This window comes from Loxodonta africana, chromosome 4, assembly GCF_030014295.1.
Source record: "Loxodonta africana isolate mLoxAfr1 chromosome 4, mLoxAfr1.hap2, whole genome shotgun sequence".
Taxonomy (NCBI): domain Eukaryota; kingdom Metazoa; phylum Chordata; class Mammalia; order Proboscidea; family Elephantidae; genus Loxodonta; species Loxodonta africana.
The window spans coordinates 119,840,219-120,416,934 of record NC_087345.1 but is presented as its reverse complement, the minus strand read 5'-3'; the positions used below and the strand labels follow the sequence as shown (position 1 = coordinate 120,416,934).

General features: G+C 36.9%; 2 protein-coding genes across 3 annotated transcripts; one reads left to right on the top strand and one right to left on the bottom strand.

The window, feature by feature from the left end:
- Positions 1-112,452: 112,452 nt before the first annotated feature.
- On the top strand, positions 112,453-501,639 carry PIK3C2G (phosphatidylinositol-4-phosphate 3-kinase catalytic subunit type 2 gamma). 2 transcript variants are annotated; one of them, XM_064284535.1, is made up of 32 exons: positions 112,453-113,293; positions 131,441-131,523; positions 136,853-137,010; positions 147,261-147,375; positions 170,173-170,275; positions 174,663-174,733; positions 180,420-180,483; positions 197,077-197,199; positions 203,117-203,150; positions 206,521-206,716; positions 213,452-213,574; positions 222,393-222,524; positions 228,327-228,441; positions 237,305-237,435; positions 248,389-248,577; positions 269,451-269,544; positions 271,409-271,503; positions 352,153-352,333; positions 355,064-355,171; positions 360,502-360,594; positions 362,031-362,160; positions 369,905-370,041; positions 371,978-372,147; positions 394,602-394,758; positions 402,283-402,392; positions 428,171-428,360; positions 428,822-428,943; positions 432,347-432,455; positions 457,322-457,397; positions 469,823-469,917; positions 492,490-492,615; positions 500,787-501,639. In XM_064284535.1, the coding sequence occupies exons 1-32, from the start codon at positions 112,616-112,618 to the stop codon at positions 500,937-500,939; spliced, it is 4,461 nt and encodes a 1,486-aa protein (XP_064140605.1). In that variant the 5' UTR covers positions 112,453-112,615; the 3' UTR covers positions 500,940-501,639. The 2 variants fall into 2 exon arrangements, with proteins under 2 accessions (XP_064140605.1, XP_064140607.1); XM_064284537.1 differs by lacking the exon at positions 213,452-213,574.
- Positions 501,640-532,113: 30,474 nt separating this feature from the next.
- On the bottom strand, positions 532,114-574,253 carry PLCZ1 (phospholipase C zeta 1). Its single transcript, XM_023554696.2, has 11 exons — positions 574,041-574,253; positions 569,945-570,146; positions 565,006-565,150; positions 564,121-564,270; positions 555,927-556,106; positions 549,824-549,980; positions 545,826-545,942; positions 544,275-544,447; positions 539,218-539,350; positions 532,955-533,104; positions 532,114-532,199 (listed from the first exon to the last, which is right to left on the bottom strand). The coding sequence occupies exons 1-11, from the start codon at positions 574,099-574,101 to the stop codon at positions 532,114-532,116; spliced, it is 1,554 nt and encodes a 517-aa protein (XP_023410464.1). The 5' UTR covers positions 574,102-574,253.
- Positions 574,254-576,716: the final 2,463 nt, after the last annotated feature.

Genomic DNA, 576,716 nt, shown 5'->3' with positions numbered 1-576,716 from the left:
TAATAAACAAAACAAACAAACAAAAAACAACAGAAAGCAGCTAGGACGCTAAAAAACTAAGCACAGGTTTTTAAAAGATGTACACAGGTCTGGGAAGACAGACGTTAGGGTTCAAGATCTTCCTTGAGACCCCAGGCTTTCAGCTGAGATCCTTGAAGGATTATGTTCTAGGAGTAAGGGAAAGCTAAAGAACACCAGCAAAAAAAAAAAAAAAAGTCTAAAACTTACCCTTGTTAGGACTAAAGTCACCTGCCAAAGTAATTGCATGGTCTTAAAATTTTTTCTCACAGACTGCTTATTGGTTGTTGTTGTTGTTGGATGCTTATTGGTTACCAGAGCAGAAGCAGTGGTTGTACAGTGGAAAAATGAGACCCCACCTTGAGAGAGTAATCAAAATTAGCATCACCAATGACGAACAAATGGAAAATACATGCCCCCAGATATGATATCTTAAGAAATACATATCCTGGAGGTCACCTTTCAGCCAAATAATAGATTGGCTTACAAAATAAACAATATCACCTGTGAGTACTGTGCACCCTTGAACAAATAGCTATATGAGATCAGTCAACATTTACCCTAAAGCAAAGATGAGAAGGTAAAGAGGGGCAGGGCAGCTAGATTAATGGAAACAGAATGGAAATCACGAGAATGCTGACATATTGTGAAAAATGTAACCAATGTCACGGAAGTAGGAACCTAATTTGCAGCGTAAAATTTCACCTAAAACACAATAAAATATTGTTTTAAAAAAGAAATTCATAGCATCATCTATGCAGTATTTCAGCCAAGAATGAATAATCTGAATCAAATCATAAAGGGAAAAAACATCGAGAACTTTTTGTTAATAAAGAGTGAGAGACCTATTTTCTTCACAATATCAATATCACAACAGGGAAATAAGAGTGTGAAAATGCTCCAGATTAAAAAAGGCTAAAATGTTCTGATAACTAAATGCAATTCCTGACTTTAGACTGGTACCTGTACTGGAGGGAGGAAATGCTACACCAGCATCATAGGAGGAATTGGCAAAATTGCAATATGAGTGGTACATTAACTAAAAATATTACATGATGAGAAGCTTATTGCATTTGGAAACTGTTCTGTTATTAGGTAATATTCCTATTCGTAGTAAATAGACGCTGGAGTACGTAGGGGCAAAGGGCTAGGATGTATGTAAACTATCTTAAATGTTTCACAAAAAAATTATGAAGGGAGTTAAAATAATATTTTGTTCTAATGCATCAAATAATAAAGGGAATTAAATAAACATTTACAATAAATAATTCTGGATAAAGAATATATAGATTTTTTTAAACAATCTTGATTCCTTACAACTTTTCTGTAAGTTGGAAATCATTTCCAAAAAAGTTTTAATCAAATAATCAAATCTACCACAACATTAAGAGAAGAAAAATTGTCTGTTTGTCTCATGTGGTATGGAAAAGGCATGAGATAAAATTTAGCATTTGTTCAGGATAAAACCTGTCAGCATACTAGGAATAAAATGAAATTTGCTTGATTCGTTAAGAAGTATTTTCAAAAAACCCTACAGCTCACATCATACTCAAAGTTGAAAATGTACACCTCTCTCCTTAGGTTAGGAACAAGACAAGGACGTCCACTATCATCACTTCTGTTTAGCTTTGCACCTGAGGTCCTAGTCAAGGAAAGGAGAGGAAACTGAATTAAATACAAAGAACGGTAAAAATAAAAATAATTACAGACCTAGTACTCATATTTTGCCTTTTTGTATTATCTTTATTAAAAAGGACCACGGCTCTTTGAGGAAATAATTGCTTCTAGATTTGTGGAAGAAAAAGTTTCAAGGTGAACTTGGAACGTATTTGAACAGAAATCAAGAAAACACTCAAAGACTTACAGTGTCATGCTATATAGAAGTAGGAACAGTTTGAAGGGAGTTCACTCATCAAATTTGAGTATAAAAATGAATAATGAATATAATGAGTGATAACATATCAAAACACAACCAAACCAAGATGGATCCACAGTGATACTAAAAAAAAAAAAAAAAAAAAAATGGGGGAATGCAGAAGGAATAATAGCATTAGAAAGTCATCAGTTTATATCCGTGAAAGTAGTTTTGGGACCCTGGTGGTGCAGTAATTAAGTCTCACAACTGCTAACCAAAAGGTCAGCAGTTCGAATCCGACAGCTGCTCTTTGGAAACCCTGTGGGGCAGTTCTACTCTGTCCTATACCGTTGCTATGACTAAGAATCGACTCCATGGCAACTGTTTTTATTTTTTTTTTAAATGCTTTTTTAAAGGAGCCGTGGTGTCACAACGATTAAGCACTTGGCTGCTAACTGATAGGCTGGCAACTGGAACCCAACCAGTGGTTCTGCAAGAGAAAGACTTGGGGACCTGCTTCCCTAAGATTACAGCCAAGAAAATGCTGTGTGGAAGTTCTGCTCTGTCACATGGGGTCGCTATGGATTGGAATCAACTCAGTGGCGCCCAACAACAACGACAGTGCAGCTTTTAAGATTTGGGCAAGTACAATCAATGGAACCTAAAACCATTGGTGAACGTTGTTGGATAAAACGATATTTACAAGTTCTCACAGTATCACTGCACAGATTATTTATTAACTACAAAGGAGAAGACATCTTTTCAACGGAGAAACCTCGGTACCACTCTTAGCATTGCCTAACATTGGCAGTGCCTCCATATGTGGTATAATTTGAGGTACCCAATATCACCCATGTGGTGGTCTTGCCAGACATACTTGACCTATATTAAGTATAAAGACACATACTTATTAATACAAGATATGTGATATTCTTCATGAAATAAAAAAAAAGTAAACTCTTCAAAGAATTTAATATGAAGAACAGAGGGAAACTCGGGGACTTTTATAGATTATGAGAAACTGTAGGGGCTAGATTTTGAGTCAAGAATCTAAGAGAAAAATTTATAAAAGACATTTTTGGTAGAGCTGAGGAAATTTATATATATTGTATCGCATTTTGGAATTAATGTTTATTTTCTTACATTTGGTAATTTTGTGGTTAAGTAGGAAAATGTCCTTGTTTTAGAAGACATGTACATTTAGGAGTGAAATGTTTTGATGTCTGCAGCATTTATTTGGAGAGAGCAAGGGAAATATGGAGAAGATGGAAAGGATGTTAATCATTGGTGAATATAGGTGAGGGTTATACAGGTGTCCATTGTACTTTTCATTGAATTTTTGTGTGCATTTGAAATTTTTCAGAATAAAAGACAGATTTTTTAAAAATTGAAAGCAAACCTCTTTAAATTGAAGCATGGTTTTATCTTTGAAAGCTGATTTCTCATTTAAATGGATTTGACACTGGTCCAACCTAATTATCAAGGCATGAGCCTTTTGAAGAGTACCTTTAATTGAAATTCAGAGCTGTAATGCTGACTATTCTGAGTGAAGTGACTATATTATAAGCAACTCACTTTTTTTTTACAGGGTCTGATCCATATTACTTGAAGCGTTTTGCTTTTTTGATTGAAAACATCAAGGTTTTATTTAATTGTATAAATGATGCCCTTGGCTTTAGAAACCCTAAAAAAACATGATGAAAAATTAATTACCATATTGTCAAATCAACCATTAAGCAGAAGATACAAGCATCATAGAATTAGCATTTTCATCTATTCTGGTGTCATCTGCAGATTTCAGATAGACCCTATAGAAAGGCATTATTTTTTTTAAACCATCCTTATACAAATTCTTAAATTCACCGTATATGGGATCAGTCAAAAGTTCTGAGAAAGGTGATCCTTACTTCTCCAAATGGAATTGGGAGAATCATAGTTTATTTACTTTGAATCCATATTCACAAAAGAGGTGAATACTATGCAAACCAGATGTTATTCGCCATACTTCTTACTGACTGGGAATGCTTCCAAAGACTCAATTATCTTAAATTGCTCAGTGTAGCACTCATTTAGTGAAATCTTACCAGAATACGTTTCTTTTTTCTACTCATCTCATTCTCACAAGTTTAAGATGGAAAGTTTTTGGTATACTAAGAAATGTTTGCAGTTTTTTTTTTTTTTTTTAATGTGTTATTGTGAGGGTGGAGGTTGAATTTTATTGACAATCTTTCAAATATTCCTTGATTATATAGCCTATAAAAAAGGTTCATCTTCGGTTTTTGTATTCACAGTGTCTGGCACTGTGTTGGGTGCTTAGTAAACGTGTGCTGTTAAAGTGAATTCTGTATATGAATTACCTTTCCTAATATACTGAGCCTCCTTTTTTACCTCCTAATGGGAAATTCTCTTTGGTCGGTTCATGATTTGTTCATTCTCCTTTTCAGTAAGTATGTGTTTCATGTCTATCAAATGTCAGATCCTATGTTAGCTGGAGCCCTGGTGGCACAATGGGTAAGACCTACAGCTGCTAACCAAAAGGTTGACAGTTCAAATCCACCAGCTGCTCCTTAGAAATCCCATGGGACAGTTCTCCTGTACCCTATAGGGTGGCTATGCGTCAGAATTGACTCCACGGCAGTGGGTTATGTTAGCTACTGTATTTACAGAAATCATTATGGTATGTTTCTTCCCTTTGGGGATCTAAATCTATGGGGGAGAAAGACATAAAAACACATAATGAAAACACAGTCTTACAAGAGCAGTGACAAAGTATCTGCAGAAGTATGAGGCCAGAATATTTGATGATAATGTTACTCCTAATTTTGCTTCGTTGGTTCCTCTTTTGTATGAAAGAAATGGTTAAGGCAAACTCATCCAGGCACCTTAAAATACACAGCTCTTAGTTATTAGCAATTATAAGTCAATATTGTTATTAATAATAAACACTGCCAAGTGAGGATGACTGATGAGAAAATAGGAATCTATAAAAAGACTGTTGTAATTTATCACCTAATAAAAAAAAATTCTTTTATTTTTAATCTACACTTACCTCAATTAATCTTCATTAAACCTTTCCTGTTGGTGTCAAACACGATCTATTCATAGGAATTGCTGTTAAAATTGTGTTTGAAGATTCCAAGTACTTTACTTCCTTTGCTTGAATCTAGATGTGCTTTTTTTTTTTTTTTTTGGATCCTGCCAATATTACTAGTGAAGTCAGGGGTAAAACAGAGGTGAAATCTCTGATCATAAAAGCTGTATCCCGGAAACTTCTTTGCTTTTGGTCCAGTCCAGTTGCGCTGACCTTCCATGTATTAATTATTGTCCTTCCCTTCACCTAAAGCAGTTCTTATCTACTAATTAATCAGTAAAAAACCCTCTCCCACCCTCCCTCCCTCCCCCCCCTTGTAACCACAAAAGTATGTGTTCTTCTCAGTTTATACTATTTCTCAAGATCTTATAATAGTGGTCTTATACAATATTTGTCCTTTTGCCTCTGACTAATTTCACTCAGCATAATGCCTTCCAGGTTCCTCCATGTTATGAAATGTTTCACAGATTCGTCACTGTTCTTTATCGATGCGTAGTATTCTATTGTGTAAATATACCACAATTTATTTAACCACTCATCCGTTGATGGACACCTTGGTTGCTTCCAGCTTTTTGCTATTGTAAACAGAGCTGCAATAAACATGGGTGTGCATATATCTGTTTGTGTGAAGGCTCTTATTTCTCTAGGGTATATTCCGAGGAGTGGGATTTCTGGGTTGTATGGTAGTTCTATTTCTAACTGTTTAAGATAACGCCAGCTAGATTTCCAAAGTGATTGTACCATTTTACATTCCCACCAGCAGTGTATAAGAGTTCCAATCTCTCCGCAGCCTCTCCAACATTTATTATTTTATGTTTTTTGGATTAATGCCAGCCTTGTTGGAGTGAGATGGAATCTCATCGTGGTTTTAATTTGCATTTCTCTAATGGCTAATGATTGAGAGCATTTTCTCATGTATCTGTTAGCTGCCTGAATATCTTCTTTAGTGAAATGTGTGTTCATATCCTTTGCCCACTTCTTGATTGGGTTGTTTGTCTTTTTGTGGTTGAGGTTTGACAGAATCATGTAGATTTTAGAGATCAGGCGCTGGTCGGAGATGTCATAGCTGAAAATTCTTTCCCAGTCTGTAGGTGGTCTTTTTACTCTTTTGGTGAAGTCTTTAGATGAGCATAGGTGTTTGATTTTTAGGAGCTCCCAGTTACCTGGTTTCTCTTCGTCATTTTTGGTAATGTTTTGTATTCTGTTTATGCCTTGTATTAGGGCTCCTAAGGTTGTCCCTATTTTTTCTTCCATGATCTTTATCGTTTTAGTCTTTATGTTTAGGTCTTTGATCCACTTGGAGTTAATTTTTGTGCATGGTGTGAGGTATGGGTCCTGTTTCATTCTTTTGCAAATGGATATCCAGTTATGCCAGCACCATTTGTTAAAAAGACTATCTTTTCCCCAATTAACTGACACTGGGCCTTTGTCAATTATCAGCTGCTCATATGTGGATGGATTTATATCTGGGTTCTCAATTCTGTTCCATTGGTCTATGTGCCTGTTGTTGTACCAATACCAGGCTGTTTTGACTACAGTGGCTGTATAATAGGTTCTGAAATCAGGCAGAGTGAGGCCTCCCACTTTCTTCTTCGTTTTCAGTAATGCTTTGCTTATCCGAGGCTTCTTTCCCTTCCATATGAAGTCGGTGATTTGTTTCTCTATCACCTTAAAAAATGTCATTGGAATTTGGATCGGAAGTGCATTGTATGTATAGATGGCTTTTGGTAGAATAGACATTTTTACTATGTTAAGTCTTCTATCCATGAGCAAGGTATGTTTTTCCACTTAAGTATGTCCTTTGTAATTTCTTGTAGTAGAGCTTTGTAGTTTTCTTTGTATAGGTCTTTTACATCTTTGGTAAGATTTATTCCTAAGTATTTTATCTTCTTGGGGGCTACTGTGAATGGTATTGATTTGGTGATTTCCTCTTCGATGTTCTTTTTGTTGATGTAGAGGAATCCAAGTGATTTTTGTATGTTTATCTTATAACCTGAGACTCTTCCAAACTCTTCTCTATTAGTTTCAGTAGTTTTCTGGAGGATTCGTTGGGGTTTTCTGTGTATAAGATCATGTCATCTGCAAATAGAGATAATTTTACTTCCTCTTTGCCAATCCGGATGCCCTTTATTTCTTTGTCTAGCCTAATTGCTCTGGCTAGGACTTCTAGCACAATGTTGAATAAGAGCAGTGATAAAGGACATTCTTGTCTGGTTCCCGTTCTCAAGGGAAATGCTTTCAGGTTCTTTCCATTTAGAGTGATGTTGGCTGTTGGCTTCGCATAGATGCCCTTTATTATGTTGAGGAATTTTCCTTCAATTCCTATTTTGGTGAGAGTTTTTATCATAAATGTGTGTTGGACTTTGTCAAATGCCTTTTCTGCATCAATTGATAAGATCATGTGGTTTTTGTCTTTTGTTTTATTTATGTGGTGGATTACATTAATGGTTTTCCTAATATTAAACCAGCCTTGCATACCTGGTGTAAATCCCACTTGGTTGTGGTTAATTATTTTTTTGATATGTTGTTGAATTCTATTGGCTAGAATTTTGTTGAGGATTTTTGCATCTATGTTCATGAGGGATATAGGTCTGTAATTTTCTTTTTTTGTAATGTCTTTACCTGGTTTTGGTATCAGGGAGATGGTGGCTTCATAGAATGAGTTGGGTAGTATTCCGTCATTTTCTATGCTTTGAAGTACCTTCAGTAGTAGTGGTGTTAACTCTTCTCTGAAAGTTTGATAGAACTCTGCAGTGAAGCCGTCCGGGCCAGGGCTTTTTTTTGTTGGGAGTTTTTGATTACCGTTTCAATCTCTTTTTTTGTTATGGGTCTATTTAGTTGTTCTACTTCTGAATGTGTTAGTTTAGGTAGGTAGTGTTTTTCCAGGAATTCATCCATTTCTTCTAGGTTTGCAAATTTGTTAGAGTACAATTTTTCGTAATAATCTGATATGATTCTTTTAATTTCGGTTGGGTCTGTTGTGATGTGGCCCTTCTCGTTTCTTATTTGGGTTATTGTTTCCTTTCCTGTATTTCTTTAGTCAGTCTAGCTAATGGTTTACCAATTTTGTTAATTTTTTCAAAGAACCAGCTTTTGGCTTTGTTAATTCTTTCAATTGTTTTTCTGTTCTCTTAGTTCAGCTCTAATTTTTATTATTTGTTTTCTTCTGGTGCCTGATGGAGTCTTTTGTTGCTCACTTTCTATTTGTTCAAGTTGTAGGCACAGTTCTCTGATTTTGGCTCTTTCTTCTTTTTGTATGTGTGCATTTATCGATATAAATTGGCCTCTGAGCACTGCTTTTGCTGTGTCCCAGAGGTTTTGATAGGAAGTATTTTCATTCTCGTTGCATTCTATGAATTTCCTTATTCCCTCCTTGATGTCTTCTATAACCCAGTCTTTTTTCAGGAGGGTATTGTTCAGTTTCCAACTATTGGATTTCTTTTCCCTAGTTTTTCTGTTATTGATTTCTAGTTTTATTGCCTTGTGGTCTGAGAAGATGCTTTGTAATATTTCGATGTTTTGGATTCTGCAAAGGTTTGTTTTATGACCTAATATGTGGTCTATTCTAGAGAATGTCACATGTGTGCTAGAAAAAAAAGTATACTTTGCAGCAGTTGTGTGGAGAGTTCTGTATAAGTCAATGAGGTCAAGTTGGTTGAGTGTTGTAATTAGGTCTTCCGTGTCTCTATGGAGCTTCTTACTGGATGACCTGTCCTTCTCCGAAAGTGGTGTGTTGAAGTCTCCCACTATAATTGTGGAGGTGTCTATCTCACTTTTCAATTCTGTTAAAATTTGATTTATGTATCTTGTAGCCCTGTCATTGGGTGCATAAATATTTAATATGGTTATATCTTCCTGATCAATTGTCCCTTTTATCATTATGTAGTGTCCTTCTTTATCCTTTGTGGTGGATTTAAGTTTAAAGTCTATTTTGTCAGAAATTAATATTGCTACTCCTCTTCTTTTTTGCTTATTGTTTGCTTGATATATTTTTTTCCATCCTTTGAGTTTTAGTTTGTTTGTGTCTCTAAGTCTAAGGTGTGTCTCTTGTAGGCAGCATATAGACGGATCGTGTTTCTTTATCCAGTCCGAGACTCTCTGTCTCTTTATTGGTGCATTTAGTCCATTTACATTCAGCGTAATTATAGATAAATAAGTGTTTAGTGTTGTCATTTTGATGCCTTTTTATGTGTGTTGTTGACAGTTTCATTTTTCCACTTACTTTTTTGTGCTGAGACGTTTTTCTTAGTAAATTGTGAGATCCTCATTTTCATAGTGTTTGACTTTATGTTTGTTGAGTCGTTACTTTTTCTTGGTTTTTATCTTGAGTTTTGGCATTGTTATACCTCTTTGTGGTTACCTTAATATTTACGCCTATTTTTCTAAGTAAAAACCTAACTTGTATTGTCCTGTATTGCCTTGTATCACTCTCCATATAGCAGTTCTATGCCACCTGTATTTAGTCCCTCTTTTTGCTTATTGTGATCTTTTACGTATTGACTTCAATGATTCTCTGTTATGAGCATTTTTTTTTTAATTAATCTTAATTTGTTTTTGTGATTTCTCTATTTGAGTTGATATCAGGATGTTCTGTTTTGTGACCTTGTGTTGTGCTGGTACCTGATATTATTGGTCATCAGGTCAAACAATCTCCGTTAGCATTTCTTGCAGTCTTGGTTTAGTTTTTGCAAATTCTCTAAACTTGTGTTTATCTGTAAGTATCTTAATCTCGCCTTCATATTTCAGAGAGAGTTTTCCTGGATATATGATTCTTGGCTGGCAGTTCTTCTCCTTCAGTGCTCTGTATATGTCATCCCATTCCCTTCTTGTCTGCATGGTTTCTGCTGAGTAGTCTGAACTTATTCTTCTTGATTCTCCCTTGAAGGAGACCTTTCTTTTCTCCCTGGCTGCTTTTAAAATTTTCTCTTTATCTTTGGTTTTGGCAAGTTTGATGATAATATGTCTTGGTGTTTTTCTTTTTGGATCAATTTTAAATGGGGTTCGATGAGCATCTTGGATAGATATCCTTTCGTCTTTCATGATGTCAGGGAAGTTTTCTGTCAGCAGATCCTCAACGATTTTCTCTGTGTTTTCTGTCCTCCCTCCCTGTTCTGAGACTCCAATCACCCGCAAGTTATCCTTCTTGATAGAGTCCCACATGATTCTTAGGGTTTCTTCATTTTTTAAAATTCTTTTATCTGATTGTTTTTCAGCTATGTTGGTGTTAATTTCCTGCTCCTCCAGATGTCCCAGTCTGCATTCTAATTGCTCGAGTCTGCTCCTCTGACTTCCTATTGCATTGCTAATTCTGTAATTTTATTGTTAATCTTTTGGATTTCTACATGCTGTCTCTCTATGGATTCTTGCAACTTATTAATTTTTCCACTATGTTCTCGAATAATCTTTTTGAGTTCTTCAACTCTTTTATCAGTGTGTTCCTTGGCTTTTTCTGCAGGTTGCCTTATTTCGTTTGTGATGTCTTGAAGCATTCTGTAAATTAGTTTTTTATATTCTGTATCTGATAATTCCAGGATTGTATCTTCATTTGGGAAAGATTTTGATTCTTTTGTTTGGGGGGTTGTAGAAGCTGTCATGGTCTGCTTCTTTATGTGGTTTGATATCGACTGCTGTCTCCGAGCCATCACTAAGATATAGTAGTGGTTTATTCTATAATTGCTCACTGAGTCTTATCTTGTTTTGTTTTCTTTCAGTATACATGGATGGGCTACTAGATTGTGCTGTCTTGTTTGTTGTAGCCCTTGACTTACTTATGACCTATTGCCAGCTGGTTTGGGCTGTTGCCAGATATATATGCCTGTGTCTCTTCACTATTCTTGAGTAGAATCTGATTTTGGGTCACCAAGTGTGTGCTGCACCCTAACACCTATCCACCTCGAGAAGTAATGGTGATAGTTGTGTGCACCAGATTCTATTAGCAGCTGGGGTTCACCCTCCAGGAGGTGCAGGATGCTGACAGGCTTCCCCCAAGTGTCAGTGAGGTAGGTGTGTCTCTATTCCTATAGCACCTTGGTGGAAGGGCACTGCAGCTGTACCTTAGGCCCCCAGTGCAAGTACCTCTACTGATTGGTAGGTGTCACCCTCCTTAGACCCCTAAGGCAAGAGGCTAGGTGGTCTGGGGGGAGCTTCAGCCCCCAGTTCCCTGTTGTGGGTCAGTTAGGGCTTTGTTGAATAAGCAGAGATATCAGACCTGGGAAACTTGTTTTTCCAGAAAATCGGCTAAAAAAAAAAATGCAGTCAGATCCCTATCAGAATTACCTTTGGATTATAACTGCCACCTTGTTCCCTGTAAGGATGAAAGTCCGAGATTTGGATCATATATGCTTGGCTGTAGCTGGTTCTGTGTTTTTAGTCCAATTAGGGATGGATTTTTGGTCCCTGGGTTTTTTGTGGTTCCTTCTCTCAGGCCGGAAGAATGGGTTAGGAAAAGACCAAAAAAAAAAAAAAAAGGGAAAAGCAAAGCCGCCGCGGAGCCGGAGCCATTCTCCCTCTGGCTCAGGAATTTCCAATGTTAATGAAGCCGCCTGGGAAGGGTGGGGGAGGGTTCATAGAAAGAGGAGAGTAGCACCCCGGAATATAGCCAAAGTTGCTTATCTTGCTTGGAATGACTATTTTATCTGAGATTCCCGAGGGGCGTGTTGCTTATGTGCTGGCTGTGTGGAGATTGCCCCCGAGGGTCTGGCCTGCTGAAGCCACGGTCAGATCCTCCGCTGCCAATCCAAAGCCCTGGTTCAAGGTTCCCCTGCTGGGACACTGCACTCCTGGCTCCAAAATTAGTCACTGCCTCCTGGAGATTTCTCGTCCTGCCAGCCGTGTCGCCCCACCACCTCCGCGGACCAGCTGGGCCCCCTCCTGGGGTTAGTTCAGGGGAGTAGGGCTGCGCCCCATGCTCGCACCGTGGCAGCGCCCAGTGAAAAGCCCGGCGCCAAGGTTCCCCTGCTGGGACGCTGCACTCCCAGCTCCAAAACCAGTCACTGCCTCCCGGGGACTTCTTCCACCAGCCGCATCACCACGCCGCCGCACGGACTGGCTGGGTCCCCTCCCGGGGTTGGTTCAGGGGGGCAGGGCTGCACCCTTTGTTTGTGCTGTCACAAAATTTTGTGTTCAGCTCTCCTGGGCCCAGACCTAAGTCCGGCGCCAAGGTTACCTGACTGGGACACTTGCTCTAGGCTCTGAAAACAGTTGCTGCTTCCCCGTATTTGTTCGTTCTCCATCTCTAAATCTGTGTTTGTTGTTCAGGGTTCGTAGATTGTTATGTATGTGATCAATTCACTTGTTTTTCAGAGTCTTTGTTGCAAGAGGGATCCGAGGTAGCGTCTACCTAGTCCGCCATCTTGGCCCCGCCTCCTACATTAATCTTTTTTAATTTCTGATAAATCTTTTTCCTTATGTAGCCACTGTTACTGTTCTAATTCTAAAAACCCAAAACCTGTTTTCTGTCAAGTTGATTCCACCTCATAGCTGCCCCATGTGTTAGAGAGTAGAACCTCTAAAGGGTTTTCTTGGCTGTAACCTTTATGGAAGCAGATTGTCAGGACTTTCTTTCATGGTGTCACTAGGTGGCTTTGAACCACAACCTTTTGGTTAGTAGTTGAGCACAAACCTTTTGTGCCATCCAAGGACTTTGTTTTAATTCAAGCCCACATAATTTTTCAGTTGGATTATTGTGATAATGTTTTTAGCTGGTCTTCCTGCCTTCAGTCATTCCTGAGCAACCCATTCTCCACAACATGATGAGAATGCTCTTTCTAAAATGCAAATCTTTGAAATCCCTCACATGTTATAATCCTTTAGTGTCTCCACTGCCCTTCCAAACAGAGAGTAAGGTAACCAGGAAGTCTATATTCAAAAAAAAAAATATTCAAAGACTTTATAAATCTTACCTTTACTGTCTCTCCAGCTCTACCCCTAGCTCATCCAAATGACCACCATCAATGCAATTATTACTATTATGATCATTACTAGCATTATAGACACGTATTAGTTCAAAGCATATTGAAGTACATGTATTTCTTTTAGCAACATGCCCTTATACTTTGCCTTGATAAGTGTTACTCGTATTCAAGTCCCATTTTAGTTATCACTTTCTCCAGTAGCCATCTCTTAATTTCAGCCTCCCCTCACAAGGCTATATTAGGCATCCATCCTATGTTTCCAGAGTAATTGGTACCTATTTCAATTTCACTTTTCATCAAAATTGCACCTATATTCAGCTGTGTGCTCTACTAGATTTTAAAATTCTGGAGTGCTTAAACTTTGTCTTTTTCACCAAGACTTATGGCCCAAGTCTCTTATTATTACTTAAGGCTATTCTTTTAAATCATGTTGTGCATATGTCAGGGAGTATTTGATGGTGGGTCAGGATGTAAGTAAAACCTTAGAATGACATATCTTTTGAAGAAAATGTCGTGTACATTAAAGGATCTATAGTATAAATATATTTTTATGTTAAACAAAATTGTTCATGTTATGAAGTAGATTACAGATTTATACCCACCAAACAATGTGAGAATTTATTTCAATATCCAAGTGTCCATGCCTTTGAATTCCTGGATATATTTCTCTCTTGTTATTGTAGCCTAGATTAACATATCAAGTCTCCAAATAATGTTACTTACATTGAAGGAAGCTATTTCGGTAATGAAATATTTCCATTTTATACTTAGTTACTGAGTTTATATGACATTTTCTACAGAACCATATCTTATAAGCCAATAGACCCTGTATTTGTTTACCATCAGAATTTCTAGATAAACTGCATACATTCTGCTTAAATCACTCCATGAATAAGAGGTCTCCAGCTACCAAACAAAGGGCAGTAGTGGCTCAGTGGTTGAATTCTTGCCTGCCACGAGGGAGACCCATGTTCAATTCTGGTCAATGCCTGTTTATCAGTGGAGGCTTGCATGTTGCTGTGATGCTGAACGGGTTTCAGCAGAGCTTCCAGACTAAGATGGACTAGGTAGAAAGGCTTGGTGATTTACTTCCAGAAATCAGCCAGTGAAAACCCTATGGATAACAATAATCTGATCTACAGTACATCATGGGATGGCTAGTACCAGGCAGAGTTTAGTTCAGTTGCTCATGGGATCATGATGAGTCAGGGGCCTGCAGCTAACAACAGCTATCACGTACAGTCAGCTTGTTTGTGAAGGTCTGTCCTTAGTATATTTTACAAGTAGATTTCTTAAGGGCATCTTTATTTTTCCCAAAGTACCTCCTCTCACTCAGTAAAGAGATAAAATAAATCAGAGGGGAACTGATAAAAAAAAAAAAAAAATTCCTTTTCAGTATAAAAGCAGACTACTAAAAATAAAGTTTTGAAATTTCAAATTCAGATTTTTTTTTTTCAAGGAGCAGTGCAATCCTTGTTTTTGTGAGTTATTTGTTTAGTGTTATACTGCTAAAAAATTAATAGACTCCCTATATTTCTTCAAATCCTTTAATTTCTGTATTACCCATTGTCACTGAGTTGATCTGACTAATAATAACCCTATAGGACAGAGAAATCTTATATAGCCTTGGAAATCCTATGGGGCAGTTTTTTTTTTTTTTTAATCTTTATGGAAGCTGACTGCTGCATCTTCCTCCCATGGAGTGGCTGGTGGGTTCAAACCACCAATGTTTCAGTTAGCAGCCAAGTGCTTAACCACTGACCCACCACGACCACTAAACCCACTGCCGTCGAGTCAATTCCAACTCATAGCGACCCCATAGGCCAGAGTAGAACTGCCCCATAGAGTTTCCAGGGCTCCTTAATTTACTGTATCAGAAATAATATATGTTAAATTTTATATGGTGAACAATAGACACACGGTTATTTTGGTTACTTATAGTTGTAAATATGGCTCCAGGTTTATATTACTGTGGATATAATTGTAACAAATAGTATGAAGGCAGGCTTTTTTAAAATAAAATTTATTTAAAGTGAGTGACAGAGCCTGGGTATGAACCAGGCAATCTGACTCCAGGGTATGATCTATTTAACTGCTAAGTATAAAGATTTTATTTCCTGGGGGACTGAATTAAGATAAGGACTAATTATAAAGCATCTTTAAAAGTATACGATGATTTTACATTATGTTTATATGTAGCGAAATATTATAAACTAATTTTGGAAGACTATCTTCAATACAATTTTCAGTTCTTGTATAAAATACCTCCAACTGTAACATGATAGAAATATTTACACATTTTTAAAGTGTAGTTCACATTAAGTGATGTGATGTTTGAAGAACAAGTGGTTGTATTTTAATATAAATTCTGTTGTACAAACTCCTTTAAATTCTATTCAAATACTGTATAATTGATCTGAAGAGACATGAGAAAAAGTTTATATAATATTTTCTATTATTTACATGACTTTTGTGTTTTCCTTATTTATTCAGTACGTAGACATCTTTGCTAAGAAATGCATGCTCCATAAAATCCTAGCTCTTTTTTAGACACACGTGTACACACACACACACACACACGCACATTTACTATCCATACCTTCACATAGTCATATCTATTGGTATAGAATTGACTAGGCAATTTATCTCTGGATGAAAGGAAATATTTTCATAGCTAGAGGAGCTATGGAGTATGATCCTATAGATAGTTTTAGTTTGAATGGATAAAAAAGACCATTAATATCTTATATTGAATGAATTAAGAAATTCACAAAATACAACTAAGACATCAGATGGTATACAGAGATCAATACAGCTTTCCTTTATTTTTCTTTAAAAACAAGTTACTGCTCTGAATTTGAATAAATTTATTTTATCAAGATATTGTATGACAATCTTACCTGAAGGATTTCTTTACCCTTTTTGTATGGATATTTTTCCCTTAACTTTTAAAATGTATCTTTTAAGTAACAAAATCAACAAAATTTATGTATCAAATAGTGATACGAAATAGATCATAGCCCTTTTATGCATTTTATAAACCACAAAATGAAAAATTTTATAACTTATAGGACAATAAATATTTAATCTAATTATATTTATAGTTGTATAAATTCTTGAGCTTAGTTTATTTAAATATTATTTAAATTACATTGGTATATGATAGAAAACATAATATAAAATTGACTTTGAAGCCCAAAAAACCCAGTGCCGTCGATTCCCACTCATAGCGATGCTATAGGACAGAGTAGAACTGCCCCATAGAGTTTCCAGGGAGGGCCTGGAGGATTCGAACTGCCGACCCTTTGGTTAGCAGTCATAGCACCTAACGACTAGGCCACCAGGGTTTCCTGACTTTGAAGAGAAGGATAAAAATGTTTGAAACAGTTACTTTTATTCCATAAATTTCTAAAAATGTTAGTAATTATTATTAGCTAATTATTTCCTGTCGACATATTGAAAATTTTTTTGTTTCTTCAGATTTCCATATTCAGCAATCAGTTTAAGTATTGTTTCCTTGTAATCTTTTAAGTAAATTTTTTTTTGTACTTTAGATGAAGATTTACAGAACAAACTAGTTTCTCATTAAACAGTACACATATTATTTTATGACATGGGTTAGCAACTCCACAACATGTCAACACTCCCTTCTCAACCTTGGGTTCCCTATTACCAGGTTTCCTGTCCCCTCGTGTCTTTTAGTGTGTAATGTTTAATATATATGATAATTTCCTTACCTGCATTTCTTGATAATTTCATTTTCTCCTTTATAATGGCTTGTATCCTACTATAAATTGTAATTTTAAATCCTGGGTTCATGTTCTCCTGTAATTTATCTGGTGTAGCATATTAACCTCCAAAAGTGCATTTGCTGTCAGCTTCTGCTGTTTTGAGTTAACTCATTACAGATTAGATGTTTATAGTTTGAGTCTGGTTTGTAGTTTGGGTAATACCCTCAACAGAATAAGGTATTATTTCTCCCTGGAATTTTGTGGACTATGTTAATAATATAAATTCAAACTCTAAATCTATGCAAGGGGAGGCATGTGTTTTCTAATTCCAGGAGATATTTTTACTCCACCTAGAACCTATGCCAAGACAGACAAATCTCTTTGTAGCCTTGTTTTGCATGTAAGCGGATTTATTCTCGTAGTTCCTTTCAATGAGTGTGATCTTCAAAGATCCCAGCTTTATGTAGTGGTCTCAGTTCCAAATCCATCCATTGTTCAGAAATAAGAACCAAGGCCCTGATTATTAAAACAGGCCAACAGCCTCAGGCAGACATGGATAACAGGGTAAGATTATAATTCTGGTTTCCATAGTTGTGGTTTTTTTAATTTTTTTCCTTTTAGAGTTTTTCTTTAGTTTGTTGTGAGAACAGGAATACAACTAAAGAATATGTATTTTATCCACTATTTGTAGTCAGGATATTTGGTGTGGAATATTGCTGGAAACAGAAGATGATATAATTTTTTTTTTAAGTTTTACTGAGACTACTTCTCAAAAGCATTAGCCAGTGAAAACCTTATGAATAGCAGTGGAACATTGTCGATATAGTGCCAGAAGATGAGCACCACAGGTTGGAAGGCACTCAAAAGATGACTGGGGAAGAGCTGCCTCCTCAAAGCAGAGTCGACCTTAACGACATGGCACCACCCACTGAGGCCACAGATGAAGAAATTGAAGATTTTTACCAGCTTCTGAAGCCTGAAATTGATCAAACATGCAATCACGATGCACTGATATTACTGGTGATTGGAATGTGAAAGTTGGAAGCAAGAAGGATTGGTAGTTGGAAAATATGGCCTTGGTGATAGAAACGATGCCAGAGATCGCATGATAGAATTTTTCAAGACCAATGAGTTCTTCATTGAAAATACCTTTTTTCACCAACATAAATTGCAACTACACTTGTGGACCTCACCGAATACACAGGAACCAAATTGACTACATCTGTGGAAAGAGATGATGGCAAAGCTCAATATCGTCAGTCAGAACAAGGCTAGGGGCTGACTGTGGAACAGACCATTAATTATTCATATGCAAGTTCAAGTTGAAACTGAATAAAATTAGAACAAGTCCACGAGAGCCAAAGTATGACCTTGAGCACATCCCACCTGAATTTAGAGACCATCTCAAGAATAGATTTGACTCATTGAACACTGTTGACCAAAGACCAGACGAGTTGTGGAAATATCAAGAACATCATCCATGAAGAAAGCAAGAGGTTATTAAAAAGGCAAGAAAGAAGAAAAAGGCCAGAATGAATGTCAGAAGAGACTGAAACTTGCTCTTGAACGTTGAGTAGCTAAAGGAAAAGGAAAAAATGAAGTAAAAGAACTGAACAGAACATTTCAAAGGGCAGCTCGAGAAGACAAAGTAAAGTAGTATAATGACATTTGCATAGACCTGGAGATAGAAAACCAAAGGGAAGAACACTCTTGGCATTTCTCAAGGTGAAAGAACTGAAGAAAAAATTCAAGCTTCGAGTTGCAATAGTGAAGGTTTCCATGGGGAAAATATTAAACGATTCGGAAGTACCGAAAGAACATGGAAGGAATACACAGTCATTATACCAAAAAGAGTTGGTCGATGTTCAACCATTTCAAGAGGTAGCTTATGATCAAGAATCGATGGTACTGAAGAAAGAAGTCCAAGCTGCACTGAAGGCACTGGTGAAAAACAAGTCTCCAGGAATTGATGGAATATCAATGGAGATGTTTCAACAAATGGATGCATCACTCCTCTATGCCAAGAAATTTGGAAGATAGCTACCTGGCCAACTGACTGGAAGAGATCCAGATTTATGCCTATTCCCAAGAAAGGTGATCCAACTGAATGTGGAAATTATTGAACAACATCATTAATGTCACACGCAAGTAAAATTTTGTTGAAGATCATTCAAAAGTGCTGCAGCAGTATATCAACAGGGAACTGCCAGAAATTCAGGCCAGGTTCAAAAAAGGGATATCATTGCTGATGTCAGATGGATCCTGGCTGAAAGCAGAGAATACCAGAAAGATGTTTACCTATGTTTTATTGATTATGCAAAAGCATTCGACTATGCGGACCCTAAATTATGGATAACATTGCGGAGAATGGGAGTTTCAGAACACTTAATTGTGCCCGTGAGGAACCTGTACATAGATCAAGAAACAGTTGTTCGAACAGAACATGGTGATACTGTGTGGTTTAAAGTCAGGAAAAGTGTGCATCAGGGTTGTATCCTTTCACCCTACCTATTCAATTTTTATGCTGAGCAAATAAGGTGAGAAGCTGGACTGTATGAAGAGCTGGGTATCAGGATTGGAAAAAGACTCATTAACAACCTGCGTTATGCAGATGACACAGCCTTGCTTGCTGAAAGAAAGAGGACTTGAAGCACTTACTGGTGAAGATCAAAGGCCACAGTCTTCAGTATGGATTACATCTCAACATAGAGAAAACACAAGTCCTCATAACTGGACCAATAAGCAACATCATGATAAATGGAGAAAAGATTGAAGTTGTCAAAGATTTCGTTTTACTTGGATTCACAATCAACACCCATGGAAGCAGCAGGTAAGAAATCAAAAGATGCATTGCAAAAGATATCCTGCAAAAGACCTCTTGAAGTGTTGAAAAGCAAAGATGTCACCTTGAAAACTAAGGTGTGCCTGACCCAAGCCATGTTGTTTTCAGTTGCATCATATGCATGTGAAAGCTGGCCAATGAATAAAGAAGATTGAAGAAGAATTGACGCTTTTGAATTGTGATGCTGGCAAAGAATATTGAATATACCATGGACTGCCAGAAGAATGAACAAATCTGTCTTGGAAGAAGTACAAACCAGAATGCTCCTTAGAAGCAAGGATGCAAGGATGGCGAGACTCTGTTTTACTTACCTTGGACATGTTATCAGGAGGAATCATTCTCTGGAAAAGGACATGATGCTTGTTAGTGTAGAGGGTCAGCAAAAAAGAGGAAGACCCTTACTGAGATGAATTGACACAGTGGCTGCTACTTTGGGCTCAGGCATAACAAGTATTGTGAGCATGGCGCAGGATGGGGCAGTGTTTCTTTCTGTGGTACATAGGGTAACTATGAGTCGTAATTGACTCGGTGGCACCTAACAACAGCAACAATAATAGAAAAATAGAGATAAAACTAGAGATTTAAGGCCATTTACTTATTTGCACACATTTGTTTTTATTTATTTGCTCATTTATGGACTTATTTTTAATATTTTATTTAAAGCTACTTTATTGAATCATAACAGACATAAAGCACACAAATCAAATAACAAAATGAACTAAATGAAAATGCCACCCAATAAGTAAAAATTACTAGCATTTTTGTCCCTTCCAGTAACTCAATATTTGTCCTGAGAGAATATCTAAGACCGCTTTTGCTACTTTGAACACTCAGAAATTCTCATTAATTTCCCTTCCAATATAATGCTGTTATTGTATATTTTAATTATATATGTATATTTATATACACATAGAAATAAAGTGTCATGGAGACTCTCAAGTTTCCAGCTGGCATCTGAGGTACTAGGCAGATGTGGCAGTATGAACAACCATGTCCTTTTAGCTTATAAGATCTGACCTAGCTCTGGGTGGTTAGGGTCAGAGAAAAAGTGCTGCTATATGCAGATGGTGTCAGAAGTGAACAGAAGTGAAAAGCGGGATTTTGATTTATGTTGACTGATCCAGGCACTATCTTTTATTTGTTAATTTTTTTCTACTTTCTGGGAATTATCCTTTACATTATCCTTTTAGCCTTCCACTGAATGTTTCATTTCTGTGATCACTTTTTTTTTTCCAAAGGTTTTTTTCTCTTGCTTTCTGATTGTTTCTTCCCAATATTAACCTGGTCTTGTTTGAAGGTTGCAAAATTTTGCCTTAGTTTTTAACTGGTATCAATTATAGGAAATTTTCTTCTATTTTATCTATGTGTCTTCAAAATATATTTTCCAGTTTGTATTTGTATTTTGTATGTTGCTGTCTTATTCATGAATTTCCTTGCTCATCCTTGCCGGTGTGTTCATATTTAAGAGTGAAGAACTAAAAGGTTTATTGTTGATTGGTGGAACGTATAAGGAAGGGACATGTTCCTTCATTGGCTTAATTTAGAATCAGCACAGGGAGCCAGCAATTTTGTATGGCCACTCTTCCAAGTCAGATTATGAAGACCTTTTTCTTTAGGACTAGTCAGCTTCCCTAGAAAAGGACCCTTCCATTTGCTGTCTAGGAGAGGGGAGACAGAGCAAACATTTAGCTGCCTCTTCTCCGGGAGCAGAGATGTGAATAAAAGGTAAGGAAATTAATAACTTCTTAAGCTAATGTTCACCATATTTGAAAATTTGATATCTGTGAACCAAGGAATACTTACTATTCATTTTCTCCAAGAAAACAGTTTTGTCTCTCTGTGAATGAGAGGTTGAAAAAAAAGAGGGGAAAGAGAGGTAGAATGACTTGGTTACATAGGACAAAAGGCCTCCCAGTCCATACCTGATGACAATGCCTCAGTTACAAAATCTAATCTAGTCTTCTCCTTAGACTTCTAATTCCCTGCAATCTTTGCTTTATCCCACGAATAAAATTCTACCATTTTAATTATCGCCTTGGGCCACATGCTTCTTATTCTCCAAACAATTCCAGAAATACTTGTTCTGAATGTCCTCTCAAATATTTTATCTTTTATTTCCTTCATTGGTATTTCTTAACTTTTAAATTGTCTTCTCTTTTTTTCTGAATCTGGATGACAAATAGATTTCATGACTAATGTCACCTACAATTGCCTGTAAAGGCTGCTTGAAGGTCTGCATAGAGAGGGGTTGTTAAACGTCAGTTTAGTAGAAAAGATTTCTAGGATTGATTAGTGATGCTTGGAGTTGAGAGTCTGGTGCAAATGCTGTGTGTTTGCAGACATTGATCTAAACTTTATGCTCCAGGCCACAAACTCTCCTCAATTTAAACTTTCCCTATTTTTACCCTCCCTCCCATTTCTAAAGCTGACTCATTTATCTAACTAACAAGACTTTCTTTACTACAAAGTGTAAAGACATAATGTTCAGTTATCTACAAGACACAATTATATCATCTGTAAAATGTAGAAAAATGTCTCTTCTACCTGTTTCACATGGTATTTGCAAAAGTCAAGTGAGATAATATATGTAAAAGTGCTATATAAATTTCCGTATTAATGATTGTATAATACTTGAAAGCAAAAAGAAGAAAAAAGATTGTTATTCATCTTTACTTTTCCTTAGCCTGTTACCTATGACAAAGTTTTGCACTCAATAGATATACAATAAATGTTTGTCTAAGTGAGCTGTGCCACTCACTTGCTCTATAGAACCTTTCCTGATTATTTTGGCCTGGAGTTTGAGAGAGAAAGACTATAACTTTACTAGGCCCTAATCAATGAGTTATCATTTTGAAAAGTCACACATAATTGCTAATGGTTTTTAGCATTTTCCTTTCACTATATAACCTCCTTGGAGCAGAGGAATTTTGTCTCTATTGAGCAAATTATGTAATAAAATGTGCTGTACTATAGACATGTAATAAATAATAATGTTGATGAATTAGTTGGGTGAAATATTCCCTACATAATATCTCATAAGACTATGAAATATGATTTGTTCTGAAGTGAGAAGTAAAGTGTGCTAGTTCATTAATTCTACCACAGATTTTTTTCACCTTTGGGTAAAATGGATTTAAGGACTATTAACCTATTTGGCAGAGTTCTGCTTTACCATTTGCCAGTTTCGTTACCTGGATTTGTATTAAAGCCATTCTTATTCTACCAACTTTATAGCATTTCCACTAGATTGCTAACTTTGAGACTCACGATATAATGTTAAGAATGATAAAAACAACTTCCCAACTCATTGTTTCATTGCATATCAGAGAACCACATATATTTAAGCTAACTGTGACTCTATTCCTTGATTCTCCCCAGCTCAAACCTATTCTGCTTCCTGCATTTTGAAATCACTCATAACGAATCACATTTTGTTCCTACATTCAAGCAGAAAGCTATTCACCCTCATTTTTCACTTCTCCTTGAGTACCATATTCAGTCATGTACTGAGAGTACTCAATTTTACCTCTTACATGCCTTTAACTCTATTATCTTTAACCTCACTGTCATTGACTTCATTCAGTTCATTATGATTTTTAGGGGACGACAGTCCTAACCTCTCAACTGCCTTTTCTGTTCTTTGCTTCCCTTAAAATTATTGTTAGCACTTCACTAAACTTATCTGTCAAAAATGCAGCTATAATAGTGGCACACACATATTTAAAAACCTCTGGCAGATAATCACTACCCATAAACAACAAATATCCCCATAATCTGGCCCTAATGCACTTTACTAACAACATCCATACCACTTTTCTCCTTGTCCTTGAAAACCTGTATCTGTCATACTAAGCATTTCAGCACCTGTCTCTTTTACATTGCTGTTTTTTCTTTTAATAGTTTATTCAGTTTTAGCTGAAAGTTTACACAGAAAATTAGGTTCTGATTTAATAATTTTTATACAAAGCGTTCCTTGACATTGGTTACAATTTTCACAACATGTCAGCATTCTCATTATTCCATTCTGTTTGTTCTGTTTCTGTTGACCTAACTACCCTTCCCCTCCTTGCCTTCTCATTTTTGCTTTTGGGTAAATATTGACCATTTGGTCTCATATAGCTGATTGTTTAAGGTAGCACTGTAGCCATGTATGTTATAACCCAATCTGTTGTTTGACCAAAAAGTGACCTCTAGAAATAGCTTCAGTTCCAAGTTGAAGGGGTATTTTAAGGTGATAGTCTCAGGGGTTCCTCTAGTCTCTGTTGGTCCAGTAAGTCTTGCCTTATTTAGGAATTTTAATTTTGTTCTACATTTTTCTCCCATTCTACCCAGGACCTTCTATTGTCTCCCTAGTTAGAGCAGTTGGTAGTGGTAGCCAGGCAATATATAGTCCTTCTGGTCTCAGGTTAGAAGAGGCTGTGATAGTGTGGGCTGTTAGTCCTGTGGACTAGTTTCTTCTTTGAGTCTTTGGTTTCCTTCATTCTTTTTTGCACCAGATGAGTAGAGACCAAAAGTTGTGTCTTAGATGGTTGTTTGGAAGCTTTTAAGACCCTGGACACTACTCATCAAACTAGGATGTAGAACATTATCTTTATGAACTTTGTTATACAATTGACTGTTATCCTATGAGACTATGCCTTTTAGCCCAGTAAACCAATCCTGTGAGTTGTTTGAATGTCCAGAAAGTCTCTGTAACTGTGCCCCCATGTTCTTTATTCTATATATGGATATCTGTAGAGCACATGCAAACATATGTATACATATACCTACAGATACACCTATACATGCATGTGCATTTTCTTGCATATGCCTTCCTGTACACATACATACATACATATCTATCTGTGTTGTAATCACACACATATTTTTGGTTATTACTGTTGTTGCAAAATTGTTTGTTATAGCATTTACCGAAATTGTTCCTTTTTCTTGCATACTTCTTAGTGATTTCCTTTACCCTGGTCAAGTTGTGCAAACTTCACCCATATTTGGTATTGCCTTTCCCATCACCAAAAATAACAAATGTCTGCTATCTAGAAAGTGATTCTTTCTCTCGCCCCTTTCCATCCCTGGTAACCATCAAAGAATGTTGCTTTCTGTGTTATATCTATTCTTGACTTTTTATAAGAGTGAGACCATACAGTGTTGGTCCTTTTGTGATTGACTTGTTTCACTCAGCATAATGTCCTTCAGATTCATCCAAGTTATAAGATGTTTTTCAAACTCCTCATTATTTTTTAGAGTTGCAAATTATTCCATTGTATGTATGTACCACATTTGTTTACCCATTTATCCATTAATGGGCAGTTAAGTTATTTCTTTTTGCTATTGTGAATAATGCTGCAATGAATACAGGTGACCATATGTCTATTCATGTCACTACTCTTATATCACTTGGATATATGCCTAAGAGTGGAATTGCTGGATCATAAGGTATTTGTATTTCTAGCTTTTTGAGGCAATGCCATACTGTTTTCCACAGTGGTTGTAGCATTTTACAATCCCACTAGCAGTGTTTAAGAGTTCCAATCTCCCCACAACCTTGCCAGCATCTGTTTTTTGTTTGTTTTTTAATAGTAGCCATTTTTGCAGGGGTGAGATCATATCTTATTGTAATTTTGATTTGGGTTGGTATGAGTCAGAGTTGACTCAACGGCAGCGGGTTTGGGCATTTTGGTTTTTATTGGTTAACGATGGCAAGCATCTTTTCATGTATTTCCTCACTGCCTGAATGTTCTCTTTGGTAAGTGTCGTTTGTCTTTTTGTTGTTGAGTTGTTGAAGTTTTCCATGTAGTTTAGAGATTAGAACCTTGTCAGATATGTTGTTGCCAAAGATTTTTTCCCAGTCTGCAGGTTTTCTTCTTACTCTTTTGGTAAAGTCTTTTCATGAGACTAAGTATTTAATTTTTAGGAGGTCCCAGTTATCTAGTTTATCTTCTGTTGTTTGTGCATCTTTAGGTGTGTTTGATAGGCTATTTATGCCAAAAATTAGGTCACTAGTTTTGTCTCTATGCTATCTTTAAGAAACTTTATAGTTTTAACCTTAACATTTTGGTCTTTGTTCCATTTTGAGTTAGTTTTTGTATATGGATCCTGTTGCATTTTTCTGCAAATGGATATCCAATTTTGTCAGCACCATTTGTTAAAGAAACTGTTTCTTCCCCATTGAATGGACTTTGATGCTTTGTCAAAGATCAGCTGCCTGTAGATGGATGGATATACTCCTAGGTTCTCTATTCTATTCTGTTGGTCTGTGTGTCATTGAACCAGTGAATGTTTTGATTACTGTGGCTGTATAGTAAATTTTGAGATCAGAAGTGTGAGGCCTCCTACTTTGTAGTTCTTCATTATTGCTTCAGCTATTCATGGCCCCTTTCCTTTCCATATAAAGTTGGAGATTGGTTTTTCCATTTTCTTAAAGAATGTTTTCAGGATTTGGATCAAGATTGCATTGTATCTGTAGATTGCTCTGGGTAGTATTGACATTTTCACAATGTTAAATTTTCTAGTCCATGAGCATGGAATGTTTTTCCATTTGTTTTATAGTTTTCCTTGTATAAATCTTTTACATACCTGATTGGGTTTATCCTTAGGTATTTTATCCTTTTGGGGACTATTGTAAATGCCGTTGTTTTCTTGATTTCCCTTTTGGAGTTCTCCTTAGTGTAGAGGAACCCAACTGACTTTTGTGTGTTGATCCTGTACCCCGTCAGTTTGCTGATTCCTTCTGTTAGTTCAAGTAACTTTCTTGGGGAGTCTCTGGTGTTTTCTATGTATAGGATAATGTCATCTGTGAATAGAGATAGTTTTACTTCTTCCTTTCCAATTTGGATGCACTTTATTCCTTTTCTTGCCTTTTTGCTCTGGCTAGGACTTCCAGTACAATATTTAATAAGAGTGGCAATAATGGGCATCCTTGTCTCATTCCTGTTTTCAAGGGGAATGCTATCAGTCCTCATTAAGAATAATGTTGGCTCTTGGTTTTGCATATATGCCCTTAATTATGTTGAGTAATTTTCCTTATATTCCTATTTTGCTGAGAGTTTTTATCAGGAAAGGGTGTTGGATTTTATCAAATGCCTTTTCTATGTTGATTGAAATGATCATTTATTCTTTTCCTTTGTTATATTGATGTGGTGATTACATTGATTGATCTTCTAATGATGAACCATCCTTGCATTCTTGGTATGAATCCCACATGATTATGATGTATTATTATTATTTTTTATATTCTGTCGAATTTGGTTGGCTAGATTTTTCTTGAGAATTTTTGTGTCTATATCCCTGAGGGATATTGGTCTGTAATTTTCTTTTTTGTGGTGTCTTTGCATGGCATTGGTATCAAGATTGTGCTGACTTCATAGAATGAGTTAGGAGATATTACTGCTTTTTCTGTGTTCTGGAGTAGTTTGAATAGAATTGGTGCCAACTCTTGTTTGAATGTGTGGTAGAACTCTCCAGTGAAGTCATCTGGGCCAGGATTTTTGTTGTTCGGAGTTTTCTTTATGACATCTTCAATTTCTTCTTTTGTTATGGGTCTATTTAGATTTTCTGCTTCCATTTGTGTTAGTTTGGGTAGGTAGTATGTTTCTAGAGATTTGTCCATTTCTTCTAGGTTTTCCAATGTGTTGGCGTACATTTCTTCATAATATTTTCTTATGATCCTGTTTATCTCACTTGGTTCTGTTGTAATGCCACCCATTTCATTTCTTATTTTAGTTATTTGCATATTCTCTTCTTTTTCCTTTGTCAATTTGGCCACAGGTTTATCAATTTTATTAATCCTTTCAAAGAGCCAACTTCTAATCTTGTCAATTCTTTCTTTTGTTTTTGTTTTCTATTTCATTTATTTTTGTTCTAATCTTTATTATTTCCTTTCTTCTGGTAACTGTGGTCTTCTTTTGCTCTTTTTAATTTGTTCAAGTTGTTGGGTTAAGTTATTGATCTTGGACCTTCTTTTTTGATGTGTGTATTTATTGCTATAAATTTTTCTATGAGTACTTCTTTTATTGTGTTCCAGAGATTTTGGAATGTTGTGTTTTCATTCTCATTCCAAGAATTTTTAAATTTCATTTTTACTCAATAGTTTTTTCAGTAAGACATTATTCAGTATCCACGTATTTTTTTCCTTGTTCTTTCTATTACTGATTTCTAGTTTTATAGCATTATAATCAGACAAAATACTTTGATTTATTTCAGTGTTTTTGAATTTAGTGAGGCTATTTTTTTTTTAGTTTTGTGGTTTAAAATATGGTGCATTCTGGAGAATGATTCATGTGCATTGGTAAAAAATGTGAACTGTGCTGTTGCATATGTCTGTGAGGTCGAGTTGGTTGATTGTGTTATTTAGATCATCTGTATCTTTGTCGAGTTTTTTTCTAGTTGTTCTATCCATCATAGAAAATGGTGTGTTAAAAGTCCTTTTCATATAGTCCAGCTTCTCAGATTACTCACTAAACATGCAGATTGAATAAGTATGGTGAAAGGATACAACCTTGACACACACCTTTCCTGACCTTAAACCATGTAGTACCTCCTGTTCTATTTGAACAACTGCCTCTTGATCTATGTACAGGTTCCTCATGAACACAATTAAGTGTTCTGAAATCTCCATTTTTTGCAATGTTGTCCATAATTTGTTATGATTCACAGAGTCCACTGCCTTTGCATAGTCAATAAAACACAGGTAAACATCTTTCTGGTATTCTCAGCTTTCAGCCAAGATCCATCTGACATCAGCAAGGATATTCCTCATCTGAATCCAGCTTGAATTTCTGGCAGTTTGTTGTCGATATACTGCTACAACTGTTTTTGAATGATCTTCAGCCGAATTTTACTTGTGCATGATGTTAATGATATTGTTCGATAATTTCTGCATTCAGTGTGATCACCCTTCTTGGGGATAGGCATAAATATGGACCTTTTCCAGTCAGCTGGCGAGGTAGCTGTCTTCCAAATTTCTTGGCATAGACAAATGAGCACTTCCAGCACTACATCCATTTGTTGAAACATCTCAATTGGTATTCCATCAATTCCTGGAGTCTTGTTTTTCACCAATTCCTTCAGTGCATCTTGGACTTCTTCCTTCAGTGCCATTGGCTCTTGATCATATGCTGCCTCCTGAAATGACTGAACCTCAACCAATTCTTTTTGGTACAATGACTCTACTTATTCCTTCCCTCTTGTTTTGATCCATCCTGCGTCATTCAGTATTTTGTCCATAGAATGCTTCGCTATTGCAACTTGAGGCTTGAATGTTTTCTTTAGTTCTTTCAGTTTCAGAAATGCTGAGCGTGTTCTTCCCTTTTGGTTTTCTAACTCCAGGTCTTTGCACATGTCATTATGATACTTTACTTTGTCTTCTCGAGCCGCCCTTTGAAATCTTCTGTTCAGAACTTTTACTTCATCATTTCCTCCATTCACTTTAGCTACTTGACATTCAAGAGCAGGTTTCAGAGTCTTTTCTGACATCCATTTTTTTTTTCTTTCCTGTCTTTTTAACAGTCTCTTGCTTCCTTGTTGTATGATGTCCTTGGTGTCATTCCACAACTCGTCTCATCTTCCAATGCTTTAAATCTATTTTTGAAACGGTCTCTAAATTCAGGTGGGACATACTCAATTCAAGGTTATACTTTGCCTCTCGCGGACTTGTTCTAATTTTCTTCAGTTTCAGCCTGGACTTGCATATGAGCAATTGATGGTCTGTTCTGCAGTCGGCCCCTGGCCTTGTTCTGACTGATGATATTGAGCTTTTTCACCACCTCTTTCCACAGATGTAGTTGTTTTGATTCCTGTGTATTCCATCCGGTGAGTGCTATGTGTATAAAAAAAAAAAAAAAAGTGTATAGTTGCTGTTTATGTTGTTAAAAAAATGTATATGTAATGAAGAAGTTGTTGGTCTTGCAAAATTCTATCATATGACCTTCAGCATCATTTCTATCACCAAGGCCATATTTTCCAACTACCAATCCTTTGTTTCCAACTTTTGAATTCCAATCACCAGTAATTATCAGTGCATCCTGATTGCGTATTGATCAATTTCAGACTGCTGAAGTTGGTAAAAATCTTCAGTTTCTTCACCCTTGGCCTGAGTGGTTGGTGCATAAATTTGAATAATAATCATATTAACTGGTCTTCCTTGTAAGCCTATGGATATTGTCCTATCACTGACAGCGTTGTACTTCAGGCCAGACCTTGAAATGTTCTTTTTGATGAAATGTTCTTTTTAATGATGGCCATTGCTTTTCAATCTGTCATTCTCAGCATACTAAACCATATGATTGTCTAATTCAAAATGGACAATAATAGTCCATTTTAGCTCCTAGGATATCGATGTTTTTGTGTTCCATTTCATTTTTGATGATTTCCAATTTTCCTAGATTCATACTTCGTACATTCTATGTTACAGTTATTAATGGATGTTTGCAGCTGTTTCTTCCAATTTTGAGTCATGCCACATCAGCAAATGAAGGTCCCAAAAACTTGACTCCATCTACATCATTAAGGTCAACTCTTCTTTGAGGAGGCAGCTCTTCCAACCTGAGGGGCTCATCTTATGGCACTATATCAGACAATATTCCGCTGCTAAGGTTTTCACTGGCTAATTCTTTTAAGAAGTAGACCGCCAGCTCCTCTCTAGTCTATCTTAGTCTGGAAGCTCAGCTGACACCTGTCCACCATGGGTGACCCTGCTGGTATTTGAATACCAGTGGCATAGCTTCCAGCATCACAGCAACAGCAAGCTCCCATGGTACAACAAACTGGCAGACATGTGGAGGATTGTGGCTTTAGGGCATCAATAAATAGACCCTTACTTTCTCCTTCATGTTTGCAACTGATTGGAAAGTGTACATGAGTTAGACAGATGAAGGTCAATATACAGCTTTCTTATTGATAAAAAACTGGATCAGTCTACATAACATCTGTGTTCAGCTGCAGTGCATTTCCTAATAATTTATCCTAAACTGTAGGCCTTACCCTCATAGGTACAAAGCCCATCCCAGTATGATTACCTTTTGACAAGTAAAGCAGATGCTTTCTGGGGTCAGTCACATCCTAAAAGGTAATATCCGAAGGAAACTGGATAATAATCTGCCTATTCCTTTGGCAGTAGTAAGTGGGAAGGTAGAGAAAACATGAATGTGCATCCTGCACCCATTCCCTCTGAAAACGGAATGGAAATCTCCTCCCTTCTATGGGTAAGTGATTATTTGGGAATGAGCATTTGTCCTTCATGATCTTTATTGTACTATTTGTGCATAAGTTGATTCAAATGAATTTGTCTCTTTTTAGTAATTCCATTATTACATGATTAAAGGCAGTTATTAACCTAACAAATAGCTATGTGATCACTAACATTCATTAATTGTTACACAGTCATAATTATGAAACCAAATAGGACAGGTGGAAATTTACATAAATGATTTGCTACTCCTCAGATACAAATACTCTGTGCTTCCTGTAATCTTAAGAAAGTCCACATATTATTAGATTGTCCAAATAATAAATAGCAGTTAAGTTTTGCTCCCAGACCAAACTATGTAAGTCCAAACATGCTGTTCAGGTAATACGAAGAAACAGTCTGAAAACTTCTGTCATCTTTTCAAAGGAAAGATGGGAGAACAAGGGAAATGGGAGAAAGCAGGGATGGGCTGTTGTTAAAGAGGAAAAATGAACACCTGCCTTGTGTGCAGTATGGGGTTTCTAGTAAGTGCTGACATAGGCAAACACTCCAGGGATAAGGGGAAATTGGTGATCTAGTAAAATATGGTCTTTAGCTAAAGGTCAAATGAAATTGTACTGGAAACCTTGGGGATACTTTAAAGTGGGAGCTGAAGACAGGGGGGCTGCTCTTTAGAGCTTGTGCTTAAGTACCAGTTTTACTTTATCAGGGAAATTGTTCATTTGTGTGAAAATTTGACCTCTGTCAGTTTGCCAAGTGGGCTGGGCCCCAGGTGATCTCAAGCTCACATGCGCTTGCAGAAGTTAAAGCTACCTGGGGACTACTTTCAAATGACACTGCCAAGGTTAAAAAAAAAAAAAAAATTTTTTTTTTTGACCTTCCGCTTCTTTCTTTCCATTTATATCTGTTAGTAAAGTTCAAATAGTTCTCTTTTCCCCCCAAAAGGAAAGCGCTTCAAATGCAATAAAGTGATAAAAGATTCCAAAGGGATGCTGCTATAAAAAAGAAAAAAAAGAGAGAAGGTGAAATAAAAACGCTTCACGAAGGAAGGCTGGTTATTTAGGAAAATATAATTCGGATAGCTAGGTAACAATTACCATATTTCTCAGCCTACGTTAGATTTAGCCTTAAAATTTATGGTGTTCCTCCTTTTTTCCAGAGCCAAATATTATTGCTGATGGATTAATGAAGGAAAAGAGGAGAGAGGCATTTTGCAGGATGTTTGTTACACAAAAAGGCTAATGGATAATTAGGAATTCTTTAGATTGTCTAAGTGCATCGACCTTCTTATCACATATACACAGAAATAAAGCTACAAAGGAAAAAGAATAGGTTGTGATTAAATGGGATGGATATATAATGATGAAAGAAATAAAGTTGAATATTAAAAATCTATTTTATGTTAAGCACCTACTACATGCTGATAGGATTTTTTCCTTCATATCACTATCAAAATTCTTATACTTTTGTACTTAATCTACTTCCTCATTATCAGTCTCCTCTCACCAGTATGTAACTTCAAGAGCAAGTGGACTTTGTCTTAAAAATTCACTACTATATTCCTGATATCTCGAAAAGCACCTGGCATGGTACATGTTTGTGTTGTTTCTACATAGTACCTGTTTCTACTGTTTTATTATTTCTCTACTAAGTAAATGTACATGGCAGACATGCTCATTTATAGTGTCTCATTTGATCATTTTGACAACCAGGTTAACTAGTTATTTCAGAAATGAAAATGTTGACGTTTATTCTCATAGCTAATATGGAGTAAAAATGTCACTGTGACTTCTGATTCCGTGGACTCCTCCTTGTATCCCAATAGAGAGTTTTTATTTTGTTAGCATAAATAGAGCACCGAACAATGTTCTCAACATAATTAAAATTACCAACGGTCAAACACTTTACTGGGAGCTTTATATATATATTAAGTCACGTGTGTGTGAGTGTGGGTTTGTGGATATGGCATAGCTATTATTAGCTTGAGCCACATGAAATGGTGCATAGATAGCAATTTTACATTGTTCAGTCCAATATTAACTCCATTTTACAGGGGTTAACTGAGGTATAGAGAAATTATATACACAAGGCCCAATACCCGTAGGTAGTGAACTTAAGATCTAAACTGGTATTTAATTACAAATGCCATGTTCTTTTTCCTGTTTCTCAAATATGGTTATGGCAGTGGAATCTTAGGCTTTCTAAAGGCAGTGATAAACAGGATACAGTGTTTTGGATATTCTCTTTCTTTTAAACGAATCATTGGGGATTTATATGAAGTAAAATGCAAAATTAGAAGACAAGACAGTCTGGAGACATTTCACACTGTGTGTGATCACTTTGCTCTGAAGAGTACTTTACTGGAAAACTTTAAGATGCAGGGTAGTGCACTCATTCTCAGAGTCCACTTCCCTATTACCATCTTAATTAAATGTTCATCCTGAGATTAGCCATTAATTAACACAATTCTATAAGCTTCTGGGAATCAGAAAAAAGGTAATTTTATTTGAAAAAAAAAAATTATGAACCTCATATAAACCAAAGCCAAACCCATTGCTCTTGAGCTGATTCCGACTGATAGCAACCCTATAGGTCAGAGTAGAACTGCCCCATAGGGTTTCCAAGGAGAGCCAGGTGGATTTGAACTGCCGACCTTTTGATTAGCAGCTGTAGCTCTTAACTACTACGCCACTAGGGTTTCTTGAACCTCATAAAAATGTCAATATACGACGATCTGGTTTAGATAGGCTAGTCAATGCTAAAGTAAACAATAACATATGTGCAAATAGTTCAGAAAGGAATATAGGTAAATATAGTGTAAACAAAAAAACCAAACCCGTTGCCTTCCAGTCGATTCCAATTTGTAGCGACAAACCCAGTGCCGTCGAGTTGATTCCGACTCATGGTGACCCTACAGGACAGAGTAGAACTGCCCCATAGAGTTTCCAAGGAGCGCCTGGAGGATTCGAACTGCCGACCCTTTGGTTAGCAGCCGTAGCACTTAACCACTATGCCAGAGTAAAACTGCCCCATAGAGTTTCCAAGGAGCAGCTGGTGGATTCGAACTGCTAACCTTTTGGATAACAGCCAAGCCCTTAACCACTGCACCACCAGGGCTCTGCTGAATGTAGTGTGTATGTGGGTAGTATGTATTTTTTTTTTGGAAAATTAGGAAAGATATTTTCTTCCTTTTTCAATTGTTTTTTATGTCCATAACTTTCTTCCTTTCCCATCTCAAAGTACTTTAAATATATATTAAAAAATATAGTTGCTACATTTCTATTAAACCAAAAAAAACCAAACCCAGTGCAGTTAAGTCGATTCCAACTCATAGTGACCCTACAGAACAGAGTAGAACTGCCCCATAGAGTTTCCAGGGAGCACCTGGCGGATTCGAGCTGCCAACACTTTGGTTGGCAGCTGTAGCTCTTAACCACTATGCCACCAGGGTTTCCATATTTCTATTATGTTAAACATAAAATAAAAAACAAAATTTCTGGATAACTTTATCTAGAAAGTGTCATTTAATTTCTTGCTGTGATTTAAAAACTTATTAAATCTCCAAACTCCTTTTGATTTCTCAATAAAACAGTAAATACAATGATATAAAGAAGATACTAACCAACCAAACGTACTGCCGTCAAGTCGATTCCCACTCATAGACACTCCACAGGGTTTCCAAGGCTGTGAATATCTATGGAAGCAGACTGCCATATCTTTCTCCCTTAGACGGCTGGTGGTTTCAAACTGCCAACCTTTTGTTTACCAGTTGATTGCTTTAACTGTGCACCACCAAAAAAAAAAAAAAAAAAATTGTCCTTGAGTTGATTCCGACTCATAGTGACTCTGTAGGACAGAGGAGAGCTGCCCCATTGGGTTTCCAAGTAGCAGATGGTGGATTTGAACTGCCAACCTTTGGGTTAGCAGCTGAACTCTTAACCACTGCACCACCAGGGCTTTGCTGCACTATTAACCACACCAAAACCAAATCCACTGCGGTCAAGTCAGTTCTGACTCAGTGACCAAAGAAGATACTACTATAATAAATTGTACAGTGATCCAGGTGTTTTTTATATTACTCATTATCTCAGCTGACTTTCAATGAAGAACATTCCTTTTCAATTAGAATTCTGAGTGGGATTACATAAATTATTTAATGAACTGATTATCAAGGTTATAATCATTACATGCAGCTTTCTGAGCAGTCTCATTTTCCTAAAATAATGTGTATTCTCTAAGACATATAAAAACACCTTTGACCTCCAATGTCATGATTTTTGTCTTGAATTCTCGTTTAGTGAGCAAAGAACTATGTTGAGAATTAAATTTAGATGTGATTTTATGTTTAGCTGATTTATATATTGTTAGTCTAATTTCTGAAATTTGCCTCACATTGAAGCAATTAGCGAGGGAAAAAATGCTTATTCAGAAGTCACAGCTCACAGTAGCAACTCATTAGCTTTTCCAGATATTTTCCCAAGAATACTGAAGAGGACAGAAATGGTGTTTGTTTTTAAATGGGGCATAAAGTGAAAGGGGATAGATAATTTCTCTAATCCTCAAATGGGATAGAGAGAAGAGTTTTTGTTTTTGTTTTCTTTCCCTTAAGGAGATGGAAAAGTTAAAGTCATGCTGAACACTAAGGTTTGAAATGAGGTAAGCAGTACTAACAGAGATGCAGTGCCTTTCACTGCCACAGCCACTGGAGCTAATTGTATTAGTTATGGTAATAGTGCCCTCCAGAGGAATTTTACAGGAATTTGAAAGGCTAGGAAGAAATGGAAAATTGAAGGTTGTGATATTATGAAATTAAATACATGGTTTAAAAAGTAAATAAACAATTCAGTCTTACCTAGACAATTAATATATCCTTTATCTGAAATTTGCTGGTGAAGTTAATACTATGTTCATGACTAAAAATCAATAAGCATATACTTTTTAGTATATTACGCCATTTGTGAAACTTTACTTACATATTAATATTCTTATAGAATCAAAAATATAATTTCATATTTTTTTAAAGGTAAATTTAGTTTAAGGAAACAGTAAAGGACTGAAGTTAAGGAATTCAAATTTGTGATCCTATTATTACTTTTCTTTCCTGGTATTTCTTTGTCAAGTCTTTAGAAATTCTTAAATAAATTAGTAGCACTAAGATGAGGCAAAATTATAAACTACTGTCATCAGTTATTAGAAGTAACTTGAAGTGGAGGAATCCAAACATTAGATTATGGACCAAAAACCAAAAACCATTGCTATCTAATTGATCCCAGGGACTCATAGAGACCCTATAGGACAGAGTAGAACTGCCCCATAGAGTTTCCAAGGAGCAGCTAGTGGATTTGAACTGCTGACCTTTTGGTTTGTAGCCTGAGCTCTGAACCACTGAGCCACCAGGGCTCCAGATTGTGGACAGGGAGCCCAAATTAGCATCACAAAATATTAACAAGCAAAAATTGGTTAACAAATACAGGAAAATAATGTATTATAACAGGTTTTCTTTTAGACTAGCTTATATTCCTAAATATTTCTCATTAAATATTTAATTTTTTAACTTTATAGAGTACATAATGATTACTTCAGATAAAGATTTATTGTTAGTATTGTCAGAATTGCTTTTGCTATTCTATGATGCTAAGCGCTGAGGGAAATGCTGGAGAAAGGGGATCCATATTTAATGATTTCAGTGCTTTTTACCTCGCTTATTATCATCAGTCACCACCGTAATGACTTTTCTGCATCTGAAATCTTGGAGGAAAAACGAGTCATAAGAAAGCAAGTTCCTCTCAGTAATTTACCAAAATAGCTCTAAAGAGTTGAAATTCTTATCTTAAAATATGATACCAGAGTTGCTCTTAGAGTGAAACTATCTTTGTATAGAAAGCTATTTCAATAAATTGCTTGGGGTAGAGGTGATCGCAGGCCCTGAAACCAGTAATAGTTGAGAAACTCTAAATAAGAAAAAGAAATACTTTTTTTTTTTTAAATCGTTTTGCTTTTAAGAAGAAGAGGGAAACAGAAAAGTGATGGGAAGCAAAACAAGAACAGTGGATTGTTGTTGGTACTACATCTAATGTGAGATCGGTGGAAAATACCAGAGGGGGAGGTTGCCCAGGGAACCCGGGGGATGCTGCAGTACAAATCCTTCCTCTGCTTCTACTAAACTATTGTTACCTAAAGGAATCACTTATTTAATATTTCAAACATGCAGAAAATGCACAATTTATATAACAATACCAGTGTACACACTACCCAAGTATACATCACAATATTGGCTATATATGTTTCAAATATCTTTTATATAAAAAAAAAGAAAGCATGACAGATACAGTTAAAACAAGCTCTTTCCTTTATCATCTCCTTCCCCACAGGGAACCACTGTCCTGAAGTCAGTGTGCATATCCCTCTAAATATTTTTTACACTTTGACTATATATGGCTATCTCCATAATGTATTATAGTTTTTAATTATTAGGATTTATTTCTGAATAAATTACTACTACCACTAAAGGGATATTTTACAACTTTTCACTGAAAATTATATTTTCTAATTTTTAAAAACTTTGATATGTAAAGATCTAGTTCTTTTATTTGTAGCTGTTCTCTGGTGTCCCCCCCCCCCACTTTATGAACTATTTATCCATTACCGTATTTATATACCATTAGCCATTTATATGTTACCAATATTACAAACACGTTGTAATGAATATCCTTTCCTATCTCCCCTCATATATCTCTGGGACATAGTCAAGAGTATATATCAAAAAGTGAAATTACCATGTCATAGAGTAGATCCCTCATTAATGATACTTAGTAAAATCAAATTTATACTTCCACCAGTAATGTATGAATACCCACTCCCCACCCTTCTCAATACTTCTTGCCAGAATTTTAAATATTTGTGAAATTTGGATTTCTCTGATTATGAATTAAGTTGAACAGCTTTGCATATGATTATTGATAAATTTGAACACTGTTCGGTGAATTGTCTGTGTGTACATTTTGCTTAATTTAATTTTGATTATCTTTTTTATATTTTTAAATACTAAGCCTTGGTTGATGACCTGTATTGAAAAATCTTCCATCTATGGTTTATCATTTTACTTTGTTTATGGATGTCTTTTCTAATATATTGAAATGTGTAAATCTTTTCTAGAATTTGTGCTCTTCGACCTTCTTTAAGAAATCATTCCCTACCCCAGTTTGATAGGCATTTTTTTGAAAGGTCTTCTTCCAAAAGTTTTAAAGAGCTTTGTATATTTTACTAATTTATGTAGAAATCTCTTCACGTGTATGTGAAAACGCATATAAATTCATCTATTCCTGTAAATTAACTGTCACCATTAATTGAAGAGGCCATTTTATCACCATTGATTTGTTATGTCAGTACATAATATGTGTGAGTACAAACACATACATAAGTAAATATCCATTAGCCTCTTTGCCAAAGCCTGCTCAAATGCCATACTTTTTTAAATTGTTAAGATTTACAGTAAGTCTAGAGATGAGGAGGGGGAAATTTTTCTTATATGACTCTATTTTCAAAATTGTCTCAGCCAGGGAGGTGGAGCCAAGATGGCGAAATAGACAGAGGCTTTCAGCGAGCCATCTTACAACAAAGACCTGAAAAAACAAGTGAAATGAGTATATTTATGACAAGCTAGGAGCCCTGAACATCAAAGGCAAGCTTAGAAAATGAACTGAGGGGCAGGGGGAGGAAGAGACAGTTCAGAAGCGGAGAAGAGTTACCAGACCTGAATTACTAGGAGCCTTCAGGCACCATTCCTGGGAGCAGCTGCAGCAGGCTAATACTAGCATTCAGCCGCAGCTTCCTCAGGGAGAAGCAGCCATCCACACAGCCTACTCACAGCTCCGGAAACAAAGAATGGTGCTCTTGGCAAAAGCTAAGTACTTGTGTATATTTCGCCAGGTCCCCCCCCACCACCTGCTCCCAAGCCGGTTTCAGCAGCTGATTTCCCTGGGCCTGAGATATGCCCTGTTGAGCACGTAGAGCCATCCTCTGGCCTTGGAGAAGGAATAAATTTGCAACTGGGGGAAAAGATAATTTGCCAGCTCCACTAACTGGGGGAGCTCAGGACAGAAGCGGCTCCAGGCATAAATGGTGTGTGCACTTTGAGTACCTTTCCCCTCTGCATGGACCTATGTGAGTGTATTTTGGGAGAATAGGCCCTTATTGGCAGACTTCAACCATTTCAGCTGTGCGATGGAGAGTTGGGTATTTGGTGTTTGACATTGCTTTGCCTATTAAACAGGGTCCTCACCTACCCACATCAGGGGCCTAAGGACTGGTGGCTCCACTCAGGTCACACAGCCACCCATGATGGAGTCCAAGGATAACTGGTACCTCCCAGTCCTTACAACCAAAAACATTGGGTGCCCATGGTTCATCTGCAGAACCCACCCACCTGTACGCAGTAGGTAACAGGGACATGCTTTCCTCAGCTTCCTGCCTTGTTAAGAGAGTGACCCCCTGCTGCAACCAGATACCAGTACCTACACCAATCACCCCTAATGCTCTAAGACTGTAGGACAGAGCCTGTACCACACAATTGATGATCAGCTACCTGGACACCTGAGCTGAATTCATACAAGAAAAGTGAATGGACTCCTAGACTGATATACTTGATAACAGCTCTAGCCATCTGGGGACAGTACGTCAGAGCTCCAAAGGTGAAAATAATCAAGCTAGCTCACTCAAGCAACCCATTTGGGCATATCAAAACAAAACAAAGCAAGAAGCTATGATACAGTAACCAAACATAAAATAAACTAATTCAATAACTTATAGGTGGCTTGGACACAGCAATCAGTATCAAACCACATGAAGAAACAGACCATGATTGCTTCAACAAGCTCTCAAAACAGGGAATCAAAGGATCTTCTGGATGAAGGGGCCTTCCTGGAACTACCAGATGCAGAATTCAAAAGATTAATATACAGAACTCATCGAGACATAAGGAAGGAGATTAGGCAATACACAGAGCAAGCCAAGGAAAACACAATAAAACAGTTGAAGAAATTAAAAAGGTTCTTCAAGAACTTAATGAAAAATTTAATATGCTGCAAGAATCCATAGAGGGACACCAATCAGAAATTCAGAAGATTAACAATAAAATGACAGAAGTAGAAAACTCAGTAGAAAGTCAGAGGAGCAGAATTGAGCAAGTGGAAGGCAGAATTTCTGAACTCAAAGATAAATCACTTGGCACTAATATATTTGAAGAAAAATCAGATAAAAGAATTTAAAAATAAATGAAGAAACCTTAAGAATCACATGGGACTCTATCGAGAGAAATAACCTACGAGTGATTGGGGTACCAGAACAGGGAGGGATAACAGAAAGAATTGTTGAAGAATTCTTGGTAGAAAACTTCCCTGATATCAGGAAAGATAAGGAGATATCTACCCAAGATGCTCATCGAACTCCACATAAGGTAGATGTTAAAAGAAAGTCACCAAGACATATTATAATCAAACTTGCCAAAACAAAAGATAAAGGAAGAATTTTAAGAGCACCTAGGGATAAACAAAAAGTCAACTGCAAAGGAGAGTCAATAAGAATAAGCTTGGACTACTTGGCAGAAACCATGCAGGCAAGAAGGCAATGGGATGACTTATATAAAAAAATGAAGAAAAAAAATTGCCTGCCAAGAATCATATATCCAGCAAAACTGTCTCTCAAATATGAAGGTGAAATCAGGACATTTCCAGATAAACAGAAGTTTAGGGAATTTGTAAAAACCAAACCAAAACTACAAGAAATACTAAAGGGAGTTCTTTGGTTAGAAAATCAATAATATCAGGTGTCAACCCAAGACTAGAACACTGGGCAGAGCTAGCAGAAATCAATCTAAACAGAGAAATCACAAAAATAAATCCAGATTAAAAAAACGCTTAAAACATGGAAACAGCGATGTTATTAAGTAAAAGAAGGGAACGTTAAAACAATAAAGAGGGTATGTAGTCATAGATCTTCCATTTGGAGAGGAAGACAAGGTGGTACAAGGAAATAAAAGCTGGGCTTAAATTTAGAAAAATGGGTAAATAATAAGTTAACCACAAAGAAGATAAACTATCCTACATATCAAAATAAAATACGAGAAAAAAAAAAAGAGACTCTGCAGAAACAAAATCAACAACAGTGAATATGAGGAAAGGACAATATATAATCTCATCAGCACACAAAATTAAGTGGGGAAAAGAAACTGTCAACAACACACAAAAAAAGACATCAAAATCATAGGACTAAATTCATACCTATTCATAATTACCCTGACTATAAAAAAAAAATGGACTAAATGCACCAATAAAGAGACAGAAAGTGGCAGAATGGATTAAAAAACATGATCTATCTATATGCTGCCTACAAGAGACACATCTTAGACTTAGAGACACAAACAAACTAAAACTCAAAGAATGAGAAAAAATATATCAAGCAAACAAAAATCAAAAAAGAGAAGGAGTGGCAATATTAATTTCTGACAAAATAGAATTTAGAGTTAAATCCATCAAAAAGGATAAGGAACGACACTATATAATAATTAAAGAGACAATATACCAAGAAGAAATAACCATATTAAATATTTATTCACCCAATGACAGGGCTGCAAGATACATAAAACAAACTATCAGCGTTGAAAAGTGAGATAGACAGCTCCACAATAATAGTAGGAGACTTCAACACACCACTTCTGATGAAAGATAGGACATACAGAAAGAAGCTCAATAAAGACACGAAAGATCTAAATGCCACAGTCAACCAAGTTGACCTCATAGACATATACAGAACACTCCACCCAACAGCAGGCAAGTATACTTTCTTTTCCAGTGCACGTGGGACATCTCTAGGATAGACCATGTATTAAATCATAATGCAAGCCTTAGCAGAATCCAAAATATTGAAATATTACAAAGCATCTTCTCTGGCCATAAAAGTGGAAATCAATAACAGAAAAAGTAGGGAAAAGAAATCAAACACTTGGAAACTGAACAATACCCTGCTCAAAAAAGACTGGATTATAGAGGACGTTAAGGATGGAATAAAGAAATTCATAGAATTCAATGAGAATGAAAACACTTCATATGAGAACCTTTGGGACACAGCGAAAGCAGTGCTCAGAGGCCAATTTATAGGACCTAAATCAAAGAATTATCCCTACAACTTGAACAGATAGAAAGCAACAAAAGAAACCTTCAGGCACCAAAAAAAAAAAAAAAACAAATAATAAAAATTAGAGCAGGACTAAACAAAACAGAAAAACAATTGAAAGAATTAACAAGACCAAAAGCTGATACTTTGAAAAAAATCAACAGAAGTGATAAGCCATTGGCCAAACTGGCAGAAGAAAAACAGGAGAGGAAGCAAATAACCTGAATAAGAAATGAGATGGGCAATAATATAACTTAAAAATTGTACTCTAACAAATTTGAAAACCTAGAAGAAATGGATGAATTCCTAGAAACATACTACCTACCTAAACTAACACAAACAGAGGTACAACAACTAAATAGACCCATAAAAAAAGGAGAGATTGAACAGGTAATCAAAAAACTACCAGCCAAAAAAAAAGCCCTGGCTCGACTGGCTTCACTGCAGAGCTCTACCAAAGTTCCAGAGAAGAGTTAACACCACTACTACTAAAGGTATTTCAGAGCACCAAAATGGATGAAATACTCCCAAACTAATTCTATGAAGCTAGCATATCCCTGATACCAAAACCAGGTAAAGACACCACAAAAAAGAAAATTACAGACCCATATCTCTCAAGAACTTAGATGCAAAAATCCTCAAAAAATTCTAGCCAATAGAATTCAACAACATATCAAAAACATAATTCACCATGACCAAGTGGGATTCATACCAGGTATGCAGGGATGGTTCAACATTAGAAAAACAATTAATGTAATCCATCATATAAATAAAATGAAAGAAAAAAAATCACATGATTTTATCAATTGATGCAGAAAAGGCATTTGACAAAGTTCAACACCCATTCATGATAAAAACTCTCAGCAAAATAGGAATAGAAACAAAATTCCTCAACATAATAAAGGGCATTTTTGCAAAGCCAATAGCCAACATCATCCTAAATGGAGAGAGCCTGAAAGCATTCCCCTTGAGATCTGGAACCAGACAAGTATGGAATTTCTCACTACTCTTATTCAACATTGTGTTGGAAGTCCCAGACAGAACAATTAGGCTAGATAAAGAAATAAAGGGCACCCACATTGGCATGGATGAAGTCAAAGTGTCTCTCTTTGGATATGACACAATCTTATACACAGAAAACTCTAAGGAATCAGCAGAGTATTGGGATACAAGATAAACATATAAAAATCAGTTGGATTGCTCTACACCAACAAAAAGAACATCAAAGAGGAATCACCAAATCAATACCATTTACAGTAGCCCCCAAGAAGATAAAATACTTAGGAATAACTCTTACCAGAGATGTAAAAGACTTATACAAAGAATACTACAGTACACTTTTGCAAGAAACCAAAAGAGACCTACATAAGTGGAAAAACACACCTTGCTCATGGATAGGAAGACTTAACATAAACATGTCTATTCTACCAAAAGAGATCTATAGATTTAATGCAATTACAATCCAAATTCCAAGAACATTTTTTAATGAGATGGAGAAACAAATCACCAAGTTCATACGGAAGGGAAAGAGGCCCTGGATAAGTAAAGCATTACTGAAAAAGAAGAACAAAGTGGGAGGCCTTACTCTACCTGATTTTAGAACCTATTATACCACCGTAGTAGTCAAAACAGCCTGGTACCTGTACAGCAACAGATACATAGACCAATGGAACAGAACTGAGAATCCAGACATAAATCTATCCACATGTGAGCAGTTGATATTTGACAAAGGCCCCAAAGCAGTTAAATGAGGAAAAGACAGTCTTTTTAACAAATGGTGCTGGCTTAACTGGTTATCTGTCTACACAAAAATAAGCTCAAAATGGATGAAAGACCTAGATATAAAATCTAAAATGATTAAGATCATGGAAGAAAAAATAGGGGCAACTTTAGGAGCCCTAATACATGACATAAACAGTATACAAAACATTACTAACAATGCAGAAGGAAAACTACATAACTGGGAGATCCTAAAAATCAAGCACCTAGCTCATCCAAAGACTTCACCAAAAGAGTAAAAAGATTAGCTACAGACTGGGAAAAAGTTTTTAGCTATGACATTTCCAATCAGTGCCTGACTTCTAAAATCTATACGGTACTGCAAAAATTCAAATATGAAAAGACAGATAACCCAGTTAAAAAATGGGCAAAAGATATGAACAGACACTTCACTAAAGTAGACATTCAGGTAGCTAACAGATACATGAGGAAATGTTCAGGATCATTAGCCATTAGAGAAATGCAAATCAAAACTACAATGGGATTCCATCTCACTCCAACAAGGCTGGCATTAATCCAAAAAGCACAAAATAATAAATGTTGAGGAAACTGTGGAGAGATTGGAACACTTACACACAGCTGGTGGGAATGTAAAATGGTATACCACTTTGGAAATCGATTCGGCCCTGGGTCGACTCGAGGGCAACGGGTTTACGGGTTATAAAGGTAGAAATAAAACTACCATACGATCCAGCAATCACACTCCTTGGAATATATCCTAGAGAAATAAGAGCCTTTACACGAACAGACATATTCACACCCATGTTCATTGCATCACTGTTTACAATAGCAAGAAGATGGAAGTAGGAGGCGGGGCCAAGATGGCGGACTAGGTGGACGCTACCGCGGATCCGTCTTGCAACAAAGACTCAGAAAAACAAGTGAATCGATCACATACATAACAATCTATGAACTCTGAACAACAAACACAGACTTAGAGATGGAGAACGAACAAATACGGGCAGACAGCGATTGTTTTCAGAACCAGGAGCCAGCGTACCAGGCAGGTGACCTTTGGAGCCCGATCTGGGGCAGAGCCCAGGGGGGCAGACAGCACAGACAAGGGGCCCAGCCCTACCCCCCGAACTCATCCCGGGAGAGAGCCTAGCTGGTTGGCACGGGCGGCGTAGCGGCGCAGCCGGTGGGAGAAGCACCTGGGAGGGAGTGACTGATCTTGGAGCCGGGAGAGCAGCGTCCCAGCCGGGGAGCCGTCCCGCCGGGAGTTTGGCGGGAAGCGGGCGTGGCGCGAGTGTGGGGATCAGCTATATTTCCATAAAGCGACCCCAGGGGCGGGCCCAGCCGTTCGTGCGGGCGACGCGCACCCAGTTCACGCGAGCAGTTCGGCGCACCGGAGGGAGAAGTCCCCGGGAGGAAGTGACAGGTCTCGGAGCGGGGAGAGCAGCGTCCCAGCCGGGGAGCCGTCCTCCTGGGATTTTGGCGGGGGCGAGGCGTGAGCGCGTTCCCCTGAATAGACCCCAGGGCGGGCCCAGCTGTTCGTGCGGGCGACGCCCACCCAGTTAGCCGGAGCAGAGCGGCGCGCCGGAGGGAGAAGTCCCCGAGAGGAAGTGACAGGTCTTGGAGTGGGGAGAGCAGCATCCCAGCTGGGGAGCCGTCCTGCCGGGATTTTGGCAGGCGCGGGCGGAGCGTGAATGCGGGGTTCAGCTCTATATTCTGAGGTGCTACACTCCTAGCTCTCTGATCCCTCCCCCACCCTCCCCAGGCGGCTCCATTAACACCCGAATACCCTGAGCCAGAGGGAGAATTCAGATAGGTATCTGACTGCATTTTTTTTTAGCTGATGACCTGGAAAAACTAATTTCCCAGTGATGGCTCGGAGACAGCAGTCCATATCAAACCACATAAAGAAACAGACCATGACAGCTTCTCCAACCCCCCAAACAAAAGAATCAAAATCTTTCCCAAATGAAGATACAATCCTGGAATTATCAGATACAGAATATAAAAAACTAATTTACAGAATGCTTCAAGACATCACAAATGAAATTAGGCTAACTGCAGAAAAAGCCAAGGAACACACTGATAAAACTGTTGAAGAACTCAAAAAGATTATTCAAGAACATAGTGGAAAAATTAATAAGTTGCAAGAATCCATAGAGAGACAGCATGTAGAAATCCAAAAGATTAACAATAAAATTACACAATTAGCAACGCAATAAGAAGTCAGAGGAGCAGACTCGAGCAATCAGAATGTAGACTGGGACTTCTGGAGGACCAGGGAATCAACACCAACATAGCTGAAAAAAAATCAGATAAAAGAATTAAAAAAAGTGAAGAAACCCTAAGAATCATGTGGGACTCTATCAAGAAGGATAACTTGCGAGTGATTGGAGTCCCAGAACAGGGAGGGGGGACAGAAAACACAGAGAAAATAGTTGAAGGACTCCTGACACAAAACTTCCCTGACATCATGAAAGACGAAAGGATATCTATCCAAGATGCTCATTGAACCCCATTTAAGATTGATCCAAAAAGAAAAACACCAAGACATATTATCCTCGAACTTACCAAAACCAAAGACAAACAGAAAATTTTAAAAGCAGCCAGGGAGAAAAGAAAGGTTTCCTTCAAGGGAGAATCAATAAGAATAAGTTCAGACTACTCAGCAGAAACCATGCAGGCAAGAAGGGAATGGGACGACGTATACAGAGCACTGAAGGAGAAAAACTGCCAACCAAGGATCATATATCCAGCAAAACTCTCTCTGAAATATGAAGGCGAAATTAAGATATTTACAGATAAACACAAGTTTAGAGCATTTGCAAAAACTAAACCAAGACTGCAAGAAATGCTAAAGGAGATTGTTTGGCCGGATGACCAATAATATCAGGTACGAGCACAATACAAGGTCACAAAACAGAATGTCCTGATATCAACACAACTCAAATAGGGAAAGCACAAAAACAAACAAATTAAGATTAATTCTAATAAATAAATAAATAAACAAAATAATACACATAACAGGGAATCATGGAAATCAATAGATAAACGATCACAATAATCAAAAAGAGGGACTAAATACAGGAGGCATTGAACTACCAGACGGAGAGTGATACAAGGCGATATAGAACGATACAAGTTAGGTTTTTACTTAGAAAAATAGGGGTAAATAAAAAGGTAACCACAAAAAGGAATATCAATTCCATAACTCAAGAAAAAAGCCAAGAAAAACGTAACGACTCAACTAACATAAAGTTAAACATTATGAAAATGAGGATCTCACAATCTACTAAGAAAAACGTCTCAGCACAAAAAAGTATGTGGAAAAATGAAATGGCCAACAACTCACATGAAAAGGCATCAAAATGACAGCACTAAAAACTTATTTATCTATAATTACGCTGAATGTAAATGGACTAAATGCACCAATAAAGAGACAGAGAGTCACGGACTGGATAAAGAAACATGATCCGTCTATATGCTGCCTACAAGAGACACACCTTAGACTTAGAGACACAAACAAACTAAAACTCAAAGGACGGAAAAAAATATATCAAGCAAATAATAAGCAAAAAAAAGAGGCGTAGCAATATTAATTTCTGACAAAATAGACTTTAGACTTAAATCTGCCACAAAGGATAAAGAAGGACACTATATAATAATAAAAGGGACAATTGATCAGGAAGACATAACCATATTAAATATTTATGCACCCAATGACAGGGCTACAAAATACATAAATCAAATTTTAACAGAATTGAAAAGTGAGATAGACACCTCCACAATTATAGTAGGAGACTTCAACACACCACTTTCGGAGAAGGACAGGACATCCAGTAAGAAGCTCAATAGAGACACGGAAGACCTAATTACAACAATCAACCAACTTGACCTCATTGACTTATACAGAACTCTCCACCCAACTGCTGCAAAATATACTTTTTTTTCTAGTGCACGTGGAACATTCTCTAGAATAGACCACATATTAGGGCATAAAACAAATCTTTGCAGAATCGAAAACATCGAAATATTACAAAGCATCTTCTCAGACCACAAGGCAATGAAGCTAGAAATCAATAACAGAAAAACTAGGGAAAAGAAATCAAATACTTGGAAACTGAACAATACCCTCCTGAAAAAAGACTGGGTTATAGAAGACATCAAGGAGGGAATAAGGAAATTCATAGAATGCAACGAGAATGAAAATACTTCCTATCAAAACCTCTGGGACACAGCAAAAGCAGTGCTCAGAGGCCAATTTATATCGATAAATGCACACATACAAAAAGAAGAAAGAGCCAAAATCAGAGAACTGTCCCTACAACTTGAACAAATAGAAAGTGAGCAACAAAAGACTCCATCAGGCACCAGAAGAAAACAAATCATAAAAATTAGAGCTGAACTAAATGAATTAGAGAACAGAAAAACAATTGAAAGAATTAACAAAGCCAAAAGCTGGTTCTTTGAAAAAATTAACAAAATTGATAAACCATTGGCTAGACTGACTAAAGAAAAACAGGAAAGGAAACAAATAACCCGAATAAGAAACGAGAAGGACCACATCACAACAGACCCAAATGAAATTAAAAGAATCATTTCAGATTACTACGAAAAATTGTACTCTAACAAATTTGAAAACCTAGAAGAAATGGATAAATTCTTGGAAAAATACTACCTACAAAACTAACACATTCAGAAGTAGAACAACTAAATAGACCCATAACAAAAAAAGAGATTGAAACGGTAATCAAAAAACTTCCAACAAAAAAAGTCCTGGCCCAGACGGCTTCACTGCAGAGTTCTACCAAACCTTCAGAGAAGAGTTAACACCACTGCTACTGAAGGTATTTCAAAGCATAGAAAAAGACGGAATACTACCCAACTCATTCTATGAAGCTACCATCTCCCTGACACCAAAACCAGGTAAAGACATTACAAAAAAAGAAAATTATAGACCTATATCCCTCATGAACATAGATGCAAAAATCCTCAACAAAATTCTAGCCAATAGAATCCAACAACACATCAAAAAAATAATTCACCCTGATCAAGTGGGATTTATACCAGGTATGCAAGGCTGGTTTAATATCAGAAAAACCATTAATGTAATCCATCACATAAATAAAACAAAAGATAAAAACCACATGATCTTATCAATTGATGCAGAAAAGGCATTTGACAAAGTTTAACACCGATTTATGATAAAAGCTCTTACCAAAATAGGAATTGAAGGAAAATTCCTCAACATAATTTAGTTTATGCAAAGCCAACAGCCAATATCACTCTAAATGGAGAGAACCTGAAAGCATTTCCCTTGAGAACGGGAACCAGACAAGGATGCCCTTTATCACCGCTCTTATTCAACATCGTACTTGAAGTCCTAGCCAGGGCAATTAGGCTAGACAAAGAAATAAAGGGTATCCGGATTGGCAAGGAGGAAGTAAAGCTATCACTATTTGCAGATGACATGATCGTATACATGGAAAACCCTAAGGAATTCTCCAGAAAACTACTGAAACTAATAGAAGAGTTTGGCAGAGTCTCAGGTTATAAAATAAACATACAAAAATCACTTGGATTCCTCTACATCAACAAAAAGAACACCGAAGAGGAAATAACCAAATCAATACCATTCACAGTAGCCCTCAAGAAGATAAAATACTTAGGAATAAATCTTACCAAGGATGTAAAAGACCTATACAAAGAAAGCTATAAACCTCTGCTACAAGAAATTCAAAAGGACATACTTAAGTGGAAAAACATACCCTGCTCATGGATAGGAAGACTTAACATAGTAAAAATGTCTATTCTACCAAAAGCCATCTATACATATAACGCACTTCCGATCCAAATACCAATGTCGTATTTTAAGGGGATAGAGAAACAAATCACTAATTTCATATGGAAGGGAAAGAACCCCTGGATAAGCAAAGCATTACTGAAAAAGAAGAAGAAAGTGGGAGGCCTCACTCTGCCTGATTTCAGAACCTATTATACAGCTACAGTAGTCAAAACAGCCTGGTATTGGTACAACAACAGGCACATAGACCAATGGAACAGAATTGAGAACCCAGATGTAAATCCATCCATGTATGAGCAGCTGATATTTGACAAAGGACCAGTGTCAGTCAATTGGGGAAATGATAGTCTTTTTAACAAATGGTGCTGGCATAACTGGATATCCATTTCTAAAAGAATGAAACAGGACCCATACCTCACACCATGCACTAAAACTAAGTCCAAGTGGATCAAAGACCTAAACATAAAGACTAAAACGATAAAGATCATGGAAGAAAAAATAGGGACAACCCTAGGAGCCCTAATACAGGGCATAAACAGAATACAAAACATTACCAAAAATGATGAAGAGAAACCAGATAACTGGGAGCTCCTAAAAATCAAACACCTATGCTCATCTAAAGACTTCACCAAAAGAGTAAAAAGACCACCTACAGACTGGGAAAGAATATTCAGCTATGACATCTCAGACCAGCGCCTGATCTCTAAAATCTACATGATTCTGTCAAAACTCAACCACAAAAAGACAAACAACCCAATCAAGAAGTGGGCAAAGGATATGAACACAGATTTCACTAAAGAAGATATTCAGGCAGCCAACAGACACATGAGAAAATGCTCCGGATCATTAGCCATTAGAGAAATGCAAATTAAAACTACGATGAGACTCCATCTCACACCAACTAGACTGGCATTAATCCAAAAAACACAAAATAATAAATGTTGGAGAGGCTGGGGAGAGATTGGAACTCTCATACACTGCTGGTGGGATTGTAAAATGGTACAACCACTTTGGAAATCCATCTGGCGTTATCTCAAAGAGTTAGAAATAGAACTACCATACAACTCAGAAAGCCCACTCCTCGGAATATACCCTAGAGATACAAGAGCCTTCACACAAACAAATATATGCACACCCATGTTTATTGCAGCTCTGTTTACAATAGCAAAAAGCTGGAAGCAACCAAGGTGTCCATCAACGGATGAATGGGTAAATAAATTGTGGTATATTCACACAATGGAATACTACGCATCGATAAAGAACAGTGACGAATCTCTGAAACATTTCATAACATGGAGGGATCTGGAAGGCATTATGCTGAGCGAAATTAGTCAGAGGGAAAAGGACAAATATTATATAAGACCACTATTATAAGATCTTGAGAAATAGAAAAAACGGAGAAGAACACATACTTTTGTGGTTACAAAGAGGGTAGGGAGAGAGGGAGGGAGAGGGTTTTTTATTGATCAGTCAGTAGATAAGAACTGCTTTGGGTGAAGGGAAAGACAACACTCAATACAAGGAAGGTCAGCCTAATTGGACTGGACTAAAAGCAAAGAGGTTTCTGGGATAAAATGAAAGCTTCAAAGGTCAGCGGAGCAGGGGCTGGGGTCTGGGGAACATGGTTTGAGGGGACTTCTAAGTCAATGGGCAAAATAATTCTATTATGAAAACATTCTGCATCCCACTTTGAAATGTGGCGTCTGGGGTCCTAAATGCCAACAAGCGGCCATCTAAGATACATCAATTGGTCTCAACCCACCTGGAGCAAAGGCAAAGGAAGAACACCAAGGTCACACGACAACTAAGAACCCAAGAGACAGAAAGGGCCACATGAACCAGAGACCTACATTATCCTGAGACCAGAAGAACTAGTTGGTGCCCGGCCACAATCGATGTCTGCCCTGTCAGGGAGCACAACAGACACCTCCTGAGGGAGCAGGAGACCAATGGGATACAGACCCCAAATTCTCATAAAAAGACCATACTTAATGGTATGACTGCGACTAAAGGAATCCTGGAGGCAATGCTCCCCAGACCTTCTGATGGTACAGAACAGGAACCATCGCCGAAGACAACTCATCAGGCATGAAAAGGACTGGTCAGTGGCGCGGAGAGAGATGCTGATGAAGAGTGAGCTAATTAAATCAGGTGGACACTGGAGAATGTGTTGGCAACTCTCGACTGGAGGGGGGATGGGAAGATAGGGAAAGAGGGAAGACGGCAAAATTGGCACGAAACGAAAGACTGAAAGGGCTGACTCAATAGGGGGAGAGCAAGTGGGAGAAGGGAGTAAGATGTATGTAAACTTACATGTGACAGACTGATTGGAATGGTAAATGTTCACTTGAAGCTTAATAAAAATTATTTAAAAAAAAAAAAAGATGGAAGTAACCAAGATGCCAATCAACAGATGAATGGATAAATAAATTGTGGTATATTTACACAATGGAATACTATGGATCCAGAAAGAACAGTGATGAATCTGTCAAACATTTCATAACATGGAGGAATCTGGAAGGCAGTATGTTGAGTGAAATTAGTCAGTTGCAAAAGGACAAAAATTGTATAAGACCACTATTATAAGAACTCGAGAAATAGTTTAAATAGAGAAGAAAACATTCTTTGATGGTTATGAGAGGGGGAAGGGAGGGAGGATGGGAGAAGAGTATTCACTAATTAGATAGTAGATAAGAACTACTTTAGGCAAAGGGAAAGACAACACACAATATAGGCGAGGTCAGCACAACTGGACTAAACCAAAAGGAAAGAAGTTTCCTGAATAAACTAAATGCTTCGAAGGCCAACACAGCAGGGGCGGGGGTTTGGGGACCATGGTTTCAGAGGACATCTAAGTCGACTAGCATAATAAAATCTATTAAGAAAACATTCTGCATCCCGCTTCGGGAAGTTGCATCTGAGGTCTTAAACGCTAGCAAGCAGCCATCTAAGATGCATCAATGGGTCTCAACCCACCTGAACCAAAGGAGAATGAAGAACACCAAGGACACAAGGTAATTACGAGTCCAAGAGACAGAAAGGGCCACATAAACCAGAAACTACGTGTAGCCTGAGACCAGAAGAACTAGATGGTGCCCGGCTACAACTGATGACTGTCTTGACAGGGAACACAACAGAGAACCTCTGAGGGAGCAGGAGAGCAGTGGGATGCAGAACCAAATTCTTGTAAAAAGACCAGACTTTATGATCTTATTGAGACTAGAAAGACCCGGTGATCATGGCCCTCAGACCTTCTGTTGGCCCAGGACAGGAACCATTCCCAAAGCCAACTCTTCAGACAGGAATTGGACTGGACAGTGGGCTGAAGAGGGATGCTGGTGAGGAGTGAGCTTCTTGGATCAGGTGGACACTTGAGACTATGTTGGTATCTCCTGCCTGGAGGGTAGATGAGAGGGTAGAGGGGGTTAGAAGCTGGAGAAATGACACAAGAAGAGAGTTCAGGGAGGGAGCAGGCTGTCTTATTAGGGGAAGAGCAATTGGGAGTATGTAGCAAGGTATATACAAGTTTTTGTGTGAGAGACTGACTATGTAAACTTTAGCTTAAAGCACAATAAAAATTAAAAAAAAATACATAGAAAAGATCAGGAAAAAAATTGTCTCAGCCAATATCATCCCTTTGTCTTTCAAATGAGTTTTGGTTATTCTGTTTTGTTTTTTTAAATTCATTTCTCTCTTTTTAATTTAGAAAGTTTCTATTGACATAACTTTAAGGTCATTGAGTATTTCCTTTGCCATGTCTGGTCTATGGATGAACCCATTCACTGCATTTTTCATTTCTGCTTCACTGTTCATGATTTCTAGGATTTCATTGTTATCCTTTTTTAGACTTTTCCTCTCCTTGCTTACATTACTCATCTGTTCTTAACTGTAGCCACTTTTTTCCATTAGAGTCCTTGGCGTAATAATCATGTTCTTGTTATTAGGTGCCATCGAGTCAGTTTCAACTCATAGCGACCGTGTGTACAACAGAACAAATCATTGCCCAGTCCTGCCCCATCTTCACAATCATTGTTATGCTTGAACCCATTGTTGCAGGCACCGTGTCATTCCATCTCATTGAGGGTCTTCCTCTTTTTCACTGACCCTCTACTTTACCAAGCGTGAAGTCCTTCTCCAGGGACTGGTCCCTCCTGATAACATGTCAAAAATATGTGAGACAAAATCTTGCCATCCTCACTTTCAAGAAGCATTTAGCTGTACTTCTTCCAAGACAGATCTGTTTGTTTCATTGGCAGTCCATGATATATTCAATATTCTTCACCAACACCATAATTCAAAGAAATCAATTCTTCTGTCTTCCTTATTCATTGCCCAGCTTTCACATGCGTATGAGATGACTAAAAACACCATGGCTTGGGTCAGGTGCACCTTAATCCTTAAAGTGAAATCTGTGCTTTTGAACACTTTAAAGAAGTCTTTTGGAGCAGATTTGCCCGTTGAAATGGGTCGTTTGATTTCTTGACTGCTGCTTCCATGGGTATTGATTGTGGATCCAAGTAAAATGAAATCCTTGACAACTTCAATATTTTCTCCATTTATCACGATGTCACTTACTGGTCCAATTGTGAGGATTTTTGTTTTCTTTATGTTGAGGTGTACCATTCTGAAGGCTGTGGTCTTTGAGCTTCATCAGTAAGTGCTTTCAGCAAAGTTGTGTCATCTGCATGTTACAGGTTGTCAGTGAGTTTTCCTCCAATCCCGATGCCCTGTTCTTCTTCATATAGTTCAGCTTCTCATACTATTTGCTCAGCATACAGATTGAATAAGTATGGTGCAAGAATGCAACCCTGATGCACATCTTTCCTGACTTTAAACCACGCAGTATCTACTTGTTCTGTTCTAATGACTGCTTCTTGATCTATGTACAAGTTCATCATGAGCACACTTAAGTGTTCTGGGATTTCCATTCTTCACAATGTTATTCATAATTTGTTATGAACCACATAGTTGACTGCCTGTGCATAGTAAATAAAACATAGGTAAACATTTTTCTCGTATTTTCTGCTTTCAGCCAGGATCCATCTGACATAAGCAATGCTATCCCTCATTCCACAATCTTTTGAATCCAGCTTGAATTTTTGGCAGTTCCCTGTCGATGTACTTGCTGCAACTGCTTTTGAATGATCTTCAGCAAAATTTTATTTGGGTGTGATATTAATAATATTGCAAATACCTTTTTTCAACAACATAAATGGTAACTATACACATGGACCTTGCCAGATGGAATACAAAAGAATCAAATCAACTACATCTGTGGAAAGAGACGTTGAAAGCCCAATATTATCAGTTAGAACAAGGCCAGAGGCCAACAGTAGAACAGGCCATCAACTGCTCATGTGCAAATTCAAGTTGAAGCTGGAGAAAGTTAGAACAAGCCCATGAGAACCAAAGTACAACCTTGAGTACATCCTACCTGAATTTAGTGACCATCTCAAGAATAGATTTGTCACGAGGGAGGCAGAGCCAAGATGGAATAGACAGACACTTTGGGTGAGGCCTATTTACAAGAAAGACCCAGAAAAACAAGTGACATGAGTATATTCGTGACAACCTGGGAGCCCTGAGCTTCAAAGGCAAGCTTAGAAAATGAACTGAGGGGCAGGGGGAGGAAGAGACCATTCAGAAGTGGAGAGGAGTTAACGGACCTGAATTGCGGGGAGCCCTCAGGCACCATTCCTGGAGCTGGGGAGGCAGTGGCGGGCTGGTACTAGCTTTCGGCCGCAGTTTCCTCAGGGAGAAGCAGCCAGCCGCACAGCCTACTCACACTTCTGAAATCAGAGAAGAACGGCTATCTCAGCAAAAGCTAAGAACTTGCATTTATTTCATTGCGCCCCCCCGAACCCCAAGCCGGCTTCAGTGGCTGAATTCCCTGGGCTGGAGATAGGCACTGTTGAGCACCTAGAGCCATTCTCTTGGCCTTGGGGAAGGAAAAAATTTGCAATTGGGGGTAAAGATAATTTGTTAGCTCCACTAACCGGGGGAGCTCGGGACAGAAGCAGCTCCTGTCCAGGCATAAACTGTCCGTGGACTTTGAGCACCTTTCCCTTCTGCATGGACCTGTGTGGGCCTATTTCGGGAGAATAGGCACTTGTTGGCAGACTCCAACCACTTCAGCTATGCGTTGGAGAAGTGGGTGTTTGATGATTTACATTCCTTTGACTATTGAACAAGGCCCTCACCTACCCATATCAGGGACATAAGGACTGGTGTCTCCACTCAGGTCACCCAGCCACCCGTGACAGGGGTCCAAGGATGAATGGTACCTCCCAGTCCTTACAACCCAAAACTTTGGGTGCCCATGGTCCATCTGCAGAACCCACCCACCTGCAAGCTCTAGGAAACAGGGACGCGCTTTCCTCAGAAAGACTCGAGGGTCGGTTCTCAGCCCCCTGCCTTGTTCAGAGCATGACCCCCTGCTGCAATCAGATACTGGTATATACACCAATCACGCCTTGCCCCTCTAAGACTGTAGGACAGAGCCTGTACCACACACTTGATGATCAGCTACCTGGAAACCTGAGCTGAATTCATACAAGAAAACTGAATGGACTCCTAGACTGATATACCGGATAACAGCTCTAGCCATCTGGGGACAGGAACTCAGAGCTCAAAGGCAAAAATAATCAAGCTAGCTCACTTAAGCAACCCATAGGGGCATACCAAAACAGAACAAACCAAGAAGCTACGACACAGTAAGCAAGCATAAACTAATACAATAACTTGTTGATGGCTCGGAGACAACACTCAATATCAATTCACATAAAGAAACAGACCATGATAATCTCAACAGGCTCTCAAAACAAAGAACCCAGGGATCTTCTAGATGAAAGTGCATTCCTGAATTACCAGAGCCAAAGTACAAGAGTTTAATGTACAGAACCCTTCAAGACACCAGGAAGTAAATGAGGCAATATGCAGAACAAGCCAAGGAACACACAGATAAAGCAATTGAAGAAATTAGAAAGATTATTCAGGAACATAATGAAAAGTTTAGTAAGCTGGAAAAATCCATAGACAGACAGCAATCAGAAATTCAGAAGATTAACAATAAAATGACAGAAGTAGACAACTCAGTAGAAAGTCAGAGGAGCAGAATTGAGCAAGTGGAAGGCAGAATTTCTGAACTCAAAGATAAATCACTTGGCACTAATATATTTGAAGAAAAATTGGATAAAAGAATTAAAAAAATAAATGAAGAAACCTTAAAAATCATGTGGGACTCTTATCAAGAGAAATAACCTACGAGTGATTGGAGTACCAGAACGGGGAGGGATAACAGAAAATACAGAAAGAATTGTTGAAGAATTCTTGGCAGAAAACTACCCTGATATCATGAAAGATAAGGCAATATCTATCCAAGATTCTCATGGAACTCCACATAAGGTGGGTGTTAAAAGAAAGTCACCAAGACATATTATAATCAAACTTACCAAAACCAAAGATAAAGAGAGAATTATAACAGCAGCAAGGGATTAACGAAAAGTCATCCAGAAAGAAGAGCCAATAAGAATAAGCTCAGACTACTCGGCAGAAACCATGCAGGCAAGAAGGCAATGGGATGACATATTTAAAAAATTGAAGGAAAAAAACTGCCTGCTAAGAATCATGTATCTAGCAAAACTGTCCTCTTAAATATGAAGGTGAAATCAAGACATTTCCAGATAAACACAAGTTTAGGGACTTTGTAAAAATCAACCAAAACTACAAAAAATACTAAAGGGAGTTCTTTGGTTAGAAAATCCATAATATGAGGTATCAACTGAAGACTAGAACACTGGGCAGAGCAACCAGAAGTCAACACAGACAGGGAAATACAAAAAAACAAAGGAAGAAGAAAGAATTAAAAAAAAAAGCTCAAAAGAGGGTAACAGCGATGTTATTATATAAAAGAGGACAACATTAAAATAATAAACAGGGACTAAGAAATGTAATCATACACCTTCCATATGGAGAGGAAGATAATGGCGATAAAAAGAAATAAAAGTTAGGTTTAAATTTAGAAAAATAGGGGGTGAATAATAAGGTAACTACAAAGGAGACAAACTATCCTACTCATCAAAATAAAATACAAGAAAAAATAGAGACTCAGCAGAAACAAAATCAACAACAACAAATACGAAGAAAGGACAATATGTGAGGATAATCTACTCAGCACATAAAATCAAGTGGGAAAAAGAAACTGTCAACAACACACAGAAAAAGACATCAAAATGATGGCAATAAATTCATACCTATCCATAATTACCCTGAATCTAAATGGACTAAATGCACCAATAAAGAGACAGAAAGTGGCAGAATGGATTAAAAAACAAGACCCGTCTGTATGCTGCCTACAAGAGACACACCTTAGACTTAGAGACACAAACAAACTAAAACTCAAAGAATGAGAAAAAATATATCAAGCAAACAATAATCAAAAAAGAACAGGAGTAGAAATATTAATTTCTGAGAAAATAGACTTTAAAGTTAAACCCGTCAGAAAGGATAAGGAAGGATACTATATAATGATTAAAGGGATGATAGACCAAGAAGATATAACCATATTAAATATTTATGCACCCAATGACAGGGCTGCAAGATACATAAAACAAACTCTATCAGCATTGAAAAGGGAGATAGACAGCTCCACAATAATAGTAGGAGACTTCAACACACCACTTCCGATGAAGGATAGGACATCCAGAAAGAAGCTCAATAAAGACACGAAAGATCTAAATACCACAGTCAACCAAGTTGACCTCATAGACATATACAGAACACTCCACCCAACAGCAACCAAGTATACTTTCTTTTCTAGTGCACATGAAACATTCTCTAGAATAGACCACATATTAGGTCATAAAGCAAGCCTTAGCAGAATCCAAAACATTGAAATATTACAAAGCATCTTCTCTGACCATAAGGCCATAAAAGTGGAAATCAGTAACAGGAAATGCAGGGAAAGGAAATCAAACAGTTGGAAACTGAACAATACCCTGCCCAAAAAAGACCGGATTGTAGAAGACATTAAGGATGAAATAAAGAAATTCATAGAATCCAATGAGAACGAAAACACTTCCTATCAGAACCTTTGGGACACAGCAAAAGTGGTGCTCAGAGGCCAATTTATATCAATAAATGGACACATACAAAAAGAACAAAGGTCCAAAATGATAGAATTATCCCTACAACTTGAACAAATAGAAAGAGAGCAACAAAAGAAACCTTCAGGTACCTGAAGAAAACAAATAATAAAAATTAGAGCTGAAATAAATGAAATAGAAAACAGAAAAACAATGGAAAGAATTAACAAGACCAAAAGCTAGTTTTTTGAAAAAATCAACAAAATTGATAAACCACTGGCCAAACTGACAAAAGAAAAACAGGAGAGGAAGCAAATAACCTGAATAAGAAATGAGATGGGCGATATTACAACAGACCCAAATGAAATTAAAAGAACCATATCAGATTACTATGAAAAATTGTACTCTAACAAATTTGAAAACTTGGAAGAAATGGATGAATTCCTAGAAACACACTACCTACCTAAACTAACAGAAACAGAGGTAGAACAACTAAATAGACCCATAACAAAAGAAGGGATTGAACAGGCAATCAAAAAACTACCAACCAAAAAAAAAAAAAAAAAAAAAAAGAGCCCTGGCTCAGTTGACTTCACTGCAGAGTTCTACCAAACTTTCAGAGAAGAGTTAACACCACTACTACTAAAGGTATTTCAGAGAATAGAAAAGGACGGAATACTACCAAACTCATTCTATGAAGCCAACATATCCCTGATACCAAAAACAGGTAAAGACACCACAAGAAAAGAAAATTACACACCTATATCCCTCATGAACTTAGATGCAAAAATCCTCAAAAAATTCTAGCCAATAGAATTCAACAACATACCAAAAAAAATAAATGACAATGAACAAGTGGGATTCATACCAGCTATGCAGGGATGGTTCAACATTAGAAAAACAATTAATGTAATGCACCACATAAATAAAACAAAGGACAAGAATCACATGATTTTATCAATTGATGCAGAAAAGGCATTTGACAAAGTTCAACACCTATTCACGATAAAAACTCTCAGCAAAATAGGAGTAGAAGGAAAATTCCTCAACATAATAAAGGATATTTATACAAAGCCAACAGCCAACATCACCCTAAATGGAGAGAGCCTGAAAGCATTCCCAATGAGATTGGGAACCAGACAAGGAAGCCCTTTATCACCGCTCTTATTCAACATCGTATTGGAGGTGCTAGCCAGAGCAATTAGGCTAGATAAAGAAATAAAGGGCATCCAGATTGGCAAGGAAGAAGTTAAAGTATCTCTATTTGCAAATGACATGATCTTATACAGAAAACCCTAAGAAATCCTCAAGAAAAATACTGAAACTAATAGAAGAGTTCAACAGAGTATCGGGATACAAAATAAACATACAAAAATCAGTTGGATTCCTCTACACCAACAAAAAGAACATCAAAGAGGAAATCATGAAATCAATGCCATTTACAGTAGCCCCTGAGAAGATAAAATACTTAGGAATAAATCTCACCAGAGATGTAAAAAACTTATACAAAGAAAACTACAGTACACTTCTGTAAGAAACCAAAAGAGACTTACATAGGTGGAGATACATACCTTGCTCGTGGATAGGAAGACTTAACATTGTAAAAATGTCTATTGTACCAAAAGCGATCTATACATTTAATGCTATTCTGATCCAAATTCCAAGAACATTCTTTAATGAGATGGTGAAACAAATCACCAACTTCATATGGAAGGGAAATAGGCCCCGGACAAATAAGGCATTACTGAAAAAGAAGAACAAAGTGGGAGGCCTTACTTTACCTGAGTTTAGAACCTATGATACCGCCACAGTAGTCAAAACAGCCTGGTACTGGTGCAACAACAGATACATGGACCAATGGAACAGAGTTGAGAATCCAGACATAAATCCATCCACATATGAGCAGTTGATATTTGACAAAACCCTCAAAACAGTTAAATGGGGAAAAGACAGTCTTTTAAACAAATGGTGCTGGCATAACTGGATATCCATGTGCAAAAATATGAAACAAGACCCATACCTCACTCCATGCACAAAGACAAACTCAAAATGGATCAAAGACCTAAATATAAAATCTAAAACGATACAGATCACGGAAGAAAAAATAGGGACAATATTAGGAGCCCTGATACACGGCATGAACAGTATAAAAAACATTAAGAATGCAGAAGAGAAACTAGATAACTAGGAGCTTCTAAAAATCAAACACCTATGCTCATCCAAAGACTTCACCAAAAGAGTAAAAAGACTACTGACAGACTGGGAAAAAGTTTTTAGGTATGACATTTCTGATCAGCGCCTGACCTCTAAAATCTGCATGGTACCGCAAAAACTCAACTGCAAAAATACAAAAGAAAATTAAGAAATGGGCCAGAGATATGAATAGACACTTCACTAGAAAAGACATTCAGGTAGCTAACAGAGACATGAGGAAATGTTCACGATCATTAGCCATTAGAGAAATGCAAATCAAAACTACAATGAGATTTCATCTCACTCCAACAAGACTGGCATTAATCCAAAAAACACGAAATAATAAATGTTGGAGAGGCTGCGGATTATGCACTGCTGGTGGGAATGTAAAATGGTACCACCACTTTGGAAATTGATTTGCTGCTTCCTTAAAAAGCTAGAAATAGAACTACCATACGTTCCAGCAATCCCACTCCTCGGAATATATCCTAGAGAAATAAGAGCTTTTACATGAACTGATATATGTACGCCCATGTTTATTGCAGCACTGTTTACAATAGCAAAAAGATGGAAGTAACTAAGGTGCCCATCAATGGATGAATGGATAAATAAATTATGGTATATTCATACAATGGAATACTACACATGAATAAAGAACAGTGAGGAATTTGTGAAACATTTCATAACATGGAGGAACCTGGAAGGCATTATGCTGAGTGAAATTAGTTGCAAAAGGAGAGATATTGTATAAAACCACTATTATAAGAACTTGAGAAATAGTTTAAACTGAGAAGAAAACATTCTTTTGTGATTATGAGAGGAGGGAGGGAGGAATGGTGGGAGGCGGTATTCACTAATTAGATAGTAGTTAAGAACTACTTTAGGTGAAGGGAAAGACAGTACACAAAACAGGGGAGGTCAGCACAATTGGACTAAACCAAAAGCAAAGAAGTTTCCTAAATAAACTGAATACTTCAAAGGCCAGTGCAGCAGGGGCAGGGGTTTGGGTAACCATGGTTTTAGGGGGCATCTAAGTCAATTGGCATAATAAAATGTGTTAAGAAAACATTCTGCATCCCACTTTGAAGAGTGGCGTCTGGGGTCTTAAATGCTAGCAAGCAACCATCTAAGATGCATCAATTGGTCTGAATTCACCTGGATTAAAGGAGAATGAAGAACACCAAGGATACGAGGTAATTACGAGCCCAAGAGACAGAAAGGGCCACATGAACCAGGGACTACATCATCCTGAGATCAGAAGAACTAGATGATGACCGGCTATGACCAATGACTGCCCTGACAGGGAATAAAACAGAGAACCCCTGAGGGAGCAGGAGAGCAGTGGGGTGCAGACCCCAAATTCTCATAAAAAGACCAGGCTTAACTGAATGAGACTAGAAGGACCCCGGTGGTCATGGCCCGCAGACCTTCTGTTGGCCCAGGACAAGAACCATTCCCAAAGCCAACTCTTCAGACAGGGATTGGACTGGACAATGAGTTGGAGAGGGATGCTGGTGAGGAGTGAGCTTCTTGGATCAGGTGGACACTTGAGACTATGTTGGCATCTCCTGCCTGGAGGGCAGGTGAGAGGGGAGGGTGTTAGACGCTGGTGAAATAGACATGAAAAGAGGGAGTGGAGGGAGAGAGTGGGCTGTCTCATTAGGGGGAGTGTAATTGGGAATATGTAGCAAGGTGTATATACGTTTTTGTGTGAGAGACTGACTTATTTTATAAACTTACACTTGAAGCACAATAAAAATTACCAAAAAAAGAATTGATTTTTTACGTTGAACACTAACGACCAAAGATCAGGTGAGTTGTGGGATGACATCAAGGACATCACAATGAAGAAACCAAGAGGTTATCAAAAAGATGGGAAAGAAAGAAAAGACCAACATAAATGTCAGAAGAGACTCTGAAACTTGTTCTTGAATGTAGAGTTGCTAAAGCAAAAGGAAGAAATAATGTAGTAAAAGAGCTGAGCAGAAGATTTCAAAGGGCAACTTGAGAAGACAAAGTATTATAATGACATGTGCAAATATCTGGAGTTAGAAAACTAAAAAGAAAGGACACATTCGCATTTTTAAAGCTAAAGGAACTTAAGAAAATAGTCAAGCTTGGAGTTATAATAGTGAAGCATCCTTTGGGGAAAATACTGAACGAATGAGTCAATGGTCAACCATTGCAAGGGGCAGCATATGATCAAGAACTGATGGTAATGAAGGAAGTCCAAATCTGCACTGAAGATCTTGGCAGAAAACAAGCCTCCAGGAACTGACGGAATACCAACTGATATGTTTCAACAAACGGAGGTAGTGCTGGAAGTGCTTACTCTTCTGTGCCAAGGAATTTGGAAGACAGTTAACTTGCCAGCTGACTAGAAGAAATCTATATGCCTATTCCAAAGAAAGACGATCCAACCGAATGTGGAAATTATTGAACAATATCATTATAATCACAAGCAAGTAAAATTTTGCTGAAGATCATTCATATTAATCATGGTTATTTTAAATCCCTGGCCTGACAATTCCAAAATCTCTGAGTCTGGTTCTGAGTCTTGCTCTGTCGTTTCAGACTGCGGTTTTTTAAATTTTAGCATGCCTAGGAATTTTGAGATGAAAGCCAGACATGATGTATCAGGTAAAAAGAACTAATGTAAGCGTTTAGTGTGAGATTTTGTTTATCTGACTGGGAGTTAAGTTGTGTCTGCTATAGTTATCAGAGGCTAAAATTTCCTGTGGTGTTATGTTTGCCTCCGCTATTGTCTTTGGGTTTCTTCTTAAAGAAACTTCTTCTTAAAAAGTGACTGAGCCTTTTAGTTCTTTCAGATGTAACCCCGTTATACATAAGAGCTCCGTTGATCTGGTGAAAAGATAAGAGGGTGGAGGAAGTGTCCTATAATCCTATGATTTCATATTAATCTTTTTATAAGCGCTCTCGGAGCCCTGGTGGAGCAGTAGTTAAAGTGCTTAGCTGCCTACCAAGAGGTTGGTGGTTTGAACCCACAGGCAACACCATGAGAGAAAGATGTGACAGTCTGCTTTCGTAAAGATTTGCAGCTTTGAGAACCCCAGCTCTACTGTGTACTATAAGGTCACTATGAGTTAGAATTGACTTCATGGCAATGGATTTTTTTGGTGTCACTCTCGCAAGCAAGTCTCATTCCCCCCCCCCCTTTTTTTTTAGGTGAGGCAGATTTTTTTTTTTAAACAAAAATTATCCATTTTTATTTTATTGTGAGGAAGCAGTCCTTGAGAAGGCCCGAACAGCTATAGTTACTCCCTATTCCTCCCCTACTGTTACCATCTTTATGCATCAGAAACAAAACACTTTAAGCACCCTCACCACCATTAGACAGCATAATGGTTTGTCTAAATAAGCAGCAGGGTTAAAGAGGTAATATTTTGGACTGGTGCCCACATGTTTAACCACCCTCTCCCCTGATGGGCAGTTAGGAAAATCTACATTTCACTTGTAGCAAAGCAGTAGGCTTTGTGTTAAAAAATGGCTGGGGGAGGGACTGCAAGGTTCCTTATCTACAGTCCCAAGTGGGAGTACCATAGTAGAGTTTTTCAGCCCATTTTACTAGCCTACCAGTGGTTAAGAATTACGGCTGCAAACCAAGAAGTCAGCAGTTCGAATCCACCAGCCACTCTTTGGAAACGCTATGGGGCAGTTCTACTCTGTCTAACCAACCAACTAACCGGAATCGACTCCACAGCAACCGGTTAGTTGGTTGGTTGGTAACTAGTGTCTACCTAGCCAGGGGCAATTGGCTGAAGGAAGGCCCTTTGAGTCCCTCACCCATGGTACAAAGTGGACTACATGTAAAAGAGTTGTCATTTCCACCTGAACAGACTTTTCGAGTCAAGAGGGACTGGCTCAAAAATGAATCCGTATTAGTTCTATCTGCTTCTTTTTGTCAGTAATAACAGTTATTTTCCACATACTAAAGCTCAGGAAGCATCTTGCATGTTCAGGCCCGGATCAGATGAACTTACCACACATGGGGTGGTTGATGTCACTGGGTGGAATCCTCATCCTAGCAGTCTTATTGCTGCTTGGAATTTTTGAGGCAACCTGTGAGTATATTACAATTATTTTGTTTTATCCATACAGTTTTTATTCCTTCCTTTATTGCTTTAATCAGTTTAAACATACTAGGTTAGATGTGTTTTGGGGCCCTGGTGCTGCAATGGTTAAGCATTTAGCTGCTAACCAAAAGGCTGGCAGTTTGAATTCATCAGCTGCTCCTTGGAAACCCTATGGGGGCAGTTCTGCTGTGTCCTATAGGGCCACTGAGTTGGAATCGACTCGATGACAAAGGGTGAGATATGTTTTATTGTTTTGATTTTAGCTCTATTATATCAAGATTTTGGCTTTTCTTTATTATAACTGGAAACCCTGGTGGTGTAGTGGTTAAAAGCTATGGCTGCTAACCAAAAGGCTGACAGTTTGAATCCACCATGTGCTCCTTGGAAACCCTATGGGGCAGTTCTACTCTGTGCTGTAGGGTTGCTATGAGTTGGAATCGACTTGACGGCAACAGGTTTTTTTTTTTTTTTTTTGCTAACTTGGTTAATTCATGGCACTTTTTTCACTCACGTTGTACCAAATTTCATGCAGTTTTTAGGAATATTCATTAAATCTACTTTCATGTTTTAATAAAAAGTATGCTTCATTAATTAAACATGAAATGCTTATCCCATTTTATCCCTATGTGAGTATAGATTCTGATGTTAATCATTACATTTGTTAGTTCCAATAAAGTCCATGTAATGCGTGTGTGTGTTTTTAATAGTATCACAATATGTTAATATTCCAAGAACCCTGAGTAAATTACCCCTTTAATTTAATAAATGAAGAAACTGGGACTGACAGATTAAGAAATTTACATGAAATTACAAAACAATTTTGGGGGAGCTCGGGCTACCCAGTGAACTTCCTAATTCTTGAATGAGAGCTCTTTTCACAGGACCAACGTTTATAAAATTGTAGTCTAGACACTTGGGAGTTCCAGGCACCCATTGAGGAGGTCTGTGAGTTCAAAACAATCCTCATACATCTGTAAATCTCATTTGCCTTTTTCACTTTGTCAACATTTGCAATGATTGTGCAAGAGCCATGGTGGCTAAAACAAATCAAGTCAGTGCCACTGACTCGTTCTGGTAGCATTGTGTTCTTCATGAGCACACAGTGGAAGCTTCATTAAGAATGACAGCAATTTTTTTTTTTAATAAAGTCTGATGAAACAGTAAAAAATATTATTGTTTTAAAATATCAACAGTTGAATACAAGCTTTTTAATGCCCTGTGTCTTGGAAAAGCAAATGTGTAAATGTTTCAGTTGAAAGATGAACTAGCGCTTTTCTAAGAGACAAACTATAACAATTCAGACTTGTGCACTGGGTATTCTGAAAAGCGAATGAAGTAAGAATTTCACTTGAAGGACAAAAAATTAAAAACCTAATTATTTTTTGTCAATAATAAAATTCAATCTGTGAAGCAAAAATTTCAATTTTGGAAAACTTGTATTACCACCATGAGTTCAACATGTTCCCCATGCTTAAAGACTTACATTGATGGTGATACTAACAAATGTGATTTTTTTTTTTTTAATACTGAAATGTGTCAACATTTGGATGATATACATAACTCGGTAATGTTATTTGTATCCAAATGATGTTTTCCAAATGATCACCGTTTAATTACAATATTATGCATAAAAAACAAAAACCAAACCCAGTGCCGTCGAGTCTATTCCAACTCATAGCGACCCTATAGGACAGAGTAGAACTGCCCCATAGAATTTCCAAGGAGCACCTGGCAGATTCAAACTGCCAGCCCTTTGGTTAGCAGCTGTAGCACTTAACCACTACGCCACCAGGTTTTTTTTTTTTTTTAATTATGCATATGTGGTTATAGTATCATATATAAGTGAAAGGTTCATTGCAAGTTAACCAATGAATTTTAATATAATGGAATATGAAAAGTTTATTAAGATGGTTTTAGCTAAGATTTAGGAAGCTACCACTTGATAAGTTTTGGTGTAGTGTCAAAAAAGAATATCCACGATGATCTGAAAAGACTACTAAAATATTTTTCCCTTTTCTAACTACATATATGTGTTCAAATAACTTGAACTCATAAGAACTTTGTTTTAACAAAAGTTCTTCAGGGTTCTCAATTTATAAAGGATAATAGTTTCTTGAGACCAAGAGTTTTGAGAACTGCAACATTAAACTGGTGTGTATTCCATGTGAGACAGATGAAGTCCATAATTTCCTTACAGAGAGAAAATATATTGTAAAGCTGCAAAATACACCTTTAACTCCAACTCAGCTAAATCATCAACGGGACTTTTAGATTTTAGGTGGGTGACAGCCAAAGAGTGAGAATCTCAAAAAATAATAAAGCCTTTGAGAATTTGGTGGTACAAATTGTTAAGAGCTCAGCAGCTAACCAAAGGCTCCATGGGAGAAAGACCTGGAGATCATCTACTGTAAAAACTAGAGCAACAAAAACCCAATGGTGCACTTCTGCTCTGTCACATGGGGTCACTATGTGTCAGACTGACTCCAACAACAAGAACAGAAGTTTATGAAAGTCCTTTTGTAACCTTCATTTCCCATCCCAGTCCTTGTGAATTAGTGAAAGAGGGAGGATTGAACAGCTAGATTTTTACTGGGAAGAGTTTAGCTGTATAAATTAAATGCGTCGATAGTAACTGTTAACAGAACAGATTGGGAAAATTTTTTTTTGATAGTTGTCATGACAGCAATCACTCAAGGTGTTCAAACAAAGTATGAGAACATGTAATTTTATTTGTGTAGAAAGTGATAAGATAGAATTAAGGGTGAACAAAATTCTTTTCATAGTGTTGCAGTGAATCATTAAACACGAAATGAACTTCTGAGCTCAACCTGTTCGCATTTCCAATCGTGAGGGAAATAAAACTTAAAATGAAGAAAATATAAGGTAAGTAACACTAATGTGCAGTGTGTTGGGAAATAATGTGTGTAACTTGAGATTTTCAATATTAAGGTTGTTTAGTTTATATAATAGAAATGCCTAAATAATTATTTAAAACGTTATTCATTCAGAAATGAAGTTAGAATTTTATAAGCAAAGTTTTTCTCTACATACATTTATTTTCTTTCTTTTTTTTTTAATTTTTGGGATAATGTTTTACCAGGTAACAATTGTTGAGAGAATTGGATAAAGTAAGAATAGCTTGTTTGTTCATTTAATTGTTAAGAATCTTAGTTTATAACTCCTCTTTTAGAGATTGGAATCTAAAACCCAGAAAGGTTCAATAATGTGGTCAAGGTCAATACGAAGGGGTAAAACAGAAATAAGAAGTTTGGAAACCCAGATAACCATGTGCATTTTAGCTGAAGGCAGCATGTGCAGCTGAACAATCGTAGTTAGTGGTGGGAGTAGCGCTGAACCCTTGCGAAACCGGTAATGAGATAATAGAGTTCTTATAGAGACTGAAATTTTTCATCTTCTAGCTTATGAAACTACCTTTTGTTTTTAATGCGTAGTCTTGATGCCTATGAGCCCCACATTTTCAAATACGGAGTTCCAAATTCAAAAACTCTGAACTTAACACTGAGGCTTCACAGGCAATCTTCCATTTTAAAAATATGAATTAAGTTTATAAAAGAACAGTAACGACAACTAAAACTAAAAACTTTAGAAAATATTTAAAGAACACTCAAACTCTTTAGTTTAATAAACTGTAAGAGGCTGTTTATGTGCCAGCTATTCTAATAGATAAAAGGAATACCAAGAAAATTATTACTGAAATCTGTCTTCAAGGAGCTTATGTTCAATAGGAGAGAACAAAGTGACAATTACAGTAAAAGGAAAGTGTGACAGTAAGTATAATGACACAGAGGCTATATTACAGTATACTACATGATTACGTATATATTACTTATTTTTATATCACTATAAAGAGCCCTAGTGGCACAGTGGTTAAACACTCAGCTGCTAACTGAAAGGTCAGTAGTTCAAAGTCACCAGGCACTCCAAGGAAGAAAGATGTGGCAGTCTGCTTCCGTTTCCAGCACTGGAAACCCTATGGGGCAGTTGTACATTGTCCTATAGAGCTGCTATGAGTTGGGATGGATTCAACTGCAATGGGTTGTATAAAAACAGTGATAGAAGAATATTAACTGACAAAGTGATCTTGTTAAATTGAAGATACAGAATCAAAGAACTTCATCTTTCAAAGAAAATATCTGGAAAAAATAAACAATATATAACATAGTCAAAAATTAACTGCTTCTCAAAAGAGATAACGATGATCACATTTATAATGTAATAATTAGTATGAAGAGGAAGGATAAAAGAATTTAAAGACAATTCCAGTACTTTCAGCTCTGATCAAAACTTTAATAGAAACAGACTTTATAGAATCTATTTTAGGAAGTATAACAAATTGGAATTCTGGAGGTCATTAGTAGATTGCTAAAAGGGTATAATAAAATAGAAAATTTGATATGTGTGACCATTATATTAGTTTTGGTGGAATTCAGTGCTTATACCTGATATCTGGGTCTCTGAGCAATATATTCACTGAGGTAGACCCGTGAAGCAGATCATTTTCTCTTATATCTTACATTATCTTTTTAAAAAATGATTTCAAAGTAAATTAAAGTGTTAATCAAATCAAGAAAGTACTGTGGTTTTCAGTCGTTTGGTCAAGTGCACATTGAGCACTACTCAAGTGCTATCAAGTTTCTTGGCACTACTGGAATAATAACTGAAAAGACACTGTCCCCTCAGGACACTTAGAATAACTGTAATGATAAATGGAAATTCTAAGAGTATTGTAAAATGACATACAGTTAATTGAAAACTTTGTAGCATAAATAATACAGAATTTTTTTTTTTTTATTGATGGTGTCTTGGAAGGAAGAAAGAATAACCAATTTTTTAAATTAGCAATTCAGATTATTATAAAAGATTTCTTCACGAAGTCAAAGTTCTGGTTTTGATTCCCAGCTTTATTGTTTTCTTTTCATGGGGCTCCAGACAAACCCTATATTCTCTCTGACCTTCAACTTTTTAGCTGTAAAGTGGATATTATTTTCATTTGCCCAGCCTCTTCCACAGAATTTTTGTGAGGACCAAATGATAAAAAATGTGAATGTAGAAGTCCTATAAAAGATTGAGTCTATATTTTACGTTATTCAATTGAGAATATCTTAATTCTGTAAAATAAAACTCCGTGAAACAGAATAATTAGGAAAACTTAGGTAAAATAAACAGGCATATTCTATTATATATAGTTCAAGTTTGGGAGTATCTCTTACACAACAACCATAGTGTTTTATTCTTTATGTTTTATTGCATCTTACTTCCAATGAAATTCATTTTAACTCAAAATTAAACCTCCATTTTATACTTTTTGATGTTCACTCTTATAGGTGTCGTTACGTGCTTGAAGCTATAATTTGATTAGGAAACTAAGTAAACACTGAAAAGAAAACCATTTCATAATGAAAAACTTGTTTATATTTTGATATTTTATCATAAAAGTATTAGCTTTCCTCTGAATACTTTGCAGTATTCTGTTATATCATTTAAACATTTTATATTTTTCTTAAAATACTCAGAAATACTTTAAGAGGGAAACTGCTATATCTTCACCAGTAAAATATAATGTCTTCCATTTTTCAGTGCTTCCATGCAAACCTTATTTATAATCACAAGTATTTTACTAGTTATCATTATAGTTTTTAACTTGATACACTGCTTATTTTATTTAATTTGCAATTTTTGGGGGGGTTATGTAAGATTTTAGTTATTCCATTATTTGCTTAACCATTTCTCTATGGTTAGTAAGATTATTCTGAAATCTTTACTGCTACAAATCACTCTGAAATTATCATATTTATTATAAATTTTTATTAATTTCAGTGATTTATTTCCTTATTATAAATCCGCAATTGGGTTTATAGAGTTAGAGTACATAGACATTTTATGGAATGATTAATCAATTTTACTGTCACCAGTAGCATAATACTGCACAATTTTTTGCCAAATTCTCATTAGTATTGGTTTTATGATTTTAAAATTTTTGAGAGCTTATTAGAAATAAAATGTATTATCCTTTTTTGGCATTTTTGACTATCATCAAAGCAACATTTTCTCTGTTCTGAATTATTAATTATATTTACTATTGGGTGAATTTCCTGCTTGGTTTGTTTTTCGTTTTTAAATATCAGTTGAAGTATTGGATATTTTCCCCATACTTGCTTACCTTCCTTTCTTTTTTAATTCTTGATTTGTTTTCTTCTTTTTTTCTTCTTTTTCCTTCCTTCCTTCCTTACTTCCAGGGAGAAAAAATTATCTTAAGTGAAAACAAATGAATAATTGAAATTAAAATTGTAGAATGCATGGTTTTTTTTTTTTTAATATTCTGTAAGGTACTCTATATGAGTAGATGGTCAGTGAAATAGACCCTCAACAAGATGGATTGACACAGTGGCTACAACAATTGGCCCAAACATAAGCAACAATTTTGAGGATGGTACAGGACCGGGCAGTGTTTTATTTTGTCGTACATAGGGTTGCTATGAGTCAGAACCAACCTGACAGCACCTAAAAACAACTTATATCTAAGTAGGCAGTGGAGAATTCTACAAGGCAAATATTTGGATTTAAAAACCCTAAGAGGGCATGAGGAAGGAAGGAAAGAATTTTAAGGGTGTAAAAAATAATTCTTTGAAGTAATTCATTGCAATATTTATATCTGAGGCATTAAAAATGGTTTTTAAAAGAATGAAGGAGGAGCCCTGGTGATGCAATGGTTAAGTGTTTGGCTGCTAACTGAAAGGTCGGTGGTTTGAACCCACCAGCTGCACCATGGGAGAAAAGACCTGGCAATTGCTCCTGTAAAGATTGCAGCCTAGGAAACTCTCTGGTTTCACAGTGATTCTGTAGGACTCTGTCCTATAGGATCTCTGTGAGTCAAAACTGACTCAAGGGCAAACAACAACAAAGGTATTCAAGTCCTCAATTAAAAGAAGTTGAGTTTGCAACTGAGACATAAATTTTAATAAGGAATCTTTAAAATGTGACTTAAAAAGTATTCAAACCATACATAAAATTCATTGAACTTGTAGGAATAGTGCCTTTCCTAATCACCCGTTTCCTTAATCAGCCCACATCTTCCATAATTGAAGGCATACAAGCCTCCAATGAGACAGTTGGTTACCTCCAGTGCACTGTAGTTGGCCATCCTGTAGGTGGTTTCACAGTGAGGCATAGCTGGTTGAACGTGTCAGGGTTAAAGATAAAAATTTACTACCATGACTTGGAAAGCTGATGTTTTCAGCACATGGAAAGGGGATCCATTTCTAATGGGCAAGCACACAGTATCCAAGATTGTGATATTAGTGTATAAAACCAGATTCCAATTTAGTAATTTACTATGAGAAATATGACTGTCATGTAGACAGGAATTCTCTGATGGTCAGGACCAGGGCATTTTTTCTCCTCAGGCCGACTTATATTTAAACCCAAATCACAGGCAAATGTTTGCTTGGCAGACTCTGAAGCAGAAAAAGAATACTATAATTTGAATATTTAATGGTGACAAGCTAATAGGATGAGAATCATTTATGTTTTATTGAAAAGAGCATATCCCAGAATTTCCCAAAACATATCTCCTTGGCCTGAGGAAGAAAAGTGATATATTGCATAAAACATAATGTCTACTCTATAAACTCTGAAAATTTGCTTCCTTGCTGCAGAACTTCTCACGGCTTTTAATAAATGAGTGTACATTATTACCATACTTTTACACAAATTACTTGTGCCTTGTACTTTTGTTTACAACTGTGCCTTCCCCCTGTGAGGAGTTTTCACAAGCTAAAGCAAATGGAAGAAAGAAAGACATAAAAGAGCTGAACAGAAGATTCCAAAGGGTGGTTCGAGAAGACGAAGTATTATAATGACATGTGCAAAGACTGGGAGTGAGAAAACCAAAAGGGAAGAATACACTCTGCATTTCTCAAGTTGAAAGAACTGAAGAAAAAAATTCAAGCCTCAAGTTGTAATATTGAAGGATTTTACAGAGAAAATATTAAACGACACAGGACGCATAAAAAGAAGATGGAAGGAATACACAGTCGCTATTCCAAAAAGAATTGGTCGATGTTCAAACACTTCTGGAGGTAGCAAATGATCAGGAACTGATGGTACTGAAGGAAGAGATCAGATCCAAGCTGCACCGAAGGCATTGATGTAAAACGAGGCTCTCGGAATTGACAGAATACCAATTGAAATGTTTGAACAAATGGATGTAGCGCTAGAACTGCTCACTCGTCTATGCCAAGAAATTTGCAAGACAGCTACCTGGCCAGCTGACAGGAAGAGATCCATATTTATGCCTATACAAAGGTGACCCAACCAAATGTGGAAATTACCAAATAATATCAATAATATCACATGCAAATAATATTTTGCTAACGATCATTCAAAATTGGTTGCAGCAGTATATCCACAGGGAATTGCCAGAAATTCAAGCCGGATTCAGAAGAGGATGTGGAACTGGGGATATCATTGCTGATGTCAGATGGATCCTGGCTGAAAGCAGAGAATACCAGAAAGATATTTACCTGAGTTTTATTGACTATGCAAAGGTAATCGACAGTGTGGATCATAACAAATTATAGATAACATTGTGAAGAATGGGAATTCTAGAACACTTAATTGTGCTCATGAGGAACCTGTACATAGATCAAAAGGCAGTAGTTCCAACAGAAAAAATCAGGAAAGGTGTGTGTCATTTCACTATACTTATTCAATCTGTATGCTGAGCACATAATCTGAGAAGCTGGACTATATGAAGAAGAACGGGGCATCAGGATTGGAGGAAGACTCATTAAGAATCTGTGTTATGCAGATGACACAAACTTGCTTGCTGAAAGTGAAGAGGCCTTGAAGCACTTACTGATGAAGATCAAAGACCACAGCCTTCAGTATGGATTACACCTCAGCATAAAGAAAACAAAAATCCTCACAACTGGACCAATATTAGCAACACCATGATAAATAGAGAAAAGACTGAAGTTGTCAAGGATTTCATTTTACTTGGATCCACAATCAACATCCATGGAAGCAGCAGTTGAGAAATCAAATGATGCATCGCATTGGGCAAATCTGTTGCAAAAGACCTCTTTAAAGTGTTAAAAAGCAAAGATGTCACCTTGAATAAAGTACGCCTGACCCAAACCATGGTATTTTCAATTGCTTCATATGTATGCAAAAACTGGACAATGAATAAGGAAGACCAAAGAAGAGTTAATGCCTTTGAAATATGGTGTTGGTGAAGAATATTGAATATACCATGGGACTGCCAAAAAACGAACAGATCTGTCTTGGAAGAAGTACAGCTAGAATGTTCCTTAGAAGCAAGGATGACAAGACTGTGTCTCACATACTTTGCACATGATATCAGGAGGGATCAGTCCTTGGAGAAGGACATCATGCTTGGTAAAGTAGAGGGTCAGCAAAAAAGAGGAAGACCCTTAATGAGATGGACTGACTGACACAGTGGCTGCAATAATGGGCTCAAGCTTAACAAGGATTGTGAGGCTGGCACAGGACTGGGCAGTGTTTCGTTCTGTTGTACATAGGGTCGCTGTGAGTTGGAACCGACTCTATGGTACCTAACAACAACAGCAACAAATGATTGCTTTCAAAAGAATGAATATCTAATATTGAAACTTAATTCAGATTAATTTTTTCAATTTAAATCCTGTTAAATAAAGCGATAACTTTTCCATCCTTTCTCTTAAAATTGATTTTACTCTTGTTCTTCTTTCTCGCCTAATTCCACTACAAATATAATGTATTTTTTTCTTTTTTGTGGTCCCTCTGCACACCCCAACCAAACCTGTTGCCGTTAATTCCAATTCATAGCAACCCTGTAGGACAGAGTAGAACTACCCCATACGGTTTCCAAGGACCGGCTGGTGAATTCAAACTGCTGACATATTGGTTAGCAGCCAAACCCTTAATCACTGCACCACCAGGATAATCAGTAAGTTCCTCTCAATAAACTCTGTGCTTCTGAAAATATCTTTTTAGAAGAAACTTTTATAAATTGCTTCCTGGCTTAGTGAGAAATAGAGCCAAGTCAGTTAGTGGTGTTGCTATGGGAGGGAGTGGTTGCTCGTATGCAACAAATTTGCTCCTCTGGATTTAGCCAAAAGTCAGCATACTACTGCTAAGATTAAAATTGACTAGCATGTATCTACACATAGTTGTGAAGCAACTAAGATTAGAAATTAAAACAGCAATTAGAATTTTTTAAATCTTAGCTGGTTTCTTATTAAAAGAAAAAAAAGTGAAACCTCAGAAACACTTCACATTTCACAAAGTTGAAACTCCAGAACTAAAACTGTCATTTTTAACCTTTCTTTAAAACCCTTCTTAATTCCAACAAGTTTTCAACAGAAGAATACTAAGAGTTTCTTGAAAAGTTTTTAAATAATTTCACAGTGAAAATATTTTCTTGGAGGTGGTAAATGTGGGGTACCTTGGACTCAAGTCTGAACTCTAGCTAAATGCAAGTTGAAATATAGTTAGAATTAGGCTGATTTTCTCATGCTTTATAGTGAAATGTATGTTCATTCATTAGTCTTAAAAAAACCCATTGCCATGGGGTCAATTCTGACTCTTAGTGACCGTATAGGACAGAGTAAAACTGCCCCCATATAGTTTCCAAGGAGCACCTGGTGGATTCAAACTGCCAACCTTTTGGTTAGCAGCCATAGCACTTAACCACTAGGCCACCAGGGTTTCCATTATTAGTCTTAGATCCTGTTATTAACTGGAGCTGCTAATATTTAGCTTATCTTTATAGGGTCTCTATGAGTCTGAATAGACTCCACGGCAATGGGTTTGGGTTTTTTTCCTGTTTTTAATGGTGGTTGGAGGCCTGCTGTCACAGTGGTTAAGCGTTTGGCTGCTAACCAAAAGGTGGGCAGTTGGAATTCTCCAGCGGATCTTTGGAAACCCTAAGGAGCAGTTGACTCTGTCCTATGAGTCCCAATCGAGTCAACGGCAACCAGTTTGGTTTGATTTTAATGGTGATTACAGTGGTGTTACATAGTTCTGTGTACAATTACTAGATAGAAAAATGCCACATAATATGGAATCAGATCAGATTTTTAAAATAACAATAATTCTAACATAGGAAGAAAGTAAAATCGACAAAACTATTCCTAGCCTCGAGCCCTGGTGGCACAGTGGTGAAGAGCCTAGGTCGCTAGCCAAAAGATTGGCAGTTTGAACCCATCAGCTTCTCCTTGGAAACCGTATGGGGCTGGTCTACTCTGTCCTACAGGGTCACTATGAGTCAGAATCGACTTGATGGCAAAGGATTTTTTTGCTTTTTTTTTTTTTTTTTTTTAATATTCCTAGCATAGCAGTTATAAGAGAGAGGGGTGGGGGGAGGGAGAGAGCCCTGATAGAGGAGTGGTTAAGAGGTCAACTGCTAATCAAAAGGCTGGTAGTTGGACTCCAGCAGCCCTTCCCTGGAAGCTTTATGGGGCAGTTCTACTCTGTCCTACAGGGTTTCTATGAGTTGCTATGACCCCACAGCAATGGGTTTATATATATATATATATATAAAATTTCTTCTGACATTTGCCGTACAACATTGTATTCTCTTTAAGTCTAATCCCTGCAGTGGGGAGGCATATTATATTTGTTTGAAAAAGAGCATGTGTTTCTCATGAGGTGTGACTTTTCTCAGTACCAAGTCATATTTCCACTCACAATCACCATCTACTGCTTTTTGACTGTAGAAAAGCTCCCCATTTCCGGAAGGTGGCGCTCTAGAATAATTGGAAACCAGGTTTTCCTCCATCAGAAACAAAGCAGACGTGCATTCTTTAACATTCAAGTTAACTGAAATTCCGGAAGCACAGACTGAATGTTCAAATCAAATAAGTGCCCCGCTGCCCATTTTTTGCTAGCATTTGAGGCTCTAAATATTTTTCTGCTTCCGTGACCCAGTTTATTGTCTGGCAAAACTAGGAACACAGCAATTAAAGTATTGCTGCATTTAAACAAAATAAGACAAAAATACAAAGGAACATGTTTGAAAAGTACTGCAGTTTTGCATGAGAAAATACCAGCTTCTAAATAACTTTTAATAAAGTTTATTTATGAATTCATTTGAATAACATTTGAGGGCACTTATCACATTATATCCAAAATATGTGGAAAAAATGGAGAATTAATATGCAAAAATCAGATAATTGATTACATAAATTTATAATTGTCCAATGATTATTAAAAATGTGTTTGAGGCTAGAAAAATATGGTGCTGTAATAAGCATGTGGAAAAGTTGAATAAAGTAAAAAAAAAAAAAAAAGGGAGACAAAAAAAAAAAAGAATTTCTCTAGAGAAGAATTCTGTTTATTCTTGACCTGCCTACATAGAGTTCTTAGAAATCTTTGCCTAGTGAAAACATATGTAGCATTATAGAAGGCAATAATGTGACCACAGTAAACTGATCTATTTTCCATGCAGAGGCAGATTGGGAACCTTTGTGAGTTTGCCTGAGATTGTGAATATTTCAAGTATGTTTATTTATTTCAGTCAACAATAAGGATTTATTCAATGGTCAATGGAATACTATTTATATTTAGAAGGTCCAAGTCCATTTAACTGTCAACTAACAATTTTCTGAAAGAATTGGAAGTTTTAGTCATAAGCATTTGTATCCTGAGAGCTATTCTGGCTAATTGAATATTGTCATTTACCAGTTGTTATATAACTCATACTGCAAACACATCTCTAATATTACTGGAAACCATGGATAATACTAGAGGAAGACTAGAAAGCATTTGAAACTCATTATGTAAATTTTATTTAGTGGAACCTTTGTTTTAGTATCACAAATGCCTCAATGAGTCTCTCTTAGTTTTGTGGAATTATCTTTAAGATGCTCCATATTTACTCGTTGAGATTCGAATCATGGATCACCCACTTAAATATTTCAAGATTCCTACTGTCATACTGAATGGATTTTGAAATATGTAACAAAAGTTTGTATTATCTAGAATCAATCATATTTTGGTCTTGGTCAGATTATGATTTCTCTAGAGTCCCAATTCACTATGTATCATAGGACTGTGCACACCAAGCCCATTTGTAAGGATTTTGGAGGAAGTTTGCAAATAAAATCCACAATTTATCTCAAAGGTAGATAATTGAGGATACCAAAATTACGTGGGACACTTTGGTTATTTTATATCCCTATTAATAAACCACCTATGAATGTAATAAACTTTACTCAGTTATTTAAATGTGTGTAAATTATACTTCGGAGTCCTTGGGTAGCATAAATGGTGAAGCACTCAGCTACTAGCCAAAAGATCAGCAGTTCAAACACACCCAGAAGTACCTTGGAAGCAGGCCTGACAATCTTCTTCTGAAATATCACAGCCTTGAAAATCCTATGGAGCAGTTCTACTCTGCACACCTGGAATTGCCCTAAATCTGAATCAACTTGACGGCAACTAACAGGAACCTCAAATAACATTTATTCTTCTTTAAATACTTCTTAAATTCACAGAAAATTGGTATAAGAAACAACAAAAACATTAAAACTTTTAAAAACTTCAATATGCAACTCTTTTTAAATATTAACCTTTGGACTTAAATAAACTAAACATTCAGATTCAAATCAACATTTTCAGTTATCAAGCAAATATAAACGTGTTGGCGTTGTTAGATGCTGTTGAGTCGGTTCCAACTCATAGTGATCCTACGTACAACAGAACGAAATGCTGTCCAGTTCTACACCATCCTCACAATCATTGCTATGTTTGAGCCTGTTGTTTCAGCCACTCTGTCAGTCCATCTCATTTCATCCTCTTTTTTACTGACCTTCTGCTTGACCAAGTGTGATGTCCTTCTCCAGGGACTAGTCTTTCCTGATAACATGTCTGAGGTACATGAGACAAAGTCCCACCATTCTTGCTTCTAAAGAACATTCTGGCTGTACTTCTTTGAAGACAGATTAGTTTGCTCTTCTGGAAGTTCATAGTAAATTCAGTATTCTTTTTCCAACATCATGATTCAAATGCATCAGTTCCTCAGTCTTCCTTATTCATTGTCCTGCTTTCAGATAATACCATGCCTTCGATCACACACCTTAGTTCTCAAAGTAACATCTTTGTTTTTTTTACACTTTAGAGAGGTCTTTTGTAGCAGATTTGCCCAATGCAATAAAAAAAAAAAAAATGCAATACATCATTTTATTTCTTGATTACAGCTTTCATGGGGGTTGATTGTGGATCCAAGTAAAATGAAATCCTTAACAGGGAACTGCTAGAAATTCAAGCTGGATTCAGAAAAGGATGTGGAACAAAGGATATCATTGCTTATGTCAGATGAATCCATGGTAAAAGCTGAGAATATCAGAAAGGTGTTTTTTACCTGTGCTTTATTGCCTATGCAAAGACATTCAACTATGTGGATCATAACAAATTATGGATAACATTGTGAAGAATGGAAATTTCAGAACACTTAACTGTGCTCATGAGGAACGTGTACATAGAACAAGGGACGGTCATTTGAACAGAACAAGGGGATACTGCCTGGTTTGAAATCAGAAGTTCGTGTCAGGGTTGTATCCTTTCACCATACTTATTCAGTCTGTATGCTGAGCAAATAATCTGAGAAGCTGGACTATATGAAAAAAGAATGCACTATCAGGATTGGAGGAAGACTCATTAACAACCGTGTTATGCAAATGACACAACCTTGCTTGCTGGAAGTGAAGAGGACTTGAAGCACTTACTGATGAAGATCATTGACTATACAGCCTTCAGTATGGATTACACCTCAACATAAATAAAGTAAAGTAAATCCTCACAACTTGACTGTCATGGATTGAATTGTGTTTCCCCAAAAATATGTGTCAACTTGGTTAGGCCATGATTCCCAGTATGGTGTGGTTGTCGTCCATTTTGTGATTATAATTTTATGCTAAAAAGGATTAGGGTGGGGTTGTAATACCACCTTTACTCAGATCACCTCTCTACTCCTATGTAAAGGGAGTTTCCCTGGGGTGTGGCCTGTACCACCTTTTTTTTTTTTTTTTAAATAATTTTTATTGTGCTTTAAGTGAAAGTTTACAAATCAAGTCAGTCTCTCACATATAAACTTATATACACCTTACTACATATTCCATTTACTCTCCCCCTAATGAGTCAGCCCGCTCCCTCCTTCCAGTCTCTCCTTTCGTGACCGTTTTGCCAGTTTCTAACCCTCTCTACCCTTCCTTCTCCCCTCTAGACAGGAGATGCCAACACAGTCTCAAGTGTCCACCTGATACAAGTAGCTCACTCCTTATCAGCATCTCTCTCCAACCCATTGTCCAGTCCCTTCCATGTCATATGAGTTGCCTTTGGGAGTGGTTCCTGTCCTGCGTCAACAGAAGGTTTGGGGACCATGACCGCGGGGATTCTTCTAGTCTCAGTCAGACCATTAAGTCTGGTCTTTTTATGAGAATTTGGGGTCTGCATCCCACCCCACTGTTCTCCTGCTCCCTCAGGGGTTCTCTGTTGTGCTCCCTGTCAGGGCAGTCATTGGTTGTGGCCAGGCACCATCTAGTTCTTCTGGTCTCAGGATGATGTAAGTCTCTAGTTCATGTGGCACTTTCTGTCTCTTGGGCTCATAATTATCTTGTGACCTTGGTGTTCTTCATTCTCCTTTGATCCAGGTGGGTTGAGACCAGTTGATGCATCTTAGATGGCTGCTTGTTAGCATTTAAGACCCCAGACGCCACACTTCAAAGTGGGATGCAGAATGTTTTCTTAATAGAATTTATTTTGCCAATTGACTTAGATGTCCCCTGTAGCCATAGTCCCCAAACCCCCGCCCTTGCTCCGCTGACCTTTGAAGCATTCAGTTTATCCAGGAAACTTCTTTGCTTTTGGTTCAGTTCAGTTGTGCTGACCGTCCCCGTATTAAGTGTTGTCCTTCCCTTCACCTAAAGTAGTTCTTATCTATTATATAATCAGTAAATAACTCTCCCACCTTCCCTCCCTTCCCCCTCTTGTAACCACAAAAGAACGTGTTCTTCTCAGTTTAAACTATTTCTCAAGATCTTATGATAATGGCCTTATACAATATTTGTCCTTTTGCATCTGACTAATTTCACTCAGCATAATGCCTTCCAGGTTCCTCCATGTTATGAAATGTTTCACAGATTCATCACTGTTCTTTATCAATGCATAGTATTCCATTGTGTGAATATACCATAATTTATTTATCCATTCATCCGTTGATGGACACCTTGGTTGCTTCCATCTTTTTGCTATTGTAAACAGAGCTGCAATAAACATGGGTGTGCATATATCTGTTCGTGTAAAGGCTCTTATTTCTCTAGGATATATTCCAAGGAGTGGGATTTCTGGGTTGTATGGTAGTTCTATTTCTAACTTTTTAAGGAAACGCCAGATAGATTTCCAAAGTGGTCGTACCATTTTACATTCCCACCAGCAGTGTATAAGAGTTCCAATCTCTCCGCAGCCTCTTCAACATTTATTATTTTATATTTTTTGGATTAATGCCAGCCTTGTTGGAGTGAGATGGAATCTCATCGTAGTTTTAATTTGCATTTCTCTAATGGCTAATGATCGAGAGCATTTTCTCATGTATCTGTTAGCCACCTGAATATTTTCTTTATTGAAGTGCATGTTCATATCCTTTGCCCAATTTTTAATTGGGGTGTTTGTCTTTTTGTGGTTGAGTTTTAACAGAATCATATAGATTTTAGAGATCAGGTGCTGGTTGGAGATGTCATAGCTGAAAATTCTTTCCCAGTCTGTAGGTGGTCTTTTTACTCTTTTGGTGAAGTCTTTAGATGAGCATAGATGTTTCATTTTTAGGAGCTCCCAGTTATCTGGTTTCTCTTCGTCATTTTTAGTAATGTTTTGTATTCTGTTTATGCCTTGTATTAGGGCTGCTAATGTTGTCCCTATTTTTTCTTCCTTAATCTTTATCGTTTTAGTCTTTATGTTTAGGTCTTTGATCCACTTGGAGTTAGTTTTTGTGCATGGTGTGAGGTATGGGTCCTGTTTCATTTTTTTGCAAATGGATATCCAGTTATGCCAGCACCATTTGTTAAAAAGACTATCTTTTCCCCAATTAACTGACACTGGGCCTTTGTCAAATATCAGCTGCTCATATGTGGATGGATTTATAAATGGATTCTCAATTCTGTTCCATTAGTCTATGTGCTTGTTGTTGTCCTGTACCACCTTTTGTCTCTCAAGAGATGAAAGGGAAGCAAGCAGAGAGTTGAGGACCTCATACCACCAAGAAAGCAGCATCAGGAGCAGGGCAAGTCTTTTGGACCTGTGGTCCCTGCACCTGAGAAGCTCCTCGACCAGGGGAAGATAGATGACTAGGAATCTTCCTCCAGAGCCACAGAGAGAAAGCATTCCCCTGGAGCTGACACCCTGAATTTGGACTGGTAACCTACTAGACTGTGAGAGAATAAATTTCTCTTTGTTGAAGCTATACACTTGTGGTATTTCTATTATAGCAGCACTAGATGACTAAGACATGGACCAATAAGCAATATCATGACAAATAGATTACTATAAATATCCAAGCAGAGTACAACTACTGCTGCACAGGATTTTACTGAATCTATAGAAATAATATAGTACAAATTCCTGACTCTCAATTTTGCTCAAAGACTGGAGTGAGGAGGGAATATCATATTTCCCTTGAACCAAGATAATCATGTATATATGCATACAAGATAAAATGTAACACCTTAAATAAATTTTCTACTTGCTGTGGACCACCCAGACTTCTCTACCAATAATGTTGTTGTTGTGTGTCATTGAGCCAATCCCAACTCATAGTGACCCTATGGGAAAGAATAGCAGTGCCCCGTAGGGCTTCCTAGGCTATAAATCTTTACAGGAACAGATCACTATTCCTTTCTCCAGTGGACCCAGAGCTGCTGGTGGGTTCAAACTGCCAATCTTTCAATTAGCATTTGAGCACTTAACCATTGTGTCACCAAGGCTCCTTCACCAACTGAATACTGGAAAAGTTTGAGAAGAATTAGTGAGAGTGAATACTGGCCTCCCAAATATATTATTTTATACAATTGCACTCTATATCTTTATCAAAATTAACTTCACCTACAATCAATGTGTATTTTTAGGAACAGTTACAATATTGATTTTACCAAAGACTTAGAATTTTAAGTACAATGAAGTTATATTGTTTGTGGAAAGACCTATATTTTCAAAAGATTATTTGATCCTAACTCTACTATATATGATTGGTATGTAATGCATTATTCTTATTCTAACTTTAAAGAGGGGCTAATCTTCCAAGATAGGGTGTCGAAAAAAATCAGTGAAAATTAACTACATTATAGGACTTTCAATTATGACCATGATAGAGTAATATTTGTCAGCTTTACTCTTCTACTGTGAGCAACGATAAAACTGAACAAAACTGAGAGAGAAGCACAAAATATGAGCTCTGTATTCATCCTGCCTTTAGGCCAGGTAGTACTTTCTGATCCAAGGGGAAGTGGAGCCCAAACGCAGACTAGCAATCTCACTAAGGAGAAAAAAACAAAGATTTGAGTTTAGATAGTTGTGATTAGTGGAAAAGGGCACCAGAAAGAAGGGAGCTAGACAGAGAATTCTCAAATCTGAATAAATGCCCTCTCGTGTCCTTGTCTAAATTCTAAGCTGTGTACCCATGGGGAGAGTCTCCACAACCCTGGCAGAGAACAGCTACTGTGGAGTAATGAACCCAGCAGAGATTGTATAATCAAGCCCAAAATGATCAAGTTGAGACACCAGTAAATTCACTGCCTGTCAGAGCAAAATTAAAGACTTCACAAAAGACAGCATCTTCCCGAAGATCCATTAAGGTGGAATTAATCCGTGATAGTAGAAATTGAAACAGTGACTTCTTCTGGAGGAGAGGTGTGGATTGTTTGCGAAGGGATGAGGGAACTTGCCCTGGGATGATGGAAATATGCCATATCTTCACCGGGCTGTGGGTTAGAAATGCCTATACATACTTCAAACTTATAAAAATGTGCACTTAAAATCTGTTTATTTTACTCTTAAGCAAAAAATTCTCAAAATAATTGTATTCAAACAATATAATAGGAAGAAATATTTTCTAATGTCGTGCTAAAAAATGTTACAGGTTTAAAGGGGAATAGCTTTCCTCCCTGCATCAGTTTGATTCCAGAGTGTAACAAAATTAATAAAGGAATAACAAGTCAATGAAAGAAATTAAAAAAAAAAAAAAAACTATGAATGCATATGAAACCAGAAACCAAATCCATTGATTCCAACTCATAGCTATCTTATAGGACAGAGTAGAACTGCTCTATAGGGTTTTCAAGGAGCAGCTGGTAGATTTCAAATGAATGCATATAGCTAAATTAAAAAAAAAAAAAAAGGAGCCCTGACATCTTTGATCACTGAGCACTGGAAAGTATAATTTTTAGCTTTTCAAAATCTACAGTTAGGCATGTACATAAAGAAGGGGGTGTAGTGGTATTTAGTGAGCCAATCTACAAGCATCCACCACTGCTACACACACACACACACACACACACACAAAATAATACAAGACAGAAAGTAATAAATGCCTTAAGAATTATTTAGATAAAAAAAAAAAAGAGCAATACAATTCCAGAAAAACAAGAAAAGACATTAAAAAGGGTTTTATCTGGATAACTTAAATCTTCTTGTTGTTGCTGTTGTGTGCCGTTTGAGTCAATTTTGACTCATAGTGACCCTATATAAGACAGAGTAGAACTGCCCCATAGGGTTTCAAAGGGTTGGCTGGCTGGTGGATTTGAACTGCCGACATTTTGGTTAGCAGCTGAGCTCTTAACCACTGTGCCACAAGGGCTCCAATTTAAATCTTAAAATGTGAAAATGGTCTTACACAGGAAACCAGTTATCCTGACATCTCTGATCAGTGTGCACTGTAGTAGCACAATGATACCGTTGAAGGCCTAGAAGTATTCATGTATGTCCCAAGCGTCTACAGTATAGCCTCGGTTTGATTATCACTATGCTTTATGTTCAATATTCTAATGATCTGGCAAGTGTGCTAAAACAGAACAATTAATAAATAAAATTAGTCAATACCCAATCCGGTGGCTTCAACTAATTTATTTTCCCTTCCAAGGGAACACTCAGCCAACTTTTATCTTTTCCTCTCAGGCTGCATATTTCAGTTTCCCTCACCCTAGCAACTCCATTAGCCATAAAGCAGTGAGAGTTTTCTCAGCCTGCTCCAAAGAGATGAACCTAAGCAAGAGAAACATTTCTTATTAAACCCTTAGGTCTTAAGTATGAGAAACTTGGATGGTTTATTCAAAAAATTTAAGGATAAAGAAATACAGATTTTTGCTTTGTTTTATTTTTAGAAATTAGAGAATATTTCTAGGCATGTCTTGTTATGCTGAGAAAAAAATGTTAATTTCCCCTAAAATCAATCCTTTTTTGATTTTAGAGAAATTTTTGTGTACTCTGTATTAACCATTGAACATTTATTTCATATATACTTAGCGATCTAAAATAGTATGTTTTTCTTTTACTCTTTTTTTAGAAAGGAACTTTAAAATCACCATATCCATTAAATCTCAGCTTTATATCAAACCATTTAGAAAGAAGCAGTAGTCTGAGATGTGAACATATTTTGTGGCCTACTTGCTGCAAGGCTGTTTGGTAGGCTCTGGAGTTTCTCTAAAGGTCAAACACGTATTCCCTCAAAAACTTAGTATACTTTTGGTCCAGTTACTTACAGTCAGTTGCAGGGGCAAATAACTGTAACCAAAGATCTAATCTAGACAGTGTTGCTAAGCTTGAAGACTGTCTTCTTTTATTTACTGGTTTCATTGTTCAGTGCATTTTGTTCTCCTTCAATTTAATAGTGTCTGCTTTGAAGTTGTATGAAAACAGTAGCTTAAGTAGGAAAGTATCACCCTTAATCTAATCTTTAAAAGTAGAATAGACACCAATTAATTGAGAAGTTTTAATGTAGGCACTTGAGGAAACAGGTGAAATATTTACTGCTGAAGATATTTCTTTAAAATCACCTCTACAAGAAGCAGTCAACATATATCAACATTCTATGTTCTTTCAACATTCTGAGTTTTTCCAAATAGTCTACAAAGATAACATGTTCTTTTGGCATGCAATCTGCCTTTTTAAAGACTGCAAGTGACTGTTTGTCATGGAGTAGTAAGGATCATCAACTTTCCAGCCTGCATTATGTGTGTTCTTTTCACCCACTACCCAATTGCTAAGCCAGTGCCTCATATTTTTTTATTGTGGTAGAACCCCACTTCTAATAATCAAATTCTGATTTATTTAAGATAAAGATATTTTAAGAGAGAGTGCACATGCCCAAAACTAGGAATATTAAACAAGATAGAAATTTATGTCTCATAAAATAATTCAGCCATAGATGGTCCAATGCCAACAGAGTGGTTCTATTATCCTCAACAAGGACTTCTGCCTCTGGCTACAGGGAACAGCTTGACCACATGCCATCACACAGTCGTGAGGAAGAGGTAAAGGTGCTGGAAGATGGCATGCTCTCTATTATTAAAGACAAAAGCCAAAAATACCAGATGTGACTTTGTTTAAAGTCCATTGCCTAAAACATAGGAATGAGGAAGACCAAAGAAGAATTGATACCTTTGAATTATAGTGTTGGCAAAGAATATTGAATATACCATTGACTGCCAGAAGAATGAACAAATCTGTCTTGGAAGAAGTACATTCAGAATGCTCCTTAGAAGTGAGAAAGTCAAGACTTTCATCTCATGTACTTTGTACATGTTATAAGGCGGGTCCAGTCCCTGGAGAAGGACATCGTGCTTGGTAAAGTAGAGGGTCAGTGAAAAAGAGAAGACCCTCAGTGACGTGGATTGACACAGTGGCTGCAACAATGGGCTTAAACATAGCAACAACTGTGAGGATGTTGCAGGACTGGGCAGTGTTTCATTCTGTTGTTCATAGAGTTGCTGCAAGTGGAAAATGACTGGATGGCAGTGTCGTAGTCATCTAGTGCTGCAATAACAGATGGCTTTAACAAACAGAAGTTTATTCTCTCACAGTCTAGTAGGCTAGAAGTCCAAATCCAGGCTTCGGCCCCAGGGGCAGGCTTTCTCTGTCGGCTCTGAAGGAAAGTCCTTGTCATCAATCTTGCCCTATACTAGGAGCTTCTCCACACAGGAACGCCAGGTCCAAAGGATGTGCTGTGCTCCTGGCACTCCTTTCTTGGTGGTATGAGGTCCCTGTCTCTCTGCTCACTTTTCTCTTTTATATTTCAAAAGAGATTGGTTTAAGACAATCCAATCTTGTAGATTGAGTCCTGCCTCATTAACATAACTGTTGCCTGTCCCACCTCATTAACATCATAGAGGTAGGATTTACAACACATAAGAAAACCACATCAGATGACAAAATGGTGGACAACCACACAATTCTGGGAATCCTGGCCTAGCCAAAATGATACTCATATTTTTGGGGGACATAATTCAATCCATGACAGGCACCTAGCAGCAGCAAAGAACTTACACATGTGGTCATACCTCTCAACAAGGAGGCTGAGAAAGGCAACAATTAATTGGATAGGTATGGGACCAGTTGAAACACTACTATGGAACGAGGGTGAGGACAAGTAATGGGGACAACTCATAGTTTGACACTCTACTGTGTTATTTAGAAATAAAACCAAATATTTAAAACAGGAAAGTATTTAATACATAGAATAAAGTACTAACAAAAATAACGAAGAGTCAGAGTTACAGGCTTTTAGAAGGACCTGGAAAGACAACCAGAACACTACAGAACTGACACACTCAGGTATTGTGACCACGCTGGAATTATTGAATATGAACATTCCACTTTAAATCCAATCTCAAAATCAAAAAGTTGGGAATTAGCTGCCACCATTACGTTACCACAGATGGCTCTCAACGCCAAGGAATATGGAGAAGGGACATTGCTATATTGCTCTAGAAACCAAACTTTTACTTGCAAGTAGGAAAAAAAAAAAAAAGGCAACACAGATATTCCTGCTGCTATCTTCCAAAATTTGTGTAAGCTCATCTTATTGGTAGAATTCGATTCTCGTTCTGACTCTTGGCTACAGAGGTATATAAGAAGTATAATTTCTTAGCTTTTTAAAATCTGCAGTTAGGCATGTACATAAAGAAGGGGGTGTAGTGGTACTTAGTGAGCCAATCTACAAGCATCCACCACTGCTGCTAACAATGGGTGACCCAGCAGAGCATATGTTGGTAAAGCATTATTTTATTCCAAATGAATAATGAAAAGCCAGAAGTAATGTTTCAATCTATTCTTTAAAAAACATTTCATCTGTGTTTCTTCTTTAGTAATTGACTAACCCTTTAAAATAAGATGACTGAATTAATTTCACAAAAATATGTCGAGAGGCTCACTTTGAAAAAAAATTGCAAATATCAATATCTTTCTACTTTATGCTAGACTTTAAATAAATAATTTTTGAAGGTCTACGAGTTCTATCTTTATAAAGTCTTCATTTCATAGTCTATTGATCACTTTTTTTCCTTCCCCTAGCTAAAGTGAATACAAGAATAGGCAATTTAATATAGCCACAATGCAACTAGCAATTAATTTCCAAATAACTTCACCAAGACATTTCCCTTTTTGCCAATTTTCTGTATTTGAAATAGGAATATATAAATAACTGTATCATATCTGCATTTGCATCCATTTACTTTTTAATATTTTATTGTAATTTTGGTGAATGTATACACAGAAAAACGGCCCCATTCTACACATAATGTTCAGTGACATTGGTTACATTTGTCACATTGTGTCAACATTCTCATTATTTCTGTTCTAGTTGCTTCATTCCCATTAATTTAGTCTCATTGTCCCAACTTGACATCTCTGGTTTAGAACAGCCATCATCCATTTGGTGTCGTATATGTAATTTTTTAAAAGTATTTCTTTACTTTTTGAGCTAACCTGCTATTTAGTTAAAAGGTGACTTTGGGTGATAGTTTCTTCCAAGGTTCAAAGAATATCTCAGGACAATAGTCTCAGAGATTCCTCCAGTCTCAGTGGGTCCAGTAAGTCTGGATTCCTTGAGAATTTGAAATTCTGTTCCACATTTTTCTCCCTGTCTAGCAGGATCCTTCTATTGTGGCCCTGATCAGAATGTTCAGTAGTGATAGCCAGGCACTATCTAGTCCTTCTGTTCTCATGGTAGAGGAGGTTGTGGTTCCTGTAGTCCAGTTCCTTCTCTGATTCTTGGGTTTTCTTCTTTCTCATTTACTCTAAACAAATAGAGAACAATAGTTATATCTTAGATAGCTGCTCGCGAGCTTTTGAGACCCCAGACACTACTCACCAAACTAGAATGTAGAACATAAACTTTATGAATTATATTATGCCAATTGACTGAGTCATCCCATGAGACTATGGCCCTAAGTCTTCAAACCAAGAATACTAATCCTGAGGAGTGATTGGCTTTGTCTAAGAAGTATCAGCATGTGTAGCCCCTATTTGTTTTATTATATATATTTTTTGGTTGTTGTTTTTGCAAAATTGTGCATAACATAGCATTTACCGATACATCATTTTTATGAGTGTACAGCTTAGTGGCATCAGTTACATTAGCTAAGCTGTGCATACTTCACCCACATCAGTACTAACTTTCCCATCACCATTGAGAATGGTTCTCTCTGCCCCACCACGCCACATTCATTTATTTTTAAACAAGTACTAACTACGTTCAGGTCACTCTAATAGGCAGTGGGGCTAGAGGTAGAAAATTGTACTTGGTAAGATCCATGATGGCAGTCTTGTTTACTACACTGCATCTAGCATCAAGCAGATGCTAAGCACTGTGTAGGTACTCTATAAGAATCTTTGACTTAATAAGTGAGGCCCTGCTTTGAAAAGGTATTTACAAATAATAGAAATAAAATGAGGGGCAGGGAAAATGCTGAGCATATATGAAACATGCAGTTAACCAGTTTTTGCATCATAACTCTTTCCATTAAATTGCAAGAGGACTCTGTTAAATCCTATCCGAATGTTAAGGTCAGTATCAAAGAATCTTTCCTAGAATTGGGGCAAGAGAGCAGACGGCCTACCAAGAACTCTTGTAAAACTTAGAATGTACGTTCAGAAAATTAACACACTTTGATCAAAGAAAATACTTTTACTAATGGCGGCCCTATGGGTGCCAGAGTAGAACTCTCCTCTATCAATATTTCAATGGCTAGTTTTTTCAAAAGCAGATTGCCAGGCCTTTCCGCCAAGGTGCCTCTGGGTGGACTCAAACCTCTGACCTTTTTGTTAGCAGGAAAGCACATTAACCATGTGGACCACCCAGAAATATATTTAGAAAAACAATTTCTAGCTTATGTGTAGCTGGACATTGCTTTCTTACTGTGATGAGCAGAAAAGTTCTGGGAGGTTAAATATCAAGGCATTTAAAACCCTTCTTTCTAACACTTTTTAGCTTCTTAAAATAACATACATATACAGAATAACCTAAAATAACATCAGTATAGCACATGGGAAGTTGAATAAACTGATACTGATATGATTTTTTTTTAAGATATACAGTTTCAGTGTTGCTGGCTCATCATTGTGCCTTAATGTTATACCTAAAAAATGAATAGACTATTACCAGGTAGGGGAGCAGGTTTGAACTGGCTGTTTAAGTTGTAGGCATTGGGACAAAACCATGGAAAAGTAAATTAAAGAAATGGCATAATCGTCCACCTGATTTTATTTTTAATTAAAAATTCTATTAAAATATGTAAGCATACATGTCAAACAAGGAAATAAATGATAAGGACAGATTTTCCAAAAAAAAAAAAAACTAAGTACAATGTACATTAGTTTTCTTGCTAGTGAATAATGACTCATAAACTGTATGACACTAATCTTTCATTCTTACCAAGATTGGATTGTTCCTTTCAACCCAGTCCAGCTATTAGCTCCTTCTTCAAAATTTATGTGGGTCTTAGCTTTTGCTGTTTATTTTCAAATATTATTAGATAATAAAAATAATTTTTAAATTGCATATTGTGGGTCTTGGAGCTGAACAAACAAAAATAACATTTTCCTAAACTAGAAAATAAAGTTAACGTATTAAATCTTAATTAAACAAAGAAAATAACTTGATAGCCCAAACTCAGAATGGCCAAAGTAGCATTTTAACCTCTGCTTCTGTGAGTTGAGACCACTCACTGGTTCTAGGACCCCACATTCATTTGCATGATAACATAAGAAAAAGTGGTTTAAGGAGAAATGTACTCACCTTACACATTCTTTTAGTTTTTTTTTTTTTTTTGTATATTGCTGTTCGGTGTCTTTTGGATCAAATTCTGAACAGAGACGCCAATTCATTAGATTTTTGGCTTGATTCCTGTATTCATTATGTAAGTGCAAACCCCTGTTTCCATATAACCCTCCAGGCTTTGATGAAAAAATATTCCTACGCATGGCCAAACCTGCCCAACAGGAATAGAAACTTCCAGTGGAAGCATTATACTCCCTTGAAGTAGAAGTGTTTTAGCTTGTATGAGCCTATTTGACTCTTGAAAAAAATGAGATCATGTTTCATTTCAGAAGATCTGTGCTTGGGTAAGAGATTAAAACGTATTTATACTTAACAAAATGTATAGAAGGTATAGAATATTTCAATTCCAATGTAACACTGGAGCAAAGTAGCTCGTTAATTACATTGTGAAACTTAAATGGCAGATGAATTTAAAAATTTGTGCCATATTTTGAAATAAGGATATCTGATTCGTAAATCTTTTCCAGCGTCTATAACCAGAACTTTCATAGAGAACTGATTCCCCTTCCCTTCCCTTCTCTTCACCTTCTAGCCCCACCTCTCCCTCCGCCTCTCCTCCTCTCCTCTCCCCTCCTTGCTGACTCCATAGATTGCACTGATATCATATTTTTTTATATAACAACTCTTAAGTACTGACTTGCATCAAACATTGAGAGCTGGGAGCCAGTTTCAGAGTTATATCTGCTGGTAGGTTTCTCTTTGTGCACTTTCTTTTTTTTTTTTTTTTTTTTTCAGTCTTGAAGCTATAGAGTCGGTAGCCTACAGACTATATGAGGGAAATTTTTGTCACACCGAGGGTGGATATTCTTCACAAACGGACTCCAAATTGGCAACAGATCCTGTTACTGCTAGAGAGAAGCAGCTGTTTTCTTTCTGTCTCTCCATGCCAGGCTTCTGCTCTGCTCTGTCCTGTGTGCCTACCTCTGTGTTGGCAACTCTCTGAAGCTTGCTGATGTGTCCCAATTGCTTCCTTACTTTCTCGTCCGGCAAACAAATATAATTCTGAATTTTGGCGTTGAAGATAGAAATGAGGATATACCTCCCTTTATAAAAATAGTCATATAATGCACATATAGTGTTAAACTTCTAAAATGCATTATCTAATGTAATATCGTATATGAGGAAACTTAGAATGAGAAATTAAAGACATGTTACCTACGTCATTAATAGCGTCAAAAGAGCTGTGATTTGAATCCAAAATTTTGGTTTGTACTCCAGGGCTCTTTCCATAACATGCTACTCTTGTTGCATGTATGTCCACCTGCCATTGGGGTAAAGCAGAAAGCAAGTTTTTGAATTGAGCCTAAGGAAATAGTACTGTAAGTAAGCTGGCACTAAGGAGAAAGCTAAGTCCAGCTCCCCTAGTAAAAAAAAAAAAAAAAAAAAAGGGCCCTATGAGTCTTTACTGATTCAAAGAATGAACAAGCTTATAGTCGCCAGTGTGAGCAAGCCCCTAGGTCATGGTTTCATGCTTCTTCTGTCAGAAATGGGATCGTTTTGGTCATGAGGAAGCACTCTTCAAGTAAGCAAAGAAACAGTCTAATTATCTTAGAGCTTAAAAAGAAAAGATAAAATAGTTATTTTCTATCTAGAAAAGTATTGCACTATATTATTAGCTAAGTGATTACTGTTTTTCCAACGTATGACTTGATGAAACAGTATGCAGATATTCATAGCAAAAAACTGAATTATTTTAGCATAAATCTATCCTAATTTTTTATGACACAGTTTGTCTATTTTTAAGTTATTATTTATGATTTTTTTTCTGTTCCCTGGAATATTTTCAAGTGCAGAATAAGGGTGATATATTTTTGAACTTCTTAAAACAAAATGTTTTCTTGACAACTTTATTTTTTATTTCTAGATATTTTCTAATTGTGTTGTGATTTTCTTTGTGAGTTATTTAGAGATGTTTTTGAACTTTAAAACATATAAGCTTTTCTGTAAATTGTTTTCTTTTACCAAATTTGTAACTTAATTACATTGGAGTTAGAGAGAATAGTCTGTATAATACTGACTCCTTTATGTCAAAAGTAGCCAAAAATATTGTCAATTTTCGTAAGCAATACATGTTCTTGAAAACAGTATGTTATTTTCGGTAATTGGGTGCAATATTCCATATATATTCATTGCATCAAGCTTGTTAATTGTATTTTTTAAATCTTCTATATGTTAGTGATATTTTTGTCTGTTCAGTCTATGTAAGCAATGTGAGATTTTTATTAACACCTTGCATTATGAAGGTGGGTCTGTCAGTTTCTCCTTGTATCTCCAGAGTACCTGAGAGCACTTGTTTTTTAGCACATACAAATCTGAAGCTGAGACAGCCATCTGGTGAATTAAATCTTTACCTCTATAAAGTGCTCCTCTTCACCTCCAGGTACCTTTTCCTCTGGTAGTCTTGTTTTGTCTGTTTTCAGTATAACTCTATTTGGTGGTGATGGTGGTGTTCATAATTTCCTGGGACATCTTTTTCTGTCAATTTAAAGCAATCCTTATACTTGTGTTTCTGATATGTCTCTAGCAAACTCATTTGGCTCTTCTTTTCTTTTTGAAACACAATGCAATAACCTATAGATTTTATATGATATATGCAGATCATTTATATTTTTTATATTTCTGCTATATGCTTATTCATTTCTACTCTTAATTTTAATATTTGCATAATTTGTGTGTGTTTTTCTCCCACTTTTCAACTTTCTTCCAACTTGATTGAGTTTTTGCTTTCTCATTTTCTTTTGTCTTTCTAATGGTAGAAAGATACACCCTTTATGATCTTAGTGGTTACACCTAAAATTTTAACCTGCATTGCTGAAAAATTAAAAGTTACCTATATCTGTTTTTTTTTTTTTTTTAATATCTGTACTTCCTTCTGGATGATGTAAGTAAAAATTAAAACTTGATGACATTGTGTTCTAGTATTTAATTGCATCTAATTTATTTTGATCTATAGTTAGAAATGCTTATTGTTTATACATCCAGTGTTAGTTTAGATTTACCCACATGTTTACTATATTCTTTATTCATTCCTTCTTGCATCTCAGACCTTTGATCTGCGATAATTTTTTTCTTCTTCAAGTATTTTCCTTAAAATTTTCTTTAATAGTGTTCTAGAGATGAACTCTATCAGCTTTATTTATGAAAACATCTTTTTATTTTGTTCTACGTCTTGAAAGACAGTTTTGCTTACTGTCGGCTTTTGTTCCTCATCTCGTTTTTCCATCCCCATGTTGGTTTTCTTTTTGTTGTGATATTTTTGTTTAGGTTCCATTCATACGTTCATGTTACATATCTTTGAATAGGAGTAATTCTTTCTGAGACAGCTACTTTTTGGAGGATTATATATGAGAGAAACCAGGAAAATTAGCCATGTGAGCAGACAGCTTGGATTCAGATCTGTTATTTCTGAACACTTTCTCGTTAACCCTGAGAAATTGCCCTCTGAAGTGGGAGGATAACTGCCTGTCTCCTAGTGAAGGCTGGAATGTCCCAGACAGACAGCCATGACTAGGCATCTGTTTGTCTACAGCTGACTGAGATCAGTTTCATCAACTTTTCCTCTCTTTTGCCAAGCTAATGGCCTGCTCTCTGAAAGCACACATGGACTGCCTGCACATCACAGCATCCCCTCACCTCAATTATTTTGAGAATTATCTTTTTTAAGGTATTCATGTGAATGTTCTCTTCCTACAGTATTGAAATAATTCTGTAAGCTTAAAAAAAAAAAAAAAACCAAACCTGTTGCTCTCGAGTCAATTCCGACTTACAGTGACCCTGTAGGACAGAGTAGAACTGCCCCACAGAGTTTCCACGGAGCGCCTGGTGGATTTCAACTGCCGACCTTTTGGTTAGCAGCCGTAGCACTTAACCACTAGGCCACCAGGGCTTCCGTATAAGCATAAGATTGGTTATTTACTGTTTTTTTGGTGTGTGCATGTGTGTGTATCTATGTGTTTGTGTATACTGTACTTTTTACCCAAATAAAGCGTACCCCCTGCGTTTGTTTGTTGGCCATGCCCTCCCCTCTCGGGATATTTTTTTAAGTAGACTATGCTATTGTTTTTTTACAGCAACATGTGGAAGACAATTGGCATGGCAACACTTATGAGGGTGCCTCATGAGGGGAGGGTGTGGCTGGGAAATAAATGCCCAAGGTGTGTGTTATTTGCCTAAAAATACGGTACACATGCTTGACTATGTATTTATCTTCCAAGGGGTTAAAGTATATATATATGTATGTATTTGAGTTTTTATTGAGTTTTTCTTAATTTTTCCTGGCTGTGTTTATGTGTGTAATATATGTATGCAGATTTTGTTATGCATATTCAAAACTTTCTTCAGCTTAATTTCTTTTTTGGTGTTTTCAATTGTTGCCTCTTTCTACTTATTCTGATTGTTTTTTGGATTATAGTAAGATAATGTTAGGCCTTCTTTCTCTGACTTTTACAATTACAGTATTTTCTCTCATTCATTTCTACAACTTGTTCCTTTTCCTTTGCATCCACAGAATGATTTACAATGCTTGTCTCAAAATTTAGTTTTTGTCTGTGTCAATTCTGATTTTTAATTAATATTTTAAATATTTTACATTTTTAGATTCTAAATCTCCATCTCATTAAGCTTTGTTTTTATTAATATCTGCCTCTCAACTAATTTTCTCAACATTTTATTCTTCATTTTAGTTTTTATATCCTATTTTAAAGAATACATGTTTTCTTAATTTTATAGCTAATGTTTTTTAACACCTGCTAGACTTGATGGCACTTTTTTTTTTTTTTTTTAGTTATCCTATGGAATATATTTTTCAAAGGTAATTTTTTCTTTTATGTTTTTATTATTAAACATTCATTTTATTCCTTGCAGAAAATTTCTACACCTCTTATGTTGATAGAATTTTTTTTTTTTCTCTAATTACTCATCCTTTGGGAATGAGGATTCTCTCCACTGATTACTCATAAGTAGTGTCTATGGCTTCTTCTGACTGCTGTTACTGTTTACTTGGTTACTGTTAGTACACTTCTTTTAGATTTTCGGTTAAAGGATGGTAAGTGTGGACAGAATATAGTCAAATTGTTGGTCACTAGCAGTCTCTTAATTTCTCTAAATGTTGGACCTTGTTTATCTTGCTTTGTTATCTGGTTGCCTACTTTAAGAAGGTAAACATATTACTAGATTATATATATTTATATATATATATATGCCAGAATTTGTGCATAAAAATGTATGACAGTCTAGAGTATATTTTTTTCATGGCACTTTCTAATCTCCCTGCCCAGGTGCTTATCTTCCATTATTCTCAGTTACAGTATACCAGACCCTGAAAATTTTGCAGCAATGCAAATTTTAGTCTTAGAAAGCATGGGAAAATTGGGTGGTGAAGTGTCTCTGGCTGCTACTGAAAGAAGTTCCAGTACAGCAGAGCAGCAGACACCTTTTTGGGGTGGTGGAAAGAGTTGAGCAACCCTAGATCTCTCATTCGGGCAGTGGCAGGGAAGTGATTCATCTCTCTGCCTTTTTTCTGATTGGAAGGTTTATTCTCCTTCAGTTAATGAAGTTCCAGCCAGATTATATTATTTATTTATTTTCTCCATTTTGACTAACATATGATTAGTTTCTTCCAGATGGGGAAAAAAAAAAAAAAAAAATGGCTATCAGTCTTTTTAACTGGAAATATTATGCTAAGAATGTTTTTTTCTTTTTTTAATCTGGCTAATTGAGGGGATTATTTTGAGTATTCTAAGATGTATTATTAGGTAACTGAGAGAGGCTGAGTCACACACAATCAGCCAGATGCCATTTTAGAGAAAGTCTAATGGACTGATTTTTTTTTTTTTTATCCTGAGATTGGGAAACTGAACTTACTAAACACACAGTCTGTTTGATCAACCTTTATTTTTGTAATTTATAATCTTTTTTTAGGTTATTCTGAAGTTTTCTGATAGTTGTCTTCCAGTCTGCTTTTTCATTTAACATTTACACACTAATTCCCTTGATAACTTTTACAATGTATTGATTTTTAGATACATCTCTATTATTGCATTCCCTGTGTGCAGTGAATCATATTGTATGCCTTTCAGATATATATATTTAGATATTAAAATAATTTGATTATTCAAGCAGTACATAGTAGTTATATTTTAAAAAGGAATGTACTGTAGTATTATCTTATTGTGTGAGTGGCTAAAATAGGCATGATCTTGGAACCATTAAAATTATCAATGTAGTCATATTATTGTTGTCTTTTTCCTATATTTGACTTCACATCTGTGGTGTTTTGAGTATTTAATTTACATATACACTTAAATTTATCTGGTAAAAAATTAGACATATTTCTAGTCATTAGAACAGTGGTCAAAAAGAGCCCTGGCAAGGTCAGCACAACTGGACTAAACCAAAAGCAAAGAAGCTTCCTGAATAAACTGAATGCTATGAAGGCCAGCGTAGCAGGGGTGGAGGTTTGGGGACCATGGCTTCAGGGAACAACTAAGTCAATTGGCACAATAAAATCTATTAAGAAAATCATTCTGCATCCCTCTTTGGAGAGCGGCATCTGGGGTCTTAAACACTAGCAGGCGGCCACCTAAGATGCATCGATGGATCTCAACCCACCTGGAGCAAAGGAGAATGAAGAACATCAAAAACACATGGTAATTATGAGCCCAAGAGACAGAAAGGGCCACATAAATCAGAGACTACATCTAGCCTGAGACCAGAAGAACTAGATGGTGCCTGGCTACAACCGATGACTGCCCTAACAGGGAACACAACAGAGAACCCCTGAGGGAGCAGGAGAGCAGTGGGATGCAGACCCCAAATTCTCATAAAAAGACTGGACTTAATGGTCTGACTGAGACTAGAAGGACCCCATTCCCAAAGCCAACTCCTCAGACAAGGATTGGAGTGGACGATGGGATAGAAAAAGATGCTGGTGAAGAATGAGCTTCTTCGATCAAGTAGACACTTGAGACTATGTTAGCATCTCCTATCTGGAGGGGAGAGGAAAGAGAAGAGGGAGTTAGAAGCTGGTGGAATGGACATTAAAAGAGAGAGTGGAGGGAGGGAGTAGTCTGTCTCATTGGGGGAGAGCAATTGGGAGTATATAGCAAGGTGTATATAAATTTTTATATGAGAGACTGACTTGATTTGTCAACTTTCACTTAAAGCACAATAAAAATTAAAAAAAAAAATGCACTACTGGTGCACTGGTTAAATGCTAGGCTGATACTTGTAGGATTGACGGTTCAAACCCAACAGCTGCTCTGCAGGAGAAAGATGTGGCAGTCTGTTTCCATAAAGATTACAGCCTTGGAAACCCTACGGAGCAGTTCAGCTTTCTCCTTTAGTGTTGCTGTGTGTTGGAATCCACTCAGCAATGGGCTTGGTTTTTGGTTTGGGTTTAAAACAACAGTTTATACCATGTGACATACGTGGCTTCTCCCTGCCTCCTGCACCAATGCAGACATCAGTAATGGAGCATTATCTCCCTCTGAGTTTTACTGAGCCACACAATTCTTCTCAGACTGCGTTCAAGAAGCCACTGCCATGTAAAGAGTTTTTGTTTATGAGCTAAAACCTATTTACCACTTTGGTTTCAGATCTATATTAGAGTTTCTCCTCCAAAAATAGAAACTGTGTTGGCTTATTTGTTGCTGTTATTCACTACTTCCTTCAGTCAAATATTTGTGAAAACAAGGCTAACCGTTTCAAAGCATGGAAAATTTTGTTATGTTAGAATTTTAAAATGAGACTTAAGCTAGATGGAAGTAAAAGTGACAATATACAAACTTTTGTATTTATTTTAAAATATGTAGACTCAAAAGAAGGCAAATATGCTAAAATGTGTGTATTGGAGTAGAGATTATGAAATGCTGATTGTCTACTATTTATTAAAAAAAAACTATTTATTAGACAATGGCAAATTACTGTTATACAGATTACTTATTAACTCTTAGGAAATATAGTTATTAGCATTTATATTTTTATTAATAATGAATTTGAGATTTTATAATGTTAATTAATTTGCTCAAAATCATGCAACTATTAACGAAGAGTGACAATGAGAATCTTCCGAACCCACCCCTTTTTCTATCACCCTCTGTTAACCTTGCACTAAACGATGTTTAAATTTTGCTTAGTTTGATAGAATTATGTTTAGCCTCAGGAATAACATTAAATGTGGCCCAAGATACCATCAAATATAAAGAAGTGGCCATAAAATATTATTGTTTGCCAAGGAAATATTTAAGAGTTTAGTACTTGGGCCGTGTAAAAGCAATCCAAATGATTTAGGACCAGTGTACTATGAAATTTGGCTTAGTTATACTACTGTTTGTGGCTTTACTCTAACTCTATACAGTTTCAAATAAAAGACAGAGAACAATCTACGTATTCCCAATACTTTAAAATGAAAATATATACTGTTTTATAAATATAAATTATTTAAAGAATATTGTCATATCCTAATAATGTAACTTTGATATGCTTGAAGTTATTTACCAGGAACATACCAACTTTTTTATTATTTTAAAAAGTCATTTAGCTCATTGATTAGCTAATGCTTTTTATTCCATATCCCCTCAAACCAAGAAAAGTGATAGAAATACCAATTTGTAAAATGTTAAGATTTAATCTCTACAAGGTGTTTTATTTATTTAACCCTCATTCACTTTCTCTAAAAGAAAACTTCGCTCTTCCCAAGGACTCTATTCATTTACAACTCCCCGTAGAAGGTTTTCATCCTCCCATGTCTCACCTACCAAGATGTAGGAGGCAAAACCAACATTCTTCTAGATTTCCAATATCTTCACAGGTCATTCTTTTCAACATGCTACAAGACTTCACTCCTCAGAGTCCCAGGATATCTTGCTCTACTATCGTATGTCCCTTCTACGTGCTAACATTCACAAACCTTGTGACTCCACAGCCACCAGGGAAGTTTGCTCCCAGTTGCATCTATTTTAGCATTTTCATTTTTTATTCCAACTTTATCACTCCATGAGAGCTTCAAAGCCATTCCATTGTGAATGTTCCAAATAAGGTCATTTCCTTTTGTGAGTAATAGAACATTGAAGTGATTTCTGGGGCCATAGCCACACAAGAAGAGACTACATTTCCCAGCCTTGCAGTTATCTATTTGGGGTGTGAGCTGAAGTGATACATGCAACTTCCCAGTCAGGGAAGTGTTGGCCTTGCGCTTCTTTCCCTCTTACCAGGACTAGAAGTATGCTAAGTAGGCTGACAGTGCTTATAGTTTTCTTCCTACCTCTCAGAGTATTTTGAACTTTTCTTCTTGGGTCCATCCATTAAATATTGATTATTTCCCTCACTGGAGTTCCATTGTCAGATTGATTATATCTTTTTTTTTTTTTTAATTGTCCAAACCTTGTCAAACAAGCCTCATGGGTTCAACTACAAGACATAGTTTTTAAATTTAAGAACCGTCTGTACAACTACTTACTCAGCATCTTCACGTGTTGTTGTTGTTAAGTGCTGTTATTTTGTGACATCTTAAACCAAAAAAAACCAAACCCAGTGCCGTTGAGTCGATCCCGACTCATAGCAACCCTATAGGACAGAGTAGAACTGCCCCATAGAGTTTCCAAGGAGCACCTGGTGGATTTGAACTGATAACCCTTTGGTTAGCAGCTGTAGCACTTAACCACTACACCACCAGAGTTAATCTACCATAAAACCTACTTTTCAAATCCAGCATTATACTCTTTTTTTTCCCCCCTTTGTGACAGGTCCAGCAATATCATTTGCACTACTTTTTGTTAGCCAGGTTAGCTCAAAAAACTTCCCTTCAAAACCAATAAGTGTAACAGTTAAAGAAGCCACAGCAAAATAACTAATACCCAATTGCCAACGACACTCCACTTAGGCCAGAGCAATTGAGCATTTGCAGCAAGCTGTCCAGATTCTTCCTTTCTGAGGGTCATCAGGCCAGTTTGCTGCACTTGCTTTCACTGGCTGAGACCATAAGATCACGTTCAAAGTGTAGGGGAATATATAAACCCCTTGCTGCTGAGTCAATTCCTATTCATAGAGACCTGATAGGATAGAGTAGAACTGCCCCACGGGGTTTCCAAGGCTGTAAATCTTCACAAAAGCAGACTGCCACATCATTCTCCCACGGAGTGGCTGGTACTTCGAATTGCCAACCTTTTGGTTAGCAGCCGAGTGCTTAACCACTGCATCAGTAGGGCTCCTATGGCAAATACGTGTATTTGTCATTGTTGTAATGTGCTGTCAAGTTGGTTCCGACTCATAGCCACCCTGTGTACAACAAAACGAAACACTGCCCAGTCCTGCACTATCCTCACAATCGTTGTTATGTTTGAGACCATTGTTGCAGCCACTGTGTCAATCCATCTGGTTGAGGGTCTTCCTCTTTTTTGCCGACCCTCTACTTTACCAAGCATGGTGTTTTCTCCAGGGACTGGTCCCTCCTGACAGCATGCCCGAAGTACGTGAGACAAAGTCTCGCCATCTTCGCTTCCAAGGAGAATTCTGGCTGTACTTCTTCCAAGACAGATTTGTAAAGAGCCTTAAGCTCTGTATGTCCAACAAATCACACTATTTTTTGTTGTTGATCTTATTTACAGTATTAAAATCCAAACCAGTTGCCATCAAATTGATTCCAACTCATGGGAGCCCCATGTGTTTCAGAGTAGAGCTTTGTTCCATAGGGTTTTCAATGTCTGTGATCTTTTGGAAGTAGATCTCCAAGACTTTATTTCAAGGAGTCTCTGGGTGACTCAAACCACCAACCTTTCTCTTAGCATTGAGTGTGCTAACTGTTTAGACCACCCAGGGATTCCTTTTTGTAGTGTTAGCAACTGCGTGGCAGTCATCACAATCACCTTCCTCTCTGCAAGAGGTGACAGTATTCTAACTGATTATTATCACTTCTCTACTTTGCTATATAGTTGCATCATCCAAATGTGTATCACTAAAGATTATGACTTTGTTTTGCTTTTTTCTTGGGGGATGGGACTGTGTATCTTTAAAGTCTTTTTCTTCTCAATTTCTTTTTTTTTCTTTGCAGTTTATTTGTTAAACAAACCATATTATTTTTCTTGAATATTTCCCATCCTGATTTTAGTCGTGTATGTTTCTCTGTTCTCTATATTTTCTGAGCATTAGTAGTGGAATCTATAGGCTTAATCAGATTCAGGTTTGATTTTTTGGCAAGACTTAAGGTAGCTTTGAATTCTTCATCAGAATGCACAAAATACCTGGTTGCTGCTCTTTTTATAATATTAGCAGCCATTGATTCTTGATGCCTAGATTTTACAGTTAATTTATTTTTTAAAATATCGATAACCCAATTTTATTATGAATTCATGGATTTAAACATATTTGATATGTTTCAATCCATTTTAATTAGTAAACTTATTTATGTTCAATTATCTCATGTTTGGCCAATGTAATGCTCTTCAGATTGGCTCCCAAGTGTTACTGATGCATCCTTGTATTCTTTGATATCACCCTTACTAACTAAACTAACAGGATATCCCAGGATCATTTTATACATGATCTGTCCCCCAGACTTGAAATCAACCTGTCCTTCAAGCAGCCCTGTTTCTTTTAGTGTGGAAACAGCATTTCAGTACCACAGTCTGGATGTGTGGGATGCTCAGTGCTGTTGGGATAGGCATTATACCTAGGCCTTTTCAATGAACAAAGCCAGGGGAAATAAGTAGGTAGGTACATAGGTTACTACCTAGCCAGGTGATCGATTGATAGATAGACAGACAGACAGACAGACAGATTAGATAGATAGAAAGGTAGGTAGGTAGGTAGGTAGGTTTTTTTTTTTTTAAACTCATGTGTTCATGGTGTCACTTCCAGTTCAAAGTTTGATCTACGGAAAGTCCTGGTTCTTAAGGATACTGGGGATGTTAGCATTAGAGTATCACATAATTACCCTTTTGCTTTATCCTACATTACACATGACATAGTCTCAGTATGACAATTCTAACACTGTCATCTATATGATTAAGAGTTTTCATTTTTTTCTGTATGTTCTTTCTTTCCCTCACCTTTTATTAAATTTGAACTATATCTAATTACTGCAGATAGCCATATCAATCTATCTCTCATAGAGCTCTCATTTATTCTTAGTTCTCTAAGAAAAATATATATGTATATTTAATGCTCACATCACTCTTGATGTTAATGTATCACCAATTGTTTTGATTGATGATTATTCTCCATTAGTGTATTAATTAATAGTCCACAAGAACAATATTTCCTTAGTTTTTGCATGCTCATGACAGTTTGAGAAGTTTTTATTTGAAAGTCAGTTTAGATGAAATATATATTCTTGGCTCATATTTTCTTTAAGTATCTGAAATATGTTACTGCATTTTCTTTTAGCATCAGGTATTGCTGTCAAAATGTCTGATGATGATCTCTTTCCCCTTAGATTATAAGACCTTGATGGTGTTTTTCACTGCTATAGCTCAGTCCCTTCCTAGTACTGTGTTTGCAACAGAGTGTCTTCTCAGGTCTTCACCTTTCTTTCATTTTCTTCTTCATCTAACTCCTGTATTCCACAGTATATCACCTCTTTGCTCCTGTTTTTCTTTCTTATTTTTCTCCTTCACTCTGTATGGTTAATATCCTCTGTCTGGAAAGTGATTTAATGGCCACTTCTTCTTCCCATATCTGTCTGTAAAACTACTTTTCTTTCAGATTAACTTGTTGTTAGGTCCATTGGGTCAGTTCTGACTCATAGTGACCCTATATACAACAACTAAACACTGCCCAGTCCTATGCCATTCTCACAACTGTTGTTAAGCTTGAATCCATCATTGCAGCCCCTGTGTCAATCAATCTCATTGAGGGTCTTCCTTTTTTTTTTTTTTTTTTTTGTCAAACCTCTAATTTACCAAGCATGATGTCCTTCTCTAGGAACTGGTCCCTCCTGAAAACATGTCCAAAGCACATAAGACAAAGTCTCAGCATCCTTGCTTCCAGGGAGCACTCTGGCCGTACTTCTGCCAAGGTGGATTTGTTTATTCTTCTGGCAGTCAATGTTATATTCAATATTCTTCACCAACACCATGGTTCAAAGACATCAATTCTTCTTCAGTGTTCCATATTCATTGTCCATCTTTCACATGCCAATGAGGCAATTGAAAATACCATGGCTTTGGTCAGGCTCGTCTTAATCCTCAAAGTGCTATCTTTGCTTTTTTAACACTTTAAAGAGGTCTTTTGCAGCATATTTGCCCAATGCAATACCTCGTTTGATTTCCTGATTGCTGCTTCCATGGACGTTGATTGTGGATCCAAGTAAAATGAAATTCTTGACAACATCAGTCTTTTCTCCATTTATCTTGATGTCACTCATTGGTCCAGTTGTGAGGATTTTTGTTTTATGTTGAAGTATAATGAGTACTGAAGGCTGTAGTCTTTGATCTTCATCAGTAAGTGCTTCAAGTCCTCTTCACCTTTAGCAAGCAAGGTTGTGTCATCTGCATATCGAAGGTTGTTAATGAGCCTTCCTCCAATCCTGATGCCACATTCTTCTTTGTATAGTCCACCTACCCAGATTATTTGCTCAACATACAGATTGAATAAGTATGGCAAGAGGATACAACTCTGATGCACACCTTTCCTGATTTTAAACCATGCAGTATCTCCTTGTTCTGTTCGAACAACTGCTTCTTGTACGTACAGGTTCCACATGAGCACAATTAAGTGTTCTGGAATTCCCATTCTTTGCAATGTTATCCCTAATTTGTTACGATCCACACAGTTGAATGCCTTTGCATAGTCAATAAAACACAGGTAAACATCCTTCTGGTATTCTCTGCTTTCAGCCAGGATCCGTCTGACATCAGCAAGGATATCCCTCGTTCCATGCCCTCTTCTGAATCCAGCTTGAAATTCTGGTAGTTCCCTGTTGATGTGCTGCTTCAACCACTTTTGAATGATTTTTAGCAAAATTTTACTTGGATGTGATATTAATGATATTTTTTAATAATTTCTGCATTCTGATGGATCACTTTCTTTGGAATGGGCACAAATATAGATCTCTTTCAGTTAGTTGGCCTGGCAGCTCTCTTCCAAATTTGTTGGCATAGACGAGTGAGCAGTTCCAGCACTGCTTCCATTTGTTGAAACATCTCAATTGGTATTCTCTCAATCCCTGGGGCCTTGTTTTTTGCCATTTCCTTCAGTGCAACTTGGACTTCTTCCTTCAGTACCATTGGTTCTTGATCATATACTACCTCCTGAAATGGTTACATGTCAACCAATTCTTTTTTGGTGCAGTGACTCTGTGTGTTCTTTCCACCTTCTTTTGATGCTTTTAGCATCATTTAAATATTTTCCTCGTAGAATCCTTCCATATTGAAACTTGAGGCTTGAATTTTTTCTTCAGTTCTTTCTGCTTGAGAAACACTGAGCATATTCTCCCCTTTTGGTTTTCTATCTCCAGGTCTTTGCTCATGTCAATAATACTTTACTTTGTCTTCTCAAGCCACCCTTTTAAATCTTCTGTTCAGCTCTCTTACTTCATCATTTCTTCCTTTCACTTTAGCTACTCTATGTTCAAGAGCATGTTTCAGAGTTTTCTTCTGATGTCCATTTGGTCATTCTTTCCTATCTTTTTAATGACCTCTTGCTTTCTTCATGTATGATGTCATTCCAGAAACTTGTCTTCTCATCCATCAGTCATTAGTGTTCAATGCATCAAATCTATTCCTGAGAAGGTCTCTAAATTCATGTGGGGTATACTGAAGGTTGTATTTTAGCTCTCGTGGACTTGCTCTAATTTTCTTCAGTTTCAACTTGAATTCGCATATGAACAATTGATGGTCTGTTCTGCAGTCTGCCCTGGCCTTGTTCTGACTGATGATATTGAGCTTCTCCCTCATTTCTTTGTACAGATGTAATCGATTTGATTTCTGTGTATTTCATTTGGTGAGGTCCACCTGTATATTAATCATTTATGTTGGTTAAAAAAAGTATTTGCAGTGAAGAAGTCATTGGTCTTGCAAAATTCTATCATGGAATCTCTGACATCCTTTCTGTCACCAGGGTCATATTTTCCAACTACTGATCTTTTTTCTTTGTTTCCAACTTTCGCATTCCAATCACCAATAATTATCAGTGAGTCTTGATTGTATGTTGGATCAATTTTAGACTGCAGAAATTGGTAAAAATCTTAAATTTCTTCATCTTTGGCCTTAGCGCTTGGTGAGTAAATTTGAGTGATAGTCATATTACCTGATCTTCCTTGTAGGCATATGAATATTATTCTATCACTGACAGCGTTTACTTCAGGATAGATCTTGAAATGTTCTTTTTGACATCGAATGCAACACCATTCCTCTTCAAGTTGTCATTCCTGGCACAGTAGATCAGATGATTGCTGATTGAAAATGGCCAAAACTAGTCCATTTCAGCTCACTGATGCCTAGGATATAGATCTTTGTGCATTCCATTTTACTTTTGACAACTTCCAATTTTTCTAGATTCATACTTTTGTACATTCCATGTTCCAGTTATTGATGGATGTTCGTAGCTGCTGCTTCTCATTTTGAGTCATGCCACGTCAGCAAATGAAGGTCCCAAAAGCTTTACTCCATCCACATCATTAAGGCTGACTCTACATTGAGGAGGCAGCTCTTTCCCAGTTGTATTTTGAGTACCTTCCAAGCTGAGGGGCTTGGAAGCGCTATACCATACAATATTCTGTCTCTACAAAAAAAAAAAAAAATTTTTTTTTTTTTTTAGTCCTATGGTTTTCACTGGCCAATTTTTTCAGTAGTAGACTGGCAGGTCCTTCTTCATAATCTATCTTAGTCTGGAAGCTCTGCTGAAACCTGTCCACCAAGAGTGACCTTGCTTATATTTGAAATACCCATGGCAAAGCTTCCAGTATCACAGCAACACATAAGTCACCAAGTACAACAAACTGACAGATGTGTGGTGGCAAGTTAGCTTAATGAGTTGCCATTGAGTTGATTCCAACTCACAGCAATCCTGTAGGATAGAGTGGAACTGCCCCATATGTTTTCCAAGGATAAAAATCTTTACAGAAGCTGACTGCCACATCTTTCTTCCATGGAGTGCCTGGTGGGTTTGAACTGTTGACTTTTAGGTTAGAAGCCAAGTGCTTTAACCACTGCACCACCAGGGCTCCTGACTTGAAAGCAATGGCTATGCTTTATCATTTTTGTATTCCTGGTGCTTAACATGATATACCTAGTTATAGATTACTGAATAAATGTGCAAATAATAAACAGATTTATGAATAAAATAAATTGTTTTTTTTTTCCAAGTCAGTCTCTCTCAAAATGAAAAAAAGTGACAGCTTCAGAATTTCCACATATAAGAAGCTTTAGGTAGTCTGGTGGGAAGTGTGGCTTCTATAGTATTATATATTATTTTTTTTTGAGTCAGTCATTCACATGAAAGAGAAATTGATATTTTTTGGAGATTAATGTTTTCCTCACACTCCTCAGGTCTTTGCTTAGGTGGAAATGATGTTAGGGCTTATGAAAATAACAAAATGTTTACCTTATCATTCAATTCCAAATTAGAAATAGAAAAAAATGAAGTAACATAAATAACACAAAGATAAATATATATATATATATATATATATATATATATATATATATTCGGTGGTTGTGTCCTCTGTATGCATATGCCAAATTAAGTTTAGTAAAGTCAAATTTATCTCTTCCTAAAATGTGAGTGTCTCTGTGCGTGTATCTGCATAATTTATGCAAGTGGTATACCAGATGAGGAAAAATATGGGAATTTCAGATCATCCTTCCAGTCCAGAATCTTCTCACTGACTAGAAAAAAGAAAAAAAACAAACCAAACGAGTTGATTCTGACTTATAGCGACCCTATAGGACAGAGTAGAACTACCCCACAGAGTTTCCAGGGAGCACCTGGCAGATTCGAACTACCGACCCTTTGGTTAGGAACGGTAGCCCTTAACTGCTATGACACCAGGGTTTCCACAGACCAGGTTAGCTGCTAAATCCATATTCATTTTTCTTCTACCTTACTGAAAATATAGATGGCTTAGCTTGATTAGGCTTTGACATGTCCTTATCTCCATGGCATACACATGAAAAAAAAAATTAAAAGAAAAAATAAAACAGTTGTCATTGAGTTGATTCCAATTTATAACAACCTCGTGTGTCAGAATAGAACTGTGTTCCATAGAGTTTTTGATGGCTGGTATTTTTGAAGTAGATCACCCGGCCTTTCTTCCAAAGTGCTTATGGGTGGACTTGAGTCTCCAACCTCTCGGTTATCACCCTAGCTCATTAACTCTTTGTACCTGATAGATTTTCAATGCCTAAAGGCCATTTTTCTCTAATGTCATTTGTTCCTTTCATGTTCTTATGTCTCCCCAGTAGTTACACTTAGTAATGTAACCAGAATTTTTTTGGATCAGAACAAAAATTTTCAGAAAAATTCCGTTTGTTCTTTGTAGAATAAACATTTCTTTTCCCTATGAATACTGTGGCAATCTGGATATTATTTACAGATTTGTAGATTTAGGAAAGAGAAGCAGCTGGCAAGGGCTGCTTTTTCTCTGATGGGTTCTTAAATTTTGCCTGTATTTTCTTTTTGGGGCCAGGTGAATAATTAGTCCCCAATAATAACTGGCCTCTTGCAAGTTGAACTGAATAGAAGGCTCTAAGCAATTTCAGTGTACTATGGAATAGTCATTTGTAATAACACCTTATCAATACTCCTATTTGATTTTAGCTGATCTTTCCAACAAATAATAGAAGGCTGTTTTCTTAGAGGTCTAGTATGTTTATTCTAGGCCATGATTTTCCAATCAATTAGGAAGCAGATTCAAGATTGGGCATTATGTTTATTCAATATATTTATTTCTTTTGCTGCTGTAACAAACTACCACACACTCAGTGACTGAAAACAGCACACATTTATTATCTTATGGTTCTGTAGTCAGAAGTCCAACATGGGTTTTACTGAGCTAAAATGAAGACATGAGCAGGGCTGCGTTCCTTTTTGAAGGCTCTAGGGAGAGAATCCATTCCCTTGTTCTTTCCAGCTTCTAGAGGTTGACTTCATTCCTTGGCTTTTATCTTCAAAGCCAACAATAGCAGGTCAAAACCTTCTCACATTGGACCTGGATAGTCCAGGATAATCTCCCTCATTCTAAAGTCAGATTCCAACTCATAGTGACCCTATTAGAGTAGAACTGCCCCATGGGATTTCCAAGGCTGTAATCCTCGCAGAAGCAGACTGCCACATCTTTCACCTGCAGAAGCGCTGATGGGCTCAAGGGTCCGACCTTTTGGAAAGCAGCCAAGCACTTAAGCACTGAGCCACCAGGGATCCTGGTCAGATATTAGTAACCTTAGTTCCATCTGCAAACTTAATTTTTCTTTGTTATGTAACCTAACATATTCACACATCTCGGGGATTAGGACAAGAACATTTTGGGGGGACCATTATTTTGCCTATCATTACATAGTTTCTATAGTTTTTCAGAATCTTATTTAAATCAAGGACTGATACCCATGCTTTCTCAATTTGTCATTGTTGCTACTGTACTATATATACCGTTCTGCCTCAGAGTCAAAGTATATATCTTCAAATTATTTTACACATTGTAATTCAGGGTGCAGATATTTACCAGGAGGGACTAAATGTTTTTGAGTATTTTTTCTTTTTTTAATAAATTAAGAAATATTCTACTTCTAAATTTTGATGGTAGGGAGAAATTACAGTTATTAGAAATTCCTTTAAATCACCACACTTAATATTGAAAAACCGGATCGGGGAGAGATCTTATTTTTATTACATTTTCAATATGAAAAAGTATTTCTCATTCTCCTTTATCTCATGATAATGAGATTTTTCACACATGGCCTGTAAGCCACTTCAAGTATTAGTACTATGAGAAATGCGTGGAAAAAATGTTATTAATAAAAGTAAAAAGTTTCAACCTATTTTCATAGCGATAGTTTGAGTTTGAGGCAATGCTATGTTACAGTGCCTAAATCCAGGCATATTCTGGATGTCATAGATTAGAATGGCATGTTCACCCACATGGTTTCCTTTAATTCCTGGTTAAAATAATTCTTTGAACACAAATTTGAGACCTTGGGTAAATTGGTCCACCTTTCTGTGCCTCAGTTTCCTCATATGTATAATGTAGGTAATACTACTATGTATCTAATAGGTTGTGTGAGGATTAAGTATGTTAATACATGTACAGTACATAGAACAATTACACAGGGTAAGTGCTCCAAAAATGATAGTTGTCTCTTTATCAATATTTTTATTACTAACAATAAAAGGGCGATACAGCCTAAAGGAGCCTTTAGGTTCAGAATCAGACCATTGATAGCACTGATACTGTACTCATAAGACCTCCCTTATGAGTACAAAATTAAAAAAAAAATTAAAACCCCAACAAATCAAGGTCTTTTGAAACCAAGACCAATTATAAAATTCACTTTAATATAGCTATATTTACCATATTAAGCAAAGCAGAAGCAGTCCAGGCCAAGAAATCTTGCAATAGGATATCAGGTCTGGTTGTCAGGGCTAACATCACACCTGCAGACACATTCTCAGTTGTATGGCAGAGACCAATGAAGGAATCGAATTTCCCTTAAGGAAATATAGCTTTCAGTATAAACATGGAGAAGAAATAAATGGCAATGCCTGAAAAAAGTACTCTGCCCAAATAAGAATACATTTATGTGGCCAATGAATTATAAAAATAGTTTGGAATAATATTTTATAGATTAATCTTTTAGTTAACACTTTATTCTGCATATCCTTTACTTAGATCTTTTGACATTTTTCCCAAATCTATCAATTTCTTAACCGAATACATATAGTATAACAAGTCTAATTCATTTATTCCTTAGGTGATTATGAACCTTAAAAACCTTTAGTGCTACTGACATTTTGCTAAGGCAGTAGGAAACCAAGTAACCAGCGGCTCCTTGGTGACAGTCTTAAAAAATCACCTTAATATAGTATGAAAAGTGGATTAAAAGGCCAAAAGAACAAATTTCAGAAAATTTCAAAGCAGTTTCAAGACATTATAACGTTCCAGGTGAGAAGATGAAAGGTTCAGACTAGGATTTTGGCAGTGGTAGACAGAGAGAAGTTAGATTCCAGATGTATGTATGTAGTACACCCTACAGGGTTTGATAGATTTTTGGATAATAATAAAGAATAAAGGAGAGGGAGGACTCCTAGATAAAACCTTGCCTTCTAGTCTGAGCAACTGAGTGGATGGCTGGGCTATTTTCTGGCACAAAAAACTCTGGAAGAAGATCAGATTCTTGTGTATTATGAGTTGAATTTTGGACTTATAGCCAGTTAAAAAAATAAATCCAGATGCCTATATTGAGTAGGTAATAAGAATAGTCTGGGTTGGATTTATTGACATATACATTGTAGTTGAAACCACAGAAGGTGTGAAATAACTTATAAAGACAGAATAAGAAAAAAGCAAAAAAAAACTCTGATAGTCTCTAACATTCAACATTTAGGGGTCAGGATGAAAAGCAGAAATAGTCAAAGGAGCCTTTGATAAAAAGCTACCAAAGGACTCATACAGTATAGTGTCATGAAGATCTAAAGAAAGAAAATAACTTAAAAAGAAAGAAACATTACCAAGGAATCAAATGCTGTAGAGAGATAAATTAAACAAGAAACTAGAAAATACCAGTAGAATTTACCGACGTGAAGGTCACGGATGAACTAAATGAAAGTGACATGAAGAAGTGGGGGAGTGTGTGCTGAAAGAAGCTTGCCGTTGTTTAGTGAATTTTTGGGTGGAAAGGAAAAGATATAGCCAATCATTTTAAGATGTTAAGATTATTTCTAGGGATGGAATAATTGATCAAAATAAGACTGTTTAGCTAATAAAAAAAAAAAAGATTTGAATATGTTCAAATGATTATAGATGATTGAATATGGAGGGAGATACTGTTGCTATAAACCAAACGAAACCTGTTGCTGCCCAGCCGATTCTGACTCATAGCAACCCTAAAGGACAGAGTAGAACTGCCCCATAGAGCTTCCAAGGAGCGCCTGGTGGATTCAAACTGCTGACCTTTTGGTTAGCAGCCATAGTACTTAACCACTACGCCACCAGGTTTTCCACTGTTGCTGTAGGCACATGGATATTCAGTAAAAAAAAAAGAAAAAAAAGTCTAAGGGAGAAAATTGGCTTCAGATAGACTCACGAAACTCCTGTGGTAATTGAAGTGGCCTTATTTCCCATCACAGAAGTTTCAGGAACCTATCCAAAGTCAACACTCCTTGGCCTTTTAATGATGTGAGCCTTGATAAAGTTTTATAATATTCAAGGAACTATTTCACTTGATAAGAAGAAACTTCAAAACAGTTGTTTATATTTATTCACTGTATTTTTTTCTTGCAAGCTCTTTTATTTCTAATTAATCAAATAATTTTTTCTTTCCCTTTTTTTAATTTTTAGGCAAATTCCTCTCCTCTCTTATAATATCACCAAGGAAATATTTGAAACAGTGTCAACCCTCTCAGCTATATAAAGAATGGCACATCATTGGCAAAGGGATCCAAACCCCAATGAATCACATGAAGAGCAGTATGGGCACCAAGACTCTCACTCTGTGAATCAACCCCTTCCTCCTAGCCAAATCAGTCTGGGTTTTGATCCAGTAGTAGATGAGTTAAGTAATAAAATTCCACTCTATAAGAGCAAAATTAAAGAAAACACCTTTTTTGTGCCCATTGCACCATATCGGGACTCAGAAGGACATTCATTAAATGAAACATCCCAAATATCTTTGAATGAAATTGCCTTGAAAAGCCCTGAACTCTCCTGGCAGCAATGTAGGGAAACACCAGTAATTGGTTTCAAGCCTTCTGTGCTACCAGAACCTCAAACTATGAATAAAGAAAGTTCCTGGGGAAACCCTAAAGGAAAATATGATGATGCTGATGATTATAGATTCAATAGTTCAGTTCCATCATTCACTAGTTTGGATAAAATTAATTCATGGGGAGAATTGGAAAATGAAGATCATAACTACCATATAGGATTTGAAAGTAGCATCCTTCCTACGTATCCATCCTTCTCAACTGACTTTAGGCCAAAAGAAAAGAATGAAAGGACTGAAAATACGGTCATAACAGAACCTTCTCTGGTGCACTCTGAAGAATCTTTTCTACCCAGGACGTGGGAAAATGCCTGGCCAAAGAATATAGAGGTATGTATGGACCTGAAAGAATCATTCAATAATGTAATGTAGACATGGCAATAAGCATAAATAAACTTAAATGGGAAAATCCAACTAATTAATATAATTTTTGAAAAAAGTCATTTATTGTTTACAAAGTCCAAGTTCTTGAACTAATGTTTGTTTTTTCTAAAGAAAGGGAAATTTTTAAAAAAATATATCATTTTTTAAGTTACAGATCAATCAGAATAAAATGTTAAAGTACTTATAATCATATTGGATAAAAATATAGTTGGAAGTTTGATAGTATCTTATATTCCTATTTTGTTGTTATGCATACACACAAACATCTATGCATTTCATTATACTTGTTTTTTGTCACACCGTTCTGATTTAAAACTTTATGTCATTATTGGTAGAAAGAATGTTTTACTCAGAGGCTTCTAAATTACACTGATGACAGGCAATTTCTACTGGGGATCATTCTTAGATATGGAAATTAAATAATCATTGAGCAACTCACCCTAATGTTTCATTAGCAGTTTCGAGTCATTTCAGAAACTATAAAGTTTCCTGAATAATATTTGAAGATTTCTCTATTTACACTGAATCTAGACACTAGTGAAGCAGGAAGTAAAGAGCAAAAAGAAGAAACTTGTCATTGCAGCTACAATTTACAAGACCATGACAGAAGTATTCTTAATTTATTCAACAACTCTTTATCAAGTCTTCCAAATATGTGTGTGATATGCTAGGCAGAACGGATACCAAGAAAAAAGACATGATAACTGATATCAGGAATAGCTAACTGTGTTGGCAAGACTAAAAAGATGTTGCCTTCTATAGGCTGAGAACCGAGTAGTGATTGTGTTTACCATATACAAGAAGTTGTATAGTACAGAAGTTTCAGATCAGCCAGAGAGGAAACAGGGCTAAAGACTTCAGGCATTGAATTGAGACCCCAGAAGGCCATTTCTTAAGAGTAAAAATCATGCTCTAAAGTAAGTACCACACCCACTAAATAGATCTAGCTTAAAAAAAAAATCAGGGTTGACAAGACTGTCTTAGTTATCTAATGTTGCTATTACAGAAATACCACAAATACATGGCTTTAACAAACAGATATTTATTTTCTCACAGTTTAGGAGGCTGGAAGTCTGAATTTAGAGTGCCGACTATAGGGGAAGGCTTTCTTTCTCTGTTGGCTCTGGAGGAAAGTCCTTTCTCTTCAGCTTCTGTTCTTGGGCAGTCTTCATGTGGCTTGGCATCCCTCTTCCCCCCTTCCCCCATCTCTACTCCGCTCACGTGTTTAATCTCTGTTATATCTCTAAAGAGATTGACTCAAAATACACCATACACCGTACACTAAACCTGCTCATTAACATAACAAAGACAACCCATTCCCAAATGGGATTGTAACCACGGGTATAGATGTTACAATGCATATTTTTTGGGGACATAATTCAATCCATAACATTCCACCCTTTGGCCACCCAAAATTCATGTCCTTCCTACATGCAAAACACATTCACCCCATCATATCATCCCTAAAGTCTTAAATAAATTCCTAGTCCAAAATCTCATTTTTCAAATCATCTAAATCAAATATGGGTAAGACTTTGGGCATATTCTATCCTGGGGCAAAATTCCTTTGTTTTTTATGAGAACCTGTAAAATCTAGACTACAAATTACCTGTTCCCAAAGCACAATGGTGGAACCGGCTCAAGGTAGATGTTTCCATTACAAATGGGAGAAATTGGAGGGAAAGAAGGGATAACAGGCACTAGGCAAGTCCAAAACCCAGCAGAACAATTGACATTAGCTCTCATCACTTGCAAATAATCCTGCTTTCTATGAGACCACCTGGGCAACGCCCCTGTCCTCCAGATTCTGGGCATTGGCCATGCCATTTGGATTCTGGATGCAGGCCCATTGGCCCTGGTTTCAGCTCCATCTTCCAGGCCCTCTAGGATGGCAACTCTGTTCCCTTGGCTTTAGGTGGCCACGTTCTCCTAGTGCATCTGAGTGGTGACTCCACCTCCTTGGCCCCAGCTGGCCCCGTTCTTCTTCCCTTGGGCATGCCAGTCCTGCCCCCTCAGCTTTGGGTGGCAGCCTCATCCCCCAGCACACCTTAATGGCAGTCCCACACTCCGAAACTGAGTTGGCAAAGATCTGACTCTTTGAAACCTAGAGGCTGTTGTAATTGTCTTTATTTAGAAATTGTGTATGGTTTAAGGGGATGTGTATAGGTGCCATGTTATGAAGGGGTGGACTGTAATGGTTAAGGTTTTGTATCAGCTTGGCTGGGCATGATTCTCGGTGGTTAGGCAGTTATGTAATGGTGTAATTTGGGAGTTATGTAATAATGTACTTTGGCAGTTATATAATGACGTATTCACCTTCTATTTTGTGAGCCAATGTAATCATCCCCCATTTTGTGATATGATGTGAGCAGCCAATCATCTGAAAAGGAAGTTTCTTTGGGTGTGTGACCTGCATCCAGTATGTATGGATGCTCTGGCAAAGCTCACTCACTTGCTCTGGATCCTGCATCTGGCTCATCATCATCTAACCTTCTATTCTTGGGACTTGAGCTGGCAGCCTGCCATACTGCCTATTGATCGTGGTGTTCATAAGCCTCTGCAGCCCATAAACCAGCAGCCTACCATCTGACCTGCCGATCTTGGATTTGTCAGCTCCTGCAGGAGAAGCCTCCATCCTGATGTGTGACCCAGGGACCTGGGGCTTACAAGCCTCTACAACCACATGAGCCATTTTCTTTGAGATGAACCGATATACATATGTTTCACTGGTTTTGCTTTTGTAGAGAATCCAGCCTAAGACAATGACCAAAAGGATCTTAACTGCCTGCCAGAGAAAACCATACACTTTGTAAAGAAGACAAAATAATCTTCAATATGTCATCTGCAGTGTCCAACATGTAACACAAAATACATAGATATGTAAATAATGAGGAAAATTTTACCCTACACTCAGGAAAGATGAAAGCAGTAGATAAAAAGAGACTCTGAGATAATCCAGGTGTGAGAATGAACAGATAGGGGCTTTAAAGTGGCTATTAAAAGTATGTTCAGGGAAATAAAGTAAAAGATGATCCTAATGAGTGAACAATAAGGAATAAAATTGTGGAGCCCTGGTGGTGAAGTGGTTAAATTAGAAAGAACAGGGCCCCAGAGTCTTGTGACACAATGTTGGTGTTAGGTGCTGTCGAATCATTTCCGACTCATAACAACCCTATGCACAAAAGAAAGAAACACAGCCTGGTCCTGTGCCATCCTCACAATCGTTGTTATGGTTGAGCTCATTGTTGCAGCCACTGTGTCAGTCTACCTCGTTGAGGGTCTTCCTCTTTTCTGCTGAGCCTGTACTTTGCTTAGCATGAGGTCCTTTTCCAGGGAGTGATCCCTCCTGACAACATGTCCACAGTTTGTAAGATGCAGTCTCACTATCCTTGCTTCTAAGGAGCATTCTGGTTGCACTTCTTCCAAAAGAGATTTGTTCATTCTTTTGGCAGTCCATGGTATATTCAATATTCTTCACTAACACCACAATTCAAAGGCATCCATTCTTCTTTGGTCTACCTTATTCATTGTCCAGCTTTCACATGCATACGATGCGATTGAAAATACCATGGCTTGGGTCAGGCACACCTTAGTCTTCAAGGTGACACCTTTCTTCTTCAACACTTTAAAGAGGTCCTTTGCAGCAGATTTACCCAATGCAATGCGTCTTTTGATTTCTTGACTGCTGCTTCCATGGCTGTTGATTGTGGATCCAAGTAAAATGAAATCCTTGACAACTTCAAACTTTTCTCCATTCATCATGATGTTGCTTATTGATTCAGTTGTGAGGATTTTTGTTTTCTTTATGTTGAGATGCAATCCATATTGAAGGCTGTGATCTCTGATTTTCATTAGTAAGTGCTTCAAGTCCTCTTCACTTTGAACAAGCAAGGTTGTGTCATCTGCATAACGCAGGTTGTTAATGAATCTTCCTCCAATCCTGATGCCCTGTTCTTCTTTGTATAGTGCAGCTTCTCCTATTATTTGCTCAGCATACAGATTGAATAGGTACGGTGAAAGGATGCAAACCTGAAACACACCTTTCCTGACTTTAAACCAATCACTATCCCCTTGTTCTGTCCGAACAGCTGCCCCTTGATCTATGTAAAGGTTCCTCATAAGCACAATTAGGTGTTCTGGAATTCCCATTCTTCGCAATGTTATCCATAATTTGTTATGATCCACACAGTCGAATGCGTTTGCATAGTCCACAAAACAGGTAAACATCCTTCTGGTCTTCACTGCTTTCAGCCAGGATCCATCTGACATCAGCAGTGATATCCCTCGTTCCACGTCCTCTTCTGAAACCAGCCTGAATTTCTGGCAGTTCCCTGTCAATATACTACTGCAGCCATTTTTGAATGATCTTCAGCAAAATTTTGCTTGTATGTGATATTAATGATTTTGTTCTGTAATTTCCACATCCAGTTGGATCACCTTTCTTGGGAATAGGTATAAATATGGATCTCTTCCAGTCAGTTGACCAGGAAGTTGTCTTCCAAATTTCTTGGCATAGATGAGTACGCACCTCCAGCACTGCATCTGTTTGTTGAAACATCTCAATTGATATTTCATCAATTCCTGGAGCCTTGTTTTTCACCAGTGCCTTCAGAGCAGCTTGGACTTCTTCCTTTAGTATTATCAGTGCCTGATCATATATTGCCTCTTGAAATGGTTGAACATCGACTAATTCTTTTTGGTATAATGACTCTGTGTATTCCTTCCGTCTTCTTTTGATGCTTCCTGCATCATTTAATATTTTCCCCATAGAATCCTTCACTATTGCAACTCAAGACAATGTTAAGGAGGCTCATATAGGGGCAATTCAAATGTTAGAGGGCAAGAAAAGAGGGAGAATAGGGAGAAAAGTTAATCTGAAGAAATAGTTGTCAGAAAATTTCTCAAATTTGGTGGAAAAAATCAAACTACAAATGTAAGAAACACATCAATCTCCAAACAGAATAAATGCAAAGACAGCCACACCTAGATTAATTATACCCTAAATCTGAAAACAAAAGGTAAAAAGAAAATCATAAAAGGAGGCAGGGAGCATGGGAAAGAGTTCATAGGGTAAAGCAGCTTCTGAATGAAAGACCGACTTCTCATCAGAAGCAATGGAAGCCAGAAGACAAAAAGAACCCATTCTTCTATATGCAGGAATATATATTTTAAATCTGCAAATGACATAAAGACATTACCTTATATTTGAAAGCCGAGGAAAAACATACACAGTTCCATAGCAAGAGCCTTGTGTGCAGGAGAAATGATATCAGCTGGAATCTTTCGGAAGGGACAAAGGCATTAGAAATGGTAAATATATTGAGAAGTATGAAATACTATTTTTTAATTTTTTTAAAAAGCCAGCTGAGAGGAGGGGCCAATATGGCGGATTAGGTAGACACTACCTTGGATCCCTCTTGCAACAAAGACTCGGAAAAACAAGTGAATCGGTCACATACATAACAATCTTCGAACCTTGAACAACAAACACAGATTTAGAGACAGAGAACGAACAAATACGGGGAAGCAGTGACTGTTTTCGGAGCCTGGAGCCAGAGTCCCAGTCAGGTAACCTTGGCGCTGGGCTTAGGTCTGGGCCCAGGGGAGCTGAACTCAAAATCTTGTGACGGCGCAAACAAGGGGTGCAGCCCTACCCCCCTGAAATGACTCTGGGAGGGGGCCTAGCCAGTCCACGCGGGCGGCGTGGCGAAGTGGCTGGTGGGAGAAGTCCCCGGGAGGCAGTAACTGGTTTTGGAGTCGGGAGTGCAGCGTCCCAGCAGGGGAACCTTGGCGCCGGGCTTTTCACTGGGCGCTGTCACAGCGCAAGCACGGGGCGCAGCCCTACTCCCCTGAACTAACCCCTGGAGAGGGCCCAGCCGGTCCACGGAGGCGGCACGGCGATGTGGCTGGCGGAACGAGAAGTCCCAGGAGGCAATGACTGATATTGGAATCGGGAGTGCAGTGACCCAGCAGGGGAACCTTGACACCAGGCTTTGGACTGGCAGCGGAGGATCTGACCGTGGCTTCAGTGGGCCAGACCCTCGGGGGCAATCTCCACACAGCCAGCACACATAGGCGACACGCCCCTCGGGAATCTCAGATACAATAGTCATTCCAAGCAAGACAAGCAACTTTGGCTATACTCCGAGGTGCTACTCTCCTGTTTCTCTGAACCCTCCCCCACCCTTCCTAGGCAGCTTCATTAACATTGGAATTTCCTGAGCCAGAGGGAGAACGGCTCCGGCTCCGTGACAGCTTTGATTTTCCCTTTTTTTTTTTGGTCTATTCCTAACGCATTCTTCCGGCCTGAGAGAAGGAACCACAAAAAACCCAGGGACCAAAAATCCATCCGTAATTGGACTAAAAACACAGAACCAGCTACAGCCAAGCATATATGATCCAAATCTCGGACTTTCATCCTTACAGGGAACAAGGTGGTGGTTATAATCCAAAGGCAGTTCTGATACGGATCTGACTGCATTTTTTTTTTACCGGATTTTCTGGAAAAACAAGTTTCCCAGGTCTGATATCTCTGCTTATTCAACAGAGCCCTAACTGACCCACAACAGGGAACTGAGGGCTGAAGCTCCCCCCAGACCACCTAGCCTCTTGCCTTAGGGGTCTAAGGAGGGTGACACCTACCAATAAGTAGAGGTACTTGCACTGGGGGCCTAAGGTACAGCTGCAGTGCCCTCCCACCAAGGTGCTATAGGAATAGAGATACCCCTACCTCACTGACACTTGGGGGAAGCCTGTCAGCATCCTGCCCCCCCTGGAGGGTGAACCCCAGCTGCTAATAGAATCTGGTGCACACAACTATCACCACTACTTCTCGAGGTGGATAGGTGTTAGGGTACAGCACACACTTGATGACCCAAAATCAGATTCTACTCAAGAATAGTGAATAGACTCAGGTATATATATCTGGCAACAGCCCAAACCAGCTGGTAACAGGTCATAAGTAAGTCAAGGGCTACAACAAACAAGACAGCACAATCTAGTAGCCCATCCACGTATATTGAAAGAAAACAAAACAAGATAAGACTCAGTGAGCAATTATAGAATAAACCACTACAAAAAAAAAAAAAATTTTTTTTTTTTTTTTTTTAATATTTATATCTTAGTGATGGCTCGGAGACAGCAGTCAATATCAAACCACATAAAGAAGCAGACCATGACAGCTTCTCCAACCCCCCAAACAAAAGAATCAAAATCTTTCCCAAATGAAGATACAATCCTGGAATTATCAGATACAGAATATAAAAAACTAATTTACAGAATGCTTCAAGACATCAGGGATGACCTCAGAAACGAAATAAGGCAAACTGCAGAAAAAGCCAAGGAACACACTGATAAAAGAGTTGAAGAACTCAAAAAGATTATTCAAGAACATAGTGGAAAAATTAATAAGTTGCAAGAATCCACAGAGAGACAGCATGCAGAAATCCAAAAGATTAACAATAAAATTACAGAATTAGACAACGCAATAGGAAGTCAGAGGAGGAGACTCAAGCAATTAGGATGCAGACTGGGAAATCTGGAGGACCAGGGAATTAACACCAACATAGCTGAAAAAAAATCAGATAAAAGAATTAAAAAAAATGAAGAAACCCTAAGAATCATGTGGGACTCTATCAAGAAGGATAACTTGTGTGTGATTGGAGTCTCAGAACTGGGAGGGAGGACAGAAATCACAGAGAAAATAGTTGAAGATCTGCTGACAGAAAACTTCCCTGACATCATGAAAGATGAAAGTATATCTATCCAAGATGCTCATCGAACCCCATTTAAGATTGATCCAAAAAGAAAAACACCAAGACATATTATCATCAAACTTGCCAAAACCAAAGATAAAGAGAAAATTTTAAAAGCAGCCAGGGAGAAAAGAAAGGTCTCCTTCAAGGGAGAATCAATAAGAATAAGTTCAGACTACTCAGCAGAAACCATGCAGGCAAGAAGGCAATGGGATGACATATACAGAGCACTGAAGGAGAAAAACTGCCAGCCAAGGATCATATATCCAGCAAAACTCTCTCTGAAATATGAAGGCAAAATTAAAATATTTACAGATAAACACAAGCTTAGAGAATTTGCAAAAACCGAACCAAAGCTACAAGAAATACTAAAGGAAATTGTTTGGTCACAAAACCAATAATATCAGATACCAGCACAACACAAGGTCACAGAACAGAACATCCTGAATTCAACTCAAGTAGGGAAATCACAAAAACAAATTAAGTTTAATTAAAAAAAAAATGCTCATAACAGGGAATCATTGAAGTCAATATGTAAAAGATCACAATGATCAAAAAGAGGGACTAAATACAGGTGGCATAGAACTGCCATATGGAGAGTGATACAAGGCGATATAGGACAATACAAGTTAGGTTTTTACTTAGAAAGATAGGGGTAGATATTAAGGTAACCACAAAGAGGTATAACAACTCCATAACTCAAGATAAAAGCCAAGAAAAACGTAATGACTCAACAAACATAAAGTCAAACACTACGAAAATGAGGATCTCACAATTTGCTAAGAAAAACGTCTCAGCACAAAAAAGTAAGGGGAAAAATGAAATTGTCAACACCACACATAAAAAGGCATCAAAATGACAACACTAAACACTTATTTATCTATAATTATGCTGAATGTAAATGGACTAAATGCACCAATAAAGAGACAGAGAGTCTCGGTCTGGATAAAGAAACACGATCCGTCTATATGCTGCCTACAAGAGACACACCTTAGACTTAGAGACACAAACAAACTAAAACTCAAAGGATGGAAAAAAATATATCAAGCAAACAATAAGCAAAAAAGAAGAGGAGTAGCAATATTAATTTCTGACAAAATAGACTTTAGACTTAAATCCACCACAAAGGATAAAGAAGGACACTATATAATGATAAAAGGGACAATTGATCAGGAAGACATAACCATATTAAATATTTACGCACCCAGTGACAGGGCTGCAAGATACATAAATCAAATTTTAACAGAACTGAAAAGTGAGATAGACACCTCCACAATTGTAGTAGGAGACTTCAACACACCACTTTCGGAGAAGGACAGGACATCCAGTAAGAAGCTCAATAGAGACACGGAAGACCTAATTACAACAACCAACTTGACCTCATTAACTTATACAGAACTCTCCACCCAACTGCTGCAAAGTATACTTTTTTTTCTAGCGCACATGAAACATTCTCTAGAATAGACCACATATTAGGTCATAGAACAAACCTTTGCAGAATCCAAAACATCGAAATATTACAAAGCATCTTCTCAGACCACAAGGCAATAAAACTAGAAATCAATAACAGAAAAACTAGGGAAAAGAAATCCAATACTTGGAAACTGAACAATACCCTCCTGAAAAAAGACTGGGTTATAGAAGACATCAAGGAGGGAATAAGGAAATTCATAGAATGCAACGAGAATGAAAATACTTCCTATCAAAACCTCTGGGACACAGCAAAAGCAGTGCTCAGAGGCCAATTTATATCGATAAATGCACACATACAAAAAGAAGGAAGAGCCAAAATCAGAGAACTGTCCCTACAACTTGAACAAATAGAAAGTGAGCAACAAAAGACTCCATCAGGCACCAGAAGAAAACAAATAATAAAAATTAGAGCTGAACTAAATGAATTAATTTAGAGAACAGAAAAACAATTGAAAGAATTAACAAAGCCAAAAGCTGGTTCTTTGAAAAAATTAACAAAATTGATAAACCATAGGCTAGACTGACTAAAGAAATACAGGAAAGGAAACAATAACCCGAATAAGAAACGAGAAGGGCCACATCACAACAGACCCAACTGAAATTAAAAGAATCATATCAGATTATTACGAAAAATTGTACTCTAACAAATTTGAAAACCTAGAAGAAATGGATGAATTCCTGGAAAAACACTACCTACCTAAACTAACACGTTCAGAAGTAGAACAACTAAATAGACCCATAACAAAAAAAGAGATTGAAAGGGTAATGAAAAAACTCCCAACAAAAAAAAGCCCTGACCCGGACGGCTTCACTGCAGAGCTCTACCAAACTTTCAGAGAAGAGTTAACACCACTACTACTAAAGGTATTTCAAAGCATAGAAAATGACGGAATACTACCCAACTCATTCTATGAAGCCACCATCTCCCTGATACCAAAACCAGGTAAAGACATTACAAAAAAAGAAAATTACAGACCTATATCCCTCATGAACATAGATGCAAAAATCCTCAACAAAATTCTAGCCAATAGAATTCAACAACATATCAAAAAAATAATTCGCCACTACCAAGTGGGATTTATACCAGGTATGCAAAAAAAAAAAAAAGTATTATTTTTTTTTTGCAAGGCTGGTTTAATATCAGCAAAACCATTAATGTAATCCACCACATAAATAAAACGAAAAACAAAAACCACCTGATCTTATCAATTGATGCAGAAAAGGCATTTGACAAAGTCCAACACCCATTTATGATAAAAACTCTCACCAAAATAGGAATTGAAGGAAAATTCCTCAACATAATAAAGGGCATCTATGCAAAGCCAACAGCCAACATCACTTTAAATGGAGAGAACCTGAAAACATTTCCCTTGAGAACGGGAACCAGACAAGGATGCCCTTTATCACCGCTCTTATTCAACATTGTGCTAGAGGTCCTAGCCAGAGCAATTAGGCTAGACAAAGAAATAAAGGGCATCCGGATTGGCAAAGAGGAAGTAAAATTATCTCTATTTGCAGATGACATGATCTTATACACAGAAAACCCCAACGAATCCTCCAGAAAACTACTGAAACTAATAGAAGAGTTTGGAAGAGTCTCAGGTTATAAGATAAACATACAAAAATCACTTGGATTCCTCTACATCAACAAAAAGAACATCAAAGAGGAAATAACCAAATCAATACCATTCACAGTAGCCCCCAAGAAGATACAATACTTAGGAATAAATCTTACCAAGGATGTAAAAGACCTATACAAAGAAAACTACAAAGCTCTACTACAAGAAATTCAAAAGGACATACTTAAGTGGAAAAACATGCCTTGCTCATGGATAGGAAGACTTAACATAGTAAAAATGTCTATTCTACCAAAAGCCATCTATACATACAATGCACTTCCGATCCAAATTCCAATGTCATTTTTTAAGGTGATAGAGAAACAAATCACCAGCTTCATATGGAAGGGAAAGAAGCCTCGGTTAAGCAAAGCATGACTGAAAAAGAAGAAAGTGGGAGGCCTCACTCTACCTGATTTCAGAACCTATTATACAGCCAAAGTAGTCAAAACAGCTTGGTAGTAGTACAACAACAGGCACATAGACCAGTGGAACAGAATTGAGAACCCAGATATAAATGAATCCACATATGAGCAGCTGATATTTGACAAAGGCCCAGTGTCAGTTAGTTGGGGAAAAGATAGTCTTTTTAACAAATGGTGCTGGCATAACTGGATATCCTTTTGCAAAAAAATGAAACAGGACCCATACCTCACACCAAGCACAAAAGCTAACTCCAAGTGGATCAAAGACCTAAACATAAAGACTAAAACCATAAAGATCATGGAAGAAAAAAGAGACAACCTTAGGAGCCCTAGTACAAGTCATAAACAGAATACAAAACATTACCAAAAATGACGAAGAGAAACCAGATAACTAGGAGCTCCTAAAAATCAAACACCTATGCTCATCTAAAGACTTCACCAAAAGAGTAAAAAGACCACCTACAGACTGGGAAAGAATTTTCAGCTATGACATCTCCGACCAGTGCCTGATCTTTAAAATCTACATGATTCTGTGAAAACTCAACCACAAAAAGACAAACAACCCAATCAAGAAGTGGGCAAAGGATATGAACACACACTTCACTAAAGAAGATATTCAGGCAGCTAACAGGTACATGAGAAAATGCTCTCGATCATTAGCCATTAGGGAAATGCAAATTAAAACCACGATGAGATTCCATCTCACTCCAACAAGGCTGGCATTAATCCAAAAAACACAAAAGAATAAATGTTGGAGAGGTGGCGGAGAGATTGGAACTCTTATACACTGCTGGTGGGAATGTAAAATGGTACAACCAGTTTGGAAATCTATCAGGCGTTATCTTAAACAGTTAGAAATGGAACTACCATACAACCCAGAAATCCCACTCCTCGGAATATACCCTAGAGAAACAAGAGCCTTCACACAAACAGATATATCCACACCCATGTTTATTGCAGCTCCGTTTACAATAGCAAAAAGCTGGAAGCAACCAAGGTGTCCATCAACGGATGAATGGGTAAATAAATTGTGGTATATTCACACAATGGAATACTACGCATCGATAAAGAACAGTGATGAATCTGTGAAACATTTCATAACATGGAGGAACCTGGAAGGCATTATGCTGAGCGAAATGAGTCAGAGGCAGAAGGACAAATATTGTATAAGACCACTATTACAAGATCTTGAGAAATAGTATAAACTGAGAAGAACACATATTTTTGTGGTTATGAGGGGGGGAGGGAGGGAGGGCGGGAGAGGGTTTTTTACTAATTAATTAGTAGATAAGAACTGCTTTAGGTGAAGGGAAGGACAACACTCAATACATGGAAGGTCAGCTCAATTGGACTGGACCAAAAGCAAAGAAGTTTCCGGGATAAAATGAATTCTTCAGAGGTCAGCGGAGGAAGGGCGGGGGTTTGGAGACCATGGTTTAAGGGGACTTCTAAGTCAATTGGCAAAATAATTCTATTATGAAAACATTCTGCATCCCACTTTGAAATGTGGCGTCTGGGGTCTTAAATGCTAACAAGCGGCCATCTAAGATGCATCAGTTGGTCTCAACCCACCTGGAGCAAAGGAGAATGAAGAACACTAAGGTCACACGACAACTAAGAGCCCAAGAGACAGAAAGGGCCCCATGAACCAGAGACCTACATCATCCTGAGACCAGAAGAACTAGTTGGTCCCGGGCCACAATCGATGACTGCCCTGACAGGGAGCACAACAGAGAACCCCTGAGGGAGCAGGAGATCAGTGGGATGCAGACCCCAAATTCTCATAAAAAGACCATACTTAATGGTCTGACTGAGACTAGAGGAATCCCGGCGGTCATGGTCCCCAAACCTTCTGTTGGCACAGGACAGGAACCATCCCGGAAGACAACTCATCAGACATGAAAGGGAGTGGTCAGCGGGTGGGAGCGAGACGCTGATGAAGAGTGAGCTAATTAAATCAGGTGGACACTGGAGACTGTGTTGGCATCTCCTGTCTGGAGGGGGGATGGGAGGATAGAGAGAGTTGGAAGCTGGCAAAATTGTCATGAAAGGAGAGACTGGACGGGCTAACTCATTAGGGGGAGAGCAAGTGGAAGTACGGAGTAACATGTATATAATCTTATATGTGACAGTCTGACTTGATTTGTAAACGTTCACTTGAAGCTCAATAAAAATTAATTTAAAAAAAAAGAGATTGTGAAAGCAAAAAAAAAAAAAAACTCAAAAAATAAAAAAGCTAGCTGACTGTTTAAAGCAAACTAATGATATTTTATTGTGTATGTAGGTGAAAAATATATGACAATGATAGCATAAAGGATGAGAGGGGGTCAGTGTAATTTTACTAGCGTAAATTCCTATATTTTAAATGCAGTAGTACAACATTAACTCTAAGTAGACTGTGATACATTAAGGATGTACATTAGAATCCCTAGAGCAACCACTAAAAAGTAATTTGAAGAAGAAACCTAAAAATCCAAACGAATACTTAAAAGGAAATAGAAAAAAAAAATAAACCAAATGAAAGGAGAAATAATAGAACAAAATAAAACAGGAGAGACAAATACAAAGTTGATGGTGTTCTTAAATACAACAATATCAATAAGTATATTGAATGCAAATAATCGAAATATTCCAAAGGCGGGTAGGAATTGACTTACTAGATAAATTAGAAAGACCCATCTATGTACTCTCTACGAAACACAAACTTAAAAAAAAAAAAAAATGTGCAGATAGGTTTAAAGTAAAAGAAATGATTTAACATTCAACTGGCATAAGAAAGCTGATGTAGTTATTAGAATCGGAAAAAAAAAACATACAATTAAAGACAAAGAATATTATCACAGAAGAAAAAAGCAGTCATTTAATAATGATAGAAGGGTCAATGAGAAAGACATAATCTTAAGTAGTGTGTATATACCTAGTAACAGAGCTTCAAAATACATAAAACATAAACCTCTACGGCAACTCTCCCATTTAATAAATGTAATTTATATGCTGAGAGAAGAGAAAAAAATGGAATAATATAAAAAGAATCAATTAAACCCCCCCAAACCAAACCCATTACCATCAAGTCGATTCTGACTTTTATCAACCCTATAGGACACACAGTAGGACTGCCCCCATAGGGTTTCCAAGGCTGTAAAACTTTACAGAAGCAGACTGTCACATCTTTCTCGCAGCCGAGCGCTTAACCACTGCACCACCAGGGCTTCTTCAATTAAACCAAAAGATGGAAAACAAAGAGTGAGAAAAAAAAAAACGGCAATGAATAGAAAATAGTTACAAATGTGGTAGATATTAATCTCACTGTATCAATAATCCTTGTAGATAGTCCTTGGTGTTCCTTGGTTCCTTGGTGATCCTTACACGGCATCTGCCTTCCCCACGAGTGCAAGTAAATCTATGTGTCTATGCTGCTCTTTATATAACTTAAAGTGGAAGGTTTAGAACACGTAATACCTACACTCGTAGTACCTCAACTGATTATTAAATTACATTAGCTGGCATTATGGAATGTGATTATATTATATTACATTAGGAGATGGTTACATTAGATATAAGGTAATTATATTACATTAGATTACATCCACAGGTATAAGAGTTAGGATTCCAACATGTATTTTGGGGTGACACAATTCAATTCAATTCATAACAATAACATAGGAGAAAATGTAGGTGACATTGAGTTTGGCAATCAGTTGTTAGATACAACGCTAAAAGCCATGTGCCATAAAATAAAACTGATAAATTGGACTTCGTTTAATTAAAAATTTCTTCTCTGTGAATGACACTGTCAAGAGAATGAAAAGACAAGTTACAGAATGAGGGAAAATATTTGCAAAACACATATCTGATAAATGACCTGCCTCTGACATATACAAAGCAATCTTAAAAGTGAACAATAACAAAACAGCTCAGTCACCAAGAGCTGTTGTTGTTAGGTGCTCTCGAGTGGGTTGCGACGCATAGCGACCCTATGTACAACAAAAGGAAACACAGCACAGTCCTGCGCCAGCCTCACAATCATTGTTATGCTTGAGCCCATTGTTGCAGCCACTGTGTCAAACCATTTTGTTGAGGGTCTTCCTCTTTTTCACTGATCCTCTACTAAGTATGATGTCCTTCTCCAGGGACTGACCCCTCGCAATAACATGTCCAAAGTATGTGAGACATAGTCTTGCCATCCTTGTTTCTAAGGAGCATTCTGGTTGTACTTCTTCCAAGACAGATTTGTTTGTTTTTTGGCAATCCATGGTACCTTCGTTACTCTTCATCAACACCACAATTCAAAGGCATTGATTCTTCTTCGGTCTTCCTTATTCATAGTCCAGCTTTCACATACATATGAGGCGATTGAAAACACCATGGCTTAGGTCAAGCACACCTTAGTCTACAAGGTGACATCTTTGCTTTTTAACACTTTTAAGAGGTCGTTTGTAGCCAGTTTGCCCAATGCAATGAGTTTTGAGTTCTTGACTGCTGCTTCCATGGGTGTTAATTGTAGATCCATGCAAAGTGAAATCCTTGATGACTTCAATCTTTTTTCCATTTATCATGATGTTGCTTCTTGGTCCAGTTGTGAGGATTTTTGTTTTCTTTATGTTGAGGTATAGTCCATACTGAAGGCTGTGGTCTTTGATCTTCATCAGTAAGTGCTTTAAGTCCTCTTCACTTTCAGCAAGCAAAGTTGTGTCATCTGTATAACACAAGTTGTTAATGAGTCTTCCTTCAATCCTGATGCCACATTCTTCTTCATATTGTACAACTTCTCGGATTATTTGCTCAGCATATAGATTGAATATGTATGGTGAAAGGATACAACCAAGTAGGCGAAAGATTTGAACAGACACCTCACCAAAGTTATAAAGATAAAAGTAAGCATGTGAAAAGATGCTCAGCATCAAATGTCAGTGTTGTTTAGTGCACTGAAGTTGATCCCTACTCATACTGACTCCATAGGACAGAGTAGAACTGCCTCATAGGGTTTCCTAGGCTGTAATACTTACAAGAGCAGATAACCAGTTCTTTTCTCCCTCGAAGTAGCTGGTGGGTTCAAACTGCCAACCTTTTGCTCAGCAGCTGAATGTGTAACCATTGCGCTGCTAGAGCTCCTTCATGTTTCATTGGGGAATTGCAAATTAAAACAATTAGATACTAGTAAACACATAAGAGAACGGCCAAAATTCAAAACACTGACAACACTATATGCTGATGAAAATTTGGAGTAACGGGAACTCTCATTCATTGCTAAAGGAAATACAAGATGGTACAGCTACTGTCAAAGACGGTCTGGTGATTTCTTATAAAATGGAGCATAGACTTACTATGTGAGCCAAGAATTGCACTCCTAGGTATTTATCTAAATGAGTTGGAAACATGTTCACAGAAACGCATGCACACAAATGTTTATAGCAGCTTTATTTATAGTTACCAAAAATTGAAAGCAATGAAGATGGCCTTAAAAGAAGAATAGATAAATGGATAAACAAGCTGGGGTGCATGCATATAATGGAATATTATTCAGTGATGAAAAGAAATGAACTATAGAGCTATGAATGTAAGCATATGAAATGTAAGCTTTGAAAGGCCTGAAGGAATCTCACATGCATATTGCTAAGTTGAAAGAAGTAGTTCTGAAAAAAAAAAAAAAACTGTATACTGTATGATTCCAACTGTGTGACATCCTGGAAAACGTAAAAAAATCAATGGTTGTCAGGGACCTGGGGAAAGAGAAGAGAACGAATAAGTGGAACAGAAGACATTTTAATGGCAGCAAAATTATTCTGCATGATACGAACATAGATACATGACATTATATATTAGTCAAAAACCAAAGAACTGCACAACACGAAGAAAAGACTGTATAACTCTAATGTAAACTATGGGCTTTTGTTAACAATAATGCATCAATATTGCTTATTGGTTCACTAAGAAGTCATGGTGACACAATGGTTAAAACGCTGGGCTGCTGACTGGAAGGTCGGCAGTTCAAACCCACCAGTGACTCCAAGGGAGAAAAGACTTGGCAATCTGCTCCTGTAAAGATTACAGCCTAGGAATATGGGCAGTGCTACTCTGTCATATGGGGTCAGGTGAGTTAGAACCAATTAGATGGCACACAACAACAGCAACAGCAGTTGATTCACTAACTGGAACAAATTACACACTAACCGAATGTATTAATAATACAAGAAACTGTGCAGGAGGGTGAAAGGTTATACAGCAACTCTTTGTATTTTGTGTGCAGTTTTTCCTTAAACCTAAAACTACTCAAAAAAATAAAATGTATTAAAATACATATATTATTAAGTGAAAGAAGCCAAAAATAAAAGAGCACATATGGCTAGTCTGTGGTGATAGAAATCTGAATAAAAGTGGTTATCAAATAGGTGTAGATTGACATGAGGGAACTTTATAAAATGATGTCCTCTATTTTGATAGGGGTTATTGATTTCTCAATTGTATACATTTCTCAAAGAAGCCCTGGTGCGTAGTGGTTAAGAGCTCCACTACTAACTATAAGGTCAGCAGTTTGAATCCCTCAGCTACTCTTTGGAAATCCTATGGGGCAGTTCTGCTCTTCCTATAGGGTCGCTATAAGTTGGAATCAGCTCAGAGGCAATGGGTTTATTTATACATTTCTCAAAACACAAATTATACACTTCAGATATATGCATTTCTCTGTATTTAAATATTCAATAAAAAATAAAAATTTAAAAATAAAAGCTAAATGAGTCTTTGAGACAGAATAAAAATTATAGAAATGTACTCATCTTCCCTTCACACCAAACTATATTAATTTGACAGTGTTGTTTGTTTTCTAAGCCAACGGATTGTTCCATTCAGCTTGTTGAAGTACCTCAGGGTAGTAATGTGAACCTGGCCTCCTTTTGTGACAAAGTAAAAAAGTGAGTATTGCTATTTCATTAAACTTTGAAATATCTGTGTCTGAAAAAACATAGCTCTTTTTTCATTTTGAACTGAGTAATTTTGGATATAAAATTTAAAATTCTGTAATTTGTGAGGACAAGGAAAAAATAAATTTTTGATTAATTAGTTCATTACACAACTACTGAGCTTATTTTTGTTGTTTATATACCCTGATGGCGTAGTGGTTAAGAGCTAGGCCTGCTAACCAAAGGGTTGGCAGTTTGAATCCACGAGGCACTCCTTGGAAACTATGGGGCAGTTCTACTCTGTCCTGTAGGGTCACTGTGAATCAGAATTGACTCGACGGCAATGGGATACAAATAGAATTTTTTCTTGAAAATTTGGTTAAAGTTGAATATTGTATAAATTCAGACCTGCCTTTGCTGTTTGTGGGTAGTACTCTTTACAGTGAACTAACTTCTCAGTTAATGAAATCACTGGGTGATTCCTCTTGCCCAGCTCTAAACTGACACAGTTTTAACCTTTCTACCTGGGATATTCTATTTAGAATAATGAGACTGTTTTTCTTTTAATAGCTTAGCCTAACCTTCAGTAGGCTGCCAGAATATTAAGTAAAGGCATGGGTGTTTCTCCATTAAGAAGTAAATTTGATTACTAGTGAATATTAAAAAAACCTCTCTCATAACCTGACACTCTCCGTATAACAGATTTTTGCCAGTCTAAAAATGAACTTGATATATAGATGCCTTTTTTTAATGATCAATTTGTCATTTTAAATTAAAACTATATGTTGTATCTTCTATTTCTAAAGTTCCTAAGATTTTTTGAAAAATCAGTGTGTTTACATTTTAAGTTCTACTGGATTTTTCTATTAATGGAAGTTGCTTTAAATATAATTATATAAAAATTTTAGCTTATATATCAGTTTTAGCTTTCCACTAAATGATCTTTTGGGATTAAATTTTGGAATCATTCATTTCCTCATTACTTTAAAGGCCTTTTGAGTGCCCAGTGGCCAGTCCATGACAAGGGATATCAAACATAAAACAAACAAGAAAACAAAAAAGCAAGCCCCTTACCATGAAATACTGGTTGCCAGTTGGAAGGATTGAAAGGCAAACCCACAAAAATCTAATACAAACCATCCTAAATCCATAAAAATTTTCATGCTTTAATTAATTTCTTTCTCTGGTTCACAACTGAAAATTTTAAGGTGCACTTTGGATTCCTACATTAGGATGTTTAAAAGATGTCTATGTTGATTCTTTCAGAAATAAGTTACTCATTGCCACAAACTGACAAACAATACCAGAAAGAAACGTGCCACTTTGTATTTAAGATGTGATAATTCCTACTTCTCAAGCTATGCTAATATGACAAGAGATCAACTTCATGTAACTTCACTAACCAAACACTTAGCCCCTCTAAAAAAAAAATCTAGCCACTCCTTTTTTTTTTTAAACGTAATACTTTTAGATTAAATCTGATTGTAAATGCAGTAGTGACATGAACATATTTTATAAGTGATGGCTTGTCAGTCACTCATGGTGTATTTTCAAAACTCTTAAGTGTAATGTTACCAATAGTTTCATTCAGAATAACAATGAGAACTAAAGCAAAGAAGCAAACAATAATAAACTCTAAAATAGTAAAAGGAATACATAGACTTACTTTCCTTGGTTTTCCATAATTGTTTTTATTTGCAAACACTAATTTTTCCTTATAAAATGACTAAATTTATATACGCATGACTATTTTTTGTACACCTACATAAATACACTATTCATTCAACAGTAATTATTTTTTGAGGGTACACAGCAACAACAACAGTATGGGCTAGGCACTGTCCAAGGCTCAATTCCAAGAAGACCAAATTGAATTCACAAGCCAAGTTTCATAAGAGTTTCTCCAAATATTCTAGAAAACCACAATAGAATGGATTTATATATCCAATCTCGATCCTATTTTTTCTAATATTTAAATAACGTACTTAAGTGTATTATTAACTTTCCTTTTATATACTCTTTAAGGAAATTTTCTAACTTGTTGTGTTTCATTTCTTGTCCTGACATACCTTTAAGCTGCATCTTTCAGGAAATGTATCATATTTTAGTAAAAAAAGTGATAAAGCTCCTAGATCACAGTAGACACTCAGGAAATGTCTCAGGGAAAATTAGTTATGAATTTACATTTTAAATTTAATTCTCCAAAATAGTTACCTTGAGTTAGCCAAACTCATGGTTAAAGAGCACAGTCCTCCAGACATCCAAGCCTGTTCAAGATTTTTGACAACTGCAAGGAATTAGGGTCCAACTACAAAATTAAAGGGAAGAGTTCGCACAAGACCACCCTTACTTATGACAACAACTGCAAGTTTGAGGAGCTCCCAAAACCTCCCTCTAATTTAGTAATTGGCTAGGACTCACAGAACTCCCTGAAAGCTAGTATAATCACAGCTATGGTTAATTTTCTTTTTATGGTTAATTACAGTGAAAGGATGCATTAAAATCAGCCAAGAGACGAAAAGCGTAGGGCAGAGTCTGGGAGAGTTTCAAATATGAAGCTTCCATTGTTCCCGGGACTTGTTACCCTCCTGGTATCAATGGGTGACAGTAAGCACCAAGTATTGCCAACCCAGGAAGCTCACTGTAGCTTCGTTGTCCACAGCTGACTGATTGATATACCATGTGTTCCAAGGAGCCGATCATAAGTCACCTTGTTAGCACAAACTATCAAATGTGGTCCAAGGGAACCACCTTGAATAACAAAGACACTCAAATCACAGGGGAAATTCCAAGGGTGTATATGTTACCTCCTTGAGTCAGAGATGAAGGCCAGACCTCTCTTTGGGCAAGACCAAATTCTTTATTACATATTGTAGAAGCTGAAATCATGTGCACATTGAGTAGTATCTTATCATGTGATGAGTGCTAGACTGTAAAGGTCGTTAATCCAGAATTGAAGTCTAAACTTTTGTTATAAGATATAACAAAGAAGCAGCCCTGGTGGTGCAGTGGTTAAAAGCTACGGTTGCTACCAAAAGGTTGGCAGTTTGAATTCACCAGCTGCTCCTTGGAAACCTTATGGGGCAGTTCTACTCTGTCCTCTAGGGTTCCTATGAGTCAGAATCAACTTGACAGCAATGGGTTTGGCTTGGTATAACAAAGGAAACCCTTTCTACTTGATGTTAATACCAGAGAGCGGCCCATATCTTATCCCAAGCAGTAGTTTTAAATTTCTGTTCTAGAGCAGCAGCAGCATAACTTTGGAACTTGATAGGAAGACAAATTTGGGGGACTCTCCAGAGACCTACTGAATCAGAAACTCAGGATGAGACCCAGCATTCTGTATTTTGACAATGTGATTCTGATGCATGCCATGCCAAATAGGTGAATCTGTATTTATCCACTTGTTAGTCCCTTCAAAGTGGGGATGTTTTCATACAATTTAAGGAAGTAAAGACAGTGCTACTTCATTGAGCCTGGTAGTACTTTAGAGCTGTGCAAATAGGTAAGAATACAGTGAATACTTAGGATATAGCAATGTAGAATATATGATTTTCAATTTAGGAATGGCCTTTTTTTTTTTTTAAGAAGTTTAGATGTCTGCATAATTAACATAACAAAACAACAAGATTTCATACTCACCATCAAAAGTGTTTTAAATATCTAGTTGCAAAAAATTTTGTGATATTGTACGTATGGGCATAAAACATGACACTGAAGGAATTTAGGTATAATATTATATTAATTGTTAATATTCTATATTATTATATAATAATAATTATAATAACATCTAATAATTATATTAACATTACATTAATTATTAATATACTGATACATTAATATATAATGTTATATATTAATTATTAGTATAATTATTAGATATTATTATACCTAAATTCCTGCAGTGTCATGTTTTATGCCCATATGTACAATATCACAGACGGCACTGGGTTTGGTTTGGTTTTGGTTTATATATATATACTGCTTTGTACTCTGCAAAATTATTTTACATGCCTCTTAATTTTCACAATAAACCTATGAAGCAGATATTAATACCCTATTTGTGCAGTTAAAGAAAATGGTCAAATAACTTTCCCCTGACCATGAAACTACTAAGAGGAAGAGTCAGGAGTCATACCCCATGCTCCTGGTTCCAAGAATAAACTATTTTGCAATTCTTTGACTCATTTATGCACTAAGTAATTTGTTCACGATATATGAATGACTTCTAGGCTCAATTATTTAGGTAAAATTGTATAGTTTATATTTAAAGAAGATGGAGAGTCAAGAATGATGTTCACCAATTTAATACAAATAAGAGAATTTATTTACCAAACTCTCTAAATCAAGATGAGTCACTTCCAGCTTAAGAAAGTTAGGCATGAGAGAAATACCAGGAGAGGAGTGCAGGCAATAAGGAAGCAAGTAATAATTTCTCAAGGTGAATTTTTGTGTTTTATGTTATGACAATGTATTCTTTAAAAAAAAAATCATTTTGTTGTTGAGAATATACACAGCAAAACATGCACCAATTCAACAGCTTCTTCTACCTGTAGAACTCCATGACACTGATTAATTTCTTCAACTTGTACAACCATTCTCACCCTCCTTTTCTGAGTTGTTCCTCCCGTAATTACATAAACTCACTGCCCCCTAAGGTTCCTGTCTAATCTTTTGAGTTGCTGTTGTTGCTTTGATGCCATATAGATAGTTCTTAAAAGAGCATAATGTTCAAGGCAGACATTTTTTACTAGTTAAGCTAAACTATTGTTTAGTTTTAAGAAGACTTTAGTGGATATAATTGGTTTAAAGTTTAAAAGTTTTCTCAGAGCAAGAGATTCAGGGCTTCATCTAGCCTCCATGGCCCCACAAAGTCTGGAGTCTATTGAAATTTTAAATTCTGTTCTACATTTTCACCCTTTTGATTAGGATTCTTCTATAGAATCAATCAAAATGTTCTGTAATGGTAGTTGGGCACCATCTAGGACTTCTGGTCTCTTGGCAAGGGAGGTAGTTCTTGAAGTATAAGTTGTTCCTGACTCTCCTTTTTCCTCTGTTGTTCCAGGCAAGCAGAGACAAACTGTGGTCCTTGCTTTAAATGAGGTGCGCCTGACAAAGCCTAAAGAAGGATACTCTACCCTTAGCATAATTGTAAAATCTCTGCCAATCTGGCCTAGCTTACAGCACTATACCACAAATCAGCTGCTGATTATGTTCCTATTTTGAATCTTTTATAGCAAAACACTGCATGAGATTTCCTGCACTTATATTGTGGATATTATTTTGTAAATTATGTCTCACAGATCTTGTCCTAAATATTTTTCTTATGTATATTTTTCAGAATAAGAGAAACGTATCTTGCAGCTGACCTCAGTTCTAATTCTGGGAAGATCTGGAGCATTGTTACAACGTTTCCGTATCAGCTCTTTTCTGATACTAAATTTAATATAAGTATTTTTACTGATTACTCAACACAACTACTGCATCTTATGCCACATGGTAAGCAACCTTGTAAATAAGTATGAAAATGTACACAAAGCTGTTATCGGTTGTGCAGCCTTGAGTCCAAAAATGAAATCATTAAAAAAAAAAAAAAAGCATTATTAGCTACTGTTTTGCCCTGAAGTGAAATGAGAAGGAAAGCAGCTGGGAGCCTTTTGTTAACACTTGGGAGACGGGGAGAAACTAATTGTCTTCATTCAAGGACTCAACTCTCAGAGCTCACCCCAGGACACCTTATTTTCCTTGTGTGAGATACTTAAAAGCAAATATAGGTGGGTTTTAGCATATAAAAAAGCTGAATTTCAAACATGTTCTAGATAAATGATATATACATGTGAAAATGGCTGTTCATATTCGTTTAGGAACAACTATTTCATTCAAATGTAAATGAAATGTAAGGTAGAATAGGCATTGAGACGCTGTCTCTGTTCCCCACAGTGAGAAGTGTAGCAGCCCTGTGCCACCAGAGGCCTAGCAGCATTAGCAGACCTATTGAATCATAGTTTCTGGGATGGATCCCAGGAATCTGTATTTTATCAGACTCACCAGGTGATTCTTATTTCTGTGAACTTTTAGAAACATTGTAAAAAGAGTTCACTCTTTTGCAAAGCAATATTAGCCGCAGCAACGGACTCAAACATACTAACAATCATAAAGATGGCACAAGACTGGGCAAAATTTCATTTGGTTACACATAAGGTCACCATGAGTTGGAGATGACTTGATAGAAACTAACACCAGCTTCATGACTTTGGTACGTTTGAGTTTGTTGTTGTGGCTATTGTGTCAGTCCAACGCACTGAGGGTTTCCTTGGCTTTCATCGGTCCTGCACTCTACCAAACACGATGTCCTTTTCCAGGGACTGGTCTTTCCTGATGATGTGTCCAAAATAAGTGAGTCGAAGTTTCACCATCCTTGCTTCTAAGGAACATTCTTGTTCTATTTCTTTTAAGACTTATTTGTTCATTCTTTAGACAGTCCATGGTATATGCTTCACCAACACCACAGTTCAAAAGCATCAATTCTTCTTCTCTCTTTTTTCATTATCCAACTTTTGCATGCTTGAATGGAGTTTCTATATATCAAAGCACTGTTTCCTGACATAAAATGATGCAATTTTTCCTTTATTTATTATTATTATCATTATTATTTTACTTTTTTTCTTTCTTACTTTTCAAATATAAGCAAGTAAGATAAGATGCTTGGCATATTAGTTAGAGCCACCTGGTTTGCAACTAACAGAAACCAACTCCTGCGAACTTACGCAGAACAGAACATTGTACCAACACAGGGATTTCTTATGGAGTAGGAGACAGAAAGAATTAGAGATGTACTAAAAGCAAAAATGAACAAATAATCCAAAATTCTTATATGCCTGTCACCTCATCTCCTCACTGTATATTGCTTCTCATGCTTCTCTTACCCTCTGATGACTCACTTCCTTTGTGTCTCCAGGACACAGTACTCAAGCTCCTGTGCTATTTGGCCAGTCATCTAAAGACATTTTCAATCTCCCTGTTGGATCAAATTCCAAATTTCTAAAGAAGGAATCTGATTGCCCAATCCAGATCAAGTGCCCTGCACCTTGATTCAATCAGAATGGCCAGGGGTGTAGGTCACGTTGGCTTCAGTTGCTTGAGAAAAGCAAATAATTGTGAGATAGGGAGACCACTTCTGTTCTTGCAAATTGCAGTCTTTTCTTCCAATATCTCTATCTGGACATCCCTTAGTTGAATTTGGCAAGCAAAAAGCCATTTTTTGACTCTTATGAGAAGTTTCAATAAAGCAATTAGGCCATGGTGTTTAGTGTTAGAGATTCAACATCCATTCCCTCAAAGGTGTTAAGAAGTGTTTATAAGGAGGAGAATTAGGAAGACAGGGAGCAGAAAGAAATGAGGAAGAAGTAGTGAAAGAGGAGGAAAAACACAGTTATGAAAATACATTCAGTAGCATTATCATCTTATATTAGTGTTTTACTGGTACCCCAGATGTGCTCAAAAGAACAAAAGTGTGAAGGTGTTATCAAGGTACATTTCTGTAAAAGATGGAAACTATTGCTGTAAACTTAACAGATAATGGAAAAAAAAAAAGAAAAAAACCTTGCAGTTGCATTGATTCTGACTCATAGTGACCATATAGGATGGAGTAGACCTGCCCCATGGGTCTTCCAGTGCTGTAATCTTTATGGATGCAGACTGCCACCTCTTTCTACTATGGTGCAGCTGGTGAATTTGAACCACTGACCTTTTGGTTAGCAGCCTAGTGCTTTAACCATTGTGCAACCAGGACTCCTCTAATAAAGTGCAGATGAGTAAAAAGAAGGAATGAATGAGGAAGCTTCATCCAAGGAGAACGCTGTTTCCCCAAGAGTGAAGAAATGGAGCCCTTTAAAAGGAGCAGCTGTTTTGAACAAAGAATTCTGTCTTCCACAATCTGCAGCTACCTCTCTATGACGATAACCTAAATTCTTATTTCCAACTCCTAACTTGCTCTAAAAGCCAACATTTTTATTTCATTTACATTTGGATTTAAGTGACCCATACTTGGAACTAATAATTAGGAGGCCATTTGTGACCTGTAAAGTGTTGGAATTAGAAGTAAATATTGCAAGGTTTTAAAGAGTAAATGATATCTGTGAGCATTCCTCATGAAAGAAGTTTGGCAGTAAAGGGAAGGTAAAATGAAGAATAGTAACTTGAAGGAACAAAAGAGATGAGGAGCAATTTTATTGAGAGGTTAAATGGAAATAGATTACTTGTACAAACAAGGAAAAGCATCTTAGAGTGGGGGATATTGAGTATATAAGAGAGGGAGTTTAATTAATGGAATTGGGCCTCAGTGCAGGAAGGAGGATTACAGCACAATTGAAGAAATAAGATTTGATAAGAGTAGAAGAGGATGGATGAAAAATAGAATTTGAGGTGCAGAAGAATATATTAAAGAATTTAAAAAGGGTCTTAGACTTTTCAATAGGATAGGCAATACGGTCAACAGAGTGAGAAGGGTTAGGTAGGAAAATGAAAGAAATTGAGAATCAGCTTATATCAGCTGCCAAAATAAAGATACAAGTATAAAATCTGTTATAAAGAAGGTGCCACATTTATTAGATTACAATATGGACAAGAAGTTTAACTCACAGACTCTTAATGGTTGGCTTCAAGGAGAAAGATGATGATTTCACGTTTAGAGGATTCCAGCAGGTTTAGTATGAAGTAATAATGAGACATCCGAAGAGTAACATTGCGCAAAATCACAGAAGAGTAGTGGCTAGACAAAGCAGTCTACAAATACAATGCAATACTGATCCAAATATCAACACCATTCTTTAAAGCGATGGAAAAACTTATCATTAACTTTATATGGAAAGGGAAGAGGCCCCGGATAAGTGAAACACTATTGAAGAAGAAGCATAAAATAGGAGGACTCGCACTACCTGACCTCAGAACCTACTATACAGCTATGGTAGTCAAAACAGCCTGGTACTGGTACAATGACAAATACATTGACCAATGGAACAGAATTGATAACCCAGATGTAAATCCATCTACCTGTGGTCACCTGTTCTTCAACAAGGGCCCAAAGTCCATCGAATGGTGAAAAAACAGTCTTTTTAGCAAACGGTGCCAGCAAAGCTGGATGTCCATCTGCAAAAAAATGAAACAGGATACATGCCTCACACCATATACAAAAACTAATTCAAAATGGATCAAAGACCTCAATATAAAGCCAAAGAATGTGAATTTCATAGAAGAAAAAATAGGATCAATGCTAGAGGTCCTAATAGACAGTACTAACAGGATACAAACCACAACCAACAATACACAAGCTCCAGAGGGTGAGCTAGATACCTGTGATCTTCTAAAAATTAAACACTTAATGCTCATCAAAAGACTTCACCAAAAGAATAAAAAGAGAACCTACAGACTGGAAAAATTTTTTTGGCTATTATAAATCAGCAAAGGTCTAATCTCTAAAATCTACAAGAAAATCCAGCACCTCTACAATGAAAATACAAATAATCCAATTAAAAAATGGGCAAAGGAAATGAAAAGACACCACCAAAGAAGACATTCAAGCAGCCAGCAGACACATGAGGAAATGCTCACAATCTCTAGCTGTTAGGGAAATGCAGATCAAAACCACAATGCGATACCATCTCACACCAGCATTACTGGCACAGTTCAATAAAACAGGAAATAACAAATGTTGGAGAGGTTGCAGAGAGATCGGAACTCTCATGCACTGCTGGTGGGAGTGCAAAATGATACAACCATTTTGGAAAACTATACGGTGCTTTCTTAGAAAACTAGTAATAGAAATACCATATGATCTAGCAATCCCACTCCTGGGACTATAACCTAGAGAAATAAGAGTCATCACATGAATAGACATATGCACACCCATGTTTAATGAAGCATTGTTTGCAATAGCAGAAAGATGGAAACAATCTAGATGCCCATAAACAGATGAATGGATAAACTGTGGTACATACACACAATGGAGTATTACCCAACGATAAAAAAACAATGATGAATCTGTGAAGCATCTCATAACATGGAGGAATCTAGAGGGCATTATGCTGAGTGAAATAAGTCAATTGCAAAAGGACAAATATTGTATGAGACCACTACTGTAAAAACTCATGAAAAGGTTTACATACAAAAAGAAACAATCTTTGATGGTTACGAGGGAGGGAAGGGGTGGGGATGGAAAAACACTTAATAGACAATAGATAAGTGGTAACTTTGGTGAAGGATAAGACAGTACACAATACTGGAGAAGCCAGCACAACCCATACAAGGCAAGGTCATGGTAGCTCCATAGACACATCCAAGCTCCCCGAGGGACAGAATTGCTGGGCTGAGGGCTGTGGGGACCATGGTCTTGAGGAACATCTAGCTCAATTGGCATAACATAGTTTATAAAGGAAATATTCCTACATTCTACTTTGATGAGTAGCTTCTGGGGTCTTAAAAGCCTGTGAGTGGCCATCTAGAATATTCCACTGGTCTCACCCCTTCGGGAGCAAGGAGGAATGAAGAAAACTAAAGATACGAGGGAAAGATTAGTCCAAAGGACTAATGGGCCACATCTACCACGGCCTCCACCTGAGTCCAGTACAACTAGATGGTGCCTGGCTACCACCACTGACTGCTCTGACAGGGATTGCAATAGAGGGTCCTGGACAGAGCTGGAGAAAAAATGTAGAACAAAATTCTAACTCAAAAATAATGACCAGTCTTGCTGGTCTGACAGAGACTGAAGAAACCTTGAGGGTATGGGCCCTGGACACCCTTTCAGCTCAGTAATGAGGTCACTCTTGAGTTCACCCTTCAGCCAAAGATTGAACAGGCCCATGGAACAAAACAAGACTTAAAGGGACGCACTAGCCCTGGGGCAGGGACTGGAAGGCAGGAAGGAGCAGGTAAGCTGGTAATAGGGAACCCAGGGTTGAGAAGGGAGAGGGTTGACATGTTGTGGGGTTGTTAACTAGTATCAGAGAACAATGTGTGTCCTAACTGTTTGATGAGAAACTAGTTTGTTCTATAAACCTTCATCTAAAGTACAATAAATAAATAAGTAAAATTAAAAAAAAAAGAAGAGTCGTGACTAGAAATTGGATTTTGAAGCCTTTCATGTAAAGCAGAAAGATAATTGTAGCAAAGAAATGCATTCATACAAGACTCATTTAGCACAGAGGATGCAATCCTGGCAATGGCAGGGCCAGATTAAATAATTAAGTGAATGACTGTCTTTGGAGATAATTTCCTGTCATCATATACTGGCAGCGATCTCCCCTTCTTGTCAAAGCCCTTACAATCATGATTTTCCCTCCGGTCATATTTTCTTCTAGCATCTTCATACCAGCGTAGGCCAATTCTCCCTAGATCGAGTATTTTTATTTAAGATACTCTCTGCAGTGTAAAACCCTTCTACAATCCCTAATTCCCTGATGATCTTTACTGTTTGTTTTCCCAGCCATTTCTTGGTGACATCCCGATCTAAGACTTACTTTTCAAACCCAGCATTATACTCTTTATTTTTTTTCCCTTTGTGACAGATGCAGCAAAATCATTTGCAGTACTTTTTTGTTAGCCAGTTTAGCTCATAAACCTTTCCCTCAAAACAGAAAAAGCATAGCAGTAAAAGAAGCCACAGCAGAATAGCCAACATCCAATTGCAGATGACAGTCCACTTAAGCCAATGAAACTGAGCATTTGCAGCAGCCTGTCCAGATTCTTATTTTCTGAGAGTCGTCAGGCCAGTTTGCCACACTTGCTGAGACCATAAGATCACATTCAAAGTATGGGCAAGTATATTAACCTCTTGCTGTCTAGTCAATTCCGACTCATAGACACCCAATAGGATAGAGTATAGCTGCCCGACAGGGTTTCTAAGGCTGTAAATCTTTATAGAAGCAGACTGCTACATCTTTCTCTCATGGAGTGGCTGGTACTTGGAACTGCCAACCTTTTGGTTAGTAGCAAGTGCTTACCCACTGCACCACCAGGGGTTCTATGGCAAATATATATTTGTTGTTGTTGTTAGATGCTGTTGAGTCAGTTCTGACTCATAGTGACCCTATGTACAGCAGAAAAAAACATTGTCCAGTCCTTTGCCATCCTCACTGTCATTGCTATGTTTGAGCGTATTATTGCAGCCACTGTGTCAGTCCATCTTGTTGAGGATCTTTCTATTTTCCACTGACCCTCTACTTTACCAAGCATGATGTTCTTTTCCACAACTAGTCCCTCCTGATAACATGTCCAAAATACGTGAGATGAATTCTTGTTATCTTTCCTTCTAAGGAACATTCTGGCTGTCCTTCCAAGACAAATTTGTTCTTCTGGTAGCCCATGGTATATTCAATATTTTTCACCAATAGTATAATTCAAAGGCATCAATTCTTCTTCTATCCTTCTTATTAATTGTCCAGCGTTTCATGTATATGAGGCTATTGAAAATACCATGGGTTAGGTCAGCTGCACTTTAGCCCTCAAGTTGAAATCTTAGCTTTATAACACTTTAAAGAGGTCTTTTGCAGAAGATTTGCCCAGTGCAATATGTTGTATGATTTCTTGACTGCTGCTTCCTTGAGCATCAGGATTGCAGGAAGATTCATTGACAACCTATGATGTAGAGATGACAGCCTTGTTTGCTGAAAGTGAAGAGGATTTGAAGCACTTACTGATGAAGATCAAAGATCAGTGTGGATCATATATCAACGTAAAGAAAACAGAAATCCTCACACCTGGACCAATAAGCACCATCATGATAAACAGAGAAAAAAAAATATATATATATAGGGTAGGATAGAGTAGGCTAGGCTAGGCTAGGATACTGTAGGGTAGGATAGGGGAGGGGAGGGTATATATATATATTCACACAGAAGCCTTAGTAATATTTATAATTTTTCATTAGGAAAATATGCCATAGACAAATAACGTAACAAATCAATACAGTTTTAGCCAATATTAAAGCATACATGCATGTAAGAATTTAGAGCAGGAGATTATGGAATAAGAATATCAGCAGGTGAATGACTTCACCCCATCGTATACTTACATTTTGGTTCCGGAGAAGATGGTGGAGAAAGAAAACGTGTTCATTAAGGTTTTTATAATGCTGTCTAAGTCAGAGCCTTGGGTGAGTCCTACAGCCGAGACAAGAACGATCAGCATTAGAGACTCAGAGTCATTAAGAGCACAGGCTTTGGAATCTAATAGATCTTGTATAGACTACTGACTTGTCACCTATCACTCACTTGTGAAAAAAAAACCCAGTGCCGTCGAGTCGATTTTGAACTTGTAGCCTCTACCAGATTGACACCTTCTGAAAATCTGTCGCTTCATCTGCAAAGCTTGGGCTATGATTCCTACTATAAGCAAGATAATGCATTTAAAGCACTTGGTAAAGCAAATGCTTAGTAAAATAGTAGTGTTATTATTGTAGGAGTCCTCGGTGGTGCATCTGGTTAAGCACTCAACTACTAGCCAAAATGTTCGTAGTTCGAACCAACCTAGAGGCATATTGGAAGACAGGCCTGGCAATCTGTTTCCGAAATGTCACAGCCTTGAAAGACCTGTGGAGCAGTTCTACTGTGCACACGTGGGGTTGTTGTGAGTCAGAATCAACTCCGTGGCAACTAACAAGAAGATTGTTATTATACCCCAGTAATAATTTTCAATTATATAATACTTCATAATGTATTGAACACATTTTTCTGTATTTTTTATATTACTCTCATACCAGATTCCTGAGAGAAGTAAATCATGCTATTACAAACCTTTTTTAATACATAGAAAAGTGGATCAAAGAGGTTAAATAATTTGTCCAAGTAAACCAACTAGGTGTAACCTATACTATTTCTAGTTCTTAATTGTTGTTGTTGTTAGGCGCCGTTGAGTATGTTCCAACTCATAGTGACCCTGTGTACAACAGAAGGAAACACTGCCTGGTCTTGCGCCATCCTCAAAATTGTGCTATTCTTGAGCCCATTGTTGCAGCCACTGTGCAATCCATCTTGTTGAGGGTGTTTCTCTTTTTTGCTGACCCTCTACTTTACCAAGCACAATGTCCTTCTCCAGGGACTGGTCCTCCCGATAACCTGTCCAAAATAGGTGAGACGAAGTCTTGCCATCCTTACTTCTAAGCATTCTGGCTATGCTTCTTTTCAAGACAGATCTGTTTGTTCTTTGGGCAGTCCATGGTACATTCAATATTCTTCACCAACAGCATATTTCAAAGAGCTTTTATAAGCACATACCAAGTGTTATAGTATCACCTTATATCATGGCATGGATTTGAATATTGACTAATATAAATTGTCTGACAGTGTTGCACTTCAGTATAGATCTTGAAATGTTCTTTTTGACGAATGCCATGCCATTCCTCTTCAAGTTGTCTTTCCTGGAATAGTAGACCATATGATTGTCTGATTCAAAATGACCAATACCAGTCCATTTCGGCTAACTAATGCCTAGGATATTGATCTTCATGCGTCCCATTTCATTTTTGACAACTTCTAATTTTCCTAGATTCATACTTCTTACATTCCAGGTTCTGATTTTTAATGGATATGTGCAGCTGTTTCTTCTCATTTTGAGTCATGCCACATCAGCAAATGAAGGTCCCAAAACTTGACTTCATCCACTTTATTAAGGTCAACTCTACTTTGAGGAGGCAGCTCTTTCCCAGTCACATTTTGAGTGCCTTCGAACCTGAGGGGCTTGTCTTCTGGCACAGTATCAGACAATGTTCCACTGCCATTCATAAGGTTTTCACTGGCTAATTCTTTTCAGAAGTGGACCACTGGGTCCTTCTCCCTAGACTGTCTTAGTCTGGAAGCACAGCTGAAACCTGTCCACCATGGTTGACCCTGCTAGTATTTCAACACTGGTGGCACAGCTTCCAGCATCACAGCAACACACAAGCCCCCACAGTACAACAAACTGACAGATGTGTGGCGGTCTTGGAAGGAGTACAACCAGAATGCTCTTTAGAAGCAAGGATGGTGAGACTACGTGTCACATACTTTGAACATGTTGTCATGAGCTGTCAGTCACTGGAGAAGGACATCATGCTTGGTAAAGTAGAGCTTCAGGGAAAAAGAGGTAGACCCTCAATGAGATGGATTGACACAGTGACTGCAACAATGAGCACAAGCATAGCAACAATTGTGAGGATGGCAGGAGATTGGGCAGTGCTTCGTTCTGTTGTGCGTAGGATCACTATGAGTCAGAACTGACTCATCGGCACCTAACAACAAAAACAATAAATGCTCTGAAAAATATTCCAATTAATTGAGAATTTTTTTTTTATCATAATGGCATGCTTGGAATGGAAAACATTTCTCATTTAAGCTGGAAGTGGAAAGTAGAAAACACTCCTGGAACCGTTGCCTGGCTATGGCTTTGACATCTCCCAGGTCCCTAAGACTAAACACAATAGAATATTTTTTATACAGAGCTACAATGTACACAATTGTTTTAACATGAAGAATACAATATTAACTTTATGTTCTATGAAAACAGAAATGTAATCAAAGGAAAGGCAAACAACATTTTTCAAGAATATCACAGATCTAACCAGACTAAGTGTCACGCATAGTATTTTAAGTCCTTTTGGTGGAGCTAGATGGTTACAGTAGTTCATAATATGCTTGTGGTTTTTCATACTCAACAGCTTTTTCCCGGTCAATATATAATAAGCTCTTCTTAACTTTATTATTATTCTTTGTTTTTAGCTAATTATCTCGTCAGAGACTTAATTGCAGAAACTCTACATTTTTGTACAAATGACCTGTTGTTCCCCAAAGATCATCTTCTAAGTATATGTGGCTCTGAAGAATTTTTACAGAAGTAAGTATCTCATTTAGGTAACATGTCTCATCACTGTTATACCTGCATGTGTTAATTTAAGCAGCAGTTTTTTCGTGTGTTAAACAACCTTTGTACAACAGTATACTGTCTCAACCGGCATAATTAAATCAAGTTTTCCCCTTTAAAGTGAATTTAAATTTTATGAATCACATTCACAGTCTTATTCTTTGAATTATGTATATTTACAGCAACAGTTATTTAAATGACATTTAACAAGAGCAGCCAACCATCTCAGTGTGTCCAGGACTGAGGAGGTTCCGTGGAGCTTCCAGTTTTGCAGCTGGCAAAGTCACAGGCAAACCAGAGTGAGGTGGTCACCCTAAAAGTGACAAAGTCCATTAAGACTGATCAAAATTAAGAAAAAGAAATGCTTTTTTAATAACTAAGTATATGATTTAGAAGAATATAAATATGTTGGTTAAATACTGAGTTTCAGAAAGACCGTCTTGATTTTGTAATTAGATAAATCAGGCAGCTCATTAACAAATTTAAAAAGTCTTTTCTCATGTATATCAACTCCAAATACTTATTTGGGAGAAGACCCACCCTTTCTTAGTGTGCCATTACAACCATTGTCCTGAAATTCCTTAGAGACCAGCCTTGAAAATATAATACGGCTTTAAGAAAGGAAATATGTCTCAGTTGATATTGCACAGTTATTTGAAAAAGTGAAGAGTTAAAAACTAAAATGTTCAATCAGGTGGATTGCCATTTACATTTTCCCTTTGCTTTTCTGCAAGTTTATCTAAAGATTTACAACAGAGTCATGAAATTAGAAATGTATCTCCTTTGAGATTTTCATTGTCACTGTCATTATTATTGCACCATGAACGTGCTTGAAAATATCTTGTGGGTAATTTGGTGACTTTGACCATATTTTTATCAGTAAATTTGGTTCTTTATTGGACAATGTGTACCGTGAGTGACTTTTAAGATTGATTTTTTTTTTCCTTTTTGTGTTCCCAGCTAGAGCAAAATAATAATAAATATTTATATGAAATCACAGATGTTTTGTTGCATTAAGCCCTTTTGTCCTTGTCTTTTCAACAAGCCTATCAATGCACCGAATGACGAGGCTGCTACCTTCTCCCAGCATATGGTTTTGACAGAATATTCATTAAGCAAAGGAAAGATACTTTAATAGGTATAATCTCGTAATAGCTCCTGATTACGACGCATCTCCTAAATGTGCAAATCTTCAAATGCACATCTGGACTTTGGTTGATGTCAACACATTATATTCAAAGAGTGAGAATCATTACCAAATATTTACATTTTAGCTTTAGCAGTAGGAAGCATCACCCAGGAGGCAATAGTTTTGAAGGGATAAAACTTTTGAAATGTGTAATTTGGAGAAAATTTACAGTTGGACCTTGACTTAATCACTATTTCAAATAGGAAAATTATCCATAATGAGGTACTTTAATTACAGACTGCTAAAAGTGTTGTATAGATCATTTACTCTTTTTTTTCTTGTTAATGTGATTTCTATTAAGTAGAACATAATAGATTATTAAAATGTCTCCATAGTCATTTATTTTTATTAAAAATTCATTCAACTGGGGTTTATTAAGGTAGGAAGGATGTCTACAGTATTCATATGGGTTAATTACAGCCATTTATTCCCTATGGGAAAATACCAATATGTTTGTATCAGGGCTTTGTTTGCTATTTAAGAGTAATAGCCTCTTAAATATAATGTGTCTTAATAAGAATATTTATTACTGAGTATGCATCACTAGTATCTTTGCATCACTAGTATCTCTAATATATAAAGGGATGTATATAGTCATTCAGGTTTTCTTGTTTTTACTTTATTTCTGTATAATTTGTTTTAAAAATATGTCCTTAAATACCTGGAAATTTGTTCACAGGTTTTTCTGTAAAAGGGACATGTGTGGCATATAGCAATTTAATAATGCAATAGATAATAATTTAGAATCTAACAGTTGCATACTACACTACATTTAGTTCAGTTGCAATGGTAATAATAATGATAATTGCCATTTACTAAGTGCTAACTAGTTGTCCCTGGTAGCATAGTGGTTAAGAGCTATGGCTGCTAACCAAAAGGGCAGCAGTTCAAATCCATCAAGCACTCCTTGGAAACTCTATTGGGCGGTTCTACTCTGTCCTATAGTGTTGCTATGAGTTGTAATCAACTCTACGGCAATTTTTTTTTTTAACTAGTTGTTTACTTCATATTGAGTACACATCTAAGTCCATAATATATTCATGAGGTAGGTACTATAATAATCCCTGTTTTATGCAAGAGAAACCTCAGGCTTTGTTCAAGGTCACAAAGCTAGGAAGCTAGGAGAGTGAAGGCCGAATTCAAACTCAAGTTTGGCTGCCTTCACAGTCCTGGTTCACAACTACAAAACAATGCTGCAAAAGTACTTGAGATGGCTACCAAAACCAAAAACCAAACCTACTGCCATTCTGACTCATAGCAACCCAATAGGCCAGTTAGAACTTCCTCATAGGATAAGGCTATAATCTTTATAGATGCAGACTGTCACATCTTCCTCCCATGGAGTGGCTGGTGGGTTCAAACCACCGACCTTAAACGCTGCACCACTGGGGATGGGTACAGAAAATAGCAAATAGTTGGAGCTGGAGCATAGGGTAAAAAAAAAAAAAAAAAAAAAAACAATGCGCACAGTTTTTCAGGTGTTCGCATACATAAAAGTTTAGTAGTGACCTAATAGTTCAATTCAAAACGAATTTTGAGTACCACACATGAACTAGGCCTTTTGTTAAACACTGAGAATACAAAGATGATTTATGTATAGTGCCTGCCTTCTTTCTTGCCTAAGGAATTCATACAGCCATGTAATTAGTTATTACAGTACTGTAAGGTGAGGCCTATGTTGATATTATATACCAACTGCCTTGAGATCACGGAGGAGAAAAGGGTTAAGGACAAGAATAAGAAAATGTCCTCAACAAATTAAAGATAGATTTACCAAATGAGCCAGCAATTTCACTTCTAGGTATATACCCGAAAGAATTGAAAACAGGCAAACAAAAACTTGTATATAAATATTCATAGCAGCTTTATTCACAATAGCCAAAATGTAGAAACAACCCCAATACCCATCAACAGATGAACAGATAAACAAAATGCGGCATATTTGTACAATAGAATATTATTCAGCCATTAAAAGGACTGAATCATTATACGTATTACAACATGGATGAACCTTGAAACGCTATGCTAAGTGAAGAAAATCAAGCACAAAATGTTAAATATCATTATATTCCTTTATATTTAAATATCCAGAGTAGGTAAATCTGTATATAGAGAAAGCAGTTTAGTGGCTACCAGGGGCCAGGTGGAGAGAGTAATGGAGAGTGACTGCTTAATAGGTTTGGTATGAGACTTTTGTTTATGGCAGTGAAAAACTTGAACTAGAGAGTAGTAGTGATGGTTGCCCATCATTGTAAATGTACTTAATGCCACTCAGGTGTATGCTTTAAAATGCTCAAAATTATGAATTTTATGTTACGTGTAGTTTACCACAATTAAAAAAAAATGATTAAGGACATGATTCACAGAAAAGTCTAAGACCAACTTGTATTTAAAAGATAAATATTGAGGAAAGAAATGACTAATATATGATAAAATGTTAATAGTCTTAGGATAATAAGATGTATATATAAATTTGTTTTTGAACCAGTTATCAATAGAAAAATCAGGCTAAGAATATGGATAACAATTCAAATGGACAGGAAATATTTAAAGATAAGTGCCATTAAAATTAGATGCCAATTTTGCCTATTATTTATCAAAACATTTATTATGATGAAATTGGTAGAAAAATGAACAATTTCCAAACAGGTGCTGAGAGTATAAATCGATATAGCACTGGCTAAAGGGCATTTTCTCAAAATGTATCAAATGCCTTTATAATGTCTATATTCTCTGTCTCAGCAGTTCTGCTTCTACAAATATTCCTAAGGAAACAAGCATATTTTCACAAAAACACTTAGATCTATCTGAAGGTATTTGTTACAGCATGATTTCCAATGGTTAAAAAAAATGGGGAAAATTAAATATCCAATAATATGCCAATATAGTGGTAGATTATGGAACATAATTTAATTAAAATACGGCTTAACCAAAAACCAAACATGTTACTGTCAATTTGATTCCAACTCGTAGTGACCCTATAGGACAGGGTAGAGCTGCCCCATGGGGTTTCCAAGGCTGTAATCTTTACGGAAGCACACTACCACATCTATCTTCCATGGAGCAGCTGATGGGTTCAAACTGCTAATCTTTTAAGTTAGCAGCCAAGTGCTTAACCACTACGCCTCCAGGGCTCCTAAATACGGCATTAAAAAAACCAACCCATTGCCGTCTAGTCTGTTCCAACTCATAGCGACCCTATGGGACAGAGTAGAACTGCCCCATAGGGTTTCCAAGGAGCAGCTGGTGGATTTGAACTGCTGACCTTTTGGTTAGCAGCCCAAAGCTTAACCACTGCACCACCAGGGCTTCACTATCATGTACGTGTGATATTTATTCATGTCTTTTTTTATATAGAAAATTTATCGAATAAACATGGCTTTTTTTGTTATCAGGAAATTAAGGACATAAATTATCTCTTTTAAAAAGATGCATTTACATGGCAGTGTAAATAATAAATTACATTTAGCAAGAATTAGAAAGTAGAGTTAGGAGACCGTTACTGAACATGTTTAAGATTGGCTGGCATGGCCTGAGCTGAAGTAGCAGCAGTAGAGCTAAACAGGAGGTATGAAAATCCATGGGGTGTAAAACTGGTGGATTAGCAGAACTTGGTGACTGAGTATGTGGGATTGAGTTAGAGGGAGAAGTAGAAGAGAAAAACCAGGTTTCATGTTGAGGTGTTAGCTGCCATCAAGTCACTTCTGACTCATAGCAACCCTGTGTACAATAGAACGAAACACTGCCTGGTCCCGTGCCACCCTCACAATCATTGTTATGCTTGAGCCAATTGTTGTAGCCACTGTGTCAATCCTTCTAGTTGAGGGTCTTTCTCTTTTTCATTGACCCTCTACTTTACCAAGCTTTGATGTCCTTCTCCAGGGACTGGTCCCTCTTGATAACATATCCAAAGTATGTGAGACATAGTCTTGTCATCCTTGCTTCTAAGGACCATTCTGGTTGTACTTCTTCCAAGATAGATTTGTTCGTTCTTTTGGCAGTTCATTGTGTATTCAATATTCTTCACCAACACCATGATTCAAAGGCATCAATTCTTCTGTCTTCCTTATTCATTGTCCAGCTTTTGCATGCATATGAAGCAATTAAAACACCATGGCTTGGGTCAGGCACACCTTAGTCTTCACGTTTACATCTTTGCTTTTCAACACTTTAAAGAGGTCTTTTGCAGCAGATTTGCCCAGTGCAATGTATCTTTTGATTTCTTGACTGTTGAAGTCAATAGTAGCAGTATAGTTCTTAGAGAAACAGAAGGCTTTGAGAAGCAAAATAATCAATCCGGTTTGAGACATGTTGGGTATTTGAGTGCTTAGGGACATCTGTTATCGAGAAAGCAGATCAGATTTTAGGAAAACTGGCATGGATTAGGGGATCATTAGTTTTAGGAGGGACTGGAAGCCTTGGGACTAGGTAAGATCTTGTAGGGAAAGTGATAACAGAAAGGAATCCTGAGAACATCAACATTTAAAGGATGAAAGGAGGATGAGGAGAGAAGATTGAGAAAAAACAATTAAAAATGTAGAATAACTTGGAATATGTGTCATTCATAACAAGGCCAGAGACAGTATCAACTACCAAGTAAATATACCATTAAATACCATAAATAAGTGATAATAGATGAGGATTGAAAAAACACCATTAAAGTTAGCAATTAGGAAGCTACTTGGTAACCCTAGTAAGAATTATTTTGGTAAAGTTGTGGAGAAAAGAGCGAGATCGGACTGAATTAAAAAAAAATCAAAGGTGATAAATAGAAACAAATTCAGACTACTCTCCCAGAAGTCATGTGTGGTGATAAAAGCCAGGAAAACCACAGGCTTAAAATGCTAAGCGGAATTGATCTGTAGATTCAGACGATGTGAATAGGAGAGATTTGAATATGTTCATAAGCTGAGGGGAAAGAGCCAATGGAGAGGGAAGGCTTGAAGGCACAGAACAAATAATTGTGAGCCAAATTCCAAGAGGAGATAAGAGAGAAGGGGATAAGAATACAGATGAAGAGATTAGCAGTGTGCGTGTTGAAAAAAAGAATTTCTCTCCCGATTATGAAAACTGGCAGATGCTCAAATAAGTATGAATATATATATATATGGAAACCCTGTTGGCGTAGTGGTTAAGTGCTACGGCTGCTAAGCAAAGGGTCAGCAGTTTGAATCTGCCAAGTGCTCCTTGGAACCTGTATGGGGCAGTTCTACTCTGTCCTATAGGGTCACTATGAGTTGGAATTGAGGCAACGGCACTGGGTTTGGTTTTTTGATATATATATCAAAAGTAATTATGCTTTTGGGAAACTGGATCTCTGATGAAAGCAGGAAAGCTTAAGGAAATGGCATGGAGATGATGATAAAAAAAAAAATCCACTTCACTTATTAAAAGCCTCTTATTGGCCAGAATTTTTTATGCAATACCATTTGTTCTCATGGAAGAAAAGCATGATTATTCCCACTTCACAGATGGGAAAATTGAGACTAAGAGAAATTAAATGATTTCCTAAAGGTAATAAAACTAGGAAGTGGCAGAATCAGGATAACCTAGATTTGTATGACTCCAGAATCTTTCCACCCTACACAACACCTCCGACAGGATGAAGGGTTACTTGAACACAAAAACAAAAGTTAGGGAGATAATGTTTCGTTAGGTGTAATGACCTCATATTTGAACACTCAGTATGAATTTATAATTCAACATAGAGCATTTAAGTTAAACATAGGAAGAGAAAACAACTTATAGAACACTTTTGACAAATTTAAATTTTTTGAAAGTATTTAATCAGGAAATGTTTAGATATAATTTAACTTACGGTAAGTCATAATCCCTCATGGTGGCCTTTTCATGTCATTGCCAAATGTCTGATACACACAAAAAATTAATTTTCTTTTTAGGATTTTGAGACTATTTTAAATGGGCAAATAAATATTAAAACAAAAGCCTGTCCACTCTTTTGGCACTACTCTATCACCATTGGTTTGACAAACTAAGTTAACCTCCATTGACTTCAATTCCTTTATCTTTTAAAAATTACATTTTTAATATATTTTTCATACTCTCAAAATGTGCTGTAGGATTACATTTTAGTTATCTTTAATACCAAATGTAAAATTTTTATTGTGCCTCTACAAATCTTTTCATGATGTATAGGTGGATTTGAGCTTTTGTGAAGTATAAAAAAAAAAAAAAAAATTCAAATATTGCAGTTTTTACAATATAATGAGTTAAGAAGCAAAATCGTATTTTCCAGGGCTTCGAGCTGGTTTGTCTGGTTCTAACACCTGCTGATAATTTGCATTTCTAACAAGCTTCCAGGTGATGCTAATGTTGCTGGTTAGGGAACAATTCTGAGAAACTCTAGTACAACAGTGATTCTCAAAATCTATTATACAGAAGAACCACCTGGAGATCTTGTTAAACTGTAGATTCTGATTCAGTACATCTGGGGTAGAAATGCAAATTCTCAGAAGGGGTTCCAACTGGAATGAACAAGTTCAAAACCCTGGTATTCTCAAAAAAAAAAAACACTATTACTTTTGTAGAGTGACACAGATTTTCTTCATTTTAAGCTTCTTGTGATCAGAACTATGTTTCTTAATCTATTCTGTTTTATAAAGTTAAAGATAAATTATATTTATCAATACTTTACCAGTTTCTCATCTACTTTGGATTAGTTAAGGGTGACTCTTTAAAATTTAACTACTTATTCTAGATAGTATACCTGTCTATTAAAGTAACCACAGTAAGTAACTACTTGAGCCAAGTTTTGAGGCTATAGCTAACACACACTGTCATCACAACTAAAATGTCAGTGGTCAGGGTACTTTCCTTCACAGCTTCTCTCATGGTAAATGTGTGAATCTCTATTGTATTTTGTCCTTAAATCATATTTTGTTATTTTAATTAATTTATCCTTACCAGCGAAGTAAAGTGTTCTAACAAATCCTTGGGCTGAAAGAGAGGAGTCAGAGAGGCCATGGGAAGTCACTCGGTTTATTACACGCATAGTTCACAGAGACATGGAGGCACAGCACGCCATGACGCAGCACCACACAGGGGGTTGCACCTGGGGACAAGGAAACAGTCTAGAACTGATAAGTGAGGAGTAGGTGTATACAGGAGTATAGTTACACATACATTTATACTTATACATGTATGTTAGAACAGTGCTCTCAAACTTTAATATATATACAAATCATGTGAGGATCTTGTTATAAACAAATTCTCATTCAGTTGGTCTGCGATAGGGCCTAAGACTGCATTTGTAACGAACTCCTGAGTGATATTTATGCTGCTAGTCCACAGTCCACACTTCAAGTAGCAAGATATTAGAGGCCAGGGATATTAATGACCTAAAAATTTACATTCCCAGAAAGAAAAAAAAAAATGACACAGCTTTCCAGAATGGTGTGTAGTATGGAAATCAGATCTAATTAACAAAGCAATTAATGTGTTTGTACTTAGTAATATTGCAATATTAAGAAAGATAACTTTTCCGGCAAACCAAAATTTTCTTTTTCTTAAGTTAACATTCGTCTTAATTTAGTATCACAATCTTTTAGTTTCGATTAAATATTCCATTACTCACTCATTCATATTCTCTCTCTCTCTTGCTCTCCTTCTCCCTGTAAAATGTTTCTATAAATACCAGACACTCACTAATTTTTCCTCTTCATGGCTGACCTCTTCCACCTGGATATCATGACTATCTGCCAGCTACTTTGATTATATAAAATATAATTTCATTAACTGTCAGTGTTCTCCTGAGAAATTGCTTTAAAAACAGGGTTTTAAATAATAGAATGTATTATAAACAAAGAGTAAATAAAAGAGTTAGAACAGAAACTTTGTCAGTTTTATCATAGGCTCATTGTTGCTGATACAAAGCCATCAGCGATATGAAATATGGAATACTGAGCCAACAAACTAGAGTCAGAATAAATTAAATACAGAGATGATAGACCAATACAAATAACCTTGTTAATTCAAAAAATATTAACATCTTCCATCGTATTCACTGTTCCTTAGCCCCCAAATTAAGTACCATGTGGAGATGTTTCCTTGGCAATCACATTTCCTTTATCTTATCCAGTGTACAGGACCCTTGTGGGATTATTCAATAGCAGAGCTGAAAAAAGAAACCATAGCCTCTTTTTTTTCCCCTTTACTGTAGCACAAACAGAAAATGTTTCCTGCATCTGCCTTCCTTCTAGGAAATAACAATAGTTGAACCTTCACCCAGACTTGTAACATCTTACCTGAGTTTTTTTTCATAAATATCTTTATACTATATCAAGCATATTGATACTTGACAATTTTATGCCTTATTCTCTAGCCCACAGAAAACCCTGTGAGCACAGTTCTTCTCTAGGTCACCATGAGTCACAATTGACTTGAGGGCAACTGGTTTGGTTTTGGTGTTAATGTCTACTAGGAGTACACATTTTTCTGTTTATTTCTTTCTCCTAACCTGTGTGATTTAAGTGGTTTCTTCTCTTTAAAAAAAACATTGCTATATATAAGCTTTACTTTCTCATTCAATTTGAAAGTAATTCTCTAAATCAGCTCCTGTTGTCTTAAACAATAAAATGCACTGCACATAAAAGCTTTTGTTGGATAAATCATGACTGGATTTGCCAGTAGCAAACCACAGGTGCCTCCTAAGGAGAAACAATCTCCTGAATAAACAATCTCTTGAAAATTCTGCTTGGGCCTATTGCTTACATTTATGGCCAGATTTGATACCTTTGATTTAAACAAAACAAAACTTGCGTTTATTACTTGACTATTGCCAACTAATCCTAGAATCTGAAGGGCTTTTTAAAAATGTGGAAAAAGAAATCCTACTGTAATTAAAAATCTTACTTTGAAATAGTTGTATGTATTCTTAATCTTTGATTAAGAAGGCAGTGTCTGTCTGTTCATTGACTGCATTGATTAGATTGATCTGGCTACCTACTTTAGAGTTCACTTTCTCCCTCCTGGCCTTCCCTAGTAGAAGGAGAGAGATATGACAAATGAAGGTACATATTGTATTCCTTTTATTGGATTGAAAAAGTGCTCTTCAAAAATTGTGTCTCTTTAATTAGAATTTTAAAATAATCTTGCTAAGAAAAACCTTTACTTTTAAAATAAAATTAGCTATTCCTATGACAATTTGTACTAATTTATTCTTTAAACATTTGATTTAAATTGAAATTGCCTTTTGCTCAAAATAAAGTTCAAACTATTAATTACCAGAAAATAAAAGAGTAATATACATATCGAAGGTAATAGATTATACTCATTAGCAGTAGAAAGAGGGTTACGTATATTCCTGAAGGGGGGGGGAGGGAAGAATGAGTGTCCGTTTACCTCAATAAAACTAAGGATTTAGCAAACCTGAACAAATTATTATTATTGACACATTCAGAACAGCCTGAAGATTCAAATCTACTCTGTCATAACTTTGTAGACTTACTCTGAGCAACGAAATAGATGAAGGTACAGTTTTTTTTCACTGAACTTTGCTCCTCTGCTTATAAATTCTCAGAACCTTGTGGGAACATAGAAAGTAGCATGTTGTAACTTTGAGGGCTCTCACAATAATAAAAATGTCTTCTGTTAGTAAATCATTCATTAACATTATTTTGGATTACTTTAGTTTATACCTCTCCTTCAGAATACTTTCCTTAACATTTTAAAATTAACAAGGGTTTCTATCTTTAATAAATAACCAAACACACACACTCACACATACACACCATACAGGCTTCATTTGGTTCTGATTCAATAACTCTGCACTAGAACAAAGAGCCTAACGTGTTGATAGTCTGTATGTATTATCACTTGTGAGCAATGCTCCAAATAAAGAACCTGTGCTAAATAAATATTATGAACAGCTATATGTAAGAATTATGGCATGTGAGTTTTCTAAGATCATGATTTGTGCAAGCATCGTTTACCAACAGAGTTGATAGAAGAGCTCACAAAGCTGTACATGATTTTTTTCCAAGAAGAGAGGGTAAGTTAGAAGTGAATGTAGGTACGCAATTTAATTCCATTATACCTAGAACAACCATAACAGCCAATATGTAGCATTCAAGTTATTTTTGTTATTCAAGTGTTGTTTGTTTTTGAAAGCTAAGAATTATGAGCTCCCTCCAAAATTTTGTATTAATTGCGGTTTAAATAACCTAATGCCTTGTTTTTCTTAAAGAAAATGAAGTTGTTAGCTAGAGAATTTCTGACTTACTAATTATTTTATATTAGCTAATATCACCTTAATAAGGCTTAAATGCCCAGTTTTAGATCTTGAATGTTTTGTATTAGCAAAGCCTCACAGAATGTTTCCCTTCCAGAGGTTTGTAGGAAAAAAATAATGAAGCGATGAGATGGAATAAAATCGGTATTTTTGGTCTTCCAGGATGGTGACTTTCTCACAAATTTTCCATACTATAGCCCAAAAAGAGCTTCTTGGAGCTCAGTACATATTTTTACAAAGGATACAAAGTTCTAGATTCACTGTTATTATCCTTCCATATTGACTCTATGTCTTGGTTAACGTCATTTATGTAGATGGCTGTGCTGTTTTGTCTTTTGTAGCTGCAGAACTTAATACAGAGGCCATTGCAAACTTGGAAGTTGTTATAAAACATTTCTTCTAGATAAAAAAAGAAAAAGAAAAACTCCTTTGCATTATATCCAATTTCATTTTATTTTTGAATTAAAAACAAAGTATGTATCCTATACGTGTAAAGGACTATATCCATAATCAAGCCAGGAGCCATGAGGGATAGTTACGGTTTGACAGGCTGAGGGAAGTGTTAAGATAATCACTGTTCTGTTCAGCCACGTGTTGACTATAAGCCCTGGTTTTAGAATTCAATCTATTCTTATTTCTCCAGGTCATGGAATTTAACTTTTCCTATTCATGGGTTCCCTGAAAGGAAAATAGCAATAAACTTGAGTACTGGTTGAAGGAAACAACACATCATTGATCTTTATTTATTGCTGAGTTAGCTCCAAATACCACCTTGAGGTTAAAATTCAAGACTGTTCCATTAGTTACAAAAACTAACTTACTGAAATTAAAGTTATTGTAGATGTAACATCATATGAATTTTTAAGTGGCAAATGCCAAATAAATGTGTGTGTGTAGGCACACAAGTATTTGCAACACACTCTGTGGAATGCTATGCTATTCCTAATATTTTAATATTTTGTTATCCATCCCTTATATTTGTTATTGGGTCCCAGCGAGTGGATTCCAACTCATAGTAACCCCATGTGGCAAAGTAGAGCCACCTCATAGGGTTTTCTAGGGAGCAGATCGCCAGGTCTTTTTCATGTGGAGCCATCAGGTGGGTTTGAACCACCAACTTTTCGGTTAGCAGCCGAATGCTTAACCATTGTGCCACCAGGACTCATTGCTTACATTTATGACTTAGCAATTCCAAGTATTTTATGACTTGGAATTTTATTTATGACTTAGCAATTCTAAGTATTAACAAAATACCTGGAATTGCTAAGTCATCTTACCTCTTTGCTTAGCAACCCTCAACAAGATGGATTGATACAGCACCTACGGCAATGGACTCAAGCATAGGAACAACTGTGAGGATGGCACAAGACTGGGCAGTGGCCCATTCTGTTGTACACAGGGTTGCTATGGTCAGAACCTACTTAGTGGCACCGAAAAACAACCTAGAAAGCTAAATATTAAAAAAAAAAAATATTAAAAGCCCAGCTTAATTACTGGGTTTTCTTAAAGAAATGACTTTAGTGCTTCCAACAATTCTAGATCTCAATATTTATAATACCAAATAGATTTTTTTTCTATATATGACCATAATATTTTACAATACACAAGGGGTTACCACCAGTCAGAATCAACAACCACTAACAATGACAATTATACCTCTGACTACTTCTTACACTTAGGACTAAAGAATATTCAAACCTAGTTATCCTATAAAACAAGAATATGTATGTATTTAGATTACAAAGTAATACTCATAAATGTAGATTCACAAGAAATTTCTGGGGCAATAGGAATCAATATTCATAGGTTGAACATTATTTAAGATGACTTTTTTTGCACATAAGACAAACCTAAAATATTTGCATATTTTGTGTTCAGGTCACTAATCTCTCTTTATATAAACATAATATCATACATACACTTTCATGTGATCTATATATGAATAGGAAATGGGGTAATTATGTGCCTTTTAGTGCTCATCTTAAATGGCAGTTCCTAAAACAGTAACTTCAACATCCATCTGTCAGTTCGTCATACTGTAGAGGTTTGTGCATTGCTGTCATTCTAGAAGATATGCCACCAGTATTTCAAATATCAGCATGGTCGCTCATGGTAGGCAGGTTTCAGCAGAGCTTAAAGACTAAGACAGACTGGGAAGAAAGGACTGATGATTTAAATTAGCCAAGGAATACCTTATAGATCACAACAGATTACTGTACAATATAGTGCTGGAAGATGAACAAGGCATCTGCTTCTCTCTCCATGTGACCTCTCCATGTGGCTAGACTGGACTTCTCTATAGCTTGGAGGTCTCAGGGTAGTCAGTATTTTTACATGCTTCCCTCAGATCGGAAACCTTGGTGGCGTAGTAGCTAAGTGCTACAGCTGCTAACCAAAGGGTCGGCAGTTTGAATCCACCAGGCTCTCCTTGGAAACTCTATGGGGCAGTTGTACTCTGTCCTATAGGGTCACTATGAGTCGGAATCGACTCGACGGCACTGGGTTTGGTTTGGGTTTGGTTCCCTCAGATCAAGCATTTCAAGAGACTCAGGCAAAAACTAACAGGCTTCTTATGACCTAGCCGCAGAAATCAGGCAGCATCGCTTTCACCATATTCTGTTGATCAAAAGGGCCATGCTCTATCCAAGGGGAAGGGAGGAGACACAGTGGCATAAATACTGAGATGAGGTTAGTTGGAAGGCCACATGTGGAGGCTTGCTATCATACAATAAAAATGTTAAATGTGTCTACTTATTAACACTGATTCAGTAACATCTAGTTCCTCCCCAAAATACTGATGGGTTGGCAGCATTATAAAACTGAAAGTAACTCATATGTCTGTCAATATGGAATTGGTTAAACAACTGATTTTTGACAAGGGGTCCAAATCCATTCAGCGGAGCTGACTGAAACAGTCTCTTTAATAATTAATGTGCTGATAAAATTGGATATCCACCTGCAGAAAAAATGAAGCAAGACCCACACCTCATACCATACACAAAAACTAACTGAAAATGGATCAGAGACCTAAAACCATAAAAATCCTGGAAGATAACATAGGGACAAAACTATGGGACCTAGTCTTTTGTAAAAATAGGATAACAAACATTACAACAAATATACGAATAGAAGAAGACAAAATAGATAAATGGGACCTCATAAAAATTAAAACTTATGCTCAACAAAAGACTTTATTAAAAGAGTAACTAGACAACTTACAGAGTGGGAAAAAAATCTTTGAAAATGACTTATCTAATCAGGGTCTAAGCTCTAAAATCTATAGAAAGCTGCAACCACTCAACAACAAAAAGATGAACAATCCAGTCACAAAATGGGCAAAACATATGAACAGAACCTTCACCAAAGGGGACATCCAAGTAGCTAACAAACATGAAAAGATGTTCATGATCATTAGCCATTAGACAGATGCATATGAAAACGGCAATGAGATACTATCTTACCCCAGCTAAAATGGTAGTGATAAAAATAAAAAAAAAAAACACAGACAACAGCAAATGCTGACAAATATGTGGGGAGATTGCAACCCTTATCTGTTGCTGGTGGGACTGTAAAATGTTACAACCACTATGGAACATGACTTTCTAAAAAAACTAGAAATAAAACTACCCTATCTAGCAATCCCACTGCTAGGTATATACCTTAAAGGCCTAAAAATAATGACATAAATAGTCATATATGCATTTATGTTCATTGCTGCTTTATTTACAATAGCAAATAAATGGAAACTGGAGTGTCCATCAGTGGATGAATTAATAAGAAAATTGTGGCACATACATGCAATGTAATAATATACAACCATAAAGAACAATGATGAGTCTGTGAAACGTATTATACTGTGGATGGATATGGAGGACATAATACTAGGTGAAATAAGTCAACGATATAAGGACAAATATTGTATGATTCCTCTTTTATAAGACAAGAGTAGATAAATACAGAGAGACCAATGTTCATCAATGATTGCCAGGGAGAGAGGGGTTGGGAAATTACACTTTATACAGTAGAGACTAATTATTTTTGGTGATGGGAAACATGGCCCCGAATGTGGATGTAGTGAACACAGCACAACCAAAGTAAAAACGAGTGTTTGAGCACATATGGATGGGTATAGGCAAACTAGTATAGGGGTAAGTACAGATGGGTACATAGGTGAGAACAGAAAGAAGTATTTATAAACAAAATCAAACCTGCTGGCATTGTTAATTCCAATGCATAGTGACGCTATAGGACAGAGTAGAACTGCCCCATAGGGTTTCCAAGGAGGGATTGGTGGATTTGAACTGCTGACCTTTTGGTTAGCAGCTGTAGCTCTTAACCATTGTGCCACATGAAAGAAGAAGGGTATGTGTAAATACAAATATGTGGGTGCAGGCACATATTCACTGAAGACACAAATATGGATATTCCTTAGACATAACCAAACACCTTCCAACATTGGTTTTCTGGGTTTGAAGGCTTAGGACCATAGTCTTTTGGGACAACTCAGTCAGCTGGCATAACAAAGTTCACAAAAATCATGATGTGCATCCTAATGAAGTAAGTAGCACCTGGGGTCTTAAAAAGCTTGTGAGCAACCATCGAAGATACAACACTGGGTCTCTACTTGCCAGGAGCAAAACAAGCTAACCAAAAGCACAGAGAAGAAACAAGTCTACAGGAGCCACAATCTCATCTACCCTGAGACCAGAACTAGATTAGATGGTGCTCAGCCACCACCAATGACCCTTGTACTGGGATCACATTAGTTTTTCCTAGATAGAATGGGAGAAAAATATGGAGCAGAACTCAAATTCTTATTAAAAAAAAAAAAAGTCCAGACAAACTGAAAGGGTAGAGAACAGAGGACTCCCTAAAACTATCACCTGAAACACTCCTTAAACTTAGAACTGAGAACCGAGCCTATCCCTGAGATCACCTTTTAATGAAATAGCAGAGTGGCACACAAAATAAAGAACATTGCCCATAGGATTTGTGCCCTACTTAAAAGCCATCAGTAAGAGATCAAAAGGGCAACAATTACTCAAAAGCAGAGATGAGAAAACAAGTGGTGGGGGAAACTAGAGTACTGGAAAGGGAACAAAGAACACAAAGACAATATTGATACATTATGAAAAATGTAACTAATGTCATTGAACAATTTGTGTGGAAATTATCAAACTGGAACCTAACTTGCTGCGTAAATTTACACCAGAAACTCAATAAAATGTTATAAAAAAAAAAATAGAGGATTGATTAAATAATAAATAAGTAACTGCACATATCATGGAACAGTGTGCAGTATTTAAAAGAACTGGGAAATCTTTTATTCCAGTAGAGAAATCTAAAGATGCACTGTTATGGTATAAAAGCCAGATGCATAAAAAAAAAAAAAATAACTATATAAAAATTTTAATGGATGCTAGAAGTCAATGAAGCAGTATCTCGATACCGTCTAAGGTAAAATCATTTTGAGGTAGAATGCCAGAACTAACCAAACCAGCATTCAAGGGACCTATAAAAATGCATTTTCAGAAGTAGAAACATTTAAACATTTCTTGTCCATAAATTGTCTTTTCCGAAAGAATTATGTGAAGCTGTACTACAACAAAACAAACAATGTAACACTATGGAGTACAGAACAATGATGAGCAAGTAACCAAATAAGTTCTAATGAAAGTAAAACAAAAAAAGAAGGAAGCTGCTGCTGCTGTTACAGAGCAAGACTGCCCCATAGAGTTTTCTAGACTGTAATGTTTTCTGGAGCAGATCGCCAGATCTTTCTCCCAGAGCCACAGTTTGGGATTTGAACTGCTAGTCTTCCAGTTAGCAGCAGAGCACTTAACCATTGTGCCACGAGGGCTCCTAGAGGCTCTCATAACCTATTTCCACTTATGTAACTTACTGATTCAACATTCTTCATTCCCTTTATAAAACATAGAGACTGATACCCTTAATTCACTGTATGTTCTAGGACAATGGTCCTCAAGCGTTTTGGTCTCAAGACCGCTTCAAATTCTTTCAAATTGTTTAAGACCTCAAAGGGTTTTTGTGGTGGGGGGAAGGAGGTTATTTCACTCAATACTCACCATGTTGGAAATTAAAACTGAGAAATATTTAAATATGCATTTATTATTTCAATGAAAAGTAACAATAATAAACTCATTGTTGTTAGGTGCTGTGGAGTTGGTTTTGACTCGTAGTGACCCTAGGTACAACAGAACAAAATGCTGCCCCAACCTGTGCCACCCTCACAATTATTGTTATACTTGAGCCCATCATTGCAGCTGTTTTGTCAATCCATCTCATTGAGGGTCTCCCTCTTTTTTGCTGACCCTCAACTTTACCAAGCATGATAACGTATCTAAAGTATGTGAGACGCAGTCTCATCATCCTTGCTTCTAATGAGCATTCTGGGTATACTTCTTCTAAGACAGATTTGTTTGTTCTTCTGGCAGTCCATGGTATATTCAATAAACTTCACTAACACCATAATTCAAAGGTGTCAGTTCTTCTTCGGTCTTCCCTATTTATTGTCCAGCTTTTGCATGCATATGAGGCGATTAGCAGCACTGTGGCTTGGGTCAGGTGCACCTTAGTTTTCAAGGTGATATCTTTGCTTTTTAACACTTGAAAGAGGTCTTTTGCAGCAGATTTGCCCAATGCAATGGGTCCTTTGATTTCTTGACTTCTGCTTCCATAGGTGTTGATTGTGGATCCAAGTAAAACAAAATCTTTGACAACTTCAGTGTTTTCTCCATCTATCATGATGTTGCTTATTGGTCCAGTTGTGAGGATTTTTATTTTCTTTATGTTGAGGTGTAATCCATACTGAAGGCTGTAGTCTTTGATCTTCATCAGAACTGCTTCAAGTCCTCTTCACTTTCAGGAAGCAAGGTTGTGTCATCTGCACAATACAGATTGTTAATGAGTCTTCCTCGAAAACAAAAAGTATTCTTAAGAAGTGTGGCGTAGTTAACATGTTTAGATGTGTTTTTAATGCCTGATTTAATAGAAGACAGTTGCGTACTGTAATCTGCTTCTGCTTCCAATCTGTTGCACTCTTTGACTTGGTTGAAGTAGATGAAGATAATCCAGTCTCACACAGGTATGGAGTTGCAAAAGAGTAGAGTATTGTAATAGCTTTTTCGGACAATTGTGGACATCCTTCTTTGATATGACACCAAACTCAACAAGTGATAGTGTTTTAAAAGTTAGTAGCAAAGTGGAATTTGAAACCATATCAATGAATTTTTCATACTAGGTTACTCAGAAACCATTGGTCTATCTTGCACTATATAGATCTTTCACATATGAAAAATTTTGAAACATGAATTGGTCATTTGAACAATATTTGTTCACTGGGTTATACACATCTTCCAGGTGTCGACATATTTTATTATACGATAACAAAAAATTACATTCTTTAACATTATTGTTGATCTTTTATGTAGAAAATTTGTTTCATGAGAAAAGTGGATTCTTTATCTTGCCACTCAGGCAATTACTCAGTGTTTTTCCTTAAGACGACTTCCATATTCTAATATGCAGAATTGATCCCTGTGTTCTTTCCATTTTGCCGTATCGAAAATTAAAGAGACGTGTATTCAAGAATTGAGAGTTAACAGAATTAATAATTTTTACTGCTTCATCAAGGGTATTCTTAAGTGATATAGACATTTCTTTTTCCTGAAAATGCATGTAAGTTACAAGTGCAATGACTCCTAGAATGGTTTGGTGCCACTAACTTGATTTATGCTAAAAGGCTATTGTTTTTCCACACATAGTGCAAGTGTAAACAGTGGAAAAGGCAAATAAACATCTTACTGTCACTTTGAAAATACTTTAGACCTAATGCATCCACTGAAAGAGTCTCTTGGAGCCCCAGGGTTTGCAAAGCACACGTTGAGAATCGCTGCTCTAGAGTAGATAGTTTACTGTGAAGTGCGGTTTGCCTATGCACTTTGTTTCCATTAGCTGAATTGTAAACATACCTAGCGTCAATTGTGTTTACTAGTAAACCTTTTCATGCCAGTTCCAGTTGTTATTTTAATTAAAAAATTAATGAAGTATTATGTTATGAAATATGAGTGAAAAAAGAAAGCTAGTATTTCTGGAAAAAATATGTTGAACTCTTTAGAGAGAATTGATGGAAGGAAATCATTAAAAACTCTTACTGCTGAATTAGATGTGGGCAACACAAATGAAAAAATTAGAACAATAATTATAAAAATCTAAGAAAAAAAAAATCCCCACTTAGCTTGCTCCTGAAGTCTAAATTTTTGTTGCTACATTAAACAAGTTAAAACTAGATATTAGAGATAATTATTTATACCAAAAATCAAACCAGACCCACTGTGGCTGAGTCGATTCTGACTCTTAGCGACCCTACAGGACAGAGTAGAACTGCCCTGTAGAGTTTCCAAGGAGTGCCTGGTGGCCTCGAACTGCTGACCTTTTGGTTAGCAGCCGTAGCTCTTAAATGCAATTACTTATAAGTGTGGTTTATTCCAGAAAGGTGACACGAAATTTTAATCAAGAGACCCTTCATCCAAAATCAAAGGCTTTATTCTAACATCAAAACATTGACTATTAAAAAAAAGACTATTAGCTATTTATTTTTAGTTTAAAAAAGAAAATGTTTTAAGGCATCTATTTGTTTTATAATTCCTATCTTCAACTTACTTTTTAATTAACTGATCTGTTACTTTTCGTGATTGCATCATGTAAATGGTTAAAGAATCTGGAACTATAATTTGAAATGATCTCTAAATGAGCAGTTGCAGGCCAATGTGAAAAGACTAAAATAAAGTTAAATTAAGCTTTACGCTGTATGTGAGAGTACAGTAAAAATAATGATCAAATCAAGATTGCAATTGAAAAGCTTTAAAATACCTTAGCTTTAAAATATTAAGGTGGTCATTGGAAGATTAAAAACATATTTATAACTCCCAAGCCTCTAAAGATAAACACAAAAGGGAGAAGCTCAAGGAAGACTCAACTAATCCCAACAAAAAAGGAATGCATTTAAAAAGAAACAACAATGGCTAATATAGGAGAAGATATCACTCTCAGTGGAGTGGTTAAAATAATCTGATTAAAAGCAAAGTCTCAGAAAATCAGCTTTAAGAATTCTAGCTATAGACTAGAGATGCAGCTAAATCAAAATGTTCTTACTTATTACAAAAATATATGTGTTTGCTTATTTAGTTCAGCATACAAAGAAACTGTGATAAACTCATGGTGGTGGATATTTTGGAAAAAAGGGAACGGCTAGAATTTTTATCTTTATTTTGTATAGTTTAGCACTGTTTAGTGTTTTCCATGAGAACATATTCCTATAATGGAACTTTTTTTTTTTAAGTGTGTAAATGTAGGAAAAAAGACCTTCCAAGTCTGATAATTACCCAAGACCCCACTACACACACACACACACACACACACTGAGGCAAAGATAATGGAAGGACCAGGACCTAGTTTTAGATTTTTTTTTTCCAGGTAAAACAGGCCATTCAGATTAGGTCAGTTTACAGTGAAGGTTCTTCTGAATCAGCAACTCACAGTGATTTGGGGTACAATAATTTCTAGTTAAAATTTAGGCAGTTGAGTTGTTATCAAAGAGTCAAGAATAAATAAGGGGTCAGATTGCCAGATTTAGCAAATATAAATACAGGACCTCTAATTAAATTTGAATTTCCAATAAACAATAATTTTTTTTCTAGTATAGTTATGTCTCAAATATTGCACAGAATATACTAAAATTCAATTTAACTGGGCATTCCAAGTAAAGAGATAACTTTACAGGGCAGTGAAATAAAGAAGACCAGTCCAAGAAAGCAGAAAGTAGGTGTATAAGAGGCATATTTCACTAGACTGGGATAGAGGGCCTAGACTTCTACACACTGAGGAAAGGAATCTTGAAGAGCAAGGTGGGCCACTGTTCTGAAATTGGTTCCCAGACAGGACCAGGAAAACAGAACTCAAAGAAAAAGCCCAGTTATGAAAAGTAGAGGTGGTGTAAGGGGAGGCAAAGAGAGAAACTTGAGTACATTTGAAAGATTATAAGCTGGCCCATAGAGTTTAACTTTGGGAAGGAGGAAGGCAGGAATTAATGACACAAGCCAACTCAATAGACATACTGGCCATGCCTGTGTCCAGGGCAGCAGTGGAAACAACTCAGGGATCAATATAAAAGCCCTACAGATGGCACCGGTACAGGAATCTAGTTAGACTAATAGGGCACATGGGGGTGGGGGTAGAACACATACATGCTGAGAATACTAACATTCACTATTTTGGCGAATGAATAGGGCTGAAGTTTTTTAATTTAAAAAATAATTTTCAAATTAAAATATTTACAGAAACATGAGTAGTATCTGCAGAGTAATACCCTATTTGTCTGACATTGTTGAGAATAAGTGGTTCCAAATACTTCATGAATTTTCAGGATAAATGAAATAACTTGGGCCCCCAAATAAGATTTTTTTGTCCTAAAATCCTTCATATATTTAACCAAGATCCTTAAACAACAAGCATTAACATGATTTATCCTTTACTTAATGATTTAAAGCCACCAGGGATATTAAATTTAAAGCAGTAAAGGAGACCATGTAATAAAAGCTCTTCATTTCACAGAGGAGGAATCAGGTGCTGTTTAAACGATGTTTCAAAACAGTAATTCATTATGCTCAGCATTTAATTGGTGCTCAATAAATATTTACAGAAAGAGGGAGAGAGAGAAGGAAGGAGAAAGGAAGAATATAATTATGCCTTTAGAAATTTCTAAAACACATGGGAGTACTTTTTCTGTTTAATTTTCTTGCCAGTGTTTTGCTATGTAGACATCAATAGCCCAACTCTAAAGATGGAAATACTGAGTTTCAGGTTATTTGATTGAGCTGCCTATGGTCTAAGCTACTAAATCTGTTTCTAAAGCCTACCATTCCCACCACACCATTCTTCTTCCTTGATATGATGGTCCTCCCATAGACCTCGTGGCATCAATTAGACCTCCCAGCTGTGAGGTGGCAGAGTAAAGCAAACTGTGCATATGTAAAGTATTCCTTTCTCACAGTTAATATAATTATTCTAAGGGTTTCTAACTTATTATGCATTTGAACATATTTGTAATATATTGTCATTTTAAAATGAATATGATGAAAGGTTCTATTTTATATATATTTACACATACACTCATACACACACACACACCCCTCATGGTTAGCTTTTCCAGACTATGTTTCAAAAATAAAAGGAAATGAAGTCAAGAGAGGAAAACACACACTTGGGAGTGTTATGGGAGGAAATAATTGTGTTCATTTTTTTTCCACTTCAGTGATTACTGCTTGGGGAGCCACAAAATGTTTCAGAAAGATAAAAGTGTTATTCAACTTCATCTGCAGAAAAATAGGGATGCTCCAGGAAAGTTATCTAGAAAGGTAAGACTTTATGAGGATTGGTTTCAGTTAGCAAACTGCTCGTTTTAAGAGCAATGTTCTTTATGGATTTTTATCAATATAGAATTATATGGGTTAATACATGTTTGAGCATATTTCATTAAAAATAATGGAAAATTTATTTGAATGTCTCGTAACAATTTGGACTGAAGCAATGACATGAACACATTATTGCAACTCAGGATAATAACAAGTAAATTGATGTCTTTGAAAAATAGTATGTGAGAAACTCATTAAGGTCTTCATATTCATACTATCCATGTATCAATTTATAAATGAATGAAATAGAAAGTGTGAGGAGGAAATCATTGAAAGAAGAAAAATAACACAATTTTTGTTCTATTTGAAGACTTGTGTGCGTATCAATACAGCTTAAATCAGGAGAGATTAATATTCAGAATATGTATAATAAAATTTTTTTAGAAAAGGATTACTATGATTTAATGACATGGTTTCATGCCATTATGAATGAATTTTATTCTCTATGTGATGTCTTGAGTTACTTCCAACCCAAATTGCAGGGTATGCAGTGAACTTCGATATTTTGGCAGTTTTTATCTGTACAATCTTCCAATTTACCTGCTTTAAGCAAAAATTCTATCACCCTGTCATTTACATCAGATAACAAATTTCCAACTGCATGCTTGTTTTTTTCTGGTCAGAGGTATTTCATCATAGAAAATGTCAGGCGGGGCATTAGGTTGCAGTATATCTACTTGGAATATAACATAATGAGGCCAAAAGAGAGTTGTTTAAAAATATGTTTTGGATCTGGTACCCAACTCAGCTGGTGTTACAGCTCCAGGGCTCTGCACCTGAATTCTCCACAAAGAAACATTATGAAGTACAACTAGTACCATCAATATTAACAAACTTAAGATTCTTCTGATTACCCACAGTGTGGAAGGATAAGCTAAAAATCATCATGTTTTATTGCAAATAAGAGAAGAAAAGAAAATGTATAATTCTAATTTCTAATCTGGTTTAGAAATTGGATGTTGCTTAAAAAAAAACTTATTGGTAATAATTCACAAATCATTAACATCCCAGTCTCATGTAAATTAAGGTTTATTTTAAAATCCATATCACCCTATTATTCTAAGATAATATGTATTGGGCATGTGCTTTTATGTCTGAGACTTTAACATTGTTATTACATTTAATCTTCACAATAATTCTCTGAGGCAAATATTATTAAAAATAAGAAAACTGAGTCATGGGGAGGTTCCATAGCTTGCCCAAGATCATAATTATATAAGCAAGGCAGAGGAGCTTGGATATGAGCTCATAGCCCATGCCTTAATGCTATTAAATTATATGACAACGAATGTGCTTAGAATTTATGGGCTACTCTCAAAGGTTTGGGATGTGAGTGTCATGTCAGTTGTCAAAATTTTGTATGTGTGTGGGTTCGTTTGCTTGTTTTGTTTTCCACAACTACGTCCACATTAAAAAAAAAAAAAGCCATTGCTGTTGAGTCGATTCCAACTGATAGCAAACTTATATGACAGAGTAGAACTGTACCATAGGGTTTCCAAGGCTGTAATCCTTATGGAAGCAGACTGCCACATTTTTCTCTTGTGAAGTGCCTGGTAGGTTCAAACTGCCCTCCTTTTCAGTTACCAGCTGAGCACTTTAACCGCTGTGCCACCAGAGCTCGAATATCCACATACTTAGCCTGAAGTCTGGCAAATGAAAGGTGCTCAATGATTAACCATATTAAGCATATATCAGGTCTCAGCCACTGTCCTCAGGGCTTTACATGTACTAATTCACAGTAGTTCTGGGGAAGAAAAGTGATAATTGCATTTATTTTTCCATCATATGTATATAAAAGTACTGAAAAGTCAAGAGTTTCGCTGCTCATAGGTAAGGGTTATGGAATTGAGCAAAGTTAGCCTGATCATACTCGACAGCACTGGATTGGATTCTGGGAGTCTGATCATAGAGCTCATTGTAAACCCTTTGCTGTCAACACTGTCTTGAAGTAAACATCAGCAAATGAAGGTCCCGAAAGCTTGACCCCGTTCATGTCATTAAGGTTGACTCTACTTTGAGGAGGCAGCTCTTCCCCTAGCCTCTTTTGGATGCCTTCCAATCTGAGGGGCTCATCTTCTGACACTGTATCGGTGTTCTACTGCTATTCATAAGGTTTTCACTGGCTAATTCTTTTCAGAAGTAGACTGCCGGGGTCCTTCTTCCTAGTCAGTCTTAGTCTGGAAGCTCAGCTGAAAATTGCTCACCATGGGTGACTCTGATGGTATCTTAATACTGGTGGCATAGCTTCCAGCATTACAGCAACACGTAAGCCCCCACACTACGACCAACTGACAGACGTGTGGGGGGTCAATACCTATATATATTATGTTCCAAACTACAAATCCTATATTTGACAAAAATAATTGTATTTTCTTTCTAGTAAAGCAGAATAAAATTGGCTTGATAGTATTCTTTTTCACATAGTTCTAGGGATATAATGATGATCATTCTACTAAATTATTGACACCATTGCCTTTCAGTAAATACTTCAGTTGTCTGATATAATTATTTATAAATGTTTAGCTTACAGCTAAAATTATGAAAATCAGGGAATTTTTACACCATTTTACAAAGCAAAATCAAGAGAAGAAAACATTCACTATCTTCCTATCATATGTACATATAAGAAAAGAAAAATCAAAGATCAGTTCTTTTAAATATAGCAATTCAGATAACAAAGAGGAGTTACAATCTCATAAATTCTGCTATATTAAACTGATCAATATACTACATATATTTTAGAAAGAAAATTTTATAAAACTTTTATAAAAACAAGAAAACATTTCATTTTTCTCCATGGAATATGTGGTATATCCCATGGACAAGTACTGAAACTTACCTTCAACCCTTTCAGTTAGTTTAAACAATTTTTTTTTTCTAGTAAATGATGCTATAACAAAGGCTAACCACCCCCCCCCTCCCGCTTACACCAAGCATCTCTGGAAACCAAAATGAATGTGATTATAATATACAGAAAGATAAATATAATTCATGTGATTTGTATGTCACTTTGGTTTTAACATCTGAGAGAAGGCAGGTTCCAAATATTTCAGTGCAAATGTTACTACCTTTTCTTTTCACTGTTTCTCACTTTCTACTTTCCCTTTTCTTTTACCTGTCTTTCCATGACGAAAGTTTAACTTACTCTGTTGCAGAATTAAAAAAAAAAAAAAAAGAAAGAAAAAAAGTGTGTCTTACCATTACCACACTTTCCTCCAGGAATTAGTGTGTGAGTAAAAGTAGTTTCAGCCATCTGATTAACTCTAGATATAAATTCCTAGAGAGCAAGTCTTATGTGTTTAAGTACCTGAATATTTCTACAAAGTGTTTCTTTTTAACAGTACGTGAAGTATTGTTTTGTAGTGATGACCTTGCTCTTCTATGTAACTTAGCTACTTTCTTCCTCCTTACAAAACAAACCAATATAAAAATTAATTTACTTTTAACCTTAAGTCATATAAAAGTATTTCCCCTGATTTTTCTTTAAAAAACTCTAATAGACTGTTGTATTTACTGACACACAAGATTACATACTCCAGGCATTATTGGATTCACTTGATTCTCCAATTTAGTGCCACCATGTGGTGAAATAGGGTGATTATGATGGTTTACTTGTTGCTGTTGAGTCGATTCCAACTCAAAGCAACCGTATAGGAGTATATTGCATTTTCTGCTGCAGCCTTGCAAAGGATGTTCGTGAATGACTGTTCCAGAAGAGAGAGTCAAGGAGTTAAGTAGCGTTCGTGAGTGTGTGTGTGAGAGAGAGAAAGAGAGAGAACATGCACAGGACTGTTCCTGCTCATTTCAGGAGAAAACAGACTACCACCTGGTAATGCCTGGAATTTATCCCTATAAGTAGTTGCTGTTCTTTAGCACAATTTAATGTTCATGAAATGAACATCACACTGACGTCTTGATAGCAAGATATGGTGAAGCTGAAAAGTGCAAGAGTTCACCTGCAAATCAGGCAAACTGTCAGGTCTTATACTACCATGGCATCTATGGCCTAAATGTAAAAAAAAAAAAAAAAGGCTTGTATGTGGGTAGAACTGGTTCCAAAAATGCTGCCTTTATACTAGAGAAATTAATGTTTGACCTTGGTGATGCCAGGCAGGTTTTCACCAAAGCTCAGCTTTCTGTTTTACTGTTGGAAAAAATCCTTATATAGTTAAGGGTAGTCTTGTAAGGTCTTTAAGACAAAGTACAAAAATGATGAATGAGGGTTATCGAAAGAGGTGAAGAAAATGAAAGCAGGAAGTTACAGACCTATTTTTATCTGCTACTCATTCCTATTCAGCCTATAAATATTAATATATTCTGCTCTCTACAGCATGAAGATGACCACAGTCACTTTTATCTGAACCAACTTCTCGAATATATGCATATTTGGAAATTATCCAGGTAAGGTATTTTGTTTTTGTTCTAAGACTACTTCTTGACAGAGTCCTCAAGTGCCAAATCACAATATTTTTCCACTGATTGTAAAAACTATCTTTTTTATAAGTACCACGGAAGCTATTGTAGTTTTAATAGATACCTCCCTTAGGCAAATTCCATTAATAATTATCTATTCTTCACAGCTATTCAGATACATTTGAAAAGCTGCTAACACCTTCCAGAATAATCTAACGTTCATTTAAAAATATCTCTGCTACTGGTTATTATGTTTTCAAATATTTCTTGTTTCTCATTCATTTTGTGAATTTGAGTGTGCTTGTCACTAAGCTCTTTGTATAGCTGAATTTCCACACTTTAAAAGTCACCATCTTCTGCTTTATATTCATTTCTGGAACTTCCTGTGAATAACTGGTATGTCATAAACAGAGGAGAGTGAATTCAAATAGGAAAAATCAAGTGACAGCAAATGAACAGACCCTAATTGATTCTGATATTTAAATGTACACACATATTATTTGAAGGAATAGACCTATCAGGAAGCTAAACCAGAAGGTATTAGTGCTATGGTTTGAGTTCATTTGGAATTAAAGCTACTCCTAGCTGAACCAGCCCCACCCCCCCAAAAAAGGGGAGAATGTATATATCCTAAATCTGTAAAACAAAGCTTGACTAAAAATATAACATGAGATAAAATATTTTTTATTGAATATCTATAAGAGCCATCACTTCTTGGAGCTTATTATATATTTTACATATATTTCTCATCTAATTCTCACTGCAACACTATGATAATGAATATTATCCTACTTCAGAATTGAGGAAACTGAAGTTCTCCAAGGTTAAATAACTTACCCAAGGCCACTCAGGTCATCAGTGGCAGGACTGAAATCAGATCCCTCAGAAATTTGATTCAATTTGATTCAGTGGAGTCAGCTGTCAAGAAATCGAACGACTTATTGCACTGGGCAAATCTGCTGCAAAAGACCTCTTTAAAGTTTTAAAAAGCGAAGATGTCTCTTTGATGACTGTCATGGATTAAGTTGAATTATGTTCCCCCAAAAATGCATGTATTAAGTTAGTTAGGCCATGATTCCCAGTATTCTGTGTTTGTCCTCCATTTTGTGATTGTAATTTTATGTTAAAGAGGATTAGGATGGGACTGTACCACCCTTCCCAGGTCCCTGGGGCATGGCCTGCACCACTTTTTATCTCTCAAGAGATAAAAGAAAAGGGAAGTTAGCAGAGAATTGGGGGACCTCATAATCACCATGAAAGCAGTGCCAAGAGCAGAGCGTGTCCTTTGGACCCAGGGTCCCTGCACAGAGAAGCACCTAGCCTGAGGGAAGATCGATGAGAAGGCCAAAGATCGAGAGAGAAAGCCTTCCCCTGGAGTTGACACCCTGAATTTGGACTTTTAGCATACTTTACTGTGAAGAAATAAATTTCTCTTTGTTAAAGCCATGCTCTTGTATTTCTCTTATAGCAGCACTAGATAACTAACACAATGACTAAGATTCTCTGGACCCAAGCTATGATCTTTTCAATTGCCTCATATGCGTATGAAAGCTGGGCAATGACAAAGGAAGACAGAAGAAGAATTGATGCATTCGAATTATGGTGTTGGCGAAGGATATTCAATATACCATGAACTGCCAGAATAATGAATAAATAAGTCTTATAAGAAATTCAACTAAAATAGCCCTTAAAAGCAAGGATGACAAGACTTCAGCTTGCTTACTTTGAACACGTCCTCAGGAAAGAATAATTGCTAGAAAAGGACATCATGTTTGGGAGAGAGTCAGCGAAATGAGGGAAGCCCTCAATGAGATAGATTGATACAATAGGCCCAACAATGGACTCAAACATACCAGTGACCATGAATATGACGCGAGACTGGGCAAGGTTTTGTTCTTTTATACATAAGGCCACCATGAGTTGCAGCCAACTCAACATCAACAACAATGGCCCTCATTGGCATCTGTGAGTGGTATAAATCTGCTTGGCTTCTAATAAAAAATTTGGAGGCTTCAGTCTACCCAGAGGTACCTCAGAAGAAAAGCCTACCAATTTACTTCCAAAAATTCAACCATTTAAAATCCTACGAAGCACAGATGTACTGTGACACACATGGGGTCGCTATGAGTCAGAATCGACTTGACAGCAACTGGTTACTGGTTTTGACCTTCATTAAACTATCATACCTTCCCATGCACACCTCTTTCTTTTATATTTCCCAAAATATCTCACTTTATATCATAAAATCGTAGAATGGCTAGGGTGAGAAAGGACTTTAGAATGCCTAATCTGATCTAAATTTACGTAAAGGTGCCTGTCAAATGGCATATTAACAAAGGCTGTTGTTTCCTGCTTCCAAAGTAAATAACATAAAGAGAGACATCAAATTCAGCGAATTTTTAAAAAAAGTGAGAAATCTGTGGGGAGATAGAGGACTGTTTTGAACTGGTTTGCTGGAAGGTTGTGACCTGTAGTTGTTACCTAGACACAGAGTGGCAAGGAGGCTGTGAGAAGATGGTTATAGCAAAGCAGTTTTCCTTCTCTCTTGCCTTAGCCCTGCCCCTTGGAGAAGTCTTTGGTGTCCCTGACCATTGGTGCAGGTGTCCACAGTGTTGAATCAGGGCAGAGCAAAAGCTCTGTTGAGGCTCGGACTAGCCTCAGACTTTAACTCCCCCACCCCTTTGCTCCAACTCCAGAGTGGTGGGCTGCAATCTAGGGGCTCCCTGCTCCTAATGCTGCTTCTTTTGGGTTCTCTAAAGAGAACGTAACAGTTAGAAAATTTGTCAACCATTATACAGATATTTAATTTCACAGCCACAGCTAAAACTCAAACTCTCCATTAGCACTTATTCCACCCTAACTATATCCCCTCCCTAATGTTTTCCTAAATGCTATCTAGAATAATGCTATCTAGATCCAACAGAATGTGGAAATTATCAAACAATATCATTAATATCACGCCCAAGTAAAATTTTGCTGAAGATCATTCAAAAGTGGTTGCAGCAGTACATTAACAGGGAACTGCCAGAAATTCAAGCCAGATTCAGAAGAGGACATGGAATGAGGGATATCATTGCTGATGTCCGATGGATCTTGGCTGAAAGCAGAGAGTACCAGAAAGATGTTTACCGTATTTATTTAATCTGTATGCTGAGTAAATAATCCCAGAAGCTGAAATATATGAAGAAGAACGCGTCATCAGGATTGGAGGAAGACTCATTAACAACCTGCAATACTCAGATGACATTGCCTTGCTTGCTGAAAGTGAAGAGGACTTGAAGCACTTACTGATGAAGATCAAAGACGAGAGCACTCTGTATGGATTACGCTTCAATATAAAGAAAATAAAAATCCTCACAACTGGACCAATAAGCAATATCATAATAAACAGAGATAAGATTGAAGTTATCGAGGATTTCATTTTACTTGAATCCAAAATCACTGCCCATGGATGCAGCAGTAAGAAATCAAAGAATGCATTGCGTTGGGCAAATCTGCTGCAAAAGTGTTCAAAAGCAAAGATGTCACCTTGAAGACTGAGGTGCACCTGACCCAAGCCATGGTGTTTCCAATTGACTCATATGCATATGAAAGCTGGACAATGAATAAGGAAGACTGAAGGAGAATTCATGCCTTTGAATTATGGTGTTGGCAAAGAATGTTGAATACCATGAACTGCTAAAAGAACAAACCAATCTATCTTGGAAGAAGTACAGCCAGAGTACTCCTTAGAAGCAAGGATGGTGGGACTATGTCTCACGTACTTTGGATATGTTATCAGGAGGGACCAGTCCTTGGAGGAAGACATCATACTTGGTAAAGTAGGTGGCTGGCAAAAAAAGAAGACCCTTAACAAGATGGATTGGTACAGTAGCTGTAACAGTGGGCTCAAGCATCATAATGATTGTGAAGATGGTGCAGGACCAACCAGTGTTTTGTTATGTTGTACACAGGGTTGCTATGAGTCAGAACCAACTCGGCAACACCTACATCTAGAACAGGCCCATCTTTCTCTTCGTAAAGGTCACTGTAGGCCTTGACTTTCTAGGCATACGATGCAAATCTGTCTGCCCTCCTCAGACCGCTTCTTGCTGTCATTTGGAAGTCCAGCCAGTTGATAGCAGGAAGATTTGATTCCAGCCTCCTTCTTCCCTGACTTAACTGCCTCTCAGAAGCTGGACAAATCACATAACTTCACTAGTTTCTAGCAGTTTTCTACAAAATAATTTCTGATAGCAAAGTGCGGAAGCAGGTTTACTCTTGAGTGTCTTTTCAGTTTTAGGATCAGGCTTTATATAAAAACACCCCCACCTCTATCTTCTTCTATTCTTTTCCTATCTCTCTGTCTTAATTTCCTATTGTTGCTGTCACAGAAATATCACAAGTGGATGGCTTTGTAAAAAGAAATTTGATTTCTCACCATTCTGGAGGCCAAATGTCCGAATCAGATTGTTAGCCATGTAGATTCCTTCTATGAGCCTCTCTCCTAGTTTCTGGTGACTCCTGGTGTTACTTGGTGTTTCTTTGCTTGTAGACAATCCTCATATGCCATCTGTCTTCCCCTGTGTGTGCTCCTTCTTTGTGTCTGATCTGCTCTTTTTGTAACTGAAATTATTAGATTTAGAGCCCTGGTGGCACAGTGGTTAAGTACTACGGCTGCTAACCAAAAGGTTAGCAGTTCAAATCCACCAGCCACTCCCTGGAAGCCTTATGGAGCAGCTCTACTGTGTTCTATAGGGTCACTTTGAGTTGGAATCAACTTGATGTCAATGGGTTTATTTGTTTTGGTTCTGCATAGGTATGATCTAATTAACAGAACAAAGAAAACCCTGTTTCTAACCAGGATTACATCACTAGGTATAGGGGTTAGGATTCCAATACATATTTTGAGTGGACACAATTCAATATATAACACCCTTCATTGGATTTTGCATATTCTGTGCATTTTGCCTTTGAACTGAAAGATGAACTTCAACTAAAGTGATGATGTAATAAAAGAGAAGGCAGCTACTATAAAACATATTGATTCTTTTTTATTGCTGCTTTGTGTTGTGTGACTCATTATTCAACTTAATTTAGATGTTTTCAGAACAAATAGGGACAATGAAGAATTGTTGTGAAAGTAGTTTAGAACAGTGAAGCCCAGAAGAATCTCTGCTCAAACCACACCTGTTCCACCTAAACACTGATGAAGCTGGAGCAATAAGAGAAGGTTAGGAAAGAAAAACTTAGAAATCTGATGTCAAAGACAACCCCATCTATTATAGATAAAAAAAAGATATATGCCATTAATTCTGAATGCAATTCTCTATAAAATTTTGCATATTTGACATTTCTTATTGTTAATTATTTCCATTATCTTCTTACGAATCCCTTTGAAACATACATTTTGAATTAAGAATAAATATAATGATCAGTCTTTGAGAGGTTTGATTAATTTGTCATGGATTTCCTTTCAGTTATAAAATTTTCAAATATGTTTATGGTGCATCGAGTTATAAAACTTTATAAGACACCCATCTGAAAAGGTTTTTAAAATTAGGTCAACAGTAATCCTTTTTATACCAGTCTACTATAGAAACATGGACAAAACAGAACTCGTGATAAATGTGGTAAAGATAATATGAGTTAAGTTTTCCCCACCCAATTTTAAGCCTTTTTTTTTTCTTTCCAGACAGTGCCTCTCAACAGTAATAAAAAAATATGAATTCTACTTGCAATACCTATTGAAAACCCAGGTATTAACTTTTATCACTCCACCCATCAGTTAAATAAACACTTATTAAGCATCTACTATTGCTTTAATACTTAGCAAATTTCTAAGATTAAAAAAAAAATAAGTAAAACAGAGAGCCTACACTTGAGGGTTTTCATTCTATCATGGCAAGACAGACTTATAGAAAGATGTGGGCAATAAAGTGTAACAGATGCACTGAAAGACCTCTGTACACGGGAGCTGAATATTGGAAAATTAGTGTGTGCTGGCTTTCCAGAGAAGAGGTGTGGTGGAGGTGGGTGGGGGAGTGGGGTAACTTTCAGACAGAGAACAATATGAACATAAGCAAAGAGTCAGGAAACAGCCTGGTGTGATTAGGAACCCGTATGGAATTTGGAATGGCTGCAATTAGTGTTTAAGGTGAGAGCCTCAAAAGAGACCAAGGGAAAGGGGCAGACAGGGACCAGGTTATATAGGATCTTATGGACCTTTATGGAACATTTTAATGTTTTTATAATTTATCAGCTGATAACTTAGAGCCATCATGCAGGGCAGTAGAATGGCTGATGGGTAATTACAGGTGCATTCCATTAGCCTAAAGAGATGATGAAGGCATGAACTAAAGCTCTAGTATTGGGATGAGGAGACAGATTGATGACGTGTGAAAGTGTATTATTAACAGGATTTGGTGAAAGACTGTGGCAACAAAGGAAGAGGTGGTCAGGAGTACCTCCCAATTCCTGCCTGCTGACTAACTGCAGGGAAACATAAAGTAGGAAAAAGAGGATAACATGGAAAAATAATGCTTGGTCCAAAGCTACTGAGATTTAGGCAATTTTGGGCATCTAAGTTGTGACCTCCATTAGGCAGATCATTTCTTATAACTTGTCCTTCCAAAGAAGGCTCAGCTGTCTATAGATAAAACATCATATTACAGCAAATGGTATGCATCAGAGAATATTTTAAGACAAGTCAGAGCTTAGTTTTGTTAGTTAATGGACACCTGAGATACAAGCATGAACACAAACACACACACATGGACGCATCTCAAGAAACCATTCCTAATATACCTAGTAAATATATAAAGACATGGGAATGACAAATATATGACTCATATTCCCTCCCTAAGTGTAATACTCTTACTTGAATTCCATTTTTCTTTCCTGGAACCTGGCCTGAATCTGGAAGTCTAAAATGTGGAATGTGAAAAGAATACACAGTTAGGTTGTTTTCGTCTCTTAAAAGTGTCACAAATTGTAACTCTTTCAGCTTGATTCTTTACCCTTGTGATACTTGTTCTTTCTAGTGAAGAATTTGAAATTTACCAGTATCAAGGGCATATTAAGACTTCATTCCTAGATCATTTTTATTTATGTCTCTTGGCTGTGAGTAGATATGCTGTTGAGGTTATGGTAACCCACTTATGGATGAATTTTAGCTATCCAAATGTCTTAGTACTGGTCATGTGTTTAAACATCTTTTTTTTTTTTTCCATACATACAAAGAAGAATGTTGAGAATCTGTGATGGTTCTTAATTTCCAAATACAGAAGATACAGAAGCTTGATCACGTTACTTGTATATGAAACCTCTGCTATTTCTACTTTGAAAGAAACTATTGACTATTATAAATTTTTCCAGTATGACCTAGAAGTTGGCAAAACATCAAACAAATACCATGTTTTCATTATCATTGGAAACATTGATCATCACTCAGATCTAAATTATTTAATAAATGGCCACAGTGTCTGTGATTTTCCATATGAACTTCATCCCAAAGAATGAGCTTTTTAAATGAGATTCTCCCTAGAAAGCATCAGTAGCAAATATCTGAGAACTGAGGACAGTCTGTGATATTATCAGTTCACAATTTTGCACTTTGTATTTATTCGACAAATGCATTAAGTAACATTTCATAAAAGTCCCAGACAGTAACAATTTGAAAAATAATGTCTTTAAATCTTATATCCCAAACTTGGAATATTACACAAGTTTGATAAAATAACAAACATGAACACTGAATAAATATCACAGATTATTATTAAATAATATGGATAATTTAAATTCCCAATTTTTTTCTTCCTCAGCATGGTTTATTTTAGACTTGATTTATACCAGATTGGGCATCCCTGGCTATTTTAAATGACTAGTTTTTAGGCAATTTACATACAGCTTCACCATTAAAAAAAAATTTTTTTTCTCGTCTTCCATGACACCCTTTCTTCTCTAAGACCTACAACAAGATGGATTGACACAGTGACTGCAACAATGAGCTCAAGCATAACAATTGTGAGGTTGGCACAGGACTGGGCAGTGTTTTGTTGTGTTGTACATAGGGTCACTATGAGTTGCAACCAACTCAATGGCACCCAACAACAACAACAACAGATTCTGGTGTAAGTTTGTCATCAGTAGGCACTTGAATAAGAATTTAGGAGACAATGTTTTAGAAGCTACTAAGAAGAAGCAATTTTTCATCAGAAGTTGAATACATTATTTATGTGGATAGGCTGTCTTCCAACTAGATCATCAGCCACCTCAGAGCATAGTTCTGACTTTCGTTTCTCTTAGTTCCAGCGAGTAAATATTTCAGTAATTTGCATGAAGTGAGCATTCAGTAATACCTTTGGGGATAATTCTTTCTTTTATTCTTTATTTTTCTAAATTGAAGGTAATGAATTAGATGAAGAATTAGGAATAATGAATACAGAATGCATTTTTTTTTTAATTTCAGGGGATTAGTGAAATAGAGGAGGGAAAAAAAAATTGCCCTCGAGTCGATTCTGGCTCATAGCCATCCCATAGGACAGGGTAGAACTGCCCCATAGGGTTTCCAGGGAGTGCCTGGTAGATTTGAACTGCCAACCTTTTGGTTAGCAGCCATAGCTCTTAACCACCATGCCACCAGATCTCAACATAACTGAAAGATACAGCTTCTGATTCAAAATTGCTTCTTTTTAGTAGCTTCTAAAACATTGTCTCCTAAATTCTTATTTAAGTGCCATTGAGGACCTTTAGAAAAAGACCACTCCTACTGATGACAAACTTACACCAGAATCTGTTGTTGTTAGGTGCCAGATGAGTTGGTTCTGACTCATAGCGACCTGTGTACAACGGAACAAAACACTGCACAGACCTGCACCATCCCCACAATCGTTATGCTTGAGCCCATTGTTGCAGCCACTGTATCAGTTCATCTTGTCAAGGGTCTTGCTCTTTTTTGCTGACCCTCTACTTAACAAACGTGATGTCCTTCTCTAGCGACTGGTCCTTCCTCATAACATGTCCAAAGTATGTGAGAAGAAGTCTTGCCATCCTTGCTTCTAATGAGCATTCTGGCTGTACTTCTTCCAAGACAGATTTTTTCGTTCTTCTGGCAGTCCATGGTGTATTCAGTATTCTTTGCCAATGCCATAATTCAAAGGCATCAATTCTTCTTCAGTCTTCCTTATTCATTGTCCAGCTTGATCACATTTCTCATATATGAAACCTCTGGTAGATGGATCTGGATTGAGAAAAATCTACTTATGCTTCAAAATGTGGTTTTGTTTGATGAAACATTTACCCTGTCTGAAAGGAGTTAAGAACCTTCAAATCTTTCCATCTCAGTTTGCTTCTACTGCTGTAACAGAAATACCCCAAGTGAGTGGCTTTAATGCATAGATATTCATTTTCTCACAGTTTAGAAGTCTGGAAGTCGGAATTCAGGGTGCCTGTTCTAGGAGAAGACTCTCTGTCTCCATTCTGGGGGAAAATCCTTGCCTCAGCTTCTCTAGCATTGTTCTAGGTGTTCTTTGGAGAGCTCCATGTGATACCTATCTTCCCCATTTGTGCTTGCTTGCTTCTGTGCCTGATCTGCGCTCTTTTTATATGTCAAATATGGTTAGGTTTAAGACACAACTCTACACTGCTATGGCTTCATTAACATCACAGAGAAAACTCTTATTCCCAAATGGGATTACATCCATAGATACAGGGGTTAGGATTTATAACATGTATTTTGGGGGGATGCAATTCAAATCATAAAACCTTCTATCATCTGTCCCATAATTCAGAGTCTGTACTAACTAAATAACCAGGAGAATATGACATGCCTATCACACAGGTTTAAGTAACTTAGTAAGGTGGGCAGAGTAATATTTTTGTCACACTTGGCCCTTCTCATGGCCAAAATCCAACTGTAATGATCCAGGCAGAAGCTGAAAATTCCATATATAAGTAGAAAGAAAGGGGAGGTGCTTAGGGATTTGTAAGATATATTTAACTTTCTGAGAACTGAAGCTCTCCAAAGCAAATCTCTTGTTAGATTTTCAGAAATTCCTGTTTCAAACATAATTTAAGCAGGGAAACATAGAACAGAATTGAGGACCAGAGAGTGCAAAGTCAGATACATGCATATGCCAACCCTTCACCAGTATGCAGGTTTTTTATTCAGTCTTCCTAAAGCTCATATTATTCACAACTAGAGTAGAGATTATAAAACATAATGCAATTATATTTTTAAAAAATTAATGGATAAAGAGGCTGGAAGATAAGTGTTCAAGAAAAAGCAAGTATTTTATTGCTAATACTGCTACTAATTTTATCACTATTACTAAAGTAGAAGATTGTATAGGATCCAGAAGAAAATGTCACAAAACTGCTTTGCCTTCCCAATAGAATATAAGAAGAGGTGGGAAAGGAACAAAAATCATAAGAAGAAAATAGAATAAGATGAAAAGGTAACAAGGATCAGTTGAAAGGTCACAAAAGGAGAAGTCAAGATGAATGAGTTAAGGTCAGGTCACCAGGAAAATAAAGTACAAGTTTAGAATTGAAATCTTCCATAGCAGAAATGAAGGTCAGAATTGAAACTACTAAAAGTTAAACCTATCATGTATAGAACACAGCCAGACTTAAAGAAGAATAAGAAGTGAAAATAGATCCTAGATATGGGAGATAATCACTAGCCAACATAATCTGTGCTCCTAGTGATATGGGAAACACTGGAGGATTTTGTACAAAGGAATAACATGATCTGATATTTTATTTTGAATATGTCTAATGGATTATATAATACACGAAGAAGATATAAAGCATATGCATAAATTAGAGAATAGTAGAGATGCTTACTAAACAGTTTAAGTTAAGGAACAAAATATTCTGAGTAGCATAGAATCTGCCCATGTGTCACTTTGTATCTCCCCTCTGCTACATAAGAGGTACCCTTTGGAGAAAAGTATTTTCTAACCTTTCTTTATCATTTCACTACAAAAGTACCATCCCTTAGCAATATATTGTTTAGATTTTCTTTTTCCTTTTAAGTCTGTGTAAAGGAATCAAACTACATGTGTTTTCTGAGTCCTGTATTTTTCATTCAGTATTGTTTGTGAGAATCAGCTACCTTATTCCATGTGGTTCTGACTTGTTCATTTTCGTTGATGGATAGTACTCCTTTGGATAAATAGACCTCCATTTATGTATCTATTCTGTTGATGTACATTTGGTTCTCTGAGGTATATATCTAGGGTTATAGACTTAAAAAGTAATCCTACACTCTTGTCTCATAAGCTCCCCATTGCTCCATTTTCTCACCAATGTGTGGTATAGTCCAACTTCTTACATCTTGTCAGCGGGAAGTGTATGCAATGATACCTTATTTTGGTTTTAATTTGAATTTCTCCAACTACTAATAAATCCATGATTCTTACATTTGTTTTTTAGTGGATGATTAAATTACCTTTTTTTGTAACATACATTTTCAAATATTTTGTCCATTTTTATGCCTTTTCAATAGATTCATGGGAGTTCTTTATATGTTTACTTTTTCTTTGTTTTGTTATGCGTGTTTAAATATCTTTTGCAAGTTGGTGGCTTTTCGCTTTCATTATGGTATTTTTCTTTTTGAATCAACTTTCTTAAGTATAATTTATATAAAATAAAATGCATCTGTGTTAAGTGTAGAGTTTAGCCAGCTTTGAAACTGTATGCAACTGTGATACGTGAAATCAAGATAGAAAGTGCCCATATGCCTCTTTTGCAATAAATTCTATCCTCAACTTCAGGCAACCAAAGATTCACTTTTTTAAATATGGATTTCTTTTGCCTTTTCCAGAATATCATATAAATGGGGTCATATGTATGATATGAGAATTCCAGTTATTCCACCTGCTCATCACATTTCACGTTGCTGGTGCTTTACTTTTTATTATTTTACTAACTCTGTAATGGCATTCCCTTTTGGTTTTAACTTTAAAATCTTTGCCAATTTTTGTAATTGGGTTGTTTGTCTTGCCATTGAATTGTAAGAGTTCTTTATATGTTCTAAATGAAAGTCTTCTCTGAGATATAAGTATTGCAAATATTTTCTCCTTGTCTGTAGCTTTTGTGTTTATTTTATTAACTTCCATGTTTTCCAAAGAGCAGAAGTTTTTAATTTTTAGAAGTCTCTTTTTTAAAATTCTTAGTTCATGATTTTTTTGTCTTATTTAACAAAGATATAACGTGCCTACCCAACTTTACATATATTTTCCCAACTTTCTATTTTTTCAAAAATATTTATAGTTTTAGCTGTTATTTTAGATATATGATCCTTTTCAAGTTACTTCCAGTGTATGATGTGAGGTAAAGATCAAGGTGTTTGCTTTTTGTTTTATTCCTAAATAGATATCTAATCGTTCCTGAACAACTTGTTGAAAATGCTATGTTTTCCTCTAATAATCTTGGCGATAGTGTCTAAAACAATTAACCACATGTGTAGGTCTACTTCTAGAGCCTCTCTTCTGTTCCGTTGATCTATATGTCTACCCTTATGTCAGTTCCACACTATCTTGATTATCATACATTTATACAAAATCTTGAAATCAGAGAATATAAGTTCCTCAACTTTGTTGTTTTTAGTAAAAAATGTTTCGTATTTTAGGTACTTTACTAGGCTTATGTTGAAGCTACAGATCAATTTAATAATTAAAATTTTAAGGTATTGAGTCTTCTAATCTATGAGCATGGTGTTTATCTCCATTCATACAGATGTCCTTGAAGTTCTCTCAACAATGTTTTATAATTTAGTGTACAGATATTTTGCATATTTTGTTAAATTTATCTTTAAATATTTTATGTATTTGTATAAATTTTTAATATATTTTCTCAATTTTTTGTTACTAATATATAGAAATAGAATCGAGTTTTATAGCTTGACCTTGTGTATTGTATTCTTGTTAAATTTGCTTTTTGTTTCTAAGAATCATTTCTATAGATTCTTTGGTATTTCTGCATATACAGTCATACCATCTGTGAAACATAATTGCTTCTTCATCTCCAATCCTTAGGTCTTTAATTTCTTTTATTTGACTTATTACTTAATACTGGCTAAGACCTTGTGTAAAATGTTGACTGGAAGTGATAAGAGCAGACCTCCTAGCCTTGTTAATTTTTTATTGGATGTTAGGCAGCTGTTGTATGAAGTTAGCTGCCCCCTTTTTTTAGGTTGAAGAAGTGCCCTTCTATTTCAAGTTAGCCAAGAGTTTATGTCACGAATGGGTGACAAATTTTATCAATTGCTTTTTTTTTCACCTATACAGGTAAATGTATGGCTTTTGTCCTTTATTCTTTTTAAAATTTAAAAGCATCTTTGCATTACTAGGATAAGCTGCAATTAGTAAATATTTAAAATCTTTGAATATATTGCTGAATTCAATTAGGCAAAATTTTTTAAGGATATTTACATCTGTGCATATGAAATTTATCTGTCTACAGTTTGTTTTTTCCTTGTAATGTTTGGTTTTAATAACAGGGTAATGCTGGCCTCATAAAATAAATTGAGAAATGTCCTCTCTTCCTCTATTTTCTGAAAGAATTTGAATAGAATTGGTTTTATTTCTTCCTTAAATGTTTGCTAGAGTTCACCAATGAAGCTATCTGCACTGGAGCTTTTCTTTGTGGGAAGGATTTTAAATATAAATGTAACATCTTTAATCGACATGAAGCTATTGAAACTTTTAAAAATTTAAAGCCTTAAATTGCTTTCTAAATTTTAACAGCATCCTACAAATTTTGATATGTGGGCCATTATCTCTTTGGAGCTCTCTCTGCTCTGCTCTTCTCTTTCCAGAACTCCAACTGCATATATGACATTGTCTGACAGTTCTTAGATGTTGTGTCCTGGTTTTTCCTCCCACCCTTTTTTCCCTTTGTTCTTAGGATAATTTCTCTTGACCTATCTTCAATTTTATTCATATTTTCCTTAGCTGTGTTCAATCTGCTAATGATTCCATTGAAGGAGTTCTTCACCTATAGTATCATTTTTTTTTTATTTCTATCATTTCCATTTGACTTTTTTAAAATATATTTTCCATCTCTATGCTAAAATTCCCCATCTATTCATGCACGTTGTCGGTATTTTCCACTAGATCCTTTAACATATTAATGATAATTATTTTAAAGTCCCACTTGATAGTTTTAACACCTGGGCCATGTCTTAGCTGGGTGATGGTAATTGCTTTATCTGTTGACAAGGGTTGTTGTATCTTGCTTTATTGCATGGATAATAGTTTTTTTGAATGCCACATGTCAAGTTATAGAACAAGAGTAGAGATCAAGGTAAATTGTATTCAAAGCCCGGAAATGGGCATGTCTCTTCTTTTGTTAAGATGCTAAAATATAGAATTAATAGAATCTAGTTTTTTTAGTTTTAGTCAAAAAAAAAAATTTTTTTTTTGCTATCATTATCATCAGGGAACTTCAGCTAATGATTCTCTAGGGGTTGTCTACTATTGCATGTGTTTTGGGTGGGGCCAGTGATACCAGGTTTTTCTCATTGTTCTGCTTCACACTCAGGTTTCAACAGTCCCTGCTTATACCTGTGCTACAGAAGGGGTCTTTCTCTAAACTTTTGTCCCTCCCCTAAAAGTACTCTGGTCTTGCTTACTACTCAGTGTTAGGCTTATGTGGGGGAAAGAGGGAGATTTGTGTTGTAGTGATCCAGCCACTGCCTGAGACAGATGCTGTGTACTTGAGACTCAGGGGTGGGGTTTCCAGAGCATCCCTGCTTTTCCTCCTTGTGGCACCCATACTCTGCCTTATATCTGCACTTGGCCTTGTGCAGGAGAGTGTTTCCTACTCTTCCCCTGTGGTACCTGACCTCTGCTTGGTATCCATGTAAGATCCTGAATTCAGAACAGGGTTTCCTGCCTCTTCCCCAGGAACAAAATGTTTTTGCTTTTACTCGTCCCTCAGAACCAGTGGATGTTTGCCTATGTCCTACCTTTTCCCTAGAGGTAGACTGTTTTGTTTTCTATTCCTCTGCTTGAAAACAAGAGATTTTTTTACCTGGGTCCTGGGTGACAGAGGGTTTGCTGCTCCTTCCCTGGCAGCCTAAGGCTTTTGCTTCTTGTAAGAGAAGCAGAATTAAATAGAGCTCCGTGCCTGTTCTCTAGAAGCAGCTAATCACCTCCTACATGCCTGCACCACTAAGTAGGACAGCAGTTCCCTGTACTGCCCTCAGTATTTTCCCTGAACATCTGGTACACACCCAGGGAAAAGAGCTTGCAAGCAAATGCTAACGCCTCTTGTGTCTTAAAAAAAAAAAAAAAAAAAAAAAACCAGTGCCATCTAGTCGATTCCGACTCATAGCGACCCTTTAGGACAGAGTAGAACTGCCCCATAGAGTTTCCAAGGAGCGCCTAGTGGATTGAAACTGCCGACCCTTTGGTTAGCAGCTGTAGCACTTAACCACTACGCCACCAGGGTAAGCTCCCAGATATTCCAAACTGATATGCTAGCTCACACTGTGATTTTAAGAATTACGGTTTTATCTGAATGCTTCTTACCCACCTGCACGGTGGCCATCCCTTTCTTCTGTGTTGACAAAGGTCAAGCCCTTTCAGTGTCCCATCTCCCCTTGGAGGGCTTTGCTACTCTTGAGAATTCAGTTTACTTGCTCACCTTGTGACCTCAAACTCTGTTGAGGTCAGGAAGAGTTATGGGGTCAGGAAGAGTTATGATTTTGTAGATTATTAGTATTTTTTTCATTGCTAAGGTGAGAGTGACATATTACATTTTAAACCAAAATGGAACTCCAAAGACTATTTTTAATCTTTAAGGAAATTAAAAATTAAAAGCTCTAAATTCTCAATTTGTCTTCAACTGCATTAATTGAATTTGATGATTTTCAGTATGTAAATACAAAGAGGTTCATTAAAGTTTATATAAAATCTAGAAGATGGCAAGCTGTTACATAGCTATTTAAGTGCACGTCACTCTAGTCTCCATCACAAGTAAATGAAATGAAAAAAACCACAAAAAAAATCATGCTGTTTTGCATTGTTTTGTTTTTCCAGAAAAATACACATAAAAAAAGTTTGTCCTCAGCCTTTTCCAATGTACAAAATACTTTTTAGGTATGCTGCTTAATATCTAATGTATTAGAACGTTGCTCCTTCAAAGTCTATGGCAAATGAAATATTGAGTAAAATGATGTAACACATAAAATAATATCACAGCATTGTTATCGGTCTTCATTAACCTAAAGAGTCATAGTTAGAAAAAATTTAGAGATAGCCTAGCCCAATCCCTATGCAATGCAAAAATCTCCTGTAAATATTCCTGATTGTTCACATACCTATAGTGTGGAGGAACTCTCTACTCATAAGGCAGCCTACTCGATTTTTGGAGGAATAGCTTTTACAAATACTTTCTCATATTGAGCCAAACGAACTTCTCTGTATTTGTAAATCACTTGTTCTGATATATCATTCCAGAGCTATGTATGGTAAATCTAAACCCCTTTTCACCTCACAGGGCGTCAGATACTTGAAAATGGTTATGATATTTCCTTTTTCTCCTTTTTTTCCCTAGTGCCATCAACCATCTCTTAGTTGATGCCCATTAAACTGTGAGAAGCCCTGGTGGCTCAATAATTAAGCATTTGGTTTTGAATCACCAGCTGCTTTGTGGCAGAAAGATGGAGAAAGATGCAGCATCTGCTTCTGTAAAGATTTACAACCTTGGAAACCCTAGAGGGCAGTTCTGCTCTTCCTATAGGGCAGCTGTGTGTTGGAATTGACTCTGCGCCAGCGGGTTTGGTTTTTGGCATTAAGCTGTAGGCTTATAGCTTATGTCTCCATACTCTAAGTTCTCCATTGCTGGCCCAAACCTCCTACTCTGTCATTCAAATATTAGATTTTCTGAAATATGACATGCCCAGCTTTCAATTTTTCTTTCTTCTATCTATATGCTCTCTTTGGACAATCATATTCAAATTCTTGGCCACGTATCATCTCTATGAAAATGATGACCAAACCTAGCTTTGATCTTTCTTGAAGTTGAGTGCTAAATCTACTGTGTGCTGTGTCTGTAGACTCTCATATAGTGGATTAGCCTCTTAAAATTTGTAGCTTTTTAGCTAATTATTTCTGTCCAGTCAGGGCGTGTGTGTGTTTTGGGGGAAAAACTCCACGGTTTTGAGTTAAAAAAGTGTTTCTATAAAGCTCTTTTGTATTTGTTTCTGCCTGGGGCCAAAATAATCATAATAGTCTAGCACCATTTTTAATGCAAATTCATCCTGTGGGTAATGTAAATTAATATTCCACAGCCACATATATTATAGGCTGAGGGTTTTTCAGGGAATTCATTTTCTTCACTCAGAGCCCCTGGGATGGAGAGAAGCTCATGGGTCTAGTTTTTTCTTCTCCTGCCCTTTTCAGGGGGAGATCTATCCAAGGCCAGGGATTTGTTCAGAGATCTTAGTTCTAGCTCTGCCCTTTTCCCTACCTCCACCAGCTTGTGTAGCCCTGAGATTTCGGGGCCTGTCCTAACGTGAGTATTAAACACCAACCTGTAGGCCCTAGGGCCCAAATCTAGTCTGATATTTCCCCCAAGCTATTGCAGCATCAATGTTGAAGTTCCTGCTCAAGCTTTAAGTTTTCTCTTTAAGTTCTTGTCACCCAGAAATTTATCCTATCTCTGTTTTCAGCTAAGCTATGCATTTACATTTTTTCCTTCTAGTTCATCTAAGTGTTTATTTGAGTGTATATGTGTGTATGTATGTGTAGGGTGTATATGTTTTTTCATCCAACTATTACTAGGGCTAGAACCACATTGAATTTCCACTGTCTGAAGGCTACATCTACCTAGTTGTCTCCTTGTCAGCTCAAGCTCAGTGTATCAAAATATTAATTTATCATAATCCCTACAAAAATCTTCCCATTTTCCCTGTGTTTCTTACTATAATTAATAACACCCTGTCTTGTTGGTTTTCGAGGTATGAAATTTTGGAATCATATTAAATTCATCCTTTCTGTTGTCCCACATATCTAATTAATCATGAAGTTATTTCTGATAGCAAAATATTTCACGTTATCTTTTCTAGCAATCTGTGAATCATGAATAAAAAGAATATAATAATATTTATCTTTCAGAATTACTGGGAAGATTAAATGAGATAAATCACATGAATAACCTAATCTAGATAAGAAATTCTACAAGGCTGGAATAGTAGGTGACTGTATTAGCTACTGAATGTTTGAAACCAACTACCCACATTTGCATTTAAATTAGTAATATTTATGGATTTTTACAAATTCATATATATCACATACCTGCTCACAATGTATCTATGAAAAAAGAAACATAGCACTTAATATGTACGTCTCTCAGGTTTATAACTTTTTAATTTTGAGTTAATTTATAATTTCTCTTAAAAACTGAAAAATCTGGGTGAATGGATAAATAGTAATTAACCTTTAAAATTTAACCCTTATTCCCTGCCAGGCACATTTTTCTTGTTTGATCTTTACAACAACCCTATAAGTAACTATTACTGTTGCCACATGAAGGTTAGATAACATGATGATGGTCACAGATAGAAAGGGGAAGCACCACAATTTGAACACAGAGAATCTGACTGCAGAGCTGAAAATATTACCTACTATTTTTTTTATGCTGTACAGACTGAGCACACGAATAGCCCAGTTGCTCTCTGGCAAAGTTCTATTTGTCAAATTCAGTCTTAAATGTGGTGCCCAAAACTAAACTCCAGTTCAGATTATATAAAAGAAAATGTGGTGGTAATTTAACTTTCCTTTTATGGAGAATATATGTCTTTTGATTCGATTTAATAATGAAATAGAACTTCTGTCAGCCACATGTTGACTCACATAGATAGAGTTCACACATAAACAGCTGACTTTTTTTTATATGAATTACTCATCTGTTTTTCCTGGAATCCTGATTATGTCTTTCATAAAATTAATTAACTATTCTTCCTAGATTTTGCAAAATCACATGTAACACTTGTTGACAACATAAGCAAAAGTCTTGGCTTCCCAAGAAAGTGGCAGAATGGTTCCTCACTAATATATTATTTGTGTCATGTCCTCATATTGATGTTTTGTTAAGAAAATACCTAGGGTAAGAATTAAAATATTTTTTTTTTTTTTTTTTTTTTAAATTTTTATTAAGCTTCAAGTGAACATTTACCATTCCAATCAGTCTGTCACATGTAGGTTTACATACATCTTACTCCCTTCTCCCACTTGCTCTCCCCCTATTGAGTCAGCCCTTACAGTCTCTCGTTTCGTGCCAATTTTACCTTCTTCCATCTCTCTCTATCTTCCCATCCCCCCTCCAGTCAAGAGTTGCCAACACACTCTCCCGTGACCACCTGATTTAATTAGCTCGCTCTTCATCAGTATCTCTCTCCCCCCCACTGACCAGTCCTTTTCATGCCTGATGATTTGTCTTCGGGGTTGGTTCCTGTCCTGTGCCATCAGAAGTTCTGGGGAGCATTGTCTCTGGGATTCCTCTAGTCGCAATCATACCATTAGGTGTGGTCTTTTAATGAGAATTTGGGGTCTGTATCCCATTGGTCTCCTGCTCCCTCAGGAGTTGTCTCTTGTGCTCCCTGACAGGGCAGACATCGATTGTGGCCGGGCACCAACTTGTTCTTCTGGTCTCAGGATATTGTAGGTCTCTGGTTCAAGTGGCCCTTTCTGTCTCTTGGGTTCTTAGTTGTCGTGTGACCTTGGTGTTCTTCCTTTGCCTTTGCTCCCGGTGGGTTGAGACCAATTAATGTATTTTAGATGGCTGCTTGTTGGCATTTAGGACCCCAGGTGCCACAATTCAAAGTGGGATGCAGAGTGTTTTCATAATAGAATTATTTTGCCCATTGATTTAGAAGTCCTCTCAAACCAAGTTCCCCAGACCCCAGCCCCTGCTTCGCTATCCTTTGAAGCTTTCATTTTATCTCGGAAACCTCTTTACTTTTAATCCTGTCCAATTAGGCTGACCTTCCTTGTTTTGAGTGTTGTCTTTCCCTTCACCCAAAGCAGTTCCCATCTACAGATTGATCAATAAAAAGCCCTCTCCCTCCCTCCCTCCCTCCCTCCCCCCTTTGTAACCACAAAAGTATGTGTTCTTTTCCATTTTTTCTATTCCTCAAGATCTTATAATAGTGGTCTTATACAATATTTGTCCTTTTGCAACTGACTCATTTCGCTCAGCATAATGCCTTCCAGATTCCTCCATGTTATGAAATGTTTCAGAGATTCGTCACTGTTCTTTATCGATGCGTAGTATTCCATTGTGTGAATATACCACAATTTATTTACCCATTCGTCCGTTGATGGACATCTTGGTTGCTTCCAGCTAGAATTAAAATATTTTTATGTTGTGAATCCATACCTGTGTGTGAAAAAAAAAAAGTGTTTTTCTCTATCTCTTCTTGAAATAAATTCTTCTAATCTCCATTACTACATCTCACATACTTTGGGTATGTTGGCAGGAGGGAACAGTCCCTGGAGAAGGACATCATTCTTGGTAAAGTAGAAATCAGCAAAAAAGAGGAAGACCCCCAACGAGATGGACTGATATAGTGGCTGCAACAATGGGCTGAAGTATAACGATGATTGTGAGGATGGTGCAGGAGTGGGGAGTGTTTTGTTCTGTTGTACATAGGGTTGCTGTGAGTTGGAGCCAACTCAACGACACCTAACAACAACAATTTCCATTGGAATGACTGTGGCTCTGGTGACAGAGTTAACATTTTTTGAAAAGCCACCATTTTTACTATGTATACAAAGTACATAGAAATATTGTACAGTGAGAGATGATTAGCACGGACCTGAGGAAGAAAGATATTTCTCACCATAGTTAAGGACAGTACAAAAAAAAGTGTAGGTCAAATAGAACAGATTTTCTTTTTTATTCAAAGCTTATTTAAGAACATGTTTAAAGCTGAGATCTAGAAGACTAAAGAAAATCTCTTAGAACTGTGAGCGTAAAATCTGTGTATAACTATCTTAAGTGCAGTTGGCAATTTTCAGAAAAGTTGGTCATTACTGTAGAATATACTTGTAGTCAGTGATTTTTGGGAAACATTGGTTGCTTCAAGGACAAGACCTTTAGATAAATAACAAACACCTCTATACCATCTACCCCAGTTTGTTCTGAACCCCAGTGTGAATTCGATTTTTAATAAGTTTTTTTTCTCCTGTACACTGATTCCAGAAACAGATGCATTTGAAAACTCTGCATGTGTCTACAGTCAGCTGCCTCCTTTCAAAGTATTTTGTAGAAACTACAGACTTTGTCTCAGCTGAGTTTCCCACTCTCACACTTTCTCTGTCTCTCTTATTTTATTTTAAAATAGGTAATGTTAAACCAAAGCTCATGTCAAAACAAACCAAAGCAAAACAAAAATAAACCAATTGCTGTCAAGTTGACATCAACTCATGGCAACCCCATGTATTACAGAGTAGAACTGCTCCATGGGGTTTTCATGGCTGTGGCTGGAAGTGTATCACCAAGTCTTTCTTCTGAGGTGTCTGTCTTAGTCATCTTGTGCTGCTATAACAGAAATACCACAAGTGGATGGCTTTAACAAAGAGAAATTTATTCTCTCACTGTTTAGTAGGCTACAAGTCCAAATTCAGGGTGTCATCTCCAAGAGAAGGCTTTCTCTCTCTGTCGGCTCTGGAGGAAGGTCCTTGTCATCAATCTTCCCTTGATCTAGGAGCATCTCAGTGCAGGAACCTCAGTTCCAAAGGGCACACTCTGCTCCCAGTGCTGCTTTCTTGGTGGTGTGGTCACCCCTCTCTACTCATTTCTCTTTCCTTTTTATCTCTTGAGAGATAAAACGTGGTGCAGGCCACACCCCAGAGAAACTCCCTTTACCTTGGATCCGGGACATGGCCTGGGTAAGGGTGTTACATTCCCACCGTAGTCCTCTTTAACATAAAATTACAATCACAAAATGAAAACAGCCACACAATACTGGGGATCATGACCCAGCCAAATTGTTACATACATTTTTGGGGGACATAATTCAATCTATGACAGTGACTCTGGGTGAGTTTAAACCACCACCCTTTCAGTTGGTAGTCAAGTGCTTACCTGTTTGTGCCATCAGGGAATCCAGAGTTCATACATACAATTTTAGTAGTTCTTAGTTTTGACTATTCACTCAATGCAAATTGTGGATAGGGCCACTGACAACCAGAGTCTCGAGAACCTTCTTTTTAAATAAAAGCAAGTAACCACATTTTATTTAATTTCATTATCTTGAAAGAGAGAGAATTTGAAGATAAATTAGTGTCCTCACAATGTCAACAACAGTAAGATGTGAATCTTGTCATCTACAGCAAAATGTGGATAGCATTATTGAAGAAGTTAGAAACATATGTGGTGTTCTCGGATGTGTGGAAACCAAACAAATTACAGATGCAGTAAATAAACTAAATCTAATTCTTCAGAGAAAAGCAAAGGTAAGTAACCCTTATTTATTGCACAGTATGGGTTTTAGTAATTATTTTAAACACGAGTTCAATAATCAAGGAAGCAGAGTGAAAGACTTTAGACTAAAGGCTATCTACATGTGTATGTTTATGTGTGTACATAGAATATACTTTAGTCATTTGTGGGTAGTAGCAATTTGATTTCATTATATCAAATGGATTTAGTTAAATTAATAGGCAAATTCTGACACATCTGAACTTTGTAACTACAGTATAACTTCTAAGCGAAACTGAAATCCTATGCAGATGAATGTGCTTAGCATCACGTCTACATGCAAATGTTTGTATAGCCTATTGATGATTCTCAAGTGCCCCGGTGTATGCAGGTGTAAGTGTTCATGCATGTGAACAATCATATACATAGGAAATAAAGAAGAGATCAGTTTTTGTGGTACCTTTACCAAATTGGAAACCCTAGTGGCATAGTGGTTAAGTGCTATGGCTGCTAACCTAAAGGTCAATGGTTCAAATCCACCAGGTGCTCCTTGGAAACCCTATAGGGTGGCTCTACTCTGTCCTGTAGGGTCACTATGAGTCAGGATTGACTCAACACCAATGGGTTTGTTTTTTTTGGTTTCCGGAATTAGCCGTGTACACAATTTCTGACTTAGCATTACAGATGTGATTATTGCCCAAGAAAAAGATTAGGAAATTCAGCCACAATGAATACATTCATTCTTATTATTAGTTTAACAGGTGGTAGAGCAGAAAAAAGGAGCATTGGTGGCTCAGTGCCATGGGAGAAGGATGTGGCTGTCTGCTTTGGTAAAGATTTACAACCTTGGAAACCCTATGTGGGCAGTTCTACTCTGTCCTGTTGGGTTGCTGTGAGTTAGAATCGACAACAGTTAATGTAGAAAGATATATGCAGTAATAACGAGTTGCCACTGAGATGATTTGGACTCATGGCAACCTCAGGTGTGCCATAATAGAACTGTGCTCCAAAGGGTTTTCAATGGCTGATTTTTTGGAAGTGGATCTCCAAGCCTTTCTTCTTGAAGGGGTGGATTTGAACCACCAGTCTCTCAGTAGTCACACGCATTAACTGTTTGCACCACCCAGGGACTCCAAATAGTAATAATAACTAATACTTTATAATACACTGAAACATATAAAATAATTTTACATGTATATTACCAAAACCCAGTGCCCTCGAGTTGATTCCGACTCATAGCGAACCCATAGGACGGAGTAGAACTGCCCCATAGAGTTTCCTCATTTAATTTAACTTTTATTTTATCCTTACATCAATGCCATGAAGTTGGTATTTTAATGATGATTTTACATATTAAAATCTGATGCTTAGAGAGCTAGCCTATAGAGATTAATAAGTGGCAAAAATTTGAACCCAGGCCCCTATTCATACCCCAGTATATGTAAAACTTCGTACGAGAGAGTAGTTACATGGATTCCCTATCTACTGGAAAGGAAAAGCAGAGATGACTTTATCTTGAATATGCCCACCTCAAAATTTTAAAAAAGATTGATTTAAAAAATACACAGTCAGATGGTTATATATAAATCATTGTGTGTACTGCTTGTTATTTCAAATAAGTGAGAAGCTATTTAAAAAATCAGTAATTTCTTAATGTTGGACTTTCTATGTTTTCGTTTTATAAGATCTTGTTTTGTATGAATTGTTAGGCAGTGATAATGACTATAGAAATTCAAATACTGTATTTATATTACCTGAACAGTGATGGTGGGTGAGTCTGAGGAGTAATAGATTTTTATTTTTTTAATTTCTACTTTTTTTTTTTAATTATTCCTTTTGTGTTTAAAAGCAAAACTGACCAATCCCTTTGGTGGGCCACAATTACCCTATCATACAGCCCTGCTGAATCACCTGGGCGGGAGTTATAAGATCATGGCTAGAAAGGCCACATATAAAAGTAATTAATCACACCACAGCTTGTTTTTTTTTTTATGGGCCTATCTAATCTTTGGCTAAAGGATGAGCGTCAGGAGTGACTTCATACTTAGCTGTAAGGGTGTCCAGGGGCCATACTCTTGGGATTTCTCCAGTCTCTGCCAGACCAATAAGTCTGGTCTTTTTTTTTTTTTCGTATGTTAGAATTTTGTTATACATTTTTCCCCAACTCTTCCAGGACCCTCTATTATGATCCCTGTCAGAGCAGTCAGTGGTAGTAGCTGGGTACCGTCTAGTTGTGCTGGACTCAGTCTGCTGGAGGCTGTGGTAGTTGTGGTCCATTAGTCCTTTGGACTAATCTTTTCTTTGTGTCTATGGTGTTCTTCATTCTCCCTTGCTTCAGATGGGGTGGGACCAATGAAGAATCTTAGATGGCTGTTCACAAGCTTTTAAGTCACAAGATGCTACTCACCAAAGTAGGATGTAGAACATTTTCTTAAAAATTATGTTATGCCAGTTGAGCCAGATGTTCCCTGAGACCGTGGTCTCCAACCCTCAGCCCAGTAATTTGGTTTAAGGAGCAAGAGATTTTAAAGATAATCAATGGTTTAAAACTAAAAACACAAAACATTGAAGAAATCGAAGTTTTATAATGTATCAATAAATCCCCAAATTCAGTGTCTGAGACAGATGTGTGTTTATTTCCCTAAATCTTCCTTAATGCCCTCCAATTAGCAAAGGAGAATTTTGAAAATGAAATGATTATGTAATTTCCAGTACTATTTGTGTGTGTGGATATTAAGATCTATGAATTTCACAAATGATGACAAGCTAAGAAACCTGATGGGATCACATTTAATCTGATTATATGTTTCTATTTTGTGTTAGAGTGGAAAAATTATACCATAATCTTGAAAGGTATACGACCAAAATGATTTCAAAAATATATACATATTTGTGGTGAACTCAAAAACTTGTGAACTAGATATTGCTGAGGAAGAGCCTTCTAATAGCTGAAGTTAAGTCAGGATAGCAAGGTAGTAAGAATTAACTCTTCACAAGCAAATAATTTCTCCTAGATTATCACATTTTGGAGACATTACAAGTAACTAAGGTTTATATTAAAATACAAAGGAGTTGAGATTTAGAGTCATACAAACGATGATTCAAAATCTACCACTTTCTGACTGGTACTCTTTTGGAAAATTAATTCACTTCTCTGAGTTTCAGTTTTCCTCATCTCTAAAGAAAAAATAAATAAATAAATAAAACATAATTTACAGGGCTCTTGGGAGAATTCTAAACCAAAACTCGTTGCCATCTAGTCAATTCCAACTCACAGTAACCCCGTAGAACAGAGTACAACTTCGCCGTAGGGTTTCCAAGGAGCGGCTGGTGGATTCGAACTACCAGCCTTTTGGTTAGCATAGCAGCTGAGCTCTTAACCACTTGGCCACCAGGGTATCTTTGGGAAAATTAAAAGTGTTAAAAATGGCCCAGATAATAGTGTAATCAATGAGAATCATTGGTGTGGATGGTGTTGGCTGTAGTTTTTGGGAACCTTCCCCATTAGGTCAAGATGAGGGTTTGAATCCACACAGGCACCAGTTAGGTGCCCATTATCTCCTGCCATGATGATAGCCTGCCTCATCACAAATGTGAGGCATCGCCAGAGGAGGAGGCCAGGTGTACAAATGTGGACATGTGTCTTCCCTCTGTTAAGACTGCTTGGTAGTTTTCTAAATTTACATTCAGCTGTTGGTGGATCAGTAGAAATAAATGGTCAAAGAATGAGGCAAGTCTAATTTCAGGATGAAGCACTTCAAATAATACTAAACTATTACTACATATAAAGAGCTTTAACCTCAAAATGCTCATTTTCTGAAACTCCCTAAAGGAATGTACAAAAATGCCAATTTTTCACAGAAATATTGAACTTTCTATCTGAAGCCAAGTAATCCCTTCATGCAGAAATTATATTTGTCTTAGGAAAGCTATGAACAGTTACAGTGCTGAAGAAAAGTTCGTATTCACATTTCACATCTCTCTGTCGTTATAAGCACTAAACAGTGTATAATATTTTGTAGTTTGTGTAATCATGTGTATATTTAGTTATCTTGTATTTTGATAAAACTGAGATAATTGTCATGCATGGAAATGAAAAGAAAAAAGAAGAGTTGACAGTTATCAGTTTTATTTAATATGTGTCAGTGACCAAAACTGATAATTCAGTTGCCCTCGAAAAACATCCTAGTTATTTTGGGAAGACTTTAAAAGTTCACTTATTCTATGTTATCTGCATTTGTACTTTTCTGTTCATCTCTTCTTCCCCTAGAACTTAACAGTACCCCAGCTATATACAATCACTGGCACAAGTAATAAATATATTTTACAGAATTTATGCAATACTCAACTCAGTTAACAATGCCAAAGTAATTCAGTCTGTCCACCCACTCTGAACCTAAAAGTAAAGACTGAGAAATAGAGGTCTTCTGCCAACAAATTCTGAAATTTGAGCAGCTTTCCTTTTTCTTGACTACATTTTGGTCAACTTGCAAGAGACTATTTCCTGCCTTACGGAGAAGAAATTAGGTATTTACTAAATATAAGTTCTGGCTAGATAAAGAATTATATCACACATGCAGCTATACTTCAGTTCATGTTCCCACCCAGCACTGGAAACAATTTTCCATCCTTTAAACTACATTCCAGAAGCTCACATAATATATTTCCATTAAGTGCTCACACAATAAATGAACAACAAAATGAAAAATATGACTTTTGCATTGTGGCGTAGTGAATGCCATGATGATTTTATAATACAAACCTATATTGCTGAATAAATTGAATTCTAGCTAAGTCTGGCTAACTAACATCTTTAATAAGGTGAAGCTCTAATGTGTCGTTGTTAAGTCAAGAGGCTGTAACCCTACTCAGCTGCAATATTTGCCTAACATAAATGATTCTGAAAAGTCATGTGTCTGATGCTTTTAAGGGAAAAGCTATATACTCATTTATTCAAATTTTAAATATGATATAAATTTCCCCTTTCTAAAGCAAATTCTTTTTACAGCAAATTCTTTGTTATAGGAAAACAGCCGTTCCCTAATTTACTGTTTGAGAGATCTGGCTTTTAATTAATTGGTTCACCTTAAAAGCAAACTTCTTAAAGCAAAATTTTAAGAAATTAAGAGCCAATTAAAGCAGATGTTGTAAGAAAATTGAATGTTCTTTTGGACCGAAATCTTACTTTTAGTGAATCTGTGGATGGCTTTATATTGTTTTCAAGACAATGAAGTTATAACTATCAAATCCTAAACCACCAAAGAATTCTAGGCTTCCAACCAAGATAAAAATAAGTGAAACCATCATATTAATGGACATAAACTTAAATAACGACAAAAATTACTTTATTGATAACAAAAAATAAAATTTCTGATTATGTTTTTTAATTCAGGATATGATACAAGGTGTATTATTTTCCCTAAGCATTAGACTACCAGTATTTTTTAAATTCTCTAAAAAAAGAAAGAAGTGAAACTATGAGGAATCTGTATGGTGTTGCCCACTCCCATCCAGCCCTCTTTTCAGTGCTGCCCAAAGTCTGCATCTGAGTGACTCTTGATGATAAGAACTGGACATATACTAAGCAAAGAAAATTAGAAATGTACTTGTAACAAAGGATTAGTTAGTGTCATGAAATGGGGATTGAGCTGAGGTAATATCAATAGAACTGCTGAAATAATACTGAAAAAATTGGAGCTCTTCTTACAAATTTCTTTTTTTAAAAATCAACCAAGATTGTTCATCACAACCTTCGCAAAAGTTTTTTCTCTTACAATTTAGATTTTCTTCATTTAATAAGCAAAATTGAGGTAAGGCACCAAGAAATGTTTTGCCTTTTCACTGGGCCAGAGAAATTTCAGTGTTTAAAATCTGAATATTACAGGTTTGATTGTTTTGTAAATTTGCTTTATGAATAACGAGTGTGTTTTTGCACCCATTTTTCTTTTTCAGGATTTGCATCAAAACTCAGAGACTTCAACAAAAGGTAAAACACACATGTACACAAATGTAAAAAAGGGAAAAAATAGACCCAATTTTTTCAATTTTTCATCTGAATATTATGGTTCTACAATCTCATATACACGCATATTAAATACTTTTTGAGAGCAAAAATGCTTTGTTAAAACCCTTTCTACTTTTGGAAGTACATAATAAGTGAACTACCACACTCTATTCTAAAATTTTGACCTGGAATTAAAATAAAGAAAGAAAAGTCAGAAGATCTTTAAAAATTATATACCTGAAAATATGCTTATAACCATCCCAAAACGACAGCAGAATGTTATTATTTGGCTAACTGTATTTTGATATAGAAAATAACAAAGTATCAGATATCTGCCTCTGAAGTCACTGATTTCAAAGTAAAATTCAAACTCTACTTGAAAGAGCAATCTAACATAGCAGGTAAGAGAATTAGGTTCTAGAATAATTAGTATTTACAGAGGGTCTGAGTCTACAAAACCGCAGACCATAAGAGGACTTTGCTTTTAGAGAAGATGGTGGATGGTGACAGACTCATACAGAGCAAAGAGCCTGACCTTTGGAATCAGGCAGAAATGGTTTTGAATATCAACTCTGCCACTTTTTAACTCTGTGATCTTAGACAACTAAATTCTTTACATCTCAGCTCTCCTAATCCACATAAAAGATATGATGGTGTTTAATGTTCAGGGTGTAGTCAGTGGTGGTGTTAGCACAGGTGGATGGTATTCAGCATGGGAACAAAACCCAAAAACCAAGCCCACTGCCCTCAAGCCAGTCCCAACACATGGTGACCCTATGACCCATCGCTGTTGAGTCAGACTCATAGATCCTATAGGAGAGAGTAGAACTGCCCCATAGGGTTTCCAAGGCGCAACTATGGATTTGAACTCCCGACCTTTTGGTTAGTGGCTCAGCTCTTAACCACTGCACCACCAGAGCTTCTTCAGTAAAACTGAACCACTGACTTTTTGGTTAGCAACCGAACTCTTGTACCCACCGCACCACCAGGGCTTCTTAGCATAGGCACACTCTTTGCCTATCTTCAGGGAAACTATCTGACTCACAGATGGTGAACTGACACCCTTGGATTCAGTGGTGGCAATGGAGCACAACTGTTAACCTGACCTGCCCTCATACCCTTAAATATTTCAGCCACAAGTTATGCACAGAAAGATAGTCTTTCAGTATCTTTGCACACTTCAAATGGTGACTTATTCAATTGTATTTGAGAAATTCCTCACCTCACATCACAGATGATAATGGGGTGGCCAAAGTATGGAGAAAAACCTGTACTGGTACAAAAATCCATGTTCCAGGCATTCGTAAAGCCCCAGACACAAGACAGAAAGTGTGAGGAAGGACACAGACAATATTGCTGACACAGAATCTGGGTGGTAGTATGGGGAGAGGACAAGCTGGAGGTATGCCTGCATGAAATTGGCCCTTTCTCCCTATTAGGAATGTTAGAATGAAGCCCCCTCCCCCACATTGCTTTGTGTCTGAATATGCAATCCCACAAAACACAGGAATAGTCCCTCAGATTTAAATTTTATGCTAAATCATTGCAGATTCTAATTAATTAGTTTTAATTGAATATATATTGTCTTTACTTTTCTATTTCTTGATACTATGCCTTTTTTTCACTGTAAAATCAGTTGTGATAAATATTATTCTACCATATTTCACTACTGAGCCCAGTGTCTTAAGTCCTTAATACATTGCTGATGATGTTCAAAATACATTCTTCATCTAGAGTTCTGAAGTAAAGGATCATGCATGAGCACACCTCTCTCCATATCTCAAAGAAGAAAATATAACCAAGAATTGTATTTCTGCACAAAAAAGTAAAGTTTTAGTAATTATCCAAATAATTAAAGTCTCCTCTAAAATGTGCTGGGGCTTGAATTATCAAGATCTTTGACTCGATTTTCTGTTCCATTTTAGAAGTGTATCCATTTGCACACATCAAGTTTAGGAATTATTAAATAGAATTTTGTGCTTCCTGCTTCAGAGTACCTGCAGTACAATTTAGAGGTCAGGAAACAAGATACTTCCATAAATTTATAATTCCTGGCCTCCTGTTGTTCAGGAGAATCCCCATTGGTTGGCCTTCAGAGTTTGATGGGACTTGTTTTAAGACTATTTTTATTCTGCCTTACTCTTCTGCTTCATTAATTTCTATTGCTGATTTCTCAGAGAATTAGAGCTCTTTTCACTCTGCTTGTCCCCTCAGGCTGGTTTCAACAAAGGGCATAATTTGAGAAATAGAGCAAATAAGTAAAATTTGGCTGTCTTGTAAGTTTCGTACAAATTTATGAAGAACTAAGTGAATACTTGCATGTGTTGAACAACAACAAAAGAGGTTTAATTATGGATATATCTACTGAGGGGCATGATGTGGGAAGAAGCTCCATACTGAAGCTGATCTCTTTTCCTGAAGTATCCAAATGCCTACTCACTGGAAGACTGCAGTCTACTAAAGTGTACTATTTTCTTTTCAAAACAGCTAGAAACCAAAAGACAATTTATTTTGCAGAAACACTTATGAGGGAGTGCATGTATTTGAATAAGCCTCAGTTACTGAGTGACGTGAGTCAGCATTCTTTGGAATCAAACCACTACTGACCTTAACAACGTAGTTTCTAATGATGTGCTTACTTGTTCTCTCAACATCTACTCAGGTGCCAGAAGAAAATTAGTATTCTCCATATCTAGTCATTTTTCTTCATTTTCCTCCCTCATGACAGGTCATTTTTATGAATTATCAATAAATTCCCTTTACTCAAGAATACCTTTAATGTAGAAGAGCTTCATTAAACATCATAACCATTTCATTTCTTTTCAAACTTGTTTCAGATCCCAACCATATACTATTATCATTCTGTTTTTATATCAGCACAATGTATATGATTAGTGTTCAGCTAATGGTAAATATCATAGCCTAATCACATTTATTATAATTAACTCTTTAGTTGGGATTTGTTTAAAGTCCTTATAAGCTATATAGAAAAAAATACTTGTCTGAAAATTAAATTTTAAAGAATCATAAATAGGAACAAAAATACTGCAATTCACAGTTGATCAGAATGTAAACTTAATAATTCAAAAAGCTCTTATTTGTGATTAAGAGGCCATACTTCCAAAATTTATACAGCTGTAGGTAGTAAAGCCTACTGATACCTACGCTACTAGCAGCTAACCAAGGCTTCATTGAAAGGCACAGATGGCTAATTGACTTCAGTTAGTTGAGGATCATTTTAATTAAATTTTACTTAAATGTTATTATAAGCAATTTCAAAGCCATAATTGACGGTTTATGATAAATATGGCCCTTCACAAATGACCCGATATCTATCCTTTTTTTCCCTTAGGCTTGATAGCAAAAGTGACAGCTGAGCTATCCACGTCCATCTACCATCTAATTGATGTCTATTGTAGTAGTTTTTATACAGATTTTCAGCCTGTAAATGCCCCTGGAAGCATTTCCTGGGTAAACCCTGGCCTGGATTCCTATTTTAGCTTCACAGTGTACGCAGCTCACAACATTCCAGAGACCTGGATGCACAGGTGAGTGCTGGTTGGTTTTTGACTAGCGTTAATGTTTCCATAGCTTCAAATTAGAAGAAAATTTGTCTTCTTATTTGTAGGGCTAACTACCTCATAAAATTTGGAAGTTAATCAGCATAGAATTTTCCTTATTCTTAAAGTCATTTTTTTTAAAGTTTAGATTTCCAGTAGATATTTCTTTTCCCTAAGACTTCTCTCATTCTCCATATTAAAACTGTTTATTTCCAATATATCATTATAGAAACACAAACTGCTTATCCTATTTAGTGATTTTCTTAAAATTTTCTTCCTCATGTTTGAGTTTAAATGACTAATGCCAATTAGTAGAAAAGAGAGAGGGCTGGGATTGAGAGAGCGTAAGAGAGAGCATGTATTCACATACTGAGAGAGAAAGTATACACATATACAGAGAGACAGAGTACATAAAAACAGGAACAACAAAAACAAAGAAGTAACTCTGATCCCCATGAAGTTGTGAGTAGTAGATATTTTTCTGAGGTTAGTACTCTGGTAAAGTGGATATAACCCGAGAATTATTTGAGTTACTGTGTAAATGAACTACAATTATACATGAAGTAAAGTTGGATTTCAGATTGACTATTATGTAGTATTTTCTGGGATAATACAGAACAACATTTTACGATCACTTGACATTCCTTATGTGATTAAAATATATAAAGAATACTAATTTAATTATTTAAGGTTGATAAGAGAATAGTAATAAAATAATGGATTTATTATACTACTGTATTTAGCATCTCAAAGAAAAACTGGAAGAAATGATTTTGGTGAAAAGATGAATTATTGGTCTTTTTTTGTTAAGTGAAAAAAAAACTTTTTTTTTCACTTAACGACTGAAGAGTATAAATATTCCTAGAATCATTTAAAAAGGAATTTTTACTTGTAAACATAAATAAATATATACACACACTCTTCTTTATATTTCTTTAGAACTCACAGATAGTTTTATGCTTTTTTCTCCTTTTTAATTTTATGAAGAATTTTAAAGGATTTAGAAGTATAAATCATTACTTTGACAAATGTCTTCTTAAAATTTTTAACCATCAATATACACTCATTTTAATTCACATGGAACAACTGTGTAGTCATGTAAATAGAGATAAGTTATATAAATAGAGCATAGAACATGTACATATATGTATATACACACATGAGGGTATATAAATATATGTATGTAAATGTAAAGTGCATGTTTGGATTTAAAATAAAGCACATATTTGTATACATAATCTATCCAACTCTTTCTTTTTCATTTACTATATAACACCTCATTGCACAGTGAAAATAGTAAGAGCACTTTCTGAACATTGTTAGATAGAGGTTGATATGTACATATACAGGTAGTTCCCAACTTAGGATGTATTTGAGTTACAATGAATGGCACTTATGACCATTTTTTTGTTTTTTACATTTTATTGTTAGTAATATATTGCAGTGCATAATTTGCTGATATTATCATTCTCAGACGTTCGGTCGCAGATGTTCAGTTTTATGATTTACTGTTCAAGATACTGCTGGATTTATAAAGATACTGATGATAAAAGTCAATAATAATGAAAACTAAAAACACAACAGGCATTCGACTTATGTCAGAACAAACTTATGACCAAGGTGTTGGACTGTAACCCCGTCATAAGTTGGGGACTACCTGTGTACATATGGTCATAAACATAAAACAATGCTTTCTTGCAAAAGTCTTTATAATCAGCTCTGGTATAGGAAATAAAATTATCCCTGCCATTCATTAGGGGAACAAACTATAAAGCCAGGACGGGAGACAAATGAATCAACCTCACAAATTGTCTAGGAAGAAACTCTAGTAAGGTATCTTACCTAGTGTCAGACTGTATCCTTACAGCAGATTTTCCCAGAGCCCTAGTGTATAGTTATCTATTGTTATGTAACACTTTTCCCCAAACTTAGTATCTTCACCAAACAAACATTTGTTATCTCACATTCTGAGGGTCAGCTTAGCTGGGTGGGTTTGGTTTAGGATTTATCATGAGTTGCAGTCAAACTGTGGGCTAGGGTGGCAGTCACTTCTGGGATCCCTAGGGCTGAAGGCCAACTTCAAAGCTCACATAATTGTTGGCAGGTTCATGTACAGCTACTTGAATAAGAATCAGCAGGAATCCAATCCATAAAATGTCCCTGCCTTCCCACTTCTCAATCATTCTGACACCAACCAGCCACCCAGTACACTGTCTCTCTCTGACCCAGCCACCTGAAGCTAGGGCAGATCTCACAGGTTAAAATGATACTGCCCTTGAGATTGTCAAATAGGCAGATGGCAGCCACAAGTTTGGGAGTCCACAAGACACCCTCACTTCCATCTGGTTCCCCCTTCTCCTTTGGGTTCAATAATCCACTGGAATGACTCACAGAACTCACAGAGAGTGCCATATTTATAATAATAGATTTAATATAGCAAAGGATGCAAATCAGAATTGTCATAAGGAAGAGGTGTATGGGTGAGGTCTGGGAGGGTTCCCAGTGTAAAGCTTCCATGTTTTAAAGAGGGTGCATCACCTTCCCTTTGCCAACCAGAAAGCTTCTGAGCCTTTGTATTCCAGGCCTTTATTGGCCAGTCCACATGATAGGCTAAATCATGCCTCCTGCAGCTAGTTGACATCAGCCTTCCAGCTGAATCTTTTTTTGGTGTGGCCAGCCTCCACTTGCCAGCACAAACCCTCAGGTGTGACCTGGAAGTACCAGACCAAGGCACCCCAATTAATCTAACTGTTATTTCTCAGGAACCAAAGACAGAGACTACGTTACTTAGGGTAAAGCTAATTTCCTTAGCGCACAACATGCCTGGGTTCCTCATGGATTGTTGGGCTGAGGGCCTCCATTCTTCACCACAGGGTTTTCTGTGATTATCCTCAAGGCATGACAATTGGCTGCTTCCAGAAGGGGTGAGTGTATGAGCAAGAGAGCTCCAAAAACAGGAGGCAGACTTTTATAACCTAATCTCAGAAGTGACACACCATCACCTCTGCCATATTTGTACACTGTGGGAAATAACTACACAAGGGTTTGAATATTGGGAGGCAGGATCATTGGGGGTCATGTTGGAAGCTGACTACCACAGTTAGGAAGAGACATCAAGGAGGAAACTAGGCCAGAGGTATCTCCAAAGGCATAAATTCAAGAAACCGGGGGGGGGGGGCAGGGGGACTTCAACAAAGTGAGAATTTTCTGTCTGTGATCATTAGGACCAGACTTAGTGGTCATGACAAATTAATTTATTAATTAAAAAAAAAAAATCAATGCTGTTAAGTTGATTCTAACTGATAGCAACCCTACAGGACAGAGTAAAACCACCCCGTAGGGTTTCTAAGGAGTGGCTGGTGGATTCAAACTGCCTACTTTTTAGTTAGCAGAAGAGCTGTTAACCACTGCACCACTGGGGCTCCGATTCATTAACTGGGTACTGTAAAATAAAAATAGTTAAGCTTCGACAGTCAAACCAGAGAACTGGAAACTGAATTATCATCTATTCAGTTACTCTTCCGTCAGGGAAGAGACCACACAAAATATTAAAGGCAAATGAGAATGTATCTTACTTAGGATAAGTTGGTTAAACAAATCCTTCCCATGCCTCATTGCAGTGAATAGCAACCCATTCATATTTAACCTAAATCTCTCATGATATAGAAGATAAATTATTGTTTTAATTCTATCCTCTTTGCATGTAGAAAATATCTTTATCTCTTTCAAAGATAGGATAAATTCACCTCTTTATGTATATGTTGCATAATGCTTATTATCTTAAAAATCATTATCATTTCTCCCCAAAATCAATGCCCACATGACTGTTCACATTTTAGTGTAGAACATCTAGTCCCTCAAATATTTCCTACTATATAATAGATGCACAATTAAAGTTTGTTGAGTGGGTGTGAATAAAATCCCTTTAATAGAGGGAGACTTGGTTTGTGAAGCTGCAGCATGGTTGCTGGAGGGCAGGGGTACTTAGTCCATGTCATAGTTTTTACTGAGGAAAAAATGTGAGCAGAGCTAGACACTGAAGAAATGATGATGGTAAAGTAGAATAGACCAGAGGATATTCTAAGGGAGTCAAAGAAGATATCATAATAGAGGTACTAAACCAGGGACCTGAGGGAGAGGGGCCAACATCAGTGGAAGTGAGGAGCAGTAGCAGAGTTGTTGACTGGATGCTTGTTAAAATTATTGTCAGTAATAATAAAATTATAACAAATCATATCTTATGAGGAAGTTCTATTAAAGGGTCAGTTTACATTATTTTTAAGAATCCCTTAAATTACCCGTAAAGTACAGGACCCATGGTTTGATAAATAGAACCCTATGAAATTATAAATAGGTATAAATATATACTGTATACCATAATACATATTACATGATAAATTGTACCTATATAAAACTAATGTTTACAATATTTTTAATTAAGAGAGGGTGTGTGAGTACATACCAAAAAAACCCTAACCTATTGCCATTGAGTCGATTCCAATGCATATTACATGATAAATTGTACCTATATAAAACTGATGTTTACAGTATTTTTAATTATGAGAGAGAGTATGAGTACATACCAAAAAATCCAAACCCATTGCCATTGAGTCGTTTCAAACTCACAGCGACCCTATAGGAGAGAGTAGAACTGCCTCATAGGGTCTCCAAGGAGTAGCTGGTGGATTTGAACTGCCAGCCTTGGGTTAGCAGCCAGACACTTACCCACTGGTGCCACCAGGGCTCCATGTGTACATAAAAACCATGTGTACATAAGCAACCTGAAATCCTTTCTCATCAGGGGATGATTTTGTAGGGATGATTTGAATGCCATATAAAGGCTGCTTTTCCCATAATCTTTTCCACCAAAAGGTGCTAGTGTACAGTCCATGTCTTCCATTCATTTCATTATAAAGTCTCATTTCACAAACTTGACTCATCACATTAGCACGTTCTGGAATGTGTGGGAGATAGGCACACTATCTCTCAATATAAATCTTGCATATACCAACCAAAAGTTGGTAGACTAACATATCAGCTCTAAATCAGAGATACTACATGGTATTAAAATATTCAGTCCATCAGAAAGATGTAACACAATAAAAAACTTGACAGACATGGAAGAGGAGGTCAATGCGACCATTATAATCATGAGTGATATCAACATTTCTCCCTCGGGAATTAGTAGATTAATCAGACAAATTGGGAGGAATATAAAATGAACCAGAGCAATTAACAAGCTTGATCTGAGCTTGTACCTACAGGAAATAATCTGAAAATACAAATTCTTCTCAAGCATACATGAAACATTTATTAAGAAATGACTAAAAACTAAACCATAAATCTAAGCAAATTTCTAATAATCTATATAATATAATATAAATCTCATCTACTTTTTAAAATATACTTTTAAATAATTCACAAATTAAAAACTGATTGTACTAGAACCTAGAAAATACTATACTTTAAAGTTCATAAAAGCATACAATAAAACAAACAGAATACAGACAAAGCTATTCTTAAGGGAGATATGTAGTCTCAAATGCATATATTAGAAAGAAGAAAGGGTGAAAAATTGGATGGTAAGCAGATAGCCATTTACCTTGTGCCATATATTTCATTTTGCTGAAGAGTAAAAATCAGAGTATTCTGGAAGAAGAACAATAAACAAAATCTGCATACCCTGCTTCCTGTGCTCATCATAATAGATCTGTTAATTGAGTATGTTCTATGAGTAACACACTGGGCTAACTGCTTTTCATGTATTATTTGATTTAATTCTCAACCAGCACTACTTAGCATCTGTAAAAAGTGGTACCATACCCATTTTACAGATGAGAAGACTAACATATAGAGAGGTTAAGTAACTTACCCACAGCTTTAAAACTAGTAAATCTGGCTGAAAGTAGAATTCTAGATGTGGTCTTTCTTAACTCTAAAGCCCCTTCCATTTACCACAAAATTATATTACATCCTCACACTGTCAACTGAGGTATTGAATTCTCTTGTTCAGTTTATCATATCAAATGGACAGGCCAGGGAACTTCTAGAAGATCAAGAAATAAAAGCTATAAAAACTGAAAAAGCAAAGGTATCTGAAAATGTTAAGCTTATTTTGTTAAAAATGTCCTTTTTTTCTTCTTTGGAGACTGTGTAGCAAAATTTGTTACCAACAGAGAATTTCTATTTTATTTCAAACAAATGTCCCCATTTACTTATTAAATTTCTTTACAAATTCTCGTAGCAGTAAGTAATATAATATTACAAAACTGTATAGTTTTCATGGGAGGTTTTTAGATGTCTGTGTTTGAAACACCTTCAGTTACATCTACAAATATGGCTTATATTTAATCATGGTAATACTAGCCAGGATGTCCCTGAAATATCAGAACTATTGTTATTTTCTCTTATTATTAAACTTCATTAATTTAAAAAAAAAAATTTAGACCCCTAATGCTTTTATTCAAATTAGAATTGTAAAGTGAACAGATCCTATTTAAAACTTTGGCTCCATTACTGAGTTTCACATTATAGATTTATTCTAAAAAGTTAATCCTAAATCATTTTACTCATATCATAAATCTTTGAAGTAATTTTTAAAGCACACTTCCTATAAGCAAACATCACTGATCACCTGACTTTTAACCATGAAAAGAATCGACCCATGTAGAAAACTGGTTTTTAGAGTGTTCAGCTTGTTGAATCAATGTTATTTCTTTTTAGCTACAAAGCTTTTTCTTTTTCCTGTTGCCTTACATATGCTGGAAAGAAGCTGTGTCAAGTGAGAAACTACAGAAATATTCCATTCAAAAAATTATTTTTTTTCTTGGTCAACTGGAATGAAACGTAAGTATATCATTATTCTGGGTAGATCATTTATCTAGAAAAGGTAATTTTTTTTTCCTTAGCAAGGGATAAGATTTTGAAAAATATTGTCAGTTGATTTGTTTCAGTGATGTGGTAAATATGCTAGTGCTAATAGATAACTGAATATTCAATTCAATGGATCAAAATCCATTTAAAAACCTGGGCAAGTAACCAACCCACATTACAGAACTGAGAGAAGACGGAAGTTGGAAAAAAAGTTCTCATTCACACACTGTGGATACAAGGAATACCCTCTATGGGGTAAAGGGTAGAAGAAGATCCCAGATAAAAAAAAGAAAGAAATGACCTAATACATACATACAAATCATATACATATATAATCTCCAATTTCACATAAAAGCCACACTACAATTTTCTTAAACAATCACAATTTTAAAAAATAATCATCTATGTATCATGGAAACTTCTACCTCATTTGGATTGACTGGTTCCTGCTTTCTCCTTTTGAAGAGAATTATTACATCAAGAAGTTCCTCCTTGACACTGTCCTTACCATCTACACCCTCATATGGACTCTAGCCCTCTCTTCACCCAGAATTTTAGTGGGCTCATAGTCCCACCCATAGCCTTTTTACAACGACTACTGCTTCTCCTGCTGCCCCTGTAACATTACCAGCTTTCAGTCTTTTGTTTGAGGTCTCCCCTGCTCCTCGGAAAACCAATATTCTTCCCACCTTGAGTAGAAGAAAACTCCCTACCCGCTCTGTCAGCTCCTTCTGAATGTCTGACTTTCTCTTAAGGTAACTTGACTCCCAGCATTATGCTTTCCTGTCAATAAATATGTGCCAAAATTTTGATGAGTTTGAGGACTATGTATAAGAAAGGATCACTCTTATCCCACTTTTAAATGTTACCGCCTCAGTGGAGAGACTGTATCCTGAGGCATGGCCCATGGCCTTCAATTCTCACAAACATCATGATCCTCTCATCCCAAAGCAGTTCATCCTTCTTATGGGACTGTGACAGCCTTTCTTTGGTTGTGGTTCTTAATTCCTTTGACCAAAGAATTGATCTTCAATTATACAATCCCCTACCCTTACACACCCCCACGTGTCTGTCAGTTTGTCATACTGTGGTGGCTTGTGTGTTATTGTGATGCTGGAAGCTATGCCACTGGTATTCAAATATCAGCAGGGTCACTCATGGTGGGCAGATTTCAGCTGAGCTTCCAGACTAAGACAGACTAGGAAGAAGGACCTAGCAGTCTACTTCTGAAAAGATTTAGCCAATGAAAACCTTATGAATAACAGTGGAACGTTGTTAGATATAGTGCCAGAAGATGAGCCCCTTAGGTTGGAAGTCACTCAAAAGATGACTGGGGAAGAGCTGCCTCCTCAAAGTAGAGTTGACCTTAAGGATTTGAATGGAGTCAAGTTTTGGGACCTTTGTTTGCTGTTGTGGCACGACTCAAAATAAGATGAAACAGCTGCAAACATCCATTAATAGCCAGAACATGGAATGTACAAACTATGAATCTAGGAAAATTTGAGTCATTGAAAATGAAATGGAACGCATAAACATTGATACCCTAGGAAGTAATGAGCTGAAATGCACTGGTATTGGCCATTTTGAATCAGACAATCATATGGTCAACTATGCTGAAAATAACAGTTTGAAGGGGAATGGTATTGCATCCATTGCCAAAAAGAACAAGACCTATCCTGAAGTCCAGCACTGTCAGTAATTGGATAATATCCATATGCCTACAGGGAAGAGCAGTTAATAACGACTGTTATTCAAATTTATGCACCAACCACTAAGGCCATAGATGAAGAAATTGAAGATTTTTACCAACTTCTACAGTCTGAAATTGATCAAACTGGCAATCAGGATGCATTGATAATTACTGGAGATTGGAATGCAAAAGTTGGAAACAAAGAAGAAGGTTTGGTAGTTGGAAAATATGGCCTTGGTGACAGAAATGATGCCAGAGATCGCATGATAGAATTCTGCAAGACCAACAACTTCTTCATTGCAAATACCTTTTTTCACCAACATAAATGGTGACTATACACGTGGACCTCATCGGATGTAATACACAGGAATCAAATCAATTACATCTGTGGGAAGAGATGACGGAAAAGCTTAAATCATCGGTCAGAACAAGGCCAGGGGCCGACTGCAGAACAGATCATCAATTGCTCATATGAAAGTTCAAGTTGAAACTGAAGAAAATTAGAACAAGCCAAACAAGAGCCAAAGTACGACCTTGAGTATATCCCACCCGAATTTAGAGACCATCTCAAGACTAGATTTGATGCGTTGAAGACTAATGACCAAAGACCAGACAAGTTGTGGAATGAAATCAAGGACATCATACGTGAAGAAAGCAAGAGATCATTTAAAAGACAGGGAAAAAAGACCAAAATGAATATCAGAAGAGACTCTGAAACTTGCTCTTGAATGTCGAATAGCTAAAGTGAAAGGAAGAAGTAAAAGAGTTGAACAGAAGATTTCAAAGGGCAGCTCAAGAAGACAAAGTAAGGTATTATAATGACATGTGCAAAGACCTGGAGATGGAAAACCAAAAGGGAAGAACACACTCTGCATTTCTCAAGCTGAAAGAACTGAAGAAAAAATTCAGGCCTCCAGTGGCAATATTGAAGGATTCTATGGGGGAAAATATTAAACAACTCAGGAAGCATCAAAAGAAGATGGAAGGAATACACAGAGTCACTGTATCAAAAAGAATTGATTCATGTTCAACCATTTCAGGAGGTACCATATGAGCAGGACTGGTACTGAAGGAAGAAGTCCAAGCTGCACTGAAGGCTCCAGGAGTTGACAGAATGCCAGTTGAGATGTTTCAACAAACAGATGCAGCACTGGAAGTACTCAGTCATCTATGCCAAGGAATTTGGAAGAGAGCTACCTGGCCAACCTACTGGAAGAGATCTATATTTATGGCTGTTCCCAAGAAAGGAGATCCCAGCGAATGCGGAACTTATTGAACAACGTCATTAATATCACACACAAGTAGAATTTTGCTGAAGATCACTCAAAAATGCTTACAGCAATATATCAACACGGAATTGCAGAAAGTCAAGCTGGATTCAGAAGAAGAAGTGGAACCAGGGATATAGTTGCTGATGTCAGATGGATCCTGGCTGAAAGCAGAGAATACCAGAAGGACGTTTACCTGTGATTTGTTGACTGTGAAATGGCATTCGACTGTGTGTATCATAACAAATTATGGATAACATTGTGAAGAATGGGAATTCTGGAACACTTAGTTGTGCTCATGAGAAACCTGTACATAGATCAAGAGGCAGTCATTCAAACAGAACAAGGGGATATTGCATGTTTTAAAGTCAGGGGAGGTGTGCAGCAGTGTTGTATTCTTTCACCATACCTGTTCAATCTGTATGCTGAGAATATGAGAAGCTGGACTGTATGACAAAGAACTCAGCATCTGGATTGGAGGAAGACTCATTAACAACCTGCGTTATGCAGATGACACAACCTTGCCTGCTGAAAGGACTTGAAGCACTTACTGATGAAGATCAATGACCACAACCTTCTGTATGGATTACACCTCAACATAAAACAAAAATCCTCACGACTGGATCAAAAAGCAACATCATGATAAACAGGGAAAAGATTGAAGTTGTCAAGAATTTCATTTTACCTGAATCCACAATCAACAGCCATGGAAGCAACAGTCAGGAAATCAAGACACATTGCATTGGGCAAATTGGCTGCAAAAGACCTCTTTAAAGTGTTGAAAAGCAAAGATATATCACCTTGAAGACTAAGGTGCACCTGACCCAAGCCATGGTGTTTTCAATCACCTCCTGTGCATGTGAAAGCTGGGCAATGAGTAAAGAAGACTGAAGAAGAGTTGATGCCTTTGAATTATGGTGGCGAAGAAGAATACTGAAGATACCATGGGCTGCCAAAAGAATGAATAAATCTGTCTTGGAAAAAGTACAACCAGAATGTTCCTTTCCAAAAATCAAATTTATTTGCAACTGATACATATCTATCATCATTTGGAACAATTCAAGAAAAGATATATATTAATTCTAAAGTTGATGTCAAAGGAAAAAAATTCCAGAATAAATTGTAAATTTTTAGTGTTGTTGGAATAAATGCATTGTCTTATTTTTATTCTTTTCCTTCAAGACTGTTCAGATTTTATCTTTCCTGTGAGTTTCTTTGGTTCTCCCAATAGTTAGTTACTTCCACCTAAAATTATTTCTCATTTTATTTCAGTTTTTAAAAAAATACCATTTTGCTAGGTGCCTGTAGCATTATTTACGTATTTTCATTAACATGTACCCATTATACAATAATTTATTGTATTTTTTATTACTAAACTGTGAATTTAAGAACAGAGATTATATTGTTTAATAATAATTGACAAAGACTTTGACCACTTTTTATATTTCAAGTACTGTAGTACACCCTCAAAATATGTCATCTTAAATTCAAAACAAAACTATGGATCAGGTATTGTCATAACAATTTTATGAATCAGAAAATTGATGTTTATAAATCTTAATTAACTTGCCCCAGGTCACATGACCAGTAAATGGCAAAATCAGCGTTCAGACCAACTCTGTATAACTCCCAAACTTAAGCTGTTACTGTTACTTCTCTACTGTTTCTTACAACATACAAAATCTTGGGGAGAGTATTTATATTCCACGAATCTCAGTTCCTCCTTGAGTAAAATGGGGATAATTAAATATGTTTCTAGTTCTCACATCTGAAGTTAAACACAAAAACAGCCCTACCTCATTCTACTGACAACTACCATCCTATTTATTTCCTTTGCTTTGTGGAAAAACCCTCCCAATAGTTGTCTAAATTCTCTTTTTTAAATTCCTTCCACTGCTCTAAAACATACACTAATCAGACTTCCATGGCAAGTCTGAAATTGCCCATCAGAGTCTCCATTGACCCCACATTGCTAAATTCAATGTTTGCTTCTCAATCCTCATCATACTTGACCTATCAGGAATATTTGACAGTCTTGATCTTGCTATCCATCTTGAAATACACTCTCCACTTGGCTTCCACACTCTTTTATCTTTCCTCCCACATCACTGGCCACTCCTTCTTCATCTCTTTTTCTAGACTGGTGATCTTAGTCCTTGACACTCTTCTCTTTTGCATCTATCTTTACTTCCTTGCTTTCTCTTAAAGTCACAAAGCTTTAAATGCAAGGTATATGAAAACAACTTCCAAATTTGTATCACCAACCCAGGCATCAGTTGCAAACTCCATACTTAACATGCCTAAACTGAACTTCTGGTTTTATACTTCAGTCTTGCTCCATTCACAGAGGGCCCTTCTGAATGAATGGTTTCAGTTCCAGCTGTTGAGACCAAGATGCTGAATCTCTGTCTCAGAACCTATGTCGAGGAAATCCTATTGGTTCTATCATCAAAATATACCCAAACTGTACCACTTCTCATCACCTTCACTGGTCTATTCTACCATCATCTCTCGTCTGCATTACCTTAATAGCATTATAATGGTCGCCCTACTTCTACACATTCAGTAGCCTTTTTCACACAGCAACTAAAGTGTCCTCTTTTAAAATGGAAGTCAGGCCCTGACCTTGCTCTGTTTTAAAATCCTGAAGTGGTTCTCTGTTCCATTCAGACAAAAGTCAATTTTTTCACAACGGTCTAATGTTTAGTCTAATTCTTTTGTTTTATATCAGTGTTAATAGGAAAGCTTTTTAAAAATGTGACTTTTAAATCTTCCGTTTTCATTACCAAAAATTTACTCTGATATTAGAGAAACTCTCTCATAGAAGAAAAAAATAAATATTTTCTCATTTTTAAATAGCAAAGTAAGGCAAACATATGGCTAAAACTTGAAATTTTTGGCACCTGTGTAGATAAAAGAAGCAATCGGACTCCACTTATTGAATTCTCTTAAAGTATTTTTCTTCCTTTTTTGTATGAAAATTCATTCTTTTGATTTTTGAGTAGTGATGCAGAAGTTAAAGAAAAATATTCCCAGTGAATATGAGATTATGCTGGCTTTAAAAGCCCATATTTATTCAAAAATGAGTAAATAACTATTTAGAAACGTGCATTCTTACCCTAAAAATTATCTTTAATAATGAAAATGACAGAATGGAGATTGACAGTAACTATCCACCATAACTTACCTGATTTTTATCATTCTTGAAATGAAAAGCTCACTAACAAGTGAAGTTATACATGAAGAAACTAGACTCAATGCAAAAAAGAACATTTTAGATTGAAGAATAGAGTGAAATAACAGCTTCCATTCTAGCACAGAAATGTGAAAACTGAATAGAAAGTTAATTATAGGCAAAAGAGAGAACATTCAAGAAATTGCTCTGCATTTCACAAGATCATCAACATTTTATGCTGGGTTTCAGAGCTTCCTTTAAGTTGAGAAGTATGTCCACATTGTATTGACTGAATATTATGAGTGTGAAAAAATGTGAACTGAAAAGAAAGAAAAGGTTTTTAGTTTTAGATGCCTAAACATGTAGCAATTTAATTTTTAAATGATCTGACTTCTTCCAATCTTGAGAAATAAAAGGTTTTCCTCACTTTTGTCTTTCATTCATTTTCCTCTCCTACTCTTACTTGAATCATACCTCATATATCTGCAACAGAGTGTGTTTACAAACCTAGGTCTTAAATGCACAATGGCTAATATAAATTATTACAGGACTGATTGAATGAATGGATATAATACTGATACGGAGCCTGCTATTTGCCAGGTAGTGGGTTATGTAATATTAGTTCCATTTTATGGATAACGAAAATTGAGGCTTAGAAAGGTAAATGCATTCCTTGAGGTGAAACACCTCATTAGTAACAGAGACGCTATTTGAATGCAGATAGATCCAAATCTAAAACTCTTTTATCTTCTTCATACACAGCTTATATACATATTGACATCTTATTTGTTATTTTTGTTCTTATTGTGTGCTGTGGAGTCGATTCTGACTCATAGTGACCTTATGGACACAGTGGAACTGTCCTACAGGATTTCCTAGGCTATAATCTTTATTGGAGCAGATCACCAGGTCTTTTCTTCCATGGAGCCACTGGTAGGTTTGAACCACTGACCTTTTAGCAGCCAAGTGCTGCCAAGGTCTCCTTATTGACATCTGATAGTTGTTATTAATTCATTGACATTATACCCCAAATTGCACACATTATACCTCCCCAATTTCGTCTTTTTTCTGTACTCCTGTTAGTTGAAGACATGTACCATATCACAATCTAGAAACTAGAATTCATCTTTAGTTCTTCATTGTCTTATGCCAATAATATACTGTCAGTCAAGTACGAGGTACCCATTTCACCTTTAAAATAGCTCTTATGTCTTTCCTCTTTTTAGCCAGAATATTACGTCCTTGACCCAGACCTCGTAATCTCAGAGAACACCATGCTGAGAAGCGAGATGCTCACTTTCTCAAAATAATTATCATTATTGGTATGAATTGTGCTTGTTAGGTGCTGGTGAGTTGGTTCCAACTCATAGCGACCCTATGTACAACAGAAGGGAACACTACCGGGTCCTACACCATCCTCATGATTGTTGTTATGCTTGAGCCCATTGTTGCAGCCACTGTATCAGTCCATCTCGTTAAAGGTCTTCCTCTTTTTCCCTGACCCTCTAAATATGAATTAATTCTCCTTTATCCCTGAGGCTGCTATACCAAAAACCAAACCCGCTGCCATCCAGTCAATTCCGACTCATAGAGATCCTATAGGACAGAGTAGCACAGGCCCCAGAGTTTCCAAGGAGCGCCTGGTGGATTTGAACTGCGGACCTTTTGGTTACCAGCTGTAGCACTTAATCACTATGCCACCAGCGTTTCCAAAAAAAAAAAAAAAAAAAAGTCATTAATGTGTTATTTGAAACCATGAGTAAGGATTGCTTCCTAGTATCTGGATTAGAGGAGCCCTGGTGGCGCAGTGGTTAAGCGTTTGGCTGCTAACCAAAATGCCGGCAGTTCAAATCCACCAGCTGCTCCTTGGAAAGAAACCCTGTGGGGCAGTCCTACTCTGTCCTATAGGGTCATTGTGAGTCAGAATTGACTCCATGGCAGCGAGTTTGGGTTTTTTATTTATTTTTTATTTTATTTTATTGTTTTTATAGACATTTCTCCCTATATATTTACTTTAAATGAAGGTTTACCGAACAAACTATCTTCTCAATAAACAGTACACATACTGTTTTGTGACATTGGTTACCAACCCTACAACGTGTCAACACTCTCCCTTCTTGACTTTGGGTTCCCTATTACCAGCTTTTCTGTCCCCTTATGTCTTCTAGTCCTTTCCCCTGGGCTAGCATGCCCGTTTAGTCTCATTTTGTTTTATGGGCCTATCTAAACTTTGGATGAAGTGTGAACCTCAGGAGTGACTTTGTTACTGAGCTAAAAGGGTGTCCAGGGGCCATACTCTTGAGGTTTCTCCAGTCTCTGTCAGACCAGTAAGTCTAGTCTTTTTTTTGTGAGTTAAAATTTTGTTCTATGTTTTTTTCCATGTTTTTTTTTTCTTCTTCTTCTTCCTTTTTTCAATCCAGATTAGTCAGCTACCTCCTAGTCTGAGAAGACCTTCAATATTATCTGAGGCTTCAGCTAACCTCAGTCAGAACCTTCCAATTGGCTTTGAGTATCATTGGTCTTCTAATTCTCATCCATTGCTTAAACAAATTGACATCAAAGTTCAACTGAGAATTACAAAGCCAGTGAATTCTGTTCATATTCCTGATACCTGGCACCATCAGGGGTCATAATGTTGCTTCTTTCTTTCACTTTCAGGATCCATTTTCCTCTTGAAATAAAGTCACTTCCAAGGGAATCTATGCTCACTATAAGATTGTTTGGGATTGACTGTGCAACAAACAATACAGATTTATTGGCCTGGACTTGCCTTCCATTGTTTCCAAAAGAGTAAGTATATCACTTTTGATTAATAAAGCTCTCATCTGGGGGGGAACCCTCCTTGGAACTGAGTATAGAATATGACATAATGAAGAAATCAAGAAAGCATTTTATTCTAAAATTGAGGTAGCATAATATAAATCATAACTATTAAAAGCAGAAATGAAAAGCAGAATGTAGAAATGGCCTTAGAAACCAGCTTGATGCTCAACTTGTCAGCAGGGTCATTTAAAATGAAATGGTATTGGCATGACCAATCTTAACTTCCTTTCCTTCGCCGACCAGCCAATTTTTCTACAATTAGTAATTCAAAACTATTTGGATCAATGCTGTCATTTAGAAACAATGTAAGTCATAAATTTTGGCTGAGGCAAAATTGTGCAAAGCCAATGGTTTACTGGTATATTGGTAAAATTAAGATGTTATCGTTAAGAAAAGTAAGCTGACTGTGAATTCGACCATTCAGTCACTGTCCACTGCAAAATGTAGTGATGATTTAACCATAAGGCTTTAGAATTATTAATATTTAGAATATTTTATAAATTCAGTTATATAATTTTGTATTCTTCTAAAGGAAAAATAGTTTAAATAAACCAGCTCAGTTGTTTTTTACATGACAAGACTTGCTTTAGAATCAAATTGTAAATTGCAGGGTCTTCAGAAAAAAAAATAAAGAAGCTATATTTTAAGATTGATGTAAAGTATGCTTCTGCCCCTGCTGTTTTTAAAAGATTTGGTGATATAAAAATCTTAGAAAAAAATTCCTCATCAGTTTTTAATTCTCACACTTAGTCAATATACATAAATTATCATCAAAGCAACTGTGATAATCTTTAAAATCTTCTTTGTTAGATTAATTCTTAGGTGGGGTGTGTTTGTGTGTTTTGCTCTGTTATTTGTTTTCGTGCCTTCTCCCATTTCCATGTACATGTTCCTTGAGGACAAGAAATGCATTTACCTTTGTAATGTCTATCATCTAACATAGTGCCTCACATAAATAAGCAATCAGTAGAGATCTGTTCACTAAATTGAATTGGGGGGGAAAAAAACAATCCCTATAGGAGATTTAGAATGAAATAAAATTTCAAAAGTCTATAAGAAAAAGTGTAGCCCTAAAAAGAATACCTACTGCTGTTAGCAGACATTCCAAAAATTTGATTTCTGGTCTAAGAACTTCCCTTACTTTCTGGCTGGGAACAACTATACAGTTGTTCTTTCTCATGAGTTTCTTAAAAGTTTCAGACTAGAGTATTTGTGAGATCTAGCAGGTTCGTGGAATAATATTTCTACCTATTCACTGAAAAAAGAAAAATCAATCAATTTCATTCCCTCCCATCATGTAACACATTACTTTGCCCATAAGAGGCAACCCATAAACCTTAAGCGTATAAGAAGCTACAAATATTTTTTTACTTTCAGACTAATCTTCAAGGCTTTCTTCTAGGTGGATAGGATAGTAAGACACTGCCTTCAGGTTGATTTGTCATGTATCACCATTGGTAAAAATGTGATAGGTTATTGATTACAGAACGTGGCCATCTGGGAGTGACGCAATCTGGGACTGATACTAACTGGTATTTTACTAAGGGAATGTCTCAAAACTGTGGCAGATGAGATATCAGAAAACACCACTTACTTCAAAGAGCACTGGAATAAGCATTTATAAATACATGTCCAAAACATTGTTTCTCATGAAAATCAGAAAATCTGCTTCTCTCTTGGGGCTAAATAGTTTAAAGAAATCCAGATCTTATCCCTGCTGCCGTCTGGTTGATTCTGACTGATAACAACCCTATAGGACAGAGTAGAATTGCCCCAAAGGATTCCCAAGGCTGTAATCTTTATGGAAGCAGACTGCCACATCTTTCTCCTGAACAGTGGTTAGTGGATTTGAACTGCCGACCTTTTGGTTAGCAGCCAAGCGCTTTAACCACTGCACCACCAGGGCTCATCCCAGATCTTATTAACACATTAGAAATCTATCATGTGGGGCAGTTGGGGAGATGCGATGATCCCATTGTGCTCATTGCTTCAAGTTACAAAGATTCTATCCAAATGTATTTGATGCAGATATTTCCAGATCACACCAAATAAGCAACATAATTTTATTTTCTTCTGTAGAATGGCCCCTGCCCATAAACATTTGGTATTGAGCCTACCATTTATTACAGTTTGAATTGCTCCTACCTAGCTATGTGGAGTTGTAATGAACACATGCCAATTTTTTCCAACATACACAAAACCTGAACATATGCAGATTTAAAGGCCTCCTATCTCTGTGGTTTCCACAAATGAGAGAGAGAGAGCCAACAGTGATTAAACTCAGATATGCCAGTTATGGCTGTATAAAGAATGTCTACACATAAAAATAAACTTCTACATTTTCAGGCACACAAACTCACCTTCATCCTATAAAAAATACATCTCACATCCAAGGTAGAATTTTTCCCACGGAAGTTTTGTAATTCTCTCTTTTGGGGGTGAGATTTTCACAGCATCTGTATTCACAGTGCTTCCACACTGCAGCAAGAAAGTGTTAGCCTCGCTTCAACAATTTCTATGCACTTTCTTCCGTACTTAAATTCAAACAAATAGTCTCGTAGCTACTTAGCATTTCTAAATTGTGGTAAGCTCCTTCAATGCAGATATTCTCCGCCTTGTTTGAACAATAGAATCTCCTGGGAAGATTTTAATATATACTCAAAGCATGAGTTTCTCCAAAGATTCTAATTTATTTTATCTGTACAAAGACCTGGGCTTCTGTATTTTCAAAGCTCTCCAGGTGAATTAAAGGTAGAAAATTAGAATCTTTTGCAGAACCTCAAAAGAAGCCTAAAACAAATCTTAATCTCGAAATAATTTTATTTCTTAGACAATTGAATTATTGTTTCAGATGTATCTTCAAAATCTAATAGTAAAAAAGTTTGTGGGTGAAACTTCCTTATTAAAAACAAATCCTTTCTAAGACAGACACTCAGAGCTCCCCTAGTCCAAATATCTCATTTATAGATGAAGAGCTGTGAGATGAAGGAAGGTAAAGGACTTGCTAAAGACCACCAGACTACTTGGGAATAGAACAAGAACTAAAATGTAGGTCTTCTGACGTCTCTCCACATTTTACTACATCATGTGCAACCCTTCTTGTGCTTAGGCACCACACTGGACGCCCTGAAGACATAGTGAAAAGGTTAACACACTACAAGGGGCTTCTTTCTGCCTCAGCCTCACCTGCAACCTGCTCTGGGGCATGAAATCTACTTAAGACAGACTCCCAAAGAGTTTAATAACATCAGATCCACTGGTCCTGCTTGTTGCCCAGTTCTGGAGTCATTTGTAGTCTCTGGTTCCAGAAAGCAATGCCACAGATACATAAAGTTCTAAAGCCAAAATAATTATTCAAACCCTTATTTTATTGCTTGAAGAATCTGGGGCCCAGCACGTATAAACAAGCCCATCTGCTCTCCTGAAACCACAGATTTTGGGTTGATTTTTCTAGTCATGTGAACCCATACATATTTAAATTGAAAAGGCCCTTAGAAATATGCCCGAAGAAATGTTTTGAAATATTATGTTTAGCAATGTAATCCTTTTTCTAATGACATCTTACTTAAAATCACTAAGTGTAAGAGAGATGAACAGTGAGCTACCCTGTCGTGGTCCCAGGTGTCTGGAGGGAGGGTTGAGTGGGAGGGCAATATTGAGTCCTAGAGTCCAGCCTTACTCTCTGTTTCTTGATAACTTCCTCACCTACTCCTTCATCAAGTGATCTGACTTCATTCTGCCCCAGTGCCTCAGAATTAAGGCCATGGTGACTGTTGATCTAGACTCCATTCAAGAAGAGAAATGGCAGATCTTTAGAGCAGATATTTGAGTCCCCTTGTCTTCTGAAGATATCAGCTTAGATCATCCAGATTCTAAGAGTGAAGGTGGGCCAAGACATATAAATATAATATGGCCACAAATGTAACTAACTCTACAACTTACATGTGAGGAAATACATGCAATTAACATATCACCCTCTTCCTCATGAGTTCCCACCCTGTAACTGATAAGGAGAAAATAATATTCCCTCTATGATAAAATATTAGTCAATTTAGTAATGTAAATAGTCCTTTTAGAAGGATGCAGTCTCTTTTGGTTAAAAATACTCAGTAACTCAGATAGATAGCCTGCCTACACCCTGATTCTCTTTCTCTGAGGGTGTCAGGTTGCACAGGATCGGAAAAGAAACAGATCCTTTGGTCTGACTGCTGATATCCAAAGCGATGCCACTTTTTAAGCTGGTGGCCGCTTGCCCAACAGCAATTTACAGCTGAAGTCTGCAGCTAATAAAGTTCATGATGTGGGCTCTCCCAGACTCACCAGGGCTTGTTAACACTCCCTGGCTGACTTGTGCAAAGGTACCGTAGACCCATCTGAGATCTGCCTGCTACTCCCAGTTGACATCAATTTGGATGATCCAATCAGATGCCCTTACCACAGAGCCCTCTTAACCCCACCATATGACCCCCTTCCAGAAATGCCCTCTTGGAGACTCTCCCCACTCTAGATATCTTTGTCTTTAGTTGTTTCTAGATCCTAACTCTTTCTACAAAGGGGTAAAGAAGACTCAAAATCTATCTTTCTAGAAGATTGTCCTTGGGTTATATGAAAATGTCTGCCCAATAATATTTGCAAATTATATTCTCTTGGCAGATACTTCCTAACAATATATCTAGATATGGAAAATAAAGAAGACAAGCCTCAGAAAGCGAAATATTTAAGGAGAGCATTATTTGTTTGATTTTTTGGTCATGTTTTGAAAGGTACCTGTTAGACTACAAGATGGAAGTCTGCATTATTTTTAAAAAGACACACTTGATGTCTCATACTTCTTTGTAAACTTGAATTTCAATGATCACTGAAATATTTCACGAATATTCTGACTCATACTTACAGCCAGGTATAGTTTCTTTTAAAATTCCTATTAAGATCTGTGAATTTGGATGTTACTGAAGCTGTTAAAACCATCCATGAATTCTTTGCTGTAGAAGTCTTTGCTGTATGAACTTTCATTTACTATGGTAATTTACAACAGATTTTTGGAAACCCAGGCTATGAAAAATCTATTTATGAGTAAGGCAGCATTCCCTCTGTGAAGTTCTTACAACTATTCATTCTGCAGATCTTATGTTAATTTGTCTTTTCTTTACATAAATTTAGAACTCACATAGTCAAAGGCTCTCAGGGCATTTAGTCACTCTACAGATCAAAAATATTTGGAAGAGTTAACACCTTAATTGACTGGAAGGCAATTGTAACTCCAAGAATACAAATCTGAGATTTTTAGCCCCACCTTGCAGTCACCATTGTTGGGAATTAAGAATAAATGTTACCTGTTAGGAACCATGGAAACCCTGGTGGTGTAGTGGTTAAGAGCTATGGCTGCTAACCCAAAGGTTGGCAGTTTGAATCCACCGGGCATCCTCATGGGGCAGTTCTGCTCTGTCCTTTGGGTGACTATGAGTTGGAATCAACTTGACGGAACGAGTTTGGTTTTCTTTTTGGTTTTGGTTAGGAACCATTGTGGAAAACTTTTTTCTTGTAGAAAATAAGTACAGGCATCTATGAAGACAGTCATGCGTCCATGTGGTATATTAGAAACGAGCTAATAACTAGTACCTGTGCTTGAGGAATATTGTATCTCTCTTCTAGCTACTAAACAAAGTCAGTATAATAGCTGATTATGTTTACATTCTAAAGAAAACATTTACAGATAATAATAGCTTCCCTCCTTAAATGACTTCTGTCTGTATGCGTTGTCTTTTGTAGAAAATTCCTTCTTGGGTGTAGACTGTTCAGCATGACATTGCAGAGTGAACCTCCCATAGAAATAATAGCGCCAGGAGTGTGGGATATAAGTCAGCTATCCCCAGTGACCCTGCAGGTAAGTGCCAGGCTATGAGATTAAAGTACACACACCAACTATTGGTTGATAAGTAGCTTGCTGTCAATTACAGAAACAATTTTCTTCCAAGATCACACATTTTAATAGTCTTCTTATACTCCAGCCTGATGGGGTTTGTGAAACCTCTACTGCCTTTATTTTGCATTCAGTACTCTCAAAGCTCTTTTCTCACAGTCTCTATAATAGCAATTGCAAGCTATTCTGCATAAAACATGATCATAAAGGAGGGAGGGAATGTTGCCATTAGTATACTCATTATGTGCATTTATTTTCCTTTCTATTGTCTAAAAACAGTTACTGGTATATATTAACTTGGTACCTAAATCACACCTGCCTCTGCAATGTGTCATTTTAAACTTTTTTCTATTGCATATCTCTTAAATGACTAACAATTAGCTGAGTAATTGGGGATCAATTGCAAACGAACCTACCTATTGTACTTTATTTTTCCTTAAAACCTCTCTACCTCCTGTGATTTGTGATATGAATGAAAGGTGCTCAATGACTTCAGGCTTTGGTCCTTACTGCATCATAGCTCCTCATTATTTTATATTGAAGGTTGATCATATTTGTCAGATACCTGAAGCATGGACATTTCCATACATGGGCATGCAGGGAATAAGGACTTTCATCTCTACAAAAAAAAAAAAAAAAATGCGAACTGCTATCTGGGTACCACCGTCTAGAGCAGGGTCTCTCAACCTCAGCACTGTTGACATTCTGGACTGGATAATTCTTCATTGTGGGAGCCCTTCCTGTGCATTGTTAGATGTTTAGCAACATCCCTGGCTTCAACCCCTAGATTGCAGTAGCACCTCCCCAGTTTTGACAATCAAAAATGTCTCCAGGCATTGTCAAATGTCCTCTGGGGATGAAATCCCCCCAGCTGAGAATCATTGCTCTAGAGGAAACTAGTGGAGTTTCCAGGCTCTGAAATGTCTCATTTGGTTGTAAAAAAAAACCCCAAAAAGCCCATTGCCATTGGGTTCATTCTGACTCATAGCGACCCTATAGGACAGAGTTGAGCTGCCCTACAGGGTTTCCAAGGAGCAGTTAGTAGACTCGAACTGCTGACCTTTTGGTTAGGAGCCATAGCTCTTAACCACTGCAGGGGTATGGGAAACAGAGTTTTGTAAGTTGCACAGTAACATGTTGAAAATGGAAGGAAAATTTAGTACTAAGGACAATGTGGTGGCCACTCTGATGGAAGGACGAAGGACCTACCAGACATCACCCCAATATCTACTTTTTATTTGTAGACATGATCATAAGAATGAGTGATTGGTACGTCAGGGACACTCAGTGCATGATGGCTTACTGCTTAGCAGATGTCCTATTATAACAGTACAAAAAGAGAAACATTTTCATTATAAAAGAGAAGGAACTTGTTATGGTCTGAATTGTGTCCCCCAAAAAATATGTGTTGTAAATCTTAACCCCTATTTGTGGTTTTAATCCCATTTGGAAATGGGCCTTCTTTGTTACGTTAATGAGACAGTATTCACGTAGGGCGTATCTTAAATCAATTCCTTTTGAGATATAAAAGACATTAACCAAGCAAGTTAGAAAGCAGAGATGGAGAAAGATAGATACCATGCCACATGAAAATCACAAAGGAGCCAAGGAATATAAGCTGAAGAGACAAGGACCTTCCCCCAGACCCTACAGACATAGAAAGCCTTCCCCTAGAGCCAGCACCCTGATTTTGGACTTTTATCCTTCTAAACTGAGAGAATGAATTTCTGTGTGTTAAAGCCACCCACTTGTGGCATTTGTTATAGCAGCACTAAATAACTAAGACAGGACTCTTCATAAACCTGGTAAATATACTGTACTCATGAAAAAGAATTACAAAATACTAGCGGTTCAATTCAATTACATTTCATACACATTTAATACATGACTGCTATGCACTATACATTGTGATAAACACATTACAAAAATGAGGGAATGCATAATACCAAGCCAAGGATTTCAAGGAAGGCAAAACCTAGCATGGAAAACAGACCTTCACAACTCAACTCTGATGTGATGTGACAAAAACTGTGTCCACTTTAGGGCACTAACACAGTTGGGATAGCAATGAATATTTTTGAGGGAAGGGAAAAAAATGTATAAAGTTTAGGAACAGACTCCCAGAGGGTGTGACATTTGAATGCCTTTTGTAGAATGAGTAAATTCTCATTAGGTAGTGTAAGCAAAGGAGGGTGATAAAATCGTAAGGGAACAGCAAGTGCAAACACAAAGATTCAGAAAAGGGCGACAGTCTCAAAGTTAGCTAAGACTAATGAATAAATTATATGATGCGCAGTGGTAAAGGGTAAAAAACACCGTGCTACCGGATTGGGTACCAGATTTGGACATGATTTTCTGCTCAACAGGAGCCATAGAAAGTTTTTTCTGGCAATGTGGTAGAAGATGTCCTAGAAAACCAGAAGACAGGATATGTGGTGACTTGTTATAAAAATATCTTAGTGATCTAAGTTTAAAGATCATAAGGGCCAAGTCTTAAAAAAAAAAAAAAAAAATTAAGGGATATATTTTAAACACTTCTTTAAACAGAAAGAGGCACAACTGTATGAAGGAAATAAGAAAATAGAGATAAAAACATGACTTCCTGAGTCAATAGCAATGCCTCTAACTTGATTAAAGAATGCAGGAGTAAGAAGAGACTTCAGGAGAGGAACAAGATGGATTCAGTTTGGGATGCAGTGCATTTTGTATACTGGTGGGAACTCCAGGTACAGGTATAAGCAAGCTTTCTTTGAAGGAATGAATGCACTTTTTTATTAAAATCTAACTTACCAGACCGAAATTACCTCAGCTTTAGCAAAGCCTTTCGCACATCTGGCATTAATGGTGATTATTTAATGATGGATATAAATGAGTCGGAAACCCTGGTGGTGTAGTGGTTAAGTGCTAAGGCTGCTAACCAAAGGTTCGGCAGTTCGAATCTGCCAGGTGCTCCTTGGAAACTCTGTCGGGCAGTTCTACTCTGTCCTATAGGGTCGCTATGAGTTGGAATTGACTCGACGGCACTGGGTTTTGGTTTGGTTTATAAATGAGTCAGTTTTAGGGGTCATTGGGAAGGGTGCTATGGTGGGGGTGGGAATAAGTAAGTGATACTATTATATGCGACTCCAGTTGATTCTTCTCAGACGAAGGAGCAAACATCCTTGCAAGTGGAATGTGAAGAGAAGTTTCACGTTTTCAACGACAACATAAATAATCCAATTAGACATTTAGAGCCAAAAGAGAATTCATCTTACCAAAAAACAAGAGGGTGAAACATGTAAGTCATTCAACAGTATGAAAAAGTTAAATCAATGATATTTCCAAAATAATTTCCAGTGGTATAGATATAAAGGGAGCCTCCTGGAATGTTTAATTTATGATAATATGTGAAAAATAAAATAGAAGTTATTAAGATATTAAAGTCAAAGCTCCTAACCAGTATCATTTTAGTCACATATTCAGCTAAACTTAGAACAAAATCTTTCAACCTAAAGATTGTGAGGCTGTAAAGAAATTGGAAGAGAGTCTTGCACCAGTATTTGTGTTAAGAAGTCAGTATGGATCTCAGGCAAAGATGTTGGGCTGAGAGTTAGGAAATCTGGGTTTTAGGCTTAGCTCTTTAATTTAAAATGTTATGACCTTGAATAAGTCACCTTAGTTCACATTTCACCTCTGTACAGTAAAAGGTTTATATTCTGTGTATCTGGTTTCTTTTAGAACTGTACATTTCTGATTGTCTGATTATCAATTAGATGGGGCAGTTACTGCAATAATTGTAGCCATTCCAGTGTGACAAGGGATATGAGGTATCATGGACCCTGATTCCTTCAAGCCAATAATGCTTCCTGGTTCTGTAGCTAATGAGCTGACAGGGAGCAATGGGTAGAGTGCAATAGACCTGAGTTCAGAAATGGAGACAGAAAAGAAAGTTATCGCTGAGTACATCAGCCTGGGTCTTTCTCAACTTCCTGCCTCTTCCTGCGTACAATTCCCCAGGGGCTTTCCAGCCTCCGAACAAGAGCTATGCTTCCAGAGGTGCTTTTGACTGCAGATACTACCACATTCTCCAAGACCTTTTTCCATCAATAATTCTCTCTTTCTCCTGAAGTTTCAACTTCTCCCTTTCTACTAAGTCCGGCTTTTCAGTCTATAAAAATGTTTACATGCTTCTTATTGTAAAAAAGCAAACAAGGTAGGCAGGCTTTGACCATCTAGTAGAGTAGCTCTATCATAAATTTAAGAATTAAGGGCAGTGTTCTTGTTGCTCTATATACTCTTCTACTTCTTTGCCTCCGCAGTCATGTCTAATTTCACTGTAATCTTGCTTTTGTTCTGATCGCACTTAACTGTTATAAGGTGTCCAAATCCAGTGGCAGTTTTCAGTCTTTATCAGATTAGCCCTTTTTCTGCTCCTTATGGCACTGCCTCTCCCCCATTTACTGAACGTTGTCTTTGGCTTTGGTGTTACTGCCGTCTTGCTACTCTGTGGCAATCCCTTTTTCTCCTTCCCAAGTTCCCCTTCAGTTCAGCCCTCATTGTTGACAGTTCCCAAGTGTTCTGTTTGTTAGGGCTACTCTCAGTACATATTCTCCATGAGTGTTCTCATTAATTTCTTTTGTTTTAAACAGCTTTATTAAGATGCAATTCACATACTCTGCAACTCCCCCATTTGAAGTATACAATTTATTGTTTTTAGTATATTCACAGATAAATGCAGCCATCACCACGGTCTATTTTAGAGCATTTTCATCACTTCATAAAGAAATCTCATGCCTTTTGACTGTCACCCTCAGCCCTTCCAGTTCACACAAACCTCAGAAACCTCTCTCTGCTAACTTTCTGAAACTTTCTATCTCTATAGATTTGTCTATTATGGACATTTAATATAAATGGAATCCTTTCATGACCCAGCAAAATGTTTTGAGTTGCCATCCATGTTGTAACATGTCTCAGTATTTCATTCCTTTCTATGATCAATAATATTCCATTGTATTGATATGTGTGCATTTTGTTTAACCATTCATCAGTAGATGAACATTTGTGTTGTTTCTACCTTTTGGCTATTATAAATAATGCAGCTATAAACATTCATGTACAAGCTTTTCTTTCGTGCCCCATATCCACCTAGTAATGCAAAGCAATAAACCAGCTGTTTTTCTTGCCTTCTCTGTCTTCCCATACTGAGTCCAGAACTATATCCTCAAACCTATCTTCTTAATTCCCCACCTCATCTGTCCTAGTTCAGCAACTCCCTCCTAGATCTCAACAATTTAACTGGCTTTCCTATGTCGTTTTTTCATTCTCTAAACAAAAATCCACATAGCCACAATGTGATCGATCTAAAACTTAAATCTAAATCTGCCACTCCCCTGCTAGTACTCTCCAGTACCCCCGCTACCTAGAGAATTAACACCAAACTCTATAGCATGGCTCCTTTCCCACTGTTTATCTTGCCACTGTCTGATATTTAAAGTTCTGGCAACATTAAAAATGTGCATTTACGAATACCATTCCCTCTGTCTACAATGTGCCTTCCCTTTCCCCTCACTGCCCACTATGTGCCCCTTCTCTGATTTTGTTTGTATAGTTAATATGCATCGTTTAGGATTCATAGGCCCTTCTCTAGGAATTTCTCCCTTAATCCCTCCTCTACTCCTGCCTGAAGCAGGGTTAAGTGTCCTTCCTCTGTGTTCACATAACATCCAGTATAAATTTTTCAACACATTCACCACATTATATTTCTTTCCCATTAACTGAGACTTCTTTGACAGAATTGACAGTGCCTGGGATATAATATTTGCTAAATGAATGATATATAGCCATGCTTCTGATCAGTAAAAATAACACAAGCCACAGACATTTCTAAACATAGCCCTTCAGTCCACTTATCTGAACCTGGATACCAGAAGTATTAATCCTTCCTTTCATCCTAGTGGGCCTCCTCCTTAAATTGCAATTCTTATCTGCTCATTTCCCCAAAATATTTTACCTTACCTAGCATTTTATTCCAGGGTTACCCTCCATTATCAGAAGTGTTAGGGGAGGCAGCAGTCTAATCACTGAGGCCAGGTTCTTAGACCACAGCACATTTTTTGTCCCCAGGTAGAAGGAATTCTTTTTTTTCCCTCATTTCCAAACCACCTTATGAGTGCCTCTTCTACAACACCTTTCTTCAGACTCACCCCCATTGCCACTCAGTCAATAGGCATCCTTTCTTCTTCTGAACTGCTGTAAAATTTATTACCATAAATAAGTTACATTTGTGTGGGAGTTCTTTGAACAAACTGACAGGATTATGGGAGCCTGAGAGAGGCCTTATGGTACCATGTGAACATGGCGTGGACATGGTTTGGGGCATGGACAGTAGGGACATTTATTCACAACAGCTACCTTGAGGATTTCCGAGTCATGAAGACATAGTAGAAACCATGGTGGCCACATGCAAATGGGAACAATGAAGAGACGCAGTGAAGCAAGATGGAATAATGGAACACAAGACACCAACATAAAAATGTGTAATAAGGTGTGAATTAAAAGGGAGGATGACCAGGACTGTATATTTTCCTGTACCCAAAAGAAAAGAGCCCCATAAATTCTTTTGTTCTTGCACTCAGGAATGTGCCCTTAAGGCCTGAGACATGAGTGTGTGTGACACATTGGTCTCATAGCATGGCACTTGCAATATAGACATTTGAAGAAAACTGACGGAGCACTCCATTAGAAGCAAATCTGAGACCAGGCCCAGGTTTAGTGAGTCATGGCCAGAGGAGAGGAAGGAGCAGAGTCATGTGTTTGCTGTTAATGGGTTGAGGCACACCTTTGGGCTGCTGTGTATGTATTGTCCTCTATTTCAGTTCATTGGTTGGGAAACAAACACAGGTCTCCTGCATGGAAGGCAAGAATTCTTCCACTGAACCACCAGTGTCCCCCAGTGTCCCCAGATAATGCAGCTCACGCTCAGCCACCACCCATCTGTCAGTGGTGGTTTGTGTGTTACTGTGATACTGAACGAGCTTCAGCAGAGTTTCTAGACTAATACAGGCTAGGAAGAAAGATCTAGAGATCTACTTCTGAAAATCAGCCAATAAAAACCCTGTGGATCACAATGGTCCAATCCAAAAGCAATCATAGGAATGGTACAGGCCTACGAAGTGTTTTGTTCCATTGTGCACGGTGCCACTGTGAATCGGGAGTCAACTCAACGGCAGCTAAAAGCCACATTTTAGTTGTAAATGTGTGTGCCTTTTCTCCTCAGTTAGACTTTAAGTTCTCTGAAGGTAATGGATACTTCTTATAGCCTCTGTAATGCATGGGGCTCAAAAGTATTCTGGAGTAAATACCTTTTGGGAACTTCTCTTTTGTAAAAAGAATAAAAGGCAACTGGAAGAAATTTCAATATTTTTATCAGTGACTCAAGAATCAATTACTATGTATCTTCATAACCAGTGAATAAATGCCATTTGGTATAGAGACTCATACATGTATCAGAAATAAAGAAAACTATTTCATAAGTAAAATGTATAAAATAATTTGTTGTAGCTTTGTGCACAGGAGTGCTACTGTGTTCTCATTCACTGCTGTAGTTTCCTCATCTAACCTGCACTTCATTTAAGGCCAACATAAAATTGGATTAGTTCATTAAATGTTATTTCTAGTACTTTTGTTCCATGAGTTTAAAAATACTTGCGCACATAAAAAGCTAAATGTAACCTGATAGTACTGGACATACTTTTTTCTACAGCACCAAAGTGAATCTTTCTGTTAAGAAGCAAAATTGACTTTAATATTGCTTTGGGTTAGCTGATCTGTTACTTGTTTCTTTTTTCATGTTGGAGTAATAAATGATACACTATAACCAAAAAACAAGTATTGCAACATATTTTAGGGGTTACAGAACGAAACTGCTAAAGCTTTTTCAAATAAATAAGAGCCCAAATAGCTTAAACAGCAGTTCAAATGTAGCTCACACAGCCTGCTTCATAACATTCCACAATTTTATCTGCAACTCCAACCTAACATAGTTCATGAGAGAAAAATGAGCTCTGTGGATCTGCTAATATGAGAATTTTTAAAAACCATGACAACCTTAAGCAAATATATGGAGCACTAAAGTCTACAGCTTATTTACATATTTTGGAACAGTCTTTTTTGCTGTAATTTTACTTACTAGAATGAGAATTTCATTGTTGCATGATGTAATGGAAAGCACATTGAACTAGGAAGAAGGAGGGCTGGATTCTAGCCCTGTCTGTAAATCTGAACTACAGAGCCCAAAGCAAAAATATTCTGTTTGATTGTATATTTGCAAAACAAGTCTTTGCCTTGGAGGAGCTTTACCTCCTATCTACAAAGTGGTCCCCAGACTTATAGATTTTGTGAATCAGAGATCAATGTAGAGTAACTCTTTGTATTTTCCAAAGTGATGCCATAAAAAATTATAATTACCATCTACAGTTTCGTCACCTTCTGATAGACATTTAAGACCAAAATGTAGAAAGGATATAACTTCAGCATTAAACAAAAATGTAACATATTTATCTTTATGAAAAGTGCATATACTATTCTTACTTTTCTCATTTTGCCTCAGAAAGCATTACAGATCACTAAGATATGCCATTTGTGTAGATAATTGAGAATTGGCCAAATATCATGTATGTTTAACTCTCAAGTGAAAGCTTTAATGATTCTATTTTAAAATGATAAAAAGCACAGAAAAGAGAAATTTTCCTTTATTTTAGGTTCTACAGATCTAAGATGGAGATTATTAAATTAATAATGAATTGTTTGAGTCACCCTCAATAAATGACAAATTGTTCCTTTATTTCAGATTGATTTTCCAGCTACCAGGTGGGAGTGCATGAAACCTGACCCTGAAGAGAATAGAAGTAATCTTGTAGAACCATCAAAACAGTGCTTAAAACATATTGCCAGACTTTCACAGAAGCAGTCTCCCTTACTGTAAGTGACTCAGGTCTTCTGAGTGAATTTTCCTCACTGTCTGTGATATCAGTCATACTTGAAACACTTACATCTTTAAATAGTGAGCGTTAGTTCCTACGAAACTGCTTCCATTTCCTAAGGTCACACCTGGTGAATGATCAATTAATGTCTAGGAGCTAATTAAGTAATTTTGTATGCTTTAAAAGATTTGTTTCCTGTGATACTTAGCAACTTTAACTTTAGACTAAAGGAAAATAAAAGAGCTAGAAAGCACTCAGTTCAAAACAACAAAGCAGGGTGATTAGATCTATGTCAGCATGTAGTAGTGGAAAATCACTGCTCAACCATCATCCTTCAAGTAGGTAGGAAGTTGTTTTAGTAAACAGGAAAAAGCAAAATTTAATTATTATGGCAGATTAAAAAAGAACAGAAACAAATCGTGCTTTAATGGTGCTAAATTAGTAACTAAGGAGTACTTCAATTTTGTCAAACAGTTATTTTTTGGATGAAACCCAAATTCCAGGAAGAATTTAGGGGAGTTAGTGGCTTTAGTACTGCTACTTGGTAATATGTAAGTCACAGCTAATTGTGTTCATTAATATTATGCCAAAAGCATACAATTCAGAAAGAAACTTTTCTATTGTGATATCTCAGTAGTCTATTAAACTCAAAATATGTGAACATTTAAAAGAAAGACCTCTGGTGCAAATTACAATGAATAATTACTGAAATGCTGTTCTTTATATTACCTTCACTTTTTAACCAAGAAGATCCAATGTAAGTTTATGTATCATTTTAAATTGCCTTTCATTCCTATAACAACGTTTGTATACAGTTACAAAGTGCTTTCAAATGCATTTTCTCGTTAAACCCTACAAAATCCTTTGAGAAAGTAACAGATATATTGTCCTATTTAAATAGGTATTCAGGAAAGTTAAATGGTTAGCCCGAGATCACATGGATAGTAAATAACAGAGTTATGACCAACCAAGATCACTGAGAGCGCTTCTGCATCCAATCATAGAAAACAGGGAAAAAAATATTTCTGTCTAAAAAACTTCTAAGACCAATCCATCACTTGGCTTCAAAAATAATCTTTTTCTAGATGGCTCTCAAATGATGCTCCAGCACAGATAACCCCCCTTAGCTCCAGAGTTATATCCAACTACTTTCTAATACGTCTTCTTGAGTGTTCAATAGGCTTCCATACTTGATTTACCCAAAACAAAACTCTCGATCATATTTCATCCCCCAGCTTGTCCCAAACTTATTCCTTCTCCAGAAAATAATTCCAATATCTGCCCATTTGATCAACTCAAAACCTTGAATTCCTCCATGTGATCTTGACTCTTTGGCTTCTCAATCAACTAAAATTCCAATTGTAATTCACCATCAAATCATGTCTGCTCAACTTCCAAAATAAGTCTCTAAAATCTAGCCACTTCTACCTATATTCACTGCCATCAGCCTAATTCCAGCCAGCATAACCTCTTGCCTAGAATATTGCATTAACTTGCTCTGCTTTCTTCTACTCTGCCTTCCTCTTCAACCCATTCTTTACTTTGTGGTCAAAGGAATCACTCAAAAAAATACTCAGATTACATGACTTTCCTGTTCAAAACCTTTAAATGGTTTCTTATATTCTTAGAATAAAATGCCTTATACACTATATCCTATCACAGTATGTAGCACCTGGACAAGCTGGTTACCACCATACTCTCTAATTTCATCTTGTATTACTCTTACTCATTCACTTCAAGTCAGTAACATCAGTTTTTTTCATATACTACAAACGTGCTATTCCATTTCCCAACTCAAGGCCTTTTTATTTGGTGTTCCTTCTACCGGAAATGATTTTTCCTCAGTTCTTCATATGACTAAATAATCTTATCTTTTAGGTTTTCACTTCAATGTCGTCTTCTGAAAGAGGTCTTTTTTGAGCACTCTAAGGAAGTCTTTCTCTACTTTTTCTCTATCATGTTACCCTTTGTGTTATCAGAGTTAATATAATATTTTATCATCTTGTTTATGCATGTGTTTATTTCTTGCCCCCCCCTCATTAATTTCTAAGAACTGTGAGAACAAGAAACCTGTCTATCTTGTTTATGTGCAGTGCTTCACACTGTGATAAAAAAAAAAGTAAAATAAATATGTTACAATGAATAATTTCCTTTGCATACTGTCTGACATAAACAGTTACCCTAGAGGGTGAAGACAATGGAAGATTCTCATGGTTTCATGGTACATGTATGATGATCCATTCCCAAGCTAGTTCACTGTCATCTTAGCTAGGTCAATCATCTGTTTACATATTTTTGCTGGCCAAGAAGCAATAAATTGAAATTTCAACTATATTGAAACAAAAAATGTCAAAACCAAAAAATCATAATCACAGTAACTGCCTTTAAATGTTAGAAGTTTGTCTTATTAAATGAACCCTAGTAAATTCCACTTGTTTTTTACTTCAGTTTCTATTTAAGTTAATAACTTACACATAAAGCTCTTTATCTTTTCCTCTACTTTATCTATTCAACTACAGTTATTAATGGTCGGTGACATATAGTTGTATTCTGGAATGTGAAAACAGATGGAAAAGAGCCTTCAATGTGATAAAACTTGTGTTAGAATTAGACTAACTTTTCCTTCTAAATATGACATTTTATCATTTAATTGGTGGCTTTACTATTCCATCTTTCAAATTGCTCAAATGTAATCAGTCAGGAAGTTCAAATTTAATGAGTTCCACTGAAAGTGTGTCTATAATATTAACACTAAAAAAGAAAAAAAAAAAATTTATGCCAACCAAAAGAGTGTTTCCAGGTGTGAGGAAGTTCCCAGAAAAAAGAATATTAAAACATTTCCTTTGAAAAGAAATTAATATTCCATGTCTAGCCAAGAAGCATAATCACTACAATAATAGTTCCTCTGCATTAAATAACTATGACGCAGAAATACATATATATAGGTATGTGTATATATATATATAAAACATTGTTGTTGTTGTTAGGTGCTGTCGAGTCAGTTCCAACTCATAGCAACCCTATGCACAACAGAACGAAACACTGCCCGGTCCTGAGCCATCCTTACAATCATTGTTATGCTTGAACTCATTGTTGCGGTCATTATGTCAATCCACCTCGTTGAGGGTCTTCCTCTTTTCCGCTGTACTCTGCCAAGCATGATTTCCTTCTCCAGGGACTGATCCCTCCTGACAACATGTCCAAAGTATATAAGACACAGTCTCGCCATCCTTGCTTCTAAGGAGCATTCTGGTTGTACTTCTTCTAAGATAGATTTGTTCATTCTTTTGGCAGTCCATGGTATATTCAATATTCTTTGCCAACACCACAATTCAAAGGCATTAATTCTTCTTCGGTCTTCCTTATTCATTGTCCAGCTTTCACATGCATATGATGCCATTGAAAATACCATGGCTTGGGTCAGGCGCACTTTAGTCTTCAAGGTGACACCTTTTCTCTTCAACACTTTAAGAAGTTCCTTTGCAGCAGATTTACCCAATGCAATGTGTCTTTTGATTTCTTGACTGCTGCTTCCATGGCTGTTGATTGTGGATCCAAGTAAAGTGAAATCCTTGACAACTTCAATCTTTTCTCTGTTTATCATGCTCATTTGTCCATTTGTGAGGATTTTTGTTTTCTTTATGTTGAGGTGCAATCCATACTGAAGGCTGTGGTCTTTGATCTTCATTAGTAAGTGCTTCAAGTCCTCTTCATTTTCAGTAAGCAAGGTTGTGTCATCTGCATAATGCAGGTTGTTAATGAGTCTTCCTCCAATCCTGATGCCCCGTTCTTCTTCATATAGTCCAGCTTCTTGGATTATTTCCTCAGCATACAGATTGAATAGGTATGCTGAAAGAATACAACCCTGATGCGCACCTTTCCTGACTTGAAACCAATCAGTATCCCCTTGTTCTGCCTGAACAACTGCCTCTTGATCTATGTAAAGGTTCCTTATGAGCACAATTAAGTGTTCTGGAATTCCCATTTTTTGCAATGTTATCCATAGTTTGTTATGATCCATACAGTCGAATGCATTTGCATAGTCAATAAAACACAGATAAACATTCTTCTGGTATTCTCTGCTTTCAGCCAGGATCCATCTGACATCATCAATGATATCCCTGGTTCCACGTCCTCTCCTGAAACCGGCTTGAATTTCTGGCAGTTTCCTGTCGATATACTGCTGCAGCCATTTTTGAATGATCTTCAGCAAAATTTTGCTTACCTGTGATATTAATGGTATTGTTCTATACTTTCCACATTCAGCTGGACGACCTTTCTTGGGAATAGGCATAAATATGGATCTCTTCCAGTCAGCTGTCCAGGAAGCTGTATTCTGTATTTCTTGGCGTAAATGAGTAAGCACCTCTAGCGCTACATCTGTTTGTTGAAACATCTCAAATGACATTCCATCAGTTCCTGGAGCCTTGTTTTTGGCCAGTGCCTTCAGAGCAGCTTGGACTTCTTCCTTCAGTACCATCGGTTCCTGATCATATGCCACCTCCTGAAATGGTTGAACATCGACTAATTCTTTTTGGTATAATGACTCTGTGTATTCCTTCCATCTTCTTTTGATGCTTCCCGCGTTGTTTAATATTTTCCCCATAGAATCCTTCACTATTGCAACTCGAGGCTTAAATTTTTTTTTCAGTTCTTTCAGCTTGAGAACTGCCAAGCGTGTTCTTCCCTTTTGGTTTTCCATCTCCAACTCTTTGCACATGTCATTAAAATACTTTGTCTTCATGAGATGCCCTTTGAAATCTTCTGTTCAGCTCTTTTACTTCATCAATTCTTCCTTGTGCTTTAGCTGCTCGACGTTCAAGAGCAAGTTTCAAAGTCTCCTCTGACATCTATCTTGGTCTTTTCTTTCTTTCTGGTCTTTTCTTTCTTTCTTTTCTTTTCAATAACCTCTTGCTTTCTTCATGGATGATGTCCTTGATGTCATTCCACAACTCATCTGGTCTTCGGTCACTAGTGTTCAATGTGTCAAATTTATTCTTCAGATAGTCTCTAAATTCAGGTGGGATGTACTCGAGGTCATATTTTGGCTCTTGTGGACTTGCTCTGATTTTCTTCAGTTTCAGCTTAAACTTGCAAATGAGCAATTGATGGTCTGTTCCACAGTCAGCCCCTGGCCTTGTTCTAACTGATGATATTGAGCTTTTCCATCATTTCTTTCCACAGATGCAGTCAATTTGATTTCTGTGTGTTCCATCTGGCAAGGCCCATATGTATAGTCTCCATTTATGTTGGTGGAAAAAGGTATTTGCAATGAAGAAGTCGTTGGTCTTGGAAAATTCTATCATTCAATCTCTGGCATTTTTTCTATCACCAAGGCCATATTTTCCAACTACTGATCCTTCTTCATTTCCAACTTTCATGTTCTGATCACCAGTAGTTATCAATACATCTCGATTGCATGTTTGATCAATTTCAGAGTGCAGCAGCTGATAAAAATCTTCTATTTCTTCACCTTTGGCCCTAGTGGTTGGTGCATAAATTTGAATCATGTTGTATTAACCAGTCTTCCTTGTAGGTGTATGGATATTATCCTATCGCTGACAGTGTTATACTTCAGGATAGATCTTGAAACATTCTTTTTGATGATGAATGGAACACCATTCCTCTTCAAGTTGTCATTCCCAGCATAGTATACTGTAGGATTGTCTGATTCAAAATGGCGAATGCCAGTCCATTTCAGCTCACTAATGCCTAACATATCGATGTTTATGCATTCCATGTCGTTTTTGATGATTTCCAATTTTCCTAGACTCATACTTCATACATTCCAGGTTCCAATTATTAATGGATGTTTGCAGCTGTTTCTTCTCATTTTGAGTCATGCCACATCAGCAAATGAACGTCCCAAAAGCTTTACTCCGTCCACGTCATTATAGTAGACTCTACTTTGAGGAGGCAGCTCTTTCGCAGTCATCTTTTGAGTGCCTTCCAACCTGGGGGGGGCTCATCTTCTGGCACGATATCAGACGATGTTCCGCTGCTATTCATAAGGTTTTCACTTGCTGATACTTTTCAGAAGTAGACTGCTGGGTCCTTCTTCCTAGTCTGTCTTAGTCTAGAAGCTCAGCTGAAACCTGTCCTCCATGGGAGACCCTGCTGGTATCTGAATACCAGTGGCATAGCTTCCAGCATCGCAGCAACACGCAAGCCCCCACAGTATGACAAACTGACAGACATGTGGAGGATATAAAACATACATGTTATATATTTATGTCCTTATGTATATAAATATTTATATATGTGAAAACATATATATGTATTGGTATGGGTATATATATATATATATATATGTAAATGAAACAACTGTTTTCAGAAACTGGACAGCAGACAGACAGTGCATGAAGTGAGCGCCATGATTAAAGTGCCTTTCAGCTGAAGGCACTTTTCACACGACGACTCTGGAACTGTGAGTCAATGAAGAGAATGCAGGTCTTGTGTAGATTAAAAAACACAGAAATGAAAGTTCAATGATGTCGAATTACCTGAAATTTTAAAGCATGATAGTGAAAAGAAGAATGATGTGCAGAATAGGAGCTTCAGACTTCTCTATTGGGGGCCCCTTTCTTTCTGGAACCTGTAAGAGAAAAGCTACTGGGGAACTGTGAAATATATGTAGATTCCAGAGGTTTCACGGTGCTGGGAGACAGGAATTCTGACCAGGCAGAATGGAGAAATCTCAGAGAACACCCAGGTATTCAAGAGAGCATATTAGATGCACATTATAAACAAGGCTGCTCTAACTTTAGATTAAAGCTACACTAGACCCAGCCTAATAAATCTTAATAACAAGTCTCAAAAATATCCAGCTGTTCCCTCAGTAATTAAACTGATCCTTAAAGAAATTAAAAATTCAATATCCAAATAATAAAAAAATGCATATAATAAAAAATTGCTATGCATGGGATGAAGTGTAAAAATATAGCCTGTGACTGGGTAGAAGGGAAGAGCAGTTAACTGAGACAGACCCAAAAATGTTCAGATTAGCCATTAAGATTTTAATACAGCTATTATAAAGATTTCTGTGTTCTATTGGATCACATTCTTTGGAACGGGCATGTATATGGATCTCTTCCAGTCACCTGGCTAGGAAACAAAAGCTGGAGAATGAATAAGAAAGACCAAAGAATTGATGTCTTTGAACAATATTGGCGAACAATATTAATATACCATGGACTGCCAGAAGAACAAACAAATATGTCTTGGATGAAGTATAGTTGGAATGCTCTTCAGAAGCAAGGATGATGATACTTTATCTCACTTGCTTTGAACATGTTATTAAGGGGGACCGATTCCTCCAGAAGGACATGCTTGGTAAAGTAGGTCAGTGAAAAAGAGGAAGCCCCTCAATGAGATGGATTGACACAGTGGCTGCAATAATGGGCTGAAACATAGCAACAATTGTGAGAATGGTGCAGAACTGGGCAGTGTTTCTTTCTGTTGTACATAGGGTCACTACAAGTCAGAATAGATTCTATGGCACCTAACAACATCAACACCATGAAGATATTTAAGGAACTGAAAAATACGATATCTAAAATGTACATATATATGGACAAACTAATAGATTGCATAATGCAGAAGAAAAGAACAGTGAGCTTGAAGACAGTAATAGAAATTATCATGTTGAAGCAGATGAAGAAAAAAAATCTTGAAAATAATGAATAAAGCTAATGAATAGAGCTTTGTGGCCCATGCTATGTTGTCATGCAATACAGCATGTGTACATTAGGCACACAGAAGGAGAGGAGAATTATAGGGCAGAGAGAGAGAGAAGAAGGAAAGAATAACCATAATTTTACAAATTTTATTAAGGAAAAATCAGCCCACAGGTATTAAGAAACTTAGCAACTTTGAAGCAAACACACAAATAAACACACACAAAAACAGCCCCAGGCAAATCATAGCCAAATTGCTGAAAACTAGAAATAAAGATAATAATCTTAAAAACATTAGAGCAAAAATGTAAATTACACAGAAAGAACCTACAATAAGATTAACTGCTAATTTCCAGTCAGAAACAATGCAGGTCAAAAGACAGTTGAATAATATTTTTATATACTGAGAGGAAAAAAAAAAAATTTTGTCAACTGAGAATTCTGTAACCAATAAAATTTTATTTCAAAATTACGGCAAAATGGAAATGTTCAGTTAACACAATGGAGTTAGTTAACTATGAGTATATCTACACTACATCGTTGTTCATTGCTGTCAAGTCGATTCCAATTCATCCTGACCCCATGTAGGCACATAGGGTTTTCAAGGCTTTGACCTTTCAGAAGTAGATAGTCAGGCCCATCTTCGAGGCACCTCTGGGTGGGTTCAAACCGCTAACCTTTCTAATATTCACACAGAAACATGGATATTTGACGAAAGTAACAAAAACAGTCTTGAAAAAGAGCAACATAGTTGGGGAATTTACAAGTCTGATTTCAATACTGTAACTTACAGTAAAGTTACAGTAACTTCATACTCTTGAAAGAAGATTAACAAAGTTTGTGGATTTACAAATCTGATTTTGTGAATCAGAATAAAGTTTTAGTAATCAAGATAAGGATAGGCAAAGAAATCAATGAAATAGCATTGAGAGAAAAAAGAGCCCAGAAATAGACCTGCATTTATATATGTTCGATGTATTTTTTACAAAATTGTCAAAACTATAAATGAGAAAAAGTCTTTTCAGCAAATGGATAAACTCATGGGGAAAAAAAGAAAGAAATGTAAGGTTTACTTCATGCCATACAAAAAAAGTTAATTAAGGATAAATCATCATCCCAGATTGTGAAATCTAAAACTATATGTATATACCTTTTACAAGAAAACTTAGAAGGACAGATGTTATGGTAGGGAAAGCTATCTTAGAAAAAAAACAGAAAGCATATTAGCTATAAAAATTTTATAAATTGGACTTACTCAAAATTTAAAACTCTTCATCAAAAGGAACTACTAAGGAAACAAATAGGCAAGTCATATTCTTAGAGAAACTATGAGCAAAATATCTGTATGACAAAATTTTTGTATCCAGAATACATAAAGAAATCCTACAAATGAATTAAAAAAAAACCTACAAATGAATACAAACTTTCAAATAATGCAACAAAAAAGTGGTCAAATGACTTGAACAGACATTTCTGAAAAGGAAGATATGGGCCAATAAGCACATAAAAATTACACAGACAAAATCAAGTGTTGGCAAGAATGTGGTGTAACTGAAACTCTTATTTTCTGCTGGTAAGAATATAAAATTCTACAACAATTTTAGAGAAGTTTGACAATTTCTTCAAAAGATAAACAAACACCTGACATACAATCTAGTCATGCCCCTCCTAGGTGCTTAAAGGAGAAATGGAAAATACATCCACACAAAAACTTACACACAAATATTCACAGTAGACTTATTCATTATATGCTAAAACAGGGAACAACCCAAATGTCCATCAAATAGGAGAAAGGATGAACAAATTATTTTATATTCATACAAAGGAATAATACTTATTAAGAGAAAGGAATGAACTACTGACACACTCAACAACATGGATAACTTCAAAAACATTATACTGAGTGAAAGAAGCTAGACCAAAAAAGACAAAAGTATACACTCTGGTTTCATTTATATGAAGTTCTCAAATAGGTAATATTAAGGTAGAGTGAAAGAATTCATACCTGTGTTTGCCTCTAGGGGGCTGAAGGTGAGGATTGCCTAGGAAGAGGCGTGAGAAAACAATTTTCTATCTTGATAGGAGTAGAGTGGGTTTTTTTTTTTGTTTTTTGTTTTTTTTTACCACGTCTATGCATTTGTCAAAATTTATTGAAGTGTATCTGTGCCTTTCTTTCTGTGTAAATTATATTGCATAAAATGATTAAAAGAAAAAAAAATTGTTCAATATTGGGAAAAAGGGAATTTAATCAGGACAAAATTTGTTTTAGTAATTTTGTTATAGAATTGTGTCTTGTGAGAGCTTTCTGCTGGGAGCAATGACAAAACACAGGAAAAGAACCTGAATGTACCTTAAAATTCAACTATAATCCTCCTTTCATTTTACAGACAAAGGTAGCTTCAGAACACACTGTTGGGTATTTCTCATGAACTTTCTTGGCATTTTAGCTGATTGAAGCTGAGCAACAGAAAGCCAGGTTGGAGGTGACAGTGTTGGAAAGCTGTCATTGTCATGTAAGAAGTGCTGCCCTCCAACTGAACTGTGCTTCTGAATGCTGCCGCTGGAGTGTCAGCAAAGCAGACAAACTGTCAGCCAGTGAATGGCCCTATTACTAGATACAGGTCTTCTGTTTGGGACCACTCTGCAGGGGGAAATACTGGAGCATTTAAGGAAGTCCTAGTCACTGGCATTTTAACCCCAAACTTTCAGTGAACTCTGATTGTTTAAAGCCAGAATCCAGCGATGAATAGAGTTCTTTGTTTTGAACTTTAGAGCAAAGAGCTTTCTGAAGTTTGATGAAACTTGCTTTGAGATAAAGGAATATCATCTTTAAAATACGCCTTTTTTTCACAGGCCCGCTGGAGTCTGAGTTAATTTATAAAGAAAGTAAGAGGGTAAACGATTGATTATCTCTGTTCTAAATAGTACATGCTGCAGGATTCAGGTAACTTGGTATGCCCTGAAGGAGACAGATTTTACCAACCAAAATGACATTTTTTTAAAAAAGTGACAAGAATAAGAGGGACAAAAAATAAACGTGAATTACCTGAACTAAAGGATTTTTTTTTTTTTTTTAATAAAAGACTGTAGTTACTGGGAAACAAGTTGATGAAATAACCTATCAAACTGTCCCCAGAAGATAAAGGACTTGTTTTCCAAAATAAAATAAGATAAAACTCAAAGAGCTAGAGTAAGGTTTTGTGCTGTGTGTTTACAACAACATTTGTTAGTGCAGCGAACTTGAGTAAATTACAGTTTCCAATCTGGTTTTTCAGACTCTCTGAGGAAAAGAGAAGATACTTATGGTTTTATCGTTCCTACTGCAATAACGAAAACTGCTCCCTTCCTTTGGTCCTGGGTAGTGCCCCTGGATGGGACGAACGAACTGTTTCAGAAATGCACACCATTTTGAGAGCATGGAAATTTTCTCACCCTTTGGAGGCACTTGGGCTTTTGACTTCCAGGTAAGAACTTCAAAACAAGCGTGATATCACTGGCTGAGAAGAATCTGTTTGAAGAGAAAAAATAAATGACTATATAATTAGTTCAGTAGCTATTCTGTTTGTTTCTGATTTCAGTAGCTCTGATATTAATTTTAGATAAATTTAAGCTATGGATATTAATTTTAGACAATTCTAAGCTATATTGGTGCCTTCCGTACTGAACTTAAAGCAGAAATAATGGTCATAGTTTCTTAAATAATGTAGTTGTTCTTACAGAAATACAATAACAAAAAAATAATAATTGGGAAAAATTCCCTATTTCTGTCTCTCTCAAAAAAAAAAAAACTCCTTGAAATATGAGGCCGTATATTTTATTATTGAAACATGCAAAGTATAGAAAAATGTTTTCCTTATAGTAGAGGCACAATTAATGTCACAATGATGATGGAAAGAATTTTTTTTAATCCATTACTCATATTTTCTCCATCCAGCTCCTCCCTCAATAAAATACAAACCAAACCAAACCCAGTGCCGTCGAGTCGATTCCAACTCATAGCAACCCTATAAGATAGAATAGAACTGCCCCCAAAGAGTTTCCAAAGAACACCTGGTGGGTTCCAACTGCCGACCCTTTGGTTAGTAGCCATAGCACTTAACCACTATGCCACCAGGGTTTCTAATAAAATACAGAGGGGGATAATGATATCTTCTTGTTAAGGAGACACATCTGGGAAGAAGTGTGGTATCTGGCTCTGGCTCTGGAGAAGCACCTCTTCCTTGGCTTCCCTTTTATACTCAAATCCAAGAAAAGATATTTTAAGTCTGTCTCGATAGCATCAGCTGGTTGATGCCATGAAGAAAGTCAGCATTTTCTAGAGTCAGGGCAGAACTGTGGAACCAGCTCTACCCTGAATCCTCTCTCCAGGTCCTGGGGGAAGGAAAAAGGTGGGATAACACAAAGAAGCTATTCAACTTGATTTGTTTAAGTTCGTTTAAAAATTAATGTCCTGTATAAAACTCATGGTGTAGCAAAGAGGGAGGTTTTTCCTGTTACTTGTAAGAGCTTCCTCTCAATCATCTAAGCTGAAAACTTATTAATCATTTAGAATCCCTCATTTTTTTATCCCTCCCTCTCACATTGAAGGTTTTGCTTGGTTTTATGGAGTCTTGCATTAATTAATGTGTGCCCAGATGCCCACTTCTTCTTTAAAATACGTAATTTGCCATCATTTGAGCTTGGAGATTTTTCCTTTTATAAAGCTTTGTGGTGCACACAAAGTGGAACCTTCCCAAACTTTGCAGTGTAGAGTTGTTCACTTCTACTAGTACGGTGCTCTGTTACTTTATAAAGGACATGTTATTGCAGTGTGTTACACATAATGTGTAGAACATATGCACTTTCACCCACAGTTCTACTGAGAACTCCTTAAGTTCAGACAGCTCATCTTAATGTCTCTGTATCTCAAGGGTTTAATACTTGGGCATGGTATTTACTCAATATTGAATCAATCGTTTTCTAAAACATGACTTGTTTTAATATTTAAATTGTACGTTACTGGAGGACTGTCTTAGTTTGCTAGTGCTACAAGCAAAAAATACCATAAGTGGATGGCTTTAAAGACAGTCATCTATTTCCTCACAGTTAAGGAGGCTAGAAGTCCAAGTTCAGGGTGTCAGCTTTAAGAGAAGGTCCTTTTTTTCTTTCAGCTTCTAGTAACTGCAAGCTGTCCTTAGCATCCTGGGCTTACAGATGCGTCTGTCTCTGCTGCCTCTCTTCCCTTTGTGTGTGTGTGTCTATATCTGTTCTGGTCTTTATGTAAGATACCACTTAGAAGTGATTAGGTTTAAAACCCACTCCATCTAGTATGACCTCATTACCATAACAAAAGAAAACCTCTATTTCAAACTAGGGTCAAATTTATAAGTACAGGGATTAGGACTTCAACACATATTTTAGGCGGACACAATTCAATCCATAACAAAGGATTATATTTTATTTGTTGCCCACATCACTTTGCACAGTTGAATGAATTAATGATATGGTAAGAAAATCAGTTAATGATTGATTAAGATAAGTCACAGCTAATCATTCTGCTGAAACAGACAAGTTCTCATCTCCACCTTAGTCCTAACTGGTATTCCTGATTTAGATATACACGGATAGCCAAAATCTTCCAAAAGTATTTTTCTAAATTCTGTTTTTTTGCTGAAATAAGACTTAGCATATTGGTATAGTTATTATTTTTTCATCATTGAATTCATTAGCTGATAAAGATTTGGTTCAAAATGTGAAGGTAACAGCTCACAGAATAGGAAAAATACTTGCAAAATTATATATCTGATAAGGAAATTATATCCAGAATACATAAAGAGCACTTCGAACACAACAATAAAAAGATAAATAAGCCAATTTAAAATTGGGCAAAGGACCTGAATTGATTTTTTTCACAGAATATAGAGAAATGACCAATAAGCTCAACATTATCCGTAAGGGATATGCAAATGAAGCCACAATGAGATATCACTTTATAACCACTAAGCCAAAAAAAAAAAATCCCATTGCTGTCGAGTCGATTCCGATTCATAACGACCCTATAGGACAGAGTAAAACTACCTCATAGGGTTTCTAAGTAGCTGCTGGTGGATTCAAACTGCAGACCTTTAGGTTAGTAGCCTCAATTCTTAACCACTGTGCCCCAGGGGCTCCTCATATCTACTAGAAGGGCTACATTTAAAAGACAGTATAACAAATGTTGATGACAATTTGGAGAAACTTTAAGCCTCATACATTGCTGGTGGGAATGCAAAATAGTGCAGTTGCTTTGAAAAATAGTCTGGCACTTCCTCAATGCTAACCAAAGAGTTAGCTTAAGATCCAGTAATTCCACTCTTAGGTATATATAAAAAAAAAAAAACCCAAAAGAAATAAAAAACAGGTATCCACACAAAAACTTGTACATAGCAGCTTTATTCATAATAACCAAAAGTGGAAAAAGCTCAAATGTCCATCAGTTAATGAGGGGATAAATAAAAGTAGTATATCCATACACTATAAATATTTAACAATAAAAATGAATGAATACTGGTACATGCTATAACATGGATGAACCTTGAAAACATTATGCTAAGTGAAAGAAGCAAATCACAAAAGACCATATGTTACATGATTCCACTCATATGAAATTTCCAAAATTGGCAACTTTGTAGACACAGAGAGTAGATTATTGGGTTTTTTTTTTTAAGGCTAGGGTTTGCCTACAGGGCTGGGAGAAATGGGGAGTGACTGCTAATGGGATGGAGTTACTTATTTATTTATTTTGTAACTTGTTTTCTTAAGACATATGTTGGCCCATACTTTATCTGAAGACATTTAAGTGTTTCAGCTAATATTTTTTGTAAAGTGAATAGAATATTTCTTAGGAAAAAAATCTTAATCAGAATGATTACAATGTTTAGTAGTTTGCTCGCCTATAAAATAAGGTGGTTAGCTAGATGAACTTTAATATTCTCTGATCCCTGATAAAAAAACAAAATAAGCACAATTCTGCTTATACTGAACCGTCTCTACCTAAATAAAAAAAAAAAACCTGAAAATTATTTGACTTAATGTTTTAATTGTTCAGATGAAGTTAATATTTAGTGCCTGTTAGTACTATCTCATTTTCCTATCCACAGTAATCCTGTGAAGTAAATACCACTGTTACCCCAGTTTTACGGATGAGGAAACAGAGACTTAAAGAGGTTAAGTTGCCCCCGACATTTGTAAACTGAGGAGCTAAATTCGGCAGTATTGAGATCTTAGCTTTCAGTATTAACTACTATGTTTTGTAGCCTTCCTACATAAAGTATCTAGACTATTTATATATTTAACAATCTTTAAACAATTTTATAAATAGCAGTATTAAACTATCTTATTTTTCAAATAGCAGTATTAAACTATCTTATTGTTTTCAGATGTTTCTACTTCACAATGTAATTTATTTTTTCCTGATACTTAGAGATTATGGGGACTGGTTTCAAAGTAGAGTGCAGTTTATTAATCATCGTTCAGGCAATTTGGTAGAATCTTGATATTCCTGCACACTGGACAGTTCCTTATCATGTACCAAATAAGGTCACTGAAAAAGTTGGAGTGTTTTCGTTGTACTCATTCTATGACTCCCACACGTAGTTTAACTGAACTGTTAAAAAGAAAAAAAAAAAAACTTCAGGACAAGCTGTTTTCAAAAATGAACCTTTCAACTCTTCTAAATTCAAAAGCTGACTTTCTGAGCACAAACAGCATGTGCTTGTTAAGTGAGTTATCAGAGTGAGGTTTTCTGAGATCTATTTTTTTTTCTTTTCCCCTCCTTTGAAGAGTCTATCTTTTGGATGCTTTAACCTCTTGAGAACTGGTGTGTTCCATTTCCAGCTTGGAGAGTACTTGCTTCTGTCTGAAGGTTCACCTCCTCCTCTTAGTTATTTTTAGCGGGAGACATGCTTAGATTTAATTTGCCTGATGTGTGCCATACAATGTTAATATTTCCACTACCGAGTGCCAGCCGTGTGCTCACCAGATACTGATACTTCCATTAGAGAAGGCAGTGCTGTCAGAATAACAGAGACCAAGGCTAAGGTCTGTGGTTCTTGGCAGATGGTTGCTATTTCCCTGAACCCTGATGCACAGGCACAACTATTCAACTGTTAATATCAAGCAGAAATTACCCAAGGAATTAAAACGAGTTCAAGGAAAATATTCATTTAAAAATAGCAACTCTGAATTGGCATCAGAGGATTTCATCAGGAGCTTAAATAAAAATTTGACAAGGACTTGCCAACCCACATGATGTAAAATTATTGTTTGCAGGAAAAGAAGAAATACTTGCAGACAGTGCCTTAGCTTCCAAATCAGTTTCCTTGGAAAAAAAAGTTTCACAAAAATGTTTGCTTCCAACCACTGTGTTTTTTATTGTATAAATTCATACTAAAGCCCTTCTTTACTAGCATTGTAAATAGGGGGAATGATATGATGCAACTGTTAAAACACTCACATTCGACTGGATAATTAAGTAATGGATTGTGGTGTATCTTTTCCATGCATTTATTGAGCAAAAATATATGTCCAGGGGAATTGTATGCACTGAATCAAAGATATTGAAAAACAAAACGTAGGGACTGCCTCTTAGAAACACACAATTTAGAGGGAGCAACTTAAGCTGGAGATTACCACACAATATGTCCTCTATACTGTAATCAAAGTAAGTACAAAGTGCTGTATTAGCCCAAAGGAGAGAGAGATGAATTCTTTCCGAAAAAGTAAGGAAAACCTCACAAACGAATTAAATTCTAACTTGAAATATGCATAGGAATTTCATGAGTGTAGAAGAGGGAAAATGTGATTCCAGGAAGGAAGAGTACCATGTTCATGATTATGGAGGTTAGTTATAGAGAAGAGTGAGTAATTGAACATAATATTAGAAGGGAATTACACAGGGTGACAAGGTTGAAAAGGATGGTTTGGTTTAAATTGTTGTCAGTGTCGTGAACCGGGGTAGGTAGTACGGACTTGTTCCTACCACCCATAGAATTTTCTTAAGAAAAGGAGTCATCTGATCAGATTTATGTGATACTAGGATAATTCTGAAAGTGTGAGCAAGAATATTAGATGGATGGTAGTACACTGCAATAGTCCATTTGAAAAATGGCGTGGGCCTGAACTAAGTAGCAGCTGAGAACCACAGAGCAGATTTGAGAGACATTACAAAGGAGAGTGAAAAAGAGAGAAAAGACAAGAAAGGCTTTGAACTTTCTGATTTGGGTAAATGCTAGACAATTACATCACTAAGACAGGAATTACAGAAAAAAGGAAGAGCAAATTTGGATAGTGAAAGAGGGAGAATTCTGTTTGGGACATGTTGAATTTTTTTAAAAACCTGTGTGATACCCAGAAGGAGATATCCAGTAAGCAGCTGTATATATAGATCTGAAGTTAATAGAGCATTTAAAAATTTGAAAAACAAGTATGGGAGTTATTGACTTTAAGGCAGAAATTGAAGCCACAGAGGTAGAGGAAATTAAAACAGCTATTATAAAGCAGAGGTAATAGCAGCACCTACCTTATAGGGTCCCCCGCGTGTGTGTCAGTTTGTCGTACTGTGGGGGCTTGCGTGCTGCTGTGATGCTGAAGCTATGCCACCAGTATTCAGATACCAGCAGGGTCACCCATGGAGGACAGGTTTCAGCTGAGCTTCCAGACTAAGATAGACCAGAAAGAAGGACCCGGCAGTCTACTTCTGAAAAGCAATAGCCAGTGAAAACCTTGCGAATAGCAGTGGAACATTGTCTGATATAGTGCTAGAAGATGAGCCCCCCAGGTTGGAAGGCACTCAAAAGATGACTGGGGAAGAGCTGCCTCCTCAAAGTAGAAAAGTCGACCTTAATGACATAGATGGAGTAAAGCTTTCAGGACCTTCATTCGCTGATATGGCATGACTCAAAATGAGAAGAAACAGCTGCAAACATCCATTAATAATCAGAACCTGGAATGTACAAAGTGTGAATCTAGAAAAATTGGAAATCGTCAAAAATGAAATGGAACACATAAACATCGATATCCTAGGCATTAGTGAACTGAAACTGACTGAACATGCAATCTAGATGCATTGATAATTACTGGTGATTTTAATGCAAAAGTTGGAAACAAAGAAGGATCACTAGTTGGAAAATATGGCCTTGGTGATAGAAACAGTGCCGGAGATGGAATGATAGAATTTTGGAAGACTCATGACTTCTTCATTGCAAATACCTTCTTTCACCAACATAAACGGCAAATATACACATGGACCTCACCAGATGGGACACACAGAAATCAAATTGACTACATCTGTGGAAAGAGACAATGGAAAAGCTCAATATCATCAGTCTGAACAAGGCCAGGTGCTGACTGTGGAACAGACCATCAATTGCTCATACGCAAGTTCAAGCTGAAACTGAAGAAAATCAGAGCAAGTCCATGAGAGCCAAAATATGACCTTGAGTATATCCCACCTGAATTTAGAGACCATCTGAAGAATAGAGTTGACACGTTGAACACTGGTGACCAAAGACCGGACGACTTGTGGAATGACATCAACTACATCATACATGAAGAAAGCAAGAGTTCATTAAAAAGACAGGAAAGAAAGAAAAGACCAAGGTGGATGTCAGAGGAGACTCAGAAACTTGCTCTCAAACATGGAGCGGCTAAAGCAAAAGGAAGGATTAATGAAGTAAAAGAACTGAACAGAAGATTTCAAAGGGCGTCTTGAGAAGACAAAGTGAAGTATTTTAATGACATGTGCAAAGACCTGGAGATGGAAAACCAAAAGGGAAGAACATGCTTGGTGTTTCTGAAGCTGAAAGAACTGAAGAAAAAATTTAAGCCTCGAGTTGCAATAGTGAAGGATTCTGTGGTGAAAATATTAAATGATGCAGGAAGCATCAAAAGAAGATGGAAGGAATACACAGAGTCATTATACCAAAAAGAATTAGTCGACGTTCAACCATTTCAAGAGGTGGCATATGATCAGGAACCGATGGTACTGAAGGAAGAAGTCCAAGCTGCTCTGAAGGCATTGGTGAAAAACGAGGCTCCAGGAATTGATGGAATATCAATTGAGTTGTTTCAACAAACAGATGCAGCGCTGCAGGTGCTTACTCGTCTATGTCAAGAAATATGGAAGACAGCTTCCTGGCCAGCTGACTGGAAGAGATCCATATTTATGCCTATTCCCAAGAAAGGTCATCCAACTGAATGTGGAAAGTATAGAACAATATCATTAATATCACACACAAGCAAAATTTTGCTGAAGATCATTCAATATACTGCAGCAGTATATTGATAGGGAACTGCCAGAAATTCAGGCTGGCTTCAGAAAAGGACATGGAACCAGGGATATCATTGCTGATGTCAGATGGATCCTGGCTGAAAGCAGAGAATACCAGAAGGATGTTTACCTGTGTTTTTTTGACTAAGCAAAGGCATTCGAATGTGTGGTTCATAACAAACTATGGATAACACTGCGAAGAATGGGAATTCCAGAACACTTAATTGTGCTCATGAGGAACCTTTACATAGATCAAGAGGCAATTGTTCAGACAGAACAACGGGATACTGATTGATTTAAAGCCAGGGAAGGTGTGCGTCAGGGTTGTATTCTTTCACCATACCTATTCAATTTGTATGCTGAGGAAATAATCTGAGAACCTGGACTACATGAAGAAGAACGGGGCAACAAGATTGGAGAAGACTCATTAACAACCTGCGTTGTGCAGATGACACAACCTTGCTTGCTGAAAGTGAAGAGGACTTGAAGCACTTACTAATGAAGATCAAAGACCAAAGCCTTCAGTATGGATTGCACCTCAACATAAAGAAAACAAAAATCCTCACAAATGGACAAATGACCATGATAAATGGAGAAAAGATTGAAGTTGTCAAGGATTTCACTTTACTTGGATCCACAATCAACAGCCATGGAAGCAGCAGTCAAGAAATCAAAAGACACATTGCATTGGGCAAATCTGCTGCAAAGGACCTCTTCAAAGTGTTGAAGAGCAAAGGTGTCACCTTGAGGGTGACCCAAGCCATGGTATTTTCAATGGCATCATATGCATGTGAAAGCTGGACAATGAATAAGGAAGACCGAAGAAGAATTAATGCCTTTGAACTGTGGTGTTGGCAAAGAATATTGAATATACCGTGGACTGCTAAAAGAACGAACAAATCTATCTTAGAAGAAGTACAACCAGAATGCTCCTTAGAGGCAAGGATGGCGAGACTGTGTCTTACATACTTTGGACATATTGTCAGGAGGGATCAGTCCCTGGAGAAGGACATCATGCTTGGCAGAGTACAGGGTCAGTGGAAAAGAGGAAGACCCTCAACGAGGTGGATTGTCACAGTGGCTGCAACAATGAGCTCAAGCATATCAATGATTTTAAGGATGGCACAGGACGCGGCAGTGTTTCGTTTAGTTGTGCATAGGGTCGCTATGAGTTGGAACCAACTCGACTAACAACAACAACAAAGGATGGGGATGGTGAAAATGAATTTGAATTTGCTTTGAAAGAAAGCATAAGGGAATAAAAGAAGAACCATGATATTTAGACTCAAAAATCCCTTATTTTTCAGCTCTTCATGCTGATTTTGTGTGTAATCTTTAATGCATCCAAATGTCTATAAGCTGCTTTTAGCACACCACTTGCTTTATGTCAATGAATTTCTGAGTGTGCTTGTAAATAACAATAAAGTTCAATCGTATAAATAACACAATCAAAAACTATTCTTTCAGTATAAATAATTATCTTGATTAATCAATACCATGACTACATGGTGAGAATATCTGGTGGTACAATGGTTAAGCACTTGACTGCTAACAGAAAGGCTGGTGATTTGAACCCACCCAGCAGCTCTGCAGGAAAAAAAGACCTGGAAATCTGCATCCATAAAGATTACAGCCGATAAAACCAAATGGTGTAGTTCTGCACTGCCGTATAGTGTCGCTATGAGTCAGAATTGACTGGATGGTACCTAACGACAACAATATAACTATGTAGTTAATTCTCCATTTCTATATGCAAGTTCATTGACTATCCATCAGAAAATATTTCTGTACAGCTTCTATATCTGCTTGGGACTGGCATCATTCCTATTTCTTTCAGTTCAGTAGTGGGCCAATGTACCAGTCCAGTTAGACAGATTACACTGTTCACTATTTATTATGTGTCTCTCTTGATCCATTTAGAATGCAGTAAAATAAATAATACACCCAAGCTAGTTTTGTGGATTTCATATATAAGTGTACAAAAGATCAAACGGCATTGCTGAAGTACTGCGGAAGATTTACTTGTCTCCTACTCTGGAGATTTTGATCCTAGTCTCAGTGCAACAAACAAATGAACTTGGGAAAACTGCTTAATATCTCTGAGTTTCAGTTTCTTCATCTGTATTGTAAGGAGACTGAACTAGGTCTCCAAATTTTCTTGGGTTGTAATAGCCTGAAATTATGTGAAAATTCTTGAAAGGACATGAATTATTCATGAAAGAGAGGTTTACAGTCATCTTAAAGAACCCTTTTTCACCACTTTGCCTAGAAAAAAAAATTTTCTCCTGCCACATCTGATCAGTTTTGTACTAGAAAAATAGCAAAGATATTCATATTGACATTTTTCCTCCAAACTGATGCTGACTGTGTCATCGGAATCAAACCAGTTGGAGAAACAGTTCTGCACTTCTGATGGTTTCCTAATTCTAGCTTGGCGCTGGGGCCTTGAACTGTGAATATCCTCTTAGTGATTCATGTGAATTCTTACTGTGTATTCTGAAGTCTGACATTTCTGTTACAGTTAAATTTGATCTCAGATTTCTTTGCTTTTCAGTTCACTCAAAGTCACTGCTTTTAAAGGTCAACATTCATTACATCACAGTGGGCTTTCACTCATCATTTCAAAAGTTCTTTGAGTAAAATATTGCCCGTCTATCATTTTTCAGGCTAGTAAAAGAGGAATAGAAGAAAAAAAAAATGATAGTGGGAAAAATGAAGGGAGTAGAAATGATATCAAAATAAGTGAAGTGAAAGAAAATAACATATATATTTTCCTATTGAAATTTTATTTTCATGACTCTACTTGGTCCTGTTAAAGGCCATTTTGATCCCCTGGCATATTCTTATAGCCTACTGGGATGTGAGGAATTAGAAATAGGTAAAAGAGGACAAATGACTATTCCAAAGTCTGTGTGTAGATCAGATGGTTTCAAAGCCAGTTTGTCACCAAGAAAGACATAGGTTGATGTGTTAACTGTCTTACAAACAGGCTATAGGTGATGATTCCTTGACCTGTGATTCCACAGTAATAACACATGAGCAAAAGTGTGCTGTATATCAAAGATTCTCAAAGTGAGACCCAGAGTCCCCAAGATGCTTAAAGGAGTGTCACAAAGCCAAAATTATTTCCATAATAATTCTAAGATGTGATTTGCCTTTGTCACATTCATTCTGTCAGAAGTGTAGCATTTTCCAGGGACTACATGATGTGCAGTATCACAACAAATTTAATATAGAAGCAGATATGAGAATCCAATCATCTTTTATTAAAACAGACATTAAAAAGATTTGCTGAACGTAAAAGTGTCAAGCTTCTCAGTAAATATTTTCTTTATTTTTGAAAATATAGGTTTTTTTCATAGAAATATTTGTGTTTACAGGTAATGGATTTACTAATACTATTTTAAATGAATACATATTTATTAAATGTCTTGGTTTTATCTCTAATATGGCAGGCATTGATAAGTATAACCCACATAAATGCTTTCTGGGGTATTCAGTACTTTTTAAGAGTGTAAAAGGGTCCTGAGACAAAAATGTTGGAGAACTGCTCTTATAGAGAAAACACTAAGTCCTAGACAGTTTCTACCTCCACCTGGAGGAAACTCCTTTTTTCCCTGCCCATGCAAGAATTACCATTCCAATTTAATCTTTTACCCTACCCTAAACCTGTGATTTCCCAATGTTGTTGGCAAGGTACACAGTTCATATTTCACTGAAGTTCCTTTGAAAATCATTTATCTGAAAGTTGCTTTAGTTTTAGTTGTTATATTATTTTTTTAACCTTGGGTTTTCTAGCCATCTATCCTTGATTCCGTTGATAAATCTTTACAATCTTAGTCTTCAGAGAGCATTTTTCCTTTGTCTCTCAATGGCTGTTTCTAGGTGCTTCCATAACAATTATTGTACAAAGGTATATTTATCTTAGTTTTGGGATCTCGTCCTTTTACAGATCCCCAAGACCCAATTGTTGCTCAATCCAGAAGCAACTAAACACTGAGTAAATAGAATGACTGCTCATGAAACTCACATAAAACTGAATAATAAGCCAAAGTCATGTTTTGCTTTTGACCATATAGTTTTTGTTCCACTATTCAGACATGCTTGGGAAACTAAATTAGCAAACATACAGTTGCTTAAATGAACATTTAGAAAATGATGAGTGACCTTAAAGAAGTGATTATTTCACATGGACTCTTGCTAAGCCTAACAAAAATGAAAAAAAAAAAAAATTCTTTAAATTTACAGGATCGCCTCCCAAACAATTCATGGAGTTTCACTGACCTTGTATCTTCTTAATATATCAAACCAGGTCACCATTTATTACCACGTGAGTGTTATATTTTCTAACTGATTATAAGGAAGTTCCTTGTAAATGTAAATAATTGTGGACCTAGTTGACATCAACTTGATGAATCTTCTAACAGTACTTGTGTTCCAATTTAAAGTGTCACGTCTTCTACAGTAATTACAGTTTCAAGGTTAGTGGAATTGCTAGAGTGTGTCTCTTGGTTTATGATTGGCAGGAATTATATGTGTTTTTTCAAGCAAATAGAGTCATTAGAAAGATCAATAACCTGGCTTGTGAAAAATTCAAACTAGGTTGCTACTCTTCTGTTACATGTGACATTTCAGTCTGTAAATGACACACCACAGTCACAGAACTAATATGGGAAGACCCCACCACATTTAGAAATGACTTCCTGACCAGGAAATGCCAACAACTGTATCCCAAAAGAATGTTTAAATAGTTCAGACATCACAGGGAAAAATGCCAGGATTTGCAAAACATATTTGTCCATTGATCTATACCTGAGTTCAAGGCCATGAAAAGTGTTAAGTTATAAATAAATTTTTCAAGGTCAGAGATCTCTAGTTGAATGTATTATGTTAGCGGAATATTCGAACTCAGCTAAAAAAATTAAAGCTTGTTATTTCACACAACAATGTTTGCTCTTAAAAGGGCACATGATTTGGAGATTTTCCCACTACTGCTGATAATAAATTTGCGATTATTGATCTATATTTATTAATTAGTTGGACAAGCCTTACTTTAAAAAAATCCTTGTTATCTTTAGTAACCAGTTAAACATCCTTATATTTGGAAAATTTTTAAAACTATACTTGGAAAGAAAATTAAAATTATCCATAAAACCTCTATACAGATAAAAAAAATATTCTGTATTAATATTCTGGCCCCTCCCTTTTTTAATTAATCATTATAGAGAAATATACACATATTTTTAAAATGTATTACAATGCATAAAATTTTAATAATATTTAATCGTTAAATATTCATATACAATATAATTTTTAATGACTACATAAGTTACATCATGTGGACATAGCATATTTAACTTTTTATCCTTAGACATTTATATTATTTTCAATTTTTGCATACATATATCTTCCCACATATCTCCTATTACTTTCTTAGGATAATTTCCCAAAAGCAAAATTGCTAGATCAAGGAATAAGTATATTTTTTAAGTTTTTTTTTTTAGTTCATGTTACCATGTATTGCGAGCAATATATTTAAAGGACCCATTTCCCAGGAACTTCACCAACATTGCCAGCCTCTCTTTTAATGTAGCCAACTCTTTTCTAAAATAGGCAAATGCAAGTTATATTTGGATCAGCTTTAATGTCATCAGGCATTAGTAGTCACAGCTCAGGGTGTCATGTGGGTAGTTTCTTAGCAACTTCTCCTCCAATTTCTTCCTGAGCTTCCAGCAGTAGTAATGAATAAAAAACAGATATCCTTTTTCATTATGATACACACACATTCTTCCTAGCATTTGCACATATAAATGCAAATATGTACTTTTCCTTTTGGACTATGTTATAAAGGTATTACTAGTTTTTGGTTCTCCTATTCTTGAAGGAGCCTGAAAAAAAAAAAAAAAATCCTGCTCCTCCTTTACCTTGGGATTTTTTTTTCCTCCTACCTTTTTTGATTCCAGCAGAGACCTATATGTACTGAGAGCGAAAAAAATCTGGAATTTGTGTGGGTGGTATGTGTGAAAATAAACCTGTTGTTACCAATGTAAATTATCCCAGAGCATAGAAAGGTAAAACTGGATCTGTAGTATTATTTTCCTAATTATTATCATGATGTTCAATGCACTTTTATTAATTTTCCACCATATGTGGAGAATGGTGCTAAGTCCTAGGAATAAAAAGTAGGATGGGACTTGTACTCAGTTGGTTTATTTTTTTTTTTAATAATGTTTTATTGTATCTGAGGTGAAATTTTACATGGAGAATAAGGTTCCCATTTAACAATTTTTATACAGATTGTTCTGTGATATTGGTTACATTTTTCATAATGTGTCAGCATTCTTATTATTTTCATTGTTTGTTCTGTTTCCATTAATCTAGCTTCCCTGGCCCTCCTTACCTTCTCATCTTTGATTCAGGATAAATGTGGACTGTTTGGTCTCATATAGTTGATTACCTGAGAGCACAGCACTCATGGGTGATATTGTTTATTTTATAAGCCAATTTATTATTTGGCTGAAAGGTGACCTCCCGGAATGGCTTCAGTTCCAATTTCAAAGGGTATCTTAGGGAGATAGCCTCAGAGGCTCCTCTAGTCTCTATCAGTCCAGCAAGCCTGGCCTTTTTTAGGAATCAGTGTTTTTGTTCTACATTTTTCTACCATTCTATCCAGGGCCTTCTATTGTGTCCCTGGTCAAAATGGTTGGTAGTGGTAGCCAGGCACCATGTAGTTCTTCTGGCCTCAGGCTAGAAGAGGCTATGGTTCCTCTGGGCTATTCGTCCTGTAGCCTAGTTTCTTCTTTGAGTCTTTGGTTTTCTTCATTCTCTTTTGCTCCAGATGAGTAGAGACCAATAATTGTATCTGAGGTGGCCACTTGCAAGCTTTTAAGACCCCAGATGCTACTCACCAACCTAGGATGTAGAACATTATCTTTATGAACTGTTACGCCAGTTGATCAAGTTATCCCACGAGTCTATGGTCCTAAGCCTTTTAACCCAGTAAGCCACTCTCTCAAGGTGTTTGGATATGTCTAGAAAGTCTCTGTAACTATGCCCCAATGTACTTTATTATGTATATGAACATATATGCAGCACACACAAACATGTATACATATGCCTACAGATATAGCTATACATGCTCGCACATATACTCACATATGCTTTCCTATGCATATATAGGCATACATATCTACCTATGTAACTACACACGTATTTTTTGTTGTTATCACTGTTATTGCAAAATTGTATATGTTATAGCATTTACCGAAATTGTCCTTTATTCTTGTGTACTTTAAATTGTACTTTAGTTGAAACTTTACAGCTCAAGTTAATTTGTCATGCAAAATGTTATACACATATTGTTATGTGACACTAGTTGCGGTTCCTGTAATGTGACAGCATCCTCTCCCCTTCCACCCTGGGTTTCCTGTGTCTATCCAAGCAGCTCCTGTGCCTTCCTGCCTTCTCATTCTGCCTCCAAACAGGAGCTGCCCATTTGGTCTCGTGCATCTGCTTGAACTAAGAAGCACACTCTTCACGAGTATTATTTTATGTTTCATAGTCTAGTCTAATCTTTGTCCTAAGAGTGGGCTTCAGGAATGGTTTTAATTCTGGGTTAACAGAGCATCTGGAGGCCATGCCTTCTGGGGTTCCTCCAGTCTCAGTCAGACCATTAAGTCTGGTCTTTTTACATGAATGTGAGTTCTGTTCCACCCTTTTCTCCCACTCTGTCAGGGACTCTCTGTTGTGTTCCCTATCAGGGGAGTCATTGGCGATAGCCAGGTACCATCTAGTTCTTCTGGTCTCAGGCTGATGGTGTCTGGTTTCTGTGGCCCTTTTGTCTCTTGGTCTGATATTTTCCGGTGTCATTCTCCTTTGCTCCAAGTGGGCTGGTACCAATTGATGTATCTTAGATGGCCACTGGTAAGCTTTTAAGATCCCAGGAGTATTCTTGTGTACTTCTTAATGTCTTCATTTATCTTGGTCAGGTTGTACAGACTTCACCCATATTGAGTATTGCCTTTCCCATCACCAAAAACAAGTGTCTTCTATTTAGAAAGCGATTCCCCTTCCCTTCTCCTCCCATCCCTGGTAGCCGCCAAAGAATGTTGCTTTCTGTGGGTATACCTATTCTTGACATTTTATAAAAGTGAAAGCATACAATATTTGTCCTTTTGCGATTGACTTATTTCACTCAGCATAATGTCCTCCAGATTCATCCATGTTTTAAGATGTTTCGTGGACTCATCATTATTCTTTATATTTGCATAGTATTCCACTGTGTGTACCACAATGGTTAAATGTTTATCCATTTATCTGCTGATGGGCACTTAGGGTGTTTCCATCTTTTTGTTATTGTGTGATTTACTTTTCAGTTGAAGAATGAGGACATGTACATAAAAAGGTAAATTCTAATACACACAAACATACCAGTAACTATAGGAGCCAGAGTCGCTCAATGCCCTTGGTGATCAGAGAGGAGTGATTATTAAAGAGTGGGACAATCACCTTCAAGATTTGATCCACATTTTGAATAAGGACTAGAATTTAATGAGAAAAGAAGGGAGGATGTTCCAAGTGGCAGTTACAGTACTCATAAAGGTGAAAATGCACATGCCATTTTTGGATTAAAAATACTACACTGATTAGCTAGAATGGAAAGTTTAGTCAGTATTATGGTAGGAGAAAAATCGGGAGTGTTCAGATATACTTGAACATCTAGATCAGCATTACGGACTTGAGAGGTCCTTTGAAAATAGAAAGCCATTTATCTTTATAAGAAATGAGCTTACAAGTACAGGCATTCCCCGGGTTACAAGGGACAGATTATATCCAACAAGCGAGGAATGCAAGGGCTTAGTTGTGCTTACTTACTAATCTGTAGTGCATGGTTTCACTTGTTTTTCCCGTGTGAAATTGTTCACTACAGATTAGTAAGTAAACACAATTAAGCCTGTGCATACTGTTTAATCCTTATCAACTGGTTAAGAACGTCGGATTTATGGACCACCGATACTTGCCCTTTAATGTTATGGAAATTTGCCCTCACTTTGAAACAACTGAACCAACCCCTACTCACAACAAATTCTTCATCACAATCACCTTCACTTGCTGCACGTGCAGCTTTTAAATCATTAAAAAGTCTCCAAGCCCTTTCTTGCAGAAAGTAAGGCTAAATAAAAACCATATGCACCTGTTCCAACTTACCTACAAATTTGATTTAACATCTAAAGACACAGTTAGAAACAGACCTCATTCTTAGCCCAGGAATTGCCTATATTTTAGGAAATTTCATAAAGTATTACTATGAAACTGTTCATAACAGCGTAAGGTAATTATGATCTAGACTAGATAGTTGCAGAAGAAATTAAAAGCATGCGAAAATGCTAGAGCTATTAGGCTGGAAAAGTCAACAGAATTTGACAATTGGTTAGACAAACAGGCTGCTAGAAATTCCACAGACTTATTCAGCTAACTATAGGCCTGGCACTGTGCTTGAACTACAGATTTGAAAACCAATGTTTGCCCTCAACCATGTACGTAATATAGAAACCCATGGAGAAGAATGTGATTAACCTTATAGGGGCCTGGAAAGTGGCTGGAATAGCGTCACAGATAAGTTGATGCTTGAGCCTGTACTTTGAACACGAATAGAATTTCACCAAATGGGGAAGGGGAGATTTTAATGAAGAGGGGAAAACAGAGGCCAAATATGACTCTCAAAATTTCAGGCCTAGTTGTTTGGAAGAAAATGACAACACGGACTAGAAATAGAAAATCTGGCAGTAGAAACAATTTGAGAGGAAATATAATGAGTTCAGGTTAGATGTTTTTCAAATGTATATGTAGGGAGTGTCACTACTCTGTAGACATTGGGGACACACCTGTAAACAGATAAAAATTCTCTGACTTCCTGGAGTTTACATTCTAGTGGTTGGAAATAAATACATAGCATGTAATGTTCACCAAAGGGCTTTATTCTGTTGTGATATGTTTATTTTCTTTTTCTTTCTCTCTGTTTTGTCATCCACATTAAGGTGAAATAAACATACAAGAAAGTAAGGGAGACCAGTATCTGGTTTAACACATCATTGCTTAGGCAACACAATGTGCCAAGTAATCTCTCTAAGACTTCAAACTGTCCTCAAGCTGACCTTGATGTCAACAAGCATCAGACAAATGGTTTAGTAATTGAGAGCAATAAATAAGAGTCAATCACATTTAGTTAGGAGAATCTAAAGTCTTTATGTGCTGAAACAAGCTGACCTTCTGGCTTTGCATTTTTATTGGGCTGTTTTTGCTCTCAGTCTATTCTTGATGTTAAGCTGAGATCTTCTGACCTTAGTATTCACGAGATGCGTCTAGCCTACAGCTCTCACTAGGTCTCATTGCTAGAATGTTCCAAGAGAAAAAAATGATTGGAAAAGTATTTGCAGGTCAGAAATAAGGGCTTTGAGTGGCTAACCTTGAGGTAAAATTCTTGTTCCAATTAAAATACTCAGTTTAAATGAAGAAAAAAATATGTGACCTGTTTAAACATTACATTTCAAACTGCTTTCAAGGACAGTTGAGGGATACTGAGTAATATCATTTTTGCCCTGACTCTGTAGTTGTATTCATTTCACCCTTCAGTAAACTGATGTGCTGAAAAGAGACTGGACATTAAAGGCTTTAAAGTTTGCTGACTTCCACAATATTGAAAGCAAGTCTTCAGAGCTCTCTCCTGACTAGTTGAAAAGCATGCAGTCAATTCACATACAAAAGGGCTTTGGGATTTTATTTGTTTTGTTCATTTATTTGTTTTTAAATGAGTCACTATAAGCAGTTCTTTCCCATTTTAAATTATGCACATTAATTTTTCTGAAAACTTATTTATTTAAAAGTAATTGTTTTAATCAAAGCCTTAGATATATCTAATCAGGGCAAAGCAGTACATCAAGATCATGTAAAAACTTGTGAAAGCAGTATGGAGCCCCAGGTTGTCTCCAGGAACTTCCCAGAAGCTTGGAGATAACTGAAACTAATTCTAGTGGAGCAAACTGATGACAATCTGATCCCAATTGAGAGTAAATTGTCTTTGAAAAAGGATTTTAAATGCTAAATACCATCACAAATTTAGTTCAATAACAGACATTTATTATGTGCCTGTTGTTGTTCTTGTTAGGCACCATTGAGTCAGTTCTGACTCATTGCGAACCCACGTACAACAGAACGAAGCATTGCCCTGTCCTGCACCAACTTCACAATCATTACTATGTTTGAGCCCATTGTCGCAGCTACAGTGTCAATCAATCTCATCAGGAGTCTTTCTGTTTTTCGCTGACCCCTCTACTTTACCAAGCATGTTATCTTTTTGCAGGGACTTGACTGGTCTATACTAACAACGTATCCGAAGTACCTGAACCAAAGTCTTGCCATCCTTGCTTCTAAGGAGCATTCTGGCTGTACTTCTTCCAAGATAGATTTGTTCATTCTTCTGGCAGTCATAATATATTCAATATTCTTCACTAATGCCAATTCAAAGGCATCAATTCTACTTCGATCTTCCTTATTCATCTTCCAGCTTTCACATGTATATGAGGCAATTGAAAATAACATGGCTTGGGTCAGGTGCACCTTAGTCCTCAAAGTGACATCTTTGCTTTTTTTAAATACCTGTAAGAGGTCTTTTGCAGCAGATTTGCCCAATGCAGTATGTTGTTTGATTTCTTTCTTGACTGCCACTCCCAAGGTCATTGATTGTGGATCCAAGTAAAATGAAATCCTTGACACCTTCAATTTTTTCTCTGTCTATCCTGATGTTGCTTATTGGTCCACTTGTGAGGATTTTTGTTTTCTTTATGTTAAGATATAATCCATGCTGAAGGCTGTAGTCTATGATCTTCATCAATAAGTGTTTCAAATCCTTTTCACTTTCAGCAAGCGTCATCTGTATATTGCAGGTTTTTAATGAGTCTTCTTGCAGTCTTGACATCATGTTCCTCATGTAATTAAGCACTGGGCTACTAACAAAAAGTTTGGAGGTTTGAGCCTACCCATAGGCACCTAGGAAGAAAGACCTGGTGATCAGCTTCCTAAATATCAAAGCCATTGAAATCCTTTTGGAACACAGTTCTACTCTGAAATGCATGGGATCAACATGAGTTAGAACTGGCTCAACAGCCCACTGTTTTTTGTTCGTTTATGTTTTTAATGGATCCTAAATATTACAAGAGGCATAAGAAGCTTAAAAATGAATAAGGCACAGTTACCTTCAAGAATTTCACAGTCCAATTAAATGATACTTGTGAAGAATGTGGTTCTTAGCTTAAGTAGATACATGAGACTAAATGGGAAGCTCCTGTCCGGGGATGAGATGAGAAGGCAGAAATAGACAGGAGGTGGTTGAATGGACACGGGAAATACAGGGTGGAAAGGAGGAGTGTGCTATCACATTAAAGGGACAGCAACTAGGATAATATAACAATGTGTGTATAAATTTTTGTATGAGCAACTAGAACTGTAAACTTTCACTTAAAACACAATTAGAAAAAAAGAATTTCACAGTCTAGTAAGAGTTAGCCTTATTCAATTATTTTTGTTTATTTATTGAAAGGTACTTTGGATTTCTGCTTTTCACTAAGATCTGGCCAAAACTCATTAAAAAAAAATTAAGTCCCATTTTTAATCATATAAACTATCAGGTTTTCAGGTGACAATAACTTACTTAGCAAATTCATGGCTAAATAAAAAGCAAAAATTTTCTTTCTATTTTTGAAAAATCTTTAGTAACTCATTATCCATACTTTATAGATCAGAAAATTGGCAGGGATCTGACTTAATCTCAGGTTTCCAAAATATCTAACCAAAAGAGCTTTCTACAGGAGTCCATATGAGAGTATAGAATATGGGAAAATGATTTGGAATTAATGATCATATTAATTGATAATAGGATTATTATTTTGACTTAATGCACTGGGTGTAGTATTTATTTTCTGTTCTCCCTGACATTTAGCATGCATTATCCCATACCATTAACCTTTAGTCATGAACGTTTTAATTTTGTATTAGTTTTCCAGATCAAGAAATTCGTAAAGCAGCAGTTCAGCAATTAGACAACCTGTTGAATGACGAACTCCTGGAATATCTCCCACAGCTAGTTCAGGTAAGAACAGCAAAGTGGCCAACAAATTCCAGTATTTTCACTAATAATTCTCAGAAAGATCTCAATGAATCAACAATAGACTACATAAAAGTGATCCTGCAATTTAACCAACCAAGGGGATAAATTAAAGCTCATATGTCAATATGGGTAATGCAGAAAATTTCTAGCCAGAATTGGTAGAGTTATTTTTAAAACTATATAATAGGCAAACAGAAAAAATAAAATAAAGCAACTTCACTTAGTAAGCATAACGGGGGAAAAATAGCAATGCTTGTGATTAAATGTTTTTATCTGACTGTATATAAGGAAACGCTGGTAGCGTAGTGGTTAAGTGCTATGGCTGCTAACCAAAGGGTTGGCAGTTCAAATCCGCCAGGTGCTTCTTGGAAACTCTATAGGGCAGTTCTACTCTGTCCTATAGGGTTGCTATGAGTCGGAATCGACTCGACGGCACTGGGTTTGTTTGTTTGTATATATAAAGCAATAACAAATTTTATAGTCCAGAGACACTGTTTTGGGGGGGGCAGGATTCTCCTAGCTGTGGCTTGAACTCCACCAACCACTCTCTTTTTATTACCCTGTGATCCTAAAGCATAAATAAGGATACGAAACTACATAAAGCCAAATTATGTCATTGTTTCTGTTTTTTTAATCAGTTACACATCAGCTTATAAAGCTATCAAACACATTGTTAATGTTTCATTAAATTGTACATGCTGTCTTTTCTGGTCTTTTTTCAAGCCTCTTATAAGTCTTTCTGTACTCTATTACAGTTTTGTTACTGCAAAAAAAGGAATAAAGCACGGAAGAGACAGCCTATACACTGGGAGAAAATTTTGGGGAACTATATATTGGACAAGGGTCTAATATCCAGAATTTATAGAATACTCCTACAACTTAACAAGAAAAAGCAAAACAATCCCATAAAAAAAAAAAAAAAAAGGGACAAAGGACCTAAATAGACATTTCGCCAAATAAGATATACAAATGGCTATGAAAAATGGACACGAAAATGTGCTCAACGTCATTAGCCATTAGGGAGATACAAATAAAAACACAATGAGATACCACTTTACTCCCAGTGAAATGGCTAAAAAGAGTTAAAAAAAAAAAAAAAAAAAAACAGAAAATAATGAGTGTTGGGAGGATGCCAAGAAAATGAAAGCCTCACCCACTGCTGATGGGAATGCAATATGGTACAGCCGTTTTGCAAAATGATTTGGCAGTTCCTTAAAAAGTTAAAAACAGAACTACCATATGACCCTGTATTCCACTCTTAGGTATATTCTTAAGAAACCTGAAAGCAACAACACTAACAGACATGTGTACACCAATGTTCATTGCAACACTATTCATAATAGCCAAAATGTGGAAACAACTCAAATGCCCATGAACAGATGAATGAATAAACAAAATGTGGTATATACACACAGTGGAATGTTACTCTGCCATAAAGAGAAATGAAGCCCTGATCCATGTCACAATATGGATAAACCTTGAAAACATGCTGAGTAAAATCAGTCAATCCCAAGAAGAAAAATATTTTATTATCTCAATAATATGAAACACTTAGAATAGGCAAATGTATAGAGATCAGAGTTTAACAGTGGTTATTGGGGCATTAGGGAAGAGGAAAGAGGGGAATCTTTGTTTAGCTAGCATTGCATTTCTGGTTATGGGGATGGAAAATATGCAATGGATGTTGGTCATAGTTATACAACATTTTTAATGTAATTGCCTTTACTGAATTGTACACGAGAAAAACGAATTGGCAAATATTGTGTTACCTATATATTTACAGTTTAAATAATTATTAAAGAATGTATTACTTAAAAAAAGTAAAGTAATTCTGATCTTGCTTCAGGCTATCAAGTTCGAATGGAACCTTGAAAGTCCTTTGGTGCAACTCCTGCTACACCGCTCATTGCAAAGCATCCAGGTTGCTCATCGTCTTTACTGGTAAGATTAACTGAAATAGATTAGGATGCTTCTCAGTTGACAACTTCTCTCTGCAGGGTAGCATTAGAAGAAGTAGAGTATTCCTTTATCTTGTAGTCCAGTTGAAATTCAGCCAAGTTTGAAAAAGTTATTTCTGTTTATGAGTGTAATTTAACTTCCATGGTTTTCAAATTTTCCTTTTGGACAGTTGCTGCTGTTTAAATACAGTCAGAATTTAGATTTGGATGATACTTTTCCTACAACTTTAAATCACAAGAAAAATACAAAGTGCTGTTTGTGGTCATGCTACTTGTTGAAGATTTCAATATAGAATCTAATTATAAGAATGTGAATGTTTGGCAAGAGTGAATGCTTTAAAAGTAATTTCTGTGTGATTAGTTAAATTAGTTATAAACAGTGGAATCTAAAAGTTAGTTACAGAAATTAGAATTTTAAGACCAAAGTATACCCTTTTTATCAAACATTCTTAGAGCACTAAACTTTTCCGAAAGCATAAATTTGGAATATTATTAACAGGGAAATAAGATTTATTTAAGAGATATCAGGATTTCTCCCATCTTCACCTACTTGATTCTATTGAACATGGTGTTCTTTGTAGGTTTTTTTCTTCTAGCTCATCTTTTATCATTAACCTTGTAGATTCGATTTCACAGCGTGGAATTTTAATGATTGCAAGAGTCAATGGCCTAAGGATAAAATTTGATCCATCTTTCGTCCTTATGCATGTGTGTCACTGCGTATATATGACAGGCATTATTAAATGGCTTCATTTCCTGGCTAAGAACAGTAAGAGAAAACCACAAGTCAATAACGTTTTTGAGTATCATGTTTTCTGCTTCAAGAAATGTTACTCATATTGACATCACTCTTCCTATGAAGATGTGGGAAAATGACTCAGGCATTCCATAACAAAGTAGAGATACAAGGAACTTGCCAAGGACCAGTGTTTGATTTGGTGCTCATTTTCATTTTAAGTGGCTAACATAAAAAGCAGAACATTCTCTCTAGTATGTCACTGTAAAGAGGCATCAGATGTATTAACTAGGCCCTTCATTGAATGGACTGTCTTATCAATGCTCAGAATGAAGTTTTATTCTCTTTAGCTTTTCAATCAGCTACTACACGCTGAGGAAAGTTAGGTGCAAACACTTTTGTGGTATTCTTCTGTCATATGAGAAGTAGCACTCCCATTAAACTCAACGTTTACTTCTGTTAATACTTTACTTTTTATTTGTTGTGCACATTCATTAAAATGAAAGCACATTATAAGATAATATGACCAGACCTCAATCTTGTTTTAAATATTTGAATCAAAATACAAGAGTATGTAAAAAAATAATTTTCTTTGGCACATGATTTTAAGAAGCCATCTTAAAAAACAGAATAAAATAATCAGGACTTACTCTAATAAGTGAATGATTAATGTAATACTCGTGCCATCACAGTAAATTCTTCATCTGTAAAATGGTACGAAGTGTGGAGTCATTTGAAAGGCAACGATGAGTCCAAACAAAGTTGTAAATCGATGTCATACATACAGTTCAGAATTAAGACAATTATGGCCCCATTTCTAAAGGGATTGGGAGGAAAGTCTTTCTAAGTATAATTCTCACCCTTATGAAAAAGAAAAGGGCCAGGAACAGAGACCATTTATCCTCTCCCTGATTCAAGAAGAGAGTGAGTAGGATAGAAGGAATATAAAAGAGTATAAATTATAAATGGATTGCTTTGAGAAGGTGCTTGTTTTGTGAGAATACAGAAAAAGCAGAATAAAAACAAAAAGGGAGATTTTTAAAATACCTATGTCCCTTTAAAAGTTAAATAAAAATAAGAATCAGGCAAAATGTACTAGGCATTAAGTAACATTATTTATATTTATAATATGTCTTGGAATTAAGAAATAGCTATTGCGTAGCATTATGCTTAGGAAGTAGTTGTATAGAAAATGTTTGAGTTAAAACTCTAGAAACTCATCTCAGACCCCTCATGAGCCACTCAAAAAAATACTCAACATTCTTTTCTTTTAAAAAAAAAAAAAGCAATACCCTGAAATAAGAGAATAAAGCTGGTGAGTCATCAGTTAGTAGTTTAATGAATTTTTTCACTTGGATGAGCTACCATTTCCTCAAATCCAGCACTTTCAGTATGGAACCTTGGAGTCTTCTCTGGATTGTTCCTGTTCTTACTGGCGTGTCCATTTGTTCATCAAGCCCTATAACTCGTTACCTTCTAAGTGGCTTTCCCTCCATCCCCTGCTTCTCCCAGTCACTGCCACTGATTGGAAGGTTGTGTCACCAGATATTGGATGATGAATAAATATGCTTGTACAGAAATCTATCTTGACTTCTTACCATCACTGTGGGTAACCTTTAGAGAACGAAAATTGACTTGGAGTTACTGCTGGTGTTGTATATTGGAAGGGTAAATACAGGATGGATAGTTCTTATTGTTCAAGAAAAATAAGTTAACTTTGTATTTGGAATTTCAAAAACTTTACATCCCAATTTATACCCAAAAGGTAGCTATAATTCGGAATCATAACAGTTTGGGTTCATGCCCAAATGTTTGCATTTTGGATAGGAAACAATTTGACTGATAGTGAAGAAAGGACTTTACCTTGAAGGGCCCTGACTAAATTGGCTGGGATGCCACATTGTTTAGAAAACTGTTCCTGTCCCTCTCTCCAGCCACCAGCCAGGACTGAGTATTGCTTCCATGTGAGGTTCCACTGTGTACTGTACCTAACTTTGACAAACATCGTATCATACTACCTTAACACCTCTATTTCCTTGTCTGCTTCCCCTCATAATTCATATACTGGCTAATAATGATGCCAGTTGTGTCATTACTATTTAGAATGCTAATCCTGCCACGGTATTTGGAACTCAGTAGCTACTCAAAAGAAAAAAAAATTTTTTTTTTTTTTTTTTTTAATTCATGAAGACATAGAAATTTCTTTAAGGCCATCAATATTTTCACATACTAGACTCCCATGGCCCACGCAGAATATGAAATTACTCCTTTAACTCAAGCATTGTGAAAGGCACTGTTGCAGCCCCATCCAGATCCCATTTACCTGGCTGATGCACCCATTTCCCAGCTTTTGTATCAGCCATTAATTGACAACTGCCCCTTCTCTGAAGAACTCCCCTCTGCTAACATAGCCACCCAGCCTATAGGTGGAAAATCTCTAAGGTACAATTTACATTCATGTAGACCCTCTCCTTGGATCTGATTAAGACTAAACTTGACCCAAGACCATGTCCTTGTTAATTCCTTCCCTATAATGCTTCCCTTACAGGATTTTTTCCTAAAGAACATTCCCTCAGTAAATCACATGCACCTGAATTTCTGTCTTAGACTCTGTTCTAGGGCATCTGGCCTAAGATAAGCATTTCTACGTTTAAGGTAAATAATTTAAATATGTGTAAAAAAAATGGAGCGTCATTTGGAGCATCAGTATGCTGTAGGGCTGTGTCAGAGGTAGAATAGCAATACTGAAGTCTTTCATACTTCTGATACTAAGTCCCATTGAATAGGCTCCAAGAGAGAACCAATGTGAATCAAAATCACTATGGTAGGGAGCCATTTTACAACAAGGCCCCTTTATAAATTATATGATTTAAGGCATGTGCTGCAAAAAAATCCACAAATGTTTCTTTCCTTTGAGTGTGAGAACCTACGTTTAGTATGAAATGAAGCTCCCATTTACAAGCTCCTTAAGTACAGGCATTTTTTTTTTTCTGTTTTATTCACTGATGTATTCTCAGTACTTAGAACAGTGCTTGGGACAATACAAACATTCAATAAATTACTGTTGAATAGATAAATAGGATTAAGTTGCCTGTTTGCATGCAGACTTGTGACAGAAGGGGGCAGAAGAGAGCTGTTCGGGCTTTCAACCTGACTGGAGCCCAAACCACAGCTAATAGGGTGAGAGCAATTCCAGAAGATTGTCCCAGTCAGAAACCAGAAACTAGGCAATGGATATCAGGAGTGAAGTCAAAACTGGAGGGAGAATGTGAGCAGAAGCCAGGGACTAACCTGAGTCAAGAATTAGAGCCTGAAGAGCAAGTGCCCTCTGGACAGTTCAGAGAGCCATTGAGTGCATTAAGCTAGTGGTGTCTCTGGTACCACAGGCCTATTCAGGGTGAAATGAGGTATTAAAGAACCATATTCTGTGAGCCTTCATATGCTACCCATAAAATTGAGATGATGTAAAATCTGCCCATTCGTTTTCTGAACAATCTGCCCTAAATTTCTTTTTATCTAGAATTCTGTGGCAAGTTCTCAAATCAGAGAATACTTCAAATATAACAAAGTAATGTGGAAATTTTGCAACGTGTAATTTAAGCCACAGATGTCCCTCTTCCCCTTATTCAAAATATGTCTTCCCTGATGAAATGGTCCCATTAGTGAGCCACTCCTTTAGGTTAAGTATTGTTCCCTCCAAGCAGTCCTCTTCTAATATAAAAACTGTGTGTGTGTGTGTGTGTGTGTATTCAGAACACAGTGGTTATGATGAATTAGTTTATCATGTATTCATTTACATGATAAACATTGAGATGCTAGACAGTGTTGCACTATTAAGGATAAAACAAAGAATTGTCCTTGTCTTAGAGAAACCCATGGGCTAACATACTAGCATCCAGGTAGCAGAAAAGAGCCCACTGATTATCTGGCAAGGACAGATTAAAATGAGGAAACTGACAAAAAATTAAGTCCATTTTATAGCTTTGCTTATGACTTGTTCCATATGTAACTACAGAGCATAGAGGCAAGGCTGGACATCAAGAAAACAAAGCCTAAATGTGCGCTCCCATTCTGTCAGTTTTAAGTACTGATAAAGGCATACAAATGAATACACGAAGGAGGTAAATGCTTTCTCTCTGCTTTGATGTCTGAAACACCCCTGAGGTGAGAGTAAAGATCTGTACATGAGGGAGTTATCACAGTGTAATAGAGCACACATGATGGAGAATCAATAGGAGTTTTTAAAGCCTCAATCCTTCACCTTCCAGAACTATTATATTGCTACTAATTCACCTTTTTACCTTTACAATATAATAAATAATAAACTATTGCTTCGCTTTTTTGTAAGGGAAAGATATGTCTTGCTTTGCATTTTTGTAAGGGAGAGATATCAATTTAACATTGATCTACTAAAATCATCTTTCACTGTGTTGTTCTCAGAAAAATGTACAGCAGATAGAATCCCTGTAATAAGCAATTCACTTAAACTAACAATAACTGTTCTCTACCTCAACCAACCTGAGGAAAAAATGACGAATATCTGGAAGAAAGTTTTTATTGTACATAGTAATCTATAAAATCCATTAGCATAGTTTTCTAGTTCAGGAAAATACAAGGACACTAGTTTTTGTCTGTTTGATTTCTGCTCTATGTGAGCGAGGTTTTATGTAGTTTCTTTAAGAAAAATGTTTTCTAAAACCATACAATTTTTAAATTATTTCCTAATATCATTTAAGTTTTATTACTCCTATTAAATATATGTGAAAATAGAATCTTATACAATGTTCCATCACAAATCAATGCAAAAGCCAGAAACAGAACTTCACCTTCGATTTATCCCTTGTTTAAATGATTTTCCTCTGAATGTCTTCTCTTTAATAAAAGAAAAAGAAAAAAGAAAGAGGGAAGAGTTAAAAAAAAAAAAATCATTATTTTGTATACACACACTGATCTCAGGTGTTGGAAGGTGGACCTGAGCTGGCCTTTGGGAACTGAACTCCCTACTGCACTCTCCAGCGATTTTTCATTACAACAGCCACTTCCTTAGACACTGCTTCCTTAGACAGTAATCTGGTTTACCAATAATTATATTACTCCTCTATTGCCATAGTTTATGCTAGAGATTTGGACTCAGGGCTTAAAAAACAGTATTGTACTGCTTATTCATTGTTTCTCAATCAATTACAGTTCTGTTCTAGCCAGAATTATATACGCACACATACACACACATATACATAAAAAATATATATATGTTTTATATATATGTATACTGTTGTTGTTGTGTGCTGTCAAGTCAATTCTGACTCATATCAATCCTACAGGACAGAGTGGAACAGTGTCATAGGGTTTCCAAGAAGCAGTTGGTGGATTTGAACTGCTGATCTTTGGCCAGCAGCCTGAGTTCTTAACCACTTCACCACCAGGGCTCCTATATATATGTATATGTATGTGTGTATATATATATACACACACATATATAGGTGTGTGTATATATATATACATATATGTGTATATATACGTATGTTCATACATGTGTATATATATATACATACATATATGGTCAACAAAAAGGCATTCTGTTGAGATTATCCTTGTCTTCTAATAATATTAAAATTTGACTTCCAAAATCAATACACTAACGAACATTCATAGAGTCACAGGATACTGAAGTAAGATAGGACCTTAGGGATCATCTGCTATAATACTCCACCAGCCCCAGGAAAGTATTTTCAACAAGTGAAGCGATTCATCCATTGACAATCATCTAACTGGTAAAAGCATTGAGATTAGATCTATTTTACTTGATTTCTTACGCCCAGTTCAGGTATGTTTCAATTCAACATTTACTTCCCCAAAAATGCATCTTTAAAAGAATTCATTTTTTTTTTTCATATCGTTATTTAGGAACTCATGTAAATACTGAAGACCTGAGTTTTCCTTAACTGGAAAGCAAAGCTGAAAACGAAACAATGTTCAAAATTAAGATTTTTGTTTTCTTTATGTTGAGGTGTAACTCATACTGAAGGCTGTAGTCTTTGATCTTCATCAGTAAGTGTTTCAAGTCCTCTTCACTTCCAGCAAGCAGGGTTGTATCATCTGCCTGGCACAGGTTGTTAATGAGTCTTCCTCCAATCCTGATACTACATTCTTGTTCATATAGTCCGGCTTCTCAGATTATTTGCTCAGCATACAGTTTGAATAGGTGTGGTGAGATGATTCAACCCTGATGCACACATTTTTTTAATTTTAAACCACTCAGTATCCCCTTATTCTGTTCGAATATCTGCTGCTTATTCTTTGTACAAGCTTCTTATGAGCACAATTAAATGTTCTGGAGTTCCCATTCTTCAAAATGTTGTCCATAATTTGTTATGATCCACACACTCGAATGTCTTTGCATAGTCAATAAAACACAGGTAAACATCTTTCTGGTATCCTCTGCTTTGAGCCAAGATTCATCTGACATCCGCAATGACAATCCTTGTTGCACATCCTCTTCTGGATCTGACCTGAGTTTCTGACAGTTCCCTGTCGAAGTACTGCTGCAAGTGTTTTTGAATCATCTTCAGCAAAATGATATTGTTCAATAGTTTCCACATTCTATTGGGTTACATTTCTTTGGAATTGCACAAATATGGATCTCTTCCAGTAGGTTGGCCAGGTAGCCGTCTTCCAAATTTCATGACATAGATGAGTGAGCGCTTCCTGCATTGCATCTGTTTGTTGAAACATCTCAGCTGGTATTCTATCAGCTTCTGGAGCCTCATTTTTTGTCAATGCCTTCAGTGCAGCTTGGACTTCTACCTTCAGTACCATAGATTCTTGATCATATGCTACCTCCTGAAATGGTTGAAAGTTGACTAATTCTTTTTGGTGCAGTGACTCTGTGTATTCCTTCCATCTTCTTTTGATGCTTCCTGCACCATTCAATGTTTTGGCCAGAGAATCCTTCAGTATCGCAACTCAAAACTTGAATTTTTTCTTCAGTTCTTTCAGCTTGAGAAATGCTGAGTGCATTCTTCCATTTTGGTTTTCTAACTCCAAGTCTTTGAACATTTCATTATAATACTTTGTCTTCTCAAGCTGCCCTTTGAAATACCTGTTCAGCTCTTTTACATGATCATTTCTTCCTTTCACTTTAGCTACTTGATGTTGAAAAGCAAGTTTCGGAGTCTCTTCTTAATCCATTTTGGCCTTCTCTTTCTTTCCTGTCTTTTTAATGACCTTTTGCTTTCTTCATGTATGATGTCTTTGATTTCTTTCCACAAGTCCTCTGGTCTTCAGTCATTAGAGTTTAATGCATCAAATCTGTTCTTGAGATGGTCTCTAAATTCAGTATATCCTCATTGATTTTATCATAAAATCCAGTTCCTTCCATCTTTCTGCTGTGTCATCCTCAGTGTATTGACTTGTCCATATTCTAGTTCACAACTCGGTTACAAGGCTACCACCGCTGGCATTACATCAAAACATGACACCATGCAGCAAAAGAAAATAGTCTGTCCCTTCCCCAGAAAGAAAAAATTTCCCCAACTCCCATTGTTGTTGTTGTTGTTTGGTGCTATCAAATTGGTTCTGACTTATAGTGACCCTATGCACAACAGAACAAAACAATGCCCCATCCCGCACCATCCTCACAGTCGTTGTTATGTTTAAGCCCATTGTTGCAGCCACTGTGTCAGTCCATCTCATTGAGGGTCTTCCTCTTTTTTGCTGACCCTCTACTTTACCAAGCAGGATGTCCTTCTCCAGGGACTGATCCCTTCTGACAACATATCCAGATTATGTGAGACATAGTCTTGTCATTCTTGCTTCTAAGGAGCACTCTGGCTGTACTTCTTCCAAGGCAGATTTATTTGTTCTTTTGGCCATCCGTGGTGTGTTCAATATTCTTCTCCAACACCACAATTCAAAGGCATCAATTCTATTTCAGTCTTCTTTATTCATCATCCAGCTTTCACATGCATAGGAGGTGACTGAAAATATCCATGGCTTGGGTCAGGTACACCTTAGTCTTCAAGGTGACATCTTTGATTTCAACATTAATGTCCCATATCATTTGCCTAAATTGAGTCACATGTCATTCTGAACCAATCAGATGGCAATCAGGTGAATTGGATTACCTTGATTGGTTAAAAATATTCAGCATTTATTCTTAAACTGATAATCTTCGTTTAAGGTTTGATATCTGATAAGATCATATTCTTTTTGTAAATGTAAAGGGAAGAATAGATTTAGTTTCAGTGAAGCCATTCTTAACACGGAACATTGCACATAGTACATATGATATGTGCTCAATAAATACCTGCTGAATGAATAAAAAAGTAATTACATCACACACTGGTTACTGCCTACAGCATAACTTACCTTGACTACTGTACTTAAAACAGCAAACAATCAGAATAAGTTATACTAGATGGATAGATTTTCCCTTGGTTTTCCATTAATCATTTTGTTCTTTTTAAAAAATGGACTCCTTAGCTCTATGCTATTGGGGGAAATTGAGTTAAATGACTTAAAGAGTAATATGATGCTCCGGAATTAAAGTTTTGAAGAGGCATCATGTGTGACATTGCTTGAGTCCACAGTGTGGCATGCTTTTTGCTGACTTTACTCTGTTTCCTAGGACTCTGATTGAAAATGAAAGGTTGTTTTGTTCTGTTGTCAAAATCTTGTGATTTGGCAAGAAGTGTTTTATAGGGACACCTTCCCATGCAGATACTTATTATCTTTCAGAATATAATTTTCTGTATTGAGACTCTCTGAGAGCATTGGGGAATTACTGAACAGTTTTTGAATTTTTGTGGTTTTGCTGTAGAGCTTCAGAGTTCTTTGTGGTTTATTATCATTAATGAGTGAGCCTTTTATTTTCAGGCTCTATTTTGCTTTCAATCTTTGCTCATCAAAAGATCACTCTTTGAAAAGGTTGAATGGAGATTTTTCTTGCTTTTCTTCAAACTCAATTTTCTATTCCATTTGTGTACAATTACTGTAGTTACAAGAGAAAGGCAGTTAATTTCTGCTTCCTTGTCTAAAGAACTTTGTATGTGTTGCTTTTATTTCAACAAAACCCAAACTTGGATATTTCAATCAAACACTTGTCATGTTTAATAACTTAGAATTCTTGTACTTGTTTTGGCATGTATGATTCATTTTTGACCAATGAAAAATGAACAACTTGCACAAATAGTGGCTTGTCTTTAGAATTGACAGTCTGCCTGATACACTAACCACCATTGACAGAATGTCAAATAATCAGTGTATCTTGCTTGGGTTTAGTCATCTGAAATTGTTTAAGGGAAGAATCCTAATGAATGTGCCACCCACCTTTTTCAGTTGAGCACTGTGTACGTACGTTTTCTAAGATATCGTAAATGTCGTCAGTTTACGAAAATGGTACAATTTCTATTGTTTTCTTGCGAGTAAAATGTACCTATATTTTTAGAGAAGCTGCTGCTCAGTAAACCATTGACATAAATTGATTGATGACCCTGAAAGTCTCCTAAGACTTAATCTAGAGCTTCAGTAACTAGATGTTGTGAGGATAGCTACCCAACCAGTCATCAGTGAGGAGAGGCAGGAGAGTGTACAGAAAGTAGATTGAGGAAACATGGAGTATTATGTTAGTCATCCGCTCTTTTATTCATCTATTATTCTCAAGTTTTTTATTCAGAATAAATAAGTGATAGCTCTTTTTGTAGAGGATATAAAATGTATATAAATTATAATAAACATGGTTTAAGTGTTTTTTATATCTCTTTAGTTGTTTCAGGCAGTTACCACAGATGCTAGAATCTATTTTTCAACCCTACTGTCTTAACAAATTAAAAAACTTTGCCCTCAATGATTATCAAGTGCTTTGTAATTGGTTTATAAACCCAGACTCAATGTACTCATTCACAGTTATTTATTCCTAGAAATAGTTGTGTCAGGTGTACAGAGAGCCCCTTTCTATTATCAAGGAACTGCAGGAACTGAATTGATGGTGAGATGGGGACTTGAATAATCTTCTGGAATATTTCACTGTCTTCTCTCTACTGTGGAAACCCTGGTAGCATAGTGGCTAAGAGCTATGGCTGCTAACCAAAAGGTCAGTGGTTCGATTCTACCAGGTGCTCTGGGGCAATTCTACTCTGTCCTATAGGGTCGTTGTGAGTCAGAATTGACTCTACAGCAATGGGTTTGGTTTGGTTTTTTGAGTCTCTGCTACAAAGACTAGAATACTAAGGTTTATCAACTCTAGTGTGGCTCTGACTTGGAGAGTGTTATTCACAATTTTGAATTATCTAACACATTGCCTTCTGATAGACCTAGAATGCTTAATAATAGATACTAGGCAAGTCATTTCAAATATTATTTCATTAACTCATAGCTGTATTATCTCCATTTTTCAGATTAAGAAATTAATACTCAGAGGGACTAAGTATGCACATGAAGTAGTAGAGGCAAAATTTGATCTTGTGTCCTATTCAATATGACGTGATGACCCACTTAAATATTATGAAAGATAAAACAGTAACAGTAAAGGCAGAGTGATGCAACAGTAAGAGCACACAATTTTGAGGGGAAAAATACTTGAGGACAAATTATACCTCAGGTCCTACTAGATGTCTAATCTTGGAAAAATTCCATAACCTCTCTGAATGTCCATTTCATTATGTGTAAAAGAAAGATGTTTTTGCATGCCATTGAGTCAATTCAGACTCATAGCAAACCTATAGGACAGAGTAGAACTGCTTCATAAGGTTTCCTAGATTGATTTACAGGAGCAGATCACCAGGTCTTTTCTTGAGTGGAGCATTTGGTGTGTTTGAACTGCTGGCTTTTTGGTTAGCAGCTGAGTGCTTGACCATTGTGCCACCAGGGCTCCTTAAAAGAAAGATAATTAATTATGTCTGATAGAGTTATTGTTAATATTAATTCAGATAAAACATATACTAAAGAATATATTTTTGGAGTCACTCAAAAAGTCACAGTCAACACCAGTGGTGGCCGCAGTCAAGAAATCCAATGATGAATTTACATTGGGCAAATCTGCTGCTAAAGGCCTCTTTAAAGTTTTAAAAAGTAAAGATGTTACTTTGAGGACTAAGATGTGCCTGCTGAAGCCATGGAATTTTCAGTCGCCTCACATGCATGTAAAAGCTGGTAAATGAATAAGGAAGACCGAAGAAGAATTTACCCCTTTGAATTAGGGTGTTAGTGGAGAACATTGAATGCACTATGGACTGCCAGGAGAATGAACAAATCTGTCTTGAAGAAGTACAGTCAGAATGCTCCTTAGAAGCAAGGATGGTGAGACTTTGTCTCATGTACTTTAGACATGTTATCAGTAGGGTCCAGTCCTTGGAGAAGGATATCATGCTTGGTAATGTAGAGGGTCAGTGAAAAAAAGGAAGACCCTCAATTCGATGGATTGACACAGTAGCTGCAACAATGGGCTCAAACATAGCAACGATTGTAAGGTTGGTGCAGCACCTGGCAGTATTTTGTTCTGTTATACATAGGGTTGCTATGAGCTGGAAGCCTCTTGACAGCACCTAACAACAACAATAACAGAAAGCCTAAGAAGTATCCCCAGTGTTCAAATTTCCAAGGTTATACAAATTAACAATTACATGGAATTCAGATCTGGGATTCTTGACATGTGGCTCCTCACATCTACAGTTGTTCTCTTTTTTGTCTCATACTAATTGAGAATTTATAATTAAAGTTTAATAATAAACTTTGAAATGGGTAGAAGCTGTAGTAGAAAAATCATTATATAAAGGAACTGGTTTAGAGACCAGCTGAGAAAACTATTTTGAAACTAAGTTTCAGAAAAGTTTAGGAAAATGTGCATCATTTAGTTTGAGAGAAATTTTCAGACCCAAAGACATCTATCAACATTCACAGATTGCCTGTTGACACGTTTTTACATTTCAACAGCCAACATCTATCACATGCACATCGCTCATCTGCCTGCTAGCACAATCCTGAAGAAGGAAACATGAACAAAAATTTTGTCAATTTTTGGTTCTTTTAAAAGGTTTGATTGTGAATTGCAAATGCAAAACTGTACTCACTCAAGAAATTGGGAACTTAAAAGACAAAAAATTTAAAGAACCCCTTATAACAGCTAGTGTGTGCTGCTAAACCTACCTCACTAGGAAATCATTCCAGCCAAGACTACCTGGGAAAAAGGTAGGAATCTCACAGGATATCTGATGAAATGGAAGGAAAATATGACTTGCACTTAACTTGGATTTTCCATTATTTATCCAGATTAATTCCTCACTGATTAATTCATTTAGTGCAAAACAGTTATTAAAAAAAAATTTACTGATCATGTTACTACAGTGAGATAATTTGTTCTTGGGTATAATAATGCCATTTATCCAGGTTTTACTTTCAGGGTCATAGTTAGAAATCCTTTTCAATTTGACAAATTGTGATTGACTGTTTCTCTTTTTTCTTTCCTTCACCCAGGATCCCTAGCAATGAATGTCGTTAAGAAATCATTTGTTATTTCTGTATGTGCATAATAGTTAGATCTAATTGGTACTTCAACTTCTGGATGACACTACATCTAACATTTTTAGTGTTTTATTGATAAGCAACTGGTGACTCTAGCTATGGCACTTCAAACTTTTTGATCTTGGTCAAGTTTCTTAAACTTTCTGAGTCACCATTTCCTCATTAACAAAATGAGAAAAATAAAACCTACCAAAAGTAGAGACACAATTCCTGGTATATCTTGTCATCATTCTGGGCAGATGCATCACTAAAGAAATGATTCAGCTAATAATGCTAGTCTGAAGAATCGTCGATGCCCTTTTTCACCAATAAATTTTAGCTTTTTCCCACTTCAGCAACTCATTGCTATGGGCACATATTTAATCTTGCCATTATTAAGAGTGACTCTTCATCTGAAGTTTTAAACTCAGAAATCTAATGTAATTAATCTTTTCACATTTTGACTTATTACTCACACTAAACATGGACTTCAATGTCAACAGAATCTTCATTCCCCTGACCTCTCTCTGTTCTTCAAGTTCATCAGACCATTCATTGTTTGACTTAACTTTCCTAGCCACTCATGTATGTATCTGGACTAATTAACTATATTACCCTCTGTATCTAACAAGTTACTTATAAAATCTCTCATGAATCAATACCTCCTTTCTATCTCCACCAAATCCTTGGTTAAAACGTTATCATTTCCTTCCTGATATTACTTAGTCTTCCCAATTCAGTTTCTGTCCACACCACCTCATCTTCCATATTGCTTTAAAGCTGAAGGCTATTCTTCAATACCTATAGGATAAAGATCAAACTTTTTATATATAATGATTCACAGTATAAATTTTCTTCCATTATGAATATCAAGAAAACCTATACTTTTCTAAAACAACTGGGTGGTTTTTTTTTTTTAATAATTTTTATTGTGCTTTAAGTGAAAGTTTACAAATCAAGTCAGTCTCTCACGTAAAAACCCATATACACCTTGCTACACACTCCCAATTACTCTCCGCCTAATGAGACAGCCCGCTCTCTCCCTCCACTCTCTCTTTTCGTGTCCATTTCGCCAGCTTCTAACCCTCTCCACCCTCTCATCTCCCCTCCAGGCAGGAGATGCCAACATATTCTCAAGTGTCCACCTGATCCAAGAAGCTCACTCCTCACCAGCATCTCTCTCCAACCCATTGTCCAGTCCCTTCCATGTCTGAAGAATCGGCTTTGGGAATGGTTCCTGTCCTGGGGCAACAGAAGGTCTGGGGGCCATGACCACAGGGGTCGTTCTAACCTCAGTCAGACCATTGAGTCTGGTCTTATGAGAATTTAGGGTCTGCATCCCACTGCTCTCCTGCTCCCTCAGGGGTTCTCTGTTGTGTTCCCTGTCAGGGCAGTCATCCATTGTAGCAGGGCACCATCTAGTTCTTCTGATCTAAGGATGATTTAGTCTCTGGTTCATGTGGCCCTTTCTATCTCTTGGGCTCGTAATTGCCTTGTGTCCTTGGTGTTCTTCATTCTCCTTTGATCCAGGTGGGTTGAGACCAATTAATGCATCTTAGATGGCTCCTTGCTAGCGTTTAAGACCCCAGATGCCACTCTTCAAAGTGGAGTGCAGAATGTTTTCTTAATAGATTTTATTATGCCAATTGACTTAGATGTCCCCTGAAGCCATGGTCCCCAGACCCCTGCCCCTGCTGTGCTGGCCTTTGAAGCATTCAGTTTATTCAGGAAACTTCTTTGCTTTTGGTTTAGTCCAATTGTGCTGACCTCCCCTGTGTTGTGTGCTGTCTTTCCCTTCACCTAAAGTAGTTCTTATCTACTATCTAATTAGTGAATGCCCCTCTCCCACCCCCCCTCATAACCACAAAAGAATGTTTTCTTCTCAATTGAAATTATTCCTCAAGTTCTTATAATAGTGGTCTTATACAATTTTTGTCCTTTTGCAACTGACTAATTTCGCTGAGCATAATGCCTTCCAGGTTCCTCCATGTTATGAAATGTTTCCCAGATTCCTCACTGTTCTTTATCGATGCGTAGTATTCCATTGTGCGAATATACCATAATTTATTTATCCATTCATCCATGTATGGACACCTTGGTTGCTTCTATATTTTTGCTATTGTAAACAGTGCTGCGCTAAACATGGGTGTGCATATATCTGTTCGTGTAAAGGCTCTTATATCTCTAGGATATATTCCAAGGAGTGGGATTGCTGGATCATATGGTAGTTGTATTTCTAGCTTTTTAAGGAAGCACCAAATCGATTTCCAAAGTGGTTGTTCCATTTTACATTCCCACCAGCAGTGTAGAAATGTTCCAATCTCTCCATAGCCTCTCCAACATTTATTATTTTGTGTTTTTTGGGGTTAATGCCAGCCTTGTTGGAGTGAGATGAAATTTCATTGTAGTTATGATCTGCATTTCTCTAATGGCTAATGATCGTGAACATTTCCTCATATCTGTTAGCTACCTGAATGTCTTCTTTGGTGAAGTGTCTGTTCATGTCTTTTGCCCATTTTTTAATTGGGTTATTTGTCTTTTTGCAGTTGAGTTTTTGCAGTATCATGTAGATTTTAGAGATCAGGCGCTGGTCGAAAATGTCATAGCAAAAAACTTTTTCCTGGTCTGTAGGTAGTCTTTTTACTCTTTTAGTGAAGTCTTTGGATGAGCACAGGTGTTTGATTTTTAGGAGCTGCCAGTTATCTGGTTTTTCTTCTACATTCTTTATAATGTTTTGTATACTGTTTATGCCGTGTATTAGGGCTTCTAACGTTGTCTGTATTTTTTCTTCCATGATCTTTATCGTTTTAGATTTTATATTTAGGTCTTTGATCCATTTTGAGTTAGTTTTTATGCATGGAGTGAGGTATGGGTCTTGTTTCATATTTTTGCAGATGGATATCCAGTTATGCCAGCACCATTTGTTAAAAAGACTGCCTTTTCCCCATGTAACTGTTTTGGGGCCTTTGTCAAATATCAACTGCTCATATGTGGATGGATTTATGTCTGGATTCTCAATTCCGTTCCATTGGTCCATATATCTGTTGTTGTACTATACCAGGCTGTTTTGACCACTGTGGCAGTATAATAGGTTCTAAAATCAGGTAAAGTAAAAAAAAAAAAAAAGTAAGGCCTCCCATTTTGTTGTTTTTCAGTTATGCCTTATTAATCCGAGGCCTCTTTCCCTTACATATGAAATTGGTGATTTGTTTCTCCATCTCATTAAAGAATGTCGTTGGGATTTGGATCGGAATTGTATAGATCGCTTTTGGTAGACTAGACATTTTTATAATGTTAAGTCTTCCTATTCACAAGCAAGGTATGTTCTTCCACTTATGTAAGTCTCTTTTGGTTTCTTGCAGAAGTGCACTGTAGTTTTCTTTCTATAAGTCTTTTACATCTCTGGTAAGATTTATTCCTAAGTATTTTATCTTCTTGGGGGCTACTGTAAATGGCATTGATTTCGTGATTTCCTCTTCAATGTTCTTTTTGTTGGTGTAGAGGAATCCAATTGATTTTTGTATGTTTATATTGTATCCCGATACTCTGCTGAACTCTTTATTAGTTTCAGTAGTTTTCTGGAGGATTCCTTAGGGTTTTCTGTGTATAAGATCATGTCATCTGCAAATAGGGATACTTTGACTTCTTCCTTGCCAATCTGGATGCCCTTTATTTGTTTATCTAGCCTAATTGCTCTGGCTAGGACTTCCAGCACAATGTTGAATAAGAGTGGTGATAAAGGGCATCCTTGTCTGGTTCCAGATCTCAATGGGAATGTTTTCAGGCTCTCTCCATTTAGGGTGATATTGGCTGTTGGCTTTGTATAAATGCCCTTTATTGTGTTGAGAAATTTTCCTTCTATTCCTATTTTGCTGAGAATTTTTATCATGAATGAGTGTTGAACTTTGTCAAATGCCTTTTCTGCATCAGTTAATAAAATCATGTGATTCTTGTCCTTTGTTTTATTTATGTGGTGGATTACATTCATTGTTTTTCTAATGTTGAACCATCCCTGCATACCTGGTATGAATCCCACTTGGTCCTGGTGAATTATTTTTTTGATATGTTGTTGAATTCTATTGGCTGGGGTGGTTCTATTCTGTCCTATAGGGTCACTGTGGGTCAGAATTGACTCGACGGCACTGGGTCTGGGTTAGAATTTTGTTGAGGATTTTTGCATCTATATTCATGAGGGATATAGGTCTATAATTTTCTGTTCTTGTGGTGTCTTTACCTGGTTTTGGTATCAGGGATACACTGGCTTCATAGAATGAGTTTGGCAGTATTCCATCCTTTTGTATGTTCTGAAATACCTTTAGCAGAAGTGGTGTTAACTCTTCTCTAAAAGTTTGGTAGAACTCCGCAGTGAAGCCATCCGGACCAGGGCTTCTTTTTGTTGGGAGGTTTTTGATTACCTTTTCAATCTCTTCTTTTGTTATGGGTCTATTTAGTTGTTCTACCTCTCTTTATGTTAGTTTAGGTAGGTAGTGTGTTTCTAGGAATTCAGCCATTTCTTCTAGGTTTTCAAATTTGTTTGAGTATAGTTTTTCATAGTAATCCAATATGATTCTTTTAATTTCAGTTTGGTGTGTTGTAACATTGCCCCTCTCATTTCTTATTTGGCTTATTTGCTTCCTCTCCTGTTTTTTTTTTTTTTTTTTTTTGGCAGTTTGGCCATTGGTTTATCAATTTTGTTTATTTTTTCAAAAAAACAGGTTTTGGTCTTAATTCTTTCCATTGTTTTTCTGTTTTCTATTTCATTTAGTTCAGCTCTAATTTTTATTGTATGTTTTCTTCTGGTGCCTATGGGTTTCTTTTGTTGCTCCCTTTCTATTTGTTCAAGTCGTAGAGATAATTCTTTGATTTTGGCCCTTTCTTCTTTTTAGATGTGTGCATTTATTGATATAAATTGGCCTCTGAGCACCGTTTTTGCTGTGTCCCAAAGGTTCTGATAGGAAGTGTTTTCTTTCTCATTGGATTCTATGAATTTCTTTATTCTATCCTTAATGTCTTCTATAATCCAGTTTTTTTTTGAGCAGGGTATTGTTCAGTTTCCAAGTGTTTGATTTCTTTTCCCTGCTTTTCCTGTTATTGACTTCCACTTTTATGGCCTTATGGTCAGAGAAGATGCTTTGTAATATTTCAATGTTTTGGATTCTGCTAAGGCTTGCTTTATGGCCTAATATGTGGTCTATTCTAGAGAATGTTCCATGTGCACTGGAAAGGAAAGTATACTTGGTTGCTGTTGGGTGGAGTGTTCTGTATATGTCTACGAGGTCAAGTTGGTTGATTGTGGCATTTAGATCTTCTATGTCTTTATTGAGCTTCTTTCTGGTTGTCCTGTCCTTCACCAAAAGTGGTGTGTTGAAGTCTTCTACTATTATTGTGGTGCTGTCTATCTCACTTTTCAATGCTGAGTTTGTTTTATGTATCTTGCAGCCCTGTCATTGGGTGAATAAATATTTAATATGGTTATATCTTCTTGGTGTATTGTCCCTTTAGTCATTATATTGTGTCCTTCCTTATCATTTCTGATGGATTTGACTTTAAAGTCTATTTTCTCAGAAATTAATATTGCCACTCCTGCTCTTTTTTGATTGTTGTTTGCTTGGTATATTTTTTTCCATCTTTTGAGTTTTTGTTTGTATCTCCAAGCCTAAGGTGTGTCTCTTGTAGGCAGCATATAGATGGAAGTTGTTTATTTAATCCATTCTGCCACTCTCTGTCTGTTGGTGCATTTAGTCCATTTAGATTCAGGGTAATTATGGATGGGTATGAATTTAGCGCTATCATTTTGATGTCTTTTTCTGTGTGTTGTTGACAGTTTCTTTTTCCCACTTGATTTTATGTGCTGAGTAGATTTTCTTTATATATTGTCCTTTCCTCATATTTGTTGTTGTTGATTTTGTTTCTGCTGAGTCTGTATTTTTCCCTTGTATTTTATTTTGATGAGTAGGATAGTTTGTCTCCTTTGTGGTTACCTTATTATTTACCCCTATTTTTCTAAATTTAAAACTAACTTTTATTCCTTTGTATCGCCGTATCTTCCTCTCCATATGGAAGGTGTATGATTACATTTCTTAGTCCTTTTTATTATTTTGATGTTGTCTTCTTTTATATAATAACATCACCATTACCCTGTGTTGGGCTTTTTGTTTTCTTTAAATCTTGCTTTGTTTTTTTGTATTTCCCTGTCTGGGTTGACTTCTGGTTACTCTGCCCAGTGTTCTGGCCTTGGGTTGATACCTGACACTATTGATTTTCTAACTAAAGAACTCCTTTTAGTATTTCTTGTAGATTTGGTTTGGTTTTTACAAATTCCCTCAACTTGTGTTTATCTGGAAATGTCTTAATTTCACCTTCATATTGAAGAGGACAGTTTTGATAGATATATGATTCTTGGCAGGCAATTTTTTTCCTTCAGTTTTTCGAATATGTCATCCCATTGCCTTCTTGCCTGCATGGTTTCTGCCGAGTAGTCCGAGCTTATTCTTATTGGCTTTCCTTTGTAGGTGACTTTTCTTTTATCCCCCGCTGCTCTTATAATTGTCTCTTTATCTTTGGTTTTGGCAAGCTTGATTATAATATGTCTTGGTGACTTTCTTTTAAGATCTACTTTATGTGGAGTTCGATGAGCATCTTGGATAGATATCTTCTCATTTTTCACAATATCAGGAAAATTTTCTGCCAGCAAATCCTCAACAATTTTCTCTGTATTTTCTGTTATCCCTCCCTGTTCTGGTACTCCACTCACTTGTAGGTTATTTCTCTTGATAGAGTCCCACATGATTCTTAAGTTTTCTTCATTTTTTTTTAATTCTTTTATCTGATTTTTCTTCAAATATATTAGTGCCAAGTGATTTATCTTTGAGTTCAGAAATTCTAGCTTCTACTTGCTGAATTCTACTCCTCTTTCTATTGAGTTATCTAATTCTGTAATTTTATTGTTAATCTTCTGAATTTCTGATTGCTGTCTGTGTATAGATTTTTCCAGCTTAGTAAACTTTTCATTATGTTTCTGAATAATCTTTCTAATTTCTTTAGTTGCTTTGTCTCTGTATTCCTTGGCTTGTTCTGTGTATTGACTCATTTCCTTCCTGATGTCTTGAAGGGTTCCATATACTAAACTTTTGTATTCTGCATCTGGTAATTCCAGGAATGCACTTTCATCTAGAAGATCCCTGAATTCTTTGTTTTGAGAGCCTGTTGAGGAGATCATGGTCTGTTTCTTTATGTGACTTGATATTGACTGTTGTCTCCGAGCCATCTATAAGTTATTGTATCAGTTTATGCTTGATTACTTTGTCATAGCTGCTCACTTTGTTTTGTTTTGATATACCCCTATGGGTTGCTTGAGTGAGCTAGCTTGATTATTTTCGCCTTTGGAGCTCCGGTGTCCTGTCCCCAGCTGGCTCGAGCTGTTATCAGGCATATCAGTCTAGGAGTCCATTCAGTCTTCTTGTATGAAATCAGCTCAGGTTTCCAGGTAGCTGATCATCAAGTGTGTGGTACAGGCTCTGTCCTACAGTCTTAGAGGGGCAGGGGTGATTGGCGTATATACCGCTATGTGATTGCAGCAGGGGGTCATGCTCTGAGCAAGGCAGGGGGCTGAGAACCGACCCCCAAGTGTCTCTGAGGAAAAGGCATCTCTGTTCCCTAGAGCGTACTGGCGGGTGGGTTCTGCAGAGGGACCATGGGCACCCAAAGTTTTTGGTTGTAAGGACTGGGGGGAGGTACCAGTTACCTTTGGACCCCTGTCGCGGGTGGCTGGGTGAAGTGAGTGGAGTTACCAGTCCTTAGGTCCCTGTTGTAGGTAGGTGAGGACCTTGTTTAATAGGCAAGGCAATGTCAAACATCAAACACCCACCTCTCCACCACATAGCTGAAATGGTTGGAGTTTGCCAACAAGGGCCTATTCTCCTGAAATAGGCCTACACATGTCCATGCAGAAGGGAAAGGTGCTCAAGATCCATGGATGGTTTATACCTGGACAGGAGCCACTTCTATCCTGAGCTCCCCCGGTTAATGGAGCTAGCAAATTATCTTTTCCCCCCAGTTGCAAATTTTTCCTTTCCCCAAGGCCAGGAGGATGGCTCTAGGTGCTCACCAGGGTCTATCTCAGGCCCAGGGATTCAGCCACTGAAGCTGGCTTGGGGGTGGGGGGTGCAGTAAAATATACACAAGTGCTTAGCTTTTGCCGAGAGCGCACCATTCTCCTCAGGTTCCAGAGGTGTGAATAGGCTGTGCGGCTGTCTGTTTCTCCCTGAGGAAACTGCAGCTGAATGCTAGTAGCAGCCTGCCATCACCGCCGCTGCTCGGGGAATGGTGCCTGAGGGCTCCTGGCGATTTAGGTACGGTAACTCCTCTCCACTTCTGAACGGCCTCTTCCTCCCCCTGCCCCTCAGTTCATTGTCTAAGCTTGCCTTTGATGCTCAGGGCTCCCAGCTTGTCACAAATATATTCGTTTCACTTGTTTTTTCAAGTCTTTGTTGTAAAGAGGGCCCTACGGAAGCCTCTGTCTATTCCGCCATCTTGGCTCCGCCTCCTAGGTTGTTTTTAATATATGAAAATATTGGCTTTCTTAGCTCATAGGGTAATAGTCAATAGTTTAGCATCTAAGTTACAGTCCCTGGTTGTAAATTATGGTTTGACTATTTACTAGGTGTATGACTTTCAGCAAGATACTTAACTGTTTTGGTACTCATTTTTCCCTAGCCATTAATAAAAAGAGAATAATGGTAGTATTTACCTTCAGAGGGTTGTTATGAGAATTAATATAATATGAGCAGAGGTTAGAACCATAAAGTTGGATAGTCATGTGATACAGAAACTCTAAAAAAGGTGTTGGATTTGTATCTCGAAGATTTGTACCCTATCCCATAAAAACCCACTGCCGTCGAGTGGATTCCAACTCCTAGCGACCCTATAGAACAGAGTAGACCTGCCCCCATAGAGTTTCCAAGGAGCTTCTGTTGGATTCGAACTACTGACCTTTTGGTTAGCAGCTGTAGCTCTTAACCACTACCACCTATCCCATAAATCCCATAGGGAGAACTTATTCATTAAACAGATATTTATTGAGTACCTTCCATGAGCTATGCCGTGTTTTAGTGTTCAGGAATACAGTAATGGATAACAGTATTAACAGCAAAACCTTTAACAATGCCAATACCTTCACCACCACTTACCATTTGCCTATTATGTACCCAGTACTTTATATATCATCTGCAAGTAGGATTGTCAGATAAAATACAAGATGTACAGTTTGAATTTCAAGTAAACAATGAATAATCTTTAGTATAAGTATATCTCATGCATTATTTAGGGCATACAAAAAAAATTGCTGTTGTTTATCTGAAATTCAAATTTAACTTGGCATCCCGTATTTTTATTTGTTAAACCTGGCAACACTATGGCAGTCTTATTTGTAAGATAAGTGTTATTTTTATACATGAAAAAAATTAAACCTCAAAGAAGCTGAATAACTTGTTCAAAGGTCAAAGCTTGGGGGTTGGAATCGTGAATGGCTATGTGATACAAATATTTGAATCTATACATAAATGCCCAATCTCCCAACTACACTACTGTTTCTTTACTCAATTTAATAGCTACCTGTGTCTAAGGATAGAGTTCAATATTTTCATTTCCCCAGAATGTCTAGTTGATTTCTTTCATTCAGTAATTCATTTGCAAAAATACTGTGTCTGGGCCTGTGTGTTTTTAGTATGTAACAAGTATAAAAATCATTTACAGTAATAGAGAAATTCAAGATTTTATAATGATACAGCAAAGGACAAACCAGTAGAGCAGATGATAAAGACAAAAAAAAAGTTTGAGAAAAGTTTGCTAAAGGCAGAAGCACACTCTAGAAAAACAAGTGCCAACCACGGCAATGCAGACTCATCCCGTTTAAGCCCTGATTTAATTGTTCTTTAGGCTTTGTTTTCTTTTAATCTCCTACTTGTAGCTATGCATTTTATTATACAAATGAAGCTCTAAAAATGTAAAACATTAAATAAACAAAATGTTAATTCAGTAGTGGGACTGAATACCAGTTTCCATTAAGTAGAAAAGAAAAAAAAATTTTTTTGACCAAGTATAAGCAGAATTTAAGATTTGTACTACAGTAGTTTAGGAATATCAGATTAGAATCTAATGTACAATAAATTTATCGCAAGGTCCCTGGGCAGTGCAAATGGTTTGCACTCAACTACTAATCTAAAGGTTTGTGGTTCAAACCCACCCACCAGCACCCCAGAAGACAGGCTCATTGATCTGCTTCTGAAAGATCAAGCAAAGAAAACCCTGTGGAGCAGTCCCATTCTGTAACACATGTCGCCACCATGAGTCAGAATCGACTCAATGGCAATGATTAGATTTTGGTTTTCATGCTTATTGCATAATATCATATTTAATTGAAAGTTATATTGAATGAATGGTCACGGTTGCTTTCTTTGGACTAGCAACACTGACCCCCAAACTATGAGAAATAACTGTATCTGTCTCACTCAGACATAGTTCGTGATACTCCCTGAGTATAGAGTGTTGCAAAATATGCAGTGAGCTGATTTTAAAGTATTAAGAAGTAATATTGCCTGTCTTCTAAAAGCTTACGTTCTTTTCTAAAAGAATAGGAAAAATATAAGCAATTGATTAAATCCAGAACAGTCAACATTTATAAAGTAATATCACAGTAATTTCAAGGTAAAGAAAGTAACCTTCTAGGGACTGAAAATAAAAGTGTGTTCCGCTTGGGAGAGATTAGGTAGTTCAAATGAATTTTTGGAGGAAGGATTTTGAGACAAAGGTTCACGAAAGTGATGGATAAGGGTAAGCTGCGAAGATTCAAGATTAATATATACAAAGTCAAAGAGGCAGAAACAGGAAAGGGAATGACCCGATTAAGTTTCTGAAGCAGAGCTCCTTATAGGAAAGAGAGAAAGAGTATCAAGTTATAATACGTAATTCTTCATATATATCAACTACATTCACAATTAATTAAACTGGTCAGGAGTAGTTCTTTAAAATGATAAGAAAAGCTGTGCACATTTTTGCACCTACCATTTTCAAACAGATATGAGTCAGATCTGAATAGTTTAGCCTCTGTATGGTCAATATTCTTTTTTTTTTTTTTGCTGAAATGTAGAGTTTGGTGATCAACATGCATGTGGTGTTTAGTCTGTATATTTGTGTGTTCGTGCATTTACTTTTGTAAGTAATATGTGTGCACATACTTAATTGTTTTTGCTTGTTCAGTGGTATGTGAATATATTTTCCTTTTATTTCACATTATGATTTGGAAAAAAGTTTCTGTTCGTATCACAACACTTAGCATTTCTTCTGTTGTTCTCATCTTTAATTAAAGGAATTTCTTTTAAAAACATAATATTTATACTTTTGTTTCTGTAATCACTGGAAAATCCTTCTATATGTATTGTCCAAAGTTGAAATTTTCACCAAAAAGGGAAAACAAAAGGGACAGAATGAACAGAAAATCATTTCAGGGCAAAAGTTATATTAAATTGTATTAAGAAAATGGAGAATTACTAACACAAAATTTATAACTACTTCAGTATATTTCTGATCTTTTTTCTAATAATTCTAACAATTATTATGCATGCCATTTCTACTCATTTAGACATGACATAAGAAAGACCTAAGGATTACCTTAAAATTGGATGTTAAAGATTTTTATAGAAAGCATTTTAAAAAGCGTATAGAAAGCATCACCTTTTTCTTGCCATCCAAGAGCTGTTTACACAGTTGCTATTTCAGCACCGCCAATTCCTGAAGCGTTGTATAACTGCACATATTCACTCCAGCCCTGACTCCTATTCATAACTGTCATGTGTATTTGAATGTATTTCTTTTGATAAGAAACAAATGTTGGCTTTCTTCTAGTCCATCAAGGAGTGCCAAAGCACTATTCCCTTACAAAATGAGTGTATAAAGAAATCAATGAATATAAAACTCCCCATTCCAGCAAAGCTTATGCACCTATTCTCCCCCAAACATTCTGAACCATGTTGCCTCTCTAGCATTATGTTTGACCTTCAGGCTCCCTTCTTGAAATTACCACCTCCACCTTTTCCTCCTGAGTCACAGTCTTCGCTTGTCCCATCATTTGTATGAGATCTTGCTTGAACAAATTCAGTCTTGAGGATTTCCAACTCTGCTGAAATCCTGTATTACATTTTGTCTCTGTCAATCATTTGGTGTTTATCTTTTCATCCTTGTACGTAAGCTTGCACCTTATGAATTCTCACACTTAGCCTCACACACAGGAAACGCTCACCAGGGTGTTTATTGGGCTGGGCTGTAAATTCAGGGGGGCTGCAAATTTGAAATATAGTTCTGACACACATTCTAGCTGAGTAATCTTAACCTCTCTGAGCCCAGTTGCCTCACTGTAGAATGGGGATCACAATGATCAGGTCCTGAATATAATAGTCAAAAAATAATAGTGGTACTGCTGACAATGACAATAACAACAATGACATTATTTTTGTTTCTCTCATTCTTTTCTTTTAATATGTTTGGGCTGATTTGACTTTTTATCCAATACACTATGAATATTTATTTTTCTATTAAAAATATTTCTCTGAGTCTACTTGTTTCAGCCAAAACCCAAACAACCCAGTTAAGTTATGTTCTAATCTTGACTTGTTTCATGAGCATGTTCTAGCACAGTGGATGCCCTTTCATTTTTAATTTTAATACAATGGTGATCAAGAGTAATCGTTATCCATAATTAAAACTCTGTGATACTGCAAAAAAAATAAGACAGAGATCAATGAAACAGAATGTAAAGTTCATAAATGTACCCAGTTATCTTCAGAAATGTGGTAGTTAGATGAGAAAAAAAAAAAAAAAGACCAGATCAGTGGAGTAAAGGAAAGATAGGTCATTTCTTTTGAAAACTTCTTTGGAGGTAATGTTTGGAAGTAATGTTAAGCTAATAAAAACCCTTGCCATCGAGTTGATCCCAACTGATAGCAACCCTCTAGGACAGAGTAGAACTGCCCCGTAGGGTTTCCAAAGGGCAGCTAGTGGGTTCAAACTGCCAACCTTTTGGTTAGCAGCTGGGCTCTTAACCACTGCACCACCAGGTTAAACTAGCCAGCTTAAAAAAAAAAAAAAAGGACAGAAAATTTGAATCCATAACTCACAATACACTAAAATAAATTCAAAATGTATCAAAGATTTACAAGTTGAGAGAGAGCGAGACCATAAAAATATTAGAAGGGCCACTGACCCCCTCCTGAGATTTAAGATCTCATGTCTAAGAGTGTTAACAGCTGCACTGTTCCTCGTCCTAACTTACTGCCGAGTTATTGCAGTTTCTCACCACTCCAGCTACACCTTTATACTATTCTCATAATTACACCCTTCTCAAGTATTTTTGAATGGTCGTCTGTTTCATATCACAGTACTGTTTTGCAGTAATTAATATAGGAATGAACAAATGTAAATATTTAATCATTGACATGAGCCATATAGAAAGAGATCATAGATATAGAGGTTGATACTAACTTGAAGAGAATATGCATTTTAAATAGATTCTTAATTCAAAGCCAAGGGTAGTCTTTCTAATCTGATTTGCCTTTTCTTTTTTTCAATTTTCTTTTGATTTCCTTCTTAAATATTTTACCATTTAATAGAACACTTACTATAAAATATAGAGTAGAAATGAGTTCCATATTTGTCATTTATAAGGGATGAAATGTATTGATATTTTCTTGTAGGTAGACCTCTTATACGTCCTTACTTTCTACCCACTGCTTGGTGTTGCTTCACTTTTGTTCAGTGATTGAAGGCAGATATTCAACTTACGTATTATAAAAACTTTGGCATTATTACTGTAAGAGTACTGTTTTGGCTCCCTCACTTGATTCATGTGTCATATGATCATTTTTCTCTTATGAACACACAACATCAGGAAAGAAGTGTGGAGATTCCACGCCACGTAGCAGTGGACAGTGGCACTTCTTGCTTGAGCCTTGTAAAGTAGGTTTACATTACCCTGAACAGCAGAATGATCGCCAGACTTTGTAATACAGTGACATGAAAAGCATGCATGCAGAATTTTTGTCCAGAGAGATGTTCAGTGGTTATCTTTTGACAGAGCACTTAAAAACATTACCAAACATAAAAAATGATTTGCGCATTCTTTACAAAATATATGAGTTCCAAATTTGTAGTCTTTCCTATGATATCAAGCAGATATTCTGGCAAAGAGTCTCTTAAAACACACACATACATGTACTTCACATGCCCCTTCAAGATAATGGTAATTTTTATCAGTGATTGAAAAGCAATTTTTTTAATGCCCCAGAGAGAGTATGTTGAAAATATTTGGAAGCATCTTCAATGCTAAGTGTTTTTCTTTCAAAAAATTAGGTAAATAAATTAGTTGCAAAATCTCTTATATTTGTGTGCTTTTCAAACCTGAGAACTAAATTTTCTAACCTGTTATAAAATCTTCCAAATGAAGAATTTAAAAATATAAAAGTGCAACAGGAGGCGGGGCCAAGATGGCGGACTAGGTGGATGCTACCGTGGATCCCTCTTGCAACAAAGACTAGGAAAAACAAGTGAATCGATCACATACATAACAATCTACGAACTCTGAACAACAAACACAGATTTAGAGACGGAGAACGAACAAATACGGGGAGACAGCGATTGTTTTCAGAGCCAGGAGCCAGCGTACCAGTCAGCGGATTTTCTTGAAAAACTAGTTTCCCAGTGATGGCTCGTAGACAGCAGTCCATATCAAACCACATAAAGAAGCAGAACATGACAGCTTCTCCAACCCCCCAAACAAAAGAATCAAAATCTTTCCCAAATGAAGATACAATCCTGGAATTATCAGATACAGAATATAAAAAACTAATTTACAGAATGTTTAAAGACATCACAAATGAAATAAGGCAAACTGCAGAAAAAGCCAAGGAACACACTGATAAAACTGTTGAAGAACTCAAAAAGATTATTCAAGAACATAGTGGAAAAATTAATAAGTTGCAAGGATCCATAGAGAGACAGCATGTAGAAATCCAAAAGATTAACAATAAAATTACAGAATTAGACAACGCAATAGGAAGTCAGAGGAGCAGACTTGAGCAATTAGAATGTAGACTGGGACATCTGGAGGACCAGGGAATCAACACCAACATAGCTGAAAAAAAATCAGATAAAAGAATTTAAAAAAATGAAGAAACCCTAAGAATCATGAGGGACTCTATCAAAAAGGATAACTTGCGGGTGGTTGGAGTCCCAGAACAGGGAGGGGGGACAGAAAACACAGAGAAAATAGTTGAAGAACTCCTGACACAAAACTTCCCTGACATCATGAAAGACAAAAGGATAACTATCCAAGAGGCTCATCGAACCCCATTTAAGATTGATCCAAAAAGAAAAACACCAAGACATATTATCATCAAACTTGCCAAAACCAAAGATAAACAGAAAATTTTAAAAGCAGCCAGGGAGAAAAGAAAGGTTTCCTTCAAGGGAGAATCAATAAGAGTAAGTTCAGACTACTCAGCAGAAACCATGCAGGCAAGAAGGGAATGGGACGACATACACAGAGCACTGAAGGAGAAAAACTGCCAACCAAGGATCATATATCCAGCAAAACTCTCTCTGAAATATGAAGGCGAAATTAAGATATTTACAGATAAACACAAGTTTAGAGAATTTGCAAAAACCAAACCAAGGCTACAAGAAATGCTAAAGGAGATTGTTTGGTCAGATGACCAATAATATCAGGTACCAGCACAATACAAGGTCACAAAACAGAATGTCCTGATATCAACTCAAATAGGGAAAGCACAAAGACAAACAAATTAAGATTAATTCTAAAAAATAAATAAATAAAATAATACACATAACAGGGAATCATGGAAGTCAATAGGTAAAAGATCACAATAATCAAAAAGAGGGACTAAATACAGGAGGCATTGAACTGCCAGATGGAGAGTGATACAAGGCGATATAGAATGATACAAGTTAGGTTTTTACTTAGAAAAATAGGGGTAAATAATAAGGTAACCACAAAAAGGAATATCAATTCCATAACTCAAGATAAAAGCCAAGAAAAACGTAACGACTCAACTAAGATAAAGTCAAACATTATGAAAATGAGGATCTCACAATTTACTAAGAAAAACGTCTCAGCACAAAAAAGTATGTGGAAAAATGAAATGGCCAACAACACACATGAAAAGGCATCAAAATGACAGCACTAATAACTTATTTATCTATAATTAAGCTGAATGTAAATGGACTAAATGCACCAATAAAGAGACAGAGAGTCACGGACGGGATAAAGAAACACGATCCGTCTATATGCTGCCTACAAGAGACACACCTTAGACTTAGAGACACAAACTAAAACTCAAAGGATGGAAAAAAATATATCAAGCAAACAATAAGCAAAAAGAAGAGGAGTAGCAATATTAATTTCTGACAAAATAGACTTTAGACTTAAATCCACCACAAAGGATAAAGAAGGACACCATATAATGATAAAAGGGACAATTGATCAGGAAGACATAACCATATTAAATATTTATGCACCCAATGACAGGGCTGCAAGATACATAAATCAAATTTTAACAGAACTGAAAAGTGAGATAGACACCTCCACAATTATAGTAGGAGACTTCAACACACCACTTTCGGAGAAGGACAGGACATCCAGTAAGAAGCTCAATAGAGACACGGAAGACCTACTTACAACAATCAACCAAGTTGACCTCATCGACTTATACAGAACTCTCCACCCAACCGCTGCAAAATACACTTTTTTTTTTAGTGCACATGGAACATTCTCTAGAATAGACCACATATTAGGTCATAAAACAAACCTTTGCAGAGTCCAAAACATCGAAATATTACAAAGCATCTTCTCAGACCACAAGGCAATAAAACTAGAAATCAATAACAGAAAAACTAGGGAAAAGAAATCAAATACTTGGAAAATGAACAATACCCTCCTGAAAAAAGACTGGGTTATAGAAGACATCAAGGAGGGAATAAGGAAATTCTTAGAAAGCAACGAGAATGAAAATACTTCCTATCAAAACCTCTGGGACACAGCAAAAGCAGTGCTCAGAGGCCAATTTATATCGATAAATGCACACATACAAAAAGAAGAAAGAGCCAAATCAGAGAACTGTCCCAACAACTTCAACAAATAGAAAGTGAGCAACAAAAGAACCCATCAGGCACCAGAAGAAAACAAATAATAAAAATTAGAGCTGAACTAAATGAATTAGAGAACAGAAAAACGATTGAAAGAATTAACAAAGCCAAAAGCTGGTTCTATGAAAAAATTAACAAAATTGATAAACCATTGGCTAGACTGACTAAAGAAATACAGAAAAGGAAACAAATAACCCGAATAAGAAACTAGAAGGACCACATCAGAACAGAACCAAATGAAATTAAAAGAATCATTTCAGATTACTACGAAAAATTGTACTCTAACAAATTTGAAAACCTAGAAGAAATGGATGAATTCTTGGAAAAACACTACCTACCTAAACTAACACATTCAGAAGTAGAACAGCTAAATAGACCCATAACAAAAAAAGAGATTGAAACGGTAATCAAAAAACTCCCAACAAAAAAAAGTCCTGGCCCGGACGGCTTCACTGCAGAGTTCTACCAAACCTTCAGAGAAGACTTAACACCACTACTACTGAAGATATTTCAAAGCATAGAAAAAGACGAAATACTACCCAACTCATTCTATGAAGCTACCATCTCCCTGATACCAAAACCAGGTAAAGACATTACAAAAAAAGAAAATTATAGACCTATATCCCTCATGAACATAGATGCAAAAATCCTCAACAAAATTCTAGCCAATAGAATCCAACAACACATCAAAAAAATAATTCACCCTGATTAAGTGAGATTTATACCAGGTATGCAAGGCTGGTTTAATATCAGAAAAACCATTAATGTAATCCATCACATAACTAAAACAAAAGATAAAAACCACATGATCTTATCAATAGATGCAGAAAAGGCATTTGACAAAGTTCAACACCCATTTATGATAAAAACTCTTACCAAAATAGGAATTGAAGGAAAATTCCTCAACATAATAAATTTTTTTATGCAAAGCCAACGGCCAATATCACTCTAAATGGAGAGAACCTGAAAGCATTTCCCTTGAGAACGGGAACCAGACAAGGATGCCCTTTATCACTGCTCTTATTCAACATCATACTTGAAGTCCTAGCCAGGGCAATTAGGCTAGACAAAGAAATAAAGGGTATCCGGATTGGCAAGGAGGAAGTAAAGCTATCACTATTTGCAGATGACATGATCGTATACACAGAAAACCCTAAGGAATCCTCCGGAAAACTACTGAAACTAATAGAAGAGTTTGGCAGAGTCTCAGGTTATAAAATAAACATACAAAAATCACTTGGATTCCCCTACATCAACAAAAAGAACACCGAAGAGGAAATAACCAAATCAATACCATTCACAGTAGCCCCCAAGAAGATAAAATACTTAGGAATAAATCTTACCAAGGATGTAAAAGACCTATACAAAGAAAACTACAAAGCTCTACTACAAGAAATTCAAAAGGACATACTTAAGTGGAAAAACATACCCTGCTCATGGATAGGAAGACTTAACATAGTAAAAATGTCTATTCTACCAAAAGCCATCTATACATACAATGCACTTCCGATCCAAATTCCAATGTCATATTTTAAGGGGATAGAGAAACAAATCACCAATTTCATATGGAAAGGAAAGAACCCCCGGATAAGCAAAGCATTACTGAAAAAGAAGAAGAAAGTGGAAGGCCTCACTCTACCTGATCTCAGAACCTATTATACAGCCACAGTAGTCAAAACAGCCTGGTACTGGTACAACAACAGGCACATAGACCAATGGAACAGAATTGAGAATCCAGATATAAATGCATCTATGAATGAGCAGCTGATATTTGACAAAGGCCCAGTGTCAGTTAATTGGGGAAAAGATAGTCTTTTTAACAAATGGTGCTGGCATAACTGGATATCCATTTGCAAAAAAATGAAACAGGACCCATACCTCACACCATGCACAAAAACTAACTCCAAGTGGATCAAAGACCTAAACATAAAGACTAAAACGATAAAGATCGTGGAAGAAAAAATAGGGACAACCCTAGGAGCCCTAATACAGGGCATAAACAGAATACAAAACATTACCAAAAATGATGAAGAGAGACCCGATAACTGGGAGCTCCTAAAAATCAAATACCTATGCTCATCTAAAGACTTCACCAAAAGAGTAAAAAGACCACCTACAGACTGGGAAAGAATTTTCAGCTATGACATCTCCGACCAGCGCCTGATCTCTAAAATCTACATGATTCTGTCAAATCTCAACCACAAAAAGACAAACAACCCAATCAAGAAGTGGGCAAAGGATATGAACACACATTTCACTAAAGAAGATATTCAGGCAGCCAACAGATACATGAGAAAATGCTCCCGATCATTAGCCATTAGAGAAATGCAAATTAAAACTACGATGAGATTCCATCTCACACCAACTAGGCTGGCATTAATCCAAAAAACACAAAATAATAAATGTTGGAGAGGCTGCGGAGAGATTGGAACTCTCATACACTGCTGGTGGGAATGTAAAATGGTACAACCACTTTGGAAATCCATCTGGCATTATCTTAAACAGTTAGAAATAGAACTACCATACAACCCAGAAATCCCACTCCTCGGAATATACCCTAGAGATACAAGAGCCTTCACACAAACAGATATATGCACACCCATGTTTATTGCAGCTCTGTTTACAATAGCAAAAAGCTGGAAGCAACCAAGATGTCCGTCAACGGATGAATGGGTAAATAAATTGTGGTATATTCACACAATGGAATACTACGCATCAGTAAAGAACAGTGACGAATCTCTGAAACATTTCATAACATGGAGGAATCAGGAAGGCATTATGCTGAGCGAAATGAGTCAGAGGCAAAAGGACAAATATTGTATAAGACCACTATTATAAGATCTTGAGAAATAGTAAAAACTGAGAAGAACACATACTTTTGTGGTTACGAAGGAGGGGGGAGGAAGGGAGGGAAAGGGTTTTTTATTGATCAATCAGTAGATAAGAACTGCTTTGGGTGAAGGGAAAGACAACACTCAATACATGGAAGGTCAGCCCAGTTGGACTGGACTAAAAGCAAAGAGGTTTCCGGGATAAAATGAATGCTTCAAAGGTCAGCGGAGCAGGGGTGGGGGTCTGGGGAACATGGTTTGAGGGGACTTCTAAGTCAATCGGCAAAATAATTCTATTATGAAAACATTCTGCATCCCACTTTGAAATGTGGCGTCTGGGGTCTTAAATGCTAACAAGCGGCCATCTAAGTTGCATCAATTGGTCTCAACCTGCCTGGAGCAAAGGAAAATGAAGAACACCAAGGTCACACAACAACTAAGAACCCAAGAGACAGAAAGGGCCACATGAACCAGAGACCTACATCATCCTGAGACCAGAAGAACTAGTTGGTGCCCGGCCACAATGGATGACTGCCCTGTCAGGGAGCACAACAGAAAACTCCTGAGGGAGCAGGAGATCAGTGGGATGCAGACCCCAAATTCTCATAAAAAGACCATACTTAATGGTCTGACTGCGACTAGAGGAATCCCGGCGGCAATGCTCCCCAGGCCTTCTGTTGGCACAGGACGGGAACCATCCCCGAAGACAACTCATCAGACATGAAAGGGACTGGTCAGCGGGGGGGAGAGAGATGCTGATGAAGAGTGAGCTAATTAAATCAGGTGGACACTTGAGAGTGTGTTGGCAACTCTAGACTGGAGGGGGGATGGGAAGATAGAGAGAGAGGGAAGCTGGCAATATTGTCACGAAACTAGAGACTGAAAGGGCTGACTCAATAGGGGGAGAGCAAGTGGGAGAAGGGAGTAAGATGTATGTAAACTTACATGTGACAGACTGATTGGATTTGTAAATGTTCACTTGAAGCTTAATAAAGGTTAATTAAAAAACAAAACAAAACTACCTGCTATATAGTCAACATATGGCATACAGGATCTATGTGCATTTTTGCATAATATGTCTCCCATGGTTATAATGATTTCTTGCACATTATTTTGAGCTTTCATTTCCTTTACATATCTGTTTTCTTTTTAATAACATTCACTCTTGATGACTGCACTATAATAATCTACTAAATCATTTTCCTAATGCATGTATTTAGATCTGCCAGTTCTTAACCTATTTAATTCATCTAATCTGTCAAAGGTAAATAAATTATGTATTGTAATATATGATAAGCATTCTATATACTTCTATTTTTTTCATGTTTTGTTTACACTTAATTCATAAGTGATTTTGATATCTAAGATGTAAATAAAACTTTTTTCTATATTTACAAAAAAAAAAGTGCAACAGCTTTTACAAGTTTACAAGAACAACAAGTAATTCTCAGGTAATATAAAAAATGTTTAGCAAAATTTTCCAAAAAAGTTGCTTAATTGTTAGGTGATATTATTAAAAATTATTATTTTAAAACATGCATTGGTATTATTAGTGCATCCAGTGGTACATTTCCCCACTTGGACCTCTGCATCCTTGTGAGGGATGTTTCTCAGCATTGAATGAAGCCAAGGAAACCAGATGTTGGAACATGACCTGGGTACCACAAACTGTTAAACCAAAATTTTAGAATATAGTGCAGAATATTTAATAATGTTATTTTCACTAATATTAATAATAGTTTAGAGAGGACAGAAAATGTTTTTTGGTTAATACTTACAATGAATTTGAAATTATTTTAAAATACTATTTCCTCTTTATTTCATTCTTTTTGATATCTATTTCATGGATGGAAACCCTGGTGGAGTAGTAGTTAAGTGCTATGGCTGCGAACAAAAGGGTTGGCAGTTCGAATCCACCGGGGACTCCTTGGAAACTATGGGGCAGGTCTACTCTATTCTATAGGGGCACTATGAGTCAGAATCGACTTGACGGCACTGGATTTGCTTTTTTTTTTTTTTTGGTATTTCATGGATGTTTCATAATGTGATGTAATAATGCCGAAGAATATGGATATAATTTGGAATGGATATATATGTATGAGAGTTGCTCAAACATTGTTTTACTGTTAGAAGTGTATGATGAAAAACTTTGGTGACCTCTTCTTTGAATAACTGACTTGTTTGGGTGGGTGGGTTAGGTCCTAAGTGTCAGGTTTAGGACTCTCTGGTTCAACATCAAAGTTAAAGGGAACACTCTCCTCTTGAGATTAATGGTGACACTTCAGACTTTGCAAAGTGCCTTAATTGATTCTCTTACAGGTGTCGATTCTGAATAGTAATTTTAAAGCAACAAAAAGAGACCCTCTATCAGCTTTGTTTTATTTTTTAATTAAGAAAAAAAGAAAGTAATTTTCTATTGAAATAATGTGTGCAAGTGAACATGGCTCAATTAGCTTTTAAATGTAAATTTTAATTAGTGTTCTGACACAGTGCCTAATTTGAATGTTGCCAGTTATCTGTGGTTTAGAGTATTGCATGCCAAGGTTTACTCCTGTTTGTTAAGGAGAGCCAAGAGTTGGCATAATTCCACCCCACTGATTAGCATATTATTGATATAAAGCTTTTTGTGGCTTTAAGTGCTATACAAATGCCATTGTATATGTATTTGACGCACATCCTGTTTTCATAACAAGTTTTTCCTCTTATTTTTTCTACCAAAAAAAGCCAAACCCATTGCCGTCGAGTCGATTCTCACTCATAGCAACACTATAGGACAGAGTAGAACTGCCCCATAGAGTTTCCAAGGAGTGCCTGGTGGATTTGAACTGCTGTCCTTTTGGTTAGCAGCCTTAGCACTTAACCACTATACAACCAGGGTTTCTTCTAGCAAATGGACGTTAGTAATATTCATTCATTCATTTATTTAATTAATTCAGCAAATATTTACTGAGTGCCTACTACATGTTAAACACTGTCCTTCTGCTGAAGACATAGTAGTTAAACTAAATATAAAAACTACCGGCCCTCATGGACCATGCATTCTAGTGGAGAAAACAATAAGCAGGATAAATGAATACGGTATATAAAATGTTTGAATGTGATAAATACTAAGACAAAAATAAAGCAAGGGATTATGTTGGGGAAACGGTATGCAACTTTAGATGGGATGGCCAGGGATGACTTCTCAGAGAGGAAGACATTTGAGCAAAGATATTTGAGACAGGCAGCCACGAGGATAGTGGGTGAAGGGCATTCCATGCTGAGAAAACAGCTAGTACAAAGGCTTCAAAGTGTGCTTAGTATGTTAGAGAAAATATGAGAAGTCAGTGTGGCTGTCCTAGGTGTATACAGGAAACAGATCACACAGGGCCTTATAGGTTTTTGTTAAGTGGCTGAGTAACTGAGAATAGAATTCACTGACAGGATTGCTTTGTCTGCTGTTTTAAGAATAGAATTAAGGGTGCAAGGGTTAAAGCAGAAAAATCACGTATTCTTAGGAGGCTATTGGAATAATCAGGTGAGATATTATGTTGCGTTAGAAGAAGATGGTAGCAATGATGTGGTAAGATTGCGTGTATAATTAGACTGCATAGTTGACAGAATATACTGATGAATTAGATGTGAGGTGTATTAGTTTTCTATCGCTGTGTAACAAATTACCCCAAACCTTAGTGGCTTAAAACACACACACACATACACATTTGTTATCTCGTAGTTCTGTAGGTCAAGAAATTAGGCACAACTTAGCTGGGTCCTCTGTTTCAGTGTTTTGCTTCATGACGCTGCAATCAAGGTGTTAGTTCGCCCAGGGTCCACAGCCATTTTAAAATTCAGCTGGAGCAGGATTTGCTTTCATGCTTCTTCAGTGATGGTTGGCAGGATTCAGTTCCCTGCAGGTTGCTGGACCAAGGGCCTCAGTTACTTGTTGGCTGTTGCCGAGAGGCTGCCCTCAGTTTCTTGTCAGGTGGCCTTCTCCATCAGAGTAAGCATGAGAGAAGAGCCAGAGAAAATACCAGCAAGACAAGAGTCAGTCTTTTATAACCTAATACAGAAGTGACACCTGTCACCTTTATTATGTTCTATTGATTAGAAGCAAGTCACTAGGTTTAGCTCACACTCAGGGGAGGGCAGTACATAAGGGTGTGAATACCAGAAGGTGGGAATCCCTGGAAGCCATGTCCAAGTTGTCTGTCTTCTGAGTAATTCAGTTAAGTCAATCGTTTGCCAGTCAGTTTACTAAGATATTTAAGTAAATCTCGAGGTTAGGTAATTTGCCCAAGGTCACACTGCTATTAAGTGGCACAGTTGGATTTGAACTCATGCCTGTCTTTTTTTACTATGCATCTTCTTTTACACAACTTTCAGTTTTTAGTAACTACGTAATCCTGAAAGATAAAACCAAGACCCTTGAAACCATCAAAACATAGTTGTTTGCAAAGCAGTATAATGTCAAATGAAAATAAAATCGAAACCTAGAAAAATGAGCAATCAGGTTAGACCAGAGTGTGATGTCGGCTGTGGCTGGAAGGAGACAAGAGCAAAATGGAGCCACTAAAAAATGAATAAATAGGATGAAGATGTGCATATTATATAGCATTTGTGGTTTGTGCATAGGAAATTGTTAAATAAATGTGATTATAAGATCGATATCAGCAGAAAATGATTAAATGCCTTCCTCTGATTCCGGAAAGTTACGTATTACCTCCCTTTTTCTTTCTGAATTTCCTTTCATCTATGATAGCAATTGAGGAAATAGATAAATGAAAATGCAATATAGAAGAAGATTTTAACACTCCTTCCTTAGGGGTTTTGGCTGTCAGGAAATTATGCTGTCATGTGCTCTATGAATAATCTAGCCCATTCTTCAGTGCCACTAGCACTGGCCTCAGTCCTGTGAGAGCCAGTTCCTGCTTGTCTAAGCCTCATTGTTGTTTTGGAAGACAGATGTTTGAATATTCATATTGTCCCAAAAACTTCCCTAGGGCTTTATGTTGCAATTCTCTAACAAGTACATGTTTCCAAACTCTCCTCCTTTGTCATCATCTGTGCTGATTCTGAAACTCTTCAATCTCTATAAAATAAGAATCAGGCCCCCCCCCTTTTTTTTTTTTGGAAAGGCCACATCTTTTATTCTAGACACTTTTTCAGCCAGAGTGAGTCTTTGGCAGTCATGACAGAGTTAGCTGCCAATTCTTGGAGCTTCTATGCAAAGTCAACATGGACAATGATAAAGTAGACTCTGTCCATGGATCTCAACTTGGGTTAGTCATTTGAATAGTAAGCAAAATGAAATCAGCAACTTAGCATTATTGAATTAGGATATAAGTATGTGATATGGCTTTTTTGGTCATGATAAAAAATAAACCCTACACCATTCTTTTCTTCACAATTTTCTTTTTCATGTTAACAATTCATTTTACATCGATGTTCAATAGATGAGATGGAAACATCTTAAATTTTGATGGGCTAGTCCCTCCTTTTTTACTACCTTCATCTTATCCACCATTCCTGGATAGTTTTATAGACATGGAAGAATGGGAGATATTTTGGTAGGTAGGCCAGTTAGATTTTCCAACTGCTTTTAATTCCTAAAAGTATACTGAATATTTTAATATACTTCAGGTTTTAAGAAATGTAAACATGAATCAATAACTTTCCAGATATATTGTAATATGTAGAATAAAACATATTTTCATACTTCCCACAATCTGCCTGATGAACTATCAGTAACCAAGAAAAATAAATAGATTGCATGTTTAACTATGTTTGTTATATCATATGCTTAGCACTGCCTGGCAACTTGGAGATGCTCATTATATACCTGAAATGTTTAGATATAGATTTAATGAATATTTCAAATAGGTCAGTGATATAAATCAGTATACTAGGCAGCATTCTAAGATGACTCCCAGTGACCCTCATCCTTGTTAGATCTCCTGTCCTTGAGTATGGGAAGAACCTGTGAATAAGATAGAAATATCACTCCCATGATTATGTTATGTTAAATGGCAAAATGAAGAGTATCTTGGGTGGGACTGACTAAATAGGTGAGCCGTTAAAAAGCAGAGAGTTTTCTCTTGCAGCAGAAGAAGTCAGAGAGATTTAAAGTATGAGAGGGATTCAACACGAAGAAATGCACTGTGTCTAGCTTTGAAGATAGAGTGGGCCAGATGGCAAGGAATGCTAATTGCCCCTAGTAGCTGAGAGCACCCCCCAGGTGATAGCAAAGAAGTGGAGACCTCAGTCCTAAAACCACAAGAACCTGAATTCTCCCAGCAACCTGAATGAGCTTAGAGGAGAATTTTTCCCTGACGCCTACAGATGAGAACTGTTTGGCCAATATCTTGATTTCAGCCTGTGTGTATCAGTTCTCATTCTCATTAAAATCTTAAAAAAAGAAAAAAAAAATCCCTAAGAAAAGAAAGTTTAAAGAATTTTATCATTCCAAACATTCTCAAAAAATTTTTTAAATGATTAACTGTTCCTTGAACAACCCCCAAATATTAAGATTGGCCTCTCTCTCTCTCCCTTTCTTATGTATATTTTTGTTGTTAGCTTGTTAGCTGCCACTGAGTTGGCCACGGACTCATGACCACCCTATGCACAATGGGATTGGACCCTAGTTATACACAGGGTTTTCATTGACTGATTTTTCATAATTAGATCACCAGGCCTTTATGCTTCATCTGTCTTAATCTGGAAGCTTCACTGAAACCTGTTCAGTATCATAGCAACACGCAAGCCTCCACTGACAGGTAGTGACCATGTTTAAGATGCACTGGACGGGAACCAAAGCAGTTCTCCTGTGCGGAAAGCAAGAATTATATCACAGAACTACCACTACCCATGTATATATGTTTATATACGTGTGAATATATATATATATGCATGTATGTTTGTGTATATGTATATATATACATATTAAAAAAAAATCCTATTACTGTCGAGTTGAACAGAGGAGAACTGCCTCAGAGGGTTTCCAAGACTGTAAATTTTAATGGAAGCAGACTGCCACACCTTTCTCCTTTCTGAGTAGCTGGTGGGTTTGAACCACCAACTTTTTGTTTCTCAGCTGAGCGATTAATCACTGTACCACCAGGGCTCCCTACACACATATATACTTATGCAAATACATATACTTGTATATCTTACTGGCCCTGTTTCTCTGCAGGATACTGACTGATTGCTACAAGCATGCCAACCCTGCAGATAGTTTAGTGGGGTGGAATCCCAGACCTCCCGTCGACAATTTACACGACCTTGAGCAAATTAACCTTTCCGAGTCTTGGTTTCCTCAGCTGTAAAATGGAGTCTAATAATATTTTATACTCACCTTATAAGTTTGGTGTGAGGATCAAATAAGTTAATACATGTACAATGCTTAGGACAGGTATTGGAACTTAGTTGTGATATATGAACGTTAGTCATTAGTATATGTTGGTAGCAAATATTCTTCAAAACTGTGTGTTTATGTGTATGTATGTGCATAATCTTTGCGTATTATGCATATGCACATATTACAAAAATGGTGTTATGTTGTACATATCGTATTGTACCCAACTTTATAAAAAAATACAACTCATCTAGAGTATCTTTCCAAAAAGTAATTACACTTTCACAATATCATTTTTATAACTTCTCAATATTCTATTATTAATTAATATCATTAGTTTATTATGATATCATAATTTATTAACTAATCTCTTATTGTCAGACATTCAGATTGTTTCCAGTATTTTCCTATTATAGTAACAGTGGAGTGAACTTCCTTGTGGTTAAATACTTGCGTGGGTCCTTAGTGATTTCTTTGGACCAGTTATTAAAACTGGAACTGCTGAAATAGAAAATATACATGTGCCTTTTTTTTTTTTTTTTAATCTACATTGCCAAATTGCCCTTTATGGGATTATAGGAATTTACATCCCCACTAGCAATATGTCAGAGTAGCTGTTTCCTACACCCTCGTCACTCACCTTTGTACCCTAACTGGGTGTGATAATGTCTAGTTATTGGGTTAATTGAATTACAAATGAGGTTCAGTGTGGTTTTCTGTTAATTTTTCTTTAGTTTTTTTTTTTTTTTAGTGAGTTATTTTACAACTTGTATTACAGAGAATTCCATTTCTCAGTAAGGCCCAACAGTTCCTATTGCTGCTGTTAACGAATTCACACTAATATAGTTCTGGAGATCAGAAGTCCAAAATAAAAGTATGGGCAGGCTTGCATTCCTTCTAGAGACTCTAGGGGAGAATCTATTCCCTTGTCTTTTTCCAGCTGTTAGAAGCTGCTTGCCCAAATCCCTTGGTTCATGGCCCTCTTCCAGCAATGACATCACTCTGACAGCTGCTTTCATCATTTTAGGTCCTTCTCTTTACCTGTAACCTTCCTGCCTCCCTCTTATAAGGACCCTTGTGATTACATTGAGCCCACCTGGATAATCCAGGATAATTTCCCCATCTCATGATTCTTAATGACATTTGCAAAGTCCCTTTTACCATGGAAGGTAACATACTCACAGGTTCTGGGGTTTAGGACATGGACATTTTTGGTGGGCCACTTTTTGTTCTACCATAGTAAGTTACCCTCATTTCCTCACTTTGTAGCCTTTAGCTTAATACAATATATAGCCAGTCCTCAGAAAAGGCTAAAGAAATTTAATATTAAACTTCATGAATGCTCTACAAAACATTGGCTATTAGAAGCAGAAATGCTATTCAAAATGGAACACAAGCCTTGGGAAAAAAACTTGTTACCGTCGAGTCGATTCCGACTCATAGTGACCCTATAGGACAGAGGAGAACTGCCCCACAGAGTTTCCAAGCAGCAGTTGGTAGATTCAAATTGCCGACCTTTTGGTTGCCAACCAAGCTCTTAACCACTGCACCGCCAGGGCTCCCAAGCCTTAGGAACACCACAAAAAATGTGCTTTTCTCTTAAGGATATTACATGCATATATATTATAGCTGATATGAGAATATACTAGAGTGAAATCAAGAAAGTGTCATTTCCCTCTTATTCTCTTCTGTTTGCATTATCTCAGCTATCTTAGATAGCTCAGGCTATTTTTGACAGAAGATAAGCCGAAAAGCATTGATGATTCTGAAGTCTGGATCAGTGCCCATGGGAAAGCTGAATGAGACAACTGCATTTTTTAAATCTGTGAGAACATCTAAAAGCTTAGGGCCAAGGTTACAAGAGACAAACTTTTTAAATGTGGGCCCTCTGATTTTATACCAAAAAAAAAAAATGTCAGTTTTTGTACAAGTTGAATTTCTGGCTCGGTAATTTTGTTTCACTGATTAAATTGGCCTCATTTCAACACATAGTATTGGCTGCTTTCTAAAGACCAACTTGCTTACCAACAATATGATCTACTGACTTTATTACTAATAAAACTAAATTATCCAACATTGCATTTTTCAATGATTTAGAAATACTTTTTTAAAAATAAATGCTGTCATTTATAAAATGCAGTGTGCTTTGGACAAAGTATCATTGCTGGTACAAGAATACCACAGCTTTTATTAGCTGTGTTTAAAAATAGTTTTTCTATAAAGCATAGAACAATCTAGTAATTAGTAATAAGGATACATCTGATTTTGACTGCATTTAATCATTATTACAGTCACTGTCATCAGCATTGGTTTCTGTGATCTGATTTCTACTATTCTTTTAGAGTCACCACAATTGCTTTAGTTATGCATTGTCATGGTATACCTCGCCTATCACAATTCTGCAACGTACAGGATGGCTTTTTTCGCCATTTGATTTTTTAAGCATACTTATAGTAGAGCATACCAATTTTTGATAACATATGTAAGGGAAATTAAATTCAAAGCAGCAGGAAACCAGAGCGTTGTCTCCCTTTGATAATGAGTAGCTCCGCAGTTGAATAAAATTCTAAAAATAGATATTGTTAGCCACCCTTCCTCCATAAAGAAATATTTCCTCAATCTAGGTTTCTCCTCTCATAGATAAAGGCAGCATGGAGGATTCCTGTTAAATTTCTGCACAAGGGGGAAAGTTAACCACCAGTGGACTGCACTGGTGGTTATGTGCTAGTTGTGTGTCTAATGCAGGTGTTCATAATTTGAATGGAATTTAATGAGCATGGGTTGTTGAGCAGCTTTAATTCTCTAGTGCAAACTGAGACAATTAAGACAACTTTGTGTTCATGGAATCACAGAGGCATAGGATATTAGAAATGGAAGAGAACTTAAACTTTTCATAACCTATTTTCTCATTTTACAAATGAGAAAACTGAGGCCTGAAAGGCTCCAAGACACCTTACCCCAACCCCTCTTGTGGTAGCCCTAAGTGAGTTTGTTGATGACCTCAGAGCTGGTAATAGGTAAAGCTACAAAGATCATAAAGGCCGTTTGCTTCTCTAACCTCCCCACTCTGCCTTTACTGGATCTGGCTCCCTGCCGGCCCACCTGCAGGTATTCAGTGCTTTTTCTTCTCCTTCCCATCAAAGTCGGTCAAGACTTTGACCTCAGACCTTTAACATTTGCTGTGAAATTAATGCCATTACCTGCTCCAAAATTACATGCATTAACAAATCATAAGTTGTAGAATTGTGGAGTAAAGAATTATCTGACATCATCGAATGAGATGATGAAACTTGAAAACTGGCTACCTAAGTATAAAGCTGATCCCTGAACCCTTAAGCAATGTTATTTAAAAAATATATATATATTTGCCTCAGAAATCTAGAGTTCATCGATGTTGTTTAGAAGTCCCACAAACATTTTTTATAGATTTGATTTTTTGATTTTTTAATTGACTAGATACAAGGTGGACTTATAAAATAGGTCTCAAATATAAATGACTATACAAGGAACACCTAGGCATCCACCACCAAGTTTAAGATATATCATAATATTAATTTTGACACCTTTGATACTCATCCCAATTATATCCACTTAACTTTTCCTATCAAAGGAAAGAATGACTTTTAATTTAGTTATTCAAATTCACTTGCCTTTATGACTTTACTACCTAGGTTTTATACTCTTAAAAAAAATGTTAGTTTTATGTGTTTTTAGCACTATACAGACGGAATTGTGGTCATCTTTTTATGAAAATTGCCTTGTCTGCAATATTATCATCTTAAAATTCATACATGTAACTCCAGTTCATTCAATTTCACTGCTGTATATAATACTCCATCATATAAATGTATCACAATTTATCTATTCTACTTTGGTTGACATGAATATTTATTTTAAGTACTGATATATTTGGATTCATTTCAATCATCTTATTTTGTGCTTCCTAATTACCTTCATTTTCTATGTGTTCCTTTCTCTCAATTCCTGCCTTCTTTTGAATCATATTTTTATATTCCATTATTTAACTTTTACCGGTCTAACATTTTTATACTCCATCTAATCTTGTAATATCTGCTTGAAAAATTGTAATATCCATACCTACCAGAGTATAAGACTGAAAAATAAGGAACTTCATTTATTCAGCCATTCAAAGCAGTGTTTTATAGCTCTAGAAACACATCAGTAATTGAAAAAAAAAAGAAGATGACAAACAATAGCCCTGCTCTTTTGGAACAAATGTAATTTGCAGAAAATACATCTTAGTGACCTTAGAACACTTTATTTCTACACAACTTGCCTCCTAATTTAATGCTATTGGTGTTATGTGCTATACTTATGTATTATTTGCACTGGACAAATCTGCTGCAAAAGTCTTTTAAAGTATTAAAAAACAAAGATGTCACTTTGAGGACTAAGGTGTGCCTGACCTAAGCCATGATATTTTCAATCGGCTTGTATGCATATGAAAGCTCAACAATGAATAAGGAAGACTGAAGAAGAATTCATGCATTTGAATTATGGTGTCGTTGAAGAATATTGAATGTACCATGGACTGCCAGAAGAACAAGCAATTCTGCCTTGAGAGAAGTACAGTCAAAATGTTCTTTAGGAGCAAGGATAACAAGACTTCGTCTCACTTACTTTGGATGTGCTATCAGGAGGAGTGGTCCCTGAAGGACATTATGCTAGGTAAAGTAAAATACCAGTGAAAAAGAGACAGACCTGCAATTAGATGGATTGACACAGTGGTTGTAACAGTGGGCTCAAACATAGCAACAATTGTGAGGATGGTGCAGAAGCAGGCAGCATTTTGCTCTGTGATGCCTGGGATCATTTTGAGTCGGGATCAACTGAATGGCCTTTAACAACAACAACATTATAGCTCTATTTTTTTTAATATACATATATTTAGCTCTACAATGTATTATTTATTTATTAGGTGAAAATTTATGTATATTTTCTACTTTCTTAATTCATTATTCCTCTTTGCATCTTATATTTTTTATTTGTGGGGGTCTGTTGATAAAAGGAAACCTTGGTGGCATAGTGGTTAAGTGCTATGGCTGTTAACCAAAGGACTGGCAGTACAAACCCACCAGGCGCTCCTTGGAAACTCTATGGGGCAGTTCTACTCTGTCCTATAGGGTCGCTACGAGTCGGAATCGACTTGACCGCACTGGATTTTTTGGGTTATCGATAAAAACACTGGCAGTTTTTATTTTCTAAAGTAACTTCAATTCACCCTCATTTTTGAAGTATATGTGCTGATATTCAACTCTAGTTTGACAGTTGTTTTCCTTCAGCAATTTGAAGATATTTTACTGTCTTCGGACTGCAACTGTTGCTGCTGAAAAATCATTCATCATTGTACTTCTTTTTTGTAGGTATTCTTTTATTTCTGGTCATTTTTAAGACTTCTTTGCCTATTGTATATCTAGATGTGAATTTGTTTGTATTTATCTTGGTTGGCATTTGGATTTTATGACTTTGAGGATTGTCTCTTATCAGTTGTGGAAATTTTCGACATTTATTCCTTCAAATATTGCCTTTCCTACGTTCTTTCTGTACTATCCTCCTATAATCTAACTGGACAAATATTAGACCTTCTTACTTTATCTGTCTTTTTTATTGCCCTTCCATATTTCCCGTTTCTTTATCTCTCTACTCTAAATTCTATGTAATGTATTCAAATCTTCTTGTTCACTAATTTTCTTTTCAACTATTTTGAGTGTTCTGATATATGTTTAAGTTTTTAAAATATATTTCAATCACGTTTTTATTCCTGAAAGTTATTTTTATCATATTATTACTGCTTCTTGTTAATCTTTTCTATTTTCTCATTTAGTTCTTTAAACATATGAGAGGTCACTATTTTATATACTATGTCTGATAATTCCAACAGGTGAAGCTTTTGTGGGTCTCTTCTTCTGTCTGTTTTTTATACTGGCTCTGAATCATGGTGCCCTGCTTCCTCATGTATATTTTTATATTTGATTAAATCCCATGTTTTCTGGAAGCTTATCTGTGGGAATGAGTCCTATCTGGATAGAAGGCAGAGGATTTGCGCCTGCCTCTGCCAGATGTCTTAGAGCTCTCTCAATCCAGAACCACATTAGAAACCAGAAGAATATACTGCAAACTGCCAAGATTTCAGAAAGTTAATTTTCCTGTTGTGCTCTAGAAGATGTCTAGTTGGTGTTAGTTTACCCCTACAGTAAAAGCCTATCCCTTTGAGCTCCTAGATTTTTGTATAGATCTCTTAGATCTTTTATTAGACTCCTCTTTTAGGCAGGTCATAACCTTTGTTTTCTATCCCCTATATGAAAGACAAAACTTCAGGTTACCAGAGTTCAGCAGATGCCAGGCAGAAGCTGGCTTCAGAATCCTGTTTACCTTTCCAGGATTCTGTGTTCTCTTAATTTTTGACTTCTGAGGAATTTTTCCCTTCTTGCTGGCTCATGAATGCATTTAAAATTAAATGTTTTAAATCATAATCAAACATTTTGGAATTTCTTCTGGTGGAAGATCAGTCAGGATATTTAAACAGCCGCACTGTTGGAAGCAGATGTCAGTGATTCAATTTTAAAATACAGTTTCAAATCTGTTTTAAGAAACAATATGCACACTCAGATTCATTATTTATCTGTGCATCTTCAAGGCTTAACACAGTGTCTAGAACTTAGTAATCTCTCAGTAAACAGTGTCTATATGCTAAGGGGTGAGATACAATAATAATTTACAAAATTCTGTTTGCTTAGGAGTTTGGGATAGACATTTGTTTTTGAACATTTACTAGGTGACAGATAATGTATTAAGTTTCACATGCATTATCTCACATAATCCCTACCACAACTCCATGCATTCTAAAAAAAAAAAAAAATAGTTTATTAAAAGTATAACCAAATACTCATGGGGTATGATTCTTTAGTTTGGAGGTTTAGGGTTATGATTTCGCGGGACATCTCAGTTAACTGGCCTAATAATGTGCTTAGTGCTTCTGTTCTACCTCCCAGTTTGTTGCATAGTGCCTGGGGTCTTAGAAGCTTGCAAGTGGGCATCCAACACCCCATTGGTCTCTATTTGCCTGGAGCAACAGAGGAAGAAGGAGCATCAAGAAAAAGAAGAGGATATAGATGTATGGCTAATTGCCTCCATGAACAACTGCCTCTTTTGCCATGAGGCCAGAGGAACTGAATGGTGCCGGCTACCATTGCTGAACATTTTGATCAAAGATTCTGTAGGAGAATCCTGATCAAAAGGGGGAGGATGCAAAACAGAATATAAAATTCTTATGTAATCCAGACTTTCTAGAGCGAAGGGGACTGGATGAAAGTTTGAAACTATTGCCCCAAGATAATTGTTAAAACTTAAACCAAAAATATCCCCTGAAGTTTTCTTAAAAACAATAGTTTAGCTTAACTAGTAAAAAATTTGTCTGCTGGAGCATTATGCTCCTTTAAGAAACCTATCTGCATGGAATTAAAGTGACAACAGCAACTCTAAAGATTAGATAGGGACCTTAGGGGGCAGTGAGTTTATGTTAATGGGGGAAGAACAACTCAGAAAATGAGGGTGAGAATGGTTGCACAACTCAGAGAATATAATCAATGTCACTGAATTATACATGTAGAAACAGTTGAACTAGTGTATGTTTTGCCGCAAAATAACAGCAAAATAAAATTAAAAAAAGAATAGGGCTGATGGGGAAAAAATATTGAGGCTGGCTATCCAAAATGTACATGAACATTGTTATAGAGCAGTAACAAAACAATAACAATCTTAATAATAAATATCAGAGGAATTTTTAAAAGACATGTTAAATTCCTGGTTAATAAAAAATAATAAAGTAAATGTAAGATTTTAACTTTAAAATGCAGTGTAAAGTGACCTTAATGGAAGCAAGTATGTGGATCCTTCATTAAAGAGCTTGTGTATACATTGAGCCAAGAACTTGGGTAACACTGGATACTACTAGAACACTATTGTTATTCTTCCACAGTTGTTACATTCAGCATTTTTGCTATACTTTGCATCCAGCTGCTGTTTCTTGATGGCACAAAACACTAATGTGCTCAAAAAAAATTGTTTCTAAACCAATATGACTTCTGCATTATGCTAACATCATTTTCCCATATGCTAATCTCATATGCCACCACTTGTCTATTAGTTTGTTGTACTGTGGGGGCTTGCATGTTGCTGTGATGCTGGAATCCATGCCATCGGTATTTCAAATACCAGTAGGGTCACCAGTGGTGGACAGGTTTCAGCTGAGCTTCCATACTAAGACAGACTGGGAAGAAGGACCTGGTGATCTAAAAAAAAAAAAGAATGGCCAGTAAAAACCTTACGATTAGCAGTAGGGGAACATTGTCTGATATAGTGCTGGAAGATAAGTCTTTCAAGGTGAAAGGTACTCAAAATATGACTGGGGAGAGGCTGCCTCTTCAAAGTAGAGTCAACCTGAATGACATGAATGGAGTAAATCATTTGGGACTTTCATTTGCTGATATGGCACAACTCAAAATGAGAAGAAACAGCTGCAAGTATCTATTAATAATAGGAACATGAAATGTACAAAGTAGGAATCTAGGAAAATTGAAAGTTGTTAAAAATGAAATGGAACGCATAGAGATCCATATCATAGGCATTAGTGAGCTGAAAAGGACTGGTGTTGGCCATTATGAATCAGACAATCATATGGTCTACTGTGCCAGGGATAACAAATTAAAGATCTATCCTGAAGTACAACACTGTCAGTGATAGGGTAATATTCATATGCCTACAAGGAAGACCAGTTACTCTATCATTCAAATTTATGCACTGATCAGTAATGCCAAAGATGAAGAATTTGAAGATATTTACTGACTTCTGCAGTCTGAAACTAATCAAACATGCAATCAAGATGCACTGAAAATTACTGGTGTTTGGAATGTGAAAGTTGGAAACAAAGAAGAAGGATCAGTAATTTGTAAAATATGGCCTTGGTAATGTAAACAACACCAGAGATTACATGATAGAATTTTGCAAGACCAATGCCCTATTTATTGGAAATATCTTTTTTCAACGACATAAATGGCAACTATACATGTGGACCTCCCCAGATGGAATACACAGGAATCAAATAGACTGCATCTGTGGAAAGAAATGATGGAGAAGCTCAATACCATCACTTAGAACAAGGCCAGGGACTGACTTCAGAACAGACCATCAATTGCTCATCTGGAAGTTCAAGTTTAAGCTGAAGAAAATTAAAACAAGTCCACAAGAGCCAAAGCATGATCTTGAATATATCCCGCCTGAATTTAGAGACCATCTCAAGAAAAGATTTGACACATTGAGCACTTACAATCAAAGAACAGACAATTTGTGGGATGACATCAAGGATATCATATATGAAGAAAGCAAAAGGTCATTAAGAAGACAGGAAAAAAGAAATGACCAAAATAGATGTAAGAAGAGACTATGAAACTTGCTCTTTTGAAAGTAGAATAGCTAAAGAAAAAGGAAGAATTGATGAAGTAACAGCAAACAGAAGATTTCAGAGGACTGCTCGAGGACACAAAGTAATGACTTATAATGAAATGAACAGAACTGGAGTTAGAAAACCAAAAGAGAAGAACATGCTTGGCATTTCTCAAGCTGAAAGAACTCATCATAAAATTTAAGCCTCGAGTTGCAATTGAAGGATTCTATGGGGAAAATATTAAACAATGCAGGAAGCATCAAAAGGTGGTAGGAATAAACAGAGTGACAGTACCGAAAAGAATTGGACAACGTTGAACCATTTCAGTAGGTAGGAGCATATGATCAAGAATCAATGGTATGGAACGAAGAAGTTCAAGCTGCACTGAAGGCATTTTTCGAAAAACAAGGCTCCAGAAATTGACAGAATATTGAGATGTTTCAACAAATGGAAGTAACATGGGAAGCACTTGCTCGTCTATGCCATGAAATTTGGAAGACAGCTACCTGGCCAACCAACTGGAAGAGATCCTTATTTTGTGCCCATTCCAAAGCAAGACGATCCAACAGAATGTGGAAATCATTGAACAATATCATTAATATCACACACAGGGAAAATTTCACTAAAAGTAATTTAAAAATAGTTGCAGCAGTACGTTACCAGGGAACTGTCAGAAGTTCAAGCTGGATTCAGAAGAGGACCTGGAACAAGGAATATCACTGCTGATGTCAGATGGATCTTGGCTGAAAGCAGAGAATATCGGAGATGTTTACCTGTGTTTTATTGACTATGCAAAGGCATTCAACTATGTGGATCGTAAAAAATTATGGATAACATTGGGAAGAATGAGAATTCTGGAACACTTAATCATGCTCATGAAGAACCCTGTACATAGACCAAGAGGCAATTGTTTTAACATCAGATTAACATTTCAAGAAAATCATCATGTCAGAGTTGTGAAGATAGTCCAGAATTAAATAATGTAAAATGGTAAGCATGATTTCTATGGATTACTTTGGTGTTAGACCATATCAGCAAGATGGGCAAAAGGCCAGTCACATTAATTTTGTTATCTCTTCATTCATTTCTGTTGAGTGCTTCCTAGCCACTGGGGATATATCAGTGAAGAAAATCACAAAATTTGTGCTCTTAGGGTCCTACAGTCTAGAGGGAAAAAAGAAAATATACAAATAAATATATGATGTCTACTGAAACCCTAGTGGCGTAGTGGTTAAGTGCTACAGCTGCTAACCAAGAAGTTGGCAGTTCAGATCCACCAGGCGTTCCTCAGAAACTCTATGGGGCAGTTCTACCCTGTCCTATGGGGTCGCTATGAGTCGGAACCGACTCGATGGCGGTGGGTTTGGTTTTTGGTTTGGTTTAGTGGTGACAAGTGTTATGAAGACAAAAAGAGTGGTATTCAGGGTGCTGCTGAAAAGGATAGTAACATTTCTGCAAATACCTGAATGAAGTAAAAGAAGGATCCATTTGAAAGTCTGGAGGAAGAGCTTTCTTCGCTGAGGGATGATGTACTAGATAAGGTCAGGTGGTTCGCTGGAGTGAGTCAAAGGTCCTGGAAGTGAGACCTCAGAGGTGAGTAGGGACAGGCCACTGTCAGGGAAATATAGTTAAACACAAAATCTGTTCCCAACCCAGAAAAGTTCTCCACAAAGGTAAAAGAGAACTAAAGCCATTTTCTTGTTGAATAAGCATTAAACTAGAATGTGATGCATCAGAGGCAAGCAGCTAAGGCAATTGCAATGACAGAAAGGAACCTGACCCTTTATATACCTAAGTGGATACAACCTACTACATTCACGTTTTCAAGATAAAATTTTATAATATCTTTGTGGCAGGATATCTAAAGCTCTGCTAATCTCCTTCCAGGAAACTGGGAAGTAGGATATAATCTTCCTTGACGATTATATTTCAAAAGAGATGGCTCCCAGTTCCTTGAGAAAATATCTTTGATTTATACAGATTTCAAAGAGACAGAAAAAAAAAATTACAATTAGAAGTTTTTAAAAGTGAATTCTGAAAAACGAGAGGGGACAGTCTCTCCTCTTATTTTAAATAGGGAGAATTAAAACCTTTCATTTTTAATTTGTGCTTACACCACATAAGGATTTTGGGTTTTATTCTGTATGCAGCAAAAGCCATAGGAGGGTTCTGAACAGAAAAGAGATACAGGCTGATTTGTAATTAAAAGACATATAGATGCTGTGTGGTGAATAGATTTTGTCTATGTCTATTTGTATAAATATCTTGTCCATGTATATCTGTGTATGTGTGTGTGTGTGTGTGTGTGTGTGTGGAGGCATGTATGGTTGGAGGAAGCAATGGAAATATAAGGACAACAAAGAACAGTTTAAATAGCCCAATCTAGAGTAAGGTGATAGTGGTATAAAATAATTAGATTCAGGATATACATTAAAGTTAGAAAAACACAATTTGTTGATGTGTATTCCTAATGGGAACATGAGACATTGTGGAATTCCCATAAATAGCAGAAATAGAGAAGGGAATAGCAGCTTGTAAGTTTTCTGGACGGCATTGGTGGTTCAGTGGTAGAATTCTCACCTTACACGTGGGAGATTAGTGTTTGACTCCAACTACTACACCTCAGGTACAGCCACCACCTGTCTGTCAGTGGAAGTTTGTGTGTCACTATGATGCTGAACAGGCTTCAGTGGGGTTTCCTGACTAAGATGGATTAGGAAGAAAGGCCTGGAGATCTACTTCTGAAATCAGCCACTGAAAACCACCTGGATCACAATGGTCCAATCCACAACCAATCATGGGGATGGTACAGGACCAGGCAGAGTTTTTCTCCATTGTGCATGAGGTCACCATGAGTCGTTCGACTCAATGCCAGCTAACAATAGCAACATAAGTTTTTGAAAAATGTTAATGAAAAGTGGGGTAATGACCTTAAGCATTACCACATTTCATCTTGAAATATTCTGTCTTTTGTTGTGAACTGCCAGCATCTCCAGGTTTTGTTCCAGCATACTGGTTTTCAAATTTTTTCATTTGTAGAATCCTTTCAGAGATGATCTCTTATACCATATCACAATATATAAAATAGAAAGTTGTATTTTATTCATATAAATGTTTTACATTAGTCCAAGTTTGTAACATTTGTTATAAATCTAATCAATTAAATAATAAATCTATTTTAAGAACATAAAGTTAGTGCTTTCTAGAACCTTAAACATGTGTTGGATGGCTGGATAGATGAATTTTATTTAGAGAAGCTTGAGAGGTTCAAGCAATACCACATGGGAAAACATCAATAGCAAACCACTCTACTTTAGCACAAGAAGAGGAGAGCTCTCTTAGGGTAACCCCAGGGCCAGATAATCACCATTACCCTTCCCGGACCTTCATCTGTCGTAAACTTCTAATTCAATCACACAGGAACAGAGTACAACATTTGACACAAATTGAATTAATAACCTCTTTTTTCACTGTGTATGTTTCTAATTCAATAAAGCTAATATGATAATGCAAAAACACACGTCCTTAAAAACAAAACACAATCAGTGGACCCTCATTTTCATCTTGCATTATAATTTTTTGAGCTTACTTTTGGAGCATAACATGTTTTAGAAAAACAAGTACAGAATGACCTTATTTTTTGTCATTCAGAGTGTCCTGTTTTGAAATGCTGAGTGATGGGTTACCATGTACAAATAATTTTATCTTTTTAACTGAACTGTCCTGTTATTCCCTGATTACCAGTTCATCAACTGAGCCAAACAAGTTAGGAATATGTCATTTTACTCAAGGCTGGCAAACAGATTTTAGGTATATAGTCACTGCTGCAGAGAATTGATTCCACCCCTTCTCTGCCTTAGAATCACTCAGCGTATAGTTGTATTTCTCTGGAAGGAAATTCCACACACAAAATGCTAATTTCCAAAACCAAGAAAAAAGTGAACAATGGATCTCATTTCAAAATTTTATCCTTGATTGACTGCCTTATTGTTTTTTCTTGGAATGCCATCCCCAATTAAAAATATATTTTGTTTTATAGAATTTTTAGATTTTTTTTCAGAAACTTTCCAAATATGTAAAGCAAAGTGGGCCTGAATCAGATACTACTGTAAGCCAAGGTTTACCTGACAAGGATCCTGATGAACACTTCACTTTTGATAAATAGGGTCCTTCCTCAAGGATCTACAGGAACGTGCCCCTCACTTTACAGGAGCAGACGTTCTGGCCGTCGCTCTCTCACAGGTATCACTGTCCCTTTTGTTTCCTCTGCTCTCTTTCTGCCAGACTCTACTCACTACCTCACACCTGCCACATATGCTTCCATCCTACTTTCCTAACTGCCTCATTTATGAATCGATGGGCTTTTTCTTTAAATGCAATTCTTAGCCATCCTATTGTTTGTTTGTTCAATTGACCTGACTGACAAGGTTTTCTTAAGTTCAGCTAGAGGCCTAGATTTGTTGCCTTCCTCTGAGACTATAGGGAACAAGTAGTTATTGTGACATCTTCTCCTACATTGAGATTAATCCTGGCAACTAATGATCTTTGAGCAGTAATATTGTGTGATTAAAAAACCATTTCCAGCCATTTATTCTTCATAATTGGTTTTAGAAGGAATGGATTTCATAAAAAATAATGAATGTAAACGTTGGAGTGGATTACATTTTAAAAATATTTTAATCCTACTCATGTTGCTGTGAACAAAAGACTACAGAGTCATGTGCTCAAGGACCAGAAAACTAGTCAATCTATTGATGTGAAACTGAGCAGCTTAATTTCCTTGGTTAAAGGTGAATAATATACAAAATAAACCAATGACTGAAAATGTGTCTTAGGGAGAATTAAAAAAAAAAGCATAGTTTTATTTCTTTGAAAGTATAACCTCATAATATTTGTTGTAATCTACCTTTGCAGCAAAAGAATCTCTAGAAACTTTGAAAACAGTCTTTGATCCTATGCCCAGGTTGTTTCAATCAGCCTCTCAGGTAAACCCTTGTATTGTATTTTTGACCTTTATTTCCAAATCGGAGTTAAAGTTCCTTCATGTGAGATGTGACTAGCAGCTTTTCTGTTCCCCTTAATCTCTAAAACTATTGCTGCTAATTCAGAGCTACCTCAGAAGCCCACTTCTGATAAGGAGGATTTTACCTGCAAAGTAGTTTATAGGCTCCTTGATATCAGTGCAACAAAGCTTTTAACTCTGCAAAAAATAAAAATGATCATTTCTTGCGGGAAATAAAGTAGTGAACCACCACTGGGGGGAAGATGTTTTCTTAGAAATACTTTCATGAACTTGGCAATTAATGGCAGTAAATTGCTTATTTATTACTGTAATCTTCTCAAAGACATGCCAAATATGCTCAAATTACATTATCCTTTTAGTCACATTTTGGATTGTAGTTGTTATTTAAACTAGCTATTAAATACATTACTGTGACTTTTATCCTATATATGCTCATCACTTATTAACACATTTTAACCTCTCTAAATATTTTTAATAACTCATCTTCCCCATATTTCCCCTATGCTCCAAATTATTCTTTCTCTTTCCTCCATCGCTGCCCCTTGCATATTAGGTTTCTTATATTTTCTTCTATTGCATTTTATTTTTTTACTTCAAAAGTATACTTAATGCACCTATGGAGTCCCTTTTTAAAAAGCTGATTAGACAAGCTGGTTATTGTAGTACCAGGTAGCAGCATTTCACACTTCCTAACCATCTTCCCTAGGTGCTGAAAATTTTAAAAGTTTAGAAAAACAGAGTAGCCATCTGCTAAACTTTTTTTTTTTTTTTTTACATTTAATCCTTATGAGACCTGGAGCTCTTAACTTGGTTATAAGTTTTGGAGCCACATATGTATTTAACCTGAGTATTACAGACCAATATACTTACTTTCTTTATCACATTTTCCTATCATGTCATCTTGTCCTCCATCCATTGGGAAGGAGGCTGCCACTTTAGGGCATAATTAAGAAAGAAAGCAGCTTGGCAGATTATTCTTTGGACACAAGTGAAAGTAGGTGGCTGGCACAGGAGCAGTTGCAATCCAATAGACATAGATCCAGACCAGCATTTTGTGGGAAGTTAACCAAAGCAAGTCAGGGTATTTGTCAAAGTTGCTGGTTGGTAGAAATGTTAAAATCAGGACCTAAGGTCAAGGAAGAAACACACAAGCACAGAGTCCAGGGTTTCTGCCATTTGGTCAAAGAAAGCCTTCAGGTGGAGACTTTCCTTTAATGGTAAGGTGCATATCCCAAAGTGTCTTTCGTGGAACCACAGTCCCAAGCAGTTAGGGTTTCATGGTCAAGTACATATGCAGAGTTGAATGCTGTGTTCCAATCATGGAAAGTCACGGTGTATTTCAAGATATTGAAAGCTCTGAAAAATCTTGTGCTGTAGAATACTTTTGTGTACATAGCTTTTCTCAAACTCCTCTGACATGTTGGCATTCCTTCAATGAACAATATTGAGAAAACTCAGCATTAGGTGCACCCTTATCACCTCCTTTCTCACCTTCATGTCCACTCGCCAAGGTCTGTAAATCCCAGGGAATTGTTCCTCAAAGAATCTCTTGCAGCTGTTCCTTCCTTGCTGCTGCCACCGAAGCACAGGTTAGTGGTTTTCAGTGTCAAGAGGAGTGAGGGGAGATAGATCAGAATCCTTCTGGGTGAGGGAGCAGGTGTAGTTGCAAAAATCAAATTCAGTGTTACAAATTTTTTTTGATTATTTATCATTAAAATAATTTATTTTGAAGTTTCCAAAAGGATTAAAGAAGGGCATGAAATTGGTTTTATTTATCTAAGAAAGATTAGATTTTAGGAAGTTAGGAGACACTTGTTTAGACTTTTATGGGGCCTAAAACAATGTATCAGACAGTGTAAACTCTGCCCCTCAGTGTATCATATCTGCTGGGCAATGAAACTGTCTGAAAAGAAACAAAAACCTGCTCTCAATTTTAGAGGCTTTATTATATACCATAAAAGTGCACAGAGAAGTAAAAGACTTCAACCGAGGAACCACTTACCTGACAATAGGCAAGACAGTTAGTCTCTCTGGACTTTAGTTTCCTTATCTGCAAAATGAGTGCACAGGATTTAGGTGAATCTTCTTGTTGTTGTCAGTTGCCATCGAGTCTGTTCCAACTCATAGCCACCCTATGTACAACAGAATGAAACACTGCCTGGCCCTGTGCCACCCTCGCAGCCATTATGCTTGAGCCCATTGTTGCAGCCGCTGTGTCAGTCGATCTCGTGAAGGGTCTCCCTCTTTTTCACTGACCTTCTCCTTTACCAAGCATGATGTCCTTCTCCAGAGACAGAATCCTTCTAATAACCTGTCCAAAGTATATGAGAAGTCTCGACATCCTCAATTCTAATGAGCATTCTGGCTGTACCTCTTCTAAGACAGATTTGTTCATTCTTCTGGCAGTCCATGGTATATTCCGTGTTCTTCACCAGCACCGTAGTTCAAAGGCATCAATTCTTCTTCGATCTTCCTTATTCATTGTCCAGCTTTTGCATACATACAAGGAGAGTGAAAACACCATGGCTTAGGCCAGGCACACTTTAGTCCTCAAAGTGACATCTTTGCTTTTTAATACTTTAAAGAGGTCTTTTGCAGCAGATTTGCCCAAGGCAATATGTCCTTTGATTTCTTGACTGCTGCTTCCATGGTCATTGATTGTGAGTCCAAGTAAAATGAAATCCTGGACAACTTCAATCTTTTTTCTGCTTGTTGGTCCTGTTGTAAGGAATTTTGTTTTCTTTATGATCCGTTGCAGTGCATACTGAAGGCTGTAGTGTTTGATCTTATCAGTAAGTGCTTCAAGCTCTTTTCACTTTTAGCAAAGGAGGGTGAGTCATCTTCACATCACAGATTATTAATCGGTTTTCCTTCAATTCTAATGCCCCGTTCTTCTTCATATAGACCAGCTTCTAAGTTTATTTGCTCAGCATGCTGATTGAATATGCATAGTGAAAGGATAGAACCCTGATGAACACCACACAGCATCCCCTTGTTCTGTTTGAATGACTGCCTCTTGGTCTATGTACAGGTTCCACATGAGCACATTTAAGTGTTCTGGAATTCCCATTCTTTGCAGTTTTATCCATAATTTGTTATGATCCACTCAGTCAATTCAAAAAATCTGTTTAAATGTGTAAAAACATTAAGAAGGACAAACAGATGGAGCAGTCATTAATTCAATTCAAGAAATGGTTATATTCATAGAATTCTAATTCTTTCCTTATTCCTCAAGTATCTTCCTTTGAAAATGCACCCACATCTTTGAAATTAAACATCCATAGTGAACATTTTAATTGTATATTTTTTTGGACTCTGCTCTCCAGAGATGTTCTTTTCCTGGTTGTAGTTATCAGGTATGTAGAGGTCCCTGTCTCAGTTGCTTTATATCACCTCTTAAAATTATCCTGCTTTTCGTTTTTTTATTTGTTTACCATCTCTCTCCCCATCCCCCACTATAATATAGGCTCTATTACCATATGACCTTTAGTCATCTTGATCACCACAGTATCACTTGGTTCTGTGTAGGCATTTAGTTTAAATGAATACGTGATAAAACACTTGCTACATGAACTAGAGCAAGTCACTTATTCTTTCTTCACTCCAATCTTCCTACTTCTAAAAAATGGAAAAGTTTGTCTATTCTAGTTTTTTCTTTTCTTTTTTTTTTTTTAATGTGTTTCTCCAAGACACAGAGTTCTCTGGAGCTATCTCAGAGTGTAAAAGGGGAGATCAAGATGAGCAGAGCTCTAGCTGCCTACCTCACTCTCAGTAGAACAAATCTCTTTTTATTTGTTTTTTTGTGGGGGTGGAGTGGGAAGGTAGTTGGTAGTAAGTAAAATTTTGTTTTAAAACATGTCCTTTTTAAAATGTTTTAAAATTTCTGAACCTACATTATTTCCATAAGCCTAGAGCCCAGCTTAGGTTTTGTTGTTGTTTGTTTTTCTATTCACATGCATGGGGAAACACTGAAAGAAATAATTATTCTCTCCAAGACCATGCAAACTTTAACATAGAAATGGCACATGTGTCTCATCAAAAGACAAAGATGCCACTGTGCATCTGGACCACTCCAGTCACGTATGTGGTACTGAAGTTTCCGATGTCAACTTCCACCTTGTGGTTATGATTGTTACTTCTTTCTCTGCTCAAGCAAGTCAATGAAATATTGGAAACAAGTCCAGCTGTGTGGGTCAAGCAGAAATAATATATCTAGAGCAACTATTCAGTACATGTTGAAAACTAGAAACAAAGCTCACATACATTCAATCTTAACAGTAACATTAATAATCACTTTAAAGTGCCTTCTTTATTGATTTGGAGTCACCTCGGTGGTGAAAATCGGAAGCCCCAGTGGTGGAGTGGTTAAGTGCTCAGCTGCCAACCAAAAGGTCAGTGGTTCAAACCCACTAGCCACTTCAAGATGTGGCAGTCTGCTTCCCTAAAGATTTACAGCCTCGGGAACCCTGTGGGCGCAATTTTACTGTCCTATAGGGTTATTAAAAAAAAATTTTTTTAAATAGGTTTGCTGTGAGTTGGAATCAGTGGCCATGGATTTGTTTGTTTGGATTAAAAGGGTTAAAACTCCTAGCTGCTAAACAACAGACTGGAGATTTCACTCCACCCAGTGGCCTCAGAAGAAAGGCCTAGAGATCTGCTTCCAAAAAAATCAGCCATTCAAAACTCTATAGAGCACAATTCTATTCTGACATACATGGGGTCACCGTGAGTCGGAACGGACTCTGCGGCAACTGGTTACTGGTCTGAACTGTTTGTTACTCTTCTTACATTAACACCTTGACTTCAGTTGTTGTTGCTACATGTTTGCTTTGTTAATATAGTAGTTGTGTTGTCAATGTTTTTGACAAAGACTTAAAGCAACCTAAAAATATGCCTCCTTTCTTGCTTTAAACTCCAAGTTTACACAGAGGTAAACACTTCAGGACATCGTATCTTTTCTTCAAAGCGATTCCATGTTCAATATTAAACTTAAATCTTCTTGAAACCAGACTTGTCATAAACAATTGAAAACATTTTCAACCATTTTTCTTAATTACTTTTATCAAACTGAGAATGTGGGCTAAATAGCATTAATGTAGGAAATACCTTTAACTTATCAGTTATTCTGGTTGAGAAAAAAGTTTAAATTTAAATTTAAAAGTTTGAATTTCCCATTAGAGCATGATTGTGCAAAACATTTTTGATAAAATGAATCACATTATAATAAAAATATTAATGAAATCTAGAAAAAACACAAGCTAGCATTCCAACTGATATTACTAGAAATAGCAAGAACATCACCATATTCAGAAAATAATGTCAGACTTTGGCTAGGTATTTTCATAAATTGTGTTATTTTATTCTCACAGCAATCTTGTCAGTTAGGTATCATTAGGTACTATTGAGGTTTAGAGAGATTAAGTCAACTGCAAAACATCACAGTCATTAAATGACCCATTCAGGTTCAAACTCTGACTCCTTAACTTGTTCTTTCCCCTGTATTTCATCGCCTCCAAACTGGTATTAAAATCAATTGCCATTGAGTAGATTCTGACTCATAGTGACCCTGTATAGACAGTGTAGAAGTGCCCCATAGAACTTCCAAGGAGCAACTGGTGGATTCGAACTGCCAACCTTTTGGTTAGCAGTTAAACTCTTAATCACTGTGCCATCAGGGCTCCAAAACTGGTATTAGCACCTCATAATTAATGAAGACATTAGCAATCTAGAGGAATAGCCAGTGAGAGAAAAATAGGAGCATGAATGAGGTGACAGAAAGCAGAAATTACTGTACAAAAATTAATAGATGCTCTTCTGTTAGATTCTCTCTCCATTTACAAAACCAAACCTGTTGCTGTTGAGTCGATGACTCTTAGCAACCCTATATCTTTCTGGAAATCTTGGAAAAGAAGATGAGCAAATTTTATCACCCTCTTTTCCTCTTATAAAAATAAAAATCATTACACTGTAATCAGAAAAAATATTCAAATAACCTAGTTATTTTTATTCTGTTGCTAATTGAAATAAAGGGAAACAGAAAAAACAAAGAAAGCACAAAAATAAGACAAGAAGTTAAGCATTATTAGATTTGTCTAAAGTAAAATACTAATATTGAGGAATGTATGTTTTTAGGGAAAAATCCCTTCAAAGAAACATTATATATATTAAATTAATCCAAACTTGAATAATTTTCAAATTTGTGTTAACAGTAAATGTATTTTCTAAGTAATGTGAACTATAAATTGCATGTTTTGTTTGTTTGTTTCATACATCAGAAAGAAATTGTTAGGTTCTGTGGAGTCGATGTCGACTCATAGCAACCGCACGCGACAGAGTAGAGCTGCCCCGTAGGGTTTTCTTGGCTATAATCTTTATGGAAGCAGATTGCCAGCTGTTTCTTCTGTGGAGCCTCCAGGTGGGTTGAAACCACCAACCTTCTGGTTAGCATCGAGCACTCAACCAACCATTCACACCACCAGGGCTCCTAGATTTTGAAGTCTGGTGTCTTTTGCACCAACATTATTCTTCTAAATCTTAACAGTATGAGAGAATTTTATGGCAGTCAACAACCTAAACATCCTACAGGGTCCTTTTGACAATTCCTTTGGGGATAAATGCTCTGATAATATGAAAATAAATCCATAGTGAAGCTTTATCAATACTCTTCTCACATGTACATTATTATTTTATTTTTCATATTTGCATCTGAATATAAAGTCTAGTTTCAAGGATATTTAAGTTCAGTATTAAACTTGGAGTCCCTTTTTCCTTTTTTTTCCCCAAGATATAAGAAATTCCAATTCTAAAATGACAATGGCTTATCTGATACAATAATTTTTTGGAGTAGAAATTCTTTCATATTAACTAACCATTCATTTATGTGACTTGTCCCGTTAGGAGCTTTCAGTCTGAGCATCCTCAACTGAGTTAATTTAGTACTGCAGTTATTTTTTTATAATAATTTCCCCATTTTTTCCCCCCATCATTTAAGTCCTCAAATCAAAATATGACAGAGAATCTCTAACAATCTCTTGGAATATTTCAAAATTCTCCAATAGAAATTAATTTCAATCTTTTGTGTCAATGTATAACAATAAACATATTTAAATATATTCATATATGTATATAGTCTTGCAGATTACAGAAAATATCATAAGAAAATATAAATAAATAATATTTTATAATTCCAGAATTACTTATAAATTAGGTTCATATCCAAAATAGAATTATCTGTGGTTAAAGTGCTTGGCTGCTAACTGAAAGGTCAGCAATTTGAATCCACCAGCCTTCTGTGGGAGAAAGATGTGGCAGTCTGCTCCATAAAGATAACAGCCTTGGAATCCCTATGGGGGCAGTTCTACTCTGCTATAGGGTTGCTATGAGTCAGAATCAACTTTATGGAAAGGTTTTTTTAATTTTGTTTTAGATTTGCTTATTTGTTGTTGTTGCTAGATGGTGTTGAGTTGGTTTCAACTCATAGCAACCCTATGTGACAAAGTAGAACTACCCCACAGGGCTTTCTTGGCTATAATCTTTATGAAAGCATATCACCAAATAAATCTTTCTCCCACAGAGCTGCTGGGTGGGTTCAAATCACCAACTTTGATTAACAGCGAGGTTTAGCCATTTGTGCCACCACGGCTCCTTAGATTTGCTTATTTAGTAGTCCTTAATTCATTTATTCAAGAAATATTGAGCATCTACTCTATCACAGACAGAAATTCTCTTAGGTCATGTCATGGATTGAATTGTGTCCCCCCAAAATATCTGTCAACTTAGCTGGACCATGAGTCCCAGTATTGTGTAATTGTCCACCATTTTATGTGATTTCCCTATGTGTTGTAAATCCTATGACTATGGTGAAATGAGATGGATTAGTGGCAGTTATATTGATTTTTTTTTTTTTTATGAGATACACAAGATCAGATAGTGTCTTAAGCCAGTGTCTTTGAGATATAAAAGAGAGAACTGAGCAGAGAGACGGGGACCTCATACCACCAAGAAAGCAGCACCGGGAGCAGAGTGCGTTCTTTGGACCTGAGGTTCCTGCACTGAAATGCTCCCAGACCAAGGAAAGACTGATGACAAGGACCTTCCTCCAGTATCAACACACAGAGAGAGAGAGTGTCTTCCCCTGGAGCTGACGTACTGAATTTGGACTTGTAGCATACTAGACAGTGAGAGAATAAATTTCTCTTTGTTAAAGCCATCCACTTCTGGTGTTTCTGTTATAGCAGCACTAGATGACTAAGACATAATTTGGTACCGAAGAGAGTGGGGTGCTGCTCTAAAAGATACCTAAATGTAGAAGCAGTTTTGAAACTGAATGGATAGAGAAGCAGCAGCAGCAGAGGACCGGAAGCAGCAAAGAACCAGCATCAGCAGAACCAGGAAACCAGTGCAAGACGGTGCTGGAGCTGACCGACGGAGCAGAAGAGCTGAGTTCCTGTGTGCAGGAAGCTTTGTGGCGGAGCGGGGTGCCTCTGGGCACTTATCGCTGGAGCTAGGCTTGCCAACCCATGGAGCAAGAGAGCTGAGTGCCTTCCGGCCAAAGTTTACGGGCAGAGTTTGGTGTCTCAGTGGAGCTACAGAGATTTGGAACACTTGCACCAGCAGGGCAGATGTGTGCATGAAAACCAAGGAGCAGAGAAGTCTAGAAACCAGGAAGCAGAAGCTGAAGAGACAAGGAACTTAAGAAGCCGAGTTGCTTCGGTCTCAAAAGTTATCGCCATGACCTCTAGGGTTTCAAAGGGTGGAGGCATGGCCTCTGGTATTGCTAAGGGTGGGGTTGCCACTCAGATGGACTAGGAGAATGGTGCACCTAAAGCAGAGTTGTTGTCCCAGTGGGCCTGGAAGGTGGAGCTGAAGCCCAGGGCTGAGGGGCCTCCACTCACAATCTGGAGAGTGTGGCCAATACCTAGAGTCCGGAGGGCAGGGCCATCGTGTAAACTGTCTCAGAGAACAGACAGCTATTTTCAAGGCTTGAGGGCTAATGTAGTATGTTCTGCTAACTTGTTTGGTTCTTGTTATGCCTTCTTTCCCTCCAATTTCTCCCATTTGTAATGGAAATGTCTAGCTTGTGCCTGTTCTGCCATTGTACTTTGGAAGCAGATAACTTATATTCCAGATTTCACGGATGAAGAGGAGTTTTTGGATTTTGGGCTTGGAATTGAATTAAGACTTCTGCTATGATATGATGGGGTGAATATGTTTTAAATGTGGCAAGGACATGAATTTTGGGGGGTCAAAGGGTGGAATGTCATAGATTGAATTATATCCCCCAAAATATCTGTAAACTTAGCTGGGCCATGAGTCCTAGTATTGTGTGATTGTCCGCCATTTTATGTGATTTCCCTATGTGTGGTAAATCCTATGACTGTGATGAAATGAGATGGGTTAGTGGAAGTTATATTGTTGAGATATCCAAGATCAGATAGTGTCTTAAGCCAATCTCTTTGTGATATAAAAGAGAGAAGTGAACAGAGAGACAGAGGGACCTTATACCACCAAGAAAGCAGCACCAGGAGCAGAGTATGTCCTTTGGACCTGAGGTTCCTGCATTGAGATGTTCCCAGACCAAGGGAAGACTGATGCATCACGAGGTCCTTCCTTCAGAGCCGACACAGAGAGAGAGAGAGAGTCTTCCCCTGGAGCTGACGCCCTGAATTTGGACTTGTAGCCCACTAAACAGTGAGACAATAAATTGTTCTTTGTTAAAGCTATCCACTTCTGGTATTTCTGTTATAGCAGCACTAGATGACTAAGACAGGCCACAAGGATATAAAGATGAACACTCGTAGTCTTGCCTTTAAGAATGTAAAATCTAGTGGGAGATACTGAAAAACAACGACAATAATTAAAACATGATAAAATAAGTGTTATCAAAGCAATGGATATAGGAAACTATTTCACCATTAAGAGGAGATGGTGACCGTCTCCTCAGGTCTGGGGAATTCCAAGAAAGACTTTTTGGAAAAAGTGAGAACTAAGTTAAACATTAAAGTTTCTATAGGTGTTAGCATAATGAAACATCATTTCAGAAACAGGGAGAGAAACGATGCAAATGTATTATAGCCTGAGAAAGACAAAATTCAAATTACTATAAAAGTACTTATGATTGGAATGAAATAACACAAGCAGAAATAAGAGACAAGATTTAAAGACATGGGGGAGCCAAATTGTGAAGTTCCCTTATGTTATGCTAAGGATTTTGTATTTTATCCTGAAGGCTATGTGGATTTTAATTACTAGAATTAGATTTCATTAGACTAAGTGAAAAGAACTAATTCAAGGGTTGAAAGAAAAAAAAAAAAAAGAAAACACAGTTGATGGGTACATTAAGTGTCAGATAATTCCAGTAATAACTTTAAGAAATGATGCAGGCTTTGATTAAGACTTGTCTGTGGGGCTAGAGAGAAGAAAATAAATATGAGAGCTATTTAGAAGGCAAATGCAACAGGACTTGGAAACAAATTTCATGTTGGAAATGAAAATGAGAGAAGAATTAGGAATAACTGCCTCATTTTTAGCTAAGGTGATAGAAGGCTGGTAATACTTATTGTAGAGATAAGCAATTAGAGTGAAAGAGCACCTCCTTGGAGGGAATAATTATGAAATTAGTCATGTTAAGGTTAAAATGCCTTAGGAAAATCCAACGGTGATGTCTTTATACAGATGAACATGTAGGTCTGGATTGCAAAAGAAGTCTAGATTGAAAACAGATATGATGATAGACAGACATTATTATCATAACTTTACAAAGGTGGAGACTAAGGTTGAAACTGTTGCTTGCAGAGTTCCATAATAAGCAATAGAAATGGAATGTGCCCAGTACACTTTCTACAGTCACATGATATATCGGAGAAGATGAATATCCCTACCTGAAAAACACAACCTCAACAACAGCAGTAGCAATAATGTCACCTAAAGTTATTGCACAGAAAATTAGCCAGGTAGGCTGAGGATGCCTCATAGAACACTGGAAAGTCTTTATTGAGTTTCCAAAAGGAATGGGATTAAATAATGCTAGCAGACATCAGAGGGTAAGTTGTTTCATGCAGGTAAGCAAGAATGTCCCAGAAATTTTCTCAGGACATCAAACACAGCTTCAAATCTTATGGATAATATCCCAGGGAATGTTTAATATCTTCACAGAATGGATCACAATGTTTGTGACTCTGAAGGATGAAGGGTGAGGCAGCCTCCCCAGCTGTGATTTGAAGCTGAGGTTTCAAGGAAACCAGGTATTTCAAAGCCAGCTTTGCCTTACACCTATAAACCTGCCCCTCTGGCTGTGTTCAAACATATGAATTGTTCATTGCACAATATGATGATTATCCAGCTTTCACCAGAGGGCTGTGCAAGAACAAAGGCTGAGGGCTAAAGAGGATTTTTATTATTAGGTTGCTATTCTTATGAAACATTCATATAGCAAAGGAATTGGCTTCCTGTTAAAAGAAATTTTGTTAAGGAAACTTTATGAAAAAAATGCTAACGTTGCCTTTAAAGTAACTGTACATGTATCCAGGAGGAAAAAAAGAAAAAAGGCAGAGTTAGGAACTCAGTTCAGAACCATATTTTTTTAAAGTAAGCAAGGGAAAACACAACATCTATTGCACTAATTTAAAATTCCACGAGCACGGATTTGAGCATTAATTATATGTCAAGCAAAACATATTTTATTACATCGTATATGCTGATGCTAGAAACGTCCCCATTTCTCTTCTATCATCACTTGTAACTATTTGGAACCACAGTTCCAATTAAGGTGGGTAGTTCAAGACACATCGTCTGTTGTACGTGCGGAGTTCATCAGGATTCTTAGGTTCCCAAATGCAATCAGTGTATTACTTTCAATTCTTTTTCAATACTTTCAAAATATTCCTCCCCTCCAGACCCCATCACTACCACTTCAGCCATCTAAGTAAACCACAGAAGGCCAGACCATTCTAAATTGTGGTGTTGGTCCTCCCCTTGTAAAGTGAGGAAGAGATGGAGGACTAAGTCATGCATATGATTTGCATTATCAAAGCAGAGTCCACACAGGGGCAGTAACATAAACACAGTGCTTACCTTGCTTACCAGATCATCTGTAGTGAACAATTTCACATGGGTTTCACCACACCAAGTGTAATGAAACCCATGTGAAATTGTTCACTACAGATTAGTAAAGAAGGACAGGTAAATCAGTGCTTCCCTTGTTTACTGGGTCATCCACCCCCGTCAGGGATCGTAAATTTAAAATGAGCCTTTCGTTCTGTAGCAAGGTGCTGTGGGATTGGGAGAGAGACAGATGCCAGCTGTACCTAAAAGCAGAATCTTTGATGTGGTAAAAAAATGTGGAATAGTTCACTACAGATGATCTGGTAAGTGAGGTAAGCACTGTGCTTACCTTGACTGTTGGATAATCCACCCTGCCATCTGTCTACACATCTTATTCTTTTTGCAGGCTAGGTAAGGGAGAGAAAAATATCCTTGCTTAGAAATATTCCATACAAAAATATATTTTAGCTAACAAGTTCTTTTAAAAACTCAAAAACAGTTAAAAAAAAAAAAAGAAAGGAAAATACTATTGGCATTTTTTGGTGGAGTTTTAGCTAGAAATTTATAGGTAGCAGGACAAAATGAAATAAGGAACTTTGGAAAGGAAGAAGGCTCTTTGGAGAATACCACTTTGGAGAGCAGTATCTGGGGTCTTAAATGCTATCAAGTGACCATCTAAGATGCATCAGTTGGTCTCAGCCCACCTAGACCAAAGGAGAATGAAGAACACCAAGGACACAAGGTAATTATGAGCCCAAGAGACAGAAAGGGCCACATAAACCAGAGACTACATCATCCTGAGACCAGAAGAACTAGATGGTGCCTGGCTACAACCAATGACTGCCCTGACAGGGAACACAACAGAGAACCCCTGAGGGAGCAGGTGAACAGTGGAATGCAGACCCCAAATTCTTGTAAAAAGACCAGACTTAATGGTCTGACTGAGACTAGAAGGACCCCAGTAGTCATGGCCCCCAGACCTTCTGTTGGCCCAGGACAGGAACCATTCCCAAAGCCAACTCTTCAGACAGCCACTGGACTGCACAATGGGATAGAAAAAGATGACGGTGAAGAATGAGCTTCTTGGATCAAGTAGACACTTGAGACTATGTTGGCATCTCCTATCTGGAGGGGAGATGAGAGGGCAGAGGGGGTTAGAAGCTGGCAGAAGAGTGGAGGGAAGGTGCAGGTTGTCTCATTGAGGGAGAGCAATTAGGAGTATATAGTAAGGTGTTTGAGAGACTGATTTGATCTGTAAACTTTCACAGAAAGCACAATAAAAATTTTAAAAAAGAACTCTGAGTTCTAGTTGTAGGTCCTTCGGCAAGTCCCTAAATCTCGCAGTTTACACCCCCATAAAATGTGGAGGTTAGAATAGATTATCTCAAAGTTTCTTTCAGCTCCATCATCATATACCGTTATTCTCTGAGCATAGGAGTATGATTTCCTCTGGAGAACACGTACTTGATTAGAGTGAGAAGGACTAGAAGCACTTTGGAGCCTAGGGCACAGCAGAAGAGAACAAAGTGGAAGAGAGGGATTCTTGGGGATCAGAGAAGAGAGAAAACGAGAATGTAAGGAAAGAGAGATGGGATACAGGAGGACCTCACAGGAAACTATCTCTTCCAAAGGGTGTTAAGGGCTCAAATTCCACCTGGTTTGTTTTGCTTTATTTTGGGCAGGGGGAGGAATCAACAAGCATAGAGAGAACATGATGATAGGAGCCGGGAGAGATCACTACCAGCTATTCACAGTTTAGGGCTTGATTTAGGAGAATGATCTGAATAAAATAACTAAAGAAATAAGTGTGTATTGGAATGGGAGGTGGAGGACACAGTGCTCTTAAATTACATCACTCGGTATATGTAACATGAGAATATATGAATACATATGAGTGGGATGCAAGGAGTTTTATTTATTTACCTGTAGCTCCCAGACCAATCATGCCCCATGGGAAGATGAGCACAAAGTTGCCACGATTCCTTACTATGGATGCAGGAGTCTTCAGGGGAACACTTCCGCTCAGCATAAATTTTGTTTTTCCCTCGTAGCTCCCAGCTGCTCCTAAAAATGCAAGGCATTGCTGTGCAGTGGTAATCCTGATTGCAGTCATTACACAAATGGGATACCACCTAAAACTAATTTTCAGAAAAATACCATTTAAGCTTGTAATCAAATATGTGACTGGCTAATCTGCCAAACATTTTATTTAAATATGGATAAACTACTAACTATAATAGTTATGTGCAGTGGTAAAGGAACAAGATTGAGTTCTTGAATCCTAACTGGTGCTTCACAATAATCATCCACAAATGAGGGTAAAATGTGCCCTGCTCTGTAAAAGCAGTGAGTGGCCAAGAGGGATGAAGACAGGTAGAGAAAAAAAAAAAAAAAAAAACTCGGCCTAAATCCCTCAATCCATATTCTGCATTTTAGGGCCCTTCCACTTTTTCTTTCATGTAGTGCAATCAGTTGATTTCCTGGAATTTTATTTCTTCTTGCTCTGACGCTCTTACATTTTTAACTGTCTCTCCTAGTTTTTTAAACTGACTGAGCTTGGTAGGACTCAAATAAAAAAGATGTTTTTATTGTTTTATTTTTGTTAAATGCTACCTTTGCCCTTTTACATTCCCTGGTAAAAAACGAGGGTAGGTCCCATAGTTTCCTGGGCATTTTTAGATGTTAAAAATCTCACACCAGTCTTCTCCAGTTTAAAACTTCATTTTCTTATCCAATTGATATATACCTTCTCACCATTCTCCAGCCCCAGCCAAGCTTTGATTTGGAGGACTTTCAGTGGGTGGAGGAGGTGATCTACTGTTTCACCCCTCCTCTCTCTCTTCTACCCATAACTTCTCTTGGCTTTGGGGTGGGGAGATAAGAGAAAAAGAAAAGCAATTCACCCTTTCTACACTGAATTATTTTTCATTTTAATTTTTAACTTAATTTTCCCTTTTTAATTCCCTTTTTCTCCCTTTTTAAATTTTATAACTGCCACTTCAACTTTTTTTTTTTAAATTATGCTATAAGTATTTGTCATTTCGGTGACATTCACGTGTACAATTCGATGACATTAATTATGCTTATGTTGCTTCTGTTAAAAATGATGGAAAAATTTGGAAATGGTGATGGTTAACTATTTTTAAAAGTGTACAATTCAGTGTGGCATTATTTATATTCTCAATGTCATATAACCATCACCACCATCATTTTCCAAAATTTTTTCATCACTCCAAACATAAACTCTTGTACTCATTGTGATGGTTAAAGTTATGTGTCAACTTGTCAAGGCCATGATTCCCAGTGGTTTGATAGATATCACGTAATTGTCCTCCATTTTGTAATCTAATGTGAGTAGCCAATCATTTGAAAGTGGACTTTCCTGGGGTGGAGAGAGGAGCTCTGCATCCAATATTTATAAATGTTCTGGCAAAGATAACCCTCTTCGGATCCTGCATCCAATCATCATACTCTGACCTCCAGTTCTTGGGATATGAGCTAGCAGCCTGTGGTCTGACCTGTAGATTTTGGAATTCACCAGCTCCCGCAGCACTGTGAGCCAGACGCTTGCCATCTGACCTGATAATTTTGGGTTTATCAGCCGCTGAAATTATGCGAGTCAGGAGAAGCCTCCAACCTGACCTCTGACCCATGGATTTGGGACTTACCAGCCTCCACAACTGGATGAGCCATTTCCTTGAAATAAACCTCTCTGTCTCCATCCCCCTCTCTCTATGTACACATACATATATGTGTGTGTGTGTATATATATATATATATAACCCGTTGCCATCAAGTTGATTCCGACTTACAGTAATCCTATAGGACAGACTAGAATTGCCTCAGAGGGTTTCCAAGGAGTACCTGGTGGATTCAAACTGCTATCTTTTGGTTAGTAGCAGAACATTTAACCACTACACCACCAGGGCTTATACACACACACACACACACACACACACACATATATACACACAGAAATATATACACTTCACTGGTTTTGCACTTCTAGAGAACTCAGCCTAAGACACCCACTAAGCAATAACTCCTTCTTATCCCTTCCCCTCGGTCCCTGATAACTTCTAATCTATATTTTGTCTGTATAAATTTGCTTATTCTAGATAATTCATATAAGTGGAATCACACAGTATTTTTCATTTTGTGTCAGGCTTATTTCACTCAGCATGCTTTCAAGGTCCGTCCATGTTGTACCATGTATTAGAATCTCATTCTTTTTATTCCATTGTATGTACATACCACATTTTGTTTATCCATTCATCTGTTGATAGACACTTTGCTTGTTTCCATCATTTGACTATTTGAATAGTGCTGCAGTGAACGTTGGTATAGAAGTATCTGTTTGAGTTCCTGCTTTCAAGTCTTTTGGATATATACCTAAGAGTGGAATTGCTAGATCATATGATAGTTCTATGTTTAACTTCTTGAGGAACCACCAAAACGTTTTCCATAGTGGCTGCACCATTTTATATTCCACTGGCAATGCATGGGGGCTCCCATTTCTTCACATCCTCACCAACATGTTTTATTTTTTGATTATGGTAATAGCCATCCTAGTGGGTAGGAAGCACTATCTCATTGTGGTTTTGATTTGCATTTCTCTAGTGACTAATGATGTTTGGCATCTTATCATGTGTTTATTGACTGTTTGTGTATCTTCTTGGAGAAATGTCTATTTCAGCCCTTTACCCATTTTTTAAAAATTGCATTGTCTGTCTTTTTGTTGAGTTGCAAGAATTCTTTATGTATTATGTACGTTAAACCTTTATCAGATATATGACTTCCAAATATTTTCTTCTGTAGGTTGTCTTTTTACTTTCTTTATAATATCTTTTGATGCAAAACAGTTTTTAATTTTGATGAAATACAACTTATCTATTTTTCCTTCAGTTTTTCATGCTTTTGGTGTCATATCTAAGAATCCTTTGCCAAATACAAAGTGTGGAAAGTTTATACCTATGTTTTGTTCTAGGAATTTTATGGTTTTAGCTTTTATATTTAGGTTGTCATTCCATTTTGAGTTAATTTTTATATATGATGAGAGGTAGGGTTCCAACTTCATTATTCTCCATGTGGAAATTCAGTTGTCCCAGATCATTTGTTGAAGAGGCTGTTTTTTCGTCATTGAATGGATTCAGAACCCTTGTAGACCGTCAATTGTCCATAGATATATGGGTTTATTTTTGAACTCTGAATTCTATTCCTTTGATCTATTTGTCTATCCTTATGCCAGTACTGTACTAATTTGATTACTGTAACTTTGTAGTAAATTTTGCGAGCCCTTTAACTTTGTTCTTTTTCAAACTTGAGAGTCAGCTTTGTCATTTCTGAAAAAAAAAAGAAGAGGGTTTTGAGATCTTGATACAGATTGCACTGAATCTGTAAATTGCTTTGGATAATATTAAAATCTTAACAATTAAGTCTTCCAACTCATGAACATGGATGTCTTTCCTTTTATTTAGGTCTTCTTTAACTTCTTTTCTTAATGTTTTGTAGTTTACAGTGTAGAAATCTTTCACCTCCCTGGCTAAATTCATTCCTAGGAATTGTATTTAAAGAAATAAATGAATTAAAGGCATTGTTTTTATAATTTTATTTTCAGAATGTTCATTGCTGGTGTATAGACACACAACTGATTTTGTAACCTATAACTTCACGGAATTCATTTTTTAGCTTTCATATGGACGTTTTGGATTTTCTGTGTATGGGATCATGTCGCCTTTAGATATAGTTTTACTTCTCCCTCACCAATTCAGATGCCTTGTATTTCTTTTTCTTGCCTAATTGCTCTGGCTAGAACTTCCAGTACAATATTGAATAGTAGTAGGAGCCCTGGTGGCACTGTGGTTAAGAGCTTGGCTGCTAACCAGTTTGAGTCTACCAGCCACTCCCTGGAAACCGTATGGGGCAGTTCTACTCCGTCCTGTGGGGCCAGTATGCCAGGATCAACTCAATGACAATGGATTTGGTTTTTGGTTTGGTGGTGACCACAGGCATCTCCGTCTTGTTCTTGGTCTTAGGGGAAAAGCTTTCAGTCTTTCACTATTGAGTATATTAGCTGTGAGTGTATCATAAACTCTTTTTATCGTGTTGATGAATATCCCTTATATTCCTTGTTTGCTGACTGTTTTATTCATGAAAGAGTACTGGATTTTGTCAGATGCCTTCTGGAATCAATTGAGATGGTCATAGAGTTCTTTTTCTTCATTCTATTAACGTGATATTATATTGATTGATTTTTCTAATGTTGAACCGTCATGGATTGAACTATGTTCCCCCAAAATTGTGCGTATCAACTTCGTTAGGCTATGATTCCCAGTATTCTGTGGTTGTTCTCCATTTTTTTATTGTAATTTTATGTTAAAGAGGATTAGGGTGGAATTGTAACACCCTTACCAGGTCACATCCCTGATCCAACACAAAGGGAGTTTCCCTGGGGTGTGGCTTGCACTACCTTTTATGTTTCAAGAGATAAAAGGAAAGGGAAGCAAGCAGAGAGAATTGGGACCTCATACCACCAAGAAAGAAGCACCAGGAGCACAGCGTGTCCTTTGGACCTGGGGTCCCTGTGCTTGAGAAGCTCTTTGACCAGGGGAAGATTGAGGACAAAGACCTACCTCCAGAGCCAACAGAGAGAGAAAGCTTTGCCCTGGAGACGATGCCCTGAATTTGGACTTCTAGCCTCCTTTACTATGAGGAAATAAACTTCTCTTTGTTAAAGCCATCTACTTGTGCTATTTCTGTTATAGCAGCACTAGTTGACTAAGACAAACCACCTTTGTATTCCTGGAATAAATCACACTTGGTCATGGTATATCATACCTTTAATATGCTGCTGAATATTGCCAGTATTTTTGAGAATTTTTGCATCTATATTCATAATGGATATTGTCCTCTAATTTTATTTTTTGTGATGGCTTTGGTATCAGGGTTGTTGTTGTTAGGTGCTGTCAAGTTAGTTCTGACTCACAGTGACCCTGTTTACAACAGAATGAAACACTGCCTGGTCCTGCACCATCCTCACAGTTGTTGCTTTGTTTGAGCCCATGGTTGCAGCCACTGTATCAAATATCTCATTGAAGGTATCAAGGCAATGCTGGCCTAATAGAATGAGTTGGAAAGTGCTAACTCCTCTACTAGTTTTTAGAGGAGGTTAAAAAGGATTTGTATTAATTCTTCATTAAATGTTTTAAGCCACTTCTTAATAAGCCTTGAAGAGCTGCATGACATCTAGATATTTTTTTGGTAACTCGTAGAATATAGGCTATCTGTTGTCTCTTTTCTACAATCTTACATCATGATAGCTAACTCCAGAGCAACAAAGGAAGTCCCACCCAACACCCTGATACAGATGCTTCCTCCTCCAAAGCCATAGGTCTCCTATTCAGTCATTTCAGTCTTGTAGATGTTGCCATTGGAGTAGAGCTCTTAGCTTACTCAGAGAAGCTACGTGCTCTGCCTCCCTCACTGGCCTCAACCATAAGACCCTTTGTTTAGCCCTGTGTTATACAAGCCCTAAAAAAATCTTGTCACTACCCTATCATAGTCATCACAACAACATTTTTACTCTGAGAGAATCTCCTGTTAGATTCTCAAACACTTGGCTGGACGAAGCAACAGATGGTGCATAAGCCTATTCACACTTTTAAATGAGTAAAAAAGTATGTTAGTAGTAATAAAATAAAACTTGAGCAAATATACCAGGATATGTGTGTTCAAATGAGCCTGAGCAAATCATTTTTGAAATACCCTATGGAGCTTTTTATGATCCATAAAAGAAAACCATTTTTTATTACTTTTATGGTTCTTTTTTCTTTTTAAATCTGAAATAGTATACTCAAATTCAGCACTCATCTAATTCACCAGACTTGATTCCAAATGACTTTTGTTTATTTTTGGTACTTTGGTTTGCCCAAAAATATCCTCAGGGCTACCACTGAGGGTATTAAAAAATGTGCTCTATATTCTAAATGTAATACAAACAAACAAATGAAAATAAAGATCAAGACAAGGAGAAAAAGAGAGAATATGAAATATAGTGTATTCATTTGTTTTTACAATATAAAAAAAAAAATCCCAAAATTTCAGTGGGTTACAATAACAAAGATTTATTTCTTATTCATCTAGCACAAAGGCTACAGACTGGTTATAGTTCTGCTCAGCTCCACTGGACTCTACTCAGCAATGCTCCTCTTTGGTCCACATGTCTTCTCATTCCAGACTGAAGGAACAGCCCCCATATGTTACACGCTATTCTCGTGGCAGAAAACAGAAATACAAGAACCCGTATGAAACCCCAATAGCACATTCATTGGACATGCGTGTACATTTCATCTAGTGTCATTCTGTTGGCCAATGCTAGTCACATGGCCAAGCCTGACAAGTGATGGAGGTGGGGAACTATACTTTACCTACGGGAAGGTGCTGGAAGTCACGTGGCAAAGGGTGTGGATGTACAATCTTCTTCAGAAGGAAAAGCATAGAATTAAGAACAATAACAGTGTGACAAAGGGAATCTACTACATACAGTGGGCAAAGGAAGCGGTGTAAGTATTAGCACGTAATTTAAAGAGTCTAATTTAGAGGTGGTAATGTGCATGGAAGCAATGGTGAAGAAATCAAATGACATATTGAATTGAGCAAATCCCCTGCAAAAGACCTCTTTAAAATTTTAAAAACCAGAGATGTCACTTTGTTGACTAAGGTGTGCCCGACCCAGGCTATAGTCTTTTCAGTCTCCTCGTGTGCATGTGACAAAGGAGAACAGAAGAATTGATGCATTCAAATTGTGGTATTGGTGAAGCATATCGAAAGGTGGGCTGCCAGAAGAATGAACAAATCACCCTTAGAAGAAATACAACCACAATGGTCCTTAGAAGTGAGGATATGAAACTTCTTGCTTACTTTGGACACTTCATCAGGAAAGACAAGAAAAGGATGTCATAGTTGGTAAAGGAGAGGGTCATTGAAAATGAGGGGAACCTTCAGTGAAATTAATTGACACAACAGCCACAACAATGGACTCAAAAGTACCAACAATCATGAAGATGGCACAGAGTTGGGCAATATTTTGTTCTGTTATACGTAAGATCACCATGAGTAAGCCACTCATGGCTTGATGGCAACTAAGAACAATAATTATTAGATATATAAATTATGGTATCATGATAAAACCAAGTCAGTTACATACCTTATGGGCCCCTCTTAAATACTTAAGCATTTTAAAAATGTATACAGTCCTTACAGTATGGACTCATTATCTTCTGAATTTATTCCCTATGGGTAGATTTATATATAAGATTTGTTGCAAAGTGGTTTATTGGTAAATATATATTGTAATATAACTGTTGATTGGAAATTATATTTCTGCATACTTAACCCATATAATGCTTCTCACATGCAAAATTCAACAGTAGCTTAGTGCAAATGTTTCTGAAAGATCAAATCAATATTCTGAAAATGGACTAGTCATACAAAGCGGTTATTATTTTTGCAAGGAGTATATAATATACCAAGTTCCTTAGTTTAGGAAAATATTAAATCCCTTAATGACTTAGAAGATAAAGTTATAAATGCTAAAGACATATGCTTTTTGCTTCTCAATCACACTATTAAAGTCTTAAAATTAATAATTTTATTATTATTAGATTTCAGCATTTATATGCCCCGGGGTTCTAAGTACACCAGAAAAAGTCACATTCAGGAATCCAGCCCTGCTCACTGATAATTGGTCTGCTGATCCACACACCTCACCCTACACAAAATAGCAACAAGTATAGGAGGAAATGGTAAAAGGAGGTCCTGGAGTGACCTAAAATCACTCTTCTTCATTGAGCAGCTCAATTATTTATTGCTACTGGATGTTGTTTCTCCTCTCCACTCACAGGAAATACACAAGTGGGTAAAAAATCTAAGGCAGCTCTTACGTTGTGGGATATCATGCTGTTGAGAACTAAAATTAAGACCTAGACTGAAGGGATAAAAGTTATGAAGCAAAGAAGACTGGAGTGGTATGATTACTCTGTTCTGTCCTGCTGGTAGACTGATGAAATGTGAACTATCTGTACTTTTCCTGTGGCTCCAGCAAGTCTTTCACCATGTGATCAGAAGCTGTGTGCATAAAGAAAGTCAGAAAAGCTCTAATTTCTGGGGGGAAAAAAAAAAACTTGATTTCATACTAGGTAGTAATTGTGACTAACTTAGGTATCTCTGAATCCACCGTCATCCAGTTAATTTAGGCGAATACCTTCATCACATCCTACAACAAATGTGCTCAGGTGCCTGGGTTATGTTTCCCTTCCTTCCTCCTTTCTGCCTATCATACTTAACACTGTCAAGTCTTCTTCTAATCAGGTAGATTTCATGCGTTTATTGTCATTTGAATGTTGTCATGTAAATGACAACATTTACTTACATCTATAAGGCATGTGTATAAAATAGTATCAAATTCAATCATCCCTGGATCTTGCTGACATTAGGATAAACCAGTCTCTGGATTTTGAGATTTACAGCACAGATTGTACACAGTTACATTGCCCGCATCTTAAAAGCTCAGTCTCTTAACGGCAAATCTTACTTGACACTTCTCAGTTCCTTGACCTTAACATTTTTATTTTTAACATTTTATTTGGCATTAACAATACTGCCTCTCCCAGGTGACAACATCTTTTGAAAAGGGTTTCTGTAATGCTTAAGGGAAAGTGACTAGCTGTTTTCTGAAGTCTTTACAGAGGCAATGGTTGAAAACCACAGCATGAGGAATTTACCACTTCCTCATCGGGAAGGTCATTAACACAGAACTGTTACCTCGCACCCCAAACTGTATAGCCCAATTTGGCTGCAGTTATTTAAAATTAAGGGACATGTTAACTTCTCTTGTCAGTTAAGGTGTCTGCACCTAAAAAAAAAAAGGACACAGGGATAGAATAATCGACCTCCCTTGATTTTCTTGAACACTCTGAGTCCAATTCTGCAATGTATAAAAACAAACTCTTTACAAGTTGAGTAAAAACGCACAGAGCTTGGACCAGATCTCACCAGGAGAACATGTAATCTTGGCAGGGATGTAGGGTTTAAATAAGGCACGTTCTACAAGGAAAATAATCACAGTGGAATACACTGAGTTTTCTTAGCTTTTATGTCTTTTAGAACATGGTCACATATTCCCTCTGCAAATATTCCCTACTCTTCTTTATTTTGAGGAAGGGATCAAACTGAGACTTTCCTCCCCGAATCAGCCTCATGAGAGAAGTAAATACATTTTTAATAGAATGAGAAATAAGTGTATTATGAATACAAATTAACCATATTATTCTGAGTCTCTATGACTTCACCCTTAAAATATACCTCTTCTTTAATTCTTTTAATAAAATGTTTCTGACTTTATGCAGAGTAGCTTTTCCTTCATTCCAAGAGCAATCAGGTCATTATATAAAAACTAATAACCAAACCACCTCCTATTGAATTGATTCCAACTCATGGTGGCCCCATTTGTGTACAACTGTGCTCCATAGAGCTTTCACGGCCGAGTTTTCAGAAGGAGATCACCAGGCCTTTCTTCTGAGGCACCTCTGAGTGGGCTCAAACAGCCAACCTTTCAGTTAGTAGCTGAGTGCTTTAACCATTTGCACCACCCAGGGACTATGATGGTTATATAGTTATACACTAGAGCAGATTAAAAATATTTTCAAAAACAAATAATGCGATATTTAAATGTATTAAAATGTTGGCAGACATTGATAGGATATAGAAATACTCAATCCATCAACACCCTGTCTCACTGAAATCCGAGTAGACTATAAGAATCTGAGAGGTATACAATAGTACATAAAAGATCCTGAAATTTTACATTGCAGGCTTACGTTTGTGGCTTTCCAATTCACAGTCACACAATTTTCATTTCCTTAGAACCTCCAAAGAATAACTTAATGCATTCATTACATGCCTGACAGTTCAAAATCCCACCATAGAGGTGAGTAAGAAAACCCTTTATTGTCTGCTATTTTTTTTTTTATTCTGCCTACCTTGAAAATAATGAGGGTATCAATGAAGTATATTTTCCCACAGATATATATTTAGCCCCTGGACTTGGTTTAAAAAAAGAAAATGCTTTCCAGAAGCAAATAACTATTATTCCACATGTTTAAATGTCTTTTGGGAAAGTAAAAAGGTGCTAGAAAATAAGCTGGCTTCTTAACAATGAAAAAGGAGCAAGTCCTCACCTTAAAAAAAAAAAAAAAAGAGACTTATCAATTAATTCTTTTAAACTTCATTCTGTAGGAACAGAGACCATAGAAAACAAACCAAAAAAAAAAAAAAAAATGTGTTTGTGAGAGTTTCTATAGCATAATGAAATTCACCTATATATTTTTTTGGCTACTATGCATTTAGTCCTTTATTTTTTTTTATTATTCCATTCTCATAATAATTTTCTTCTAGTTTCTTGAGTACTAATTATTTTTAAGAGGAGGGGATGACTAGAGACTAGGTAAGATTAAAAGAATTAATCAGAGAGATTAAGATTCAGAGGAATTAGTCCTTTATTTATTTATATTTTTAATTCCATTCCAGTGTTTTGGGGCATAATAGAAAGTAAAGTTTTAGCATATTGTTACTGGTTTCAAGGCAATAGAAACCATCACATGGCAGACAGAGTAATCAAATATTTGTTACTTCTCCGTTATCTTGCTTCTTCATCCGCTGCTCATGTATGTGACATGAGCAGGCGGCCAGGCAGAGATTAATGTCGACTTGGGGAGGCTGCAAGATATGCATGAACTAACAGTTTTTGTCTGCCTGGTATGTACACTTTCAAAGGCATTAGCTCGTTTTATGCTGTATACAACTCTGTAGGGTAAAAGTTATTAATTTATGTTACAGACCAAAAAGAAAACCTCTACCTAAGTTACTTGTAAGTTGTAGCACTGGAATTTGAGTCCAGAAATGCCTGAAAACAAAAAAACATGCTTTTTCTTTTGCCATACCTTCCTCCAGATAATCACAGGAAGGTGCTGGAAGATAGAGCAATACATAGTTCTGTGACTGTAGGGGGACATTTTATTTTGGAGAAAAGCAAAAAAGGATGGGGTTGATGGTTGAGCCCTACAATAGTATAAAACCAAATAAATAGTTGCTTATAAATAATTTTTCTAAAGTTCTTCGTCTATATTTTAATAAGAAGTCAAAATGTATTCTTGAGAAAAGTGTTTGTTACAGAATTAAGAAGCCTGAAAGAAGAAAAAGTGCGTTGTGAATTAAAATGAGAAAAAGCAGGTTTCTTATCGATTCTTCCCTCTTGGAATCTCGTTAGCTATCAGATGGAACTTGATGACTGCCAACAAATAAACATTTTCCCCTATTCTAGGTTGTTAAACTGCCCAAAGCCACCAAATACGGATTAATCTAAAATGCACTTACTGTTCCTGCTGAAGGTGGTTTAAAAAATCATCTTTAGAAACAAAAATTCTTTCTCTCTTTCCTTCAGGCTGCTAAAGGATGCACAGAATGAAGCTTATTTTAAAAGCTGGTACCAGAAGCTGCTGGCTGCTCTCCAATTCTGTGCGGGAAAAGCCTTGAATGATGAGTTTTCCAAGGAGAGGAAACTTATCAAAATTCTGGGCGTTATTGGGGAAAAAGTCAAGTCTGCCAGTGACCCTCAAAGACAGGTTTGTTAAGAAATCTATCTGCATGTGGTAAAGTTGCTTTTTTTCCCCCCAATACTTAGGTTCAATTAAGTTTTAATTTCATAGCTTAGAAAGCAAATTCCTAGACTAAGTTATAAATCACTGAAATCATTACATTAATCAAGGTTTATCCAACCACTCTACTAAAGTTAGGGCCTTGGTGGCGCAGTGGTTAAGAGTTCAGGCTGCTAACCAAAAGGATAGCTGTTCGGATCCACCAGCCACTCCTTGGAAATTCTATGGGGCAGTTCTACTCTGTCCTATAGGGTTGCTATGAGTCAGAATTGACTCGATGGCAACAGGATACTAAAGTTAATGATAACATCTATCATCAGGATATGGTGTTTAGATCTAAGGGAACCTGACAAAAGGGGACCAACTTAAAGATAGTTTGACTAAGCAGGTCTAATGAAGGACTCTCTTCAAAATGGCAGCATAACACATGGGGATTTTTTAGGGCACTCTTTTGTCTGTAGTACAAAATCTGTATCTAGATTTTCTAGGATTTCACTAACCAAAAACATATTTTTAAAGGCATTTATTATCATAACAAAAAAAACAAAACAATATGGGTATGGATAGTAACACTCCTTATGCTATAATCCATACATGATAGTCAAAATACTGTCTTTTTCCTCATTGATTATAATAATGGAGCTTGCTATTCTTTTCCTGGCTCTAATGAAGGAACATTTGCTCTTTCTAATTATCTGCATCACCAGTTCCCTTTACTGATCATTGAGTGGCTTCTCTTAAATTCAACATTCTAGATGCTGGGAGATAGTGGACATCCATTGGTTGTATTAGAATATCACCCAATAGCAATTAAGTACTTACTATAGGAGTTAAGGAGAGAAAGATGACTAAAATGTGAATCTTGTCCTCAGGGAAGCTTGTGGCTTCTTTTTACCCATCTAAAATCAACAGAAGTTCTCAAAAAATCAGTATGAAAATATTCACAGGCAAAGTGTCCCAGAATTCTTTCCCAGTCTAGGACTTTTCTTGCTGGAAGTTGCTTTATTTAGTAGAAATGCCAGAGTCTATGCTACTTCTCCTATCTAGGATAAAATGGAAAATAAAAAGCATAAGCATGGAATTTATTTTTAAATTGGAAATATACAAACTCTGGATGCATCAAGGGCCCTTAAGGTGTATAACATGACGGTCAATGCAAAAATAATTCTATGATTTCCCCATATTACTAAGAGCTCATTAATTGTTTCCTGGTGGTAGAAAAAAAGTTGATAGCAATTAAAATAAATTGGTTTGAAATCACAAACATTTGTTTATAGGTTTGGTCTTTATTTCATGATTTAAACTCTCATATTTAAGATGCATTCTACGGTTAAATAAATTTGGTGCCATTTTTTGACTATTTGCATCAAGTTCCAGAGTGATGTCAACATCATTCAGTCAAATATATTTCTTTCACCCTGGCTGCTTTTGTGATAACATCTCCACATGAAAATAGCAAGAGAAAAAGAGAGATGGGAGAGGTATTTATAATTTCTCACAATATAAATTACTGGTAGCTATTTTTTCTTTAAAAAAAAAAAAAAAAAACACTAATTAAACCTAACTGGAAACCCTGATTGCATAGTGGTTAAGAGTTCGGCTGCTAACCAAAAGGTCACTAGTTCAAATCCACCAGGTGTTCCTTGGAAACGCTATGGGGCAGTAGTTCTAATCCATCCTATAGGGTCACTATGAGTTGGATCGACTCCACAGCAATGGGTTTGGGTTTTCTTTTTTTGGGTACTAAAAGGAGAGCAGGTTTTGGTTAAACAAAGGGAGCAGAGACCACCCTTCATGATTTTCAACAGGCAAACCCCAGTATAGATAAGACAGAGAACAGACACAGAAAGAGTGAATTGGTGGAATTTTGCCTCATTTCTCCACTGTGCTCCTCTCACGTATTCTGGGAGCAGTGAATTCTATTACTTGCCAGTGAGCCAGAAGTAAAAGCTAAGAATGTCTCGAGTCAATTAAGCATTATTAATATGACACCCTAATATTCAGAATTGGGCGTGAAGTAGTTTTCAGAAGTGGGTTAGAGGTGCTTTTTTTGTTTTGTGATGAATTGTTGTTATTGTCTCCCCCCACCCTTTTGTCAGGGAGTGCACCATCCTAAAGGTGTTGTTTGTTGTCTCTGACTTTCTATAGATACTGAGAAGTGAGGAAGTGAGTGCATCAAGTGTCAGGGATACACTCACTGGTATTTAGAAAATGTTCACAGATATTACCATTGTGCATTATGCAATTGTCATGTTTGCTGTTATTGTTCCTAAAGTATATGAAGATTTTTCTAAAATGTCCTGTTGGTATTAAGTTTAAATATTTGGATCTACAAACTAAGATTTTAGGAAATTATCAAAAATGGAGCAAGTGAGTAATGACTCAAAACAGGGATTGCAAATTGGTGGGCTACTGGACAAATCCACCCCACCACGTTTTGTTTGACCAAGTGCTCTGCTTTGTTTTTGTTTTTAATTGAATTTAGAAGTTTTTAGAAAGGGCATACACTCTTTCGTTCCCCATTTTCCCTATACTCCCTGTTGTCTTTAGCCTGCTGCCTCCTCATCCATGAGTCATGCAAGTGTGCAACCCCTGAATTAGAGAGTTCTTTTAATCAATAAGAAGAAAATTATAACTCGAAGAAAAAGTCAAGCCGTTTATAGTTTCTTAAATACTTTTTTTACTTGTTTTTCATAGGAGATACTGAAGAAAGAAATTGACAGACTTGAGGAATTTTTTCAGGATATAAATACTTGTCACCTTCCTCTGAACCCTGCCCTTTGTGTAAAAGGGATCGATCGTGATGTAAGTCCGTTTATTCAGTAGGCAACTTAAGTATTTTTGTTTTGTATCATTTAGTTCACTGTACTTTTGAAGTATCAAAAACCATTTATAAATTTTCATTGCAATTATTTTAGGAGAAAAGTAATCCCATCCAAATATGCGTGCTCTATTTGGTGTACTGTGACCACTTGGGGCCACATTGGCCTTCTCATATGATTTGTTAGTTTACAGACGAATTATCTATCAGTTTAGTGAGAAAATAAATGAATAAATAAATAACAATACTTCTCACTGAAGATGTTTCAGCTTATTCAGAATGGTTGATTTGGTCACCCCATGCAGGCTGCATTTAATTTCATACTTATTTAGCCCATGCACATAACCGTGACTAGTACACTAATATATCATTAGCTTCAACGTCTCAGTTTTGATTCAATTTAAAATTTATCAGTGCCCATCCGTCAGTGAACTGCATAATATGTTTTGTGATTTTACTTATGCCTAGAAAACCTTTCTTGGCATTGTAAGGTTGACAAACTCCTTCTCTTCATGGTAACTCTTCAGTCAACCTTCTCTGACTTAGAATCATTTTTTCCTCGTTTGCTCTTGATGAACTTGGGTATCCTCCTTCTTGAAAGTCTGAGAACAGAAAGATACTAATAAAGATAAGAATTGATAAGTGAAACTTAAAGGGGAAGACATTAAATTATCATGGGTGCGCAATAAACATTACTTAATTAAAAAGTTGTAAGACAATTCAGAAAACAAATGCAATGGTTAGGAGAACAATTATATGATTGTTAGCTTGAAGGTAAAGAGTCTTGCTAAAACTTGATACCATCGTCTTTAAGACGAAACTTGTCTTGACTTTACCGCCACAAAGACACCCTAAAAACTTTTCTAACATGTTTCATAAAAGTATTTTGACAAATAGCAAAATATGGCATCAAATCCCATAAATAAATTATGTCTATCTGAGCTAAAATACAAATCATAGCTATTTTTTTAAATTGCATAACTATCTAATTATTAGAAATATTCATTGACTGATGCTTATGATGTATGAAAACTCAACATTTCATAGTACCTTGGGGTAGAACTAATAGGAATCATTGAATTCAAGGTTTTGTTTGTATGTTTGTCCTTAAGAAGTAGAGCAGTTTTTTCAATTAAAATTGCATGTGAGTTTTGCCTTGTAAGGGCAGTGGGGATATAAGTGTATCAGCACTGATGCAAAAGAATAGCTGCCACTGATGACCATTTAGGTGCCCTTGTGAGTGGATCAGCCCAAGGGTCACCTGTCTAGGACCCTGCTCTTCTCCTATGGCACTTCGGACCTGGCAGCACTTTTCCTGATGCTCCAAAGCTGTTCCAGTTAGAGCTACCTCTTTGTCCTATTCCTCTGACCAGTCATGTTTGACACAGGACCAGGTGCCTTTGGGTACAGCAATGAACAGGGCAGACATGACCAGATGACATTCGCCCAGCGCTCCCCACCGCCCACACACAGAGCTCTGTAAAATAGCTACTGAGGCCTGAATTACAAACCACTGTTTTAGCCTGCCCAACTGCAGCTGGAATAAGCTTCTCCTTGGAGTCACAGTGGGCACCAGGCAGAGGTGCTTTAAGTCTCACCCCCAGCCCTATTTCACGGGAGCAGGAGAGCACCTGATGGTGAACTAGGAAGCCAGACCAGGGGGCAGGGCTGTATTGTTCAGAAGAGTCATGTTCCTGTCTGCAAAGTCTGACTGCACTTCAGACATTGTTACCATTAGATGTCCAGGCCACAGGAGGTTCTGAGCCAGCTCTGGGAATGCTGTTGCTAGTGGCTGATGCCAGAGGTGTCCCACCAAGAATCAGATCTTGGAGCTACTGGTGATGGAGCAGTCCAAGAGCATGCTTCCCTGGAAGTTCCAGACCTGGAGTTGCTACATCATTCAAAAAAAAAAAAGAAACAAAACCCCACTGCCTTCAAGTCAATTCCAACTCACAGAGACTCTGTAAGTCAGAGAGCCCTGTACTGGAATGTGATACCAGAAAATCATCACAGCCTGGCCTCCCTGGCAGGTGAGACCAGGATGATGAGTCAGAGTTGACTCCAAGGCAGGAAATTTCTGAAGAATGAGAGTCACTTGGCAGGACAACAGGAGAATTCTCCAGGATGGTTCCTGGGGGACTAAAGGCTAGAGATGCCTGTGAAGATAGCTTAGAGGGGCTAGAAAAATAACTCTCAGATGAAGGAAACAGACAGGAAAAGTGATTTCTTAGAAATAACAGACAAGGATGAAAATCAAAATACCACAAAAGATAAATGTGAGGAATATAAGGAACTTGGAGAACATTTTAATCTATCCTCCAGTCTTCGTGACAATCAAGGAGGTCTGAAGGGACAGACGTTCTATCAGTGTGATGAATGTGGCAAAGCTTCGAATTGGAGCCCACACATCATTAGCCATACTGGAAAGAACCCCTATGAGTGTAATAAATATGATAACACCTTCAGCAGACCTCTCAACTCATCTGAATCCACTCAGGGGAGAAGGCCTATGAATGCAGTGAATATGGAAGCATCTGTTCTCACGGCTCCCACTTCATTCAACACCAGAGAGTCCCTAATGGGGAGAAACCTCATACACGTGATGAATGTGCAAGAGTTCACTTGGAGTTCCCAATTCGCGGACAGCCAGAGGGCCCATACTGGGGAGAAATCTTATGAATGAAATGAGGGTGGGAAGGCCTTCACTACTGGCAAAGTAAGGACATCTGAGTTATACAACTCATAATCAGATTGTGTGCATCTCAAGGATAGAGATCATATATCCCTTTCTCTATTCCAGATCTTTTATTTCGTCATCTATATAAAATCATTTTCCAAGACTCTCAATTCGTTCTTTATTGTCTCTTGGCTCTGGCCCTCCCCATCCAAACAGGTTGGCTAGATAGGGGAAGGTAAATGAGAAGGGTCTAGATTAGAGTAAAATAAATAAATAAATAAATCATTGACCTCAAGTCAATTCTGACACACAGTGACCCTCTGCGGTGGGGTAGAACTGCCCATAGGGTGTCCAAGGTTGTAATATTTACCGATACAGTTTGCCACATTTTTTTCCTGTAGAGTTCCAACTACTAACCTTTCAGTTAGCAGTCAAGCACTTAACCACTCTGCCACCAAGGCTTCTTTCCTTTTTACTAATCTATGTCATCGTAATCTGCAAAATTCAATTCATCTCCTAAAGACTTCTCTCCTTCAAATGCTTCTACATTTAACTACATAAATTGCCTTGTAAATTGTTTTACCTTAATGCATATATATCTACTTCCTACCAATTTTTTTGTAGGCTCTTTGACTGCAGACATGGCGTCTGTCTCTGTTAGCACATAGATAACAGTTTACAGGAATTAGTTGAATATATGTAATTTCTTTCCTCGACTCTCAAAAAAATACTTTGCATGCAAAAAACCAAAATATAAAACAATGAAAGCCGAGTAGCTCTGGGTGATATGGTTGAGAAGTCTTAAACCTTTCCTTCAGCCTCCCTTCACCGTTTGTCTCTTTTCTGGACATGTGGTGCCTCAAAGAGACCTCCAAAAATTGAATGAGAAGAGTTTGAAAACACTGATCCAGATTCATTTCTTGCCTAATAAATAATTTCCTAGTTCAATATCCATGACACAATCCCTAATTAACTGATTTCTTACAGCAGGAATTCATTGCTTAACAAAAAGTTTAACCCATTACTACAAAAACTCAAACTGGTTCAGTAAACTAGGGTTTGTGTTTGGTTAGAGATTAGATTAGATAGGTAAATTAAGAAATAGATCCTTTCCTCTCAGCTTCTACCGATGTCATGGATTGGATTGTGTCCCCCCAAAATATCTGTCAACTTGGCTAGGTTATGATTCCCGGTATTGTATAATTGTCTACCATTTTGTCATCTGATGTGATTTCCCTATGTGTTGTAAATCCTATCACCATGATGTAATGAGATGGATTAAAAAAAAAAAAATGAGATGGATTAGTGGCAGTTATATTGATGAGATCTACAAGATTGGATAGTGTCTTAAGCTAATCTCTTTTGGGATACAAAAGAGCAGAGAGAGGGGGAACATCATACCACCAAGAAAGCAGTGCCAGGAGCAGAGAGCATCCCTTGGACCTGAGATTCCTGTGCTGAGATGCTCTCAGACCAAGGGAAGACTGATGACAAGGACCTTCCTCCAGAGCAGACAAGAAAGAAAGTCTTCCCCTGGAGCCAGTGCCCTGAATTCAGACTTCTAGCCTACGGGACTGTGAAAGAATAGACTTCTCTTTATTAAAGCTATCCACTTGTAGTATTTCTGTTATAGCAGCACTAGATGACTAACACAACCAAATTTCAGACTTTTCAAAATAATGATATTCAAACTGATCCTTCAACATGTATTGATGTCATATTTTACTAAGTTGATAAACTGAAAGCATCAAGTCCTTTTCCTTTTTTTTAGTATTGATGTAACTCTTCACTGTCAACCTGAGCTCCCTAATAGCTTAAAGACAGACAGCCTTTTAACACTCAATTGCAAGAAAATGAACGGAAAATAAGCATCAATGAAAGTATAATAGAAGCAGTTAATAGCATAAAGCTGAAAACGGAAATGCAAAGGGTAATTGAAAGAAACCAGAAGAGGAAATATGTGTCATAATGTTATTTCTAAAGATAAGAAAATGTTGATTAACAAGAAGGAAAGGAGAAATCTATTGATTTTTTTTAAAGTAACCAATTAGTGTCAAGCAGTGTAAAAGGCATTATACATCCATTAGCTCATCGATCAATTAGAAGAATGTGTGAGGTATTCCCATTTTACACTGGGATACAGACTAGCCTAAGGTCTCACAGCTCATAAGTCACAGAGTCCAAATTTGAACGCAGGTCTTTCTTAACTCTATATCCATATTTCCTTAAAGTATACTGCAGAGAAAAAATAATTAAAGGGAAGTACGTTTTTAAAAATAGAGATTTTAACTTTTAGCTATTAACTGACTAGCATAAACCCAGTACTTACAGACTGTTTAGTTATTTAAACCTCCAACATATCACCATTGTTCAGTAAAGAAAAAAATGAAGTTGAAGATTTACAGCCTGCGAAGAGTTGGGGTTTTCAATTTCAAAGCAAAGACTAGTTGGTAGACTAAAGTTTTGTTTTGTTTTTAATAAATACGGGCTTTTTATTGTTGTTGTAGAGTGTAAAAATTATTTATATGTGGTATATTTGCTCCTGTAACAAATTCTGCAAGGGACCATGATTTCAGCGAAAGTGCTCTTTTTGCTTTATTTTTTGCTCACCATTTTTTTCTTCTTTTCTCCTTATAGGCATGTTCATATTTCACATCTAATGCTTTGCCACTGAAGATTACTTTCATCAGTGCTAATCCAATGGGCAAAAATATCAGCATTATTTTTAAGGTATAGTAGTCTTCCTAGAATAATCGATCTCATAGGCAGAACAATTGATTTATTACTTACAAAAACAAATTATTGTAGCTATTTTCCTCTGGCAACACAAAGGTTTCCCAGTTATTTTATTTTAGATGCTGTATTTTTACAGAATTACAGTACATACCAAACTATGATTGGCAATAAATCAAACATTACTAGCTTAAAGCCACTGAACTGCAGGGCAAGACTTAAGAGGATATGTTTCAGTAAATTAAATTATATAGTCACATTTGAGTGGCACAGAAAACTGAGTGTGTTGTGAACCCCTAGGATGTAGTTTTCTTTTGGCCTAGATACTGAATTCAAATCAAAATTAGCTGTGAACTCAAATGACATAGATTAATTTAATATAAAAATTTTTATCTACAAAAATATTTGCTTATTTTTGGTGATTTGGGTTTTTTTCTTCATCTTAAATAAATATGGGTCATTTCATTCATCATAGAAATCATGGGAAAATAGTGTAAAAGATAGGAACAGCGTTATAAGAAAGGTAGGAGAGACTAAAGACAGAGCTAAGCGTAAAGTAAGGTTTTGCCAGTCATCCAGTTAATTTAATCAGTTGTTCAGCCAACTATTCAATAAGAGCTCAGAGTGAATTTTTTGTCCATTCTATTTTAGGGGATAATGATTAGCATGCTCCTACTTTTGCTTTGGCCTGTGTAATCTCAAGCATTAGTGGTCCTGTGACATTGCATTTTTGATGGGGAAAAAAAAGTCACCCTTGGCAGAATTTTCTGCATATAATCTGAAAAGCATTTTCAAAACCAAGCTGCTTATTAGTATAAAAGCATAAAACTATCCTTCCCCTTTGGACATAGTCCATTTCCTTCACCTATGCTGGAAAATCACCCCATTATCATTTCTTATTACTATCAAAGGCTGGCTTCTCAGAAAACTTTTTAGCTGCCTTCATAATAAGAGAACTCACTGATTCAAAGTCCGATGAATTATATATGTGCTATTTATATTCCTAGTTAAGAAGCTGTTGTTATTCTACCTGAATACCAGGACATGAGCTTATGGCATACCAAGTAATGTTTCGTTTACAAAGACATCTCTCTTGGCTGAGTTAGAAATCTAGATAAACATTCGTCCAGCCTCTCCACAAGACTCCGTCTAAGAGATTGCACCTGGATAATAAATTGAAAGACTATGATCAGAGAACAACATCCCAAGCCAAACTTTTAATTTGATGGCTGAACCTTCTGTAATCACTTAAAGGAAATTTTTATTTTCTTTTATCGTCTACGAGAAACACTAAGATAGTGCTAATAAAACAATTGAAATCACCCTAAGTCAAGCTGCATATTTTCCAAGGAAAAAAATGACATATACTATGTTTGCTTGCTTTTAATAGAATTCAAGGAGAAACCTGGAGTCTATAATTTTGTTTTTAACAGGAAGGAGATGATCTTCGCCAAGATATGCTTGTTCTGCAGATTATTCAAGTGATGGACAACATTTGGCTGAGGGAGGGCCTGGATATGCAAATGATCATCTATACATGCCTGTCCACGGGAAAAGGCCAAGGTCAGTATAGATTAGAAAGCAGGGTTAACTTACATTATTTATCTCATACATTGACCAGACTTTCCACAGCTTTAATTTTTTCATTTGTATTCAACAAATTAAAAAATACAAAGAACTATACAAATTTCTTCTTAAAAAAAAAAAAGATTTTATTTTCAAGAACTGTAAGCCAAAATAATTTATGTAAAGCATGATGTGCTTTTAGATATTAATTAGAACCTTGACTATCTAAATATTAACAATGACTTTTTGTGTATATCTTTAAGTATTAGTTACATTAATAACTAATTCATTTATTTTCTCCTTTTTGATAAGAAAATAATAGAAAAGCCTACTCATTCAAAAAAATGCAGTTGTTCCCTATTAATACAAAAATTACAAAGCTGAGAAAACTTAAAAGGATTCCAAAAATTCTAAATACATTATAAACCTGTGTTAAATTTCAAAATGACTTTTGAGAAAAGCATAATATCAACAGTCAAAGATGGCCACATATGCAAACTTCTGAACATACCTCAGCATTTTTTTCCTTTATGAAAGCCAGGAAATGAATATGAAAATATAATTCCATTTGTAACATTTCCAATGAAAATAATGTCAATGGCCCACCCAAGTTATTACCAAAGCATCCGAAATTAAAGTTGTCCATTATTAAAATCATGCTAAATTGAAGAAAAAGCAATTGTTAAGCTATCTTATGATTTTTTTTTACATGTTGTCATCGCCACTTAGGATGTTATTAAATCAACTAGTATGACATGTGCATAAATAGCAGATACATGTGCATAAATAAAGAGATGAAACCATAGAACTGAAAAAGGGTCTTAGACTAGTCAGTTTTTTTTTTTTTTTTTTACATTCTGGTACAGCGACAATTTAAAAACCAATCACAAAATAAGAACTATCATTGTCCTCAGTTTCTGTGGTTCTACCAGCAGGCTCAGTACCCCAGCCAGTCTGACCTGAGATTTTAGAAGCTTAGCATGGAAGCACCTCCTAGTTAGCTTAACTGCAACTCAATGCCTCAGGACGACTCCATTACAAATCACACCACTTGAGCATTTTGATTCTGAAACTAGGGTTCTGGCTTCCATTCCAAGAATCCCATTCCTAACCCCTTTCTAAAGCTCTGTTGCTGTTGTTAGGTGCTGTCAAGTCGGCTCTGACTCATAGCGACCTTATGTACAACAGAATGAAACAGAGCCCAGCGCTGTGCCATCCTCAGAATCATTATGCTTGAGTCCATTATTGCAGCCACTGTGTAAATCCATCTTATCAACGGTCATTCTCTTTTTCACTGACCCTGTACCTTACCAAGCATGATGTCCTTTTCCAGGGATTGGTCCCTCTTGATAACCTGTCCAAAGTAAGTGAGACAATGTCTTGCCATCCTAACTTCCATGAGCACTCTGGCTGTATTTCTTCCAAGACAGACTTGTTCGTTCTTCTGGTAGTCCATGGTATAGTCAATATTCATTGCCAACACCATAATTCAAAGGCATCAATTCTTCTTCCATCTTCCTTATTCATTGTCTAGCTTTTACATGCATTTGAGATCATTGAAAATATCATGGCTTGGGTCAGGCTTACCTTAGTCTTTAAAGTCACATCCTTGCTTTTCAACACTTGAAAGAGGTCTTTTGCAGCAGATTTGCCCAATGCAATACGTCCTTTGATTTCCTGACTGCTGTTTCTGTGGGCATTGATTGTGGATCCAAGTAAAACGAAATCATTGATACCTTCAATTTTTTTTTTTCTGTTAATCATGATGTTGCTTCTTGGTCCATTTGTGAGGATTTTTGTTTTCTTTATGTTGAAGTGTAATCTATACAGAAGGCTGTAGTCTTCAATCTTCGTCACTAGGTGCTTCAAGTCCTGTTCACTTTCAGAAAGCAAGGTTGTGTCATCTGCATATTATCGGTTATTAATGAATTTTCAACCAATCCTGATGCTATGTTCTTCTTCATATAGTCCAGCTTCTCAGATTATCTGCTCAGAATACAGGTTGAATAAATATGGTAGAAGGATACAACCCTGACACACACCTTGTTTTCTCCTTGTTCTATTTGAATGACTGCCTCCTGGTCTGTGTACAGGTTCTGCATGAGCACAATTAAGTGTTCTGAAATGCCCATTCTTCGCAAAGTTAACCCTAATTTGTTACAATCCACAGTCGAATGCCATTGCACAGTCAATAAAACACAAGTAAATATGTTTCTGGCGTTCTCTGCTTTCAACCAAGATCCATCTGGCATCAGCAATGATATCCCTGGTTCCACATTCTTTTCTGAATACAGCCTAAACTTCTGGCAGTTCCCTCTCAATATACTGTACAATGACTTTTGAATGATCTTCAGCAAAATTTTACTTGCATGTGGTATTAATGATATTGTTCAATAATTTTCATATTCTATTGAATCATCTTTCTTTGGAATGGGCACAAATATGGATCTCTTCCAGTTGGTTGGCCAAGTAGCTGTCTTCCAAATTTCTTAGCACAGATGAGTGAGCTCCTCCAGTGGCTGCATCAGTTTGTTGAAACATCTTAATTGTATTCCATCAATTCCTGGAGCCTTAGTTTTCAACAGTGCCTTCAGTGCAGCTTGGACTTCTTTCTTCAAAACCATAGGTTCTTGATCATAGGCTACCTCCTGAAATAGTTGGAAGTCGACCAATTTTTTTTGGTACAGTGATCCTGTATATTCCTTCCATCTTCTTTTGATGCTTCCTGTGTCATTCAGTATTTTGCCCATAGAATCCTTCACTATTGCAACTAGAGGCTTGAATTTTTAGTTCAGTTCTTTCAGCTTGAGAAATGCCTAGCATGTCCTTCCTTTTTGGTTTCCTAACTCCCAGTCTTTGCACATTTTGTCATAATATTTTACTTGGTCTTCTCAAGCTGCCCTTTGAGATCTTCTATTCAGCTCTTTTACTTCATCATTTCTTCCTTTTGCTTTAGCTATTCAACATTCAAGAGCAAATTTCAGAGTCATTTCTGACATCCATTTTGGTCTTTCCTTTCTTTCCTGTCTTTTTAATGACCTCTTGCTTTCTTCATGTTTGATGTCTTTGATGTCATCCCACAACTCATCTGGTCTTCAGCCATTAGTGTTCAATGTGTCAAATCTATTCTTGAGATGGTTTCCAAATTCAGGTGGGATATACTCAGAGTCATAGTTTGGCTCTTCTGGACTTGGTCTAATTTTCTTCAGTTTCAACTTGAACTTGCATATGAGCAACGGATGGTCTGTTCCACAGTTGGTGTGTGTGGCCTTGTTCTAACTAATGATATTGAGCTTTTCCGTCATCTCTTTGCACAGATGAAGTCAATTTATTTCCTGTGGTTTCCATCCAGTGAGGTCCACATGTATGGTTGCTGTTTATGTTGTTAAAAAAAAATTAGTTCCAATGAAGAAGTGTTGGTCTTGCAGAATTCTATTCTATGATCCCCAGCATCATTTTTATCACCAAGACCATATTTTCCAACCACTGATCCTTCTTTTTTTCCAACTTTTGAATCCCAAATCACCAGCAATTATCAGTGAATCTTAATTGCATGTTTGATCAATTTCAGACTGCAGAAGTCAGTAATCTTCAATTTCCTTATCTTTGGCCTTAGTGGTTGGTGTGTAAATTTGATTTTCCTTGTAAATGTAATGCTATCATCCTGTCACTGTCAGTGTTATATTTTAAGATATACCTTGAAATGTTCTTTTTGACAATGAATGTGACTCCATTCCTCTTCAATTTGCCATTCCCAGCATAGTAGACCATGTGATTGTCTGATTCAAAATACCAATACCAGTCCATGTCTCTCACTAATGTCTAGGATGTTGATCTTTATGCGTTCCGTTTCATTTTTGATGTCTTCCAATGTTCTAGATTCATACTTCGTACATTCCACATTCTGATTATTAATGAATGTTTGCAGCTGTTTCTTCTCATTTTGAGTCATGCCACATCAACAAATAGGCTTTACTCCATCCTCATCATTAACAATGACTCTGCTTTGAGGAGGCAGCTCTTCCCTAGTCATATTTTGAGTGCCTTCTTACATGAGGGGCTTACCTTCCAGCGTATATCAATGTTCCACTGCTATTCATGAAGCTTTCCCTGGTCTTTTTTTTTCTTTTTCAGAAGTAGACTGCCAGTTCCTTCTTCCTTTTCCGTCTTAGTCTGGAAGCTCCACTCAAACCTGTCCATAAAGGGTGACCCTGCTAGTGTTTGAAATACTGATGGCATAGCTTCTTGCATCACAGCAACACACAAGCCACCACAGTACAACAAACTGACAGAAAAGTGGTTATCTAAAGCTCTAGTTCCTTAAAAAAAAAAAGTCTTTTGTCATTGCTACCATGAAGATTATTATTCCTTGAGTTTCATCCTCTCTTTTCTCAGATAACTGACCTAAATCTTTCATGTCTCTGAAACTGTGATGACATAGTAGTTAAGAGCTATGACTGCTAACCAAAAAAGGGTTGGCAGTTAGAATCCTCTAGGTGCTCCTTCAAAACCCTGTGGGGCAGTTCTACTCTGTCCTGTAGGGTCACTATGAGAATCGACACGACAACAACGGGTTTGGGCTTTGGTTTGGTTTTTTCATATCTCAGTGTATTGGAAGTGTGAGAATAAAACTAGATGAGTCAACTGAGCTTTTTTTTTTTTTTATGTCAAATAGATCACCTTTTCTTCAGAAATTAAATAAATTACTGACCCCTGTGGAATTCTTTGATTCCATCTACTTATTTCTTAGTACATAATCATAGAATGTAACTAAGGCTAAATTGTAAAGCTAATAAAATGATTCAACAAAAATAACTGTAGGCTTTCCCATAATTGCAGATACCATAAAAAATTTATTTTTCCCCACTGTCCACCAAAAACCTTCAATAATTGTGGGATATAAAAGGGCATTATACTAGCAAAATATTTTTCAAGAAAAATAAAACCAAAAAAAAAAAAAAACAAACAAACCCATTGCTGACCAGTCGATTCTGACTCGTAATGACCCTATAGGACAAAGTAGAACTGCCCCATATGGTTTCCAAGGAGTAGCTGGTGGATTCAAACTGCTGACCTTTTGGTTAACAGCCAAACACTTAACCACTGTGCCATCAAGAAAAACAGGGATCATTAAATCAAATGTCATTTTTAGGAGATCAGGGTTCATTTTTAATTATGTTTCAAGGTGAGATGTCACAAAATGAGGTGGCGAATACTAAAATGAGCTAAATAGAGTCACTGCCCTTAAAGAGAATGTACAAGAGGCAAGAAGTTTCCATTACTTCATCGACATCTTGTTGATCACTCTCATGACTACTTTGTATGTGATGTCCTAGGAGCTCTGGGAGAGACTGCCAGAGCAAATAAAAATTCTTTTGGATTTATTTCATGACTTTCTCCAACTTTGATCGGCATAAAAATCATATGGGGGAAATGGAGGAGTAGATAAACTGGACTCCCACCCATGTAGATATAACTGGACTGTACTAAATCAGACTCTCCACTGAAGGGGCCCAAGTACCAGTGAGTTTAAAAAGCTGCTCAGGTGTTTCTGATTCACACCCAAGTTTGAAACCACTTTGAAAAGGTTTGTCCATAAGGGCCTTGTTACTTCAGATGTGAACTATGGAGCAGCAGCCTTTGAATCACCTTGGGGCTTGTTAGAAATGCAGAATCTCAGGCCCCACCCCAGCCCTACTGATCAGAAATCGCATTTTAACAAGATCCCTGAGTGCTTCGTATGTGCATTAACACTTGAGAAACACTGTATGAGAGGACTATAAGAATGGAACCACACGTATTACCCAAGGCACACAGAATTGTGTTAGAAGTATTTAAAATGTGTGTGATGCACACTAGCTTAAAATGTATAAAGTGCAATGTATGGCTTTAATTAATGGGCAGATTTTAACCATCCTTATTGTTATCAATTAGAATCAAGTTTTTCTGGGTAGTCATCGATGAGAAGCTAACGGTAAATGACTTAGAATTTAGGAAAGATTAACTCCCTGAAGGCAAATGTGGTTGGCAAAGTAACTGAAATTGCTACGGCATGCTATTTAAACGTCACAATAATCTAAGTCCTAGGTTTGGACATGGTCAGGTTTGAGGCAGCAGTGAAACACTCAGCAACCAGTTAGAAGGTAATTATCCTTTAGAAATTTTAAATAGAGAAACTGGAAAAGTGAAGAGGAAAATTTGCAGGATTTGAAAGAGAAAAAAGTAAGTAGCATTTATTGATCACCTATCAATATAATGGAAGACCTGGTGGCATACTGGTTAAGAGCTATGGCTGCTAACCAAAAGGTCAGCAGTTTAAATCCACCAGGCACTCCTTGGAAACTCTATGGGGCAGTTCTGCTCTATCCTGTAGACTCACTATGAGTTGGAATCGACTCAATGGCAAATGGGTTTAGATTCGGTTATTGATACAATATATGATTGACATATGCTTTCTTTCATAACACACATAAGGAAACCTGGGCAGAAGCTGCATATTGCTGGGGAAGAAAGGAGAATCGTTCTTATATTGAGGATATGTCTAAGACTTGTGTCTGAGGATGCTGACTTTCTTTCCCACCCAGCAATGTAGAAACCTAGTGGTCACAACTGAGCTACTACATGGATATCAACAGAGGGAGGTTAAGGCAAACCAGCTGCCACTGGCCAAAGTCATAACAGAGAAGTGTTTTGTTTTCCATTACTGTGATCTGTTTGTTTGTTGTTGTTTAATTTGAATGCTTGTAGATAGACCGTGAAATATTTCATTTCAAAGGATCACCCATTTTCCTATTCATGTATTTTGTCTCTGGTCCCTCTAGACATTTGAGCTCACAACTCTCGCATTTGTCAAGATGGTGAAAATTAGAAATCCTAGGCTTTAATTCCTTTCAATAACGTTATTTACAAAATTGTGCCTTATGGGTCGTTTTGTGGACATTAGTACTGGGAGAATTTTAAATACTAGATTTAAATTGCTCTTCTGTACAAAATAAAAATCAGAAGGCTTGAAAATATTTACAGTCTAGTATTGTTTTTTAATCCTAGGAGCGCAATGAAAAAAGGCCTTGTTGTATACATGACCAGTCAGGGCAAAGATCCCATTTAAGTTCAATCAATATATGCTCCCTTTAAAAATATATATATTATTAAAGCAGCCCTTTAATGTTGACTGAGAAAGTAACAGGTGGCTCTCAGAGCGTTTGCTGCAAAGCTGTTCTGTTCACTCCCAGAAATGTAACATTTAACAGTAAGGCTTTTGTTAACCTAAACGTTAATTTTTATCATATATTTGGAGTATTTGCTTAGGGATTGTGTTTGGTTCACTTAAGTCATGAATGTTTGTTATAAGACCATGAATTTCCTCCCATAAACTGTAAAGGAAATCACCAGCCATATGTGAGTTAATCCACTAATCTATTGACTCTGTGAGGTCTTTTGTGAGACAGAGACCTACTAGATTTGCTCTCTACCATAGTTTTAGAAAAAAAGAATTAAAGCTGCTTCTGAAAGATCTGATCCAAACCAACCAGTAGCCTCATTGCTCCCTAGGAGTTAGGAAGAATTAATAGGAAGGCCCGTCTACATAGGGCTTCTTCAGAAAACAAGAGTTGGAAAGGAAAGGGGTAGTCCAAGCAGTGCCGATAACTACTATATTGTTACACAAATAAAGATATGTTTCCTAAGTATCCTTCATATTGTGAAGAAAGAATTGTCTCCCTGATCTTTTTTTATCAACCAGGATTGGTGCAGATGGTGCCAGATGCTGTAACCCTGGCAAAGATCCATCGCCATTCTGGACTGATCGGACCGCTGAAAGAAAACACGATCAAAAAGTGGTTCAGTCAGCACAACCTTTTAAGGGCAGATTATGAAAAGGTTTGTCGTGCTCTCTAATTTTAAATACAGTGCTTTAATAAGAATATGACCTAATCCATTAATATTCTGATTTATGGAAAAGTAAATTAAAAATACCTTGATTTCTAATTTACTCAGTTGTCAGCCTAGTAATAATGACCACATTTAAATGGAATATTAACTATTATTTTTAAATGGAATACTAACTAAAGAAAAATTTCTGTGTTTGGTTTTCCTTCTGGATAGAATTTCTGACTATCAATTAAGGATCTCTTCACTCAGCTGCTCTCCTTACAGTAATCTCACCCCCAGAGACAATGACCCTTGAAACTACCTCCTTCAAGTAACCTCCACCTACATGTACACACTCTGAGATTGCTATAAATCTCCATCCTTTCTTTTCATGCAGTTGGTCCGCCATGTACTCCTTTTTCCTGGCTGATTTTCTTTTTCAGTGATTTGAAAGAATGCATAACAGGATTTTTATATTTCAGAACTTTACAAAACGTACAGTTGTATTTGGCTGCAAACATTTTCCTCTCACTTTATCCTGTAGTCTGGCCTACAGTTTATAGATGTGCGGGCTCTTTCCTGTACCAGCACTCCCAACTAAAGGAATGACTGTGTCTAGACAGGGCACCATTAATTAAGTCTTCTTCTACTTGGTAAGCCATGAACCTGTGCAGCTGAGTCCACCAGAGGCAGGTGCACCTTTGTGCTAGTTTACACAAATGTATCATATATGAGCTAGCATTAGGTTTGCTCAAAACTGTCCTAGTTTGAGCACTGCAATTCCCTTATTCTGGATAACCCCTAAGGTGCAGGCAAAATGGACAATTGGTCAACCTTTGTTAATATGGAGACTTGAGAGTTCTTTTATTCCATACTTCTGTGAGGTTGAAGTGGAGCAAAGCAGAGGCTTTTAGAGGCCAAACAGTGAAGAATTTGGTGAGATTATCTTGAAATATACTTTTCATCAAATCCCAAAATAATAACTTTGAGTTTTACGCAAAGCTCCCTGGAGTTAGGATTGCATTTATTTGGCCCTTTACATGTTTTTCAAAGTATTTCATATACATTTTCTCTTCACAGTCACCATGTAAAATACCCTGGCCAAGACATATTTTATTATCTTTATAAGTAAAGAAAATCAAGACAGATAAAGTGACTTATCCAGGACCTTAAAAGACACAAAACCAAAGTATCTGGCATGTAGTCCAGTGATAGATCCTTCCACGCCACAAAGTCAACCACTCATTCTATGAGACTCAGAATCTTGACCCAACAAATCACTCATGGTTGAATGGAAGTCAAGTTGAATGGAAACCGTTTTGAGGACAAAGAATACTACTATTAGCAAGAAACCTCTGTTCATTAAAGAAACTTAAGCCACAATTGAATTAGTGGTAATCCGCTTTCACCCACACAGGTATTCATTGATATGTACTGTACTAAAATATTTTGGCCATCACTTGATGGCTTATTTGTAATGATAAACATAAAATGTCACACATGTCTCAATATAGTCTTCGCTGTATTCAGAAATAATGCAGAATCCAACAACAGCTAAAATGTTTTAGATTTCTTCGAAGATAGGCCACCTTGGGCCATATTGTTTCTTCTTCTCTCGCTTTGAAAAAAATCATTCAATATTGTATATATGAGGCAAAAAAATTTCTCTTGTGAATCGTAAAAATTAGCTCTATCTGAATGAAAGATATTTTCCCCAGTTTCAGTGAAAATATTCATCTATTAGGCTAAAGAACAGATACCTTCATGTTCTTCTTTAGGATATTACAAATCAGCCACTTAACTGCACCTTTCCCACTGAGAGATGTAGAAATTGTTCTTCAATATGTAAGTGTGCTTTTTATCTTGTTACCATCACTTCTGACACTAATGCATTTTCTCATTTTTTCTGTTATTTTTGTGTTGTTATTGTTTTTCAATTAATTAGGCCTTGAAGAACTTTTTCTATTCCTGTGCTGGCTGGTGTGTGGTTACATTCATTCTAGGAGTCTGTGATCGTCACAATGACAATATTATGCTGACGAAGTCAGGACACATGTTTCATATTGACTTTGGAAAATTCTTAGGCCATGCACAAACATTTGGAGGGATAAAAAGGTCAGTACATAGATAACATTTATTACAGTAATTAAGCAATATCCTAGAGCAATATATAACATGCAATGGCATAGAAATCCTGCAGATGACTTACTCCCCATCTCTCTAATGCCCGAAGGTACCATAAACATGATTGTATATCTAATAATATTGAATGAAATATTTCTTTCAATAGACTGTTAATGGAGGAAATTGTCTTTCCTCAAATAGTTAATGGGATAAATTCATTTTTCCCCATGAGATACTAATCCTGTTCTAGTCTGAGTTGTCTGAAATAATTTGTTTGTTTCCTTGTAAACTTTGAATGGACAATGAGGCATGAGTTGGTGCTCTCAGTACATCTGGTAAACTGCCCAGAGCAAATCAGCTACAATGGTTTACGTATCATAAAGCTAGCGCACTTCCCACCCTGGATTAACCTTGAATCACTCCACAAATATTTCAGAAGCACTGGGAGCATAACAGTAAACAAGGCAGATACAAACCCTAATCTCCTTCTAGCAGAGAAGACAGGTATTAAGCAAGTTAACAAGCAAAGAGATAATATGAAGAACTGATAAGTTCTATTAAGCAACTAAAGCAGAGAAATGGGATAGAAAGTGACTGGCACAGAAATGCCATTTTAAAGAACCCTCTTGAAAAGATAAGAGAATTGTATAATGAGTGGTCACCTTGTGGAGATCCTGGGGGAGAGTACTACAGAAAGAGAGTATGACAAATACAACAGCCATGAGCAGGGACATAAGCATGGTGTCTTTCAAGGACAACAAGAAGGCTCAGGATCTGGAGCTGGGAGAAAGAAGGGCAGACAGTAGGAGATAAGGGTGAAGAGTTTGGTGGAGTCCAGACCAGCTACGGCACTGAATGTGATAGTATGGCATTTGACTTTTATTCTGAGTTCAAGGAAAAACCGTTGATGGATTTTAGTGGATTTCAAAAGCTCTCTCCTGTTGTTATATGAAGGAAAGAGACCAATTAGGAGGCTACAGCAATAGCTAAGGCAAGGCCTTAATGGTGAAAGTAGAAGTGATAAACTGTCAGAGTCACAATATATTTTAGAGAGAGCCACAAGACCTGCTGATTGACTGGATATTGCCAGTGAGGGGCAGAGAAGGAGGAGTGTGTGGGTAGGAGAAGAAAAGATTCAATAATTACTCCTAAATGTTTGGTCTTAGCAAATGGGTGGATAATTATATTATTTATTTAAATGGAATATACTTGTGGATGAAGGCTTTTCAGTTATTTTATTTGAGTTGTTGACAAGGAAGTCAGAGGTCAGAGACTAAAAGTCCTTTAAAAAGATATTTCCTATTAAAGTAGGAATGAGTTCATGCTATCACAAAGGCTAATTAGCCACTTTTGGCTAGAAACAGCCCCTCGACAGAAGAAACAAAAATGTCTTCTACAACATAATATCATAGGATTTTCACCAGGTGGCCGTAATCTGGTATTAAAATGCCAACATACTACATGATATAGTTTAATTCTTACAAACTGATATCTCCTATTTTGTAAAGGCATACAAAGGGAACTGTTTCACTTTTTACTACCTTCAATACATTGCCTTCTTTAATGAATAATCTCAGGATTAGCTACACATATTCATTAATTCCATAAACATTTGTTGAAGATGGCATGTGCCAAGCACTGTGCTAAACACTGGGGAAACGAAAATGAGTTATACACATTTCCCACCTCAGTGGAACTTACTATTTCTTTGGCGTACTAGGGAAAACAGACACATAAAGAAATAATTACTATAAAATGTGATAAGGGCAGAGAGAGATGTACAGAGCAATAGAACATCCTAGAGGAGGGAGACCTAACTTATAAAAGATAAAATGTTACTTTTCAGGCTTGAGCATATAAATGATTTACTTGTATAACACTTCTTTTCCTGTGATATACTGTTTCCTAGAAATTTAAAGATCAAGTTACTTTTGTGAAGTTTTTATTTTTTGCTGGATTTTCAGCTGGTAATTTGGAGAAACACTTATTCATTCATTCAACCAGTATCTGGGTTGACCATGGGGTTGGCTAAAAAGTGAATGAGAAAATATCCCAACTCTAAAGAAAGAATTCCAGTAGGGAAGACATAAAAGTAAAGTTCCTAAGCAATATGGCAAGTGCTGTCATAGAAATATGTAGCAAGGGCTATCGAGAAAAAAGAACCCTGGTCTGTTTGTTTGTAGATGTTATAGCACCTGCTGCTACTTCTGCAGTTGGGCAATTTTTAATTTTTCCTATGTAAACTCAAAAGTAAATTTAAAAATGTGCCCAACATAGAGCCTCATTCATTGCTGGTTCTTCATAATGTTTGCTGAATTAATTAGTCAATAAACCAATCACAGATAGGCCCTCAACCATTCAATAATTATTGATTGCTTGGATGAAAATCAAGTTGGCACTGTCATTATTTGTTACTTACAACCAGCTAAGGATACCAACTCCAGCTCTATGATCCATTTGAAGTATTATTTCCAGGATACTTTAATCCACCAGTGCCTCCTATAAGGCTCTCTGGCAGTGTTTCCTTGGATTTCTTTCTTGATACTAATACTCTTGCCCTGAGTTTGGTTAATAGTTAAACTGAACTATGCCTACTCATTGTGTCTGTTGAATTGTAGGTGCTATCTAATACTTCTCCTCTGAGGCTGTTTTTATAGTTCACTGAGTGTTGTTTCATAGGATAGCTAACTTCTTCCATCCCAAGTTCCATTGTTTTTTCTTTATTGCTAGTTATACAAAAGACGTCTTTTAAATAGGGCTTCACTATCCTCCTAGGATAAATGAACATTCTCATTTGTACTACAGTTACTACATTATAGATCTGGTCTTTGGAGTAAAGTCCATCCCTGTCTTGCTTCTATACTCAGACTATTAATAAATTCCCATAATGTACAAAGTGAGGTATCTAAATAATGTCCTATCATATCCCTCCCCCATGTGTCTGTCAGTTTGTCATACTGTGGGGGCTTGCATGTTGCTGTGATGCTGGAAGCTATGCCACAGTTATTCAGATACCAACAGGGTGACCCATGGAGAACAGGTTTCAGCTGAGCTTCCCAACTAAGACAGACTAGGAAGAAGGACCTGACAGTCTACTTCTGAAAAGAATTAGCCACTGAAAACCTTATGAATAGCAGCAGAACATTGTCTGATACAGTGACAGAAGATGAGCTCCCCAGGTTGGAAGGTGCTCAAAAGACGACTGGGGAAGAGCTGCCTCCTCAAAGTAGAGTTAACCTTAATGATGTGGATGGAGTCGAGGTTTTAGGACCTTCATTTGCTGATGTGGCACAATTCAAAATGAGAAGAAAGAGCTACAACCTCCATTAATAATTGGAACATATAATGCACGAAGTATAAATCTAGGAAAATTGGAAATCATCAAAAATAAAATGGAACACATAAAGATCGATATCCTAGGCATCAGTAGCTCAAATGGACTGGTATTGGCCATTTTGAATTGGACAATCATATAGTCTACTATGCTAGGAATGACAACTTAAAGAGGAATGGTGTTACATTCATCGTCAAAAGGAACATTTCAAGATCTAGCCTGAAGTACAACACTGTCAGTGATAGGATAATATCCATATGTCTACAAGGAAGACCAGTTATATGACTGTTATTCAAATTTATGCACCAACCACTAAGGCCAAAGATGAAGAAACTGAAGATTTTTATCAGCTTCTGTAGTCCGAAATTGATGGAACATGCAGTCAGGATGCATCGATAATTACTGGGGATTGGAATGTGAAAGCTGGAAGCAAAGAAGAAGGATCTGTAGTTGGAGAATATGGCCTTGGCGATAGAAACAATGCCAGAGAGCCCGTTATATAATTTTTCAAGACCAACAACTTCTTCATTGCAAATACCTTTTTCACCAACATAAGCAGCAACTATACACATGGACCCTGTCAGACTGAATACACAGGAATCAAATCGACTACATCTGTGGAAAGAGACGATGGAAAAGCTCAATATCATCAGTGAGAACAAGGCCAGGGGCCAACTGTGGAACAGACCATCAATTGCTCGTATGCAAGTTCAAGTTGAAACTGAAGAAAATCAGAGCAAGTCCACAAGAGCCAAAGTACAACCGTGAGCATATTCCACCTGAATGTAGAGACCATCTCAAGAGTAGATTTGATGTGTTGAACACTAATGACTGAAGACCAGACGAGTTGTGGAAGGACATCATACATGAAGAAAGCAAGAGGTCGTTGAAAAGACAGGAAAGAATGAAAAGACGAAGATAGATGTCAGAGGAGACTATGAAACTTGCTCTCAAATGTCAAGCAGCTAAAGCAAAAGGAAGAAATGATGAAGTAAAAGAACTGAACAGAAGATTTCAAAGGACGGCTAGAGAAGGCAAAGTAAAGTATTATAATGACATGTGCAAAGAGCTGGAGATAGAAAACCAAAAAGGAAGAACACACTCAGCATTTCTCAAGCTGAAAAAACTGAAGAAAAAATGAAAGACTTGAGTTGCAATAGTGAAGGATTCTATGGGGAAAATATTAAACAGTGCAGGAAGCATCAAAAGAAGATGAAAGGAATACACAGGGTCATTACACCAAAAAAATTAGTCGATGTTCAACCATTTCAAGAGGTAGCATATGATCAGGAACCGATACTACTGAAGGAAAAAGTCCAAGCTGCACTGAAGGCATTGGCCAAAAACAAGGCTCCAGGAATTGATGGAATATCAGTTGAGATGTTTCAAAAAATGGATGCAGCACTGGAAGTGCTCGTTAGTCTGTGCCAAGAAATTTGGAAGACAGCTACCTGGCCAACTGACTGGAAGAGATCCATATTTATGCATATTCCCAAGAAAGGTGACCCCATCAAATGTGGAAATTATCAGACAATATCATTAATATCACAGGCAAGCAAAATTTTCCTGAAGATCATTCAAAAGCGGCTGCAGCAGTATATGGACAGGGAACTGCCAGAAATTCAGGCTGGATTCAGAAGAGATGTGGAACCAGGGATATCATTGCTGATGTCAGATGGATTCTGGCTGAAAGCAGAGAATACCAGAAGGATGTTTACCTGTGTTTTATTGACTATGCAAAGGCCTTCAACTGTGTGGATCATAACAAATTATGGATAACATTGCAAAGAATGGGAATTCCAGAACCTTAATCGTGCACATGAGGAAACTGTATGTAGATCAAGAGGCAGTTGTTCGAATACAACAAGGTGATACTGCATGGTTTAAAGTCAGGAAAGGTGTGCGTCAGGGCTGTATCCTTTCATCATACCTATTCAATCTGTATGCTGAACAAATAATCTGAGAAGCTGGACTGCATGAAGAAGAATGGGGCATCAGGATTGGAGGAAGACTCATTAACAACCTGTGTTATGCAGACTACACAACCTTGCTTGTTGAAAGTGAAGAGGACTTGAAGCTCTTACTGATGAAGATCAAAGACCACAGCCTTCAGTATGGATTATACCTCAACATAAAGCAAACAAAAATCCTCACAACTGGACCAATAAGCAACATCATGATAAACATAGAAAAGATTGAAGTTGAAAGAATTTCATTTTACTTGGATCCACAATCAACATTTGTGGAAGCAGCAGTCAAGAAATCAAAAGACACATTTCATTGGGCAAATCTGCTGCAAAGGACCTCTTTAAAGTGTTAAAAACCAAAGATGTCACCTTGAAGACTAAGGTGTGCCTGACCCAAGCCATGGTATTTTTTAATTGCATCATATGCATGTGAAAGCTGGACAATGAATAAGGAAGACCGAAGAAGAATTGACGCCTTTGAATTGTGGTGTTGGCGAAGAGTATTGAATATACCCCAGACTGCCAAAAGAACAAACAAATCTGTCCTGGAAGAACAGGAAGTACAATCAGAATGCTGTGTAGAAGCAAGGATGGCGAGACTGAGTCTTACGTACTTTCACATGTTATTAGGAGGGATTCGTTCCTGGAGAAGGACATCATGCTTGGTAAAGTACAGAGTCAGCGAAAAAGAGGAAGACACTCGATGAAATGGATTGACACAGTGGCTGTAACAATGGGCTCAAGCATAACAACGATTGTAAGGATGACACAGGACCAGGCAGTGTTTCGTTCTGTGGTACATAGGGTCGCTATGAGTCGGAACCCATTTGACGGAACCTAACAACAACAATATCACTATCCCTTAATCTCCCATAGTCTAACAAGACCTTGTAAGACTTCAGTAATAACCTTGAATCATGTACCTTAACATAAACATGCTGTACGCACAGTTAGTACACAGTTTATATATCCCTGATATATATGTTTTCCTGTTGTCTACTCCTTAAAATCATGGAGAGAGCATTTTTATACATTTTTTATGATTTATGAAGTGTTAATATGTTTATATATTAACTAATTTTAATTTAAAATACAATTTCCTAAATCTTTGTCCAATCTCACACAAAGTGCACGGTTTTCAGTTGCAGGTGGGTTATGGATTGGCAGAAGGAGATCACACCCAAACATTCCCTTTGTACCCTTTAGCCAAGGATACAGAATTTAACAGACGTTAACAAGCCAACAGCAGAAATGGATGCAGTGTTTCTTGGGGGTAGATTTTCCCTTGATTCTTGGCCCCTTACAGGGGAAGGAGCACATAGTTGATGTTCTCCTTACATGGGATCTTGAGAGAGAATCTTTTTTCTTACTGAGCTGCTGCCCCTTCTACTTGTGATTACATCACCACTCCAGAACAGCTCACGTTAATCATCTATGTGATCCTGTTTAGAAAATGTTTACAAACATTGGTTTTTCCTGATTTTTTAATTAAATTCAGAGTCAGCCCAGCCACATTCTCATTCACAGTCCATGCCCAGGTGTTCCTGAACAATTCCTTAGAATTCAGCTTTTCAGGCACCTGGAAAGCCCATCTGTATGCTCAGAACAACCCTGAGACTCCTTTAACTTTAAGAGAGGAAAACATATCTCTGATATGAACATGAGAGATTTTACATCCTGTATATTTTTTTTTATATAAATAAGCAATGCCTTTTTATTGGTTTTAATTGTGAGATTAGATAAAGAGGATTTAAACTAGCAGATTAAATTGAAAGACAGTTCTGGTCCCGCATTACTTATAATTTTGGTGAAAAAATTGGCAAATCTGTATGATGAAAACAATGAGAAATTCTGCCAGCTTTCATAAACCAATTGTTTTTTCTTTTGAAGCATTGCTTAATTATTACTGTCATTTCTCTATTTTATCTCACAAAGATATAGATTAAAGTTGTTAGCAAATTATCCATACACAGTTTTTCAAAGTTCATCTGTAACAATAATTTCAAATAGTAAATTTTTTTCCTTGCATGTATTATTGTAATAAACTCTAATTTTCAACTCAATAATTTCTCAATGGCAACTTTCTCTTAAAGTTGTTGTTGTTAGGTGCCATTGAGTCGATTGTGACTCATAACAACCCTATGCACAACAGAACTGAACACTTCCCCATCCTGTGCTATCCTCACAATTTTTGCTATGCTTGAGGCCATTGTTGCAGCCACTGTGTCAGTCCATCTCGTTAAGGGTCTTGCTCTTTTTCACTGACCGTCTACCAAACACAGTGTCTTTCTCCAGGAACTGATCCCTCCTGATAACATGTCCAAAGTACATGAGACATAGCCTCCCCATGCTTACTTCTAAGGAGCATTCTGGCTGTACTTCTTCCAAGACAGATTTGTTTGTTCTTTTGACAGCCCATGGTATATTCAATATTCTTCACTAACACAATTCAAAGGCACCAATTCTTCTTTGCTATTCCTTATTAATTGTCCAGCTTTCACATGCATGTGAGGTGATTGAAAAACACCATGGCTTGGGTCAGGCGCACCTTAGTCCTCAAGGCGGCATCTTTGCTTTTCAAAGCTTTAAAACATCTCTTGCAGCCGATTTGCCCAATGCAATGTGTCTTCTGTTTCTTGACTGCTGCTTCCATGGGTGTTGATTGTGGATCCAAGTAAAATGAAATCCTTGACAACTTCTATCTTTTCTCCATTTATCATGATGTTGCTTATTGGTCCAGTTGTGAGAATTTTTGTTTGCTTTATGTTGAGGTGCAATCCATACTGAAGGTTATGGTCTTTGATGTTCATCAGTAAGTGCTTCAAGTCCTCTTCACTTGCAGCAATTAAGGTTGTATCATCTGCATAATGCAGGTTGTTAATGAGTCTTCCTCCAATCCTGATGCCCAATTCTTCTTTATAGAGTCCAGCTTCTCAGATTATATGCTCAGCAAACAGATTGCATAGGCATGGTGAAAGGATATAACCTGACATACACCTTTCTTGACTTTAAACCATGCAGTATTCCCTTGTTCTGTTCAAATGACTGCCTCTTGATCCATGTACAAATTCCTCATGAGCACAATTAACTGTTCCAGAATTCCCATTCTTCACAATGTTTTCCATAATTTGTCATGATCCACACAGTTGAATGGCTTTGCATAGTCAACAAAACACAAGGTAAACATCTTTCTGGTATTCTCTGCTTTCAGCCAGAATCTATCTGACATCAGCAATGATATCCCTGGTTCCACATCCTCTTCTAAATCCAGCTCTTAAAGAGCAAGAGATAATAAGGAGGGTCTTTTTTTTTTTTTTTTTTTAATAATGTTTTATTGGTAAAAGTTTACATAGCAAGTTAGGCTCCCCTTTGATAATTTCCACACAAATTAATCAATAATATTACATACGGTTTTCAAATTGTGCCAACATTCTTAATGTGTTCTGGTTGTTCCATTTCCAGTACTGTATTTCCCTTTGTGTTCTTATCTTTGCTTTGGATTAAATATTGAGCTTTTGGACTCATACAGGTGCTTTCTGTTTTTCATTTTTTTAGTAGAGCACTGATCTAACAGGTAATATCCTTTATTGTCTGTGTCACTCTGCTTTTCTATTAAAAGGTGATCTCGGGATAGTTTTGATTCAACGTTTAAAGAGTGTCTCAAGACAAGTCTCAGGGAGTACTTTGATCTCAGGTGATCCAGTTACCCTGGCCGTTTTTACAAATTTGAGTTTTGTTTTGTATTTTTCTCCCATTCTAACCAGGATCATCTATTGTGCCCCTCGTCAGATCTGTCAGTGGTGGTAGCCCAGCACTATCTAATTCTTCTGGTCTCACAGTACTTGAGGTTGTGGCTCATGTAGGCTGTCAGCCTTGTATACTTGTTTCTTCTTTGTGATTTTGGCCACCTTCTTAAGCTTTTGCTCCTGATGAGTAAAAAAAAAAATAGAGACTAATAATTGTATCTTAGATGGCCGCTTGCAAGCTTGTAAGACCCCAGATGCTACTCATTTCACTAGGATGCAGAACATGAACTTTGTGAGCTCTGTTATGTCAATTGACTGAGTTGTCCCATGAGACCATAGTCTTAAGGAAGGTCTTTATTGGTGATGTTTATTGCTCTTTTAACTTGTTTTATACTTTTATTTTTTCATACTATATTTCCACAATCTATGTGAGCATTCGGAAACCCTGGTGGCATAGTGGTTAAGTTTGAATTCACCACATGCTTCTTGGAAACACTATGGGGCAGTTCTACTCTGCCCTATAGGATCACTGTGAGTCAGAATTGACTCGAAGGCAATGGTGTTTTGTTTTTGTTTTTGTTTTTAATGAGCTTTCACTGTGGTAAATCTAGGCTTGCATGGCGTCTTTCTTGTAGCTTTCTTTCTGGATAATTTTAGAGACAGTACAAGCAATGGTTAAGGTCATGTCCCCAGAGACAGACTATGTGTTTTTTTTAATCTGCACTACCATGTGCTTGTGATGTGACCTTGAGCCAAGGCTTCTATATGCCCCAGTTTTCTTATCTATGAGACAGCATTATTTTGAAGATTAAATTAATTGACAGATGTGGAGTGCTTATAAGAAAGAGTGCAGAGTTCTATATAAGAGTGCCTGGCACTGAGTGAAGACTCTTTAAGAGTTACTTGTAACTAACTATAATTTTAAGTGTTCCAAATGAGGTGACAAGAAATGAGATATTATGTCTGTGTGATTATCGTTTCTTTTTATTTATAATTATCTAAATATCTTTTTTTGGTACCTGTTAAAGTCTGTACATTGAAATTCATAAGTTGAACCATTAATCATTTAAGTTCCCTGACTTTGAGGCTGGTTGACTGACAGGACCAGATGTTGTCACATTTACATTAGACTGTTAGGTATTTAACTAAGGCATCTCTGACTTCTGGTATACTTTTGGACATTAGCATAGCTGTACTGGTGCTGGCTCACACTGGCTTACAGAAGCCGATTGTGTGAACTCCTTCTCAACTCCATAGTCAGTGGTATCACATCGATAGCCTGAAATCAACCATGGTGGGAGTATTTACACCACAGAGATTGAAAAGTGCTACAAATCAGAACTTTTTCAGAAAAAAAGGGGCGAAAGAGAAAGCGAGGCAGTTGTTAAATGCTTGCCACTGTGCTGCTGGATGTAAGTTCCTTTAAAACAGATGAAAAACAATTTCAGAATTCAACCTCTGTTCTTTCCTATTAAAATATTGACTCTGGGATGATCAAAATATTATATATCTGTTCTTGTTACAAGATGGTTTCAATTCTTTTCATGTTTTATCCCAGTGGTATATCAATCACGTACAGGTAGTCCCCAACTTACCATGGGGCTCCATTCTGACAACTCTGTTGTAAATCAGTTCTGACAAATACCTCACTGTTTTTTGTTTTTCTAATTTTCATCATTATTGCCTTTTATTACCAGTATCTTTATAAATCTGATCTTTGTCTTTGGATGTTGGAAACATTATATCAAAACTTACATATATATTTTAATATATACCCACCCAATAAGAAAATATACAAATTATAAAAATTTACTCTGACAATGAAGAAGAGTTGGACAATGCTGGAATTTTGTCAGTTGTAGTAATAACTCTACTTGTGGAAGGTTCTGGATTATCTGGATTATAAATAACATCAGCAAATTACATGTTGCAACATTGTATGTAATAGATGTTACTAATATAAAATGTTAAAAAAAAAAGACTGTCATAAATGCAGTTCATTGTAACTCGAGGACTACCTGTAATACACTTAATCTCAGACTTTTCATCCCAATATTAATCATGAAATATCATTGACTTTCTTTTCAGTAGTTAATTAAATGCCGCTGATATAAAAATGTTCTAATGTCTGATTTGAGTATTATGTTTATACTCTAAGTTTCCTCAATTTAAGACCATCTTTAAAAAAATTTCCGTAATTAAAAGATTAATTTCTGTCATTCCAATCATTACGATACAGCCCAATAATTTCTTATTGAACCAAATGCTGCAGAGATATCAATGATCTCTCACATGCTTTAATTACCATCTTAGTGTTCTTTGAAATTTGATGGGCCTCATTAGTCTGTTATTCACACAATTGTTATTTTAGAAGCACTGCTTTCTTTTACCTGAAGCTGGCCTCAGTGTCTTCTGAGTTTCCTTGAGGGAAAACATACTCTTCAGTACTTCTTCAACTGAGAGTGCCTTAAGGACATCCTTGTATACTAAACACCTAACATACCAAAAAAAAACCTGTTGCTATTAAGTCAATTCCAACTCATAGTGGCCCTCTAGGACAGAGTAGAACTACTCCGTAGGATTTCCAAGGAGCGGCTTGTTGTTGTTGTTAGGTGCCTTCAGTTCTGACTCATAGCAACTCAATATACAACAGAATGAAACACTGCTTGGTCCTGTACCATCCTCACAATCATTGTTAGGCTTGAGCCTATTGTTGCAGCCACTGTGTCAGTCCATCTTATTGAGGGTCTTCCTCTTTTTCACTGATGCTCTACTTTACCAAGCGTGATGTCCTTGCACAAGGACTGGACCCTCCTGATAACATGTCGAAAGTACGTGAGACGGAGTCTCCTCATCAGGAGCATTCTGGCTGTACTTCTTCCAAGATAAACTTGTTCATTCTTTGGGCAGTCCAGGGTATGTTCGATATTCTTTGCCAGCACCACAACTCAAAGGCATTAATTTTTCTTCAGTCTAACCTATTCATTGCCCAACTTTTGTATGCATATGAGGTGATTGAAGACACCATACTTTGGGTCAGGCACACCTTAGTCTTCAAAGTGACATCTTTGTTTTTTAACACTTGGAAGAGGTCTTTTGCAGCAGTTTTGCCCAATGCAATGTGTCATTTGATTTCTTGAGTGCCGCTTCTGTGGGTATTGATTGTGGATCCAAGTAAAATGAAATCCTTTACAACTTCAGTCTTTTCTCCACTTATCATGATGTTGCTGATTGGTCCAGTTTTGAGGATTTTTGTTTCCTTTATATTGAGGTGTAATCCTTACTGAAGGCTGCAGTTATTGATCTTCATCAGTAAATGCTTCAAGTCTTCTTCACTTTCAGCAAGGAATGTTGTGTCATCTGCATATCCCAGGTTGTTGAGTCTCCCTCCAATCCTGATGCCCCATTCTTCTTCATATAGTCCAGCTTCTTGGATTATTTGTTCAGCATACAGATAAATAAGTATGGTGAAAGGATGCAACCGTGATGCATACCTTTCCTGACATTAAACCACTCATTTTCCTCTTGTTCTGTTTGAATGACTGCCCCTTGACTTATGTACAGGTTCCTCATGAGCACAATTAAGTGTTCTGGAATTCCCATTCTTCACAATGTTATCCATAATTTGTTATGATCCACACAGCTGAATGACCTTCTGTAGTCAATAAAACACAGGTAAACATCCGTCTGGTATTCTCTGCTTTCAGTCAAGATCCATCTTACATCACCCATGATATCCCTGGTTCCACGTCTTCTTCTAAATCCTGCCTTAATTTCTGACAGTTCCCTGTAGATGTACTGCTGTAACCCTGCTTAAATGATCAGTCAGCAAAATTTTACTTGCATGTGAAAGGAGCAGCTGGTGGGTTCAAACTGCTGACCTTTTGGCTAACAGCTGTAGCTCTTAACCACTGTACCACCAGGGCTCTACCACCTACCTGACATTTAGCAGGAGCTAAATTCCAGTTTAATCGAAAGATCACTCCAAAAATATCGTCAAATTTACTTCCTCTGACCTGATAAAGTATAATTTTTCTGAAGTTAAAATTATTAAGAGACTGCCATATTCTAACTAGAAATTTACCAAGGGATTTTTTCCTGATGGTAGTTCTACATGAAGGGATCTGGGTATGAGATTCACAATTTGGTACAATTTAAGTTTTATAAAAGCCAATCCTCAGCAAACTGCACCTAGCATTTGAATAATACTTTGGATTTTATGAAGCACTTTTATGTGGATCATTTCAAGAAATGAAGCCTGTTTTGTCATTCCTATATTCTCACTATCAACATTTCTCCTCCTTCTACTTCACCTTGTCCTTCAACTATGTTTTATCTTGTGATATCTTTTGAGTTACTCCTTTTATATATGGCCCACCTTATCAGTAAAACGGAGCCTTGTGGCACAGTGGTTAACTCAGCTGCTAACCAAAAGGTCAGCAGTTCAAATCCATCAGCTGCTCTTAGGAAACTCTATGGGGCAGTTCTACTCTGTCCTGTAGGGTCACTATGACTTGGAATTGACTCAGCAGCAGTGGGTTTGGCTAGTTTGATTTTATCAGTAAAAAACATGTCTCTGGTAAGACACATGAATTTCTTCAAAGAGAAACTCTGTAGGTTTTCAAATGAGAAGAGTGGAGTGAGGAATGGTTGCAAAAGGAAGAAAAGTTTGTGAGAAAGATAGGGGAAACAGGAAGGAAAAGAAAGAATCATTTAAATAATGTAGGGATCCTGCCTTCCTGCACTCAGTGAGTCTATGCTTCATGGTGAACAAAGAGACCTTAAGATTGAAGACAAGAGTGTTGATTCCCCAGTTGGTTTAAGGTCCAACATGTGTATCAATATAAGCATCTCATATCCCTGACTCTGAATCTAATTTGTAAAGAAAGATTACAAATGACTCCTAAATACAAATCTAGTTTAAGAACTTCATTAGCGTCCAACTGAAGAAACAGTCCTCTGTTCTGTCCAGGGGGAAAAAATCTCACGGTGTTAAACTTAGCAAGAGACAGTATGTCCATTTTGAACCTGTTACATAAGTTTTGATCATACCTATGCTGACTTCATGGGTTATTTAAGTGTTTTCAGAGATGACTTGGACTATTCTTGATTTTCACCTTCAACCTGATTTTGGAACCTAACCTCTGTTTAAAATGTGTTACAGTATATCCAGTTTTCACCCAAACAGTATAGAATTGATATTTCCCTCCCCATATCCAGACTAATTTCTGTTCCAAGTATACACTGGAATTACAAGCAAAGCAGAACTGTACGCTTTCCCCTATAATACCAGTTGTTCAGAGGAAAAAAAACATGGAAATTAGAGGAGCCCTGTCTTCATGAAATAGTGATCTATTATAAGCTCAGATCCATAATATCAGGCTTAGGTAATTTGGATTGATTATTTGAAGAGCTAGGTGTTTTAGCTGCCCTTTTCAAATAAGACAGTTGATGTACCTGAGCCTGAGGGGAACTTCAGAGTCAGTAGCTAAATTTATTAGTAGTTAAAAATCAAAGACCTCCAGTGGTCTGATTTAGAACACGTAATGCATTTACAAAGAGGCTGGGCTGGGGGAAAAAAACATGTTGCGCGCTTAAGAGATTATTGGAGATGCTGTCCTCAGTTAATACTTGTAGAGGGCCTGGAGATCTCAGAGGGCATTAAATGTTCTTTTTGTAATAGTACATGCACCCTCATGTATTCATTATGTTGCACATATGAGGTTTCCTGTGTTGTCTAATTATACAAGGTTGTATCCTTTGCAATGGAGATTCTAAATTTGCCTTCTCAATTAACTCATGGATATTAGACAAGAGACTTGTGTTTTTTCTGGTGGACAGCAAATTGAACTCCTTGGGTTTTTTGGAAATGAAAGTCATTTGTGATGTCAGGAAAATTATAAGCCCAAACATTCCCCAATGTACTCTGTAGTCATTTATTTAGATGTTAATCCCACCTTTAGCTATTACAGAAGTCTGCAAATTTTAGAAATCTTTAACAAATATATCTTTAAGGTTACTAGAGTATTTTCTGGAGACAAAAACATTTTAATCTATCAAATTAACAATAACATGTTTAATAATAATAACTAAATGTGCCTTTTTATTAAGCCCCACATTTCAACTCAGGGTACAAATATATTATTCAGACTTTCAAGTCTTTCAACCTGGGACTAAAATTTGTATACTTTCATTTCCTAACTTTATCAGTTGCTCAAGCAAAATACTAAAAGAACTACACTATTGAAGGAAGGAATATGTGTGTTTACAGAGTCCAGCAGACAGATTCTACTATCATGAATCCTTCGTAGAGTTCTCTGTCTTTACAACCCCCTCTCCATATCCCCTGTCTCCACCACCAATATTAAAACTCATAGTTCTCCTCAGATTGCTGTGGGTTTGATGTAGCTTATCACTGGGAGTGGCACAAAACAAGTGCTCCTTAGTGTGGTGCTGAATCATATGTAGGGAATTCAATTCTAAATAGCCAAAATTGCCTTTAAATCTTCAAAAGCTGCTTGCTATGCAGTAACTTATTTGTCACAAGAATTCTTTGAGGTAGGTTCTGTTATTTCCTCTATTTTATAAATAAAGGAATAAAATAAAGTTTAGTAACTTGCTCAGGTCCACAACTAGTAGGTGGTAGAGCCCTTCGGAAGAGGCCATGTAGGAGACTGATCTTGCCATTTCTCAATAAGCCCAACAGAGCCTATTTTCTCGCCAGCATTGGTACAGATGGTTGTTCCTTTAATTATCACCAGATGACATAATCATCTTGTATTTGTGGACATAAATATATTAAATTCATATCTTTAATTGCTAGGATCAAATTTTTTGCAAGATGATTGTACCGTGAGAGATATATAAGAACTAAGGCCATGTGTGAAGGCAACAGGGTCACTTTCCGAACTATGGATATATGCTCCTTGAATGAAAAGGCAGGCAGAATTGCTCATTCTGTTAGTTGTTTTCTTACATTTTTAAGCATGTAATAAGTATAGATAAGCTAATATAAGTTACGCGCTCGTGCTACTGTAGTTTCAGAGCCCATCAGGGACTATTCTGTTGAATTTAGTGTAGCCAAAAACCATCCTGAACTGTTGGAATGAAACCCAGCAGTATTATCTAGATTGCATAATTTACATTCGAGAAAGTTGCTGCTGTGAATTATTTTGTCCTTAGCTTAGGTGTCTGTCCAATACTTCAAAATTAAACATTATTCATTTTTTAGTATATACATATGTGTTTAAAAAAAAAATTCAATGAATGGAAGAATGTTTGAGGATCCAGCACCTCAGCTGTTCCAGTGTTCATCCTTTACAATCAGCATGCTTTTACCATCCTTTTAACAGTGTGTATTAGAATAGGGTAGTCTCCACTGTGAAGGCTAGTAATACTGAGAAGATTTCAAGAGGAAGTATAACCTGAGCAGAAGAAGAAAGGGCTGAACTAAAGTTAGTGGTAAAAGAGGAAAAGACAGGATATGGTAGAGCATATTGTGAATAAATGTGCAGAAGTGGAAGATAAACATGTGTCATAACCAAGGTTTGAACCATTTCTTTTATGGCTAATGAAGCAAAATCGGGACAGATCTGAATTTTTTAAATTTAGGTGAAGCGGAACAGTAAGTGCAATGGGAAAAGTTATGGGTCGAAGCCCTGGAATGGGAGACTTGGAAGAGGCGTAGTTAGCCCTTTCAGGAGCCTGATGTAGGAGACTGAATTATTGCCAGAATTATGAAGAGTGACATATTCAAAGCAGCGTGGTCAGCTGCCATCTTTGAGCAGAGCACCGCTGTTTTCCACTCTGCCAGTCAAGAGATTGCTATGCAATGTGCATACTGCCCTCGTTTGCTAAGATGGAGATTATGTTTCTAGCAGGGCTTCAACCCATAATTTTTCCCATTCTGATTATTGTTCCGCTTCACTCATATTTAAAAAATCCTGGTCCGTGTGGGCTTCACTTTATTGGCCATGACTGAATGGAGCAGAATTGGTTCAAAGTCCTGGCGGCAACCCATTCATCTGCTTCCTCTGTGCTGCACCACAGCAGCCAAGCACTGCAAGAAAGAGTCGTGCTACATCCTAATGGCCCAGCAATCACACTAACATGTTTATGGTCAACTCACTAACTCACTCCCCACAACGATTTGAACTTTATCATCTCAGAATTAACCTCAGACCTCTCCTACCCATTATACCACACTCCCTACTCTAGAGGTATGACCACATGACTTAATTATCTAGTGCTGCTATAACAGAAATACCACCAGTGGATGACTTTAACAGAAATTTATTCTTTCACACTTTAGGAGGCTACAAGTCCAAATTCAGGGCCCCAGCTCCAGGGGAAGGCTTTCTCTCTCTGTCAGTTCTAGGGGAAGGTCCTTGTCAGCAGTATTCCCCTGGTCTAGGAGCTTCTCAGCACAGAAACCCCAAAGGACACACTTGCACCTGGCTCTTCTTTCTTGGTGGTAATGAAGTTCCCATCTCTCTGCTCGCTTCTCTCTCCTTTTAGCTTTTGTAAGAGAAATGATGATGCAGGCCACACCCCAGGGAAACTCCCCTTACGCTGGATCAGGGCTGCGACCTGGGTAACGGGTGTTGCATCCCATCCTAATCCTCATTAACATGACCTAACAATCCTAGATGAAATCATAGCCATAGGCATAAAAGCTAGGATTTACGACACATTACAAAATGGAGATCACAAAATGGAGGACAACCACACAATATTGGGAATCATGACCTAGCCAAGTTCACACATATTTTGGGGGGACACAACTCAATCCATGGCACTGTACCTCCTATTTTATTGAGAAAATAGAACCTATCAGAACAGAGCCTATGTTTCTTCTCAATACCAAACTGACAAACTACTTGCATCTGCACATAAACTTCCTTTTTCTTACAACAGGAAACTTGTTTCTCCTTTCTAAATTCAATCCATCCATCTAAGCATTGCAGCCATTTTTCTCCCACCTTGTACTGAACATTATTCTATCAATAATTTGTTTTGTCTAACATATTTATTCTCTTCTTCTCAAATAATCCATCCCACCAGCTTTTGAATATACTTATTTCTCCAATGTTTAAATAAACTTCTCTCAAAATTGCAGTCTCCATTCCATCTTGCTGACCTTCACAAAGTTCCTGAAGGAGTTGTCTAAATTCTCCATTTCCATTCCCTTACCTCCTATTTGATCTGTCACCCCCTTCAATCTGGCTTTATTCTTCATTACTTGATAAGATTAGCAATTACCTTCATAGTGCTAAATCCAACAGTATTCATTCCTCATTTTACATGATTTAGTAGCAGATTTCAATATTGACTCTTCCCTCTTTAAAATACCCTTTTTCCTTGCCTTCTGTGATGCATCCCATGAGCACTTATATTAGCTTAACTATACCTATTAGATCTTTTTTTTTTTTAATGTAAGAAAATAATTTAAAAATCCAGTTTTTCTCCTGATTCTTGTTCCCAGTATGTGAGGCAGGCTGACTCTCTGCTACCAGGCCATCAAACATTAGATTCCCTAAGACTCATTTTAGCCCTCTTCTCTTCTCATTCGGCAGGCTCCACCAATTGGTCTTATCTACATCCAAGGCTTCCATCAACACCTATATGCAGATGACTCACAAGGTTTTTAAATTAAATTTTTTATTTTGTGATGATTGTAGATTCTCATGCAGTTGTAAGAAATAATGCAAAGAGATCCCGTATTATAAGCTCTTTGCCTTGTGAGCTATGTTTATTTACTGTTGCATTCATGCATGCAAGCAAAAACAGGTAGGATTTAGGTAAACAAAGGCAAAACCACTAATCTGGGGGAAAAAAGTAGAATAGTCAAAACAAAAAAATTCTGTGTTGTACTTGTATAGATATAAATGAGAGGACTTCAGCATATGATTCAGAATGCAGTAACTGTATACCCCCTGAAAGATTAAGTAGTTTCCAATCTTCCCTCTTGCCACAACCAATTTTTATCTCAGATTTATAAGTATTGCTTAAACTGCAGAGATAGGCTATAATACATTAATTCTTCCATCTAGGATTAGGTTTGCATTTGATAAACCACACTACAGCTACAACTTCTACAGCCTAGCACAGGCTAGGATTCAATTTCACTTGTGAGGATTTTTTCATATATGGAAAAGTTTTAGCCTAATTCTGAGGTATTTTAAATGCTACACAGAAATGAGCCATGTAAACCGTATAAAAAAAGACTAAAAAAAAAAAAAAAATTTAAGGAAAAATATCTTGTTTAGCCTTTTTTTTTTTTTTCTTTTAATGCTGCATTTTATTTTGTTGGGCCCATTGAAAATTTAGACTGTGATAATGCTTCAATTCAGTTAATTTTTTTTCTTCATTATTGTCATTAATTTGTTTTGTCTAATTCGGATATGTTCCTTTTGTGTGTTGGACTTTCTGCTACGGTGTTTCTGCATCTGATTTTTAATAATCGTTACCATGTGATATCATGTGAACTTGTCCAGCAGGGCTGCAGAAACTTTCCAAGAGAAATCCATTTATCCCGTCATGTTTTTCTTGATTAAAGAGAGAAAAGCACATTCAGCACATTAGAAATTTTCAGGAAGTTGTAAAATGTAAGGCTCCTCTAAAATTATTTCCAAAGTTCCATTACTGAATTATTGTTAATAAATATAGTATAGATCATAGCAAAAAAAAAAAAAAATTGGTAAACTATCATTTATAAAATTATGTTTTTTTTTTTTGTCCTGATTATAAGTATAGAATACTTCTAAAACTCTACAAACCGTAAGCAACAGTGATGACTAGATGGATGACTGATATATAAAAGATGGTACCCAATTCAAAGGTCCACTTAAGGGCTTATGCAATCAGAGAGATTACATAGAGGAGCTGGAAGTAAATTAAATATTGAAGGAAGGGCAAGGATTTTACTGATGGCATTTTGAATTAAGAGGGAAGTTAACCATGACAAGCTTCAGCTATGAGAATACCCATGACCGTTTGGGGATGAATAATAATACAGAACGTTTGTTGAGTGCTCCTGGCCGAGTTCTAAGCATTCCTACATGCTTTAACCCATTTAATCCTCATAACAATCTCATGAGTCAGATGCTCTTATCGCCATTTTAAAAAGTTGGAGATTGAGGCATGGAGAGGATAAGCAACTTTCCCAGGGTCACAGAACTAGGGGTAGAACCATGATTTGAACCCAGGCAGCTGGATGTCTCTGGGCCTTCGGTCTGTGCCTGCATACGGCCTCTAGTCAGAGCAGCGCACCAGTGCGCCGCCCTCTGTATGTGCCGGGAGCTCCGAGCTAAGCATTTGCGTCCATTTTCTTGTTAGTCCTCACAGCCGTCCTAAGAGATAGTTATTTACCTATTTCAGCGATAAGAAAGTTAAAACTTATTGGTTAAGGTTATGCAACTTGAAAATAAAAGGGTCAGGATTTGAACCTATGCTATATCTTATACTTCGAATATCTCTGCTCTCAGATTACTTAAAGGATTTATAACATGGATTCATAGGAAATGGGTGGAATCATATAAAGCAGTTCTACTCTGTCACCTGGGTTCCTATGAGTTGGAATCAATTCAATAGCAACTAACAAGAAGTCCACAAAGGTCAGATATAAATGGATTTTGAGCAAAAATTTGATACTTGAGACATAGTCCTCAGTGCCTGGGCACTCAATAATTTGTATTGAATGAATGAATGAATGAATATAAAGCTGAGTGAGAGTATCTGGTACCAGCCTCTTCTTTCTGATTTTCAGAGGTAGCGTGGATTACCAAAACAACAACAAACACACACACACACACAAACCAGCCAGAAGAAAGATTATTTATTTTCTTTAAAATACTTACCTTCTGTGAGAGTTCTTTTCCCTGAATCGCCACAAAATACCTAGATTGTGACTTTATGATTTGAATATCCACACTTCTGAAGTTCTGGTTAACTGAATCAAACTATTGAGTTTCCCCACTCCATTTTTCTTAAAATAGTTCGGCATAGCAACAGGAAAGGATACAGATACAATTAAGATGCTCCCTCAGTATTCATGACTTTTTCAGTTGCTACTTGGTCTAATCTTACTTTATCTAGGCTGCTTCACTGAAATTAAATGTGTGTGTGTATATATATATATACACACACAGATATACAGATATACAGATATATATATATATATATATATATATATATATATAAGGAGCCCTGGTGGTACAGTGGTTAAAGCACTTGGCTGCTAACTGGAAGTTCAGCGGTTTGAACCCACCAGCCGCTCCGCGAGAGAAAGATATGGCAGTTCTACTCTGTCCTATAGGGTCTCTATGAATCAGAATCGACTTGACCGCAGTGGACTTAGGTCTGGTTTTATATATATATATTTATATATATATATATATAATTTTAATTAATTCAAGTCTTTATTTTTTAAGTATTTTTTCCCCAAACTATATTCTTATTTCATGGATTCTACAGAACCTTAGGCCAAATTGGTATCAAAATCTTTTTCTCTGTTTTATTCAGTGAGTGAGATCCCATTAAAAGGGGGGCGGGGGGGCGGAGTTTACAATCCTTCCTCTGCTCATAGTTTTTGTTAGCATTGCTAACATTCATCTCAGGTCCCCTCATGTCTCAACTAACACGAGGAAAACTGACAAAGGTAGGAACAGTAGCTTTTTCTCTCTGGTCCTTTGCCTTCCTGTTTTTCCATAGCTGGGATTACAGGGGGTAGTATTACATATGGAGCAACCTGACCTCCTCATATTTCCTCCTTTCTGATGAATATTTTTCCTGGGTCTAGCATGAAATGAAATATAGACACCTTTTTTCTTTTCCTCTTACTAAGCATATGATAGAGAATTGGTAATATCAGTTTTTGTTTGTTTAAATAGACTGCCTTATGAAAGAACTTGTCCTTACAATATCTTAGCTTTTACCAGAATTTTTTTTCCTAAAGGGTCAGCATATCTTCTGAGTAAAAAAAAAAACTTCCACGATGTGGTCAAACACATAATCTGTTCTAACATTTCAAAATTTAGAAGTATAATATATTTGCTGTAAATTTTGAATAAATATCACTTTTATTATTAATTGGCTCATATTATTTTTAAATGGATAATATTCCCATCCACAGGTAATTTGCAATTAAACATTTGGATAATAAAAGTCGACATTGTAAAATAACTTGTGCCTTCCTCTCTGTTGCTGCCCAGCTGTGTTAATCAGCGCCTGTAATTAGTAAGTTTCTTCAGCTGACCCACAATGAAGGCTGCTTATCCATAAGGGTAGAGAGAAGATAATAAGAAAATTCAGATGAAAATAAGTTGTTGTGACTGCTTAAGTTAACCCTACAAACCATTTCTTCTCCTGCTTATGGTTGCTCTTGTTTTTGATTTACAGGGACCGAGCCCCTTTTATTTTTACTTCAGAGATGGAGTACTTTATTACAGAGGGCGGGAAAAACCCACAGCATTTCCAAGATTTTGTGGAGCTTTGCTGTCGAGCTTATAATACTGTCAGAAGGCACAGCGGACTGCTCTTGAACCTGCTAGAAATGGTAAGTCCCTGGGGAAATAACAAAAATAATAAGCTTCATTTATGTCTCGTTTTCAGTAGTCTATTTTTGCTAATGGCTTGGAGTTCCCCAAAGAGCTATTCAAAACAGAAAGCAATGAACAAACTAAGAGTACCATTGTGCAGCTTATACACACATTTCTTAATAATTCAGTGCATTAGTACACAGTTATTGTCTCAGACATTTCTATTCTCAACAATATTGATGCATTCGGGGGGTTTTCTCGGTGTATTTTGACTAAAGATCAAAGATGGTAATTTGGGAAATAATGCCTTTGGTTGTACTATGCTTTAGTATTTTTTAAAAGTGCTTTTAAAATACTTTCTCATTTACACATCACGCCAATACAATGAAGTAGACTAGACAAGGATTTTTTTCTGGCTTCCTCTCTCAACCTCTGCTTTTGATTCCTAGCCAGTATTCTGGATTAAGAAACCAAGGATCAAAAACATAAAGTGACGTGTTACTGACTCAGCTGGGGAATAATATATTTAGTAATATACATCAAGTCTACTGGGTCATGGTCCTATAACTCCTTGTTGATCAACAAGGCCAAATTAAATGTTTCACTTCACTGTCCATCCCAAAGAGATGGAGACCAAAGTTACAGGGAGAGGGACCAGGAGTCTAATAGAAACATCTTCTGGGAGAAAGATATGACAATTCCTTTGGGTACATATTTGTGTACTAGTAATTGCAGCAAATTGTGGGAGAAGAACATACATTAACTCAGTATGAGGTTTAGAGTCAATACTCTCATCAGAAATAACTGGTTTAGAGTCCTCAGATAACAATAATTTTACTAGATGTTGTTAAGAGCACAGGCTTAACAAGACTTTCCTGTGTCTGAATGCTATCTTGAAATATTACTGGCTACATTCCCCAGGACATGTCACTTAACTCCTTTGAGATTATTTCCTCATCTATTAAATGAATATAATAGCTCCTAGTTTGTATGGCTGGAGTGGTAAATAAATGACCTATGTGAGTACTTTGTATGGGCCAGACACTGTGCTAAGGGCTTCATGTGTATTAACTGATTTACATTTCATGATAGCCCTATTTAATAGTTAACATAAAACACTTAGCACAGTATCTGCCATACAATAGAATTCAGTTAATTTATTATTATACTAGACATTTGTTAGTCGATAAGAGTGTTCTTCAATACAGTGTTCTCTAGTCGCATGTGGTTATTTAAATTTAAATTAATTATATTGAATAAAATTAAAAATTCAGTTCCTCAGTCTCCCTAGCTACATTTCATGTTCTCAGTAGTGACTTGTTGCTAGTGGGACCATACTGGACAGTGCAAATATAAAACATTTCCATTGTCACATAAAAGAACTATTGGGCAGGGATTTGTTGCAATGAAGATTTAATTTAGATCCTTTTTTTAACTTTCAAACAATATCCACCTTACTTCTTTCCTCTCTGCTTTGAAAAATAGAGATTTCTAAAAATATCACACATAGTCTTTCATATGGAAAGATACTTTGTTTTCTTCATATGTAAACTGCATGTATAAGGTTCTGACCATCTCCAGAATCTTCAAGTTGGCTTTCCTATAATAACCAAAGACTCATATTTGTAGATCTGTATTTTGTCTCCCAATTATGATAGGCCATATTGCAAATATGAGATGACTTAGAGTTCATAATCTGTGTCCGTACCACAAAAGAAACTCTATAGGAAATAACTCTATGACCTTGCTTGATTTCATTTACATAATAATTAGTCACAACAAAAAACCAAACCCGTTGCCATCAAGTCCATTCTGACTCATAGCAACCCTATAGGACAAATTAGTGCTGCTCTATAGGGTTTCCAAGGCTGTACATCTTTATGGAAGCAGACTGCCATATCTTTCCCCTGCAGAGCAGCTGGTGGGTTCAAACCACTGACCTTTCAGTTAGCAACCAAGAGCTTTAACCACTGCACCACCAGGGCTCCTTACCTAGGCACTAAAAAACCAAACCAGACCCATTGCTGTCAAGTGGATTCCGACTCCTGCCGACTCTATAGGACAGAGTAGAACTGCCCCATAGAGTTCCCAATGAACGCCTGGTAGATTCAAACTGTGGACCTTTTGGGTAGCAGCCATAGCACTTAACCACTATGCCACCTGCCACCAGGGTACTACCAACTCTAACTTCCCCTTGAGCTCTAGCAGGCTGTAGCTCAGGAATCCATGAACTCTTGAATGCTCACTATATGCCAGAAACTGTGGAGGAGACATTAACATATGAGACCCAGTCAGAGTTTCAAAGTTTTCAATTTAATGAGGAAGATAAAATTCATGTATACAAGTAACTGAGGTGTGCAGCATTTCTAAATGTCTGTAATCTAAGGGGCAGTTCTACTCTGTCCTATAGGGTCGCTATGGGCCCGAATCGACTCGACGGCCCTGGGTTTTGGTCTGGGTATAATGCTATAAATAACTGCATCCAAGAGTAGTACCATATTCCAAAAACTGCTTTAAATAACCACAGACATTTCAAAAATAAACCTAAAGCAGAAAAGCTTGCATATAGTTTCTGGTGTTTCTCAGATAACACAAAGATCATGCTGAATGACAATTGAGCGTGCTAAAAAAATGTGGAAGTACAGCTTTAAGAAAAAAAAAAAGATTCTGAAAGCTATTGGTGAGCATTTAAGTCTTGTTTGATGAACTTTCCTACCTACCTACAAAAAAGAAGTTTCAGCAGATATCGTAATATATCCAAAAAACATTAGTTTATATATTATTTTATTTAAAAAAGTAGGTATATGATATTTTAACCACAATTATTAAAATAATTTCTCATTAATAATATTAAAATCTTAGATGTTGAAAGTTTCTGGTATATAGTATATTCAAAAACTCCCCATGTTCTAATTTTTCAAGTCTTGGCTTTTAGGCTGAGGAAAATTTGTCAATGGAGGGCACTAATTCAAATGAAGAGTATAATCTTAGACTCAGCCTCCCACAAAAATTGAAATTGCGATCAGGAGCCAATGAAGCCAATAAACAAACATATGTAAAAAACCGATGTGTTATTACCTCGATTTCTGGTCATTCACCTCTCAATTCTGTTTTTCTTTTCATGTGCATATCTTATGTGATTCTGTAGCTAATAAAAGGATCAGTGATGTAATAAAAAGTTTCAGGACCATACCTTTTATGGTATGGCTTCTCATAAGATAAAAACCAAGTTTAAATTTGAGAAAGATTTTTTTTTTTTTACTCTTGAGGGTAATCTATATTTCCCTTGATTTTCTCTCAAAGTGACTCCTGCTGTGTTAGGTGCTTAAAAAAGAATTCAATTTACTTCACCGTGACCCAGTTACAACTTGAGAAACACTTGATATGGGTCATAAATTCTGTCTTCTGTGAATGGCCAGTACCCATGATTATGAGCCACAAGCTTTTGGTAGGCCTAGCATGTCCTTGGTAGACAGCAGCATGTTTCCAGATATCCACAGTGCTTTTTATTTACTCCTGGGAAAAGCAGGGGAAAAAATAATCCATGAAACTCCCATCTTGCTTAAAAGCAAAACATCTGTAGGAGGCCCAAGAGTGTTGCTGGCTGAATTCACCAACATAAAAGCCTGTATTTCGTCAGCTTTTCTCTCATTAAAAAATCAATATCAGCTATTATGGAAGCCTTCCAAAGAACATAGGGACCATTCACCCAGTTTAAAATGTTTATCACAGCCATTATTATATCAGCGATTTCCCAGCAGAAATCTTTCTAACTTCTCTGTGTGGCAGGGAAGAGCGTTTGCTTCCCTAAGCGTAATTATCACATAGATTTGAACTTGGAGAGAGAAAAGGAGGAAAAAAACTTCTAAAATGTGCCTGTCTTTTAAAACGGAGCCCTGGTTGGCACAGTGGTTAGAAGTTCAGGCTGCTACCCAAAAGGTTGGTAGTTCAAATCCACCAGCCACTCCTTGAAAACCTTATGGTGCATTCCACCTCTTTCCTATGGGGTCACTATGAGTCAGAATCAACTCAACAGCAACAGGTTTGGTTTTGGGGTTGGCCATCCTTACTCTATGGTGTAAAAAAAAAAATATGGTGTACAGGCACAATATTCAAAGCCTTCTCTCCAAGGCATGGTGTATATCATTAAGGGTCAGCCTAGCACTGGCTACTTTTAGTCAGCTCCATGACAGGGTGAGAGCTGGGGTTCATCTGGTTTAAGCCAATCTTCACTTGGCGGCTGATGTGTAGTGTATATGTGTGTTTGTGTGTGTGTTTGTGTGCTGGTGAGAGAAGGAATATAAGGTCCAGTTCCCAAGGAGCTATTTCACAGAGTCCTAGCCAGGTAAGTGTTAAGTTCAGAGTATCCAGAGAAACTGGAATGCAATGCAGACCCTACGGAAGAAGCCTGTTCTTAGAAAATGGAGAATCATGGTACAATAAAGAGAAGAACTGTCTCAATAAACACACAGGTATCTCTATAACACTTAAGTATAAAATTGATGAGATGAAAAATAATCTGGACTCTAGTTGCTGTTGAGAATGTGCTTTCCAATGTATGGTTGATTTTTGTTAAGTGAGTAGTCAAGACTTGATAGTTGCAGGTTTCCAGTGTCTAATAGGTATTTGTTCATTCATTGATTCATCTACCCATTCATTTTTCCACAGTTTATTAATTTCCAGCTATTTACAAAACACCATGCTAGGCAACACAGACAGACAATTCAACATTGAATAAAAACCCAGTTCCTATTCTCAAAGAACTTAAAATACAATGGAAAAAACATACATGAATAAAACATAATAAAAGGCAGGAAGCAGTTAAGTACTATAAAAGAGATAGGAGCAAGATAACGATTGCTGTACAAAGAAAGCAGTGATTAAATCATATCAAGAGGTTCAGTGATATTTCAAAGAGGAGGTGTTTGAGCTGAGCCCTGCGAAAGGGTTTTAGTATACAAGGTGGGAGAGGAAAGGCATTCCTGACAAAGAGAAAAAAATATAAATATGTGTGGAGGCTTAAAGAGTATGGGTGTGACTTGTTTTGGAAATGGAGATATTTGAATATACCCGGTCTGCTACACAGATGAAGATCTGTGTAGACAATAAGGTTAAAATGATAGATCACAGTTAGATTGTGAAAGGCATTTATGGCCAGAATGAGAAATTTGGACTTTAACACGCAGACATTGGAAAAACCTAAAAGTTTATTTATTTACAATGGAGGAAGTACCCTCATCTAGCTTGGATTTTAGACAGATAACTCAGAGGTTATGTTGAAGAGATAGAGAGTGGATACCTAGAAAAAAGTTATTCAAGAAATCTAGACAAGTGAAGATGAAGAGCTGAGCTAGGACAATGGCAATTGCAGTGGAAAGGGAGGATGAATACAAAAAACTGTTGAGGTAGTTTTTATAGAATTGATTGGCAACAGGAATCACAAAGAGGGAATCAAAGAAGATATGAATTTCTTAGTTGGCAATGGTGGCAGTGTAAATGGAGATATGAAACAGGAAAGAGGAGGAAAAGTTTTTGGGAGAAGAGACTTTGCTCAAATTTAGATATCATGAATTTGAGATACTAGCGGGTCATCCATGAGGAGAGGCATTTGGCAACCCTCCAGGTCTAGCTGATTCATTTCCATGTTTCACTTACCATATATGCCAGTGGCTCCTAAGTCTATATCTAAAGCAATGAGTTTAGATCCCTCCCACCCCTTCCAAATATATCCAAACAATCCCCACATTTTCTCAATTCAGCTTTCTACATATGTTTAAAATCCAACCACTTATCTCCATTCCTGACCACTCTCCAAGTTCATCCTTTCATCTGATTCCACTCTCTAATCCATGTCCCACACATAACCATGATGATCTTTCTAAAACACAATTCAATTCTTTTATTCCCGTTTTAAAACACTTTCAGAGCTTTCTCTTGCCTTTAATAAGGTAATTTTTTTTTTTTTTAACATTGTTAAAACACCGTACCCTACTTGCCTTTTCAGCCCCGTCTCTTGTTGCTTGCCCAGATGATACCCTATGTTGCAGAAAGCTGTCCTGGAGTTCCTTCTGTGAACAACTTCAGACAGCTTGTTCTCCTTTGTATGTCTGTATATGCTGCTATCTCACCCTGGGTGGGGACAGTAGGAGAAAAGAACAGTTTCAAATCTGTATTTTTTTTCCTCAATTAGAGTTCATCATGTCAATCACAACTTCACCCATCCCCCATAACCATATTCTCAAACAGCATTGCTCTTAATTCCCCATTACATGAGCTCCCTATCAGTAGAAGCTGACTCAATGGCACCTAACAGCAAAAACATCCCAGAGCAGGAAATAATTTATTATCTTAGTCATAGAACTACTGATGACATTCTTCTTTTTCTTTTTTGGCAAAGTTCACTTTTATTTTACCCACACTTTTATTTTAGATGTTTTTTTCCCTAAGATTTTTGTCTATAGTTAAAGAGAGTATTATCCCTTGGGTTCACAGTTAACTATAAACAAAGTACTTTCTGAAGGTTGCAGAAAAATACCTGAGTCTTTGCATAATTTCGTCTCCACTTATTTCATCACTGTGATAGTCTTTATTAAATGTAATCACTATTTAACTAGGGAAAATTGTGTTCTCTGTAGTGTGAGTCATAGAGTCATAAAAAATTTTAGGATTAGGAATCAGCGGCGTGAATTTTATACTCTGTGTTTACATACCGTTTGACCTGGACACTTCATTAATGTCTTTCTGGGGACTAAGTTTCACTTTATTAAAATGTTTATTGTTATCTAAATGGTTTGTAATCATTTATAATGTATAAAGCTCCTCATTCAATAGCATTCATTTTCCCAAACTGGATTGGCTATTTTTTACCTAACTTGGAAATAAGAAAGTGGAGACTCAAAGGGACTTTTTCGAGATGACTGATGTTAAATGGTAGGTCCAGTAATTCTGACACTATTCAGGAGGAGCAAAACCAAATTCATTGCTGTTGAGTCAGTTTCAACTCATGGCAACCCCCTGTGTGTCAGAGCAGAATTGTGCTACACGGGGTTTTCAATGGCTGTCATCTTAGGGAAGTAGCTCACCAGGTCTTTCTTCCACAGTGCCACTGAAGAGATTCAAACCACCAACCTTTCAGTTAGCAGCCAAGCTCAAACCATCTGTACCACCCAGAAACCACTGTCCAAAAACCTGTTGCTATCAGTTTGATTCTGACTCATAGTGACCCTGTGGCTCTTATTATTTCTACTGTCTTATTCTGAATATTCCTCTTCTATAAGTAGACAGGCTGGGTATAATAATACTCTCATGCTTGCTTCACTGGTTTATGACGAGGATCAAACTGAATAATTAATCTGTGAGTACTTTGAAAATTATAGCGCTTTGTATTTTTGTAATTATAACTGCTGCTTCTACTACTACATGAACTGATATTTGTTCATGCTTATAAATTTAAAGGACTTGCAATGCAAACTTAAGTTTATATTTCTCTTACTAGAAATATTTTATCTGCATTGATTCTGTTTTGTTTTTGTTTCATTAAGATGCTACATGCAGGATTGCCTGAGCTAAATGGAATCCAAGACCTGAAATATGTGTATAATAACCTTCGTCCACAAGACACAGATCTAGAAGCAACAAGTCATTTCACCAAGTAAGATTAACTGTGAATGTGTGAGTATGTGTATATGAGGTGTGCAGACACCTATTTTGCATTCGAGATGGTGTCAGGATGACCAGTCATTGGTACAAAACTGTTGTTTCTAGAACCATCTTGTGTCTCTCCATTCTAAGGGGTAAAAAGGAAGCACTGAGAACGTATAGCAGAAGGTCTTAGTCAGTCTTTCTGTAGAGTGGTTTTCTTTCCTAACCAACCTCTTCATTTAACAGATAGCTCAATAAGAGGTCACTGAAAAGAGCAAGGGCTGACATAAGTAAATTGGTTGTTCTATTTGAACTATGCCAGAAAACAGTTTGGAAAAAAAAGATTTATGATGAGATCTGGGCGCACAAGTTTCATCTCTAAAACAATACAAATATTGGAATATTCGATCAAAGACCTGTGACCCATCTTTTATTTTTAATCTGTTTTTTATTAAGCGAGTCTGGGAAGACACTAGTATACATCAAAGTAAGAACCTGGGCAGAATATAGTGAATATCATTGAATACATCCCAAATCATTGTCAAAAGGTAGTGCGTTTTGTAATGTAAGGTTCTTTTGCACTTTCCTGTTTGGATATATAGCATAGTTCCTAGCGTATTTTAGGTGCACAATAGATGTTAGCCACAATTACTGTCCTAGCAAATAGTTTAAGTAGAAAAATACAGCAGTGTTTCTTTCCTGGAATTCTTTCTTATTGAATCTTATTTTAGTCTAATTTTTAATTTTTATAATAATATCCACTGGAAATTTTTAAGCACAGATAATATTATTTTTAATGTAATGCATGTTTTGTCCTTTTGGAGAAAACAGTAATTATAAAACTTTCTCACGTAGGTTTTACTTTTCCTCTCTCCCTTTGAAAATGTGTAGGGTTATAGTTAGGGTTTATGGGGGAAGTGATCCTATATGCTTGGAGAATTTACTTTTCTAAGAGAGCTCTGCTTCATGAACTTTAAGGGGTAGGCTGCCCTCGTGGATGAGTAGAAGCGAAGTGAATAGCGAGCTGGAAAGGCCATTACAGTTTATTTGTTCCAATAATAAGTGTACAAATGATGAAAATGAGATCCAGAGAATTAAAGATCTTGCTCACAGTTGAAAGAAGTAGCAAGATGCAGAGATAGGTCTAGGGCCAAGATCTGACCCCTCAGTCCAGGTTTTTTTCAACATTCAATATTAGAAACTAAATGATATGATTAAAGAACACCGAGTGTAGTCCCTGTTAAAAATATCATTTCCTGCTACCTAGTTTGTTTCTGAAATTCTGCCATTAGAGATTCATTACTGGAGTCTGGTGAGTTGTTTTTTGTTTCAGTTTGGTTTTTTCCAGTCTTGAAAAAAATGCCCTTCAATAATACAGGGACCTGAGGAAGAAGCATTAGTTTATATCTGCTAACAAAATAGCAAATATTTGACAACTGACTGAGGTCAAAGACACTAACTTGAAGATTTGTGTAGGTGTTTTAGACCCTTGGTTTCAAGGATCAACAATTCTTAAGTTATTTCAACTAGTAGAGAGAGGGGATTTGCCTGAAAAAAAAAAAAAGGAAAGGCTAATACCCTAGCCCTCAGGAAGAACCGAAGGACATACTTCACAGAGCCTGGAAGGTCCTTTGGACTTTGAGGCAGCTCCAGGGACCTCCTCAGCAAGTTTACAACCCTTCACTTTACCTGCCTACCTCTGGTGCAATTAACTCCATCCAAGCTTGGTGGGTCATCATGGTATCAAAAATAATCACCTCAGGCTATTCATCCCTTTAGCAGGCATATCTAAGTGAGATGCTTATCTGTAAAATGGGCTGCAGCTTGTCGGGTATAATGACTGACATGTCAGTGGGTGAGTGGTAAGAGAAGGAATGTGGAAAAGACCAGAAAAGGTGAAGTGAGGAAAAATACGGTTGGGCTTTAGAAAATGTGTCTGAGATGTATCATTACTTGCACAAAGCAATAATGGTGCTGCAGTTTACTAATAGTTTCTCCTACCACTTAAAAAAGGGAAAAACTCTATATTGATTTGGATGAAAAAGGCTCTTTCAAGCCGTTTCCACAGAAAAAGTGTAAATAGCTCTACTTCTCTGGCACAGTTGCATTTAACCCCATTCATCTATTTGTGACATAGCCAGATCTGTAAAGACCAGAACCTGGGATATGAGTGAACTTTTCGTGGGTGACTCATTTCCCCTTTCTATCCAAGAGGAAGTCAACTAATGTTATGGGAAGTAGAACTGAAGCCACTAACTTCCAGGCAATGAGCTAGACCTCATTATCCTGACTGTATACCTCTGCTAGACTAGTCTTCCTGTTTGCAGATGTTCCGTAGTACCCTGTTCTCCATTGCAGACTTAAAAGTCATCTAGTCGTCTAAACTAGGAAACATCATTTCGCTGTTCAGTACTTTTCCTTGTCTTGCCATATCCTATCCCTTACATTCTAGGAATGTATAATCTCATTGTCATTATCTAGGTTTATCTAGTCCCGCCTCTCTACTCTCCATTAAAAATTAGTCCTAAATAAATACTTTTCTGGGTAGAAGATTTTCTCAGGAAAACTGCACATTTCTTCCTACTATGTCTATTTAACTCATATTTCTAACCTTGCCAGGTATTCTCCCATAGAATCATAAAATTCTAGAATGAACCAGAGGTCTTATCTAACCCTTCAATTCTGCACTTCCCTTGAATCCCTGAGCAACTAGTACATCTTCCATGAAACTTCTTACTATTCCAATACTTACCGATTCTCTTTTCTTCTATAATTCTATAGAACATGTAACCTTTTGTTCTGTACTTAATTTATTAGTTTAATTATATACTGTCAGGTATATTGGCTTGATTAATATACTGGTTAGAGATATGAATTTCTCCTAGGTAAAGTAGGGAAACTAAAAAAAAAAAAAAAAATTTTTTAGTTTTTTAAAGTAGGGAATGTATTCCCGCTACCCCACTTCCAGTCCCTGGGTTAAATGCTTGACTACTAGCCGAAAAGTTGGCAGTTCAAACCCACCCAGAGTCACCTCAGAAGACAGACCTGGCAATCTGCTTCCAAAAGGTCACAGCCTTGAAAGCCCTATTGAGTAGTTCTACTTTGTAAACATGGAGTCACTGTGAGTCAGAATCACCTCTACCCAAACCAAAACCAAACCCACTGCCATCGAGTTGATTCTGACTCATAGCGACCCTATAGGACAGAGTAGAACTGCCCCACAGTTTGCAGGGAGTGCCTGGCAGATTCAAACTGCCAGCCTCTTAGGTAGCAGCTGTAGTATTTAACCACTAGGCCACCAGGGTACAACTAAAAACAACCTTACTTCCAAGAATATACAAATGTGAAACAAGATCTATTCCCCTTGAAATACATTACAAAGTTTAATTAACTGAAAATATAAAGATTAAACAATAAATATACAAAAAGCGTATAATAATAGCTAACATTTAGTAGTGTGCTTGTTAAGTGCCAGAGCCCCTGGGTGGTACAGGTGATTAACGCCCTCAGATGCTTAACCAAAAGGTTGCAGGTTACAGTCCACCCAGAGGCACTTCAGAAGAAAGGCCTGGTGATCTACTTCCAAAAAATCCCTGAAATCCCTGTGGAGCACAGTTCTACTCAGACACACATGGGGTCCATAGCAACCAGATTATTTTTTTTTTTTTTGGTTATGTACCAGACCCTTTTCCTAAGTGTTTTAATCCCTGTAATAACCCCATGAAGTAATCACTGTTTATATCCACATTCTTGGATTAGGAAATGAAGACCCAGAGCAGTTAAGCAATTTATCAAAAGACACAACCAGCAAGAGCCAGAGCCAAGATTGAAATCTAGGGAGCCATGCCTCCCAGTATAAGGTCTTAACCACTACTCTCAAAATTACTTCTTCCAAACGCAGGCCCTCAAGTGTGTGCTGCTTCATAACTGACCATAATATTCTCAAGGTTCCCCACAGCTCACATTGGCTCTAATTTGACCAAGGGATATCATTCACCCTTCCTTGGGTATTGATCCTCACATCCCGAATACCCCCAAGCCTCTTCAGAAAACAGAAGCCCCTTCCCAGGACTGTTACCTCTGTGCCACCACCAGGTGTACCTTGGTGCTTGGTTTGGGATCTGCTATAATGGCTGTCCTGGGGCACCCCTAGGGAGTAATTCCCTGGCAGCTACTTTCCTTTCTTTTTCTATATTGGCCCACTCCTAAATGCCTCAAGCCTTTCTGTTATTATTTTTTCCCTTTTCTTCTCACAAAAATTTCTCCTGAGACTTGCTTTCTTTAACTCCCAAGAGCTTCTCTCAGTACTATATTTTATCCTAAAGTCTCAATTACATATCTTTATTTTTAGATATGATTTAATGGATATTTAGCTTGTCTTTTCAATTCTTCTCGAAATTCCTTGGCCAACATATATCAAGATTCATGGATCTTTTCTATCACACATTTCAGCCAGCACTGTGAAAAACCTGGAATAGAGGTCAATAATTACTCAATGGATCATGGCTCTAATGTTCAAAAAAAGTCACTTCTTAAGATCGCTCTGTTATTTAGCTATTCTCATTTTCCCAAATCAATTATACAATGTCTCCTTTGTTGATATTTTAACAGTGACTAGAGTGAATTTATAAAAGTAGCCTGGATTAATTTAAAACAATGATATAGCTTTAAACAGCATTATACGTGTGATTCAAATAAATGTTAAAAATTATGTGCACCTGTTTACTTTCCTTGCAAATAATATTGTTACCTTTAACTGTGCTCTCTGATGTCACATGGATTTCAAAGCTTAAGAAGAAGACACTTGAGGCTTAGACCTCAGTGCATATAATTCACCAAAAGGGAAAGCTGGTTCTCCAATGGATCCAGTGTTGGTCGTGGTGTTGTATGTTGGTGTGGTGGTACAATGGTTAAGCACTCGGCTGCTAACTGAAAGACTGGCAGTTCAAACCTACCCAGCAGCTGTGTGGGAGAAAGGCCTGGTGATCTGCTCTCATAAAAAGGCTAGAAAACCCTATGGGGCTGTTCTACTTTGTCATATCGGGACACTATGAGTTGAAATCGACTTAATGACACCTAACAACAGCAACAATGACATTATGGGTAACTCTAATATATATATATATATATAAAATGAGTGCTTGTGTATTTAAACTCTGTTGCCGTAGTTCAGACAGGCCAAAGGTGTTTTATGCCGTTGTTCCTTTTGATATCACTATTGCATTACAGATAAAAATCACAAGAAAATCCAACCTTCCCACCACCACCAAAATGAAGCTCACAGATCTAAATCATGAGTGAGAACTAAGTCATCTGAGACAGAGACATGTGGCTATCTGAAGTGCCCCAGTCCTGACTACAATATTAGCATTAAGAGTCTGCCCCTCCTTACCCTGTATGAGACTTGAAAGGAAGAAAAAAGGCTTTTCCTGTCTCTCCAAGGGAGTGCTCTATTTATGAACAGTGTAGATCCTACCTCGCTCTTGGGTATACACATTGTGGGTTAAGAGCTGATCATAAAAGAGTTTCATAGGTTGTTAGGCACTGTGTGGCATTAAAAATTACAAAAACAATTAATGGTATTTAGAGAAAATAAAATTGGTTTTCTAGCTACAAAGGTTTTTCACATCATTGTCAACTCCTCTCTGCTTCCGTTACTCTTTTCTACTCCCCTTACAGCTGAGTGCTGTTGAATAGAATCAAGAAAGTAGCCTGACTCAGTCCCCTGCAGATTAATACTCCCGTGCAATATCTCTGCCGAGCCCACTGCTAGGCAACAAAGTCAACCATCCATTAAAATGCCATCCTAATGGGCTATTTCAGAATTTTCAATCACTCTCAAACCTCGGGTTAGCTGCCCTTGGAAACAGGTAACCTATCTCACAGACTGGAATGGAATGTTTAAGCATACACTTCCTTGCCTACCTCCCCTCCCACATACAGATTGTGCTTTTCACTTCATCCATCCACTTCCTCCTCCAAAAGTGTGAGAGAAACTTTTCCATGTATTCCCAGATATTCCATTTCTTCTGCTACGTACATCCTCTGGTTTAATGAATATAATGTTTCTTTTTCACCTAAAAGTGAAGCCAGCTTAAAGCAAAATAACTTAAAAAAAGAATTTGCTTTAGTGAAGTATTTTGTTAACAAGAACTAGAGATTCTTAGAGGAAAGGATATGCGGATCTCAGACTGTAACTTGGAAGACAGCAGAAACCAACCAAAACTAAAAAACCAAACGCATTGCCGTCGAGTCGATTCTAACTCAAAGTGACCCTATAGGGTAGAGTAGAACTGCTCCATAGTTTCCAAAGAGCACCTGGTGGATTCAGACTGCCAACTTTTTGGTTAGTAGCTGTAGCACTTAGCTACTACGCCGCCTGGGTTTCAGGTCCTGGATATTTTCTAAAGGAAATATAGACTTTCTACTCTGCTTATCTCTGCTTAACATATTCTATTTCTCTTTCCCCCCATTGATTAATCTTCCCTAGTATATATTCCAGAAAAAGGCAGTCTAGTTGACTTAACAGGGGTCTCTGGGTGCCACAGACAATTAAGTGCTCAGCTACTAACTGAAAGTTTGGCAGTTCGAATCCACCTAGAGACACCTTAGAAAAAAGGCCGGTGATCTACTTCCAAAAAAATCAGCCATTGAAGACCCGTTGGAGCCTGGCTCTACTCTGAAACTCATGGGGTCACTATGAGTTGGATTCAACTTGACAGCAACTGATTAATTGACTTAACTAGTCGCCATTGTTCTGTTGTTCAGGGTCCTTCATTGCAAGGTCACCATGGATTTTGTTGCCTATCAGTGGCCACTCCGTCATAAAGAACAGTATTAGAACTTCTTTCCTGAACCTTGAGCTATAGAGAGAACTGTCTTAGTTAGGGAGGCCATTGGGCAGAGTAAACACAATATCCCACAAGTACAACTTTGAAGCAGTTGGAGATGTTGATAACATCTAGAGGGAGTCTACCTGGACTCCAAATCATAATAAACAGAGGAATCAGAGTCCCTGAGCCATCAGAGTCTGCAGACACAACGCCAGGAATTTCCAGCATTCTTTTCACCCATCCTTATTTATTTCTCATGGCCGTGGCTATTTTTATAGTGTGAGACAAGACTCTTTATGTTCAGATATCTCAAAATACTTTATACGTGGTATATCTTCAAAATTGAGAAAGAGAGCATAGGACAGAAGCAGATCCCTGTGTTCTTTTATCATTAAAATTTTTTGGTGCCCTTTTATACTTTGCAAGTTGTCATCTCATGAATTGTTATAATTCCACAAATAAAGGTCAAAGTCTGTATACCTGTTTTCCTTTGCCTTAGTTTAATTATCAGTCATTGTTGTTGTTGCCATCAAGTCTATTGATACCTACAGAAATAAACACAAACACAAAAAAACAGAACCTTCAGGAATTAACAATTACAATGTTCAACTTTCTCTGAATTAAGAAAGGAGATTCAAAGGGAAATGCAAATTTAAGTGAATGGCATTTCTTCTCTCACTGTGAAAATTTCACTAATTTTTTTAATTTAATTAAAGAACTAAGCTGAACTAAGTTGACTTTATAAACTATTTTCAAAGAACTTAAGATATAGCAATTTTTATAAAATCTGTACTTTCTTAATTGCATGGTTTAGTCACACTCAAAGTTTGATAACTTGCTGCTATGCCTAATTTCTGCAATAGAAGAGCCTCTGTTTTTGAATTATAAAAATTGTACCAAGAATTTACCTAAGTATCAAGTGAAGATACATCTTAGCTATTGAACTTAAAAAAAAAATTAAAAAAAAAAAACTTTGAACTATTCAGAAGGCTATTAACCTAAAAGTTAAAAGCATTTGAAAAGTTCAGTGTGCCCACCAAGAGTACGAGAAACCATTAGTTTAAAAAGAGGAATAGTCTCAGATGGCGCTGTTTCAGAACAGCTGGCATCTCCACACTAGCTCTGTGCATCAATTAATCCTCACCGGTATTCCTGATTCTTTGTATTGCATATGGTCGCTATATTCCAGTGATTCAACAAGCAGCTAGACTGAAATGATTTACTATTTTTAAATATATTTTCATAGTTTAAAGATTTTATTACCATAATTATAGCACCATTTATCATTACTGATTTTTTCCGTATTATTCCCTATTAAGATTTATTTTCTTGCTTTGTGTAAGATTTCATTTTTAATATCAATAAAATAAGCTGGCATTTTGCTGGAGGTAGGGGAGCAGCAAAGGGAACAAAAGACCTGGAATATCATTTCATTGTTGTACAACTTTATAGATAGGACCAGTCCATCAACCCTTTCCTAGTTCCTTCATTCCATTTGATTTGATTTGGCCAGTGTTTGAAAGGTAGTTCCATTAGCAGGGTTAAGAATTACCTATTTATAGTCAAGGGCATGGAGCTTACAATTCTTGTATGTATGCAGAGTCAGGTGCCTGTGCTGACATTTTCATGAGACTCTTGACCTTGTAGCATGAATTCTAAGGACTTAAAATTTCAATTTGGAAAACAGCAAAGACATTTAGATTTGTTTTTTTCAAGATAAGTTATAAAATGGAAATAAGGAGAACGGGGCAAGAAAAAAAATAGAAAGGTAAATTCTAAAGCTGCTTGTTGTTCTAATCCTTGTCTAATGTCTTGCTTATAGAAGTTCATTAGAGTTTACCACAATCAGTTTCCGTAGAACTATAAGCCTCTACATTAGTTTTCCCAAGTATCCCTTTATGTGCTCCCTGTTTGCTACCTTTCTGGGCTCATATACATTCATTTCTTTATTGTTGGTAGTTTTTCTGAAATAATATTTGGATATTATTATTCAGTTTTCAAAGACTTCTCATATGTCACTTCATTTCGTCCTATCAATAATCAAGGGAGATAACACCATTTATACTTTAGCTGTGTTTTATAGGTGAACAAATTGATTGATGTGTCTTAAGGTTAAGGCTCAAGATCACATATAGAGCTAGTAAATGAGTTCAGAATAGACAAGGTTGATTTCTTATATAATGGGTACTGTTTCCAGGACAGAACTATACAAAATGATATGGAAAAAAATCCCACATAGAAGACTCCTAAAACCCTGATAATGTCAGATAAATAGAGCCATTATTTGACTGAAGAGTCATCAAATTGGTTGAAAGAACATGGACAAGAAACTGTCTAAATGCTTAGAACCAGGTTTCTCAGACAAGGTCACTGTGCTATCAAAGCCACAAAGATTAACATAGCATATACTTTTTTTTTTTAATTAATTTTTATTAAGCTTCAAGTGAACATTTACCATTCCAATCAGTCTGTCACATGTAAGTTTACATACATCTTACTCCCTTCTCCCACTTGCTCTCCCCCTATTGAGTCAGCCCTTTCAGTCTCTCGTTTCGTGCCAATTTTGCCGTCTTCCCTCTCTCTCTATCTTCCCATCTCCCCTCCAGTCAAGAGTTGCCAACACACTCTACAGTGTCCACCTGATTTAATTAGCTCACTCTTTATCAGCATGTCTCTCCCCTCCACTGACCAGTCCTTTTCATGCCTGATGAGTTGTCTTCGGGGATGGTTCCTGTCCTGTGCCATCAGAAGTTCTGGGGAGCATTGTCTCTGGGATTCCTCTAGTCGCAGTCATGCCATTAAGTATGGTCTTTTTATGAGAATTTGGGGTCTGTATCCCATTGGTCTCCTGCTCCCTCAGGAGTTCTCTGTTGTGCTCCCTGACAGGGCAGACATCGATTGTGGCCGGGCACCAACTAATTCTTCTGGTCTCAGGATAATGTAGGTCTCTGGTTCATGTGGCCCTTTCTGTCTCTTGGATTCTTAGTTGTCTTATGACCTTGGTGTTCTTCCTTTGCCTTTGCACCAGGTGGGTTGAGACCAATTGATGTATCTTAGATGGCCGCTTGTTCGCATTTAGGACCCCAGACGCCACAATTCAAAGTGGGATGCAGAATGTTTTCATAATAGAATTATTTTGCCCATTGACTTAGAAGTCCCCTCAAACCATGTTCCCCAGACCCCAGCCCCTGCTCCGCTGACCTTTGAAGCTTTCATTTTATCCCGGAAACCTCTTTGCTTTTAGTCCAGTCCAATTAGGCTGACCTTCCTTCTATTGAGTGTTGTCTTTCCCTTCACCCAAAGCAGTTCTTATCTACTGATTGATCAATAAAAAACCCTCTCCCTCCCTCCCTCCCTCCCCTCTTTGTAACCACAAAAGTATGTGTTCTTCTCAGTTTTTTCTATTTCTCAAGATCTTATAATAGTGGTCTTATACAATATTTGTCCTTTTGCCTCTGACTCATTTCGCTCAGCATAATGCCTTCCAGATTCCTCCATGTTATGAAATGTTTCAGAGATTCGTCACTGTTCTTTATTGATGCGTAGTATTCCATTGTGTGAATATACCACAATTTATTTACCCATTCATCCATTGACGGACATCTTGGTTGCTTCCAGCTTTTTGCTATTGTAAACAGAGCTGCAATAAACATGGATGTGCATATATCTGTTTGTGTGAAGGCTCTTGTATCTCTAGGGTATATTCCGAGGAGTGGCATTTCTGGGTTGTATGGTAGTTCTATTTCTAACTGTTTAAGATAACGCCAGATGGATTTCCAAAGTGGTTGTACCATTTTACATTCCCACCAGCAGTGTATGAGAGTTCCAATCTCTCTGCAGCCTCTCCAACATTTATTGTTTTGTGTTTTTTGGATTAATGCCAGCCTTGTTGGAGTGAGATGGAATCTCATCGTAGTTTTAATTTGCATTTCTCTAATGGCTAATGATCGGGAGCATTTTCTCATGTATCTGTTGGCTGCCTGAATATCTTCTTTAGTGAAATGTGTGTTCATATCCTTTGCCCACTTCTTGATTGAGTTGTTTGTCTTTTTGTGGTTGAGTTTTGACAGAATCATGTAGATTTTAGAGATCAGGCGCTGGTCTGAGATGTCATAGCTGAATATTCTTTCCCAGTCTGTAGGTGGTCTTTTTACTCTTTTGGTGAAGTCTTTAGATGAGCATAGGTGTTTGATTTTTAGGAGCTCCCAGTTATCGGGTTTCTCTTCATCATTTTTGGTAATGTTTTGTATTCTGTTTATGCCCTGTATTAGGGCTCCTAGGGTTATCCCTATTTTTTCTTCCATGATCTTTATCGTTTTAGTCTTTATGTTTAGGTCTTTGATCCACTTGAAGTTAGTTTTTGTGCATGGTGTGAGGTATGGGTCCTGTTTCATTTTTTTACAAATGGATATCAAGTTATGCCAGCACCATTTGTTAAAAAGACTATCATTTCCCCAATTGATGGACCCTGGTCCTTTGTCAAATATCAGCTGCTCATACATGGAAGGATTTATATCTGGGTTCTCAATTCTGTTCCATTGGTCTATGTGCCTGTTGTTGTACCAGTACCAGGCTGTTTTGACTACTATGGCTGTATAATAGGTTCTGAAATCAGGTAGAGTGAGGCCTCCCACTTTCTTCTTCTTTTTCAGTAATGCTTTGCTTATCCGGGGGTTCTTTCCCTTCCATATGAAATTAGTGATTTGTTTCTCTATCCCTTTAAAATATGACATTGGTATTTGGATTGGAAGTGCATTATATGTATAGATGGCTTTTGGTAGAATAGACATTTTTACTATGTTAAGTCTTCCTATCCATGAGCAGGGTATGTTTTTCCACTTAAGTATGTCTTTTTGAATTTCTTATAGCAGAGTTTTATAGTTTTCTTTGTATAGGTCTTTTACATCCTTGGTAAGATTTATTCCTAAGTATTTTATCTTCTTGGGGGCTACTGTGAATGGTATTGATTTGGTTATTTCCTCTTCGGTATTCTTTTTGTTGATGTAGAGGAATCCAAGTGATTTTTGTATGTTTATTTTATAACCTGAGACTCTGCCAAACTCTTCTATTAGTTTCAGTAGTTTTCTGGAGGATTCCTTAGGGTTTTCCATGTATACGATCATGTCATCTGCAAATACTGATAGTTTTACTTCCTCCTTGCCAATCGGGATACCCTTTATTTCTTTGTCTAGCCTAATTGCCCTGGCTAGGACTTCAAGTACGATGTTGAATAAGAGCAGTGATAAAGGGCATCCTTGACTGGTTCCCGTTCTCAAGGGAAATGCTTTCAGGTTCTCTCCATTTAGAGTGATATTGGCTGTTGGCTTTGCATAGATGCCCTTTATTATGTTGAGGAATTTTCCTTCAATTCCTATTTTGGTAAGAGTTTTTATCATAAATGGGTGTTGAACTTTGTCAAATGCCTTTTCTGCATCTGTTGATAAGATCATGTGGTTTTTATCTTTTGTTTTATTTATGTGATGGATTATATTAATGGTTTTTCTGATATTAAACCAGCCTTGCATGCCTGGTATAAATCCCACTTGATCAGGGTGAATTATTTTTTTGATGTGTTGTTGGATTCTATTGGCTAGAATTTTGTTGAGGATTTTTGCATCTATGTTCATGAGGGATATAGGTCTATAATTTTCTTTTTTTGTAATGTCTTTACCTGGTTTTGGTATCAGGGAGATGGTAGCTTCATAGAATGAGTTGGGTAGTATTCCGTCTTTTTCTATGCTTTAAAATACCTTCAGTAGTAGTGGTGTTAAGTCTTCTCTGAAGGTTTGGTAGAACTCTGCAGTGAAGCCGTCTGGGCCAGGACTTTTTTTTGTTGGAAGTTTTTTGATTACCGTTTCAATCTCTTTTTTTGTTATGGGTCTATTTAGTTGTTCTACTTCTGAATGTGTTAGTTTAGGTAGGTAGTATTGTTCCAAGAATTTATCCATTTCTTCTAGGTTTTCAAATTTGTTAGAGTACAATTCTACGTAGTAATCTGAAATGATTCTTTTAATTTCATTTGGCTCTGTTGTGATGTGGTCCTTCTCGTTTCTTATTCAGGTTATTTGTTTGCTTTCCTGTTTTTCTTTAGTCAGTCTAGCCAATGGTTTATCAATTTTGTTAATTTTTTCAAAGAACCAGCTTTTGGCTTTGTTAATTGTTTCAATTGTTTTTCTGTTCTCTAATTCATTTAGTTCAGCTCTAATTTTTATTATTTGTTTTCTTCTGGTGCCTGATGGGTTCTTTTGTTGCTCACTTTCTATTTGTTCAAGCTGTCGGGACAGTTCTCTGATTTTGGCTCTTTCTTCTTTTTGTATGTGTGCATTTATCGATATAAATTGGCCTCTGAGCACTGCTTTTGCTGTGTCCCAGAGGTTTTGATAGAAAGTATTTTCATTCTCGTTGCTTTCTAAGAATTTCCTTATTCCCTCCTTGATGTCTTCTATAACCCAGTCTTTTTTCAGGAGGGTATTGTTCAGTTTCCAAGTATTTGATTTCTTTTCCCCAGTTTTTCTGTTATTGATTTCTAGCTTCATTGCCTTGTGGTCTGAGAAGATGCTTTGTAATATTTTGATGTTTTGGATTCTGCAAAGATTTGTTTTATGACCTAATATGTGGTCTATTCTAGAGAATGTTCCATGTGCACTAGAAAAAAAAGTGTATTTTGCAGCGGTTGGGTGGAGAGTTCTGTATAAGTCAATGAGGTCAAGTTGATTGATTGTTGTTAAGTATGTCTTCCGTGTCTCTATTGAGCTTCTTACTGGATGTCCTGTCCTTCTCCGAAAGTGGTGTGTTGAAGTATCCTACTATAAATGTGGAGGTGTCTATCTCACTTTTCAATTCTGTTAAAATTTGATTTATGTATCTTGCAGCCCTGTCATTGGGTGCATAAATATTTAATATGGTTATGTCTTCCTGATCAATTGTCCCTTTTATCATTATATAGTGTCCTTCTTTATCCTTTGTGGTGGATTTAAGACTAAAGTCTATTTTGTCAGAAATTAATATTGCTACTCCTCTTCTTTTTTGCTTATTATTTGCTTGATATATTTTTTTCCATCCTTTGAGTTTTAGTTTGTTTGTGTCTCTAAGTCTAAGGTGTGTCTCTTGTAGGCAGCATATAGATGGATCGTGTTTCTTTATCCAGTCCGTGACTCTCTGTCTCTTTATTGGTGCATTTAGTCCATTTACATTCAGCGTAATTATAGATAAATAAGTTATTAGTGCTGTCATTTTGATGCCTTTTCACGTGTGTTGTTGGCCATTTCATTTTTCCACATACTTTTTTGTGCTGAGACGTTTTTCTTAGTAGATTGTGAGATCCTCATTTTCCTAATGTTTAACTTTATGTTAGTTGAGTCGTTACGTTTTTCTTGGCTTTTTTCTTGAGTTATGGAATTGATATTCCTTTTTTGTGGTTACCTTATTATTTACCCCTATTTTTCTAAGTAAAAACCTGACTTGTATCGTTCTATATCGCCTTGTATCACTCTCCATCTGGCAGTTCAGTGCCTCCTATATTTAGTCCCTCTTTTTGATTATTGTGATCGTTTATCTATTGATTTCCATGATTTCCTGTTATGTGTATTATTTTGTTTATTTATTTATTTTTTAGAATTAATCTTAATTTGTTTGTTTTTGTGCTTTCCCTATTTGAGTTGCGTTGATATCAGGACGTTCTGTTTTGTGACCTTGTATTGTGCTGGTACCTGATATTATTGGTCATCAGGCCAAACAATCTCCTTAAGCATTTCTTGCAGTCTTGGTTTAGTTTTTGCAAATTCTCTAAACTTGTGTTTATCTGTAAATATCTTAATTTCGCCTTCATATTTCAGAGAGAGTTTTGCTGGATATATGATCCTTGGTTGGCAGTTTTTCTCCTTCAGTGCTCTGTATACGTCGTCCCATTCCCTTCTTGCCTGCATGGTTTCTGCTGAGTAGTCTGAACTTATTCTTATTGATTCTCCCTTGAAGGAAACCTTTCTTTTCTCCCTGGCTGCTTTTAAAATTTTCTGTTTGTCTTTGGTTTTGGCAAGTTTGATGATAATATGTTTTGGTGTTTTTCTTTTTGGATCAATCTTAAATGGGGTTCAATGAGCCTCTTGGATAGATATCCTTTCGTCTTTCATGATGTCAGGGAAGTTTTGTGTCAGGAGTTCTTCAACTATTTTCTCTGTGTTTTCTGTCCCCCCTCCCTGTTCTGGGACTCCAATCACTCGCAAGTTATCATTCTTGATAGAGTCCCACATGATTCTTAGGGTTTCTTCATTTTTTTTTTTTAATTCTTTTATCTGATTTTTTTTCAGCTATGTTGGTGTTGATTCCCTGGTCCTCCAGAAGTCCCAGTCTACATTCTAATTGCTCAAGTCTGCTCCTCTGACTTCCTATTGCGTTGTCTAATTCTGTAATTTTATTGTTAATCTTTTGGATTTCTACATGCTGTCTCTCTATGGATTCTTGCAACTTATTAATTTTTTCACTATGTTCTTGAATAATCTTTTCGAGTTCTTCAACTCTTTTATCAGTGTGTTCCTTGGCTTTTTCTGCAGTTATCCTAATTTCATTTGTGATATCTTTAAGCATTCTGTAAATTAGTTTTTTATATTCTGTATCTGATAATTCCAGGATTGTATCTTCTTTTTTTTTTTATCTTCATTTGGGAAAGATTTTGATTCTTTTGTTTGGGGGGTTGGAGAAGCTGTCATGGTCTGTTTCTTTATGTGGTTTGATATGGACTGCTGTCTCCGAGCCATCACTGGGAAACTAGTTTTTCCAGGTAATCAGCTAAAAAAAAATGCAGTCAGATCCCAATCTGAATTCTCGCTCTGGCTCAGAGTATTCAGATGTTAATGGAGCCGCCTGGGGAGGGTGGGAGAGGGATCAGAGAGGTAGGAGTGTAGCACCTCAGAATATAGAGCTGATCCCCACGTTCACGCTCTGCCCGCATCCGCCAAAAACCCGGCGGGACAGCTCCCTGGCTGGGACGCTACTCTCCCCGCTCCAAGACCTGTCACTTCCTCTCGGGGACTTCTCCCTCCGGCGCGCCACTCCACTCGCGCAAACTGGGTGGGCGTCGCCCGCAGGAACGGGTTGGCCTGCCTCCAGGGTCTATTCAGGGGAATATAACTGGGCCCTGCGCTCACGCCCCGCCCACGCGTGCCAAAATCCCAGCGGGACAGCTCCCTGGCTGGGACGCTACTCTCCCCGCTCCGAGACCAGTCACTTCCTCCCAGGGACTTCTCCCTCTGGTGCTCCATGCCGCACGCGCGAACTGGGTGGGCATCCCCTGCATGAACGTCTGGGCCTCCCCCCGGGGCCGCTTTAGGGAAATACAGCTGATCCCCACGCTCGAGCCACGCCCGCTTCCCGCCAAACTCCCGGCCGGACAGCTCCCCGGCTGGGACGCTGTTCTCCACGCTCCAAGATCAGTCACTGCCCCCCAGGTGCTTCTCCCACTGGCTGCGCCGCTACACCACCCGCACCAACCAGCTAGACTCCCTCCCGGGATGGGTTCGGGGGGGTAGGGCTGGGCCCCTTGTCTGTGCCGTCAGCCCGCCTGGGCTCTGCCCCAGATCGGGCTCCGAAGGTCACCTGCCTGGTACGCTGACTCCTAGTTCTGAAAACGATCGCTGTCTGCCCGTACTTGTTCGTTCTCCATCTCTAAGTCTGTGTTTGTTGTTCAGAGTTCGTAGATTGTTATGTATGTGATCGATTCACTTGTTTTTCCGAGTCTTTGTTGCAAGAGGGATCCGCGGTAGCGTCCACCTAGTCCACCATCTTGGCCCCACCCCCCCATAGCATATACTTTTAAAGTATCTATTTTATTCGAAGAGTTAGAATGTAAAGTTTACATCTTTGTGTTCGCACTTGTGTACATATATGTCACATACATGCACAACCAAAATCATCAGATGCCCTTTTCCATATCAGATGATCTGGAGTTTTTTAAAATAGAAATGCACAAAGAGAAACTTTTTTTTTTTTTTTTACTGTACACCCAGTATGCGTGAGAAATATTCATTTTGGAATTATTTGTTTTCCCTTTAAACTATACCTTTGAATATTTATGGGTCCTACATGAATTTGTAACAAAATAGGAATTATCTCGATAGTGTTCTTTACTACCTAGATGCTCCAGGCTTAAGTATGACAAAGTGTTGATCAGATACTTTATAGATTACAAATTCAGTGATGAACTAATATTATTCTCCATGGAATAAAACAAATTGTGACAAGTTGAATAAATACATTATTTTCTCTGAATGGATAAGAGTGGTATAGAAACCGAACCTCTCAGTTAGTAACACAAATAAAAAAAGAAAAATTAATGTGTTTATTGTTGTTAGTTGCCATTGAGTTGATTCCAACTCATGGCAACCCCTTGTGTGCAGAGTAGAGTTGCTCCCTAGGGTTTTTAAGGCTGTGACCTTTAGGAAGGAATCTCCAGGCCTGTCTTCCAAGGCGTCTCAGGGTGGGTGAGTGGGTGCATTCAAACTACCAACCTTTCAGCTAGTAGGTGACCGCTTCACTGTTGGCACCACCCAGGGACTTCTAATGTGTTTATTGCACATGCCAAAACCACTGCAGTAAAAATGAAGTTTGAGAGTTGCATGAAGAAATTTGTTCATGAAGCATGTGAGTCACCTGAAATTCTCCTTCCATTTATATATTATAAAATTACAATGCCAGTGGTAAAATAAAGAATATTCTCATGCAAATTCCTTCACAGAAAAAGACTTTTGAAAATTATTTCCCAGAGACTGTTAAAGAGACGGGCCAGTGAAACAGGTATTCTACAAACTGCCAAATGGTATCATCAACTTGAACTGTCAATAAAACGATATGCTCTTGTTGAAATTTGTCAAGTATTGCCTGAGAACCTACCCTCAATGGCTTATTTCACAGCATTACAAGTTATCTCTCATCAATGATTATCCTGATGTGGCTCATAAAGTAAGAAAAAAAAAAAACTTGTCGTATTTAGTCACATATTAATATACATGTGGTTTCAAGAATATTATAATATTTAATCTAAGGGTAAAAACTCTGCCTAAACTCTGAGCCTGATAAGGAATGTCAGAGCTCCTGAATTTAACCCATTTTTCTGAGACTGATAGACTCAATTGCCCATTCACACCCACCTAACTAGGAAACCTGTTAGTAATGGTTGTTGCTGATGATAAGCAATTGAAAATTTATATTACATAAAACAGTACATATATTATGAAGTATAATACAATATTAGTACATATTTTTACGATAGGACCTAAGACTTAAGAAATTTTGTTATTGTTATTGTGGGTCCTTTGGACTATGTTCCCTGGCTGCTAGACGTATCTGTAAAAAAAAAAAAAAAAAATCTGCCCTACGGTTATTTCTAGGGAAAATTGTCATCATTGTCATTAATGCTTTTAGTCTGTCTGGGGCTTCCACACTAAATCTACTGGCATATTTGTCTCTTTAAAACAAAGTTGAAAGACTCTTAATTGTACACAGTCCGCAATGAGAGCAAGGACTTTGGAATCTGATAAATGTGAGTTGGGATTCCTTGGTTACTACTTCCTAGGTTATGTCACCTTTGGTATGCATTTAACCTCTCTTGATCTTTGTCTTACCTATTATTATAATTGTATTGCTTTTCTCTAAGGATGAAAAATTTATCAGAAGGCATTTATCATGCAGCACCTGCTAAAGACTGTATACTCCCTGTATACATCTATAGTTCTTGACATCTGTAGTCCCAGCACACAGAACAGTGTCTAGCAGGTAGAGTTAGAAGCATTTATTAAGACTGCCTGGAGGTCCCTTTAGGAGAATTAAGAGCTGGGACCCTTCCAGCTGCTACTATGGACCTGAAATTTAAGGGTAATCCAAAGCATACTCCTGCTGATACTTCCATAAAACTGAAAACAAATCAGTGAGCTGCTCCCTGGGTAAATAAAATTCTCACAGAAGCATGAAGCCTGCTGCTCTCAGAACCTGAATTCCAAGTTGGGTAATATTTAACAGTACTCTTTTGCCTGGGCAGCCAGTGGTGCAAACAGTTAAGTCCTTGGCTTCTATTCAAAATGTCAGTGGTTTGAACCCACCAACCTGCCTCGAGGCTCCTCTGAAGGAAGACATGGCGATCTACTTTCTAAAGGTCACAGCCATGGAGATCCCTCAAAGCACAGGTCTATTCTGAAATTCACGGGGTGCCGTGAGTCAGAGTCAGTTTTTGCATGTTTGTTGATTTGTTTGAGTTTATTTTGTCTTACCTGTTAAGCCTGAAAGACAAGAGATGCTACCCAAGAACAAGGGATGGGTTTGGGTGAAGGTCTGTCCAAAAATTATGGTATTCTCATAAAGATTCACCCTTAATCTTCAGTCTTCTTACATCTTAATTGTAAGAATAAGAAATGAACATCCTTGAGATTTTGTGAGAGAGAGGACATCAGAACTTAATATTCATGATTCATAGACATGTCTTAATGAGATATGGGTACATGTTGTTATCTTAGAGCTTTCCATGCCAACATACGAAATGTGTTCAGTACTTGTTTGTCGAATGAATGGTAGGGTCCCCATTAATCATGACTGGTATGGCTAAGCGTTTGGCCGCTGATGGTAGTTCAAACTCCCCAGCCACTCCATGAGAGAAGAGACCTGGTGATCTGCCCCTCATAAAAATTACAGCCAAGAAACCCAAGTGGCAGTTCTACTCTGTCATATAGGGTCACTCTGAGTCGAAACTGACTTGACTTCACAACAACAATCACTATTATCTTCATGTCTTTAAAGCACTGATGAGGAAAGAAATTTATGTTCCAAACTTCACTGTGTACCCATAAATTCAAAGTACATCTTTAAACGTAATGAATACTGTGGAAAAGAGTCATATGAGAGTTATATTTTAAATTTCTTTGCAAATTTTTACTACATTGATGAGTAATAATGAAAAGCTTGAAGTTTAACCAACAAGGTCTAAGACCTGAACTAGCTAAATGATCTTGAATTGTTATAAACTTGAGGAAAAAATTATTAAACATTACTGAACTATGTTGTCAAAATTGAGGATATGACAGATTGGTTTTCAGGAAGGCGATGCATAACTTTGATAGATGCCATCCCAGAAAAGCAGTATTTGGTTACATCTAATATCAATTTCTCTTAGAAAATTTCAGTAAGCTGGGAATATGAGAAAATTTAAATTAACATCATACATACATGTGAAAATTTTCCTGGATAATATCAGAAAAAACATAATGAGGCCCTGGTAGCACACAGGTTAAGCGCTCAGCTGCTATTGGGAAGGTTACAGTTCAAACCCACCAGCCACTTTGTGGGAGAAGGATCTGACAGTCTGATTCTGTAAAGATTACAGCCTTGGAAACCCCATGGGGCAGTTCTCTGTCCTATAGTATTGCTATGAGTCAGAATCAACTTGATGGCTGTGGGTTTTTATATTAATAGTAAAACTCTATATTTAAGCTTTGTTATATTGAATAAGACAGTAAATAAAAATAATCCCAGAGAATCAGTAAAAAGAAAATATATTGGGAATAACAAATGTTTAGTAAAATAAGTGGCTAGAAGATAAACATTCAAAACTCAGTAGTTATCAAATTAAAGGGGAAACATCATATGATCACCTCAATAGTTACAGAAAGTGCTGTTGATAAAATTCAAAATCATTCACTAAAAAAAACCTAGAAATAGAAATGAACATTCTTAACCTATAGCTAAAAAATTACAGAAAGCATTATAATTAATAGTGAAACACTGAAAGCTTTTTCTTTGTGAGCAGAACAAACACAAAATGTTTGCTATCACCCCTTCCAATTAATATTGCACTGGAGGTCTTCCTAGTGCAATATGGTGAAGGAGGGGGAAAAAAAAAAAGGTTACTAGCTGACTTCAATATTTCTCTTAATAGAGAATCAAAAGAAAATAATCAAAATAAAAGAAGGACCAAGGGCATTGCATAAAGATAGTATACCATTAGAATAAAAATGCAAGCCTTCTTAAATAGATAAATAACAGAAATACCTTCCCCCCAAAAAAAGACCTCAAAGTACAAAACATTTCATATGAAATGCTTATATATTGAATATAGTATGCTAATTTTTTTCTAAGATAGTTGGGAAGATAACACACACATAACCAAAGTAAAATGAAATACTAAAAAAATTATACAATGAATATTGAACCATAATATTTTTTAATGTTTAAATATAGGGTGAGTGAAGGAAATGGATGGAGTGTACAGGGATAGGAGCTAGACTTTTTTGAATATACCTTATTTTGTAGATTTAACTTTTGGAATTATGTAAATATTTTGAATAGTTTTAAATTAAAATATAAAAAGAATGATCCTCAACTTAAACCAGCAATTTGAACAAATAGAAAAGTAAGAGCAAATGAAGCCAAATACTACCAGAAAAAAGAAAATAATAAAAGATCAGGGCAGAAGTAAATGAAGTAGAAAAAACAAAACCAGAAGTTGTTTCTCTGAAAGCATTAATGAAATAGACAAACTACTCACCAGATTGACAAAAGAAAAAAAAAAACACAAGAGACAAATAACCAAATTCAGAAATGAAATTGGTGACATTACAAATGATCCAACAGAGATAAAGTAGATCATAAATAATTAATATGGAAAATTGTACTCCAACAAATTTGAAAACCTAGATGAAATGGACAAATCCCTAGAAACATGCTGCCTACACAAAGTAACACAGACAGAGGTAAAAATTTAAACAGATCCATAACAAAAGAAGAAATGAAGATGTCATCAAAAAACTGCCAGGAAAAAAAAGCACAGGACAAGATAGCTACAATGGGGAATTCTACCAAACATTCAGAGTTGCCACCAATCATACTCAATCTCTTCTAAAACGCAGAAGAGGAAGGAACACTACCAAACTCTTCCTATGAAGCCAGCATAACCCTGATACCTAAACCAGGCAAAGACATTACAAAAAAAGAAATTGACAAACCAATACCCCTTATGAACATAGATCTAAAATTTTTCAACAAAAATTCTAGCCAACAGACATCAGCAACATATCAAGAAAATCATACACCATGATCAAGTGGGATTCATTCCAGGATTACAACGGAGGTTCAACATTAGAAAATCAATCAGTGTAATTCACTACATAAATAAAACAAAGAAAGAAACCATGTGATCATATCAATTGATGTGGATAAGATATTTGATAAAATTCAACACCACTTCCTGATAAAAGCTCTCAGCAAATAGGAACAGAAGGAGAATTTTTCAAAAAATTAACAGCATATATGCAAAACCTACAGCCAGCGTTATATTCAATGGAGAAAGGCTGAGAGCCCTCCCTTTAAAAGCCTCCCTTTTGAGACAAGGATGCCCATTATCACCACTCTTATTCAATATTGTACTGGAAGTCCTACCCAGAGCAATAAGACAAGAAAGAGAAATAAAAAGTATCTAAATCAGAAAGGAAGAAATAAAACTATCTCTAATTGCAGATGACATGATCCTATACATAGAAGGCCCTAAAGATTCCACAAGACAACTGCTGGAACTAATAAAATAATTTAGCAACATTGCAAGGTACAAGATCAACACACAAAAATCACTTGGATTCCTCTACACTAACAAAAACAACTATGAAAAAGAAATCAAGAAAACACTACCATTTACAATAGCCCCCAAATAGATAAAATGCCTAGGAATTAACCTAACCAGGAATATAAAAGACTTATACAGGAAAAATTATAACACATTACTACAAGAGACAAAAAGAGACCTACAAAAATGGAAAGACATCCTGCGCTTATGGATTGGAAGACTTAGTATAGTGAAAATGTCAATTCTACCTAAAGCAACCTACAGATACGATGCAATCTTGATACAAATTCCAACATTCTTTACCGGAATGAAAAACTAATGGCCAACTTCATACGGAAAGGAAAGAAACCCCAAATGGCCAAAGCAATATTGAAGAAAAAGAACAAAGCAGGAGGCGTCACACTTTCCAGTATCAAAACATGCTATACAGCCGCTGTAATCAAAACAACCTAGTATTGGTTCAATGATAGGTACGTAGACCAGTGGAACAGAATTGAGTACTCAGAATTAAACCCAGCCGTCTATGGACAACCGATTTTCGATAAGGAGTCAAAGGCCATTCAGTGGGGCAGAAACAGTCTCTTTAATAAAAGGTTCTTGCAAAACTGGATATCCACCTGCAGAAAAATGAAACAGGACCCATACTTCACACCATATGTAAAAACTAACTCGAAAGGGATCAAAGATCTAATGGTTAAACCTAAAACCATAAAACTCCTGGAAGACAGCATAGGGAGAAAACTATGGAATCTAATCTTTCGTAAAAATAGGATAACAAATGTTACAACCAATGCACAAATAGAAGATGACAAAACAGATAAATGGGACTTCTTAAAAATTAAGAACTTATGCTCATCAAAAAAAGCCGGACAACCTACAGACTGGGAAAAAATCTTCAGAAATGATTTATTCAGTAAGAGTTTATTCTCTAAAATTTATACAAAACTGCAACAGCTCAACAACAAAAAGACAAACAACCAAATCACAAAATGGTCGAAGGACGTGAGCAGAACCTTCACCAAAGAGAATATCCAGGCAGCCAGCAAGGATATGAAAAAATGTTCATGATCATTAGCCATTGTGTTGTTACTGTTAGATACTGTGGAGACAGCTCTGACTCATAGCAACTCTATGTACATCAAAACAAAACACTTCCCAGTCCTGTGCCAATTCTCATAATCGTTGCTATGTTTGAGCCCATTGTTGCAGCCATTGTGTCAATCCATCTCATCGAGGGTCTTCCTCTTTTTCGCTGACCCTCTACTTTACCAAGCATGATGTCCTTCTCCAGGGACTGTCCCGTAGGGTTTCCAAGGCTGTAAACCTTTACAGAAGCAGACTGCCATATCTTTCTCCCAAGGAGCAGCTGGTGGGTTTGAATAAGCGACCTTTTGGTTAGCAGCTAAGCACTTAACCACTGTGCCACCAGGGCTCATTTTCATTAGCTATTAAAGAGATGCAAATCAAAACTACAATGAGATACCATCTTACCCTGGCTAAAATGACACTGATTAAAAAAAACAAAAACATATAACAAATGTTGGTAAGGATGTGAGAAGATTAGAACCCTTATCCATTACTGGTGGGACTATAAAATGATATAACCACTATAGAAAATAGCATGGTGATTTCTTAAAAAACTAGAACTAACCTATGATTCAGCAATCTCACTCCTAGGTATATACCCTTTTTTTTAGAGACCTAAAAATAATAACATGAACAGACATATGCACAGCTATGTTCATTGCTGCTTTATTCACAATAGCAAATAAATGGAAACAACTGAAGGGCCTATCAATGAATGAATAAGCAAATTGTGGCACATACATACAATGGAATACTATGCAACCATAAAGAACAATGATGAGTCCAGGAAACATATAACATGGATGGACCTGGAGGACATAATGCTAAGTGAAATAAGTCAAGCACGTAAGGACAAATATTGTATGATCCCTCTTTTATAAGAAGATAAGAGTTGATAAACATAAAAAAAAAAACATAGGTCAGTGTTTATTGGTAGTTACCAGAGAGAGAAGGGGGTGGGAAAAGTATGCTTTATACTGTAGAAACTAGTTATTTTTTGGTGATGGAAAAAGCAGCATCAAAAATGGATGTGGTGAGCATATTATAACCACAGTAAAAATGATTGAGCATATACAGCTGGGTAGAAACAAATTGGTATACAGGTGAGTACAGAGCTGAGAACAGGGTAAATACAAATATGTGGGTGCAGGCATATATTCACTGAAGACACAAATGTGGATACTCCTTAGACATAACCAAACACCTTCCAACGATGGTTTTCTGGGTTTGAAGGCTTAGGACCTCATGGGACAACTCAGTCAGTTGGCATAACATAGTTCACAAAAATCATGATCTGCGTCCTAGTGAAGTGAGCAGCATCTGGGATCTTAAAAGCTTGTGAGCAGCCATCCAAGACACAACTACCGGTCTCTACTCTCCAGGAGCAGAACAATAAGAAGTTAACCAAAAGCACAGAGAGGAAACAAGTCTATATGGGCCACAGCCTCATCTACCCCGAGCCCAGAAGAACTAGATGTTGCCTGGCTTCTACCAGTGACCATTCTGACTAGGTAGGATCACAATAGTTGGTCACAGGTAGAAAGTGAGAAAAATATGGAGCAGAAGTCAAATTCTTATTAAAAAAAAAAAAAAGCCAGGCAAACTGGAACGGTAGAGAACAGATGACTCCCAGAGACTATCCCTGAGACACTCTATAGACCTAGAACCGAGCCTATTCCCTAAGATCACCTTTAGCAAAATATCAAAGTGGCACACAAAATAAAGGATATTACACATAAGATTGGTCCCCTACTTAAAAACCAGCAATATGAGACCAAAAGGTCAACAATTACTCAAAAGCAAAGATACGAAGGTAAGGGGGCAGGGAAACTAGAGTACTAGAAAGGGAACAAACTGAATACAAAGAGAATGTTGACACATTCTGATAAATGTAACTAATGTCACTGAATGAATTGTGTGGACATTGTCAAACAGGAACATGCTGTGTAAATTTTCACCAAAATATCAATAAAATATTATTTAAAAAAAAGAATAAGCCCGAAATATAAAAACAATAAAACAAATAAACCTAAAAAAAGACAAAAGACAGTATTACAAATAAAATTTTATATCTCACCATGATTCTTTTATTTTTGCTGACCACTCAATATGTGAAATTGAAGTTTATAAAATAACTTTTAATAGTTGGACTCCAAATAAACCTACATCGTTCTTGGATTTTTTCCTCACATCTAACAAGCACAAGGAAACAAAACAGTAAGTGAAACGAGTGAACGCAGGGGAATGTTACTGTCTTTTTTTTTATTTCTCTAGGAAAATAAAGGAAAGTCTGGAGTGTTTCCCTGTTAAATTGAATAATTTGATCCACACACTGGCACAAATGTCAGCGGTAAGCCCTGCCAAATCTACTTCACAGACTTTTCCCCAGGAATCCTGTATGCTGAGTACAACCAAGTCAATTCAAAGAGCAACGATTTTAGGGTTCAGCAGGAAACACTGTCAGGTAAGTATCAAGTCTGTCATCTTGTCTGAAGTATCATTTACTTCATCTCAGATCTCCTTCCAATATATTACTCATCCTTCCTTAGACCATGATTTTTTTTACTATGCAAATGAAAACAGAGTTTGAGCAGAAGTGCCATTAAGGAGGATGTTATAAGGAGAAATCATAACAACCGGAGCTATTAGTAGAGAACCATCAAAGAGAACAGTTCCTGCCTAGTGGTAGAATATAAATCAAGAGCTAATTACGGTGTCCACGAGAAAAGAACAGCAGAAGTTAAGCAGTCTGTTCCCAGCACATGAGCTGATGATATCTTTATATGTTGTGTTTACAGCTGATTCTGCCTTTACAGATTACTTCTCTTAGCTTTTGTTTATATGAAACCAAATTTTAGAATGTATTACAAAGTACTGCAGGTAGACATTGCTGTCTTTTAATTTCGGTCTGTTTGCTTTATGCAGCTGTATCTGATCCAGGTGACACGCAGTAACAATCAAACAAGCCTGACAGAAAAATCATTTGACCAGTTTTCAAAATTTCACAATCAACTTCAGAAGCAGTTTGCATCGTTCACGCTCCCAGAGTAAGGCATTGCCCTCCGCACATTGTTTTGCCCTTAGTACTTGTTCTTGAGCAAAGGGAAAATTATGGTTACGGTATTTTCTATTGGTGATCTACAGTATTCTGACTCCAATGCCATTGACCTATCTCAGCAGAGAGTCTATATTGTTCTCAGAGTGAAGAATCTTTTGTCTCATAAAATAGAACATTTGTAATTTTCTTTTTGCTTCCAGCCATTGATTTTGTAGACAGAAAAATTCAGAACCTATTTGCTTTTTCATCAGTTATCATGTAAATTGTTTTGCCTGTTTTTAAATTTAATATTTTCGGTTTTTTCTATGCAAATAAAATTGAAATTGAAAACACAGAATTAAATTGGATAGATCTTCCCTTTCAACCAACAGCTGCAAATAAAAAGCTCTGAGATATTTGTTTTCTATACAAAAATAATTAAAATTGATTAATATCAACTAGTACATTAATAACTCATTTTTATTGTCATTAATTGTTAATTTTGGCTAGGAGTATCTAAATTTATTATATTATTTTGAAGCAATTTTAAAAATCATTGCCTCTATTCATGTTATAATGGGAAAAATATTAAGCATAAGCAAACTAAAAATATAATGAAAATAACTTGTTCAAATAAACCTTCTAAAATCCATCTTTTAAAACTAGCCAGATTTAAATAACAGACTACCACGTATTACAAGGGTGTATGTTGACTTTAAAAAGGTAAGCTCCTCCAAAATTGTGTATTAGAACTTAGGTAAATCAAAAGTTATTTTATTTAAACTGGAGTTTTTATAAGTAAATGGTCCTCTTGCAATGTGGATGTCCATGCCTTACCTGACAAACTTTGTATATGTGGATTTTTACTAGACTTTCAGGTTTATTCACCTTTGAAAATATAAATATATATAATTCCATCAGCGGATAGAAAGATATGTGCAATATAGATAATTGTAAAGTTCACATTCATGGAAAAACAAAAAAAAACTATACTTGCAGGTGCCACAGAGATTTTTAAATACAGATGCTTTAAACATGAAAAAGACAAGACCCTGGAAAGACCATATTCAAGAGACTGAGGGAGAAGTAACATTCTAGAAACTTTTAAAACTACATCAGGTTTAAGAATTACTTACAAAAATAAACTGATAAAATATTTGAGTTAAAAAAAGAGGTTGCTAGCAAAAAAAAATTCAAAGTTTGGCTTCACATATTAAATTCAACATCAGTGATAGCCACTGTACCCTACTAATTAATCATATATAAGTTAACCCTTGTTAAGTGGTTGCCCTTTTTTGTTGTTTTAAAAATTTCTCCATTCTAAACTTTTACCTCTCCAAGATGTAACTGTAACAGAAAACTTTAAAAGTGCTAACAATCTTTCTCCATGTGCCTCTTCTTGATTTGCAGCTTTAGTTAAGATTCTGCTGTAATCATAACTACTTGCTGGCAAGGGTACCTAAACTGATTATAAAACCATTCAAGCAATCTGTGGAGAGGAGGAACATTTAGTCCTATGTGCCCTGAACAATATTGTATGTCAATACTCCCAAAGGGGCTAAGCCTTTCGGAATTGCATGTAAATAAAGGATGCGGGCAAGATTTCCTCTGACTCCTAAATTTAATAAAAGAAACCATGTGAGAGTTACATAAACCCAGTCTGGGAAGTATGATCAGAAAGTCACAGTCATGAGGAATAAAATCCAAATTAGTTATAGTATATAACAGTGATCATCACATCGGCTCTCTGTACCACTGGGGTACCTTCCAACACTACACAGACATGGAAATTTTCCTTAAAATTAATGGTCTTCTTTAGGATTTATCTCCTTGAGAAGGGTTAATTTCCATTCTCTCTTCCTCTTTTACAATTGTTCTTATCCAATCATACAGAATCTTATTTTGTAACATTATTTCAAGATGCAAAAACCTCTGAGGACGAAAGAAAAAGGTAAATCAAAATATTGGCATTCATGTTGAAAAGTTAATTACTCTAATAACCACGTATCAAATCTATTTTCAAGTCAAGTATTTCCAAATCTTTGTTATCAATAACATTGAGGGCGTGCTTGATGAAACTGTCAGGTAAAAGACCATGAAAAATAATTTTCAATAACTGATCACCATGATATATTTGGCATATAACTCAAAAAATATTTCAAACAATTGAATAACACTCTGGAGCCCTGGTGGCGCAGTGGTTAGGAGCTATGGCTGCTAACCAAAAGGTCTGCAGTTCAAATCCGTCAGCAGCTCTGTAGAAACTCTATGGGGTGGTTCTACTCTGTCCTGTAGGCTCGATATGAGTCAGAACCGACTTGACAGCAATTGGATTTTGGTTTGGTACTATAGCAGAATTCCTCAATTCTCGTGGACTTATTTCTAAACATGATTTTTTAGTACACACACCTATGTATGTTGGGTTTTACATCTATATATAGAATAGAATAGATGTTGAATCCTGTTTTTTTCTAGCAATAAAGTTTGTCCACAGCTATATGAACTAATTTTTAAAACTAGCCCAATCCATCTATGTACCAAATACATTAACAAATTTTACCTTTTATATTTAATAAATATATAAATTCCATGTAATATTTTTATTAGTTACATATTGATATTAGTTTTCACGATAGCTAAATAAAGATGAAAAATTTTAATACCTAAGCTTTAGAGCTGCAAAAGACTTTAGTAGTCCTGACCAAGAAGCAGAGGTATGAATGAGGCAGCAGCCAACCTGCAGTAAGAGGAAGATAGATAGTTCCTAAAAGGGTGCATTTAACCAGCAAAGATGTGTTGCCAAATGCTACCGATTATTCCGTCATCCCACCCAGTAATTTGTCAAACCTAACCCATCAAGACGAGTCACCATATACTGCAGAGGAAATCCTCAAAGTCAGACTCCAGGGAAGAGTGCTGCTTTGTTCTAAGAGTCTAAGGCCAGATGGAAGCATATGTCACTTAGTAGTTGAGTCATCACTATCTAAGTGATCCCCTGAGGCCAGGGTTTAAAATATTTAATTTAGTTAGTGTAGCAATGTATCTACTGAATCCAGAAGAAACAATTCAAACTGACCTTTTTGAAAATTAAGGATCATTAATTTCAGAAAGTAAGCCCCCACATGTACTTAAAGGACAAAAATGTGTGGTCTGTCATAAATACAGTAAAAAAAGGACAAATAATTTAGTAAATTAAATTAAATTAAACTAATATTGATGGCAGTTAAAATAGTACAAGTGACCACAGCTATATTTATAAAACTTTCAGGATTAACCGTGTACACTACAGCTTTTTAAAATATTTATATTGGCCCTTCTATCTGATGCAGCTGTAACTTCATAAACAATCCTAAAATTCAGAGGACAATTTTCAAACTAATAAAGATATATATATTTTTTTTCTTTTAAAACAGGTTTCCTCATTGGTGGCACTTACCTTTTACAAATTCAGACCACAAAAGGTTCAGAGATCTAAATCATTACATGCAACAGATATTAAATGGATTGCATGAAGTTGCAAACGTATGTTACAATTTCCTTTTGCATTTTTACATAAAATATCCACTGTTTCATGTATTATTACTGGAAAGATTTAAAAATATTTTATGGTAATAGTCTTTCAGTCTTAGAGTCTGTATGTGTAATATGTGTAAAATCCCTGGATGGAGAACTATGGAACAACAAAGACGCTATCAAACCTTGGCCTCAAATAACTTCAATGAAGGAATATGTGATAAGTGGACTATCAGTGCTACATAGTGTCCCAGAGTTTTCGAGGATTGAGAAGTATTGCCAACTGTGATGATAAGAAGGTTTCAGGAGAAGCAAGCCTGTGGGCTGAGTCTTTAATACTGGATAGGATTTAATAGAGTTGGCCCAGGAAAGTGTTTCAAATAGAACAAAACAATATATGCAAGGTCATAAATGGAAAAAAAGGAAGAGATTGTATTTGTTTCCTATTTTTGCTGTGAGAAATTGCTACAGATTAGTAGCTTAAAATTCCACTAATTTATTCTCTTACATTTCTAGAAGTCAGAATTCAAAAAATGGGTCTTATGGAGCAAAAATCAAGGAGTTGGCAGGGTTGGTTCTTTCTAAAAGCTCTAGGGAAAAATCTGTTTCCTTGCATTTTTCAGCTTCTAGAGACCACCTGCATTCTTTGATTAGTGGCTGCCTTACAGCAATAATATCACTGCAGCCTCTGCTTCTCTGGTCACATCTCCATCCCTCTCTCTAACTCAGCCCCTCTGCCTCCCTCTTTATAAGGACCCTTGTTATTACATAACCCAGGTGATCCAGGATAATCTCCCCATCTCAAGATTCTTAATCTTATCTGCAAATTCCCTTTTGCCATGCAAGGCAATATAAGTCTGGGATTAAGATGTGGACATCTTGGTGACCCATGATTCTGCCTACTACTGGGATCTATGGAAAAGTGCAAATGCACAATTCTTTGAATCTCAACATTTTTGTGGGGAAGCTGTGCTAGGAAGATAAAACCAGCGCGGAGGTTGGGGCCAGATTGTTAAGGGCTAAAGCTAAACCTTGGTGGCACAGTGGTTAAGAGCTACAGCTGCTAACCAAGAGGGCAGCAGTTCCAATCCACCAGGCACTCCTTGGAAACTCTATGGGGCAGTTCTACACTGTCCTATTGGGTCGCTGTGAGTCAGAATCGACTCGACGGCAGTGGATTTTTTGGGTTTTTTTAAAAGCTAAACGTTAGAAGAGAGTAGTAAGGAACTAAAAACAGTAAGAACACAATGTCTCTCATTACTCTGGGAGATCCTGACCCTCCATATTGGACTGGGACCATATTGTTTTGTTTTAGCTTTTTAAATTATAAAATAAACACAGAAAATTTTATAAAACAAAATTGGACAGATCAAGCCTTTATCATAAAGAAAACATCCCTGTAACCATGCAGTGGCTTCAAAACATCTCTGAAAATCCTTCACCGTACTCCAAGAGGAGGAATCTGTGTCTCCTTCTCTTGAACCCGAGAGGAGTTTTGTAACTCCCTCATCAAAGAGAAGATGGTGGAAATGATCCCTCATGGCTACCAAGTTAAGTTAGAAAAGGACATGCAGCTTCTGCCAATATCTCTTTAAGATGCTCACTCTGGGAGCCTTCAGCTGTCATCTAAGAAGCTGAGCTACTCTGACTCATCCAGGTGGAGAAACCACTTAGAGGTCAAATAGAGAGATGGCCAAGGAGCCGCAGCTGTTCCAGACTCCAGCTGAGGTCCCAGCCCACAGGCACCATCACCCTCCAGTCGTGTGATTGACAGATACTCAAGATGACTCCAGCCACAGCACCAAATGACTGCAACCTGATTAGAAATCACAAGTAGGAACACCCTGGAACCTCAGAACCCTGAGAGAGGATAGTAAAATGACTGCTCCTGTTTTAAAACAACAATGCTGTGATTCACTATGCATTAGACCACTTCCAAGGTCAAGAAATAGAACATTTCCAACAATCCAGAAGTCTCTCTGGTGGACCCTCCCAGTCACTAAACCCTCAGTCTCTCTCTTCTTTGTATTCTTGTTGTATTCAACAATTCTGCAAAGTATGCTTTAAAAAAAAAAAAACTATTGTGGTAAAATATATATAACAAAATTTTCCATTTTAACCATTTTTAAGTGTATAGTTCAGTGACGTGAATTACATTCACAATGTTGTTCTACCACTACAATGATCAATTTCCAAAACATTTTCATCATCCCAAACAGAAACTCAGTGCCCCTTCAGCAATCACACCACCTTCTCCCCTCCCCCCAGCCACTAATAATAACCACTAATCTACTTTAGTCTCTATGTGTCTGTCCTAGATACATCATTACAATTTTGATCATACAATATTTGTCCTTTTGAGTCTGACTTATTTCACTTAGTATAATGTTTTCTAGGTTCATCTATGTTATATCATGTGTCAGAACTTCATTCCTTTTTATAACTGAATAAGATTCCATTGTATGGGTATACCACATTTTTTTTTTTTTATTCATTCATCTTTTAATGGACACTTGGGTTGTTTCCACCCTTTGACTATTGTGAATAATGCTATAATGAACATTGGTGTAGCTAAGTTCACTTCAATTTTAATAGTTTATCTCTTTTTTTTTTTCTTCTTACACAATCCTATTGTCTGCAAATAATGGCAGAGATTTTTTTTTCCTTTTTAATATTTATACATTTCTTATACTCTCTCGTCCCTCCAATACATTTTTGTAATTGAAGTGATGGTGGCCATGCTTGTCCTATTACTGAATTCAGGAAGTGTCTAATATTTCTTCATTAAGTATGTAGAGTTTTCTAGATACCCTTTATTATATTAAGAAAGTTCTCCGATTACTAGGTTGCTGGTAAGTTTTATAATAAAGAATGGTGAACTTTATCAAATGCTTTTTCTGAATCTATTAGGATGATCAGTGGTTCTTCTCCTTTGTTCTGTTAATGTGATAAATTAACCTGGATTTTCTAATTTTGAACAAAATTTGCATTATAGGATAAGCTACACATGATCATAATGTATTATCCTTTTTATGAGTTTTTCATGAGTTACCGAATTTGATTTAACATTTTCTTTAGTATTTGGTTTTACCATTGTACATGAGAGAGATTGGCCTGCAATTTTTCTTTCTTATAGTGTCCTTGCCAGGTTTCAAAATCAGGACTCTGCTAGCCTCATAAAGTTAGTTGGAAAGCATTTCTGCTTTCTTTCTATACTCTGGAAAAGTTTATGTAAAATTGGTTTTATGTCTTAAAATGATTTGTGAAGTCATTGAGACCTGGAGATTCGATTTGTTTAAGAGTTATGGGACAATTCACTTTTTCTATTTCTTCTTGAGCTTATTTGTTAAGTTATAGTTTTCTAGAAATTTGTACTAATTTTTTGGCACAAAGTTATTCATACTTTCCTCTCATAATCTTTGGAACATTTGTAGGGTCTGAAGTGATGCCTTTTTTTCCATTCCTGGTGCATGTCATTTACTCCTTTTTCATGAGCCTTGACAGGATTATAAATTTTATTATTTTTTACAAAGAACAAAATACGTATTGGGCTTTAATGACCCTCTGTAAGTTTCTTCTGTTTCATTTCTTTTTGTTCTTTGTTATTTTCCTCCGTGTGCTGCCTTTGGTTATAATTTTCTCTTCTATTTATAACTTCCTCAGATGATTACTTGTTTATTTTCAACCTCGCCTCTCTTCAACACTTAAAGTTATAAATTCTCCTTCCTAATCAAGATGTAATTTCTCCTGCAAGTTTTGACACACTGTATTATGTTTTCTTTTTCATTTTTTTCCAAATATTTAAAAAATTTTCACTCTGAATTCTCCTGTGACCATGGATTATTAAACAGTGTATTTTAAATTTTTCTAATAGATGGAGTCTCTTCTTCTCATTATTTATTTTAGCTTAATTTCACTGTAACCAGAGAACATACTTCATATAATTTCAGTACCTCCAGGTTTTGAAAACTTGTTTTATGGCTCTGCACATGGTTAATGTAGATCAATATTTTTAAAGACTGTATTCTACACTTGCTGAATGTGGTGTTCTCTACATGAGTACTAGTTCAAATTGTCTAAAACTTTAGTGATTTTTTTTTTTTATATACCGTCAGTTACCTATAGCTATATTTAGAAATCTTCCACCATGTTTTGTAGATTTGATTACTTCTCTATCTTTCTGTTTATTTTGGCTTTACATATTTTGTGGCCGAATCATTAGGAGCATTCACATGTAAAATTAGTATCTTTTCCTAGTATACTGAAACTTTCACTTAAAATATCCACGTGTCTCTTCTATTTCTAAAAACACCTTTTGTCTTAAAATCTTTCTTATTTGATATTAATATTGCCATATCAGCTTTCTTCTGGTCAACATTTTCATGATACAACTTTATCCACCATTTTACTTTTAACCATTCTGCACTTTATATTTTAATTGTCACTCTTTTAAGTGGCATATAGGTAGGTTCTGTTCTATATCTAGTGATATAATCTATAATCTTTATATTTCAATTGGCCTTTGGACTACTTAATTATTTATGCTTAATATAGTCATTTATATACTTTTTTATGTATATATATAATCTAAGCACTTTATTTTAGCCCATCTGATGTATTTGTTTTCTCCTTTCATCTTAAAAAAAAAAAAATTTATTATTCCGTTTTTCTTCTTCAGCCTCAGAACTTATACACTCTTTTACTGTAGGAAGTATCACAGAGATTAAAGTATGCATCCTCGACTTAAGTCCAATATATATTAGTATTTATATCAATTCCCACATCATACAAGTTCCTTAGAACACTTTAAGTATATTTACCATATGAGTCTTCTATCTATACTAAAAATGTACATCTATATCTGTATGTATAAACTTAATAAGACATTATTGTCATTTTAGGCAATCAGTATTTGTCTACCATTACCTCTATATTTAATACTCATTCTTCCTATAACCCTGGCTTTCTATCCGGGATTGGTTTTCCCATCCTTGAACACCATTATTTACTATTTCCTGTAATATGGATTTACTGCTGACAAAATCACTAAATTTTTGTTTGTCTAAAAATGCTTTTATTTTACCTTCATTCTCCAGGGATGTTTTTTTTGCTGACTATTGTATTTGAGTAACAATGATTTCATTTTAAAACTTGAAAGATATAATTTCATTGTCTTCTAGCTTCCATTAATTCTGTTGAGAAGTCATCTCTTCTAATTGTTACTTCTTTGAAAGTATTTTTTCTTTATTCCCATCTGCTTTTAACATATTTTTATTTTGGGACTTCAGTCATTTTACCATAATATGCTCAGATTTGACTTTGTTTCCATTTATCATGCTTTAGCTTTAGGGCTTTATGTATTTGTGCCATGATGTCTTTCATCGGGTTTGGAAAGCTCTCAGTCATTACCACTTCTAATATTGCTTTTACGTCTTCTTCTCTCCCCTTTTTCTGGGGCTTTAGTCAGCTATATGTTAAACTTTCCCACTCTCTACTCTATGTTGATACCCCTACACCTGTATTTTTTTTCTCCTTTTGTTTCTCCATGCCTCATTCTGAGTAGTTTCTTCTCACCTGTCTTCTGTTGTTGTTGTATACTGTCAAATCGATTCTAAAACATAGCAGCCATATACAACAGAGTAGAACTGCCCCAATGGGGTTTCCAAGACTGTAATCTTTACCTAAGCACACTGACACATTTTTCTTCCATAGAGTGGGTGGTGGGTTTGAACTGCTGACCCTTCAGTTAGCAGCCAAGCACTTAACCACTGTGCTACCAGGGCTCCTTGACCTATCTTCTGGGCTATTAAATTTATCTCTTCATTTATGTTTAATATTCTATTATACCTATTCTTTGAGTAGTTAATTTCAACGATTATATTTTTCAATTTTAAAATGCCTTTTTTTTTTAGTTATTTGCTGAAAACATCACTCTTTCCTATTATTTCTTTGAAAATACTAAGAACAGTTATTTTAAAATATTTCTGAAAACTGAAATAATGGGAGCCACTGTGTGTGTTTCTATTGTCTGATGTTTCTCCTGGCTTTCAATAGTATAGTCTTGTTTCCTTGTGAGCCTGTTTTTGTTGTTGTTGTTTTGTATAAATGTTGGACTACAGTATTCTTTGCAGAAATAATTTGAGGCTAGGTTGCCTTTAACTCTGACTTTCCTACAAGATATACAGTTATCTTTTTCTGCAGAAGATTTATGTTTGCTTCTTCAAAACCCCTGGGGACATTAACAATTTAGGATTGCTGAAATTTAATTTCAGGGATTCAGATTATTCAAGTCTGAACTATATAGCCGTTGTGAGGGCCTATTTGTGGATCACCCTTACTCCTCCAATGTAGCCACTTGGGGTCCAAACAAAAAGTGAGGCAAATTCACTAAGACATTCCTTGGCAGCTTTGGATTCCATTTGTTTTGCTCTTAGCTCTGCAAGACGATCAAAAGTGCTGCTCAACCTCTCAACTTCTCCAACCTGAATCAGCAAACATTCACAAAGGAAAACCAATACCAAATCCAATTTTATATTCCCAAATCTATGTCTTTCCGCAGACCCTAGCCCAGTAATTCTTCACTATATTGTTTGCTCTTTCATACCTTCAAGCATAGTTAAAACAAATCGTCTAGCTCTTCCAATTATTCTCAGCAGGAGATTTTGGGGAAATTGTCTAATATTGCTCTCACCAAAAACCACAGTCTTCAGCCATATCAACTTTCAGAGACATCTGCCAATCTGCATCCCCAGTCCCATTCTACGCTCTAATACACTTCTTCTCTCATAGGTAACTTATGTTGAAGAATCTAAGTGTATTGTCACTTCCCATTCCAAAAATACTTTAAGGATTTCTTGGTGGGCCATTTAATACTATGCATAAGTAACTCTGAGAATAGCCCTAAAAATTGAAGAGGAATGCCAGATCCCGATTCTGGCCCCCTCTGTTGTATGAGTCAAAAAAGGGCTTTGAATCCCCCCTTTATACACACACACATACATATACACAGTTGCTACAGTTCTTTTGAATGCTCAAAGGAGCTATAGCTCTTTTACTATTAGGCACTCCTGTCACCATCTTGCCTGAAAGGTTCCTGGGAGACAAATGTTAAGTTTGACAGGTAGGCACCAAGGTAACAGACTCCTCCAGAGGTTTTTAGATAGACACAGGCTCATTTAGGGATTTATTTAGGACCTGGTGCCTAAGGGTTAAAGGTACAAGACTACTTAGGTCTTTACACCTTTTTAAGTAAGAGCAGAGAATATTTAGAGAATATTTTTAGCTAATCACAAATCTTTAATAACTTTAATGTCACTGATAAGAGGCCATTTCTAATATTAACCATACTAGTCAACGAGTCACTGTTTTTACATATAAAAACCCATTTCTGACATTCTATGTGCTAATTATGAAATATCTGTGTTTATCATATTATGAGTGAATAATAAAAGCACTTGTACTAACTCCCTCTAGTAAACATTTCCTCCGCTGCCCCAGCCCACTGCCCCTGATTGTGCATTCTTAATTGGGGCATTAACAGGCCATTGATTAAATGGCAGCAGGCCTTGGCTAAATACCAGCAGCACTTGGGATATACATTGACCTAAGAAACACATATAATATCATGTTGTATATGCAGATGTGTTTTAAAGTAAATCACAGCATTGTAACAAGAAGACAAGTGATCCCATAACTTGGACTTAATAAAGCAGCAAATAACACTTTCTCAGCTGTCAATTCAACAACGTTTCTTCTCCTCTTACAGCTTGGGAAAGATATTAAATGAGATTATTTCTACGGTGGTGATTTAAGTTTCTTTAATTACATGGTGTATGAGGAGCTGGTGGCATAATGGTTATGTGCCTGGCCGCTAACTGAAAAGTCAGCAGTTCAGACATGCCAGTGGCTCCACAGGAGGAAAGAGCTGGTGATCTTCTCCAATAAAGTTTATAGCCTAGGAAACCCTATGGGACAGTTCTACTCTGTCCTATAGGGTCACAATTAGGTGGAATCACTCAATGGCATACAACAACCCTAATTGATTAAATCAATGTATGTCAAAGAAACCTTACTGATATTTAAAAATACAATATATTAATACATATGTTCCAAATTGCCTACTAACTGTGAAGTAGATTCCCGGATTCAGTACGTCACCTTATTGCTGCGCCTCCCAGTTGGGTAATATTGTAGTTTGGTAATGAATAGACATACCTGAGAGAAGAAAATTCCAAAATTCATATCATAGAAGTTCTGAAGAAGACTGGGAAAAAACAGAACTTTCAATAATGACTGCATTGGATTGCATACAGTCAAGGTGTAAAAGGTGAAAGATTTAAATCCCTTTCACAGTTCCTGGAGCCCTGGTGGTGCAGTGGTTAAGAGCTCAGCTGCTAACCAAAAGGTTAGCAGTGCAAATTCACAAGTCATTCCTTGGAAACCCTATAGGGCAGTTCACTCTGTCCTGTAGGGTCACTATGAGTTAGAATCAACTTGATGGCAATGGCTCAGCTCATAGCTCCTAAGACCAGTGGTTCTCGAACCATGGCTCCTGGACCAGCAGCAACACCTGAGAATTTGTAAGAAATGCAAATTCTTACCCTGCCTACTAATCCAGAAACTCAGAGAATGGGGCCTAGCATTCTGTTTTAACAATTCCTACAAGGAACTCTGATGTACACTCACATTTGAAAACCATTGTCTCAAACTGTAGACACAATTTCCTTTCTCCTTGTCCCCCCCCCCCTAGTTTAGATATGGTCAGTCATTTGGCCTATAGTGTAAGAGGCAGATACTCAGGTATCCTACTGTATTCTTTTTTTTTTATTATTGTGCTTTAAGTGAAAGTTTACAAATCAAGTCAGTCTCTCACACAAAAACCCATATACACCTTGCTACACACTCCCAATTTCTCTCCCCCTAATGAGACAGCCCGCTCTCTCCCTCCGCTCTCTATTTTCATGTCCATTTCACCAGCTTCTAATCTCCTCCACCCTCTCATCTCCCTTCCACAGAGGAGATGCCAACAGAGTCCCAAGAGTCCACCTGATCCAAGAAGTTCACTCCTCACCAGCATCCCTCTCCATCCCATTGTCCAGTCCAATCCCTGTCTGAAGAGTTGGCTTTGGGAATGGTTCCTGTCCTGGGCCAACAGAAGGTCTGGGGGCCATGACCACCAGGGTCCTTCTAGTCTCAGACCATTGAGTCTGGTCTTATGAGAATTTGAGGTCTGCATCCCACTGCTTTCTTGCTCCCTCTGGGGTTCTCTGTTGTGTTCCCTGTCAGAGAAGTCATTGGTTGTAGCTGGGCACCATCTAGTTCTTCTGGTCTCAGGCTGATGTAGTCTCTGGTTTATGTGACCCTTCCTGTCTCTTGGGCTCATAATTACCTTGTGTCCTTGGTGTTCTTCATTCTCCTTGCTCCAGGTGGGTTGAGACCAGTTGATGCATCTTAGATGGCTGCTTGCTAGCATTTAAGACCCCAGACACCACTTCCCAAAGTGGGATGCAGAATGTTTTCTTAATAGATTTTATTATGCCAATTGACTTAGATGTCCCCTGAAACCATGGTCCCCAAACCCCTGCCCCTGCTATGCTGGCCTTCAAAGCATTCAGTTTATTCAGGAAACTTCATTGCTTTTGGTTTAGTCCAATTGTGCTGACCTCCCCTGTATTGTGTTTTGTCTTTCCCTCCACCTAAAGTAGTTCTTATCTACTATCTAATTAGTGAATGCCCCTCTTCCACCCTCCCTCCCTCCCCCCTCTCGTAACCACGAAAGAATGTTTTCTTTTCAGTTTAAACTATTTCTCAAGTTCTTATAATAGTGGTCTTGTACAATATCTGTCCTTTTGCAACTGACTAATTTCACTCAGCACAATGCCTTCCAGGTTCCTCCATGTTATGAAATGTTTCACTGATTCCTCACTTTTCTTTATCAATGCATAGTATTCCATTGTGTGAATATACCATAATTTATTTATCCATTCATCCATTGATGGGCACCTTGGTTCCTTCCATCTTTTTGCTATTGTAAACAGTGCTGCAATAAATGTGGGTGTGCCCTACTGTATTCTTGATTCTTAGCAAATACGTACTCAAGAACATTGTGCTGCAATATTATTTCAAGGCTGGTAGACTTATTACAAGGCTGCTACTTTGTATCAAAGGACAAGTACATGTAAGAAGGTATACTTAACTCAATTCCAAGTGAATTAGAGAAGGCATCCCAGAACATATGGCATTCAAGTTATTAAAGGGAAACCCATTGCCATGGAGTAGACTTCGACTCATAGCAACCCTGTAGCACAAAGTAGAGCTGCACCATAGGGTTTCCAAGGCTGTGATCTTTATGGAAGAAGACTGCCACATCTTTCTCCCATGGAGTGGCTCATGGGTTCTAACCACCAACCTGTCTTTAGCAGCTGGGCACTTAATGACTGTACCACCAGGACTCCTTAAAGGAGAATTAGGAGTTAATAAATACAGCTCAGGGGAAAGTTGTGCTAGATAAAAAGAACTGCTAGGACAAAGCATTCATTATGTTTACATTGCTTTTTTCTTGTTCAGAAACTTAAAGGACTTAAGGGCTATATTTTATTCAATTTTTACCCCAGATCTAGCACTCATTCTTATCAATGTTTAACAATTTTGAATGAAAAATGGATGATAACAGAATCATTAGTGTATAAAAGACTGTACAATTTATGTTGCTATCCAAAGTCTAAAGAATTGAAAGATTACATCTGCAAAGTATTTAGCAGTGGTCTCTAAACCTGTTTATTTTTATATCCTTCAAGCTTCTTAAAAGAAATTAGCTTACGCTTCCAAAATATATAATTTATCTGTATATTTCATATATAAGCTACTATGCAAAAAATGAGTTTTTAAAACATTAAAAAATTGAAAATTTAGAAAAATTTTTGATGTTAGAAATAAAGATTAATGGTAATTTTAATATTTTTCCTCACTCCAGCATATAATCCTGCATGAACCCCAAGAATAAACCCCTAGTTTCACAGAGGATGACCTTGGGAATCCTGGTGGTTGCCAGCTCTGGGACAGGTGCCATGTTGCCTAATGCCAAGCCCAGGAATGCTGCCTGGAGGTGTTAATAAAGGATGAGCATTAACAGGGTGCCAGGTCATGATTGTGTCCTTCAGAAAGATCACTTAGAGTACATCCAAAATGTTTCAGTTTATGAGTAAAGAAAAGAAGCCGGCAGTATGTGCTCATCATGGGATATAATAGGGAAGGTGAAGGTATAGTAATACCAGTTGCAGAAGGAAAGGAAGATATAGAATAATAGTTGAAAATGTTGTTAAACAGTAGGAAAGCTAGACTGTAATAAATTATTATGCATAGATTTCATATGCATGAATTTAGACTATTGTACTTGCATTCTCAAAAATTTAAAAACTCTATTTGGTCTACTGTCTCAATCAATGGGTAATGGATAGTGAGTTATAACAGAGGGTTCTTCTCTATACTATCAAAGCAGTTTAATTCATTTCATTTGGTTTCAAGTGCTTTTGCATTTTCAAGAACGTACACTCTTGACATCTTAATGTCCCTTACTGACTCTGACATCCTTTTAATGTCATGTCCATTCACTTATGGACTTACAGCCCTACAATCAAGGGCCATGTGAATATGGTAGTAGTCTGTAAGAGAAAGCAGTGAGGGGATGGCGTATGGGTTTGTCAGTTTTGTGTGTGTAGGACTGCCTTGCTGTTGTGTTAAAATTGTTTGAAGACAATGCCTTTTCAGGATGAATGGCAAAATACCCAGTAATCATGGAAAGTGTTAGGCTTTGGCCTATAAAGTAGAGGCAAGTAAGTGCAAAGAACAGAGACGTCTGAGTTCTTGTCACAGTGTCAGTAGGGTGAATATTGGGATTTGTCTTCATACCACAAAAAAAAAAAAAAGTTGCCGTCCAGTGGATTCCAACTCATAGTGACCCTATAGGACAGAATAGAACTGCCCCATAGGGTATCCAAAGATGGTCTTCATATAGTAGCAGGCTATAATAGAAAACTCCTAAATGTATCTGCTGTGAAGCTCACAGAATGGATGAATATGGAAGTATTAGCAGAGGACTGTTATGAGGGGTAAGCAAAGAAGGCAGACATACACAGGTAGGGGAGACTTGCAAATGTGTTATTTAGCACCAAACCAAAAAAAAAACCAAACCCATTGCCGCCTAGTCTATTCCGACTCATAGCAACCCTATAGGATGGAGTAGAGCTGCACCATAGGGTTTCCAGAGAGCAGCTGGTGGATTCCATCTGCCGACCTTTTGGGCTAGGTGGCTATAGCACGCCATAGCTCTGAACCACTGTGCCACCAGGGCTGTGTTATTTAGCGTAGCAAGGCTTAATGAATTTTGTTGCCTATTGTACTCATTGTTACATAGAGACATATGAACAAAACCACCAAATATGTAGGTTGCAATTTTCATCACATTCACATTTCATAATGTGCTAAATTAAACTACTACTGTAGAGGCCCCTAGGAGCCCTGGTGGCACAGTGGTTAAAGCCATCAACTGCTAACCAAAAGCTCAGTGGTTCTAAACCACCAGGGGCTGGGTGGAAGAAGGATATGGCAGTCTGCTTGGGCAGAGATTTACAGCCTTGGAAACCCTATAGGGTGGCTGTGAGTTGAAATCAACTAGAAGGCAGTGGATTTTGGTTTGGTAGAGGCCCCCAGAAGAGGTGTTTTTAATCTGTATTGGTCAGTATTTAAGGAAAGAAAGGCTGAAGAAACTTCAGGGATCACGTTGTTTTTATCTTGGATCGAAAAAAGGTCTAGGATTTGAGTGAAAAGAAAAAAGAAAGAAGGGAGGAAAAAAAAAAGAAGGAACATTTATGTTATCAAACATTAGATAATATTGTGAAATCACAGATCCTAGAAATGCCCTAAGTGCGAATGCTTTGACCATCATCTGACACTGGAGTTTCTAGAAGGGGAATCTAATATTGTCTCATAATAGTCTCATACTAAGAAAACTTGAAATTATAAGCATGCTGTCTCCCAAAGTTGTTGTGTGCAGTTGAGTTGATTCCAACTCATAGTAACCCTATAGGACAGAGTAGAACTACCCCATTGGGTTTACTCGGCTGAAACCTTTATTAGAGCAGAATGCCAGGTCTTTTCTCCTGAACAACTACTGGTAGATTGCACCGGTTAGCAGTCGGGTACTTCAACTATTGCACCACCAAGGCACAATGAGGATTTAGGAAGCAGTAAGATAGCTTCCTTCAACTGAGGATATAACCTACATCTCTTATCAGTTACCCTTTGTATAGTACAAAATAAAGTAGTGCTGTATTAATAGAAGGAACCCTGATGGTGTAGTGGTTAAGAGCTTGGCTGCTAATCAAAAAGGTCAGCAGTTCAAATCCACTAGCTACTGCTTGGAAACCCTATAGGGCGCTTCTACTCTGTCCTGTAGGGTCACTATAAGTTGGAACCGATTCATCGGCACCTAAAAACAAAAACATATTAATAGAATCCCAAATCAAAAATTAGATGTGGGCACTGCAGAACACAGAAGTATTGCCAGTTTTGTTTTTTTTTTTAAATTACTTTCTCAGCCATTCAAAAAAAAAAATTTATCGATTGCCTACATTGTATACTATCTGGCCAGTGGTACCAAAGTAGTATCTTGTGATCAGTTTTTTATGGTAATCTGGGGAGATGTTGAAACAATTTTGAAAAGATGCTGACTGTATACGTAGAGGGTTATAACTAGGTATCTGTGTTGTTTTTTCATAATGTAAGTAATTCAGATGTACAGCCAGTTTTGTTTATATTCAAGAAATGAAAACTAATTTTAAGATTAATCAATTGAAACATTATTGGTCTAAAAAAATAAATAATTCCAAAGTAAATCATGTTATTTTGAGGTTTTTTAAATTGTGTACAGTTGATGCAACTCTTCTGTTTCCTCGTGTATTAACAAAGCTGGTGGCTACATCAGCATGAAAATCTATAAATCCAGAGTGTACCATTAATAGTTTTATTATTTTAAGTGATATGAGCTTGTCAGAGGAAGTTTTTGTATATACAAGTTCTCTTTCTTCTTCTTAAGAAAATAAGGGATTTAAAGTGAATTTATATTTTTGCTGAATACTCCTGTATTATGATAATCCTCCTCTCTGACCCTAGTTAAATCCCAAAAATACTTTTCTTCTTTCAAAATTGTTTGTCACATGGCAGCATACGAAAGCAAAGATAATCCTATTATGCCAATACACTAAAACTCACATTCTCTTTTTGATTTTATGGTATATCTATTTATAACTATTTAACAATATTTTATTTTACTATGCCTAACTTTGTAAAGATTTAAAAACATTTATTGAACATTTACTATATGAAACATTTACCATGTGAGAAGAGTTTTAAGTTGGATGTGGGAGAGAAATTAGAGAGATGAAAAGAATGCAGTTTTCACTCTGAAGGAATTTATATTATTCATAAATTTATAATGTGATAATGTGGTTATGGATACAGACATGAGCATATACTGCAGTCATTGGAAAAGAAGGAAAAAGGAAGTAGAAAAATACAGCTTGAATACGAAACTAGACAACCTTAACTTGCTAAAATCAAATATTATTATGTGCTCTTCTGAGGCATGCTTGATCAGAAGCAGCCTTGCTTTTGTCAAGGAACTGAGATAAAGAGGCTGCTCTAAAGTTCAGTATCAGGGTTAAGTTTGATATGAGAGAAGTGCCTGGGAGATTGGTCTAAAGACAGAGAGCAGCCCCAACAGAGAGATACCTGTAAATCACAGATCTCAACCTCAGATCTCTTTCTCTCTTACTCTGTCCCTTTTTCTCTCTCTCCCTCTCTGTCACACACACACACACACACACACAGCCTGTTGATAAAGAATATTTCTTTCTCTCCCTCTCTGTCATACACACACACACACACACACACACACACACACACACAGCCTGTTGATAAAGAATATAGACCTAAATGAAGATCCCAATTATACACTACCCCCTAACTCTTCTATGAAGTTGTGAGCATCTGTTCAGATATCCTTGTCCTTTGTCTACCTACTGTTTCTTTATTTAGTTTCACTGTCTTCCCTCAAAACTTGCGTAAACTTTTTTTTTCTTTCAGTGTTTGGAGTATCATTCAAGCAAATGATAGTGGTGATGACCAGAGTTCCTTTCACTTCTTTAAATTTTGCTCTGTGCTGGTTTTGTTCTGTTGTGAAGTAAATAAGACCTTTTTAAAGAGTAATACAGATATAATGAAAGTTATAGCAAATGATTGCAAGTACCCAACCAAACTGTGTTCCCACATTTGAGTTTTGCTGAGATCTACAAAAAGCTGTTGTTTTTAAAAATTTTAAAACCATATTCATTTAGTTCTTTTAGGTATTGTCATTCATTTCTGGAAGTCCCTTAAAATAAGAAATGATATCACTTAAGGTTTAAGCAATGTTATTTTTTTTAAAGCAGAAATCAGATGTCAAAATAAATCCAAATGGGTAAATCCTATCTTAATAGCAGACATAAGTTTCTTATTCCCTGCTTGCTAAACCCAGATGTTAATTACTACATTTGTCACTTTGCTCTTCTCCTATTTGGAACTGGCTGAGATTATACGGTAGGCATAATAAATGTCATATGTGCACCATCAGTAAAACCAAGATTATTTTTCACAGTCTGGTAAAATGCCGATGACATATTAGAACCAAAATTGTAGAAGATTCTTTAGAAGTTCACTACGTATTCTTCATAGTAGCATTCTTCCATGTAACTCCAAAATGAATATAGTGGGTTGAAGTACATTAAAGACTAGACATTATGACAAGTTGCTTTATGAAAAATACAATAAAATACAATTACTGTTCAACTTTGATTTAGGCCTCTTATGGGGATTCATTTTTAAATTCACATTTTCATTGCACTTCATGGCTTATTGTTTTAACTCACTAAAAACTAAATCTTGCAGCCAATTCTAAATGTTGGCCGGCCAGTTAATAAATGGGAACCCTTAATATGCAGTTTTAAAGAAATAAAAAATTGATCTCAGTGTTATATTACATTGCTTCTGATCTTTGCAGGTACTTTAACTCTGTGTAGCCTTTGAGAACAAGAATATGGCCATATGATATAGGAAAAACACATAAGTTTTGAGCAATTTTGAATTGATTAACTCTTTTGAAAAATCAGTCATTTTAAATTACAAAGACTTAATAACATAGGTTGTAAACAAAAATATTAATAAGAATTCTGAACTTAAAATATAAGCTGATGCAGATTTTAGTTTAAAATTGGTCAATTGGCTTTCAAATTTGTTCTTTATTGACTGTATTTTTAATTTAAAACACATTATTAGGCATTTAAAATCCCATATTAGATATACATCTACTTTAGGAGAAGAAAAAATATGTAACCTCATAGGGCATTTTATATAGCCTAATGCAATGCATACATCTGGACCTCTGATGTCAAAGGCCAGTAACTAGATTCTCCTAGACAAATTCCAATCATTCATTCATTCACCAAATACATGTGAGAGTTTACAACTCCGTGGCAACTAACAACAACAATCATGTTCTACACAGGAGGAATGTTCCAAATATTTCATATCTCTTAGGGCACAGGCACTGATCAATCAGAATGAATGCCAGTCTCAGATGCTAGGCCCTGTTTCTGAAAGGTCACAGCTTTGAAGACCCTATGGACCAGTATTACTCTGCACACATGCGATCACCATGAGTCAGACTTGACTCAACAGCAGCTAACAACAATGACAACATGGTCATATAAGCTTGTATTGGCTAAATATCAGATGATATTTACTGTGATAGAGAAAACTATGGGGAGAGTTTGGAAGGACAATTAGGAGTTTGGGTCTAAAAATACTTGGTTTGAGACGCCTGTGAGATGTCAAGTGAAAAGTTGTATTCAGGGGAAAAGTTAGTCTGGAATTATAAATATATGAACTGTCAGCATATAAATGGTTTTCAAGGTCATGAGACTGGGTGAGATTACCTAGAGTTGTTGTTGTTGTTGTTGTTGTTGTTAGGTGCCGTCGAGTCAGTTCTGACTCATAGTGACCCTATGCACAACAGAACGAAACACTGCCTGGGCCTGAGCCATCCTCACAATCATTGTTATGGTTGAGCCCATCATTGCAGCCACTGTGTCAGTCCACCTCGTTGAGGGTCTTCCTCTTTTCTGCTGACCCCGTACTCTGCCAAGCATGATGTCCTTCTCCAGGGACTGATCCCTCCTGACAACATGTCCAAAGTATGTAAGACACAGTCTCACCATTCTTGCTTCTAAGGAGCACTCTGGTTGTACTTCTTCTAAGACAGATTTGTTCATTCTTTTGGCAGTCCATGGTATATACAATATTCTTTGCCAACACCACAATTCAAAGGCGTCAACTCTTCTTTGGTCTTCCTTATTCTTGTCCAGCTTGCACACGCATATAATGCAATTGAAAATACCATGGCTTGGGTCAGGCGCACCTTAGTCTTCAGGGTGACATCTTTGTTCTTTAACACTTTGAAGAGGTCCTTTGCAGCAGATTTGCTCAATGCAATGCGTCTTTTGATTTCTTGACTGCTGCTTCCATGGCTGTTGATTATGGATCCAAGTAAAATGAAATCCTTGACAACTTCAATCTTTTCTCCATTTATCATGATGTTGCTCATTGGTCCAGTTGTGAGGATTTTTGTTTTCTTTATGTTGAGTTGTAATCCATACTGAAGACTGTGGTCTTTGATCTTCATTAGTAAGTGCTTCAAGTCCTCTTCACTTTCAGCAAGCAAGGTTGTGTCATCTGCATAATGCAGGTTTAGAATAGAAAATAGAAGAGGTCTGAGGACAAGTCTCTGCAGCACTCCTGTTTTAAAGTTTGAGGAGATAAAGGAGAATCAACAAAGGAGACTTGGAAGGAGCAATGGCTGGAAACCAGAAAAGCATGGCACCCTGGAATCCAAGAGAAGAAAGTGTTCCAAAGAAGATGGAATGACCAGCTGTGTCAAATGCTGTTGATGGTTGGAGAATTGAGAACTGACTGATAGACATAGCAAAGTGAATATCATTGGTAAATTTGATGAGAGCATTTTAGAGGGAATGTTGAGGGGAAAAAAGCAGATTGGAATGGGTTCAAGAGAGAATGTGAAAAAAGAAATTCGGGATAGAAAGCAGAAAATAATCTTTGCAGAAACTTTGCTCTAAAGATGAGCAGGAAATAATGCAAGGGCATGAGGGTCAAGAATTTTGCTTATTGACATAAATCATAGCACATCTGTATGCTGATAGGAAGATCCATTTAAAAAGCAAACACTGATGATACAAGAGAGAAATGAGAGGTTAGCCAGAGATCAGAGTGAGGACCTTAAGTAGAGAAGAGGGCATGGAATCAAATGCCCAAAACAGTCTTAAATAAAAGCACAGACAACCCATTATGTAACAGAGTGAAGGGCAGAGGTGTGGTACAATAACAGATGTGTTGGTGGAGCTCGTGAAAATTCTTTTCCGATACAGAATTTTTTTTCCATCAAACAAAAACCCCAGGCATGAGCAGAATGAAAAGAAGGGGAAAGGGCATTGGAATTTTGAGGAGCAAGAATAGATATGAAAGAGCCCTGTAGGTAAGGGGAAAGTAAATGGATGAGAAATATGTGTATAATTGCCAGAAAATCCTGAGAACTCACTTGAGGTTAGCGGGCATGAGCTTATAGTAAGACCAGTCGGCGTGGCTGAGTGCTCTTCTCCAGCTACATTCAGCAATCCTGCTTCAGTTGGCAGAGTTGACAGAGAGTAACCAGGGTTGGGATTTTTGCCTTGTGAGTAAAATAAAGGTAGAGGGTCAAAGGAATTGAGAGAGTATGCAAAGGGGTTATTATAAATATGGACCATGAAATCCAAATCGGCCAAGGAAGGATGTGAGAACATGAAAGAAAAAAGGACCAGTGAAAAGGTCTTAGAGTCATCAGATTGTTCAAGTTGTATAACTAGAAGGAATGAACTGGAAAGGAGAAAGGTGGTAGTTACAGACTGGAAGACTGGAAATCAATATAATGGAAGGGAGTCAATCACTGGTCAAGACAAGAACAAGGGAACTGGAGTGAGTAACTGAGTAGGGTGCAGGATAAGATCATTGGAGAAGAGCTCAAGAACAAAAAGTCTAGATAGGGAAAGATGATTTGTGTGAATATTAAAATGAATGTGAATTATAACAGGAGTCCTGTTGGGAAAAGTAACAATGTACCAGCATTAAAAATCTTCGGTAAATGAAGACCAGTGAACCAAGGATGAGTAGACCAATGCAACAAGAGATAGAGAAAGTTATAGTCAATGGACATAATATTCAAAGCAGATCATTTCTATAAAGGGAGAAAGAGTGGAGATTAGAAGGGCAATGAGATACAAGAAGGACATTTACCCCACCTCTAGGACCAGGGCGTAATGAGAATAGGAGGGAGAACAACTACCATTTCAGAGACTTAAAGGAGAAGCAGGACGGAATTCTCAGAGAATCCAATACATTGAGCATATAGGGCATTTTGCTGAGGACTTCTAAGGCTGGCTGTGTTCTCTTTCTTCCTCAATAATGTATTATTATCGTTCTAAAAACAAATCTAATCTTGTTGCTTTTCTGCTTAAGATTCATCAGTAGGTCACACTAGCTTTAAGCTTATACAGAAAACTAGCCCATGCTCTAGGATCCCTACAAAGCTCTCCCTAGTCATTTCTCCTTCCTGCCCCCCATGTGAAGTTGCCACTTTTATAGCCCATTAGAATATTCATATAAGTGCCTGAGCTTACTGGCCATAGTCTATCTGTCTTTTGTTTGTACTAATTCTAGTCAGTCAACCACTTAGTCCCTCTGGTATTCAGTTTTCTCAACTCTAGAGTGAAGTAGTTAGATTCAAAAAATTCTAACTGAAAAATTATTATTTGAGGAATTAAGCAGAAAAGCAACATTGTTCATAATGTGAGAATGTTCTAGGTATTGCAGGACATTTAGGATAAATGGCCCTGCTCGTTAATTGCCAGTTGTACCCTTCAATCATTTAGACAACTAAAAGAATTTCCACATGTTTTCCAAACACTCCATATGGGCAGGATTGGTAGATAAAATACAGGTCACTCAGTTTAATTTGAATTTTAGATAAACAACAAATAATTGTACCTGCTCCTCACTTAGCAACATGGTTAGCTTCAAAGGCCAAATCATTATGTGAAAATTGGTATTCTACAAAAACAGAGGATGACCACATCAGATCACAAAATGGAGGATGACTACAGTACATAACTGCCAGATTACATCATTATATAACTGCCAAATTACATCCTTACAGACGTGCTAAACCACTGAGAATCACAGCCCAGTCAAGTTGACACATAACCTTAACCATGAGAGTCAGCGTTACTCTTGCCTCATGCCTCAGCATTTGTTACTGCCAGACATGTCATCAGTGTGCAAAATAGTCATATAGTAGATTTTTTACTATTGTCATAAATGCAAAACGTCAGATAATGAGATAGTTGATAAGTGAGAAATAGCTGTATTGTCCCAGATATTGTAGGAATGTCCTGCGTTTTTATTTGCTGTATCTGGCAACGCTACATATGGGAGCCCCATTATGTATGGTTATAAAACACAGTTCATGTAAAGATGTTGTCCCTAGAGTTGTGCAGTGTACAACATACACAACTAAATGTAGTCACACTGCTTGGAGGTACTATAAACCCAGTTGAGAACACCTGGACAGGTTATCAGTGAGAGCAATTGTAGCACTAACATTTCTATAATTCTCCAAACTACCCAGGGGTGTGACATGCTAATAAGTGATGTGGGATACATACACATAATAAAGCCAAGACTGGAAATTTTTTTAAAAATCAATTATTCTGTGGTCCAGCAATATTACTTTTTTGTATTTTCGCCTTCACGTTTATTGATTTCTCCCTCCACTGAAACTGGAACATATTTCTCCTCAAAAATGAAAACAATCTTGTTACAGTAAGGAATTGGTATTTAGTATGTCACTCATACCCAGAAGTATAAATGAGGACTTCAAGAAAATGACAGTGTAAACATAAGGGAATGATTAGGTAGTAGTGACGTATCAGACACTAATTGGGATGATATTCTGCCTACTATTTTTTTTTTTTTTAATTGGGTTTTGGGTGAAAGTTTACACAGCAAATTAGGTTCCCATTTGACAATTTCCACACAAATTGTTAATTGACATTAGTCGCACTTATCACAATTTGTCAACATTCTCTTTAATTGTATCTATACCCATCCGTATGTGCTCAAACACGTTTTTACTTTGGTTGTGCTGTGCTCTGCCTACTGTTGAAGTTTAATAACCATTGGATGGTGAGGTCAAAATGTTGCCCAGGGAGGATAATTGACTACTTGTCAAAAGGCTGAAGAAGGTCAAATTTTCTTCAACAATTTCTGCACTGTCAGGTTCGACTTTAAGCTTTAAAAAAAAAAAAAAAAAGACTTGGTCAGCACCCTGAATATGGATCCATTTCTTGAGGGTAGTTGTTGTTGTTAGCTGACATCAAGTAGGCCTTCAACTCATGGTGACCCCATGTATAACGGAATGAAACACAGCCAGGTCCTGCACCATCCCCTGTGCAGTTGCAGACTGGACCATTGTGATCCATATAGTGTTTCCATTGGCTGGTTTTCAGAAGTAGATTGGCAGGCCCTTCTTCCTAGTCTGTCTCAGTCTACAAACTGCTATAAACTGTTCCATATCACAGCAACATGCAAGCCTCTGCTGATGGATGGGTGGTGGCTGTGCATGAAGTGCATTGACTGGGAATTCCACCCAGGTTTCTTGAGGTTAGACTCCTATTAAACAAACGAATAAAAGATCAATATGTAACAATAACAATTTCTAATTGACTAATTTACAATGATGCATAAAACTGCTACATAGATAAGAATATTTGTATTAGAAAGCCAACATATCCTGTGTCTGAAGACAAATCTTAGTGTGTGTCTGTTAAGAAGAATTTATTGAGCAGAGATACCGTATTAGGCCTGAGTGAGTAAAATATAGTCTCTGCTCTTGGTATGTCATTGGGTAGACTAGGAAGAGTAGAGAAGATACCACATGATAAGCCTTGTGCAAATGGGTGGATAGAGGCAGGAAAGATGAAGAAAGAAGCATGTGGAAAAACTAGGAGGTGAGAGAGCATGGCACATTTGAGGAACTAAAAATAAGATAGAGTAGGAAGGAAGAAATGAGTAGGTGGGATATTTAGGAGGTGAATTCATAGGATTTAGCAATTAATTTTATGTGTGGGTAACAGAGAATGGAAGGTCCAAGAAGATACTATTTTGAGCCTGGAAACAGGAGACGCAGCAAATGGAAGGGAAAGAAAATCCATTTAGTAGTGCACTTTGGGGTTTGAATTGTCTTTAGGACAGTCAGCCTAGGGAGCCATTAAATAGGTATTTTGACATAGAGGGCTAAGGCTCAGGAGACAAATATGGGCTAAAGGTTTAGATTTGTGCATTATCACAGAAGCCACAGGAAGGGGTAGTATTACCCAAAAGAATATGTTAGAATGATGAGAGAAGTGGGCCTCAAAGTAAGGAATACTAGAACTTAAACTGTAAGGAAAAGAAGCCTGGAAAAATTTAAGGAGAGAAAGACAAATTGAAGAAACATTAAGAGAGGTTAGTATCATTAAAAAAAAAAAAAGAAGAAAGAAAGAAAGAAAGCCTTTCACTAAGGATGAAGTGGCTACAGAAGGACCAAGAAAATCCCCTCTGGATTTGGAAAAAGAGAGAGAGAGAGCTTAAGAAACAGAGAGAGAGAGACGTGCATGTTCGAGTTTATGGTAAGAGCATTTTCAGAGGACGATTAGTGACGGAAACTTGAATACAGTAGATCGTAAATTGAGTAGAAGTTAGAGAAGTGGAAGTGGAGTGCAGACAACTTTTCTCATAAATTTGGTTGTGTCGGGAAGGAGAAAGATAACACAGAATTTGGAACGGGCACTAGTAACAAGATATTATTTATGTGTGAGCATACTTTGTATGTAGTCCCGGGGTGCCACAAATTGTTCAAAACTCAACTACTAGCTGAAAGGTTGGCAGCTTAAACTCATCCAGATATGCCTTGGAAGACAGGCCTGGTGATCTGCTTCTGAAATTCACAGCTTGAAAACCATATGGAGCAGTTCTACTCTGACACATGGGGTTGCCATGAGTCAGAATCAACTCCACACAACTCACAACACACTTTGTGTGATTTGATTCAATATGTTTCCTAGTTTTCAAAAGGGAGAGAATTGGTCATATTTTATGCTTATGAGAAAGGGACATACAGAGGGAGAGCGAAGATGCTAAAGTATTGATGGGAATATTCTACAAGGTTCCTGAGAAGGAAGGAAAAAGATCCAGGACACAGATAAAAGGGTCGGTATTGGACGGGAAGAAAGATGCTTCTTCCATTGTAACAGGAAGGAAAGAGAAAGATGGTTTTGAGTCTGTAGAATTTGTGGCAGGAAGTTTAGGAATTTCCATCTGCCTTTTATTGTTTCTGAAGTAGGAGCCAAAGTCATTGGCAAAAAGAGAGCCAGAGTTGGAAGTTTAAGGTTCCTGGGGGAGGTTTCCACTGGAACAGAATGAGAGAGAAGGCTGACTGGGGGCACTGTCAGACACTGTTGACAGCTACTATGCATCAAGCCTATAATAATCAGAGAAAATAATCAATTATTCAGTGGTGCTGTTCAGATAATAATGGTCTCTTGGTGAAGGGTGCTTTGATTATATAATGGCTTAAAGCAAAACGTGTGCCAGCATCACTAAGGAAAAGCTATTCTCAGATTCACCAGCCCATTCATTTGGAGCCCAGGTTAAAAGTCAATTTGGGTTGGATCATTCCAAAAGAGGTGCACACTCGCTTCTCTGTACTAAAATTATATATAACTACAACTTCTGTTAAAGCATTTAATATAGTCTGTCTTCTTCACTAAATTGTATTCTAAAGAGAGGGATTACCCTGTGCATCTTTCTCTCTCTAAATATTCCCTAACATTTCTCAATGTGGTGGTTATAATTGGTACTAGATGAGCATTTGCAGAATTAAACCTTGAGAAGTAATTGGTGCGTACTAAGGAAGCATCCAGAGCGCTGGTGATGCAGTGGTTAAGCATTCAGTTGTTAACCAAAAGGTTGGCAATTCGAATCCACCAACCATTCCTTGGAAACCCTATGGGGCAGTTCTGCTCTGTCGTATAGGGTCACTATGAGTCGAAATCAACTCAATGGCAGTGGGTTTGGTTTTCAGTTTTAAGTAAGGATTCACGTGCTACTAAGAGCAATTTTTCTGGGAAAGCCTTGCCTAAGGGTACACCTTATCTAGAAAAGAGAGGTGTATGATTCATGCATAATTGTAAAGTTCAAGAATGGAAATATTTATGGTGAATGCCAAGAGCAGAACTCACCTGAGCTTCTTGAAGAAATGTAATCAGACCATCATCCTCATAAACAATTTTAACTAAGGATAAAATTATAGCACTGACTTAATAAACTTGCTAATATTTTCTCTATTCATCCATAAGTAAATGATAATCTATTTATATAGGCAATGTGGAAACCCTGGTGGCATAGTGGTTAAGTGCTACGGCTGCTAACCAAAGGGTTGGCAGTTCGATTCCGCCAGGCACTCTTTGGAAACTCTATGGGGCAGTTCTACTCTGTCCTACAGGGTCACTATGAGTCGGAGTCAACTCAACCATACTGGGTTTGGTTTTGGTTTGGTATAGGCAATGTTTCCATATAATAGTGAATCAGAATAATAAATAAGCATAAGGTATTGTGAAATATTATATTTTGTTTTCCAGAGTGACTGCGTACTTAGTTTTTTCCTTGCTGAGCCTGTGCAACAAACAATTGAAGAATCATCACTTGTCAGCCTAGGCAAGTAAAAGCTCCATCATTACGATTGGAATTATTGACTTTCAATAGAATTGTGTTAAAAATAAAAATCTCAACCATAATTTTTTTTTTCAATTTTCAAATTAAGTTCTCTTTTGGAGAGTAAGACTTTAAGAGTATTTTCTACCATTTCCAAAGCTTTTTAACCCCTTAGAATATGTGTTTCAAGTTAAATTAAACCCAGATCTGTTTGTCCAATGATAGTAACTTCTCATGTCACACAATTAACCTCTTTGAATTCATTGTGCATTGAAATGGAATTGCATGTCAGAAACAGAGTTCCTATTTTTCCCTATAGGTAAGTTTTGCACCTTACTCCGCATCCTAGAAAACAACAAAATTAATATACACAATAATAATAATCATGAATTTTCTAGCAGTTTCTCTCTTTTTGAGCACAATTACTCCACGTCCTTCACAAAATCTTTTCTTCTTACCAGACTCCAAAGCCATTACAGTACAATTATCCTCCCTATTCTCTGCCAAACGTATATTAATTCTAATTAACTTTTCTATCATCTCTCCGAGATGGGCAGACTCTTTTTGAAGGTTCTATTAATTTTAAATATTTATAATAGAATTGTGTTCCAAGCAGTGGCCTGTGGATAACTGACACTGATATTTATCTCATCCAAGATTTGAAAACACATAATGCCAAATCTCATCCCTGCCCCCTTTTTTGTTGTTGTTGTTTGCAACTTGCAGCTTGTATCTGCATACGCCTTCTGAATCTCTACCTTTAAAAATTAGACCCATCAGCCTATCATCCCTGCTCTGACCTGAGAGCCTAGTTACCCCTTAGATGTATAACTCTAAACAGCCAGATCAGGTTGTATAACGTGATTTTTCTTTAAGTTATATATTTATATTTGTGTCTTCTTTGCTTCTTCCCTTAGACTGAACCCAAAAAAAACAAACCCCTTTCTGTTGAGTCAGTTCCAACTCATACTGACCCTATAGGACAGAGTAGAACTGGCCCGTAGGGTTTTCAAGGAGCAGTTGGCAGATTTGAACTGCCAGCCTTTTGAATAGCAGCTGAGCTCTTAACCACTGTTCCACCATGGCTCCCCCTTAGACTGAAAGTGACTTTAAATCTACTACCAGCTTCTCCACTCTGCATTGCCCCATCCTCACAGATGCCTATTATGAGGTTTGTATATCACTCCTTCCCCTACACTTACTCATGTGTGATACTGCTCTTTTGATGTTTTCTTTATATAGCCAAACCACAAACAATATTAGATAAAGAAGGAAATTTCTTACATTTTATAGCACTTTTTTTTTTTTAGCTAAAAAAGGATGATGACCGCAATATAAAATAAAATAATGATACTGATAATTTGCAGGATTCTAGAGATGTCAGACTTTAAAATAAAGGGGTAGGGGAGAGTACTAGGTTTACTTCTGTCTGTCATTAAAGTCCCTCGAGAAAATTCAACAGTGGATCACTGTCAAATTTTTAATTTTGCTGATACTATTATTTCTTTGTAAATCGTATAAATGCATATGCACACAAAAAAATCTTGGAGTATTATTGCAAAAACTAAAATGGTTGCTTGAGAATTTCTTTTTTTTTTCCTGGTTTCCTTATTTCTTAACACATCACACAATACTCAACATTTGTTTTAGCAACGATAATGGACAAAAGATTTGATTTTCAATGTTTTTAGCCAATGGGCTGCATACAAAATATAGCCTATTTTGAAACAACGGAGCAATTCTTGGAAATAGAACATGTAAGTCAGTACAACAAACATGGATTAGCAGAAAGTTGTTCCTTCCTGTGTCCTTGAAATTATTTCCTCTTTCATACTTCTGAATTCTTAATACTTTTGTCAAAAAGCATCAGATGATTCTAAGGAAGAAGCACAATATTTCTTTTTAAGCATTTTCTTGCCAGTTGATGATTTGAGCTTACATTTTTAAATGATCACAAGATAAAATAATTTAAGAATGTATTTAAATATTGGTTTATGCAGGATTATCCTAAGAAAAAATTCCAGATTTTACCACTATACTGTCCTTCTACTAATAAATTAAGAAGATGGATAATGAATACCAATGTATCTTGGCACGTGACTTATGAAGATTAGTAACAAGTGGCAACCCCAGATCTGGGAGATACTAATACTCCTTTGTCTTTAGCCACTGAGGGAACACGCCTTAGTAGAACCAAACCCAACCCAACCCATTGCCATTGAGTCGATTCCGATTTATAGCGATTCTATAGCAAACCTATAGGACAGACTAGGACTGCCCCACAGGGTTTCCAAGGAGCAGCTGGTGGATTCGAACTGCTGACCTTTTGGTTAGCAGCCAAGCTCATAATCACTGTGCCACCAGAGCTCCCTAGTAGAACAGTAGAAGAGTTTATCTTTTTTAAGTGTCCACCCAGTCATCTCTCTCCTTACTTGTATGCTGATGTGTAGACCAGAAATCCATGAGGATATAATTCAGGTCTGTGTGGCTCACCATTGTATCCCCAGGGCCTACCACAGTGTCAGTACTATTCTAGATGCTTATAAATTATTACTGAATAAATAATTGATGATAGAAAGAAGTATGGAAGACACATTGATATTATCTACTATGGTAGCTTGTCATTTTTTAAAAAACAACAAGAGAGAAGAAACCAAGATCATGCTACTCCACCCACATCATTACTTCATGTGAAAATGTCCTGGCACAAGAACTCAAGGCTTCCCAACTATGAGAATTTTGTTGAAGCATCTACTATATATATATATATATATTTTTTTTTTACTATCTCATTAAGTATCATGGACAGAATCAACCAAGGCACTGACAAGAGAGCTTATGGATTTTATGTTAAGTGTCTATTCCGTAACCCCCTCTTGATGTAAGTCTTTCTACTCCCCAGATGGAGCCCGGGTGCCACAGTGGTTAAGAGCTTACTGCTAACCAAAAGGTCAGCAGTTTGAATCCACAACCACTCCTTGGAAACTCTATGGAGCAGTTTTACTCTGTCCTATAGGGCCACTATGAGTCAGAATTGACTCAACAGCATTGGGTAACAGGTACTCCCCAGATATTAACATAGCTCCCATACCTCATGATACCTCTCCTGCCCCCCAAAATTAGCTATTCACCACCACTGCACACAAGTGTGTATAGTTACTAATAGAGAAAAATATTTTTAATTGCTCAGATACACAAAAGATAGATTTAGGAATAGAAATAATACTATAGGTAATGGAACAGAACATGATCAAAAAGAACTATCATCAGGTTTAATAGGATGAGACTGAATAAGCATGTTTCAACTCCATTGATAATTACAAATGATTGCAAACACAAGTTTTCCATCATTACCTCACGTCACTATTTCTAATTTGATATGTTAATACAAAAGAGGACTTGAAACAATAAGGTCTGCATGGCAGGGTCTCGCCAGTTAAATGTTCTAGCTACTTGCTCTGGCAGATCTCAGATTATTTAGTATAGATTGAAATAGGGTACCCATGTTTCACACTTAGGTTTTAATGATATGGAAGAGTAAAAGGGGGAGGGTTGGACTCTTTAGAAATAAATACTTATATTAACTTGCTTTTCAAAGTTTCAGCTGAAAGCTTTAACATGCTCTACATTTTCCTATATTTTAATATAGAATTCTTTCTTTTTAATTATAAAATTATTGTAGACATTTACTTGTGACTAAGCTGGGAAGGAAAAGATGGAAAGAAGATGAGAGGTACAGGCATTTCTTCAATCGCCACATCTCTAATAGCTGGATGTCGAAGGATATCAGTGAAATCTAACAGATCAAGTTAAAAAAAAACTGAGTATAATTAATACAGTGTTAGGGAAGCACCAAGAAAGATCACAACGTTGCATATAATTGGGTACTAAACTACAGTAGAGTGTGAAATATGATGCACACTATCTTTGGTTCTACTAGGAAAAAATACTGTCAAAAATTAAACTCTAAATTTATTAAATAAAGGTAACCACTAGAACAAAAATTATAGCTTCCCTAAGTATTAATAAGTACATAAAATTTTAAAAACTTGCTTAGTTGTTTCGAGACTTTCTTAAAACCATATAAGCAAAACATATAACAAAATAATAAGACAAAACTAAGAGGAAACGTATCTGTTCCATCAACAAATGTAAATGGGCTTAACTCATCTCTTCAGAAAAAAAAAATCTCATTTGGAATAAATGGTCAAACCATAGCTCTATACTATGTTTGAAAACACACCTAAAATGAAGAGATTTAGAAAGATTGAAAGTTAAAGGATAAACATTAGTATATTGTTGTTATTAGGTGCCATTGAGTTGGACTCATAGAGACCCCATGTGACACAGAAGAACTCAACCATAGCATTTTCTAAACTTTTACAGAAGCAGATTGCCAAGCCTTTCTCCTGCAGAGCTGCTAAGTAGGTTCAAACTGCCAACATTTTGATTGGCAGCTGAGCGCTTAGCCTTTGCACCACCATAGGTAAATTAAGCAAGTGCAAAGACAAAGAAATTAGAAGCCATAATCTCAATAAAGAGAATGTGGAACTTATGCCAAAAAGCACTAAATTAAACAAGGGGTGGAATCTCTGGACGGCACAAATGGTTAAGTACTGGACTACTAACTAAAAGGTTGGCAGTTCAATCCCACCAAGAAGAAGCACCTTGAAAGTAAGACCTGGTGATCTGCTCGCGAAAGGTCACATCTCTGAAAACCCTGTGGAGCAGTTCTACTCTGCACACATGGGGTAGTCACTAGTGGAAATTGACTCGATGGCAACTAACGAGAACAAACAAGGAGCAGAACCTTAAAAAGTAATGAGTGTATCCCAATGAAGATCTGAGCAATTATGACTACATACCAAGTAACATGGCAATAACATATGTAAAGCAGAAATTATAAGACATACAAAAAGAAATACATGAAACAATCTATAACAGAGCAAGTAGAAGAAATAATTAGGGTCATAGAAAAACTAAATAACAAAATTAATAAGGCAAAATTGATTAATTAATGTCAAACTCTTTATCCTGAATATAAAAAATATACTTTCTCTTCAACTGTCCATGGAGCATTCATGAAAACAGATTATATATGAGGCTACAAAGAAAGCTTTAATAGTTTTTAAAAGGTAGAACTAGTGTAAACAATATTCTGTGATCATGATGCAATCAAATGAAAATTTATTTAAAAACTTAGAAAACTAAAGCACCCTTAAGTTTGATCTTTTTAAAAATCACTTTTAAACAACTCTTGGGTCAAAAAGGAACTACAAACCAAAATTGCAAAATTTCTAAAGAACAGAAATAATGAAATATATATCAGAAGCTATGAGAAAAAAAAGCAATGGAATGATTAGAATAAGAACCACAAAACAAACCAAAGGAACACAGAAAGAAAAAACTGAATAAATATAGAAGTAGAAATTAATGAGTTAGAACGCAGAAAATAGTAGACCAATAAACAAATTCAGAAGTGTTTTTCTTTAAATAGTAAACAATAAAATAAATAAGCCACTAAACCAAACCAAACCCATTGCTGTCGAGTCAATTATGACTCATAGCAACCCTATAGGACAGAGTAGAACTGCCCCAATAGAGTTTCCAAGGAGCATCTGGCAGATTCGAACTGCCTACCCTTTGGTTAGCAGCCGAGCACTTAGCCACTACGCCACCACCAGGGTTTCCAAATAAGCCACTTTTTTAACCTAAGCAAATGCGTAGGGGAAAATGCAAATAAGCAAAATACAAAAGCAATAGCAAGAAATAACCATAGAAACAGATGAAATTAAAGAATAGTAAGAATAATAAGAGACTATTGTATTCAACTCTATGATAAATTTGTAAGCCTCTCAGAACTTGACAGTTTCCTAGGAAAATAAATTTACCAACCCCTGAAAAGATGGTTCTAAACATATTGTTTGATAAAATCAATAGAAAAAAGCAACCTTGAAAAAGTATTAAGTTCAAAACGATTTCCAGAGAAATTCTACCAAACCTTCAAAAATCACGTAATCTCATTGTCATTGAAACAATTCTACAGAACTTTTTTCATATTATTTTTATGAAGCACATGAAATATTTATACCAATAGTTTCAAGGATTAAAAAGATTGCAAAAAAGAAACCACAAACCAATCCACTTATGATTATCAATGGAAAATTCAAAATATTAGCCAAAATAATACAGCAATACTCCAAAGAAATATCATTCACTATGACCAGAAATGCAACAATGTTTCCATATTAGTAATATACATAATATCTACAATACATATTATACTAAAAGGTTTGACGAGAAAAATCACATGATCGTGTCTATAGACCCTGAAAAGACATTCGATAAAATTCAACAAAATTTCTTGATAAAACACTCAAAAACAAATAAATGGATAATGTCTTAACATGAGATCTGTCTCAGTTCCAAAGTGAACATCAAGCATGACAGGAAAACACTGGAGAAGTGTTCCCCACTAAAATATACAAAATGTAAAATAAAGCAGGATGCCCGTGATCATCATGATTACATTGTGCTGAAAATATTATCCAACATATGACTCACTCCTTTACCTCCTTTGGGTTTTTGGTCAAAACTCACCTCAGCAAGAACTATCCTGATCATCCCATCTGAAATGGCAACCTGCCCTTTATCCTGATAGCTCCCAATGTTCTTACTCTGCTCTAGAGTATTATTTTGTTTGTTTGGTTTTTGTTCAGCTTTTGGTTTTTGTTTATTTTATTTTGTTTTCCCTATCATTTATTACATTTAGCATATTATAAGTTTTACTCATTTATTATCCTTATTGCTTTTTTTTTATGTCTCCCCTTTGTACTATATAAGTTCCACGAGAGGAATTTTTGTCTGTTTCAAGAGCCTGGAACAGTGCCTTATCAAAAATAGATGCTCAACAAATATTTATTAAATGACTAGATGTAATAGAAAAAAATTAGAAGCATAAATCTTGGCAAGTAGAAAGTCTGTTTCAAGTAATATGATTGTATACTTAGAAAACTGGGAATCAACCAAAAATCTATAACAAATGATAAGAAAGTTTCAGGTGCAAATTGATGCATAGGTATCTATTACACTTATCCATACAAATAACAACTAGTCAGAACGTATAGTAGAAGAAAAGATCTCATTTACAATACCAACAAAAAGGAAAAGATCTAGGAATAAATCTAGCAGAAAATTTGCAAAACCAAGTGAAGGAAACTTTAAAACACTACTGAGGGATTTTAAAGAAGACTTGAACAAATAGAAGGACATATTTTCTTGGATAAGATGATTGAATATTTTAAGTTGTCAGACATCTCTAATTTTATTTTGAAATGTAAGATAATTTTTTTAACTAACATTTATTTTTTAACTAGATAAGCTATTCTACAGTTTGTAGAGAAAAATGAGCAAAGGAAAGATAAGCCAGGAAAATTTAGCCAAAACAAAGTAATGAAGGAAGACTAACCCTACCATATTTAAAAACCTCAGTAATTAAAATAGTAAGGTATTGGTACATGAATAAGTGGAACCAAATAGAATATTCATAAATAGAGCCAAATGCATTACGGAATTTAGTCAAAACCAAACCAGTGGGAAAATTCAGTAAGTGTTGTTGGGACAGCATTCCTTACACCATATACCAGGATAACTTCCAAATGAATTAAAGATTTAAATTTAATGAAACCATAAATGTGACAAAGAAAACATGAAAAAATGCCTTTATAATCTGTTCTAGCTATGACTTCAAATCCAGAAACCATTAAAAATTCTTCCTGGCATAAAACACTATAAGACCAAAAAAAACCAGTGCCGTTGAGTCGATTCCAACTCATAGCGACCCTATAAGACAGAGTAGAACTGCCCCATAAAGTTTCCAAGGAGTGCCTGGCGGATTCAAACTGCCAACCCTTGGGTTAGCAGCCGTAGCACTTAACCACTACACCAGCAGGGTTTCCATAAAACACTATAGCAAAGTCAAAAAAAAAAAAAAAGCAGAGATAAATGTCAAAATGGGTGAAATATTTTCAGCTCATTATAGACAAAGGGCTGAGTACCTCATATATAACCATCTTCTAGAAATTGGTAAGCCAAAGACAAACAACCCAATAGAAAATTGAATAAATATGAAAAGATAATCCACAAAGGAGGAAACAGTGGCTCTTAAATAATTGAAAAGATACTCAATCTCACTCATACGAGAAGTACAAGCTGAAATTACACTGACACCATTTTTTTCATGAGATTGGCAAAAATCCAAAAACTTAATTGACAATCTTGGTTAGGAAACAGCAGACAGTCTCATACACTGCTGGTGGCAATACAAATGGCCCCAATCTCTATGGAAGGTACTTTGGCAACATCTGTCAAAATTACGAATGATAATGCCCTAAACCCATTGCCATCAAGTCGATAATGTACTGTGACCAGAAATTCTGCTGTTAGAAACTTATGCTATTTGTGCACAGGTATAAAATGAGGCATGTACAAGGCTGTTTATAGCAGCATAGTTTGTATTCTCTGTGAAAGATTGGAAACAATCCACCTGATCATCAATAGGAAATTGTTTAAATAAAGTATGGTACATCTATAAAATGAAATACTATGAAACTCTACTTTAAAAAAATAAATTCTCTATTTTTGATATGAAAATATCTCCAAGATCTGTGTGCAGCATAATAAATATTCTGTGCCTTTTGTGTACAAAGGGGGAAAGGTAAGAGTACTTATTCACGTTTGCTGGTATAGAGAAACTCTGGAAAGATATTTAGAAAACTAGAGGAATGTGTAGAAACTAATACAATAATGATAAGGTACTAAAGCACAATAAAATTTTAAAAAAATAAAATAATAATGGGGAACTAGATGGATAGGTGCTAGGAACGAAAGGAAGACTTTTTACTGTGTACTTTTTAAATAATCTTTTCATTTTTGAAACATGTAAATATATAATCAACTAAAAAAGTTAAATTTTGAAAATGCTATTAATGCCAATTACATTATGCATAAAAAGCAATTTACTAGCTGTTACGGTGCTGTGCATTCAAGCATCTCAACACAATCATCCTTAGAAGCATTAATATTTTTAAAAGTTCTTTGAATTACTATAAATGGTAGATTATTCATGGCCAAAGTCCCCATATGAACCTGAAGTAGAGGATTGAAATATTCTCTAGCATCTTCTTGTCCATGTGAAGCTATTCTCAGAATTCTACCACTCTGGATTCTTCATTTAAACCATATTCCTTAGTGTTGGTCCCATTTTTGCCCCTTTTTAACATGGTGTGTAAGAGCATAGACTTTGGAAATCATTTAATCCAACACCATTTATTGCCTGCATGACCTAGGACCAAGTTGCTTGGCTTCTCTAAGCCTCAGTTTCCTCATATGTAAATAGAGATAATACAAACAATAGATTTGCTGTGAGGAATTAGTGAATAAATATACATAAAGCTCTTAGGCCAACGTCTAGCACACAGGAAGTGCTCTAAAAAAATATTAAGTATCTCTACTACTACATTCACTATAAAGACTTCCTAGAGGCCTGAATTTTACTGGGTTCTGAACTTTGGCATGTTCAGGGTTCATGTCCGTGAGCAGTCAAGCCAATGAAACGTACCCCAAGTCAGAGAGAGAGCAAAAGTTTATTTAGGAGGTGGCATCAATGGAAAACCGGATAGACAGCACGGCCGGCTGTCTTTGTGGAGTCCCGAAAGGTAATTTTACATTAAAGTTTATATATGATGTTTACAAGGGTTAGAAATGTCTTTGTAGCCCATAGATGGCATGGCTGGATGAGTTACTCATTACAAGATAATTACAAAAGACTCTTTATTAGTCTAAAGATATACGTGCCAGACATCTGGGCTCTAATCTCCATGGGCGGGGGGCATAAGTTACAGGTGGCTGGACAGAACAAAACAGTCGTTAGTATCAGATCAAAACAAAGTCATTAACAAAGGTATAAGGAAAGGAGAAGGCAGGCAGAGGAAAAAATACTTAAAGGTTCATCATGGTGTTAGTTATGTCAAGCTTTCAATTGCCCATTTTGAAAAGGACAAACGTGCTGGGGAGTGTTAGGGTCAGATTCTGATAGATAATATGAATACTAATCGCACATCCGAGGTCTAGGGTGGAACATACTCTTCAGTTAATTCAAGTAACTCCCTTTAATTCTACAGTTATTATTTAGGTAATCATAAATCTATACTGATTTCCTACCTTTGAATTAAAACTCATTTGATTAGACACATTGAATTTCTAATTAATAATCCTTTCACTTTTTAATTAAAAAATAATGTTCATTTTGCATCACAAAGTCACCAGCATTTTTAGCACAATTATACCAAAACTTCGGCCACAATTTTTTATTATGAATTGCAGTACTACACTCAAAATTACTTCATAGTATCTCTAACTCACAATATCTCCCAGTCATTCTTATCAAGATATTTTAATCAGAAGGTTTTTTATTATATTTATGTAATTACAATTTTAGTTGTGAGAAACTCTCTTTCTAATATCAATAATTCACATTATTAAAAACAAAATTAATCAATGTTACCTACTTGCAATGTATAAACTAATAAACACGTAAAATGTTTTGGGGAAGAAAACGTACTGCTCAGGTTTAATTTTCAAATGTTAGGATTAAAGAATTATGACTGATCATTAGAAAAAAATATGGGCCACCACAAGCCTACAGTATAACTTTGCCAAATTTCTTATTATTAATAAATTTCTTCTCTCTAAATTCCCTCAGAAAATATACAACTGGAGATTATCAAGGGAAACATTCGAAAAGCTAAATTATGCTTAATCCTTGGGCTACAAATCAGAAATTTATAATTGAAAAACTAAAGTCCTCATTTTATGATGACACATATTACTCAAACCGAAAATTGAGGGTACTTTTGTTATTAAATAAATGTTTAGTGGGTACTTTATGGAGCAAGAACTGACTCATATCCTATGGGGATATAGGAAAAAAAGTAAACCTTTAGGGAGATTTAAATCTACTAGGCAAAAATGAGGAATGTAAAATAATAATTAGCGTGTGAATATTAAGTGATAAATGCTAGAGAAGTTCAGAGGAAGGTAACCATAGAAACTATTTTGCATTTTAATTGGGCCTTGAATTAAAGCTAAAAGTTCAATAGCCAAAAGTGAGAAAGAGATCATTTCAAATGAAGGGAATAATATTAGCAATGACTAGCAGGGGAGTACGGTGAAACCTGTGAGAGTTAGAATTCGATGGGACTGTCTTGTTTTTCCAGGTCTGGAAGTTTTCCGCCTTTGACAGTCTTACCACTTTTCTATTGCTCATTTTAGTGGAAAATATTTGTGTTTTCCTCCTCTGGCAGGTTTCAATCTTTCAGGTTCCAGCTTTCGCAGGTTTTACTATAGTAGAGTGTGCTTGTAGAACTGAACACATGGAACTGAACACTATAGAATTATAGTGAGAAATAAAACAAACATTAATAAGAAGCAACAATACAAAGCTGAGGAATGTAGACTTTTTCGTCATAAGCAATGGAAATCTATGAAATACACTCTGATCAAAAGAGTAAATTTACAAAAGTTGCTGTAGCAAAATTATCTTTGTAATTGCATCCTAATAGTTGTGGGTTGCAGAGGAAGGCAAAGAGGACGTTCCAGTAGTTCAAGCAAAAAGTTTATATGAATCTGAACTTGGTGCTGTAGAATAGAAAGGAAGAGATGAACACAGATAGATGGAGAATGGCTGTTAGTAATTACAAACATTTACTGAGAGCTTACAATGTGATGAATTGAAAAATTATACCAGTTATCTCAACTATCCTAAAGTAGTTAGTTATTACCTCCATTATACAAAATATCAATTGACTTACTCACAATGACACTCATAAGTAGCAGTGCTGGGACTAGAATCCTAAACTGGCTGCCTTCTAAAACCCACACTTTTGACTTCATGATCTAATACTTTTAATTCATTCTAAACTAAAACCAAACCCACTGCTGTCGAGTCGATTCCAACTCATGGTGACGCTATAGGACAGAGTAGACCTGCCCGATAGAATTTCTAAGGAGCACCTGGCAGATTCGAACTACCGACCTCTTGGTTAGCAGCCGTAGCACTTAACAACTATGCCACCAGTGTTTCCTTAATTCATTACAGTGAACATTAAAGAGAAAATTGAAGTAAAAATGATGCTAAGGTTTCAAGTTTACATAATTGGGAAAATAATACTATCAATCAAAACCAAAACAGGAAGTGTTAGAAGAAAGAGTTGGTGAGACTAATCCCACCTTATACCTACCCAGCCCAACCTCCTGAAATGTTTCATTTGCCTGTTATTCATTGGTCCTGTGTTAGTCTTTAAATGTTTGATTTATCCCATGATGAGTCACTTCCAGTTTAACTCACTGAAATTCTACTGTTTTACCAGGTGAGAAGTTTGCTGATGAGAAGCCTAAGGTGCAGTTGATCATATCATATGAGAATATGAAGCTGACAATACTAGTGAAACACATGAAAAACATTGTAAGTTCATTATGTATAACGAGAAACATGTAAACTTACAGTTAGGAATTATTTGCCTAGTTTAGGCAGTTAATGTCAACATCAGTGAGAGGAATAGGTCCAGGGACCAAGTTTAAGTGAGAAACAATGAGCCAATTACAATGTTTTTGTCCAAGTATGATTGTGATCCTTAAAGACTAAAATATTTCAGAGAAAAAGGCCTAGAATAAAAATTAGACTTTATTTAAAATGAAGTGTCAGAAAAAAAAAAACCTAATGAAAAAGTTCTAACAAAGCAGGGATAGCTAGAGAATCAAGTGCTAAAAGAAAATGACTGGGTCCCAAGAATTATATCTCATCCTGCTGAGTTTGGTGGATAATTAACTCATCTCTTTGGGTATTGTCACTACCTTCTCTGTGAAGCCAGGAATTCATAGGGTTTCTACCCAGATTCTCACTGTACCTTGAGTTTACACCACCATAACATTTAATGTAGCTGATTTGTTATGTATATTTCAGTTTTTTGAGGACAAAATCCCATCTTTGTATCCCCAGAACCTAGGACAACATTTGTAGTTAGCCTCTAAGGAAAAGTAAAAGCTCCTCTCTCTGATCACACCCCATTTCCTCCCCAAGAATGGGTCAGGTCAAAAGTAAGGATGACAATTGGGCATTGTCATTAAATAAAAGAGGTAGAGCTTACTATGTCACAGGATAAGTGATTAATTTTCGGAGTCTGGCACAGAAAAGAGTAAAATGGGTCTCTCAGCCAACTCTGAGCCTTGATGTCTCCTTGCATCTTCCTTTAGTCAAAATGTATCCTCCACATGGTATAATCCCCCAGGAGACGTCGGTGTGGAGAACGTCAGCGGCACTGTTCTGACTCTGTCCTTTATGCATATAAATCTGTCAAGATGCTCTTGCAAGAATCAAAAGAGGCAAACCCTTTTTAACGTGATGCGTATTCAGAGCATACTAGAACTCAGTAAATATCTCTTCAGTGAACAAATAGTTTCTATAATTTTCTAGGAGTGTATCAGTTACAAACTTAGTATTAGCCAGACATCCAAGGATGCTAGTTTGTAAATCTGTAATATTGTTCTCAGTCAGGAATTTTTGTAATATCTGGGCAAATATTTTAAAATGTTCTTTTGTAGACCCTTTTATTCATTAAAATGATTATCCTTCACTCTTCATGAGATAATCAGTTTAAATGAGAATAGTTATTTCAGAAACTCTAAGGGTTGGGAATTGGAGATTCAATTGGTTATTATTTATAACTATATTCATGTTCATTAACTTTAAGCATCTATACACATATATTAATATATTAAGAAACACTGTTAATAAAATCTTAAGAAACATTGTTAATCAGTTTATCAAAGCTTGTATATGTATATGATATATGATTGCTTGCCTTGAAAATAGTCCTGTTGGAAACTATGTATTTATTCCTGGAGTGTTGTCATTGCTTAAAACATTTTAGAACACATCTACTGAAATTGCTTTTAGATTCTGCATGTAACCCATGAAGTGAACTTGGTGATATTACTGTATGGCCATGCCTAACTTTTGATCAAAGGCGATATTAACCAACTTGGTCACCCATTTTATTTACCACATGAATCCCCAAATTACTTTTGACAGTTTTTAGTAATGCATTTTACACTGAGATGAAGTCATACCACCAAATAAGAATATTCAAAAGTATGTGATGCAGGCATCAAGGGAGAGGAGTGAGTGAACAAAAGCAAGAGTTTAAGATTTAGATCAAGTAATGGGCAAATGGCAACTGTCCAGATGGATCCTACAAAAAGTAAAAAACCATTTAAGGTCACTAGAGCCTATACAATGCCAATGCCCTCAGAAAGAAAGTTATTAATAATGAAGAAACACTTTCCACAGTTCGACTTCTTGGTTTACCTGCTGGTTCTTCTTTTCTCCCTGATCTCTTAACATTAGCATGCCCTGAAATTCAGTTCTAGTCCTCGTCTCTTTTCTTCCTCCACTCACTTTCTCAGTGATCTCATCCAGCCTCATGGATTTAAATACCACTTACATGTCTTTCTCTTCCATATTTATAACTCCACTTTGTCCTCTAAAATCCAGAATTTTATATACAACCAATTACTGGAAAACTCTGGTAGAAATCTTATAGGCATTGCAGGCATAATATAGCACAAATCAAACTTCGGGTTACTACCCACCTAAATGCTTCTTTTGCAATTTTTCTTTTCTCAGTAAATAGCTCCTGCATCCATCTAATTGCTCAGGTTTAAATCCTTAGAGTCATTTTAAATCCTCTCTCTCATAATCTATATCCGGTTTGTCAGCAAACTTTCTCAGCTCTACTTTCAAAATAAATCCAGAATCTCACCATTTTTCACTGCTATCACCATTGGTTGAAGCTACCATCATCTCTCACCCAAATGACTGCTGTAGCCTGGTGAAGTTCTCCCTGCTTCTGCTCTCACTTCCGTATAATCTCTTCCTAACCCAGCAGCTGGAGTCCCTCAGTGGTGCAAATGACTGAGCACTCCACTACGAGCAGAAAGGTTAGTTGTTTGAACCAACCCAGACGCACCTTGGAAGACAGGCATGGTAATCAGCTTCCAAAAGGTTGCAGCCTCGAAAACCTTGGGGAGCGGTCTACTCTACACACATGGGATGTCCGCGAATCAGAGTCTACTCAAAGGCAACTAACGACAACAACCACTCAGCAGGCAGGCTGTACCTTTGAGAATACAACCAGATCTTGTCAATCCTCTCTTCGTATCTTTCTGGGGGACGAGTCTCCATCTCACTTATAATGAAAGCCAGTGTACTCTTATTAATGACCTAGGAGGTCATATCAATCTCTTAATACTGACCTCAGTTGTTCCACCCCAGCCTCAGCGACTTCCTTGCCGTATATTGAAAATGGTAGACAGGTTGCTGCCCCAGAATCTTTGTACCTGCTGTTCAGTTTATCTGGAATGCCCTTCCCCAGGTTCACAGCTCAGTATTCTTCATGGCTCAGTTCTTTGCTCTGAATGACTAGTTTTGCTGTCACTTTTTCAGCGAGACCTTCTCTGGCTCCCATATATAAAACTAATACCACCCCTCTTGCTGCTTCCAATCTTTCTTTCCTAGTTTATTTTCTCCAGTGCCCTGTATTACTGCTGTAACCCCAGAGCCTAAAACAGTACCAAGCACATAGTAGGCGCTCAATGAAGGCTTTGTTAAATGAAAGACTGTCAGCTTACTTCTGATATGAAAAACTAAGAATTAGAAACTTTCTCACCATCCAAACATCATCACAACAAAGTTCTCCCCCCTTGCATTTCTATAGCTTCTTTTAATTATTTTTTCCTGCTTATCTGAAGATAGAGATAACACTATAATATAAAAAACACTATAATATAAATGACAGAAAAATCTAGCTATAAATTCTCAACTTTTTTTTTTTGCCAATTTCTAGTTTTAACTATTTATTTTTCAAGCCTTTCGTATTTCCACATGCCAACTAATCCCAGACTGAAGAAGTTTTGCCTGATTTCATTTTAATATTAAAATGACTTATTATGCCTGCAGTTCTGTTATACTTAATATTAAGTTTGATGAAAAGAATTGTTTATCTTATATTAAATCTTTGAAGCTTTGCTAAGAATTAACTTCCCTCCTGTGAGATCACAAGCTAAAGCAAAATTGCTGAAATTCTTTCCCTTTCAAAGCAGTACAATATGAATTACTTTAGTGAATAGAGATTCATGAAGTAATACAGTTATGTAGAAGATTTGTAAAATAATATTTCAGTTTTATGATAAATAAACACATAAAAATCATTTGTATTTGAAATATGTTTTAAAATTTCTCTTTCTAGCATTTTCCCATGTAGTATACTATAAAACAGTCTCTTTCATTGACTTCCACAATGTCCATTTCTGCATTTTTCTCCTGGTATCACAGATTTCCCCATTGTCATTTCTAGACTTGTTTTACTCTCTCCTAATCCATAACGTGAGCATTCTAGAAGCCTCTATAAAGTAATCAATAAGGATGCCAGACTCTTCTGATACTGAACCTACCCACACCATCATAGTCTCTTACCCTATATCAAAAAAATAAGTTATTTAAAATGAGGAGCAAATAATACCAAAGAAAACAGGAAACACCTCAAATTTGGTACTAATCAACCCTTGAATAAGACACAAAATAAGAGAAAATAGTTGCTATATAGAAATTAACAGGCGAGAGAAGTAGAAAGTCAAACACAAGAACCCCAGGCTAAATACAAACACACTAAAATTTTATTAAATTTTTTTTTAAAATCATTATAGTTTTCATGTGTATGTATGTTGCCTCAATCTGCATGCTGAGCAAGTAATCCGGGAAGCTGGAGTATATGAAGAAGAATGGGGCATCAGGATGGGAGGAAGACTCATTAACAAACTGTGTTATGCAGGTGACACAACCTTGCTTGCTGAAAGTGAAGAGGACTTGAAGCACTTACTAATTAAGATCAAAGACCACAGCCTTCAGTATGGATTACACCTCAACATAAAGAAAACAAAAATCCTCACAACTGGACCAATGAGCAACATCATGATAAACAGAGAAAAGATCAAAGTTGTCAAGGATTTCATTTTACTTGAATCCACAATCAACAGCCATGGAAGCAGTAGTCAAGAAAGCAAATGACACATTGCATTGGGTAAATATGCTGGAAAGGACCTCTTTAAAGTGTTAAAAAGCAAAGATGTCACCTTGAAGACCAAGGTGCACCTGACCCAAGCCATAGTATTTTCAATCGGATCATATGCATGTGAAAGCTGGACAACAAATAAGGAAGAGCGAAGAAGAATTGACACCTTTGCCTTGTGGGGTTGGCTAAGAATATTGAATATACCATGGACTGCCAAAAGAATGAACAAATCTGTCTTGGAAGAAGTGCAACCAGAATGCTCCTTAGAAGCAAGGATGGTGAGACTGCATCTTACATACTTTGGACATGTTGTCAGGAGGGATCAGTCCCTATAGAAGGGCATCATGCTTGGCAAAGTACAGGGTCAGCGGAAAAGAGGAAGACCCTCAGTGAGGTGAACTGACACAGTGGCTGCAACAATAAGCTCAAGCGTAACAACAATTTTAAGGATGGCACAGGAGCAGGCAGTGTTTTGTTCTGTTGTGCATAGGGTCGCTATGAGTCGGAGCCAACTCGACGGCACCTAACAACAACGTGTATGCTGCCTGAGGTTCTTGTTTTAAAATACAGGTTACTGGCCCAAACTCCTAGCAATTTTGATTTCTGTAAGTGTGGGTTGAGATATTCACATCCGCTTTTATTACTGGCATCTCTGATGCAAGCGGTTCGTAGACCACACTTTGAGAAACATTTCCCTAGTGGCTAGACACCGCTTAAATGGTACTCTACATACAATGTGAGTTCTGTACTTGACACCAATTATGATGTCAGTTAGAGTAGGACATAAAAAATACTTGGTGAAGGTAACAAATACCCAAAACCAAACCTGTTGCTGTCAAGTTGATTCCAACTCATAGTGTCCCTATAGGATAGAGTAGAACTGCCCCCATAGAGTTTCCAAGGAGCGCCCGGTGGATTTGAACTGGCGACCTTTTGGTTAACAGCCAGAGCTCTTAACCACTACACTATCAGGGTTTCTGAAGATAACAAAAGAGTGTTGTGAAAATAAAGCACACATGGCAATGTTTGACATATATATATATATATATATATATTCTGTTTATATTCTTTAGCCTTATGCTTTTAAATTAACTTGGCTAAGTTTTCTGGCTATCCCAATTTTTTTTTTTTTAATCTAGATTCTTAAAGGAAATTTGCCATTGTTCCATCCTAAATGCACTTGAAGGAGCCCTGGTTGTGCAGTGGTTAAAGTGCTTGGCTGCTAACCGAAAGGTCAATGGTTCAAACCCACCAGCCGCTGTAGGGGAGAAAGATGTGGCAGTCTGCTTCTGTAAAGACTTATAGCCTTGGAAACCCTGTGGTGCAGTTCTACTCTGTCCTTTAGGCCCACTAGAAGTTGTAATTGACTCAGCAGCAGCGGGTTTTTTTTTTTTTTCTTTTTTGGAATGCACCTCAATTGAAATAAATGGCAATTAATTAATAAAGGACAATTTCCCAATAATAAACAATTATACATCGATTATATTAGGCATATATTCCATGAATGCAAAATTGTTCTTCCAGAGCTGGCCCTTTATGACATTGATCTACCATTTCAAATAACAAATACATAGCAGTGGATAGTGAAGAGTACCCAGCCCAGATGTATTCTATTGTGTTTCACGATTTTTTTTTTTACCAATTATTTCTTAATGAAAGAAACCATAAATTGTTCTAGAAACCTATTAGCATTGACCTGTCTCCAACAGCCAACACCTTTACGCAGCGCTTCCTTGTTGAAAATTTCTGTTGTCAGGATCTCCATGAAAGTTCATTATGCATTTTATAAACCTCTTTACCACCACTTATAAATTCAAATTTTTCTAGCTCTTATAAATTTAAATTAGATAATGTATGTAGTCGCTTAATAAATGTTGGCATCATCCTTGGCCCTTAAATGTGAAAATTTTCCAGTATTCAAGGCTTTATCTCTTTAATTTCCCGAGAAATCATATCTAGTCTTGAGATTTCAAAGATTGTATGACTTACTCCTAAATTTATATCTGTACTTCTAATATTTTTCTGAGCTCTATTTACATATTTCCAACTGCTTGACAGGCAATTACGCTCTGACGTCTTGCCATTTCCTTAAACTCAACAATTCTAAAATGCGATCTACTACTTGCCACTAAAACCAGCTGTGCCTTTGAATTCCTTATTTGTATAAATTATTAAGCCATGCTTAATAGCTCCTAATTAAAAGTTCTCTATAATTTATTTTCTATATTTTAACTCCTTTTGTTACTCCTGTATATAATCAATCCATCCTTTTAATTTCCCTTTACTTTTATTATTGTCAATATCCTACTCCGAATTCCCTGTTAATTCATCTGTAGATTCTTTTGATCGATTGCTATGATATTCCTTTCCTTGTTTTCTTCTGCTTCTAGTCCATCTTCCATAAAACATCCTAAAACTCTACTTTAATCATATCAATAAAAACTTTTTAATAGAGTCTCTGTAACTTCAAATTTCTTAGTCTAACATTCAAGATACTACATAATATAGCTATAAGCCACTTTTTAATATCACCTCCCCAACTCAAAACTTGTATTAAAGTCTAGATGGCTCAGTCATTGCTGATCAAACACACATCATTCATTCTAGCTGTGTCATACTTCTCCCTGCTATATATCTTCTAGATCCAATCCAACTTTTCAGACTCAGCTCAAACCTCTCATCCTCTCAGAAGCTCTTAAGTCACTCTTACTCTTGGTGATCTTTCCTTCCTTTGGCCTCCTATTACATGTATTGTCTACCCTACCCATCTGGCAGTCCTTGCATTATCTCAGCTCTTGAAACTTTTGTCATCCTTATTCGTCTTATAGTTCCAATTGGACCAAAATTTACTGAGTGTAAAAACTTCAGAAAATATATTATGTATACTCCACAGTGGCCATGGAGTTGTGCTGTGGGCCATGGAGTCAATTCTGACTAATAGTGACCTTACAGGATGGAGTAAGACTGCCCCATCGGATTTCCTTAGCTGTAATCTTTATGGGAACAGATCTCCAGGTCTTTTTCTCCTGCAGAGTAGCTGGTGGGTTCCAACTGCCAACCCTTTAGTTAGCAGTTGAGTGCTTAACTATTTTGCCACCAGGGCTTCTATGTCCATAATACATGGTTGTTAAAAATAAATGAGTATCTATTAAACATATGTCACTGTGAAAGAAAATATCCACAACCCAAGCAGTTTAATTTAAGCTATATTTGTAAATCAATAGCTTTTTTCCATGAACTCTGCTGTCTGTAATGCTTGATATTGAACTGAGAGTGGTCAAGTGATAAATATTTGATCTTAATATGTGTCTCACTTAAAATAAAGTGAATTTCTGCTGAGGACTATTTTTCTAAATGTTCAACAATTCTGGACACTCTTGCTCTCCCCAGCTAACATAACCATCGATGCACAGGTCTCTGTATGATTAAAGTTCCATTTAATAACTCTCTGTTCTTTTCCGACAGTCTTCTACCCTAATCTCTGTTTTTCTCCAAATTTCCTTCAATTCTGTATTCTGATCTTAAAAATCATAAGCTGAGAGAGAGGAATAATAGAAAAATGTAAAAAAGGCTTATGAACCAGTAAAGATCCATAGAAAATGGAGAGAAGCAAAAAATTTAAAAACAAAATTTCAAAGAGACATTTCATTTACAACTTTATTTTGAATTTGCAAAAAAAAAAAAAATTGCAAACATGGATTAAATAATTAGGTTCCAGTGACTTCAAAGAATTCCCTCTTTACCCAATATGCCTAAATACTCTTCATTCATGTCAAATATTTAAGATAAAAATACTGGGAGTCATGTGATACTTAAGTTAAAACTTCAGTCTAATGCAGAACTCTATGGGGCAGTTCTACTCTGTCCTATAGGGTCGCTATGAGTCGGAATTGACTCAATGGCAACAGGTTTAACGCAGATAGGTCTTCATTTGCCATAAAAATTCAGCTCGTCCTGTTTCCATCACTTCAGTCTACAAAGTGCCAGAAATTGCTTTCTCCTACAGTCTGCATTCTGTCTTCCTCCAGGAGCAATTTATGCTACTTGAAGAGGCAGCCTGCATGTTGTGGCTACCTATCACAGTTGTTTGTTGTTTTAAAATGTCTCCAGTATGCATAACAGAGAGACTGCCCAGAAACAAGCATCACCTACCTTTCCACTCATTGGAGTGTTGCAAATGAACAAGTGGTACATCCCTTCCTTGGGTGTATGACTTATACGTGCATTGTAGACTTGCTGGCTTTTCCAAGATTTGTTGTCCTTGGGTTTACTTGCTTCTTGTGAATATCTTGAAAAGCTACTTTGTATATACAGTTTGTACCAAGAGTGCATTTTTAGCTATATTAATTAATTTAAATCTCAATAAAAGAAAGTTTGAAAATGTTATACTCTTTTCAAAAAACAGTACACTGGAATTCAGAAAGTTTAAATCTTTGCCCTAGCTCCCACAACTGAGGTCTAAATTCTTCAAAACTGTAAGAGCTATAATTTTTTTCTGTATTTTATTATTAGCATTCTATTATTCTAATAATGGAACCTTAAGCTATACCTGTTTCTGTGAGCCACTGTCTAAAAAGACCCATCAAATATATCCCTCGCCCATTAAAAACAACTTTTAACCAGAGGCTTGGGCACCTTCTTGTGTATCCATTAAATGCCTCCAAAGTCTGATGACCACATTTTACTTGGCACACCCTCTAAGAGCTAGCCATTACCCGTCTTTATAAGTAGATAAAAAGATATCAGGTACCATGTGAAACCTTTTACTTGCTGATACCAAGCCATTATGTATTTCCTGAGAATTAAAAATAGGTCTTGGGACTTCCTGCTACAGCATGGTGGCATAAGCCCACTACAGTCCATCCCTCCCACTGGTTACAGTTAAAATTTCAGGAAATATACACATACACACACACAAAAAAAAACTATATGCGAAATCTAGAAGGTAAACAAAAGAGACAGATCAAAACTAGAGAAGTAACTCATATGAGGATGAGTTTTCTATTTTTTTTTTTTGTATTTTCTTATGTACATGTGCAACTTTACCCTGAGAGTGAGTCCCAGTTGCAGAGAAGCAAGATAGTAGTGGCAGGTTGTACAGCAAAAACTCCAGTGGAATGTGTCTTTTGGTTTCTTGACTGCTGGTTCCATGGGTGTTGATTGTGGATCCAAGTAGAATGAAATCCTTGACAACTTCAGTCTTTTCTCCGTTTATCATGATGTGGCTTATTGGTCTAGTTGTGAGGATTTTTATTTTCTTTATGTTGAGGTACATCCATACTGAAGGCTGTGGTCTTTGACAACAAGAAATAAGAACTGTGAAGCAGACTAATGGAAATTTAAGAACTAAAAAACTATCTAAACCAAAAATTTAAGAAAACTCACTGCCTGGGCTCAAGAAGAATGGAGATGACGGAAGAAGGCAGTGAATTTGAAGATTGAAAAATCGAACTCATTGCCACAGAGTTGATTCCATCTCATGGCAACCCCACGTGTGTCTGAATAGAATTGTGCTCTAGAGACTTTTCAATGGCTGATTTTTCAGAAGCAGATTGCCAGATCTTTCTTCTGAGGCACCAATGGGTGGGTTCAAATTGTCAATCTTTTGGTAGTAGCTGATTGCTGAACAGTTTGCAGTACTTAGGGATTGAATTTGAAGATAGACCAGTAGAAATTATCCATTGTAGTGAACACGAACACGGGAAAAAAAATTGAAATAAAAATAAACAGAATCTCAGAGATGTGTGGGAAAATATCCAAAGATATATTATCTATGCCTTTTGACTCCCAGAAATACAGAAGAAAGAGACTAGGGAAGAAAAATATTTGAAGAAATAGTAACCCCAAACGTCTAAAATTAAGTGGTAGATATACATTTACAGATTCAAGAAGCTCAGTGAATAGCAAAAAGGAAAAACTCAAAGAAAACCATACCTTTACACACTTTTTAATGAGAAAAAAAAATTGTGAAATAGCTAGAGAAAAATGACACATGACATCAGGGAACAATGAAACCACGGCAAATGGAAGTAAGAAGATTGTGGAACAACATCTTTATCTTTAAATTGGCGAACAAAAAATATTTCTTTCAACTTAGTATTCTATAGCCTGAGAAAATACCCTACAGCTATAAAAAACAACTAAAAACATATTCCAATGAAGGAAAGCAAAAAGAATTTGCCACAAGCAGCCCCTCTTTACAAAAAATGCTAAAGTTTTTGTCTCTTCTTTTTCTGGTTTCTTAAGATAGAAGCTGAGGCCATTGATTTGGGGTGTTATATCTTTTCTAATATAGGAATTAGTGTTATAATTTTTCTGCTGAGCACTGCTTTAATTGAATCCCACACATTTTGCTATGTTTGTGTCTTAGTTTCCTAGGGCTGCCACAATGATATACTATAAACTAGGTGGCTGAAAACAAGAGAAATTTATTCTTACAGTTCTGGAGACTAGCAGTTTGACATCAGGGTGTCAGCAGTATTGATTTCTTACCAAGGACTCAGAGAGAATCTGTTCCATGCCTCTCTCCTAGCTTCTGGTGATGGCCAGCAATCCTTGGCTTGTAGATGCATCTTCACATGACTGTCAGCTCTCTGTCTCTGTGTATCTTCTCTTTTATAAGAACGTTTGACATACAGGACTAGGACCCACCATACTCCAGTGTCCCTTTGCTGTCAAGTCAATTCTGACTCATAGTGACCCTACAGGGCAGAGTAGAACTGCCCCACATTTTCCAAGGAGCACCCAGTGGATTCAAACTTTTGACCTCTTCATTAGCAGCCATAGCTTTTAACCGCTTCTCCACCAGGGTTTCCATACTGCAGAGTAGCCTCATGTAAACTTATCTGACAACATCTTCAAAGATCCTCTTTCTAAACAGGTTTACATTCACAGGTACACAGACAGGTTAGGATTTCAACATATCTTTTTTTTAAAAAGGGACATAACTCAATCCATAATGTTGTGTTTTCATTTTCATTCAGTTTAAGCTTATTCTAATGTCCCTTTTGATTTCTTCTTTGAACTATGAATTATTTAGAAGTATGTCATTTCATTTCTAACTGTTCGGAGATCTGCCAGGGATATGTCTGTTATTAATTTCTAACTTTGTTGTAAGAGAACATACTTTATATGACTTGAATCCTTTTAAATGCATTAAGACTTGTTTTATGGTTCATAACATGGTACATCTTGATAGCTCTTCCATGTACAATAGAAAAGAATATGTATTCTGCTATTGGTGGTGGAGTATTCTCTAAGTTTCAGTTAGGTTAACACTGTTCATGTCTTCTATAGCCTCACCGAATTTCTATATACTAGTTCTTTCAAGGAAACCCTGGTGGCGCAATGGCTAAGTTATGGCTGCTAACCAAAAGGTCGGTAGTTCTATCAAGTATTAAGAGAAAAAAAAATTAGAGAGGTGTTAAAATCTCCAACTATAATTGTGGATTTGCATAATTTTGGATAAAAATTTAAGATTGTTTTGCCCTTTTGATGATTGATCCCTTTATCATTATGAAATGGCCCTGGTAATGTTCTTTGCTCTCGAATCTACTTTGTCAGATATTTTATAAATGCTCCAGCTTTCTTTTGATTATTGTTAATAGTATATATCTTTTCCACCCTTTTACCTGCAGCCTATTTGTATCTTTATATTTAAAATGTTTTGCACATGTGTGCATCATCTTACTCTTTGTTTTCTGTTTGTTCCATCCATTTGTTGTTAGCTTTTTCCTTTCTCTGCCTTCTTTTGACTATTTGATTAATTTTTTGGATTTCATTTAATCTCTTTTTGTGAGAAGGGTGAATTTATTGGCTATAACTCTTGTTTTGTTTGTGGTTAATTTAGGGTTAATACTATATATCTTTAACTTTCATTCTACCTTCAGTAACTATTGTACCACTTCATAAATAGTATAAGAAGTTTGCATCAGTATATTTCTATTTTTCCTTTTGAAATCTGTGCTAGTGTTGTGATATGTTTTACTTCTACAAGTGTTATAAACCCACAATACATTATTGTGGCTTTCCTTTATATAGTCTATTGTTTTTAAACGCTTTTTAAAGCCTTTTACACATTCACCATTTTTGGTGTTCTTCCTTCCTTTGAGTCAATCCAGATTTCTCTCTGGTATCATTTCCTTCTACCAGAAGATGTACTTAATCATTTCTTGTACTGCAAGTCTGCTGGTGATTAATTTTTTCAGCTTTTGTGTGTCTGAAAATGTCATTGTTTTGCCTTTGTTTTTAAATGGTATTTCTGCTGATGAGAACCTTTTGGTCGGTCAGTGTTTTATCTTTCAGTACTTTAAAGATGTCTATCTCTTGACTTCTGGCTTACACTAGTTTTGACAAGATTTCTTGTTTTTTTTCCTCTATGTAAAAGATGTCTTTTTTCTTCTGACCACTCTAAGATTTTCTTTTTATCAATGGTTTTAACTGATTTTATTTCTGATATGCCCTGTTGTAATTTTGGGGGGTTTCTTTGTTTTTTGCTTTTTTTCACATTTTTTCTCATTGGGGTTTAGTCTTTTTGGATCTGTGGTTTATATTTTTCATCAAATTTAGAAAAAAATGAGTATTATTTCTTCAAATGTTTTTCTGCCCCCACCTTTTTCAAAGATTAAAATTAGACATATTTTAGGCTGCTTGAAACTGTCCCCAAATTCACTGATACTCTGATCATTTTAATACCCTTTGCCATAATTTCAGGTTCGATAAGGTTCACATCTATAGTATTTGTTCTGTTGTTAATCCCGTTCAGTGTATTTTTCATCTCAGGCATTGTAGTTTTCATTTTTAGTAGCTTAGTTTGGATCTTTCCTGTATCTCCTATAAATCTAGTTAACATGCCCAATCTTTCCTCCACCTTTTTGATCATTTGGGCTATAGGTATATTAACTGATATAATGTCCTTGTCTAGTAATTCCATCATCTACATACTTTCAGAGTGTATTTATATTTATTAATTTTCCCCTTATTATATTCTCCTGTTTCTTCACATACTTCGTAATTTCCTATTGAGTGACAGATGTTGTGAATTTTACTTTATTGGTGGCTAGATATTTTTGTTTTCCTGTAGATATTCTTGAACTTTGTTATGGAAAACAGTGAGTTACCTGGAAACAATTTGATCCTTTTGGATCTTGCTTTTAAGCTTTGTTAGATAGGACCAAAGTAGCCCTTACTTAATCTCTGCCTAATGTTGCCCCACTAGTTAGGAAAAACCCTCCGAGTAGCAGTCCCCGTGTCCTGTGAATTACAAGGCTTTCCATCCTGTCTGGTAACCCAGTGAAAAACCCAGTGCCATCTAGTCTAGTAGGAGCTAGAAATATTCCTGGCCCTCTGTGATCCTCAGGGATTGTTCCCTCTGACCTTTTCAGGTCATTCTTTCCCTGACCTCAAGTGGTTTTCTCACATGCATGCACTTATCAATACTCAGCTGAAGGCTCAATGTGGACCCTCTGCTGATATCTGGACCTCTCTGTCTCTCTCTTTCTCTGCAGCTCTTCCTTCTGCCTTGCAAAGTCTAACCATCTTAAAAACCATCTTAGTAACCCCAAATTTCCAACTCTGGCTCCTCATCTCAGACAGACAACTGGTCTTCACCTGAGCTCCCTTTCCCTGCCTTGTAACAGGAAAACTTTCCCCAGACAGTAAGCTGAGGCAATCATAAGGCACAACTCCTTTATCCCGACCACCACCAAGAGCTACCCTCCGTTATTCTCTGATGTCCAACCTCTGAAAAATGTTTGTTTCATATATTTTGTCTGGTTTTTAAATTGTTTCAAGTGGGAAGGTAAATCCAGGCACTATTACTCCATCGTCTTGGAAGCTGAAATCACTACCCTTGCTTCTGACTGTACCCACTTAACAACACTGGGTCCAACACAGTTGATATCAAGTTTATATAGCAGATATCCAATAATAATGTAGCTTTAAATACTTATTTTTCTCTTATGTAAAATATCAAAGTGAATATTCCATATTGGCAGCTAGTCTGTTCCATGTGCCTAGTGGATTCCAACTGCCGACCTTTTGGTTAGCAGCCATAGCTCTTAACCACTATGCCACCAGGGTTTCCTGTGCTCATTCGGATACGCATTTCCTTTTCAAAAATGTTTCTATGATCCTTTAAGCTGCAGCAGGTGTTAGCAAACCTTTTATGTAAGGGAACAAATAATAAATATTATAGGCTGTGAGGGTCATATGAACTCTGTCACAATTCTGTGGTCATAGCTAACAATATAATGTATAGACATCTATAACCCTAGGTTTTCCCCTGTGCTATTCCCAAGCCAGGTTTTTCAGATTTTAGATATCCAGGGTCAGTTTTTCAGGCCCAAAGAATTTGGCATTTGATCTATTGTTTTTAACCTTGTTAGATATAGTTCATCATTCCAGACCCTAATGACTCAATTCAATCCTGATTATATAAACTAGCATGTTCTCCATAACACTAAGAGTCTTGGCATCTACCCATCTGTCTGATAGCTATGCATTTATATCTTTATTTAAATTATGGAAAAAAGTGTTTAGTAGTACAGGTCAAGGCAAGTATTTGTGGTCTATACCAAAACCATACCAAACCTGTTGCCATGGTCTGCATCACCTCTAAATTACTTGTCCATGTTTTTTGCAACCCATCTTCTTCCCATACTAGATAGCATAACAATATCATGATTTGAATCTTTTAACATTTCATTTGTTCTTCACAACTGCTCAATAGTTGCTATAAGAATGTAGCCCGTATCTCTTCTTTATGCATTTTTCTCAGAACCAGGGGATAGAAGCTGAGGGTCAGGAGAATCAAATCATTTAGAGCAGCTCAGTGCAATTGTAAAAAGAATCTCATTACCTGTTAACTTATAAACAATTCATCAGCATTTGTTACTGGGTAGATTCTGAAAAATAAAATGAGTTGTGAAGCCTTACCTCTTGCATGTTATTAAGATTGAGGAATGGAGAAACTTGCCAAACTTCGCAAGACAAGTCAGTGACAAAACTTGGAGCTGTAATTAGAATTCTGGATTTTTAGAAGCAATTTAATTCATGTGTATTGAGTCAGGCACAGATAAAGAATTCTATCTACTAGGCTGTGACGTCTGTCTCATTGTTAACTGAATTAAATCAAGGATTAAAAGTTTTTAAATATATGTATGGCAAGATGATCATACAAATGACCTTGTTATTTCTTTGAAGTCAAAAGCCATTTCAATTGCTTTTGTATGTCCTATCACAGACCATACTGTGCTGGACACATGGTTGTTAGGTTTTTGAGGTGATTTTTTAAATAATTATTATAAATCACTTATTGATGGAAAGAGTCCTATTAAAGGCTTAAATTGGTGTGAAATGAAGCAGGAGACCATCTTAATTTAATTTATTAGGACCTGAAATCATTCCATTAAACATTAACCAACAAACACAAGTTGGAAAGATTGTTCTACCATTTCTTTAATTGAATCCCACAACAAACCATATAACAAATACTTTTATTGTACTTCTGGAACCAGACACTCTCTTTTTGAAAAGACTCTCTTTTCCTTCTGGCTAGCTTGAGTTTTAGAATTACAATTTGGCTGGCACATAGATGAGGAAAATTTTTTTTTTTATTTTGGCTTTGTTTCTGGCATAAACCTCAGGCTTTGATCGTCCTGTCATATTTTAATCATCCTCAGTTTATTTCTACTAAAGTCATATTATCCTATGATTGGAAACATTTAAATAAAAAACTTGATGGAAAATTCTGATAAATTATTCATCCAAAAAATAATAACCCATTAAATACAATTAAGCTTTGGATTAATCTTCAGAAGTTTCCAAAGAGTCTGATATTTTTAAACCCTATATGTATCTTCATCACATTCCTGAGAAGACTTGTCTAGAAGTGTCCTTAATTTGAATCTAACAGTTTACTTTGCCTTTCTTTGTAGATCGTCAATATAGTGTAGTAGTTAAAAGCATATGTTTTATAGAAAAAATAGACCTTGTTTCCTCTTTGGTGAGATAAGGGCAATAATACTAGCTCAAGGATTGTTTTAGGAGAGAGTTTTAAATATGGTAGGTACTCATTATAGGTAACTATTGTTATTACTAAGAAACCCTGGTGGCACAATGGTTAAGCAGTTTTACTCTATCCTATAGTCTCCATGAGTCAACATTATTATGATTATGTATGAAAAATAAATATATTCTTCATATATGAGTATGAAAATACTGAAGGACTGTTGGCACATCCTACAATGTGAGATGGTTTCATTTACTTTATAAATGGTTTTATATTGTGCTTTGTTTCTATATCAACATGCTACTGCTTGCCACCAGACATGTACACTGTGCTTTTTTTTTTTTTGCCTTCTTTTTTCCAACTTTGATAAATTTGTCATGTTTTTAAGACACTTTCATTCCATGGCCATAACAACAATAGTGCATTCGAAACTGAAATGCTGTGTGCAATCTGGGGCAAAAAGTAAAGCTGAAGATTGTTCTATTTAATTATTCACATATCTAAAACAATTAAGAAGTCAACATTGTCAGCAAAAAATTGCTAATATATACATACATTTTTAGTTTTACATGTCAAAATGATAACCAGGCTAAGAATCTCCTGTATTTTACTCTTCAGTTGAGAAAGAAGTTGTCTCTCCATCAGGAAAGGCTAAAAATATCCTAAAGGCTTCATTTCCAATCTTTTCAACTAGAAGCACCCTTTTTTTTCACTTAAAAGAAATGATTCCTCAAGTGTCATTAATGTCTTTTTAATATCTGGTAAATTTAAGAAATACAAAGTAACTTTTTTAAATGACTATGACTGCAGCAGCTTTTTGAAACAATAAAATTGTATTAGCAAGAACACCTAGAGATATTTGAAAAACAGTAGCAAATATGTATGAGACATATTTATTTCCTCCGTAAAGAATGCTTGGTGCTACTATATGGATCCAGCTCCCTTCCTCCACCCAGAGGTCCCCATAAGGCATCTCTGTAGTTAAATTGTGAATAAACCAGTTACTGTCAAGTTGCTTCCAACCGATGGCCACCCCATATGTGTCAGAGTAGAACTGTGTTCTATCAAGTTTTCAACGACTGGTTTTTCGGGAGTAGATCACCAGGCTTTCCTCTGATGTTCCTCTAGGGAAACTTGAACCTCCAACCTTTCAGTTACCAGGAGAGCATGTTAACCATCTGCACTACCCGGGGACAAATTGTGAATATTTTAGTCAATATCACCAGATCGAAGGAATGTGCCTATTTCTTTTTGTTTCTTCCATGGACTCCACAAAAGAAAGGCATGGTGGGGGAAACTTGGAGGGCAATGAGAGGGCTCATAACAAGGCTGCATAAAATATGATGTTAGTTCAGTTTTCCATCTATAAGGCCCCCCAAGAAATGGTCAGGTACCATTAGCACCTAAAATATTTAACTAATCTATCATGCTTCTTAGCAAGGAGGTTTTTCAAGGAGTAAAATGGGAGAAATCCAGAGAGGTGGGGAGGAATATCACAGAGGAGTAAACAAGGCCTCAGGAGTGGGAGACAGCAATTAGAGATCAAGCCTCCAGGTAGAAGAGTGGAGGGCGGTGCCTGAGGATTCATCCTGAGACTGTGTACAAAATAATTACGTTACAAACCCTGTCTAGTTCTAGTTGGAGGTGTGAAGGCGTAACGGGAGATAGTATACATCTAATGGACTAATATGATCTGAGAGCAGAGATAAAGTGTCATCTTTATGTGTGATGCATTGAGATACTGGACATAACAAGAACATCTTGACACAAACACGCCTGATCAGCCACAAAATCCAGATGATTTGCAAGAAAAGGTCAGATCTAGCTGAGAGAGATACCTTCAAATAGCTGTTCAGTGTAAACACCAAGGACAGGCCTTGGAAACAGAACCCAGGATACATCCATTTTACCCTACAGTGGACCTTTTATTGTTTGGGTTACAGTAAGAAATGATGCAATAAATTAAGAGAAACAAATGAAAGCTTAGGAAGTTAGGAAGATCTCTAGTTTTTATAATAAATTATAAATTGAGAAAATCATGCATTCAACAAACAGTAATGGAGTACTTTGAAAGAGCCAGACACTGTGAAGATGTCAATCAGCTGTGAAAGAAAGGAACGCTATGAGAGGAAGTCATGGCTATGAAAGGAAATAAAGAATAAGGTAAAGGGAAACTCAGTTTCAAGTTAGGGTTTTAAAATTTTAATTAGATATTCAGAAACATATTGACCGCTTTCGGAAGAAGGAATGGTGGAGGCATGAGGGGAGTAGTAAATAATCAATGAAGCAAAGCCCAAAGGGGATGCGAGAAGAGGGTTGGTACAAGACATGGATCTTCCTTTAAAAGAATGTTCAGTGCCATAAGGAAGATAACATGCATATAACTATAAAACATAGAAAATGGTAAATATTTTAACAATAATGTAGAATGTATAGAATTAAAAGTTTGTAAGAGCAACAAAAATATAGTTTAGTTGACTTCACATTATCTTCTGAGCATAGTAAAAAAAAATTAGCCAGAATTCTGGAAGAAACTCATTGTGTGCTGTCAAGTTGATCCTGACTCTTATGTCAGAGTAGAACTGCCCCATAGGGTTTTCTAAGCTATAGTCTTTATGGTGGGTTCAAAACAGTGGCCTTTTGGTTAGCCGCCAAGTGCTTAACTGTTGTACCACCAGGCCTCCTTAGAAAGTAGTGGTACTGCTTTATTTCAATCCACAGTGAATAAGGAAGTTCTCTGGATGACACAAGAAAACTTCTCACCGTTTGGATTGAGGGTCAGACTAAGAGCCCTGTATCCTCAAGCCTTGTGATTCTGTGGGTCAAAGTGTTAAGTCTTTATGAAGGTCTGAAGTGCCACCAGAGTCAAAATCTCAGGGTGAGACATTAAGACAAGTAGGGGTTATTTAAGTATTTTAAAGCAAAATTTAATTTGCATAAACATAAAGGTAAAAGGTGAAATGAGAAGTATTGATGAGGAGACAGCTAGTGATTTCTTTAATAAATTACCTGAGATCTTTAAGAAGCAGGATATTGTATCAGTAAAAAATAAAAAAAAATTAATGTTGATAAGACGGCTGCTGTGAAGAAAAAAAAAAAAAAAGGTTCCCTTAAAGACTTGAGAAATCGATGTCTGCATTTAAAGCTGCTAAGGACAGACTGAGTCTGCCGCTCAATTCTGAAACATCGCTGCCTGAGATTGCAACTTGTGCTGGTTCATCATTCTAAAAACCCCACAATACTCAAGGACCATGTCAAGGACAATAACTTGGAAATAGAAGCCCAGACCCTCAGTTGTTAAATACTTGTGAATGCCGGTTTACAAAGGATTTTTCTCCTTCTAGAATTTGAATTTATTCTTCAGGCACTGGAGAATCTTCAAATGTTCTGACAAAGGAAGTGACATGATTAAAGTAGCTTTACAGTGAGGTTAAATCCTGCAGTGACATACAGAATGAGTGAAGAAACAAAGTGTGAAAACTATAGGCATAAAAAGTAATTAAAATCTTGTTATAGTTAAGTCCAAAAATAAAGATCTGTAGTGGCAGATGAACTGGGGCAAAAAGGGCGAGATTGATCTTGGTAAACACTGGATTTGAAAACCAATGATGAATGAAGTGCCTAGGGAATGAAGTAGTATCACTTAACAGAGTTTTAAGTACTTGGAAAAATCTGTTTTGGAGAGGAGTGCAAGGATAAAAGATAGATTTTGGTTGGAGTTTATTGAGTGTAAGGGTGCCAAGAAGAAATCCAGGTAGAGAAATCTACAGGCAACTAGGCAGGGATCCTAGGGATGAACTAGGGATCCTTATTTAGGAATCATCTATATCAGTGGTTCTCACCTAGGGCCGATTTTATCTCACTGGTGGCATTCAGTAATGTCGGGAGGCATTTTTGGTTTTCACAGCTGGGGGATGGTACTATCTGTCAATATATACAACAGCCCCCTGCAACAAAGAATTTCTGATCCCACAATGTCAGTAGTCCCGAGGTTGAAAACCCTACTCTACGTAAAAGTCATAATACGCTTGTCCGACTGGTGCAATTAGTTTATCCATCTTCAGTTTATAGGAACTAATAGTACCTAACATTCATTGAGCCTTATTCTGTTTCAGGCATGACTTCACATTACATGGTTTACTTTATTTAATCTTTAAAATCCTGTGATATAGCTGTTATCTTTATCTTCATTTAACAGATAAGCAAACTGATCCACTGAGAAGTTTAAGATACCTGCCTAAAGCCACATGGCTGGCAAAGTCAGGGGCCCAGATTTGTAGTCAGGCAGTCTGCTTCCAGAACCATGATGCTAACTACTAAATTGGAGTATACATTGGCCATAGGGATGGGTATCCTTAAGCCCCCATGGCAGACAAGAGAGAGCATTATCTGGAGATAAAAACACTTTTACCCCCTTCATTCTTTCCACAAAAAAGAGAAGAAAAATCTACCCTCTAACTATTAATAACTTACTTCTGTGTCACTGAAGATTCTATTCTGTCATTTCAAAGCTCCTCCACAGGGTGCGATTTCTAGAGAGGGACACATACCTGAGCTCCCTTGAAAGCAGCAGTTCCCAATCTTGATGTTTTGATGTAGAGGCATGTCCAGATATATTTCACCTAATTTGCTATTGACAATAAACAGCCAAAACTTTCCAATGATATAATTTTTATTGTGCAAAATGAGTGAACTGAGCCAAAGTTAGTCTGATAATGATGTATCTTGTATTTTCTTGCTTTCCAATATGCATTTTACTGTACAAAATAAAGAGTTAAAGCTGTGGGTGGGGGTGGCATTGGGCATTCTCATGTGACTATCACTGTGTTTCAGAGCATTAAAAATATATTTGCTGAAAATTAACAGATTTAGTATGGTCAATAACATAAACACTTAATTCCTCAACTTTGACTTCTAAGTTCTAAGTTATCCACTTTAAATATAAATTGTACAAACATTTCTCATTTGATCAGCCTAGATATCCAGGGTTTTAGAATCATTTACTCTCCATTTGGTCAAGATCACAAAGATAGAATCCTATTTACCACATTTCTAATCCATTTATTTTCAAGTATGATGGGCTTTAAACTCTTTGAAAGAGTGGACTTCATTCTTCAAATGATATATTAAGAAATAAAAATATCTACAATAGATTTGAAGGAAACATGGAAAAGAGGAATAAAGAACATAGCTCTGAAGTGGGAGTGGAGAAAGCGAGATGGGGTTATGGGAACTCCAGAGACCCACCCATTTGGCTCTGCTGTTCAGGCTGCCCCTTTGGTAACTTCTGGGGCTCCACAGAACACAATTTAAAAAGGGTTATGCAATATATTTTAGGGAAATTTAGTTAATAAAATTATTGTAACCACTTAAAAATCCTGTAAGTGTATATTAAAGTTGTAGGTCCAATTGGTATTTTAATTAAATTCTGCTTTAAATGTGAGATTATACAATCATATATACATATTCATTAAATGCTACATCTCATTTATATAACGTATATATTAAACTTGATCCCCCCACACACACTGGTATATAGTATCTTGAGGCACTTAATTTCTGTCTCTGCCAGTGGCTAACATTCAGTTCTTGACCATTTCTGTCAAAAATACAAATTTGGTTTTTACCGTAAAAAATAATTAGAGCAAATTATATTTAATGGGCTTTTAAGTATAATTCTTTGACACAGCACTTAATTTAAGATGGGCAATTTTACTCTTTTAAACTGAGTTAGAATTATTTTTGAGCAATGAAATATTTCTTTGATCTCTTATTTTCCAATAAACAGAGCAACTGTAATAAATCCTGATCCTGTCTTTGGTCTAGATATTTAGTAGCTTTGTATGTGTTTTCTTTGATAGCAACATGCATTAATATTTATAACCATTTTCCTTTGCAGCATCTCCCAGATGGCTCTGTGCCCAGTGCACATGTTGAATTTTATCTTTTACCATATCCCAGTGAAGTTCGTAGGAGGAAAACAAAATCTGTTCCAAAATGTACCGACCCCACTTACAATGAAATTGTAAGTATGACTCATCTCTTTCTTGTCCAGTCATTTTATATTTTTCTTACCAATTTTCAGCATTACAACCAAATATAGAGAATTTGCAGTAATTGGCAGCATTACTGCATACAGGAAAGACATTTCCAAAATAGTCACTGTGTGCTGGTTGCTGTTCTAGATGCTGCAGGAACTGGAAATTACAGCTACTGCTCTCAAGGCGTTTATGAACCAATTTGCAAACTGTGGCTAACCTCCAGCAAGCGCCCAAGTCTAAATGGCATCTGTTTGGCATACTAACTTTATCCCTGACTTCATCTTATTTTCTCTAACCTTATTTTCCTTTACTTGATTTTCTTTACCCATGGGTATAACAGTAAAAAAAACAGTATATCTCATTAAATCCCTTTTGAAAAAAAAAAAAAACACACAAAAAAGAACAAATTAAAAATTCAAATTGAGTTAGTTAATTTATATGGCTCTCTAATTTATTTATATTATACAGTTTGAACATCCAAGCCCCTGTTTCTTTCTAAGGCAAACTTCTGCATTTATTCTCTTGATTCCATCCTTTCCCATTTCCTCTGTACCTTGTTCAGTCAATTATTTACTCACTTTTTCCTCACTGGATCCTTAACTTAAAATTCATCTAAAAAAAAATAAAATCCCTCAGCTCACCCTGGCCTGTTTTTTGTTGTTGTTGTTAGGTGCTGTCGAGTTGGTTTTGACTCATACCGACACTATGTACAACAGAACAAAAGAGCCTGGTCCTATGCCATCCTCACAATCATTGCTTGTTTGAGCCCACAGTTGCAGCCACTGTGTCAGTCCAGCCATTGAGGATCTTCTGCTTTTTCACTGACCCTCTACTTTACCAAGAATGATATCCTTCTCCAGGAACTGGTCCCTCCTGGTAATGTCCAAAGTACACCAGATGAAGTCTTGCCTTTCTTTTTTCTAAGGAGCATTCTGGCTGTACTTCTTCCAAGACATATTTCTAAGTTCTTCTGGAAGTCCGTGATACATTCAACATTCCTCGCAAACACTGTAATTCAAAAGCATCAATTCTCAGTTTTTCTTATTCATCCTCTGGCACCCACCCTTCCCCAAATGCATCCAGTGTTTCTTTACCTCCTTATCACCTCCAAATTTTTGCAAAATTATCCTTGGAAACTCTATGGGGGCAGTTCTACTCTGTCCCATTAGGGTCGCTTTGAGTCAGAATCGACTCAAAGGCAACAGATTTATGGAAACCCTGGTGACGTAGTGGTTAAGTGCTACACCTGCTAACCAAAAGGTTGGCATTTCAAATCCACCAGGAGCTTCTTAGAAACCCTATGGGGCAGTTCTACTCTGTCCGATAGGGTTGGTGTGAGTCAGAATTGACTCAACGGCAATGAGTTTGGCTTTTTTTTTTTTTCCTTGCTTTCACTTCGTCACTTCCTTTTCACCCTTTAATCCTTTGCCATCAGGTTTCTGACCTTTATTGATACTGCTTTATCCAAGTGTCATCAATAAACTCCTAACTGCCAAATCTAACGATTCTTCAGACTCTCCTTTCCAGACAGCTGTGGAGAGTTCAGCACTATCGACCACGTGCCCTTTCTTAAAACTTCTTTTTTGCTTTCTCATTTTTGCCTTTTCTTGGTACTGTTTTATCTTCCTAAGCAGTCTCTCATTTTCCTTACTAACGCTCTTTCTCTTAAAATATTGTTCACTGACGTTTCGTGATCCACCTTCATTTCCTCTTAAGGTACACTCTCTCAGAATTATCTTAGGTATTCACAAATTTTCGCCTATATGTAGGTTGCATCTGAATTTATTCCTCAAGCCCTAGCTTCTCTCACAAGCTCCTGATCTGCATTTCTGCCTGATTACTGGAGAGTTCCAAATGAATGTCTCCTAGGCACTTTTAAGCCAGGTTTTCCCCCACTCTTTGCCATCTCAAAAGATACCTTTGAATGACACCTTCCTCTCCACTCACAACAAAGAGGAGGAAAGAGAGAAGCTCTGAAGGGAAGTGGAGGTGGGGTTATTCCAGAGACCCAGTCATTTGGCTCCATTGTTCAGGCAGCCACTTAGATAAATTTTGGGACTCCAAAGAACAAGGGTTGTGCAATATATTTTAGGGTAATTTAGTTAATAAAAATATTGTAACCATTTGAAAATCCTAACTATATGAATATATGAATATATTGGACCTATGTTAATATACTTAGAAGATGTATGTGTATAGAGAGAAAGCGCAAGAAAGAGACTATAGAGACTTGATATAGAGACTATATATGAACTAGAGAGAGAGATTTCTCTAATTTAGTAAAGAAAAACATTTTATTTTTCATAATATCAACAGCTAAAGATATATACCTCCCAACATCCCTGGTTTCCTTAACAACTAGTATATTATTGTTTCCATACTTTTTGAAGTCAAGGCCCTCACCCTTAGTATCAAGAAACTTCTTACACTCTATGCTGTACTTCAACACTTGTAATCTAAGGAAACACATAATGACAAAAAAACCACAAACAATTCAGGAGAGTTTTAAATCAACTTGTTTTATTTATTTCAAGCTTATATGCATTATAAGAACTAGTAAATATGCATGTATGAATATTATTTGATAATACTTGGTGTGTACCTAAATTTACCAACGCCTTGCAATAATTTGAGGCCCCCACACATCCATGCCACATTAATTAGAAATCACTGAAGTATTTTCCCCATCAGTCTATACTTCTAGCATGAACTCACTTTGTATATACTGTAGGCACATTTTATAATCATTTCAAATGTCACATATACATGAATAGCAAATTTCAATGTACACAAAATGAGCAGAAATTCAAATTAATGTATGAATAAGTGGTTATTCTAATAGTGTAGTGACCCAGAAAATAAGAGATCATCATATAAATAAGTTTACCAGGGAAAGTGGTTGAATTTGTAAAGCCATAAGAAAAGGAAAAGTCACAACATTTTAATTTTCTGCTGTGTGTATACCAATACAACAAAGATATTTTTCAAAAATGCAAAAGAAAGTAAGCAGTTTTACCTCTGCCCTTACTTCCTCTTGTCCTCTGCTCTGTGCCAAGTCCTCTCAATTATTTCTGTGCATCCTGAGAGGATATCTCCTATGTGCTTACAAAAAAGCCCAGTAAGTTATCACATGGCATTTACCATGTGTTTAACTTCTCACCTGCTTTCGCCTCCTCACTCAGTACTGCTACATCAGCTACTCTTCACAGCTGAGATTTCTCAAACTGCCAAAGTCATGCAATGTTCTATGAAGTGGAAGAGAATGACCTCCCTCCCCTCTTTATATAAATTTCTTAGAGGAATACAAAGAGGATATTGCATTATATCACCAATGGCTTACAACACTTTTCATGAAAATACAGCCTCTCCTCATTTATCAACAAATTAGGATCCAAAGATCAGGTCCTTATGCGAAATCAGCATTATGTGAAAATGGAGGATGACCACGTCGGATCACAAGATGGTGGATGACTACATCATTACATAATTGCCAAATTACATCATTACATAACTGCCAAATCACATCATTACATAATGGCTGGACTACTGAGAATCATGGCCCAGCCAAGTTGACACATAACCTTAACCATCACAGCCAGCGTTACTCTCATCTCATACCTTGGCGTTTGTTACTGCCAGACGTATGTCGTTAATGCACAAAATAGATAATCAATTTTGTACTATTGTCGTAAATGTGAAATGCTGAATAACGAGATAGTCAATAAGTGAGGAGGTGTAGTTCTTTCCTTCTTGATTTACAGCCCTCTCCCTCTAATAATGAGATATGAGAGAAGCTGGCTCACAGGCATTTCCAAGTGACAGAGGCTCCAGCCTTCAGATACTAAGCTTTGAGACAAGGTCAATCTTGTCTACTTAATGCTTTTCAGAGTGAGTCCTAACAGGCCTATCCAGCAGTTTCCCTAACAACCTTTATCATGTACAAATCCCAGTGATAAATATGACTGGGCTCGAGGCGGGGCTGAGATGGTCTAGGAATGCACCTGGAACTGCCTTGCAGTTTTTAAGTAGCAGAGCTGGGATTCTGCTCCAAAGCTATTGCTTTTCCCACTATACTACCTTTAGTATTTTGTTAAAAAAAAACATCATTTTTTTAATGATTCATTAGAAAAACAGAATTTCTATCTCATAATAGAATTATATTTTCATAGTCAGTATATTTTGTACATTGTATCCCTTTCTTAGATATTATCCTATTATAAAGAGTAAGGATAAATTAGAAAGGACAGAAAAGGATGGTCTATGTGTTCAATGGTAGAATTCTAGCCTACCATGCAGGAGACCTGGATTTAGTTCCCAGCCACCACCTGTCTGTGAAGGTCTGCATGTTGCTCTGATGCTGAACAGGTTTCAGTGGAGTTTCCAGACTAAGGCAGACCAGGAAGTAAGGATTGGCAGTCTACTTCCAAAATATCAACCAGTAAAAACCCTGTGGATTACAACAGTTTAATCCTGTTGTACATGGCGTTGCCATGAGTTGGGGGAATGTCAGCTAACGACAGCAACAGTGTGTTTTACATACTTTCAAATACCTTGCCAGATATGCAGTAATTATCTAGCACAGTGCTAGGAGTATGTTACATTCAATAAGCAATAGCTATTGTTAACTGTGTCATCTCATTTAATATTCATAACATGATAAAAACTTGTATTTGTAAATGAAGAGATTTAGGCCCAGAGGCCAAACATTTTGCCCAGAGTCATGAAACTAGATTTCAAACCCAGAGCTGCCTGATTCCAAAGCCCATGTTTATCACACTAAATTATACTGTGAGTTATTGCTACCTCTAGGAGCACTGGTGGTACAGTGGTTAGGCACTCAGCTGCTAACAGAAGGGTTGGCGGTTCAAACCTACAATGCACTCCATGGGAGAAAGAGGTGGCGGTCTACTGCTGTAAAGATTACAGCTTTGGAAACCCTATGGGGCAGTTCTACTCTGTCCTATAGGGTCACTCTGAGTCGAAATCAACTGGACTCGACGGCATTGGGAAGCCATTCACAGAGTTCTTCTGGTCTCTCATCGTCCTGCCTCCTCAAAACTCCAGACACATTTCAGATTCCATTTATTGTTGTTCCCACTGCAATCATTAAAATACACTTTAGAATTATTTACTACACCCTTGTGTCAAATAACATACGGTGAGTGCCTAGTACATAAGTTTAATTGACATTCATTACTTTAAATAATGTTTTTCTATTTGGTGTAATGATTTTTCATAAATTCAGTATTTGTCAGAAGGTAATGAATACTTGGTTTATGCCTATGGTAAAAAATTATTATTACCATTAAAAACCTTGCCAACAAGTTGATTCTGACTCGTAGAGACCCTATAGTATTTATAAATTATATTTATATTGTAAAACTTGTTACTGTCAAGTCAATTCCAACTCATAGTGACCCTGTAGGATGGAGTAGAACTGCCCCATAGAGTTTCCAAGGCTGTACTCTTTACAGGAGCAGATTGCCAGGTCTTTTCTCCCTCCAAAAAATATTATAAAATGAAATTAAAAGAGCTGTCCATTTTTTATGCTGTTTATGTGGAAGCAGAGTACATATTACATATTAAATCAAAAAAGTCTCAAAGAATAATCCATGTACTTTTCTTGCATTGTCCACTAATTATTCATTGCACAGTAGGAAAATGGCTCCCTTGTTTAACAATGTCAGGGATGCATAAAGCAATTAAAATATATGTGTATTGTCTATGATGTGCAATGATTACACGTTCAGGAAACTTCAGGTACTTTTAGGGAAATAACTTTTGCATACTGGAGCACAGAAAAAAAATACCCGTGAAGTAATATAAACCTTGGAATTTCAAATGTTTGTATTTTAACCAGGAAGGCAATTAATTCCTAAAGTTATTTCTTGAGACATTCAGCATGCTAAATACCTGGGAGACTCAAATGTGTCTGGAAGTGCTTTCTCCATCCAACTGATGCAAAATACCAAGAAAACAACTGCTCCATTTTGTGTATTTAATGAATTTTTTCAGCTATAATTTATTAGTGTTTAATACGTACAAGACTTTGTAGTAAGGTTTATGTTCATTATCTCACTTATTCTTCCCAACAATGCTAAAAGGTAGGTTTTATTATCACCATTAGGCAAATGAGCAAACATTCAGCTGACAACAGATTAGTCTAGATATAAATTATTGATATTTTTATTACAAATTTAAATTTTTAGGACTTCTTTAGATGGTTCGTAGAGTTAAGTCGGACTTTGCAAAAGGCCTAATGCTTAGAGTTATCTCATTTTCCACTTCATGTACAGTTACACTTTGGAGGTCCTTTTATCTGTTTTCTCTCTCAAATATATAAATTTATCTGCTGTAAGTGTTACAGGAAGGAAAATGGAGGCTAGTTCAGACAATTCAGAATAGCCACTGCAAAGAGAAGGAAAGAGAGCTGACTCTAAAGTCCTGGAAAGATTCCCAGGCAGCATTGGGGCCCAGTTGTGGTGAAAGAATATGAGTTACAGTGGCAGGATTTTGAGATTTTTAAGGCATTCCTTAAAATTCCTTATTATCCCAGGAGAACACAACAGATGAGAAGGAATAATGTGATAACCAGTACTACAAACATAAAAGATAATCTGTCTGGAATGCGAGTGAAATTCTAGGAGAGGCAGCCAGGAACAGAGTAGACTGCAGTCATATACTATATTGCATCTAGTGTCCCTCGATTGAGTTATTATTTACCTGATTTTAACTCATTGTTCACAGCAGCTAACAGACTGATCTGGAACTGAATTTCACTGATACTTTAACAGGTACATAAATAGTGCCCTGGTGGTGCAGTGGTTAAGAGCTCAGCTGCTAATCAAAAGGTAAAGTTTGGAAGGAAACCCTGGTGGTGTAGTGGTTAAATGCTACGGCTGCTAACCAAAAGATCAGCAGTTCAAATCCACCAGCCGCTCCTTGGAAACCCTATGGGGCAGTTTTACTCTGTCCTGTAGGGTCGCTATGAGTCGGAATCGACTCAAGGGCACCTAACAACATGTTGTGCATAGGACCAAAAATCACATGCAGTACAATGTACTAAAAAGGACGCTGATGAGGCCTCCAAATTGACTCAGGGGACTTCCAGTTCAAGTTGTTTACCCTGCTTCTTTTTTGCATATAAAGAAAGTTTCTACCTTGTAGCTTGACTGTTAAAAGCACGCAAGTTTATAGCAGCATGTCAAACTCCTTTTCTAAATATGTTCCAAAGAGGTTGCATAGCAACCATGTTGGGTTTTACACATGTAGCTGTGCCCTACTTTCATGATGGAGAACTAATTTCTTGGTAGTACTACACTTTAAAGTTTCTGTACAACTATAGGTGCCTAGTGATAAAGCCTGTGACTTACTTCCTGAGTATTATAAAACACAGTTGAACAGCACTAGAACTATTTTTGAAAATAGTTACATGACTAGTAAGTGAAAAAGAGCAAGACACAAAATTGTATATACAGTGCAATTACAGCTCAGATGCTTAAAAAGTGATTATGTAGCGAAAACAAAAAGAATATCAAAATGTCAACTGTAATTATCTCCCAGTGGTAGAACTGCAGATTTTTTTTTCTTTCTTTTTTGTTATTTTTTTGTTTCATCCATATTTTCTATAATGAGCATGTATTTTCATAATTAAAAATTAAGCAATTATAAATAAACAAAAGAAACCACAGAGTAACTTCTTCACATGTAGACTGAAATATTGCTAAATATTTGTAAATGACACAAGGAGATCGTGGAAGATGGTTTGTATTTCCTCATCAGCCGTAAACACAGAAGGATCATGTTCAAGTTCCAATGTTGTGAAATACATTCAAGGGCAGTTCAAAGTTGAAAGGTGTCCTAAATTCTTTCCTAGAGAGGAATTTGTAATCTTATTAAATTCGGGGTGAGCAATTCCTACTAGACTCAGAGTGAGCGTTTAGCTTCTTGGAGAAATATTTTATCATTAACTTCCATTATGTTAGCAAAACTTTTAGCTTTTCACAATTAGAATAAAAAATGAAAGATTCTAACAAAATGAACCTATCTACTCCAGGATACAGTACTTTAGCAGCTAAATTATTATTATTATTAAAAGCAATATTCAAAATAAAGGCATATAAGATTTACATTTCATTACTCCCTCCCTTTTCAGGTGGTATACAATGAAGTCACAGAGCTCCAAGGACATGTGTTAATGCTTATTGTGAAGAGCAAAACCACATTTGTGGGAGCAATTAACATTCAACTCGGTAGTGTTCTGCTCAATGAAGAAAAATGGTATCCACTAGGAAACAGTATAATTTGACCAGCGCTATAAACATATGCATTATTCATTAGCTACTTGTAGTTTTTTCACTTCTAGGCCTCTCTATCACATGAACAAGACATTTTAGTGGGTTTTTAAGATAGTGTAGGGTACTAAGGATGCAAGAAAAAGGAATCAGAATTGGTCTTTTATAGTTTTTTATACTTTACCTGCATTTTCAGTGTTTTCTTAGGATCTTTTCTTAAATGGGGTGCCAATTAATTGTGTGATATTCAATATGTAGAACAGTAAAAGGACATTTCATTTTAATATATCTTTTAAATCAAACATATGTTGACTATTTTAATCGCCAAGTCTATAGTTAAAATCAATACTTTTAGTATATCTCCCAAGAAAGACAAAGAAGTAAATCTCATCAATTAATTCAAGACCTAAGTATATCTGCAATATATTTTTTAAGTTTAAAATAAATATACATACTTTTATATTCACTTATAATCCTACTTTTTTGAGGGGATTGGTAAACTACAAATTATCCCTTTAATCCATGATCGCAAACTCTTAATTTCTCCCCTCTGAAAAAAACCTCTTATCATTGCACATTGAGTATTTTCCTTACTACTTCTGACCACATCTCCATACTCACCTTGACCTGAGTGAAACAATCCTACAGTTATCCACCTGCAAAGTAGATTCAACCCAAGACATTATGCCATGTATCCGTCAAGAGATTCAAATAGAGGATTAAAAAATAAATTTAAATCACTAAAATTTTTTTAAACCCTTCCTTTAATTCAATATTTTATGATGTATGAATTAAAAAAAAAAGCTACCTTATATGCTAGTTCATCAAGATAACCATATAAACATGTAAAAATCTATACATTTATTCACTGAAAAATATTGGAGTACCTGCTATGGCTTGGTGTGGTCTCATTTGAAATACATGGAGATGCAACCCAAGCAGGACCTTATTGTTGCTGACCCATTATTCTATATTATCTCTAGTCTATTCACTCTTCATTTCTGCTAGACAATAATTATATACCCTTTTCTTTGCTGAAACCCCAGCATCTACTCACTCCCAGCTGATAACTTTATGCATACTTCACTGAGAAACTACAATCAAAGAAGACCTCCAGAGATTTTCACTCCTACCCACCTGACCAGATTCTGAGCCCACCACACTCTTCTTTCCCTACATATTACAAGAGAAGAATTTTTCATGCTTCTGTCCAAAATCAATTTCTCAGCTTTTATAATTGGTCCCATCCCTCTCACCTACTCAATACATTACTACTGGAATTCTCTTCTATTCAAAACATTGCATCTTTGCTGGCTGTTGGATTGGATAATTCTCTTCAGCTGCAGCCATAATGTTATTTCTCTTATCATAAAAAACTTCTCTTTATCCACTTTCCTGTCCAAATACTTACTCATTTCTCTGCTCCTCTTTGCAGCAAAACTCTGCACAGCAGTCTCTCTACTCTCTGCAGTTTCTCTCCTGACATTTACTCTCAAACCCAGTCCAGGAAGGCTTTTTCCCCCACCACTTGAACAAAACTCCTTTTGTCAAGGTCACCACTGACTTCCATGTAGCTAAATCCAAAGGTCAATTTTCAGCCCTCATCTGAAAGCAGTTTTTGACACAGTAATTCTATCTTCCTTGATGTACTTTCTCCGCTTGGCTTCCAGGACACCTCACCCTCTTGTGCTTTCTATCTGTAACATAGGTCCCTACTTGACTCTCTGATAAATATCCCAAGCTCAACATGTCCAAAACTGAACTCTTCATCTTTTCCCGAAAACCTGTTTCACATCCGTAGCCTCCCTGCCTCAGTGGATAGCAAAATATCAGCTGTTCAGTTGTTCAAAACAAAACCCTAAAAGTCATCCTTGATGTCTCTTTTTGTCTATTTCCTTCTCTCTCTATTCCTCTCTGTCTTCCCCTTTTTCTCTCTCAATCCGATTTATCAGGAAACCTTGTTGGCTCTATCTTCAAAATACATCCCCAGTCCAAACACTTACCACTATCTCCCCTGGTGTCTCTCTGGTCCAAGGTACTATTATCATCTCTCTCCTGGATTACTACAATTGCCTGCTAAAAATGCCCCTTGTTTCTATGCTTGCCCAGCCTGCTTGCAGTCTATTGTCAACACACCAAGTGAAGTGATCCTTTTTAAATCTAAGTCTGATCATGTGATCCTTCAGCTCAAAATGCTGTAGAGACTTCTAATCTCAGAGTAAGAGCTCAACCCTCTAAAATGACCTCAAAGGCCCCATGTAATCTGGCTTCCCATGAGCCTTCTCTCTGACTTTAAATCCTACTAAATCCACCTCTGCTTATAACATTCAAGACAGTCATACTGGCCTCCTTTCTGTCTCCTGAATATGACAGTCATGATTGGGGTCTTCAATCAGATAGCAACTTCTGCCTAAAATATGATTTTGTTCCATATATCCACTTGGCTAACTCCCTCTCCTCAAATGTCTCCATTTCTTCCAATGTGCGCTATATAATAATGTGACCTACCCTGACCCCAGATGCACAACAGATCCTTCCTATTCTACTCTACTTTTTTTTCCTTATCACCTTCGAACATTTTATACAAGTTACCTGTTTATTTTGCTTATTGTTTATGTTCTCTCCCTCCACTAGACAGTAAACCTCAAGACTGTAAAGATGTTTTCTTCACTGACAGTGAAGCCTTAGATCAGGCAAGAGGAGTCCTTTCCCTGGAGCCTTCCCCATAGAGAATCATGACTTTTCCCGCTGTGCCTCTTAGCCACACCCAGAGCTCTCATTCTAGACTGCATTCTAGGTACCCAGACCCCAGAATTCCCTGCCTAAACAGCCTTTGGAGTCCCCTTCTTTGGGTCCATTCCCCTGACATCAAACTGTACCACCAGTGTCTGCATGCCTAGGCCCTACGGGGGCCACAGGGGATGTGGGTGCCGCTTGAATGCATCATCTGGAGTGTCCACCAATATGTGCATGAGGCTGCCCACAATGCAGGAAGGATCCATGGGCAGGAAGAACAAGCAAGGCATGTAGGGAGCTAGAGGCCAGAGGCCAGGTCCTTTTAGACCACCATTTTAACCCAGTATGGATCACCAACGAGCTCAACAATTCTGAGTGGAAACCTAGCATTCCAGATGTTTATGAAGGTATGTGTGTCATGATAAGAGAATAAAACATATTTAATAGCTTGTTATCTTTATTTATAACTTTTACATTTGTGCAAGTGTTATTTTTATGTAGATCTTCACTTGTTGTCTTATTTCAGCCCCACAAATATCTGGCACATAGTTGATGCTCAATAAATAATTGTTGAATTAATGTCTAAATAAATAAAGGAATGATACACCAGTGAACAATAAAGGCGAGATCTCTAATCTTAGCTTACATTAATGTAGTGTTTTAGAGCTCCTTTAGCATTTTTATATGCTGAATTTCATTAGCTTTCTATAAGAAGTCTATGAGGTGGAAAAAAGGGAGGGATTATTATGTCTCTAGAGAGTAATAACATTCAAATGTCTTATAGCACCATAACCTTTCTATTCAAATAAAATCTTAAATGGAATGTGACTATATATACATATATAAATGGGGATATTTTAGATTAAGTGGGTATGAGGGGCCTGAAATATTGGACAATTGGCCACCCCTTCAACATCTCTATACCCCATTCTTATCCTCAAAGTACTCTGAGAAACCTCCAGAGAAAAGTAAGGCATATCAAACAGCACAGCTCTAGAGGAAACCAAGGATCACAGATATTAAGTGACTACCAATATCATACAACAAAGTAGTCATAGTAACAGAGGCCTACGCCAAGCAATTATCAGGGTCAGGGTTTGATTCCCAGAGGAAGCAGATGATTGAGGAGCCACCACTAGCTTCATAGTATCAGGCCCAAAAGTGAACACTTAATAGCAATGGGAAAATTCTAGTGACTAAAGCAATTTCCCAGCGACTTTATCCTCCATTCTGTGACATGAGTGTCACAAATTTAGATGTATTTTATTTCCTAGCACGAAGTCTTGAATGCTGTCAATACATTTTAGTTGAACTGATTAAACCTAAAGTGTTCTCTCAGGAGAGACTACGGGGCCCAGCATAACATTAGCACAGAAACTTTCAGTGGCCCAGGACACGTGGCTTAGACCTTAGGCTTTAATAAGCATGAACATAGGGGTATTTTAACCTTAGTAGTTTGTAATGACTTATATTGTACCAAGGGGATGAAGCATTAGGCATTAGCGAGTACAAGCTACACAAGATTTAGAATAAATTTGGAATAAAATAGACGATAAGGAAAAGACAATCTTTTTATTTTTTTAAAATAAACTTTGTAAGCATTAAGTGATGAAAGTACACTGGCTGATTTCTTTGAGGGATTTCTTAGCCACATCTCAAGCTGGGAGGCCGAAAACTTGAACAGCGACTGAATTCACAATGTGCTACAAACTCTAGTAATGTTGAAGCTTAAAAATCTTGGTGTCAGACACAGGTATGCTGGCTGCCAGATCAACTCCCCCAAATTGTGTTCCTTGTGTGTGTGTGCTATTTTGAAGTGATTTTAGGATAAAAGGAGACCTAAAGATGAAACCAAACTTGAATTCCTGGGATTTTAGTCACCTCAATAACCCATCTCAAGTAGGCTCTGGGCTTGATAATTAAAGCAACTGATATTAGAGTTCAGAGATTCAAACTATGGCTGCAATCATAGAAAGAAAATAGATTGTATTAATATTTAAAACAAAAGGAATGGGAACTCTTTTTCTAAAGAAAACATACCTCTTCCTGGGCTGAGGGAGAGAAATAACTGACTGAGATTGTTGCATGCCCAAAAGCTGAGAAAGTAGCATAAAGTCCTGAGCCATCAACTTCTGGCTCTGTGACCCCAGTGTACCTCAAAACCAGGAAAGAACTGAAGTAGTTTGAAATATAGTCTTATTTCATACTTTCAGAACATGGGTGGTAGAAGAAGAAAAATAAAATAGAAGATGACAAAACTGCATAGTAAAAAGAAAGATATTCCCTTAAAAAGAAAGTTTGGGATCTTAAAAGACAGGCTGGATTACAAAGCTAAACATAGGCTTCCCATACAATCAAGCAGTCACACTCCGAGGTATTTACCCAAATGAGATAAAAACGTATGTCCACATAAAAAACTGCACATGGATGTTGATTAAAACTTTATCCATATTTGCCAAATATTGGAAGCAACCAATATTTCCTTCAGTAGGTGAATAGATAAACATACTATGCTTCAATGATACAAAGGAGTATTATTCAGCAATCGAAATAAATGAGTTATCAAGCCAAGAAAAACATGGAGGAACCTTAAATGCATACTGGTGGTGTGAAAGAAAATGGAAGTGAAAATGAAAAAGAAAGCAAAAGAAGTCAGTCTACAAAATTACCTACTGTGTGAGTCCAACTGCATGACATTCTGTAAAAGACAAGATTTAAGTTGTTAGGTGCCTTCGAGTCAATTTTGACTTATAGAGACCATTGAAAAGATCAGTGGTCACCAGGGATTCAAGGACAGAGAAGAAGGATGAATAGGTAGAGCCGAGGACATTTTTAGGGCAATGAAATTATTCTGTATGGTACTGAAATGGTGGATATATGGCATTGTGCATTTGTCCAAAACCTATAGAACTGTACAAATACACAAATTATGAATCCCATTGTAGACTATGGACATTAGTTAATAATAGTGTATCAGTACTAGTTCATCAATTTTACCAACTCTAGGAACACAAGATGTTAATAATAAGAGAAAATGTACAGGGGGAGGGAGATACATGGGAACTCTACATTCTGTACAATTTTGTATAAATTTAAATTTTCTATAAATCTAAAACTGCTCTAAAAAATAAAATTTATATTAAAAAAAAAAAAGGACAGATTGGACATATATGAAGGGGAAATGAGATGCTAAGAGCCAAGATCAGGAACTACAAAGTAGAAAAGGCAATCCACTCAAGTCCAGCTTCACTTAAAGAAGGTAATAGAAAAGGACAATAAGTTTTAGTTGTTACTAGTTCAGAAAGGTCCCTAAAAAAAAATTAAAAATCTATCAGAGAAAAAGAGGAAAAAGCTTTCAGAACAGATGTAATGATATCCCAGGGAGACCTGGGATCAGAAACTTTTTTAAAAAGTTCCCTTGTAATACAGCAGTTTTATAAGAACAATTGGATATTGTTGTTGTTAGTTGCTGTCTAGCCAGCTTCAACTCATGGTGACCTTATATATAACAGAATGAAATATTGCCCAGTTCTGCACCATCTTCATGAGCAATTGGGTAATAATCCCTTAAAACCTAGGGAATATCTTCCACGTAGTTAAGAATATCTGGTCAGATTTAAGAGAGAAATCACAGAAGGATCTATATAAAATACTCAAAGAATTGTTGAGTTTCAAATTACAAAAGTACTGCCAATGGAGTACCCTAAGGAAACATGTTTGGAAAATTTATGAAACTGCTTCTCTAAAAGAAAATAAGGTACAGAGAGGACTTAATTAAAGGGAAACCAGACAAGATAATTTTAGATCAAGTCTTAGCCTGAATCAGATGTTTGGCTGATAGGAATATATCTCCTAGGTGGGACTACACTACTCAAGAAGATCAAGCTGGTTGAGATTTATTTCAAAAAAGAAGATTGTGGCAAGCATTGAACTCACTGACTTCATCACTCAATATGGGACACACTCAAGGCTAGAGTTTGAGAGGAGGAAAACAAAGCAAATGTCTGGGCCAGAGAACAAAGGAGAAAAGCAAGGAAAAATGACACTTGGGTACAGGACACAATGTGAGCCCTATGTGAGATAGAGAAGTAAAGAGACAAATAAAAGAAGCTGAATAAAAAGTTATAAACTCAGCTGGACTACCTGGAAATAAAATGGAAGCAATAAAAGGAAATATACACACACACACACACACACACACACACACACTAGAAGCCTTGCTCACATCTTCATAAAAAGACCTTAACAGAAGGAAATATTACTCAAGTCCTGTGATATTTAAAACTGAAAAGGGAAAGTGTTTTGAAGAGCATGTGGCAAAAATATTAATCATCAATAGGATCCTATTGTTCAGAAACATCAACTGCAGTTTTGGGAAAGGAATCTGCTGCCAGCTAAAACAAATGCTGAGATGAGGATGAAAATGTTCCTATTCCATAGAACACAGCAGCTAACTGAAAGAACACCCAATGGCCAAAGCTGGAAAAATTTGAGCAAGTAGTATTGGATTTTCACTCAAAGTATAAAACAAGTACTCATGAATTCATACTAACATAAATAAATGATCAATTAAATAGATAAAAGGGGGAGAGGAAAAACAAATCTCCTGTGCAGAAGAATTCCAGATAATTTATGTAGATACTTCACCCTTAAGGAGGTGGAGCATAACTCCCCACCCCCTAAGTGTGGGTTGTGCACAGTGACTTCCTTTCAAAGGGTGCTTGTATGGAAAAGGGGAAAATGAGTAATTTTATAGTGGAGAAACCTGATAAACACTCCCTCAGCCAGGTGATCAAGGTCAACATCAAGAATAAGTCATGTTGGTAGTACATACCCTTGACATGATGTGATAAAAATGGCACTCTACTTCTGTGCTCTTCCTCCCCAAAACGAATAATCCCAGTCTAATCATGGCAGTTTGAATCCACCAGGCATCCCTTGGAAACTCTATGGGGCAGTTCTACTCTGTTCTATAGGGTTGCTATGAGTCGGAATCGACTCGACGGCACTGGGTTTTTTTTTTTTTTTTTTTTTGAATCATGAGGAAAATATCAGATAAATCCCAACTGAGGGACATTCTTCAAAATACTTCCCTAGTACTCAAAACTGTCAAGGTCATCAAAAAGAAGGTCTGTGAAACTGTCACAGTCAAGAGGACCCTAAGGAGACATGAGGACTAAATGTGATGTGATATCTTAGATGGGATCCTGAAATAGAAAAAGGACAGTAAGTAGAAAACTAAGGAAATCTGAATAAAGTATTGACTTTGTTGTTGTTGTTAGGTGCCTTCAAGTCAGTTCCGACTCGTAGAGACTGTATGTACAACAGAATGAAACACTGCCCTGTCCTGTGCCATCCTCACAATCTTTACTATGCTTGAGCTCAATGTTGCAGCCACTGTGTCAATCCATCTCCTTGAAGGTTGTCTGTTTTTTCACTGATCCTCCACTTTACCAAGCATGATGTGCTTCTCCAGGAACTGATCCCTATGGATACCTCTGTTCTAAGGAACATTGTAGCTGTACTTCTTCCAAGATAGATTTGTTCATTCTTTTTGAAGTCCATGACACAGTCAACATTCTTTGACAAAACCATAATTCAAAGGCATCAGTTCAGCTTCCCTCTTCTTTATTCATTGTTCAGCTTTCACATGTATATGAGACAGTTGAAAATACCACGGCTTAGATGAGGTACACCTTAATCCTCAAAGTTACATCTTTGCTTTTGAACACTTGAAAGAGGTCTTTTGCAGCAGATTTACCCAGCAACAATACGTAGTCTGATATCTTGACTGCTGCTTCCAGGGGCATTGATTGTGGATCCAGGTAAAATCAAAACCTTGAGAGCTTCAAATTTTCGCCATTTATCATAATGTTGCTTATTGGTCCAGTTGTGAGGTGTTTTTTTGTTTTGTTTTGTTTTGCTTTTTATGTTTAGGTGCAATACATACTGAAGGCTGTGGTCTTTGATCTTCAGCACTAAGTCCTCTTTCAGCAAGCAAGGTTGTGTCATCTGCACATCAAAGGTTGTTAATGCATCTTCCTCTAATTCTGACACCACTTTCTTCTTCATAGAGTCCAGATTCTCAGATTATTTGCTCAGCATGTAGGTTGAATAATTATGATGAAAGGATACAACCCTGACACACACCTTTCCTGACTCTAAACCACGCAGTATCCCCTTGTTCTGTTCGAATGACTGTCTCTTTGTCTATGTGCAGATTTCTCATGAGCACAATTAAGTGTTCTGTAATTTCCGTTCTTCACAATATTATTTGTAATTTGTTACGACCCACACAGTTGAGTGCCTTTGCATAGTCAATAAAACACAGGTAAACATCTTTGTGGTATTCTCTGCTTTCGACCCAAATCTATATGACATTACCAATGATATCTCTTGTTTCATGTCCTTTTCTGAATCCGGCTTGAACTTCTGGCAGTTCCCTGTCAACGTACTGCTACAACTGCTTTTGAATGATCTTCAACGAAATTTTACTTGTGTGTGGTATTAACAATGTTGTTCAATAATTTTCTCTTTCTTTTGAATCACCTTTCTTTGGAATGGGCACCAATATGAATCTCTTCCAGCCAGGTGTCTGGGAAGTTGCCTTCCAAATTTCTTGACATAGACAAGTGAACACCTCCAGAGCTGCATCCGTTTGTTTAAAACATCTCAATTGGTATTCCTTCAATTCCTGGAACCTTGTTTTTCACCATTCCCTTCAGTTCAGCTTGGACTTCTTCCCTCAGTACCATCGGTTCTTGATCACATGCTACCTCCTGAAATGGTTGAATATCAACCAGTTCTTTTTGGTACAGTGACTCTGTCTATTCCTTCTATCTTGTTTTGATGCTTCCTGTGGTGCTCAATATTTTCCCCATGAATCCATCAATATGGCAACTTGAGGCTTGAATTTTTTCTTCAGTTCTTTCAGCTTAAGGAATGCTGAGTATGTTCTTCACTTTTGGTTTTCTGACTCCAGGTCTGTGCACATTTTATTATAATATTTTGTCTTCTCAAACTACACTTTGAAATCTTCTGTTCAGCTTTTTTACTTCATCATTTCTTCCATTAGCTTTAGCTGCTCTGTATTCAAGAGCAAGTTTCAGAGTCTCCTCTGACATTCATTTTGAATTTTTTTTCTTTCCTGTCTTTTTTAATGACCTATCACTTTTGTCCTTGATGTCATTCCATAACTCATCTGATCTTGGGTCATTAGAGTTCAATGCATCAAATCTGTTCTTGAGATGATATCTAAATTCAGGCGAGATATGCTTAAGGTCATATTTTGGCTCTCCTGGACTTGCTCTAATTTCCTTCAGCTTCGACATGAACTTTCAAATGAGCAATTGATGGTCTGTTCCGCAGTTGGCCCCTGGCCTTGTTCTAACTGATTATATTGAGCTTCTTCATCATCTCTTTCCACAGATGTAGTCCTTTTGATTCCTGTATATTTCATCTGGTGAGGTCCAGTTATATAGTTGCCATTTTGTTGTTGAAAAAATGTATTTGCAATAAAGAAGTCATTTGTCTTGCAAAATACTGTCATGTGATCGCCAACATTGTTTCTATCACCCAAGTCCATATTTTCAAACTACCAGTCCTTCTTTGTTTCTAACCTCTTTGTAGATGTGTGAGTCTTATCCCATCACTAACAGCATTGTACTTCAGGATAGATCTTGAAATTTTTTTTTTTTTTTTTTTTTTTGATGATGAAAGTAACACCATTTCTCTTCAATTTATCGTTTCTGGCATAATAGACTATATGATTGTCCAATTCATAATGGCCCATACCAGTCCATTTCAGCTCAGTAATGCCTACGGTACCAAACCTGTTACCATCAAGCCAATTCTGACTCATAGCAACCCTGGTGTGTTGCTGTGATGCTGGAAGCTATGCCACCAGTGTTCAAATACCAGCAGGGTCATCCATGGTGGACAGGTTACAGCTGAGCTTCCACACTAAAACAGACAAGAAAGAAGGATCCAGCGGTCTACTTCTGAAAAGAATTAGCCAGTGAAAACCTTATGAATAGCAGCAGAACATTGTCTGATATAGTGCCTGAAGATGAGCCCCTCAGGTTGGAAGGCACTCGAAATACAACTCGGGAAGTAGAGTCGACCTTAATGTTGTGGATGCAGTCAAGCTTTCAGGATCTTCATTTGCTGATGCAGCATGACCGAAAAAGAGAAGAAAGAGCTGCAAACATCCATTAATAATCAGAACCTACAATGTATGAAGTTAGAAAGAATCTAGGAAAATTGGAAATCATCAAAAATGAAATGGAACACATAAAGATCAATATCCTAGGCATTAGTGAGCTGAAATGGACTAGTATTGGCCATTTTGAATCAGACAATCATGTGGTCTACTATACCAGGAATGACAACTTGAAGAGAAATGGTATTGCATTCATGATCAAAAAGAACATTTCAAGATCTATCCTGAAGTACAGTGCTGTCAGTGATAGGATAATATCCATATACCTACAAGGAAGACCAGTTAGTACGATTATTATTCAAATTTACGCACCAACCACTAAGGTCAAAGGTGAAGAAAATGAACATTTTTACCAAATCTGCAGTCTGAAACTGATTGAACATGCAATCAGGATGCACTGATAATTACTGGTGATTGGAATGCGAAAGTTGGAAACAAAAGAAGAACAATCGGCAGTGGAAACTATGGCCTTGGGATAGGCCATATGATGCCAGAGATCGCATGATTGAATTTTGCACAGACCAGCAATTACTCATATGCAAGTTCAAGCTGAAATTGAAGAAAATTAGAACAAGTCCACAAGAGCCAAAGTGCGACCTCGAGTATATCCCACCTGAATTTAGAGAGAATCTCAAAAATAGATTTAACACATTGAACACTAACGACTGAAGACCAAATGAGTTGTGGGATGACATCAAGGACCTCACACATGAAGAAAGAAAAGGCCACCAAAAAGACAGAAAAGACCAAAATGGATACCAGAAGAGACTTTGAAACTTGCTCTTGAACGTAGAGTAGCTAAAGCAAATGGAAGAAACGGTGAAGTAAAACATTGAACAGAAGATTTCCAAGGGCAGCTTGAGAAGACAAAATATTATAATGAAATGTGCAAAGACCTGGAGTTAGCAAACCAAAAAGGAAGAACATGGTCAGTATTTCTCAAGCTGAAAGAACTGAAGAAAAATATTTCAACCCTTGACTTGCAGTATTGAAGGATTCTATGGGTGAAATATTGAATAATGCAGGAAACAGCAAAAGAAGATGGAAGGAATACACAGAGTCACTGTACCAAAAAGAATTGGTAGACGTTCAACAGTTTCAGGAAGTAACATATAATCAGGAACCGAACTGAAGGAAGAAGTCAAAGCTGCATGGAAGGCATTGACGGAATTGACAGAATACCAACTGAGATGTTTCAATGAATGGATGCAGCACTGGAAGTGCTCACTGACCTATGCCAAGAAACCTATGCCAACTGCCTGGCCAATCGCCTGGAAGAATTCCATATTTATGCCTATGCCCAAGAAAGGTGATCCAACTGAATGTGGAAATTATTGAACAATATCATTAATGTCACATGCAAGCAAAATTATGCTGAAAATCATTCAAAAGTGTCTGCAGCAGTATATCGACAGGGAACTAATAGAAATTCAAGCTGGATTTAGAAGAAGACGTGGAACCAAGTATATCATTGCTGATGTCAGATGGATCCTGGCTGAAAGCTGAGAATACCAGAAAGTTGTCTACCTGTGTTTTACTGACTATGCTAAAGCCTTCAACTGTGTGGATCATAACAAATGGTGGATAACATTGCGGAATATGGGAACTCCAAATCACTGAATTGTGCACATGAGGAATCTGTACATGGATCAAGAGGCAGTGGTTCAAACAGAACAAGGGAACACTCCATGGTTTAAAGTCAGGAAAGGTGTGTGTAGTGTTGTATCCTTTCACCATACCTATCCAATCTGTATGCTGAGCAAATAATCCGAGAAATGGGACTATATGAAGAATAGGGAATCAGGATTGGAAGAAGACTCATTAACAACCTGAGTTATGCAGATGACACAAGCTTGCTTGCTGAAAGTGAAGAGGAATTGAAGCACTTACTGATGAAGATCAAAGACCACAATCTTCAGTGTGGATTACACCTCAACATAAAGAAAATAAAAATCCTCGCAACTGGACCAATAAACAACATCATGATGAGGGGAGGAAAAAAATGAGGTTGTCAAGGATTTCATTTTACTTGGATCCACAATCAACAGGCATGGAGGCAGCAGTCAAGAAATCAAAAGATGCATTGCGTTGGGCAAATTGGCTGCAAGAGATCTCTTTAAAGTGTTAAAAAACAAAGATGTCACCTTGAGGACTAAGGTGTACCTAACCCAAGCCATGGGGTTTTCAAATCACCTCATATGCATGTGAAAACTAGACAATGAATAGGGGAGACTGAAGAAGAATTGACGCCTTTGAATATACCATGGACTGCTGAAAGAACGAACAAATCTGTCTTGTAAGAAGTACAACCAGAATGCCCCTTAAAACCAAGGACAGTGAGACTATGTCTCACATACTTTGGACATGTTTTCAGGAGGGTTCAGTCCCTAGAGAAGGACAGCGTGTTTGGTAAAATAGAAGGTCAGCGAAAAAGAAGAAGACCCTGAACAAGACAGATTGACACAGTGGCTGCAAAAATGGGCTGAAGCGTAACAACGATTGTAAAGATGGTGCAGGACCGGGCAGTGTTTTGTTCTTTTGTACACAGGGTCGCTATGAGTCAGAACCTACTTGACAGCACCTAACAACAACAATGCCTAGGATATCAATCTTCATGAGGTCCCTTTCATTTTTTTTTTAAATAATTTTTATTGTGCTTTAAGTGAAAGTTTACAAATCAAGTCAGTCTCTCACACAAAAACCCATATACAACTTGCTACGCACTCCCAATTACTCTCCCCCTAATGAGACAGCGCGCTTTCTCCCTCCACTCTCTCTTTTCATGTCCATTTTGCCAGCTTCTAATCCCCTCCACCCTCTCGTCTCCCCTCCAGGCAGGAGATGGCAACATAGACTCAAGTGTCCACCTGATCCAAGAAGCACATTCCTCACCAGCATCCCTCTCCAACCCATTGTCCAGTCCAATCCATGTCTGAAAAGTTGGCTTTGGGAATGGTTCCTATCCTGGGCCAACAGAAGGTCTGGGGGTCATGACCACCGGGGTCCTTCTAGTCTCAGATCATTAAGTCTGGTCTTAGAATTTAGGGTATGCATCCCACTGTTCTCCTGCTCCCTCAGGGGTTCTCTCTTGTGTCCCCTGTCAGGGCAGTCATTGGTTGTAGCCAGGCATCATCTAGTTCTTCTTGTCTCAGGATGATGTAGTCTCTGGTTCATTTGGCCCTTTCTGTGTCTCGGGCTCTTAATCGCCTTGTGTCCTTGGTGTTCTTCGTTCTTCTTTGAACCAGGTGTGTTGAGACCAACTGATGCATCTTAATGGCTGCTTGCTAGCGTTTAAGACCCCAGACGCCACTTTCCAAAGTGGGATGCAGAATGTTTTCTTAATAGATTTTATCATGCCAATTGACTTAGATGTCTCCTGAAACCATGATCACCAGACCCCTGCCCCTGCTACGCTGGCCTTCGAAGCATTGTTTATTCAGGAAACTTCTTTGCTTTTGGTTTAGTCCGATTGTGCTGCCCTCCCCTGTATTGTGTGCTGTCTTTCCTTCACCTAAAGTAGTTCTTACCTACTAGCTAATCCTTTCATTTTTTAGGCCTTCCAGTTTCCCTAAATTCATACTTTGTACATTCCATGTTCCAATTATTAGTGGATGTTTGCAGCTGTCTCATCTCATTTTGAGTTGTGCCACCTAAGCAAATGAAAGTCTCCAAAGCTTGACCACATCCACGTCATTAAGATTGATTCTATTTTGAGGAGGCAACTCTTCCCTAGTCGTATTTTGAATTCCTTCCAACCTGAGGGCTTATCTTCTGGTGCTATACTCAACAATGTTCCACTGCTATTCATAAGGTTTTCACTGGCCAATTTTTTTCAGAAGTAGACTTTCAGGCACTTATGCCTAGTCTGTCTTAGTCTGGAAGCTCTACTGAAACCTGTCCACCATGGGTTACCTTGCTGATATTTGAAATACTGGTGGCATAGCTTCCAATATCGCAACAACATGAAAGTCACCACAGTGTGACAAACAGACATATGGAGAGTATTGACTTTAGTTAATAATATGTCAATATTGGTTCATCAAGTCTAACAAATGTACCATACTAATATAAGATGTTAAGGAGAGTGGAAACTGGATGTGTGGAATTTGAAATCTCTATACTATCTTTAAGGAGCCCTGGTGTCGCAATGGTTAAGCCTCGGCTGCTAACGAAAAGGTCAAAAGTTTCAACCCACCCAGCAGCTCCATGGGAGAAAAGACCTGGAGGTTTGCTCCCGTGAAGGTTATGGCCTAGAAAACCCTCCATGTTGGTTCTACTCCTATAGGATCCTATATGATCACTATGAGTCAAAATGGACTTGATGGCACATAACAACATACTATCTTTGCACATTTTCTGTAAGTCCAAAACTTCTAAAATTAAAAGTGTATTTTATTCCCTGGGAGGCAGGTTTCAGAGTTTTAAGCACAATTCCTTAGCAAAAAGCAGAAAAAGTGGTAGAGCTAAAAATAAAAATGTCTGCTCTCAACCATTATGTAGGCTATGTCACCAGGCAGAGTCTACTCTCAACAGGCATAATGGAGGGAGAGGAGGAGGTGCAACCAGAAACACTGGTCTCAAGCTGAGAATGATAGTAAAAATGTTTGAATGTGATAAAAAAAATAAGGCCTCATGGCTGGGGGGGTCACCATGATCAACTTCTAAACTTTGAAAGAAGGAAGGAATACTTCAAGTAGACGGGAGGATTAAATGTAATGTGATATCTTGGATGGGACACACAAATCTCTAAGTAGATTTTTTACCAGAGATATGATAGCATAATGTCTTCATTAAATTCTTGGTGGGAGATTTCTTTCAAATGGGTTTAGGTTTACAGGTCATCAACTCCTAACAACTGTTATAGACTGGTAGGCACTCTTGCTGTTAGCTGCCATTGAGTCTGCCTACAACCCCATGAATGATGGAAAGAAAGACTTAACCAGGCTTTCACTTGCTGATTTTTGGAAGTAGATCACTAGGCCTTTCTTCCTAGTCTGTCTTTGTTTGGAAGCTTCACTGAAGGCTGTCCAGCATCAAGGCAACATGCAAGCCTTCACTGACAGAGGACTGGTGGCTGCACTTGAAGTGTGCTGGCCAGGAATGAAACCTGGGTCTCTGCATGGAAGGAGAGAATTCTACCCCTGAACCATCATGGTTAGGCTGAAGTCAAGAAGATTGTCTCCATCTATCTGCTCTCACTCAGCTATCCTGAGTTGCTGCTCCTGGTATTGGGTAATCCTAAATACATTGTTTTCAGAGCTTAATCTTAGTGAACTAATTTCTCTAGAGGCTAGAGGTTGGCTTATTTTGTTTTAAATCTTTGAGGCTTTTTTTTTTTTATTTTGCCAAAATTTCTTTTTAAATCAACTTCCTTGTTTACTAGTTGCTGTAAATGAGAAAGGAAAAAGGAGCTAACATTTGTTGAAGATCTAATACGTAAAAAGCACTGTGCTAGTGCTTTACCTTTATTACATGATTTAAATTTAAACCTCACAAAACTCTGCAAAATAAGCAATATTGTCTCCATTTTAAAAAGAAAATGAAATCTCAAAGAAGTTAAGACACTGCACACAGCCAAAATCAAATTACTGCTTTAGACATTTCAGTTATCTCTGTTACTGAAAGTTGAAAGTAAACTTAGATATTACCCAGCTCAACAGCCTCAATTTTAAAAAGAAATAAATAGGTCATGAGAAGTAAGGGGACCAATACAATATATTACCTTGAATACATTACTAAACTTCTTTAATCTTCAGTGTCTTCATCTGCAAAACCTCACTGGATTGCTATGAGAGTTAAATTAGCATGTATGCACTTAGCACAGACCTGGAATATGTTAAGTATGAAATACGGTAAGATATAATAGATATCTTTTTACCTTTGTTATTATCTTTATTATTATTGTTATCATTATCTTCATCAGTGGCAGACACTGGTCTCCGATACCCAATTCAGTATTCACATTATGACACTGAACAATTTTAAGTAAAGTTTTCTCACCAATATCTGGCATCACTGGTGTTTGTATCATCAGTCAACCATTCTTTCAAGTGAGCTCCTTTATTTGATAGAATCAGGAAGATTTCACTTGAGAAAATCACTTGAGGAAACATATTTCCTGGTTAAGTTTATTCTGAGGATCAAGCTAAATAATGTACACAAAAGCATTTTGTAAACTGCTAAAAGCTATGTAAATAAAATACTGTATTTTCTTGTTGAGCTGGATCCAGAATAGAGTAAGGAGAGCAGGGAAGAAATAGATGCATACCAGAAAAATAAAATATGGTCATGGCATCTTTGTGGAATAATTGATTATGAATGAGTCAGCATAAGGAGGAGAGCCTGGAACTGAGAAGAGCAGATGGGAGACCAGCATTCCAGTGCTATACCCTCCACTACAGCAGGCATGGAATCCTGGTATTATAGTGGTTAAGAGTTCAGGTGCTAACCAAAAGGTCACAAGTTCAAATCCACCAGCTGCTCTTTGGAAACCTTTTAGGTAGTTCTACTCTGTCCTCTAGGGTCAATATGAATCTGAATTGACTCGATGACAACAGGTTAGGGGTTTTTTTGTAGGCTCCAACTACCATTCATTAATTAAAATTAAAAATTCAGTTCCTCAGTTGCACTAGCCACATTGCAAATGCTCAAAAGCCACCAATGGTTAGTGGCTACTGTATTGGATAGTAGATAAAAAACAATTCTTTTACTGCAGACAATTCTATTAGATGTCAATGCTCTGTAAAAATGTTGAGTAAAGGGAGATTTGATTTTTTTTTTCAAAATTACAATAAGGTAAACCTGAATTTTAGAAGATTTTTTTTATTTTATGAATTATTATGACTTATAACTTCATAGTTTTTGACATTTCCCAGTTTTACCTAATTAGCATACATTATTGCAGAAAACTTTTTTGTTGTAATTCCTTTTTAATGAAAAAATACAGCTGTCTCCTCATTCTAACTTAACTCTAAGCACCTCTTTTATTATCTCTTCCACAACCTGTTCCTAAACCCCTAGGCTCAGTCTTCATGGCTCATCTATCCAAAATCTTTCTTGATTTAAAGGTTAGGCTTTTGATTGATTGTTTCTTTATTTTTTTATTCATTATGTTATGTGTTAGCTCTCTCATTTCTCACTAGATCATTTAATGTGTTGTCTCTGATTATATAAGTGTCATATGGAGTTTGGAATTAAAATCAAATAACTTGAATAAGAGAAAATTCGAGTAAAACAACCATGTTAAAAAGATTTAAAAAAAACAAAACTTGTACCATTTAATATACTTTAACATCCCATATGTTGAGAGCTGAATTCTACTCTCATTACTCATCACTATTCATGAATATAAAAGAAAAACAGATTTGTTTTCATTCCTTGACATTTTCTTTTCTGACTCTTCCTAGTTGACCAGTACCCAGAAGGGAAGCAAGTCACATCAAGGGACACAGTTACCCCCAGGCGACTCACTGGGAGGGAACCCACGGAGTAGATACCCTGAACACTTTCTTTTCCATCCCTCTGATCTGCTGGGCTTCTCCCTGTGGCCTAGCCCAGTAGGAAGTCTGAGAGCACAAAAGTCCTTTGATGTGCTCCTTTTAGGCTTAGTTTCTGGGCAAAGAACAATGTGAAGAAGGGTGGAGAGTAGGTCTGGAGGGCCCGACAGAAAATACCTGGCTCAAGGGAGGATAATCCAGGATGGCTTTCAGAAGAGGTGAGCTGTGAAGGTTAAATTGTGTACAGATTGGTGCATAACTAGAGGATGACATGAATTATAGAAATATTTGCCAATATGGTACATATAAGAGAATTAAAAAGCAGATTGATTCCACTGAAGTGGAGAAATCCTAGAAATCAGGTTGAAGAGTTATTAAGACAGACTTGAGAAGGAATGGAATTTATTCATGTTTTTAACAGTTAGATTGATTCATATACTTCCCCTTAAAAAGTATTTTAAAAAGGGACTCCTACAGAAACAAGGAAATCCTTTTAAAAACAAAAATACTCTGTTCAGTTATAAGTAATTCTTATATCATAACTTTAAATTTCTTGTTTAGAACAGTATATAAAAAATACATATATCATAACTTTAAATTTCTTATTTAGAACAGTATATAGCCTGTTAAAATGGAAATATAAGTATGCCCTTCCCCAAAAAGAGACCTAGTGTTGTTATGTGAAAGAACATAGTATGTTGTTACGTGAAAATATCTTAAGCAGACCTTACACCAAGATACACTTTTTTCATGTGGACCCTTTATAGAATTCTTGGAATACTAGGGTTAGATGATTAATAAACCAAACCCATTGCCATCGAGTTGATTGTGACACATAGCAAACCTATAGTACACAGTAGAGCTGCCCCATAGATTTCCAAGGAGAGGCTGGTGAATTCAAACTACTGACCTTTTGGTTAGCAGGCCAGCTCTTAACCACTGTGCCACCAGGGCTCCACATGATTAGCAGGAGGTGAAAAAAATGAATAAAAGACTAGAGAAATCTCGTAACATCTACAGTTCCTTTTCTCCCCACAAAGAAAAAGATTGGCTATATTAGTTATCTATCGCCATGTAACAAATTACTCCACAATTCAGTAGCTTAAAAAATATACATTCGTTATTTCACAGTTTATATGGGTCAGAAGACAGATTCACTGTCTCTCACAAAGCTGCAATCAAGGCAACAGCCCAAAGTCTCATCTGAAACCTCAACTGGGGAAGGATCCACTGCCATTTTCATTCAGTGGTAGTTTGAAGTATCCAGTGTCTTGTACACTATTTGATTAAGGGCCTCAGTTCCTGTCCAGCTGTTGAATGGAAGCTGCCCTGAGATCCTCGCTATGTTGGCCACTTTAACAGGACAGCTTGCTTAATCCAACTCTGCAAACCGAGAGAGCAATAGAGAGTCTGCTAGCAAGATGAAAGTCACAATCTTTTGTAATCCAATCACAGAAGTGACATCCCCTAAAAGTTGCTGTATTCTATTGGTTGGAAGCAAGTTGGTCAAGGAGAGGGGATAACACAAGGCTGTGAGTACCAATAAGTATAGATTTTTGGAGGACATCTTAGAGACTGCATAACACAGTTATGAAAAATACAAATGATAAACAAAGTCTATTATAAAGAAAAGCATATAGGAACACTTGGATTTAAATATCTTTGGAACCAATCTTTAAAAATATGTTTTAACTCCAAGCACATTTTGACTAAATATAAGCCATAGATGTTGAATTTAATCAAGAAATTAATATAATTATGCCTTATCCAGAGAAGCTAAGGAATTTCTTGACAAAGCTGCTGCAAAAGACCTCTTTCAAATGTTAAAAGGCAAAGATGTCACTTTGAGGACTAAGATGCCCCTGACCCAAGCCATGGTATTTTCAATTGCTTCATACGCATGCGAAAGCTGGACAATGAATAAGGAAAACAAAAGAATAATTGATGCCTTTGAATTATGATGTTGGCAAAGACTATTGAATATATCATGAACTGCCAGAAGGACGAACAAATCTGTCTTGGAAGAAGTACAGCCAGAATGCTTCTTAGAAGCAAGGATGGTAAGACTTCATCTTATGTACTTTGGACATGTTATCAGGAGGGACCAGTACATGTTATCAGGGGGGACATGTTATCAGGCGGGACCATGTATTCAAGAGAAGGACATCATGCTTGGCAAAGTAGAGGGTCAGCGATAAGGAGAGGAAGACCCTTAATGAGATGGATTGACACAGTGGCTGCAATGATGGGCTCAAGCATAGCAAGGATTGTGAAGATGGCACAGGATCTGGCAGTGTTTCACTCTGTTGTATACAGGGTTGGAACCAACTCAGTGGCACCTAACAACAGCAACAAGGAATTTCTCACAATTCTTGACCTTATTTTCCAAAAAAGCACCTTCCAGGCTACCACCTTATAACTATCTAAAATTATTTTATTTATATATTTGTTACTTTGTTTTCTATCTCAGCAATAGAATGTGAGTTTCATGAGGGCAGGAATATTTTTGGTTTGTTTGCCACTTTATCCTTAGCTCCTAGAATAAAGCCCGGCACATAATATTTACTCACAATGTAAATTTTTTTGAACAAATGCATAAATTTTCTGCTAAACATAGAAATTTAGTTTCCTCCAAATCTATATTTAACCGAACATTAAATAGTATTATTTAATATTTAAATATTAATTCTGCCAACAATTATTCTTGATAGAGTGAACCTTTTACATTTTATCGCTGTCACCCATTCTGGGAGATTAAACACGGCAACAATTTTTTTTTACAGCTACTCCCATCAACAGGTGAAATCTTATCCCCCACTGCTTGAATCTGAGCAGACCTTGTCATTGCTTTAACCAACAGAATGAGGTAAAAGTGACATTATGTGATTTCTAGCTCAGTCCACAAGATACCTTGCACTTTCTGTTCTTGCTCTCTTGGAATGGTTCCACCATCCTGTGAAGAAGCCCAGGAAGAAAGATCATCTGGCCTGTATGTTTCAGCCATCTAAGCTAAGGCTCCAGTCATGTGACTAAAGCCATCTTGGAATATCCAGCCCCGGTCAATCCTCTAGATAATGCTCTCCAACGGAATTTTCTGCAATGATAGAAATGATCTATATCTACCCTATACAATATGGTAGTCACTAGCCATAGGTAGCTATGGAGCACATGAAATGTGGCTACTCTGACTATGGAACTCAATTTTAAATTTTATTTAATCGCAATTAAATTTAAATAATCAAATGCAGTTAGTGGCTAACATGAGACAGAACAAAACAAAAGAACTGTAGCAGTATGAGTTATCCCATGAAACCAACAGAAGAACCACTGGGTTAAATACAGCCCAAATTGCAGCAGTGTGGATGTGTTTCAAGTCACTATGTTTTGAAGTGATTGATATGCTCACTATAGAATTCTAGTTATATTAACATTATACCATCAAAACCAACAAATAAACCTCTTCCTTTTCCACTTTTCCCACTTTAAATACATATTCTCAGGATCTACTAGTAGCCTGTTTGTTTTGACTTATGCATGTGATAGTTATGTTAATTTTATAGTTAGATGTTTAAGAAAGTGTATTACTCCATGTTGACTCTAAGAATGATCAGTCTAGCAAGGATGAAGTAGAAAAATGAAGAAGCAAAGGAATGAATATTTACCAGATTACCTGCCTATTAGTCTTAATGTCTTAACTCTTTCTTATCAGCAAAATCCTAAAAATGAGTAGATATTAGAGAACCTAGAAGGTTGGGAGGGAAAGAATATGCTGGGAAGAGGGCTAAACTGGAGATACAGATTTAGGATTGATCACAACCATGTAAAATAAATAGCAGGGCATTCTTAGCATCCATCATTTGCACAAGATTTCAGATTCCCAGATGTTGTAAAAGCAGAATTGTTCCTGTGGTACAGTGGTTAAGAACTTGTCTGCTCACCAAAAATTTGAATCCACTAGCCACTCCTTGAAACCCTATTAAAAAAAGAAAAAAAAAAATGGGGTCGTTCTATTCTGTCCTATAAGGTCACTACGAGTCGGAATCAACTCGGTGGCAATGGGTTTGGTTTTTTTCTTTTTTTTTTTTTTTTAATCTTTCCCATTCCTCTCCCCCAAAAAAACACTGCTTTCTGCCTGAAAAAAAAAAAAAAAAGTATTACTTGTTGAACAAATATTGGACATTGGCTGTATAAAAACCACCATGGACAATTTAAAGAAAAATGAGAAGTGGTCCTTTCCCAAAAGGAGCCTAAAAAGTACCAGAAAAGAGACTTTACTTTCTCTAGGTAGTTTTGTGTAGATCAGGGGAGTCTGAACCAGGGACTCAGCCCAGACGTGAGATGCTGTTATATTTCAACAGAAGATCTTGGCCAGGCTGTCAGTACAATATGCCACAGACATGTAGACACCTTGAATGCAGAGTAAATTCTAAACCAGGGCCAAGCATAGAGAGAAGACTCAAGAACAAGGCTTAGTTTCTAGAAAGCCAAATCAGGTACACAACCCAAGTGTAAGAGGACTGGCCATCTAGATCAGTGGTTCTCAACCTTGAGCACCTTTCGCCCAACACTGAGTGGTTTTCAGATTCAAGTGTGCATCTGAATAACCTGAGGGAGCCGTTAAAATGCAGACTGCTTGACCCCACCTGCTGAGTTTCTGATTCAGGAGGATGCCAGTGGAGTCCGAGAATTTGCATTGCTATAAAGTCCCCAGGTAATGCTATTGTCACTATCTGGGACTACACTTTGTGACCACTGCACTAGAATAACTTCAAGAGCTTTTAAAAATTTCAGTGTCCAAGTAGCATGCCAGATCTATTTCATCAGAATTCCATTGTACAGAAATAACACACTTTCTTTATCCATTCACCTGTTAATAGACATTTGGGTTGCTTCCAGCTTGGGGCTATTATAAACAAAGCTATGAACAATCATATAAAGTTTTTGTATAGATATGTGCTTTTGTTTCCCTTGGGTAAATATCTAGAAGTGCATGGCTGTGTCTTATGGTAGGTGTCTGTTTATAAGAAAAATGCCAGACTGTTTTCCAAAGTAGTTGTTTGATTTTTTGGCTTGTTTGTTCTTATTGTTTGTTTCCCATTGTTTTCTCAGTTAGTGTCCAATTGGTTACCATTCGTGGTGACCCCATGTGTATCAGAGTAGAACTGTGCTCCATAGCGTTTTCAGTAGCTGATTTTTCAGAAGTAGATCTCCAGGCCTTTTTTCTCGGGAGCTACTGGGTGGACTCAAACCTCCAACCTTTCAGTTAGCAGCCAAGTGTGTTAACCATTTGCAATACCCAGGGACTCCTAAAGTGATAACCAAACCAAACCCAGTGCCGTCGAGTCGATTCCGACTCATAAGTGATACCATTTTATATTCCAACCAGCAATGTATAAGATTTCCAATTTTCTACTTCCTCACCAACATTTGGTGTGGTCAGTTTTTTATTTTAGCAATTCTAATAGATATATAATAGTAACTCATTTGTGGTTTAATTTGAATTTCCTTGATGGCTAATGGTGGTGAACGTCTTTTCATATGCTTATTGGCCATGCCTGTATTTTCTTCCAGGAAATCCCTGTCCGAATATTTTGCCCATTTTCTTACTGAATCATCTTCTTATTGAATTGGTGTTATTATTTATATAGTCTGGATACAAGTGCTTGCTTTCTCTGATATATATGGCAAAAATAATTTCTCCCGTTTTGTAGCTTGCCTTTTCATTTTCATAATGGGATATTTCAAAGAGAAAAAGTTTTTACTTTTTTATTTTGATGAAGGCCAACTTACCATTTTCTTTTATGCATGCTTTAATGTCCTGAGAATCATTTGCTTACCCCAAGTTTACAAAGATATTCTGTTTTGTTCCAGAAGTTTCATAGTTTTAAGTTTTACATTTAAGTCTAAATTCATTTTGAGTTAGTTTTTGTGTATGGTATGAGGTAAGGGACAAGGTTCATTGGTTTTTTTTCCTACATAGATATCTAGCTGATCCAGAACCTTTTGTTGAAGAGACTCTTATTTCCTCATTGAACTGGATGAGCTCCTTTGTCAAAAATTAATTCACCAATATATGTGTAAAAACTGTGGAATGACTATATGTTTTGTTGTGTATATTTTCACATAAAAAAAATTAATTCAGCAAATGTGTGTTGGTTTATTTCTGGAAACTCTATTCTGGTCCATCAATCTATATGTTTATCTTTCCCCCAACATCAAGCTGTACTGATTACTGTGGCTTTATAGTTAGTGGGACTATACTGATTTTATGAGAACAGGTTAGAGTACTCTTTCTGAGCCTCCCAGTTAATTGTATGAGAGTAGACTTTGGTCTGAGGCTTGCTTTCAGTATATCACCAAGTGCTGAACTGAGTATAGTGAGGACCCATAGATCTTAACCTGCTCTGATTGTGAAGGACTATCACTATATATTAAAATGTACTTACCAATCAAGGCCAGCTTCGCAGGTGTGCAAAGTATGCGGTAGCACAGCACTCTATGCTCAGAAGGGACCTGCTCTTACTTTAATGCTCTGTTGTCACTGTCTTGAAATTCTTTTTTATTTATTGCTCAAATCTTTAAGTGAAAGTTTACAAATCAAGTCAGTCTCTCATACAAAAAGCCATACACACCCCGCCGTGTACTCCCAGCTGCTCTCCTCTTAATGAGACAGCACATTCCTCCTCTCCACCCTGTACTCGCCGTGTCCGTTCAACCAGCTCCTGTACCCCTCTTCCTTCGCATCCCACCACCAGACAGGAGTCACCTGCATAGTCTCATGTGTCTACTTGAGCCACGAAGTTCATTCCTCACCAACATCATTGTCTACTTATAGCCCAGGCCAATCCCTTCCATAGAGTTGTTTTTGGGAATGGTTCCAATCTTGGGCTATCAAAGGGTCCAGGGTCCATGACCATCAGGGTCCCTTTGGTCTCAGTCAGACCATTAAGCCTGGTCTTTTTATGAGAGTTTAAGATCTGCATCCCACAGTTCTCCTGCTCTATCAGGGATTCTCTATTGTTTTCCCTGTCAGGGCAGTGATCGGTGGTAGCCGGGCACCATCTAGTTCTTTGGGTCTCAGGCTGATGGAGTCTCTTGTTTATGTGGCCCTTTCGTCTCTTGCACTCATATTTACCTTGTATCTTTGGTGTTCTTCATTCTTCTTTGCTCCAGGTGGGTTGAGACCAATTTAGGCATCTTAGATGGCTGCTTGCTAGCCTTTAAGACCCCAGATGCCTCTCACCAAAGTGGAATGCAGACCGTTTTCTTAATACATTTTGTTATGCCAATTGACCTAGATGTCCCCTGAAACCACGGTCCCCAGACCCCAGTCCCTGCTACTCTGGCCTTCAGAACTTTTGATTTATTGAAGAAGTTTCTTTCCTTTGAAATTCTTAATGATTTTATCTTTGAACATATGTTTTGTAAATGAGATGTGATGGGAAAATGTGAGCAGAGGAGTTATGAGAAATATGAGCATCGACCTTTCTTGCCAGTCCATTCACATACAGTATTTTTTTTTTTTTATGAGTGCAGAATTTCAGTGGACCCACAATGTGTAAGAGTTTAGTGAGACTCTAAGAGACTACGGTGTAAGTATAAGTCTGTGACTGAGTAAACAATAATTTGCTTCAAATGCAGACAGAAAGGAATTGGCATCCTAAGAAGCATGACCAACCAAGGAATCCTTTCATATCTTTTCTTGCTTATGTTACTTTCCTATATTAGTCAACCATGTTTGCTGAAAATGATGACTTAGAAGGAAGGAAAAGATAGGACGGCCCATAATTCCTTTTCCTTTCAGTCTTTCCTTACTCATCCATAAGCTGAAGGTAGAGAGTGTTGATAGAATGTGTACATATCAATAAGTAAAATCAAAACAGTACAGTTGAGTTAGTTTTGTTCAGTGTTTCAATGGTTCTTATAAGAACAAAATACTTATGCATGTACAAGTTATGAAGCAAGAATTGTATAATTTCAGTGATATTGCATATGAGTTAAATGTTCTTACATTTGCAGTAAGAGAAAATTTATATGGCATAATATAAAGATAAATGGTAAAATTCATTATCATAATTTAAATTTTTTATTTTCTTGGAATGAAGTTAAAAACACTATGGCAAGTTGAGAGAAAAGCCACAGAAGAAAGGAGAAAGCTTTATATTTAAGTGCCGACATTTAATGTCACTTTTTTTTTTAATAAAACTAGGGGTCTGCATTTTCATTTTGCACTGTGTTATGCAAATTATGTAGCAATTCCTGCTAACAATTGAGAAAGGCCAAATTCACAAGAGCTTTTAAACCTTTTCTGAGTGTACTAGGGCTCTATTGCTCCCCGGAGTAGACTAAGAACTTACTCCTCTGGGTAAGTCTTCATGGTTCTAAAAGGCCATACACTTAGAATGAGTTGAGAGGGGTAACCACTCTCTGTTGCAGTTGAAATGTCTGAGGGTTTTCTTTCACATAACAGCTAACCTTTATTGCTTCATGCTTAGAACAGATTTGGAAACAATTCTTGAAATTGACATTGAGTAGTGATGCTGCTTTGACAACAATGTATTTGAATGGTGTGCCATTAGCTTTGGAGAAGCCAGACTGCCCTGTTTCTGTCACTGACCGAAGACCTTAAGCAACTCAATGTTTCTCAGCCAGTTGTCTTAATGCTAATACGTAGGGATGGAAGTATTAAGGTTAATTTATGTTTAATATTAGGCACACGTTAGACACTGCTAACATTGCAGATAACTGTGATTATCACATTAGAAAAGTGACCACCCTGGGAGAAGAATGGGAACATGAACAGAAAGTGTAATTTATGTATACTGGTCCTCAAATAGGTTTTTAAGGCATTTAGCACCAATTTCTCTCTGTGTGCTGGACTGGGGTGAAAGCATAGAAGACATGTAGAAGGCCAGTATCTTCATAGGTTTAAATTTCACTCCAATCCACCCCTTTGATGTTCAAAACGGGCATTTCCAGTGACTCGTGAAAATAGCCTAACTCGGAACTCTTAAAAATGACTCAAACTTAAAGGCCTAAGAATCCCAAAAGTACCGTGAGAATGCTTTATTTGTGCAAATATTTCCAAAGGCTTCTTACTTTGAAAGCAGTACAATTCAACAAATGTTTATGCAATTCCAAGGGTATGTGGGGTTTAATAATTCCTCTCAAATGGGTTTTAGTCCATGTGATTCCCAACCAAATGTCCATTATTCAAGTCCATAAGGACTTCATTCAGAAGTAAGTGGTTCTGTTGTCTCTGCACTAACCAATGGCATGAGCTCCTCCCCATTGTGGCTCCCAAAACTACTCTTCCACGTTCAGTTCCCCTGAGATTTGCACAGAGGTTTTGACTGTAACCTCCAGAGGAACTATAATGGGTACACGTATCTTCATTCCTCAAAAGACTCATAGACGCTCCTTTCCAAAAATTAAAATACATTTTTATGGCTGCAAGGAGTCTTTCCTGTATCTGTTTCACAGATAGGGCAACTTTACTGCTCAGTAACCAAGCCTTGCCTCTGTCTATCTCCTCTATCACCACTGGTCACCATCTCCCAAACAAAAGTCAGTGTAAGTCTAGAGGGGAAGATTATGCTCTGCATGTTTTCTATTTGAGGCCCTAAAGAGCCACAACCAAAAAAGAGAGAAGCTTCAAGTTAACAACTTAATAAATTTCCCTGACATAATTCAAGGTCATGAGCGTTACAAAAGGACAAGTCAAGGTTGTGACAATGTCTTCTGCCAAAGACCACCAGGAAAAGACATAGTTGGGGTTTTTGCTGATTGCAGTGAGGGAGAACACAACATGGAGAATCGTGAGGCGCCTCAGTAAGAGGGTATTAGAAAGGATTTTCTGTTAGACTTGGATATGTGTTAGATGATTTAGAGGAGGGTTTAAGTAAGTAGGGCTTTCCTCTGGGTTGGATACTCTCAAGAATAAGGGACAATTCTATGATTGGATGTCAATAAATCTCTACAAGGCAGTAACTGAAGCAACGGCAAGGAGTTTGGTTTTTTGGTTTTATAAGGCAGGAAGAATAAATCAAGACTAAGCTATAACTGGTAAAACAGTCATAGTCATTACTGTTAGACAGATTGGAGAATGGCATTTTTGTGTTTGTACAATATTCATGTTCTTGTCATGCGCTCAGTCACTATTACAGAGTGGTCCTGTTTTTGTCTTGATCAATTGCAGTCAAAGTGTCCTGGTCTGTTATTGATGCTCTTTGAAATTGTTTATAGTCAAGTGGAGAACACCAAGGCCTAGCTGTGAGTTTCAGGCCGGCTCCTAGCAACACCAAGGTCTAGCCAATAGTACCAGGTCAGTTCCTAGCTGTCACTTTTATCAGAACCAAGGAACATAACCTAAGCTAAGAGATCATGAATGGCTTCCCTGAGGAAATGACATTTAAAGTAAGCGTTTAAGAGTTAAAAGGTCTTTTATTGCCACAGTCCCAGGGATTGATTTAGCCTTTTCCTCTTCACACTTTTACTCACCAACACTATTTTTTCCTACAAGCAAAATATGCCTAGAAAGCATAAGTCAAAGTCAGCTTCCCATACCATTTGCAACTTCCTTAAATATAAGAACATCCCCTGGTTATGGAGTATCTATGAGTAGTATCTGTTAAAGAGTTATTGTGAGACAATAATATAATAATGCCAGTTCAATTTAAAGGGGGAAAAAAATGATAAATAATGATCATATAAAAATGGAATCAAACATGTTTAAAGATACCTTAAGATCGTTTTGACAGGAAATATATAATGTTTCTCTCCAAATTATGTTACTGATGTGAAGAGTGAAATATTAAAAATGAACAAATTTGTCTTTAAAGTTAGTGAGGTGCATTTGGTTGGTACCTGAAGAAAAGGTTAACAACAACAACAACAAAAAAGCAGTGTATCTCTTTTTTCTCTTCCATATTTCAAAGCTTGATGGTATAAATAGGAAATAGAAGTTTCTTTCTGAAGAATCGTGAATTCTTCTGAAAACTCAGTTTAGCAAAGCCGTTAAATCTCCTGGAATTCCAGCTCCTCAAAATGTCTGTGGAAGCTAAAAAACCCCATTGTCATCCTGTCGGTTCCTACTCATAGCGACCTACGGGACAGAATAGAACTGCCCCTTCGCGCTTCCAAGAAGCAGGCGGTAGATTCGAACTGCTGACCTTTTGGTTAGCAGTGAAGCTCTTAACCACTGCGCCACCAAGGCCCTCTGTGGAGGTTAGAGAAGGTTAAACCATTGGGTTAATGGGCTGAACACCCCACCTGCTGTTGGTCTGAATAATGGAAGATTTAAATAAGATTCATCCATTATCTGGCAGGATGGAGGCATCCTCTAAAACTGGCTGTGAATACCTGCTGGGGAGAATGTACCTCAGAGTTCATCTCAATACTCGTCCCCATGAGGAATGATCTGCACTGAGTAACCTAGGACATTTCTAATTGCTTGTGGCTTAGGAATTTGAATGCCCAATGGCATTCTTATTTTAAATATTTGGTGCTGAGGGTAAAATATAGAAAAAAGTAAAATGTGCCATTCAGGGTATTTTCTACTGGCAATCAAGAAATGGAAACCCTGGGGCCGCAGTGGTTAAGAGTTCAGCTGCTAACCAAAAGGGCAGCAGTTTGAATCCACCAGGCTCTCCTTGGAAACGCTATGGACAGTTCTACTCTGTCCTACAGGGCCACTATGAGTCAGAACTGACTCGATGGCAATGGGTTTGGTTTTTTTGGCATCAAGAGATAGTGCGTTAAAATACATCTGAAACAGTCATTTTGTTATCTTAATTTTAATTCCGATTCAATTTCATCGAATACTTATTGAGAGCCCCCTACTCTGCGAAACCTAGTGCTGGGTATTTTCACATCACCACCATGCAGCAATATGGTGGGACAAGTATTAATACCCCTGATTTTTGGAAGAACAGTTAAGAACCCATATTCTCCAACATATGGCATTTAGGAAAACATAGTCCTGCTGATGGGCAAGAAGCTCAGCAAACAAAATCACACAACGATCTCATCTGTGACCAAGAGAGAATCTCCGAAGTGCATAATTTACTGGAGACTCAGAAATATTGCAAATTGTTAGTTTAGAGCTCCAAGCATGTAAGTCCATAGAATGGAGCTCTTTTACAGATATGGTGTCTGAATGCAGTTTGCATGCAAATCAATTTCCAAGGCACTCATAAAAATGTCTGTATAATTACAGAATACCAAATGCAGAGCACAGCATCTAAGAACTGGCCTGAGAATGCAGGGGCTAGTTAACATCCAGGATACAAAATGGCACAAAGCACCTCAGAATCTAATTTGTTCTCCCTAAAATGTGTAAAATGTGCAGTAGTGGGTGTCTAGAAGTTAAAATACTCTAGATTTCACATTTCATTTATATTGCTAAATATTTGCTAACATATATAATCAGACATATTTAAAAAGCTTATAAGTTCTACTAATAAAAAATGATAGAAGCAATTTGAAAAAGCAGCCTCAGTAGCAGCGGAGCAATAGAAGTCTGCTGACAAAAATGCCACACTGGTTGGGACACCCTGAAATTTCTTTTTCTCGTTTCCACTGCTCCATCTGGTATATTTAAAAGCAAATTTGCTAAATGTTTCTGTTCTTGTAAACAATTACCTTGCTATATGTTAAAAAAGAAAGAATGTGGACATTTATTTTGGTTGTTTTATTGTGTTGTACACCTATCAACATGTAAGAGGCTATTAGTTGCTATCGGACGTACCAAACATAAATAAACAGTGAAGCAGGGTCAAGACTCTCACCTGCTTTGGAAAACAGAGGAACACGACAGTAACCTGCAAAGGGAATTGTATCTAATTAGAACAATAAAAAAAAAAAAAAATTATTCAATGATGGCCCCAATAGTCCTACTGAGGAAAAGGATATATTTACTAAGCATACGTGAAAACCATGACTGGCTACTTATATTTTCATGAAAATAAAATATTTGCAGTTTCTATGCTGGCTTCCTACTGCCTGACACACTCACACTCGCCCCTCTCAAAGTATAGCATGTTCCAAAATTAACCACCAGCCCTGCTTTGGGAAGACCCCGATTCCTAGATGCATCTTAGCTGGTGTTAGATGAGTGTACATATTGGGAACGCAGAGTAAATCATCGGAGCAAGGGAGACTCTGCAACATAAAGTCATCCCTGAAAAGGATCAGGAAAGGACAGCCTTGGGCTCCCAGTCTCTTCTCCTCAAGCAGGAAGAATGAGTCACTGCTTCTCCCTTCTGGATGAATCCCATCCTTCATTTTCTGTATGATAGTCATGACTACTCTTCACTGAAACAAAAGAGCTGTGATCTCTGTAAAGAAATGCTTAAACCTGCCAAATTTGCTGAATTAGCCTTCTTAGTAATGCCCCACCCTACCCCATCTTCCACATCAGAGGGCATTTCTATAATTCCACTGAGAAAATGTGTGTCAATACACAACATTTCCTTTATATTCACCTTTCAGGAATAGGTATTTGGCATGTCAAAGTGTGTCTATGATACATGCATGTTACATTAAATGTTAATAATCTTACTTTAGGAAATATTACCTTTGTTCAAGCATAGAACTGGTAAAGTATATTGCCCAAGAAATTCATTTCCAGTTATTAGAACTTGATTTTCAACAACAAATCGTATCAATGCCAGTTCTGGTACGTGAATTATAAATGTGAAGGTTTCATTCCATCTTGGACTAAAAGCTGAAATATAAAGGAATGGATATAAAGAATCACAGACAATATCAATATTTTGATAATAGTAATGATAGTTTGTATTTTAGAATGCTTAAATGTTTAATGCACTAAATGAGAAAGGAATAAGACAATAGCCATATTTATCAGGTGTTTACTATTGCTGGGCAGTGTTCTAAGAATTGTATATAGATGATATCATTTAATCTCACAACAATCACATCACGGTTATTATTATCTGCATTTACAGATAAGGAAACTGAGTCATAAAGATATTACACAATGTCCTGAGGGTTTCAGATACATAGCCATTAAGTAGCAGAGCAGGTTTGAGTCAATTCTTCATAGAAACAGCAAAATATCTGCAGAAAATTCTTAAACTGATTGATTCTTCTACCCCCTACTTCAATTCTCACTGCTCTTTCTCTCTCTCCCCCACCCTCGCTGCCTCTCTCTCTCTCTCTCTCTCTCTCACACACACACACACACACACACACACACAGAGGCATACAAACACACACACATACACAATCATGTTTTGATGATGGGGGAAGTCCTAATTCTTAGTTATAAAAAAAATGTGAAGGACTTGTACAATGCAAACTATAAAACACTGCTGAAAGATATTAAAGAAGACTTAAGGAAATGGAAATACGCTCCACATTCGTGGACTGGGAGACTTAATATTGTTAAGATGTCAATACTGCCAGGAATGATCTATAGACGCAATGCAATTCCAATCAAAATTCCTACAACCTTATTTACAGAAGTAGAAAAACCAATCTTCAACTCTATATGGAATGTCAAGAGGCCCAGAATAGCTAAAACAATGTTGAAAGAGAAGAACAAAGTAGGAGGACTCACACTTCTTGATTTTAAAACATACTATACAGCTACAGTAATCAAAATAGCCTAGTACTGATAGACCAATGGAACAGAATTGAAAGTCTAGAAATAAACCCACACATTTATGGTTGACTGATTTTTGACAGGGGTGCTAAGTCCATTCAATGGGGAAAGAAGAGTCTCTTCAATAAATGGTGCTGGGAAAATTGGATTTCCACATGCAGAAAATGAAAGAGAATCCATGCCTCACATTGTACACAAAAAATAAATTCAAAATGGATTAAGGACCTAATGTGGAAACTGAAACCATAAAATTCTTAGAAGAAAATGCAGGGGCAACATAGTTTTTTATCAGTGAATTATCTAATGTAATAACAAGCAAAAACAGCAAAAGACAAAATAAATAAATAGGACCTCATAAAAATTAAAAGCTTTTGCTCACCAAAAGACTTTACCAAAAAAGTGAAAAGACAAGCTGCCACCTGGGAGAATATCTTTGGAAATCATATATGCAATAAGAATCCAATAACAAAAATATATATAAAACTTCAATGACTTACTAACAAAAAGACAAATAACCCAATCATAAAATGGGCAAAAGATTTGAACAGAAATCTCACCAAAGAGGACATTCAAATGGCCACCAGACACATGAAAAGATACTCAACATCATTGACCATCAGGGAGATAGAAATCAAAACCGCAATGAGGTACCATTTTAGGATGGCTAAGATTAATAATGTAGAAAATAACAAATATTGGCAAGGATGTGGGGAAATTGAAACCCTCATCCACTACTAGTAGAAATGCAAAATGGTACAGTCATTGTGGAAAACAGTGTGGCAGTTCCTCAAAAAACTAAAAATAGAACTACCGTATAACCCAGCAATTCTACTCCTAAGTATATATACCCAAAAGACTTGAAAGCAGAGACTCAAAAAGATATTTGTACACCAATGTTCATTGCAGCAGTATTCACAATAGCCAAAAGATGGAAACAACCCAAATGCCCATCAACAGATAAATGGATAAACAAAATATGGTACATACATACAATGGAATACTACTCAGCCAGTAGGAGAAATGAAGCCTTGGTACGTGCTATAGTATGGATGGAGCTTGAAGACATTATGTTGAGCAAAATAAGCCAATCACAAAAGGACACATATTGTATGACCTGACTTATACAAAAAGGCAAGAAAAGGCAAATGTACAGAGACAAAAGTTTATTAGTGATTACCAGGAGCAGGAGGGAAGGGGAAAAGGAAAAATCACATTGTAGGGTTGCACAGGCAATTGCTGTTGTCATTGTTCCCAATAAGTTGTACACTTGTAAAATGTTGAATTGGCAGAAGTTGCGTGATAGATATGTTTACAACAATGACAAAAAATAAAAGAGTAGCTGCTAAGGCTGGTGATGTACAACCAAACACCTCATAGGACTCAGTTCCTTGGTTTGGAGGTTTAGGGTGGTGGTTACATGGGACATCCCAATTAATTGGCCTAATAACATGTTTAGCGCTCCTGTTCTACCTACTAGTTTGTTGCATAGTGCCTGGGGTCTGAAACGTTTGCAAGTGGGGATCCAAGGCACAACAATTGGTTTCTATTATCCTGGAACAACAGAGGAAAAAGTAGTCAGGAACAGGAGGGAGATATGGAATGTGTGGCTAATTGTCTTCATGAACAAATGCCTCCTTTGCCATGAGACCAGAAGAAGTGGATAGTGCCTGGCTACCATTACTGAACATTTTGATCAAAGACTCCCTAGAAGAATACTGATCAAAACGGGGAAAATATAGAACAGAATTTCAAATTCTCATGGACTCCAGACTTTTTGGAGCCATGGAGGATGGATGAACCCCTGAGACTATTGCCCTGAGATAACCTTTAAAACTTAAACCAAAAATATCCTCTGAAGTCATCTTAAAACTGAACAATAGTTTAGCTTACCTAGTAAAAAAGGCCTGCCTTGAGCATTATGCCCTTAAGAACACAATCTATATGAGATAAAATTGACAATAGCAACTTGAAAAATTAGATAGGAACCTTAGGGGGCAGTGAGTTTATGTTAATGAGGGAGAAACAACTCAGAACAGGAGGGTGAAAATGGTTGCACAATTCTAAGAATGTAAACACTGTCCCTAAATTGTACATGTAGAAACTGTTTAGTTGGTTTATGTTTGGCTGTGTATATTCTCAACAACAGCAACAAAATAAATAAAATTTAGAAAAAATAAATAAAAGAAGTAAACCAGGATACCAGAATTTGACAGTTATGAGTATGATCTTCCCTAGTATGACCAAAACTGAAGAACTACTTCTATACCCTATGCATAAATGATCCTTTCCGTCCCGGGCTCTCGTGTATTTAATTACACCATCATTACCCTAGAAGTCAAGCTACTAGGCTTCTGAGCCGTCTGTCCTGTGCAACTATTTAGACTTTTACTCCTGCATAGCGTTTCTCACATGTATCACTCATTCCTTTTCTAGTGCCACACCCTTCTTCAAGACCTGACTTCCACATCCTCTAACTATTGAAATCGTATCTTGACTCTAGTTTGTATTTCTCATTTCCGTCTCATACACTTCTTCCTATCTAATATGCAGAAACAATCTCCCTAAAGCTCAACTCTGTTATCATTATTTCCCAGCTTAAAAGCATTATTCATTATCTACAGAAATTTCCTAACATCTTACCGTGGCTATACTGTTCATTCCCAGTATACTTTTTCATTTATCTCACACAAATCTTCCTTAAAAAACCCACCCAGTGCCGTCGAGTCGATTCCGACTCGTAGTGGCCCTATAGGACAAAGTAGAACTGCCCCATAAAGTTTCCGAGGAGTGCCTGGAGGATTTGAACTGCTGACCCTTTGGTCAGCACTTAACCACTACACCACCAGGGTTTCCAAATCTTCCTTAAATACCTATATTCCACCCATTTTGAACTTCTTGGCTTTTCCCTAGCATGTTTGAATTTTGTGTTCAGCATACTGTAACATTCATATTATTTCTTTTGCCTTAAATGCCCTCATTCCAAATCTCTGTTAAAATTCTTCTCATTCTTCAAGTACCATCTCCAAATTTGCTCCTTTCACAAAAGTTCTTTGTACTTAAAGCACCAACCAGATAAAAAAAAAGCTAAAGAAAAAAAAATGCCACATAGCATTTCCAAGGAGTGCGTGGTAGATTCCAGCTGCTGACCTTTCGGTTAGCAGCTGAACTCTTAACCACTACACCACCAGGGTTTCCACTAACCAGATACTATGTCATAGTAAGTTTACTTTTATCTCATCTCCCATATTGAAATGTAAACTATCTACAATGTAGTTAGTTGGAGCATGTATAATAATAAATCAATAATAAATAGAGATTTTAAGTCTCTTGATATTTAGCACCACATTTTTATCACAGCAGGGCCACAACAATGTTTGATGAACTACACTGAATTCTGCAGGGATATTCCCATAAAACCGAGAGATGTTATCAAAAGTCTAACGGGAGCTAGAATCATAGTATTATAAGGGGTGTGTTAAATAAATAAAGGTTCTGTGTTTACTGCCCTGAATATTCAAGTAGGGGTGAAGGTAACAAGAGGTAGGTTACTACAAATTTCCAGACATTAGCAGTTACTATTTCTTGATAATATCATTGTAATGTGCCTTCAACTCTGTTGTTTGCTGTTGAGTCAATTCTGATTCAATGACTCTATGTGACAGAGTAGAACTGCCCCATAGGATTTCTCCTAGGCTGCAATCTTTATGGGAGCAGATCACCAGGTCTTTTCTCCCATGGAGCCATTGTATGGGTTTGAACTGCCAGTCTTTTGATTAGCAGCCAAGCGCTTAACTATTGCACCACCAGGGCTCCTTCCTTCAACTCTAAAGGTAAACAAAAAGGCAATAAGCCATAGTCGCCACCAGTATTCCTTTCCATTGATAATGGTGTAAGGTAGCAAAAACTTCCCAAATCTTTTCCCCCATCTTTAAAACTAGAAGCCATGCTGGAAGCATAGTCAGAAAGCAGAAAGACAGACCAATGACATTGTTAGGAATTATTGCCCAAGAAGAGAAAGGCCAATAAAACTCCACCTGCTCCTCTATCGGTGCCAATTAGGCCTGCAGTGTAATTTCAGACTCTGAAAGAAAGCCTGCTATACTTTGAGAATACGCACTCAAAGAATATTCCAGATGCCAGGATCAGTTCCAGGTCTCCTCCAAGGTAATTCTGACCAAGGGTCCATCTTAGCAACCTATCCTTTTCTGATAGCCTTAGTGGAAAATGACAATGCCATTACCCTGTTACATAAAATGTCATGGAATGTTGAAACTCTCAAAACCTTACCAAAGCCATTTCTTCCTTTCCCACACATCTGACAAAAATGACTGAATTATGCATCCAAACATCGTATGAATAGGTTTCTATGGCATACTTACTGAGTCAGAAGCTGTAGATCTTTGATCTAAAATAACTCAGGGAGTGAGGTAAAAATGTGTAATATGCTGTGTCAGAACAATCACAATTTTTAAAAAAATTTGTTTTACACAGAGACTAGAAGCTAGCTAGATTTTCACGGCCAAAATGTCTCTCTTAATTCAGTGATACAGGGGAAAACATAAAAATGCAAAAGGTAATAATTTTGCAGATCAGATAAATTTTTGTATTCATAATCTGAAAATATACCTAAACAATGTCTTAAATCATTGCCAAATTGTTTTTACTGTTAGTTATGGATTCAATTGTGCCCCCCAAAAATATGTGTTGTAATCCTAACCCCTATACCTGTGGTTATAATCCCATTTGAGAATGGGTTGTCTTCGTTATGTCAACAAGGCAGGATTCGTGTAGAGTGTGTTTTAAATCAATCTCTTTTGAGATATAAAAGGGATTAAACAAGCAAGGGAGAGAAGAGTTGGAAAAAGAGAGATGCCAAGCCACAAAAAGATTGCCCAGGAGCAGAAGTTCAGAAGAGACAAGGACTGTCCTCCAGAGCCAACAGAGAGAGAAAGTCTTTGCCTGGAGCTGGCATCCTGAAATCAGACTACTAGCCTCCTAAATTGTGAGAAAAAACATTTCTGTTTGTTAAAGCCACGCACTTATGGTATTTCTGGTTCAGCGGCACTAGATAACTAACATATGCATATAACACTTTAGTAACCTTGAACATAATGTAAAACATTTACCTCATAAATAATAAATATATATAAAAAAGTATAAGCTTTCCAAAATGAAGTCTAATAGAAGTTCAACAAGATGTATTAGGAGCTCACCATTTTTTTTAATTGCACGAGTCTGCTGTTTCATTTGATCGTATGGAACACCATAAATTTCTATTATCACCAGTGTGTCGGCTTTGTTAGGTGATGAGGGATTACTAAGCGGCAGCTGGATACCACTGATGAGCTGCATGAATAATTTTTAATAAAAGAATTTAGCAAAATATTAAACTTCATCACCGCTGAAATTCAAAATAGAAATATCTACTCCAAAAAAGTTAATAGACTCTAGGTCATCTTCTACAAATATTGAAGCTGGAAAAAATGCAAATTTTGAGATTTAACTCTTTTATCCTCAAGTTTCAGTTCATAAACACCAAGAGCATGTCTAAATTATCCCATTTTACTGATATGTGAATACAGCGGAATCCACATTTTCCATTAATGATTCATTAACATACATTTTTTAAAAAAACATTTGTTATGATCAAATTTTTCTGTAATTCAGGATGAATTCGTCTGCTAACATGCTATTTTCAAGTTCATCTTATGTATATATAGCTAAAAATTGGAAACAATATGAATACTACTTCTCAAACATTAAAAACAAAACACAATTTCTGATGACAGTTTTTTCCGATGGTAGAATTTATGTTTGAATGACTTACAATGAAATTTTTCATTATCCATTACTATCAGTATTGTCATGAAAAGTCACCTGAATCTGACAAAATTGATTATTTCATATGTACATTCAGGTCTGACTATCAGAAGAATGATTAACAAATGATTTAGTAATTTCCATCTAGCCTTTAGCCAAGCTAATTGTCGAAACAAAGATTTGTTTTACTTCAAGGAACAAAGTGAGCACGAAACAACTATATTTGAAATGTACTAATTTCAGGATGAGAAATGAAAGAGTTAAGCCTAAAAATGCAGTTCTAAAAAAAAAAAATCAATTTCTTGAGGTTATAATAAGAACAAATAAGTAATTAGATTTGAAAATACAGAAGGAAAGGAGGAAGGAAGAATAAAGGAAGAAAGGGAGGAAAATTTTTGTACATTTCTGATACAAGTCCTTCATCATGTATGTTTTTCAGATATTTTCTCCCAATCCATGGCTTATCTTTTCTTTTGCTGTAACAGTGTCTTCCACAGAACAGAATTTTTTAATTTTGATGAAGTTCAGCTTATCAATTTTTTTCTTTCGTGGATCATGCATTTGGTGTCGTACTTAAAAAGTCACAGGCAAACCCAAGATTTTCTCTTACGTTATCTTCTAGAAGTTGTAGCGTGTCAATCATAGTTATTTTAAATTCCCCACCTAATAATTCCAAAATCTTAGCCTTATGAGAGCCTGGGTCTAATGCTTTATTTGTCTCTTCAGACTATTTGGAGTTTTTTTGTTTGTTGCATTTTAGCATACCTTAAATTTTTGCTGAAAGCCAAACATGATGTACTGGGTAAAATGAACTGAGATAAATAAATCTGGGGTGTGAGTTTAGGCTATGTTTACTGTTTGCTGTAGCTGTGGTATCAGAAGATAAAATTTTCTCTAGTGTCCTTGTTTTTATCTCCCTCATTGCCTTGGGTTTCCAAAGAAACTCAAATAGGATCTGAGGCTTGCAGTTCTTTGAGCTGTAATCCCTAGTTATTATAAAAAAAAAAAAAAAAGAGGAACCCTAATGATGTAGCAGTAGGGTATGTGCGGGGGGAGGGGGATACATTCCAGCGTCTAATGATTAATGACTAGATCTCAGTCATTTAGTGTGCTTGTATCCCTGAAGTGCGACCTTCACAAATGCTTCTCAGAATTCCATCTCCCTCATAGGTGAGACAAGAAAGTTAGAGAAGGCTAGAGATAGGTTTTTTTCCTTCCCACAGGTTGATTAGGCTTTGGTAAACCGAAGTCTATTAGACAAAGAAAAAATAATTTCTATAGAGGCCAGACCTTGTTAAGGAGAATAGAGAGCTCTGGGCATATTTCAGAATGGCCACTTTCCCCCTCTCCTTGCCAAAATTGTTGTGTTGTATGCTGTCAAGTACATTCTGACTCATAGTGACCCTATAGGACAGAGTAGAATTACCCTATAGGGTTTCCTAGGCTGTAATCTTTATAGGAGCAGATTGCCAGGTCTTTACCCTTGGAGTGGTTGATGGGTCCCAATCGCTGACCTTTCCGTTAGGAGCTGAGGACTTAACCGTTGTACCACAAAGGGCTCTTTGCCAGAAATAAAAAAAAAACGTTGTACCACAAAGGGCTCTTTGCCAGAAATAGGAGGGGATTTTCTCTAGTCTTTACAATGAGGATTTGATAGTACTCCTGGAGGTAGAATTTACAGATCTGTGGTTGTTACCCTAAAACTACCCCCACCCCTCACCCCCAAGAATTCTTAACCCTCAAGCTAGTCCACAGAGACTCCAGCATTATGCTGATTACAGTTTAAGTGTTCCTACAGTCACTGGCTCCAGCTTCAGGCTTTTGCTCCTGGCCTTCTGCTCTTGGTAAACTAAGTGATTCACCGTATCTGCCTGTCTTTCCACTTTTCAGGGCAGCAGTTCTTTTCTGGTTTTTTGTTTGTTTGTTTTTTTCAGTTCTCTGATAGATCTCAGAAGAATTGTAATTTACAGGTTTTTGTTTGTTTTCAGATTTTTTTTCTGGTTTTGAGGATGGGAGTGGCAGCTTCCAAGCTCTTTATGTGTCAGACTGGAAACCAGAAGTCTCCAGTTTTTAATATTTTAAGTTTGACAAAATGGTGGTTACATAGATAGAGATGCTAGGCAGACTGTTAAAAATATGCCTTTAGATCTCAAAAATGAGGTCACATTAAAATTTGAGCATTATTGGTATGTACGTGGTGGTTAAACCCATGAGTGTGTATAAAATAACCCAAGGGGAATATATAATTTGAGACAAAGCTTAAGAAGAAAGCCTTAGGCAATTAAGTACTTCAGGGGCAAGTAGAGAAAGAGGAATGAAAGAAAATGAGAAAGACTAGCTTGGGAGGTAAATTTAAAAAGAAAAGGTACAATCACAGAAACACACCAAGGAGGTTTGTGTGGAGTAGGAAGAGATTTTACAGAGTGGCTGGTTTACCTCTTCTTCTCACCAGAGCAACTATTAGAAAGCACAGAAAGGATGCCAAAGTTATAATAACATTGTAAAGTAACTTGGCCCAGATCCTAGAATGAATGCCAACTAATAAACTTTTGACTGAACGTAGTGTTGTAGGCAATTTCTTTCCATCCACTATATGCTTCTACAAAACCCTTAACAACCAGGAGAAGAGTCACCTACATGCTCCACTGGAGCTGTTTCCTGCAGCGGCCAGGATCATTTCAGTCCCATCGTCTTTTCTGTACTCTCTTTCCACATTAACTTCCAGAATGTAGTTTCCAAGCCTCCTTATTTGGCTGGGATAAAATGGTGAGGGCCTGCTGAAATGGCTGTGAATGATTCCTCAAATCCTGTGATGTTATGACAGTGGTGGAAGGAGCTGAGATAGGAGTCATGAGAGAACCACACCCTGGGAGGAGGGGCTTCTAGCTTTACACATACTCTCAGACAGCCAGGTAATGGGAACGAACGGAGCTCTCACCAGCCAATAGAGCCAGCAGAGCTACACTAGGCAATAACATGAAACACAATAAACCTGGCCAGGGACAGCAATATAAGTATTTACCAAACATCCAGAATAGGGTCTGGTGGTTCACATGGTTCTAGCGACATCTACTTAAATAGAAAAAGGGACTAATGAGACCATACCCATCCTATTGATTTGCCAACAGCAGGTATATAAACAGTGTAAAATAGGACTGTGTGGTAAAGTAGAAGGCCATAGAAAGAGGAAGACTCTCAACAAGGTGGATTGACACAGTGGCTGCAACAATGGGCTTAAGCAAAACAATAATTGTGAGGATGGCAACGACTGGCCAGTGTTTCGTTCTGTTGTACCTAGGGTCGCTATAAGTACCTAAGGTCACTCTGAGTTGGAACCGACTCGATGGCACCTAAAGCAACACACAATTAAATGGAAAGAAAAACAACTAGGGGCTTTTCAATGACATTTTTTAAAAAAGAAAATAAGTGGAGCACTTAGGATATAAAATAAGAAAGCTTTGAAAGGCCTTTGCTAATGGAAACGATATATTTTAGACAACTGCATTTGCTCTCAATGAACTTACACAAAGATGTAATGAAACAAAAGATGAAATAATAAGAAAATACCCCAGGGGGAGCAGTTGCTGGATATGACACAGAGGGAAATGTGAAAGAAACAATATCAGGTAAATAACAATGGGAGGGGAGGGACTAATAATACAAGAGAAAATTTCAAATCTACATTAGAATCGGTAAAGAATAAAATCAACTACAGACCTAGAGTCATAAATGTAGAGGAAAAAAAGTTAAAAACACTCTCAAAACGCAGAGGAAAAAAGAAAGTGATAAAGTTGACACATATAGGTAGACACAGAGAATAGATACTAGAGAAAAACATGGACACTTATGATTTCCAAACAAGCAAATTATATTCAGAGACATAATGGGGAAAAAATCCTGTTACTGCAAAAGCTAATTCTGGAGATTACTGAAAGAAAATAGCTTCTAGAATTTATTTGTAAAATTCTTTAAAGCTGTGGGGCGGGAAAGCAGGATAATCACAAACTAATTATTGGACTGGACTCAGACTTCTCTATCACAATATTAAATGCTTAACGACCACAGAATAATACAAAATAGATATTTGAAAGGAGAAAGTCTTAGCTCCAATATTTCAATCCATAGGCAGGTAATCATTCATGCAATAAGGCAACAGAAAAACATCTTCAGACATGGAAGGGTGCTGAAATACCACTGGCATAGTGGTTAAGAGCTCAGCTGCTAACCAAAAGGTCAGCAATTCAAATCCCCCAGCTGCTCCCGGGAAACTGTTCTACTCTGCCCTATAGGGTCGCTCTGAGTCAGAATCGACTCGATGGCAACAGGTTTGGTTTTGGTTTCTTACAGCACCTGAAAAAATTAACAAAACTTAAAAACCACTAAGGGAAAACTATCTAGTTTATATATCTAACCAAATAAAAGTACAAGAAAAAGATGTTATTAAACTTACCCTTATTGTAAGTGTAATTGGTTTACTGTTTTTCAGTGCTTCATTTGGATTAAAGTTCGATTTACTCTCTCTTAGGAACTGTGGTTTCAAAATATACCCAGAACCACCATTGTCCAAAAATTTTCCATTTTGTAGGTCCATAGGCAGACCAGGGGTCTGGAAATTTAAGGCCACTGTGAGAAAAATTATTTCAACATTTTCAGGAAATAGAGAGTACAGTTAAAGAAACAGTTAAACAATTCGCTGAAATCTAATCATGGGTTGTATATTTTCTAAATGTTCTTAGCCTAGTAAGTCATGATTTTTAAATATTTTCCTCCTGCCATGTCTATATTAATGTATGAAGTGAGTTTCAAAATTTTTCCAAAAGTTAAATTATTTTATTGCTTTAAGTAAAAAATCAAAATGACACAGTACAGATTATGGACTAGCAATTTAAAAAAAAAAGCAATGTACGTGTCAGATAAACTAAAAAAAAATATATCAAAATAAAGAAAATCAGTACATTAAATGAAGCAAAGAGAAGATACCAATTACATCTTACTCTTTGAAGTCCAAAGAGATGCTGCTGTCACTTGAGGAGAAAGTGAGAAATGGGCAGAGCAATAATGGTTGTTAAAATGTAGAAATACCTCCATATGGGCTGGTAAATGGCGACTGCATTTGTTATCACAGCCCACCCTCCAGCCTGGTCCCACTTCACTTCTGGGCCTTGCCACAATTCAGTAGCAGAAGAGTTCACACCTAGCCCTTTCTGACTGGTTAGTGCCAGTACTATACGAGCTGTTCATTTTGGAATAGGGAGGGTCTGGTGAGGACAAAGAACAAAGCATGTAATCCCATTCACTCTTTTTTTTTTTTTTAATTGTGGTAAATATATACGTAATGAAGCATTTGACATTTCAATAGTTTTCCCATGTACAGTTCCGAGACATTGTGTTCATCTACCTCAGTCAGTTCCTAAACTTTCCCATCACCCTTAGCAGAAGCTCAGTGTCCCCTAAGCATTGAGTCCTCCTTTCTCTCTCCCACCTGGCCCTGGTAACCACTAATAAACTTTGTCTCTATACAATTGCCTCTTCTAGATATTTCATACAATATTTGTCCTTTTGTGACTGACTTAATTTCACTCAGCTTAATACTTTCAAGGTTCATCGGTGTTGTAGCATGTATGAATGTAGAGGTGTAAAGTATAAAAGGTAGAGGGCACATAATTTGGAGGGGACTTTAGCGAATCTTTTAAGCAGAGGAACTTGATCTTCAATGTCCCTTTACCTTTATTTTTGGCTTCCTTTTTTCATCAGACCTGTCTCATACTAACCCCTCATGAATTCAACCTTCACACCCTCAACCTTCACCTAGATTTATTTCTTCTAAGCCATTTAGGAATGACTTCAACGATTGAAACCAATGATTTGCTTTTAATGCCTTGCCCCAAAAGACCCAGATCCAAAAACCTTCATAGGAAGCTCTTCTATAAGTGTGTTAAAAAAAAGAAGAAGAAGAAGAATTTATCTTACTTTTGCAAACTCAGTATTGTATATAACATACCCATCTGACAACCTATATTCCAGAATTCCTGGGGATTGAAATTAGAAGAGTCTGTTCTCGTTGCTTTGGGATATATTCTGGTAATGAAATTCCTAGTGTGAAAAATAAATTCTTTTGCTAAAAAAAAATAATAATAATTAAAACATTGAGAAAGAGTTCAAATAAAAATTAAATTGGCTACTACTTCTATATATTATGTATGAGACCCTGATTGCACAGCAGTTAGGAGCTCGGCTGCTAACCAAAAGCTTGACAGTTCGAATTCACCAGCCGCTCCTTAGAAATCCTATGGGGCAGTTCTACTCTGCCCTATCAGGTTGCCATGAGTCGGAATTGACTTGACGGCAATGGGTTTGGTTTTGGTTTTATAATAATTTCAATAACTTTGTTATGTATTATCTTAGCAACAATATCTGTAATTCATGGAAATCAAAATAAATCCATGCCTTCATGTTTGACTGTGTAATTCACTGTTAGTGAAGAGTTAATAATTTTAGTATACAATTTAGGTATCCTGATAATTCACTTGAGAGGAAAATGGATTCAAAATTTATACTTCTTTTTTTCTACAACCAAATTAATATTATTTTGATATAAAAATATATATAAAATTCCAAAATAAAGTATCCCTGTTCTTTTTCAAAACAAAAGTAGCGTATTTCCCCAATTTTGTTCTTGTTACTCTATCACATTAGGGCAGAATCACATGTAAGTGATATAAAGCTATATAATGCTAACCGAATTAACCAGGTTAATTTCACAGATGCTCAGAGTCAAATGGGGCCTTAAAGTTAGCCAGTTCCGTCACCAACTCCCCACCCCATCATCTTCCTCAAGAATTCATTCAATCTTTGCATCCCTTGGTTAAAAGAGAACTCGCCATCTCCCAATACCTCCAGTTATTTCAAAGGTATTCCTTACTGAGACAAGGTCTATGTACTTGTAGTATATATACATATCTGCATGCAAACACACAGACATATATATATATGTATATATATACATACACACACATATGTGTGTGTATATATATCTATATGTCTACACACACACGTGTGTATAGTGTATGTACAGTCTGGAAACCCTGGTGGCATAGTGGTCAAGAGTTCGGCTGCTAACCAAAAGGTCGGCAGTTGAAATCCACCTCCTTGGAAACCCTATAGGCAGTTCTACCCTGTCCTTTTAGGTTGCTATGATTCGGAATCGACTGACGGCAACGTTTTTTTTTAAATATATAGTCTATTTAAATCTCTATATATTATTTACAAATTTCTTTTTATTTGTATCCTATTTAAATTACCTGAGGTTTAAAACTGGTTTATAACCTTTACCATTGGACGCTCCATCAAATTTTTGAACACAGACTTTATGTTTCTGCAAGGCTTTTCTTCTTGCACTAAGCATATCCTGTTCTCACAACCATTCCTGTTCACATGGTGACCAGGATTGGGAAAAATGGTTATTGCCTATGATGCAGCGTATTTACTAATCAAACTAGAACAGAATCATTGCGTCTCTCACCCTAAATACTGTTTTTTGGGGAACATTGCCACATAAAAAATTACAATTAACTCTATTAATACATTTTAAAAAGTTATACACTCCTTGAGAGAAAGTTTACTTTGAAGCCATTTATGTATAAAGGCAGCATCCTGTCCAAGCATCATTCTCTCTTATTCAGCCCTAGAGATATCTATCCTTAGGTAAAATACTTACTATTTGGGATCTTAATTTTTCTATCTACAAAGTGATAACCATCTCTAAGGACCCTTAACCTAAAGTGATTTTCTTACTTCTTAGTTTAATATGTTCTGTTAAACTGACAATTCCTTGGGATATATCTTCCCATTCTTTTCTGTGTGTATGTGTGTTTGTATACACGTACATGAACTACCCAAATCCCTTTTCAAATTTTGTGAAATTGTTTAATAAAATTAAGAATGAGAGAATTATAACTATTTTTCCTGTGGCCAGAGGTCTTCATGAATAACAACAAAAGCCTTTGATAGTTTCAAGGAACAGGGGCCTGTAAAGAAGGTCATTCACTCTCTTGACCACATCCCACAGTAAGAAATACATTTTACAGTGCAACCCAACACACACACAAACACACACACACACATGCTTGTTTTATAAAACAATACTTTTTTGCATACAACCCACTCTATTCTATGCTATGCTACTCTACTATTTTAACTGTGGTCCAGGACTGCTGAATTGACTTTTGGTCACCATCCACAGTATAAAATTTTTAAAAAGGCGGGGAGGGGGTGGGCTTAAAATATGCAGGATCTCTAAAACAGTTTGAGGAGCTGAGTTAAAGTATACCTCAAAACCCTTAGGCACAGTTGCCAGCCCATGAGGTTAACCAACAAGTATATCAGAATCTGCACTTCCAAAGAGCCAATAGCTTTTCTAAAGTGGGTTGCAGGTGCTTATTTTCCTGCGTCGGTGTTTCTACACAGAAACACCAATGGCAGATGGTTATTTTTAAAGAGGGATTTTGGAATCACTGATGAGTTCCTTGCCCATCTCTTTTCATGTATGAGATATTCTTCAGCATATGAGTCTGAAAAAGGGAGAGGCTCTGCTTCCAATTCTCTTTCCCAGGCCTTGTTCCATCTTGGCCTCTATCTGATTCAAATCTGAATCAGAAGAGAATGAAAAGAAGATTCAGAGACAGAATACTACCCTAGGGAGATACGCAGTGCACGCTCTGCACAGCCGTCTGGTGTCCTGGCCTAGATGCCATTTCCTCCCACCCCTTCACCATGGATATACAGGTTTAATGAAAGGAGCCCTGGTGGCACTGCAGTTAAGCACTCAGCTGCTAACTGAACTACCCATCGGCTCTGTGGGAGAAAGACCTATTCAATTTGCTCCCGTAAAGATTAAAAAAACAAAACCCAAACCAACTGCCATTGAGTTAATTCTGACTCATAGTAACCCTATAGGAGGGAGTAGAACTGTCCCATAGAGTTTCCAAGGCTGTAATATTTATAGGAGCAGACTGCCACATCTTTCTTTCAGGAGCGACTGGTGAGTTACAGTTGATGACCTTCTAGTTAACACCTGAGTGCTTAACCACTGAACCACCAGAGCTCCTTAGAAAACCCTATGGGGTACTTCCACTCTATCACATGGGGCCGCTTTGAGTCAGAATCAACTCAACAGTGCACAACAACAACAGGACTAATGAACTCTGCCTCTTAGGATGCCTGCTGAATCTACAAAATTCACCATGTCTCCACAACACACACACAAAATAAACCAAACCTGTTGCCATCAAGTCAATTCTGACTCACAGCAACCCTGTAGGACAGAGTAGAACTGCCCCATAGGATTTCCAAGGACTGCTAGTGGACTAGAAATGCCGACCTTTTGGTTAGCAGCCAAGCTCTTAACCACTGCATCCTGCATCTCTGCAGTCACTGTCAAAGACCTTCACTATTTCCTCCCTCCCTGCAGTCTCACCCTTACGCTGCCACGTGGTGCAAGCTGTTAACACATTCACAGCTAACAAAAAAGTCGGAAGTTGGAACTCACCCAGAGGTGCCTCAGAAGAAAGACTTGCTTATCTATTCCTGGAAAATCAGCCACTGAAGATCCTATGGAGCACAGTTCTACTCTGACACACATGATGTCCCCACGGTTGAAACCCCCTGGACAGCAAGTGTTTTTTTGTTTGTTTTTAAACGTTGGCTCTGCCTATCCCTGCAGCCTTGTCAACCCCGCTCTCTTCTAGAAACCACTCACCACCACAGCCCCATCAAAGTCACCACACTGGACATCCTCAATCAAAATTTCATGGCTTAAAGCAGTTAATGGCTAAGTTCTTCCAACTAGAACTTAATGTAACCTGAAGCATATAATCCCTTTCCAAATAACGTTAAATATATTAACATTTTATAAGATAAACATCACTGATCAACCTTGACACCTTCACAGTGAACATACCTTTTTTAAAAACTACATCTATTCGAATCATAAGAACTTACCTCTCAGCTTTGAAAGTTTTCGGGCCCGTGACTCCCCAATGGAATTATTTTCATTAAATTGCTGATGCATTCTTGAATGTTCAAAGCTTCTGAACTTCTCAGCTTTAGTGTAAATGACAAGATCTGATAGGGCCAGAGCTATTTTCACCTTCGAGGTCTAAAAATATAATACGGTAATTTCACATTTTGGCCAATCATTTGAAATATTCTTTTTCCAATAAAGAAACTATGTTTGCAAAGCAATGATTTTAGTCTTTTGGTAAGATTATTTTCTCAAAAACTATTTAGATCAAGCCATTTTGATTATTTTTTATGACTACAGTATTTGATGTTAATATGAGATAGCATAAATCTAAAACACAAATTAACATATTAAGTACTGACGATGATAATTATTGCTATTTCTTTTTTTCCCAAAGATCTGTTTGTCATCATGAATTATATAAATTTAAGAATTTTAATCATGAGTAAGTATATTTCCAGTTCTATCTAACTTTGTGGAATAGTTTCTATTATGTAATGGAATCTGCTGTTCTGCAGCCCAGCAATTATTTCCCTTACACTTGTGTTAACCACATCCCAAGTTTTGTTTTAGGGACACACTCCTCGCTCATGATTGATCGGTGTGCGTAGGGATGGACCCTGCAGATTGGGCCTGGCTAATGAGAGCTTTGGATTCCCCTAGCAACAGTAATTGGTTCAGGGATGTACACATAACTGATTCATACCCACTGCACTATAAAAATGTGTTGGGTCACCTAGGCAGTAGATAGGTACTACACTGGGTTTGAATCTGAAAAGATATTAAGCTGAAGCTTTTGCAACAATCTAGCCACCAATACAGAGAAAGCAGAGCCAAAAGTTGGAGAAAGAAATAAAGGTCTATTGACCTTGCTTGAGACACTACACTAAGTCATCCCTAAAATTAGAAATTTTTTCCTTCAACTTTTCATTTACGTGGGCCAAATAATTCCCGTTTTACTTGAACCAGCTGGCTTGGTTTTGTGTTACATGCAGCCTAATACACTGTCTTTTGTCACCCTGATTTTATGTATTAGTATATTATGTTCTGTTATATATAGGATTGCTGTGGGTCAGAGCCAACTCAATGGCCTTTAACAATAACAACAATACTATGCATTACTAACATCGATTTCTTTGTATGTCTCTGCCAGTATGATCTTGACAGTAGGAAGATTATGTTTTTAATCTACATATCTTTTGTACACTGCACAATGCCTACTACATGTTGTCTTTCTTAGGTGCTGTCAAGACGGTTCCAACTCACAGTGACCCAATGTACAATAGAACGAAACACTGCAGCGTCCTGCACCATTCTCACAATTGTTATACTTCGGGCCATTGTTACAGCCACTGTGTCAATCCATCTTGCTGAGGGTCTTCTTTTTCATTGACCCTCTACTTTACCAAGCATGACGTCCTCCTCTAGGAACTGATACCTCCTGATAACAATTCCAAAGCATGTGAGACAAAGTCTTGCCATATTTGCTTCAAAGAAACATTCTGGTTGTACTTCTTCCAAGACATATTTGTTCATTTTCTTGGCAGTCCTTGGTATCTTCAATAATCTTCACAACACCATAATTGAAAGGCATCAATTCTTCTTTGGTCTTCCTTATTCATTGTCCAGCTTTCACATACATATGAGGCAACTGAAAAAAACCCTGGCTTAGGTCAGGTGCACTCTAGTCTTTAAGGTGACATCTTTGTTTTTTAATACTTGAAAGAGGTCTTTTGCAGCAGATTTGCCCAATAAAATATGTCCTTTGATTTCTTGACATCTGCTTCCATGGGGGTTGATTGTGAATCCAAGTAAAATGAAATCCTTGACAATTTCAATCTTTTCTCTGTTTATCATGATGCTGCTTAATGGGCCAGTTGTGAGGATTTTTGTTTTCTTTATGTTGAGGTGTAATCCATACTGAAGGGTTTGGTCTTTGATCTTCATCAGTATGTGCTTCAAGTCCTCTTCACTTTCAGTAAACAAGGTTGTGTCATCTGCATAACACAGATTGTTAATGAGTCTTCCTCCAATCCTGATGCCCAGTTCTTCTTCATATAGTCCAGCTTCTCGAATTATTGACTCAGCATACAGATTGAATAAGTATGGTGAAAGAATACAACCCTGATGCACACCTTTCCTGACTTTAAACCACACAGTATCCCCTTGGGTTATTTGAACAACTGCCTCTTGATCTATGCACAGGTTCCTCATGAGCACAATTAAGTGTTCTAGAATTCCCATTCTTCCCAATGTAATCCCTCATTTGTTATGATCCACTCAGTCGGATGCCTTTGCATAGTCAATAAAACACAGATAAACAGCTTTCTGGTATTCTCTGCTTTCAACCAGAGTCCATCTGACATCAGCAAAGGTATTCCTCGTTCCTCTCCTCCTCTGAATCTGACTTGAATTTATGGCAGTTCCCTGTTGATGTACTGCTGCAGAAGCTTTTGAATAATCTTCAGCAAAATTTTACTTGTGTGTGATATTAGTGATATTATTCTATAATTTCCACATTCGGTTGGATTACCTTTCTTTGGAATAGGAATAAATATGGATCTCTTCCAGTCTGCTGGCCAGGTAGCTGTCTTCCAAATTTCTTGGCATAGACAAGTGAACACTTCCAGCTCTGCATCTGTTTATTGAAACATCTCAACTGATATTCAGTCAATTCCTGGAGACTTGTTTTTGACCAATGCCTTCAGTGCAGCTTGGACCTCTTCCTTTAGTACCATACCAAAACCAAAAACCAAACCCACTGCTGTTGAGTCGATTCTGACTCATAGCAACCTTATGGGTTCCTGATAATATGCTCCCTCTTAAAATGGATGAACATTGACCAGTTCTTTTTGGTACAGTGACTGTGTGTATTCTTTCCATCTTCTTTTGAGGTTTCCTGCTTCATTTAATATTTTCTTCGTAGAAGCTTTCAATATTGCATCTCGAGGCTTGAGTTTTCTCTTCAATTCTTCTAACTTGAGAAATGTCCAGCACGTTCTTCCCTTTTGGTTTTCTAACTCCAGGTCTTTGTACATGTCATTATAATATTTTACTTTGTCTTCTCGAGTCTCCCTTTGAAATATTCTGTTCAAGTCTTTTATTTCATTGTTTCTTCCATTTGCTTTAGCTACTCCACATTGAAGAGCAAGTTTCAGAGTCTCTTCTGACATCCCTTTTGGTCTTTTCTTTCTTTCCTGTCTTTTTAATGACCTCTTGTTTTCTTCATGTATGATGTCTTTCTACAACTTTGGTCATTAGTGTTCAGTGCACCAAATCTATTCTTGGGATGGTCTATTAATTCAGATAGGATGTACTCAAGGTCATACTTTGGCTCTCATAGACTTGTTCTAATTTTCTTCAGTTTCAACTTCAAATTGCATATGAACAATGGATGGCCTGTTGCTTAGTCAGCCTCTGGCCTAGTTCTGACTGATGATACTGAGCTTTTCCATCGACTCTTTCCACAGATTAGTCAATTTGATTCCTGTGTACTCCATCTGGTTAGGTCCATGTGTATAGTAACCATTTTGTTATGCAATGAAGAAGTAATTGGTGTTGCAAAATTCCATCATGCAGTCTCCAGCATCATTTCTATCACCAGGGCCATATTTTCCAACTACCTATATCCTTCTTCTTTTTTTCCAACTTTCACATTCCAATCGCGAGCAATTATCAATGCATCCTGTTTGCCTGTCGATCGAGTCCAGACTGCAGAAGTTGGTAAAAACTGTCAATTTCTTCATCTTTCACCTGAGTGTCTGGTGTGTAAATTTGAATACTAGTCGTATTAACTGGTCTTTCTTGTATGTGTATGGATATTATTTTATTACTGACAGCGTTGTACCTCAGGATAGATCTTGAAATGTCCTTTTTGAAGGTGAATGCAATGCCATTCCTCTTCAACTTATTATTCCCGGCATAGTAGACCATATGATTGTCCGATTCAAAATGGCCAGTACCAGTCCCTTTCAGCTCACTAATGCCTAGGAAATTGATCTTTATGTGTTCCATTTCATTTTTGATAATTTCCAATTTTCCTAGATTCATACTTCGTACATTCCACATTCTGGTTTTTAATGGATGTTTGCAGCTGTTTCTTCTTATTTTGAGTCATGTCACATCAGCAAATGAAGGTCCCAAAAGCTTGGCTCCATCCATGTCATTAAGGTCAACTCTACTTTGGGGAGATAGCTCTTCCCCAGTAGTCTTTTGAGTGCTTTCCAACCTGAAAGGCTCATCTTCCGGCACTATATCAGACAATGTTCCACTGGTATTCTATCTATTCATAAGATTCTTACTGGCTAATTCCTTTCAGAAGTAGACCACCAGGTCCTACTTCCTAGCCTGTCTTAGTCTGAAGCTCAGCTGAAACCTGTCCACCATAGGTGACCATGCTGGTATTAGAATACCGGTGGCATAGCTTCCAGCATCACAGCAACACAAAAGCCTCCACAGTAGGACAAACTGACAGACCCGTAGGGTCCTATTACATAAGTGGGCATATTAAATATTTGTCCACTATAGAGGGAAATTTTTATAGAGGGAAATGGCTGCAGCAGTACATCTACAGGGAACTGCCAGAGATTTAAGCTGGATTCAGAAGAGGCCCTGGAACGAGGGATATCATTGCTGATGTCAGATGAACCCTGGCTGAAAGCAGAGAATACTAGAAAGATACTTACCTGCATTTTTTTGAATAAGAAAACGCATTTGAATATGTGGATCATAACAAATGATGGTTAACATTGCGAAGAATGGGAATTCCAGAACATTTAATTGTGCTCATAAGGAACCTGTGCACAGACCAAGAAGCAGTCGTTCAAACAGACCAAGGAGATACTGTGTGGTTTAGAGTCAGGAAAGGTGTGCATCAGGGTTGTGTCTTTTCACCATACTTACTCAATCTGAGCCAATAATCCAAGAAGCTAGACTAAATGATAAAGAACAGGACATCATGATTGGAGGAAGACTCATTAACAAATTGTGATATGCAGATGACATAATCTTTCTTGCTGAAAGTGAAGAGGGCTGAAGCACTTACTGATAAAAATCAAAGACCAAAGCCTTCAGTACAGATTACACCTCAACATAAAGAAAACAAAAATCCTCACAACTGGACCAATAAAGAACATCATTATAAATGGAGAAAAGAATTAAGCTGTCAAGGATTTCATTTTTCTTGGATTCACAATCAACACTCATGAAAGCAGCAGTCAAGTAATCAAATGACACATTGAATTGGGCAATCTGCTGCAAAAGCCTTTTGTAAAGTGTTAAAAAGTGAAGATGTCACTTTGAGGACTAAGGTGTGCCTGACTCAACCCCTTGTGTTTTCAAACACCTCATGCGCATGTGAAAGCTAGACAATGAATAAGGAAGACTGAAGAAGAATTGATGCCTTTGAATTATGGTGTTGGCAAAGAATATTGAATATACCATGGGCTGCGAGAAAAACGAACAAATCTGTGTTGGAAGAAGTACAGCCAAAATGCTCTTTACAAGCAAAGATGGCGAGACTTCATCTCAGGTGCTTTGGGCATGTTATCATGAGGGACCAGTCCCTGAAGAAGGACATCATGCTAAGTAAAGTGGAGGGTCAGTGAAAAAGAGGAAGACCCCCAACCAGATTGATTGATATAGTGCCTGCAACAAGGGGCTGAATCATAGCAAAGATTGTGAAGATGGTGCAGGACAGGGCAGTGTTTCATTTTGTTGTACACACGGTCACTATGAATTAGAAATGACTCAGCAGCACCTAACAATAGCAACAATAGAGGAAAAAAATTTTTTTTAATAACAGCTAATACGGAAAAAGAGAAAACAACTTTTAAAATATCTTCTGCACTGCCAATTTTTTCACAGTAAATTTTAAATAATTGACTAGTGCTGCCATAAATGAAAAAAAAAAAAAAGATTTTTCCCTACTAAGTTTTTTAATTCTCCAACAATGAGAAGAAAATTAGAAAACTTTTCAATGATGTGTAAGATTTTAACAGAGCAAATTCTTACCTTTTTTTTGAAAATTGTTAATCTGCTTGATTGTGCTTCCTTTTCCTGATTTTTCTTTTTGGCCTCTACTTTCTTTCCCTGACTGCTTTTGAAAGAAGGAACCTCAGATGCTGCATCTTCCTCATCTTCTTGATCGACTTCTTCTTCAAATTCCTCTACCAGGCCATGCTTATTAGAACCTCTCCTTTCACGGGTTTCTGTTAACGTTCCTATTTTCTTGTTCTTCACCAATATTTTGAATTTTAATGCCTAGAGAGCCAATTTGAAAGAGAGATACAATTACATACTTTTATACACTTTCAGGTAAATTTACATGATAATGGTCATGAACATTGTTTCAGATTTTCAGTTAGCCTGCAGTATTAACTTATATAATATCCTCATAAGGATAAGAACATCTTTTTTTCCATACCTCTTATTCATGCCCTAATAGAAACTAATGATATCACAGTATTGACAAAAATTCACCAAAAATGGGTCTGCTATAAATGACACTTACTGTAGTTTCATTTCTTTTACATTCCACAAATGTCCACTGAGTATATAATTGAAATCCATGAAAAGTAAATACGTGTTAAAATAACTGCCATGTTATTGAAGTTAGAATTTTACAACTTCTGGTACTAGCTTCAGGTCATCACTCTCTTATCCAACATTAAAAAGTATTAAATGAACAACTGAACAACAAAAATATAAGTAATTCTATCAAAAAGTGGGCAAAGGAGATGAATAGACCCTCACCAAAGAGAATATTCAAGTGGCCAGCAAATACATGAAAAGATGCTTTCTGTCATTAGCCATAATGTAAATCAAAACCATAATAAGATACCATCTCACCCCTACTAAAATGGCATTGATCAAAAAACAAACAAAAACACAAAACAACAAACATTGGTGAGGAAGTGAGGACCTTGGAACCCTTATCCTTTGCTGATGGGAATGTAAAATTGTACGACTACTATGGAAAACAGTATGGCATTTACTCAAAGTATTAAAAATAAAACTACCATATGTCCCAGCAATTCCACTCCTAGGTATATACCCTAAGGATCTAATAGAAGTGACACAAACAGACATATAGCAAAAAGATGGAAACAACCTAAGTGCTCATCAATAGATAAATGGAAAAACAAAATGTAGTACCTGCATACAATGGAGTACTACTCAGCCATAAAGAAAAATGAGTTCCAGAATCATCTTGCAATGTGGATGAACCTGAAGGACATTATACTGAACAAAATATGTCAATCACAAGAGGACAAATATTATATGATCTCACTTTTATGAAATGACAAGAATAGGTAAATATACAGAGACCAAAGCTCATTGCTTGTTACCAGATATGGGAGGGAGAGACAGGGGGAATCACTCTCTAGGTAGAAATCACTTTTTGTTTACGGTGATGGGAAAGGTGACACCGAATGTGAGTGAAGCTTGCACAAGTTGACTAATGTAGTTGATGACAATAAGTTGAACACAAGAAAAAGAATGAATGGGTAATGTTATATACCATTCTCACAGTGACCCTACAGGACAGAGTAGAACTGCCCCATACAGTTTTCAGGTACCGCCTGGTGGATTTGAACTGCTGGCCTCTTGGTTAGCAGCCATAGCACTTAACCACTATGTCACCAAGGTTTTCCTATAGGGTCACTATGAGTTGGAATCAACTTGGCAGCAACGGGTTTGGTTTTTTTAGTTTATGCTATATGTAATTTTGCAGCAATAACTACAACCAATACATGTATACATATACAATAAAACAAATAGGGGCTACAGATGCTGATACCTAGACATAACCAGTCATCAAGTTTTCTTGGTTTGAAGACTTAGGACCATGGTTTGGTGGGACGATTCAGTCAATTGGAATAATATAGTTTTTAAAGTTTATGTTCTACCTCCTAAGTTAGTGAGTAGTGTCAGTAGTCTTAAAAGCTTACAAATGGCCATCTAAGACACAACTATTGGCCTCTATTTGTCCGGCACAGAAGAGGAAGACAGAAACTCAAGAATCGGAGAAGGAAGTGGGCTACAGAACTAATTGTCTCAGTGAACCACTGTCTCCTCTACCTTCAGACCAAAGGAACTGGATGGTGCCCAGTCACCGCTACCCAACTACCACTACCAAACATTCTGATCAGGAACACAAGAGACAGATCCTGATCGAAAGAGAAAAAATGTGGAACAGAACTCCAAATTCTTAAAGAATTCAGACTTACTGAACCCATTGGGATTAGAAGAATCCCCAAGACTGTTACCCTGACATACTCTTTAAACCTTGAAGTGAAACTCTCCCCTGTAGTAATCTTTCAACTAAATGTGAGGTTAGCTCACCCTTGAAAACTGCGCTCCTTTAAAAATTTATCTATATCAGTCCAAATGGACAATAGTTAACTCTAAAGCATAGACAAGAAGTTTAAAGAGACTAAGGTTATGGGACTGAAACAACTAGAACAGAAATGAGAACATTGACACGATATGAAGGATGTAACCAATATCACTGAACATTATGCGTAGAAAGTGTTGAGTGGGAGCAAGTTTTGCTGTGTACATTTTCACAGAAAATAAAATAAAATATTTTTTAAGTATTAAAATGAGATTAAAAAAAAAAATCCATTGCCATCCAGTTGATTCTGACTCATAGCACCTCTATAGGACAAAGTAGAACTGCCCTGCAGGCTTTTCAAGGAGTGGCTGGTGTATTCGAACTCCCGACCTTTTGGTTGGCAGCCAAGCTCTTAACCCCTGTGCCACCAGGGCTCCAAAAATGAGATTAGGTTTGTAAAAACGTCTATCATGGCATCTGGCATCTAAAGATTTGTAACCAAAAAAACCAAACCCGTTGCTGTCAAGTCAAATCTGACCCTTAGCGACCTACAAGGACAGAGTAGAACTGCACCATAGAGTTTCCAAGGAGCACCTGGTGGATTTGAACTGTCGACCTTTTGGTTAGCAGCCATAGCACTTAACCACTACACCACGAGGCTTTCCAAGATTTGTAAAGCCCCTTCCAATTTCAACTGCGTTACATACAAGCATCGTTAACAGTATTTCTTATCAATCAAAACTAGGAGGATGGCAAAACTTACCATCAATATCTCTCATTCTAAATCAAAAGCCCTCTGGTCCCCTTCTTTCATTTAGTTATGCCTGCCCTTTTCAAAAATTCATTAATTTAACAAATACATTTATGAAGTGGCTATTATGCTACAATGCTGAAATCTGGATTATGAAGCAAAATTCCTTTCTTCAAGGAGCTTTGATTGTCCCTTCTCTCTTGTCTTCCTCAGGTAACCACTCAAATTACTCCATTATCCTAGGCCTTCTCTCATTCACCATGACCTCTATGTTACTCTCCAACACAGAATTTTCTGAGGTGCACTCTGCAACCATATACATCGAAAGCATCTCCTGGGATGCTTGTTAAAGGGACCAATTCCTAAAATCTACTTCAAAATTAGAGAATCAGAATCTTGATTTATGGGACTGGAAATACACCACCTTAACAAGTCTCCGGGCAACTCTGTTGCACACCAATGACTGAGTGTAGTATTTGAAAGTGAGTCTATCTCTACTGTGTTGAAAACTTCAGTCAAAGTTAAATTTGAATGCTAATAATGGATTAATATATAATAGGTGGAGGGATTCTATTCCCAGTAAGCTAAAAATTATTATGATTTCCCAAATTAGCCCATGACTCCTAAATTTAATGTTTGATAATATGTTTCTAGCATTTTGCACAGTACTTTAAGAGTTCTTTTCTGTCACAAATGAACACATATGGACTGTGGACATTCTCATGAGGTGAAATAAATCACATTTTTTACATTTATTTAATAATTTATGTTTGTCTGTCTCAATTATATAATGAGTCCTATACTTCTTGTTACTAATGTCACAACACTTTCATTTTTACATTTTTCACTCACTTCAATAAAATAATAAGGGAAGATATAAAAGATGCAAATATTAGAAAAATACTACTAGCTTACCAAAATGATGACATGTCAACATAAACTATTAGCTTTCTGCAAAAGCTTGAAATGTTCATTTATCATCTGACAATATTTGAGGTAAGAGAGAATGGGCCAGCAAAGAAAACTAAGGAGTAGCCAGAAAAGAATGAGGGAGACCTAAGAGATGTGGTGTTACAGAATGAGGTGTTTTGAGGAAGGGAAGGACAGGTCCATAGTACTGAATGTTGCTGAGATGAAAAAATGGAAATTTAGGCTTTTAGAGGGAAGCATAAAATAAAAAGATAGCTGGAGATGGAAGTGCAAACCTGAGGGTAGGGTGGAGTATAGTTTTAAATCAAATCCTCGAATGTGCTCAGGGAAGACAGAAAGAGACCAACAAGGACAAGTGAATTAAAAAAAAAGCCATGATGAAAAAAGAAAATCTTCCACCCAGGTGATGAGGAAGTGTGTATGAACTCCAGCCCATTTACAACATAGAACTTTGGCCTCTTTCTTACTTAGCCTTTTGTGTATCAAACATAATGCTTATGAAACGTTAGGCCAAATTTCCATGGCCTATTATTAATTTATTTGGGATTTTGGACCCATAAGGTGCAATGTACGATAAAAATTTAGGATTTTGAATACATCTCTAACTAGTCCCTTTAGCAAACAAAAATAAAAACCTGTTGCTGTAGAGTTGATTTTGAGTCATGGCCACCCCATGTATGTTAGAGTAGAACTGTGCTCCTCACGGTTTTCAATGGTTGATATTTTTTTAAGAAGTGGATCACTAGGGCTTTCTTAGGTGTCTTTGGGTGGACTAGAATTTCCCACCTCCAACGTTTAGCTGTTGAGTGCGTTAACTGTTTGCACTACCCAGGGACTCCCTTTGTTGTTAGGTGCTGTCGAGTCAGTTCCAACTCCTAGCAACCCTGTGTACAACAAAACGAAACACGGCCTGGTCCTGTACCATCCTCACAATCTTTGTTATGCTTGAGCTCTTTGTTGCAGCCACTGTGTCAATCCATTCCATTAAGGGTCTTCCTCTTTTCTGCTGACCCTCTGCTTTACCAAGCATGATGTCCTTCTCCAGGGACTGATTCCTTCCTCCTGATCACATGAACAAAGTATGTGAGACTAGACTTGCCATCATTGCTTCTAAGGAGCATTCTGGTAGCAGTGCTTCCTTCACCAAATGTTATTGCTGTCAGTCCTCAAAGTGACATCTTTGGCTTTTAACACTTGAAAGAGGTCTTTTGCAGCAGATTTGCCCAATGCAGTAAAAAAAAAAAGAAAAGAAACCCAGTGCCGTCGGGTCGATTCCGACTCATAGCGGCCCTATAGGACAGAGTAGAACTGCCCCATAGAGTTTCCAAGGAGGTCTGGTGGATTCCAACTGCCCACCCTTTGGTTAGCAGCTGTAGCACTTAACCGCTAGGCCACCAGGGTTTCCGCCCAATACAATTCCTCCTTTAATTTCTTGACTGCTGCTTCCATGGGTGTTGATTGTGGATCCAAGTAAAATGAAATCTTTGACAACTTCAATCTTTTCTCCTTTTATCAAGATGTTGCTTATTGGTCCAGTTTTGAGGATTTTTGTTTTCTTTCCGTTGAGGTGTAATCCATACTGAAGGCTATAGTCTTTGATCCTCATCAGTAAGTACTTCAAGTCCTCTTCAAGCAAGGTTGTGTCATCTGCATAGTGCAGGTTGTTAATAAGTCTTCTGCCAATCCTGATGCGTTGTTCTCCTTTACATAGTCCATCTTCTCGAATTATTTGCTCAGCATACAGATTGAATAAGTATGGTGAAAGGATACAACCCTGATGCACACCTTTTCTGACTTTAAACCACACAGCACCCCTTGGTCTGTTTGAATGACTGCCTCTTGATCTATGTACAGGTTCCTCATGAGCACAATTTAGTGTTCCAGAATTCCTTCATAGTTTGTTATGATCCACACAGTCGACTGCTTTTGCATAGTCAATAAAACACAGATAAACAGCTTTCTGGTATTCTCTGCTTTTAGCCAGGATCCATCTGACATCAGCAATGATATATCCCTTGTTCCTCATCCTCTTCTGAATCTGGCTTGAATTTCTGGCAGTTTCCTGACGATATACTGCTGCAGAAGCTTTTGAATAATCTTCAGCAAAATTTTACTTGTGTGTGATATTAATGATATTGTTCAATAATTTCCTCATTTGGTTGGATTACTTTTCTTTGGAATAGGCATAAGTATGGATCTCTTCCAGTCAGTTGGCCAGGTAGCTGTCTCCCAAATTTCTTAGCATAGATGAATGAGCACTTTCTAGCACTGCATCTGTTTGTTGAAACATCTCAATTGGTATTCCATCAATTCCTGGAGCCTTGTTTTTTGCCAATGTCCTCAGTGCAGCTTGGACTTCTTCCTTCAGTACCATCGGTTCTTGATCATATACTACCTGCTGAAATGATTGAACTTCAACCAATTCTTTTTGGTATGATGACACTGTGTATTCCTTCCATCTTCTTTTGATACTTCTTGTGTCATTCAGTATTTTCTCAAAGAATCCTTCATTATTGCAATTCAAGGTTTGAATTTTTCCTTCAGTTCCTTCAGCTTGAGAAATGCTGGACTAGTTCTTCCCTTTTGGTTTTCTAACTCCAGATCTTTGTACATGTCATTTTAATACTTTACTTTGCCTTCTCAAGCTGCCCTTTGAAATCTTCTGCTCATTTCTTTGACGCCATCGTTTCTTCCGTTCACTTTAGCTACTCCATGTTCAAGAACAAGTTTCAGAGTATCTTGTGACATCCCTTTGGTCTTTTCTTTCTCTCCTGTATTTTTAATGACCTTTTGCTTTCTTCATATATGATGACCTTGATGTCATTCAACAACTCATCTGGTCTTCAGTCATTAGTATTCTATGCACCAAATCTATTCTTGAGATGGTCTATAAATTCAAGATCGTACTTTGGCTCTTGTAGACTTGTTCTAATTTTCTTCAGCTTCAACTTGCACTTGTATATGAACAATTGATGGTCTGTTCCAAAGTCGGCCCCCGGCCTTGTTCTGACTAACGATATTGCACTTTTCCATGGTCTTTTTCTACAAATGTAGTTGATTTGATTCCTGTGTATTCCATCTAGCAAGGTCCATGTGTATAGTTGTCACTTATGTTGTTGAAAAAAATGTATTTGCAGTGAAGAAGTCATTGGTCTTACGAAATTATTCCATGCAATCTCAGGCATCATTTCTTTTACCAAGGCCATGTTTTCCAACTACAGATATTTCTTCTTTGTTTCCAGCTTTTGTATTCCAATCGCCAGTAATTATCAGTGCATCCTGATTGCATGTTGGATCAATTTCAAACTGCAGAAGTTGGTAAAAATCTTCAATTTCTTCACCTTTGGCCTTAGTGGGTGGTGTGTAAATTTGAATAATAGTCACATTAACTGGTCTTCCTTGTAGGCATATGGATATTACCCTATCACTGACAGTGTTGTGCTTTAGGATAGATCTTGAAATGTTCCTTTTGATGATGAATGCAATGCCATGCCTCTTCAAGTTGTCATTACTGGCATTGTAGACCATATGATTGTCCAATTCAAAATGGCCAGAACCAGTCCATTTCAGCTCACAAATGCCTAGAATATCGATCTTTCATTTTTTACTATTTCTAATTTTTCTAGGTTCATACTTCATACATTAAACATTCCTACTATTAATGGATGTTTGCAACTGTTTCTTTTCATTTTGAGCAATGCCACCTCAGCAAATGAAGGTCCCAAAAGCTTGACTCCATTTATGTCATTAAAGCCAACTCTACTTTGAAGAGGTAGCTCTTCCCCAGTTGTCTTTTGAGTGCCATCCAACCTGAGGGGGTCATCTCCTGGCACTGCATCAGGCAATGTTTCACTGCTATTCATAAGGTTTTCACTGGCTAATTTTTTTCAGAAGTAGACTGCCAGGTCCTTCTTCCTAGGCTGTCTTAGTCTGGAAACTCAGCTGAAGCCTGTCCACCATGGGTGACCCTGCTGGTATTAGGATACCAGTGGCATATCTTCCAGCATCAGAACAACAAACAAGCCCCCACAGTATGGCAAACTGACAGACTCTTGGGCACTTTTTTTTTTTTTTCTTTACCAAATGTATTCACTTAAATGTTCTCAGGAGTATTTCCTAGGCAACACAGTGCAACATATATCTTCATAAATAATCAGTACTAAGTATCTTCATTCATCTCTAACCCAGTTTCATGGGCCAATATAATAGTGACATTTTTGTTTTTCTTAAATTGAGCTTCTTAAACAAAGTGTTACCTCTGGTGATGGTAGTTTGTCTGGAAAATCATCAAGTATATCAGAAAGTAGAGTATCTCCCAAAATCGCCTGCATATTATCTGCCATCACTTCTTGTTGGGCAGGAGAGCAGTGATTTTCTAAAGAGAGCACCACTGGGTAGTCAGATGTCTAAAAAATTAACCATTACTAAGGTTATTGATCAGAACTTCTAAATAATTTTATTGCAAATAATATAAGCACTTAATTTACTTTAAAATTTGTTTCTAATGGTCAGTATCCTTGCAAAATAAATAAGTATTGTTTAAACGGCAAATACATTTGAGTTTGACAAATCAGGGATCATTAAATCTGTATTAAAAGGAAAATTATTACTGTTCTTACTAGAGGAAGAGGAAAGAACTGAAGCAGCCGGCAGTGGCTACTGTTAAATAAATTATGGCATATCCATATAGAGGAATAATATAAATCCATTCAAAAACAGGTAGAGCTATAAGTACTGCTCTAGAAAATTATCTGTGATACAGGCTTATGAAGAAAACAATTGTCAAAGACTAAGATTCTAAATTCTATTTTTTAAGTACACATGTATGTTTATTTTTTCATGTTTTCTTTTTATGTCCTGAAAGTGAAATGGTTGAATGTTGATAAAATATTCGCTATCATCTAGACCAGTAGTTTTCAGATAGTTTTTAAGCCATAACTTGCAATAAAAAAATATACACACAAACAAAAAGCTCCATGAAACAATATGTACACAGTACCTTGATTTTATTATACAAATGGATCATAACCCACAATTAGAAATACCGCTGATCTAAACAAAGGCCAGACATCACAGGATTTTAAAGGAACTATGACCTATTCTGTTTAAATAACTACAATTTAGCAGAGTTATGCACATACCATAAATGCGTATTTGTGTATCACTTGGATAACAGTTTTAAATAGAATCTTACTGGTAAGTGTGTAACCATGGTATACAATAGGCTCATTTTGCGATCCATCCCAGCAGTCAATTTCCAGACAACGGCATCCTTTCACAAGGGCGCTAGGAAAATTCAATCAAAATAAAGTGTCACTCTTAAAAAAAAAGTCATTAAAAATATATACTGTAGTGTCAAAATATTTCAAAGACTATTTGTGATTTTGCAATAAATGCATAAATGAATCCATAATAAAGATAAGTTTTGTGTTTCTAGAAATTTATAATATTAAAAAGGAAGGAAGCAAGGGCAAACCACTTTTAAAGCACAAAACCGTGCCTACTCCTTTCTAGTCAAATGTTCTGGTCTTTACTGCTCTCCACTTAGGTTGAAATGCACTCAAAAGACAACTGGGAAGAGCAGCCTCCTCAAAGTAGAGTCAACCTTAATGACATGGATAGAGTCAAGCTTTTGGGACCTTCATTTGCTGAGGTGGAACTACTCAAAATGAAAAGAAACAGCTGCAAACATCCATTAGTAATAGGAATGTGCAATGTATGAAGTACGAATCCAGGAAAATTAAAAATAGCAAAAAATGAAATGGACCTCATGAAGGTTTAGTTTATAGGTAATCAAAGAAGATGCCTGTCTCTATAGTTGGAACGTCAAAACATCCCTACTACCCACCCAAGCAATACTCCTGTCTGTTAAATGCAATACCACTAAAATGGGGTAACACTCAAAGTCTTCTCAGAATAATAAAATATCTTAACAAATTTTAATCTTTTTCTTCTGTCACATAGGCTTTGGGGGGTAGAACATATGAAGGGAAAGGAAAAAAATTTAAAAAAGAAAAATCATGCCAATACTTGCTCCCTGAAGAAAATATCAGATGAAACGGTTGGAAGTTAAATAGAGGGCCCGATGGCTCAGGAAACAAACTAGGTCTACTTAACCTTTTATGTAAACCTTCCAAAAACCAAACCATCTGCAGTCAAGTCAATTCTAACTCATAGCGACCCTATAGGACAGAGTAGAACTGCCCCAAAAGGTTTTCAAGGAGGAGCTGGTGGATTCAAACTGTCAACTTTTTGGTTAGCAGCTGAGCTCTTAACCACTGCACCACCAGGGCCCCTTTTTATGTAAAGCTATCTCTAAATAGTAAAATTTATCTCTAATTCTAATTTAAATAAAAATTAATCTCTAATTTTAATTCAGATAGAGCTGACCTATGCAAATGTGGCCTGAATACCTGCTAATCTATGTCTGTTTGACTTATAATTTCACTGGGAAAAAAGTTGGAACTGACTATCTGAGAATGCAGTAAGTTTACAGCTTTATCAGAACTAAAGAAAAAGTACATTCCACTTTTTCTAATATCTAAAACTGGACTTAATTTTTCCACCTATCGCAGGTTCTTGACTTACACATAGGTTCTGATTTAGACCAGTCAATTTTAACTGAATTTTCAGTGTCCTTATTACAAGAGAACTGTGAAAAAGATGTTTTATTAACACATATACTTTCATTATTTAAATTGCATCAGTTACAGCTTATTGGATTCAGATTTTTCACTTACTTCACAATGGTGAATATACACAAAAATGTTACAAAATCTTCAGACAACCCAGAGCAAATCACTTGCATGCTTTCATGAAACGGGTTATCAAGAATTCACTAAAATTTATTGATTTATAGAATGGTTTTATTGACTCATGAAAATGTAGATATAGTAATAAGATGAATGTCTTTGTTTTTATCATATAGAGAGAGAGCCCTGGTGGCCCAGTGGTTAAGAGCTACAGCTGCTAACCAAAAGCTCAGCAGTTCGAATCTACCAGCTGCTCCTTGGAAACTCTATGGAGCAGTTCTACCCTATCCTATAGGGTCATTATGAGTCAGAATTGACTTGACAGCAATGGGTTTTATGTGTTTGGTATACACACACACACACATAATAAATGTATTGAACTGAACACACCTTTCTTCTTATTTTGTGTAAACACAGTCTTACACAGAGCTAATGCATGCTGGCCACAGTGTCAGTACTTCCAAGAGGGTGCAGTGTTTAGTGCTGTGGACTCTGAATCCTGAAATATCTAATTATTCTCTATGCTCTAAATTCTGCAAGACCAGAAACTGAAATCTCAGTCTCACAAATAGTGTTTCAAATGTAATTGATTCTTAATAAATATTTATTGTGTTTATATTAGGAAAAAGAAAAAAATGAGAATTATACGATCTAAGAAAAGTAGAAGGCAGAGATGACCATGTTAAAGTTCAAACTTAGAAGAAATAAAACTGAATTAAAACAGGGCTGACTTTAAACACCAGGATCTTAGAATTGATGCTCATATATTGTTGTTGTTGTTGTTAGGTGCCATCGAGTCTATTTTGATTCACAGTGACCCCATGTAACAGAGTGGAACTGCCCTGCAGGACTTTCTTGGCTGTAATCTTTATGGAAGCAGATTGCGAGGCCTTTCTACGTCAGAGCCACTGAATGGGTTCAAACCACTAACCTCTTGTTTAGCAGCCAAGTGTTTTTATCAGTGCACCACCAGGTCTCCTCTCATATATTAAGGAGAAAGATGAAGAAGCCCGTATTATACTTAGAGATATTTTCCTGTAGAAAACCAATTCGACGCTTGTTTTCCAGAGGTACACTAAATTAGTCCACTGTCCCTAGGCCAGTGATTCTCATCCAGGGCAATTTTGCCTCCCAGGGGCCATTTGGCAATGTCTGAAGACATTTTTGGTTCTCCTATCTAGGAGATTTGCAACTGGCATCTAGTGGGTAGAGGCCAGAGTTGCTGGTAAACATTCTACAATCCACAATGAAGAATTATCTGATTCAAAATGTCAAGAATTTAAGAAATGTCCCCCCGCCATGACACGCTAGAGAAGAGGACATAGTCCCAGCACCAAGCACTTGATATAAAATCAGTAGTTCTTCAAAGTGAAGGACAGAAGTACAAAATGGACCATATGGAAAAATGGATCACTTAGACCCAATATAACTTTTAGAATCATATTTAGTCAACTTTCTAAAAAAATGACTAAGGTAGTATTTAAGTAGGAGTGTAGCTTAGGAAAGATAATGATGACATCAAGTTAAGGTGCTGAATTCAGAAAAGGGGACTTTATGTTCCTTTGGGAAGAATATAGAAAAAAGATGGAAGGAGTCTGAAGAGACAAGAATTAGAGGAAAGGGAATTGGTGAATCTCATCTATCTTGTAAGCTTCACCAGGACAGTCCACAGTACAAAATTATGTGACTAATAAATTATTTTTTCAGGTTTTTTGTTTATTTTTCTTTTGTTAAAACCATTTTTGTACTTTTAAGTGCATACTACTCTACTGAGGCATTGTAGTCATGCATTGTAAGTTTTACAGTATGTATAAAACTTGAGCACTTTGCTAGTCTGCTTGTGTTTCTGTTGGAGTAACGGACTTAACGTACTCTTCTATTTCTCATATCTCTTCTGTATTTCACAGCTTGAGAATATATTTATTTACTTATTTAGATTTTAAATTGGAGGAGATTCAATGTTTAGCTGTAAAGGTTGTTAATTACCATGAAAGGATGTTGTTTCAGCCTACCTTCCTTAGTTGATTGTTAAAGAATATCTTCTCATCAGTATAGAATTTAGGGTACTGCCAGAGAATAATCCTGAACTCTCTACTGAGGAAAAAAAAAAACAACTAAATAATACGGATTCTTGCTACTTCTTCTGTAGATAGTTTAATTTATCCTTAAAAGATCAAGCCAACCTTTACAAACTAAATATTCAGACTGCTATGGTTTTTACGGTTTAGTCCTCAGCAAAGATGTTTTGAGTGGATTGCAATGTGCCATTATGCAAATCACTTCTTTCCAGAGCAGTGTTGTTGAGGCCACTCTCCACTATTTCACACTGAATACAGGAAAGCTCTCACTCAGCTAAAAAACCTTTCACTTCTTCTGAGCAACTGTTTTGTTTTACATGATGACTGTAAATTTTATAACTAACTCTCTCTCTTGACTTTGGCTGCTAGAATGCTTTAGGATGAATTTCTGGCTCTGTTCTAGAAGTTTTTGTAGGACTTTGTTGTATGAAATTTTTACTATTAACTTTATTTCATCTGTTTATGGTTGTCATCTCCTACAAACCCTTCCTATAAACTATCAAAGTATAAAATGTTATAGTTTTTATTAATAGTAACTATCTTTAAATTGTGTATGTAACTTTTTTTTCTGGTTGAAGATAATTTTATCTGGCAATAATAATAACCTTGAGGAGCTTTTCATGAATTAAAATATTTAACCTTATGTATGAGGCACAATGTTCACCACTGTATCCCCAACATTCAGACTGACTAAACCGAAGCTCAGTATTAACTGTGTGATACAGTATAGGATGTAAAACTGGAGATGCAGTCATGGATTATTTTTCATCTATAGAAATCATTTTTTACATATAAATCATTATTTGCAAATGTCAAATTAAACTATGTACTGTATTTATTCTTCGGCTTTACCAATAGGATTGCACCCAGGATGTCGGGGAATTAGCTTTAACCGTATTTGTGGAAATCTAGGATATTTTGATTCACCAAATAAGTCTTCTCAATATGTTTTTCTATAAGACATATTCAAATTATTCAGGAAACTTCAGAGGGGCCATAATGGGAGAAAGGAGGTCAGGAGGTAGGACTGAAAGGAATGCGTTTGATACTAATACAGAAAATAAATTATGCTGTCATTCATCCAAAGGTTGGCTCTCCAAGGTATGTACAAATCAAAATGCACCTTCCCTTCATGACTGGGCAACCTGTGTAACCTGCTTTTACTGTGCACTCTGGCCTATTAAGGTAGACACCACCAGGAGCTTCCAGGTATTTTTAAAATATAATGTATTTAAAAATCAAAAAAATACCTTATATATCCCCAAAGGTCACTTCGTCCCATTAATTGATCAGATATCAGGTATGTATTGTGTGAACTTGAGATAAAATAATCACATAACGGATGATTCATATCTTGATAAACATATTTACACTCATTTTTAAACACTGAACATTCAGATGAATCCATGTATCTTGTAAAACCTTCAACTGACATCTGGCGTTGTTTCTTAACTATAAAAACAGGAAAAAGGATGCAGAAACACCATTAGTAGTATAAAAGCTGCATCTCACTTATACATTTACTCAGTAGTAGAATATACTAAAATAGCTATTTAGAATTAACAGTAATTTGTTTTCTAATATTTCTTCAGAAACAAATTTTTCTAGCAAATACCCTTAGTTTCATATCAACACTGAAGAATATATCATTTAATTATCCCTGATTTTTTCATGAGTTAAAAAATACAAAAAAGAATTTATGCATATTATAGGTCGATGGTGTTTCACAAGCTAAACACCTGGGCAGTCAGCACCCAGGACAAAGAACAGAACATTATTACGGCTCCCCAGAAGCCTGACTCTTGCGAACTTTCCAGACACCAGCCCCCTCCAAGCATATCCACTTCTCTGGCTTCTAACAGCAGAGATTAGTTTTCACTGGTTTTTGTGCCGTATATAAATAGACCCATTCAATATGTACTCTTTGTGTCTTGCTTCTTTTGCTCAACATTATTTTTCAAAGATTCATTCCTGCTGTTGTATAGAGCTATGCATTCTTCCTTCCCATTGCTGTATAGTATTCCATCATGTGAATATTCCACAATTTATTTATCCATTCTATTCCTGATGACCATTTAGATCATTTCCAGCTTGGGACTATTACAAATATATAACCAGTTACGAGTCTTTTGGTGCAAACAGGTACTGTACTTTTATGAAAATAATGCATGCCTTCTATGTTTATTTGTCAACCACTCCTCCCCCTGTGAGGTATTTTTGTAGGCATGCTATACTAGTTTTTTACAACAACATGTAAAATAAAAATGAGCATAACCGTGCTTATGAAAATACTTTGTGGTTGGAAGGAGAGGTTGGCAAACAAACACATAAGGTGTGCGTTTTTTGCCTTAGAATACGGTACACATTTCTGTTGGTTGTATGCCTAGGGAAAGAATTTGTGTATGCTCAGCTTTTGCAAATTACTTCTATACTTTTTGATTCAGTGTAATATATAACCAAGTTATAGATTTGAGAAGAAAATTGGCTCTGGAATCAGCCTGGATTCAAACCCATTTACTTGCTATATAACTTTGAACATGTTAGTTAACCTGTCCTCATCTGTGGAACAGGGATAATCAGAGCACCCACCGTGTTACGAGGATTAAATCAGACTATCCAGGAAAAACAATTAGCGTTGTAGGCACTGTATAAATACTTGTCGTTGATAATGATGATAATTCAGTTAGCACAAAAGAAAAGCTGATGCGATCATTCACTTTAGATTAGAGAGTGAGTCTAGGCAAGGAAGATTACTTCAAGGAACTTATCCTGTAGAAGTAGAGACTCATACAAAGATTGCCGTGCATGAACGCTCACGCTAGCATTATTTATAAAGCAAAATAAATGGGGGCAGGAAAAAATTAAAGCTAGAATATATGAAGCAATACTATGCAGCTATTAAAAATAAGGTATCCAAAAAATATATAAGCAAATGTTTATGATATCATAAAGGTGAAAAAGTCAGCTTTCAAAATTCTATTGCCATTTTGTTTTAAAAAAAAAATAAAGGTTAAAAGAAAATAAATCAAATGTTTATAGGCAAGCAAATGCTGTTTCAAAGCCACGCAAATTTAGGAATATGGGAATGTATCGAACGAACGCATCGTGAAGTCTAACAGTAATGATTTGTGTGAGCTTATTCTTTGCCCCTTTGCAATTAGCAGTGGTTGGCTTATAACCCTTTCAAGCTATTAAACAATTAAGTAAATACCTTTGGTAATGGAATAGAAAACAAACTCATTTTGTGCCCTTAGACACTACCAGATTGAGATGACGATTAAGCTCATTTGGTAATGGATTTTTAAAAACCTTATTTGGTACATGTCAAAAATACCAATGTGGGAGGAGATTGAGGAGCTTGGCAGCATTTGGGACTATAAGATCATAATTCAACTTGACCTTAATAAGACTCTAAAAGGATCAATAATCATGCAATAAAATGTAAGGCCTTGGCTTTTTTTGAGAGTATCTGAGGCAGATGAAGGCTCAAAAGATGAAATGCATGAACAGTGTAATACCGTAGTTAAAATGCAAACATCACTCCAAGGTATCACTGCCACATTCCCATTATCCATTTGTACCATTTAATTTACCACCTGCAGGTAACAAGGCCAAAGCATTTTTTTTTTAAAATATTCATTTGACCACTGCTACTTAAAGTACTCGCCTGTAAATTATTTTTTCCTAGTCTACAATGAGATAAAGAGCTTGAGCCAGAGCATAAATCAATTCACTATTTCCTTAGAGAAAGTCTGGCTACAAAAAAAAGAAAGAAAAAGATGTCTGCTAGACTCATCAGCTGTGCTTATTGATGTAGTTGTTTTACATTTTGGTGCGAGCTTTTTATCTTGTTGCAAACCTCGTAAAGTTTAATGGTGCTCAGGCCAAACTTCGAGTAGCACTCAGTCTATCACTATAATGCTTTAAACCCTCAAGAGTCTACACAGTACTTAGTCATAAAGCCAAAATCTTAACTGTGTCTACAATATCCTACATAATTTGGTCCCTGTCTATCTCTCCAAAATCATCAACTCCTCGTCTTCCAAGTTCTAATCAGCTATCCTCCTTCTGTTCCTTGAATTCTCTAACTCTATCATTTCTCTTTCCTGGACCTCGGACATTCCTCTCATTTAGTCATATTTAAGTGACTAAGGCCTCAGCTGAAATGTCACACCCTCAGAGAGGACACTTCTGACACCTAACTAAACTAGACCTCCTAGGTTGATTACTTTCTATCACTTCGTTGTTTTTGTTGTTTTTTTTTTTTTCCACAACAATTAGCACTATCGGAAATTATCCCTTTATGTGTTTAGTTATTTACTGTCAATCTCCCTCCAATCCCCATTAAGAATCTAAGACCTGGCCTTCCTTGTCTTCATTATACTCCCAACCTCCAGAGCAGTGCTTCAGTGTCACAGATAAATATTTGAAGGAATTATAAATACAGGATTCAGTGAAGGAATAAGTTTGATTTTGTTAGAACCCATATTATCATCCATTAAACTTGACAGCCATAAACCAACTTTCAGATGCAGAATTTGGACTTTCGCACCTCACTTGTTAACTGAATATTTTGTACTGTTCCTTCAGTTAATTTCAGTGGTGCTAAATATTGTGATGTAAGAATGTTTTTGTGCAATTATGTGACTGTTTGTATTATGTCTTTGTTACTTTATTTAAAAATAAGCAAAATGAAAAATTTGAAGTGTTTCTATTCAGTGAGAGATAAGACAAAGGTAACAAATTGTATGACAGATCATTAGTCTAAAGGGTCATTTAAATTTAAACCAAGCAATGGAGTGTCCACAACTGTAAGAAAAGCAAAAATCTGTAAATATTTATGAACTTTTGTAGACAGTTATGTCTAGAAACTGAGGAGAAATTCATGATTTGTAGCATTGTCTCTCCTATTGTTTTCCTTTAGTACATTTAATTTACATACATATTTTCAATAATACAGTGCATAAAAATGGGAGACTGCTTATAATTTGGCTTCAGTCCTTTCCATGAGATCAAGACACTTCCTTCTATTACAGTGCACGTAACTGGGTTCTTGTCCTGCTTTCAAACCTGAGCTCATTTCAGAGCACTTGATAGATACGCAAAAGCAGCCAAAGAAAGGAGCTGGACAATGCAATAGGAATAGTAGGAAAGAATGCTATGGTTACATAATGTAACTTTCTAAAAGGCATACGTACAGCCTGTAAACTACAAAAATAAAACCTCCATTATTTGATATTTTTAAGAAATTTGATCCATCCAAAAATTAAATTTGCTAAACTTAATTCATAAAAAATGATACTTTGCATATAACTATTCTGATAAAACTTTGAAATGCAAGCATACCTTCTTCAATGGGTTCATATTTTTGAATGAGCTCATAAGCAATCGTTTTAGTCATCTCCATGACATACTGCTCTTGCCTTAGAAAATCAACCAGATTTGTTTCAAAAAGAATTTTCCGGTTTGGAGAATATGTGTTGAAAATCTCAATAACTTCTTCTCTGTGTGCGATAATTCGATAAATTGCTCTAAATTCTTCTATGGTGATTTTTCCTTGCTTCTGCCTGTCATTATCCTACTAAAAAAAAAAACTGGTGGACTCACATTGTAAATATAAAAAATACACAAAATTAAAAAGAATATTCAGGTAATACATAAAGAAAATTATACTAAAGCAAAGATAAAACTTACATTGGATTCTTATTTCAGAAAAAATATGTAAAACTATGTGAAGTGATGCTAGAGCCAGGTTAGGATAAATAGATCCCCACAACTAAAAACCCAATGGGCTTAGTAGGAGCGGAATGGGGTATGAGAGAAGATGAGGTGTCATCTTTCCATTATACATTTCATTTTTTTATTCCACTCTATTTCACTACCCTCTTATTGCCAGGCCAGGCAGTATATAAACCCATGGTAGGCAGCGTGAGGCCTGAACCAAAATTCAGGCACTGTCAGAGGAATTAAAGATCACTTGAAGCTGCAGAGGCTGGAACAGTTAAGGTATACCTGGATGAAATGGGATCTGAGTTATCATTGATGGATTGGGGGCAGGGACAAAAAAGATGAGTTCCAATAAGAAAGATTGGATTCATCTGGATGTAGTGGAATATTCATATTTGACTTTACGAGATAAGAGACAAGAACGTAGGCTGGGTCCAGTTATTTGAAATGACAGAGGTCCTGCATAGGAAAATGACTAGCAAAAGCAGAAGCTCAGAATGATTAGTAGTGCATTGCCAATTTGAAGACATGGAGAACTGCAGACAGGGGAGCAGAGAAGATGTAATCCAGTAGTGAGGTGAATATGGTCTAGTTCAGGTAGAAAGAACAGTTAGTGAAATTATGAATGGAGAAGCTGGAGGGGTCCATCACTAATTGAAAATTTAGAAGCATGAAGGAGAGAAATCAAGTATACCTGGAATAGCGAAGAGTTAGGACAACTATTGGAATTATAGTATCACAGACAAAACAACTGGGAGTAGGAAGTGTAGTTTAGATGGAGATTTAATTGCAAGAAAGCTGTTTGTCTACATCTTATTTCTTCTCCTATATTGTAAACAGCTTAAACACAGGGAGTATGTGTTGGAGGGGCATTGTGTTGTGGTGAAAAGTTGACAGAAATTGTAGAGAGACAGATTTGACATTATATTCCAAGCTATATTCCAAGCTCCAATGCATGTGGCACTTCGGACACATAACTCTCTGACCTCCATATTCTTCACCTGTGAAATGGGGATAGATAGTGTTACCTATGTTCTTTGGTTGCTATGAGGATTAGAGAGATACAATAAATGGTAGTTGTAAATATAAATGCATTTTTATGCCTTATCTATGTCTGCTTCCCTCACACATCTACCCAAGTAATTTGTCTTTTGATAATTTTGCCTATAAAGTATCCATCATTGTAGAAATCCTACAGTACAACAGGAAACAAGCATGCCAGAAATAATGTCTTCATCTCATCAGGAAAATTCTAGAGAATTTGGTATGAGGGATTGTGGTGCAGTAAACTGCTTTTATAGGGCCTTTCTAGTCATGATATCATGACTCCCAAAATGATTGGCTGGGCCACAGTCTTGCAAGGAATTGGTCAATTACAATGCAAATTGAGTGACTGTGGCCTACTGAGGGGATTGGTCAGTTCATGGTCCTGGGGAGGGCCATGCCTTGAAATTGACAAGAAGTAGGCTCATATAAAGCCTAATCCCACAGAGGTTAAGGGGGACATCATTACCATCTAGAAGAATCTAGATCAGAGTGCTTCCTTTGGGCCCAGGGTTTCTGTGCTGAGAACCTCCTAGACGCAGAAGAGAAAGCTATAACACTGAACACAGTGCCAGATGGCAAGATACCGCAGCAGTGGGCTTGCCTGCCCACAGAGCAAGAGCTGAGTGCCTTTGCACAGGAGGCTTGCCAATGGAGTTAAAAGTGCTGTAACATTTGCCTCAGTAGGGCAGAGGGCTCAGGGTACCCCATGCAAGGTTTGCCTAGGAGGATCCTGTGCAGGGGCTTTCCAACAGCAGGGCGAGCCGGATGCCTTTGGGCAGGAGGCTTGCCTGCAGAGCTTCAGGAGCTGTAACACTTGCTTGTATAGGGCAAGAGAGGCCTGAGTGTGCTCAGTGCTGGAATTGCCTTGTACACTCCCCCGCACCAGGCAGCAGGGGCCCAGGTAACATGGCGGCAAGAGAGCCCCGCAGCCCCGAGTAGCGTGGTGGGAGCTGGCAGCAGAGCCCAGTGAGGCCTAGCGGCAGAGCAGAAGCCTCAGGAGCCATGGAGGCCCCCGGAGAAGTGTTGTGATAGCTGGAGGCAGAGGTAACGAGAACACAGTATCTGACCTGAACAATGGCATGCCTGCCCAGCAGTATAAGAATGGACATGGGTAATTTGGGGAAAGGTAAGCATTTCCCCTTTGGGAACCTGTTGTCATTGTTTACTGTTTGCTTTCCTTTTGCCAACACGGTGTAAGTGCTCATGTGTCCAGCTCGATCACCCATGATGAATGGTTGATGCCAGTGG

Coding starts and splice junctions, on each gene's coding strand:
- PIK3C2G (XM_064284535.1), top strand. CDS start 112,616: ATGGCACATCATTGGCAAAGGGATCCAAACCCCAATGAATCACATGAA. Junction 137,011..147,260: donor ACTGCATCTTATGCCACATG/GTAAGCAACCTT, acceptor CTTTGTTTTTAG/CTAATTATCTCGTCAGAGAC. Junction 228,442..237,304: donor TATCCCCAGTGACCCTGCAG/GTAAGTGCCAGG, acceptor CCTTTATTTCAG/ATTGATTTTCCAGCTACCAG.
- PLCZ1 (XM_023554696.2), bottom strand. CDS start 574,101: ATGGAGATGACTAAAACGATTGCTTATGAGCTCATTCAAAAATATGAA. Junction 545,943..549,823: donor AAAACTTTCAAAGCTGAGAG/GTAAGTTCTTAT, acceptor ATTTTTTTTTAG/CAAAAGAATTTATTTTTCAC. Junction 532,200..532,954: donor AGTTCTATGCTTGAACAAAG/GTAATATTTCCT, acceptor TTCCCTTTGCAG/GTTACTGTCGTGTTCCTCTG.